This window comes from Amblyraja radiata, chromosome 9 (assembly GCF_010909765.2).
Source record: "Amblyraja radiata isolate CabotCenter1 chromosome 9, sAmbRad1.1.pri, whole genome shotgun sequence".
Taxonomy (NCBI): domain Eukaryota; kingdom Metazoa; phylum Chordata; class Chondrichthyes; order Rajiformes; family Rajidae; genus Amblyraja; species Amblyraja radiata.
In genome coordinates this window covers 73005078-73492664 of record NC_045964.1, presented here as the reverse complement: position 1 = coordinate 73492664, position 487587 = coordinate 73005078, and the positions used below count along the sequence as shown (strand labels likewise).

The 487587-nt window shown below is 42.7% G+C and overlaps 2 protein-coding genes across 7 annotated transcripts; one reads left to right on the top strand and one right to left on the bottom strand.

Moving 5' to 3' along the window:
• The first annotated feature begins 726 nt into the window (after window positions 1-726).
• unc79 (unc-79 homolog, NALCN channel complex subunit) lies at window positions 727-200108 on the top strand. 5 transcript variants are annotated; one of them, XM_033027737.1, is made up of 49 exons: window positions 727-871; window positions 8007-8127; window positions 18896-19041; window positions 22358-22528; window positions 23595-23687; window positions 26217-26272; window positions 29428-29557; window positions 30981-31045; window positions 31181-31269; window positions 32141-32181; window positions 42886-42914; window positions 55720-55949; window positions 59661-59832; window positions 61545-61775; window positions 65949-66139; window positions 68424-68547; window positions 72608-72748; window positions 74986-75207; window positions 75600-75827; window positions 78193-78346; window positions 81857-81936; window positions 82034-82182; window positions 84061-84218; window positions 89316-89497; window positions 92066-92267; window positions 95105-95284; window positions 100514-100581; window positions 101612-101899; window positions 113476-113658; window positions 117014-117176; window positions 118202-118351; window positions 120475-121689; window positions 135002-135104; window positions 136780-136920; window positions 137707-137745; window positions 140736-140848; window positions 140955-141040; window positions 141664-141837; window positions 143932-144000; window positions 145013-145123; window positions 177253-177357; window positions 180077-180154; window positions 187426-187515; window positions 189413-189588; window positions 190033-190216; window positions 194019-194216; window positions 194653-194730; window positions 198832-198873; window positions 198979-200108. In XM_033027737.1, exons 1-49 carry the CDS (start codon window positions 850-852, stop codon window positions 199177-199179), a joined length of 7662 nt encoding a protein of 2553 aa, XP_032883628.1. In that variant the 5' UTR covers window positions 727-849; the 3' UTR covers window positions 199180-200108. The 5 variants fall into 5 exon arrangements, with proteins under 5 accessions (XP_032883628.1, XP_032883627.1, XP_032883624.1 ...); XM_033027736.1 differs by having other exon boundaries at window positions 18737-19041; window positions 78214-78346; XM_033027733.1 differs by having other exon boundaries at window positions 18737-19041; window positions 118205-118351.
• Window positions 195171-334654, bottom strand: prima1 (proline rich membrane anchor 1). Of its 2 annotated transcripts, none has more exons than XM_033027739.1 (4): window positions 334550-334654; window positions 334285-334420; window positions 301845-301974; window positions 195171-196485 (listed from the first exon to the last, which is right to left on the bottom strand). In XM_033027739.1, the coding sequence occupies exons 1-4, from the start codon at window positions 334622-334624 to the stop codon at window positions 196446-196448; spliced, it is 381 nt and encodes a 126-aa protein (XP_032883630.1). In that variant the 5' UTR covers window positions 334625-334654; the 3' UTR covers window positions 195171-196445. The 2 variants fall into 2 exon arrangements, with proteins under 2 accessions (XP_032883630.1, XP_032883629.1); XM_033027738.1 differs by lacking the exon at window positions 195171-196485 and adding an exon at window positions 267523-268330.
• Window positions 334655-487587: the final 152933 nt, after the last annotated feature.

Below are 487587 nucleotides of genomic sequence, written 5' to 3'. Positions count from 1 at the left end.
AAAGACATCATTAAAATTCATGTGTAGGAAAGAAGGGTCTCGACCCGAAACGCCACGCATTCATTCCTTCTCTCCAGAGATGCTCCTGTCCCGCTGAGTTACTCCAGCATTTTGTGTCTATCTTCGAGTGAAATTCATGTTCCCCGTTTTCTGAACGCACAACGCTCTTCCTAGAAAGATCTAAAGATCAGACCGAATGAAAATGACTAATTAATATTCCGCACCTCTGGAGTACAATCCCATATAAACTCACACCCATAGCGTAAACCGATACAATAGTCCAACTGAAGCAACGTGTAGTGGTTTAATTTCTGTAGTTGGTCTCTGCAAGTTGGGGAGTGGGGTGAGTGCAGGGAATGGGGAGGCGTCTTCACTCAGATATTTCATTCTGAAGAAGGGTCTCGGCCCGAAACGTCACGTATTCCTTCTCTCCAGAGTTGCTGCCTGTCCCGCTGAGTTACTCCAGCATTTTGTGTCTATCTTTGGTTTATACCAGCATCTGCAGTTCCTTCCTACACATTTCAAAAAAACTGTTTATTTTTCACATTTAATCAACAAAGATGATAGCAGAGAACCAAATTAATGATAAGAGAAGAGAATAAACGGATCAGTAAGATTGTAGGTAGTGCTATTGTAAAGTGTTTGTTATTGGAGGTTACTGTGCCTGCAGCAGCCTCCACCACAGCCTCCATCAGCGCCCTGGTCCACAGGCGGAGCAGCCAGCCCTGTATCCCCGCACATGCGCTGCCTCCGCTGCTGCTGCCGCTGCCGACGGCCCCGCACCTCTGGAAGATGCTCGCTCTGTGGCGCATTTGATGCTGGTGCCAGGCGCCATTGAGAGAGGAAAAAATGTCCACCAAGGCCGAGCAATGTGAGTATAAGAGCTTGCACAGCAACAGCAGGACGCTGTGTAGGGAGGAACTGCAGCTGCCGGTTTAAACCGAAGATAGACACAAAATGCTCGAGTAACTCAGCCGGTCAGACAGCATCGCTGGAGAAAAGGAATAGGTAACTTTTCGGGTCGAGACCCTTAGAAGGGTCTCGGCTTTTTGTGTCTAACAGCAGAACACTTCTAGGTGAGTGAGGGATCTTGTAATGACTTCACGGTAGAATTGTGTTGCATAATCTGCCATCTCTTTAAACCCAATGGGCCTGGCTAGCACCTGCCCATGTATAAACCTTACATTCTCTTCAAACAACACGCCAGGAATTTAAACAAGCAAAGGAAAATAATATTGAATATATGATTATTAATAAATGTTGTATAATATTGAATATAGTACCTGATCTTGAAAGCAGAGGAAGAATTAGGATGGCAAACCTTAAATATTCTCATCATCAGCTGTTCTAGAACAGATTTGGTTGCCAAGGTCAGGGATCCTCAATAGTGATGTGTAAAGAAAGATTCAGCATTAAGGTGCATGTCTGCAAAAACCTCCAGCAAACTGATAATTTTTCACATTAGATCAACAAAGATGATCGCCGAGAATCGAATTAATGACAGAGAAAGAAATAAACTAATTCTTAAAATTGTATAAATTGTCTATCATAATGTGTGTTAATACTAGTTATTTAACATTCACACAAATGGCTCTCTTTTTGAGAACCCTGTTTTTTAGATTAACCTGTTGCTATGGTACTATTTAAAATTAATTTTGAAACTCTATTAGTGTCATAGAGTGATACAGTGTGGAAACATGCCCTTTGGCCCAACATGCCCACACCGTCCAACATGTCCCAGCTACACTAGTCATAGAGTGATACAGTGTGGAAACATGCCCTTTGGCCCAACATGCCCACACCGTCCAACATGTCCCAGCTACACTGGTCATAGAGTGATACAGTGTGGAAACAGGCCCTTTGGCCCAACTTGCCCACACCAACCAACAATGTCCCAGCTCCACTAGTCCCACCTGCCAGCATTTGGTCCATATCCCTCCAAACCTGTCCTATCCATGTGCCTGTCTAACGGCTTCTTAAATGTTGGGATAGTCCCTGCCTTAACTACTTCCTCTGGCAGCTTGTTCCACACATCCACCACCCTTTGTGTGAAAAAGTGAGCCCTCAGATTCCTATTAAATCTTTTCCCCTTCACCTTGAACCTATGTCCTCCCCTCTGGTCCTCGATTCACCTACTTGGATCATCACTACAGTGATTATCAACAATTGTAGTCAGAAGATGCACCTAATATGCAGGGAATGGAGGGACATTGATCACTTTCAGGTGGATGAGATTAGTTTAACGGCATCGTGAAGCTGTGCTGTCCTGTTCTATGTTCTAATATTTGAATTATAAAAGCTATTGGGAGAACTAAAACAATGTTTTGAGTATTTATTATAAATTACACCTTTGTGCTTTTATGAAAGTAAATAGAAACAAATCAGATAGTCTTTGTATAATGTGACAGAAAGCTCGAGTGAAGCAAACAGCACAACCTTTAGGTGCCAAGCTCACAAGTGTTTTATGATCAGTGATGTTGAAAGAATCATGTGGCTGACAATGGTTTGACATGTTTTGCACAATGGCAGTTGTTAATTTTCAAATAAAGTAAAATAAACCAAAATTAGTAAATTTTCCATCCAAAAGATATCTAACACTGCTTCGGTCTGAAGAAGGGTTTCGGCCCGAAACGTCGCCTATTTCCTTCGCTCCATAGATGCTGCTGCACCCGCTGAGTTTCCCCAGCAATTTTGTGTACCTTCTAACACTGCTTCATTGCTTTCTGCTTTCTTGATTCTTTAAAATATCTTGAGAAGGGGGTTTATTTTTCACAAACATATAATTGATAAGATATGATCTTGGTATTATGTTCGGCACAGGCATTGTGGACCAAAGGCCCTGTTCTGGTGCGGTACTGTTCAATTCAATTCAATTCAACTTTATTGTCATTGCACAAATACAAGTATAGGTACAACGAAATGCAGTTTAGCGTCTGGTCATAGTCATAGTGCAAGATAGTAGAAGTAGAAAATAAAAGTTGGCATACAATAAAAGTAAAAAAAATACTGGTTAACAATGTGTGGATTGTGGATGAATTAAAACTGATACATAGGCAGATAATTGTATACAAGTGGGAGAGTCTAAGGATGGCTAGCGTCGGGACTCCGAGTTCAGCAGTGTAATGGTGTTGTTGAAAAAGCTGTTCCTCAGCCTGCTTGTGCGAGACCTGAGGCTCCTGTACCGCCTCCCTGATGGGAGGAGGGCAAACAGTCCATGGTTAGGGTGAGAGGGGTCCTTGATGATTTTCCCGGCCCGTCTCAGACACCGTTTTCGGTGGAGGGCATCCATGGCAGGGAGCGGGGCACCGATGATGTGCTGGGCGGGTTTCACCACCCGGTGCAGTGCCTTCCTGTCAGCTGTGGTGCAGCTGCTGTACCATACCGTGAAGCAGGTGGTCAGGATGCTTTCGATGGTACAGTGGTAAAAGTTGGACAGGATCTGGGGGGACAGGTGAGCTTTCTTGAGCCTCCTCAGAAAGTAAAGGCGCTGCTGCGCCTTTTTGATCAATTTGGTGGTATTGAGGGACCAGGACAGATCCTCTGAGATGTGTACCCCGAGGAATTTGTAGTTGGAGACGCGCTCTACCTCAGTCCCGTTTATGTGGATGGGGGTATGTCTGCCCCCTCTGTTCTTCCTGAAGTCAACAATTATTTATTTCATCTTCTTAGAGTTGAGGACGAGGTTATTATTGGCACACCAGGCTGCCAGGTTCTGGACCTCCTCCCTATAGGCTGACTCGTTGTTGTCGCTGATCAGTCCCACCACCGTGGTGTCATCGGCAAATTTTATGATGGCGTTGGAGCCATACTTAGGGATGCAGGCATGGGTGAAGAGGGAGTAGAGGAGAGGGCTGAGCACACAGCCCTGTGGCACGCCGGTGTTCAGTGTTATAGCGGAGGAGGTGAGGTTGTTGACCCTAACAGACTGTAGTCAGAAGATGCACCTTTAAGCGCCTTGAGTATTAGAAAGGCGCTATATAAATCCCATCCATTATTATTATTAACAGACTGTGGTCTGTTGGTGAGGACATCCAGTGTCCAATTGCAGAGGGAGGTGGTGATGCCAAGTCCGCTGAGTTTGGTGATCAAGCTGGCGGGGATGACAGTGTTAAAGGCGGAGCTGAAATCGATGAACAACAACCTGATGTAGGAGTTGTTGTTGTCCAGGTGGGTCAGGGCAGAGTGTAGGGCCGCCGATATGGCGTCCTCTGTAGACCTGTTGGTCCGGTAGGCAAACTGGTGGGGGTCCAGTTTGGGGGGGAGGCTGGCTTTGAGGTGAGCCAAGATCAGCCGATCAAAGCACTTTGCGATGACAGGGGTGAGTGCCACTGGGCGGAAGTCGTTGAGACTCCCTGTAGCTGACAGTTTGGGCACTGGCACAATGGTTGAGGTCTTGAGGCAAGTGGGGAGGACGATGTAATTCATAAAGATGTTGACGAAATATTCTTCTAAGGATGCAGGCAATGTTATTAAGGCTAACATTTGGTGTTCAAGACCTGGAGATAGTTGTGCTGGAAGTTGATATAAAAACAGAAAATACTTTGCAGATCTGTTTCATTCGTGGAGGAGACAGTTAACATTTCAGATTAGCTGAGAGTGGGGATGTAGGCTTGTTAATTGAAGCTGATCTGCTTGGAAATAGAGGTGTAGCAGCAGATTATTATATCGTTCAAGGAATTCTCTCCCCTAGCCACTATGTTGAAGACAAAGGGGTAAGGAGATAGCCTCTTCTACGCATGGGAGCTCTCCATGAGACATTCAAAGCCGTCCAAAGATAAATCTTCAAAACACAGTCTCTTGATTAATAGTTTCTTTATTGTCGTATGTGGACGATCATCCCATCCCTCATCTAAAAAAAATGGTGAAATTGTGAGATACTGAATAATGCAGCTGCTGAAAATCTGAAATAAAAGAGACTGCTGAAAATACAGCTCTCTATGGAGCGAGTGGAATTAAGTTTATGCTACAGGTCGATGACTTTTCTTCAGAACCGGTCAATTCTAGCTCATTACATAGAAAGGAGCTACAGATAGACACAAAAAGCTGGAGTAACTCAGCGGGACAGGCAGCACCTCTGGATAGAAGGAACGGGTGACGTTTCGGGTCGAGACCCTTGTTCAAACTGCAGATGCTGGTTTATTCCAAAGGAGACACAAAAAGCTGGGGTAACTCAGCGGGTAATGCAGCATCTCTGGTGAAAAGGAATAGGTGATGGTTTGGGTCAGAATCCTTCTTCAGACTGGATAATGCTATTATCAATTTTGATGAATTTTTGATGAAGGGTCTCGACCCGAAATACCACCCCTTCCTTCTCTCCAGAGATGCTGCCTGGCCCGCTGTGTTACTACAGCTTTTTGTGTCTATCTTCAATTTAAACCAGCATCTGCAGTTCCTTCTTAGATATTTGATGATTTTTTTGTTGCGTTCAGTGGTCTGTGATATATGTCTGTGATGTGTTGAAAGTTTTTAGAGATGCTATTCCAAGAGCCTATATTGTACTTATTTGCCACAAAGTACGTGGTCAAAGACAAAGATACATTTATATTGACACGCTGGGGTTGAGATGATTGACTTCCAAAGACAACAGCCATGTTCCATTGTGTCAGCTATAATTTTAGCGCTGAAGAATTTTCCCCTGATATCCCTGGCTTCAGTTTTATTGAGGTTGCTTGTTATCACATTTTGCCAAATGCTGACTTGATCTGAAGAGCCATGAGGGAAACCTAAAGATGTTGATAGACACAAAAAGCTGGAGGCAGCATCTCTGGAGGGAAGGACTGATTGACGTATCGGGTTGAGACCCTTCTTCAGAAGGCTGGCTGAACAGTTTATTGGTTAACATCTTTCTGTTGAACACCTTATATACAACAACAACCTACAGGTGTTTTCCTGATGCTTGGGAGTAGTGAAATGAAGTGGGAATATGCTGGTCTGGATTTATCTTGCTTTTTGGCAAGGTCAGGTCGGGGGGAGTTCCCCCCGCCACGGGTACCATGTAATCCCTCGCAACCTGCTCCATGGTCGGATAGTCGGCGATTAAACCGTCTCCCCCACCTGGTTTGCCAGGTGAGGAGGGGGCTGTGGACCCCCAGCAGGACCAAAAACCAAGACCTGTCAAAGGGTGGATGAGCTTCTAGCGAGCCAACGGCCATCCACACTTCAGTAGAAGTTGCGATCACTGTCGTACACAGCATTGTAAGGAACGATGATAAAGCACACACACCAGGATCCTATACTTCCAGCGGCGGAAGTCGGCAGGAACTGGAGGACAGAGATGTGTGGTGCGTCCGTCACTGTTCCCATTGGAAACCAGCACCACTGCGTCGCTAATGTTTTAAACGATGATGAGACTGGCAACAGTAGGTAATTTTTGACCATCTTAGGTGATGCCATTATTGTGGCAGAATATATTGGCCAATGTCAGTTAAAAGCTGCCAGTAAGTCAAAGCCTCTCATTTCTGTACACTATTAATGATTCGTGGGAAAGATTATCATTCAGGAAACTTGCCAAATCAGTGAATGTGATGGGAAGTCAATGACCGAAGATGTGATCACTGTGAAATTTCATAGGTACACATTGACATAGGAGTTTCAAACTACAATAAACATTCAGTAAACAAACGTTAGATAGACAATCATTTTAGCGTAAATTGTTCAGTTTGATACTTATAATTTATGCTTAATGCCTTGGTACTGCTTGCAATCTCATTTTGCGTTTATATTTCCATGGGGAAAAAACCATATGAGCTGAACCTTTGGGAGATGAGGTATGGTTACGCGGTCTTGATGTATTGTGGATAAAATTGTTGTCATGTACATTATATCTTCAATGTACTTGATTTATTTACTGAATGATGTAAAGTAAAACCTATATACTTTTTTTTGATACATTGGCGTAAATTAAAAAAATCCTTAAAATGATCATTAACACCATGGTAACACAAATAAATGTTGTGCTTGTATCTATGGAAACATAGAAAATAGGTGCAGGAGGAGGCCATTCGGCCCTTCGAGCCAGCACCGCCATTCATTGTGATCATGGCTGATCGTCCCCTATCAATAACCCGTGCCTGCCTTCTCCCCATATCCCTTGATTCACTAGCCCCTAGAGCTCTATCTAACTCTCTCTTAAATCCATCCAGTGATTTGGCCTCCACTGCCCTTTGTGGCAGGGAATTCCATAAATTCACAACTCTCTGGGTGAAAAAGTTTTTTCTCACCTCAGTCTTAAATGACCTCCCCTTTATTCTAAGACTGTGGCCCCTAGTTCTGGACTCGCCCAACATTGGGAATATTTTTCCTGCATCTAGCTTGTCCAGTCCTTTTATAATTTTACATGTTTCTATAAGATCCCCCTCATCCTTCTAAACTCCAGTGAATACAAGCCTAGTCTTTTCAATCTTTTCAATCTTTTCAATCTTTCCTCATATGACAGTCCCTCCATCCCAGGGATCAATCTCGTGAACCTACGCTGCACTGCCTCAATCACAAGGATGTCCTTCCTCAAATTAAGAAATATCTTTCAGTAGGTAACCCCCTCACCATCTGCTGTTCTGTTGAGTATAGACAAGGTAGATCCTTGGTTCAACATAGTCTTGTCTGAGTTTGCAAATCTCAGCTGCAGAGCTATATTATAATATTGCCTTTACTGTTTGAACAAAGGAGAAAGCATGGACAATAGTCATTCCTAATTGCTATACTTTAATTGTGGGGGAAGTATGAGTTTGGACATGAACAAAGATAATTGCAACATTTTTGTAAAATATCTTGGTGGTAGTTGCCATGTGAAGTGTAAATACATGAGTTAGATACAAGATGGCCATGTTCCTAGTGCCATAATCCAGAAAATATCTGAAAAGGATTACATTAAAAAAGTTAAAAGAAAAAAAAGAAACTTATTATTTATGTTTGCCCCAAATAATAGTTTTTGAAGCTTTTTAAAGTATTTTGTGACTAATACTGTATATTAAGAGAACTGACATTTTCCAAAATTCTCACTTATTCAGTTGCATCTAAGGTTCGTTATTTACAAGAATACCACAATCGTGTTCTTCATAACATTTATCCTGTCCCATCGGGAACTGATATAGCAAATACACTGAAATACTTTTCACAGACATTGTTAAGGTAAGTCATGTTTTAAAAAAAAATAATAATTTGTAAGAATTGATTAGTTAATTCACAATATTTGATAACATGGCATTGAGTACTGAAGTCAAATGTTTTCATTCTGTATATATAAATCATCAAACAAAGTTATTTCAGATTATATTTAAATTGTAATACCAGCAGCAAATATACATTAATACCTTAACTCATCAACTGCAATAACTGATTTTGATAAATTTAGTTAAGAAATTAAACAGTTAATGATGTGGCTGGTTCTTCCTGCTTATAGCCATTCACTACTCTGAATGGATCTATAGTCATTAGATGATGATATTCCACTCTTTAGCTTCAACTGGCTGGTTTTCGTGACAAAATAAAAATGAATTGAAGTCATGCTTCAGCTATCAGTACCATCATTAAAATAGGCGTCAAAGGGATTTTGTACGAATGCATTATATCACATGCATTCTTCATGCTTATTGACTATCAGTTTTCCATGCACTTCAGCCAGTTAAAATAATAATAATAACTTTATTTATATAACACTTTTCATACAATTGAATGCAACCCAAAGTGCTTTCTACATAGACACAGGTCTTAACAAAAATACAATTTAAAACAGTAAGAACATAGGCATTTATTAGCATATTAAGCACAAATTTATATAAAAAAATAAAATATAAAATTGAGAGTGTAAAAGGACAAAGGAAGTAAAGTCAGTTAAAAGCTTGAATAAAAAGATAAGTCTATAGCTGCCATTTAAAATGTCATCCGAGTGGGTGTCTCTCATAGCAATGGGTAGGGTATTCCACTGCTTTGGGGCGTAATTGAAAAAGGCTGCTTCACCAATCTTCTTATTGCTGCGGCATTGAGTGGCTAACAGGCCAGCATCAGAAGACTTCAGCACTCGAGTAAGGGCATAGGGAAGGAGGGACTCTGTAAAATATGCTGCTCCTCAGCCATTTAGGGCTTTATAGACAAGAAGGAGGACCTTATGGTCTACCCTGGATCTCACAGGGAGACAATGAAGGGAGTATAATACTGGGGTGATATGTTCCCTTTTTTGGGTATTTGTTAAGAGCCGGGCTGCGGCATTTTGAATGAGCTGTAATCTCATTTGGTGGATTTTGAAGGCAGACCGGTAAATAAAGTAATTGAGTCTGCTTGATATGAAGGCATGTATTAGTTTTATAGTCATGTTGAGTTAAGAAAGGCCGTACTTTAGCAATATTTCTGAGGTGATAGAAAGCACACTTTGTTACCTTATTTATTTAAAAGAGTTGAAGATCATTATATAACATTAAATAAAATCAATTAAAGATGCTGTCTACAACAGTTAAAAGTCGTTGCTGATAGGTAAAACCCATCAAATCTAAAAATGTAAGTAGTGCAAAGAACAAATTATTGAACAATTTATGTACATTCAACATACATGATTGCATTGTACTTTCATGCAACAGCTAAGCAACTCACAACATGGAGACAGCAAAAGATCTCGGTTAGATATCATTAAAATTAAATAAGGCATAAAATAACATTAAGCAAAATCTGAAAAGGAAATTAGATTAATAAAATGTAAATCACAGATTTCTTATGACAAATAATATTTGCTTAGCATTTGGGTCTCTGTTCACCTTAATTAAAATGTTAGGAAAGTGTATGGTACAGATTTCTCTCAGGCAGAGATGGTTGACAGGAACATTTCTCAAGGCTGTTGCTATCTATATTCCTAAAAGTCTGATCTTGACCACTTCCTGTTATTCTGTATATAGATTTTAGAAAAATCGCTGCCACTTACGGCTGTGATTTTTGGCCATCTTACTCAGAGTCCCCCTCTGCTGCGCAGGACAAGAGGATGTTTCCCATTGATGAAAAATAAAAGTTATTAGTGTTTAAAAAATATTGAGATTCTCTCTCCTGAAGGCCACGCCCCTTCCGGAGGACTATAAAACCCAGAAGTGTTGAGTGCCTCGGTCAGTCTCTGCAAGATGGGGGAGCGAGATGGTCACGTCTCTCAGTCTGAGCTGTGAATAACACTGAACACATGTCTACTAAACTGTGAGTGGTTTTACTGACCTGTCAGTGCCCTTAATGTGGTTTGAAAATATAGTTTGGAAAAGCTAAAGCTGTGTTGCCTTTGGTTTGGAAATGTTAAAGATGTGTTGCCTTTGGTTTGGAAATGCTAAAGCTGTGTTGCCTTTGGTTTGGAAATGTTAAAGCTGTGTTGCCTAATTAAAGTTGCCTTGCCTAATTAAAGTTGCCTTGCCTAATTAACGTTGCCTTGCCTTCTATATAATTAAAAGTCTAATCTTGACCACTTCCTGTTTGTGCTTTATATTGATTTTAGAAAAAACGCTACCATGTACGGCTGTGATTTTTGGCCATCTTACTCAGTCCCCCTCCGCTCATCAGGTGCCGAGGATTTTTCCCATCGATGAAAATAAGAGTTATTAGTGTTTAAAAAATGTTGAGATTCTCTCTCCTGTCAATCATGCAATGAAGGCCACGCCCCTTCTGGTGGGAGGGGGCAAGGTACTATAAAACTCAGAAGTGTGGGCGTGGCTCAGTCTCTGCAAGATGGAGGAGGGAGAGGTCACGACTCGCTGCCTTGCACCCTACTTGAAATGGTATAAAACTGCACTTGAATTTGGTGGCCTTGCACCCTGCTTGAAGTGGTAAGAAACTGCACTTGAATTTGGTGGCCTTGCACCCTGCTTGAAATGGAATTTCAAGGAATAGTCGTGAGTCAACTGCCAGCCCACCAGCCGTGAGTGAGTGAGCTGCCAGCACAACAGGCTTGAGTGACTGAGCCGCCAGCCCAAGAATCCATTCGGCCCACAATGTCCACACTAGCCCTCTGGAAACCAGTCCCTTCAGCCCACATCACCCATACTAGCGCTCCAGAAAGACCCCCCCCCTCCCACTGGCCACCAATATTGGAATTGGTGGAGAAGTGGGATATTGCGTTGGGGGACTAGCCCTCCCGTGTGGTGCTGGGACCCAACGGGTCCCATTTAGTCTAGTATCTATGTATATACATATATATATGTGCTGAACATAAATGTAGATGGGTTGATGAGTAAGTTTTCTGACAACACCAACATTGGAGAATTTGCAGTCAGCGAGAAATGCTGTTAGAAGATACAGTTGGATATGGACCAGCTGCAGAAATAGGCGGAAGAAATGGCAGATGGAGTTTAACCTGACAAAGCGCGAGGTGATGGACTTTGGGAGGTTGAATTAAGGAGTATACAGTTAATGGCAAGACCCTTAACAGAAATGATGTGCAGAGGGATCGTGGAGTCAAAATTCATAGTCACTGAGGTGGTAGCACAAATAGATAGGGTGGTTAAGAAGGTGTATGAAATGCTTGACTTCATTGCCAGGGCCATTGATTATAAGAATGAGGAAGCCAAGATGTAGCTCTATGGGACTTTGGTTAGGTCACATCTGGTCGCCCCATAACAGGAAAGATGTGGAGGCTTTAGAGAGGGAGCAGAGGTGGTTTACCAGAATACACCATGGATTAGAGCGTTTCAGGTACAGGGAGAAGTTGGAGAGACTTGGATTGTTTTCTCTGGAATGTCAGAGGTTAAGGGAAGAATTTACTTTATTTTAATTTAGACTAGAGATACAGTGTGGAAACAGGCTTTTGGCCCACTGAATCCACGTTGACCAGCAAACACCCCGTAAAATTATGAGAGGCATAAATAGGGTGGACAGGCAGAACCTTTTTCCTATGGTGTAAATCACCAACACTAGATGGCGTAGCTACAAGGTGAGAGGGGGAAAGTTTAATGAAGATGTGCGGGGCAAGTTTTTTCATACTGAGAGTAGTGAGGACAAAGAACGGTGGTGGAGGCAGATACCATAGAGACATTTAAGAGGCTTTTGTATAGGCAAGGAACAAAGGAATATGGATCATGTACAGGCCGATGAGATCAGTTTAACTGGGCTTATGTTCAGCACAAACATTGTGGGACAAAGAGGCCGCTCTTGTGCTGTACTGTTCTATGTTCTATAACCCAGCGCATGCAAAAATTGCTGCGTTATTAGTAGACTTTGATTCAAATAGCATCTCACAGGCTTTTATATAATACCCTGTAAGATTATTGGTTGCTAAATCAATTATTTTGGGATTGCACTTTCATGTGCATCAATATAATAACTGATTATGTTTACGGGGCCATACAAGAGTAAACTATCACATTGAAGCTATACAATACAATACAATACAATACAATTTATTTGTCATTTGCACCCCGTGAGGTCCAAACGAAATGTCGTTTCTGCAGCCATACATTACAAAACGAAAAAGACCCAAGACACAACACAGTTTACACAAACATCCATCACATCGCTGTGATAGAAGGCAAAACAACTTATCTCTCCCCTGCACTCCCCCGCGATGTCAGAGTCAAAGTCAAAGCCCCCCGGCTGGCGATGGCGATTGTCCCGCGGCCATTAAAGCCACGCTGGGTGATGCAAGGTCGCACACCGGGTCTTGGTGTTAGAGCCCCCGGCGTGCGCTCGCAAATTCCCGCGGCCATTCCAAGACGCGCGGGGCGGTGATGTAAGGCCCCGCTCCAGGTGCTCAGACCCTCTCCTGCAACTCGGGCGGGAGAAGTCGCCGCCGCAGAAGCCCCGAAAAGAAACAATGATTCACAGGACTTAAATTTACCATATCCCATTATTTTGTCAATATTATGTGGCATTAGTTTTCAAGTTCACTGCACATTATACTGAGCTACAACTTATTTAGGCAGATTGGCAGTGATTCAAAAAAAATTACAACATAAATGAATACAGCAATTTATTGGAAACAATATTTTTGTTATTTATATATTTATTTTATTGGAAACAATGTCTGTAATTGGAATTATTAGCTGGTATCTTAACTTTATTTTACTGAAATTGTTGTTATACGACTGGAATTGATGTTTCTTTTAATTTTCAGTCAGGATTATCTTCAAGGAACTGTATATATATTCTCAAATAGGCATTTTCAAACTATGTAAAGAACTATACTTTCAAGACTTTCCCAACAATAAGTATAATTTTTGTAGTCTCATCATGATCTCTGCAACTGAGTTGACAATTCCGCAACTGAGTTGACAATTCCTATAAAATCTATTTTTGTTTGAATAATTTATGCCCTAAGCAGCTCACTGAATCTCAGTTTGAAAGTACCTGTACTAGGAAATTCAGCATTTTATATTCTGAAGCCAGTACCAAATCAACTCCTACACCAAGCAAAACATTAGATGGTAATGTAAAGCTTCTTGCACATTGAACCAATTAGTTATTCAAAGTCCAGAATTACATTGGCAATCTTATTTCTCGAAAAGTCGCCCATTTTAATTTTCTTCCTGGCAAAAATATTTGTTTGCTTCTTTTGTTTGATTGCAATGCATTCATTTGAAATTGGATGGTCAGCCCAAACTCAAACCTTCAAGAGCCTTTCAGTATCAGTAATCTACATTTAATGTTAGGAATTTGGCTTCAACCCATATTATAGTGGTGAAAGCATGCAGTCACATGATGCATCCTCCTGTTCAGTTATCCATCTCCAATATTGCAAACAATACATTTCCATTATTTCAATCCTCTGTCGACACCTTAGAATTATCATCTGTCACACACTGTTTTCTAAAAAACAATAAATATATTTCCAAAATACAGACTATACTAGACTAAGTGGGGGTGGGGGGGGTGGGGGGCTTTCTGGTGCGCTAGTATGGGTGTTGTGGGCTGAAGGGACTGGTTTCCAGAGGGCTAGTATGGACATTGTGGCCGAATGGATTCTTGGGCTGGCAGCTCAATCACTCAAGCCTGTTGTGCTGGCAGCTCACTCACTCACGGCTGGTGGGCTGGCAGTTGACACGGCTATTCCTTGAAATTCCATTTCAAGCAGGGTGCAAGGACACTAAAGACAGCGAGTCATGACCTCTCCCTCCTCCATCTTGCAGAGACTGAGCCATGCCCACACTTCTGGGTTTTATAGTCCCTCCCCCCCTCCCACCAGAAGGGGCATGGCCTTCATGGTGTGATTGACAGGAGAGAGAATCTCAACAATTAAAAAAAACATATCTCTTTTATTTTTCATCGATTGGGAAAATCCTCGGCACCTGATGGGCGGAGGGGGACTGAGTAAGATGGCCAAATATCACAGCCCTACGTGGTAGCGTTTTTTCTAAAATCAATATAAAGCGCAAACAGGAAGTGGTCAAGATTAGACTTTTAATTATATAGAAGGCAACTTTAATTAGGCAAGGCGATTTTAATTTGGCAAGGCAACTTTAATTAGGCAAGGCAACTTTAATTAGGCAAGGCACTTTAATTAGGCAACACAGCTTTAGCATTTCCATACCAAAGGCAACACAGCTTTAGCATTTCCAAACCAAAGGCAACACAGCTTTACCATTTCCAAACTATATTTTCAAACCACATTAAGGGCACTGACAGGTCAGTAAAACCACTCACAGTTTAGTAGACATGTGTTCAGTGTTATTCACAGCTCAGACAGAGAGACGTGACCCTCTCGCTCCCCCATCTTGCAGAGACTGACTGAGGCACTCAACACTTCCGGGTTTTATAGTCCCTCGGGAAGGGGCGTGGCCTTCAGGAGAGAGAATATTAACATTTTTTATACACTGATAACTCTTTTATTTTTCATCAATGGGGGAATTCCTCTTGGCCTGCGCAGCGTAGGGGGACTCTGAGTAAGATGGCCAAAAATCACGGCCGTAAGTGGCAGCGTTTTTTTTCTAAAATCTATATACAGAACAACAGGAAGTGGTCAAGATCAGACTTTTAGTAATATAGACGTCACAGACAGCAGAGGTGCCAGCATAGATCCCTGTGGAACTCCATTGGGCACAGACATCTGCCAGAATATCTACCTTCCATCACAACCCTCTGTCTTCCATGAATAAGCCAGTTCTGAATCCATATAACCAAGTCATCGTGAATGTGCACATCTTAATCTTCTGGATCAGCCTACCTTAAGCTACCTTATCGAAAGCCTTACTGAAATGTATACAACCTCAACTCACCTACCTTTATCAACCTCCTTCGTCACCTCCTCATTAAACAACCTGAAAATAAAATGACAGGACATTAACTCTTACTAGATCTGAAAATCAAATTATTCCTTACCCAAGTGAAGCCTTGATTACATTATATCAACCCTTGGAATACAGTTGTTTGTATTTAGGTACTGTGAATTGAAGGAATTAACTAAAAAGGCAAAAATATCCAACGATTTCCTGTCATTTAAAAGATCTCTTTTCTGATAAACATCTGCAATCAATAATGATTTAGAACTTAACTTAAGATTTAATTAGTTTATTAAATATAATTTCAGATGTTCATTCTTTTAACGAGTCATATTGAAATTTAAAATATGTGATTCTATAGCTACAACAAGACTGACGTATCATGGGTTTAATTTAACAAGTACATTCATTAAATGACTGCACTGTTTATTATCTACTATTACTGTTTTTTAAAGCATATGAGGGCAAAAGGTTGTGCATTGACTCCTAAATACATGGTTTTCTTTTATAACATTCTTTTTTTTAAAATATTGATATTACTATTTTCTGTCATGCATGTAAATACATCATTAATTAATGACTTCAAGCTCTGGTAAATTTACAGAATGTCTGTAGAATCAGTTGTCCATGTAAAACAGTGTGGACAGGATAACTGATGAATATTGGGCCAACAATTTTAATTAAGTACTTTCAGACTGAAGCAAAGTCTGATCAACATGATAGCATAAAGAGATATGCATTGTTTCATTACACATTTTTTTAAAGTTAAGAAATGCTATATGCTTCTTGTTTGTCTTAAGTGTTGGTCCAATTTAAAAAGTACAGTATTTTTGTAATTGAAAATAATTCAGAAATAATTACTTGGAGAAACATGTTACTCCACTGGAATGCAGGAACCTCAGGATTTTATAAATCAAGCATGATAAACAAATTCTTCTATTTGTCATTGGTGATTTTTGACTATTACCACTGCAAAGAATTTGCTATGAGATTTGAGAGGGTTCTGCAATTCTGATGTTCATCATTGTTTTTAAATTAGCCCCATTTCAATAGCCAAATGTGCACAACCTTTTGCCTTGTTATTACTGAACTTATAAAAGACTGCCTTATTTAGAGAGAACAAAATAGTGTTTGTATTACAGAAAATAAAACAAAACGTTTATTTCAGTAAAACTTATGGAACAATGAATAGCATACATAAATACCATTACCATTAGTTCATAAACATATGCTATCAGTCATTGATCTTTAGCATATATTATTTTTATGATTCTTACAAATATAGCTTAATTACATCTTAGAATTCTATATTTTGTTTATTAAATCACATTCCTGTTAAAATTCATTACCGTTAATGATACTGTCACAGTATCATAATTTACATACAGACATTATTTTGGTGCAATAAACATGTGCTGTTTACAGATTTCTATACCAAACACACATGTTTATTCTTCTCCTTAAAACATGTTCCATATGTGCCACCCCCATGTGCATAAACTGTTCTAATGATGGCTTTTGTATAAATACCTAGCATACATTTAGTGAAGGTAAACATTTGACAATGAAGTTCTGATATTAATATTTTTTTATGTTCCCCTTACAATTGAAGTAATTAGAAAAATATTAGTCTTTAAAAAAAGAAAATCTTTTATATTTTCTCCATGGCTTGTCTGATGGCTGGGTAAACTGGTCCCAGATGTTTCACAAAGCCCTTTTTGATCAAAAGAGAGCACCTCTAGGTGATTTCCTTCCCTTTGTTTGCTGGCCCTGTACATTTTTTAACTTTTCTTTGTCTAGTACAATTTTGAGGGTTTATTGCAATGTGACATACATGATGGAAGCATAGAAGTACATTATTTTTTTATTGCACCTGACGAATCCTTGAAAATACCTGTGGCTAGAAAATATTTACAGAGTTGTAGATGCACAAATTAGGTAGAATGAGTCTTCTGAAAATGTTTAGTTGTGATTTGCGCAAAAGATTATGAAATCAAAGTGTCTGAAAGAGAAACCAAGCCGGTCTCATTTCCCATTGCAATAAAAGCAGTTTGGTGTCCGCAGCTGGTCTGCTTGTCGGCAGAGAATGATCATTTAATATAATGAACTGGCCATCCCTTGTTTCAGTAATCAATCTATTTCAAACTAGTCATCCAGGTTGTGAAATTTGGGTGGGAAGGGCTAAAAACCATGAGATAAATGCTATCATAAATATAGATACTCCTCAAGTTATAAATACCAACTTACACCACCTCCCTTCACCCCCCCCCCCCCCACCCCAGCTCTTGCCCATGCCGACTATAATGCCTACATCAAATGCCATTTGCCTGCATGAGGCTCATATTTCTCTAAGCCTTTCCAAAGTATCTGTCCAAATGCTTTTTGAACATTGCAATTGTATCCGCTTCGACAGTTCCTCTGTCAATTCATTCCAGATAGTCACCCAGTGTGAAAAAAAGTACCTATCAGATCTCCTTTAAATTTCTCCCCTCCCATCTTAAACTATGCCATCCAGTTCTAGACGACACTGCGTTGGTGGTGGGGGTGAAGGGGAGGGGGAAAGGGGGGTGGTGGAGGGGCATGGGGAGGGGGGAGGGGGGAAGGAAGGGGGGGGGGGGGGCGAGGAAGACACAGACTAGCTTTCCAGTGTCAAAAAGCATTGGTGGTAAATCAACTTCTTTGTCCAGGACATAGTGAGTGGAACTGAGTTACATATGAAAAGGGAAATTTAGAGACAAGATATCGCAGACCATTCCTGTGCACATTTGAGGCAGAAATCTGCTTTATTTAATGAGAAATGAAATGGACTGCATCACGAAAGGACTAAGCAAGACACAGAAACTATCTTTGATATTTTAGAATTCGCAAAGCACTTCATGCTTTATGCTAGTGGCAGAATTGCAATTGTAATTATTTTATATTGAGCCAAATAAGGCAAATAAAAACACCATGATTTGATTTTGGGAAATTAGATTTTGATTGTTTGATTTAAGGATTAAAATAACAATACAATCTTTATTTTGGCCAAATATGTTATTAACATTCTCTGAAAATGTAGTTGAATGAATTAATGAGAACTTTTGGATTAGAGTGAACATGCAGGATTGAGTTTATAAATCGAATTGAATTTTTTGTTTATTTTTTTCCTGATTATCAAGAGTGCACCTTGTAAAAACACCTAATCCTAGTTACTGCTCTGTAAATGGCTGTTCTCAAGTACAATACCACCTGCATTGTTTAGGGTAATTATATTGCTTTTTATTTGAAAGCCATATAGCAGAAACTTTACATGGAGGTGGCATGTAGAACATGTCATTATATTTATTTGCTCCTTTTTACCAGATAGCACATAGGATGCAATAATTAAGTAATTTTGATTCCATTCCAAATGTGCATATCAAAAAGTTACTAGTGTATATTCATAACATAATTGATTTTATTCTTTTGGGGTTGGATCCTATGTGCTCTTTAGATCTGGTATTTTATTATGTTGTCTGTAGTGTCATTTTAATGTAATGTGCTGTTCTTTGTGTCTTTGTTGTCTCTTTTTTTTCTTTGTTCCAAAACAGCATTTTGTCCCGCATAGGGAGGAAGGACAACCAGGATGGCTCCAATTTGACAGTGCCCATGACTATGTGTCTTTTTCCTGTGCCATTCCCACTCACCCCATCCCTAAGACCACAAGTCAGTTCCATCAACCCTACTGTTACTCGCTCCCTCCTTTACAGCGTCCTCCGTGATGCTCCCTCTGAGCGTATTCAGCAAAGTCGCGATGCACAGCTTTCAGAATACCCTTCATTGGACTATCAAGGACTCTATGTGACACTGGTGACTCTACTTGACCTGGTTCCTTTGCTACAACATGGTCAACATGGTAAGCATGGCGGTGAAACTGCCTCTTGTGAAAATAGAAGTGTGTGTTTCCATTATTTTGGTATTTTGCAGCATCTTGTACAGATTTATTTGGAACACATCACAGATAGACACCGGTATTACATTGATACTAAACAGCTGAGCAGAAAGGCACTTTCTAGCTTTACTCTCTCCTTCTCTTTCTCATCATCCACTTCAACTTGACAGATAACAGATGTCAAGGAGCGATTTCTTACAACCAGCTTCAGGAAAAGCTTATGGTTAGGAAATTTGACTTATTTCACTGGCCTGATTCTGGGCCTGTAGCATTGCGGATTATTATCCTTAAATGTGATCTGAAATGATCTAAAAAGTCACCAAGTTAAGAGACAATAAAAGAGGACCAATAAATGTTAGCCCAGTCATGCATCCAAAGTCAGTGAAAATAAGTATTAAAAAGGAAAGTGTGTACTACACATGGCACACGACCTTGAATTCTGACAGCTTCTGCTCGGATGCATTTTTCGTTGAGGCCCAGGGAACAAAATTATTGTCAGAGCAATCACTTTGTGCATGTCATTATGACTTTTAATGTATGCACTTGTCAAAAGTGCTGGTGTTGTGCATAGGAAGCAAGAGATATGTAATCAGTGGGAAGTCTAAGTTCATTGGTTGCTGCAGATTGGTTTATCGGATGACTGAAATATAAATGACAACTGATTGTCACAGAATGACAGCAAAGTGACTGCTGCTAGGATACTGACCATGGACCAGCTGGGTACCAGCTGGTTATAACAGGATCCCTACTTATGCTGTATCACAGAACCTGATGCCTGCAAAGTGATGTACGTGCAATCAATGTCATGTTCCTGCTTGACACTATCAAGAGAAGGAAATGTATGATGTTATCACGCCACAGGAAGTACCTGTGGCCTCCCTCCCATCAGTGGATAGGAAACCATGTTGCAAGTATTTTTTCATCCTAATCCTACTCTTCCTCCTATTCTACTGAGAGTTTATCCTGCTCTACATACTCATTCTAAAGAAGGGTCCCGCCTGATATGTCACCTATCCATGTCCCCCAGAGATGCTGCCTGACCTGCAGAGTAACTCCAGCACTTTGCATTTTGCTGCATGATCAATACTCATTCTCGCCATTTTGCTACACTTGAAGGGCCACGTTTGGGAGTAAATTATTATTACAGAAGCCTTGAAGTAAGACAAAGTCCTGCAGTTGTGGGCACTTTATGCTCTGTAAATGGTGGCATTTTAGAAATGTCTGGAATCATGAAATGTTAATTGATCAAAACAATTTGGGCAGTTAGGTCATATAGATTAATACTTTCCAATATGACAATTGATGTGTTTTGCATTATAGACACGTGTATGTTTGGTCACTATATAATGCAATCAATTTGCACCCCAAACAGTAGACACTGATCAGTTATATTGTGTAGCTATCTGAGCTTCATTGATTAAAGTGGCTTGGGTATTTGCATTGTTCAGCTTTCTTTTTTTCCATTCAAGTACTAAAGATTTACATTGAAGTGAATAAACTGTACAGATAAGTCCAAATCAATTATATCAGAATATTAGTTTCTGGATGCATTTTGATGGGGTGTCACAGAGAATTTTAATTCCATGGGGTGTCACAGAGAATTTAAAATTTCATAGCAAAAGGATTTGAGTATAGGAGCAGGGAGGTTCTACTGCAGTTGTACAGGGTCTTGGTGAGACCACACCTGGAGTATTGCGTACAGTTTTGGTCTCCTAATCTGAGGAAAGACATTCTTGCCATAGAGGGAGTACAGAGAAGGTTCACCAGAATGATTCCTGGGATGTCAGGACTTTCATATGAAGAAAGACTGGATAGACTCGGTTTGTACTCGCTAGAATTTAGAAGATTGAGGGGGGATCTTATAGAAACTTTAAAAATTCTTAAGGGGTTGGACAGGCTAGATGCAGGAAGATTGTTCCCGATGTTGGGGAAGTCCAGAACAAGGGGGTCACAGTTTAAGGATAAGGGGGAAATCTTTTAGGACCGAGATGAGGAAAACTTTTTTCACACAGAGTGGTGAATCTCTGGAATTCTCTGCCGCAGAAGGTAGTTGAGGCCAGTTCATTGGCTATATTTAAGAGGGAGTTAGATGTGGCCCTTGTGGCTAAAGGGATCAGTGGGTATGGAGAGAAGGCAGGTACAGGATACTGAGTTGGATGATCAGCCATGATCATATTGAATGGCGGTGCAGGCTCGAAGGGCCGAATGGCCTACTCCTGCACCTATTTTCTATGTTTCTATGTTTCTAATTAATGCGTTGGCGCAGATTATGGAGGACCATTAAATCTCAAATGATAACTTTAATTTTCAGTGTTAATTATGCATCTCTGATTGCTGTCCGATTTTCCCTTAATTATATATTGTGTTAGCACTGTAGTTTTGTGGAAAAATTAGCACAATTGATTCTTTTGTGGTATTTCCATTTAACTCGAATATTGAACTAAAATAAACCAAATTCATCAATTTAACTTCCTGCATGGAATTTAATAATTGTTCATGGGTGTGAATGTTTCCGGCATTATTGTCCTTCACTAATTGCCCCTCACTTGAAAAGACAAAAGTCAACATAAGGATTGTAGCTAGTTAGATTACTGAGCTAGATAAATTCTTAGGACAATCCTGAAATTTCATGAATGTTATTACTGAAGACCCTTTGTCATCAGTAACCTAAAGCTACATCATCTGCACACATTTCAAGAAGTGCTAATTGTGAAAAAGAATTTGTGTTTATTTATTTACATTTTTTCACATAAATTGCATTAGAGCAAATTTTATTCTGTATCTAATATTCTCGTAACTTGTGAATTCGGTAAGGGCGAATTTCCATAACCCAAGCGGTTGTAACTAGGGGTCATCTGTCTCAAGACCAGCCTGTTTAAAAATCCCAGATTCATTCCAGCAAAAATTTAAATTCCCCTAGATTCAAACTCGTGTTTCTAGACCAAACTCTGTCCAATAAATTTACCAGTGTGTAACTACAACACTTATCCCAAGTAAAGAACAATATTTCCATACTTCCAATGTTAATGTCCTTCAATAAATCCTTCTATTATTTGGTATACCAGTTGTTGGCTGCTATCCATGTTACTTGTATACACTTCTGCAAAATCACATTTTGATTGTGAAATATTTGGAGTTTGCAGCATTACCAATTGAATAAATAAAAGTACTAAAATAATTAATCAAATTGAAACCCTCTTTCAGGTCTGTTTTAATTTCTGGAAAGGTACTGTTTGTAAGGATTTCATTGTACTTACCATTCTTTCTTTCTTTTAAACAGACTTAGGACAGTCCATATTTTATACCACAACGTGCTTGCTGCCATTTCTCAGTGATGACATCCTGAGTACTTTACCCTACACTATGATTTCCACTTTAGCAACATTCCCTCCATTTCTTCACAAGGATATTATTGAATATCTGAGCACTTCTTTCCTTCCAATGGTTATATGTAAGTTAATTTTAGCATAGCTGCGATGTCCACTTGCAAATGTTATTCTATCTCTTTCTCCTTTTTCTTTCTTTTTTCGGTGTACGTGTGATTTTCTTGGTTTTAGCACTATGATAATTTTGCTTGTGTCAGTTGCATAAGTGAAGCGATTAGATTCATTAGAAATGTTTTTCTTTCTTTTCAGTGTTTTGAAATTTCTGCTGTACTACTGATTTGTGTTGCTGGCTTTCTTAACTAATTAGCTGATCTTCCATTGCATTAGTAGCAAATGGGAATAGAAATTCAGGTTTTGAATAAGGGAACAGATAGCAACCTTGGCAGAGAGAATGGATTAATGCTGGGCTGAAGTGGAATAAGAAAACTAGCTTGTGGTCTGGAAATGGACAACGAAAAAGAAAAGAAAAAAGATTTATTTAGCAATGATTGAATCATATGTCAACAGGAAAAAAAAAATTTCCAAATTAGATTTATTGTAAAATTCTAGATTTGTAAACATAAGAGGCGTAAAAATACAAGTGGAATAATCTCTCTGAGAAAATTAAAAATGTCATGAAAATATACTTAAATGCTCTGATAAGCATCAAGAACAACATCCAAAACCGTTAGTACCTCATTCATTGCATTTGTTGCCATTTGGCCATATTATTCCTGTTTTCCATCTCCATTCCCAATGACTGGGTTTCCATTCATAAAGATTGCTTAGTTAGCCTGTACAATGTTATGGGGATGGATCCAGTGTCCAGTGGCAAAATTGTGGCAGGGCCTCATTTATGGTTATTGTTAGGTGTTTGAGCTGGAGTGGTACAAACCTGGGTATTCAATTTCAGGTGTGACTTGACATCATTTGAAGGGGGTCAGTGGAACGGAGGGGCTAGAGCTGTGGGGCAATTAAGCTGTGGAGTTCAGGGAACTAATCGAATCATGAGTAAGTGGAGATCATCTAGGCCAAGATGTTGTGAGATATTGGCTGGGACTGTAAAGTGAGATTAGCAATTATGTTTACAACAAAAACTCACATTACACAAAAACCTTTCAACTAAAACTTTGTACCAAATGCTTTGTCTAGTGGGTTCATCTAAACGAGAAGGCGTACCACCATATGTGAATTATTCGGCATCATCAATGCTGATGATTGCAATGCAGTACACAACAAATCCAGGTAGGTGTAAAACAATGTATGAGGTCCTAAGGATTATTGTGAGCTAGTTGGGATTTGGTATGGTGAATATTAAAATAAATTTGAATGGGGTGGTTGCAGTGGCGCAGCGGTAGTGTTGCTGCCTTTCAGCAAATGCAGCACCGGAGACCCGGGTTCGATCCCGACTACAGATGCTGTCTGTACGGTGTCTGTATTTTCTCCCCGTGACCTGCGCGGGTTTTCTCCGAGATCTTCGGTTTCCTCCCACACTCCAAAGATGTACAGGTTTGTAGGTTAATTGGCTTGGTAAATGAAAAATTGTCCCTAGTGGGTGTAGGATAGTGTTAATGTGTGGGGATCGCTGGTCGGCGCGGACCCGGTGGGTCGAAGGGCATGTTTCCGCGCTATTTCTCTAAACTAAACTAAAAAAATAAAGTAAAAAGTTTACTAATGTTAATATATATTTCAAAATTATATTTCCCTTTTGGAATTTTTTATCTAATGCCATTGATTGGCTATTCAAAACATGCGAACTGTGTCTCAAAGTACCTGCAGTATTGTCGCCGGAGCTTTTTGGCTGTAACATTTTACCTAATAAAATCACTTAATCAATATTTAATAATATATATTCAAAATAGCTTATCATAAACTGTGATTGCTGTGCTTTGATGCACGTTCCAAAAGATACATTTCCATTTATTTTTCCTCTTTTCATGTGTGATATGGAAAAGTTACTATCATTTTTTTCATTTACAGTTTAATGTACATTTTGTCACCCAGCTGTGAAACTGTATTAGATTGGGATTAGTATTCGCAGACTGAAAACTATTCTTGGATATTACTGCTGTTCACACACTTTGTACATTCCAGCTTACCTTCTAAAAAGAATTGATATATAGAGAGGATCAAAACTTGAAATGCTACTGTAACTATTATAATTACCTTTTATTATTATTATCTATCTCCGGTTATTACTCCAGCACCAAACTCTGATTTTAAAATTAACATTTGAAAATTAAAAGCTGACCTCCACCTGTCTGGGCTATAAACTCTGGAAGAGCTTCCCTCAGATTTTCCACTTCTCATTCCTCTTGGTAATTCTCTAAGATACTTTAGTTACTCTTATAACATTTTCTTCTTTGACCAATTTTTTTCACGACATTTTGAGACATATCTTGCCACGACTTTGTATATTAAAATGTTTTCAATACACACCATTATCAGTTGCTGACAAAGCCTGATGATGCCCTCACAACAACCTCTGAATCCATTTGTTTTTCTTGAAGATCGAGGTGGACAGCAGGATCTTCAGTCCTACATAGCATGTTTAAAAATTAAATATGTTGATGCTATGTCTATTGACATTTTAATTTAGTATTTCATTCCGTAATTTCTTTACACAAAGTGATCAGTATAGTCTGAAGAAGAGTCCCAACCCAAAATGTCATCCATCCTTGTACTCCAGATATGGTGTCTGACCTGCTGAGTTACTCCAACACTTAATGTCTACCTTTAACTGTGTAGTCGCTCAGTTGGTGTGGACATGACTAATAGAGTCAGAGAGTGATACAGTGTAGAAACAGGCCCTTCGGCCCAACTTGCCCATACTGGCCAACAATGTCCCAGCTGCACTAGTCCCACTTGCCTGCGCTTGGTCCATATCCCTCCAAATCTGTCCTATCCATGTACCTGTCTAACTGTTTCTTAAACGATGGGATAGTCCCCGCCTCAACTACCTCTTCTGGCAGTTTGTTCCATACACCCACCACCCTTTGTGTGAAAAAGTTACCCCTCGGATTCCTATTAAATCTTTTCACATTCACCTTGAACCTATGTCCCCTGGTCCTCGATTCCCCTACTCTGGGCAAGAGACTCTGAGCATCTACCCGATCTATTCCTCTCCTGATTTTGTACACCTCTATAAGATCTCCCTTCATCCTTCTGTGCTCCATGGAAAAGGGACCAAGTCTACTCAACCTCTCCCTATAGTTCACACCCTCTAGTCCAGGCAACATCCTCATAAATCTTTTCTGAACCCTCGCAAGCTTGACAATATCTTTCTTATAACATGGTGCCCAGAACCGAACACAATATTCTATGTGCGGTCTCACCAACGTCTTATACAATTGCAACATGACTTCCCAACTTCTATACTCAATACTCTGCTGATAAAGGCCAAAGTGCCAAAAGCCTTTTTGACCACCTTATGCGCCGACTCGACCTTTAAGGAACCATGCACCTGTACTCCTAGATCCCTCTGCTCTACAACACTCCCCAGAGGCTTACCATTTACTGTGTAGGTTCCGCCCTTGTTCGATGTCCCAAAATGCAACAACTCACACCTCAAATAACAAATGAGCAAAGACATTTGCGCCAAATTGAATAGATACAGTGAACATTGCAACATATTGCTCCTTGAATAAATTTCATAATTCATATAGACAAATTAAACTTTGTTGTGAATAGTTTAATAGTTTAGTTCAATGAAATTGTCACTCAACTATAGATTAAATGTTGATTTTAATGATGTACTTAAAATATGTTTAATAGTGTACCATTGTCAGCTATTGGAAAGCCTTATGAAGTACAAGCAAGAAGTCTGGAAAGTAAGTATTGATACAAGAAGCAGAATATCAATATTGGAATGCATGGCAGTAACGTGTGTGACAAGTGATGAAAAAATTCCAAGTAGGAATTAGATACAAAATGTGCTCACTGTAATATTATTGAAGCTGTTTAACTTGGAGTGATGTCACCCATGGCTCAGTTGGTAGCACACACACCTCTGAGTCAATAGGGTGAGCCTTTAAGCTGCTGTCCAGAAAACTGAATAAATAAAATCCAGGTTGGGACTCCTTTATTAAGTGAGTGTTATATTGTCAGAGGTGCTATCTTTCAGATTCAATATTAAACATAGACTCATTCACCAAGTCAATATCTTGAAAATGTATTGATCATATATCATAGTGAAACAGGCCCTTCGGCCCAACTCATGCAGGGCATGGACCATAATGCCCCCTTTTGCCTCTGCTTACCTTATACCTCTAAACATTTCCTATCCACTGGTGTATTACTGGTGACTTGATGTGTAACTTAATGAAGATTATTAAAAGTACACTGGAAAAAGACCTTACACAATATCTTTGTCTGCTTCATTACTGACATACACCCAGATATAAAGTTCACAATGGGAATGTTCACTGATTCTACTCCATTCACATTTAATAAGTCACATTATGCTTGCATATAACAGGATTCGGACAGCATTCAGGTTTGGGCAAATTAAACACAAGAAAATTCCACACCAACTTGACTTGGAACTGTTTTGGTAATACTTCAAAGTCGCAGGAGCACAATACTGGAATTCTTTCACCTAACAGCACCAGGAGAAGACCTTCAGTATGCAAACTGTTTCAATTTGTAATCACTTGGAGGGGCAGTTAATTATGGAAATAAATGATCACCCTGCTGTGATGCTAACATTCCAGTGAAGTGTTGAGAAACGTTTTATTATTTTTAATTAATGGTAATTTGTTAATGTCAGTCAGAATTTTATGTCAGGAAATCTAATATTGCAGTTGAAATCTGCTGCTGGCAAAATGCCCATCTTTCCTTCAATGTTTATTTCTTTGTTGATGCCGGAACAAATAATAGGCTTCTGCATTCACTTGTACCACAGCTGATTGAATAGAATGCTGGCTGTTGCTAAGGGAAGAGGAAATAAGTTCAGATGGTATTCTGCACATAATATTAACAGCAACACCATTAAAATTCACCAGTAAAATCTCCATTTTGAACAGTAAATAGCTTTATTTCAGCAAAATAATAAGCAATTTTAATCAATTGAGCGAAACCATAATATAGATTATATCTATTTAAAACCTGTTTTAATGAGAAGAACAGCTAGGGCTGGTGACCCAGTAGTTTCTCTCTGATTGAATGTCAATACTATTACTATAAGCTGTAAAATCAGGAATATGAAAGGTTACCGTAGGCCATTTTGCCTCTTTCACAACCAGCTGGCATTTCTAATCCTGGTTCCTTTTCTCTCAATTTTCTTCATTTGTCTAACTCATTTTAAAATGTTTATAACTGAAATTCTGTCATTTGCTCTACGTGGTTATTTAAGCTCTCCTTTGTGTGGGGAAACTTTGCCTAAACCCTCCTATCCCTTCTAGTTTTACATCTTATTCACAATTAATTCTTCCTAATTATTGCTTCACATTCTAATGTGAAATAACTTATCAGTTGCTGCTCCCTTCTCAATCTCATTTTATAATTTGGAGCAGAACTAGTAACTTTCCCTGCGATCTTTTATGCAGTACCATACAGCCCTGATTCCATTGTATCCCTTATTATTGTGGCAAGTCTCTGTTGCATCCAGCATTAATCTTGCTGTGTAGCTAAAATCTGATATGTAGCTCTAATAGTACATTTAAATTAATGAAAACTCTGATTGAAAAACCCAGTTGTCTGTTTGTTTATACGCTGCTGATCCATCTGGGTCACAGGCAATTCAATGCTCTGCGTTGGTTGTAGCTAGCTCTTAAGTGTTGCTGTTTCAGAAAACCCAGCCATCTGATTCTGCTGATGTTAGCCTCTCTGTGAAGGCTGCAAGCAGTTGAAATACTCTGTTTTTGCTGTAAATATGTCCAAGTACTTTGTAAAATTCAATTGATCATAATGCCATTCTTGTCTTGTTATATTATTATATTATTTAATTGATGAATACTGACAATTGTAACCTGGACAGTTATTATGTGGGAGCTAAATTAATATGAGTAGACTGTTATCTCGGTGTGTCAGCAATTACTGCCATTCAAATTATGTGCAACTCAGTCAAGAATCAAGAGTGTTTTATTGTCATATGTCCCAGATAGAACAATGACATTTTAGTTCTTTCAAATATGCTAGATTTGCAGGGCTACTTGGGGGTAATTCTTTTTATAAGCTTGCTTGTTTTTATGAGAATATCTAAATAGATCAGATTATAAATCTATTCTAATTATGTTTATTTTATGAGTCTCAGCAAACCATCTCTTCAAAGGCCTATAGAGAGCTCCATTGCAAATTAATGACTTGCATTCATAAATATTCAGTTTATAAAATATTCTTGTGGTCACTGCACCAAATGTTAATGTGTTCATTGATGGTTATGGATGTGGCTATGAGCTATTTCAAATTTTATCACAAAATAAATGTGATTATAATGATTGAAATTTTAAGAATGGATTTAACTCATTGCTAATAAAGAGATTCCAGTCTTCTGGAGAACACTGGTAGCATGACTTTCTTCCTGCTTCACATTTGTCAATGTCCCTGCAGTGCATTGAGGCATGTGCTTTCTCAACCAGCAACCCTGATAGCGATCAGCATATTCCTGCTCGCCTCCTGAGTGTTAGTTTTTATTACGTTTGTCCAACACATGCTTGTATTAAACCTGTATCACTGACCAAATTTTGAGATGGAAGATGGTTAGTTGGTTATGTATTAGATACGTGTGAAAGGATTGTATGTACTGGACAAAACTAAACGGGAAGGGGGAAATTAACTTCGAGCTAACAATCATAAAATTATGGATATAATTAAAAGGTTGGATACTAAAAAGAACAAAACAGATGGTTGGAAAATTAATTATACTGGGACACAAAATCTGCACTACATGTGGATTCACTGCCTAAGTTTAACCTTGATTGCTTGCATGTTAGTAATTAATTTATTGGTTAACAAAATATAAACATGTATTCTTGTGTTGTTTTAGGATTTGTTGTATGTGATAGCTTACGGTCCATCTCAAGTTAAGCCTCCGGCTGTTCAAATGCTTTTCCACTATTGGCCCAATTTAAAGCCACCAGGTGTGATATGTGACTACAGGGGACTTCAGTACACAGGTATGAGATTTTTTATAGATAATGCACACTTGAACACAAATCTATGTAATATAATTTGAAGTTATTCCTGAAAAAAACATTCTTAATTTAAGCAAGATGTAATTTGGTTTTGCTTTTTTTTAATTTTGAATTTCTTATGACTCAACTGAAAAGAGCACCAGAAATAAGAGGTGTAAGATTGCTGCTTATTTACCCATCCCAAAACACCCTTAATACTTCTTCAAAGTAGTCTGAAGAAGGGTTTCGGCCCGAAACGTCGCCTATTTCCTTCACTCCATAGATGCTGCTGCACCCGCTGAGTTCCTCCAGCAATTTTGTGTACCCTTAATACTACTGTGGTCACGACACATAACCACCAATGCAAAATCAACCACACTGGATTTTACAATTGAAATACGAACTGAAACACATATCTTCCCACAGAAGAAATATGACATAAAAACATTCTCTCTTCTGTGCCAGACCTCAATTCCCTGATCTTTCAAAAATATATTTAATTTCTCTTTAAATACCCCATTAGATCTAGCCTCCATAATCCTTGGGGTAACAAAATTGTGAAGTTCACCACCCTCTTTGGGAAGAGTGCATTAAAGAGAACTTCTCATGTTTCTCTACTCATTTTGTCTCACCTGATTTAATTGCGTTGCAACAGCTATCATTTAATTAAACACAGATTCAACTTGGAAATGCAAGCTCAATAGCATACATAAAATGAAGAAATCAACAAAATATTTTATAGAAATAAAGTATTATAAAAATATGCAGAGTTATCAACTGTTGATATTATAACTTGTAGACATAATCCAAAAATAAGAAGTTGATTTTGTTGTATCATAAAATTATAGAGGAAGAGGAAAAAGTTGATTATGAGAGATTGCAACATCAAATATTCTTGTAATTTGTAAAAGGTGAATAAAGTATATCATGCATGGAAACATAGACTGCCCATTACATACATCAATTTGTACATTAACACAATATAAACCTATGGTTATATAATTCAGAGGGTTTGAAAACCTTTCTTATCAACATATTTTACAAGGGTTTGAATCAATAAAGCTCTTAGACTAGCTTTTGACAAACATTTAAAATGCAATGTTCTTAGTTAATCTAATCGCCAATCTAAATTAATTCTACAATGTCTATTAATGTACCCTCAATGGACAAGATTTGATCCCAGAACACTAGGACCACCATAGAGACACGAAGGTTCAAGAAAAGCTATTATTAATATTTAAAATAAAAAAATTGCAAGTGTAACACATTTTTGTAATCAAATGCACATATTAACTTGATATGTTAAGAAGGTCTGGATGTTTTGTGATAAAACCAAACATTGTTTTTAAAAAAATCAGCAAAATAGAACTTAATCACAATGGTGAGATGAGAAAATTTGCACCTCATTGTTTTCATCTTGTTTCAGCATGGAATCCAATTCACTGTCAACACATTGAATGTCAGAATGCAATCAACAAACCTGCTGTGAAGGTATTTTGGATTCTTTTTTTCATTTTTGGCTTCAGTTTTGTCATCATTACTGGGGTGGCCACTTTCCAGAGCAATTACTGGCCCATTCGTGAGTCTTAAGTTTTGGTGCTAATTGGTAAATGTTATCTTCTGAAGATGTGCATAGATCCATCCATTTCTGTGGCAGTAGGCGAGAAGCCACCCCCATTATACCTGTGTGAAGAATGTGGCCAACGGATTGCAGGGTGAGTTAATAAGACCAATGTTAATATAATAATGTATACAATAGTTAAAATGATTATGAAAACTTGAAATATGTTAAAACTCTTTCACATCACACAATTTTTAATAAACCATTTCTGGCATTCCTCATTTTGTAAAACAGCACATATCTAGGTGAATCTAGGCGACTATTAAGATCATTCCATTTTGGGAATTTGCTCTGGGCTACACACTTGGGAAAAATTATAATTGGCTTCAAAACAAGTAGAATAAAATTCAGACCAACCAATCATAGAAACATAGAAACATAGAAAATAGGTGCAGGAGGAGGCCATTCGGCCCTTCGAGCCAGCACAGCCATTCATTGTGATCATGGCTGATCATCCCTTATCAATAACCCGTGCCTGCCTTCTCCCCATATCCCTTGACTCCACTAGCCCCTAGAGCTCTATCTAACTCTCTCTTAAATCCATCCAGTGACTTGGACTCCACTGCCCTCTGTGGCAGGGAATTCCATAAAGTCACAACTCTCTGGGTGAAAATGTTTTTTCTCACCTCAGTCTTAAATGACCTCCCCTTTATTCTAAGACTGTGACCCCTGGTTCTGGACTCGCCCAACATTGGGAAATTTTTTCCTGCATCTAGCTTGTCCAGTCCTTTTATAATTTTATATGTTTCTATAAGATCCTTCTATGGAAATGGTTAGAATTATCGTTGAGCACATTTAATTACATCTTTCATTAATTTGATTCAAAGAGTTCAAAATAAATGTTATTTTCCATTCAGATAAACACTCTTTACACTTTGTGAACTCATCTATTTTCAATGTTGAAAATTTGCAGTTTATTTCCAGGATTTTCTGCTTCTCTTTGAATCTTTGTTGTTCTTTTTCAGGGTCCAGTCTGAATGGTTAATTGATGTTTTGCTTCCACAGGGTGAGTTCTGAATTGGTGGTACCCCTGTACTTCTAATGGTTTTCAGTGTGGTGCAGTCTATCACTTCATTTATTTGTGCATTTTATTTTAGGACAAATCTAAACGCTGATCAAACAGAAAAAAATGGCATAAGGTTTTATTTCTTAATATAAAAAGGCACACAAAAAAAAGATTTAATACTTCTGACGCAGAGGAACAGTTTGGTCTGCTTGTTTTTTTTAATGTAACAGCTATTCCAGTAAGTGCAATCATTCAATAATGAACAGAAATGGAGGAACATATTCCAGAGGAAATAAGTTAAATGATGTTGAGGAGGAAATAATCTTGTGGAAGAGTGCAAGGTGTCACAAGGATGCCATCGTTTTCCCATTTAAAAACTTGCTGGTATAATTGTTTGACGGCTTTGACAATCCCTTTAATGGCCATTGTTTGAGGTTTCCATGGCAATTAAAATTCAATATGCCTTTGAATGCTTCATCTGCTCATGTTTCAAATTATTTTGAGAATCAACAAAATGGCAGATACATTCATCAGGTCAGACGGCATCCATAGTTCGAGAAACATAGTTTAACATTCTCCATCAATTGATTACCTTTAACCAATATAACCTTTCAGTAGCCAAACCTCATGAAGTCTGAGGAATGGTTTTGACTCGAAACGTCACCTATTCCTTTTGTCCAGAGATGCCACCTGATCCGCTGGGTTACTCCAGCATTTGGCGTCTATCTCATAAAAACCTGTTAGCTGTCCCTTTAAAACTTGAATGCATTGTAGTGGAAAGTAACATTACAGTAAACCCTCTTTATAACAGTCCATAGGAGGGGGGGGGGGGGGGGGGGGGGGGGAGAATGGTGTCCTGCTTGCTGATTGTCTGTAATAACTAGAGCTAGGATTTTGCCATAAATGCCATGTGCTTTTCATGCCTTTTTTGATGATTTCACCAGGATAATGCCTTTTTCACAACCGAGTGCCGAAATCAGATTTTTTTTGCCATTTTGCTAAAAGGTCGTGCTATTTTCTCTAGTTGTACCAATGACGTTTTCTATGTTAACACGTTAATATTAATGTTATTATTAACATGTTAACATAGCATAACTTACAAGAAAACATCCACCACCGGTGCGAAGCCAGGGGCGCCACCATCGGTCGTTCATTCGTTCATGCCGCTGCCCGCTGGTTCAGTCTTCTCCAAGATCTATTTAAGAAAGAACTGCAAATGGTGAAATCGAAGGTAGACAATAAATGTTGGAGAAACTCATCAGCATCTATGGAGAGAAGGAATAGGCGACGTTTCGGGTCGAGACCCTTCTTCAGACAGATGTGGGTGGGGGGGGGCGGGAAAAATAAAGGAAGAGGCAGAGACAGTAGGACTAGAAGGAGAGCTGGGAAGGGGGAGGAGGGAGAAGACAAGGGCTATCTAAAATTAGAGAAGTTAATGTTGATACCGCTGGGGTGTAGACTACCCAAGCAAAATACACAACCTTGTCTCCTCACTTCATTTACTGTTGGCTCCAGTCACAAGTCTGAGTTTTTGAGTGATCTGTGCAAGGCGTTCATTGATGCTGGAATACCACTGTGGAAATTGGAAAACAAATCTCTCAGAGGTTTTTTAGAGAAATACACAGAGGAATATATACCAAGCGAGTCATCATTATGGAAAAATTATGTTGACAGCAACTTCAACATTGTTGTGCAGAAAATTAGATATGAAGTTGCACGCAACATAATATGGATCTCAATAGATGAGACAACCAATACTGTGGGGAGATATGCTGCCAATGTGGTCATCGGTACACTGGAGGCAGGTCAACCATCAAAGGAGTATTTGTCGACATCGGAAGTATTGGAGAAGTCAAACAACTCAACTATTGCTCAGTTGTTTACATCTTCACTTGCTATACTTTGGCCAGAAGGTATAAAACACGAGAATGTTCTTCTGTTTGTGACTTAAAGTTTTATTCCCCAAAATGTTGCACTTGACATGCTTAGCTGAAGGACTTCATAGAATTGCCGAGCACATACCTAGCTTGTTTCCAAATGTCGATCGCCTAGTTTCCAATGTCAAGAAAATCTTCCTCAAAGAACCGTCACATGTGCAGTTGTTCAAGGAAATGGCACCTGAGAATGGCTACCTCCTCAGCCTGTTTTGACTAGGTGGGGTACATGGCTCTCTGCTGTACTCTACTATGCAGCAAATTTTGAAAAGATAAAAGAAATCGTTGACTGTTTTGAAGAAGAAGAATCTGCTGCAGTCAGGATCGTCAGTGAAATCATGCAGAGAAAGTCCCTCCACCACGATCTTGTGTTTATTGCTTCCAATTTAGCAAACTTCCCACAGCTATCACTTCCCTTGAGAAATGTGGTGAAACATTAGTGAATAACTTGCAGGTTTTCAACAAAGTAACTGACAATATTCTTAAAGTTCCTGGTGATGTAGGTAAAGATATCCAAGGAAAATGTGAGAGAGTGATTTTAGCGAACAAAGATATTGAAGAAATAGAAAACTTAGCTATAGTTCTCAAAGGTAGTTGTAATGCACAAGATATCGATATGAAAATAGAGTCTAGAGGTAGAAATAAGTTTTTCACAACTGACGTGAATTGGCCAAGATAGACTGGCAATTGATTCTTAAAGGGTTGACGGTGGATATGCAATGGAAGGCATTTAAAGACTGCATGGATGAACTACAACAATTGTTCATCCCAGTTTGGCAAAATAATAAATCGGGGAAGGGAGTGCATCCATGGATAACAAGGCAAATCAGGGATAGTATCAAAACAAAAGATGAAACATACAAATTAGCCAGAAAAAGCAGCCTACCAGAGGACTGGGAGAAATTCAGTCCAGCAGAGGAGGACAAAGGGCTTAATTAGGAAAGGGAAAATAGATTATGAAAGAAAACTGGCAGGGAACATAAAAACTGACTGCAAAAGTTTTTATAGATATGTGAAGAGAAAAAAATTAGTTAAAACAAATGTAGGTCCCTTGCAGTCAGAAACAGGTGAATTGATCATAGGGAACAAGGACATGGCAGACCAATTGAATAACTACTTTGGTTCTGTCTTCACTAAGGAAAACTTAAATAATCTGCTGAAAATAGCAGGGGACCGGGGGTCAAATGAGATGGAGGAACTGAGTGAAATCCAGGTTAGCCGGGAAGTGGTGTTAGGTAAATTGAATGGATTAAAGGCCGATAAATCCCCAGGGCCAGATAGGCTGCATCCCAGAGTACTTAAGGGAGTAACCCGAGAAATAGTGGATGCATTAGTGATAATTTTTCAAAACTCTTTAGATTCTGGAGTAGTTCTTGAGGATTGGAGGGTAGCTAATGTAACCCCACTTTTTAAAAAGAGAGGGAGAGAGAAAACGGGGAATTACAGACCAGTTAGTCTAACATCGGTAGTGGGGAAACTGCTAGAGTCAGTTATTAAAGATGGGATAGCAGCACATTTGGAAAGTGGTGAAATCATTGGACAAAGTCAGCATGGATTTATGAAAGGTAAATCATGTCTGACAAATCTTATAGAATATTTAGAGGATGTAACTAGTAGAGTGGATAAGGGAGAACCAGTGGATGTGTTATATCTGGACTTTCAGAAGGCTTTCGACAAGGTCCCACATAAGAGATTAGTATACAAACTTAAAGCATACGGTATTGGGGGTTCAGTATTGATGTGGATAGAGAACTGGCTGGCAGACAGGAAGCAAAGAATAGGAGTAAACGGGTCCTTTTCACAATGGCAGGCAGTGACTAGTGGGGTACCACAAGGCTCAGTTCTGGGACCCCAGCTATTTACGATATATATTAATGATTTGGACGAGGGAATTGAATGCAACATCTCCAAGTTTGCGGATGACACGAAGCTGGGGGGCAGTGTTAGCTGTGAGGAGGATGCTAGGAGGCTGCAAGGTGACTTGGATAGGCTGGGTGAGTGGGCAAATGCATGGCAGATGCAGTATAATGTGGATAAATGTGAGGTTATCCACTTTGGTGGCAAAAACAGGAAAGTAGATTATTATCTGAATGGTGGCCGATTAGGAAAGGGGGTGATGCAACGAGACCTGGGTGTCATGGTACACCAGTCATTAAAAGTAGGCATGCAGGTGCAGCAGGCAGTGAAGAAGGCGAATGGTATGTTAGCATTCATAGCAAAAGGATTTGAGTACAGGAGCAGGGAGGTTCTACTGCAGTTGTACAGGGTCTTGGTGAGACCACACCTGGAGTATTGCGTACAGTTTTGGTCTCCTGATCTGAGGAAGGACATTCTTGCCATAGAGGGAGTACTGAGGAGGTTCACCAGACTGATTCCTGGGATGTCAGGACTTTCATATGAAGAAAGACTGGATAGACTCGGTTTGTACTCACTAGAATTTAGAAGATTGAGAGGGGATCTTATAGAAATGTACAAAATTCTTAAGGGGTTGGACAGGCTAGATGCAGGAAGATTTTTATGCCTTTTTTTGTCAATAAATGCTTTTTTCGTGTCTTTTTGTAATTTTATTATGCCTTCTTGCCTGCCTATTTCAGAATTTTTTAGTGCTAAACATCCTGGCTCTGGTTATAACCAAGTAAGGGATTATTATTGTACAAGTACTAGAAACAAACAATTATAGTTGTTGGTCAAGACACAAAAGGACACAAAGTGCTGGAGCAACACAGTAGGTCAGGCAGTGTGGATAGGTGACGTTTCGGGTCGGGACCCTTCTTCAGACTCTCAGCCCGGAACTGGGTTCCAGGTGCATTGACGGCCCCCGCCTACTGGCCGGGGAGAGGTGAGGATCGTGGAGTCATTGGTCGCGGCCCGCAGGAGGCCAGAGTGCAGGCAAGGTGGGGCGGCGGCAGCAGGCGCAGTCTGGAAGAGGTCAGGGAGGTGTTGTGGGTGGGGGTGGCAGCAGTAGATCAGACCTGGAATCAGCTGGGGAGGCGTTGCGGACCAGGGGTGGCAGCAGTAGGTAGTGTGTAGGAAGGAACTGGAGGTACACAAAATTGCTGGGGAAACTCAGCGGGTGCAGCAGCATCTATGGAGCGAAGGAAATAGGCGACGTTTCGGGCCGAAACCCTTCTTCAGACTGATGGGGGGTGGGGGGGGGGGGAAAGAAAGAGGGAAAAGGGGAGGAGGAGGAGGAGCCCGAGGGCGGGCGGATGGGAGGGTGGGAGGAGACAGCTAGAGGGTTAAGGAAGGGGAGGAGACAGCAAGGGCTAGCCAAATTGGGAGAATTCTATGTTAATGCCATAAGGACGCAAGGTCCCCAGACGGAATATGAGGTGCTGTTCCTCCAATTTCCGCTGTTGCTCACTCTGGCAATGGAGGAGACCCAGGACAGAGAGGTCGGATTGGGAATGGGAGGGGGTGTTGAAGTGCTGAGCCACCGGGAGGTCAGGTAGGTTATTGCGGACTGAGCGGAGTTGTTCGGCGAAACGATCGCCCAACCTACGCTTGGTCTCACCGATGTAAATCAGCTGACATCTAGAGCAGCGGATGCAGTAGATGAGGTTGGAGGAGATACAGGTGAACCTTTGTCGCACCTGGAACGACTGCTTGGGACCTTGGATGGAGTCGAGGGGGGAGGTGAAGGGACAGGTGTTGCATTTCTTGCGGTTGCAACGGAAAGGGCCGGGGGTGGGGGTGGTGCGGGAGGGAAGGGAAGAATTGACGAGGGAGTTGCGGAGGGAGCGGTCTTTGCAGAAGGCAGACATGGGGGGAGATGGGAAGATGTGGCGAGTGGTGGGGTCACGTTGGAGGTGGCGGAAATGGCGGAGGATTATGTGTTGTATTTGCCGGCTGATGGGGTGAAAGGTGAGGACCAGAGGGACTCTGCCCTTGTTGCGTGTGCGGGGATGGGGAGAGAGAGCAGTGTTACGGGGTATGGATGAGACCCTGGTGTGAGCCTCATCTATGGTGGCGGAGGGGAATCCCCGTTCCCTGAAGAACGAGGACATTTCCGATGCCCTGGTATGAAATGTCTCATCCTGGGAACAGATGCGGCGTAGGCGGAGGAATTGGGAGTAGGGGATGGAGTCTTTACAGGGGGCAGGGTGGGAAGACGTGTAGTCCAGATAGCCATGTGAGTCAGTGGGTTTGTAATGTATGTCGGTCAGGAGTCTGTCCCCTGCGATGGAGATGGTGAGGTCAAGTAATGGTAGGGACGTGTCGGTAATCGTCCAGGTGTATTGGAGTGCCGGATGGAAGTTGGTGGTGAAGTGGATGAAGTCAGTCAGTTGTGTGTAGGTGCAGGAGGTGGCGCCAAAGCAGTCGTCAATGTAACGGAGGTAGAGGTCGGGGATGGGGCCCTGGTACGTCTCGAACATGGATTGTTCAACGTACCCGACAAAGAGGCAGGCGTAGCTGGGGCCCATGCGTGTGCCATAGCTACGCCTTGTGTTTGGAGGAAATGGGAGGAGTCAAATGTAAAGTGCTGGTTTCTGGAGGTGCTGGTTTCAATCAAGGATCGACACAAAATGCTGGAGTAACTGAGCAGGACAGGCAGCATCTCTGGAGGGAAGGAATGGGTGACGTTTCGGGTCGAGATCCTTCTTCAGACTGAGAGTCAGGGGAGGGGAGATACAGAGATAAGGATGTATAATGTGTGAGAACGGGAGATCAAGGTGATCAGGGAAAATGTTAAATAGATCATTGTAACTGGTTAATTTGGATGATCAGCCATGATCAGATTAAATGGCGGTGCAGGCTCGAAGGGCCGAATGGCCTACTCCTGCACCTATTTTCTATGTATCTGTGTATCTATGAGAAGGTAACAATGAAGCAAACAGAGATAAAATGTAATCGGGGCCTGTCAGACTGGTCAGAGAACTGGGAAGGGGAGGGATGGGGAGAGAGCAAAAGCAAGGGATAGAGTGGCATTAGTCGGTCTGGACTGGCCTGGGGATGGCATTGGCAGCCCGGTCTGGAAGGTCGGTAGGTCTGTTTGCTATAATTGAAATCTGTTATAAAGAGGTGCGTTAAATCGAGGTTTTACTGTACTGCCTTAAGGATACTGCAGTACCTAGATGATTGCATCTACAAGCAGGCTTGTACGTGATTTAAAAAACAACAACAACTAAATCTTAATTTCCTCTTCGCAACTTTCCACTGCAATAAAAGAAGCATCTCGTTGTTGAATACCAGACTTTTTTTATTATTAGTCCTTCAAGTCAATCTGGGAATTGGCATAAAGTGTAGGATTGTCTGTGGTTCCAAAATCATCTGCAATTGATGAATTGTGGACTGGCCGTTAAGGTTCTATCCTGCCACTTGTTTGGATAGGATTAGATTTGTTTTAGTGATTCTTTAATGTGCATTAACTCAATAATTATTATTTTGTTTGGACAGGGTCTTTTGTTTTGAAGAGCTTTCCTGATCTGAAACACATGTTTTTAAAGTCTATTTTAATGTTAATTTCTTTTGAAGTATTGGAAGCTGACCAGAGATGTCAGCAGCAATTTAGTAGCTGATTCTCTATCTGAAGAACAAATAAAACAATAAAAGTTGTTTTGATTTCTTCTGGTTGGTTTATTATTATTATCACATGTACTGAGCTACAGTGAAAAACAGCTTTGAGTTTAGTTGTGCCAATGTATTGCTTCCAATGTGGCATGACAGGACAATGGTGAAGCAATGGGTTTAATGCTTTGTGAGATATATTGTGAATTTGAAAGATATTGTTTAAATACAAGTTATTCTTTTTAAACACACATTTAAAAAAATCTTAAATGCTCCATTTCTAAGTTATGTAGACATATTAATCCAGGAATTGAAAGGCCTCCAAATTAAATGCATGCTGTATATGCCTAATTAGATTTGAGGCATAAAACTGTAAGATTGGCTGGCTGCTGAGGTCATCCGGTGATGTGGAGTTTGGGGCCTGGTGGTGGAGAAAGGAAGCTGTCAGTGGCCAATGAATTAATAACATTCTGTTAAGTAAAGATAAGATTAAATTTGTTTTTCACGAGGCAGCCTGATGTGGTCCCTTTATGAATCATTGATCTAGCTGGCATATTTCCGACAGAGATGACGTTACCATGCATGGTATGTAAGGAGGAACTGCAGATGCTAGTTAAACTGAAGACAGACACAAAAAGCTGGAGTAACTCAGCGGGTCAAGCAGCATCTCTGGAGAAAAGGAATAGGTGACATTTTGGGTCGAGACCCTACTTTGGACTGAAATGTCTCGACCTGAAACATCACCTATTCCTTTCATCCAGAGAAGCTGTCTGACCCGCTGAGTTACTCCAGCTTTTTGTGTCTATCAACATTCATGGCCTGTGCTGCGGTCAGCCATGGGACCTATAATGGATTAGATGTTAGGTTGCGACCAATGTTGGCAATGGCTATAACACCAATTCTTGAACAATGGTTGGAATGACCATTTGAAGTGACATGCACACTGTATGTAGTGAGTGGCACTGATCAAATATACTTGTAAACATTCCCCAAGGCAGAGATATCTAAAACTAGACAGATTTAGCAATGGCATAAAAGGTTTTGGGATCTAAGGGAGCACTGTTCATCCAGTGAGTGGTTGGAATAAGGAATGCACTGCCGAGTGGAGGCAGGCATACTCTCAACATTTAATAGTATCTAAATGAATGCAGGGGCTCCCTGGGTTAGGGAAGACCTGACTTTTGGAAATCTTACTTTGCGTAAATTCTCCCATAACTTTTTAAAGGATTTTTCAAAAAGGAAAAATTAGTCACATAATTGCACACATCTTCAGGGGTTATACAAAAGGGGTATCAACTAGATAACTCAAAAGGTAATCAGTTGCAAAAAAAAAAGAGTTTACATGCAGCCTCCCAGAAGCAAATGGCGAGATGACTTGTGTTTAAGAACGCAGTTTTCCAGTTCACAGTGGGTGGCCACTAAAGAGATTTGCTTTGGAATCTGACCAGGAAATCATTCCCATTGATACTTCATTGAAGCTCCACAGCACGGAAACAGGCCCTTTGGCCCAACTGGTCCATGCCAACCAAGTGGAATAACAAAGCCTTCCTGGACATGGCCCATATCCTTCAATCTTTTCTATCCATCCACCTGCCTATCTTTGAAATGTCGTAATTGTACCCGCTTCTGCCACTTCCTTTGGCGGCCCATTCCATGCATGCAATGCAATTCAATTCAATTCAATTCAATTCAACTTTAATGTCATTGCACAAATACTGAGTATGGGTACAACGAAATGCAGTTTAGCGTCAGTCCGTAGTAGTAGTGCAATATAGAAATTTAAAAAAAAGAAGATACAGAATAATCAAAAATACAGAATAATTAAACAATGGGGACGGAGGGACCGGAGAAATCTATCGGCGGGACTCCGAGTTCAGCAATGTGATGGTATAATTGTAGAAGCTGTTCCTCATCCTACTGGTACGAGACCTGAGGCTCCTGTACCGTCTCCCTGATGGGAGGAGGGCAAACAGTCCATGGTTGGGGTGGGAGGGGTCTTTAATGATCTTCCCAGCCCGTCTCAGACACGGTTTTCGGTGGAGGGCATCCATGGCAGGGAGCGGGGCACCGATGATGTGCTGCGCGGTTATCACCACCCGTTGTAGTGCCTTCCTGTCCGCAACAGTGCAGCTGCTGTACCATACCGTGAAGCAGGCGGTCAGGATGCTCTCGATGGTACAGCGGTAGAAGTTGGTCAGTATCTGGGGGGACAGGTGGGCTTTCTTGAGCCTCCTCAGGAAGTAAAGGCGCTGCTGTGCCTTTTTGATCAGCTTGGAGGTGTTGAGGGACCAGGACAAATCCTCCGAGATATGTACCCCGAGGAATTTGTAGCTGGAGACGCGCTCCACCTCAGTCCCGTTTATATGGATGGGGGTATGTCTGCCTCCTCTGACCTTCCTGAAGTCGACAATAATTTCCTTCGCCTTCTTGGAGTTGAGGACGAGGTTATTGTTGGCACACCAGGTTGTCAGGTGCTGGACCTCCTCTCTGTAGGCTGACTCATCGTTGTCACTGATCAGTCCTACCACCGTTCTTTGTGTGAGAAAGTTGCCTCTGGCTATCCTTTTTAAATCTATCCCCTCTCAACCTAAACTAATGCCTTGCACTTTTTTGAATCTCTTACCTTAGGGAAAAATACTGAGGCTATTCACCTTATTTATCCCCTTCACGATTCTACATATTTATATAAGATCACCCCTCAGCCTTCAACAATCCAGGGGAAAAAGACCCAGACTTTCCAGCCACCCCTCATATCTCATGCCCTCCAGATCATACTTGTAAATCCTTTTTGCACCCTTTCTACAGCAGGGTGACCAGAACTGTACATGGTGCTCAAAATGTGGCCTTCATTCCTAACCTGTTTTCGGATAGTTCTCAGGAATGGATTCCTTACATAACATGAGGACTGCCTTATCTTTATTCAATAGAGTTTAGAGGCCATGCCAATTGTTACGATATGGAATAGTATAGACATGTACTTTTTGATGGTAAGCATGGATGTGGTGGGCTGGAAGGCCTTTCTTTCTTGTTGAATATCAATGTAAATAGAGAGACATCATGTTGCCCACATATTGGGTTCTCCAGAGAATCTGCAGTTATTAAACGATTATTTCCATATGTTTACTTATTTATAGCTGTTTGATTAAAGCATTGGCAGAATTTTATTGTGCAAATTTGGTCATCTGCCTCTTGATGCTCAATCCTACAATGATTGCGATTTGTTTAGAGGAGTTAATTTGTTTGTATTTCTTCACCTTTGCAGCTGAAATTTCTGCTATTTGTCAGAAGAAGGTAAGAAAAGTTTTGGTTTTGGTTTTGGTTTTCATCTTGTGATTCATTGTCATGTTTCTGCCAGCTTATTCCAAGATGCAGTCATTTTTGTTTGATTGCCAAGTTACCGACTGCATTTACATTATAATATGTGCTCATGAGTTTGCCAGTGTTTCAGGCAACTACATTGGTAAAAAATCCAATGATTGCAAATTTATGAGTTAATGGAATGGGAGTGAACACTAGGCTAAAATGTATTCATAGAAACATAGACATAGAAAATAGGTGCAGGTGGAGGCCATTCGGCCCTTCGAGCCAGCACCGCCATTCATTGTGATCATGGCTGATCGTCCCCAATCAATAACCCGTGCCTGCCTTTTCCCCATATCCCTTGATTCCACTAGCCCTTAGAGCTCTAACTCTATTCCACCTGCACAGGATATATGCCATGCCCAAGATACTATTCTGTTACTATATTCAGCAAAATAAAGTTACACTACATGCAGGTTATTAATCTATATTACTAAAACTCTGTTCTTGACCGGTTTTGGCCTTCTGTGCTGCGGTTTCCGAGAGTACGCCGCCACCTACGGCCGTCATTTTTGGCCACCTCGCTCAGAGCCCCCCTCCGCCGCATGTGTGCCGAGGATTTTTCCCGTCGATGAAAATTGACAGAGATATTAATGTTTTTACAACATTCCCCATTCTCACTGCTGCCCCTGCTGGAGGGAGGGGGAAGGACTATAAAACCAGGAAGTGGTGTGCCTCAATCAGTCTCTGCAAGTGGTGTGCCTCAATCAGAGCTTTGAATGACACTGACAAATGTCTACAGCACTGTGAGTACCCTTAATTTGGTTTGAAAATGAAAATATGGTTAGAGGTAAAAAAGCACTGCCTGCAAACGGTTGTTTGGGTTTGGGTTGAAGTAAAAAGGCACTCTCTCCCCCCCCCCCCCCCTCCCTCTCCTCTCCCCCCCTCCCTCTCCTCTCCCCCCTCTCCTCACTCATCACTCATTCCTTCTTTCCAGAGATGCTCTCTGCCCCGCTGAGTTACACCAGCATTTTGTGTCTGCCTTTTATTTAAACCAGCATCTGCAGTTCTTTCCTACACAGTTACTAGATTAAGGCATCTTGATGCAGATTAACCAAAGCCAAGAGGAGTTGGGTTGTATGAACTATATGTATTGCTTGAAACATTGCAACTCTTAATTGCAGCAATAATCTAATATTTCCTTTAAAAATATGATTATACTTGCATCTTTAGTATATATAATATATATATTATGCATGCGGAAGATGCTGGATGTGCATTCTTTCTTATATTGACCCAATCTTGCTTTGCTTTCACATACAATATTTTGCATTGCAGATTGGAAATTCATGCTTTAACCATGCCGATTTTATGAGTTGTATGTCATTCATGACTTTGACCACGAAAACAAAATGATGAATAGAAATGTTATCTGTTTTTTATGTTACCTTTATGCAGATTTGGTCTGCTTTATGAAGCAGTCATTTGTTCTGTAATGTAATTCAATATAATGGCAACAACATTCTTGAGAGGTTAAGTAGATGCAGAAAAATGGATAAATAACAGTTTGGACAGAGAGAAAAAGGATCCATGAAACAAAACAAATCTGTCCTTGGTTTAAAAGGGTACTGTAAATGTTTTGCACAATCAAATTTTCCTCTACTGCACAAACTTTCCATTACTGTTGTCGGAAATGTAAGTTATGGATTTAAAAAAAGTTTTCGTTGGCATGCGAAACAAAGATCATTTTTGTGTAAATGCTTGATGAAAAACTGCAATGAAGTAATCTTATATAGTGAAAGCATAAACTTGATTTTAACTTACGCAAGAACTCAAAATTTAAAGTGACCACCTCTATGGTCTAGTTTTCGTAGATTTTTATTATTTTGTGGAAAGGTTTATAAATGAGATTTTTTATTTTACCATTTGCCATTAGCCACACTGCTCATCTTTCTGCTTAATGTCATCAACGTGATGAGGAACTGCAATTATGCTTTTTTTAAAAGAAAACAATTGAATGCCATTGAGCTTTGAATACTTACCAGTCTTTACCTTTGAAGTATTGTGTTTTAATATTTGCATATCCAGAATAAGATTGTCTTATCGGGTAAGATATTCAGTCTTAGAGTGAGGAGATAGTGCTGGTAATGTATGCACATTCAGTGTACTGTGTACAGTTTTTATCATTGCAATGCAGGAAGGACATTATGATCATTGATGACGTTCAGAAGAAAATTACAAAGACATGGCCAGGTGTAAAGAGATGGGTTGGGTTACCATTGTTTCTTCTGGAAAGGCAGTGGGAGCAGAATCTCATGACAAATTAAATAATTTCCTTGATGAGTACTTAGTTTAGTTTTGAAATATAGTGTGGAAACAGACCCACTGAATCTGCACCGACCAACAATCACCGATACACTAATTTTATCCTACACACTAGGGAGAATTTACAGAGGCCTATTAACCTACAAACCTGCACATCTTTGTGATGTGGGAGGAAACAAGAGCACCTGGAGAAAACTCATGCAGTCGCAGGGAGAACGTGCAAACTACGTACAATCAGCACCCGTAGTCAAGATCGAACCTGGGTCTCTGGGGCTGTCAGGCAGCAACACTACCGCTACACTGTGTCACTGATTAAAAGCGTTAAAGAGTCGAGGCCTATGTATTAAGTAGAGGTGGACTTAGGCTAAGTAGCTGTTTGTTAGATAGCTTTGAATGTTCAGCAAAATGTGTTGTAGATTTATAAGCTGCTGTGAATGATCCAAAATAGCAGATAGTGTACTATTGCCACAGCATTTAAATTTTGTATTATGTTATGAACAGTGGATTCTTTAAGATTTAATAATAATAATAATGGGTGGGATTTATATAGCGCCTTTCTAATACTCAAGGCGCTTTACATCGCATTATTCATTCACTCCTCAGTCACACTCGGTGGTGGTAAGCTACTTCTGTAGCCACAGCTGCCCTGGGGCAGACTGACGGAAGCGTGGCTGCCAATCTGCGCCTACGGCCCCTCCGACCACCACCAATCACTCACACATATTCGCACACAGGCAAAGGTGGGTGAAGTGTCTTGCCCAAGGACACAACGACAGTATGCACTCCAAGCGGGATTCGAACCGGCTACCTTCCGGTTGCCAGCCGAACACTTAGCCCATTGTGCCATCTGTCGTCCCAAATTTAGTTTCTTAAAGTCTCAATACTATTGAGACATCCTGGATGATTCTCTCTGGAACATCGGAGGCTAAGGGGAGACCTGATAGAATTGTATGAAATTATGAGAAGCATAGGTAGGGTAAAGAGTCAGAAACTTTTTCTCTATCAAAGACTGGAGGGCATAGCTTTAAGGTGATAGGAGCAAAGTACAAAGGAGGTGTGTGGGGCATGTTTTTTACACAGAGAGTGTTGGGTGCTTGGAATGTCCTGCCAAGGGTAGTGGTGGAGACAGATACGAAGGTGGCATTCGAGAGTTTGTGGCTCGCATGCAAGTAGTCGCCTGGGCTGGGTGCCATGCGTAGATATGCAGGGAGAGGAGATTGTGTGCAGGTAGAGGACATTAATTTAACTTGGCATCAGGTTCAGCACGGGCATTGTGGGCGGAAGGATCTGTACCTGTGCTATACTGTACGTTGCATGTTCTATAGGATGCTTACAAATAATCATTATTTGAGTAGGATAGTATAATCATTGTTATTGACTTTCTTTTTACATTTTTATGTCCAACAGTTATTTCCAAAGTTCGTTTTGTTAAATTTCCTTTTGCATAATTTATCAGGCCTTTAATGCTACAAAAAATAATATGTTCCTTACTATTAATGTTGTATCTGCTTTAAATCACCATCATCTATTATATCCTCCTCATTTGCACACTATGTAGCTATAGTGTGGGAAATCTAATACTTACTGCCAGTCATAACATTTAGTGCTACCATTGGCATCAATTTATAAAAAAACTCCTACCAACACAAACCACCATAAAATCTTAGAAAGAAAACATCACAGTACATACAAACTGAAAAGATTTTAACTGTGAACCATCGTCCGATGCAATTTCTGCATCATTGTTTGACAAGATAGATCTTAATTTTTCTATCTTACAATCACGTGACCTATTTTATGTTTAAACTGTCCATGTCTTCCCTATGATCTGTATGGAGCTACTGCAATGGCCTTCGAAGTCACTTCCATACCTGGAATGCTGCTTTAAGATGTTGTATTCTGCAGTTCTAGCATGCTGCATCTACTATTAGATCCTCTCTATCTTTAGCTTCCACTACCACTACTTTCATATATACTCTCGCCAAGTATTCTGCCACAGGTTCAGCTTGCAATATCCTATTTAGTCATATATAAGACAATATTTACATCCATGCTTTCTACAGATAAAGCTTTTTGTTGCTCTGACCCAGGGCTCTTTCAGAAAATTATCTACTTCCCCTTCATTGAGCCCCAACGATTTAGTTTCCAGAGATTCACCATCCACTGTGAGAAGTTGGTTCACTTTTACCTCTGCTTTTAGCACCCATCCCTTAACCTTGTAACTATGTCCCTCATTTGAGATACTTCCACAAGTTTTGTCTTGGCCATAAGTATTAGCCTAAGGTTTTGAGAGATTTTCACGCGGTAAAATAATGAAAGTAACCCAACACAATTGTCCTAGTCCCAGCTATCTCTTTGATAAAATGTAATAACCAAAGGAACATATAACATTATTAAGGGTTTGGACACGCTAGAGGCAGGAAACATGTTCCCGATGTTGGGGAGTCCAGAACCAGGGGCCACAGTTTAAGAATAAGGGATAAGCCATTTAGAACGGAGATGAGGCTTTTTGACACAGAGGGTTGAGAATCTGTGGAATTCTCTGCCTCAGAAGGCAGTGGAGGCCAATTCTCTGGATGCTTTCAAGAGAGAGTTAGATAGATAGTGGAGTCAGGGGCTATGGGGAGAAGGCAGGAACGGGATACTGATTGCGGATGATCATCCATGATCATGTTGAATGGCGGAGCTGGTTCGAAGGGCCGAATGGCCTACTCCTGCACCTATTGTCTATTGTCTATAGTCTATTGAAAGTGGATATGAAAACGGTGGAGGTTCTTCATAATAATGAAGTGTGAACAGCTTTGTGGATCTGCTGTCCAAAGTAATTTGTAATGTGTTGAATTTTGTAGGATCGTGCAATTTAAATAGAATTGATATAAGACAGAATTTTTTACCATGTCCTTGGTGTGGTTTTGATAAAGGGGGTAAAGTTATTTTAATTATAAGATTGCAAATTCTTTAAATGTTCTCTTCAACAATGCAATCACTAGTAGACCTTTAGTTGTTAATCTATTTTTTTGCAATAAGACTGTAAGGTAAAATAATTAACTTCAAGTATTTAGTAGTTCCTTCAAGAGGAGAATGAATGATAATATTGGAATGCAGCTGCACAAGGTAGTATCCACTGGATAGGACAGGTTACGAGGGATATGGACCAAATGCGGGCAGGAGGGACTAGTGTAGCTGGGACACGTCGGCTGGTGTGGGCAAGTTGGGCCAAAGGGCCTGTTTCCACACTGTATCACTCTATGACTCTATGACACTGATGATTAAACCTGCACTTCCAGAAATAATCTAATCACGCGATATCATTAGTACGTCAGAATTTAGATATGTCCTGCTGTTTTTATGTGGGATACCTTGAAGCCAGTTACCAGAGGGATAGGAAAGATTAAAATGTTAATGATCTCCTTACAAGATTGTGAATGGTGAAAATAATTCTTCCCTTTTTGGAGGTTTCCCTTAAGGGGCTGTACCACTTGGGCGACCTAATCCGCGACTTCTGGCGAGTTTGCCCTCGACTCATACTCGAAGCATGGTCGACCTGAGGTCGTAAGAGGTCTTTGTAACTCACCTTCATGCTCGAGAGTAGTCCCCGTGTACTCGAGGCCTCAGCTAAGTCGCGGCGTATTTTTCAACGTGTTGAAATGGTAAATGGTAGGGAATTGAAGAATGCAGGTGAACAGAGGGATCTGGGAATAACTGTGCACAGTTTCCTGAAAGTGGAATCTCATGTAGATAGGGTGGTAAAGAAAGCTTTTGGTGTGCTGGCCTTTATAAATCAGAGCATTGAGTATAGAAGTTGGGATGTAATGTTAAAATTGTACAAGGCATTGGTGAGGCCAATTTTGGAGTATGGTGTACAATTTTGGTCGCCTAATTATAGGAAGGATGTCAACAAAATAGAGAGAATACAGAGGAGATTTACTAGAATGTTGCCTGGGTTTCAGCAACTAAGTTACAGAGAAAGGTTGAACAAGTTAGGGCTTTATTCTTTGGAGCGCAGAAGGTTAAGGGGGGACTTGATAGAGGTCTTTAAAATGATGAGAGGGATAGACAGAGTTGACGTGGATAAGCTTTTCCCACTGAGAGTAGGGAAGTTTCAAACAAGGGGACATGACTTGAGAATTAAGGGACAGAAGTTTAGGGGTAACATGAGGGGGAACTTCTTTACTCAGAGAGTGGTGGCTGTGTGGAATGAGCTTCCAGTGAAGGTGGTGGAGGCAGGTTCGTTTTTATCATTTAAAAATAAATTGGATAGTTATATGGACGGGAAAGGAATGGAGGGTTATGGTCTGAACGCAGGTGTATGGGACTAGGGGAGAATACGTGTTCGGCACGGACTAGAAGGGTCGAGATGGCCTGTTTCCGTGCTGTAATTGTTATATGGTTATATGGTGTTGAAAAATGCCCGCGAGTAAAAAAAGGTCACCATGGAAAAAATCGATACTTTTTTTACTTGTAGGTTTAGTCGTAGTAGGTCGTAGTAGGTCGGCATGTTAGTCGTAGGTAATCGAGGGTAGTCAAACGTAATCGCAGGTAGTCAAAGGTAGTCGTAGATAGTCTTCATCTGAGTCGAAGGGAGATCGAAGGAGGTCGTCTTCACTCCATTATTTGGTGTCCAATTTTCCCGAAGTTAGTCGTAGCTAGTCGTAGCTAGTCATCAACATAGTCGAAGGAGGTCTTCAACATGACATTTTTTCAAACTCTCCTAAACTCGCCAATTAGGTTGCCCAAGTGGGACAGCCCCTTTACTATCTTACACGACAGCTAATTTGCGCTTGGTGAAATATGTCGTGAATTTGCATTAAAAATCAAATATCCTTTAACATTTGATACCTTAGCAAAGAGTAAGGAAAAGGTCAGTAACTCGCTTTTAGAATTTATTTCTTTAATGGATGTTTTAAATATAAAACTGACAAATAATTTTTCATTATATAGCTTTTTAGTTCAGGTGGTGAGTTGTGTTTATGGGCATTGATTTGCATGTAGATTCCAAACCTGGCTCCAAATATAAAGGTTTTTAATTTTCACTTGATGAAGGGAAGATAGACTGAGCTGGTAACTAATCTGAGCTATCAAACACTTAGCTCAGAAACAGCAGAGCTCCGTTTCTGGAAATCTGAAATAATAATTACAAGTCCTGGAAAAAGTCAACAGGTTAGGCAGAGGGAAACAGAATCGTAACTTTGTAACAATTGAATTGAGATAATTTTATGGGTAAAATTGCAAATATTCTGGAACAGGATCGCACCTTCTGTTTGGTCGAACGGACTAGAGGAAGCAGCTGATTGGCTTGTAACCCGGGTAAGGCTTTATTGTATACGGATAAGGGGGAGAATGAGGGCCAGGGCAGTTTACTGTTCTGGATGTCAGATGTGGGAGGTCATGGAGTCGGAGTGCCCTCCAGACGTCCACATCTGCGCCAGGTGCGTCGAGATGGGGCTCCTAAGGGACCGTGTTAGGAACCTGGAACAGCAACTCGATGACCTCTGTCTGCTCAGGGAGAGCGAGGAGGCCATAGAAAGGAGTTACAGGGAGGTGGTCACTCCAAGACCACGGGAGACAGAAAACTGGGTCACAGTTAGGAAGGGCAACGGGCAGAGGCAGGGACTGGTGAGTACCCCGGTGGCTGTACACCTTGAAAATAAGTACTCATGTTTGAGTAAGGGTGGGGGAGACAGCCTACCTGGGGGCAGCGACAGCGGCCGGGCCTCTGGCACAAAGACCGGTCCTGTTGCTCAGAAGGGTAAGGAAAAGAAAAGGATGGCAATTGTAATAGGGGACTCTATAGTCAGGGGGGTCGGATAGGCGATCCTGTGGACGCAGACAGGAGACCCGGATGGTAGTTTGCCTCCCTGGTGCCAGGATCAGGGATGTGTCTGAACGTGTCCAAGAAATCCTGAAATGGGAGGGAGAGGAGCCTGAGGTTGTGGTACATATAGGTACCAACGACATAGGTAAAAAAAGAGAAGAGGTCCTGAAAGAAGAATTTAGGGAGTTAGGTAGAGAGTTAAGGAGAAGGATCACAAAGGTAACAATCTCCGGATTACTGCCTGTGCCACGCGACAGTGAGAGTAGGAATGGAGCGAGGTGGAGGATAAACGAGTGGATGAGGGGCTGGTGCAGTGGGTATGGATTCAAGTTTCTGGATCATTGGGACCTCTTTTGGGGAAGGTGCGACCTGTACAGAAAGGACGGGTTGCACTTGAACTCGAGGGGGACCAATATCCTGGCGGGGAGATTTGCAAAGGCTACTGGGGAGACTAGTATGGTTGGGGGGAGGGACTCAAATTGGGAAAGCTAGCAGTCAGTGTGTGAGGCAGGAGGCAGAGAATGGTAGCACTCTGACCCAAAATGTAGGGGAGAGAGAAGAAAAAGACAATAAACAGAGAATAAGAGAGGGTGGGTCTCTTAAATGTGTATATTTTAATGCTAGGAGCATTGTAAGAAAAGTGGATGAACTTAGAGCCTGGATTGACACCTGGAAGTATGATGTTGTGGCGATCAGTGAAACATGGTTGCAGGAGGGCTGTGATTGGAAACTAAATATTCCAGGATTTCGTTGCTTCAGGTGTGATAGAATTGGAGGGGCAAGAGGTGGAGGTGTTGCATTGCTTATCAGGGAAGATATTACAGCAGTGCTTTGGCAGGATAGATTAGAGGGCTCGTCTAGGGAGGCTATTTGGGTGGAACTGAGAAATGGGAAAGGGGTAGCAACACTTATAGGGGTGTATTATAGACCGCAAAATGGGGAGCGAGAATTGGAAGAGCAAATATGTAAGGAGATAGCAGATATTAGTAGTAAGGACAAGGTAGTGATTGTGGGAGATTTCAATTTTCCACACATAGACTGGGAAACACATTCTGTAAATGGGCTGGATGGGTTGGAGTTTGTAAAATGTGTGCAGGATAGTTTTTTGCAACAATACATAGAAGTACCTACTAGAGAAGGGGCGGTACTGGACCTCCTGTTAGGAAATGAGACGGGTCAGGTGGCAGAGGTATGCGTTGGGGAACAGTTCGGGTCCAGTGATCACAATACCATTAGTTTCAATATAATTATGGAGAGGGACAAAACTGGACCTAGGGTTGAGATTTTTGATTGGAGAAAGGCTAACTTTGAGGAGATGCGAAAGGATTTAAAAGGAGTAAATTGGGACAGTTTGTTTTATGGGAAAGATGTGGAAGAGAAATGGAGTACATTTAAAGGTGAAATTTTAAGAGTACAGAATCTTTATGTTCCTGTTCGGTTGAAAGAAAATAGTAAAAATTGGAAAAAGACATGGTTTTCTAGGGAAATTGGACACGGTTCGGAAAAAGAGAGAGATCTACAATAATTATAGGCAGCTTGGAGTAAATGAGGTGCTTGAGGAGTATAAAGAATGTAAAAAGAATCTTAAGAAAGAAATTAGAAAAGCTAAAAGAAGATATGAGGTTGCTTTGGCAAGTAAGGTGAAAGTAAATCCAAAGGGTTTCTACAGCTATATTAATAGCAAAAGGATAACGAGGGATAAAATTGGTCCATGAGAGAGTCAGTGGACAGCTATCTGCAGAGCCAAAAGAGATGGGGGAGATATTGAACAATTTATTTTCTTCGGTATTCACCAAGGAGAAGGATATTGAATTATGTGAGGTAAGGGAAACAAGTAGAGTAGCTATGGAAACTATGAGATTCAAAGAAGAGGAAGTACTGACACTTTTGAGAAATATAAAATGGATAAGTCTCCAGGTCCGGACAGGATATTCCCTAGGACATTGTGGGAAGTTAGTGTAGAAATAGCAGGGGCTATGACAGAAATATTTCAAATGTCATTAGAAACGGGAATAGTACCGGAGGATTGGCGTACTGCGCATGTTGTTCCATTGTTTAAAAAGGGGTCTAAGAGTAAACCTAGCAATTATAGACCTGTTAGTTTGACGTCAGTGGTGGGCAAATTAATGGAAAGGATACTTAGAGATAATATATATAAGCATCTGGATAGACAGGGTCTGATTAGGAACAGTCAACATGGATTTGTGCCTGGAAGGTCATGTTTGACTAATCTTCTTGAATTTTTTGAAGAGGTTACTCGGGAAATTGATGAGGGTAAAGCAGTGGATGTTGTATATATGGACTTCAGTAAGGCCTTTGACAAGGTTCCTCATGGAAGGTTGGTTAAGAAGGTTCAATGGTTGGGTATTAATGGTGGAGTAGCAAGATGGATTCAACAGTGGCTGAATGGGAGATGCCAGAGAGTAATGGTGGATGGTTGTTTGTCAGGTTGGAGGCCAGTGACTAGTGGGGTGCCACAGGGATCTGTGTTGGGTCCACTGTTGTTTGTCATGTTCATCAATGATCTGGATGATGGTGTGGTAAATTGGATTAATAAGTATGCAGATGATACTAAGATAGGTGGGGTTGTGGATAATGAAGTAGATTTTCAATGTCTACAGAGAGATTTATGCCAGTTGGAAGATTGGGCTGAAAGATGGCAGATGATGTTTAATGCTGATAAGTGTGAGGTGCTACATTTTTTTTTTATATACAAGACGAACAAATATGCTAAGCAACTGCTAAACAATTATATTGCAATCCTTGTCAAGGATACATTCAACCCCCCTCGGTGCCCAGCGGTCCCGGAACTCCCTCAGGGTGCCCGTAGACAGGGCGTATTCCCTTTCCATCCGCACCCGGGCACGGACGTATCCCCGGAAAAGGGGCAGGCAGCCGGCTCGGGTAGAGCCCTCCAACGTCTGGTGCCTTGACTCACGGATGGCCAGCTTGGCCAGGCCCAGGAGCAACCCAACCAGGACATCTTCAGCCCTACCCGAGGTGCTACATCTTGGCAGGACAAATCAAAATAGGACATACATGGTAAATGGTAGGGAATTGAAGAATGCAGGTGAACAGAGGGATCTGGGAATAACTGTGCACAGTTCCCTGAAAGTAGAATCTCATGTAGATAGGGTGGTAAAGAAAGCTTTTGGTGTGCTGGCCTTTATAAATCAGAGCATTGAGTATAGAAGTTGGGATGTAATGTTAAAATTGTACAAGGCATTGGTGAGGCCAATTCTGGAGTATGGGGTACAATTTTGGTCGCCTGATTATAGGAAGGATGTCAACAAAATAGAGAGAGTACAGAGGAGATTTACTAGAATGTTGCCTGGGTTTCAGCAACTAAGTTACAGAGAAAGGTTGAACAAGTTAGGGCTTTATTCTTTGGAGCGCAGAAGGTTAAGGGGGGACTTGATAGAGGTCTTTAAAATGATGAGAGGGATAGACAGAGTTGACGTGGATAAGCTTTTCCCACTGAGAGTAGGGAAGATTCAAACAAGGGGACATGACTTGAGAATTAAGGGACTGAAGTTTAGGGGTAACATGAGGGGGAACTTCTTTACTCAGAGAGTGGTGGCTGTGTGGAATGAGCTTCCAGTGAAGGTGGTGGAGGCAGGTTCGTTTTTATCATTTAAAAATAAATTGGATAGTTATATGGACGGGAAAGGAATGGAGGGTTATGGTCTGAGCGCAGGTATATGGGACTAGGGGAGAATACGTGTTCGGCACGGACTAGAAGGGTCGAGATGGCCTGTTTCCGTGCTGTAATTGTTATATGGTTATATATAGGAACCGAGCACAAACTGAAAATGCCCCTTACTGATTTTGATGTTGGCAGAATATGATATGGACATTTATGTCATATATATGGGAAGCAGGTTTAAATTGTACAATATAAAAATGAAGAGCATAGGCTATTTAAAATGTTTTTAAACATGGGGACTTGGACCTTGCGGAAATACGGGAGCTGAAAGCAGGTGAGGTGGCCATATTCATGAGGTAAATGACTACATGTGGGCCAGGGGGAGCAGGAATGTTTCTCCAAACCCTAAAAGAAACCCATTCAATTTTCTCCTTCATCTGATTCACTCCTGACTCATCTCTTGTCTTTCTGGTCTAGTACACTGTAGTCTTGTGAAGCAGGCATCCCGTCTGTAATGGACACCCATACTTAAATTAACTTCACCTGTTGTATGCTAAGTTTCCCATGTTTTCTGGCATTGTAACAGCTTTCTTTAAATGGAATTCATCAGTAGGTGTAAAATTCATCATGTCAATGACTCAAAATCAACTCGTTCTCATTTGGTGGGTGCTGGGTCAGATACTGAATATTCCCTGTTTGTCTTTTCTGCCTTCTTGCATACAATAACTTGACTAAATATTTGGATGGGTTACTAACAGGCTGGACATCTTGAAAATATAACTCAGCTCATGAGCGAATTAAAAGTGAATAATCAGATATTAATTTTGTTAAGGTTGTCCATCATGCTTCTTTAACAGCAAAGAAGAGATTACGAAACAGAGATAGGAGTCATTGCATCATGATCTGTCCCATGCTGTTGTTTTAGGCACATTAATCTAGAAATGTTAACCAGTACTAGGTATGAGAGATTGCGTTTATTTAATTAAAACAAAGGTTTTGCTCCTTAATAGAATTGCAGCTCACATGTTCGGAGAGCCGTTGTGACCTGCTTCTCGGCAGGATGCTGTGGTCGTCATGGAAACAGGCCCGTGCGCTACTGCAAGAGATGTCACTACAACTATCATAGCAGTGAGATTGGTGCTGGATCAGAGACTCATCTTTATCAGACTTCACCGCCTCCCATGAACACCAGAGAATGTGGAGCAGAGGAATTAGTTTGTACTGTGGAATCAGTAGTCAGGTAAACAAGAACATTAGTCCTAAAGAGATATACTGTATAGATTGTTCATAAATTGTGTGACATCTTTAGCATATAATGGTCATAATAGGCATAGCTCCGGTTGGAGATGTACTCCATGTATTTAACAGAGTTTTGCTGATAGTATTTGTAGAGGAAGGAACTGCAGATGCTGGTTGAAATTGAAGATAGACACAAAATGCTGGAGTAACTCAGTGGGACAGGCAGCATCTCTGGAGAGAAGGTTCGAGACCCGAATCGTCACCCATTCCTTTTTTACAGAGATGCTACCTGTCCCGTTGAGTTACTCCAGCATTTCGTGTCTATTTGCTGATCGTATTTATTTGATACTAGACCAAGTGGGACCCTTTGAGTCCCGTTCCCCAACGCAATATTCCAACACTCATCCATAGTCCCCAACTGTGCAGGTTCAGCTGAGGGGTTCCCGTTGTGACGCCAGAGATACCCAGAGATCCCATTGTGACGCGAGTCATGGCAACCATCCCCCAACTGCGCCTCACTATCCCTCTTCCTACCCCTATCCTCCCTCATTCCTCCTCATCCCCAGAACTCCCTCCCCCACCTCTTCATCCTCCCTCTTCTTTCCCCTGTCCTCTCCCCTCCCCAGTCCCTCCCTCACATCTCCCTTCCTCTCCTTTCCCCTACCCTCAGTCACTCCCTCACTCCATCCATAACCTCTCCCCCCTCCCTACCCCCCTCCTCTTCCTCTATCCCCCCCCTCCTCCCCCACTCCTCACCTCCTCACCTCCCCACTTTCCCCTCCCTCTCCCTACCCCCTCCTCTCCCTCAATCCCCCTTGTCTAACCACCGCCAGATCCGTTTTCTCCAGCAGGGCGGCGATGAAGTTGTACTTGAGGCGGGGGCTGTTGGGGGAGGGCTGGGGGGGCACGAGCGTCCTGGAGCCGGGGAAGGGGGAGGGCTTGAGGCGGGGGCTGTCGGGGAGGGGGGGCAAGGGTCTTAACCCGGGGAGGTCTTGAGGCAGGGGCTGTCAGAGGTGGGGGAGGTGAATGTCCTGGAGCCGGGGAACGGGGCTTGAGGCGGGGGCTGTCGGGGGGCAGGGGGAGCATCCTGGAAGTGGGGGAGGGGGAGTACGAGGGTACCCGGCGCGGCTTCTCCCCGCCCCTGGTCCCCGCGCCGGCTCCAAACCCAGCCCTGGGCCCGGGGGGGGGGGGGGGGGGAGAAGGAAACTTACCTGTGGAACCGTCAGGTCGCCGTTGTGACGGGAAAAAAAGATGGCAGTCTGAAATTGTGCAAAGGCCGCGCTGAGGACCAGTGAGGTGTTCATTGTAATGCCTGTCAAGGCGCGCTGATGTTCTTTGTGATGCCTGTCAAGTAAAGACGGCAAGTGGGGGTGCTGTTTTATTTTTTAAACGTTTTAAATGTCAATAACATGTAAAATATATCATCAATCTTGTTTAATTTACATCACAGGACAATGGTGAATAAGGTGGGCCAAAATTGTAGCGCTATCGTGTACCGTTTTTTGCGCAAATATAAACCAGGTAAACAAACGGACAAACAAACAAGATGAGAGTTTTAGTAATATAGAGATAGAGATGTTTAGGTTTTGGCCACCTTTTCTCTGATCTCTGGGATTCCTTCCCTAATCCTTGCTACCATTCTACCTTTCCTTGCCCCCCCCCCCTTCCCCCAGGTTTTAAAGACACCTCAGAAGGGGAGGCAAGGAAAAGTAGATTGGTAGCAAGGATTAGGGAAGGAATTCCAGAGATCAGAGATAAGTTGGCCAAAAACCTATCTCTATCTCTATGCCGTCTTTACTTGATAGGCATCACAAAGAACACCACACAGGTCCTCAGCGCGCCTTGACAGGCATTACAATGGACACCTCACTGGTCCTCAGCACGGCCTTTGCACAATTTCAGACTGACATCTTTTTTTTCCCGTCACAACGGCTTTGGCCACAAGATTTTGGCCATGGGTCCTCATATGGCTTTGAGGCTAAACAGTCTTTAGTTGTTTCACTAAATTAAGAACTCTATTTAAAAAGGTGCTATTGTCTAATTATTTTCTTTTTTTCTATTTGTCAACAAAGAATTCAGGGCAAATCAATGGTTAATTATTTTGAGTCAGACCCCAAAGTGTTGTTTAATTACAAACATTCAGCTGTTTACAAATGTGTATTGTTTACAAATGATTGTTAAAACTCATTGGTATTTAACAAATCTTTGAAAGGTAGTTATTTCTGAATGTAATTAGCTGAAAATGCTATTACTCTATTCAAAATCCATTATTAAATCTTGAACATTCATAAGATCAAATTTTAACTTTAAGATGGCAGATTGGGTTTGTGTTCAAGGTTAAATTCTTAGAATCTCTGGAAACCTGTCTTCAATCTCGCTGTTTCCTGGTTTGATAGAAGTGGGTGGCCAAGCACCTTTGGGAAGCAAATTGATTATTTAAACATTACAAAGAATCTGTCTCCTTTAATTTCAACAATGATCCTATTTTTAACCAAAGGCAGCTAAATTTTCAGTCATGGGAAACCTGGCAGCTGACAAAAAGTGAGGTGGGCTGAATGCAAGAAGCAAACAGCGTTATTGACCAGCGAAAGAAGGAATATTTCCCCCAGACCCGTTAACAATGGCGCTGAACTACTTCCCATAACATGTCCCCTTATCCTGTCTACCGACCTTAAGCATTGCTGAATCCCTTGACCACCATTTCCTTCACCCACCTTCACCCCCCTTGCCTTAACTACCATCAATTCCTTTTCTCCAGCCAGTCTTCTGCTCTTTCTGTTCAACATTTGAGCTTCATCGCAATTAGAATTTCCCTACACAATCCAAAGGGGATCCACGATCCACGATCCCACTTCATTTTTATTTTGCACTAAGATCCTGCTTGGAATTGGGCAGGAATCCTACGATGGGGCTCTGCTGTTAGTTTTAGTTTTATGTTTTAGAGATACAGCACGGAAACAGGCCGTTCAGCCCACCGGGTCCGCGCCGACCAGCGATCCCCGCACATCAACACTATCCTACACCCACTAGGGACAATTTTTACATTTACCAAGCCATTTAACCTACAAACGTGTACGTCTTTGGAATGTGAGAGGAAACAGAAGATCTCGGAGAAAACCCACACAGGTCACGGGGAGAACGTACAAACTCCGTACAGACAGCACTGGTAGTCGGGATCGAACCCGCGTCTCCGGCGCTGCATTCACTGTAAGGCAGCAACTCTACTGCTGCGTCACTGTGACTGCCATGTTAAATTTTGTGGGGCACTTTGGTAGCCCGTCCTTCTGGAATTTAGTGCCTCGCACCAGTGTCTCAAAGCTAAACTGAAGGGCAAACCTAATTCACAAAATTAGACCAGAATCTTTGAGAGTCTTTTTTTGTTGACGTGTATTTCGGTGACATATATTAGTTATTTTCTTTCTGTTAATGTTTACCAGCAATTGCTCTTTGCCTCCAGTTGACTCACTGGCCGGGGAAAGATATTTATTTTTTTGTCATTATCTCAGAATGTAATAACCTTATAGAGCGTGACACTGTCTTAAAATTCCCGTAATACTGATTCAAAGTTTAATTTTACAACCAAGAAAATGTATGCTGGGATTGAAATGAAAATGTTGGAGGGATTCATTTTGCAATTGTCTTTATTTAGTTATGGTTGTATTATTCTCAAAAATAGATTTTTGTTTAAGTATTTTGCTTGTTTTTACTTTAGCTTGCTAAAGGAAGCTGAATATCACGCAGAACAGCGGGAGTTTGAATTAAATCGAAGACGCCAAATGGGCATATCCTTATCTCATCATTCCTTGGACAATTTAGAGTACGATAACAAGGATGATGATAAAAATGATCAACGTTTATTGAGCCAGTTTGGAATCTGGGTTTTGGTAAATAAATGAAATGATGATTTTAATGTGAAAGTTATACCATTTATTAAGAGCAAACTGGAACATAGTAGATAAGTGGATTTGAAGGTCACTGGCCAGAAATACATGCCTGCCGGTAGCATTAAATGCAAAGTCACTGCTAGTAGCATAATAAGCCAAGTCACTGCCACCAAATGTCATATTTTAGATTTTAGACTTTAGAGCCAGCGTGGAAATAGGTTCTCCGCACTGACCAACAATTACCCCGTACACCAGCACTATCCTACACACTAGGGAAAATTTATAATTTACAAAAGCCTATTAACCTAAAAACCAGTGTGTCTTTGGAGTGTAGGAGGAAACCAGAGCATCTGGGGAGAACCCACGCGATCACAGGAAGAATGTTCAAACTCCGTACAGACAGCCCCCATAATCGGGATCGAACCCGGGTCTCTGGCGCCGCGAGGCAGCTCTACCGCTGCGCCACTGTGCCGCCCCATCAAAGTTAATTTTGGAGGCTGTCTATAATGTGCTAATGTGACATTAGCCCAATTAGAACTATTATCGGGGAATTAATTTCTAAGTAAATGTTCAGGAGTTCAGGTAATATTTTTTTCCAAGTGCAATGATCATAATCCCAAGCTTAGTTTCCTGTTTTAAATGCAGTTGTTGTGACACAATCACTTGCAAAGTTAAGGGCCTGTCCCACTTGGGCTATTTTTAGGTGACTGCCGGTGACGGTCACAGTCGTAGCAGGTCGCCGATAAACTGGCGACTGGACCCCCCTTCGACATAAAATTTGAAATAGGATCATTATTTTAACAACAAAAAAAAACCCGAAGTCAGCACCGGCGACAACCTGCGTTAACCTGGTGACAACCTACGTTAACCTGGTGACAACTACAACAGCACCTACGTCAGGACAAGTCAAGCTACGTTCATTGGCGTCAAACACACTGTCGCCGACTGTCTCTGAAAATGTTTCAACGTGTTGAAAATCCAGCGGTGACCAGAAAGAAGCTACAACTCTTTGGGCGACTGAGGAGACAACTCACGACCATACAGGCGACACCCTGGTGACCATGTGGCGACAGCCTAGTCACCTAAAAAATAGCCTAAAAGTGGGACAGACCCTTTGGAGTGCTGAGACATCTGTAGCAGAGCTGCTGATTTCACATAAATTAGCTTCTATTTGACAACAAGCTCATGGGAGAGAGGCCGCTGGTGTAATTATATTGGAGCCACTGTGCAGTTAACTATATTATCTTTAAGTAGTTTCATTTGCATTCACAGCGAATGAGGGGAGGTTTCAGTCTGTATTTACATGAATAGTTGGCAAGCAGCTCTTTCTCCTCTGTAGGCATAATTAATGACTAAGATAGCTTTGCTCTCCCCAATCGCTCCTAAGTGCTTTGTTTCGAAGCACAGTCATACATTGTAAATCGTTTAAAAACTATGAGAAAAACAGGAGAAACTGGGTTTGATAATCTCTGCGTTCACCTATAATATTTTTGCTTTTGCTACTTTGAGCAAATTCTCATCGTTATGGTATGGATGGTAACCCTAGTAGAAAATATTGAAATAAATATTGGTAAATTCTGAAGGTGGTGACCAATTTAATTAAAAGACTATCAATAATGCAGCAAAGGTGAAAATTTTGCTGAAACACATTCCAAATTATTCATCCAAATTATTCATCCAAAATGTCTGTGCTTGTTTTTTTTACTGTACAGGTCAGTCTTTGCACTCCAAGTGAAAACACACCCACAGAAAGTTTAGCCAGATTGGTTAGCATGATGTTCCAGTGGTTTCATTCCACTGCATACATGCTCGATGATGAAGTTGGGAGTCTGGTGGAAAAGCTGAAGCCTCAGTTTGTTACCAAATGGTTGAAGACTGTTTGCGATGTTCGATTTGATGTGATGGTCATGTGTCTTCTTCCAAAACCTATGGAGTTTGCAAGAGTAAGTTTTTTTTTAATCTAACAGTTTGGTAAACAGCTTAGTTATGTCCAAAAACACCAACATAGTCATAAAATCTCCTTCCCCATAAGGTTAAAAATATTAGAAACAGAGAAACATAGAACATAGAACATAGGTGCAGGAGTAGGCCATTCGGCCCTTCGAGCCTGTACCGCCATTCAATATGATCATGGCTGATCATCCAACTCAGTATCCCGTACCTGCATTCTCTCCATATCCCCTGATTCCTTTAGCCACAAGGGCCACATCTAACTCCCTCTTAAATATAGCCAATGAACTGGCCTCAACTACCTTCTGTGGCAGAGAGTTCCAGAGATTCACCACTCTCTGTGTGAAAAATGTTTTTCTCATCTCGGTCCTAAAGGATTTCCCCTCTATCCTTAAGCTGTGACCCCTTGTTCTGGACTTCCCCAACATCGGGAACAATATAACCATATAACCATATAACAATTACAGCACGGAAACAGGCCATCTCGACCCCTCTAGTCCGTGCCGAACACATAATCTCCCCTAGTCCCATATACCTGCGCTCAGACCATAACCCTCCATTCCTTTCCCATCCATATAACTATGCAATCTTCCTGCATCTAGCCTGTCCAACCCCTTAAGAATTTTGTACGTTTCTATAAGATCCCCCCTCAATCTCCTAAAATCTAGCGAGTACAAGCCGAGTCTATCCAGTCTTTCTTCATATGAAAGTCCTGACATCCCAGGAATCAGTCTGGTGAACCTTCTCTGCACTCCCTCTATGGCAATAATGTATTTCCTCAGATTTGGAGACCAATTGTGATTCATCATGTAATTGAGCTTCTGGATCTGGACAGCTTCCTGGCTCGGGGTTTTAACTAATAATGTGCTGTTTGTGTCACATGAATGTCAGGTAATACTAATCTCTAACACCATAGTTGATAGCCATGTAACAATGACTTTTAATGCATTACCAACTGTTATGCCTCCATCTTCACGAACACATGGACCATCTGGGTCACTATTCACAAGACGCTGTTTTGGACTCGTTATCTAAATGTAAAAATGATACGAGAATCAAATTCTGGATATCTCACCTACTGATGCTACAAGGCCCAAGTTAGGAGTATTGGTTAATTGACCATTTGTTAGGTCAGCACCCACCCAAATAATGCCCAGGAAACACAACACCTTTGAGTGTAAAGCATTCTACTTGATTGGTATCCATTTCATTTAACATCCATTTCCCCCTCTTCTCTCCCACTTCCTCCACTCCACGACTGTACTGTATGTTATCTACAGAATGCACGGAAGCTTTTCGTTAAAGTTTCTCCAGCCTCTGCCAACCTGAAGGCAGGCAACTGAGTATCTGATATCCCCGTCACTTGTTCATGACATTCCACGTCACACACCTTTCACGGTCACATTTCTTGGTTCTGTTTAGTTCCTGAGTCCAAAACGTGGAACCAACCATTTGCTGTATCCTGTAATAATTGAGTGAATGCAGCTGCTGTTCCAAAAGAAGACCTATTCTCACATTCCTGAGGCAGCTGGGGATAGGCAATAAATGCAAGTTTTCCCAGCGGCTTCACATTCTGAGAATGAGTAACAAAAATGATAAATAATTATAAAAGGCTAACTTTGCAATGTACAGTCTTTCTGAAATCAAAGTCACTGGATGTTTATTTTGTTTTGTTGAAATAAAATGTAATTTTAATAATAGCTGCGCTATATTTAGTTGTGGTTTTCTAAGCTTGAAAATGGTAATGCACAGACGTGTGGTAAATGCTTGCAAGAAGTGGATGCATTGCAGGGATATATATTTTTTAAACTCCATTATCAAAGTGTGGCATCTAAAACCTTCATTGTGTATTATGAAAACAAGAAATGCTGGGAAAAAACCCCTCAGCAAATCAGGCAGTAGCTCCAGAAAGAGAAGCAGTCAAAATTGTAAAAGAGAAGGATGGAAAGGGAATGTGTAGATCAGATGGAATGTCTATGATAGGGCGAGTTGAAATTGCTTAGTAGTGGTGGTTACCAGCACAGTAAGCTTCTTAGTCTGAAATGTGTTTTTATGGGTAAGGTTGTGTGACTTGCGCAGCAGGCCAGAATTATAGAAGTATAATAAGGAAAACTGAGCTATGATTATATAAATACAGAAAATATAAAATGCTGGAACATCTCAGCATATCATGCCGCTTCTGTGGAAAGATTAACAGTTGACGATATATATGATAAACCCTTTATCAGATCTGAGGAAAAGAGAAACAAGTGAGTCCAGCTATCATCGAGGATTGGAGAGGGTGATGGGTGGACAAGAAGGAATTTCTCTAATAGAGTGACGTCATGTGGCTAATGAAGTAATATTAAATCACTATGGCTTTGTAATTGGTTGGTAATATGGTTCTGGCCTACTGGGACAAAGTGACAAAAAGTATTCTTATGTAGACAAGAAGAAAGAGCATGTTATCTCTCTATTAAGTTGTAACGAATGTATTGTGTGTTATTGCGACTGTAATATTACCAAGACAGTCGAGGAAGACAATTGACATTATTATTACACAAACCACCAGAACAGTAAGCTGTGAGAGGTGTTTAAAATATTTTTAATAATGTAACTATTCAGAGATTCTTTCTAACCAGTCCCAAGGTTAAAAGCAGATTTTTGCAGTGTGTGCACATGCATTGAGAACAGCGTTGATTTGTGAGTTACATTGTAAATTTGAACCACTAATTGTCGTCAAAGAACGTAAGATAGTAGTTGTTAGTGTTTGAGCTCATGCCTCTGAACTCAGTGAACAATATTCTAATTCGATGCAGTTATTCCTTAAAATGTATTTAGATTTGTTATGAATAATGCATTATTGTGTTATCTTCAAGATCTATGGAGAAATTAAACTTGTTGTTCACCTGTCATTGACTGAGCTCAGCAGCCCTGATTCCACTCAGCTTGACATCTGAACGTGAACCACATGTGCAGTTCTTTGCCTGTGGCCATTAGCAGACAGTCTGATTTTATGTCCCAATCCATATCACTAACTAAGCGTACCACTTCCCTGAGCTTTGACTGAAAAACATGTGGTTTCTATTGTTATTGTCTATTGTGGACTGCAATAGAATTCTTCATCTCTGAGCAAAGGTGAGTAAATTCCCCATGTGATTGACAAACAGTTAAGAACATCTTATCAAATTTACATCCACCAGGATTCAAGGTTGGTTGTTTCTTTCTGTAAATTAAAATCCCCTGCAGGATAACAAATGGCTTAATCAAATTATACAAGTCTCAGGGACAGCATGCACTAACTAATTCTGGTTTCTTGATTTTATTTAAGATTCACTAATTTTGTGAATTACTATGATAAATGATTTGAAATGAATCACCATGTCCCAATCTAATCTGCCCTCCCCTGCATTATCTTCAGTATTGAGAGCATTTGTTCCCTTTATTTCTGCTCCCTTTGCCTCGTATCTGCAGCTGTGGAGACTTTTGAAATTCCTTCCCAAACTCATGTCTGTCAACATGCAGGAAAATTGTTCCCGATGTTGGGGAAGTCCAGAACAAGGGGTCACAGTTTAAGGATAAGGGGGAAGTCTTTTAGGACCGAGATGAGAAAAACATTTTCACACAGAGAGTGGTGAATCTCTGGAATTCTCTGCCACAGAAGGTAGTTGAGGCCAGTTCATTGGCTATATTTAAGAGGGAGTTAGATGTGGCCCTTGTGGCTAAAGGGATCAGGAGGTATGGAAAGAAGGCAGGTACAGGATACTGAGTTGGATGATCAGCCATGATCATATTGAATGGCCGAATGGCCTACTCCTGCACCTATTTTCTATGTTTCTATGTTTGTACCATGTCCCAATCTAATCATGCCCTCCCCTGCATTATCTTCAATATTGAGAGCATTTGTTCCCTTTATTTCTGCTCCCTTTGCCTCATATCTGCAGCTGTGGAGACCTTTTGCTTTTGAAATTCCTTCCCAAACTCATGTCTGTCAACTGCTGTCTGTTCCAGTGATCCTTTTTAAACTAAATGTTAGCAACATTTTTAATTACCTCACCAATAGTTCTCACCATGACATAGGTAACTTTGCCAGAGCAGATTTCTGTGAATAAAGTTAGAACATTTCCTATGTAAGAGATGCAACATGTATGCAAGATTTTGGACTGATACAATGAGTTTGTTTTCAGGTTGGTGGTTATTGGGATAAGTGTTGTAGTACTGTGACACAACTAAAAGAAGGCTTGAATCGAATCCTATGCCTCATTCCATACAATGTAATAAATCAGGCGGTGTGGGAAAGCATTATGCCAGAGTGGTTGGAATCCATCCGAACTGAGGTGCCAGATAACCAATTAAAAGAGTTTAAGGAGGTGTTAAGGTATGTACCGTGTTGAGTATTCAAATGTTTCAGTTGTACCTTTTTCCCTTCATAGCTTTGATTTTTCTTCAGTGACAGATACTAGTGCTGCCAGCAAATCTGCCTTTCGGGAATTTGAACGTGTTTCTGGATCATTCGTCCAGGTCTCCTGCTTGAAATAGTAACTTTTAGAACATCCTTATGGTGTTAATACCATCTGATCAGTGGAAGGTAGAAAGTAAGAGTTCGGAGTCCGAATCCCCTGTAAAGGGCAAGAGGCAAAGATGGTAAATTTAGAGAATCTCGGTCAATATTTCTAGAACTTGCAGGTTTGATCAGGGATAAGAATGAAGTGTATGTCAGATATTGTTTTAAGAAGAGCTACTGGGATCTACAGAGGATCAAGGAGAAAACTTTAGAAATTAAGAGGGTAAAAATGGGACAATGAAATGACATAGAAACATAGAAACATAGAAAATAGGTGCAGGAGTAGGCCATTCAGCCCTTCGAGCCTGCACCACCATTCAATATGATCATGGCTGATCATCCAACTCAGTATCCTGTACCTGCCCTCTTTCCATACCCCCTGATCCCTTTAGCCACAAGTGCCACATCTAACTTCCTCTTAAATATAACCAATGAACTGGCCTCAACTACCTTCTGTGGCAGAGAGTTCCAGAGATTCACCACTCTCTGTGTGAAAAATGTTTTTCTCATCTCGGTCCTAAAGGATTTCCCCTTTATCCTTAAACTGTGACCCCTTGTTCTGGACTTCCCCAACATCGGAAACAATCTTCCTGCATCTAGCCTGTCCAACCCCTTAAGAATTTTGTAAGTTTCTATAAGATTCCCCCTCAATCTTCTAAATTCTAGCGACCTTGACAAGTCGGATTTGTGAGAATCCTAAAACTTTTTTATAAAGATATTAGAAGCAAGAGAGACAACTAAGGAAGGAATAAGTCCCCTCAGGGGGTTGGGATGTAACCAATGCATGAGGCCAAGTGATATGAACAAGATCCGAAAAGAATGGTTCTCATCACAATTCACCAGGCCATGTGGGCATCAGAGTTAATGGAGACGTATGCTGATATCCTGGAGAACATCTTTTTCAGGAAGGAGGATGTGCTAGAAATATTGGAACACATTAGGGTGGATAAATATGCAGGGCCTGATTTATCTATCCCAGGGTTCCAAGGGAACAAAGGGAGGAGATGGTTGAAGTTCTGACAAAGATTTTTCCACAGCTAATGTCCAGAGGGACTAAAAGCTGAAGGATAGTTAATATGGTACCTATGTTCAAAAAGGGCACTAGGAATAAGCCTGGAAATTACAGGCCAGAGAGCCTCACATTAGGGGTAGGGAAGTTGTTGGCCAGGATTTCTGCTCGCTTGGAAAGGCGAGGACAGATTAAGAGTAGTCTGCATAATTGAGAGCAGGGGAGATCATGTTTTATAAATCTGATGGAGTTTTTGAGGAGGCAACCACGGAGATGCTGAAAGCAGGTGCCAGATGTGTATGTGGACTTTAGAATGTCTTTAAAATATCAGTTTCTGGTGAGTAATGGATCGTTCACCTACTAACAGAAGCATAAGGGTAGCGTCCATTTGGAAAGAGAGGTCCATGTAAGAAATTGATTAGTTACCTTCTGACAGGTCTAGAAGCGCATAAACAGGAGGCAGGGAAGAAACTTATGCGAGATCTGAGGGGTACGTTTTCCACAAAGTGTGGTGAATATTTGAAACTGCCAGAGCAAGTAGTGAAGGCTGATGTCACCACAATGTTTATAAGGCATTTACACAGGTACTGGGTAGGAAACGAAAAGAGGAATATGGAGCAGATGTGGGCAAATTGAATGAGTGTAAATGGGCATGACAGACAGCATAGATAAGACGGACTGACACGGCCTGTTTCTGTGCTGTACTTCCACATGATTCAATGAGCATTTCATAATGAGAAACTGGAACACATTTTCCAATGTGATTAATTCAAGGAGCTTTGTGTCACACTTTTCTAAACAACATTTGACTCTATTCTCAAAGTGAGAGCTGATATTTGTCAGAAGAGAACTGGTGTTGATCTTTTGTTTCCATTTGAAAATACTGGATTTTCATTTAGTTTCGTACAGGTGAGATACAGGCTTGTTGTTGAGGGAAGGTTTGAAATTGAAATTAGTTTTCCTTTTCTCAGCGTGAACTCCTTTAAAATATGCAAAGGAAAAAGCATTTAAAAATGTATGTGCTTTTAAGTATTTGACGTGTCTATATTGTTGTTATTCTGATTGGAAGATCATGTTAATCTATTTCAGCAAAATGTTTGACATTGAACTCTGCCCATTGCCATTTTCCTTGGAAGAAATGTTTGGTTTTATTAGCTGTAGATTCACTGGCTACCCTGCTTCAGAACAGGAACAAGCTTTGCTTTGGCTTCATGTAAGTTTATTTTCTTATAAAAGAGCTCCAAAATGAATGCCGGTTCTGTTTCACTAGTCCTGGATTGTCCTATTTCTGCATGCTTCTGCTGTAAAAAAAAAACTATTCTATTCCAACATTCTATAAGCTTTTAGAGTGTTGCTGTGCTACTTACTGCATAAGATTTAAGACGTTGAGAATTGAGGCTCCCAACATTTATTGTACAATGCACTGACTCACTTTGGTGCATTACTGTCACCTTGAAATGAACTTGATTCCATAGACAAGATGCATCTACAGTGGCCTCCATAATGTTTGGGACAAAGACCAATCATTTATTTATTTGCCTCGGTACTCCACAATTTGAGATTTGTAATAGAAAAATCATGTGTGGTTAAAGTGCACATTGTCAGATTTTATTAAAGGCAATCTTCATACATTTTGGTTTCACCATGGAGAAATTACAGTTGTGTTTATACATAGTTCCCCCCATTTCAGGACACCATAATGTTTGGGACACATGGCTTCACAGGTATTTGTAATTGCTCAGGTGTGTTTAACTGCCTCCTTCATGCAGGTATAAGAGAGCTCTCAGCACATAGTCTTACCTCCAGTCTTTCCATCACCTTTGAAAACTTCTATTGCTGTTTATCAACACGAGGACCAAAGCTGTGCCAATGAAAGTTAAATAAGCCATTACGAGACTGAGAAACAAGAATACAACTGTTAGAGACATCAGCCAAACCTTAAGCTTACCAAAATCAACTGTTTGGAACATTATTAAGAAGAAAGAGACCACTGGTGAGCTTACTAATCGCAAAGGGACTGGCAGGCCAAGGAAAACCCCCACAGCTGATGACAGAAGAATTCTCTCTATATTATAGAAAAATCCCCAAACACCTGTACGACAGATCAGAAATGCTCTTCAGGAGTCAGGTGTGGATTTGTCAATGACCACTGTCCGCAGAAGACTTCATGAACAGAAATACAGAGGCTACACGGCAAGATGCAAACCACTGGTTAGCCGCAAAAATAGGATGGCCAGGTTACAGTTTGCCAAGAAGTACTTAAAAGAGCAACCACAGTTCTGGAAAAAGGTCTTGTGGAAAGATGAGACTAAGATTAACTTTTCTCAGAGTGATGGCACGAGCAAAGTAAGAGAGGAGCGAAGGAACTGCCCAAGATCCAAAGCATACCACCTCATCTGTGAAACACGGTGGAGGGGGTGTTATGGCCTGGGCATGTATGGCTGCTGAAGGTATTGGCTCACTTATTTTCATTGATGATACAACTGCTGATGGTAGTAGCATAATGAATTCTGAAGTGTATAGACACATCCTATGTGCTCAAGTTCCTATCTGTTCAAGTTCGATTGTCCGGCAGTCCATTCTACAGCAAGACAATGACCCCAAACATACTGCTAAAGCAACAAAGGAGTTTTTCAAAGCTGAAAATTTGTCAATTCTTGAGTGGCCGTCAATCACCCGATCTGAACCCAATTGAGCATGCCTTTTATATGCTGAAGGGAAAACTGAAGGGGACTAGCTCCCAAAACAAGCATAAGCTAAAGATGGCTGCAATACAGGCCTGGCAGAGCATCACCAGAGAAGACATCCAGCAACTGGTGATGTCCATGAATCGTAGACTTCAAGCAGTCATTGCATGCAAAGGATATGCAACAAAATACTAAACATGACTATTTTCATGTACATGACATTGCTATGTCCCAAACATTATGGTGCCCTGATATGGGGGGACTATGTATAAACACTGCTGTAATTTCTACATGGTGAAACCAAACTGTATAAAAAATGGCTTTTTATTAAAATCTGACAATGTGCACTTGAACCACATGTGATTTTTTTCTATTACAAATCTCAAATTGTGGATTACAGAGGCAAATAAATAAATGATGGGTCTTTGTCCCAAACATTATGGAGGGCACTGTACATGTGAGTTTCAGATAGTTGCCCAAGTACTTAAGCACACGTACAAAAGCTTGATATCCCCTTAAAGGTCTGAAAATACTTAAAAGAAAATGAAAATACCGAGAGGGAAGTAATTTCACCTGACCTCAAAAATCCCACATGCAGCCTTGTTTTTGCTTTTTCTGGTGTATTAAATCAGAATCTGTCCTGCTGTCAATCAAGATTAGTAGAGGTGTCAGGGCTATGGGAGCAGGCAGGGGAATGGGGTTTAGAGGGGAAGATAGATTGGTCATGATTGAATGGTGAAGTAGACTTGATGGGCTGAACGGCCTAATTCTGCTCATATCACTTATGGATTTATGAAGCTTATACAGTGCTATGGATTTATGCTGCGACTGCTAGCATTGTGTAATGCAAAAGCAGAAATGATGTACAGTTAGTTTAAATGCAGTGCTTTTAAATAAAACCAGAAAACATCAGAAATGACAGCACATCTGAGAGTTTAAGGAAGATGATCAAGCAGCTTCTTTACTTAAAAGGATCCTTAAATTATTTGGTTAAAAAATCTAAAAATCTGAGATTAAAACAGAGAATGCTGGAAACACTCAGCAGGTCAGGCAACATTTATGGAAAGAAACACAGAGTCTGAAGAAGGGTCTCGACCCGAAACGTCACCCATTCCTTCTCTCCAGCGATGCTGCCTGTCCCGCTGAGTTTCACCAGCATTTTGTGTCTTTCTTCGGTGTAAGCCAGCATCTGCAGTTCCTTCCTATACAGAGTTAATGATCAAGGTTAACCCAATACAATACAATACAATACAATACAATACAATACAATACAATACAATACAATACAATACAATTTATTGTCATTTGAGCCTCAGTGAGGCTCAAACGAAATTCTGTTTCCACAGCCATACAAACAAAGACAATTTCCTACAGACATACACACAATTTAATTCACACAAACATCCATCACAGTGGACCCACTGTGATGGAAGGCAAAGTCTTTTCTCCCCCCTGTTCTCCATGTCTCTCCTGATGTCCAAGCCCCAGGCGGGCGATGATAAGTCCCACGGCCATTTTAGGCCGTGCCGGGCGATTTACGGCCCCGCTCCCGGTCTAAATGTCACAAAGTTGGAGCCCCCGGCGGGCGCTGGAATGTCCCACGGCCATGAAGCCGTGCCGGGCGATGTACGACCCCGCTCCGGGTCGTTCCAACCCCGCGACACGGGCTGGAGAAGTCGCGTTGCGGGAGCTCCGGGAAGCGGTCTCTCCCCCCGGACCCGCGAGCTCCCGATGTCCCAGTCCACCGGACCTGCGGCTGTGTTGCTGGAGCCTCCGAGCCCCAGGAGTCGAGTCGCAGCAGCGAGTCACCACCGCTCCCCACGCTCCGAGGCCGGCCAGCCCCACGATGGTGAGTAGTCCGCAGCTCCGCAGTCTCCCGAGCCCCCGGGTCGTTCAGGTTGGAGGCCGCTCCACGGTGCTAGGCCCCAACGACAACGGAGACCCGACAGGGAAAAGGTCGGGTCTCCCGGACAGGGAAGAGATTTTAAACAGTTTCCCCCTCCCCCTCCGCCCCCCACATATACACATTTAAAACCAGTATTAAAAAACACCAACACTACATTTAACTAGACAAAAAATAAAAAAAAGACAGACAGGCTGTAGGGGCCGCTGCAACGGGTGAGTCACGCCGCCAACAGATCAGATGTTCCAGCATTTTCTGCCCTTGCATTGGCCACTTGCAATTTGAGTTGAATAAAATGAAAAGTGTAAACACAATCTAAAATACAGCTTTATAAATTGCAGTTAAAAATCAATATAAAATTGAATGCTGCCATTATCCATTGTTTATAATTTTGAATTATACAATTATGTATAAATTAATTTGATTGGGCTGATTCTCTTTGACACTATTTTTCAAATGTGATTTTTTAAAATTGAATAAAGCATGATCACAATTATATGCTTTCAACGAAAACCAGACAACATCAGACATTATAGCACATCTGAGAGTTTAAGGAAGATGATCAAGCGCCTTCTTTACTTAAGAGGATTCTTAAATTATTTGTAGTTCAAAAATCTAAAAAGTATTTTGCTCATTCACATATTCAGCTTGCTTCTTTTAAACTTGGTTGTTTTTTTGCTTAGGTGTTGTCAGAACTGGATATAACAGTTCCTCTACAGCTGTTGATCAGTATGTTTTCTGATGGAGTGAACTCAGTCAAGGAACTAACTAACCAAAGAAATACAAGAGGCAGTGAACAGCCAGGAAACCTAACTGCTCGAAGGGTAATGTTTCAAACAGTCTTTTCCCATTAACTCTAAAGATTTTGTATTTGCTACTACTAGTGACATGAGCTGCCTCAGCAAATTTTCCCTTCCTCATCCAAATATACTGTAAATCCTTGCAGACATTTGGCTTGGTTATAATCATAGAACTATACAGCATGGAAACCCCCATCAGTCCAACTCGTTCATGCCTGCCACGTTGTCTAACTGAGCCAGTCTCACTTGCCTGCATTTGGCCTCTGTAAAAGTTGTAATTGTACCCACCTCTGCCAGCTCCTCGGACAGTTCATTCCATATATATGCTTGTCCCTCTGTGTGGAAACAAAAGCTGCTGCTGCTGGGATTCCTTTGTAATCTTTCCCCTCTCAATTAAGCCTATACCCTTAATTGTAGACTCCCAAGGGTAAAGATTGTGGCTATCACCATGTCTACATCCCTCATGATTTTATAAACCTCTGTAAGATCACCCCTCAGCCTCCTATGCTTTAAGGATAAAAGTTGCAGCATATCTAGTCTCTACTTTTAATCAAGCTCTCCAGTCCCAGTAACACCCTTGTAAATCTTTTTTGCACCCTTTCCAGTTTAAAGACATTCTTCCCATAGCAGGGCGACCAGAGCTTTCGAGTACATGGTACTCAAAATGTTCCCTGACCAATATCTTGTATAGCTGCTGCAGGACAACTCAATCCCTGTACGCAATTCACTGATAGACGAAGGCAAGCGTGCTAAATACCATCTTCACTATCTACCTGTGTCGGCACTTCTGTGGAACCATGTACCTGTATCCCTCGTTTTTTCTGTCTACAACATTCCCCAGAAACCTACCAAATACCATACAAGTCCTGCCCTGGTGTGTCTCGCCAACATGCAACAGCTCGCATTTATCTGAACTCCTCAGCCCATTGGGTTAGTTGATCAAGATCCTGTTGTAATCTGAGGTAACCATCACTGTCCACTATACCACCAATTTTAGCTGCAAACTTGCTTAACATGCCATTTACATTATTGTGCAAATGGTGAATATAAATGATGAATATGCACAAAGCAATGCTGTCTATCCCTAATCAGTCCTTGAAGTTCAAAGGACATTAGATCCTGTATCTCAGAATCCCCTTCAATAACTTACCCACCACTGGTGTTAGGCTCATTGTCCTGCAGATCACAGACTTTTCCTTTCTTAAATCAAGATACAACATTAGCCACTCTCCAGTCTTCTGGCACATAATCCATGACTATTGATGATATAAATATCTTTCAACGACCTTGGAATTTCTTCCCTTACTTCCCACAATGTCCTTGGACACACTTGATCAGGTCCTGGGGGTTTATCTAGTTTTACGCCTTTTAAGACCTCTAGTATCTCCTCTTCTGTAACATAGACTCAAGACATCACTGTTTTCTTCCCTGAGTTCTCTAGCACCCACACCTTTCACCACAGTAAACACAGAGGGTACCTAGATGTTTTGGAGCTTGCCCATCCTGTGGCTCCACAAATGGACAACCCCATTGATCTTTAAGGGGATGTATTCTCTCCCTATTTCAATTTTACCACTGAGTTCTTTTCCTGTTTGGCTAAATTTAGCATCTAAGTGCTGCTGCCTGGTCAATAGTGGAATTTTGATATGTAGGAAGTGCAATGCATTGAAATACCAATTGTAGTTCAGTGGGAAAACATGTCAGAAACCTGCATGTGTTTCTTCTGCAGGTTCAGTTCTATACCTCTATTGTGCAACAAAAGGCTAAAAATATGTTACTGTTCTGGTAATCCATTTACATATTGGGATAACATTGAAAACCACTTAAATCACATAGTTTTCCATGTGGCATGATGACTATTGCAAGATTGCTGTGAGGTCCTTTCCCACAATAGCAAATTATATGGCAGTTTGGAATAGGTTTGATGGCATCTGTAATATTCGGCGATTATCACCATTGCTTGGGGTACTGACAGAAATCCAATGCCTCTCCATGCAGCTTGAGTATTAGAGTTGGACTTCTACTGCAGGCATTTTTGCATGTCTTTTAGCAGCTGATTTAAAGTAGCATTTCTAAAACTTGACAACTTGTTGACCATTCCTTAGGAATAACAGGTATAACATTTATAGGTATAACATTTGGCCTGGGGGAAGCTGGAGAACAGAGATACAATTAAATGAAGGAAACTAAATGAGAAATGTGCATTTTAAACTAATTCTTTCTTCAATCGTTATCTTAATGAATACATTTTTCTCCTTTAGGTCAGCATTGTTTCAGATCCTGGTCGCCGAGGCCAGCATGTTACTCTCAGCCCATTTCTGAGCCCCTTTCGGAGCCCATTCCGTAGCCCAGTGCGCAGTCCATTCCGCAGTTGCTTTAAGAATTTCGGCACCGCAGGAGGAAGAAACAGTGACTTTGACCCTGATGATGATGAGATGAACTTGCCTTGCTTTATAATGATGTTTGATCTGATATTGAAACAGGTAATGATTTTGTTACTTCATTTCTTGAAATGGTGTATGTATCACAGATCATTTTGTGAGCCATGTATCACTATGCTATGTTTTGTGTCAGTCCTTTACAAATGAAATCCAGTTACTTCCAGTTCCTTGCCCTCTCCCAACAGCCATGTACTGTAAATATTTCCTTTGAAGCACTTATTCGGTTCCCTTTTCAATGCTATGATTGAATCTGTAATATTTGATTATCGCATTTGTCTTGGTGTATATGTTAGCACTTCTAAGACAAGATATTCAATGTTGTCATCATCAAGTTACTGAAAGCATATATTAGCAAAGTTATGAACATCATTGTAGATGCATTTAATCCATGACCAAACCAAAACCAATTAACTCTTTAATCTCAATACTAACAGATGGAATTGCAAGATGATGGTATGGTCCTGGATCTTGATCATGGAACATCCAAGGACATCATTTCCATTCTCAACAATGTATTTCAGGCACCGTGGGGAGAGTCTCACACTTGCCAGAAAGACGAAAAAGCTGTTCAATGCAATCTTTGTCAGTCCAGCATTTTGTGCTATCAATTAGCCTGTGAACTGCTGGAGCAACTGACACCAAAAGAAGAAATCAAATTGGTGGTAAGGAAAGGGATGGGGTATACTATAATGTGATTTTGGCAATACTTTAAAAAAAAAAGAGATTATTCCATAACCTTTGTTATTTTTAATGTGTTGCAGTTGTTTTATTCATTATTCATTATTCCATTAAAATTCCTGATGATGATGCCATGATTAGTTTTGGATCCTCTTGTTCTCATCCACAATCTTTCCCAATACAAATTATTCCTTCTGGTATGACCACTGTAATAACTCACTCAAGTTGTTGGGGAGCATACATGGGCATATCTGGTGTTGGGTCTTGTTCTTGCCTACCAGAACCATTCACTGCCACACGATCATCCAAAGATGGCCCATGTTTTATTTACTCTCAAACCTCTGCTTGACCCCTATCATGTCATTATAAACGTTGACAAATTATAGATGTGTTTAAGAAAGAACTGCGGATGCTGGAAAATCGAAGGTAGACAAAAATGCTGGAGAAACTCAGCGGGTGCAGCAGCATCTATGGAGCGAAGGAAATAGGCAACGTTTCGGGCCGAAACCCTTCTTCAGACTCATGGGGGGGGGGGGGGGGGGGGGGGGGGGCGGGGAGAAGAAAGGAAAAAGGAGGAGGAGGAGCCCGAGGGCTGAGGGATGGGAGTAGACAGCCCGAGGGCTGAGGAAGGGGTTCTGGGTCCCTCCATGGCCAGAGCGAGCAACACCGGAAATTGGAGGAACAGCATCTCATATTAGAAACATAGAAACATAGAAACATAGAAATTAGGTGCAGGAGTAGGCCATTCGGCCCTTCGAGCCTGCACCGCCATTCAATATGATCATGGCTGATCATCCAACTCAGTATCCCGTACCTGCCTTCTCTCCATACCCTCTGATCCCCTTAGCCACAAGGGCCACATCTAACTCCCTCTTAAATATAGCCAATGAACTGGCCTCGACTACCCTCTGTGGCAGGGAGTTCCAGAGATTCACCACTCTCTGTGTGAAAAAAGTTCTTCTCATCTCAGTTTTAAAGGATTTCCCCCTTATCCTTAAGCTGTGACCCCTTGTCCTGGACTTCCCCAACATCGGGAGCAATCTTCCTGCATCTAGCCTGTCCAACCCCTTAAGAATTTTGTAAGTTTCTATAAGATCCCATCTCAATCTCCTAAATTCTAGAGAGTATAAACCAAGTCTATCCAGTTTTTCTTCATAAGACAGTCCTGACATCCCAGGAATCAGTCTGGTGAACCTTCTCTGCACTCCCTCTATGGCAATAATGTCCTTCCTCAGATTTGGAGACCAAAACTGTACGCAATACTCCAGGTGTGGTCTCACCAAGACCCTGTACAACTGCAGTAGAACCTCCCTGCTCCTATACTCAAATCCTTTTGCTATGAAAGCTAACATACCATTCGCTTTCTTCACTGCCTGCTGCACCTGCATGCCCACTTTCAATGACTGGTGTACCATTACACCCAGGTCTCGCTGCATCTCCCCTTTTCCTAGTCGGCCACCATTTAGATAATAGTCTGCTTTCATGTTTTTGCCACCAAAATGGATAACCTCACATTTATCCACATTATACTGCATCTGCCAAACATTTGCCCACTCACCCAGCCTATCCAAGTCACCTTGCAGTATTCCGCTTGGGGAGTCTGCATCCTGCGGGCATGAACATTGAATTCTCCCAATTTTGTTAGCCCTTGCTGTCTCCTCCCCTTCCTCAGCCCTCGGGCTCCTCCTCCTCCTTTTTCCTTTCTTCTCCCCCCCCCCCCCCCCCCCCCCCCCACCTCCCATCAGTCTGAAGAAGGGTTTCGGCCCGAAACGTTGCCTATTTCCTTCGCTCCATAAATGCTGCTGCACCCGCTGAGTTTCTCCAGCATTTTTGTGTACCAACAAATTATAGATGACTAAATCATCCAAGTTAGAAGCCATTTGGCTCTGGTGCTTTCCCACTATACTCGTATATTTCCCCCCAAACACACTGTGCCAAATAGTTAGAACCTATTTCTACCTTTCCACCTTATTACCACCTTTCTACCTTGGTTGCACTACTACACTTATTTTCTACTAATTCACAAAACTAAAACTGTTCTTCTGACCCATTTCTGACTAAATTTGCCAACAACGTAGCATTCCTTTGTAATCACTACATTAAAGTATGTTTCCCCCAGTTCAGGTGTATCTTTAATCTTATTTCCAAATCAATGTCACTCTTCTAGCTTGGCCCTGCTACTATATTGTTGCAAAACTGTATGTCCATCACTATCCTTGTTTCTCTTCAGAATTACAAAATGTTACCAAACATTTGTACTTATCGTTCCTATAATGACTTGTCAGACCTTCTTCAGTTTGATTCTGCTCAATGATTGAAAAATATCACTTGTTGTGTAGCTAACGTCAGCATGCATTTGTTTTACATCAGGAACCCACTGACAGCTTTGAAGAAAGTATGGTATTTACTAGGCCTGAATTCACTATCGGTTTTGAAAGAGAAGATGACAATTCAAAAGAAGATGAAAAGCTAATTTTCAATAACGGATGTAAAGAAAATCTTGGTATGTAATTTTGGAAGTTTATTCAATTATGAGTAGTGGTGTGGGTCAAAAAAGTAAATAAAGGGGAAGCGTATTGAGACATCCAAGGATATTTTAAAATGCAAATAATTATCAAAATGTTATAATGGTATTAGGCTTTGAAAAGTCATTAGTAAAGTTAAAAAGGCACTGCAATGGTTTTACCTTGAAGGATATTGTAAAAATGCCAAATGAAAAATGTATAATAATAATAATAATAATAATAATAATAATAATAATAATAATAATAATAATAATAATAATAATAATAATAATAACCTTTATTTCAGACTCAAGGTCCAGACAAGGGACAACAATACATAAAAATACATTGCATATAAAAACATCATAAAATACATATAAAATCTTAGTATATCACATAAAAGCATCATAAATTATATATTATGATATATATCCCCCCCCAAAAAAACACAATACATGAATTAAAATCCAGAATAAAAAAGCATGATCAATGTCCTACAACGAGACAACGATACCAGTGTCTCCACAACTGGGATTCGTAGCGTGTAGTGCTAACCCTTATGTTTGACAAGGTCACAATAATTAGTTTTTTAGAGTCATTTATCCTGCAAATGAATTTATACATATGATTTCTTAGGATAGCTTCTAAAGTACTGACTCCTGCAGCCACAAACATATTACTGGCACTACACCATCTAGGTTTCCTTAGCAGTGTTCTCATGGCATCATTATATGCCACCTTTAGTCTCTGCATATTTGTCTTTCCATAGTTCGACCACAGGTGCACAGTGTGGAGTGGTGTGCAGTATGCTCTAAATAGCGACATCTTCACCACATCTGCACACGCACCAAATTTACGCAAGAGAATATTCACCTGTACATACAGCATGCATCGTTGCCTATAAATATCCTCATCATCTGTCATTTGTTCTGTAATAATATGCCCTAGATATTTTACCTTATTACAGACACTAAGATTATTGTCAGACAATATAAAATCAGGAAATTTTGGACATTTATCCTCTTTGGTTCTACAGATCATAACAGCACTCTTACTAGCATTATATTTAATATCATGTTCCACACCATACACAGAACATATAGTAAGGAGCTGCTGGAGACCAGCGCTAGATGGACTAAAGACCACAAGATCATCTGCATACATAATATGGTTCACTAAAATATTACCAATCACGCACCCAGTATTACAGGCTTTCAATTGTTTAGACAGATCATCAATATGTAGATTAAAAAGGACTGGGGACAAAATTCCCCCTTGTCTAACACCATTGCTAACCCCAAATGGGGCTGAGACCCTATTGCCCCATTTTATTTGCATAGTCTGGTGGGCATACCAGTAGATCAGAATTCTCACAATGTATTCAGGCACCCCTCTTTGACTCATTTTACCAAACAGCTCTCTGTGATTAACACGGTCAAACGCTTTGGAAGCATCAATAAAGCACATAAGGATTGATGAGTTTTTGCCTCTATATTTGTTTACAATCTCCTTTAGGGCATATATGCATAAGTCAGTGCCATGTTTAGCTTTAAAACCATACTGGTTATCTGTGGAGTTAACAAACTCATTTATTCTATCCAGCAGAACTCTTTCTAAAACTTTTGACAATATGCTGGCTAAAGCTATGGGCCTGTAATTATTTAGGCTGCCTACTTTACCAGCTTTGTCCTTAATGACCGGCACTAACAGGACAGACAACATTGAGTCTGGTAACAAGCCATGAATCATAAAGCCAGTAAAACAAATAGCAAGGAGAGGAGCTATCCTCATACTCGGATACTTAAGATGTTCAGCAGAAATATGATCAAAGCCACTTGCTTTGTTGTTGGACAGCTTGTTCATGGCATGATACACCTCATGTGACATAATCACCATTACTCTCAATATTGTCCACCCTATACAAGTCACCTTGGACACAGTTGAATAAAGTACTATAATGTTGTCACCATAACTCCGCGATATTAGCTGTTCCGGAGATTCCATCTACAGAGATGTTTTGCAACTGTTATGTGCTTTCACTTCTTTCCAAAAATCTGTAGCATTGTTACTTAGCAGCTTCATAGCCATGGAATCAGCCCTCATAGCTTGCTCATTTTTTACAGATGAAGTAAACAGCATACTTATATCTTATAATACCATAATGTTATAATGGTATAAGGCTTTGAAAAGTCATTAGTATAGTTAAAAAGGCACTGCAATGGTTTTACCTTGAAGGATATTTATAAAATTCTAGATGAAAAATGTATATAAACATTAGGGTTAATTTATGTAGTGAATATTGATATATTGTACAGGCACTTTTGAACTTGTTGAGGGTTGCTGCAATATATAGTGGTGGCACATTGGTGGTGCAGGTAGTACAGTGGTTTAGCATCTTCAATAACTCGGGTTGGATTCTGACTTGCAATGCTACTCTGTGTGAAGTTTGCATGTTCTACTAACCCTGTAGATTTCCTCCCAAGTGCTCTGGTTTCCTTCTACACCCTAATGATATACTCTCTGATACAAGCAACGGTGGGAACGTTTCATGGTAGGGGTGGTGGTGAGTCTAAAAAAGCATGAGTGAGAAAATAGGTGACAAAGAAATAATAAGAAGAATATGGTTGCACTGAGAACTGGGTTTGATTTGATTGGCCAAATGGCCTATTTGTACATCATAATAATATATGTTGTATCATATATTGAGTTACATCAAGGCGTGACAACAGGAGTGAATTTCTCCCTATTTTCCGATGTAATTTTGGAGAAATGATCTGAAAAGTCATTGAAACATTGTGAAATAATATTTCTTTTTTTTTAATGTTCTGAGGTTATAATGGACAAATTCAATGTTTACGAAGTGAATCAAAGATGGGGGTTGGGCAGGATTCCACAACATTACCAATAATATGAAAATATTTTGACGGAATGCATCTCAGCCTGGTATGGCAATTGCTCCTGACCACATGCAGAGAGTGGTGAACACAGCCCAGTGCATCATAGGCTCATCACTTCATACCATCCAACCCATCTTCATGTTGCTTAGCACCAGGAAGGCTAGAAGTATCATCAAGGATACCCGTTACTCTCGTTTGATCTAATGAGAACAAATTTACCATATACAAAACGCTGAAATCCCTCAATCTTGTCACTGTTCCAATAAATCTGTTTCCCCCCCGTTTTAGGACCTTCTGGGCAAAGAGCTCCGTCATTCCTTCATAAAAAGGATGATCCGGATTGGATGCAATCTTCCATTTGCGTTTCATTACAAGAGTCAAAGCAGCCTTGATTTTTTTACTCCAAGTATCTTGTATAAAAAATCTCTGCAATAATTATTCAAAGACTACTTGTTGGACATCCAATGAAAAAACATAATTTAAAATTGGCTCTCAACTAATATGAACACAATGTTTAATTTGATTAATAAATAGATTTTTAATTTAATTAATAAATAAATGTGATTCTTCACAAAAGCAGTGATTAACATTTTTAGTGTTTTTATTTAATAGAAGCAAAGCATGATGTAGAGCAAACATTTAATCACGAGCAACTACCTGTTACAATGAAGCTAATTTATACAATATTACAGGTAATAATTTTTTGATCTAATCAGTTATTCTAAATTCATATTACAACCCTGATGCCTTTTCATTCCCTGACCTTGCTAAATTTGTTTGCATCAACAGGAGATGTCAAAATGTGAGGAGCCAGACATTCTTTTCAACATGCTCAATTGTTTAAAAATGCTTTGCCTTCATGGGGAATGTTTGTATCTTGCAAGAAAAGAACATCCAAAATTTCTTGCTTATATTCAAGACAATATGTTGATTTCAAGGTAAAATTAATAAAATGTGAAATTATGCATTATCATTAACTGCTGGAATATATAATTTGCATAAAAATATTTCTGTTTATGTTTAGAAATAGTTTTTTTCTGCATGCTCATAATTTTTTTTGAAGGAGATTTAAATGGTTGCACTTGCAAAATTATACATTACACTTTTAATCTAAAATATTGGTATAGCATATGGAGTGTCAAGACCAAAGGTCATCTCTGCGATGTGATGTTAGATGAATCTGGGAGTATCTATCAAAAAGGTAGATAGTAGTTCAGCACTGCTCTCTGGTTGTGGTAGGATGATTCAATTGCTTAAAAATAGCTGGCAACTGAATTATCCTACCACAACCAGAGAGCAGTGCTGAACTACTATCTACATTTTTGGTGACCCTCGGATAGGGTTGCCTACTTTCTCACTTCCAAATAAGGGACAAAAGGTCAAAATAAGGGACAAATTTCCGACGGCAATTCGTTGATCGACTTGGCCGTGGCTGGGTGATTGATGAGTTGGCCCGGGTGCAGGACTGCACACAAAGCCCAGCCGGCGGGCCAGCTGAGGAGTTTTGGCCCGGGTGCCGGACTTTGTGCACGACTGGGCTGCCGACCGACGGGGCCACGGGCGAAGCACTGCTGCTGCACTCCATGGGTAGCACCACGTCGGGATGGTAAGGTGCGGCCGAACGCGGCGCTCCGGCTCGACAGTCCCCTCGACCCGAGTAGTAGCAGTCAAATACGGGCAAGGGCGGTCCCGTGTGGGACAAACCAATTAATGTTTCACAAAATTAATGATAACCTTTCATCAAGATTGAACAGTAATTAAATATCAGAAATAATCTGCGTGTGTTTGAAATCTGACGCTTAAAAAAGTTAGAGATTCTCAGCAGGTCATGTGACACGAGTAGATAAACTTGAACTGATTTGTGCTTGAAGCACCAAGTATTGAAGGACCATGGACCAAGGTGCTGGAATGTGGAATTAGGATAGGAGTTCACAGACTCAATGGGCCAAATGATTCCCTGTGTTGTAACGTTTCTCTTTATAAGATTCTAAAACATATGATGCAGTGCCATCATTGGCAATGATGGTAACTACATTGTGACTGGTTTATGTGGGTAATTTTCATTATAATTGCACATATTGGTTATAGTTGACAGCATGATTTAAGATTTTTTCATAACTTTTTGATCATTTACAACAGTGAACAACTTAATGTACAATTCCAGGTGTAGATGGAATTGAATGCTGTGTTAAATGGACCAGATCACATATTAAAGCCACACACCTTACTTACTGTCATTGGAAGTTACAAATATAAATTTGTCATGATTATTTTATGGCCATATCTCCATTTCGTGGGCATGGTCATAATTTAAGTTAGAAAACGCATGAACATTTGAGATCTTTACTATTTTATAGATAGGCATATGATTTTATTTAGAACAAGTGTGTAAACTTCATAGCTATCACATTTGCATATATTAATATTATCTAACATTTTCAATAAGATACTAATGGTTGATTAAACCAAGAAATCCACGTATTTTTGTTAAATGGATGTACAGATGTTGGAGATTGAGGAGCGATAGAGTTGCTGCCTTACAGTGCCAGAGACCCGGGTTTGATCCTGACTACGGATGCTGTCTGTACAGAGTTTGTATATTCTCTCTGTGACTGCATGGGTTTTCCCTGGGTGTCCTTGTTTTCACCCATGTTCCAAACTGTATCTCTAAACTAATCTAAACTAAACAGATTGAGTTCCAAAGTAACTAAATTATCTCTAACACAGAGAAGAAACTGAATGCATTATCTTGTGTTGGTATATTAAAAGAAATGAACATTCTATGCTAAATTAATTTTTGCTTTTGATTATTGCAGCTTGTGGAAAGTACTTAAGTCTGAGTTCTCACAGCTTACGTCTGTGGCCGTGCCATTGTTTCTCCATGCCCTTTCTCTTTCTCATGGTGCAGATGTATTTTGGGGCATCATCGACAGCAATTTTAACAGCAAAGACTGGAAGATGCGATTTGAAGCTGGTAAGTTGAAGATGTAAAATGTACAACAGAGTTTGTGGCAGTATAAACTTTTTAAAATTCATGCCGAAATCATAAACTTTTTAACTACAAAAGAACGATAAGATTAAAAATGTTTAGAATTATTTTAAAAGCTATAATTACAGAAACAAGTTGTCACAATTAAATTTAATGTTGCCATGGGGTTTGCAAATCTCATGGTTTTAGCATTCTTTCAGAAAGCTCCAGTGAGTCAGAGACATCCGCAACAGGAAGACTTATTTTGCTTTCTCATTGTCTATGAGTGGTCGGGAAAGTAAATTAACTTTGCAGTGAATTGACTGATAAGAAGGCTGCTGGTGCCAAATATCTAGCTGAAGCTCTAACACGACCTGGTGCAACTGTTGTCCATTACAAGGACCCAGACTTGCCTTAAGAGCAATTTGGGATTAATGCCATTGAAGTCTATATTTATCAGTGGAGCTCATGTGAACTGCATTTCTCCTACTTAACATTATGGACATTTCTACTTTGCTTGAATGGCATTTTTACACACTTTATAAATAACAATATTCCGAGTTAAGTGTTGCATTCACATAAGATTGACATTCATTCCAAATGCTTGGAAATGCAACATGACCTGCATTTAAATGTGTGTAGCCTGAAGCCACTTTCCATATTGCATACAATATACAGCAATGTATATATACAGCAATTTGGTGATGGTATATTTTCAGCCATGATCACATTAAATGACGGTGCTGGCTGGAAAGGCCGAATGGCCAACTCCTGCATCTATTGTCTATTGTCCACAATAATTTAATGAACTTTGACAACTTTTGTCAAAACCTTTCTCAAACTTGTAGCTGCAAAGTAACATTCTTTAACAATATGGCATGAAATGAAAATCAAATTGATTTTAATTTCATGTTATGATATTAAAGTGTAATTGGCAAAGTATTTATAAGCTGCAAACTTTATTTAAAATAAAGATTTGAGTGAATTCAGAAGCACTTACATTTGTTTGCATTAACCAGTACTTCTACATTCCACAATTGCACTTCCCAATCAATTTAGTAGTTTATCTTATCGGTTCAAACTCCACCCTGGAGACTAATTCTGATTTCCATGCTAATTATCCAATGCAATATTGTGACAGTACTGTAATATTGTAGAAAACAATGGCATACTGAATACTTTTTGATCTAGAACATAGAACATAGAAAATAGGCGCAGGAGGAGGCCATTCGGCCCTTCGAGCCAGCACCGCCATTCATTGTGATCATGGCTGATCGTCCCCTATCAATAACCCGTGCCTGCCTTCTCCCCATATCCCTTGACTCCACTAGCCCCTGACTCCACTCCCGCCTCACCCCCTTTGGCAGGCGAGGAATTAAAATTCAGTTGAATAACTCGCACACATTGTAAATAAGTGCAACTATCAACAATAATGGCAAACTACTCCTCGATTGTTGATTTTTAAAAAGTATCTGCCTTCCTTTTCCTGTTTGTCCTTTATGCGGTTAACTCTAATTGCTCCCAGAAATGGCCTATCTGGGTAAAACCACTCAGCATTTATTATCTCAATGGGGTTAGGTTAGGTAAGGGGGAGGTGCAGTGAGACCTGGGTGTTCTTGTACACCGGTCACTGAAAGTTGGCGTGCAGGTACAGCAGGCAGTGAAGAAAGCTAATGGAATGTTGGCCTTCATAACAAGAGGATTTCAGTATAGGAGTAAAGAGGTTCTTCTGCAGTTGTATAGGGCTCTGGTGAGACCACATCTAGAGTATTGTGTACAGTTTTGGTCTCCTAATTTGAGGAAGGAAATCCTTGTGATTGAGGCAGTGCAGCGTAGGTTCACGAGATTGATCCCTGGGATGGCGGGACTGTCATATGAGGAAAGATTGAAAAGACTAGGCTTGTATTCACTGGAGTTTAGAAGGATGAGGGGGAATCTTATAGAAACTTATAAAAGGACTGGACAAGCTAGATGCAGGAAAAATGTTCCCAATGTTCGGCAAGTCCAGAACCAGGGGCCACAGTCTTAGAATAAAGGGGTGGCCATTTAAGACTGAGGTGAGAAAAAACTTTTTCACCCAGAAAGTTGTGAATTTGTGGAATTCCCTGCCACAGAGGGCAGTGGAGGCCAAATCACTGGATGGATTTAAGAGAGAGTTAGATCGAGCTCTAGGGGCTAGTGAAATCAACGGATATGGGGAAAACGCAGGCACGGGTTATTGATTTGGGGACGGTCAGCCATGATCACAATGACTGACGGTGCTGGCTCGAAGGGCTGAATGGCCTCCTTCTGCACCTATTTTCTATGTTTCTATGTTTCTAAGCATTGGATTCAAATATTGCAATGTTGCTTCCAGCAGAGAAGATCTTATAATGTTTTCCTCATCAATAATTAAGGACTGTTGACCAAATTGGGAGAAGTGTGCCTCAGACTAGTTCGGCAACAGAATCATACTCTCACCCATTGTTGAAGGCTCCTCTATTGCAGTCATAGTGTCCCATCAGGACAGATCATCTCAAATGGTGACATTGCTCAAACAGATGTCTCTTGACATTGGGTAAACTAGGGGTAAAATAAAACTTCCTCTGATTACCATATATCAGCACTTCTGCAATGTGATACGATATTATACGATAAAACTTTATTCATCCCCGGAGGGAAATTGCTCACAACATACAAGGTACACAAAAACTTGAAATTAAAAGTGAAAACAAAAAGACAAAGACAAGCGACTGTTGTCTGGCTGCTGTGTGCACAGCACCTTCACCGGAACAAATGAACAAACAAACACAGACTTATCCCCTGGGCAGAGAATTCTAAACTAGAGTGCCCCCCCCCCCCACACCAGGTCCCCCTTTGTTGTCACACCGTCCCTCACGGCGGTCCCCCCATGCCGGGTTCTCATTGTCTTCCCCTCCCCCCTCATGCTCATCGACCGCGAGGCTCCGATTGCCGCCAAGGCCTACGTTGACCCTGAGGTCCAAGTCGCCGCCGAGGCACCCACTGCCGCCGCCGAGTCTACCACTGCCACCGTCGACGCCGATGCTCCCATCGCCGCCATTGTTGAGGCTCCATCGGCCCAGACAGGCCTCGCCTTCCAGGGTCACCGCAGTTCCCTGGGAGGCCTGTGAGGCGAGTCGAGCCGACCGGGGCGCGTTCCAGTCTTCGGTCGTCATCGGCGCGGTTGTTCTCCACACTTAGATGACATTTGATAGGAGCACTGTCAATACGGCACAGTAGATGAGTGGAGACTTCAATGATCAACAGTGAACAAGATTGTATCTTGAAGATAGTGCTCCTAAACTGAGTTTGTGATAGGGAATGAATGAACCAACACAAGGGGTAAACCTACATGACAGGGTAATTGTTACTTAAAGATGAACGTGGAAAATACATGTCTGTGACAGTTATGATGGTAGTTACTATTTAGAGATACAGTGTGGAAACAGGCCCTTCGGTCCACCGAGTCCATGCCAACCAGTGATTCCCACGTATTAACACTATCCTACACACACGAGGGACAATGTATACACCAAGTCAACTAACCTACATGCCTGTACGTCTTTAGAATGTGGGAAGAAACCGAAGATCTCGGAGAAAACCCACGCGATCACGGGGAGAATGTACAAATTCCGTACAGACAGCACTGGAAGTTGGGATGGAACCCGGGTCTCCGGCGCTGCAAGCGCTGTACGGCAGCTGTGCCACTGCTGCGCCACTGTGGCTGCCCGTTTGACGGTTATGATGGTAGTTACTATTCTCAGTCCTTGAAGAGGCAAAGCTGCGTCTTTACATTGAGGATACTTCTATCGTGTTGAGTGGCACTACCATTGTGTTAAATGGGATTTATTCAGCAGTTGAATTATATTTCAGCATAATCTGTAACCTTGCGATCCTGGAAAATCCCTCACCATTATTATCAATGTTAATCCGGTGGACACGTTCTAATTTAATGAAAAATATAGATGGGCAAACTTGGAGCATCAGCTGTACAAAAAGAAATATTAATATGGCCAAGTTACAATGCTGTACGACATGCTTTGTAATCAATTTGTTCAAACCACTTCTTCAGGTTTCCTTCATCGTAGAAGTATGTTTTCAGCTAATTTAATTCATTGAACTGACCTGATGGACCTCCAACTATCATAAACTTTGTAAGAGATTTGACTCTTAATTATTGGAGTATCTTCCTCTTGATGTCATTGACTGCAGTTATCAGATTTTGAACCGAGGTTTAATGAGGTTTGAAGTTGAATAGTCTTGCACACCAGAGCTGAACATCATTGATCTATGCATTGATGCATAGTTGATTACAAGAAATTGCAGAGAAGTGTGAATGCAGCCTCCCCTCGACTTCATCTCTACCTCATGTTGCCTCAGGAAAACATCCAACAGAATCAAGGACCACTCATATCCCAGTCATTCTCTCTTCTCCCCTTGCCCATTGAGCAGAACATACAAAGGCTGGAAAGCACATTCCACCTGAATCAAGAACTGTGCTTTCCCTGCTTTTATCAGACTCTTGAATGAGACTTTCATACACCAATCCACCTCATTGCTGCCTTCAAACTTTGAACCCCCACTTTCCCTATAGCCATCACACTAGATCCTGCACTCTGTTCATTTCTCTCGCACCTCCTGATGTATGGTATGATTTGCTTCGATAGCATGTATAACAGAGTATTTCACTGTTTATTGGTACGTGACAATAATAAATCAATCATGAAATAATGGCAATATCTTTTGTCATTTTGATGAAGATTAAGAATTTTATGTCGACAGGAGATACTTAGACAATTTCCCACATTTCCAGTGTTGTAATTACAGTTCAGGTATTGTACTCTGCCCAGAATATTGCTTGCTCTCAAACTATCCATTGAACTTAGTTGTTTCTTTATATGATATGCAATGAATTGAATTGGCTGACGATTCCACCATCTTTTTTATGTATATATCATTGCATATTAAATCACAAATATTGTTAGAGCATTGGTGCTTATTATTAAATGCTTTTTTGTAACATAATATATCGTTATTTAGTTTTGACTTTTCTCCTGTTTTTGGTAGCAATTCAGTGTTATGCTGTTTGTTTTATATATATAGTGGAGAAAGTGGTGGTTCTATGCAGATTTCTGGACATTCAATCAGTCTCAAAGAACCATGTGTTGAAGTACTCTCTGGCTCATGCCTTCTGCTGTTTCCTGGCTGCAGTCGAAGATGTTAATCCAGCAGTGGCAACAAGAGCCAGGCTTCTGCTTGATTCCATCAAAAGGCCAGCTTTACAAGTCAGTTAAAATTAAAATATTGCAGTGTTTCATGCTTTCTTTTTATATTCTTTAATTTCTGGTTGTTACAATGGTCAAGCTAATAGTATTCACAGAGGAAAGAAAATGTATTTTGCTGCAATTGTTAAACGAGCATTAGCTGCCTGTTGTAGTCATGGAGTATGGAAATGGGCCCTTCAGCCTAACTCGTCCATGCTTACCAAGATGCCCTATCTAAGCCAGTCCCATTTGCCTTCATTTAGCCCATATATTGGGGAGCACTGCACTTGGTCTATTAACCCTCTAAAACTTTCCTCTCCATGTACCTGTCTAAATGTCTTTTAAAAGTTGTCATTGTATTTGCCTTAACTACTTCCTGTGGCAACTTGTTCCACATACCCTCTTTGTGTGAAAAATGTTGCCCCTCAGGTTCCTTTCAAAAATGTCCCCTCTCACTACAAAACTATGCTCTCAAGTTCTTTATTTCCCCCATCTATGTGCCTCATTATTTCATACATCTCTATAAGATCACCTCTCAGCCTTCTACGCTTCAATCAATCAAGTCCTAGCCTGGCCAACCTCTTTCTATAACTCAGGCCCTTGAGTCCTGGCAATATCCTCATAAATGTTTTCTACAGTCGTTCCATCTTAATGACATGTTTCCTACAGCAGTGTGATCCAAACTGAACGAAACATTCCAAGTGCAGCCTCACCAATGTCTTATATAACTGTAACAGAACTTCTCAACTTCTATACTCAATTTCCTGACTGATGAGTACAACATGCTAGAAGCCTTCTTCATCACCTTCTACCTGTGATGCACTTTCAGGGATCAAGATACTTGTACTCGTAGCTCCCTCTGTTCTACAAAAGTATCCAGGCTGTTCCATTCACTGTGAATGTTCAACCCTGCTTTAACTTCCCAATATGCACACCTCACAAATAACTGAATATAAACTGAACTTGCTATTCCTTGGCCCACTTGCCCAGCAGATGAAGATCCTGCTGTAATTTTTGATAACCACCTTCAATGTCTATGATACCTCCTATTTTAGTGTCATCTGCAAACTTTCTAATTATGCCTTGTTCTAATGTTCTAATCCAATCTTTGAAATGGATGACAAACAGCACCGATCACTGAGGTACACCACTAATCACAGACGTCCAAAAAATAACCTTACACCACTACCCCCTTCCAATTCTCCATCCTGTCTGCTAGTTCATCCCGGATCCGATGCAATCTAACCTTCCAGTGCCTCTCATTCAGATCCATTAAAAGGCTATTCAATGATCAATGTCTCCAGGATGCTCCCACACTGACACACCTTCTTCTTGCCAGGTTAAATTTCCATTAGGACCACCCATTTCTGGTAGGACTATCTATGTGCAGGAAGGAACTGCAGATGTTGGTTTAAACTGAAGATAGACACAAAAAGCTGGAGTAACTCAGCGGGACAGGCAGCATCTCTGGAGAGAAGGAATGGGTGACGTTTCGGGTCGGGTCTGAAGAAGGGTCTCGTCCCGAAATGTCACCCATTCCTTCTCTCCAGAGATGCTGCCTGTCCCGCTGAGTTACTCCAGCTTTTTTTGTCTATCTTAGGACCATCTATGTACTGGCTCAAAAAACTCTGATGGACGTACTTTAAAAAAATGTACTTCCTCTAAGCATTTCACATTAACATCATTCCAATGAATACTGAGGAAGTTGAAATTCCCCACCACTATTATATTTTTACATTTTTGTCTTGATAGTTTTTAGCATTAACCCTGGGGCCCACAAAAGCTCATAGGTTTAATGTAAACAAAGTCAAGGAAATCCCTGCTCTCCAGCTAAATAATAAATTAATACTCCTTGATGTTAAGCAAAGAAGATATGAGTTAAACAAAAATATAGTATACTGGTAATGGACTGTCAAAATCCACCAATCAAGGCGAATTGGTTGATATTTTCTGACTGACTCTTACAGGTTCTAACTGACAGACCAAGCTTGTAACTTATGGATCGAACAACCATAAGAAAGTCACCTATTGACCCCCACTCCCTCCCTTCAAATTATCTATCCACAGTGAGTGGAAGAAATCACTGAACAATCCTTGTTAAGACCAAGACCAAGGCACCCTCATTATGAAGAGTAGACAATAGATGCTGCTGCACCCGCTGAGTTTCCCCAGCAATTTTGTGTACCCTCATTATGAAGACATTGTTTGGTGTACAAAATAATTATACTGCTGTGTTAAGTTCTGACTAAAGAGATGTCTAGTGGTCTCAAGTTAGACAAAAATGCTGGAGAAACTCAGCGGGTGAGGCAGCATCTATGGAGCGAAGGAAATAGAACGTTTTGGGTCGAAACCCTTCTTCGGACCTCTAGTGGTCTCAAACTGTGTCTACCTCTAGTAGTCTCAAACTGTGCTTTCGGGAATACTTTCTGCCAATTTCATTGACAGAAATGTATGCAACTATTGCTGTTCCTTTTAGGGTTTGTGAACTCCTCAAACTTCAGCATTTTCAGAGGGCCTGAAATTCTGTGCATGTACAAATATGGATATGTCTTTGTGATTAATCTTCAGTTTTTATTTACTGTCATGTAGGGCCTCTGTCTTTGTCTCGACTTTCAGTTCGACACTGTGGTGAAGGATAGGCCAACAATTCTTAGTAAATTATTCCTGCTGCACTTCTTAAAGCAAGACATTCCCGCTTTAAGCTGGGAGTTCTTCGTCAACAGGTTTGACACTTTATCTCTGGAAGCTCAACTTCATTTGGATTGCAATAAGGAATTTCCCTTTCCTACAAGTAAGTAAAACATTACTGATTTGATCATGACGATGTTTTTCCTTCTGCTTTAGGTTTAACGCCATGAGATCTCTTCTTTTTGCATAACATTGTCGCCTTAGGGCAACTGCTAGGTTTTGCTGGGCGTTTTTTTAATGTTGTTGCTTGCACAAAAATCAGAAGATTCTAAGTAAGAGCAAAAGAGCAAAAGATAAGAGAAACTTTGCTGGTGCACAGTCATCAGTCAAAAGATTGGATCACTCTACATCAGAGTAGGAAAGACATAGGAGCAGAATATCAATTTAATTGTCTTGCCATTAAGAATTGACTTGAGTGCACAGCAGAATACATGTGCTGAAATTAAAAATGACATTTACGTGTAGCTGGAGATTTATAGTTTTCTGGAGCTATCTTTTATGTGGTTGTTATCATAATTTTAGTTATAAGGCGCTTTCTCATGTCTTACATTTCAAAGGACTCTGAACAAGTAGTCTGGAAGCAATAGCCATAATCTTCCAGCAGTATTGCAGAGGCACCAATAAAATTGCTAATCTCCTATTGTATGTGATTGAATGAGATATTGCCAGGAAACTAGAGCTTGTGGCTGAATATTTCCATTGGTGTCCTAAATTCCATCTGCAAAAGCTTTGATTTGGTGTTCCATCCGAAGATCACCACCTATCTCAGAATTAAGGCCTCGATTCAGCACTGAAAAATTGCTTTGTGATCTCGAGCTTAAAATCTTCTAACCCGGAGGTGAGAGTGTTCTTAGGCAAACTAACATAGCGGCTAAACTGGCAATGCTATTGCCACATGCAGCAGAATGGAGCAGAGCAAAGCAGTCCAAGTCTGGTATTTCCAGTTGCACTTCATTTCAAGCCAGTTTTCAGAATTACCTTTTCTTGCCATGTGAAGTTAACCTTTGTGTGGGAAGGAACTGCAGATGCTGGTTTAAATCGAAGGTAGACACAAAATGCTGGAGTAACTCAGCGGGACAGGCAGCATGGTGTTAAAGAAGGAACTGCAGATGCTGGAAAATTGAAGGTACACAAAAATGTTGGAGAAACCCAGCGGGTGCAGCAGCATCTATGGAGAGAAGGAATAAGCGACGTTTCGGGACGAGACCCTTCTTCAGACTGATGTCAGGGGAGTGGGGGGGACAAAGATGGAAAGTAGTCGGAGACAGTAAGACTGGTGGGAGAACTGGGAAAGGTGAGGAAATGGAGAGAGAGGGAAAGCAAGGGCTATTTGAAGTTGGAGAAGTCAATGTTCATACCGCTGGGGTGTAAGCTACCCAAGCGAGATATGAGGTGCTGTTCCTCCAATTTGCCCTCACTCTGACAATGGAGGAGAAAGGTCAGATTGGGAATGGGAGGGGGAGTTGAAGTTCTGAGCAACTGGGAGAGCAGGTAGGTTAAGACTGACTGAGCGGAGGTGTTCAGCGAAACGATCACCGAGCCTGCGCTTGGTCTCGCCGATGTAGAGAAATTGACATCTGGAACAGTGGATACAGTAGATGAGGTTGGAGGAGGTGCAAGTGAACCTCTGCCTCACCTGGAAAGACTGTTGGGGTCCTTGGATGGAGTCGAGGGGGGAGGTAAAGGGACAGGTGCTCCATCTCCTGCGGTCGCAGGTGAAAGTACCCGGGGAGGGGGTGGTTTGGGTGGGAAGGGACGAGTTGACCAGGGAGTTACGGAGGGAACGGTCTCTGCGGAAAGCAGAAAGGGGTGGAGATGGGAAGATGTGGCCAGTAGTGGGATCCCGTTGGAGGTGGCGAAAGTGTTGGAGGATTATATGCTGTTAATTCATATATATTATAGGAAGTTAAGCTTTTTTGTATTTCCTCATTCTTGTCACTCTGGTACAATTATATGAAAATAATGAATATGCATCGAGTTGCACCAAGAGTTTGACAGGACATAAACGTACCATTCGACTCAACTGGTCAATGCCTTTGCAGCAAGTTTCCGTGCATCCACTTCATCTATGCTTTTCCCCTCAACTATTCTTTTTATTGGTGACTTCCATAATAGTGAGTTTAACCTGCATTTTCTTTTGTATTTCCTGATGTTTTATGTTCATCGTCCTTACTTTTGATATTCTACTTGAGTTGAAATGATTTAGTCATAGAGTCATACAGCATGAAAACAGGCCCTGCAGCCCAATTTACCCATGCCGACCAACATGCCCCATCTACACTAGTCCCACCTGCGTGCATTCGACCCATGTCTCTCCAAACCTATCCTATCCATGTACCTGTCCAACGTACCTCTGTCCCCTGTCATTAATTTTTCACATATTTTATTAATCACATCATAGTATTTGTTTTTCTCTGGTAAAAGCTATTTTTTTAGAAAACATTTTCAGATGGTTATAATGTCTGAGCCCTGATATCATCTGTGTCATGCTTAAGTGTTAGTATAATCCTTTTTAGAAGTGGAGTACACCTGTACTTTAATCAGGGTTCTTTCAAGTTAAATGTAAAGGGCCAGTCCCACTTAGGCATCATTTGCGCGTCCCGCAGGTGGCGTGCGAAGATTTTGTGAATCCCAAAATCTTGGGGCGCCACGCACGACCGCACGTCACTACCGACGTCACCACGCACCAAGCGCGCGTAATGCACACCATCGTGACGCATAAATTATGTCGCGTAAATGTCACACAAATGACGCCCGAGTGGGACAGGCCCTTAACTCTTCGCCTTTTTAGTTCAGTACCTCTGGAGATGAACCCCTGTAGCGTGCTTACATATGATCTGAAACACATTTATCTGGCATGAAAATTTTGTAAAATACCTATTTTAAAATGTCTCCGTTTGACCAGATACCTTTTCATGCTTGAGTTTGTTTTCTCTCCAGCTATAACTGCTGTAAGGACAAATGTTGCCAACCTAAGTGATGCTGCCGTGTGGAAAATCAAACGTGCTCGCTTTGCACGGAACCGGCAGAGAAGTGTGCGTTCCCTTAGGGACAGCGTTAAAGGACCAGGTGAATCAAAGAGAACGCTTTCTCTTCCAGAAACGCTAAGCACTAAACTGCGTAAGTTTCCTTTAACTGTAAATTACAGTCTCATTAGTGAATTTTATTGGATGCATTTTAAAAACTGGTCTTTCTGTGGAATAATATTTAAAGTAACCACTGACGTGCAATGACAATAAAAGATATATTATTATTATTATTACATTGCAAAGTATTCAAATGTTATCAGTGTATGCTTGCATTTCCACTTTGCTACTTTTATCTAATGGTCCTAGCCATGTATGATATCTAAATTATGCATATTTAAAAATAGACCAAAATTAGGAGAGAATTATTGTGGCACAGTTACGCAGCAGGTAGAACTGCTGCCTCATGTCCAGCGATCCTTGGCCAGTCCTGATTTGTCCATACCTCTTAGAAAATGCAAGTTGGTGGATTAGTTGGTGCTGTAAAGTTGCCCCCACAGACAAGTGGTAGAATTTAGGGAGAATCTTGATGGGAATGTTAGGAAAATAAAATGGGATTTGTGCAGGATTAGGGTGAATGCGTGCATGATGATTGGCATGGATTAGTGGGATGAAGGACCGGTTACGATGATGTGGTGGCTCTTTGAGAATGAGACTGCTTTGTAATCTTTAGATGCAATAAATGACGGACAGTGACATCAGTTGTAACTTAATTTCAGTTTTAAAATGAATTAAGTGTAATTTCCTCGTAGACTGCCAGAATAATTGTGAAGGATATAAGTGAGTGTAATATATATTTTTTCCAACCCTCCAATGCAAATTATTAGATCATTATGTGTGATTTTCAATTCCCTTGATACTGCACAATAGGATTAATTTGAAACAATGTCAGTTTTCTTGAAGATGGACACAAAGTGCAGGGGTAGCCGCAGGTCTGATAGCATCTCTGGAGTAAAAGGATGGGTGACGTTTTGTGTCGGAACCCTTCTTCAGACTGAAAGGGGGTGGGGGGGGGGGGGGGACTAGAAGTAGGTAAAGGCCACAACAAATAAGATCTGGCAACAGATGACTAAGGAATGGTGGAGCCCATAATGGTACATTGGTAGCTGGGGAAGAGGTGATAACAAACTAACAGACTAAGAGATGATAACAATCTAACAGGTGATAACAGACTAAGAACGATTCAAACTACAAGACGTCAACGGCGGACCAGGCGGACAAAGTTATCTTGAACTCAACGGCTGTGAAGGCGGATGATCTCTGCAACAGATCTATCAGCTCCAATTGTCTTGGTTGGCCTAAATGGTGGCCGACTAGGAAAAGGGGAGATGCAGCGAGACCTGGGTGTCATGGTACACCAGTCATTGAAAGTGGGCATGCAGGTGCAGCAGGCAGTGAAGAAAGCGAATGGTATGTTAGCTTTCATAGCAAAAGGATTTGAGTATAGGAGCAGGGAGGTTCTACTGCAGTTGTACAGGGTCTTGGTGAGACCACACCTGGAGTATTGCGTACAGTTTTGGTCTCCAAATCTGAGGAAGGACATTATTGCCATAGAGGGAGTGCAGAGAAGGTTCACCAGACTGATTCCTGGGATGTCAGGACTGTCTTATGAAGAAAGACTGGATAGACTTGGTTTATACTCTCTAGAATTTAGGAGATTGAGAGGGGATCTTATAGAAACTTACAAAATTCTTAAGGGGTTGGACAGGCTAGATGCAGGAAGATTGCTCCCGATGTTGGGGAAGTCCAGGACAAGGGGTCACAGCTTAAGGATAAGGGGGAAATCCTTTAAAACCGAGATGAGAAGAACTTTTTTCACACAGAGAGTAGTGAATCTCTGGAACTCCCTGCCACAGAAGGTAGTCGAGGCCAGTTCATTGGCTATATTTAAGAGGGAGTTAGATGTGGCCCTTGTGGCTAAGGGGATCAGAGGGTATGGAGAGAAGGCAGGTACGGGATACTGAGTTGGATGATCAGCCATGATCATATTGAATGGCGGTGCAGGCTCGAAGGGCCGAATGGCCTACTCCTGCACCTAATTTCTATGTTTCTATGTTTCTATGTTTCTATGGTTCCCTTGCCATTGGAAAGAGTTGGTTGATTTGTGAAGGACCGTGTGCTTCTTGGAGTGCAACATCAAGTACACGTTAAACAAACACACGCACAGGTGTCTTTGTTCTGTGAGCTGCAAAGCCAGGATTGGACTCATAAGCGACCTCGAGGAATAGCCACGATGATAACAAAGGGATACAGGAATGCAGACAGAGGACCTAGTATGACGACTGGGAGTGGGGGGAGGGAATGCATGGATTACTTGAAATTAGAGAAATCAATGTTCATGCCACTGCCCAAGCGAAATATGAGGTGCTGTTCCTTCTCAAATTGACAATGGACCATTCACTTTAAAGAGCAATTAGGGCCCGGTTATTAATGTTGGACCTAGCCAATAATGCTTGTATCACATGAATGAATAAGTATTGAGTCATATAACCATAAAACCATATAACAATTACAGCACGGAAAACAGACCATCTCGACCCTTCTAGTCCGTGCCGAACACATAATCTCCCCTAGTCCCATATACCTGCGCTCAGACCATAACCCTCCATTCCTTTCCCGTCCATATAACTATCCAATTTATTTTTAAATGATAAAAACGAACCTGCCTCCACCACCTTCACTGGAAGCTCATTCCACACAGCTACCACTCTCTGAGTAAAGAAGTTCCCCCTCATGTTACCCCTAAACTTCTGTCCCTTAATTCTCAAGTCATGTCCCCTTGTTTGAATCTTCCCTACTCTCAGGGGGAAAAGCTTATCCACGTCAACTCTGTCTATCCCTCTCATCATTTAAAGACCTCTATCAAGTCCACCCTTAACCTTCTGCGCTCCAAAGAATAAAGCCCTAACTTGTTCAACCTTTCTCTGTAACTTAGTTGCTGAAACCCAGGCAACATTCTAGTAAATCTCCTCTGTACTCTCTCTATTTTGTTGACATCCTTCCTATAATTAGGCGACCAAAATTGTACACCATACTCCAGAATTGGCCTCACCAATGCCTTGTACAATTTTAACATTACATCCCAACTTCTATACTCAATGCTCTGATTTATAAAGGCCAGCACACCAAAAGCTTTCTTTACCACCCTATCTACATGAGATTCCACTTTCAGGGAACTGTGCACAGTTATTCCCAGATCCCTCTGTTCACCTGCATTCTTCAATTCCCTACCATTTACCATGTACTTCCTATTTTGATTTGTCCTGTCAAGATGTAGCACCTCACACTTATCAGCATTAAACTCCATCTGCCATCTTTCAGCCCACTCTTCCAACGGGCATAAATCTCTCTGTAGACTTTGAAAATCTACTTCATTATCCACAACCCCACCTATTTTAGTATCATCTGCATACTTACTAATCCAATTTACCACACCATCATCCAGATCATTGAAGTACATGACAAACAACAGTGGACCCAACACAGATCCCTGTGGCACCCCACTAGTCACTGGCCTCCAACCTGACAAACAACCATCCACCATTACTCTTTGGCATCTCCCATTCAGCTCTGTTGAATCCATCTTGCTACTCCACCATTAATACCCAATCATTGAACCTTCTTAACCAACCTTCCATGAGGAACCTTGTCAAAGGCCTTACTGAAGTCCATATATACAACATCCACTGCTTTACCCTCATCAATTTGCTGGGTAACCTCTTCAAAAAATTCAAGAAGATTAGTCAAACATGACCTTCCAGGCACAAATCCATGTTGACTGTTCCTAATCAGACCCTGTTTATCCAGATGCTTATATATATTATCTCCAAGTATCCTTTCCATTAATTTGCCCACCACTGACGTCAAACTAACAGGTCTATAAATGCTGGGTTTATTCTTAGACCCCCTTTTAAACAATGCAACAACATGCGCAGTACGCCAATCCTCCGGCACTATTCACGTTTCTAATGACATTTGAAATATTTCTGTCATTGCCCCTGCTATTTCTACACTAACTTCCCTCAACTTCCTAGGGAATATCCTGTCTGGACCTGGAGACTTATCCACTTTTATATTTCTCAAAAGTGTCAGTACCTCCTCTTCTTTGAATCCCATAGTTTCCATAGCTACTCTACTTGTTTCCCTTACCTCACATAATTCAATATCCTTCTCCTTGGTGAATACCGAAGAAAATAAATTGTTCAATATCTCCCCCATCTCTTTTGGCTCTGCAGATAGCTGTCCACTCTGACTCTCTAATGGACCAATTTTATCCCTCGTTATCCTTTTGCTATTAATATAGCTGTAGAAACCCTTTGAATTTACTTTCACCTTACTTGCCAAAGCAACCACATATCTTCTTTTAGCTTTTCTAATTTTTTTCTTAAGATTCTTTTTACATTCTTTATACTCCTCAAGCACCTCATTTACACCATCCTGCCTATAATTATTGTAGATCTCTCTCTTTTTCCGAACCAAGTGTCCAATTTCCCTTGAAATCCATGACTCTTTCCAATTTTTACTATTGCCTTAATAAAGGTTTTTTTTTGACCTTTGACCTTTCAACCGAACATGGACATAAAGAGTGGCATGAATATTGTAGAAGCGTGTGATTAGAATTATTTTTGTGTGTTAAGTGATGAACGTGTGCAAAATAGGGCATGAGTGCAATTATGCATTTATTATTGGATAGAATTTGTTGACATTTTTACTAATCTTTACTATGCATGTGAGATCACAAAACATCTTAGAAAATGTGACCAGGTTCCATAATCAATGCCAATCTCCACTTCACTTCAGACCTTGGAGTTTCTGGACCCAACAAAGGAGGACCTGCTTTCCTGTATCCACCTGTTCCACTAATATTTTCAAAGGACAAAATTAATAAACCACCTTCTTTTGTTGGTTTGACATGAGGGCAGTGAACTTTCCGAAACTCTATCATGGTTTCCTGCAGTTACTGTGGGCAGTACCATCACCCATCCTTTTTATTAAGAGTTATAGTTCTAATTATTTAGCAACAGGGATTCCAGTAATAACACTCAATTATTGCAGTAAACAGCAGGATCAAAGCTCCCTGAATACAAACATTAAATGACAGCTCACAATTTTCAAAAATATGGTAATTAGCACTGGGCTTCATGGCATGAACATATTTTCAGGCTATTGTCTTTTCAAAAGTCAAGTTTGAAATCTGGAAGGCTGGAATAGGGGAACAAAAGGAGAAATGCCAAATACATTGATTGCATTCCATAAGTCTCCATTTTTTACATTCCCATTCCACATTTTGTAAATATCCCAACTTGGTTCTCCATTTTTGCAGCTTTGCGACTGACCAGACATGAGCAGTCAGCTCCAACTCTTGGTGCAATGATGGAGCAAGTTATACAAGGTAAAAAAGATTACTAATTATTATGGCTGTGTTTAATGTTGGTTCAAATAAAATATGAGGTACTTTGAGCATATTTGTTTCATAGACAGAACAGGAACATGCCCATCGACCCGTAATGTCTGTTCCGAATATGATGACAAGTTAAACAAATTTCTCTGCCAGAAGGTGATCCATATCCCTTCATTCCTGGATATTTACATGCCTTTCAAAAATTCTAAAAGCCTCTTATGTACCACTATCATATTTGCTTGCACCGCCACCCGTGACAGCATGTTCCACCAATCCGTTTAAAACAAAATGTTCTGCACATCTCCTTTACACTATGCCCCTTTCATCTTAAAGCTATGCCTCCCAGACTATGATATTTCCACCCTGGGAAATAGATCCTGATTGAGTAGCCTATCTATGCCTCTCCTAATTTTATATACTTCTATCAGGTCTCCTCTCAGCCTCCAACCATTCTGAGAAAACATGTCCTTGTACCTAATATTCTCTAATCAAGGCAGCATTCTGACAAACAATCCAGCCACCATTCTGGTACACACTTCATGTTTCAGTAACGCATCATTATCTGAAGAAGGGTCTCGTTCCAAAACGTCACCCATTCCTTCTCTCCAGAGATGCTGCCTGTCCCGCTGAGTTACTCCAGCATTTTGTTTCTACATCATTGTCTTAGATTGTCAATTCCTGAAAGATTTACTCCAGGTTTGTTGCTACTTGTGCAAAACTGTCAATGCAATAAGTTTTGCATTATTAAAACTAGCTATTCAGTATGATGCAAAATAAAACATTCACAATTTTAAAAGATCTATAATATTCCTGAATTTAAAAAAAAACACCTTTTGGCGTTTGATAGTTTATGCTGAATATAAATGTTTCCGCATTTTAGCTGTTTTGCTGATTCTCAAATTCTGTTCAATGCAACAATCATTTCAATTTTCTTTTAGTTTAACGAATGAATCAGAAGTAGATGTTTTTCATAAAATATGCCATGAAGATGACTAACAATTGTGTCTTGATTTATTTTTCGGTCAAACTAATCCAGAGGACGATGCAATTATAAAGGATCCCTTGCCAGAGGATGCTGGGATTGATCATCAAACAGTTCATCAGCTAATCACAGTTCTGATGAAATTCATGGCAAAGGATAAAAGCAGTGCTGAGGCTGATATCAGCAGTGCCAAGGCATTCAACACAGTAAAGCGACATCTGTATGTGCTACTTGGCTACGACCAGCAGGAGGGGTGCTTCATGATTGCCCCTCAGAAAATGCGGACTTCCACTTGTTTTAATGCTTTTATTGCTGGAATAGCGCAGGTAATACACATTATTATCGAGGCACTTTACATTGCTTTGTATCTTTATGAAACAAAATCACGATTCTTTGAATATAATAAGGACATTAACTTAAATGTTTTTGTTATTGAGTTTCATAATTATACTGTATGGTAACTGAAATGGTATACTGAAAGGAGTTTCATACTGTATGGTAACTCAAATCTCACTGTGCCAATTGGTGCATGTGACAGTAAATGTAACTTGAACCTGAACTTAAATAGATTTTGAGGAAAATAACATTGATATATTTTCAATAATGGGGAAGGCAAATGATGTGTTGGTCTTTATTGCAAGAGGTTCTGATTTAACTGCAATGATATAGGCCCTTGGTGAGACTGTATCTGGAATATTGCCCGTGGGTCTGTTTTCCTACACAAGGAAGGGTATGATAAAGATCGAGAGACAGTGCTACTGAGGTTCACCAGGTTGATTTTGGGGATGGAGTTCCAATGAAGAAAGATGAAAAAGATTGGGCTTTTAAAAGAGTGAGAAGTGATCTTATTGAAACATACAATATTCTTCAGGGGCTTGACAGGTATAATGTTTCACCTGGCTGAGGTAAACCTTTGTAGTTACAGTGAGGAGGTGCCTGGTGAACTCACTGTGGCGGATGTTAAATTTGTGTTTATTGTGTGTTTTTGTTATTTTATTATATGTATGACTGCAAGGCACAACATTGCGTTCAGACCGAAAGGTCTGAATGACAATAAAGGATACTTACTTTTTACTTACTTTATGTAACTAAGCTGCCTGTAGAGGTTCAGTCATTAAATCGATTCGCAAAGAGAGATGGATAGATGTTTGGAAATTAAGGGGTGTGAGGGGATATCTCCTAATAGATTAGCCAAGGCCTTATTAAATGACAAAGTGGGCATGAGCGATCGAATGGCCTACTTCTCCTTTATTTAATTATGTTATGTAATTTGTCACAAATGTTTTGTCTTTTGAACTTGCTGAATGTCCACTCGGTTTAGGAAAGGGGTGGGGGGGGGGGAGTGTGCCTTGACTATGAAGCACTAATTGTGCACTTATTGTACCAGCAACTTGTTTTATATCCCCTCCAATGTTTGGTTGCATTAATTTTAATGAAACAGAATACTGGGAAACAAGTACAGCAGTTATCAGTTTTATTGTGTTGTTTATTTTCAAGTTCAAGTTCAAGTGAGTTTATTGTCATGTGTCCCTGATAGGACAATTAAATTCTTGCTTTGCTTCAGCACACAGAACATAGTAGGCATTTACTACATAACAGATCAGTGTGTCCAAATACCATTATTTTTCTCATATTTCTCATGTTTATTTTTGATACTGAAAGTTGTGATTCATACAGTTGAGTCTCAGAGCAATTCTAACCACTGCATATGACTCAATATACTCTCTCAAGAACCCTGCAAATCTCCAAATTTCTTCTGCTGCTCTAGGGGGATTGTGCAGCATCCAATTGATCTGTTAACAAGTCTTTGCAATATGGGAATAAATGGGACTAAATCAGGGGAAAATCCATTTAGACATAGGGCAAATGTGCAAACTCCAGATAGAAAGCACCTGAGGTCAGACTGAAACCTGATCACTGGCACTTTGCTACATCAGCATTAACTACAGCACCATTGTTCCACCCTGTTAGCTCTCCAGATTAAAGATGAGCTTCAACCCATGTGTAAACATGTTTTAGAATATCTAAAATTATATGCGCACTATATCTATAATAGATACTTAAAATTGTTTAATCACCTTATTTCAGAATGGTTCACGTGTACCACATTCTTGAGAAAGATTTCCTCCTCTGTGCTTGATGTATAATTAATAACATATTTATAATGAGGCAATATATGGAAGCTTTCTTTTTGCCGGAAATTGTGTAAACAAATTGTGTGGAAGCAGTATTGGTAACATCACAGCATCTGGGAAATTATCTAAAATTGGATACTGAGTACCCTCAAAGTTAAAAACTTTATTTTACTTTAAAACCCCCCAGCAGGTTTGATAAACTGATGACTGGATGAAAGCCATATCTCATTATCTTATTAAAGGGATTGCATGCACAGAGTATATTGGCTGCTTAGATTTTGAATCTTTGGCCTTGTGCATAAGATGTTTGACTACCGGAGCTATATAATAGGAAGGCTTCAGATGCTCTAACTGTATGTTCCCAAAAAGATGGCAGGCTGTAGCAGTTCCATGTACCCAGGTTCCTGACCTTGGGTACTGTCTATATTCCTAGGTGCTCTGGTTTTCTCCCACATCCCAAATATGTGGTGGTAAGTTAATTGACTGCAGTGAATTATCCCTCAGTATTGGGAATTGATGAGGGAAATAATGAGGTGCAGAGAAATAATGTGAAGGTTAATGGACTGATTTGATTTTTCTGCTGAGTTGCCAGAATGGACTGATGGGTTGAAAGGCCACTTTCTGTGTTGTAATAAGCATTAGCACAATAAATGCATGCCTCCAGATTGAGGATGAGTAACCCAGGTATTATTAAGCTATTGAACCATCCCCTCACCAACGTGCAATCCACTACCTTATTGGAGACCTTTGAACTGTCTATAAGCAGACTTTATCTTGCACTAAATGTTATACCCTATATCCTCTAACAGTTCACTGTGGATGGCTTGATTGTAACCATGTATGGTATTTTCAATGACAGGATAGCACGCAACATAAATCTTTTCACTGTACCACGATGTATGGAGATTATGACACCTCCTCTCTGTTACAACCTTCCAAAAAGACTAACCTTGATATTAATTGCAGCTAAACCTTTGCCAACCATAACATCATTCTCCATCTCATTCAAAACGTCTTTTTTCATTGTAATCCTTCACAAACTAAACCATCTAATGTCATAGATTTCACTTAACGCAATATAGCCTAATCCCTTCACATAGTTGGAATATGTTGGAACAAACTCGAGAGTTTGTAAGATTGTGAAAGACAAGGCATTGTAAAATTGAGGTTAATTTTTGTGCCTTTTGTGGCTCAGTATTTCACAAACAATAATAATAATAATAATAATAATAAATACTTTATTGATCCCCTCAGGGAAATTCAGAAATGGCTGAGAAGTAGATTGGTTTATTTTGTGTCTCTGGTTGTGCTACTTTGCAAAGTCAGGATCTTGTTACCTTAAGCCCCTGTCCCACTAGGAACTAAATGAGGTCCTTAGAAAACTTGCAGTTAAATCTACAATCACATTCTATCATTAGCATTCAGACCTGCTGATACAGCAGTGTTCTCTCCAATCTTTTGTTTCCTTTTTTTTTAACCCTGCAAAAGAGTATTCAGTACCTGTATTTTTCAAAACATATTTATTTGTTGTGAAGTACTTTATGAAATCATATAAAAAGAGTTATATAAAAGATTAAGACAGCAACATCTAGTCAATACCTCTGACATCACGCAGCAACAGCTTTACAACTTGCAGATCTTACTGACATTCTTTAAAAGCTATTTTAGTTTTATTGTAATTAGGTGTAGATATGTACTGGTTAATTTTTGCTGTTTTCTGTACCTTTAGATTCTTTCTTCAGCATGCTCATTCCCATTTCCCCACTGGACTCCTTCTCTATCAGTCACATCCTTTGTACAAATAACTCATTCCAGTTACTTGGTTGTTGTAAGAAACAACAACAGGGTCAATCCTCAGTCTGAAGAAAGTTCTCGACCCGAAATGTCACCCATTCCTTCCATCCAGAGAGGCTGCCTGTCCCGCTGAGTTACTCCAGCATTTTGTATCTATCTGGGGTCAATCCAGTTACCTTCAAGCATTGGGAAGCTGCACACAGCAAAGCTTTCACTCTGATTTTACTTCGGAGTCACGCGAGTGACTACGTGAAGAAGGGCCGTCCGTCTGCGTGCGCGTCATTACGTCTGAACGCAACGCGCATGATGGACTGGAGAGGCACTGAGTCCTCCCAGCCGTCAGGTAAGGAAAGTTGAACTACTTACCTGCGTTCTCTCGGACTTGAAGCTTTTTGTAGTTTCAGAGCCCAGATGTCGAGGAGACGGTCCGCGGGGAAGTCGGCTGCCGAAGACCGCAGCATTCCCAGTAGCGGGCGACGGTCTTGTTCCCGACATTACCGCCGGCAGAACCGGCAGGAAAGACTCGGTGCAGGAGGAGGAGCTCCGTGGTGGTCCTGCGGGACGTAAAAACCACCCGCAAGTCTGACACCCGTTGACTCAGATGAGTCCGGGGAAGAGGGATACCCTCCCTCAACGGAGAGCGTCTGAGGACGACTCTCCCACATGGAGCAACTTATGGAGAAGTTGCTCCAACAATGATCTGCTCCGAAGGGGGGAGCAGTATCAGCACGGGCCTCTACAGCAGGCCGTGCCAGCAGCCTCACACATGGGGAAAACAAAACGGGCCAGGAGTACCTAGGCAAACCCAATTGGAGGGTAGGCCAGGAGGATCCCGGATGGAGAGGATTACCTCCTTCATGGGTAACGTGTTTAAACGTTCAAAACCCACATGGAGCACCTGATGGAGAGGTGCTCCACAATGATATACTCCAAAGGAGGGAGTTATCAGCCCGGGTATTATGGAGAACCCGCAGGTAGCGGCACCTGTTTCAGGGCTGCACAAATGTCTCCTGCTCTGAGGAGAGGAGCATCCACGGTCAGTTTCAGTCTGACCCAAAGCTAGAATCTCATTTAGGTCCGCTGGAGGGGCCATGTCAGCACAGGTATCCTCAGGGGCCTGCGGCAGCACCTGTTTTCAGGGCTACCTACAAATCTCACTCACAGTGGAGGGGAGTGTGAGTGATCAGTAGGTAACTGATCTCGAATTTAAGTATGAACATACTGAAGCACATGCATATGGCCTCAAGAGCCAGCAGTTGGCAGAATATTTGCACAAATGCCGGCAAGGGAACAGCGCTATCAGGGTGACATTGGAGAAACCAGCCGCCGAATCCTCTCTTCAGGTAAGACCAGAAGAAGGAAGCAAAAGCTGTCGGACCAATCAAGGTACAACGACAAGCAAACTTTATCAGTAGGCGACAAAACACACCCCACACCTCCATAGGGGATAAGCGGTTCACTGAAGCCGGTGGTAGCTTGAAAGCTGGGCACGGAAATATGATCAGAGTCGTCTTTCAAGGCAGACTCAGAATTATGGCCAGAATTGTCTTACAAGGCAAGCTCAGTATGATAAGGTTTTCAGACCAAGACCCAAGCAGAGGTCAGGAGAAACATGGAATCCACACTCCCTACCAGTCCTACTCCCAATCAAGGAGAGAAAGGAACCCGCATCAGGGGCCTTTGGGCTTACCACAAGACCACCGTAGCCATGGAGGTAGGTGGGTCTGGGTTTACTGAAACAAGGGATTGTGGACCAGTTACATGTTGGTAATTTTACTCTTGTGTTTTTGTTCAAAATGACAATAACATGAATTTCAGATCTGGTTTTAAAAAACAGATAACAACATGTGATTATTTTTACTGCACAACATACATAGGTTCCAAGCAGACTTGGAACTCGGACCGGAGTTGTCTTCGAGGCAGGCCCAGTATTATGGGCAGGATTGCCTTCCAGGACGGGTGACAGATGGAGGATGTCACTTCATCCAGGTTTAACTCATTTGTGCTGTACAGACTTTCAGAACAGTAACATTTTGTTACGGTCTAACAACTGTTTTATAGGAGCTTCCTATAAAATGGTCACATGGCATGCATCAACCTCAAAGATGCATACTATTCGGTGTCTATTCACTAAGAACAGGAGATATTTGAAGTTTAACTGGATGACATGGCTCTGCCAAATGGGTTGACAGCAGCTCCTAGACTATTGACTAAACTACGGAAACCAATTCTGGGACTACAAAGGTCTCAAAACCACATAGTAATGCCATATTTGGAGGACATTTTCAATGTGGAGTCACCAAGAATTGGCAGAAGCATCAGTCAAAGCAAACCAAAACCCTGTTTGAAAGAATTGGTTACCTCATCCATCCAGTTAAATCAAAATTGACACCTACAAGGGTAATTGATTACCTAGGATTTACTATTAAAAACAGTAAATATGTTGGTGACTTTGCCTAGGGGCAAACAACAAGATTAAGTAAGCCTGCTATGACCTGATAGTCAAATACTAGCCATCTATCAGGCAAACAGCGAGTGTAATTGGCAAATAGTACCTGCATTTCCAGCAGTACGTCACGGGCCTTTGCATTACCAGAATTTACAGCGAGCAAAGGAACGAACACTCAGATTACATGCAGGCCAAATTGGCAAAACTATGGATTACCAGCAGAGGCCATTGTTGAATAACTATGGTGGATAACGAACGAGAGACAGCTCAAGGGAAATTTTGCTCGAAAGCCATCGGTGGTTCAGACCAATGCTAGTGGCTAAGGATGGGGAGCCACAAACACAGTCTAGAGCTGTGGGGGCAGATGGAATGAGCAGGAGTCTGTAATTCCCCAACACAGGGAATCAATTAGCCAGAATTGTTGGGGGCACAATATGGACTCAAGGTTTTCTGTAGCGATGTGCAACCTGTGCTTGTTCAAATTCAGATTGATAACACCACTGCGGTGGCATATATCAATCACAAGGGTGGTGTAAAATCTGTATCTTGCGACAGATTGCCGAACCTCATTTGGCACTGGTGTATCGAGAGGAATATTTGGGTTACAGCGGTCTATCTACGAGGTAGATATAACACGGTGACAGATGCTGGATCACGAATGTTTAATAACAACACAGAATGGATGTTGAATCGGGCAGTATTTAACAAAATAACTACACGATTTGGCATACCAGATATTGATCTGTTTGCATCTAGACCAAACCATCAGTTACCCAGATATGTGTCCTGCGAGCTGGATCCAGGAGCTAAGGCAGTGGATGCTTTCTCCCTCAATTGGGGAGGAATGTTTATGTATGCTTTCCGCCAATTTGTCTCACAAACCGATGCTTGACCAAAATCAAACAAGACTAAGCCACAGGCATATTGGTAGTGCCAGATTGGCCTACTCAAGCCTGGTTCCCAAAAAATTTGGGAATTATAGTCCAGCCAGTTATGGCTGTACCCAAGAGCAGGGACCTCCTAGTGAACCCAGTTACAGGGAGCAATCATCCACTACATGAACGTATTAACTTGTTGTTCTGCAGATTCTGAGGGGGCCATATCAAGGCATAGGACTGTCCGAACAAATACAACACAGTTCGGATAACGGATGTCTTGGAGTTCCTATCAACTCTGTACCATAATTATAAACAAAGTTATAGTGCCAGAGGCGCACTCTCCTCCTATCTGATGCTGGAAGCAGGGCACAGGTCGATAGGAACGCATCCCTTTACAACAAAATTCATGAAGGGAATTTACAACTTAATACCTCCACGGCCAAGCTACATGGACACATGGGATGTGAGCGTGGTACTAACCCTACTTTGACAGTGGGGATCGCCTATAACTAACCCTGAAGGTGGTATGCTGACAAAGAGTCCAGACACTGCAAAAGTTACAGTTGGACTACATGACCACCAATATGAACAACATAACATTCCTAATCAGGAACCTGATAAAACAGAGCAGGCCAGGAATGCCTGGGATGGAGATCCAGTTCTTGGCATATCCAGAGGACCAACGGTTGTGTGTGTGGTAACGTACTAACACCACTATCTGAGAGTTACGGAGAACCTCAGAGGCTCAGAACAATCGGTCCTCATCAGCCATAAAAAACCACACCAGAATGTATCAACTCAAATCATCTCCAGATGGTCAAAGGAGGTAATGGCGGTAGCAGGAGTGAACATTTATATCGTTAAATCTCACTCCACCAGGGCTGCATCTACGTCGGCAGCAAGAGCTATGGACATGCCCCTTAACGACATCCTAGTGGCTGCAGGATGGACGAATGAAATAACGGTCCACCGTTTTTATAACAAACCCATAACCGGACTGGGGGTGTTTGCAGGTACCATTTTAAGTTCTGTCCCTTAGTTTCCCCCCAAGGTTGGGAGGGGTAACTTTTTAAAAACTTTTCTTTCATTTAAAGCATCAGTTACTTTACTTAACTACGTAATGTCTGAATGCTTTAATGATTACACGCATCCATGGTCAATCCATTCAGTGTGTGACGCTTGGATTCGTAACCGGCGTAAAATCACAGAGCTTTGAAATCTTCACGTAGTCACTCACGTGACTCCGAAGTAAAATAGTAAGATTAAACGAGAACTTACCAGTTTGAAGTTTGATCTTGATTTTATGAGGAGTTACGATGAGCGATTACGTGCCCACTGCTCCCACCCTCATATTATCAAGGTCATATAGAAGTTCAAGTTTTTCACAATCTTACTATTCTCAGGTCTTCTTTTTTATCTGTGATTTAACACCGCTGCTTTGAAGATTGACGCGCACGCAGACGGACGGCCCTTCTTCACGTAATCGCTCATCGTAACTCCTCATAAAATCAAGATCAAACTTCAAACTGGTAAGTTCTCGTTTAATCTTACTATTTTATTTAAGTGTAAAATCTAGGTTAGCTTTTATCTTTGTACTGTTGCTTTTGTTGAATATTGTTTAGTTTTAAGATAAACTATGATTTTATTGTGTAGGAAGGAACTGCAGATTCTGGTTTACATCGAAGATAGACACAAAATGCTGGAGTAACTCAGCGGGACAGGCAGCATCTCTGTATAGAAGGAATGGGTGACATTTCAGGTCGAGACCAGAGTCTGAAGAAGGTTCTCGACCCGAAACGTCACCCATTCCTTCCATCCAAAGACGCTGCCTGTCCCGCTGAGTTACTCCAGCATTTTGTGTCTATCTTCGGTATAAACAAGAATCTGCAGTTCCTTCCAATATTTTATATGAATTAAATTTCATGGTAAAGTACCTCCTTCTGTTGGTATGAATACTGCAGCTCTCTGCTTAGCATTATGTGTATTGAAATGATTACTCTCTCTTTCACGATGAAAGGAATGTCCTTGAGCAGAATTCTCCACCAGATGGCACTCTTTGACAGTGAGAAACAAACTCCAATTTGTTTCCCTGAAGAAAGTTAAAATAACACCAGTAAATTGTTTTACTGTTTATTACTTAAATATTCAGTTATAATAATTTTAATATGTTGTTATTATAAACAGTATTCAATTAATCTTTGACTCAAATTGGACAGCAAATTCCTACCGTACATAGTACAGTGCAATGGAGGAACAGACCATTCAGCCCACCATGTCTGTGCCCATAATAATGCCATTCTAAATAATCCCATCTGCCTGCACATGGTCTTTATCCATCTACTCTCGGCCTGTTCATGTGCCTGTCTAAATTTTCCTTAAACATTGCTATGTATCTGCTTCTACCATGTCCCCTGGCAGTGCATTTTAGGCACATCCCACTCTCTTTGTTTTAAATAAAAACTTGCCTTGCACATCTCCTGTACACTTCCCCCTTCTCTCCTTAAATGTATGCCCTCTAATATTTGACATCTTAATCCTGGGAAAAAGATTCTATCTACCTTCAATGCCTCTCATAACTTTATCTACTTTATCAAGTTGCCCCTCATCTTCGATTCAATCCCTTTGTCCACCCTCCCCTAATTCTCTTCAATTCGGCCAACAATCCAGTGAACCTCTTATGCCCCCCTCAACACGCTTTCTATGTGGTGGCAACCAGAACTGCATATAATTTTTCAAATATTACCTAGTTAATGTTCTGTATAGTTGCAATATGGCTTCCCAACTTTTAGACAACGTCCCAAATGATGTAGCCAAGCATGCCATGTGCCTTCTTTACCAGCCTATCCTTGTGTTGACACTTTTAGGACTTTGGACCTAGACCCAAGATTCCTCTGTACATCAATGTTCCAAAGGGTCCTGCATTTACTCCATGCTTTCCTTTTTCAATTGACCTCCCAAATGGTACCCCTCACACTTGTCCAAATTAAACTCCATCTGCTATTTATCCACCCAAATTTAAAGCGGAGCTACATTGCTGTATCCATTGACAATCTTCTTCACTGACCACAACACCAATTTTTGTGTTCTCTACAAATTTGCGAATCAGACTACCTTCATTTTCATTCAAATCTCTCACGCGCACGCACACACACACACACACGCACGCACGCGCACACACACACACACACACAACAAACAACAGCGATCGCAACAATGATCCTTATGGAACACTGCTGGTTACAGATCTCCAGTTGGAAAAACACACCACTACCACTACCAGCATGCCATGAAGGACCTTGTAAATACTTTACTAAATCCACTGCTCTATTCTTATCAATCATCTCCAAGATATATACCAGCAAGGTACAATTCTTTACGTTTCATTTATACTAGTGTTTACAATCTTATGTATAACAATTGTTAAATTTCCTTTCAAAGGCTGTGAAATTCCCATTGGTTCAAAGTCAAGACAAGAGTCAAGTCAAGAGAGTTTATTGTCATGTGTCCCAGACAGGAATGAAATTCTTGCTTGCTGCAGCACGACAGAATATGTTGGCATAAATACAGATCAGATCAGTGTGTCCATATACCATAGAATATATATATATATATACATAAATAAACAGATAAAGTGCAATTGGCTGTTATAGTTCAGAGTTTGTTTGAAGTTGTGTTTAATAGTCTGATGGCTGAGGGGAAGCAGCTGTTCCTGAACCTGGATGTTGCAGATTTCAGGCTCCTGTACCTTCTACCTGATGGCAGCGGAGAGATGAGGGTGTGGCCAGGATGACGTCAAGTCACTTTTATTTCTATAGCACATTTAAAAAACAACTCTCGTTGACCAAAGTGCTTTACATTGGTGGAGGTACTAACGTTATACAACATTGGTTCATAGATTAAGCACATACATAAATACATACATATAGCCCTTGATGATGGGTCCTTGATGATGCTTTACATCTTTCAGAAATATTTAACCAACCAATCTAGACATAGTGACACAGAATGGATGGAATTCATTTATTTGTCCATTTCTGCCCAATATTTAATTTTACTAATTTCATTAGAAAAGAATGTGACGGATGACAAAAGTTTGTACTCCTGTTCATATAAAGTAATTAAAAAAATGGAATGTGCTCTTCACTCTGTAGCAACTGATTGTTGAGATAACTGAAGTTAGGAGTTTAAATTAAGCACAATCTCCTCAGACTCCAGGCATTCCGTCGTTTTGTACTGTATTTAGTCAGCAATCAGACTCGGGATATCTGATAATATACGGTACAAAGCCTACTGCATTGGCTGCATTGGCTTTCCTAGCTTGTTTTCAGTTGTGTTAAACATAATTACTAGCTCTCTGCAAATGGTGCACCTGCCCTCTTGGTCTAGTTTGGGAATGATCTCTGTTGAACAATGGATTACTGAAGTCCTGAGCTATATTGATGCATTCACCATCCATCCCTTTAGTGTTATGCTGGTGATGCATGATGAATGAGCACCACTCTCTTAATTTGGTAATTTGTTGTTTGACTCTGATGAGCCACATTTAATGATATACAATGTATCGCCTACTTCATTGGTTTCCTAACTTGTTTTTAGTTGTGTTAAACATAATTGCTACATTTCTGGTTCTGTTATATTTCTTGCAGGTCATGGATTATAACATTAGCCTGGGAAACCAACTCCTTCCGCTGGTGGTGCAAGTACTTAAGTATTGCACATGTCCACAGTTGCGCCATTACTTTCAACAACCTCCTCGATGCTCGCTTTGGACTCTGAAACCTCACATGCGACAGATGTGGCTGAAATCGTTGCTTGTGATTCTGTACAAGGTACAATTACTTGTTTTTAAATAGAAATGCAGAATTGGCCTGAGTGATATGCCACTGCAAACTAATGCCTGGAGATTGCTTTATAGAATTTGTCATGAGGAAATCAAAGTTGTCTGTATGTAAACTTAATGTGATGCACAAATATAACTGAATCAGCTTTACCGCACTTATTCAAATTAGTGTGGCGTCAGCTAATACTCGGGCCACTTATGGTCGAACCCTTGTCAGTAGGTACGAGGGCTGGCACGTGACGTCATGGGCTAGAGAGAGTGGCCTGCCACTTAAGGTTATCTCACCTCGAGACCTTGGCAGTCAACAGGTAGCTGAGCCCGAAAGAACAACCTCGCTCAGCTGCAGCAGCAATGTTAATATAGTTAGCGGACCAACCTAACGTGTAGAACCTGAATAAACTGACGTCTGGTTTTATTCACCACGTTTGGTGCCGCTACATTAGCATGGTTTTATTTTAACTATGTGGGTATTACAGAAAATGATTACAGAGAAGTTTCAGTGAAGGAATTCACTTTAGCTGCCGGTTTGATATTATGCCAATAAAATGTAACATATTGGACATTTTACTGAAGAAACACTCCAGAGGTGCATCTATAGATTGAGACATTAAACCAAAGCTCTGCCTTCTGATACCATATAACCATATAACCATATAACAATTACAGCACGGAAACAGGCCATCTCGGCCCTACAAGTCCGTGCCGAACAATTTTTTTCCCTTAGTCCCACCTGCCTGCACTCATACCATAACCCTCCATTCCCTTCTCATCCATATGCCTATCCAATTTATTCTTAAATGATATCAACGAACCTGCCGCCACCACTTCCACTGGAAGCTCATTCCACACCGCTACCACTCTCTGAGTAAAGAAGTTCCCCCTCATGTTACCCCTAAACTTCTGTCCCTTAATTCTGAAGTCATGTCCTCTTGTTTGAATCTTCCCTATTCTCAAAGGGAAAAGCTTGATCACATCAACTCAGTCTATCCCTCTCATCATTTTAAAGACCTCTATCAAGTCCCCCCTTAACCTTCTGCGCTCCAGAGAATAAAGACCTAACTTATTCAACCTATCTCTGTAACTTAGTTGTTGAAACCCAGGCAACATTCTAGTAAATCTCCTCTGTACTCTCTCTATTTTGTTGACATCCTTCCTATAATTGGGCGACCAAAATTGTACACCATACTCCAGATTTGGTCTCACCAATGCCTTGTACAATTTTAACATTACATCCCAGCTTCTATATTCAATGCTCTGATTTATAAAGGCTAGCATACCAAAAGCTTTCTTTACCACCCTATCTATATGAGATTCTACCTTCAAGGAACTATGCACGGTTATTCCCAGATCCCTCTGTTCAACTGTATTCTTCAATTCCCTACCATTTATCATGTACGTCCTATTTTGATTTGTCCTGCCAAGGTGTAACACATCACATTTATCAGCATTAAACTCCATCTGCCATCTTTCAGCCCATTTTTCCAAATGGCCTAAATCACTCTGTAGACTTTGGAAATCCTCTTCATTATCCACAACACCTCCTATCTTGGTATCATCTGCATACTTACTAATCCAATTTACCACCCCTTCATCCAGATCATTGATGTACATGACAAACAACAAAGGACCCAACACAGATCCCTGAGGCACCCCACTAGTCACCTGCCTCCAACCCGACAAACAGCCATCCACCATTACCCTCTGGCTTCTCCCATTCAGCCACTGCTGAATCCATCTTGCTATTCCTGCATTTATACCCAACAGTTTAACCTTCTTAACCAGCCTCCCATGAGGAACCTTGTCAAAGGCCTTCTGGATACCTTCTGGAATTATCCGAAGAAGTGCAAATGAGTCTCTCAATCTCTGGCGCCTCAGCCAATATTTAAAGCTTCAACTAATCTCATAAAATATAACTTGTAGAAACAAACATTTGTTCTGACTGCCGTTCTTTGGAGGAAAGCATTTGCATCACACCATACCACCTCTTAAACTTATGAACATGTAATAAAAACAATTAAGAGTAAAATAGATTAATAATGGATGGGATTTTGCATGATGACAGGTAAACTATTACCACTCACCTTTATTATGCCATGGAACTAACAAAGTGCATGTGCAACTAAATGTGGAAATCCAGATACCTCTATTGCCTTCTGATTCTTAACAAAATGCAGGTTTTAGTAGTCTTCTAAAGACTAAACTTATAGAATAAACTTTAAATGATTAAAGTGATATTTCTAATCTCCGAATGAAATCTATTGATCATGTGAAATTATTTTTTTAATGCCATAATTATTGTCCAACAATCTCTCTAGTTAAGGCCATTTGTCTAATTCTCTCAAGTAATTACTTCCAAACTGAATTAATTTATTAAACAAATGTTTGTTATGCTGCTTCAGCTTCTAACTCATTTACGTTCTGTAATGTAGATTAATGCTAATTAATAGCTATGCTGTTTACATGCGGATTTGTTAACTATGAAGGCTCTTCATTATGGTTAGGTGTTCTGCATATTTAGTGACATCTTCGATGCAGGATTCCTGAGTTCCCTGCAGTTGATTTAAAAACAGGAAATGCTCAGCAGGCCAGGCAGCAACTGGAGAGGGAAACGGGGTTAACATCAGCAGACAGTAGAAATGCAGACTCCAGGTGCAGCGGTAGAGTTGCTGCCTTACTCTGCTAACAGCACCAGAGACCCGGGTTCAATCCTGACTACGGGTGCTGTCTGTACGGAGTTTGTATGTTCTCCTCGTGACTGCGTGGGTTTTCTCTGAGATCTTCGGTTTCCTCCCACACTCCAAAGACGTACAGGTTTGTAGGTTAATTGGCTTGGTATCAATGTAAAGTTGTCCCTAGTGTGTGTAGGATAGTGTTAATATGCGAGGATCGCTGGTTTGTGCGGACTAGTGGGTCAACGGGCCTGTTTCCATTCTGTATCTCTAAACTAAACTAAACGATGGTACCACAAAAATGCTGGAGAAACTCAGCGGGTGCAGCAGCATCTATGGAGCGAAGGAAATAGGTAACGTTTCGGGCCGAAACCCTTCTTCAGACTGAAGGGTTTTGGCCCGAAACGTTACCTATTTCCTTTGCTCCATAGATGCTGGAGAAACTCAGTGGGTGCAGCAGCATCTACCCGCTGAGTTTCTCCAGCATTTTTGTGTACCTTCGATTTTCCAGCATCTGCAGTTCCTTCTTGAACACTAAACTAAATGATGCCTGTCAGGAACAATGTTTGTAAGGGGGAAAGTCTATACCTTGGAGTTGCTTTGTGCATTTTGTTTCAAACTCAGTGGTGAGGCATGTTTTCACTACTTATGCTAATATCATTGTTTGTCTTCTAGTATCCCTACAGAGACTCTGATGTCAGCAAGATTGTATTGCATCTGATCTATATCACAATCAATACACTTAATGCACAGTATCATAGCTGTAAACCCCATCCCTCTGCTGGACCCCTTTACACTGATAATAGTAACATTAGCAAGTACAGTGAGAAGGAGAAAGGTAAGATATACAAATATGGCATATGGGCTTCCTTTTTGGCCAACTTTTAGAGAGTAAATATGATATTTGTTTTGGATGGAAATAGAAGATTTATTAGTATTGATTAATTTTAAAGTTTAAATTCTAAAGGCATTACAGTTTTTGTATGAAAACTTGATGATGACAGTATGGAACACTACACATTTCAATGTAATATTTTCCTCTTGTTCAAAGACTTGGTAAAAATGGTTTTATTTTCATGTTGTTGAGATTGCTGGATGTTGAAAATGTAATGTCTGCCACATTAAAGCTGATGTTAGCATCATAGTTACTGCAGGATGCAATAGTAATAGATTTGCTAACTAATCATTACCGATCAAACGCTGTTAATTAATAATTCACTGTCCCAGAAATGGCACGAAAAAGCCCTGGTAGTTGAATATTTTGCGAACCTTGGATCTAAATTTAATTTTCGCCCCCTTTATATAAAACAGCATTTACATGTCACGACAGATTCCTGTGTCCCAAATGTTACTTCCTGAAGTAATTTTTTTGTAATTTGTATTTACCTTCATTTTTTCTTTCTTTCTTTGTGTAAAAGAAAATAACTATCTCTGGTAGTTATAAGAAATGTATCATGTTGAAAATCACGGTATAGCTATTATATGGACATGAGAGAAAAGACTTTGCCTTCCATCACAGTGGGTTCACTGTGATGGATGTTTGTGTGAACTTAATTGTGTGTATGTCTGTAGGACATTGTTTTTGTTTGTATGGCTGTGGAAACAAAATTTCGTTTGAGTCTCACTGGGGCTCAAATGACAATAAATTTGTATTGTATTGTATATTGTACTTAATGTATTTACAAATGTCCAATACTGTTATACATGGTATTATATGTAAAGTTACGTGCCAAGTGCCTTTGACAGTTCAATACCCAGTTCAGCAGTTTAGGTAATTCCAATAATTAATTAACATGCTCCGTGATTACCGAGATATGTCTGCATTGTTTTTTTTCATGTTTTACTTCTTTCTCCCTTGGCCAGAAGAAGATAGTGTGTTTGATGAATCAGATGTACATGATACCCCAACTGGAGCTTGCAACAAGGAATCTCAAACCTTCTTTGCAAGACTAAAACGAATTGGCGGGGGCAAATCAGTAAAGTATCAACCAGTTGAGATGAATGCACAGAAGAGTAAGTTTTTCTACTTCATTGCACAAGAAACATAAAACCTTGACATGGCTATTGGAATAATTCAGGATTAGTCTCATCAGATAGCCTCGCACGATCACCTGCCAGGCAATTGCTATATATATATTGCAATAAAATTACTGTAATATCATTGTTCCCCACATTTATAATTTCCTGATTTATGCTGCACCCAATATTTCAGCTTCTTTTGGGCGGCCTATAAAAAAACTCCCACCAATGTTTTCTGCCCTTGCTACTTCTTAGCTTGACTCGAACTGACTTCAGTTTCAAATCACAGTGTTACATGCCATGTTCAATTCTCACCATTGAACTGATTTGCCCATCTATTAACAGTGCTGCATTATTTGTTTTTTCAACTTGCTCAGGTCTTTAGTCTTTTTTATGTGGGAGGAGGGGGAAACGTTTTTTCTTAGTCAATTCCTGGTCGAGGATGCTTCTATCCTCCGAGCCGCATCTTCACCCCCTCCTCGCGGCATACCATCTAGATTGGCGCGGCCTTTTCTACCGGAGACCGGCCAGAGCTTCAGCAGCGGCGCAGCACTGGATTCCATCGCGGAGCGAGCGATGCCTTACCAGGAATCGGCGTGTTGGAGCTCCAGAGTGCTGCGACTGCCGACTTCAACACCGTCGAGCTGTGGTCTGTGGCGCTTCCAGCCGCAGGTGGCGCTGACTTTGACATTGCGGAGCCTGGGATCTCTCGCCCAGCTCGACCTGTGGACTTCGGGAGCCGCGGTCTCCAGTAGGAAGCGACAGATTCGGAGGCTCCGGGCCGCTGAGAGTGTTCTTCCGTTCGAGGGCCTGAAACATCGGGCCGTCGTTGCGGCGACTGCGGAGACCTCAATAGGCCCCGACCACGGGTGAACAGAGGAAGAGGACTGAACTTTGGTGCCTTCCCTCACAGTTGGAAACGTTGATTCCGCTGTGGGGGGATGTTTTTTATGTTTCATGTTAAATTCTAAAGTGTTGTGTTTATCTTATTTGTGTGCTGCATGGTAACTCAAATTTCACTGCACCAGTTGGTGTATGTGACAATACATGTCCTTTGTCCTATGTCATCCTTCCAAAATGTTGAATTCCCTGGATTACATAATTCCCAGCTTTGTTCATTTTACAGTTGTATTTCATTAATGGCATATTATTCCTATTTGAGCCACTAAATCATTTACCTTATTTTGCATAAGCATTCATATACAGCATCTTTAAGTTTGTAGTTTTCAGTTTTCTGAACTTTAACTGCCACCTCTTTGTTGTTGACTTTGTTTTTGGCATTTATTTATTTCACATTATTTTTCTAACATATCCTTCCTGCTTTGTCTCTTTCCTTCCTGAATTCCCTGCGAGATTCCCATCTCTCTGCCATCTTCCTGGTAGCAAACTTCACCTGGGCACGGATATTGATCCCAGTTCTATTGAGGGGGAACCTCAGGCTTGTACATGTCCTAGCTGCCCCTAAAATGATTCCAATGCCTGAGGAAGAATTCACCCTCCCTCACGTACAATCTCTCCAGCTTCTCTGGTTATCAGCAAGTGTCTGATCCTCCTGAATTCTTTCCACGCAGCATCTTTTTCATATGCCATGGGTGTTCTATTAGAGTTAATCACTCTACTCTGGCAGTGAAATCTAATTGTCAAAGGTCTAAGCCTTAGAATTTCCCTCCTTACATGTGCCCTCGCCCTCTGCTTCTTTAAGATAATCTTTAAAACTGGCCTGTTTTTGCAAGCTTTGGTCCGCTGCCTTTTTTAGATGTGTGTCATTTCTTTTGATAACATACATATAAAGCAACTTGTTGTTTACGGAAAATTTTAAGTGAACATTTTAAAATGAAAATTGTTATTATTCTAATATTTATTAGTATCCTAAATATTGAATGCATTCAAATTCATGATGACATGAAGTTTAGTTTTTAAAGTAGCTGCATAACACATGCAACATTTGAATTTGATAATATCAGGCCAATCAGCATTATTTAATGAGGTGAAAAGTATTAATGTACAGTCAATTTCCAACTAATGAAGGTATCTTAACTAATATTTTGAATTCAATTTGCCTCATTTAAAATTTCACCCGTAAATTCTATTTGTAATCTTGCTTCTTTTTCTCTCAGGTTCAGAGATAGAGCTGTCAGAGTACAGAGATTCCAGTCTTTTGCCGGACAGTATGATGCACTGCGGTACATCTCCACAATTACAGGAAGGCTTTGGTCAAAAGAAACTGTTGCATGCAATTAAGCAACAGTCGCTTGATATAGGAAACGCAGATTCTGCTCTATATTCTTCTGATGAACAACGTAGAAAGTCGTGTTTAGATCGATGTCAGTCTGAGAAACAACCAAGTTGTCCTCCCTATCATAATCAGATGGAAAGCATGTATAGAGGACCAGATCAGGATTTGTCAGTCAGCGCAGTAATTGGAGAGCTTCAGGAAAGGTCTTCAGCTGCAGGAAGCTCTCAAGAAGGGAAGCGACCAGTAATACCAGAAGTCAGACTCAATTGCACAGAAATATATGAGGTCACACATGGATCTCCTGAGAAATGTACGTCCTCACAGAACGAGGAAACTGATTTGATTGACTTATCTTCTGACTCATCATCTGCACCTGATAAACAGTCGATTCTTTCAAGTTCGGATAGTGACTCGCTAGTTTTCGTTGCTCTCCCACCTCTGAGGATTGTCGAGAGTGATGAGGAATATGAAATTCAGAATACATCAAACAATAAACCAAATGGGAAAACTAATACGATATCTCAGAAAACCTCACCACTTAGCTTGAACGTTACCCCTGTTGTGAAAGTCAATGTTGAAGATTGTTCCAAAGACTCTCATTGTCTAGATTTTGCAAATACTTCTTTGTTAGACACTGAGAACGTTTTGTCAGTTGTTCTGAGTGATCAAAAAGACTTGGAAGATCTAACACTGCAAATGTATTCTAAGTGTTCTGGTTGTGAAAGCCCTCTTACTCTTAAGCAAAAGAGAGACAATCTCAGAAAGTCATCTGCTGTGCTGGACATATCTCAGGATGACATTTATGAGTTGAATAAAGATCAGGCTAAATCTGATAGCCCTTTACCTAGTCTCCTGGTTAAAACGGTACTCCACAAACTTCCTACTGAACCCGAAGAAAATGAAAAGTCAGAAGCAGAGCTCTCTGTTGACAAAGGCAACGACCAAAAAGATGAGAGTGGTGAAGAAACAGAATTTAAAATCCAGATTGTTCCAAGGCAGAAGAAGCAAAGGAAGATTGCTGTCAGTGCTATTCAGAGGGAATACCTTGATATCTCTTTCAATATTTTGGACAGACTTGGAGATCAAAGAGACACTGGTAAGGACGACATGAATTTATCACTCCCAAATTGGAATACCGTGTAGGGGAGTGTGTTTCAAAACAGGGTAGATGAGAAATTTGGACATAAAATATTGCTTTAAAAAGAAATACTGCCTATATGAAGGTCACTGATTTTCAGTGTGGATTTGGTTAGGAAATTCCAAGATCAAATCAGGCCATTTTGGACATCTGAGGCCATGTATTATTGTAGTGTGTCCGACATGACTCGCACCAGCTGTGCACAGGATGACATGATTCCTCAGGCTTGCTCTTTTGGAGTGATGCTGGGAAATGAGGATATCTAATTTTGTGGAATGTCCTTTGTTGGGTGCTCCCAAAGTAGCCATGTTTTAATAAACTGTTGGCTTGGCAGTATAAATAGATGCTGCAAGAGCAAGTTCCTGCCCAGACTGGGAATGAATGAATGAATTAATACGTTTATTGGCCAAGTATTCACATACAAGGAATTTGCCTTGGTGCTGTCCCAATCTGTCCCAAGTCTTCCCCCTATCATGTTTTAAACTATGTGTTCTCCTTGGACCCTCCCAACTGGGACCCTCGTCTCTGATGGCCTCAGTCTAGCAACCCATGTCCTGACCTTGTAATTTTCCTTTTCCTCTGTGGACAACAGCCCCTCCCTCCCTCCACCCACCCACCCCAGCCTCATTTATGCTTCGAACTGTTGGTCCACTTTTACCCCATCCCATACGGAGCCTGGTCATTGTCCCCTTTTCTGGAATTAATGAAACTTCTTAAAAGATGCAGCTGGCAAATGCGTTATTCCTCGAATGAATGCATTGCAAAGCAATCATTTTGCAAGCCCAATAAGGCTAAAGGTGATTTTGTATGTTTTCCAGTTTTGTAACATGATTAACTAACTGAATACATGGCACATCAGATGGTTTGACTAATTCTAAAATTGTTACAGTTTTAAACCTATGTAAGTTCACTCTAAAAATACATGTTTACAGAATACAGATAACCTAATTTTTTTCAAAGATATTGATATTTGGGTAAATATGTTTAGCAATGCCATCAGTGTAATGCCAATGCAAACCTTAACTTTTATAATTTAGGTTGTTTGTAACACAGCCAGTAATTGACTGTTGAACTCTTTCCATTCTTAATGTCACATGTTTGTTTGTCCTCTCTAAAGTCTAAAAGTATAAGGACATCTATTTAAATACAGTGGTTATTATCAATATTTTTAAAAGTTGTCTGTGGCAAAATCCGACATTACATTACCTAGTCCTGTACTACAATTGCTTTTTGTTTTATGATTATCATACTGTTGTCCTTTTGGCAAGAAGAAACAGAATAATAACAGACTAATAACAGTCTCTACAAATTTGATACAAAGGAACCTAACATTACCAGGTACATGTGTATGCATGTGTGCTTGGCTGTCTGGGGTAAGCTGTATTTCAATTGTGAATGAGTTTGAGAAAAAATAGCAACTATTGTTAAACACTGGCCACTGTTAGTTTGCCCCAACTCCGTGTGAGATAAATATTCATCCTGTTAAAGTAACATGGCTGAAAGCTCTTAATAGTTCTTCTTGGGCAACATTCAGGATGACGTGCTTCCAGTCATGGTTTTGTGTGTTCTGAAGGTGACTGATAAGGCCAAAACAGGAGCAACAGACCCTTTCACAGATTGGTAATTTCTGAGGCGGTCTGGTCCATAGAAACATAGAAAATAGGTGCAGGAGTAGGCCATTCGGCCCTTCGATATGATCATGGCTGATCATCCAAATCAATATCCCATGCCTGCCTTCTCTCCATACCCCCTGATCCCTTTAGCCACAAGGGCCACATCTAACTCCCTCTTAAATCTAGCCAATGAACTGGCCTCAACTACCTTCTGTGGCAGAGAATTCCACAGATTCACCACTCTCTGTGTAAAAAATGATTTTCTCATCTCGGTCCTACAAGACTTCCCTCTTATCCTTAAACTGTGACCCCTTGTTCTGGACTTCCCCAACATCGGGAATAATCTTCCTGCATCTAGCCTGTCCAACCCCTAAAAATTACCCGTTTGTAATTTTTGTATTGTATTGTATTCAAATTTATTGTCATTGTCTCAGTTAGAGACAACGAAATGAATTGTTGCGAAGCTTCTGTATGTTCCTGATGCATTACATCACAGTGGTTGTCTACACCATTCTGAATGTTCTTTCATGGCTTTGTGTGATCATAGGTCAGGGATCCGCAATAATCACTGGGATGTTTGAAAGAAAACCTTGAGTATCTCTTTGGATCTTTTCTTCTGTCCGTGTGGTCATCTCGTCCTGTGACAGAGCTCAGAAAGGAGCGTTTGTTTTGCGAGTCAGGCAGCAAGCATGTGAATCTTGTGGTCTGCCTAATGGAGCCGACTACTTCTCATTAGTGTAATCTTAGCATCAACACTAAGAAGTGGTTACGATATAAAGAAAACTAAGAAACCTGAAACAAAAACTGAAAATATTTTTAAAAGTGCACAAAGTCAGTCAGCATCTGAATGGGTAAAATAAGTCACGCTTCAGATGGAATTCTCATTTAAAATTTCTTTCCAAAGCTCCAGTTCCTACAAAGACAAGCTGGCAAAATATAATTATGTGCAAGAGGTCTTGTTTCCAATATTATTTATTCATTTTATATATTGATTTAAGAATGCCAAATTTGGTTTGTACTACACTACAAGCACTAAATGGTTATTTATTAATTGCATATTAGAAACATAGAAAAATAGGAGGTACACAAAAGTGCTGGAGAAACTCAGCGGGTGCAGCAGCATCTATAGAGCGAAGTAAATAGGCAACGTTTCGGGCCGAAACCCTTAATCAGACTGATGGGGGGTGGGGGCGGGAAGAAAGGAAAAAGGAGGAGGAGCCCGAGGGCTGAGGGAGAGATAGGAAGGGGAGGAGACAGCAAGGGCTAACAAAATTGGGAGAATTCAATGTTGCTAAATAGGTGCAGGAGTAGGACATTCAGCCCTTCGAGCAAGCACCGCCATTCAATATGATCATGGCTGGTCATCTAAAATCAGTACCCTGTTCCTGCTTTTTCCCCCATATCCCTTGACCCATAGTCCGAAGAGCTAAATCTCTCTTGAAAACATCCAGTGAATTGGCCTCCACTACCTTCTGTGGCAGAGAATTCCACAAATTCAAAACACTCTGGATAAAGAGGTTTTTCCTCATCTCAGTCCTTAATTGCCTACCCCTTATTCTTAAACTGTGACCCCTGGTTCTGGACTCCCCCAACATCAGGAACATTTACGTGCATCTACCCTGCCCCGTGTGCTGAAGTGGCGTTGAAGGACGAGATCCCGAAGTAAGAAGTGGAAACCAAATAACCGAACGGAAATGACGCCGCAAAGTCAAATAACCTAAAGGGCGGATCGCCAAAAAGGCAACTAACTGAAAGGGCGGATCGCGGAAAAGCAGAATGCCGCATCGCTGAAAACCCCAATAACGGACATGACGTTTTTAGGTGTGAATCGAGAAACCAGTCGAAAAAAAAAGACTTTTAAAGAATATCATAGCTCCTTGAGTCGGTTCAGTGATACGTTTTTGAAAGTGGGTAGGCTGAGCGATCACTGATCACCGGCCTCGGGGGTACCTGGTGAGGGAATAATAATTGTGCCACCCTCCCCCTGCTCAGTCGCTCCGCTCCCTCACCAGGTACCCCCGAGGCCGGTGATTAGTGATTGCTCAGCCTACCCATTTTCAAAAACGTTCCGCGGCCCCTGACTCATATCACTGAACTGACTCGGGGAGCTAAGATATTATTTTTTTTAAATCTTCTTTTTTTTTCCGACTGGTTTCTCGATTAACACCCAAAAGGACCACTGGCCTTCAAGATGCACGGTAGTGTATGTAAATGTATTGTGGTACTCAAAATATAATTGTTACAGTTGGTGTAAATATCTATGGAACCAATTTGGATTATTATTTTGTTAAATCAACCAAACATTCCAATCGCACGCGGTTTTATTTTATATTCAGTAAAATCCAAAAGCGGGGAAGGAAAATTAAAAATGACCCCCACCCTCCCGTCACCCCCGGCCAGTGATGTGATGGATACGGGGGTCTGGACCAATCGCTGACAAGTCCTGCCCCCCGGCGACGTCATGTCCACTATTTGGCTTTTCGGCGTCGTTTCCGTTCGGTTATTTGGCTCCATTTGTTCGCTTTGGCATCTCGTCCTTCGATGCCACGTCCAGGTACCAGCCTGCCCAATCCTTTAAGAATTTTATATGTTGCTATAACATTCCCTCTCATCCTTCTAAATTCCATTGAATACAAGCCCAGCCAACCCATTCTTTCATCATATGTCAGTCCAGCCATCCCGGGAATTAACCTGGTGAATACACGCTGCACTCCCTCAATAACAATAATGTTCTTCCTCAAAATAGATCAAAATTGCACACAATACTCCAGGTGCAGTCTCACCAGGGCCCTGTACAACTGCAGTAGGATCTCCTTGCTCCTAAACTCCAATTCTCTCGAAATGAAGGCCAACATGACATTAGCTTTCTTTACTGCCTGCTGTACCTGCATGCTTACTTTCAGTGACTGATGTATAAACACACCCAGGTCTCATTACACCTCCCCTTTTCCGAATCTGACACTGACAGATAATAATCTGCCTTCCTGTTCTTGCCACCAAAGTGGATAACCTCACATTTCCATCTGCCATGCATCTGCCCACTCACCCAACCAATCCAAGTCACCCTGCAGCCTCATTGCAGCTCACACTTACACCCAGCTTTGTATCATCCGCAAACTTGGAGATGTCATATTTAATTCCATCATCTAAATTATTAATAAATATTGTAAATAACTGGGGTCCCAGCACCGAGCCTTGCGGCACCCCACTAGTCACTGTCTGCCCTTCTGAAAAGAACCTGTTAATTCCTACTCTTTGCTTCCTGTCTGCCAACCAGTTCTCTATCCATGACAATACCCTACCCCCAATACCATGTGCTCTTATTTTGCACACTAATCGTGTGTGACATTGTCAAAGGCTTTTTGAAAGTCCAGATACACCACATCCACTGGCTCTCCCTTATCCATTCTACTTGTTACATCCTCAAAAAATTCCAAAAGATTAGTCAAGCATGATTTCCCCTTCATAAATCCATGCTGACTTTGACCGATCCTGTCACTGCTTTCCAAATGCTCTGCTATAACATCTTTAACAGTCGACTCAAGCAACTTCCCCACTACCGGTGTAAGGCTAACTGGTCTATAATTCCCTGTTTTCTCTCTCCTTCCTTTCTTAAAAAGTGGAGTTACATTGGCCACCCTCCAGTCCACAGGAATGATCCAGTGTCGAGGGAACATGGGAAAATGATCACCAATGCATCCACGATTTCTAGAGCCACCTCCTTGAGTACTCTGGGATGCAGACCATCAGGCCCTGGGGATTTATCTGCCTTCAGTCCCAACAGTTTACCTAACATCATTTTCTGACTAATGTAGATTCCCTTCAGTTCCTCCCTCCCACTAAATCCTCAGTCCTCAAGTATTCCTGGGAGATTGTTTGTGTCTTCCTTAGTGAAGACAGAACCAAAGTACTCGTTTAACTGTTCTCCTTGTTTCCTTGTTTCCCATTTGCCATATTAAACTCAAATCAGGAAGGGTTCTCTCCTCTCCAAGTAGATTTATGTTATTAAAGTGTTAATTGAATCTAAATAATGTTTTCATCAAACATTACCATGTTAATGTTTTTATATAGCCACCATTTTATTGGATGGATTAAAACTTTCATTTGACATTTTAATCTTATTGAGTGGAGTTTGTTTTTAATAACAATTCTGAAAGCATGGATTACAAACAAACTATGTTTCATAAACAAAATATTAACAAGAACATATTTGCTTGGTTTAAAATTCCGGTATATACTGATAATTCTAGTGCAGTTGGTCACAGTGGTTTGCAGTTTTGAAATTCAAAAAAAGTTATATTCATGGTTCAAAATCTTTTTTCAGATCAGTCTGTTAAAAGTCAATCTACTCCGGATTTGCCAAGCCATCTACATCTGCTCCAGTACTAGAAACAGCTGGACCAGAGACAAGTAGTCTTTCTTCCATATCAAGTGAACTAATTAAAATGCTGCGTACAAGATGCTTATCAGTTCCACATTTGGAAAGGTTTTTTTTGGCCTCAGCTGAGTGCCCAAAATGCCAATAGCAAGGCCATTATTTAAAATACCTGTATCTGACCACTCCATGGGTCTCCTTCAAAAACTATGTGTCTCCCCAGTTGAGTACTACGTGTCTCCTCAGTTGAGTACTGCGTGGCAGGTTAGGCCTAAAATGAATTGAGAGACCATTGTAATCATATGCAGGCCATTTTAGGTTAATTTGTAAGTGCCATGTTTAGTCCAGTATCAAGTACTAATAAAATTCAATGTGCCATTATTGTTCTAATTGAAGAAAATTATACTCGCAGAACATAGAACAGTACAACACATGAACTGGCCCTTCGGCCCACAATGTTAGTGCTGAACATGATGCCAAGTTAAACTGATCTCATCTGCCTTTGCATGATCCATATCGCCCTAATCCTTGCACTTGTATGTGCCTATCCAAAAACGTTTTAATTGCTACCATCATATCTGCCTCCTCCATCACCCCTGGCAATGTGTTCCAGGCCCCCACCACTCTCTGTGTAAAAAGAAATGGCCCCACACCTCTCCATTAACCTTTTCCCCTTTCACCTTATAGCTATGACCTCTAGAGTTGGACATTTCCACCCTGGGAAAAATATTCTGACTGTCTACCCTATCTTTCCACCTTATCCTCTTGTGTAGCAACCTTCAGTGAGGTATGGATTTGGACTCCGATCCCACTATACATCAATGCTGTTAAAGGCCTTGCCATTAATTGTATATTCTCCCCTTACAGTCAACCTCTCAAAATGCAACACCTCACTAAACTCCATCTGCCATTTCTCCGCCTATTTCTGCAGCTGATCTATATCCCACTATATCTTTTGACAGCCTTCCTCACTGTCTACAACTTCTCCAATTTTGGTGTCATCATCAAAACGTATTCGCCAACTGATCTACATTTATGTCCAAGTCATTTATATATATCACAAACAGCAGAGATCCCAGGAGAGATCCTTGCGGATGCCTACTGGTCACAGACATACAGCCAGAATATCTACCTTCCACTTCAACCCTCAATCTTCTATGAATAAGCCAGTTCTGAATCCATACGTCCAAGTCACTGTGAATCTTGGTATCCATTATATGTTGTCCCTGTTTGTCACCACCATAACCCTATCTGGCAGTGTGGAGTTATGTGTCATCAGTGTTTTTGTTATTAATTTTAACTGGTGTACTCAATTTGAACCTAGAGGTCCAATTTGCCAAAACATAAATAGGGCATTTTTCCATAACTAACTGTTCCAAAAAAACTCACAATTCGGTTACAAAATGTCCCCTCAGTAATGTTTCTGGAAAATAATAAGATGACTATCTTTTAGCCTAATAAACCAACTTTTAATTACAAGGATAAATTTAGCAGAACATTGAGCACTGTTTTAAAGCAGGGTTCTCTCAATGATTTGTTGGGACTTTAGAGGCAATGTCAACACCAAACTGAATGATAAACCCATGAGATTGGGTCAAATGTTGATTCAGCCCCCTACAAGTATTGGTCTCCTAAAGTTTCAGTGAAGGGTAAAATCAGGAGTAGTAGGAACTGGGTTGCCTGTTGTTTCATATGAGCTTATCAATTTCTTCAGAGAATGCTTCATTTGGTTAACAAATGTCAATTTAAACACATTAAACACACAAATACATCCATATCTGTAGGTGTCAACGTGTATATTTGAAGTTATGTTGCCTAACAACATTTGCTTTATGAGGCAATTGAATTTATGACTGAGTGATTAGGTTATTATAAAACATCCTGGATAATTGACTTGAATTGTGGCACTCGAATGTTTTCAGGTCCAAATGCCAGTAGCTAAAAGTACAATACTTTTGATATTTTCTCTAGATGCTCTGATTTGGGATAGGTGCCTATCCTTTATGCATTTTGATCATTGTTGATTGTTGGATATATAATTGCCGCATTTTCATCTCAGATTCCATTAACTGTAATCCTTGCTGTAAAGCACTATTCGTAATTAATTGAAAACAAATGATTGACCAGCACATTACCATTTACTTTCGCATCCATTTAATTTCCATCCATTCCACCTGTTTCCGTATATTTGTTTTTATGCCACATTTAGCTCAATATAGGCAAATGAAAAGGGGATTTCTGGGGGCTCTGACATTGAACCAGTTAATGAAGAAACAACGTGAATACCACTCTAGTGTGCCTCACAGCATCAGTAAGAAGGGTTTCGGCCCGAAACGTCGCCTATTTCCTTCGCTCCATAGATGCTGCTGCACCCGCTGAGTTTCCCCAGCAATTTTGTGTATCATCAGTAACTGGGACACTGGTTAGTATGTTCTACATTAGAATATACGCAGAGTCAAAACTTACTATTGAAGATTACCAATGCTGGCCAAGTCGACTATGTCATGTATCAGATCTTTTACTTAGTCCAATGGACTTCATATGAATCAGAAAAAACTATAGATATACTGAAGTTTGTTACAAAATACTTTATGTTATTAAACAGGCATTACAAAATAACAAAGAGCACTTTCACAGTTACAGACCGCAGAACCAACCAATCCCCGTCTACTAATACTTTCCTCCGCCTAGCGGAGCTGGTCCTTACTCTCAACAACTTTTCCTTTGTGACTCCTCCCATTTCCTCCAAATCCAAGGCGTGGCTATGGGCACTCGCATGGGCCCCAGCTATGCCTGCCTCTTTGTAAGGTACGTTGAACAATCTTTGTTCGAGGTGTACCTTGGCCCTATCGCCGAACTCTAACTCCTCTACATTGACGACTGCATGGGTGACTCACTGACTTCATCCATTTCACCACTAACTTCCATCCGGCACTCAAATTCACATGGACCATTTTTGACATCTCCCTAACGTTTCTAGACCTCACTATCTCCATCGCAGGTAACAGACTACTGACTGACATCTACTATAAACCCACTGTCTCCCATGGCTATCTTGACTACACTTCTTCCCACCCTGCTTCCTGTAAGGACTCTATCCCCTACTCCCAATTCCTCCATCTATGCCGCATCTGCACCCAGGATGAGGTGTTCCATACCAGGGCATTGGAGATGTCCTCATTCTTTAAGGAATGGGGGTTCCCCTCTTCAACTATTGATGAGGCTCTCACCAGGGTCTCTTCTATACTCCGTAGCTCTGCTCTCACTCCCCATCCCCCCCACTCGTAACAAGGGCAGAGTCCCCCTTGTCCTCGCCTTCCACCCTACCAGCCGTCACATACAACAAATAATCCTCTGACATTTCCGCCACCTCCAACGGGATCCCACCACTGGCCACATCTTCCCATCTCCTCCACTTTTGGCTTTCCGCAGAGACCGCTCCCTCCGTAACTCCTTAGTCAATTTGTTCCGTCCCACCCGAACCACCCCCTCCCCAGGTACTTTCCCTTGCAACCGCAGGAATTGCTACACTTGTCACTTTACCTCCCCCCTCGCCTCCATCCAAGGACCCAAGCAGTCGTTCCAGGTGCGACAGAGGTTCACCTGCACCTCCTCCAACCTCATCTATTGCATCCGCTGCTCTAGGTGTCAACTGCTCTACATCGGTGAGACCAAGCACAGGCTTGGCGATCGTTTCGCCCAACACCTCCGCTCGGTTCGCATTAACCAACCTGATCTCCCGGTGGCTCCGCACTTCAACTCCCCCTCCCATTCCGTATCAGACTTTTCTGTCCTGGGCCTCCTCCATGGCCAGAGTGAGTCCCACCATAAATTGGAGGAGCAGCACCTCATATTTCACTTGGGCAGTTTACACCCCAGCGGTATGAACATTGACTTCTCCAATTTCAGGTAGTCCTTGCTTTCTCCCTCCTTCCCCTCACCTTCCCAGCTCTCCCTCAGCCCACTGTCTTTGCCTCTTCCTTTCTTCTTCCCGCCCCCACATCATACATTGTGTTTTCCTGATAGCTGTTCTTAGTACAATAAGTCAAGGTGTTTTCAGCATTATTTTGTATCTGCATAGTATTGTTGGTGTCAGATGGTTGTATATTCAAGCCCACTTCATGTATTGAACACATGTTGCCGGTTCCATGTAGCACTGAGAGGGTACTGATTATTCTGGTGGCTGCCTTTAAGATCATCTTAAATTTACATCAACCTCCCAGTTTGGATTAAGGAGTCAGGCCATTTGGACAAATTACCGTGTTGTAAGAGCCTTCAGATGAGCCCCCTCCCTCTCTACTTCACCTGAACCTGTATTAAACATTTATTGGAAGTGAGGTTTCATTCATAAACAATGTGCTTGCACGGTTTATGTGAGTATATGGTTAGGAAATTGGAAGATTCACGTTTAATGAATCGGACAAGTTTATGTGAGGTCAAAGTGAAGGGCGGCATTGTGGTGCAGTGGTAGAGTTACTGCCTCACAGCGCCAGAGACCCGGGTTCGATCTGAATACGGGTGTTGTTCGTATGGAATTTGTACGTTCTCCCATGGCCTGTGTGGGTTTTCTCCGGGAACTCCAGTTTCTTCCCACATTCCAAAGAAGTAAAGGTTTGTAGCCTAATTGACTTGATGTAATTGTAAATTGTGTCGTGTGTGTAGGATAGCGTTAGTGTGTGGGCATCGCTGGTCGGCCCAGACTTGGTTTGGCCAAAGGGCTTGTTTCTGCGCTGGATCTCTAAACTAAACTAAACTAAACTAAACTAAAGAATTGTGAGAAAATACATTTTATAAAAAGTCATGATAAAAATAATCTGGAGTTAACTATTCATAATTAGCTGTATGGTTTTCTTTGTATGTATTTCAGGATAGCAAGGTCATTCAAACAAGAGGAAATATTTTTCTCCCCAAATGAAACATGCAGTGCATCAGAATTTATATATTCGTGTGAAAATAGTTTTCGTTCAAGCAATGAAATGGTGCATGGAATATGAGCCTATTAAAATATCCAGTTCAACATTTCAACGCTGCATATTATTCGGATTATGCATAGGCTTGTAACTGTGAACAAAGCAGGAAGTGATAAAGAAATTCTTCATTGATTCTTCTATTCATTTCTGCTGGAGTCATCTCACTTGCTCAGATTTGTGACAACTCACGCAGAAACTCCCTGTGCTTCACTTGTCAATGTTGTAAATCCGAGTACAGATTTATCGGAGTACTGATTTATCCTGCCAATTGTATGGGTAAGAGAATTAACTTTGAAACTGGTATTCTGTTTCAATTTGTGTTGTGCTAAAGTCATTGGCAAGTGTAGTGGCAGAAATAATGCAACAATCGCTGGACAAGGCCAACTTTCAGCAAAACATGTCTTCTTACTGGTTCTTCCGGTTCCCCGGCCTTGGCAAATCTGGCAACCTAGTAGCTTAGGGACTGTTATTTGCCACACAAGAACATGTGTTGGTATGTCCATTGGAGGTAGACACAAAATGCTGGAGTAACCCAGCGGGACAGGCAGCATCTCTGGAGAGAAGGAACGGGTGATGTTTCGGGTCGAGACCCTTCTTCATTCGGAGTTACTCCAGCATTTTGTGTCTACCATCGATATAAACCTGCATCTGCAGTTCTTTCCGGCATATTTGGTAAGTCCATCGTTCAGTTGGACATTGCACTCAAGTTCAAGAAAAGTTCTTGCCCACATTGAGTATTTTGATTTCATAAATTTTAAGTCCCTGAAGCAAAAAGTAGAAATATCTTTAATTGTGAGTAATTTCAGGAAAAGCATTGATCAGAAGTATTGGAAACTTCTTTGGCATTTCAGATATGACGACTTTGACAGACGTGCAATTTATAAAATGGGGTATTAGCACTGTGCTATAACGCATACACTTGCAATGCCGTTGTTTCTTCCAGTAAACCATGTGGATTGGAAGAAACAACGGTTTCCAATTGCATCACTTGAGCAACTTTTTTAAATAACTTTTGCATTGAAACCAAAAAAGATGTCTCATTCAGGAAATATTAATCACACGCAAGTTAAATCTCAGTTGTCATTTGGAACCGACTTCAAGATTGTGAATCTCTCAAATTAAGCTGCATAGGGAGGTTGCAAGCAGTCGAGGTCACGATCCGTGACTCGTACTGTTGCCGCAACGCAAACTGGAGTACATGCGGTGAACTGCAGGAAGCATTTACTATGGCTGGCAGCACAGCGGGTCCTTCTTCTGGCCCAGCATCTGGTCTGGTTGCACACTCTCGGACCCCGGGCCGTCTATCCCGCGTCCGGAGGTGGTAGGAGGAGAAGGAGGAGGTGGTCGGGGGGGGGGGGGGGAGGAAGAGGTCCGGATGTCGGTGCAGCGCAGTCAGTGACTCTGGGTGGGCAGAGGGAGCAGACCGTCCCCAACTCTGCTGCAGCTGACGTTGCCCAGAGCTGTGGCTCCACCTCACCCGGCCCCGCTCCACCCGGCCCCGCTCCACCCGGCCCCGCTCCACCCGGCCGCGGCCCCTCTCCCGCCAGCCCCGGCCCCGTGTGTGGGCGCTGCCGACCCACAGCCGTGACAGTCCGGCCCACAGAGAGAGACGGGGCGGAGGGCGGCCATGGCCGACAGCGCTGACCCCGGGTGGAAAGTGGGGGCTGTCCCGAGGGATGCGCTTCTTCGGCCGCTTATACCTTGGTGCTCGGGTTCAAAGCAAAGATACTGATACCTTCCCGCTTTCAATGACAGTACCCACAAATATTTATAGCGCAAAAAATGACAATTTCTGCGATTTTTAACAGGTAAGAAGGTACGCGTTCTGTGTGTTAACAGTGTGTGCCAAGGCAATCATGTCCTCCACATGGATTGAGCTGCTCCATGCGTCACGCCATTTGACCCGATGACCTTACGTGCAACCCCCCTATACTTTGTTACAGTTAAACAATTTCCTTTGTGATTTTTGCACTGGCCAATTTTACAGCAGAACTAAATTAGGTAACCAGACTGCATAAATCCTATTGTGCAAAAATTACTTTCTGGGTGAAACTGCACCTACTCCTACCCCCATTCCCCACCACACATGGGGGTATCGTCAACACAAGACTGGTAAAATGTTACTACAGGCTATCTGACAGACTCATTTTAATGTTTTCAGTGTGGTGTAAAGCAGCCCTTGAAATTTAATTGATGTTTGCCACCTAGAAACCCCATTGAAAACTGGGTGAAATTGTTACTTTGAGCAGATTTTAATATTTCAATATCTTATGTTTATGACTGACATCTTCTATTTTCAATTATTTTCATAGGTGCTACGAAATCAAGTTTGCTGTCTGCACAGAGCATAGTCAGCATGTTTGTCCCTGCACCAGAGGAATTTACAGATGATCAACCAACACTTATGTCAGATAGGTATGCATATAGATTTGCTTGTCTAACCATGAGACAACAGTTTTTTCTAATTTTTACCAACATTTCCCCTGTAATTAATATTGTGGATTAAAATAATGCAAATGAAATAGTTATTATTTTATACCTTTGTACATCCAGACAATTCAAGCCCTATTAGCACAAATAACTATAACTTTAAATTACCAGATAAATAAGTTGGCACTGTGTTATGCAGATGCGTTGATAAATTGCTCCATGAGAAGAGGGAGTGCTGGATTTGAAGAGTTTTACTCAGTTACTGCAATCTAGAAATTTGGCAAATGGCCCATCCATCAGCACATATTTGGAAATGACCTCCCCAGTATTTGCAATTCTTTAACTACACTAAACTGAATCAGTTTAAAATAAAAGCCCCACAAATTGAACACTTACTAGGTTGGAACAAAAATTGGTAGTATTCAATGAAATATATCAGCAACGAAACAACAATTTGCTTTTGTGTAGTTCTTTTAATGTAATAATGTATCTCAAGGTACCTCACAGTGTTTTAACAAACCAAATTAGATATTGATCTTGAAGCATAGAGGACTGTTAAGACAGCTGAAGGTGGGTTTAAATAAATCTAATGAAGGGAGAAGGCATGGGTGAAGGTTTGCGGTTGAATGGCTGAAGGCATGTCTGAGTGATGAAGCCTTTAAGAGCAGGGATGTGCTAGGGGATGTACAAAGGAAATTACAGTTACAGGGATGGGAAAGAAAATGGGGGAATTGGGAAACAATTATGACATGTTAAAATTGAGAATCTAGCAAAATTGTTATAAATGTAGGACATGAAGGATTGGCAAGCATGTTTTAATGATTTTAGGTTTAACTCTGCTTAGACAAATATACTGCAATGAAAGTGGACAAGAATGTATTTTACTTCTCTGCCAATACAACAATTTTCATTGTAATGTGTAAGCAAATTGCTGTTGCTGGTGGCACGGTGGCGCAGCGGTCAGAGTTCCTGCCTTACAGCCCTTACAGTGCCAAAGAACAAGGTTCCATCCCGATTACGGGTGCTGTCTGTACAGAGTTTGTATGTTCTCCACCTGACCGCGTGGGTTTTCTCTGAGAACTTCGGTTTCCTCCCACACTCCAAAAGACGTACAAGTTTGCAGGTTAAATGGTTTGGTTTAAAAATGCGAAATAATTCTCCCTAGTGTTGTGTAGGATAATGTGCGGAGATCGCTGGTCAGTGCAGACTCGGTGGGCTGAAGTGCCTGTTTCCGTGCTGTATCTCTAAACTAAACTAAACTAAAAACTTAACTAAAATTTGTGAATTCAGTGTGTTGAACTGAGCTGGATTTGGCTTGTCAATTAGAGGACATCTGGATCTTTCCCCATCCTGCATATCAATCTAGGGTTCAGACTAGCTGACGCCAACTCACAGCCTGTAGCTTTTCACAGACAGAGGCCAAGCAGGCCTTGCAAATGCAATGATCCTCCATTTTATAATAACTCTAATTTAGTCAATATTAACAGTAGGTTTAATTTTGAGGCATGCCATTGTGTGGACTGTGAACGAGTTCAACATTTCTGATGCCAATTTAGTGAGTCTTACAGACTTCTTCTTGAATTTACAATCAAGAGTTGAAAATACAAAATGCTTGCATTTACACCTGTGAACTATTTTAATTTTTCATTCATTTATGCAGATGTATTGACTGTGGAGCTATTCTTGAAGAGTATGATGAAGAAACATTGGGACTGGCTATAGTAGTTCTTTCAACATTTATTCACTTGAGTCCAGACATGGCAGCCCCTTTACTGCTTGATATTCTGCAGTCAGTTGGAAGGTAACCATGATGATGTCTTCATTATCTACTTCATTTAAAATGGATTGAAAGTATTGTCTGTACATTGAATGCCAGTTGCTTTCGCCAACATTTTTAGCACGATTGCATGGTTGGTATTTTTCTTACTATATATTTGAAGGCATGTTTTCTAGAGAAAAATAACTTGTTTAAGTTATGTTTAATAAGGAACTGCAGATGCTGGAAAAATCGACGGTAGACAAAAATGGTGGAGAAACTCAGCTGGTGAGGCAGCATCTATGGAGCGAGGGAATAGGCGACGTTTCGGGTCGCGACCCTTCTTCGGACTGATGTCGGGAGGGTTGGGGAAAAGGGAAGGAAGAGATGGAGACAGTAGGCTTGGGGGGGAAGCTGGGAAGGGGAGAAGAAGGAGGGAGAAAGCAAGGACATCAGTGAAACCAAGCTTGGCCTCTGCCATGGCCAGAGTGAGGGCCAGTGCAAATTGGAGGAACAGCACCTCATATTTCACTTGGGTAGTTTACACCCCAGTGGTATGAACATTGACTTCTCCAATTTCAGGTAGTACTTGCTTTCTCCCTCCTTCCCCTCCACTTCCCAGCTCTCCCCGAAGCCTACTGTCTTCATCTCTACCTTTCCTTTTCCCCCCCCTCCCCCCCCCCCGACATCAGTCTGAAGAAGGGTCTCGAACCGAAACGTTGCCTATTCCTTCGCTCCATAGATGCTGCCTCACCCGCTGAGTTTCTCCAGTATTTTTGTCTACCCTCGACTTGTTTAAGTTAAGTAATGTCTAATGTTTTTTTATTTCAGACTGGCATCCAGCACCCTTTTTTCAGGTCAGGCAGAAAGGTATTTATGCCTATTTGCTATTACGGTAACTTTGCGAAGACATTTCAGTCAAGTTTTTACTCTTGTGTGCAAAGTTTACCATCTTGAAACAATTATTCTTCATGTGGGTGGTTTAATTTCTTCTATTTATTTTGTATCTTATCAGTCTCTATTTATCTCAGAGAGCTGAAGGAATAGGCCAGATTGTGATCATTGGTTTTCAGTTATGCCCGAATCAGCCATAATGTAAAATGAAAATACCTCCATCAGTGCAAGGACATCTAGCCTGCCAATGAGAGCAGGAACTCACTATCTGTGTGAAGAAGAGTCTTGACCCAAAACATCACCCATTCCTTCTATCCAGAGATGCTGCCTGTCCCGCTGAGTTACTCCAGCACTTTGTGTCTTTCTGCACTATCTGTTTAGACTTAGATGTTGGTTATTTTCCATTTTTGTCACACATCTAAATATACCCTTTAATAAATAAAGATTTAGGTTTAACTCTTATGGGGAAGAATTTTAGATGGTGGTTGGCCATTTCTTGTGGGAGAAACAGCTGGTCAGCAATTGCAAATTAATTTGTGTTTTCAGAGGAATGATAGCTACTTTGCCTGGTGAAATTGTCAGATGGGCCAGTTTTATAATAAAACTCATATTGGGCCTCAAGTTTTGGATTCGAACAGGCAGCATGAGTTTTCCATTCAGTTTTAATAAATGTTGAATGTCATAGTCAAATAAAAGGCACCAAAGTATGCAGAAAGCTATTAGATTTACTTTTGATTTGAGTTGAGTTAAGTTTATTGCCCTATGTTTGGTGGCACAAAGTGCAATGAAGATCGTGTTTGCAGTAGCATCACAGGCACATGGATTCAGACTAACGCAAACTTTTACACAAATTATACATAAAATTTCTAAAAGTTAGGAGAGTGTGCAAAAAAAAAAATCATTAGTGCAAAACAGAAATAGAAAAAATAAAACAGAGAAACAAAAACTTGCAGATGTTGGAATCTTGAGTGTAACACAAAGTGCTGGAGTAACATGGCAGGTCAGGCACCATCTCTGGAGGACATGAGATGTGATGTTTCGGCATGTTTCAGCATCTGAAAAAGGGTTCTGACCCATAATGTTGCCTGTCCATGAGTTTTGTTGTAGAACAAAAACAAGTCCTTGGTAGTGCAAGAGATGAACTGTTTTATTCCGTTGTCAAGGTAGATTTAGGGTTGTGCAGGTCAGTTGAAGAACTTGATAGTTGCAGGATAGTAGCTGTTCCTTTCATCATTTAATTTGGCCAAGGTGTAGGAAGGGTAAGGAACTGCCTGGTGTTCTGCCATTCCGGAACCAAAGGGACCTGCTCCACAGGAAGGCCGACAGCTCTGTTAACACTTTTGCAATTGCTTGGAATTTGTGTTGTCTCTTGCATCTCCAACAGTTCTGTTGCCACTCAAGTATTCCTGTTATGCAGAAAGCTGTACTTTACTTGTATTTCGCAATTAAATCTACATCCAAGTGATTATGTGAACTGGAAATCCTGTGATTTATGATTTAATTTCCATTGTTTAATCCAATTATACATCCACTAAGTATTTGTAACATTTGAAAAATCCTACCTTAAACTTCCCCAAATTAATACATTGTCCTTGCCTAACTTTTTCTCCCCTAAATCCTAGAACTTATCTAATCATTCTATGTGAAAGTGGAGTTTCCACACCAACTGCTCCCAAACAGCTTTAATCAAAGCTAGTAATGCATTCTCTAACTTAACCATGGTACATTATTGCTGCTCAACCTCTTGAGCTTTCCACAAAGTTCAGTACGGATTAGTTTATAATATTTTTTTCCTAGGACTTTTTCTTTCCTTTCTTTCTTTTTCCGCTCTTGTGGTGTTTACACTCTCTGCTATCCATCGGATTATGGCCAAAGTGTGAATACATCTGGGTTCTCGTGGCAGTCTTGGTTCCACATTAGCACGCTTGCTACTAAGTGAGAAGGTTCAAGTCACACTCCAAAAATCTTATTGTTTATTGCAGCTGCAATATTGGGATCACATGCTGCTATTGGACATTGCATCAAGTCTCTTTCTCCTCTCTTAGATGGACATAAAAATCCCAATGGATTAATCCCCCATCCCATATATAAGCCTCAAATGACAAAATAAATACGTCTCCAAAGCAAATCTGCTTATCACTATCTTGTTGAATTAAATTTGTATAGATACAACTCTGTATTTATTTTTAATATTCTTCAGCTAAGACACCTGGCAACAGTTAATTAGAAACGTTTTGGTAGATAACAATGGGATTTATTTATCATAATTCAACATCGCACCATAAGACACACTTAATCATCCTCAGAGCTATTTGCAAACTTTAATTTTTACTATTGTCTGTACTGACCCAGAGAATGGATTATCGGAGTCCATGTAAATCAACGTAAGTTATTGCATCAGAGATTAATAGTCTGCCTGGCCACAAGTTCAGAGTTAGTTAGAGCACGAATCTTTGGATAGGATGAACGGGCATGGGACGCAACTTGAATTTCCCTGCTGTCGGAGGGCCACATTTAAACAAATTCATATTGTAAACAGTTTACATATGCTTTATGATTATTGAAAGTGTTGCCCCCCCCCCCCCCCCCCCCCCCCCCCTCTACCCCTACAACCACCACCATCCCAATGCAAATTACTGATCAGTTCTGGGAGCTGTGGCTTTTATGTTTCTAATCCAAGTTGCTGGGCTCCTCATGGCACTTCTGGCACTATCAGCTAACAGCATAGATGATGAAGGCCAATCTGTTCTATATTTCCTATGTGCAGTTTGGAGAAACTGGGATCTTTGCTTTCCAGTAAAATGCTGTTGTGATTCCTTTTACAACTATGGTGTTAATATTATTATGTTGGTATCTTAATATTTGACAGTTTCAATTACATATATTTTCATTGATGACATTTCATTTCATACGTTTGAATAAATGTTTAACAATGTGAAATATTTCTGCATTTTCATTTTTTGAAGCATGTTGATCCCTGGCAATGCTGCTGGTGTGGCAAAGCAATTTCTACGCTGTATTCTTCATCAGCTAGCTCCCAATGGCATTCTTCCACAACTATTTCAAAGCAACATCAAAGGTTAGATATAACTTGTAGGAGATGTAACTTCAATAATATATAAATAATAAATGCTGGCATTTACTGTTCCTTAAACTCAGAAATAACAAAAGTTTTTCACATTTAGACGGAAGCTTCCTTCGAACTATGGCATCGTCATTGATGGACTTCAACGAGCTAAGTTCTGTGGCAGCGCTGAATCAACTCCTGGAGGTACTGGAGTCTGTAGAAAGAGCTGGCACATTCTGAGTGCTTTTTGATAACGTTCTGTAACAGAAATAGTGGGAATGAGTGGGTTCACATATGATGAGCGCTTGACAGCACTGGGCCTCTACTCATTAGAGTTTAGAAGGTTGAGGGGGGATCTCATTGAAACTTACAGAATAATGAAAGGCATAGATAGAGTGGATGTGGAAAGGTTGTTTCCACTGGTGGGAGAGTCGAGGACCAGAGGTCACAGCCTCAGAATTAAGAAAGGAGGTGAGGAGGAACTTCTTTAGTCAGAGGGTTGTTCATCTGTGGAACTCATTGCCACAGAGGGCTGTGGAGGCCAAGTCAGTGGATATTTTTAAGGCAAAGATAGACAAATTCTTGATTAGAACGGGTGTCAAGGGTTATGGGGTGAAGGCAGGAAAATGGGATTAGGAGGCAGAGATCAGCCATGATTGAATGGCAGACTTGACTGGATGGGCTGAATGGCCTAACTTGTGAACGTGAAATAAATGTAATCAGTAAAATACATAATTATGCCAAGTTAAATGTGAAAGACAGTAATTAATGTATTTCTTAATACCATGGTGTGTTACACTCAAATTTGTGATCCAAATATGACACAGGGTTTAAACAATAAGAAGAACTTACCAGCAGGAGGAGCTATGCTTCGCTGTTTAGATAACATAGCTACCTACATGGAAGCTTTACCAATGGATTCACCGAGTAATCTCTGGACTACAATCTGTAATCACTTTCAAGCATTTTTAGCCAAGCTGCCATGCATATTGCCTCTGAAGGTAGGAAACAAATTCCAGATTTTCTGCCAGTTGGGAGAAAATATAAATGTTATCTTTTTTTAAAATAAATCCAACTTTAAATTCTGTTGATTGCTGCAACACATTAAATCATTAAACAGGGCTATGTGGGCTTTGTCTTGCTGCAGAAATGAAACAGTTTTAAATGCAAAAATAGTGCTCTAAATGTTGGACCTGATGAAGAATTGTGTAGCATGGCATATTTTAAGTATATCCTAAACTTGTTAGAATGCTGCAAATCAGTTCAATGTATGATTCCAAGCAAACAAGGGGCACCTTGCTCCAGTGCTCCAGTTTAGTAATGCAGTCAGAGTTACAGCAAGAACATTCAGAAAAGTCTCACATAAAAAATATTTGTTGCATATTTTTAAACATTTCCCAATCTCATTTGTGCATGGGATGATGCCATCAATGTGTGTAGTGTACATATACAACAGACAGAAATTGGATCGCAAAGTTTTGACCAATAATTCTTGCTGGTTTGCATTCAAACGTGGAGCAAACCACATGACTTTTTAGGAAGCATATGTAATTTAGAAGGTCTCTGTTGGATCATCAAATATTATCATCAGTCATGAACCCAAATTGACTTCCAATAGCTGTACTTTTGCACATACATTTGTAACATATTCAATGCCTTGACGGATGAATGCAAGCATGCCAAATTCCTCCTTCAACCTGCACTGCCGCTTTCAGGGAATCATGTAATTGTATCCCTCAGTCTCTTTGCTCTACAGCACTCTCTAATGGCCCTATCATTAACTATGCAACTATTGTCCTCATTTAACTTACCAAGACATTGAACAGAGGTGCCAAACAACATTGAGCAGAACTCACCACAAACGAATAAAGTAAATAAGTGGCAAAATGATTAGGATGCAGAACAGCTTCAGTGAATGGACAAGGGTATGAGAAATAGTACATGTTCTATGGAGAATATGAAGTTATTTACTTTGGTGTTTAAATAAATAGGAAGGCAAAATATTTTTATAATGCTAATGTTAAGAACCCTATCAGTATATTGGATTTTATTACATACAGTTTTAAATGCAAAAATAGTGCTCTAAATGTTGGACCTGATGAAGAATTGTGTAGCGTGGCACAGTGGCACAACTAGTTCAATCCTGACCTTGCATGCTGTCTAAGTGGAATTTTGCACATTCTCCCTATAATCATATGAGTTTCCTATGAGTGAACCAGTTTCCTTCCTCATCCCCAAGGCAGGTGGATTGGTAGGCTAATTGGACACTAAATTGTACCGAGTGTGCTGGTGGTTGGGGTGGGGGGGGGCAGGTTGATGAGAAAGTGGAGAGAATAGTAAATTTGCTTAATTTAGGATGAGTATAAGCAGGTGGTTGATTGTTGGCATGGACTCAGTGGGCAAAGGTCTTGTTTTCATGCTGAATCTCTCTATGGCTTTACGCCTCCTTACCCAAGTAAGAATATACTTTCAATAGAGGGAGTACCACTAAGATTCACTAGATAGATTACTGGGGATTGCCCTGTTGTCGAGATTAAGCGGTATGCTTCCATACACTGTAGAGTTTAGAGTGATGGGATGGGATCCCATTGAAACATACAAAATTCTCAGCGTTCATAGGATAGACGCAGTGATTATATTTTATCCTGGCTGCAGTGTCTAGAACCAGTGCTCACAATCTCAAATAAAGCTTTGGCCATTCATAACTCGGATGTAAAGGTTTTTCCATTCTAAAATTCTCTGCTAAAGAGAGCAGTGGAGGTGGAGTTGTTATATTCCAAACAGAGATCGGAAGGTTTTAAGATAACAAGGGAATTAACGAATTTGGGCCTGGTTCACCACAGTCGTCGTGATCAAGGTTACCTGTGATCTTACTGAAATGCTGAGCAGGTATGAGGGGCAGAATGTCTACTCCTGCCCCTACTTCTTTATGTTTTGTAAACAATAACTAGATATTTCTGGGGTGTTGGAAATACTGTAGATCATTTTACGTAGACATATCATATTTATTTGGATGTACTGAAACTTTCAAATTGTACTTGTCAGTTATGAACATTGCAAGTGCCCAAATCATGGTCAGTTCATTTTGTCTGCAGTGCTGTTTGGATTCCAGTTTGGCAATCATGATCTGTCTTCTTAAGATACCTACTGCAAGTGCATCACGGGTGAGCTAAAGAGATTTTTTCAATGCCCTTTATCCCTCAGGAATGAAAATGATTTTAAGCATCCTCCAAAAATTGCATGATTTATTTTTTTTAAATTTTGGATTAATTTTAATTTGTTCTTCAGTAACTTTGCTTTTGTCGTTCTACAGTATGCATTGACCTTTAGACTTGGTTATTAGTTATTTTCTGTTTTTGCGAGATTTATTGTTCTGCTTTCCTCACTTCACCTATTTATATATTTTATTTAGGTTACCGTGATTTAATCTGTCCATTATCAAACTTGTTTCCTTTTTAATCTTGGTTGAGATCTTGTCAGAATTGCGTCTACTTTATTGCCAAAACTCTTCTGGAGAGAAAACCTTAAATCATTTCCATTATACCTGTGATTCATTTATGTTTAGACTGCGGGCAACTTTGTGGAGGGGCTTCCTTTCATTTCTTTGCCTCACAGCTCATTTTTCATTTGATATACCCTTCCTAAATATGTCTGTTTCTTATTTTTTTACTATTTACTTTGAATAAGTGCATATCAGATCTTTTATTCCCCTTCGCTGGATGTATTTATTTCATTCCAACTTTCATACTTAAAGAATTTCAGCCGCGAGGATGGAATGGTTTGGAAATGACTTTGCCTATATTATTCCAAAGTAGTGAATGGATTGGTGCACCAGACACTCTAGAAATAAACCTCCTTCCTTGGTGTAGCATCTGGCCTCTGCTTGATGCTGTGGAAGAGGAAAGATTGAGAAATGAGCAGGGAATTTGTGGGGACAGACCTGTCAGTTCCCAATATAATTGGTACTAAATTAAGTTTGTTGTTCATGAAGGGAAAGTTGTACAGCTTTCTAAACATTGTGCAGATTCTATATACTCTGAATTTACCGATTGTAATATACTGTAAACCAGAATTCAACTGATTGTGATCTTTGTCTGTGTGTGTTCCGCGGGAAATCTCTTATTTGTTTCCTTTTAATTAATGGCAGTTCCTATATTTCAATTATCTTACATTTAGAGCCTTTTGGAGCCATTTTCTAAATTACTGAGCTTTGTGATTCAGAATGGAGTCTTCAGTCTTGCGTACCTTGTTGAATTGTGTGGATTGTGTTATCGAGCTTTCAATAAGGTAAAATATTCATTTTACTACTACTACATTTTATCCATTTTGTGAAATCAAAATTGCTTTCAGTCTTTCTTATAATAAATGCAGTCACAGTGGCGCAGGGATAGAGTTGCTGCCTTACAGCGAATGCAGCGCCGGAGACCCGGGTTCGATCCCAATTATGGGTGCTCTCTGTTTGGTGTTTGTACGTTCTCCCCGTGACCTGCATGAGTTTTCTCCGAGATCTTCAGTTTCCTCCCACACTCCAAAGATGTACAGGTTTGTAGGTTAATTGGCTTGGTAAATGTAAAAATTGTCCCTAATGTGTGTAGGATAGTGTTAATGTGCCGGGATCGCTGGTCGGCACGGACCCGGTGGGCCGAAGGGCCTGTTTCCGCTCTGTATCTCTAAACTAAATGCTTTTTTGTGTGAGATATAAGTAACATGATTCAGATAACATGTTATTAGCAACTGATCTATAACTGATTACCACTGAGTTGCAGTTATGGCGAGATATTGCTGAAGTGGGCCATCTCATGACTTAGCCGATTAGATATCTTCATACACAGTTGGACTTCAGAAGTTTTTTGCCGACTGCATGCTATCTTGTAATGATTTAGTGAAGATCACCCTGAATCCTGGTGATCAATGGGACATGCATTATATCAGATTAAAGAATTGAGAAATAAACAGACAAAGGAATGACAAGGATAGTGAATTTGCCTTAATGACATATTAGCCTGATAGATAAAAAAAAAAGCAAGAATAGAATTAAAATTTTGCCGCTTTTAAAATCAACAATATTTGCGCCTTGTTAGTGTTCAAATACTGAGCAAGAGTGGATGACTGGCAAACAATAATAATTGTAATATTCTTGAAGACTGATTATGCTATTAATCATTTAACTTTCCGTGGCGAGTTTAATGGAGAGTTCATGTGCAAATGCACCGATTTCCTGAAAGCCACCGAGATGCTAAGCTGTGATGCAGTCAACACAAGCTAATGGCAGAAGAGTGCAGATTGTCCAGCAGCTTGCGATGAACACAATTTATTGAATCTCTTCCTTACCTCCAGGTTGCTAATTAATTTTGGCATTCATGCATTACTCGACAACATCTGCACCATTGTATAGTTGAAAATGAAGCATTAAAAAATTAACGAAAAATTGCATATGCTAGAATCTGAAATTGAAATCAGAAACACTTATAATGAACAGCAGGTTGGATTTCTGCAAAATAATAAGTAAGAAAAGTGCTGGGAATACCAGTCCAGCAAATTTATGGAAAGAGAAGGGTGAGAGTGTGTTGAAGATAATAAATGGCTGATTATTTCAAGAGATTTTACACCCAGACAACTCTTATCATCCAGCACACACCCCATTTTGTATTTCATCTTGTAAACAGGAAATGTACTATCTAGATTTCATCTCTTCCCTTCCAATCATTTAGAGCCCAAACAATTGTGTAGCCATGGAGTCCTACAGCATGGAAACAGATTGTTCTGTCAACCGCCTCCATGCCAGCCAGTGGACAGCCATCTATATTAATCCCAACATCTAGCACTTGGCCCATAAGCTTCTCTGCCTAGGACATTTAAGTGCTTATCTAGACACTTATTAAATTAATACTCTTTGCATTTGAAGTAAACACACTTCAGCTCTTCATGATTCCCATTTTCATTCAGATCAGATTCAGATTCAGATTCAATTTTAATTGTCATTGTCAGTGTACAGTACAGAGACAACGAAATGCATTAGACAACGAAATGCATTCATGGACTTCTCCCTGCCTGTCCTTCCTTTGAGACTTGCTTATCAAAACCTCCACTTGCCCATTAGCCCCTCCATTTGCTGATCTGCTGCTCTTAACCCCCCCCCCCCCCCCCGACATGGCTATGCTTTTTAGATTTTTTCCTCCTCTGGAAAGATCTTTTCTTTCTTATTACATTACCATCCCTAAGAGTTGTGCTTTCATTCCTTTTGTTTTTAATCAATCCTGCCTTTCCAGCTGACTCAACTCATGGGATATCTCTTCCCAACATTTGAGCCTATTATTTCTCCCATTATTCAATTCTGATTACATTTTATCGACCTGAAATGTTTTCCTCTTTGCGTAGGCATTGTTATTCCTTGTATTATTCAGCATCCGCATTATTTAATTGCTTTATCTGAAATGATGATGAATTCAGGTTTGGATAGAATTAAATTGAATTCAAGGATTTTGCTAACCTTGCCATGTTGCTTTCCATCTCTGCTAACTTTGCAATATTAATTGTTGGGTGTGTCAGAATGGTCGAGATGAGGAATGTTTTGGTAACATGCCCACTGCATCAAATTTCAGTTTTGTCCAAAGCTCAAGGGGCTAGAGACTCTTATTAAGTGTCGGAGGAAAGAATGAGGGCTCCATTACAGGCTTTCTTCTTGTGTAGGGGTGAGAGTTAGGGGAAGTGGAAGACCAAACTAAGGTCGGCAAAGGTTCACATACACTTCCTCTGACCTCATCTCCTATATTCCTTCTTCTGGGTTTACAATCTGTATCTAATCCTGTCTCACACTTTTTGTCTTTTCATCTCTGGCCTTTGTCCAACCATCTGTCAATCTTAAACCTCCCTCATTTGTATCCACTATCACTTGCCAGGCATTGTTCTGCCCCCACCTCTCTTCCAGCTTGCCCTCCCCACAGCAATCAGCTTGAAGAAGGATCCAGACCTGAAACGTCACCCCTCCATGTTCTCCAGACATGCTGCCTGACTGACTGAGTTACTTCAGCACTTAGTCTCTATTTTTGGTAAGGTAATGATAGATTCAGAGGCCATGAGGACAGCAGGAAGTGGAAGAGAATTGCAAGATCAGAAAAAAGATATAAGATTAAGATGATATAAGAAACATATAAGATTATTAAGGGTTTGTACACGCTAGAGGCAGGAAACATGTTCCCGATGTTGGGGGACTCCAGAATCAGGAGGCACAGTTTAAGAAATAAAAAACTCTTGCATCTATTATCTACGAGACTAACTGGGACCCGTTGGGTCCCAGCTTCACACGGGAGGACTGGTCCCCCAACGCAATATTCCACCTCTTCACAAATTCCAATATTGCTGGCCAGTGTGAGGGGGGGGGGGGGCTTTCTGGAGCACTAGCATGGGTGTTGTGGGCCAAAGGGACTGGTTTCCAAAGAGCTAGTATGGACATTGTGGGCCAAATGGATTCTTGGGCTGGCAGCTCAGTAACTCAGGCCTGGCAGGCTGGCAGCTCAGAAACTGCCAGAAATTCTGCCCAAAACGGGTGACAGACTCTGTGAGAGAGAGAAGGGGGAGAGGGTGGGTTGAATGGATTCTTGGGCTCGCAGTTCAGTGAGTCATGGCTGGTGAGCTGGCAGTTTACTTACTCATGGCTGGTGGGCTGGCAGTGCAGTCACTCACGGCTGGTGGGCTGGCAGTTCAGTCACTTACAGCTGGTGGGCTGGCAGTTCACTTACTCATGGCTGGCGAGCTGGCAGTGCAGTCACGGCTGGTGGGCAGGCAGCTTAGTCACTTACAGCTGGTGGGCTGGCAGTTCACTTACTCGTGGCTGGTGGGCTGGCAGTTCAGTCACCTACAGCTGGTGGGCTGGCAGTTCACTTACTCATGGCAGGTGGGCTGGCAGTGCAGTCACTCACGGCTGGTGTGGTGGCAGTTCATTCAGTCACCCATCCTCCCTTCACACACCCTCCCACTCTGCTCCTTGCCATTCCCCTTCCCCCCACGCATTCAGTCCATCTCCCCACAACCCCCCCCCCCCCCCCCCCGATGCACTCTTAGAGGCTCTCTGACAGCGCAGTCATTCCTGCCAATAGGTTCCCATTGTGATGAAGAACACGCAGGCATGAAAAGTGGAAAAACGTTTTATTAAAGTTTAAAATGCGAATCAGCATCATTTCCCCTTTTCACCACAGGAAGGAGTTGTCGAAAATCACCACAGCAAACGATAAGAATGCCGCCAAAAGGCTTAGTGTTGCTGCGGACATCTCGAAGATTTCCGTCCACCACTTCAAAGCTTTCTTTCCTAATCATTGGACATTCATCCCAAACAATGAGTTTCACTTGCCTCATCAAATGTGCCATCTTAGAGTTCTTCTCGATGTTGCAAAATGTATCCTCGGCCACTTGGATGGGTATGTTGAATCGAGAATGTGCAGTTCTTCCACCAGGCATTAATGTAGCTGCTATCCCAGAGGATGCTACAGCAATAGTCACATCACCTTGACCTCTAGCTTACGAGAGGATCAAATTGGTGATAAATGTTTTTCCTGTTCCTCCTGGTGAATCAATGAAAAACATTGAAGGGAGATTCCTTTTCAAGGAGTTGCACACCTGGTCATACACTGCTCTCTGCTCAGAATTCAGCAGAGGCTCATCCTCCTCAACAAATTGCTGTTGTTCAGTTGTATCGTATTGCAATTCCTGCAGCAATTCTGGATTGTCATCATCAAGGTGTATCCTTCCATTTCGTGGTTGTGGCTAATTAAAGAATTCCATTGTTCTGTTGTAAATCTCAAGCTTGTCTTGAATATACAGAGCCTGATCATGATGTTTCTCATCAATGTGATATTAGGATCACTCATTGTTCTCTGTTCTTTTTCAAGGTAATCTTCAGACATTGAATTCTTGAAGTGATCCCATAATTGTCGAGGATTGTTGATCTCAGTATTGGTCAGCAAAACAACAAATAAATCTCTCATTGCACTGGGGAGTCTTGTGTTCTCAGCATCTTCCATTGTTTGTTGCCAATGGTCGTCAGTCTGCTACAAACCTCTTTGTCTGCAGGCGTCTTTGTAGAAAGGGTAAATTTGTCCATCATGTGTCTTCAATGAATCAAAGGATACTGGCCCTTTTATGGGATGGAGAAGCAGTCTCAAGTAGTAAAGGCCACCACATTTTGGAGACACAGTATACACTCGTCCCAGAACATTGGATTCAAACGTACCTGGATGATCTTGCACTCTCTTGCCGGCCTTCCTTCTTTGCCATCTCTTATTGTTCCATGTGTAAAATCGGGGAACATCAGCATAGTCGAGTGTTCTTGGAAATGGCTCTTGAGAACACAATGCCATGAATTCAGTTAAAGTCGTTAAATAATAATAATAATAAATTTTATTTTCGGGCGCCTTTCAAATCTCAAGGACACCTTACAAAGATTAACAGAAGAGAAAAAAACATATAGTTGGAGAAAAATAAATAATAAGGACATCATCAACACACAAATTAAAGATAGAAATCGCTCCAAAGACACAAAATCAAAAAAAATCAAAAAACACAATGTGAAGAGAGAGCAGCGGCAGCTAAAGCGCGCCAGCGTCCACTCTCCCTTCCGACCGCCATCTTGGACACAGACTAACATAGTAACTACACACAGAAAAATCATCCCCCCACAGTGGTTACCACTGTGGGGGAAGGCACAAAGTCCAGTCCCCAACCCCAGTTCTCCCAGAAGTCAGGCCTATTGAGGCCACCGCTATTGCCTCTACGGAGGCCCGATGTTCCTGGCCGTTCTGGCCGGGTGGAGTTGCCCCGGTGTCGGGAGAGTCCTCACATTGGCTGGGCCACCTGGAACGGCCGCTTCCCAGCAGGGGATTGTCGGCTTCCAAAGCCGACAAGGCTGCACCGGTTTGGAGCTCCCAGGGTCCTGATGTTAAAGACGGCGCCGCCCGCTCCGCCCCGCAGACCTGCAGCACGGAGGTGTTGATCTCGGCGGTCACATCTCACCGGAGCTCCAGCGCGTCGATCCAGTGCGGTGACCCAGGCAAGGCATCGCCCGCTCCGCACCACGATAGCACTCCAGCGCTGTGCCGCCAACGAAGCCGAGGTGCTGGGCGGTCCCCGCCAGGAAACGGCGTTCTACGCCCGCTGGTAGGCCACGAAGACGGGTCGATGGGCAGCCCGGAGAAAAAGCTGCCTCAACGACCAGATAGGGACCTAGAAGTAAGATTACCTCCTTCCCCCCACATTAAGAAGTCTATTTCTCCTACAAACGAAAAACAAGACTTACTAAAAACTGGAAAGAAAATGGATTAAACGGAAGGCTGCTGGTTAGCAGCCGTTCCCCAAGATGGCTCCTCCTCCTGGAATGGTGGAATCGTTCTCATCATAGCATCATTGGTCTCTTGTTCAGCAGCATCAGGTCTGATAAAGACTTGTTGTTGTTCTGGTAGATGTACATGGAGTCGAAAGACAGTGGGGTGTCTCTCATGAGTCGGAAATCCAAGGATTAATGTCACTGCTTCTGATGAACCAATGTATCTGCCAGTCAAGTACTGTGAAATTTCATCATCACTGTTCAATTTAAAAGATGCTTGATCACTTCCCTTCATGGTGTACTTGATGACGTAATTTGACTGACCTTATAGAGGAGCATATCTCAACGTTGATGTGACATTTGAACAACTTCAATAGTTGAGCATTATAGGGCACCATCTAACCAGAAGTGATAGGTCGATGCTGGCGTCCTTCTTGATTTCCCTGAAATCCTCCCGTCTGGAGATCTTCTCCTGTATAGAACATATGAATTATGTCCACACCTTGTGCTTATGATAAATGGCTTTGGGAATCTCTTACTGCATGTCCCTTTCTTCCAACATGGAGAGGTGTGGTTGCAGAACAGCCCATGAATCATGTGCTTGAGTACCAATTCATGCAGCTCAGGATCTACTTATGGGTCTGGTATTTCAGCTTGCACAAATGTGTCAAAATCATTTGGTCTTGGCTGAGTTGCTTCGTCAAGCCACAGCAGACAGTGCAAATGAGGCAGGCCTCTCTCCTGATATTCCACAGTGGAGACAAAAGCCATACAGTTGCCAAAGAGCCCATTTGGTCCAGTGACGTACTTGATGAATAGCTTCCTTTTCAGATCGAATACTCTTGCAATCAAGTCTAGTCTATCACATGGCTGTCGGATCTCGCTCCAGTTCAGATTGCAAGTCATTGTAATGAAGAATGAAGCATTGCCATACTTCCGAACATACATCATGGCGTCCTGGCATCATTCCATCATGTATCTTGGTCCACCGACAAATGTCGAGGAGAGGATGATGCGCTTTCCGATTTTTTCCAAATCATCATTGTCGTTTAATGTATCCGTAAGGCCTTTGTAAGTTGATCTCAACGATGCTTGATTCATGCGAAATAATTGAGCCTATCAGCCTCAATCTTAGCTGCCATATCGACGACATATTGTTGAAAGATTTGTCCTCCTCTCAAAAGGTGATTTAATTCATTATCTCGATTCATGATCCTATAGGCATAATATCGCATTGCTGTCAATTTCTTGTGGCTTCTCATTCGGAGTTGGTGATGCCATCCATCATCTCCATGTTGAAAGAAAAGGATGTATTGAAAACTATCATACGACCTATGAGACTCTGAAATTATTTGCAGGCCTCCTCCTCTTACTTTCAAGACAATGTGCCGTGATGTTGCCTGAGGGGCATTATCTTTTGGTATTATGACAGCAACTTCGTTGGCAATTTGTTTGTTAAACGGCCTTTCATGTTCCAAAGTTGGCCAATGATTGATGCCTCTGGTAAACCTCGAATCCTTTCCTTTGCCATTTTAAGTGTTTCAATGTAAGGGTTGTTTTGTCATCAAGCGTTCAAGCATTGCAACATTTTCTTTTGAATACCAACATTTTGCAGTATACCCATTCGCAATTCAATAATATCTTGGGGGTCCATAAAATAGATCTGCAAGAATTGACTTTGCTGGAGTAGGTCAGGCATCAACGAACCAATGTAATGATGAACCTGACCTTGAATGATCACTGAAGGATTCCAACCGGGTGGCTCCACTTCCTTGGCACTGAATGATGTCAGTTGAAATAGACAGCTGTATTGTCTAATATTCCTTCTGATCTCATTTGCTTGTGGTGTGTCAACAGCATACAATCTCATGAGTTCATCAGGCAGTGCCTGCAGAGGAGCAATGTTCACCTGACCCTTCATGCAGCAAAAGTTAGTGGTTTATAGACAATAGACAATAGATGCAGGAGTAGGCCATTTGGCCCTTCGAGCCAGCACCGCCATTCAATGTGATCATGGCTGACCATCCCAAATCAGTACCCCGTTCCTGCCTTCTCATATCCCCTGACTCCGCTATTTTTAAGAGCCCTATCTAGCTCTCTCTTGAAAGTATCCGGAGAACCTGCCTCCACCTGAGGCAGAGAATTCCACAGACTCACCACTCTCTGTGAGAAAAAGTGTTTCCTCGTCTCCGTTGTAAATGGCTTACTCCTTATTCTTAAACTGTGGCCCCTTGTTCTGGACTCCCCCAACATCGGGAACATGTTTCCTGCCTCTAGTGTGTCCAAGCCCTTAACAATCTTATGTTTCAATGAGATATCCTCTCATCCTTCTAAACTCCAGAGTGTACAAGCCCAGCTGCTCCATTCTCTCAGCATATGACAGTCCCGCCATCCTGCGAATTAACCTTGTAAACCTACGCTGCACTCCCTCAATAGCAAGAATGTCCTTCCTCAAATTAGGGGACCAAAACTGCACACAATACTCCAGGTGTGGTCTCACTGGGGCTCTGTACAACTGCAGAAGGACCTCTTTGCTCCTATATTCGATTCCTCTTGTTATACCTTTCTCCAGGGAAACGGTACGCTCGACAATGAGGGCAAACCTTCGTAATTTGACCAACATCAGCAGAAAGATTTCGTCTTGTTGTATCTCTGGCCTGCTGTTCAGCTAGTCTTTTAGTTTTTTCATCTCCTGTCTCTTGCACCCTTCTTCATTGCGATCTTTCTCGTTGATCCTTGAGACGCTCACTTCTTCTTCGTGGCATCTCTTCATCATCCCTTGTGCTTTGTGGTCTTTCTCATTGATCCTCAAAACATACAGTTCTTTTTAGTTGCACCTCTTGATCCCTTCTTCTTTGTCTTCTTTCTCGTTGATCTGCGAGACGTTGAGATGTTTCTTCTTGCGTCTCATTCCCTTCTCATTCTTGTTGCTTCTCGAAGTTCCATTGTGTGCTTCCTTGACTATCCTGCAGCTCTTTTTGTCCCTTTTCCTGACATGATGTCGAAAAAGCAGCCTAAAGACAATTTCAATTGTTAATGAACACTGAAGAATTTGTGGAAAACATTTTTTTGAGGCGGGGGCTGTCGGGGTGGGGGTGGTGGGTGGCAAACGTCCTGCAGCCGAGGGAGGGGGACGGCTTCAGGTGGGGGCTGTCATGGGCTGATGAGGGAGGGGTGCTGTCCTGCAGCAGGGGAAGGGGGCAACTTCAGGAGGGGGGATGTCCTATAACGAGGCGGAGGGCAGCGTCTTGAGGTGGGGGATGCCAGTGGGGGGGGAGGTCGGTGAGCGAACTACTCATGGCCTCTGGGCTCACTCACTGCCTCGGGACTAACTCATGGCCCCTGGACTGACTGACTGACTCACAACCTCTGGAGTCACTCACGGTTTCCAGACTGACTGGCTTATGCCCGGCTTCTGGAGTCACTCCCGACGTTTGTAAACTGAAAACTGTAACATCCACATTCAGGAACAGCTTCTTCCTGTCAGCCATCAGGCTATTAAGCATAGCGAATAAGCTCTGAACTACAAAAGACTATATTATTTGTACTATTTGTTATTTATTGAACACTCACGCCCTCCACCTCACACACTCACACCCTCCACCTCACACAGACACACAGGCAGACACACAGGCAGACACAGACAGACACACAGCCAGACACAGACAGACACACAGCCACTCACACACACAGACACACACACACACATTCACACTCTCACACACACACACACACACACACACACATTCACACTCTCACACACACACACACTCACACACACACACACACACACACACACACACACACACACACACACACACACACACACACACACACACACACACACACACACACACACTCACACATACATACAAACACAAAGACCCAAACACTCACCACACACACACACACACACCATATATATGGTTGAGTGCGGAGTCTCCTCTGTGGGCCTTCCGCAGTCAGCAACACTTCCGTGTTCAGTACGACCTCTGCACTCACCGGAAATGACACAATCAGCGTAAACTGTCCACTAAGCAGAAATCACGAAATGAGCGGGACTTTTGCAGTAAACACGGTCGGAACTAATAAAACGTTTATTCCTTCCAGGCACAGTCGCAAAAGGCACAGTCACAAATGGCACAGTCGCAAAAGGCACAGTCGCAATAGCCACACAGTTGCAATAGACACACAGTTTCAGTAGCCACAGTTGCAATAGCTACAGTTGCAATAGGCACACGATTGCAATAGGCACACGGTTGCAAAAGGGAAACGGTTGCAATGGCCACACGGTTGCAATGGCCACACGGCTGCACTAGCCACACGGTTGCAATAGCCACACGGTTTCAAAAGCCACAGTTGCAAAAGGCACAGTTGCAATAACCACACATTTCAATAGCCACACAGTTGCAATAGCCACACAGTTTCAACAGCCACACATTTCAACAGCCATGCATTTCAATAGCCACACATTTCAATAACCACAGTTGCAATAGCCACACATTTTAATAGCCACACATTACAAAAGCCACAGTTGCAAAAGGCACACATTTTAATAGCCACACAGTTTCGTCACAGTTTCAATAGCCACACAGTTGCAATATCCACACAGTTGCAATAGCCACACATTTTAATAGCCACACATTTCAATAGCCGCCGTTGCAAAAGGCACAGTTGCAAAAGGCACAGTTGCAAAAGGCACAGTTGCAAAAGGCACAGTTGCAAAAGGCACACAGTTGCAAAAGCCACACAGTTGCAATAGCCACAGAGTTGCAATAACCACTGTTTCAATAGCCACATTTCAATAGCCACATTTTAATAGCCACACAGTTTCAATAGCCACACAGTTTCAATAGCCACACCATTTCAATAGCCACACATTTCAATAGCCACACATATCAATAGCCACACATTTCAAAAGCCACACATTTCAAAAGACACAGTTGCAATGGCCACACAGTTGCAATAGCTACAGTTGCAAAAGGCACAATTGCAATAGGCGCAGTTGTAAAAGGCACACGGTTCCATAAGGCACACGGTTGCAATGGCCACAAAGCTGCACTGGCCACACGGTTGCAATAGCCACACGGTTTCAATAGCCACACGGTTTCAAAAACCACAGTTGCAAAAGGCACAGTTGCAAAAGGCACACATTTTATTAGCCACACAGTTGCAATAACCACACAGTTGCAATAACCACACCGTTGCAATAGCCACACAGGTGCAATAGCCACACAGGTGCAATAGCCACACATTTCGACAGCCACACATTTCGACAGCCACACATTTCGACAGCCACACATTTCGACAGCCACACATTTCGACAGCCACACATTTCAATAACAACAGTTGCAATAGCCACACATTTTAATAGCCACACATTACAGAAGCCACGGTTGCAAAAGGCACCCATTTTAATAGCCACACTGTTTCGTTATAGTTTCAATAGCCACACAGTTTCCATAGCCACACAGTTGCAATAACCACAGTTTCATTAGGCACACCGTTTCAATAGCCACAGTTGCAATAGCCGCATTTTAATAACCACACAGTTTCAATAGCCACACAATTTCAATAGCCACACAATTTCAATCCCCATACATTTCAATAGCCACACATTTCAATAGCCACACATTTCAATAGGCACAGTTGCAAAAGGCACAGTTGCAAAAGGCACAGTTGCAAAAGGCACAGTTGCAAAAGGCACAGTTGCAAAAGGCACAGTTGCAATAGCCGCACGGTTGCAATAGCCACACGGTTGCCATAGCCGCACGGTTGCCATAGCCGCACGGTTGCGATAGCCACAGTTTCAATAGCCACACAATTTCAATCTCCACACATTTCAATAGCCACCCATTTCAATAGCCACACATTTCAATGGCCACACATTTCAATAGGCACTGTTGCAAAGGCACAGATGCAAAATGCACAGTTGCAATAGCCGCAGAGTTACAATAGCCGCACAGTTGCAATAGCCGCACAGTTGCAATAGCCACACAGTTGCAATAGCCACACAGTTGCAATAGCCACACCATTGCAATAGCCACAATGTTGCAATAGCCACACAGTTTCAATGGCGACACATTTCAATGGCGACACGTTTCAATGGCGACACGTTTCAATGGACACACGTTTCAATGGACACACGTTGCAATGGCCACACGTTGCAAAAGGCACACTGTTTCAATAGCCATAGTTTCAATAGCCACACAATTTCAATAGCCACACAATTTCAATAGCCACACATTTCAATAGCCACACATTTCAATAGCCACACATTTCAAAAGGCACAGATGCAAAAGGCACAGATGCAAAAGGCACAGTTGCAATAGCCACACAGTTTCAATAACCACACAGTTGCAATAGCCACACAGTTGCAATAGCCACACAGTTGCAATAGCCACACAGTTTCAGTGCCACAGTTGCAATCGCTACAGGTGCAATAGCCACAATTGCAATAGGCACATGGTTGCAAAAGGCACGTGGTTGCATAAGGCACATGGTTGCAATGGCCACACGGCTGCACTGGCCACACAGTTGCATTAGCCACACGGTTTCAATAGCCACACGGTTTTAAAAGCCACAGTTGCAAAAGGCACTGTTGCAAAAGGCACACATTTTAATAACCACACAGTTGCAATAGCCACACATTTTGACAGCCACACATTTCGACAGCCACACATTTCGACAGCCACACATTTCGACAGCCACACATTTCAACAGCCACACATTACAATAACCACAGTTGCAATAGCCACACATTTTAATAGCCACACATTACAAAAGCCACAGTTGCAAAAGGCACCCATTTTAATAGCCACACAGTTTCGTCACAGTTTCAATAACCACACAGTTTCCATAGCCCCACAGTTTCAATAGGCACACAGTTTCATTGGCCACAGTTGCAAAAGGCACAGTTGCACTAGCCACATTTTAGTAGCCACATTTTAATAGCCACACAGTTTCAATAGCCACACAATTTCAATCGCCACACAATTTCAATCGCCACACAATTTCAAAAGGCACACAGTTGCAATAGCCACACGTTGCGATAGCCATACGTTGCGATAACCACACAGTTGCGATAGCTGCACAGTTGCGATAGCCGTACAGTTGCGATAGCCACAGAGTTGCGATAGCCGCACAGTTGCGATAGCCACACGTTTTGATAGCCACACATTTCGATAGCCACATGTTTCGATAGCCACATGTTTCGATAGCCACACTTTTCGATAGTCACACTTTTCGATAGTCACACGTTTCGATAGCCACACAGTTTCGATAGCCACACAATTTCAATCGCCACACAATTTCAATCGCCACATAATTTCAATAGCCACACGTTTCATTAGCCACACATTTCAATAGGCACAGTATCAAAAGGCACAGTTGCAAAAGGCACATTTGCAAAAGGCACAGTTACAAAAGGCACACAGTTGCAATAGCCGCACAGTTGCAATAGCTGCACAGTTGCAATAGCCACACAGTTGCAATAGCCACACAGTTGCAATAGCCTCACAGTTGCAATAGCCACACAGTTGCAATAGCCACACAGTTGCAATAGCCACACAGTTGCAATAGCCACACAGTTGCAATAGCCACACATTGCAATAGCCACACAGTTGCAATAGCCACATGTTGCAATAGCCACGCGTTTCGATAGCCACGCGTTTCGATAGCCAAGCGTTTCGATAGCCACGCGTTTTGATAGCCACACGTTTCGATAGCCACACGTTTCGATAGCCACACATTTCGAAAGCCTCGCGTTTCGACAGCCACACGTTTCGACAGCCACACGTTTTGACAGCCACACATTTCGACAACCACACATTTCGACAGCCACACATTTCGACAGCCACACATTTCGACAGCCACACATTTCGAAAGCCACACATTTCAATAACCACAGTTGCAATAGCCACACATTTTAATAGCCACACATTACGAAAGCCACAGTTGCAAAAGGCACCCATTTTAATAGCCACACATTATCGTCAGTTTCAATAGCCACACAGTTTCCATAGCCACACAGTTGCAATAACCACAGTTTCAATAGCCTCACAGTTGCAATAGCCACACAGTTGCAATAGCCACACAGTTGCAATAGCCACACAGTTGCAATAGCCACACATTGCAATAGCCACACAGTTGCAATAGCCACATGTTGCAATAGCCACGCGTTTCGATAGCTACGCGTTTCGATAGCCACGCGTTTCGATAGCCAAGCGTTTCGATAGCCACGCGTTTTGATAGCCACACGTTTCGATAGCCTCACGTTTCGATAGCCACACGTTTCGAAAGCCTCACGTTTCGACAGCCACACGTTTCGACAGCCACACGTTTTGACAGCCACACGTTTCGACAGCCACACATTTCGACAGCCACACATTTCGACAGCCACACATTTCGACAGCCACACATTTCGACAGCCACACATTTCGACAGCCACACATTTCAATAACCACAGTTGCAATAGCCACACATTTTAATAGCCACACATTACAAAAGCCACAGTTGCAAAAGGCACCCATTTTAATAGCCACACAGTATCGTCAGTTTCAATAGCCACACAGTTTCCATAGCCACACAGTTGCAATAACCACAGTTTCAATAGGCACACAGTTTCAATAGCCATAGTTGCAATAGCCACATTTTAATAGCCACATTTTAATAGCCACACTATTTCAATCGCCACACTATTTCAATCGCCACACAATTTCAATCGCCACACAATTTCAATCACCACACAATTTCAATAGCCACACATTTCAATAGGCACAGTTGCAAAAGGCACACAGTTGCAATAGCCGCACAGTTGCAATAGCCGCACAGTTGCAATAGCTGCACAGTTGCAATAGCCACACTATATAACCATATTACATATAACAATTACAGCACAGAAACAGGCCATCTCGACCCTTCTAGTCCGTGCCGAACACGTATTCTCCCCTAGTCCCATATACCTGCGCTCAGACCATAACCCTCCATTCCTTTCCCGTCCATATAACTATCCAATTTATTTTTAAATGATAAAAACGAACCTGCCTCCACCACCTTCACTGGAAGCTCATTCCACACAGCCACCACTCTCTGAGTAAAGAAGTTTCCCCTCATGTTACCCCTAAACTTCTGTCCCTTAATTCTCAAGTCAGGTCCCCTTGTTTGAATCTTCCCTACTCTCAGTGGGAAAAGCTTATCCATGTCAACTCTGTCTATCCCTCTCATCATTTTAAAGACCTCTATCAAGTACCCCCTTCACCTTACTTGCCAAAGCAACCTCATATCTTCTTTTAGCTTTTCTAATTTCTTTCTTAAGATTCTTTTTACATTCTTTATACTCCTCAAGCACCTCATTTACTCCATGCTGCCTATAATTATTGTAGATCTCTCTCTTTTTCCGAACCAAGTGTCCAATTTCCCTTGAAAACGATGGCTCATTCCAATTTTTACTATTTCCTTTCAACCGAACAGGGATATAAAGATTCTGTACTCTTAAAATTTCACCTTTAAATGTCCTCCATTTCTCTTCCACATCTTTCCCATAAAACAAACGGTCCCAATTTACTCCTTTTAAATCCTTTCGCATCTCCTCAAAGTTAGCCTTTCTCCAATCAAAAATCTCAACCCTAGGTCCAGTTCTGACCCTCTCCATAATTATATTGAAACTAATGGTATTGTGATCGCTGGTCCCGAACTGTTCCCCAACGCATACCTCTGCCACCTGACCCGTCTCATTTCCTAACAGGAGGTCCAGCACCACCCCTTCTCTAGTAGGTACTTCTATGTATTGCTGCAAAAAACTATCCTGCACACATTTTACAAACTCCAACCCATCCAGCCCATTTACAGAATGTGTTTCCCCGTCTATGTGTGGAAAATTGAAATCTCCCACAATCACTACCTTGTGCTTACTACTAATATCTGCAATCTCCTTACATATTTGCTCTTCCAATTCTCGCTCCCCATTTGGCGGTCTATAATACACCCCTATAAGTGTTGCTACCCCTTTCCCATTTCTCAGTTCCACCCAAATAGCCTCCCTAGACGAGCCCTCTAATCTATCCTGCCAAAGCACTGCTGTAATATCTTCCCTGATAAGCAATGCAACACCTCCACCTCTTGCCCCTCCAATTCTATCACACCTGAAGCAACGAAATCCTGGAATATTTAGTTTCCAATCACAGCCCTCCTGCAACCATGTTTCACTGATCGCCACAACATCATATTTCCAGGTGTCAATCCAGGCTCTAAGTTCATCCACCTTTCTTACAATGCTCCTAGCATTAAAATATACACATTTAAGAAACCCACCCTCTCTTATTCTCTGTTTATTGTCTTTTTCTTCTCTCTCACCCTACATTTTGGGTCAGAGTGCTACCATTCTCTGCCTCCTGCCTCACACACTGGCTGCTAGCTTTCCCAATTTGAGTCCCTCCCCCCAACCATACTAGTTTAAAGTCTCCCAGTAGCCTTTGCAAATCTCTCCCCAGATAACCACACGTTTCAATAGCCACACGTTTCAATAGCCACGCGTTTCAATAGCCACACGTTTCAATAGCCACGTGTTTAAATAGCCACATGTTTCGAAAGCCACACGTTTCGATAGCCACACATTTCAATAGGCACAGTATCAAAAGGCACAGTTGCAAAAGGCACAGTTGCAAAAGGCACAGTTGCAAAAGGCACAGTTACAAAAGGCACACAGTTGCAATAGCCGCACAGTTGCAATAGCCGCACAGTTGCAATAGCCGCACAGTTGCAATAGCCACACAGTTGCAATAGCCACACAGTTGCAATAGCCACACAGTTGCAATAGCCTCACAGTTGCAATAGCCTCACAGTTGCAATAGCCACACAGTTGCAATAGCCACACAGTTGCAATAGCCACACAGTTGCAATAGCCACACAGTTGCAATAGCCACACAGTTGCAATAGCCACACAGTTGCAATAGCCACACATTGCAATAGCCACACGTTGCAATAGCCACGCGTTTCGATAGCCACGTGTTTCGATAGCCACGCGTTTCGATAGCCAAGCGTTTCGATAGCCACGCGTTTCGATAGCCACACGTTTCGATAGCCACACGTTTCGATAGCCACACATTTCGAAAGCCTCACGTTTCGACAGCCACACGTTTCGACAGCCACACGTTTCGACAGCCACACATTTCGACAGCCACACATTTCGACAGCCACACATTTCGACAGCCACACATTTCAATAACCACAGTTGCAATAGCCACACATTTTAATAGACACACATTACAAAAGCCACAGTTGCAAAAGGCACCCATTTTAATAGCCACACAGTATCGTCAATTTCAATAGCCACACAGTTTCCATAGCCACACAGTTGCAATAACCACAGTTTCAATAGGCACACAGTTTCAATAGCCATAGTTGCAATAGCCACAGTTGTAATAGCCACATTTTAATAGCCACATTTTAATAGCCACACTATTTCAATCGCCACACAATTTCAATCGCCACACAATTTCAATCGCCACACAATTTCAATCGCCACACAATTTCAATAGCCACACATTTCAATAGGCACAGTTGCAAAAGGCACACAGTTGCAATAGCCGCACAGTTGCAATAGCCGCACAGTTGCAATAGCCACACTATATAACCATATTACATATAACAATTACAGCACAGAAACAGGCCATCTCGACCCTTCTAGTCCGTGCCGAACACGTATTCTCCCCTAGTCCCATATACCTGCGCTCAGACCATAACCCTCCATTCCTTTCCCGTCCATATAACTATCCAATTTATTTTTAAATGATAAAAACGAACCTGCCTCCACCACCTTCACTGGAAGCTCATTCCACACAGCCACCACTCTCTGAGTAAAGAAGTTTCCCCTCATGTTACCCCTAAACTTCTGTCCCTTAATTCTCAAGTCATGTCCCCTTGTTTGAATCTTCCCTACTCTGTGGGAAAAGCTTATCCATGTCAACTCTGTCTATCCCTCTCATCATTTTAAAGACCTCTATCAAGTACCCCCTTCACCTGACTTGCCAAAGCAACCTCATATCTTCTTTTAGCTTTTCTAATTTCTTTCTTAAGATTCTTTTTACATTCTTTATACTCCTCAAGCACCTCATTTACTCCATGCTGCCTATAATTATTGTAGATCTCTCTCTTTTTCCGAACCAAGTGTCCAATTTCCCTTGAAAACGATGGCTCATTCCAATTTTTACTATTTCCTTTCAACCGAACAGGGATATAAAGATTCTGTACTCTTAAAATTTCACCTTTAAATGTCCTCCATTTCTCTTCCACATCTTTCCCATAAAACAAACGGTCCCAATTTACTCCTTTTAAATCCTTTCGCATCTCCTCAAAGTTAGCCTTTCTCCAATCAAAAATCTCAACCCTAGGTCCAGTTCTGACCCTCTCCATAATTATATTGAAACTAATGGTATTGGGATCGCTGGTCCCGAACTGTTCCCCAACGCATACCTCTGCCACCTGACCCGTCTCATTTCCTAACAGGAGGTCCAGCACCACCCCTTCTCTAGTAGGTACTTCTATGTATTGCTGCAAAAAACTATCCTGCACACATTTTACAAACTTCAACCCATCCAGCCCATTTACAGAATGTGTTTCCCCGTCTATGTGTGGAAAATTGAAATCTCCCACAATCACTACCTTGTGCTTACTACTAATATCTGCAATCTCCTTACATATTTGCTCTTCCAATTCTCGCTCCCCATTTGGCGGTCTATAATACACCCCTATAAGTGTTGCTATAAGTGTTGTCATCATCAAGGTGTATACTTCCATTTCGTGGTTGTGGCTAATTAAAGCATTCCATTGTTCTGTTGTAAATCTCAAGCTTGTCTTGAATATACAGAGCCTGATCATGCTGTTTCTCATCAATCATGATATTAGGATCACTCATTGTTCTCTGTTCTTTTTCAAGGTAATCTTCAGACATTGAATTCTTGAAGTGATCCCATAATTGTCGAGGATTGTTGATCTCAGTATTCGTCAGCAAAACAACAAACAAATCTCTCATTGCACTGGGGAGTCTTGTGTTCTCAGCATCTTCCATTGTTGGTTGCCAATGGTCGTCAGTCTGCTACAAACCTCTTTGTCTGCAGACGTCTTTGTAGAAAGGGTAAATTTGTCCATCATGTGTCTTCAATGAATCAAAGGATACTGGCCCTTTTATGGGATGGAGAAGCAGTCTCAAGTAGTAAAGGCCACCACATTTTGGAGACACAGTATACACTCGTCCCAGAACATTGGATTCAAACGTACCTGGATGATCTTGCACTCTCTTGCCGGCCTTCCTTCTTTGCCATCTGTTATTGTTCCATGTGTAAAATCAGGGAACATCAGCATAGTCGAGTGTTCTTGGAAATGGCTCTTGAGAACACAATGCCATGAATTCAGTTAAAGTCGTTAAATAATAATAATAATACATTTTATTTTCGGGCGCCTTTCAAATCTCAAGGACACCTTACAAAGATTAACAGAAGAGAAAAAAACATTTCGGAGAAAAATAAATAATAAGGACATCATCAATACACAAATTAAAGATAGAAATCGCTCCAAAAACACAAAATCAAAAAAAATCAAAAATCACAATATGAAGAGAGAGCAGCGGCAGCTAAAGCGCGCCAGCGTCCACTCTCCCTTCCGACCGCCATCTTGGACACAGACTAACATAGTAACTACACACAGAAAAATCATCCCCCCACACTGGTTACCACTGTGGGGGAAGGCACAAAGTCCAGTCCCCAACCCCAGTTCTCCCAGAAGTCAGGCCTATTGAGGCCACCGCTATTGCCTCTACGGAGGCCCGATGTTCCTGGCCGTTCTGGCCGGGTGGAGTTGCCCCGGTGTCGGGAGAGTCCTCACAGCGGCTGGGCCACCTGGAACGGCCGCTTCCCAGCAGGGTATTGTCGGCTTCCGAAGCCGACAAGGCCGCGCCGGTTTGGAGCTCCCAGGCTCCCGATGTTAAAGACGGCGCCGCCCGCTCCGCTCCGCAGACCCGCAGCCCGGAGGTGTTGATCTCGGCGGTCACATCTCACCGGAGCTCCAGCGCGTCGATCCAGCGTGGCGACCCAGGCAAGGCATCGCCCGCTCCGCACCACGAAAGCGCTCCAGCGCTGTGCCGCCAACGAAGCCGAGGTGCTGGGCGGTCCCCGCCAGGAAACGGCATTCTACGCCCGCTGGTAGGCCACGAGGACGGGTCGACGGGCAGCCCGGAGAAAAAGCTGCCTCACCGACCAGATAGGGACCTAGAAGTAAGATTACCTCCTTCCCCCCACATTAAGAAGTCCATTTCTTCTACAAACGAAAAACAAGACTTACTAAAAACTGGAAAAAAAATGGATTAAACGGAAGGCTGCTGGTTAGCAGCCGTTCCCCAAGATGGCTCCTCCTCCTGGAATGGTGGAATCGTTCTCATCATAGCATCATTGGTCTCTTGTTCAGCAGCATCAGGTCTGATAAAGACTTGTTGTTGTTCTGGTAGATGTACATGGAGTCGAAAGACAGTGGAGTGTCTCTCATGAGTCGGAAATCCAAGGATTAATGCCACTGCTTCTGATGAACCAATATATCTGCCAGTCAAGTACTGTGAAATTTCATCATCACTGTTCAATTTAAAAGATGCTTGATCACTTCCCTTCATGGTGTACTTGATGATGTAATTTGACTGACTTTATAGAGGAGCATATCTCAACGTTGATGTGACATTTGAACAACTTCAATAGTTGAGCATTATAGGGCACCATCTAACCAGAAGTGATAGGTCGATGCTGGCGTCCTTCTTGATTTCCCTGAAATCCTCCCGTCTGGAGATCTTCTCCTGTATAGAGCGTATGAATTATGTCCACACCTTGTGCTCGCGATAAATGGCTTTGGGAATCTCTTACTGCATGTCCCTTTCTTCCAACATGGAGAGGTGTGGTTGCAGAACAGCCCATGAATCATGTGCTTGAGTACCAATTCATGCAGCTCAGGATCTACTTGTGGGTCTGGTATTTCAGCTTGCACAAATGTGTCAAAATCATTTGGTCTTGGCTGAGTTGCTTTGTCAAGCCACAGCAGACAGTGCAAATGAGGCAGGCCTCTCTCCTGATATTCCACAGTGGAGACAAAAGCTATACAGTTGCCAAAGAGCCCATTTGGTCCAGTGACGTACTTGATGAATAGCTTCCTTTTCAGATCGAATACTCTTGCAATCAAGTCTAGTCTATCACACGGCTGTCGGATCTCGCTCCAGTTCAGATTGCAAGTCATTGTAATGAAGAATGAAGCATTGCCATACTTCCGAACATACATCATGGCGTCCTGGCATCATCCCATCATGTATCTTGGTCCACCGACAAATGTCGAGGAGAGGATGATGCACTTTCCGATTTTTTCCAAATCATCATTGTCGTTTAATTTATCCGTAAGGCCTTTGTAAGTTGTTGATCTCAACTATGCTTGATTTATGCGAAAATAATTTAGCCTATCAGCCTCAATCTTAGCAGCCATATCGACGACATATTGTTGAAAGAGTCATCCTTCTCAAAATAGGCGATTTAATTCATTATCACAATTCATGATCCTATAGGCATCATATCGCATTGCTGTTAATTTCTTGTGGTTTCTCATTTGGAGTTGGTGATGCCATCCATCATCTCCATGTGGAAAGAAAAGGATGTATTAAAAAATATCATACGACCTATGAGACTCTGAAATTATTTTCAGGCCTCCTCCTCTTTCTTTCAAGACAATATGCCGTGATATTGCCTGAGGGTCATTATCGTTTGGTATTATGACAGCAACTACGTGGCAATTTGTTTGTTAAACCACCTTTCATTTTCCAAAGCTGGCCAATGATTTGTATCTATGATGATTGATGCCTCTGGTAAACCACAAATTATTTCCTTTGCCATTTTAAGTGTTTCAATGTAAGGGTTGTTTTGTCATCAAGCGTTCAAGCATTGCAACATTTTCTTTTGAATACCAACATTTTGCAGTATACCCATTCGCAATTCAATGATATCTTGGGGGTCCATAAAATAGATCTGCAAGAATTGACTTTGCTGGAGTAGGTCAGGCATCAACGAACCAATGTAATGATGAACCTGACCTTGAATGATCACTGAAGGATTCCAACCGGGTGGCTCCACTTCCTTGGCACTGAATGATGTCAGTTGAAATAGACAGTTGTATTGTCTAATATTCCTTCTGAACTCATTTGCTTGTGGTGTGTCAACAGCATACAATCTCATGAGTTCATCAGGCAGTGCCTGCAGAGGAGCAATGTTCACCTGACCCTTCATGCAGCAAAAGTTAGTGGTTTATAGACAATAAACAATAGACAATAGACAATAGGTGCAGGAGTAGGCCATTTGGCCCTTCGAGCCAGCACCGCTATTCAATGTGATCATGGCTGACCATCCCAAATCAGTACCCCGTTCCTGCCTTCTCCTCATATCCCATGACTCCGCTATTTTTAAGAGCCCTATCTAGCTCTCTCTTGAAAGTATCCGGAGAACCTGCCTCCACCTGAGGCAGAGAATTCCACAGACTCACCACTCTCTGTGAGAAAAAGTGTTTCCTCGTCTCCGTTGTAAATGGCTTACTCCTTATTCTTAAACTGTGGCCCCTTGTTCTGGACTCCCCCAACATCGGGAACATGCTTCCTGCCTCTAGCGTGTCCAAGCCCTTAACAATCTTATATGTTTCAATTAGATACCCTCTCATCCTTCTAAACTCCAGAGTGTACAAGCCCAGCTGCTCCATTCTCTCAGCATATGACAGTCCTGCCATCCTGCGAATTAACCTTGTAAACCTACGCTGCACTCCCTCAATAGCAAGAATGTCCTTCCTCAAATTAGGGGACCAAAACTGCACACAATACTCCAGGTGTGGTCTCACTAGGGCTCTGTACAACTGCAGAAGGACCTCTTTGCTCCTATATTCGATTCCTCTTGTTATACCTTTCTCCAGGGAAACGGTACGCTCGACAATGAGGGCAAACCTTCGTAATTTGACCAACATCAGCAGAAAGATTTCGACTTGTTGTATCTCTGGCCTGCTGTTCAGCTAGTCTTTTAGTTTTTTCATCTCCTGTCTCTTGAACCCTTCTTCATTGCGATCTTTCTCGTTGATCCTTGAGACGCTCACTTCTTCTTCGTGGCATCTCTTCATCATTCCTTGTGCTTTGTGGTCTTTCTCGTTGATCCTCAAAACATTCAGTTCTTTTTAGTTGCACCTCTTGATCCCTTCTTCTTTGTCTTCTTTCTCGTTGATCTGCGAGACGTTGAGATGTTTCTTCTTGCGTCTCATTCCCTTCTCATTCTTGTTGCTTCTCGAAGTTCCATTGCGTGCTTCCTTGACCATCCTGCAGCTCTTTTTGTCCCTTTTCCTGACATGATGTCGAAAAAGCAGCCTAAAGACAATTTCAATTGTTAATGAACACTGAAGAATTTGTGGAAAACATTTTTTTGAGGCGGGGGCTGTCGGGGTGGGGGTGGTGGGTGGCAAACGTCCTGCAGCCGAGGGAGGAGGACGGCTTCAGGCGGGGGCTGTCATGGGCTGATGAGGGAGGGGTGCTGTCCTGCAGCAGGGGAAGGGGGCAGCTTCAGGAGGGGGGGCGTCCTATAACGAGGCGGAGGGCAGCGTCTTGAGGTGGGGGATGCCAGTGTGGTGGGGGGGGGGGGGGGGTAGTCGGTGAGCGAACTACTCATGGCCTCTGGGCTCACTCACTGCCTCGGGACTAACTCATGGCCTCTGGACTGACTGACTGACTCACAACCTCTGGAGTCACTCACGGTTTCCGGACTGACTGACTTATGCCTGGCTTCTGGAGTCACTCCCGACGTTTGTAAACTGAAAACTGTAACATCCACATTCAGGAACAGCTTCTTCCTGACAGCCATCAGGCTATTAAGCATAGCGAATAAGCTCTGAACTACAAAAGACTATATTATTTGTACTATTTGTTATTTATTGAACACTCACGCCCTCCACCTCACACACTCACACCCTCCACCTCACACAGACACACAGGCAGACACACAGGCAGACACAACCAGACACATACAGACACACAGCCAGACACAGACAGACACGCAGCCACTCCCACTCACACACACAGACACACACACATATACACTCACACACACACACACACACACACACACACACACACACACACACACACACACACACACACACACACACACACACACACACACACACACACACACACACACACACACACACACAAACACACAAACACACAAACACAAAGACCCAAACACTCACCACACATACACACACACCATATATATGGTTGAGCGCGGAGTCTCCTCTGTGGGCCTTCCGCAGTCAGCAACACTTCCGTGTTCAGTACGACCTCTGCACTCACCGGAAATGACACAATCAGCGTAAACTGTCCACTAAGCAGACATCACGAAATGAGCGGGACTTTTGCAGTAAACACGGTCGGAACTAATAAAACGTTTATTCCTTCCAGGCACAGTCGCAAAAGGCACAGTCACAAATGGCACAGTCGCAATAGCCACACAGTTGCAATAGACACACAGTTTCAGTAGCCACAGTTGCAATAGCTACAGTTGCAATAGGCACACGGTTGCAATAGGCACACGGTTGCAAAAGGGAAACGGTTGCAATGGCCACACGGTTGCAATGGCCACACGGCTGCACTAGCCACACGGTTGCAATAGCCACACGGTTTCAAAAGCCACAGTTGCAAAAGGCACAGTTGCAATAACCACACATTTCAATAGCCACACAGTTGCAATAGCCACACAGTTTCAACAGCCACACATTTCAACAGCCACACATTTCAACAGCCACGCATTTCAATAGCCACACATTTCAATAACCACAGTTGCAATAGCCACACATTTTAATAGCCACACATTACAAAAGCCACAGTTGCAAAAGGCACACATTTTAATAGCCACACAGTTTCGTCACAGTTTCAATAGCCACACAGTTGCAATATCCACACAGTTGCAATAGCCACACATTTTAATAGCCACACATTTCAATAGCCGCCGTTGCAAAAGGCACAGTTGCAAAAGGCACAGTTGCAAAAGGCACAGTTGCAAAAGGCACACAGTTGCAAAAGGCACACAGTTGCAACAGGCACACAGTTGCAAAAGGCACACAGTTGCAAAAGGCACACAGTTGCAAAAGCCACACAGTTGCAATAGCCACAGAGTTGCAATAACCACTGTTTCAATAGCCACATTTCAATAGCCACATTTTAATAGCCACACAGTTTCAATAGCCACACAGTTTCAATAGCCACACCATTTCAATAGCCACACATTTCAATAGCCACACATTCCAATAGCCACACATATCAATAGCCACACATTTCAAAAGCCACACATTTCAAAAGGCACAGTTGCAATGGCCACACAGTTGCAATAGCCACACAGTTGCAATAGCCACACAGTTTGAGTAGCCACAGTTGCAATAGCTACAGTTGCAAAAGGCACAATTACAATAGGCGCAGTTGTAAAAGGCACACGGTTCCAAAATGCACACGGTTGCAATGGCCACAAAGCTGCACTGGCCACACGGTTGCAATAGCCACACGGTTTCAATAGCCACACGGTTTCAAAAACCACAGTTGCAAAAGGCACAGTTGCAAAAGGCACACATTTTATTAGCCACACAGTTGCAATAACCACACAGTTGCAATAACCACACCGTTGCAATAGCCACACAGGTGCAATAGCCACACATTTCGACAGCCACACATTTCGACAGCCACACATTTCGACAACCACACATTTCGACAGCCACACATTTCGACAGCCACACATTTCGACAGCCACACATTTCGACAGCCACACATTTCGACAGCCATACATTTCGACAGCCACACATTTCAATAACAACAGTTGCAATAGCCACACATTTTAATAGCCACACATTACAGAAGCCACGGTTGCAAAAGGCACCCATTTTAATAGCCACACTGTTTCGTTATAGTTTCAATAGCCACACAGTTTCCATAGCCACACAGTTGCAATAACCACAGTTTCATTAGGCACACCGTTTCAATAGCCACAGTTGCAATAGCCGCATTTTAATAACCACACAGTTTCAATAGCCACACAATTTCAATAGCCACACAATTTCAATCCCCATACATTTCAATAGCCACACATTTCAATAGCCACACATTTCAATAGGCACAGTTGCAAAAGGCACAGTTGCAAAAGGCACAGTTGCAAAAGGCACAGTTGCAAAAGGCACAGTTGCAAAAGGCACAGTTGCAATAGCCGCACGGTTGCAATAGCCACACGGTTGCCATAGCCGCACGGTTGCGATAGCCACAGTTTCAATAGCCACACAATTTCAATCTCCACACATTTCAATAGCCACCCATTTCAATAGCCACACATTTCAATGGCCACACATTTCAATAGGCACTGTTGCAAAGGCACAGATGCAAATGGCACAGATGCAAAATGCACAGTTGCAATAGCCGCAGAGTTACAATAGCCGCACAGTTGCAATAGCCGCACAGTTGCAATAGCCACACAGTTGCAATAGCCACACAGTTGCAATAGCCACACCATTGCAATAGCCACAATGTTGCAATAGCCACACAGTTTCAATGGCGACACATTTCAATGGCGACACGTTTCAATGGCGACACGTTTCAATGGACACACGTTTCAATGGACACACGTTTCAATGGACACACGTTTCAATGGCCACACGTTGCAAAAGGCACACTGTTTCAATAGCCATAGTTTCAATAGCCACACAATTTCAATAGCCACACAATTTCAATAGCCACACATTTCAATAGCCACACATTTCAATAGCCACATATTTCAAAAGGCACAGATGCAAAAGGCACAGATGCAAAAGGCACAGTTGCAATAGCCACACAGTTGCAATAACCACACAGTTGCAATAGCCACACAGTTGCAATAGCCACACAGTTGCAATAGCCACACAGTTTCAGTGCCACAGTTGCAATCGCTACAGGTGCAATAGCCACAATTGCAATAGGCACATGGTTGCAAAAGGCACGTGGTTGCATAAGGCACATGGTTGCAATGGCCACACGGCTGCACTGGCCACACAGTTGCATTAGCCACACGGTTTCAATAGCCACACGGTTTGAAAAGCCACAGTTGCAAAAGGCACAGTTGCAAAAGGCACACATTTTAATAACCACACAGTTGCAATAGCCACACATTTCGACAGCCACACATTTCGACAGCCACACATTTCAACAGCCACACATTACAATAACCACAGTTGCAATAGCCACACATTTTAATAGCCACACATTACAAAAACCACAGTTGCAAAAGGCACCTATTTTAATAGCCACACAGTTTCGTCACAGTTTCAATAGCCACACAGTTTCCATAGCCACACAGTTGCAATAACCAGTTTCAATAGGCACACAGTTTCATTAGCCACAGTTGCAAAAGGCACAGTTGCACTAGCCACATTTTAGTAGCCACATTTTAATAGCCACACAGTTTCAATAGCCACACAATTTCAATCGCCACACAATTTCAATCGCCACACAATTTCAAAAGGCACACAGTTGCAATAGCCACACGTTGCGATAGCCATACGTTGCGATAACCACACAGTTGCGATAGCTGCACAGTTGCGATAGCCGCACAGTTGCGATAGCCACAGAGTTGCGATAGCCGCACAGTTGCGATAGCCACACGTTTTGATAGCCACACATTTCGATAGCCACATGTTTAGATAGCCACATGTTTCGATAGCCACACTTTTCGATAGTCACACTTTTCGATAGTCACACGTTTCGATAGTCACACGTTTCGATAGCCACACAGTTTCGATAGCCACACAATTTCAATCGCCACACAATTTCAATCGCCACACAATTTCAATAGCCACACGTTTCATTAGCCACACATTTCAATAGGCACAGTATCAAAAGGCACAGTTGCAAAAGGCACAGTTGCAAAAGGCACATTTGCAAAAGGCAGTTACAAAAGGCACACAGTTGCAATAGCCGCACAGTTGCAATAGCTGCACAGTTGCAATAGCCACACAGTTGCAATAGCCACACAGTTGCAATAGCCTCACAGTTGCAATAGCCACACAGTTGCAATAGCCACACAGTTGCAATAGCCACACAGTTGCAATAGCCACACAGTTGCAATAGCCACACATTGCAATAGCCACACAGTTGCAATAGCCACATGTTGCAATAGCCACGCGTTTCGATAGCCACGCGTTTCGATAGCCAAGCGTTTCGATAGCCACGCGTTTTGATAGCCACACGTTTCGATAGCCACACGTTTCGATAGCCACACATTTCGAAAGCCTCACGTTTCGACAGCCACACGTTTTGACAGCCACACGTTTTGACAGCCACACGTTTTGACAGCCACACCTTTCGACAGCCACACATTTCGACAGCCACACATTTCGACAGCCACACATTTCGACAGCCACACATTTCGACAGCCACACATTTCGACAGCCACACATTTCAATAACCACAGTTGCAATAGGCACACATTTTAATAGCCACACATTATAAAAGCCACAGTTGCAAAAGGCACCCATTTTAATAGCCACACAATATCGTCAGTTTCAATAGCCACACAGTTTCCATAGCCACACAGTTGCAATAACAACAGTTTCAATAGGCACACAGTTTCAATAGCCATAGTTGCAATAGCCACAGTTGTAATAGCCACATTTTAATAGCCACATTTTAATAGCCACACTATTTCAATCGCCACACAATTTCAATCGCCACACAATTTCAATCGCCACACAATTTCAATCGCCACACAATTTCAATAGCCACACATTTCAATAGGCACAGTTGCAAAAGGCACACAGTTGCAATAGCCGCACAGTTGCAATAGCCGCACAGTTGCAATAGCCGCACAGTTGCAATAGCCGCACAGTTGCAATAGCCGCACAGTTGCAATAGCCACACTATATAACCATATTACATATAACAATTACAGCACAGAAACAGGCCATCTCGACCCTTCTAGTCCGTGCCGAACACGTATTCTCCCCTAGTCCCATCTACCTGCACTCAGACCATAACCCTCCATTCCTTTCCCGTCCATATAACTATCCAATTTATTTTTAAATGATAAAAACGAACCTGCCTCCACCACCTTCACTGGAAGCTCATTCCACACAGCCACCACTCTCTGAGTAAAGAAGTTCCGCCTCATGTTACCCCTAAACTTCTGTCCCTTAATTCTCAAGTCATGTCCCCTTGTTTGAATCTTCCCTACTCTCAGTGGGAAAAGCTTATCCATGTCAACTCTGTCTATCCCTCTCATCATTTTAAAGACCTCTATCAAGTACCCCCTTCACCTTACTTGCCAAAGCAACCTCATATCTTCTTTTAGCTTTTCTAATTTATTTCTTAAGATTCTTTTTACATTCTTTATACTCCTCAAGCACCTCATTTACTCCATGCTGCCTATAATTATTGTAGGTCTCTCTCTTTTTCCGAACCAAGTGTCCAATTTCCCTTGAAAACGATGGCTCATTCCAATTTTTACTATTTCCTTTCAACCGAACAGGGATATAAAGATTCTGTACTCTTAAAATTTCACCTTTAAATGTCCTCCATTTCTCTTCCACATCATTCCCATAAAACAAACTGTCCCAATTTACTCCTTTTAAATCCTTTCGCATCTCCTCAAAGTTAGCCTTTCTCCAATCAAAAATCTCAACCCTAGGTCCAGTTCTGACCCTCTCCATAATTATATTGAAACTAATGGTATTGTGATCGCTGGTCCCGAACTGTTCCCCAACGCATACCTCTGCCACCTGACCCGTCTCATTTCCTAACAGGAGGTCCAGCACCACCCCTTCTCTAGTAGGTACTTCTATGTATTGCTGCAAAAAACTATCCTGCACACATTTTACAAACTCCAACCCATCCAGCCCATTTACAGAATGTGTTTCCCCGTCTATGTGTGGAAAATTGAAATCTCCCACAATCACTACCTTGTGCTTACTACTAATATCTGCAATCTCCTTACATATTTGCTCTTCCAATTCTCGCTCCCCATTTGGCGGTCTATAATACACCCCTATAAGTGTTGCTACCCCTTTCCCATTTCTCAGTTCCACCCAAATAGCCTCCCTAGACGAGCCCTCTAATCTATCCTGCCAAAGCACTGCTGTAATATCTTCCCTGATAAGCAATGCAACACCTCCACCTCTTGCCCCTCCAATTCTATCACACCTGAAGCAACGAAATCCTGGAATATTTAGTTTCCAATCACAGCCCTCCTGCAACCATGTTTCACTGATCGCCACAACATCATATTTCCAGGTGTCAATCCAGGCTCTAAGTTCATCCACCTTTCTTACAATGCTCCTAGCATTAAAATATACACATTTAAGAAACCCACCCTCTCTTATTCTCTGTTTATTGTCTTTTTCTTCTCTCTCACCCTACATTTTGGGTCAGAGTGCTACCATTCTCTGCCTCCTGCCTCACACACTGGCTGCTAGCTTTCCCAATTTGAGTCCCTCCCCCCAACCATACTAGTTTAAAGTCTCCCAGTAGCCTTTGCAAATCTCTCCCCAGATAACCACACGTTTCAATAGCCACGCATTTCAATAGCCACGCGTTTCAATAGCCACACGTTTCGATAGCCACGTGTTTAAATAGCCACACGTTTCGATAGCCACACGTTTCAATAGCCACGCATTTCAATAGCCACGCGTTTCAATAGCCACACGTTTCGATAGCCACGTGTTTAAATAGCCACACGTTTCGATAGCCACACTTTTCATTAGCCACACGTTTCGATAGCCACAGTTTCAATAGCCACACATTTCAATAGGCACTGTTGCAAAAGGCACAGATGCAAAAGGCACAGTTGCAAAAGGCACAGTTGCAAAAGGCACAGTTGCAATAGCCGCACAGTTGCAATAGCCGCACAGTTGCAATAGCCGCACAGTTGCAATAGACGCACGTTGCGATAGCCACACGTTTCGATATACACACGTTTCAATAGCCACACGTTTCCATAACCACACGTTTCGATAGCCACACGTTTCGATAGCCACACGTTTCGATAGCCACACGTTTCCATAGCCACACGTTTCGATAGCCACACGTTTCGATAGCCACACGTTTCGATAGCCACACGTTTCGATAGCCACACGTTTCGATAGCCACACAGTTTCGATAGCCACAGTTTCAAAAGCCACACAATTTCAATCTCCACACATGTCAATAGCCACACATTTCAATAGCCACACAATAGGCACTGTTGCAAAAGGCACAGATGCAAAAGGCACAGATGCAAAAGGCACAGGAGTAGCCCTTCAAGCCCGCAAATCCATTCAATTTGATCATGGCTGATCATTATCAATCAGTACCCCGTTCCTGCCTTCTCCCCATATCCCTTGACTCGGCTATCTTTAAGAGACCTATCTAGCTCTCTCTTGAAAGTATCCAGAGAACCAGCCTCCACTGCCCTCTGAGGCAGAGAATTCCACAGACTCACCACTCTCTGTGAGAAAAAAGTGTTTCCTGTGTGAAAAAGAGAGGAGAAAGAAGAAACCAACAATGGTTAAAGCAAACTCTAATCTTTATTTCGTTTTTCAAATCTTCAACAATAAATTATGCTGAAGGAATAAACTTGTGATAAAGAAATTAAAATAAACTATAACACAGAATATGGAACAATCAGCAGAGGAACAGGCCCTTGGGCCCACTCAGTTGTCTTTGTCCATTTCAAGTTCAAGTGTTCAAATGTGCAAGTGAGTTTATTGTCATGTGTCCCTGTATAGGACAATGAAATTCTTGCTTTGCTTCAGCACACAGAACATAGTAGGCATTTACTACAAAACAGATCAGTGTGTCATGTTTAAAGCATTTCATGTTTATAGATTGGAGAGGTGAACATGAAAAGTTTTTTCATTATCGGGTGTTTGTAAACCAAATTGCATCAATGACATCAATGCTTCAGTACCAGGCAGTGTTATGATACAGTGTGTACTTGCTCTGATTTGGAAGTAGTTTTCAATTCTGTTAGGTGCTTTCTGTTAAGTTCTGTTTGTGCTTTGTGCTTGTATTTTGCAGGAACGGGATAAATTCTATCTCTCTCGATGTGTTGTGTTGGAATTATTACAAGCACTGAAATTAAAATCTCCATTACCGGATACCAACCTTTTGCTGTTGGTACAGGTAAATCTTTGTTCAGATATTCTCTATTTAATTGTGAGTTGGCTTCAAATTCTGGAATATGATAATTGAAGAGGGTTCGTTTTGGCATAGTTTGGGGAGTTACATCAAGACAAATTAATATATAATAAACAGGAATATAATGAGTGTTGTGGAGAAAGAAGGACTTTGAAGTTCATGTGCATGAATTCTTAAATATAGCAATAGGTGATTAAAAAGATGCTTTCTCATAAAATGCAAGTACAGGAATGTCATGCTAGAATTTATAACAAGAGGAATCGAATAAAGGAGCAAAGAGGTCCTTCTGCAGTTGTACAGAGCCCTAGTGAGACCACACCTGGAGTATTGTGTGCAGTTTTGGTCCCCTAATTTGAGGAAGGACATTCTTGCTATTGAGGGAGTGCAGTGTAGGTTTACAAGGTTAATTCCCGGGATGACGAGACTGTCATATGCTGAGAGAATGGAGCAGCTGGGCTTGTACACTCTGGAGTTTAGAAGGATGAGAGGGTATCTCATTGAAACATATAAGATTGTTAAGGGCTTGGACACGCTAGAGGCAGGAAACATGTTCCCGATGTTGGGGGAGTCCAGAACCAGGGGCCACAGTTTAAGAATAAGCATTTAGAACGGAGACGAGGAAACACTTTTTCTCACAGAGAGTGGTGAGTCTGTGGAATTCTCTGCCTCAGAGGGCGGTGGAGGCAGGTTCTCTGGATGCTTTCAAGAGAGAGCTAGATAGGCCTCTTAAAAATAGCTGAGTCAGGGGATATGAGGAGAAGGCAGGAACGGGGTACTGATTGGGGATGATCAGCCATGATCACATTGAATGGCGGTGCTGGCTTGAAGGGCCAAATGGCCTACTCCTGGCATAATTAAATTACATAAGGTAATTTGGGGCAACACAGTGGTGCAGGAGTAGACCTGCTGCCTTACAGCAACAGTGACCCGGGTTCGATCCTGACTATGGACGCTGTCTCTATGAAATGTATATGTTCTCCCTGTGACTGCGTGGGTTTTCTCTGGGTGCTCTGGTTTCCTCCCACACTCCAGAAGCATACTGGCTTTGATAAAAATTGTAAATTGCCCCTAGTGTGCAGAATAGTACCACTGTATGGGGTGATCGCTGGTCGGCGCAGACTCAGTGGGTCGAAGGGCCTGTTCTGAAGTCTAATGCGTACAGTTCTCCTCATCACAGTGCAGGAAAGATGGGCTTGTACAGTAGAGGGAGCAAAACCAATTTAGATTGATGTTATCTTGACTGGACAATTGTAGCCATGGGGATGATTGGGCACATGCAAATTATTTTCTTTGTAACAGGGGAGGCTGAAGGGAAACGTAATTGAGGTGTAAAGAGAGAAGAGGAGGTGTCATAGAATAGGAGCTTTTTCCCTTCGCAGGGAGGTCAAAAAAGGTCATTGGTAGAAACTTTAGAGGGGAGAACAATTATATCTTGTCAGTCAGTATATGCAGAAACCCTCTCCCCTTTTAACGTATTTGGATGTGTATGGAAGAGCTATAACCTGCATGTGTACGGAAGAAGACCTTGTGGTGAAACAGGATTAGGCCAGAAAAATCCTTTTTGACTAGCAGGGGCTCAAAGGACTGACTGTCCTTTTAATGATTCTATAATCACAAATCCTTGTCTGGAAATTCATTTCTAGTTGGTAATGTAAAAGAAAAGTGCTTTTCGGTCGTAGTGGCATATAATATTTGTAAAATCAATGACATTTAAGCCAATGGAACCAAATTTTGGTTTGTATATGAAGTACATGAAGCATTGTTCTGACCACATGGTGCCTTTAGAGTTCTGACTGGGGAGTACTTCTTGGCAGAAGTACTTTATTGGACTAGAGTTAAATTAATAACATTGCTTTTTTTGTGATGTTCCCTGCTGGTACGGTGCGTTGGCATCTCCAAAACGTTTAAAACTAGAATTTAAATTTTCGATTTTTTTCGAAGTTTAAAAAATATATATATTATTTCAATTAGGCAGGCAGGCCCTTAAAACGCTCAAACAGCTACAAGGACTGCAATCCACAATGGAAACCAAAAGCAAGGATTGATATGCGTACCGGCACCTCTTTATCTACAAATAAAGCATTGAATAATACTGATGTCCGACAGAAGGGAAAAAAGGGAGTAGAGTGGTAGTAAAGCAGTAAAAGTTAAACTCCTATCTCACCAGGGACTAACGTTTACTGTACCACTCTACTGCTTTTTAAAAAAATTGCAGTTTTTTTCCCTTTTTCCTTCCGCCCACAATATTTAATATGTAAAAGAATATGTGATTCTGTTCCATTCTGTTTGTAGTTTGTTTGGTTGTTTGTTTGTTTGTCTTTTTGCACAAAGTCCGCGAGCATTGCCACTTTTCATTTCACTGCACATCTCGTATGTGTATGTGACGAATAGACTTGACTTGAAAATTAACCTAAATTGAACGCTCTTTGAATCAGTTTCTTGAAATATTATTCATTAATTATTAATGATCATTGAGCATATATATCTTCATGCTTAATGAAAAATGTTGATTACTATTGGTAAGAATGATTGAACATGTTTTATGATTGGCCTTTGGCAATTGAATATGCAAGTGGACTTGTTGTGCAATATTGATCAATGATTACTGTCAGATGAAGGTTGTAGTTATAGAATAATGGAAATTGACTAATATATGGTTTGAATGCCGATGTAAAAACAAATGGACCTCTCTTGTCCTTACAAGTTTGTTTGCGCAGATGCTGGAACAAAAATAGCGGAATCAACGATTATACAGAAACACCTAATTGCCTCTGTTCCTGGAGTAAGTATTACACCTAGACCCAGTGTGTCATTGAAAATTCCACGAGCAATCCTCTTCTGTTTTGTATGAGTTTAGAGTTTTTGTTCATTATATTGCAGTTTACTATGATTTTGGATGAAAGACCTATATTTAATTCTTCATTCTGAGGATGTGTTTGTTTCTGGCAAGCTCTGTGTTATAACTCCCATCAAATTACACTTGAGGAAGGAGTGGTGAACTGCTGCTTTGAAAAGCTGCAGTATGGTGTTCACAGAATAGAGTTAAATAGGGAGTTATGTGACTGGACTTGGAAGGTAGCTGGCAGTGGCGTTCCCAAGAGCATGTAGCCCATATTTTAGATGTTAAAGGTGCTGTTGTTTGGCAGTGTATAGAAGTTTTGGTGAAATGTTACCTACTGCAGTTACACTCCATCCATATCAAATATTGTATGTTTGCAGGTTCCAAAGGTTATTACAGCTGATGAACACACTGCATTTACCTTTATAAAATAATTTGTGATTTTATTGATTTGTTTAATTAGGAGTAAACACCGGAGATATTGTAATGAGATGGAGTAAAATGAATCATTTTGTATTGATATATTTAACATTGATCTGTGAATTTAGGTTGTGATGGCTGTTGCTGAAGAAACATAGAAACATAGAAACATAGAAATTAGGTGCAGGAGTAGGCCATTCGGCCCTTCAAGCCTGCACCGCCATTCAATATGATCATGGCTGATCATCCAACTCAGTATCCCGTACCTGCCTTCTCTCCATACCCTCTGATCCCCTTAGCCACAAGGGCCACATCTAACTCCCTCTTAAATATAGCCAATGAACTGGCCTCGACTACCCTCTGTGGCAGAGAGTTCCAGAGATTCACCACTCTCTGTTTGAAAAAAGTTCTTCTCATCTCGGTTTTAAAGGATTTCCCCCTTATCCTTAAGCTGTGACCCCTTGTCCTGGACTTCCCCAACATCGGGAGCAATCTTCCTGCATCTAGCCTGTCCAACCCCTTAAGAATTTTATAAGTTTCTGTAAGATCCCCTCTCAATCTCCTAAATTCTAGAGAGTATAAACCAAGTCTATCCAGTCTTTCTTCATAAGACAGTCCTGACATCCCAGGAATCAGTCTGATGAACCTTCTCTGCACTCCCTCTATGGCAATAATGTCCTTCCTCAGATTTGGAGACCAAAACTGTACGCAATGGTGTACAATTTTGGTCGCCCAATTATAGGAAGGATGTCAACAAATAGAGAGATTACAGAGGAGATTTACTAGAATGTTGCCTGGGTTTCAACAACTAAGTTACAGAGATAGGTTGAATAAGTTAGGTCTTTATTCTCTGGAGCGCAGAAGGTTAAGGGGGGACTTGATAGAGGTCTTTAAAATGATGAGAGGGATAGACAGAGTTGATGTGATCAAGCTTTTCCCTTTGAGAATAGGGAAGATTCAAACAAGAGGACATGACTTTAGAATTAAGGGACAGAAGTTTAGAGGTAACATGAGGGGGAACTTCTTTACTCAGAGAGTGGTAGCGGTGTGGAATGAGCTTCCAGTGGAAGTGGTGGCGGCAGGTTCGTTGGTATCATTTAAAAATAAATTGGATAGGCATATGGATGAGAAGGGAATGGAGGGTTATGGTATGAGTGCAGGCAGGTGGGACTAAGGGAAAAAAGTTGTTCGGCACGGACTTGTAGGGCCGAGATGGCCTGTTTCCGTGCTGTAATTGTTATATGGTTATATGGTTATATGGCAATACTCCAGGTGTGGTCTCACCAAGACCCTGTACAACTGCAGTAGAACGTCCCTGCTCCTATACTCAAATCCTTTTGCTATGAAAGCTAACATACCATTCGCTTTCTTCACTGCCCGCTGCACCTGCATGCCTACTTTCAATGACTGGTGTACCATGACACCCAGGTCTCGCTGCATCTCCCCTTTTCCTAGTCGGCCACCATTTAGATAATAGTCTGCTTTCCTGTTTTTGCCACCAAAATGGATAACCTCACATTTATCCACATTATACTGCATCTGCCAAACATTTGCCCACTCACCCAGCCTATCCAAGACCTTGCAGTCTCCTAGCATCCTCCTCACAGCTAACACTGCCCCCCAGCTTAGTGTCATCCGCAAACTTGGAGATATTGCCTTCAATTCCCTCATCCAGATCATTAATATATATTGTAAATAGCTGGGGTCCCAGCACTGAGCCTTGCGGTACCCCACTAGTCACTGCCTGCCATTGTGAAAAGGACCCGTTTACTCCTACTCTTTGCTTCCTGTTTGCCAGCCAGTTCTCTATCCACATCAATACTGAACCCCCAATGCCGTGTGCTTTAAGTTTGTATACTAATCTCTTATGTGGGACCTTGTCGAAAGCCTTCTGGAAGTCCAGATACACCACATCCACTGGTTCTCCCCTATCCACGCTACTAGTTACATCCTCGAAAAATTCTATAAGATTCGTCAGACATGATTTACCTTTTGTAAATCCATGCTGACTTTGTCCAATGATTTCACCACTTTCCAAATGTGCTGCTATCCCATCTTTAATAACTGACTCTAGCAGTTTCCCCACTACCGATGTTAGACTAACTGGTCTGTAATTCCCCGTTTTCTCTCTCCCTCCCTTCTTAAAAAGTGGGGTTACGTTTGCTACCCGCCAATCCTCAGGAACTACTCCAGAATCTAAAGAGTTTTGAAAGATTATTACTAATGCATCCACTATTTCTGGAGCTACTTCCTTAAGTACTCTGGGATGCAGCCTATCTGGCCCTGGGGATTTATCGGCCTTTAATCCATTCAATTTACCCAACACCACTTCCCGGCTAACCTGGATTTCACTCAATTCCTCCAACTCCTTTGACCCGCGGTCCCCTGCTATTTCCGGCAGATTATTTATGTCTTCCTTAGTGAAGACGGAACCAAAGTAGTTATTCAATTGGTCCGCCATATCCTTGTTCCCCATGATCAACTCACCTGTTTCTGACTGCAAGGGACCTACATTTGTTTTAACTAATCTCTTTCTTTTCACATATCTATAAAAACTTTTGCAGTCAGTTTTTATGTTCCCTGCCAGTTTTCTTTCATAATCTATTTTTCCTTTCCTAATTAAGCCCTTTGTCCTCCTCTGCTGGTCTCTGAATTTCTCCCAGTCCTCCGGTATGCTGCTTTTTCTGGCTAATTTGTACGCATCATCCTTCGCTTTGATACTATCCCTAATTTCCCTTGTTATCCACGGATGCACTACCTTCCCTGATTTATTCTTTTGCCAAACTGGGATGAACAATTTTTGTAGTTCATCCATGCAGTCTTTAAATGTCTTCCATTGCATATCCACCGTCAACCCTTTTAGAATTAATTGCCAGTCTATCTTGGCCAATTCACGTCTCATACCCTCAAAGTTACCTTTCTTTAAGTTCAGAACCATTGTTTCTGAATTAACAATGTCACTCTCCATCCTAATGAAGAACTCAACCATATTATGGTCACTCTTGCCCAAGGGGGCACGTACAACAAGACTGCTAACTAACCCTTCCTCATTACTCAATACCCAGTCTAAAATAGCCTGCTCTCTCGTTGGTTCCTCTACATGTTGATTTAGATAACTATCCCGCATACATTCCAAGAAATCCTCTTCCTCAGCACCCCTGCCAATTTGAATTCCTGCAAAGGGTGATTGCTATTCAAATTATTTTTCGTTGTTTTAAAAGATTCGGAAAGCATTTGGCATGTTGCTATTTATTATCAGTAGGTTTGATTACAGGAGCAAGGAAGAATCAGTGATAGAAATGGGTTTTAGGAACTAGGGGTACGCTAAGGTCTGTGAGGCTGAGGTTGGGAAGGAAGGGGGGTAGACGCTATAAGCCCCCCGTGAGAATTTTTTTTGTAATATGGTAAATTTCGGGGCCAATTTGAGCTTAAATGCACTGGGCATGATGATTACATACACATTGTATCAGTAACTCAGTCAAATAAAGATAGGTATCTCAGTAAGGGAAGCTGTTCGGTGATTGGTCGCAACGCCCCTCGGAGATTGCATCTGATTGGCCGCCGAGTGACCAGCGTATTATGTGATTGGACACAATGCACTTGGAGCGAGCGGCTGATTGGACGGGAGGAGACCAATTTGTTGATTGGACAGAAATTTTAAGGGAAGCTAATCGGTGATTGGACACAACCCCCTTAGAGACAGCGGTTGATTGGCCGCCAAATAATCGGGCACAAAAAATGGACGAATAGGAAAACAAAAAAATCGGAATTCTGATTTAAATCTGATAAAAGGTACATAGGGTGGGTATCGATTAATTCTAGACAACAGATTTCAAAAAATTATCTAACCCCATTAAATCACTCAGGGTGTATTATGATGTGTACAGTATGAAGTGTACAGAAAAACTTGCACTTCCAGAGTGGTCTATCGTGTCAGCGGACCACCGATTTATTTTAAGAGCAAAACAAAGTGGTGGAGAACTCAGCAGGTCAGGCTGGATCTATGGAGGGTCCGAAGAAGGGTCTCGAACCAAAACGTCACCTATTCCTTCTCTCCAGAGACGCTGCCTGACCCGCTGAGTTACTCCAGCATTTTGTGTCTATCTATGGAGGGAATGGCTAGGTGACGTTGAGGGTCGGGTCCATTCTTCAGACATTTTTTAAGGGGTTGGGAAGGGTTGAAAGTTTCACCTATTTGAATATGTTGTTACGAATATAACTAGTAGTGTGGGAGGATTTTCCATGAGCCATAATTGCCACATACATACCCAAAAGTAGAAATGAAGAAAGTTACAGTGTGTAAATGCTTGTTCAAGGTCTACTAATGCACCCGTAGTTTCAGTTGCAGGTACAGCTGAAGGGATTTGGCGTTCGGGCGACGCTATGAATTTATATGAATTAAAAAAATCTGATACGTTTAAATCGTTCAAAAGCTCCAACCACAACGTGATAAATAACACTAAATAAAACTGAAGCAAATAAAAACAAACAGAAGAACTAACCTTGAAGGTGAGGGAGAAAACAACACATATAATCTTATTTAAAAAAAAATCATATAACGTCCCTAAATTACGGGTACAAATGGCTAAATAACGTGGGTGGACAAAAATGCTGGGTGAGATGCTGCCATTTATATGTTAAGTATATTCTCACTAGTATTTTGTTTTAATTAGTTGAAGTACTGTGTCACAAAACTTGATTCGATAGCATGCATTTTTAGATTAGTTCCAAAATGGGGTCAGTTGTCCAACATTTACTTACATGGTGTTTCCACTGGAGCTTAATGTTTTCAGCTCTCTTAAATCCACTCAGCAGGATAGATTCCCCTTCACTGCCCAAAACGACCACATTTCACTCTTCCAACACTCCTGTGGTTTAAAGGGATCATAAACTTTCCGCTGAGTTGCTGATTGATGACAACTGCTTACTGCCTTAATTCTGCAGGTGTTTGGCACTTGCCACCAAACATCTGCTGGGAGCGAAGTGGCAGAGCTCTTGAAAAGTGAGAGTTAACGATATGTCAGTTAAGAATATTAGTGAGGCTTCTGGTTCCATTTCATTCAATGTGACACAACATAGAAATTGATGTCACAATAGTTTGCATCACCTGCCTTTGACTTTTCAATAATCTACCAAGTTCTTCAAACAGTTTTCTGTTCCTTCATTATAGAGATTTCAGTTCTTTTTTCCATTTGGAAATAAAGACAGGCCATACAATAGGAAAAATAGTGTCTTATCCACATATTATCTTCTAACATATAAAATTCTTGAGGGATTGGATAGGCAAAATGTGGAAAAATGTTCCCGATGTTGGGGGAGCCCAGAACCAGGGGTCACAGTTTAAGGATAGGTAGGCCATTTAGGATTGGTGAATGCATATAAGGATATAAGAGTCAGGATTCAGGATATAAGAGTTTAAATGCAGTTTTATGGAACTTCGGTGAGGCCACATTTTAAGTATTGTGTACAGTCCTGGTTGCCTCATCACAGAAAGGACGTGGAAGCATTGGTCAGGGTGCAGAACAGGTTTACCAGAATGCTGCCTGGATTAGAGGGTACAGCTCTATATCAGACATGATAGTGGTGGTTAAGAAGCTGTTAGATAGAAACATGAATATGTAGAGATGGAAGAATATGGATCCAATACAGACAGAGGAGTTCAGTTTAATTTGGCATCATGTTCAGCCCAGACATATGGCCTGTTCCTATCTTGCATTGTTCTATGTTTTAAATGCTGCCAGTGTCTTGGAGAGAAGTGGGTATGTCAGTAGGATTATAATTAATAGTGAGCAAAACATATTTTTAATGAATGTTATACTTCAGACTGTAATCCAATTAGATTGTTTCTATATGTTGCAAGGTCTTAACCTCTGAAAGAGCAGAGCTTGAGCACATTATCAAATCATCATAAATGAGTTGCAGTCAGTTGTAAGTCTGCAAATTACACCATTATTCCACCAATTGATTTTAAATGTTAAAGAATATGCATTTTTCATAATTAATGGACAATATATTTTAGTATTCAACAGTATATTGGCAAATCATAATTGATATGTTTTTGTAATTTTCAATTTATTAATGGGACGAACAATTAGTTTCTTAAAATATAGTTGCTGTTTATTTTGTGCTAAAATACTATGTATAATGTGTTTTCTAATCATAATTTTTGAAATATATTTTTTGGCTAGATACGCATTATTGCATTGCTTCTTTTCGTGGCTGCACTGCAAGTCTATCTTACTGAATATATCAATGTTGTCATCTACTGTGCAGTGACCTTGGTGTTGCTGTGGAGAAAGCTATTATAAATTGCTCCTACACATAAACTGATGGAGGGTGATGTGGCCTTGTAGCACTATAGTAAGGAGCAGAAAGAAAAACAAATACAAGCAGAATGGTTCTTTTGTGGTACAACATAGCAATTCACGGCAGATTAGGTAGATTTGCTGACTATAATGTAAGGAAAGCCAATGCATATTGCATTGAAAGTTTGCATAAACGAATAGGAATTTGGGCTCTGGATAGATGGTGGCTTGGGCATTATTCCTACATGCATGGTGTCATGGAAATATGTGTTTTATTAAAGTTTATAAACAATAGCTTCACTATTAGTGTTCAACAAATGACGTGCCTTTTCAGATGTTTGATTTGAATTAGATCTTAATTTATCTAACTGTAAATAAAATTAATAATGATCAAAACTTCACCTTGAACATCAAGTAATTATTTCCTTATAGAACTTACTGAGTTATAGAACACTGCATGTTCTTTATTGATTTTCTTTATTCTTGCAGTACACAACTGCAGCAATGGAGTGCATGCGACAGTACATAGGTGAATTGCTGGACTTTATAGCTGATATGCATACACTGTCCAAACTAAAGGTATGTGATCTCTGATCCTTGTGCTGAAGTTCTTACTTTTAACATTCTGCATGTAAATATTTGGATTAAATGGACTATAATAGTCATGTATTTTAATTAGATGCTCTTCAGTAAAGATGTTTTTCAGAGAAACTTCTTTGCAGATTACATCGGACCCGTCCAGTATGAAGAAATACAAAAAAGATAATGGAATAGAAATTTTTTTATACAGTGCAACCTTTTTATGCAGTTTGAGATTTTTAATCTGCAAAATGAGATATTATATAGAACATAGAACAGAACAATGCAGATGGGGTTCACCTTTCACCCCATCAGCCGTTGCATGCAACATATCATCCTCTGACATTTTTGCCATCTCCAACGGGATCCCACCACTAATCACATCTCCAACGGGATCCCACCACTAGTCACATCTCCAACGGGATCCCACCACTAGTCACATCTCCAACGGGATCCCACCACTAGTCACATCTCCACCCCTTTCTGCTTTCTCAAAGATTGTTCCCTCTGCAACTCCCTGGTTTACTCATTCCTTCCCAACCAAACCACCCCCTCCCCAGGAACATTCCCCTGCAACTGCAAGAGATGTGACACCTGTCCTTATACCTCCTCCCTCAACTCCATCCTGGGTCCCCAGAGTCCTTTCAGGTGAGGCAGAGGTTCACGCACCAACTTCAACCTTATCTATTGTATCTATATACTGTTCTCCTACATGTTGTCTGTAAAATGTAGATCTTCAGCATCATTTTGCTTGTATGAAGGTTATTGATAAAATGGATTCTTGTCCAATGCCTGTTTTCTTTGCATGATTACACAAAATCTAATTTTCACAAATGCAGTCTCTGGTGGAAAATATAATGCAACATTACTTTAATGAAATTAATCCCTTGGGACCGGCTGTGGAATGTTTATAATTGGAGGACGTTTTTTCATATTTGCTATCCCCCTATTAAACTAGAAAGAGTTTTATTTTATCTGATGATCCTAATGAAAAGTAATAACGTGTGAATATGTACTTTAGTACATTTGTACATTAGGTGCTACATTCAGATTAGATCGAGGAAGGACTGAATGTGCATGAAATGGTGGGTTGAAGATTGGGAATAGTTTGGTTGTATGAGACACACCAGCCTTACCACAAGCACATTCACGTATTCAACCTTGAGCATTGCAAAGTAAATCACAAAAACATAATTGAGATTAAGGAGTAAATTAATTTTGGTTGATTCACAACCCATCCACTACTTACTGCGCAGCAGTCTAAGGGCACTGAGTGTGGTTACTATAAGGTCATAAAGTATTCACTGGAGTTTAGAAGGATGAGGGGATACTTATAGAAACATATAAAATTATAAAAGGACTGGACAAGCTAGATGCAGGAAAAATATTCCCAATGTTGGGCGAGTCCAGAACCAGGGGCCACAGTCTTAATAAAGGGGAGGTCATTTAAGACTGAGGTGAGAAAAAACTTTTTCACCCAGAGAATTGTGAATTTATGGAATTCCCTGCCACAGAGGGCAGTGGAGGCCAAATCACTGGATGGATTTAAGAGAGAGTTAGATAGAGCTCTAGGGGCTCGTGGAGTCAAGGGATATGGGGAGAAGGCAGGCACGGGTTATTGATAGGGGACGATCAGCCATGATCATAATGAATGGCGGTGCTGGCTTGAAGGGCCGAATGGCCTCCTCCTGCACCTATTTTCTATGTTTCTATGTTTCTATAAGTGATGGCAGCATAATTAGGCCTTTCGGCCCATCTAGTCTACTCAGTCATTCAATCATGGCTGATCCATCTCTCCCCCTAAACCCATTCTCCTGCCTCCTCCCGATAACCCCTGACACCCGTCATTGTGCTTAAATATTTGTCATTTAATATAATTTAATAACTGTCTTTCCAGAGTTACATGAAAACCTGTTCTCAGCCTTTGCATGAAGATACATTTGGTGGCCATCTCAAAGTAGGATTAGCACAGATAGCAGCAATGGAAATAGCCAAAGGAAATCACCGTGATAACAAAGCTGTTGTTCGCTACTTGCCATGGTTGTATCATCCTCCCTCTGCAATGCAACAAGGGTAAGTAACATGGAGAACTCTCAGTTAGGTTGTTAGAGGTTATGAGGAGAAGGCAGGGGTATGGGGTTGAGGGGAAATATAGATCAGCCATGATTGAATGGCGGAGTGGACGATGGGCTGAATGGCCTAATTCTGCTCCTATAATGCATGAACTTATGAACTAACATTGTTCAATAAATGTCTCTAGAAATCAAAGCTATCTTTTTTTAATGTATATCAAATAACATAATTAAGACATTTCAAATTGTTATCCCGATGTTCTAAATATTTTGATGAAGCTTTTATCTCTGTTACCAAGGCTGTTAAATTAATACATTGAAGGAAATAAGTGACAAAAGGCGAGAGAGCATTGTGTGAATTTAATATTAAATACATATCAATCTGTGTAAATGTCTAATTGTGATTAATTTTTTGTTCTTGTTTTTCCTCCTCCAACCTTTATAGACCAAAAGAGTTTATTGAGTGTGTTTCCCATGTTCGTCTTATGTCATGGCTGTTACTTGGGTCTCTTACCCATAGTGTTGTATGTTCAGGATCCACTTCATGCATGCCTATCCCTTTGGATGCTGGTTCACACGTTGCAGATCATCTTATAGTTATCTTGCTTGGATTTCCTGAGCAATCCAAGGTAATGTGAATGTTTCACAAATTTCAATTTGAACCTTAAGTATTTAGAAAATGTAGTTCTGGTTTTTTTTTAATTGCAAACTCGCACTACCTGACAAGGTGGAACTGAATGCCCTGAATTCCCGTGTTTTGCTTGTACCCCAGAGAAATGATGCAAACCACTAAAATGAAAGGCTATATGACATTTTTTCAGAATATCTGACAATCCTCTTTCTACGATATGGTAGGCAGTTAAGAGAATCTGTGGAAACTATCTTCCCAAGCATCTACAGCAAATCATTCCATTGTATCTGGAACCTATACGTGATGTGCTATTCCATGCTGGCTAAGTTCGAAGGTTCTGGAATACATCACTCCATGCTATTGTGTGCACGTTAGATCTTTCACACATGCAAACTTTTTTAACATATCACAAAATGTTTTTATTCAAATGTCAGTTAATTTCATGTCTACAATAGCTTTCAGATAATTATTGTTTGCTATTTAATTATTCGTTATCAGTGCAACTATTTATCTAAAAGTCATTTATAATTGGTTATAGAATAATTCTGTAGCCTGTGTATATCACAGTGTTTATCTTCAATCGTGTAAAGGTCCTCACTACAATTCCATGTCTTTGTATAAGTTTCAAATATCATACCTACTTTTCCATACGCACCAGATATGCACCATAATAATTAATTTCTTACATGTGGTTGTAAAGCAGCAGCAAATAAGAAGTTATTTGTTCCAGTCCATATGACAAACACACACAGTTAACTCTTGAAGGACTTATTTCTAATTGCTTCAGGATGATGATCAGCAAGAACCCGTTTCAGGTGACTGGCCAAAGTTAACACAAGGAAAAACCCTTTTGATACAACTGATGGTTAGAATTTGGAGTGGTGGTTAAAGATTAAAAAATATTCTTTTGTAAGCGAATTGAGTAAATACATGAAGAAAAATAAATTAGGGCAGCACGGTGGCATAGTGGTAGAGCTACTACCTTACAGCACCAGAGACCCAGATCCGATCATAGGTGCTTGTCTGTACGGAGTTCGTACATTCTTCCAGTGCCCTGCAAGGGATTTCCTCCGAGATCTTGGTTTCCTCCCACACTTCAAGGATGTACAGGTTTATAGGTCAATTGGCTTGGTGTAAATGGTAAAATTGTCCCAAGTGCGTGTAGGGTAGTGTCAATATGTGGGGAGCGCTGGTCGGTGTGGACTCAGTGGGCAAATGGCCTTTTTCCACACTGTATCTCCAAACTAAACTAAACTAAATTGAATGAGTGCTGGGAATATTTACAGAATGGATTGGCCACATTCAGCGATATGTGTTTATTTAATTCCATGATTCAGTGTTTATCTTGGTATATAAGACATTACTGTTGCAATAGACGATAGACAATAGATGCGGGAGTAGGCCATTCGAGCCCTTCGAGCCATTCAATGGGATCATGGCTGATCTTCCCCAATCAGTACCCCGTTCCTGCCTTCTCCCCATACCCCTGACTCTGCTATCTTTAAGAGCCCTATCTAGCTCTCTCTTGAAAGTATCCAGAGAACTGGCCTCCACTGCCGAGGCAGAGAATTCCACAGACTCACAACTCTCTGTTAGAAAAAGTGTTTCCTTGTCTCCGTTCTAAATGGCTTACCCATCATTCTGAAACCATGGCCCCTGGTTCTGGACTCCCCCAACATCGGGAACATGTTTCTTGCCTCTAGCGTGTCCAAACCCTTAATAATCTTATATGTTTCGATAAGATTCCCTCTCATCCTTCTAAACTCCAGAGTGTACAAGCCCAGCCGCTCCATTCTCTCAGCATTACTATTCTTAAGAAAAATAATTTTGTCAAGCAAAGCAATGGGATGAGATAAAATTCATTATCTTCTTGACTCGGACACCATCTAAAAGGTAAAATGGCTCGATTGAAATAATTTCTCATATTTTTTGTGTGTTTGAAGTGTAGTACACTGAAATAATAAATTATTTTTTCTAATGCAGTAGTTTTTCCAACAGTCTTTTGTGTTTGTATACATGTTTATGAATGCAGAATACAATAAGTGCACAAAATGTTATTATTTATATTTGACTGCTATGCACTGCAAGAATATGACATTACGAAATAAGTAGTGTGCTGGATGATGACCGGGAAGTGGTGTTAGGTAAATTGAATGGATTAAAGGCTGATAAATCCCCAGGGCCAGATAGGCTGCATCCTAGAGTACTTAAGGAAGTAGCCCCAGAAATAGTGGATGCATTAGTGATAATTTTTCAAAACTCTTTAGATTCGGGAGTAGTTCCTGAGGATTGGAGGGTAGCTAATGTAACACCACTTTTTAAAAAGGGAGGGAGAGAGAAAACGGGGAATTACAGACCAGTTAGTCTAACGTCGGTAGTGGGGAAACTGCTAGAATCAGTTATTAAAGATGGGATAGCAGCACATTTGGAAAGTGGTGAAATCATTGGACAAAGTCAGCATGGATTTATGAAGGGTAAATCATGTCTGACGAATCTTATAGAATTTTTCGAGGATGTAACTAGTAGAGTGGATAAGGGAGAACCAGTGGATGTGTTATATCTGGACTTTCAGAAGGCTTTCGACAAGGTCCCATATAAGAGATTAGTATACAAACTTAAAGCATACGGTATTGGGGGTTCAGTATTGATGTGGATAGAGAACTGGCTGGCAGACAGGAAGCAAAGAGTAGGAGTAAACGGGTCCTTTTCACAATGGCAGGCAGTGACTAGTGGGGTACCACAAGGCTCAGTTCTGGGACCCCAGCTATTTACGATATATATTAATGATTTGGACGAGGGAATTGAATGCAACATCTCCAAGTTTGCGGATGACACGAAGCTGGGGGGCAGTGTTAGCTGTGAGGAGGATGCTAGGAGGCTGCAAGGTGACTTGGATAGGCTGGGTGAGTGGGCAAATGCATGGCAGATGCAGTATAATGTGGATAAATGTGAGGTTATCCACTTTGGTGGCAAAAACAGGAAAGTAGATTATTATCTGAATGGTGGCCGATTAGGAAAGGGGGTGATGCAACGAGACCTGGGTGTCATGGTACACCAGTCATTAAAAGTAGGCATGCAGGTGCAGCAGGCAGTGAAGAAGGCGAATGGTATGTTAGCATTCATAGCAAAAGGATTTGAGTATAGGAGCAGGGAGGTTCTACTGCAGTTGTACAGGGTCTTGGTGAGACCACACCTGGAGTATTGCGTACAGTTTTGGTCTCCTAATCTGAGGAAAGACATTCTTGCCATAGAGGGAGTACAGAGAAGGTTACCAGACTGATTCCTGGGATGTCAGGACTTTCATATGAAGAAAGACTGGATAGACTCGGTTTGTACTCGCTAGAATTTAGAAGATTGAGGGGGGATCTTATAGAAACGTACAAAATTCTTAAGGGGTTGGACAGGCTAGATGCAGGAAGATTGTCCCCGATGTTGGGGAAGTCCAGAACAAGGGGTCACAGTTTAAGGATAAAGGGGAAATCTTTTAGGACCGAGATGAGGAAAACTTTTTTCACACAGAGAGTGGTGAATCTGTGGAATTCTCTCCCGCAGAAGGTAGTTGAGGCCAGTTCATTGGCTATATTTAAGAGGGAGTTAGATGTGGCCCTTGTGGCTAAAGGGATCAGGGGGTATGGAGAGAAGGCAGGTACAGGACACTGAGTTGGATGATCAGCCATGATCATATTGAATGGCGGTGCAGGCTCGAAGGGCCGAATGGCCTACTCCTGCACCTACTTTCTATGTTTCTATGACAAGATGTAACTATCATAATACAGTGAACTTTGCTTTCTGTTTTACAGACATCTGTATTGCACATGTGTTCGCTATTCCATGCATTTATATTTGCCCAGCTGTGGACTGTCTACTGTGAACAAGCAGCTTCTTCTCCTCCTCCGCAGAGCCAGAATGAATATGTCTCTACAGCCATTCTAACTGCCCTTGAATTCTGGAGTCGAGTGACACCTAGTATTTTGCAGCTGATGGTTCACAATAAAATAGTGAGTTGCAGTTAGATATTTAATAGAATATAACTAAAAGTAAATGGTCCAAGTTGAACCAAATAAAGTCAGAAAATATTGTAAGTATTCAGCATATGTGAAAAGACTTGCAAAAGTGATTAATTCAAGAATAAATTCAGAAGGCATTGGAAATACTTGGTTAGGACCAATCTATGGAAAGGGGCAGAGAATTGATGTTTTAGACCAAGACCAAAGTGAGACAAATTCACCCTTTGCTCACTCATAAAAGGTTATCAAACCAAAGTCAGTTCTGATTCTCCAAGTATTTAAAACTTTTCTATTCATAATTCTTATTTCTACCATCTGTGCTGATTTTATTTGTTCAAATATATTGCACAGTGCTCCAAAACTAACTTTTCAAACATTTTTGCTCAACCACTTTTTATCAAATGAAGTTTCCTTCACTCTGTTGCAGATGGTGGAAATGGTTTGCTTGCATGTTATCAACTTGATGGAAGCTCTGCAAGAATGCAATTCAGCCATCTTCGTGAAGGTGATTATATTTCTGATCTGTCGACTATAAATATATAAACAAGGACCTGCCGATGCTGCTTAACACACATGACACAAAGTGATGAACTAATTCTGCAGGTCAGGCAGAATCTATGGTGAACATGTGTAGGAGACGTTTTGGGTCAAGACCCTTATTCAGACTGATTTAGGGGAGGAGAAGAAAACTGGAAGAGTGGAGAGGCAGGACAAAACATGGCAGGTAATAGGTGAATGCAGCAGAGGGGGGTGATAGGCAGATGGTTGGAACAAAGTTCAGAGATAAAAGCAGAAGGTGTGAGACAGGATTGAAGAGTTGCGAATTGTGAAGCTGGAGGGATGAAAATATTCTGCGTTATGGCTTTAATGCAGAAATGTCAAAATATCCAATGCAAACAGTGATACTCATTTCCCTTTTTAAGAAAGACAAGATAAATGCATTCATACATTTGTAATGGAAACTTTATTGTTGGAATACATATATAAAAGTTATCCCGATCTTGAAAACAGATGCAATATATTTTTGATCTCCGAGTGCAATGGTACTTAGAAAATGTTGTAATTGGAACAATTTTAAGTTTAGTTCAATGTGATCAGTTCCATGCTTCAATTCATATTCAAAAATAAATGTGCAATATTCATGTTGCCAATGGTCTTATTCTTGGTCACTATTGGTCCAGAAATTGGTCACTATTATTTAAAATGTAATTATTTTCATAATTTACTGTATTTGTGAAAAATGTTGCTGCTGGACTTAGAATTGAACCCAGGGGCAGAGGATCAATGTCCTGAGGTGATGAAGCTGATGCACATAAATTCTGGCCCCACGACTCAACACATTAGAGTGATCCATTCAGTTGAATGGAATCATTGATTATGGTTGTAGCAATTTTTTTAAATTCCCTTTATTTTACTTAATATTTTAATTACTTATTCGCACCAGGAACTATTTATAAGTAAATGTATTACCATTATTTTGACATCATTTAAATCTTTTGAACCATGTTTGAATCTCTCACATCAGATACTCCTAAGAGCAGTTCAAAGGCCAATTAAAGGAATGACCTGTGAAATGGGCATCAGGCATTTGGAGTCATAGTCATGCAGCACACAAACAGGTCCTTCGGCCCAACTCGTCCATGCCGACCAAGATGCCCCATCTAAAAAGTCCCATTTGCCTGCATTTGGCCCATATCCCTCTAAACCCTTCCTTTTCATATATCTGTCCATGTCTTTTACATGCTGTTACATTACCTGCCTCAACGACCTCCTCTGGCAGCTCCACCACCTATTCACTACTCACATACTTACCACCATTTGAAGGCAAAGCCTCATGATCCTAATCTGAGGACAAAGTTGCACCTCAAGGACCACTAGACCTCATTGGGCCAGGGGAGTGGAAACACATGTTCATCAACAGGAATTGTACAGGGGATGAGCTTGATGTGGCCCAGGGTAATTTCAATTAATAACCCAGTTATTTGTAATGTTAATCAATACTTTCCTATTTCATCATGATGTTGACTAATGTGATATTATTATGCAGGTTTTTTGATTTGTTATGTTCAGAGTTTGGTAACTGGTGATCCATTTTAGAAATGTTCATAATTAAATTACATTCAAGCAGTCTCGTAAATTGGTAACTTAATTCCTAGCTCCAGATAATCTTGATCCATAATGTAGTTAGTTCATAAATTAGACATCCATCTGGCCTTTGCTTCATTGAAGATACATTTCAGTCTGTTGAAGTGGTCCGACCCTAGCAGAAAAGAGATTTAAAAATTACAATGTCATTTTGCTCGCACATTTATTTTCTCTTGGATAGACACAAAATGCTGGAGTAATGCCCCTGTCCCACTTAGGAAACCAGAACGGAAACCTCTGGAGACTTTGTGCCCCACCCAAGGTTTCCGTGCGGTTCCCGGAGGTTTTTGTCAGTCTCCCTACCTGCTTCCACTACCTGCAACCTCTGGCAACCACCTGCAACCTCCGGGAACCACTGAAACCTTGGGTGGGGCGCAAAGTCTCCAGAGGTTTCCATTCAGGTTTCCTAAGTGGGACAGGGGCATAACTCAGCGGGCCAAGCAGCATCTCTGGAGAGAAGGAATGGGTGACTTTCTGAAGAAGTGTCTTGGCCCGAAACACCACCCATTCCTTCTCTCCAGAGATGCTGCATGTCCCACTGAGTTACTCCAGCATTTTGTGTTTATCTTCGGTGTAAACCAGCATCTGCAGTTCCTTTCCACACATTTATTTTTTCTTAGTTTGGTTTTGGTACATTTGGCTAACTATGCAACATTTTGCTAACTCTGAACGGTTAGTTCCCCACTAATTTGAAAGAACACATGCTTCGCAAAGATATTACACTTGATAGTCTGGTCTATTGGATTATGATTATACATAACCCTTTGGAAATTGGATGTTTAAAAGAGAAGGATTTGTAGAATGGTTAGCTTAATATCATTTTTTAAGGAATTTCTGGTGATCATTATGAGGGATTACCTTGCATCTTCAGATTACTGGAGAATACAAGGGTAGATATGTAAAGTGGTGCCTGGTATTCTTTGTGTGAAAACTTGATTGAAGTAGTCAAGAGGAGACATGTGATGTTATTCACATTGATATTCAGAAGGCATTTCATAAAGTTCCTCAAGGAAACCCATGCTAAAATCTGAACCTCATGAAACTGAGGAGAAGGTATGGATTTGGTTAGAAGAAGTACTGAGTGGGAGGTGTAAAAATTACTCTGGGTCACACGTGCTAGAGGCATAATTTAGTAATAGTGTTGCACCCCACCTCCAAAATTCAGTTCCATTCTTACTGCCCCGGAATATTGTGTGTAGATCTGGTCTCCATATGGGCTCTGAAGGTAGGAGCAGGGGAAGGAAATTTGTTTTACTCATGACCGAATGAATGCAGGTTGATTCCTGGGGTGAGATATTTTCCGATCAGGAGAGATTAAGAAGATAACTTGTGAGATTAGGGGGGCAATATTTTTGAAATGTAAAAAATAAACTAAAAGTGATTGACGGGGCAAATGCAGGAAAAATGTTTCTCTGGATCACAATAAAAGGTTCACCGTTCAGGACTGAGGTGAGAATGAAATATTCTCACCCAGAGAGTAGAGAGTATTTGGAATTCTCCACCCAAAAGGGATGTCGAAGCTCAGTCAATGAGTTATCCAAGAGCAAGATCAACACTTGTTGGATGTCAAGGATATCAATGGACATCTGATAGTCTAATAACATGGCTGTGCCACAAAAGGTCAGTGATAATATTACTGAATAGTGGAGAAGGCACAAGAAAACAAATAACCTATTTTTGTTCCTATTTCCTATTATTCTTGTTAAGTTCATTGGAATCAATAGAAGTCAATGGAGCTGCATTCCAGAAGCAGAATACCACACACAACCACAACTCAATATATTGGTTGACAACCCAATATACTGACCTATCCATGTTCTACAGGGATACTGCCTGACCCACTGAGTAAATCCAGAATTATGTGTCTTTCCTTGGTAAACCAGTATCTTCAGTTCCTTGTTTCCTCAATATTTTGGTTTAATGTTTGCAATTGAGAAATATTTTCTTTTCCTTTCTGGATGAAAGGTATTATTGCCAGAGACTGCACAGATTTTGATTACATTTAAGAGGGCCGATGGGTAGACAGGGAGAAATTGCTGGTTAGGGAATCTAGAATTAAGAGACATAATCTAAAAAATAGATCTGAGTCTCTGGAGTAAAGTTATAAATCACTTCTGCATGTAGAGAGCAGTATAAAGTTAGAGCTCTCTTCCATAGATGACATTTGATTTTGGGCTATTTGTTAATTTGAAATTGATAACTGCCTTGTGCTATCATATTGTTCAGGTCATCATTATGAAATCGATGTAAATTACATTGAAGAATCTACAGCAGCCTTTTATGAAGTTAGCCTTTGATTCTGTTAATTACATTTCAAGTCTTCATGGGCACACATGAATATAAATAATATTATCAATGGAATAATGTGGCTGCGCATAAGGAAGGAAACTAATCTGCAATTAAAAAAGTTTTATTTCAATGCTGGAGCAACCACAATTTATAACTTCTCTTCTTTAAACAGCTTATACCCATGTGGTTACCGATGATTCAGTCAAATTTGAAGGTTGGTGCTGTTGTTTCTCTCAAAGTTATATTGTGGCCTCATGCTGTAATAGTTATAATTGTGACTAACTCTTTTCTAATTTTCCACATGCTCTATGATCGCCAGCATCTGTCTGCAGGTCTCCAACTACGCCTTCAGTCAATTCAGAACAATGTCAACCATCACATTTTGCAGTCATTCCATGGGTCTGGGCAAATGAGCACAAGCCTGTCGGTACTCCGTAAGTGGTTACATTGTGCTCAGTTCAAAATGGCTCAGGTGGAAATACAGTCATCAGAAGCTGCATCTCAATTTTATCCACTCTAAAGATTCTTCCTTATCCTGGACTTGGAACGGTAGCATCTCTTGTTCACTCCTATTACACTGCTAAAACATCAGGTGCAAGTCACCAACAAAGTAGCCTCAGTAGGTTAATCATCCTTTTCCCTACGAGCAGGAAGAGGTTTAATTTATAAGGTAGAAATCTGTGTACAAATATTACAATGAAATAGTTTTTAATAGAATATTTTGTAATTTAATAAGAATATAATAGTACTGTTTCAATCTTGCACATCAAATATGCTGCATGCTCTTTATATAGGATGACATATTAATTTTACGAATACAAAGATATACTTTACATGGTGTATTTCATCAGTTGCTTTAATTATTCTCATTCACCAGCATCCAAGGTATATGTTTCCAAAACAATTTTGTGGTTGAACATTAAACTATGATTGTGTTATGTATCCCTTTTGATCTCTCACATTATCTGTTTTTTTTCTGGTATCTGTCAACACTGTACTCTAAGATTCCCTACTGGCTGGAATGTCAGGTCTAATATAGTGCCCTGTTGTTAGATTCTGCAATTGGAATAAGTACAGCTCAACTGGAAAATGTGTACTGTTTTTGTATTGATGTTTGCTGGAACCACACCCTTGGCTGTACACAAGCAAAAAAGTCTATTTACTCTTCCAATTCTGTCTCTGGGATAGTGTTAACTGCCAAAACAAAAAATGAAGAATCTACTTTGCAATAATGCTGAAACAATGACTAGTTCAACTGCTGGTATCTACCAGGCTACTTGTGTAAATAATACATTTTGGATCAATGTTAGCATCTGTAAAAACAGAAAATAAATTGATCTTTTTAGTATATTGCCAGTTGTACAGTGTCCTAGAATTATCATTCAGATCATAAAATGAGAAAATGAGAAATTAAGATTTGTGTAAATAAAAATTTGTACCTCGATTGCAGAAATGCTTCTTGACTCAGTATCTTTGTCACCATTTTCCTCTTCTTCATATCATAAGTGATAGGAGCCAAATTAGGCCACTCAGCCCATCAAGTCTACTCCGCCATTCAATCATAGCTGACCTATCTCTCTCTCCTAACCCCATTCTCCTGCCTTCTCACCATAACCCCTGACACCCATACTAATCAAGAATATCTATCCTTGCCTTAAAAATATCCATTGACGGCCTCCACAGCCTTCTGTCGCAAAGAATTCCACAGATTCACCACCCTCTGATGAGAGATATTCCTCCTCATCGCTTTTCTAAAGGTCCGTCCTTTTATTCTGAGGCTATGACCTCTTGTCCTAGACTCTCCCACCAGTGGAAATCTCTCCGCATCTACTCTATCCAAGCCTTTAACTATTCAGTACGTTTCAATGAGGTCCCCGCTCATTCTTCTAAACTCCAGCGAGTACAGGCCCAGTGCTGTCAAACGCTCATCATATGTTAACCCACTCATTCCTGGGATCATTCTTGTAAACCTCCTCTGGACCCTCTCCAGGGTCAGCACATCCTTCCTCAGATATGGTGCCCAAAATTGCTCGCAATATTTTAAATGCGGCCTGACCAGCGCCTTGTAGAGCCTCATGTCTGGATTTGTGTCTGATCCAGCAAGGAATATATTCAATTCTGTACCAGGCTAAATAAATGAACTTTGATATACAATAAAGGGGGTGAAATGTCAGTTCTTCCACATAGTTTGGAACTGGCAACATTTATCTTTTACAGAAGGTTTTTTGGGAAAGTTATTATGTGTCTTAAACCTGGGAATATGGATTTGTTAATGTATTATCGGTATTTAAGTAATAAAAATTATGTTTTACTGCATTAATACTGAAAGAAAGCATTAAAATCAAGTGGAATTATGAATATGCGCCATAAAAATGAAATGTATTGCATAATTTTATAGCTTCAATCAAAAACCTGCACATTAACACAACATTCATAAGAATAAAATAATCAATTGAAGGTTTCTTTATATTTTGGAATAATCCAAATCAAGTAATATATTATTGTATTAATTTTACCACAACATTAAACCACAAAGCTTTTAAATCTACACAAAGTCCAGCATGAAGTCACATTGACCAAAGAGTCCCCAGGGACAATAATGTGGCTTGTGTGACATTAATGATTCTAGTTATCTTGCAGTACAGATGTAAATGTTGGCTTCAGTGCTCCAAGAATAAACAGAGGAACATTTTGTACAAGCTCTTTGCTGTTGATCGCTTTAGATTATAAGGGAAGACTTTTAAACACTCTTAAAGAAAAAGGCTTTTATATAAGATTTAGATTTAGATTGAAACAGTAGTGCCAATAGTTTTTATTTTTTAGTGTCTCTATGCTGTGAAAAATCCTTAGCAGTTCAGGCTATGCACTGTATTTGAGTTTGTTACTGAAAACACTATAGTCATCTCAAAGTGTACACTATACATCTATGTAGGAGCTTTGTAAACACCCTTTTTTAGTAACGGAATTGCATAAAATGACTTTTTAGCCTACACTTAAGAGTAATTTCTTTATCCATGCTCTACAAAGAACAGTATGGAAATTGCCTATCATAGTTTGAAATAGATTGCAATACTACTCCGCAATATCCATGTGATTAGTTTATAGAAACCTATATTTTATCTTCGATGGTAATTAAGACATAATATAATGATATTTCTCAAAACGTTTGTTTTGTAATTATCAATGAGGACATTATGACTGCACACATGCACCAGGGAAAGTGGTTCCTACTAGTGTATTGAAGTATGTTTTTCTACTTTTCTGCATACTTTTTATTACATTGGAAATATATTGTTATCATCCTTAAGGTGATGAAGTAATAAAATTCCAACACAAATGTACTGTACCCTGCACTGAAAGGACTGAGGTATTACTTTTTTTTTGGAAAAAATTGCCTTGAATGCTTCTTGGAGAACAATTCCATTGTAGTGGCAAACTTGAAGGTCACCAACGGGAATTCAATGTGCAAGGAAAAAATCTTATCAACTATCATTGTAAAATATTATTTTCTGCAACTAATCGAAAGATACATTTCCACTAATTATGTTAAACAAGTGATACCCATAGCCTTCAAGAAGGAACTGCAGATGCTGGATACCCATAGCCTGTTGACTTTATTTAATTTGTTTTGCTGGTGTCGCTCATTTTTTTCACCCCTTCATCCTTTTGAAGTAATAAAGCATTTTAACCCAGAAAAACTTTTGTATTTTTGTCCTCTTTCAAAATTATGTGAAGTGAATCTCTTAGAAACAAAATATTAAGAAGTCAAGAAACACATTACATTTCACATTGAAAATTAATTTGCCAATTTTCCTCCTTTGCATGTAAAACACTGGGCCTTCCTGGCCATCTCCAAGTAATTAACATGAGTGATCAAATGATAATGTCAGTATAGTGCGAGATTTTTATTCCTCAGTCATTAGAGAATTAATCGCCCTAATTAATTAATTAATTGATTAATTGTTCCAATTGAGGTTTAAAAATTGGGCTCCACTGAATTCCATTGAACTAGATTGCAGGTATAAAATTCAAAATTTAATTGCATTAATCTAAGAATGAGTTCCTTTGAATTAGCTTTTCATGAGAACACAATTAAAACAATTTGGCAGAAATAGATTTTCTCATATTTTGGTAAAATCGTGCAAATAATATTGCTATTTAATTTTTTGTGACTTTGAAATAAAAACATGTATCTTACAAAACCAAAGACAAACATTGGAGAAAGGTGAATCTGGAGAGCTAATATTCTTATAAACAAGGAACTGTGGATGCTGGTTTACAAAAATAGTCACAAAGTGTTGGAGTAGCTCAGCAGGTCAGGCAGCATCTTTGGAGAACATAGAAAGGTGACGTTTCCAGTTGGGACATTCTTCAGAGTAGTTTTGATTTTTTTTAAAGAAATGGTGGCATGGACAAAACAGATTGGTAATCCATGACGTGTTCCATTTAGTGTTATCGTTTCACTGTCATTGTAGTTGAAATGAGAGATACTGTGTGGAAACAGGCCTTCTGGCCCACTGAGAGTGCACCAACAAACATTCACCTGTATACTAGTTCTATCCTTTGCACTAGGGACAATTTACAGAAGCCAATTAAACTACACATCTGCACATCTTTGGAATGTAGGAGGAATCCAGAACACCCGGAGAAAACCACATGGTCACATAGAAACATAGAAACATAGAAAATAGGTGCAGGAGTAGGCCATTCGGCCCTTCGAGCCTGCACCGCCATTCAATATGATCATGGCTGATCATCCAACTCAGTATCCTGTACCTGCCTTCTCTCCATACCCCCTGATCCCTTTAGCCACAAGGGCCACATCTAACTCCCTCTTAAATATAGCCAATGAACTGGCCTCAACTACCTTCTGTGGCAGTGAATTCCAGAGATTCACCGCTCTCTGTGTGAAAAATGTTTTTCTCATCTCGGACCTAAAAGATTTCCCCCTTATCCTTAAACTGTGACCCCTTGTTCTGGACTTCCCCAACATCGGGAACAATCTTCCTGCATCTAGCCTGTCCAACCCCTTAAGAATTTTGTAAGTTTCTATAAGATCCCCCCTCAATCTTCTAAATTCTAGCGAGTACAAGCCGAGTCTACCCAGTCTTTCTTCATATGAAAGTCCTGACATCCCAGGAATCAGTCTGGTGAACCTTCTCTGTACTCCCTCTATGGCAAGAATGTCTTTCCTCAGATTAGGAGACCAAGACTGTACGCAATACTCCAGCTGTGGTCTAACCAAGACCCTGTACAACTGCAGTAGAACCACCCTGCTCCTATACGCGAATCCTTTTGCTATGAATGCTAACATACCATTCGCTTTCTTCACTGCCTGCTGCACCTGCATGCCTACTTTTAATGACTGGTGTACCATGACACCCAGGTCACGTTGCATCTCCCCTTTTCCTAATCGGCCACCATTCAAATAAAGTCTACTTTCCTGTTTTTGCCACCAAAGTGGATAACCTCACATTAATCCACATTATACTGCATCTGCCATGCATTTGCCCACTCACCCAGCCTATCCAAGTCACCTTGCAGTCTCCTAGCATCCTCCTCACAGCTAACACTGCTCCCCAGCTTCGTATCATCCGCAAACTTGGAGATGTTGCATTCAATTCCCTTGTCCAAATCATTAATATATATTGTAAATAGCTGGGGTCCCAGCACTGAGCCTTGCGGTACCCCACTAGTCACTGCCTGCCATTGTGAAAAGGACCTGTTTACTCATACTCTTTGCTTCCTGTCTGCCAGCCAGTTCTCTATCCACATCAATACTGAACCCCCAATAGCATGTGCAGGGAGCATGTACCAACTCTTTACAGACAGGACTCGAGGTCAGGATTGAACCTGGGTCTTTGGCACTGCATGGCAACAACTCTACACTCACTGTGTCAGCATTGTTTATATTTAGTCATATTCACAATTTTCTGTAATTTTGTTCCCCAAAATTGTGATGACTTTTCCTTGCTAAATTCATACTTAATAAATGTAGATAGCAATTGTACTGCTTTGATGAAAAGTCATCATCCTGGAATGTTAACCCCATAATTCTCACAAAGTTGCCGTCTGTCCTGCTGAGTATCTCCAATACTTTCTATCCTTATAACTGTGCAGGTTATCTTATTTCAAAATGTATACGTATGTACTTGATGTGGAACCTACGCATGCAAATGATTTGTTCAGCTAGATTTCGCATTGATAGCTATCTTTAATTATATCTGTCCCAAGATTAACTACATTACTTCCACATGGGTACATTCAGTAATTATTTAAGATTATATCTTTTAGCTTCAAGCCAGTAAGTCTGCTGATAAGATTAGAGAGAGTAGCTGTCCAACTGAATATGTCATGGCAACTATTCAGAAATTTGCAGAAATATGTTCTTACAATTATTGACCCATTGCAAGTTGATGTATCTGAACCCTTTCAGGTTTATGAACATTCCTGAGTTAAAAGATTGAGTGCTCGTTGCATTGTATAGTAAATGGGCATCCTGCCCAAATGAGGGGCTGCCCAAGGTCACCAACTCAAATGTTTCTCATTCTGACTGTCCTCAAAGTTATTGTCTATTGAGGTTATTGGCTGTCTTGGAGAACAATGTGTCGAACATGTGCCTAATGTTTGCGCTGCCAACGGCAAGATTTTGTATAAATCCCTGGCTCACTCCTGAAAAAGCCAGAGGCAAAATATCAAGGGCAAATGTGACTTGGCCAATGGCATGGAGCTCAGCTAACAACAGGTTGTTCTGGACCTCTGCCTGTTTACCCTGCCCATTGGGAGCAACCTCTTCCCCTGTAATCCTGTCTATCCTGTATAGCTGCTGATATACAAGAAGAATTATTTTGGTTTTCCTGAAACTCTTGTCCATTGTGACCCCACTGTATAAGAGCAACACACCATACTGCTGGTGAGCTTCACAGTTTAGTTCACTAGTGAAAACCTCAAGTTTGGAAAGTGAAGTTACAAATTCAGCTCAAATTCTGATTACATTATCTCCAAACTTTAGTCTCGAGAAATCCTGATTAGACTGAAACATTAAATCTCTTTTCCCCTCCACAAATGCACTATGTATATAATATATATAGCATTTTCTTTTTTATTGCTTCATCATCAGTTTTATCAGTGACTTCCATGAAGCTTGGAAAACATATGTGCATTGAGTCACAAACTCATTTTAGTATTGTGCTTACAGAGCAACTGCCAACCAGCCTCTCCTGAAAAGGGAATCTCACTATTCAGCTCAAATTGTTTTGGATAAATTGGATGGCGATTGAAAGATTTACAACACACCCTCAACTTTATGCCGATCAGCCATGATTGAATGGTGGAGTAGACCTGATGGGCCGAATGGCCTAATCCTACTCCTAGAACTTGTGAACCTAACACCCAACTATCATCTAGTGCCAGCCACTTCCATCACTTTATGGGGATTACAAATCTTCTCATTTTGCTTACCCTGTTAACAGATTGTAACCTTCCAATCACTCTTGCAGCAACTTGCCACATGGAAACTGATCAACCTTAAACCCAACAGTAGATTCACTCCATCACCAAATTAAAATGCTACAGCTTGCAACATGTTAAATTTCTGGAACAGCAACCTTGGAAAATGAAACAACAATACTTTGCATAATGTATCTAATTCTATAATTGATGGCTGGTATAGAGGGAAAGTAGAGATTTACATCTAACTGTGGGTGGTAGAAAATTAACTGGCTGTATTTATCTTGGTAAAAGCCTAGCTTAGCCACTTGTGGAATGATTCATTTCCCCTCCCCCGATTCACGTGGTAATGGAACCTTTCAGACATTAAAAGACTGGGGAGGAAGGCAGAATTGAGCAGCTGAAGATCTATTTGGAAATAGCCCAAAAATGATAAAATGTTTGTCAGGAAAGTTGTTAAAGAAAATCGATGTCTAAGCAGAAATTCAATTTTGTTCTCTCTCCCTTACTGCTTGACTTAGATCACAGCCATATTTTGTCATTGCTGCCTTTCAATGTTTAATAACTATTCAGATTTCGAACAAGATTATTGCCTCTAATCTCAAAGTATATTCTATGTTTATTTTCTACACCTAAAAATTGTTTTTGTGTGGTGTGGACACCTACCCATTTTATAGTGTTACAGATTTAATTACATACTGCACAGAAATAGGTCCTTCAATCCAATGAACCTGTGCCAACCATCAAGCATTCTTTTACACTAATCGTAAATCCCACACTTATTCTCTCTGCATTCCCATCAACTCCAACTAGATGATGTCATTCACCTACACACCAGGGCAATTAATCTCCACAACCTGTATGTCATTGTGGTGTTGATGGATAAAGTACCACATTGAAGGGTGCTCAATGAAATGGAGTCTCATACAACAGAAGCGTGAGGGTCAACTTGGCTTATATTCAGAAACTAGCTCACATTGCAGAGCAGAGGATGGTGGACAATTGCCTTTTTTCATATATATAAAATACAGAGCTAAAATTAGTTGGTGGTATCAAAATCAAAGGCACATGATGAAGATGATTCCAACATTGTAGGGAAGGGAAAGGGATGGAGGATACAATGGGAATACCTATGATGGGAGACCCATCCCAGACATACATCTTTTCTCTCCACCCCCAAGCCTTCTACACTGAATATAACGTGCTTGATCTCTAAATGTATTCAGTTCTAATAAAAAGTTATTGACTTTAAACGTTAGCTCTGTATTTTTCCTCTGCAACTTGCTGCCTGACCTCTGCTTATTTACAGCATTCTCAATTTCTTTGTTATTATTGGAAGGGAAGTAAGTAACGTATATTGGCGATCGCTTCGCCGAATACTTCCGCTTGGTTCGCAATAACCAACCTGATCTCCCGGTGGTTCAGCACTTCAACTCCCCCTCCCATTTTGGATCCGACCTTTCTGTCCTGGGCCTCCTCCATGGCCAGAGTGAGGACCACCATAAATTGGAGGAGCAGCACCTCATATTTCGCTTGGGCAGTTTGCACCCCAGCGGTATGAACATTGATTTCTCTAATTTCAGGTAGTCCTTGCTTTCTCCTCCTCTTCTCAGCTCTCCCTCAGCCCACTGTCTCCACCTCTTCCTTTCTTCCTCCCCCCCCCACATCAGTCTGAAGAAGGGGTTCGACCCGAAACGTTGCCTATTTCCTTCGCTCCATAGATGCTGCCTCACCTGAACGAGTTTCTCCAGCATTTTTGTCCACCTTTGATTTTCCAGCATTTGCAGTTCCTTCTTAACGTATATTACTTGCGCTTCAAAAGGAGTATTCAAGTGTAAATGCAGAGCAGTAATGATGAACGGGGTGGCATGATGGTGCAGCAGTTGAGTTGCTGCCTTACAGTGCTTGCAGCGCTGGAGATCCGGGATCGATCCCGACTACAGGTGCTGAATGTATGGAGTTTGTATGTTCGCCCCGTGACCGCGTGGTTTTCTCCGAGAACTTCGGTTTCCTCTCACACCCCAAAGAAGTAAAGGTTTGTAGGTTAATTACAGAGACAATAGGTGCAGGAGTAGGCCATTCGGCCCTTCGAGCCAGCACAGCCATTCAATGTAATAACTGGCTTGGGATAAGTGTACATTGTCCCTAGTGTGTGTAGGATAGTGTTAATACAATTCAATTTATTGTCATTTGGACCCCTTGAGGTCCAAACGAAATGTCGTTTCTGCAGCCATACATTACAAACAAATAGACCCAAGACACAACATAATTTACATAAACATCCATCACATTGCTGTGATGGAAGGCCAAAAAAACTTCTCTCTCCACTGCACTCCCCCCCCCCCCCCCCGATGTCAGAGTCAAAGTCAAAGCCCCCGGCGGGCGATGGCGATTGTCCCGCGGCCATTAAAGCCACGCCGGGTGATGCAAGGTCGCACACCGGGTCTTGGTGTTAGAGCCCCCGGCGTGCGCTCGCAGAGTCCCGCGGCCATTCCAAGCCGCGCGAGCGATGGTGTAAGGCCCCGCTCCAGGAGCTCTTCAACCCCGCAACTCGGGCGGGAGAAGTCGCCGTTGCGGAAGCCCCGAAAAGCGGTCTCCCTCCAGGGACCCGCGGGCTCCCGGTGTCACTGTCCGCCAAACCCGCAGTTGCAGCCACCGAATCTCCGGAGGTCGGGCCGCAGCAGCGTCCACCACAGCTCCACCCGCTCTGGACTCGGCCACCTCCGCGACAGTGAGGTGAGTAGTCGGCACCACAGCCCCCGGTCTTCCTGTTGGAGGCCGCTCCTCGTTGCAGCCCCAACGACAACGGAGACCCGACAAAGAAAAGGTCGGGTCTCCCGTGCAGGGAGAGATTTAAAAGTTACCCCCTCCCCCCCACACCACCTCCACCCCCCCACACACATACCCCAACAAAAAATAACAAAAACTACATAAAAACATAGACATAAAATAATAAAAACGCAGACGGACTGCAGAGGCCGCTGCTGACGAAAGTCGCGCCGCCCACGGGAAGTAAATCATGTGCGGGGATCGTGCGGGGATCGCTAGTCGGTGCAGACATGGTGGGCCAAAGGGCCTGTTTCCGCGCTGTATCTCTAAACATAAAACTCAGATCAGGGTAAAACTAGAATTTCGATAGAACACTTTCGACAGAATGCTAAGATCTATGATTTAAGTGGAGATTAGATATTCCAGAATATTTCTAGGGAAGGCAGAATTGTATCTACAAAATTATGTTGGGAAAACAGAGATTGTTCTGCTTGGGGCAAAGGAAGCTGAGGAGAGACTTAGACATGTGTAAGAAGGAACTGCAGATGCTGGTTTACACTGAAGATAGACACAAATACTGAAGTAACTCTGGGTCAGGCAGCATCTCTGGAGAAAAAGAATAGGTGACGTTTCGGGTCGAGACCTTTCATCAGACTGATGAAGAAAATTGTTCAAACTGGGTGTTCCAACTTTCATAATCACAGTAATGAACATTACTGTGTTAACTGGAAACAAGACTTTCCTAAACATAGGTAATTAGTCTCCAAAAGATTCCTGCTGTGCATATAATTAAAAAATGCCTCTGCAAGGGGAGAGGATAGGCAGGCAATAAATCAGACTTCAGCTCCAATGCGACAAGTCGAGGAAAATCCAACAGAGAAGATACAATCCCAATCTGACTCCGAATTTTGTCTCTTTTAAGTGGAGATAATAATTGCACGACATAATTGTTCAGGAGATACAAAATGATAAGTGCTGGAGTTACAGGAAATCTGTTGCATTGTTGCCACATGACATTAGCATTATTATTGTAGTTTGTAATGTACAACCAGGAATGTTTTAGTTGTTATGGGTCAGAGCGAAGGGTTGGGAAGTAAATCATCAGCAGGATGGTGGAGAGAGAAGGAGTTCAAGGAAGAAATCAGGAGAGATTCGTTTAATTTAGCTTAGTTTAGAGATACAGCCTGAAAACAGGCTCTTCGGCCTATCGAGTCCATGCCGTACACCATCATGCAATCATCCGTACACTAGTTTTATCCTGCACACTGGGGACAATTTACAGAAGCCAATTAACCTACAAACCTGCACTTCTTTGCAATGTGACAGGGAGAACGTACAAACTGTAACAATAGGATTGTTTATTTAAGTACTGTTGTACGGGGGACTGGTTTAGAGGTGACACCGGGGGCGCGGCCCAGTTCGGATGATGACTGCACAAAGACAATAAAGTTCAAGTAAGCAAGACTGCTTTAATCGTCCATTATGTATAGTCCAGATAGAGACAGAACATAATGAAACATGGTGGCAGCGGTGGCGTCGAAAATTGTCAGAATTAACTAGAAAAGTGAAAGTTTAGCTAGCTAGCAGCAGGCTAACGTTAGCCTTACAGAAGCCGGCAAAGAAGAAAATGCAGTTGAACAATTGAAGCCAGTAGCTTGTTTTCAGTGGGCCCGTAGCCAACAGCACACCAAAGACACAACAAAGCACAAAAGATAAGCAGTTAGCCTTCAGCATCGGCAAAGAAAAAAAACAACAGCTAGCTGACAGCGATGGAAGGGCTAAAATCCCCTGGAACTTTGGTTTTAGACTCCAACAACTTGGCGAAGTCATGGAAAAGTTGGAAGGAGGAGTTCACACTGTACATAGACCTTACCATGCCAGACGCCGAAGAGAACACAAAAGTCAAGCTATTCAACTATCTCATCGGAGAAAAAGGCAGAGAACTTTGGGCAACTTTGTCGAGTGCTAGCCCTTCAGCGAGGACCACAGTGAGTTCAATGATCATACAGTTTGACAAGTACTGCAACCCAAAGGTGAACGAGACTGTGGAAAGGTACCGATTCTTCATGAGGAACCAAGGATTGGATGAAAACGTGGACAGCTATGTAACAGACTTAAAAATACTTGCTAGTAGTTGCAATTTTGGGGACATTAGAGATTCATTGATTAGAGATCGACTTGTGTGTGGTACAAATAGCTCAGCACTGAGGGAGAGATTACTCAGGGAAGAGAAGCTGACTCTTGAGACATGCCTGCACATTTGTAGAGCTACAGAGCTGTCAAGGGAGAATAGCAGAACACTGCAAGGACAGACAGTGGAGGAGGTACATGCACTGAAACAGGCAGAAGAGAGACAAAAAGACAATGGGATACTGTGCAAGTTTTGTGGTAGAACACACGAGAGGAATAAGAAAAAATGCCCAGCTTTTGGAAAAAAGTGTAAGAATTGGAGGTCACAGTACAAAGCGACCACAAGCCTCTAGAAAATATACACAGAAAGCCATTACTTAGTGCACCTAAGAGACTGCAGAGAATGCTACTCAGGCTGCAGCAGTATGATATCAGTGTGACCTATGTTCCAGGCAGGGACATGCTACTTGCAGACACGCTGAGTAGAGCATACTTACCAGAGAGCACTAAGGGAGAGAGTGAGACAGATATAGAGACTGTGAACATGGTCAGCTACCTACCCATTTCAGCAGAGAGGCTGAGTGCCATCAGGGCTGCAACAAAAGATGACACAAAGTTACAGAGTGTGGCAAACAGAATACTGTCAGGGTGGCCCAAGAGAAAAAAGGACTTACCAAGTGACATCAGGCACTACCACACTTTCCAAGATGAACTGAGTTTCCAGGACGGCATAGTGTTCCGAGGAGACAGAGCCGTGATACCTGACGCACTCAGGGTGGACATCACTCACAGGATCCACTCCTCTCACCTGGGAGTAGAAGGATGTCTGAGGCGAGCGAGGGAGTGTGTATACTGGCTTGGAATGAACGACGAGATCAAGACCTTCATCGCCAAATGTGACATATGTAGGTCAGTGGACCCAAAGCAACAAAGAGAGACACTACATCCACATGACATGGCCAGCAGACCCTGGGCCAAGGTAGGAACGGACCTTTTCTCCTTTCACAATAAAGACTATCTGATAACAGTAGATTATTATTCAAACTTTTGGGAGGTCGATTATCTACCTGACACTAAGAGCAACACAGTGATCAAAAAACTTAAGGCCCACTTTGCCCGACAGGGGATTCCTGACATTGTTATCCTCGGATAACGGACCCCAGTATGCATCACAAGAGTTTCAGCACTTCAGCCAGAAGTGGGGCTTTGAACACAGGACATCGTCGCCGGGATACCCGCAGAGTAATGGGAAGGCGGAGTCAGCGGTAAAGACAGCCAAGCGCCTGATGCTGAAGGCTGCAGCAGCGAGACAGGATCCGTACTTGGCAATGCTGGATCATCGCAACACACCGAGCCAGGGCCTCAACACAAGCCCGGCACAGAGACTCCTAAGCAGGAGGACCAGGACCCTGCTTCCCACAAAGGACACTCTGCTGAAGCCAGAGGTGACACACGACGAACAGGGACTGAAATACAACAGACAGAGACAGGAAAAGTACTACAACCGCACAGCAAAAGACATGGACACTCTGAAAAGAGAGGACAGTGTGAGAGTACAGCCCTGTGACACACACAAGGGTTGGAGACCAGCGAGAGTGGTCCAACAGGTGAGCCATAGATCGTATGAGGTGGAGTTAGAGTCAGGAGGTGTTCTGAGACGAAATCGTCGCCACCTCAGACACAATCTCACCACGCTCACACCAACACAAAACACACCCACACCAACAGTGACTGAGGCGGCCATACCGCCAGATGGCCCAGCAGAGAACCAAGACACGGTCACCAGGTCAGGTCGACAAGTTGTCACCACGGTCACCAGGTCAGGTCGACAAGTTGTCAGACCCCGCTACCTGACGGACTATACTCAGTGATTAGAGTATGGACTATGAAAAAAAAAAGAAATGAAAATGTGTTGTTTATGCACTTGTTGGAAACGGATGTTTTGAACTGTTGATTTATTATTGCTTATGTTGTTAGATCTGTTGTAAATGAGCAGAGCATATGGTACAAGTGTTGTACAGAATACCTAAGGGAAAGAGACTAACTTGAAAAGTGAAAAAGAAAGATGTAACAATAGGATTGTTTATTTAAGTACTGTTGTACGGGGGACTGGTTTAGAGGTGACACCGGGGGCGCGGCCCAGTTCGGATGATGACTGCACAAAGACAATAAAGTTCAAGTAAGCAAGACTGCTTTAATCGTCCATTATGTATAGTCCAGATAGAGACAGAACATAATGAAACACAAACGCTGTACCGATAGCGCCTGTAGTCAGGATCAAACCTGGGTCTCTGTTGCTGTAAGGCAGCAACTCTACAGCTGAGCCACTCTTCCACCAGGTGACCAGGGATGCACATTGGGGTCAGCCAGATTGCAGGGGGGGTGATCGTCAGCGTGATGGTGCAGAGCAGTCACATTCAGTAGCTGGTGGATGGGTGCATTAAATGGAATGGGAGCAAAATAGTTGTTGTGGAGTGATACAGTGTGGAAACAGGCCCTCCAATTGCTCTCACCGGCCAACATACCTCTAGGCTACCACTCACCTCTCTAAATGGATATAGTGCACCTCAGAGTCCTTCTCACCACTGATGCTAAAAGTATTAAATATGATTTATTGGTTAAAGGGATATAGAGTGATACAGTGTGGAAACAGGCCCTTCACTTTCCCTCACTGGCCAACATGTCCCAGCTACACTAGTCCCACCTGTTTGCATTTGGTCCATATCCCTCCAATCCTGTCCTATCCATGTACCTATCTAACTGTTTCTTAAATGTTGGGATAGTTCCCAGCCTCAACTACCTCCTCTGGCAGCTTGTTCCATACACACACCACCCTTTGCGTGAAAAAGTTACCCTTCAGATTCCTATTAAATCTTTTCCCCTTCACCTTAAACCTATGGTTTGTAAACCTATGATATGTTTATTCTTGATCCATCATCACCGGGAAGAAGGCCATGTATTTGTTTGGAGAATTATCTATGGTGAAATGCCCTGCAGGGATTTTAAATCTGCAATATCAGTGCATATAGAAATATCTATTTGTCACATTCAATACGTTTGAAGGAGGCGATGTGTAAACTTCCTTCCGATAATTAGACTAAAGTTCAAATTCCAAAACCGATTTTGCAATGTAATTGGAGCCAGCACGTGATAGGTGGTTACAGGTGAGGGGGGAGTCGGTTGGCAGAGATTGTTAGGGAGGAGAGGGGAGGGAAGTGTGGAGTTAGCAACAGGCTGAGATGGGGTCAGTGGAGAGAACAAACTTCTGCAGGATATGGAATCTGATGAGAAAGAAAGAGTAGCAACAATAAGGGTGACATTGTTGGTAGGTCAGAGCATTCAGATTCAGATTCAGATTCAGAAAACTTTATTGTCTGTCGCAACAGAAAATCTTCTTTGACGTGGCTCCACATACAAACATACGGGAGCAACGCGCCGCGAGTCGCTCACAGAGTAGCGCCCCGCCCCTTGGGTTGTCAGCAGCGATACAATAATAAAGAACACACAAAATGTAACACAAACATCCACCACAGCATTCATCACTGTGGTGGAAGGCATAAACATTTGGCCAGTCCTCCTCCATTTCCCCCCCGTGGACAGGACCAGAGTCCAGAGTCAGTCCAGGATCGGCTCTTCCTCACCGGAGACCGCGGCTTTAGATTGTTGTAGGCCGCAGGCCGGCGGTCAAGATTTAAAGTCCCCGCCGCAGCCAGAAGCACCTTAGACTGCAGGGCCGGCGGTCGAAGCTCCCCTCCAGGGGTGATGGTAAGTCCATGCCGGCCCCGCGGTAGAAGATTGGCCGCGGGCCGGCAGTGATGGCTTCTTCTTCCCCCCCGGATCCCCCACGAGGGATCCCGGGCTGTAGACGCCGCACCAGCTGGAGCTCTGCAGACCGCGGCTTCAGGCTGCCGGCTGCCCCGGGCCAGCGAAACGGAGCGCTCCCCTCCAGCGAGCCCCAGCGTGGACTCACCCGCTCCACATCGAGAGTCCACGCTGCGCCCGCCGCTGAAGCCCCGGGCACGTCTCCGGGAAAGGCCGCGCCGATCCTTGATGTTAGGCCACGGGGGAGGCGACCTGGAAAAAGTCGCCTCTCCATGGAGGAGGCGACCAAAGCGGTTTCCCCCTTACCCCCCCACACCACCCCCCACACAAAACACACCGAGAAACACAAAATACATACTCTAAAACACACTAAAAATAAGAAAAGGTTGAAAAAAACTGACGCGCTGCTGACAAGGCAGCCGCCAGAGCAGCGCCCCCTAACCCTAATAGCACTGCTGGAGGAAGGGGAAAGAAACGGGGTAATAGGGGGCTTTGAGGGAGGGCTGGAAAGAAGGGTGCTTGAGAGAGGACATGCATAGACCTGAAATGGAGAGGGGGTGCGGATTACCTGAAATTTGGAGAACTCAATGTACATACTGTTGGGTTGTAAACTACCCAGATGGAACACGAGGTGCTATTTCTATAGGTTGCCTTTAGCATCACCCACTGGCAGTGGAGGGGGTTGATGACTGACAGACTGTTGTGGGAATGGGAAGGGGAACTAAAATGCCTTGAAATAAGGAGCCCCAGACGGGCAAATCAGACAGAGTGTAGATGCTCAGCGAAGCAGTTGGCTAGTCTGCGCTTGATATCACCGATAGACAATAGACAATAGGTGCAGGAGTAGTCCATTTGGCCCTTCGAGCCAGCACCGCCATTCAATGTGATCATGGCTGATCATCCCCAATCAGTACCCCATTCCTGCCTTCTCCCCATATTCCCTGACTCTGCTATTTTTAAGAGCCCTATCTAGCTCTCTCTCTTGAAAGTATCCAGAGAACTGGCCTCCACCACCCTCTGAGGCAGAGAATTCCACAGACTCACCACTCTCTGTGAGAAAAAGTGTTTCCTTGTCTCCATTCTAAATGGCTTACTCCTTATTCTTAAACTGTGGCCCCTGGTTCTGGACTCCCCCAACATCGGGAACATGTTTCCTACCTCCATTCTCTCAGCATATGACAGCCCCGCCATCCCGGGAAGTAACATTAACAATGTAGGGGAGTTAGGTTAATCCTGTTATTCTTTTATACCCACATTCTCTAAAACACCTGGAAGTTCAGATTCCATGGACTGCCTTGTAGCAGTAGTGTTAGGTGGGTGTGCCTCTGCAAGCGGTATCACCATTGCATGTGACAACCTATGGGTGGCATAGTGGCACAATGGTAGAGTTGCTGCCTCACAACGCTTGCAGCGCCAGTGACCTGGGTTCGATCCCGACTACGGGTACTGTCTGTACGGAGTTTGTACGTTCTCCCCGTGACCGCGTGGGTTTTCTCCGAGATCTTCAGTTTTCTCCCACACCAAGACGTACAGGTTTGTAAGTTAATTGTCTTGGTATAAATGTAAATTGTCCCTAGTGTGTGTAGGATAGTGGTAATGTGTAGGGATCTCTGGTCGGTGCGGACTCGATGGGCCGAAGGGCCTGGTTCCACGCTATATCTCTAAACTAAAAAAAAACGCAACTAACCATGGGGCCTGTCGTGCATGCTAGTAAGTCAGCCACATTGTGTACATGTCACTCTAGGTCAGTCTCAGAATGCAGAACTCTACTCACCTGGCTCCTTTCTTCAGCTCCGGCTTACTGTGAAATGGGTGAAATCTTACCTCCTACTTCAGATGGTTGTAGATTTAAGTCTTACATCAATGAACTAAATACCACAAATACTGTAATGCATTAGAGACTTAGAATAACTCACTGCCTACAACTTCCCAGAGATTGTTCACCATCTACAAGGTTCAAGTCAAGAGTGTGATGCCCGTATGCCTGTGAGACAGTGAACGGTGTGTCATGGAATACACTGATGCAAGGACTGATCTCAATGCAGTTATCAAGGCATAGAGCTATTCAGCATGGAAACAGGCGGAATGGTACCATTCGGTGCCGCCGTTTCGCCTTTTCGGGGTGTTAGGGTTAGGGTTCGGGTTAGGGTTCTGATGAGTATAGATATTATAAACGGAGGCGGCGAACCGGCGGTGCCGAAAAGTACCCGACCCAGAAACAGGCCCATTGGCCCAACTTGCCCACAACAACCAACATGCCACATCTACACTAGTCCCACCTGCCTCCGTTTGGCCCAGGTTCAGTAGGTTTGGTAAGGATTTGCCAAGAGACAGTTGTGGTAATTATGGCAGTCAATGGCAGGTCTGTCGTTCCAGCCTCAACTGATGGCTGGAGCTGATGCCTCTCGCACAGCCTCTTATTATCAAATCCCACTAACATGCATTGTACTCAGGAATTTCAGTGCATTGGCACCTAACTTGCTCACAACATGCTTCCACAATCAGCAACATATGATGAATGCAAAATCTAGCTTTTGCCGATGTTTCTTCACAGATCAATATTGTCGAGGAAATGATCTGCAAGGCAGCTCTGTCTGTATTGCAGTATTGGAGCGAGAAACTCTGGGAAGTTTCAGGAGGTGGGTTACTCTTTTCAGTCAGCCAGAGCTTAAGGAAGGACACAGTTGAGTAGGATTCTGCAGCCCGAAACTGAATTGGTGTGTCCATATACACAAAGTGGCTACAAGAGCTAGGAATATTATGGTGGGAAAGCCATCTCGTAAAATGTCCCAGAGCCTGTCCGCCATTTACTAGGATATTCCCTAGGACATTGAGGGAAGTTAGTGTAGAAATAGCAGGGGCTATGACAGAAATATTTAAATTGTCATTAGAAACGGGAATAGTGCCGGAGGATTGGCATACTGCGCATGTTGTTCCATTGTTTAAAAAGGGTTCTAAGAGTAAACCTAGCAATTATAGACCTGTAAGTTTGACGTCAGTGGTGGGCAAATTAATGGAAAGGATACTTAGAGATAATATATATAAGCATCTGGATAAACAGGGTCTGGTTAGGAACCGTCAACATGGATTTGTGCCTGGAAAGTCATGTTTGACTAATCTTCTTGAATTTTTTGAAGAGGTTACTTGGGAAATTGATGAGGGTAAAGCAGTGGATGTTGTCTATGTGGACTTCAGTAAGGCCTTTGACAAGTTTCCTCATGGAAGGTTGGTTAAGAAGGTTCAATTGTTGGGTATTTATGGTGGAGTAGCAAGATGGATTCAACAGTGGCTGAATGGGAGATGCCAGAGAGTAATGGTGGATGGCTGTTTGTCAGGTTGGAGGCCGGTGACTAGTGGGGTGCCACAGGGATCTGTGTTGGGTCCACTGTTGTTTGTCATGTACATCAATGATCTGGATGATGGTGTGGTAAATTGGATTAGTAAGTATGCAGATGATACTAAGATAGGTGGTGTTGTGGATAATGAAGTAGTTTTTCAAAGTCTACAGAGAGATTTAGGTCATTTGGAAGTGTGGGCAGAAAGATGGCAGATGGAGTTTAATGCTGATAAGTGTGAGGTGCTACATCTTGGCAGGACAAATCAAAATAGGATGTATATGGTGAATGCTAGTGAGTTGAGGAATGCAGTTGAACAGAGGGATCTAGGAATAACTGTGCACAGTTCCCTGAAGGTGGAATCTCATGTAGATAGGGTGGTAAAGAAAGCTTTTGGTTTGCTGGCATTTATAAATCAGAGCATTAAGTATAGAAGTTGGGATGTAATGTTAAAATTGTACAAGGCATTGGTGAGGCCAATTCTGGAGTATGGTGTACAATTTTGGTCACCTAATTATAGGAAGGATGTCAACAAAATAGAGAGAGTACAGAGGAGATTTACTAGAATGTTGCCTGGGTTTCAGCAACTAAGTTACAGAGAAAGGTTGAACAAGTTAGGTCTTTATTCTTTGGAGCGCAGGAGGTTAAGGGGGGACTTGATAGAGTAACTTCTTTACTCAGAGAATGGTAGCTGTGTGGAATGAGCTTCCAGTGGAAGTGGTGGAGGCAGGTTCGTTTTTATCATTTAAAAATAAATTGGATAGGTATATGGACGGGAAAGGAATGGAGGGTTATGGTCTGAGTGCAGGTAGATGGGACTAGGGGAGAATGAGTGTTCGGCACGGACTAGAAGGGCCGAGATGGCCTGTTTCCGTGCTGTAATTGTTATATGGTTATATGGTTATATTTACGAGGCTTAAATCAGGAATGCGATGGAATACTCTACATTTACCTGGATGAATGGAGCTTAAAACCATTCAAGAAGCTCAGCACCCTGAAGCAAACAACAGCCCATTTGGTAAACAGCCATTCCACAACCATTCACTCTCTTCACCACCGATGCACAATAGCAGCAGTTTCTACCATCTGCAGGATGCACTGCAGCAACTCACCAAGACACCTGACACTTCTAAACCAACGACCTCTAGCAGCTGGAAGGACAAGAGCAGCAAACACATGGAAACAGCATCACCTGGAAACTGCCCGTCAAGCTTTATACCTTCCTGAGTTAGAACTATCTCACCGTTCCTTCACTGTCACTGGGCCTTGGGCCAAAATCCACGAATGCTCTTACACCTCATGGACTCCAGTGGTCCAAGATGGCAGCTCACTATCACCTTCTCAAGAACCGTCAGGGATAGACAATTAAATGTAGCTCAGCCTGCAAAGGACACACCCTTCGAATGGATGAATGAAAAAAAAATCACATAGACAGATTGAAAAGGGGTCTTGACCTGAAACATTACCTTTTCCTTCTATCCCACTGAGTTACTCCAGTATGTTGTGTCTATCTTCAGTGTAAACCAGCATCTGCAGTCCTCTCCTGCACTTATAAGTGCTTGTGAGGAATTGTTTTCCTAAGTGCATCCCAATAAATAACAACAGAAGATTGTATTGTTATAGCATCTCCAATACTCCAAAAATAACAGGACATCTTGCATTAGTCTATCTGCATTGCTCCCTGTGTAGCAGCAATATATAACTAGGAATAAAAATACTAGCCAGAACCAAGGTAAGAATGTTAGGTATCACTGATTTGCTAACTTTAGTTTATTTCAAAATGCACCTGAAGCAGCTACAACTAATCACCCAATGACTTTGTCATTTGCTCAGCAAGGTGTCACTGGAAAGTCAATCCCCAGATCCGCGGCTGTTTATAACACTAATTAACACAGAAATGCTATTTAGGATTCATCAGTGCAACAGCATATTAAAAGCTTCCCTAACCCATGGCCTCCACAGTTTACAAGGATGAGCACAGCAGATGTCAATTTAAATAAAAGATAGGCAGGATCAGGTAACATGGAGGAGAGGTGCAGGAGAGAAGATGGAGAGTTTCACAGAGATTAATTTTACAACTCAGAACAACATATTAATTTTGTTTAACTTGCACTTGTTCCTTTGTGTAATTAAATCTATATTACACAACATATACACAGTGTTTCCCCAATATATGTAATCATGATCACCTTAATATAATATTATTTCTTACTGAGTTTGATTCCATGTCTATTTTTAAAAGATTGAATGGCGGAGTAGACTTGATGGGCCGAATGGCCTAATTCTGTTCCTATCACTTATGACCCTAAGACCTTATGAAACACAAAATACCTCACATTCTACAACATGGCTTGTTTTGTGCATTACTCTCTCCTTGAGTGTTAACACTCATCTTATCCCTCCCGTTTGATCACTGGCTACCTCCATTTAGAAACATAGAAAATAGGTGCAGGAGTAGGTTATTCAGCCCTTCGAGCCAGCACCACCATTCAATATGATCACAGCTGATCATCCAAAATCAGTACCCCGTACCTGCTTTCTCCCCATATCCCTTGATTCCATTAGCTCTAAGAGCTTTATCTAACTCTCTCTTGAATGTATCCTATGTTCTTATTCCTTTCTCAAGATTATGAAGCAAATTGGAAGTTCCACATCTACAATGCCAGGAGGTGAATTCACGACTGTACGACTGATATGTTAAAACAAAAACATTCCCAACTTGGGTTGCTTTTGATGCAATTTAAACCATCTGAGAGTAATTAGTGGTGGCGCAGGATGAAGCAACAACTTTCCCTATGGTTGACTTATCCATCCAGCATAATACTGGACTTGGTGCATGGACGTTTTTTTGATCTGCACTTTGTGTTGCTGTAACACTACAACACTATAATACTATATTTTGCAGTCTAGTATTTTCTCTTGTATTGTGCATTGGCTTGACCGTACGTGTGTATAGCATGCTTTTACTGTATTGCACACAAACAACGTTTTCTACTGTAGCTCAAAACAAGTGACAATAACAGCCCAACACCAATAATAAGCCAATACCAAATGCCAATCTTATCAGGTTACTCATAATAAAACATATTTATTTTTGGTGGTGTGTTTAATGTGCCTCTAAAGTTGCAGCAAGTAAGAATTTCATTGTTCTGGCCCCAGTGTGTATAACAAACAAACACTCTTGGCTTGACACTTGAGCTATGAGGAGCGTTTGAAGTCTTGTGGCCTGAAGGATGAAGGGTTCTCTCATTGATACCTATCGGATAATGAAAGGTCTAGAGAGAGTGGATGTGGAAAGGATGTTTCCAGTAATGGGAGAGTCTAGGGTCAGAGGGCACAGCCTCAGAATAAAAGGACGTACCATCAGAATGGAAACGAGGATACATTTCCTCTCATAAGAGGGTGGTGATACTATGGAATTTATTGCCACAGATGGCTGTGTAGGCCGTCATTGGGCATTTTTAATGCAGAGATTGATAGGTTCTTGGTGAGTAAGGGTGTCAAAGGTCACAGGGAAAGGGCAGGAGAATAGGGTTGGGAGGGTGAATTCAGCCGTGACTATAAAGCAAAGTAGACTCGATAGGCTGAATGGCCTAATTCTGCTGAAGATAGACACAAAATGCTGGAGTAACTCAGCAGAACAGGCAGCATCTCTGGGTAGAGGTAATGGGTGATGTTTCGGTTCGAGACCCTTCTTCAGACTTCAGATCTAATTTTGATCCTATGTCTTATGGTCTTAAGGTTTTTTGCAGTGTTTTGGCTGCAGAACTTGCTCCTACATTTGCCAAACCTGATTCCACACCACGGTAGCTGATGAGGATCCTTTGGCTTTGAGAATCTTTAAATTGCCTCAACGATGGAACGGATTGATGCAACGTGTGCTGGACTTGCATAGATTTTAATTCTTGGCTATAGGTCAGGAGCAGTCAATCCCTGTTGGAGGTGCATCAATTTTAACAGCTCATTTACATCCTGTTGGGTGACTGCTCGTGTGAAGAAAACTTAAGTAGGCAGCGATGAAGATGGGACACTGACAGGAGCTTTAGATGATGCCTTGTGTTGGATTACTCATAACAGAGTATTTCTCTCCTTCTGTTGCCAGGGTTCATGGCAGCCCACAGTATCATTCTTTGTAATTAAAAATTCCACAACATAGAATGCTATTTGTAAACTTGGGGGAGTTTCGTCAGTTGTCACCATATGGGTTCTGCAGTAGGGGTTTCAGCAGAAACCTTTCGGATATAATCTTATATCCATTTGCTAACTTTAATGGTCATATCTGTTTGCTAACTCATATGGTCATTTGGCATTTACTCAATCAACCATAAATCTCATGAGTGCTGAAGGAAGGGATTAATTCCTGGGAAGGAATGGAGGTGGCCATAGCTGACAGAATTCCAGACTTTCCTTGAGGGATCACCAGCTTCTTCTCCTCTGTTATCAGACTTCTGAACAGTCCTTCCATAAGCCGTGTACAGTCTGATTCACCTTTACCTCATTGCGGACATTATCTCTGGAATTGGTGCGCTAGAATGCTAAAGACTACATTCTGCACTCTGTACCTTTCCCTTGACTCTACCTATTGTTCTTGAGATTGGCTTGATTGTATTTATGTATGGTATTATCCAATTTGATTTGATAGAATGCAAAACAAAGCTTCTTGCTGTAACTTGGTACAAATGACAAGAATAAACCTAAACTTTTTTTTCTCCTCCTCAATCATATGTCAAATCACTTTGCCAAATTATATCTGCAAACTTACTCTTTGCAAGGAGTTCAAATTCTACTCTGCACTATTTGTGGCACAGCGTTTAACGATTTTGCACACCAGTCTTCCATACAAATATAATCATTATCCACCAAAAATATCAAACCAGTTCCAAACCAAACTATCACTTCCAGTTATACTTCATTGGTTTGCGATGCTTTAGAGATAGAAATACAATTATCCTAATGAGTAGTGAATGCATCATGCTGAATCTCTGACAAACTGAAGTGATCTTTTGCTGTTTCCTGGGTATTGACTTTTTTTTCAAAGGTCTAATGGATTCAAGGCTGTCTTCAAGTGATGAATTTCCTTAAAAGCTGTTTTCTTTTATCGTATTACCCGTTTGTATTATATCAGTTGGATCAAACAAACAATAGTTGCTGAACTAGCTGACGGAGATATTGGCCTTTTACCTCAGGAACCTGAATTTGCTCTGCTACTTGGCAGAGGAAGGCTGGTACAACATAGACAATAGGTGCAGGAGTAGGCCATTCGGCCCTTCAAGTCAGCTACATAGTATAGTTGGAGGTCGGAGAGAGTTGAGCTCCAGTCGGAAACTCGGGGTTGGCACGAGTCGGGCCAAAGTTGGGTCGAGGTCAGAACCTCAAACCCGCGGAAGAGGTTTCTAGAATGCTGCCTGGATTAGGGGTGTAAGCTATAGGACAAACAAGCCATGTTGGACAAACTTGGATTGTTTTCTCTGGAAAGTTGAAGATTAATAAATCTCAAATAAGAATAAATTATGAGAGGACAAACTGTCAGAACTTTTCCTAGCTGAAAATGTCAAGGACTTGAGGGTATAGCTTTAAGGTGAAAGAGGCAAAGATTAACGGAGTTGTGTGGGCAAGTATTTTTACACAGAGAATGGTGGATGCCTGAATTACACTGCTAGGGATGGTGGTGGGAGCAGATACGATAGTGGCGTTGAAGTGGCTTTTAGATAGGCACATGGATATGGAGGGATATGTATCACATGCAGGCTGAGATTAGTTTAACTTGCCATTTTGTTCACCTTCCCAAATTCTGCTGTTGTATTTCCGACCAATTAATATAAAGGATGACAACGGTGGGTACTCTTATTTTCTGTTTCCTAGTACATTGCTATCGCTCGTGCTGCTTGTCTCCTGGTTTCATTTATTCTGATTTCAATCACGAATCTGTTGGGCAGTATGTTATCCAAGGCCTTCAAAAAATCTAAATATATTATATCTATTATACCCTTATCCAACCTCAATTGAAAAAAATTGATAAGGATAGTCAAACATGATTATCTGGAATTCTCTGCCACAGAATGTAGTTGAGGCCAGTTCATTGGCTATATTTAAGAGGGAGTTAGATGTGGCCCTTGTGGCTAAAGGGATCAGGGGGTATGGGGAGAAGGCATGTACAGGATACTGAGTTGGATGATCAGCCATGATCATATTGAATGGCGGTGCATGCTCGAAGGGTCGAATGGCCTACTCCTGCACCTATTTTCTATGTTTCTATGATCTTCCTTTTTGGAATATGAGAAATCTATTCTATGAAATGTTTAGTTTTAGCTTTTCTAATAGTTTTTGAAAAAAGAAATTCCCATTATCTACCCTACATTAGGCTTTAAACTATGGTGCCTTTAGTTGCATTAGTTTAGATTTATGTTTATTATTGTCACGTGTACCGAGGAACAGCGCAAAGCTTTGTTTTGCATGCTATCCAAACAGATCAGATATACTATACATAAATACAAGTGTCAAACTCAAGTACAATAGATAGAGCAAAGGGAAGGATACAGAGTGCAGAACATAATTCTCAGCATTGCAGCACATCAGTCCCATGCACAATGTCCAATGTCCACAATGGAGTAGAGGTACAGGAACGGGACGGTACCTTTGCTTATGGAAGGACTGATCAAAAGCCTGATACTATTCTCCATTTGTAAGTCACTTTAGTTGTCCACTGGTTCTTTGGAATTTATTATTAAAACAAATATTTTCTTATAGTCATGCTAGCAGCTTGCGTAACACATTGAAGCCTCTGATTGTAAGATGAGTGAGGAGAGAGACTTGTTTTGATTCATTCGTTCAGCTGTGTGCATCCTCTGGATCTCATCATCTCATTGTTTCCTCGGCTTGGTGATGCATTGCTTACTGCACCAGAGAGCACAACTGGCTTTGGCATCTCCAAGTACATGAGGAATGTTGAAGTGCCAAGTGCATTGCCATCTGGGAATACAGAGAGGCATTGATAGATGCTAATGACATAAAACAAGGCTGTTATTATTCACAATACAACTCTGCATAAGTGACTGTTTTGTGTGTTAATTTGTTTCTTACTTAGCATCGACGGAGAAGCAAAAACACAGTAGGCTATGTGTTGACGCCTATGTTACTTAAACAATATCTTCAGTTTAAAAAAATAAGCTTTTTACATTTTGATTTAATCTCGCTGCAGTTATTAACAAAATATAATTTTAATAATCACTGTGTTTACCCCATCTGTGCCAATTTCCCACAGCTCCCAAAATGCTGATCTTTCAAAAATGGGTCTACTTTCTCTTAAAATTCTCTAGCTTCTGCCACTTCAAAAATGCTCAAAGCCTAATGGGATTTTTCTCAGATTTATTAATTAGCAGAATACAGTATGTTGGACTGGGTCTGTTGTGCTGAAGTGTAATTTTCACATTTTTATTTGTACCATAATTTTCTGCAAAAGGCTAGATATTCTAGATGTTATTTTAGTGGCTTAAACAAAATGATGGTCTCTTTTACTTTGAGATTTTACTGAAACACATTAAATAAGCAATGTTGGCAATGTGAATAAGGTCACATCTATGACCCATTCTGTGCTGCTCTGCTGGGGTGGGGACATAGAAACATAGAAACATAGAAATTAGGTGCAGGAGTAGGCCATTCGGCCCTTCGAGCCTGCACCGCCATTCAATATGATCATGGCTGATCATCCAACTCAGTATCCCGTACCTGCCTTCTTTCCATACCCTCTGATCCCCTTAGCCACAAGGGCCACATCTAACTCCCTCTTAAATATAGCCAATGAACTGGCCTCAACTACCTTCTGTGGCAGAGAGTTCCAGAGATTCACCATTCTCTGTGTGAAAAAAGTTTTTCTCATCTCGGTTTTAAAGGATTTCCCCCTTACCCTTAAGCTGTGACCCCTTGTCCTGGACTTCCCCAACATCGGGAACAATCTTCCTGCATCTAGCAGGTCTGGTAGCTTCAGGGTGAACTAAGGTGCAAAGGTGACAGATTGGAATCCCAGGCCCTCAGTCCGGTAGCAATGAAGGAATTGGCAAAAGATGTCACAAGGCAGGACGATGTGCGACAGGGTGATGCTTCACATGCTTCTTCCCTTGTCCTTCTCAGTGCTTGAGGTCACGGGGGAGGGATGCGCTCCCAACATGATTCTGCTGCGTTGTTGCAGGCAGCACACTGCAGTGTGTGGATCACAGCCGCAGCAAGCTGACGCTGAGGAGAGTGGATCAATCTGCTGAATGGTAACAGAGTAGTTCAAACTCTGGGCTAACATCCAGACATTAGTATGAAACAAATCAACAGCTGGGAAATTTAAATGTAATTCATCAAATGGAAAAGTCTAGGACTAGAGGTCATAGCCTCAGAATTAAAGGATGTTCTTTTAGGAAGGGGATGAGGAGAAATGCATTTAGTTAGAGGGTGGTGAATCTGTGGAATTCTTTGCCACTGTGGAGGCCATCAGTGGATTAAGGCAGAGATAGATAGATTTTTGATTAGTACGGGTGTCAGAGGTTATGGGGAGAAGGCAGGAGAATGGGGTTAGGAGGGAGAGATAGATCAGCCATGATTGAATGGTGGAGTAGACTTGATGGGCTGAATGGCCGAATTCTACTTCTACCACTTATGACCTTATGACTTATAAATAGAAAATGGGATTAATAGGTTAGTAATGGTTGCAGGTAGACACAAAATCTTGGAGTAACTCAGTGGGACAGGCAGCATCTCTGGAGAGAAGGAATGGGTAACATTTCGGGTCAAGACCTTTCTTCAGAGATGCTGCCTGTCCTGCTGAGTTACTCGAGCATTTTGTGTCTACCTTCGATTTAAACCAGCATCTGCAGTTCTTTCCTACACACAGAAATGGTTTCAACTGGAATGTTGTAAAATCCTATCTGATTCACTGATGATTTTCAAATAGGGGCATCTGCCATCCTCAATGTACATCTCCACATTTACAGCAATGGGATTCACTCTCAGCTGCTCCTGATGAAGCCGAATTTTAGTTAAAATATAAGAAGATATTAAATTGGCTTCTGGGCTAGCTTACAGCTTATATTTAGTCTCAAATTAGGCTTGCCTCAGGTTGCGGGTGTGTGAGATAATAAATCCTATAACATTGTCTCCCAAGTGACAAGCAGAGAGGAGAAGCTAGAGAGATCTCTTTGAAGTAAGATGCCGTAAACCAAATGGCCAATGTTATGGGGGAGGAGGCGAGAAAGGAAGAGAGAAACAGCTAGTCATATCTGTGAAGTAAGATGCCATAAACCAAATGGCCAATGTTTATGAGGGACCAAATGACAGCGAGGAAGCAGCGAAAGAGCTAGGGTGATCTCTGTGAAGATAAAATGGCATTATCCAAATGGCCAATGTTTATGAAGGACGAGAGAGGAACCAGGGAAGTAGAAAGATAAAATGTCGTAAACCAAATGGCCAATGTTATCTTGTAACATGTAAACAAAAGGCCTTTGATGTGATGCATTCTGTGGAAACCTTTTCCTGTACCTCTGACCATGACTAATGTCTGTGGAATGTGCTAAGGGGACAAAAAAACCCTATTTAATGCAATGTAATTCTGTTGTTCAGAGAAGTGGACCGAGGACGGTCGAGTGTCTACATTGGTCACTTGACTGGAGTTCTCCCTCCCTTCCATCGGCCGATAATAAGTAAAGTTTTGAACTGGTCGACCAAACAGTTTGTGTGGTGTCTGTTTATTAAGAAGCGAACCTGGTTTAGTAGTTATAAAAGTAGCTTTTTCACTCCCTGAAACGTAATTCATTTCAGGGAATGGACAATAGATGCAGACCTGGCCGGTACAGCCCACACCCTGTAAATATAATGAACTGGTTGAAGCTTGAGTGGGAAGCGACAAGGATCATTATTCATCTACTGTTAATTGTCCTGTTGCTCAAGGTTTTTAAAAGCTGCAAGAACTTAATGGAATGCCAGTTCTTTGCAGGCATGGAGGGACAGTGGTGCAGTTTCACTCCTCCAACATCTGCCCAATGCTCATTTGCACTGAGGTGAATTTCCTTTGGAAGAACCACTTTTATTTCTCAAGAGTTTGTTCAGCATGGCTTCAAATGCATTATGCACCTGATGCATTAAGAGGCAACAGGCAATGGAAGGAGACAGGTACAGAACCTTGGAGATGCTCCTCTGTGTGGATCCACCAGGAGGAGATACGACACAGGAGATCACCCACAGGCTGACAGGGAATAAAACATCTCTACAGCTCACTGTGTGATGGAAGGTGCCACTGCTGATGCAGTGACCTGAGGTTCTGTCAAAGAACATTCAACTGGAGGGAGGGAGCTAATGGTCCAGATATTTACTGCACCACAAACAACTATCCGCCAATAAAAAAAACTTACCTGTATCCACCTATCACTTGCTAGACTTTCTCTTTCAGTTTTGTTCCCTCTTCTAGAATCAGTCTGACGAAGGGTTTCAATCCAAAACATTGCCTATCCATGTTCTCCAGAGATGCTTCCTGACGCACTGAATTACTCCAGCACTTTGGGTCTTATTTGGTAAACCAGTATCTGCAGTTCTTTGTGTGGAGCAAAACATCCCAATGTGTTTCACACCATCACCATCAAGAATGATTCAACAGGGTACAAGGAGATATTAGTAGCGATAATGAAAACCTTGATCAACTCGGTGGGTTTTATAACCATATAACCATATAACAATTACAGCACGGAAACAGGCCATCTCGGCCCTTCTAGTCCGTGCCGAACACTTATTCTCCCCTAGTCCCATCTACCTGAACTCAGACCATAACCCTCCATTCCTTTCCCGTCCATATAACTATCCAATTTATTTTTAAATGATAAAATCGAACCTGCCTCCACCACCTCCACTGGAAGCTCATTCCACACAGCTACCACTCTCTGAGTAAAGAAGTTCCCCCTCATGTTACCCCTAAACGTCTGTCCCTTAATTCTCAAGTCATGTCCTTTTGTTTGAATCTTCCCTACTCTCAGTGGGAAAAGCTTATCCACGTCAACTCTGTCTATCCCTCTCATCATTTTAAAGACCTCTATCAAGTCCCCCCTTAACCTTCTGCGCTCCAAAGAATAAAGACCTAACTTGTTCAACCTTTCTCTGTAACTTAGTTGCTGAAACCCAGGCAACATTCTAGTAAATCTCCTCTGTACTCTCTCTATTTAGTTGACATCCTTCCTATAATTAGGCGACCAAAATTGTACACCATACTCCAGAATTGGCCTCACCAATGCCTTGTACAATTTTAACATTACATCCCAACTTCTATACTCAATGCTCTGATTTATAAAGGCCAGCACACCAAAAGCTTTCTTTACCACCCTATCTACATGAGATTCCACCTTCAGGGAACTGTGCACAGTTATTCCTAGATCCCTCTGTTCAACTGCATTCCTCAATTCACTACCATTTACCATGTACGTCCTATTTTGATTTGTCCTGCCAAGATGTAGCACCTCACACTTATCAGCAATAAACTCCATCTGCCATCTTTCAGCCCACTCTTCCAAATGGCCTAAATCTCTCTGTAGACTTTGAAAATCTACTTCATTATCCACAACACCACCTATCTTTGTATCATCTGCATACTTACTAATCCAATTTACCACACCATCATCCAGATCATTGATGTACATGACAACCAACAGTGGACCCAACACAGATCCCTGTGGCACCCCACTAGTCACTGGCCACCAACCTGACAAACAGCCACCCACCATTACTCTCTGGCATCTCGCATTCAGCCACTGTTGAATCCATCTTGCTACTCCAACATTAATACCCAACAATTGAACCTTCTTAACCAACCTTCCGTGAGGAACCTTGTCTTCAGGGTGGGAGGAAAGGCCAAAATTGAGGAAAGTAATGCAGTGCTTCCAATCATGGCAGCATAAGACATGTCCAGGAATGTGGAGAATACTGTTACCTATCACAGTTATGGGCCTGTCCCACAGTACGTGTTAATTCTCCCGAGTTTCCCCTGATTCGAACTCGGAGAATTACGGTAATAGCCGCTCGTAGGTACTCGGGGCTCTCGTGGACATTTTTCAACATGTTGAAAAATCTTCAGGAGTCTTCATGAGCTTACCGCGTTTCCCGAGTACCTGCCGTTACCGTTACGAGCCGCTAAGAGACGTCCCGAGCTCCGACGTACCTGCTACGTACATTCTACATACTTACCACGAGTTTGATTTTTTTTTAAACTCGGGAGAGCTCTTGGGTGAACTCGTACAGTGGGACAGGCTCATTAGGCTTACTGGTGTATAGTTCCTACACTTGTCCTTGCAGCCCTTCTTAAATAGAGGCACAACATTAGCCACCCTCCAGTCATCCGGACCATCATCTGTGCCTATCAATGAGCCATATAACTCAGCCAGGGCTCCCGCAATTTTTTCTCTAGTTTCCCACCATGTCCTAAGAGATATTTGATCAGACACAGGAGGCGCTAGGATGTCCAGCATCTCCTTGACCATAATACAGGTCATTCTCAAAACATCTTTAACTGTCAGCAGACAACGTTCCCAACGTCGCCCTCACCCTGATGGCCACCTTCGTGTGTGGCTGCATCAGGTGGAGTGTAGAGCCAAGGCACGTGGGCACCAAGTGTCACCTGCTGTGGTTCTACCTGTCCCAGTGTTGCGAAGGATGGGCCTGGCACAGATGCCACGCAATGTACCAGTCAGCTGGACATTGCCGCACCATCTGTCGTTTGTGGAAAGGTTCTTCCGGACCAACACCTTTGACCACAAGTCCATCGGGCAGTGGTCAGCACGGAATGTCCTGCAGGCACTGCAGGGAAAGGACTCGATGGATCCGGTGGCGTGGTTCCCAGAGCAGACTGCCCAGCTTGTCTGGCAAAATGCCTCATCGCCAGAACTGACCAACAAGCACCAAGACCTGGCTTGGCTGGCGGTGAGGGGAGCCCTCCCAGTTAGATCCTTCCTGCACCATCGGAACCTCACTGCAAGCGCACGCTGCCCTCGGGACAGCTGCTATGGAGAGGAGATGGTTGCCCACCTCTTTGCAGAGTGTGGATTTGCAAAGAGAGTCTGGAGAAGTATGCAAGGGTCCCTAGCATGCATTATCCCGAACAGCTCCGTCACAGAGGACTCTGTGATTTACGGACTGTTCCCAGGGACACATTCAGAGACTGACATCGAGTGCTGGCTGCTGGAAGGTCATCAACTCGGTGAAAGACGATCTTTGGCCTGCCCGAGCGTTGTTGACCACCCAGCGGAGCGAGATGTCCATCGGGGAATGTTGCCGACTGGCCCGCTGCAGACTGCAGGAGTACGTGCTGAGGGACGCACTGAAGCTCGGTGCAGCCAACGCCAAGGCTCGGTGGGGGAGGGCCACAGTCTAGGGTCCTTCCGCTGCTGGACATGGGGGGCAGGGTGTGGTGGAGACGCCCCTCAAAATAAGGGAAGGGATCCCATGCCAGTGGGCCACATGAGTGGCAAGGGTGGGGGACAGATTCGTGAAATTTGAGCAATGTATATAGACTGGATTGAACAATTTGTATAGCCTCCGAAAATGTCGGATGAATTTTTCGCACGGTTCATGTATTGTATATATTTATTACCTGAATAATGTTTATTTTGAAATAAAAAACTGTCCCCTAGTCTTCATGTTTTTCTTTGTAGTAAAAACAGTAAAAATGGAGGTTATGGAGAAAAGAGGTCAATGAGGAAGGTTTTGGATTTGATAAGCCTAGAGATATGGATGAGGCATTAGTGAGGTTGCGAATATTCCTGCATCACTATCTAACTAATTGCAGACCCTCGGACTATCTTTGACCGGACTTTACTGGTTTTATCCTGCACTAAACATCATTTACCCTATTCCCTTTATCATGTATCTGTACACTGTGGATGGCTCGATTGTAATCATGTATTGTCTTTATGCTGACTGGTTAGCACGTAACAAAAGTTTTTCAATGTACCTCAGCACACATGATAGTAAATTAAACTCGTAGTATGGATATGGGGAATACATCATAACGGCCGTTAGGCACAACACATGTGACTTGAGTGTCCAGTCCACTGTTCACAGGGCACTGCTGAACTCTTCATGACTGGTGAAATTCTGGCAGGGGCAATCTCGTCCTCTGGTAAAGCCTTTATTGTTGATGAAAATGGGAATATGGAACTATGGGAATATGGGAATGTGGGAAGTCAAGAGTTTATTGGTCGAGGTCTTAAACAATTGAAGATTAAAACCACATGAAATAAACCAAAAGAGAATTCTCAGAGGTAATGGATTAAAATAAATCCATGTTGCTTATGTTTTTGAATAGAACCAGACTTTAAAACCTATCTTATCTGATCTTACCTCATCTGCATCTAATTACTATATTATTTTCTGACATATCCTCATGGATTGTGACACAACTAGTTGCTAAAGAATGAAGTGAAAATGCAATGCCATTTTAATGTTCATGATGATCTTCAGGCATTAGAATGTAAAACTAATCATGAATTTATCAAAATTAAAATCCTATTTGTGTTTTACCACAGTGAGCTTTAACCAATATGATAAATTTGCTGCTTCACTGTTTTTCACTCCGATAATACCAACATTTTGTCCACATCTCTGCACTGATCACCAAATGCTATATTCCTTATGAAGTGGTAAAATTCAGTTGGAAAGGGTGAGCTATTGTATAGAGTGGAGGCTGCAAAGGAAGTTGAGCACACCAGTTTAGTTTAGTTTTAGTTTTAATTTAGAGATATAGAACGGAAACAGCCCCTTCAGCCCACCGAAGCAGCACCAACCAGCAATCCCCGCACATCAACGCTGTCCTACACTAGGGCCATATGTTTACAATCATTCCAAGCCAATTAACCTACAAACCTGTACACCTTTGGAGTATGGGAAGAAACCAAGGTACTTGGAGGAAACCCACGCGGGTCACGGGGAGAACGTACAAACTCTGTACAAACAGCACCGTAGCCCTGATCGAACCCGGGTCTCTTGCGCTGTAAGTGCTGTAAGGCAGCAACTCCACCGTTGTGCCACCGTGCCGCCCAGTTTAATTTATTGTCATGTGTACCGCATGTTAACTAGTCAGTGGAAAGACAATACATGATTACAATCGAGCCATCCACAGTGTACAGATACATGATAAAGGGAATGTCATGAATAACGTTTAATGCAAGATAAAGCCAGTAATGTCCGAGCAAAGATAGTCTGAGGCTCCAATGAGGTAGATAATAGTTCTAGTAGTTGGTAGACTACTGTGTACCGACACGATGTGTTGCCCGACTAGAACCAATGCTTTCGAAATACAAAATATTTGTTACAAAAGATTCTTGATTAGTACGGGTGTCAGGGGTTATGGGGAGAAGGCAGGGGAATGGGGTTAGGAGGGAGAGATAGATCAGCCATGATTGTATGGCGGAGTAGACTTGATGGGCCGAATGGCCTAATTTTGCTCCTATCACATAAATATGTTCTAATTCTGATATAGTTATGTCCCTAACTATATTTGGCAACTGATTAGTGTGTTTGTATTAAGCCACTTTGTATTGTTTAGTATTTAGCTTTCAAAGTTGTTTTATATAGTAGGAGATATGCAGTCCTCTGCTTCTATTAATCAATCACGTTTATGAGTTCTCAAAATTGCTGAAGATCTGATTTTGGCTGTATCTCCTGCATTCCTGATGCTCCTCTGGCACAGTGACTAGGATTTGAATTTGGTTCCTATTAAGATAATACTCTGGGAACTTTGAATCTGCGCCTTAGATTTTCCAAGGGCTTTATATGCTGTCTTGTGCAGGATGTAATCTAAACAGTTCACTCTGACCTTTTTGAACAAAGCTATTTCCAGCCAATTATCCAAATAAGGTTGCGAATGGAAACCTTTGAGCTGCAGGTGGATTGCTTCGACCGAAAAGCATGTGATGTTTTGGTAATGTAATCAGTGCTTGAATCTCTGAAACAAACACATCCACAGCAGAGGCAGTTCTCAGATCAGGCTTTTAGATTTGTTGAATGTATTAAAATGATGATGATAGAATTAACCCATTCATATTACAGCTGGTTGTTTTCTCCCCTGAATGACTTTCAAAAACTTGGTCCTAGATAACTTAAGTTATCCATGAACCGCTCCCGATACGGAGAATGGTACATGAATTGTATGAACAGACGCAGAATGCTGGAGTAACTCAGCGGATCAGGCAGCATCTCTGGAGAAAGTGGATACATGATGTTTCGGGGCGGGATGCTTATTAGAAAGGGTTTCAGGAGTGAAGGGGAAGAGGAAGGGGCATAGATTGGCACATTTATGGGATGGGATGGGATGGGGTGGGGAAGGACACTAAAGGGAGAAGCAGGGAGGGAAGTTGGGGTGGCATTGGTGAAGAGGAAGAGTTTGAGGGGGTTGATTTTGGACAATGCTAGTGTGTGATTAAAAAAAAAAAAGAAGTAAGCCTCGCATACACACGGTGGGTCAAAAGGGCAAGGTCCAAATCCAGTGGCAAAGAGTTCTGTCAATTGGAATCATGTTCTGTTACATAGGGATTATGTATTAATGCTCACATATAAGTCTGAAAAAACGCCACCCATTCCTTCTCTCCAGATATGCTGCCTGTCCCGCTGAGTTACTCCAGCATTTTGTGTCTATCTTCGGTGTAAACCGCATCTGCAGGCTCACATATAGGTTGTCTCATACATAGGTGCCAACTAGCACATACTCACATATAGATCATAATTGACAGGAGCAGAATTGGGCCATTTGGCCCATCAAGTCTACTCTGCCGTTCAATCATGGCTGATCTCTCCCTCCTAACCCCATTCTCCTGCCGTATACAGACACACTCACTCACTCCACTCTCACCCAACCCACCCACACAGCCACCCACAATGGGGCCACACTCCAGCCGTCGCCTTTCAAACCAATAGACACACGCACCCCAGTTCTGGCCACACACTTTAGTCTGTTCCCAGCCATTGATTCCAGCCAAGCATCTGACCATGTCATCGCTGAATAGTCTAGGACTCTGACAACGTGCACTCTTTTCCAGTCACACTTTATTTACTTGTGTACAAGGAGAGCATCACACTCACAAATACCACACTGCCCTGAATTAGACCCCAGCACTTTGTCTCCACATTTTGAGATTGTAATTGAAAAAAATCACATGTGGTTAAAGTGCACATTGTCAGATTTTATTAAAGGCCATTTTTATACATTTTGGTTTCACCATGTAGAAATTACAGCTGTGTTTATACATAGTCCCCCCATTTCAGGGCACCATAATGTTCGGGACACATGGCTTCACAGGTGTTTGTAATTGCTCAGGTGTGTTTAAATGCCTCCTTAATGCAGGTATAAGAGAGCTCTCAGTACAGAGTCTTTCCTCCAATCTTTCCATCACCTTTGGCAAAGTTTATTGGTGTTTATCAACATGAGGACCAAAGTTGTACCAATGAAAGTCAAAGAAGCTATTATGAGACTGAGAAACAAGATTAAAACTGTTAGAGACATCAGCCAAACCTTAGGCTTACCAAAATCAACTGTTTGGAACATCATTAAGAAGAAAGAGTGCAATGGTGAGCTTACTAATCGCAAAGGGACTGGCAGGCCAAGGAAGACCTCCACAGCTGATGACAGAAGAATTCTCTCAATAATAATGAAAAATCCCCAAACACCTGTCCGACAGATCAGAAACACTCTTCAGGAGTCAGGTGCGGATTTGTCAATGACCACTGTCCGTAGAAGACTTCATGAACAGAAATACAGAAGCTACACTGCAAGATGCAAACCACTGGTTAATCACAAAAATAGGATGGCCAGGTTGCAGTTTGCCAAGAAGTACTTAAAAGAGCAACCACAGTTCTGGAAAAAGGTCTTGTGGACAGATGAGATGAAGATTAACTTATATCAGAGTGATGGCAAGAGCAAAGTATGGAGGAGAGAAGTAACTGCCCAAGATCCAAAGCATACCACCTCATCTGTGAAACACGGTGGTGGGGGTGTTATGGCCTGGGCATGTATAGCTGCTGAAGGTATTAGCTCACTTATCTTCATTGATGATACAACTGCTGATGGTAGTAGCATAATTAATTCTGAAGTGTATAGACACATCCTATCTGCTCAAGTTCAAACAAATGCCTCAAAACTCATTGGCCGGCGGTTCATTCTACAGCAAGACAATGATCCCAAACATACTGCTAAAGCAACAAAGGAGTTTTTCAAAGCTAATAAATTGTAAATTCTTGAGTGGCCAAGTCAATCACCTGATCTGAACCCAATTGAGCATGCCTTTTATATGCTGAAGAGAAAACTGAAGCGGACTAGCCCCCAAAACAAGCATAAGCTAAAGATAGCTGCAATACAGGCCTGGCAGAGCATCACCAGAGAAGACACCCAGCAACTGGTGATGTCCATGAATCGCAGACTTCAAGCAGTCATTGCATGCAAAGGATATGCAACAAAATACTAAACATGACTACTTTCATTTACATGACATTGCTGTGTCCCAAACATTATGGTGCCCTGAAATGGGGAGGACTATGTATAAACACTGCTGTAATTTCTACATGGTGAAACCAAAATGTATAAAATATCTTGCTCTTATTAAAATCTGACAATGTGCACTTTAACCACATGTGATTTTTTTCTACTACATATCTCAAATTGTGGAGTACAGAGGCGAATAAATAAATGATGGGTCTTTGTCCCAAACATTATGGAGGGCACTGTATAGGTGACGTTTCAGGTCAGAACCCTTCCCTTGTCCTTTTGTGTTAACCAGCGTCTGCACTTCCTAGTTTCCACAGAGTTACATATGTGTTCTGCTGCAGGGACCTCTGATGAAGGCCAATGGGCAGCTATAGAGGAAAGCTGACCAACTGGCACATGAAACCCTTGCTGCATTCAAAGCCCCTGTGTTCAATATAAAAGAAAACAGAAAAGCCAACTCAACACTTCCTTATCTGCACCATCTGCATCACCTGATGGCTATCTTCAGCCTGAAGAAAGGTTCTGACCCAAAACGTCACCTATTCCTTTTCGCCAGAGATGCTGCCTGCCCCGCTGCCTGTTTTCAGATACATTCATATTTATTTGACCTAATTCTTCAGTTACTTTTTTTGATTCTTGAGATGTATGTAGCCTTTTACTCTGTTAATGTATTACATTTTAATTCGTTCATTTTTTGTTTTGTTTTTAAAGTGCTTTTGTATATTCCTGACATTGCAAACCATTCAATGTTACTGCCAGGGATGACAGCCAGATAAGTCAGGGAGCTTGACTTAGTCAGCTGTTAAAGTTTGTGCAGCTGTTTTGTTTGCAAGATTTGACTCGCTGTCAAATGAAGGAACTTACATTGAAAAGGACTGACAACCACATGGGGTTCAGCCAGCTGGCAATATAAACGTACCACGTGCAGTTCATCGGCAAGTGCAGGTATCTTTATCACTGACATTGAGTTCATGTCCAGTAAATGGATTTGACTGCACTAAGTTAAAGACACAAACTGTAGTTGGATAGAGATAACAAAGGTGCCCATCAACATCTAAAATCCTGAATGCACCTAAAAGATTAAACCTTCCATTTGTGCCCTGCAAAACTTCTGTTGGAAAAGAAGATCAAACACAAATTACTACAGCCAGTCTGAAGAAGGGTCCCGACCCAGGTCTCCAGAGATGCTGCTTGTCCCGCTGAGTTACTCCAGCACTATGTGAAACCAGCATCTGCAGTTTCTTTCTACACATTTTGTCTGCTCCATTGCGAAATCTCCTCAAGGTATGCCTACTTTGAAGAAGTTCTCCTCCTCTCTCCAACGGGAGTTCTGTGAGACCCTCTCTCACTGCCCCCCTTCTGTGATTGAGTGTGAAGAAGGGCTCCGACCTGAAATGTCACCCATCCTTTTTCTCCAGAGATACTGCCTGACCCGCTGAGTTACTCCAACACTTTGTGTCTATCACCAAACATTACTGGTCCATTTTCACAAAGGGCTGGAGTAACTCAGTAGCTCAGTCAACATCTCTGGGGAACATGGACAGGAGAGGTGTCAGGTCAAAACCCATCTTTGGTCCAATAACCCAAAATGTTATCTATCCACGGTCTCCGGTGATGCTGCCTGACTCGCAGAGTTACTCCAGCACTCTTTGTCCTTTCTTTGTAAACCAGCATCGATAGTTCCTCGTGTCGCCTCTCTAGTTCATTTTCACTCCCGGTCAATTTACATCCTTTGACCTAACCTTGCACAGAGCATTGCTGCCTATCTAATATCCACAATTCACTGCAGGTGAACAGTGTAGGTAACTCAACCCTGACAGTCGCAGCACCCCCACATTTCATTACATTCTGTGATATTAATGTATCCTTCTTCTGCTGGAGAGGCTGAGTTCAACCAAAAGAAGCAGGAGCTATTAGTTGAAGGAAAGGCACTTTCCATCCATGTCCTCAGCCCTAAAGCTCATTCACTTATTTCCAAATATCACATCAATCTCTTCTGATTCACAAACTACAGTTACAGCAAGCATTAATCTTACTTTCACCTCAGTACAACCTTAGATCGACACAACATGCTGGAGTAACTCAGTACGTCAGGCAGCACCTCTGGAGATAAGGAATAGGTGACTTTTTGGGTTGTGACTTCTTCAGACCTCGACCCATTCCTTTTCTCCAGAGATGATGCCTAACCTGCTGAGTTACTCCAACATTTACTCCGCTGAGTTACTCCAGCTTTTTGTGTCTGTTTTCAGTTTAAACCAGCAGTTGCAGTTCCTCCCTACACATAAATGTAACTGATACTGGTTCTCTCTTCTGAGAAAATCCTGAACAAAAAACAAACTGCTGGAGGAACTCAGACTGTAGAAGGTTGCTGACCCGAAACGTCATCTGACCATTTGCCTCTACAGATGCTGTCTGGCCTGCCATTATGTTTGCTCAGGTAATTGGAGTATCTATTCCTTCACCAAGTGTGTCCTGCTGGGGATTTGATGCAGGCAGGTATGTGCTCAACGTGCAGTCCAATGTTGAAGCACATTTGGGAAATCACTGGGAATAAATGGGCAGGAAGTTATGGACTTTGAGCTTGCATGGGAACCTTAAATATGTTGACACACTGAGAAATGCCTGCACTTTGCACAGACCTGCTTTTGTTTTGTTTATTTGTTTGTCATGTGTACCGAGGTACAGTGAAAAGCTGATGTTTCTGTGTGAGACATGAACCATTATATCTTCCAATTTCCTTGCAAAACAATTTGCTAAGAAGTTATGAATAACAAGCAATTCAATGCCAATAATAAGGTGTTTTATTTCTGAGCGTATTGGAAAACATTGTTTGCTTGGAACAATTTCATTTTTTAATAATTTTTTGACATTCATATCAATGCATTATAGCTTGAGGCACTATTATAACAAACTATTGTATTTGATGTTCCATTTTGTTTCATTGAATAAACACTAGATATTTATTTTCCAAGTATTTTTTTAAAGTGGGAATTTCATTTTCCTAAAACATTAGACAGGATGTGGCTATTTCTACTTTCTGATGGTATGGATGAGGATTACACCATCTCTCCCCAAAATAATGATTAACCTTGTTAGGGATACACATATAGTTGTATCATGCATGTGTATTTAATGCATTTAGTTTCGTTTAGAGATACAGCGAGCAAACAGGCCCTTCGGCCCACCGAGTCCGCACCGACCTGTGATCCCCGCACATGAACACTACCCTACACACACCAGGGACAATTTACAATTATGCCAAGCCAATTAACCTACAAACCTGTATGTCTTTGTAGTGTGAGAGGAAACCGAAGATCTCAGAGAAAACTCACGAGGGTCACGGGGAGAACATACAAACTCCATACAGACAGCACCCGTAGTCGGGATCGAACCCAGTTCTCCGGCACTGCACCACTGTACTGCCTGGGAGCGTGTACTTCCTAATGTGGTCACATTTAAACACATATCCCTGAGTATTTGTTGTTGAGGTTAAGTTATAAAAAAATTATTTATTTGCACTTCAGTTTTCCTGGGTTTTAGAACTACATGGTGAACACAGTGGACAAGAACCTAAGTGTATTAGAACAATATGATTTCACAGCAGCGTCACAACATCTTGTAAGTATTTGAACTATAACTTGTCACTGATCTCTGCTGCAGCCTTAAATAGGCGGGTTGTATAAAAGTTAAAGTCATATCGGCATTGATAGCTACAAAGAGTGCTTTCCATATTCTGCTTCGAAGTACCTGCTGCCAAAGTTCCTTTGTGGAGCGATAGACCTACATTCATTGCTCCCAGAGTTGAGGTAGGAGATGCGGAAGACTTGCTGCAGACATGACTGCCTGCACTATAACCACTGCCACCTTCCAGTCTTTCATTTTCACATTCTACCTCAAATCTGCTTTCCTGCTCGTAAAGACAGAGAAGGGTCTCGACCCGAAACATCGCCTATTCCTTCTCTCCATAGATGCTGCCTCTCCTGCTGATTTTCTCCAGCATTTTTTGTCTACCATCGATTGTTCCAGCATCTGCAGTTCTTTCTTAAACCTATTAAACCATATGTGTCTACAGTATAATTACACAGAATACAACATGGAAAGGGAGCAGAGAAGATTTACAAGAATGTTGCCAGGACTCGCGGGCCTGAGTTATAGTGAGAGGTTGAGCAGGCTAGATCTCTATTCCTTGGAGCACAGGAGGACCAGGGTGATCTTATGGAGGTGCATAAGCAATCAAGAACCAGAGGATATAGGTTTAAGGTGAGGGGGGAAAGATTTTATAGGAACCTGAGGGGTAACTTTTTCACACAGAGGGTGGTGAGTGAATGGAACGAACTGCCGGAGGAGATAGTTGAGGCCAGGACTATCGCAATGTTTAAGAAACAGTTAGACAAGTATATGGATAGGACAGGTTTAGAGGAATATGGGCCAAATGCAAGCAGGTGGCACTAGTGTAGATGAGACATGCTGTCGGCATGGGCAAGTTGGGCCGAAGAGCCCGTTTACACACCGCATAAGTCTATGACTCCAACCAAAAATAAACTCGGAGCAGTAAACCTTTCAAAACTCTTCAAGTTTTATACGTTTTAAAAAATGGATTAAAATACACATATATCTTAAATCATAATCTTAAGAAAAACCAACTGGAAATCAATCGTTATGTCATGAATGAACCCCTTATGCAAGTATCACTCAATTATACTATAATTATAATATCTGGAGTCAATGTCAGGTCTGGACCGAATAGCATTAAGGAGGGATCCACAATGAATAGAGGAATTTTACTTACATATTACTCAGCAGTTAGTATGTGTCCAAGACACGATCTGATGAACGACAGATAGAGTGGTTCATAAATGGGCACCTACAGGCTGAGAGCCCAAGTCTTTCGTCCTCCTCTGCCCAGCATTCATCTGGCGAATGTCCAGTCCCTGGAAAACAAGCTGGATGACCTCAGGACGAGGGTCAGATTCCAGCGGGACATAAGGGACTGCAACATACTCTGCCTGAGTGAAACATGGCTGACCTCACTGATTCCGGATCAGGTGATCTGCCCAACCGAGTCCTTCACTGTCCACCGTGCTGACAGATCAGAAGCATCTGGGAAATCCAAGGGTGGAGGAGTCTGCTTCATGACCAATAACAACTGGTGCAACCCTGGAAATATCAAGATGCTTTCCCGTTCCTGCTCGCCGGACCTGGAGCACCTGACGATCTCATGCCGCCCATTCTACCTTCCCCGGGAGTTCGGCTCAGTGATCGTCACAGCCGCCTACATTCCACCGCAGGCGGTCACCGACGTGGCACTATCGGCCCTACACGATGTGTTATGTCGACATCAAAACAAATACCCGGATGCGGCTATGGTGGTGGCTGGAGATTTTAATAAATCAAATCTCAAGAAGGTCATGCTGAACTTCTACCAACACATCACGTGTGCCACCAGGGGGGAGAGAACTTTGGACCACTGCTACACACCGTTCAGGAAAGGCTACAAGGCCGTTTCACTCCCTCCCCTAGGAAAATCTGACCACGCTGCCATTTTCCTGCTGCCGGAGTATAAACAGAGGATAGTTCGGGAAGCGGTAGAGACAAGGGACGTAAAGCGGTGGTTCGACCAGTCAGAGGCCATGCTGCAAGATGCACTGAGCGATGTCGACTGGAATATGTTCGAAGCAAGTTCCAGTGAGGTCAGTGAGTTCGCGGAAGCAGTCACGGACTTCATCGCAACAGCAACCGACAACATCGTCCCCACGGTAAGGGTAAGCTCCTTTTCTAACCAAAAACCCTGGGTAGACAGGTCCGTTCGTGTGGCCTTGAATGCTCGCACCGCTGCCTACAACTCGGGCCTGGCATCAGGAAACATGGACGTCTACAAGGCAGAGTCCTACCGACTGCGAAGGGCGGTGAAGGACGCAAAAAGGAGGTACAGAGACAAGATGGAGTTACAGATGGAGCAGCAGGACACCAGACGCCTGTGGCAGGGGCTACGGATTGTAACCAACTACCGGAGCACCCCACCCTCATCCGCAAGTGCCGGCACCTCCCTAGCTGATGACCTGAGGGTTTCGAGAGGGGCAACACCACCCCAGGTTTGCCGACTATCGACAATACCGCCAGCGGGCTGGCTACCGAAGCTGAAGGGAGGAATGTGCACACATTCTCGCTGTCCGAGCACGACGTGAGGAGGGCTCTGACTCGGGTGAACACGAGAAAAGCTGCAGGCCCCGATGGCATCTCTGGGCGAGTACTCAAGTCCTGTGCTACGCAGCTAGCTCCGGTGCTCACTACAATATTCAACCTCTCCCTGGACAAGTCCGTGGTCCCTGCCTGCTTCAAAAAATCCATCATTGTAACGGTACCAAAAAATGCCTCCCCAGCCTGTCTGAATGACTACCGTCCGGTGGCCCTTACCTCGGTAGTCATGAAATGCTTTGAGAGGCTGGTGAAGAAACACATCTGCGCCTTCCTCCCTCGCAACATGGACCCGTTGCAGTTCGCATACCGTCCGAACAGATCCACGGACGATGCGGTCTCCCAGGTTTTGCACACCGCTCTCTCTCATCTTGACAGCCAGAAGGGGGGCTACGTGAGGATGCTGTTCATAGACTTCAGTTCAGCCTTCAACACGATAGTCCCCACCAGACTGGCCGAGAAGCTACTGGAATTAGGGCTCAACACCTCCCTGTGTGCCTGGGTCCTGGACTTTCTCACCGCCAGGCCCCAGGTAGTCAAGATGGGAGGGAATACATCGAAGTCCCTCACCCTGAGCACAGGATCGCCCCAGGATTGCGTCCTCAGCCCCCTATTGTACTCCCTGAACACACATGACTGTGTGACTAGGTTCAGCTCCAACTCAATAATCAGGTTTGCTGATGACACTGTGGTGGTGGGCCTGATCTCAGACAACGATGAGAAGGCCTACCAGGAGGAGGTGGCTGATCTAGCACTCTGGTGTCAGGACAACAGCCTCCTCTTGAACATCAAAAAAACTAAGGAGCTGATCGTGGACTTTAGGAGGGCACATCATCCGAGGACGTACACACCATTGAGGATAAATGGGGATACTGTGGATAGGGTGAGCTGTTTTAAATATCTGGGAGTCCACATCTCTGAGGATATGACATGGACATCACACGCCGCAGCACTCGTGAGTAAGGCAAGGCAGCGCCTTTACCACCTCAGGCAATTGAGGAAATTCAGAGTGTCTCCGAGGATCCTCCAGTGCTTCTACTCAGCGGCTGTGGAAAGCATCTTGTCCGGAAATATTACCATCTGGTTTGGGAATTGCTCTGCCCAGGACAAGAAGGCTCTGCAGAGAGTAGTGCGTTCGGCCGAACGCACTATGGGAACTTCACTCGCCCCCCTGCAGGAACTATACATCAGGAGGTGCAACTCCAGAGCCAATAAAATCATGGGAGACCCCTTCCACCCCTGCAACGGACTGTTCCAGCTGCTACGGTCAGGCAAACGCCTCCGTTGCCATGCTGTGAGAACGGAGAGGTTGAGAAGGAGTTTCTTCCCAGAGGCCATTCGGACTGTAAACTCCTATCTCACCAGGGACTAACTTTACTGAACGTTTTTCCTTCCGCCCACAATATTAATATGTAAAAGAATATGTGTGTGTTTATGATTGTGTTTATAGTTTGTTTGGTTGTTTGTTTGTTTGTCTTTTTGCACAAAGTCCGCAAGCATTGCCACTTTTCATTTCACTGCACATCTCGTATGTGTATGTGACGAATAAACTTGACTTGACTTGACTTGACTTGACTATATAACCATATAACAATTACAGCACGGAAACAGGCCATCTCGACCCTTCTAGTCCGTGCCGAACACATAATCTCCCCTAGTCCCATATACCTGCGCTCAGACCATAACCCTCCATTCCTTTCCCATCCATATAACTATCCAATTTATTTTTAAATGATAAAAACGAACCTGCCTCCACCACCTTCACTGGAAGCTCATTCCACACAGCTACCACTCTCTGAGTAAAGAAGTTCCCCCTCATGTTACCCCTAAACTTCAGTCCCTTAATTCTCAAGTCATGTCCCCTTGTTTGAAACTTCCCTACTCTCAGTGGGAAAAGCTTTTCCACGTCAACTCTGTCTATCCCTCTCATCATTTTAAAGACCTCTATCAAGTCCCCCCTTAACCTTCTGCGCTCCAAAGAATAAAGACCTAACTTGTTCAACCTTTCTCTGTAACTTAGTTGCTGAAACCCAGGCAACATTCTAGTAAATCTCCTCTGTACTCTCTCTATTTTGTTGACATCCTTCCTATAATTAGGCGACCAAAATTGTACACCATACTCCAGAATTGGCCTCACCAATGCCTTGTACAATTTTAACATTACATCCCAACTTCTATACTCAATGCTCTGATTTATAAAGGCCAGCACACCAAAAGATTTCTTTACCACCCTATCTACATGAGATTTCACTTTCAGGGAACTGTGCACAGTTATTCCCAGATCCCTCTGTTCACCTACATTCTTCAATTCCCTACCATTTACCATGTACGTCCTATTTTGATTTGTCCTGCCAAGATGTAGCACCTCACACTTATCAGCATTAAACTCCATCTGCCATCTTTCAGCCCACTCTTCCAACTGGCATAAATCTCTCTGTAGACTTTGAAACTCTACTTCATTACCCGCAACCCCACCTATCTTAGTATCATCTGCATACTTACTAATCCAGTTTACCACACCATCGTCCAGATCATTGATGTACATGACAAACAACAATGGACCCAACACAGATCCCTGTGGCACCCCACTCGTCACTGGCCTCCAACCTGACAAACAACCATCCACCATTACTCTCTGGCATCTCCCATTCAGCCACTGTTGAATCCATCTTGCTACTCCACCATTAATACCCAACCATTGAACCTTAAATTGACAATAAATTGAATTGTATTGAATTGAATTGTATTGTATTCTTAACCAACCTTCCATGAGGAACCTTGTCAAAGGCCTTACTAAAGTCCATATACACAACATCCACTGCTTTACCCTCATCAATTTCCCGAGTAACATCTTCAAAAAATTCAAGAAGATTAGTTAAACATGACCTTCCAAGCACAAATCCATGTTGACTGTTCCTAATCAGACCCTGTTTATCCAGATGCTTATATATATTATCTCTAAGTATTCTTTCCATTAATTTGCCCACCACTGACGTCAAACTAACAGGTCTATAATTGCTAGGTTTACTCTTAGACCCCTTTTTAAACAATGGAACAACATGCGCAGTACGCCAATCCTCCGGCACTATTCCTGTTTCTAATGACATTTGAAATATTTCTGCCATAGCCCCTGCTATTTCTACACTAACTGCCCTCAATGTCCTAGGGAATATCCTGTCCGGACCTGGAGACTTATCCACTTTTATATTTCTCAAAAGTGTCAGTACTTCCTCTTCTTTGATCCTCATAGTTTCCATAGCTACTCTACTTGTTTCCCTTACCTCACATAATTCAATATCCTTCTCCTTGGTGAATACCGAAGAAAAGAAACTGTTCAATATCTCCCCCATCTCTTTTGGCTCTGCAGATAGTTGGCCACTCTGACTCTCTAATGGACCAATTCTATCCCTCGTTATCCTTTTGCTATTAATATAGCGGTAGAAACCCTTCGGATTTACTTTTACCTTACTTGCCAAAGCAACCTCATATCTTCTTTTAGCTTTTCTAATTTCTTTCTTAAGATTCTTTTTACATTCTTTATACTCCTCAAGCACCTCATTTACTCCATGCTGCCTATAACTATTGTAGATCTCCCTCTTTTTCCGAACCAAGTGTCCAATTTCCCTTGAAAACCATGGCTCTTTACAATTTTTACGATTTCCTTTCAACCGAACAGGGACATAAAGATTCTGTACTCTTAAAACTTCACCTTTAAATGTACTCCATTTCTCTTCCACATCTTTCCCATAAAACAAACTGTCCCAATTTACTCCTTTTAAATCCTTTCGCATCTCCTCAAAGTTAGCCTTTCTCCAATCAAAAATCTCAACCCTAGGTCTAGTTTCGTCCCTCTCCATAATTATATTGAAACTAATGGTATTGTGATCACTGGACCCGAACTGTTCCCCAACGCATACCTCTGCCACCTGACCCATCTCATTTCCTAACAGGAGGTCCAGTACCGCCCCTTCTCTAGTAGGTACTTCTATGTATTGTTGCAAAAAACTATCCTGCACACATTTTACAAACTCCAACCCATCCAGCCCATTTACAGAATGTGTTTCCCTGTCTATGTGTGGAAAATTGAAATCTCCCACAATCACTACCTTGTGCTTACTACTAATATCTGCAATCTCCTTACATATTTGCTCTTCCAATTCCCGCTCCCCATTTGGCGGTCTATAATACACCCCTATAAGTGTTGCTACCCCTTTCCCATTTCTCAGTTCCACCCAAATAGCCTCCCTAGACGAGCCCTCTAATCTATCCTGCCAAAGCACTGCTGTAATATCTTCCCTGATAAGCAATGCAACACCTCCACCTCTTGCCCCTCCAATTCTATCACACCTGAAGCAACGAAATCCTGGAATATTTAGTTTCCAATCACAGCCCTCCTATGTGCCCCCTCAGTGGCTGAAATACCGGCATGACAACCAAGAACTTGCTGGATGTAGAATTTCAAAGCTCTATTATTTACATTTAACAACAAATAAGTAATTTTAAAGTTTAGCTATCTCTTTTGGCATCCATTGGAAATCGCAGATTAAGTTGATATTCTAACATTATATTGTTCTAAAAGAAAGGAAAACCTGGTGAGGATATTTAGTCCCAGTGTTTTGAAGACCCGATTCTTCCCAGCTGTTGTCAGGCAACTGAACTATCCTACCACAACTAGAGAGCAGTCCTGAGTTAAGGGCCTGTCCCACTTCACGACCTAATTCACGACCTCTGCCAAGTTTGCCCTTGACTCATACTCGCAGCATGGTCGTCACAAGGTCATAGGAGGTCGTAGGGAGGTCGTAGCAGGCCGTGATGTTAGTCGAACGTACTCCTGGCATCAAGTAGGTCGCGGCGTTTTTTCTAGCCTGATAAAAAATGTCCACGAGTAAAAAAGGTTGTGAATTAGGTTGTGAAAGTGGGACAGTCTATCTCATTGGAGATAGTTTACAGTCTATCTCATTGGAGACCCTCAGACTATCTTTGATTGGACTTTACTGGCTTTATCTTGCACTAAACGTTATTTACGTTGAACTTCCCTTCATCATGTATCTGTACACTGTAGATGGCTCAATTGTAGTCATGTATTGTCTTTCCGCTGACTGGTTAGCACGCAACAAAACCTTTTCACTGTACCTCGGCACAAGTGACAATAAACTAAACTCAACACACCCACATTATAAGCACTTGTCGCTCATGCATGTTTAACTAACTTCGCCAAGTATTCGTATTGAGGAACTTTAGTTAATATAATTTTTCATTCTGATTTTTACCAACTATACAGCATGACTGACCACAGGCGACCAATCTCACTGTCTGTCACATGATGTGACATTTCTTATCCACATTTTATTTAAAAATGGCACCAAATCTCAGAGAGGCGAGCGCATGCCACCCTCATTACACAAGAACCCTCAAAGTTAATCATAACTAACGATTTAGTTGAGGAATTCATCAGAAAAGCTGCATGGCTTCCCCACAGAGGTGGTAGTCTGAAGAAGGATCCCAACCGGAAAATAACACACAATACACAATAGAATATAACACAAACATCCACCACAGCATTCTCCACTGGGCACAAAGTTCAGCCAGTCCTCCTCCTTTGTTCATCCAAGGTTGGGGCCATGAACCCTCCGTAGTCGCCGCTACAGACGGCCGGATGTACAGGCCCCTCGTCAGGATGATCTAAACTCTGACATCAGGACGGTCGAACGCACTCCATGGTGTGGAAAGCCTGAATCGGCACTTTCCTACCGGAGACCGCGGCTTCAGGATGCTATAGGCGGTCGGAGATCTTCTCTGTTGATCCCCGGCAAGGGATCCCAGACTCCCTGGTCTACGGGCAAGGGATGGTAAGTCCACACCACGCCCGCGGCTAGAAGCTCCGCAAACCACACCCCCATGATGCAAAGTCACCAGGCCAGCGATCGGAGCACTCCTCTCTGGCGAACCCCAGCAAGGGCACACCCGCTCCGCGATGGAAAAGTGCACCTGTCCATGTTTTCCGCAGATGCTGCCTGACCCACTGAGTTACTCCTGCACTTTATTTATTTTTAAATAAACCAGAACCTGCCGTTCTGTGTGCATTTTAAACTTGTATTTCTCCGCTAAATCAAAGTTTAATACAAAAAATTAGCTTGATTCTTAATTGTTGTATGATCTATATTGGCTGAAATAAAATGGTATGGCAAGCCACCTAAAATTCTACTAATATTCAATGCAAGAAACAGCTGTGATGATAACAGTGGTGCTGTGGTAGTGTTGCTGCCCAGTAGCACCAGAGACCAAGGTTCAATTCTGACTATGGTGCTGTCTGTACGGAGTTTGTACATTCTCCCCATGACCTGCGTGGCTTTTCCCTGGGTGCTCTGGATTCTTTCCCACACTCCAAAGATGTACAGGTTTGTAGGTTAATTTGATTCAGTAAAAATTGTCCCTGGAGTGTAGGATAGTGTTTAGTGTACTGGTTTAGCGTTTAGTGTAGTTGCTGGTCGGCGCGGACTTCGTTGGCATGAAGGGCCTGTTTCCATGCTGTATCTCTAAACTAAACTAAAACTAAAAACTGAAATGGAAAAGGTGAAAAGTCCATTAGATTGTGATGTAACATTGGAGCTCTGTGCTGTAAACCAATCAGTTTATTTGCTTCCAGATTCTATCATCATGCTTGAAAATCCAGCACACAATTCAAAATAAAGGTCAGTGTCGGATGAAGCAATTATAAGATTATTTACCCTTTATTATCAGACCTGCTTCATGGAGCTATTTGCTTCCCAAACCTTTAAAGCATAAAGGCCTAGAAATTCAATCATGTCAACAGTGTGAGATTAGCTGTGATTTTCATATCGCTAATACCATTATCTCATACACCCTGGTCTACAGGCAAGGGAATTCCAACTGTATTGCGCACAGACTGGTTTGTTGTTCAATTAACTAAAAGTGGGTGCTATGATGTAGGTATGTTACAAAACATACCTTCAGCGGCGCTGCAGTTCTGCCACTGGCTGTGTGCGCGACTTTGGCGCCTTTGAGGGGGGGGGGGGCGGAATGAAGTAATTTTCTTGTGCCTGTCCAAGATATATTTACTCAGCCTGCTAGCTGATGCTGAAAAATCGTTCCGACTTGCGTTCTCTGAAGTTTTAAAAAAAAAATTGCGGGACAATTTAATCACTGGAGTAAAATTAAAAAGCGACTTCTAATGCCGACAACGGGACGAATCTCATGTAGGGGACAAAACATAAGGTAAGTCGTTTATTTTACATATAAACTTGCTTCTTAGGATGACATTAATCAACATTTCCTTGGCGAAAATGTGATTATGTCCCCATATGAACTGGCAGTGTTTTTCCTGCCGATATGGGGTTCAAATTCACTGCAACCACAACGTTCCAATCGATCGCATTCCACAAAAACCCACTCGCAAGATGATTTAAATGGCCATTAATTTACGGGAATTAAACATTAAATTCCTTCCATTTGGCCTATAAATTCATGGCAATGAGATTTAAAAATCATGTTATATTGTGAATTCTTGTGTGAATGTTATTTGGACACTTAGGCTATTTAAAAATGTTAATCTTTTCTTAAGAAATGGATAGATGTTTAGATCTAGTAATTGAATTTTGTAATTAGCAACAATTAGGTAACTAACTAATTATATGCTTTAATTTCAGGTCATCCAAGTAAGATTGTTTCATATTTGTTTCAGAATGCTTCAATCTATAATAACTGAACATTTCTTTCAGTTCTCTTAATGTTTAAGAAAGTTATGGGCTTTTGACTTCTCGATCACAGCTTTTGTGTTAAGTCAATGGAAAAGCAATAGGGAACAAGATGCTAATTTCTGAGTATGAAAATGGCCATAACGTTTTTAATACTGAAGATATGAAAGTGAATTAGGTGTCAAATTAAACTTCTTTTTATGCTTTATCTGGTGGGATAAATTACAGACTTGATTTTTAAAATCTCAAAATTTTGTAACATTGCTATATGATGTTTGATAAAGTAGAAACAAGGAACAAGCAGATGCTGGTATACAAAAGACACAAAATGTTGGAGCAGCTCAGCGGGAGAATGTTCTGCACAGTTGCTACCTGACCCACTGAGTTAATTCGGCACTTTGAGTTTTCTTTAGTTGGTAAAGTATATTTTACAGGCCTCCCACTGTGAACTAGCAACTTACAATCATTGTACTAGTATAATAGAAAGATTTGTCACTGAAGAAGGGTACTGACCTGAAATGTCACCAATCAATTCCCTCCACAAATGCTGCCTGACAAACTTGGTGTTTTATTCAAGATTCCTGCATCTGCAGTTCCTCGTGTCCTGAAAGAGTAGCCACATGAGTTTCCAAAGCATATCACTTAAGTGACCTCCGGCTGTGAGCCAGTCGCCTGCGATCATTGTCTTTGGTAAATTGGTTCAGTTCTCTGTGTACATTTGTTTCTTCGTTTACTTTTCTTCCACACATTCCATAGAAGTGAATTTTTATTCCATATCTCAAATTGATTTGTGAATTCCATAATGGTGAATTAGCTTGACCCAAACTACCGTAACATGGGTGTACACTGTACTATCTTGTCATTTTGGATGTTAGTTGAGGCCATGACATGCTGATGACCTGTAGAGATGGCAGTTTCAGACTTTCATATGTCATAGGAGCAGAATTAGACCATTTGGCCCATTGAGTCTACTCTGCCATTCAATAATGGCTGATCTACCTTTCCCTCTCAACCTCATCCTCCTGCCTTCTCCCCATAACCTTTGACACGCTTACTACAGTTAAATTAGGATATTTTGCACCTTTGACAAGATATTGATGTGGGACCTCAGTAGAATGTTACCCATGGCCCAGGGGATTGGGGGGAAGGTTGGTTTGTGATGGACTGGACTACATTCACAACCCTCTGCAATTTGTTGCAGTCAAACTGCATGGAAACAGGCCTTTTGGCCAAACTCGTCCAAGCTGACTAGGGTGCCCTATCTAAGCTAGAATCCATTTGACCCTAATCCCTCTAAACCTTTCCCATATATGTACCTATACAAGTGTCTTTGAAATGTTGTTAATGTGCCTGCCTCAAGTACCTCACCTGGCAGTTCATTCCATATACCCACCATCCTCTATGTGAAAGACGTTACCCCTAAGGTTCCTGTTGAATATATCTCCTCTCATCTTAAACCTATGTCCTTTGGTTCTTGATTTGCTTGCCTTGGGCATAAGACTCTGCGCATACACCCGATTAATTCCCTTCATGATTTTATACACCTCCATAAGATCAACCCTTAGCCTCCAGCTCTCCAAGCAATAAAGTCCTAGGTTTCCCAATCTCCCTCTATAGTCTAGGCCCTCGAGTCGAGACAACATCCTCATAAATCTTCTCTGCACTCTTTCCAGCTCAATAACACCCTTTCTATTGCAGGGTGACAAAAACTGAACACAATACTCTGAAAATAGACACCAGCAGTGGCTGCCTCGCCAAGTGTCTGTCTGTCCTTCTTTTTGTTAATTTTAGTATGTGTTAAAAAGTATTTTTTAGTGTTCCTTGGTTTGTCTTATGTGGGGAGGGGGTTGGGGGAAACTTTTTTTCAATCTCTTACCTCGACGGAGGTGCGATTTTTTTTCCATATCGTATCTTCGATCTCACTGCGGCCTAACATCGTGGAGCTGACGGCCTTTCCTGGAGACCGACGGGCGCTCCAAGCCACAGGAGTCTGCGGGACTTTAACATCGCGGAGTTTGCGATCCCTTTGCCAGGGATCGAAGCTCCAACCGCGGGGCTTGTGGACTTTAACATTTTGAAGCCCGCGGTCTCTGGTAAGAAGAGGCCGACCCGGGAGCTCCGTCAACCGTCCCGACGCGGGAGTTTCGATCACCCCGATGGTCGGTTGGGGGCGCTGTGAGACGGCTGCCCTGCCAGCAGCGTGTTCGTTATTTTTTTTGGTGTGTCCAAATGTTTATTTTAGTGTCTCTTGGTGTGTCTTGTGTGGGCGGTGGGGGAAAGGGGGAAACCACTTTTTGGTCACCTCCTCGACGGAGAGGCGACTTTTTCCATGTCACCTCCCTAGAGGCCTAACAGTTTGGATTGGAGCGGCCTTTCCCGGAGTCGGGCCCAGAGCTTCAGCAGCGGGCGCATTGTGGACTTTTCCATCATGGATTGGGCGAACCCTTGCCGGGGGTCACCAGAGAGGAGTGCTCCGATCGCTGGCCTGATGACTTTGGCATCATGGGGCTGTGGTCTGCGGAGCTTCTAGCCACGGGCGTGGCGTGAAGTTACCATCCGGAGTCTGGGATCCCTTGCCGGGGATCGCCGGAGAATAACATCCTGAAGCCGCGGTCTCCGGTAGGAAAGAGCCAATTCGGGACAACCAAGCCGCGGAGTGTGTTCGACCGTCCCGAAGTCGGAGTTTGGATCATCCCGCGAGAGTGCCTGTACATCCGGCCGTCCGTAGCAGCGACTACGGAGGGTTCATGGCCCCGACCACGGATGAACAAATAAGGAGGGCTGGCTGAACTTTTTTGCCTTCCACCGCAGTGAAGAATGCTGTGGTGGATGTTTGTGTTAAATTCTATTGTGTATTGTGTGTTCTTTTTTTAAGTGTATCGCTGCTGGCAAATTCATTTCACTGCACCTTTGTTGGTGCATGTGACGAATAAATTTGACTTTGACTTTGACCGATGGGGTCTTCGATCATCGGCTGCGGGGGCTTTGATCATCCCGACTGCAGATGGTTTGACTGCCCCAACCGTGGGAGAACAAGAGGAAAATAATTGAACTTTATGACCTACCATCACAGTGAGGAATGTGGAATCCACTGTGGTGGATGTTTATGTTAACTTTTATGTGGTTGTGTGTCTTGTTGCTTTTCACTTAGTATGGCTTTATGGTAACTCAAATTTCACTGTACCTTAATTGGTACATGTGACAATAACCTGACCTTGAAACCTTACGGTGCTGGGGGGTCGCACAGCATCTCTGGAGAAAAAAAAGAAAGGGTGACGTTCCAGATTGGGACCATACATCAACTTGAAATGCAGCCTCACCAACACCGAGCTGTTGCCAGGCTAAGATGCGGTACATCCCGATAGGATGCTTTCCAATGGTACATACATCTGTGGAAGTTGGTAAGAGTGGCTGAGAAAAAGTACTCATCCCTTCTTTATTTCCCCCCCCCCCCCCACACATACACAGGGTCCCCTTTTGTTCTTGGCATCCCTATCCCCACCACCAAACCCCCCCCCCCCCCTCCCCATGATGGGTCCCCCATTGTTCTCGGTGGCCCTTCCATGACGGATCCCCTGTGATGGGCTGAATGGTTCATTTCTGTGCTGTTCTACAATTCTATATGGTGCAAAAAGTGATGACATGGATCACACCAATCAGAAGGATTTTTAGCACATCTTCCAAAACACAGTTTCTGCGGTTTATTCGTTATGTTATCATCTGATTTGCTTAATCTACAAGACTGCTCCAGAAGGACTATCCATCCAACTGTTAATAAAGAATCAAAGGAAGAACATTGATTAATGGCATATGAATTTCTTTGCCTTCTGGCTCTGACACAAGTCCTTATTGCATCTTTCCTTTCAACAAAATTCTATGTGCTGAAACTCATCATCTGGCAAAGTGCCATCTTAATGGCATTATTCTCATAAGGATGGTTCAGTCAAGTATAAACTAACTAATAACCCTATTCCTATATCATCTTCCATGAGAACAAAGTTGTCCCCATGAAACTCAAATTCCTGCTTAAAACACTTGTCAGAAGACATTATAATCTCTTCTCTGTCAATGGCTCTGATGTTTCATTGAAAGCTTCGGAGGTCTTATGCTTATTTTGTTGGTCATACTAAAAACACTAATCAATAACGAGGAAAACCCTGGGGAGACGTGAAGGGCATTCAACTTCATTAGTCCATTTAAAGAAAATATATTGCAGACTTTGCACTCTAATCAAACGTATTTGTTAAGGATGACCTTATTAAGGGGTAACTTGGACAATAACATTCACCAACTGGGCTGTTAATCACGTCTCCCCTTTTCCTGTCAAGGCTCTACTGGGACGATTTGATGCTGGAAAACCTGCCGTAAAAATGCAGGGAGCAGCACGAGGTTGTGTGGTTAATGTGGTAAATGTTGCACTTGGCAGAAAACAGAGTTAGCCCATCGGTCAGCCTTAATCTCTTGAACGGCAAAACAAGGGTGTTTTTCTAATGTTCATAAATACGTCGATTTCAGTGTGAGAAAATACTTAATAATGTGCTAAATCTTTAAATCTGTCAAAGGAGCAACACTGGAATTAAAAATTAACTTTACAACACTGCCATTTCATTATTTCAAATTTTGGTTATTTATTGCTAATTAAAAAAATATATATATTTTTTTCAAATTTTAATTATATACTATATCAAGGGGATCCGTTGGGTCCCGTCCCCTCAACGTGTGGTTGCGGGGGTGGGGTGGGGTGTGGCAGCCTTTGGCATCACACACACACTAATCACCCCTCACACACACTAACCCCCCTTGATATTATATTAACATTATTAGTTTGCTCCTTTTACCCCATCCCCCGCCCAACCCACTCACGCATAAACCCCAACTGCGCAGGCACGGCTAGAGAGGGGGGTGGAGAGGGAGGGGAGGGGGGTAGCGATTGAAGGGCCGGGGGGGCGTGGTGTCACAGCGGAGGGCTAGTTCCCGAACGCAATACTTCACCACTTACCCATAGGTCCTAATATTCACCACTCCCTAGAGAGGGAGGGGGGGGGGCAGAGAGGAAGGGAGGGCAGAGAGGGGGGAGGGGCAGAGAGGGGGGAGGGGCAGAGAGGGAGGAGGGGCAGAGAGGGGGGGGGGGCAGAGAGGGGGGGAAGGAGAGGAAGCCCCCCCTCTCCTCCTCCCTCTCCACCCCCTCTCTCCTCTCCCCTCTCCATCCCCTCTCCAGCCCTTCCTCTCCACTCCTCCCTCCACCCCCCTCTCCCCCCCCCCCCCTCCCCCTCTCTCTCTCTTTCGCTGCCCCGGGAAGGGAGTAGGGAGGGAGTAGAGGCAGCACCTAACCAGGTCATAGAGCAGAAGCCTCCCCATCAGGTGCCGGGCCCGAGTTAGGGTGCAGCCGGCGTGGACCAGAGCGAGGCCTGGAGCGATCTGAGGACGGTGAAAAGCAGCTGAGGGCCGGCCGATCGTGGCTTTCACGAGGGTAAACCCACCCGCCAGCATGACAGACGATTGGGCGGGAGAGATGGAGAGGAGGCCGTCCCTGTGATGGCCGCCACGGCCACTTTTCCACTGCGCTTGTCCGCGCCCGCGCTGTGATAACGACCGCCGCCGCCATGTTGTAGAACTTGAAGGAGCCCAGTGGAGCGTGCAGCACGACTTGATCACGTGTTCAATGGCTTAAATCCAGAGTCCGGTGGAGTGGGGGGAGGGCGGCTGGGCCACGTAACTCGCAGCTCGTAAAAAACAGTGCGCCTGCGCGTTGAAAATTCAACGCAGCTTGCCGCGAGGAGCAAAGGCATTGTGACGTCATCCAGCTGGCTTAAGCACGTTAGATTTTAAAAAGATGTCACATTGGTGAACAATTTTAGTAAAAATACTGAAAATAATTAATCAAATTTTCAGATGAGGGGATTTTTTAAACCATGAGGTAAATCGCTACCGGAATATGTAAAAATATCACCGTTATCGCGTCGGGTTTTCGAGGAGATGTAAATGAAAGAAAAAATGCAAGCAAGCAAGCAAACCCACAAGTAAACATCCAAATTTTGTAAGTTATATGATTGCAGATTTAAAACACATACACATACTATTTTTCCTTTCACTTCCGTTTCTTTATAATTCATTTTACTTTCCTTCTTTTTCAGCTGTATTTTGGTGATTTGACATGGAAATATATATACATCCCGTTGATTCCCTTGTAGTTTAAGTGGTTGTCGATCACTGCCTTGTATACATTCAGTGACTCTGCCTCTGGTGTTCACAGGCAAAGAGAATTCCAGTGATCCGTAATCCTGTAGCAGAAGAAATGCCACCTTATCGCAGTCTGAAATGGACAATCCCTAAGATTAGGAGGATGCTGCACTAGTTAGTCCCTTTTCTCACAATTGGAGGGGACACTCCGCTAACACTGGGAGACCTGACTGGGCAGCTTCAAGAACTGATTATTGATCAAAAAACACTATTCAGTTACTCAGGGTTTACAATCTGTAAACAATCTGTAGTTATCTGGTGCGTGGATGAAAAATACCTTATCTATATTACTAAAAGTCTGATCTTGACCACTTCCTGTTGTTCTGTATATTGATTTTAGGAAAAACGCTGCCACTTACGACTGTGATTTTGGCCATCTTACTCAGAGTCCCCCTCCGCTGCGCAGGACAAGAGGATTTTTCCCATCGATGAAAATAAAAGAGTTATCAGTGTTTAAAAAATGTTGAGATTCTCTCTCCTGACGGCCACGCCCCTTCCGGAAGGACTATAAAATCCGGAATTGTTGAGTGCCTCAGTCAGTCTCTGCAAGATAGGGAAGCGAGAGGGTCACCTCTCTCAGTCTGAGCTGTGAATAACACTGAACACATGTCTACTAAACTGTGAGTGGTTTTACTGACCTGTCAGTGCCCTTAATGTGGATTGAAAATATAGTTTGGAAATGCTAAAGCTGTGTAGCCTTTGGTTTGGAAATGCTAAGCTGTGCTGCCTTTGGTTTGGAAATGCTAAAGCTGTGTTGCCTTTGGTTTGGAAATGCTATCATAGTATTCTTATCTTTCGTGCATATCCACCCATTCTGGTGGTTTGATGATATATTCGGTTTTTGGTCAAATTGAATCAAGGTGTTTGCATCACATGATATTGCAAATGTTTTAAAAATATTATTTTTACCATATTTAATTTTATTAAAAATAAAAATAAAATCATTGGGTACATTATAAACAGAATATTTAAATCAGTGGGTACATTATAAACAGAAATAACAATACATTTTTAACACATTGGGTCAGCACTGAAAAAGCATTATGCAGTAACTGATATTTGCTAAGATGTGTAACAAAGGCTTGGACTGAAAAGATGACACCAATAAATTTAATCTTTAAAATTTAACTTTTTCCCCAAAGTTCATTTTTTAAAAGATATTTCTTTTGCACACATTGTAAATGTATGAAAGGCATATTTTGATCCTTAAATATTTACATTCATGCACTAGTTCTCAATATCGGCTGTGTCTGCAATACATTTTGATTACAATTGCAAATGCACAGATTGTGGGTATACTTTGAAGTGTTTATGTCACAGCTAATACATTGCTGGATAAATTTACTGTTGCAAATTCTACCAACGCGAGTGATTATATGTGCAGCACTTAATATTGGATACTTATTGCTTAAAAAAATATAGCAGCTGGATCTAATATCTCATAAGTACTTGAGCTGCCTGTTTTAGGGCCTGGCAAATGAACACAATACTATTTGTAATGGCATTGCAGAGAAATCTCTGCTGCAGTTCATCTTGATCCATTATGCTGCTTTTATATGCCTCTCGCCCTTCCTTTGTGGGTGAATTATTCTTATGCAGATCATCACTTTGGGGCATCACAGCCATTCGTTGACAATCCTGCTTTAATCTACCTTTTCTGATGTGGGATTTAACTTCAAAAAGCCTTGCAGCTGTAGTAATCTCATTATGTGAGTTGACGGGCAGTTTCCTTCTTCGGATTCCCGTCTATGTTGTTGGCGGAGTCGTTCTTTCATAGAAGTTCATGGTTAAGAAAATGCTTTCAAGTGCAGGTGCGGAAGCTGAGAGATCCACAATGATCCAGGTGTTAAGGTGCTGGGAGTGGATGTAAATTCAAAGATGATCCGGCAATTTGCATTAAGCTATTCTTCCAAAAGGTGAGGTGAAACTTTTAAACGCAATCATTTAGTATTAGGCTTTTATCATTTTAAAGGGAGCATTCAAAATCCATTTTGGGGACGAGTGATGATACAAATAAGAATTCAATCATAAATAATATATTTTTTAATGAAACTGCCTGTATTGTGTGAATAAGGTTTGGTTAATGTGATCATTTGTTTCTCTTATTCTGTTATTAGTTAACATTGCTTATCCGAACCTTTGGTCTGGATTTCCCTGATAAATCCTAAACTTTGATTGGAAAATACTGGCATAAGTTCAGGACTTTTTGGACTCCTGTCCCAAATCCCGATGCTGCTGACAGCCGACAACCCTTGCCAATTCAACTGTGCCTCCAACTCTAGATAGCTAGGTTTAAGTTTAGTTTAGAGATACAGCACGGCAACAGGCCCTTCAGCCCACCAAGTCCGCACCGACCAGCGATCCCCGCACATTAACACTATTCTACACACACTAGTGACAATTTACACTTATACCAAGCCAATCAATCTACAAACCTGTACGTCTTTGGAATGTGGGAGGAAACCAAAGATCTCGGAGGTCACGGGGAGAACGTACAGACAGCACCAGTAGTCGGGATCAAACCCTGGTCTCTGGAGCTGCACGCACTGTAAGGTATCAACTCTACTGCTGTGCCACCATGACACCCTATTTGGAATAGGAACAACGAAGTAGGTGCACACACTAAAGATTTATTCTAACTGCATTCATAAAACCTACTGCTGGTGAAAGATATGCCTCCACACTGGAAGTATTTAATTAAGGAAGAGGGTCACTTTTCCTTAGAGCTACAGATCAGGGAGAGATCTTTAATTTAAAAATGGTTTGAAGATGTTTGCAGTAAATTCTATTTGACAATAGCATTCTGAAATCTCTCTAATGGTTGTTCATTATTTTGCATGGTTATTTGACTTGCTCACCTGTGGAATTTTCAAGTGAATGCAGAAATTTGGGAAGTATGTTATTTTCCAGCATTTAATGGAATGTGTCTGGACTCTGTCTGGATTCTGGGAGACAGTGGCAAAGCCAAGGCTGTTAACCCCTTGCTCAAGAACATGCACATCTTTTGAATACGAAGGAAACTGCAGCACCCGGAGGAAATACTTCTGGTCATAGGGAGAATGTGCAAACTCCACACTGTCAGCACCTGAGGTCAGGATTGAACCTGGATTGCTAGAGCTGTGAATTAGACGCTCTATTAAATGTAGCCACCTAATCACTTGCTGGCATCAAATCTAATATTGGAAATACATTTCTTGCAGAATCAGTGAGAAGCTAGAATGCAGTGACCCTGAGTGACGTCTACTGTAGAACCTATATTGTAATGCTATTGCACCATCATTCTTTCCCTGGTGTCCTCTCAAGATAAGTATATAAAACAATCGACAGCAATCTATCTCGCTAAACAACTGCGCACTGCTATTGTTTTCTAAATATCATATGCAATTTGGTATCATTAGACCACTGCAATATAGAAAATGGCTCCACTACAGGTCCAGTATGCTGTTGCCATGCAATGTTTCTAATCTTGCATCATTTTCTCATTCGATGGGGATTGAGACTAGTATTAGTTGCAACCAATATTATGACTCCTCATAGACAAAAAGTAACTCATGTCATAAGTGATAGGAGCAGATTTAGGCCATTCGGCCCATTAAGTCTACTCCTCCATTCAATCATGGCTGATCTATCTCTCCCTCCTAACTTCATTCTCCTGCCTTCTCCCCTTAACCCCTGAGACTCGTACTCAGCAGATCAGGTATCATCTCTGGAGAAAAAGGATGGGTAACGTTTTGGACAATCGTCAGCATAGGAGCACCGCAAGGCTACGTACTCTCTCTACACCAACGACTGAACCTCCACAGACACCTCTGTCAAGCTTCTCAAGTTTGCGGACGACACAACCCTGATTGGACTGATCCAGGATGGCGAGGAATCTGCCTACAGACAGGAAGTGTCACAGCTGGCGTCCTGGTGCCGTAGCAACAACCTAGAGCTCAATGCTCTTAAGACAGTGGAATTGATTGTAGTCACTTCTGTAGAGACTTTTAAGTTCCTGGGAACCACAATCTCCAAGGACCTTAAGTGGGGGGCTACCATCGACTCCACAGTCAAAAAGGCACAACAGAGGATGTACTTCCTACAGCAGCTGAGGAAGCAAAATCTGCCTCAGGCAATGATGGTCCAATTCTACACGGCCATCGTAGAGTCTGTCCTCACCTTCTCCATCATGGTCTGGTTTGGTTCAGCCACCAAGCACGACACCTGGAGGCTGCAGCGAATCATCCGATCAGCTGAGAAGGTTATTGGATGCAACCTTCCCTCCATTGATGAACTGTACACTGCAAGGGCCAGGAAGCGCGCGGGCAAGATCATCTCTGACCCCTCTCACCCTGGCCACAAACTCTTTGAATCACTTCCCTCTGGAAGGCGACTCCGGACTGTCAAAGCTGCCACAGCCAGACATAAAAACAGTTTTTATCCACGAGTAGTTGCTCTACTCGACAGCTAAAAATCTGTAGCCTCCCTTTGATCTGGTATTTTGTTGGTTCACATGCTTGATCAATGGTGTTTTATCATTAATGTTTTATTATTATTAATGTTTAAGTGTTTTCTGAGTCATTCGTAACTGTCATTGTATGTCATGTTGTTACTTGTGGGTGGAGCACCAAGGCAAATTCCTTGTATGTGAATACTTGGCCAATAAACTTACTTACTTACTTACTTTGGGTCAGGACACCTTGCCTTGGAAGCTCCTGTAATATTGTAAATAATGTTAAAGTATATTTCAATTTCTTGAGAGGAAATGCTCAAATGTTATTTCAGGGGGTTGGTTATTTAGTTTCGAGTTGTCTGAATATCACAACCAGACAGAATTTAATAGAACGCGAGCTGCATGTTTACATAAAAAAATAAACAAGAACTACTGAATGTCAGAGCTGGTAGTAACACATTGGGTATGACTGGGACTCTGGAACATGTGTAAATGGTGCATGTGTGTGTTTATCCTTAGTGGGTTGGGTAGAGGGATTGTGGACTTATCAGTGACATGAACTGAAACAAGACTAAATGTTGGGTATTGCGTTTGTTGCTCAGCACTAATTTTACTTGAGTAGATGGTGTTAAGCCACCTCTTTGAACTGCCAAAAGTTTTTTTGTGTGAAGGTACCCTCATGGTGCTGTTGGAGGGAATTTAGATCCACTGATGGTGAAGGAAAGGTGACAGATTGTGAGATTCGGCAGGAGTTAGTTCATGGTGGTTTCATTGTTCATCTGCTGCCTTTGAGATTTCTGCTGTCAGAGTAGCCTAAATAAACTACAATATATTTTAAAGGCAGTACACAGTCTAGTCATGCTTCACCATGGTGGAGGGAATAAATGTTTAGGGTAGAAGATCGGGTATCGATTTTAAGGGTCGGAGATCAGGTACTTGTCAAGCAAGTTGCCTTGCCTAGATGTAGACGACTTATTTTGAGTATTGGTGGAACTAAGTGGAGAGTATTCAATTCTTGCTCCTTATTTGCACCTTGCAGAAAAGCTTTGGAACTCCTGACCTGCCACAGTATCTATGATCCAGTTGAATTTCTGGCTGGTGATGATCTCCAGGCTGCTGCCACAGCTGGACACGGTAAAGCCAGTGAATATTGAGGGTAGGCGGCCAGACTCTCTCTTGTAAGGCATGGCCATTCCTCTGGAATTTTGTGATGCAAATTTTACCTGCCTATACTTATCTGCCTATACTTGAACATTGTTGCATATGGTTATGGGCTGTTTCGATTGCTGTGGAGTTGCAAATGGAATTATACATTGTTAAATCATCAGCAAACATCTGCACGTTTGACCTTATAAAGGAAGGAAGGTTTTTGATAAAGCACCTGCAGATGGTTGGGCTGAGGAGACTATTCTTGGGAACCAGTGCAATGATGTCAGGGTTAGAAACATAGAAAATAGGTGCAGGAGGAGGCCATTCGAGCCAGCACCGCCATTCATTGTGATCATGTCTTAAATGGCTTCCCCTTTATTCTAAGACTGTGGCCCCTGGTTCTAGACTCGCCCAACATTGGGAACATTTTTCCTGCATTTAGCTTGTCCAGTCCTTTTATAATTTTATGTTTATATAAGATCTCCCCTCATCCTTCTAAACTCCAGTGAATACAAGCCTAATCTTTTCAATCTTTCCTCATATGACAGTCCCGCCATCCCAGGGATCAATCTCGTGAACCTACGCTGCACTGCCTCAATCACAAGGATGTCCTTCCTCAAATTCGGAGACCAAAACACAATACTCCAGATGTGGTCTTACCAGTACCCTATACAACTGCAGAACAACCTCTTTACTCCTATACTGAAATCCTCTTGTTATGAAGGCCAACATTCCATTAGGTTCTAGGATGACTGACCTCCCTTAACCACAATAATTTTCAATTGTTGACCAGTAAGCATCACCAGCATTGGATTGTGTTCCCCCTTGATAACCATTGACCCCAATGTTATACGGGGTCCTTGGGGCCACAGTTGGTCAAATGGTGCCTGATATCAAGAGTAGTCACTCTCACTACATCTTCTTCAATTCAGCTCTTTAGTTCACGTTTGGACCAATGTGATGAGGCATGGAAGTAAATGGTCTTGGTCATACCAAACTGAGCATCTGCAGGCCATGTTATTGGAGAATAAATACTGTCTGATACCACAGTGGAATATTTCTTCTATTAGCTTGCTGATGTTTGTGAGTTAGCGGAATGGATGGCAATTGGCTGAATTTGACAGGTCTGTTTTTATGTTGAACAGGAGACACCTCACCAATTCTCCACCTAATTGGGTAGATATCAGTGACTGCATTGGAAGATCTGGCTAGATAGGTGGCTGGGAAAAGAACATAGGTCTTCCACATTATGGTGGAAATTTTGTCTGGATACACAGCCTTTCCTGTATCCAGTGCTTGCTCCCATTTTCTGATATCTCATGGATTAAGTCAAAGTCCCGGAGGACAGGGTTTTGTGAAGATGGAAATCTTAGGAGGAAGCCAAGATAGATCATCAACATTTCTCACAGAACATGGTCAAGAATTAAAATGTATTTAGAACTTAGGGCAGCATGGTGGCACAGCGGTAGAGTTGCTGCCATACAGTGTCAAAGACCCAGGTTCGATCCTGACTACGGGTGCTGTCTGTACGGAGTTTGTATGTTCTCCCTGTGACCACGTGGGTTTTCTCCAAGATCTTCGATTTCCTCCCACACTCCAAAGACAGACAAGTTTGTAGGTTAATTGGCTTGGTATAAATGTAAATTATCCCTAGGGCGGGGGATAGTGTGAAAGTACGGGGATCGCTGTCGGAGCGGACTCGGTGGGCCAAAGGACCTGTTTCTGCTCTGTATTTCTAACCTAAACTCTCGCCTGCTTGGACTTGTCACCAGTGAGTATGGACATGTTCTTGCAGCCTGCATCTCCTTCACAACTAGAGTAGCTGGGCTGCAGATCATTGGTCATTGGTCATTGGTCTGATCTGCTGGTTGTGAGATTGCTTAGCCCCCATATATTGCAATGATATGCGTGTTGTTCTGAACGCATATAGTCCTGTGTTGCAGCGTCACCAGCTGAGTCAGGTTTCTTGCTTCTAGTATCCCCTTCTGCATTTATCCACTGGCCTACAAATTCACCAGTGCTGGATCACTGCAAATGTAGGAAACTAAGCCTCAAGTTTATTGTACTTTCTGTGACAGAATTGTCCCCCTCATCAATATCTCTGGGAAACATTGAGAAGTGGTTCGATGGCAAAAGAACACTGAAAGGATTTGGGTTGGAATGAATTTTCTTAACATTTATAAACCTTGCTGTGAATGTAATAGGGCCACAATGCATCTGACTACACTAGTAGCCACTAGTAACACTTGTAAATGTTGATGCAAGCAATATTAGTCTGATCATCTTCACAAAGTTTTTTTTTCACCATTGCAGAAGTTACAACAGATATGTACTAATGATATATTTTCACAATGTCCCGTTACTCTTACATGCTTCTAAATACTTAGAAAACTGTTTAGAAGAATGCAGTCAGGGAGTTAGTCCTGAACCAATGCCATGCTGATCATTCTTACATTCATTCTATGTACATTCTTGCTTTTGTATGTGGAATATGTAATAAGCCACAATGTTATCACATATCATTCGTGAACATGAATGAAAGTAGTTACGGGAAGTACAAGTTAAGATTTGGATAACTTAAACCAGTAGTGTATATTATTAACCAGATACCACAGAAAATGATAATTGTTTCTTAATTAAATGGAAAGCTTTGGATTATGGCTTTGGTTTTACAAAATGCTACAGTTAGATGTATTTTAGCTGAATAAGCTAAAGCCTTTTTTACACTGGACCGCATTTGGTTTTGAAGCCAATTGTAGAAATGTGTACATTGAAAATCACCTTTCAAACTTCAGTCATCGTTTAGTAAAAGAATATTGAATCCCAAAGACTTCATTTGCATTCAATACAATTGGATTAAAAAAGCAGAAAGTTAACTTTGTTGAAAATTATATATTAAAAAATCTACAAAAAGGAAAAATCACTTAAATAATAAGGCGAGATAAAATCTGTCATTCTGAATAATCGTATTTAACCTGTTCTGCCAATAATGTTTAATGTAGCAAGATTATTTTCAAAGTCTGACAATGAAGTACAGCTCATTGGAAGAACATAGCCTAAGCTTCTGCCAAAAATAATTTAAACGATCAGGATTGAAAGTAAAAAAATACAATCTCACAAATTTAATCTCTGAATTAACATCTAAACCACACACACACACACACACACACACACGCACGCACGCACGCACGCACGCACGCACGCACACACGCACACACGCACACACGCACACACGCACACACGCACACACACACACACACACACACACACACTGACAGAGAGTGGAACAGATCAGAATGTTAAATCTGTGGTTTGAAGAATGCTGCAGGGTCTTCAATATATTCTGGGGAGAGAGCAATTCTGTTGGGACAAACTCCAGATACACCAGGCTGGGATGGGGATGTTTGATAATGTGTGTTGTGGATGGCCATCTATGCATTTTATTAAATAAAAAGTAGGGGAGGATTCACATAGCGTGGCTGTAACAATAAAATGGAAGGTCAAGACCATGGAGTAAAGGAGCACTTTGAGTAATGATAAGCACCGTCTGATTGTACTTTCTGTGACAAAAAGTGGTTCATCCTGGTTTTGTGATGTTAAACAAAACAAAAGATCATGGTACTCTGTTCTACAATCAGAGGTCAACTATGATAAATGAGGATGCAGGGGCAGTGTGGTGGAATAATCTTACAATAATATTTATTGACATAATAATAATGACATGCAAAAAGGAAATATTTGAGGCTTAAAACTAATATATTTGTGTTTTTACTGCAGAAAACAGTAAGTTTACCAGCAAGGAAAGACACAAAACACTGGAGTAACTCGGGTGATATTTCAGGTTGGGACCCTGATCTTCAGACCAGTCCTGACCCAAAACATCACTGTCCATATTCTCCGGGGATGCTGTCTGACCCCGCTGAGTGTTTTGTGTCTTTCTTTGGTAAACCAGCACCTGCAGGTCCTTGTTTCCACAAGTTAACCAGCAATATAGGGCAAAGAAGGTTTCAATGAGAGTGAAAACCTAAAGCAAAAAGAGATATTAGGGGGCTAATGGCAGTTAAAATTCTTTGGATCTAATGGCCTGCTTCCTAGCATCTGCATACAGCAGATTCATTAAAGATGACCTTCCAAAATTACTAATAAGGCTCTGTAATATGCTCATTCGTTTGAAAGAAAGGCAAAAGTTATTAATTAAAAAAGTGAGAGAGATAATAGGGAACTGGTGATCAATTGGTCTGACAAAGTTGGAAGGGCAGCTAGCTATTAGTAAAGATGTTGTAAAATAAACTGTAATTAGGCAGAGGTCATTTTCAAAGCCCAGATTAGTAAGAAGGAATGGAGTACTATTGTTTAAAAAGTAATTTGAAAAGATAATGCATAAAAGATTGATGCATAAAAATAAAGGTTCATAAAAAGGACCAAATTAAATTTTTAGATCGGCAAACCATTACTACTGGAGAGCAAGCAGGATCTTTGCTGCTCCCCTAAGTAAGTTTATTGACCTGCATAAAAGGACGGAGTGGACTTTGTCCAAATTGCAAGAGTTACCTTGTCAGCAGTACAGAAGAAATGATAAGGTTCATTTCTGGGATATGGATTGTCCTAGGAGAAGAGTTTGAAAAAAAGATTAACGTATTCTCACTGAGGTTTAAGCAGAACAATGGGGATTTCATTGAAAAACTTGTTTCCATTATGAAATTGGCAGGGTAGATACTTTGAGGTGGCTTCATTTGGCTGGAGAGTTTAGAACTGGAGGGAACAGTTTCAGGGCAAGCAGTCGCCAAATTCGGACTGAGATGAGATATCTTTAAGGATTTAGTGAATCTTTGGGATTCTTGTGTCACCATGCACCTCCCATGCTTGGTGATCATGTATATTCAAGACTCAGACTTTCAGCACATTGGACATTCATCAGGCTGGAAAGTAGACCTGGGAGGAATAGCCAATGATTTTTGAATGGGGAAAGTGGGAGACCAGGAGGAAAAAAAAGTGGGAGGAAATCTACAAGGCAATATGGTTTACTTCCACTTCTATTTCATATTTATCATAGAAATTAAACATTTGACCTGATGAAATATAAATCACATGACCTGGTCTTGAGGCAAAAATAACTTGGTGTTTTACCAAATTTGTGAATTTTGATCAAACACTTTATTGTGATTTAAAAGAACTTCAGACTGGCCAGTGTAGAAAAGGCTTTATCGATTAAATTATGATATGCCAACAAAGAATAAAAAGCACCTGTTTGAAAGGTCGTACACAAAACCTGACTGGCTATGTTTTCTGAATGGATGGGTACATTTCGATGAGATGTCTTCAAGAAAGGGATTGCATAGTCAATCAGCCTGCAAATGTGCCTGGCCTGATGGACGGCCATGTTCTTTGTTGGTCCGTTGGCTTTATGGAAGTGATCTTCTCCTCTTTCATTGTGACCTGTTTTATTTGTGCAGGTAAAGACTCCAACATCAGCGCTTCTGGTGCCAAATTAATTGTAATAACATTTGGAATTTATTGAATGTTTGTAAGAACAAGTTGAGATTCACCTGGGTACAAAGACATCTTGATTTATCGCTTTTCATGGACGCTACAAGCAACAGTTATGCCTTTTGTGAGGTCTTGTCTCATATTTGATCGGCAGCTTTGTCCTCCACCTTATTAGTCAACTGGACTGAAGGGCAGGCTGCTTCTCTGCTCGGAATATGTGTGTTCACTTTTGTTTGAAATTAGGTCCTTATCCTCAGAAGACTTTTCTTTCCCCCAAACTTAGCACACATGTAAGTGTGCATTTCACACTAAACTCCTATCTCGAAACAACTTGGTGGTGATGCTTCCCTTTTAAAGTTTAAATGAGTACGCTATTTCTGTCCGCCATTTTGTTGTTTTGGGCAGTCATTGCATATTCAGCTCGACTTGTCCCATTCTCTTCTTTCCGCATGGGCTTCCTAATTGCAGTGCGGGAAGGAAAAACAAAACAGAAAGGAAAAAAGTGTTAATTGTCAGTACTTATTAGTTACGTGAACTTAATACTCTTAGGAAGGGTTAGGTGAATTTTCCACTATTTTGAGAAAAAGAAACTTGAGCATTGGTTAATTAATTAAATGAGGAAAGCTTTCACAATTCATCTTTTTCTTTCCACTCCCTCATGTAAATGTATTACTAAAATGCTTGGCAGGAACAAAATTTGTTGCAAAAGTACTTAATGTGTTATCCATGCATATTAGACTGCTGTCAGCAGCCCCTCATCCTAGCAAGTAGTTAGTATGAATACTTTCCAAAGGTTCTGCAATGTATGAATGCATCCATTTAAAGCAGCCTGGTGTAGAATACGACACATTAAATAATTTATTACACCTCAGAAATTTGATTTTTCTTTTCCTTTTAATAAAGCTTACTTCAGGTCCAAACAAGGAATCTGTGGCATAATTTTATTTTGTAAGAACATCAGAAATAAGAGTGGGAATAGGCCCTTCAAATTTTTCTGCCATGAAGATCATGGCTGATCTGACCTGGCTTGGCTTCAGCTTTACTTTCTTGCTGCAAGTTAGAATTAATTACTTTAATCCCTTAGACTAGTTGAAGGCTGCAATTCTGTTCATTTCTGCCTTGATTATAGTCGATGGCAGCTTCCACAGCTGTGAATAACATAATTTCAAAGAGTCAAAGGTTACTGGGAGTATGCAGAGTGGACAGGCAAAAACATCCATCGGTGTATAACATGCTCAACAGAAGAAAATACAGGTGCACAACCTTTTATCCGAAAGCCTTGGGACCAGACACTTTTCGTAATTCAGAATTTGTCGGTCTTCGGAATGGAATTTTTTTAGCGGAGATTTTAATGGCTGGCTCAGTGGTAGAGTGCTCGGCTCATATCCGCAAGGTCGCGAGTTTGCGCCTTGATCCTGGCAGTTACTCGATCGCGAGTTTGAGTCTTCAATGTCGTTTTTTCTTGCAGAATAAATGTTTGTATGAAATACAGTGTAGGAGAAGTGTACTGACTGTGTGGGCAGAACTTTGGAAGTGATTGCCCACCAGTCTAAAAAGCCGCTGTGTCTCCCTGTCCCTGGGATAGCAGGGGGCGATCAAACAGCACAATACCCCCCTCCCCCTCCAACTCCAGAGGAATCCGCTCCCCGATGGGCCGCTACCAAAGATCATAGAGGAGCTCCTCTATGATCTTTGGCCGCTACAGCGACAAGTGGCAGTTCGCCCACAGCCCGAGCTGCGCCCCCTCATCCGCCACCCCAAGAACAAGACGTACCTTGCACACCATCAGCTTCTGCCCCTACGTGTTCCTCTGGAGTTGGAGCGGGGCTGGGCTGGAGTTGCTGCTGGCTGTGGGTCTCTGGGATCTCCGTGCTTGCAGTGGGCCTGGGGGTCGGTGGGCGGCGGTGGGAGCTGTGGACCTACGGACCTACCTCCGTGGAGCTAGCCAGCTTCGGAGCGTGGAGAGCTGCGGGGGCGAGCTGCTGCGACCCGACTCCGGTGGATGGTGACACCGGGAGCTCGCGGGTCTCCGGTGGGAGACTGCTTTGCGGGGCACCGGCAGCGGCGACTTCTCCCGCCCGAATTACGGGGTTGAGAGCAAACATCATAGAGGTTGAGAGTGACCTGGAGGGGGGCCTTACAACGCCCGGCGCGGCTGTAAATTGCCGCGGACTTGCTAGCGCCCGCCGGGGGCTCCAACATCAAGACCAGGGCAGGGCCCTACATCTCCCGGCGTGGCTTTGAGTGGCCGCTCCCCGATGGGCCCCTACGACGCCCCGAGCTGCGCCCCGTCATCCGCAACCCAGGTTCCTCTGTAGTTGGAGTGGGGCTGGGCTGGGCTGCTGTTGGCTGTGGGTCTCTGGGATCTCCGTGCTTGCGGTGGTCGGTGTCCAATTGGTCCTGACACGGTCCTGCTGCAATCGCCGACGTGAAGACAGTGCAAAGCCCCCGCGCCGGTGCAATGAGCGGGGAGCTGGAGAGGGGAGGGAAGGGGTCACACACATGGCCGGGAAGCAGAGGGGTGTAGGTGGGGTGATACTGAAGCGAGCGACAATCTGCTGCTGCCTGCCCCGCTGAGTTAAAAAGTTCCCACGCAAGACTCACGAAACATTGTATATCGTGAGTCTACCGTGGGAACTTTTTAATTCAGCGGGCAGGCAGCAGCATATTGTCAATTATTAACCCTCCCGCGCAATATACCCTCACCTTCTCTTTTATGAATGGGGATTTAGTTCCCCTTTCTTCGAGGACCGACCGGAGGTTCCGCTGTCACCTCTGCGGGCCGCCCTCGGTGAACGTTTTCAAGGACCTTTCTTCAAGGACCGAAAAAATGGCCGCTATTCGGAGGTTTTCGTTATTTGGATCTTCGGATAAAAGGTTGTGCACCTGTATCTCCATTCCATGGCCTTCCCCCACCTTGGCAGCACTGCCTGAAGAAATCATCCTTCATAAGCTCGTTGATAACACCTCATTCATAGACTCATTGATAACATCTCTGTTGTAACGGTTCCATAAATGTTTGATGCTTTCTGAAGTTGGTTAAAGTCATTGAGGTTGACATTCTTTAGTGTGCATCTGGCATTTGAACTTTGTTCTAGGGATGAGCACAACACCAGCAAAGCAAAAACTTGCTTGGTCATCTTGAGGACATTAAAAATCAACTATGTAGTATCTAACTTAAATTACACGTAGGTACCTAAAACTGCCTATAAAGGGCATTTAGTTCCACACCCTTAAGAGTGTTAATGAATGGTACTGTGGCACAGTGGTAGAGTTGCTGCCTTACAGCGCTGGAGACCGCGGGCTTGATCTCGACTACTGGTGCTGTCTGTACGGAGCTTGCACGTTCTCCCCGTGACTGCGTGGGTTTTCTCCGAGATCCTCGGTTTCCTCCCACACTCCAAAGACGTACAGGTTTGTAGGTTCATTGAATTGGCATAAGTGTAAAATTGTCCCCAATGTGTGCAGAATAGGGTTAATGTGCTGGGGTCGCTTGTCGGTGTGGACTCAGTGGGCTAATGGGCCTGTTTCCGTACTGTCTCTAAACTAAACTACTAAACCAGTAGGATCTGACATCAGTCGAGCAGTTTTCTGGCATTATATATAGAATTGACCTTTTCGTCACTGTGGCTCCCATGGCTTTACTGGCCTACAGGCACTAAACTGGCAAGTGCAACCATTAACTACAACAGAACTGCAGGAACACCCCTTCCTCATTGTCCCCCCTTTCACTTCCTCATGCCCTACCTGGATGGCAACTTATTTCTCCTTCCTCCTCCACCTATATTCCTTCCTCTACCTTCCCACTTCTATCCTTGTCACCTTATCTCACTTTTTGTTTTTTTCATTTCTGTTCTTTGTCAAACCATCTGCCAGTCAAAATTCTCCCTGACCTATATTCACCTATCACTTGTTGTAGGAAGATCTTTCCTGGTCCGAGAACACTAACGCAATTATCAAAAAGCTCATCAGCGCCTCTACTTCCTGAGAAGATTACGGAGAGTCGGATTGTCAAGGAAGACTCTCTCTAACTTCTACAGGTGCACAGTCGATAGCATACTGACCGGTTGCATCGTGGCTTGGTTCGGCAATTTGAGCGCCCTGGAGAGGAAAAGACTACAAAAAGTAGTAAACACTGCCCAGTCCATCATCGGCTCTGACCTTCCTTCCATCGAGGGGATTTATCGCAGTCGCTGCCTCAAAAAGGCTGGCAGTATCATCAAAGACCCACACCATCCTGGCCACACACTCATCTCCCTGCTAGCTTCAGGTAGAAGGTACAGGAGCCTGAAGACTGCAACAACCAGGTTCAGGAATAGCTACTTCCCCACAGCCATCAGGCTATTAAACCTGGCTCGGACAAAACTCTGATTATTAATAACCACTTTCTGTTATTTGCACTTTACCAGTTTATTTATTCATGTGTGTATATATTTATATCATGGTATATGGACACATGTATCTGTTTTGTAGTAAATGCCTACTATTTTCTGTGTGCTTAAGCAAAGCAAGAATTTAATTGTCCTATACAGGGACACATGACAATAAACTCACTTGAACTTGAACTTGAACTGCAGATGCTGGTTTAAACCGAAGATATAGACACAAAATGCTGGAGTAACTCAGCAGGGCATGCAGCATCTCTGGATAAAAGGAATGGGTGATTTTTCTGATCAAAACCCTTCTTCAGACCCAAAAAGTCACCCATTCCTTCAATCCAGTTATGCTGCCTGCCCCACTGAGTTACTCCAGCATTTTGTGTCCATTCTATCCTATCACTTGCCAGGCTTTGTCCCACACCCACCTCTCTTCCAGCTTTCTCCTCCCCCACCACCGCAGTAGGTCTGCAGAAGGGTCCTGTCCCGAAACGTCACCTATCCATGTCCTCCGGACATGCTGCCGAACCTGTTGAGCTACTCCACCACTTTGTCTAGGTTTGTAAACTAGCATCTGCAGTTCCTTGCAGCTTCAGGAAGTTTCTTCCCTTCTGTCATCAAGCTTCTGAATGTTCTCCCATAAGTTAGAGTGTAGTCCCAATCTTCCAACCTACCTCATTGTGGGTGTAGGATTTTTCTCCATTTCTCCTTGCACTACTTATTACACTCGTGTATAGAATGATTTAACTGAAAAGCATGCAAACCATCGCTTTTCACTGTATCTTGGTACATGTGACAGCAATGATCCAAAACCAATATCAATAAAGATGGTGATGTGATACACAGGAAAGAGAGAGAAAAGGACTCAAAATACTAAAATAAAAATGCATTTTGAAATGGCACAAGATAAAAACAAAGATGGAAACCAAGACAGGAACAAATATTACTGTGATACTTTAATAATTACATAACTATGGCAAAACAGTAAGATGACACAATTAACATATTTAGAAGTACAGAATTCTTAATGTTTAGTTTGGTTTATTATTGTCATGTGTTTTGAGATAGAGTGTAAAAGCCAATATTGGGAGCAAACTGGCCCTGAATCTGGATGGGGCAAATTATAGAGTGAAGGACAAGAGAGGGAGCACTATCATTTGGTTATGCATCCCAAATCAAAAGGAAGCTCGATAAGCGAACAAGAGAATGAATGAAGTAGACTGAAGCCAGCTAGCTATTCAGTGAAAGTGCCCGAGGAGAGGGAAGCACAAAGCAAAGGTTCAGTGCACAATTGGTAAAATTATCCTGCCACTCTGCAACAGTACAGCTGTGCGTGGAGCAGCTCAAGGGAAACGTCCATGAAGTTCAAAGTCAGTCTCAGTCAGCTCAAGTGACAAAGCAATATTATAATAGATTCTTTGGCAGACTCAGCAGTGAGAGGATCAAGAAACCATTACATCCAAGAGTTACTGCTAGCGTTGAAAAGCTATGAGGCATGTGGTAGTGAGGAGGGTGATCTATCCAGTCTTTCAATCCTTTTCCTTAGATAATGCTTAAAATAAAGAACGAGCGGCTGCCCATAACATGTTCTGCGGGGAATACAGAACTGCTGAAAATCCACCTGATCTGATCCACTGCTTTGTAATTAAACCCCCATCAACGTTAGTGATCCACAAGCCCATACATCATTAACTTAAGTCGATTTATTAACACATAATAATAATAATAATAACTTTATTTATAGAGCACTTTAAAAAACAACCACTGTTGCAACAAAGTGCTGTACATGACTAATCATGGACAAAAAATTATTACACGACAATAAAAACATAAAAAAAGAGAGTAAAAACAGTAAAAATAAAAACATTAAAAACACTAAAACAGGAGCAAAGTCTCATGCAGGGTCAAAAGCCAAGGAATATAAATGTGTTTTAATACTGGTTTTGAAGATGGACAGTGAGGGGGCCTGTCTGATGTGCAACGGCAGAGTGTTCCAGAGTGCCGGAGCAGCAACAGAGAAGGCTCTATCCCCTCTGAGCTTCCGCTTAGACCTCGGTACCTCCAGGAGCAGCTGATCAGCTGACCTGAGGCACCGGGCAGGAGCGTATGGATGAAGCAGCTCAGAGAGGTAAGGCGGGGCGAGCCCATTTAAAGATTTAAAAACAAATAACAGAATCTTAAAATGAACTCGAAAGTGCACCGGGAGCCAGTGGAGGGAGGGAGGCCAGAATTGGCGTTATGTGCTCCCTCTTTCCAGTTCCAGTTAAAAGGCGAGCAGCAGCATTTTGAACCAACTGGAGACGAGCCAGGGAAGATCGAGTAACTCCAAAATAGAGTGCGTTACAGTAATCCAGCCTAGACGTGATAAAGGCATGGATTACTGTTTCAAAATGCTGCCGCTCAAGAATGGGCTTCACCTTTGCCAGCTGCCTTAAATGAAAGAAGCTGGACTTAACCACCGCGCCTATTTGATGATCTAATTTAAAAGCACTGTCCATCCTAAAACCCAGGTTCAAAACTGTTGGCTTCACATACCGTGCCAGTGGACCCAAGTCAACGGCAGCCATTGGGACCAAACACTATCACCTCTGTCTTCTTTTCATTAAATCCTAGAAAGTTTAGGGCCATCCAGGATTTAATGTCCTCAAGACATGACAGAAGTGATTTGACAGAGAATGCATCTTCCTTCCTCAGCGGCATATATAGTTGGCTATCATCAGCATAACAATGAAAAGAGATGCCATGCTTTCTAAGAATGGAACCCAGAGGAAGTAAGTACAGTGAGAAAAGCAGGGGCCCTAAAATTGAGCCCTGTGGAACCCCATATGACAGAGGAGCGGAGGAGGATTCAAAACCAGCAAGGCTTACACACATAGTTCTGTCTACCAGATAAGACCTGAACCATCCAGGGCACTGCCACAAATGCCCACTAGGTGCTGTGACCGAGATATTAAGATACCATGGTCCACTGTATCAAAGGCGGCAGATAGGTCCAGCAGGACAAGAACCACATAATCACCAGAATCATTAGCTAGGAGGATGTCATTAAAAACCCTTAGCAATGCTGACTGTGCTATGCATAGTTTTAAACCCAGACTGGAAAACCTCCCGAATATTATGCTCGTCCAAGAAGAGTTTTAGCTGAGCATAAACAACTTTCTCCAGAATTTTAGAAATAAAAGGCAACTTGGAGATCGGTCTAAAATTTGCCAGAACAGTTTGATCCAGGCCTGGTTTCTTAAGTAGTGGTTGCACTACTGCATGTTTAAAACTTACGGGGACAACCCCAGAACACAAGCTGCTGTTGATAATGGCAAGAACCGACTGCCCTATACTGGGGAAAACCTCTTTAAAAAGATGAGGAGGGACAGCATCACAAGGGGAACCCGATGGCTTAATATGGCTAACCACATCCTCTAAACACGACAATGTCACAGGCACAAACTTATCCAATACCACCAGGCATGGGACAGAAACAGAGGGGTCAGAGGCAGGAGCTGAAATGAGAGCCCTTATGGAAACAACCTTATTAATAAAAAAGTGCAGGAAGTCATTGCACATTTCAGACGATGCTTCCAGACAGACAGGCTGTGGGGCATTAAGAACAGAGTCAATGATTTTAAATAGCACACGTGGGTCGTGACGCTTAGACACAATAATGTTTGACAGGTATTCTCTTTTGGCCTCTTTAACAGTGTTCTGGTAATGACGCCAACAGTCCTTTAGGATTTGAAATGAAACCTGCAGCTTGTCCTTCTTCCACTTGCGTTCAGCTTTGCGACACTCCCGTCGAGCTGTACGAGTTACGTCACTGAACCAGGGCTCGGGTTTAGCTCTAGGCTGCAAAGTTTTTAATGGAGCCACAGAGTCCAGTATAGTTCTGCAGCAGGAGTGAAACCAAGAACTAATCTCCTCCGTATCAAGAGAAGTGGAAGCAGAGGGGGCACAGAGCTGATCGAAAGCAGCAGAGAATTGGCCGGCAGCAAAAGGGTTAAATGTCCGACAGCGCAGAGCAGGAGCGCCAGGTTTAACTGCAGCCGGGGGACGGCATCAGGCATCAGGCGGGGCTGATAATAGAGTCATACTACATTGAAACAGGCCATTCGGCCCAACCCATCTATGCCAACCAAGATGCCCTGTTCCATATTAGGCAGCACGGTGGCGCAGCGGTAGAGTTGCTGCCTTACAGCGCCAGAGAAACGAGTTCGATCCTGACTAAGGGACTGTCTGTATGGAGTTTGGACATTCTCCCTGTGACCATGTGGGGTTTCTCCTGGTGCTTCGGTTTCCTCCCACACCCGAAAGACGCACAGGTTTGTAGGTTAATCAGCTTGGTATAAATGTAAATCGTCCCTAGTATGTCTAGGATAGTGCAAGTGTGCGGGGATCGGTGTTCAGTGTGGACTCAATGGGCTGAAGGGCCTGTTTCTTTTGACCCCTTTTTTGTACGTTCTCTAATTGAAGGGCCTGTCTCTGCACTGTATCTCCAAACTTAACTTAATAAACTAGTCCCATGCTGCCATCCATCCATCCATCCATCCATCCATCCATCCATCCATCCATCCATCCACCCATCCATCTATCTATCTATCTTCCGTGCCCCTCCCCGGCTGAAGGATGCCCCCCCCCCCCCCCTGACAGCCCATGCCTGAAGCCGACCCTCTCCCCGGCTGCAGGACGCTGGCCTCCAACAGTCCCCTCCTGAAGCCGTCCCCCGGCTGCAGGATGCCCCTCCCCAGCTGCAGGTCGCTCCCCCCCCCCCCCCCCCCGGCCCCCGACAGACCCCACCTGCTGCCATCCCCCTCCCCGGCTGCAGGATGCTCGCCCTCCCCGGCTGCTGGACACCCCCAGACAACCCCCCGCCTCAAGCCGTTCCCCTCCCCTGGCTGCAGGACAATTGCACCCCCACCCACCGACAGCTCTCACCTCAAGTATAAAGAACGGAGGACAATGAGTGATCCTAATATCATGATTGATGAGAAGCATCAGGATCAGGCTCTGTTGTATATTCAAGACAAGCTTGAGAATTGGATCAAATTCAACGGAACAAAAACAATGGAATGCTTTCATTTGCCACGATGAAGAAATGGAAGGGTGCACCTTGATGATGACAATCCAGAATTGCAATCCAATAGAACTGAACAACAGCAATTTGTTGAGGAGAATGAGCCTCTGCTGAATGCTGAGCATAGATTAGTGTATGACCAGGTACATTCCTTCCTCTACCTTCCCTCTTCTATCCTTGTCTCCTTATCTCACTTTTTGTTTTTTCATCTCTGGTCTTTGTCCCTGACCTATATTCACCTATCACTTGTTGTAGGAAGGAACTGCAGATGCTGGTCTGACCATATGTCCCTGCTTTTAATTCCTGCATATGCCCCCCTCAGGAAAACCGCTCCTACCATCACAAAGACCATCACAACCTGGCCTGATGGTGCCTCTCAGCAGCTGCAGGACTGCTTCGACAGGACCAACTGGGATGTGTTTGAACACCAGGACCTGGAGGTGTTCACAGACAGTGTACTGTGTTACATTAAAAACTGCATGGACACTGTCACAGTGGACAAACGCATCCGGGTCTACCCCAACCAGAAGCCCTGGATGACCCGGGAGGTCCAGCGGCTGTTAAAAGAGAGGAACACCGCTTTTAGGTCTGGCGATAGGGCTTTATACAGCACGGCCCGAGCTAACCTGAAGAGAGGCATCAGAGAGGCCAAATCAGACTACAGGAGGAGGATAGAGGACCACCTGGACAGTAATAACAGCAGGCAGGTGTGGCAGGGGATCCAGTATCTCACCAACTACAAGACCAACCCTGGAGCTGCTGAAGGTGACACCTCGTTGGCAGAGGAGCTGAACCTCTTCTTTGCTCGCTTTGAAGTGGAGGCACCAGAGACAGCCACATCACACCATATGGTCCACAGCAGCTTAACCCTCAAGATAGAGGAGCATGAGGTGAAGCGCACGCTGCGGGCCATCAATCCAAGGAAGGCTACTGGACCCGACGGCGTCTCTGGACGCGTGCTGAAGGACTGCGCAGACCAGCTGGCTGGAGTCTGTACGAGGATTTTCAACCAGTCTCTGGCCCAGTCCACTGTCCCACCCTGTCTGAAGTCCTCCACCATAGACCCCTTGCCCAAAAAAACCCACATTTCCAGCCTCAATGGCTACCGGCCAGTCGCACTCACACCAGTGGTGATGAAGTGTTTTGAAAAACTGGTCCGGGGTCACATCACATCACTCCTGCCCCGAAGCTTTGACCCCCACCAGTTTGCGTACAGAGCGAATAGATCTACAGAGGACACTGTAGCCACAGCTCTCCATGCTGCACTGTCCCACCTGGAGCAGCGGGGGAGCTACGTGCGGATGCTCTTTGTGGACTACAGCTCTGCCTTTAATACCATCCTTCCCCACAAACTGATGGACAAACTGGGGGACTTGGGACTTCCACACTCCACCTGCATGTGGATAAATAGCTTCCTGTCGGGTCGCAGCCAGAGAGTCAGAGTGGGCCATCACACATCCACGGCCCTCAGCCTCAGTACTGGCTCTCCACAGGGCTGCGTGCTGAGCCCCCTGCTCTACACCATCTACACACATGACTGCACCCCCGCCCACCACAGCAACACCATTGTCAAATTCGCGGATGACACCACGGTGGTGGGGCTCATCACTGGGGGGGGGGATGAGTACGCCTACAGGGATGAGGTGGAGCAGCTGACAGTGTGGTGTGGAGAGAATAACCTACTCCTCAACACCTCAAAGACCAAGGAGCTCATAATAGACTACAGGAAGAAGAAAACGGACATTACACCATTAATCATCAGAGGGGACTGTGTGGAGAGGGTGGCGGATTTCCGCATCTTGGGAATCCACATTGAGGAGGACCTGACATGGAACGTGAACACCTCTGCGCTGCTGAAAAAGGTCCAGCAGAGACTGCACTTCCTGAAGGTGCTCAGGAAGAACAACATCACCCAGAGACTGCTGCTGTCCTTTTATCGGTGCTCCATAGAGAGCATCCTAACATACTGTGTATGCGTGTGGTACACCAGCTGCACAGCGGCTAAGAGGAAAGCGCTCCAGAGGGCTATTGACAACGCCCAGAGGATTGTCGGCTGCCCTCTCCTCACCTTGGAGGACCTACACAGTTCCCACTGTCTCAAGAAATCCCAGAACATTATAAAGGACATTTCCCACCCCGGACACTCCCTGTTTGAACTGTTGCCGTCAGATAGACGGTACAGATCAATGAGGACAAGGACAAACAGACTCAAAAACAGTTTTTATCCCACAGCAATAACTACACTTAATATAGCCACCAAATGAGCGCAGGTGCGCTACATACCAAAGGGATTGTGCAATCGACAGAAGAATGTATGGTTGTGTGTTTATGCTTGTTTTTTTCATGTTATTTATTTTAGTTGTTTATTTTAGATATTTCTCTTTTACGTATCGTTAGCTTTTAGATAATGTGTGAATGGTGCACTGACTGGTTGGCATTTTTAATTTTGTTGTACATGTTTACATGTTATAATGACAATAAAGAACCCATACTATATAAACCGAAGGTATAGACACAAAATGCTGGAGCAACTCAGCAGGGCAGGCAGCATCTCCAAAGTTAGAGGTCAAGGTGATGTGACTATTGCTGTAGCATCCTCTGGGATAGCAGCTAAATTAATGCCTGGTGGAAGAACTGCACATTCTCGATTCAAGATACCCATCCAAGTGACTGAGGATACATTCTTCAACATTGACAAGAACTCTAACACGGCACGTTTGATGAGGCAAGTGAAACTCATTGTTTGGGATGAATGCCCAATGATTAGGAGGGAGAGCTTTGAAGCAGTGGACAGAACTACTTTGGATTCCGTCTTCACTAAGGAAGACATAAAGAATCTGCCGGAAATAGCAGGGGACCGCGGGTCAAAGGAGTTGGAGGAATTGAGTGAAATCCAGGTTAGCCGGGAAGTGGTGTTGGGTAAATTGAATGGATTAAAGGCCGATAAATCCCCAGGGCCAGATAGGCTGCATCCCAGAGTACTTAAGGAAGTAGCTCCAGAAATAGTGAATGCATTAGTAATAATCTTTCAAAATTCTTTAGATTCTGGAGTAGTTCCTGAGGATTGGCGGGTAGCAAACGTAACCCCACTTTTTAAGAAGGGAGGGAGAGAGAAAACGGTGAATTACAGACCTGTTAGTCTAACATCGGTAGTGGGGAAACTGCTAGAGTCAGTTATTAAAGATGGGATAGCAGCACATTTGGAAAGTGGCGAAATCATTGGACAAAGTCAGCATGGATTTACAAAAGGTAAATCATGTCTGACGAATCTTATAGAATTTTTCGAGGATGTAACTAGTAGCGTGGATAGGGGAGAACCAGTGGATGTGGTGTATCTGGACTTCCACAAGGCTTTCGACAAGGTCCCACATAAGAGATTAGTATACAAACTTAAAGCACACGGCATTGGGGGTTCAGTATTGATGTGGATAGAGAACTGGCTGGCAAACAGGAAGCAAAGTGTAGGAGTAAACGGGTCCTTTTCACAATGGCAGGCAGTGACTAGTGGGGTACCGCAAGGCTCAGTGCTGGGACCCCAGCTATTTACAATATATATTAATGATCTGGATGAGGGAATTAAAGGCAATATCTCCAAGTTTGCGGATGACACGAAGCTGGGGGGCAGTGTTAGCTGTGAGGAGGATGCTAGGAGACTGCAAGGTGACTTGGATAGGCTGGGTGAGTGGGCAAATGTTTGGCAGATGCAGTATACAGCAAAGAGACATCGAGACGCAGTGAGCAGCAGAATGCACCAAGGGATGCAACAAGAAAGAACTGAACTGAATAAATCTCATCTTTAACGTTTAAATTGTTGTTGTATTTTAAGAGTTATTCACATTTTAAGCTTTAATAAATCCCTTTTCCACGCTGTGGCCCGTCAGCTGCGCCTGCGCAGTAATACCTGCGTTCTACGTCACAATGACCATATGGTGCCAGCACAACAACCTGGCTCTCTGTCAGCGCAACCAAATAACTAATTGTGGACTTTGGAAGAGGAAGGTTGGGGACCCACAATCCTGTTTATATCAATGGGACGAAGGTGGAGAGAGTCAAAAACGTCAAATTTCTGGGCGTGCATATTTCCGACGATCTTTCCTGGGCCCAGCAGACTGACGCAATCATAAATAAATCACATTAGCGCCTCTACTTCCTGAGAAGATTACGGAGATTCGGTATGTCAGAGAAGATTCTCTTGAACTTCTACAGGTGCACAGTAGAGAGCATACTGACTGGTTGCATCGTGGCCTGGTTCGACTACTTGAACGTCCAGGAGCGGAAAAGACTGCAAAAAGTTGTAAACACTGCCCAGGCCATCACCGGCTCTGGCCTCCCCACCATCGAAAGGATCTATCGTAGTCGCTGCCTCAAAAAGGCAGCCAACATCATCAAAGACGCACACCATCCTGGCCACACACTCATCTCACCACTGCCATCGGGAAGAAGGTACAGGAGCCTGAGAACTGTAACGTGCAGGTTCAGGAACAGCTTCTTCCCTATAGCCATCGGGCTACTAAACACGACAACCTCATAAGCTCTGAACTACAATAGACTATTATTATTATTATTATTGCAGTTATTGTTTGTTCTTTTTTTCTGAGATTTTGTTATATTATTTATTATGATTATATATTGCGTTGTGCTGAAGCAAGTAAGAATTTCATTGTTCTATCTGGGACATTTGACAATTAAACACTCTTGACTCTTGACAATGGGAACCCAATGGGCGGGAATGTCCGCGCCACCGGAGAGCAACTAAGAATGGATGGGGGTGTTGAGAGGGGGGGAGTGGGGGAGTGAGTGCTTGGGGTGGGGGGCGGGGGGGGGGGGGGGGGAAGGGCAAGCGGCGGAGTGGGGGGCGGTGAGGGGAGGAGGGGGGATCAGGGGCATCACAACGGAAACCTGTCAGCTGCGCCTGTGCAGTTGGGGGCTCTGGGTGAGAGGTGGAATATTGCATTGGGGGACCAGGCCTCCCGTGTGACAATGGGACCCAACGGGTCCCACTTAGTTTAGTTGTCTTTTAAATGTTGTTATTGTACCTACCTCATCTACTTCCTCAGGCAGCTCATTTCATACACCCATGACCCATTGTGTGCAAAAAGTTGACTCTCGGGTTACTGTTAAATCTCCCCCCCCCCCCCCCCCCCCCCCTCACCTTAAACCTATACCCTCGAGTTCTTGATTTCCAAACGCTAGGAAAAGATTCTGTGCATTCAACATACCTATTTTCCCTCATGATTTATACACCTCTATAAGATCACCCCTCAGCCTCCTGGCTTTCCAAATGCATGTGTATCTCATTTCTCAGAAACCTCTCCAGTAACTTTCCTACCACTAAATTGAAATTATTATTTTAATCCATGGGAAAGGAGAGTCAGAGGGGAAAAACAGTTTTTAGAAAAGCGCCAAAAAGCCAGTGTTAGACCAGTGCTTACGTGGATCTTGGACAAGCAGCAATCAAAGAGAAGCAGGGAGAAGAGCTTATTGGCTTAAACCCGTGGGAAAGATGAATAAGTCACAGGGGGAAAACAGTTTAAAACTGAGGAATTTGGTTTGTAAATTGGTAAATTAGGCAATTTATCAGTCAATATAAGCAAGGCTGCTCTAGGGAAGTGGCCTTGTGAGGGAAGTGCGAGTCTTCGGTGAGGAGAGGAGGCTACGCAAAAAGCTGGAGAGGACGGAGCGTTGTGAACACATGTTGGGACAGATGAGACAGTGTGAGGCTTGCAGAATGTGGGAGCCCAGGGACACGGATGGAGCCTCTGGCTGCTACAACTGTGGCAAGTGCGTCCAGCTTCAGCTCCTAAAGGACCGTGTTGGGGCACTGGAGAAGCAGCTGGATAACCTCAGGGCCATCCGGGAAAACGAGTTTCCTGGACAGGACCTACAGTGAGGTAGTCATGCCGAGGATACAGGAAGAACCAAGGTGTGTGACTGAGAGAAAGGGTGGTAATCGTGGAGTGCAGAAGACTCAGGTGGCTGTGCCTAATGAAAACAGGTACGCCCTCTTGGGAACTGTCTGGTGAGACGATGCTTCCAGTCCGAGCGGCGGACACGTCGGTGGCTCCAATCCTGGAGATGGGACTCGACCGGCGAGACCGACGTCGGGCAGAGCCCTAGTGGTGGGTGACTCCATTGTCTGAGGAGCGGACAGGAGATTCTGTGGTGGCAGACGAGATGCGAGGATGGTCTGTTGCCTCCCTGGTGCCAGGGTTCAGGATATCATGAGCCGAATGCTGAACATCCTCGAGAGAGAGAAGGTGAACAGCCGGCAGTAGTTGTGCACGTAGGCACAAACGACATCGGGAAGAAGAGGAAGGAGGTTCTCCAACATGAGTTCAGAGAGTTGGGAAGAAGACTGAAATGCCGGACTTCTAGGGTGGTTATCTCTGGATTGCTTCCAGTACCTCGTGCTAGTGAGGACAGGAACAGGGATATAGGGGATCTGAATGTGTGGCTGAGGGGCTGGAGCAGGGAGCAAGGATTTAGATTTATAGACCACTGCGATCTCTTCTGGGGTAGGGGTGACCTGTACAAAAGGGACGGGTTGCACCTTAACTGGAGGGGGACCGACATTCTGGCAGGCAGGTTTGCTAGGGCTACACGTGTGGGTTTAAACTAAATAGTGGGGGGGAGGGATTGACAAATTGGGAGTATAAAGATGGAGTTGAAGGGGAAGTGACTACAGGAAAAATTACAAAAGATTCTCGAATTAATGGGAAGGAAAATTCGAGGAGGGATAAAAGAGTAAGGTCAGGGCCAATTGCGAGCGGTGTGAGGGGGGTCGTGAATACGGAGGTCAAAGTGTTGTATATGAATGTGCGAAGTATAGGAATTAAAGTGGACGGGCTTGAGGCTCAGTTAGAAATTGGCAAGTATGATGTTGTGGGAATTACAGAGACATGGCTGCAAGAGGGCCAGGGCTGGGAACTGAATATTCAAGGGTATACCTCCTATCGAAAAGACAGACAGGTGGGCAGAGGGGGTGGGGTAGCCCTGTTGGTGAGGAATTAAATTCAGTCCCTTGCAAGGGGTGTCATTGAAACTTGAGATGTGGAGTCAGTATGGATAGAACTAAGGAATTGTAAGGGTAAAAAGACCCTAATGGGGCTAATCTACAGGCCCCCAAACAGTAGCCTGGACATAGGGCGCAAGTTGAATCGGGAGTTAAAATTGGCATGTAGCAAAGGTAATGCTGTGGTTGTTATGGGAGATTTTAACATGCAGGTAGACTGGGAAAATCAGGTTGGTACTGGACCCCATGAAAGGGACTTTGTAGAGTGCCTTTGTGATGGATTCTTAGAGCAGCTTGTATTGGAGCCTACCAGGGAGAAGGCAATTCTGGATTTAGTGTTATGTAATGAACCAGATTTAATAAAGGACCTCGAGGTTAATGAGCCATTAGGAGGTAGTGACCATAACATGGTCAGGTTTAATCTACAATTGGAGAGGGAGAAGAGTAGATCGGAGGTTTCAGTGTTACAGTTGAATAAAGGGGACTATGGGGCCATGAGGGAGGAGCTGGCCAAAGTTGACTGGAAAGTTGGACCCCAGCAGGGATGACAGTGGAACAAAAATGGCAGGTGTTTCTTGGAATAATACAGAAGGTGCAAGATCAGTTAATTCCTAGGAGGAAGAAAGATTCCAAGGGGAGTAAGGGGCGACCGTGGCTGACAAGGGACGTCAGGGACAGTATAAAAATAAAGGAGAAGTACAACGTAGCAAAGATGAGCGGGTAGCAAGAGGATTGGGTAATGTTCAAAGAGCAACAGAAGATAACTGAAAAGACAATACGGGGAGAAAAAAGGTACGAAGTTAAGCTAGACAAGAATATAAAGCAGGATAGTAAAAGCTTCTTTAGGTATGTGAAGAGGAAAAAAATAGTTAAGACCAAAGTTGGACCCTTGAAGACCGAAAAAGGTGAATTTATTATGGGGAACAAGGAAATGGCAGATGAGTTGAACAGGTACTTTGGATCCGTCTTCACTAAGGAGGACACAAACAATCTTCCTGATATAGTAGTGGCCAGAGGATCTGGGGTGACGGAGGAACTGAAGGAAATCCACATTAGGCAGGAAATGGTGTTGGGTAGACTGATGGGACTGAAGGCTGATAAATCCCCAGGGCCTGATGGTCTGCATCCCAGGGTACTTAAGGAAGTGGCTCTAGAAATCGTGGATGCATTGGTGATAATTTTCCAATGTTCTATAGACTCAGGATCAGTTCCTGTGGATTGGAGGGTAGCTAATGTTATCCCACTTTTTAAGAAAGGCGGGAGAGAAAACAGGGAATTATAGACCAGTTAGCCTGACATCGGTGGTGGGGAAGATGCTGGAGTCAATTATAAAAGATGAAATAGCCGCACATTTGGATAGCAGTAACAGGATCGGTCCGAGTCAGCGTGGATTTACGAAGGGGAAATCATGCTTGACTAATCTTCTGGAATTTTTTGAAGATGTAACTAGGAAAATGGACAAGGGAGAGCCAGTGGATGTAGTGTACCTGGACTTTCAGAAAGCATTTGATAAGGTCCCACATAGGAGATTAGTGGGCAAAATTAGGGCACATGGTTTTTGGAGAAGAGTGCTGACATGGATAGAGAAGTGGTTGGCAGACAGGAAACAAAGAGTAGGGATTAACGGGTCACTTTCAGAATGGCAGGCAGTGACTAGTGGGGTACCGCAAGACCCGGTGCTGGGACTGCAGCTATTTACAATATACATCAATGATTTGGATGGAGGGATTCAAAGTAACATTAGCAAATTTGCAGATTACGCAAAGCTGGGTGGCAGTGTGAACTGTGAGGAGGATGCTATGAGAATGCAGGGTGACTTGGACAGGTTGGGGGAGTGGGCAGATGCATGACACATGATGTTTAATGTGGATAAATGTGAGGTTATCCACTTTGGTATCATAAACAGGAAGGCAGATTACTATCTAAATGGCGTCAAGTTGGGAAAAGGGGAAGTACAACGGGATCTGGGGGGTCCTTGTTCATCAGTCTATGAAAGTAAGCATGCAGGTACAGCAGGCAGTGAAGAAAGCGAATGGCATGTTGGCCTTTATAACAAGAGGAGTCGAGTACATGAGCAAAGAGGTCCTTCTGCAGTTGTACAGAGCCCTAGTGAGACCACACCTGGAGTATTGTGTGCAGTTTTGGTCCCCTAATTTGAGAAAGGACATTCTTGCTATTGAGGGAGGGCAGCGTAGGTTTACAAGGTTAATTCCGGGGATGGCGGGACTGTCATATGCTGAGAGAATGGAGCAGCTGGGCTTGTACACTCTGGAGTTTAGAAGAATGAGAGGGTATCTTATTGAAACATATAAGATTGTTAAGGGCTTGGACACGCTAGAGGCAGGAAACATGTTCCCGATGTTGGGGGAGTCCAGAACCATGGGCCACAGTTTAAAAATAAGGGGTAAGCCATTTAGAACGGAGACGAGGAAACACTTTTTCTAACAGAGAGTTGTGAGTCTGTGGAATTCTCTGCCTCTAGTGGTGGAGGCAGGTTCTCTGGATGCTTTCAAGAGGGCTAGATTGGGCTCTTTGAGATAGCGGAGGCGGGGGATATGGGGAGAAGGCAGGAACGGGGTACTTATTGTGGATGATCAGCCATGATCACATTGAATGGCAGTGCTGGCTCAAAGGGCCGAATGGCCTACTCCTGCACCTATTGTCTATAATCAGCGCCCTAATATTATTTTGTAATTTGAAGCAAAGAACATTGAAGCAACTGCAGAACAGTGATCATCAAAATTTATCATTGAGAAATTTCACCACATCCCCATTCCAACAGTGCCCTGGAATCATCAAACTAATCATATAGTTCTGGTCCACAGATGAAAAATCTGTCAAGAAGTTGAATTTACAGTATTGTGCCTACAGAATGAGAAAAATGTGTGTCAGAAGAGTCCTTGTGTATACTGTAACTGGTCTGCTGAATAAATAAACTGCTGGGTACAGAAATATCAACATCATCTACCTAGGAAGTGGATAAACACCTATGTATTCCTGTATACAAAAAGTTAGACAAATGCAATCCAGTCCTTTTCAGACCATCTTTCGATGACTAGTACTGGACTGGAAGGTACTGTCACAGTAGTATTACCAAATAGCAGATACCCGCCGATTACGGTTTCGGCCCGAAACGTTGCCTATTTCCTTCGCTCCATAGATGCTGCTGCACCCGCTGAGTTTTTCCAGCTTTTTTGTGTACCCGCCGATTACATGTTCATTGATACTTACTTTGGCCTCCAACATAGTTCCAAACCTCTCTGCAGCTCTAGACTGAATATGGCCAAAAGTGCCAAAATTACAGAGAAGAGGAGAGACTACCAATCATAAATTCAAGGCAATATTTAACCTTTCCTTCATTAACCTCGGTACATTATCAACCAACTGAATGACTAGTAGAAATAGTTAACTACTTATCTTAATGTTTCATAAATATTTACACTTCTATCAGGATGCCATGCAGCATCTGTGAAGGTAAATGAACGGATTACTTTGCCTGTCCATTTTCCGTTGTTTGGGAGTGAGCGGGATGTAAACACACTTCAGAATCTGAGTTATTGCAAAAAGACTAAAAATATCAAATTCCAGTGATGTGTAATAAAAATAAAATGTTTCACATGACTGGCTCTCAGATGGGACTCTGATTGTCAATCCAGCTCTCCTTGCAACAAAATTGTGCTCCACTGTTATTTAGGCACCTTGTCATGATTCTGGATGTATTAGTTTAGAGATCCAGGCCCTTTGGCCCATCAAGTCCGTGCCGACCAGCGATCTCCGCACATCAACACTATCCTACACAGACTAGGGACAATTTACATAGAAACACAGAAAATAGGTGCAGGGGTAGGCCATTCGGCCCTTCGAGCCAGCACCGCCATTCAATATGATCAAGGCTGATCATCCAACTCAGTATCCTGTACCAGCCTTCTCTCCATACCCCCTGATCCCTTTAGCCACAAGGGCCACATCTAACTCCCTCTTAAATATAGCCAATGAACTGGCCTCAACTACCTTCTGTGGCAGAGAATTCCAGATTCATCACTCTGAGTGAAAAATGTTTTTCTCATCTCGGTCCTAAAAGATTTCCCCCTTATCCTTAAACTGTGATCTGGACTTCCCCAACATCGGGAACAATCTTCCTGCATCTAGCCTTTCCAACCCCTTAAGAATTTTGTAAGTTTCCATAAGATCCACCCCCCAATCTTCTAAATTCTAGCGAGTACAAACCGATTCTATCCAGTCTTCATATGAAAGTCATGCCATCCCAGGAATCAGTCTGGTGAACCTTCTCTGTACTCCCTCTATGGCAAGAATGTATTTCCTCAGGTTAGGAGACCAAAACTGTACACAATACTCCAGGTGTGGTCTCATCAAGACCCTGTACAACTGCAGTAGAACCTCCCTGCTCCTATACTCAAATCCTTTTGCTATGAATGCTAACATACCATTCACTTTCTTCACTGCCTGCTGCACCTGCATGCGTACTTTCAATGACTGGTGTACCATGACACCCAGGTCTCGTTGCATCTCCCCTTTTCCTAATCGGCCACCATTCAGATAATTTACATTTATACCAAGCCAATTAACCTACAAACCTGTACGTGTTTGGAGTGGGGGGATCACGGCGAAAACCCACACGGTCAAGGGGAGAACGTACAAACTCTGTACAGACAGCACCTGTGGTCGGGATCGAACCCGGGTCTCCGGCACTAAGGCAGCAACTCTACCGCTGTGCCACCGTGACGCCCTTTTATGTTTCCCCCCTTGTGATCCGACACACTAGGGACAATTTATAGAAGCCAATTAAATCTACGGACTTGCATGTCCTTGGAATGTGGATGGAAACCAGAGCACCCAGAGAAAATCCACGCGATCACAGGAAGAACACACAAACTCCGTACAGGCAGCACAAGCCGAGTCTATCCAGTCTTTCTTCATATTAAAGTCCTGACATCCCAGGAATCAGTCTGGTGAACCTTCTCTGTACTCCCTCTTTGGCAAGAATGTCTTTCCATATACTTATGTCTTTCCAATAATACTTCCAAGTTCACTTCATGTTTGAGGTTATGGTTTTCCAAGAAATATAATTGAAATATACCACACACTCAGTCCCTATCCTAAAATTAACTATCTAGCTTCAGGTTAATGGCCACATAGTTTATGGGTTTTCTATTTTACTACCATGTCCTTTAAAATGTGAGCAAAGTTTCTCCTGCACTCCTCTCTTGGGTAGCGATATACAGATCAGCACCAATTTATAAGTGCTTTGTTCTTCCCCTCAAATTTTTTCTAATCCAACCTCAAAAGTCACATTATTATTATTTTCATCATGGCATTGGGGGTTCAGTATTGATGTGGATAGAGAACTGGCTGGCAAACAGGAAGCAAAGAGTAGGAGTAAACGGGTCCTTTTCACAATGGCAGGCAGTGACTAGTGGGGTACCGCAAGGCTCAGTGCTGGGACCCCAGCTATTTACAATATATATTAATGATCTGGATGAGGGAATTGATGCCAATATCTCCAAGTTTGCGGATGACACTAAGCTGGGGGGCAGTGTTAGCTGTGAGGAGGATGCTAGGAGACTGCAAGGTGACTTGGATAGGCTGGGTGAGTGGGCAAATGTTTGGCAGATGCAGTATAATGTGGATAAATGTGAGGTTATCCATTTTGGTGGCAAAAACAGGAAAGCAGACTATTATCTAAATGGTGGCCGACTAGGAAAAGGGGAGATGCAGCGAGACCTGGGTGTCATGGTACACCAGTCATTGAAAGTAGGCATGCAGGTGCAGCAGGCAGTGAAGAAAGCGAATGGTATGTTAGCTTTCATAGCAAAAGGATTTGAGTATAGGAGCAGGGTGGTTCTACTGCAGTTGTACAGGGTCTTGGTGAGACCACACCTGGAGTATTGCGTACAGTTTTGGTCTCCAAATCTGAGGAAGGACATTATTGCCATATAGGGAGTGCAGAGAAGGTTCACCAGACTGATTCCTGGGATGTCAGGACTGTCTTATGAAGAAAGACTGGATAGACTTGGTTTATACTCTCTAGAATTTAGGAATTGAGAGGGGATCTTATAGAAACTTACAAAATTCTTAAGGGGTTGGACAGGCTAGATGCAGGAAGATTGCTCCCGATGTTGGGGAAGTCCAGGACAAGGGGTCACAGCTTAAGGATAAGGGGGAAATCCTTTAAAACCAAGATGAGAAGAACTTTTTTCACACAGAGAGTGATGAATCTCTGGAACTCTCTGCCACAGAGGGTAGTCGAGGCCAGTTCATTGGCTATATTTAAGATGGAGTTAGATGTGGCCCTTGTGGCTAAGGGGATCAGAGGGTATGGAGAGAAGGCAGGTACGGGATACTGAGTTGGATGATCAGCCATGATCATATTGAATGGCGGTGCAGGCTCGAAGGGCCGAATGGCCTACTCCTGCACCTAATTTCTATGTTTCTATGTCCCAGAGCCAATGATTGACTTCTGCTAAGGGAAAGAGATGTGTTCATCTTTGCTAGGTGTAAAGATATTTGTTCACCTTTGCTAGGTGTAAACCTTAAATCAACTCTCTCCTAAGCATCTTCTGGTCCACAGAAATCAATCCCAACCTCCATCCACCAGTCAACCTCTTTACTTCTAAAGTTCACCAGCCCTGATATCTTAGTTGCATATCACCCCTCATCAAAATGTAACTTATTAATAAGAAAAAACGTTGACATTTTCTCATCAGTGAAATCATACTCTTATTAAGTCTTCAGATCAGTCCATAAGACAGTCAATTAAGTATTTTTAATGTGTAGGGAATAATATAACCAAGTACAACTATTTTGCAGCATGTGGCTTTCCACTAATAGCAAAGAGTTAAGTGACCAGTTATCTGATAGTATGCTCTATACAGTGCAACTGTAGAAGTTTGTAACATTTATTGGAGACATGCCGAATTTCCTCAGGAAGTATAGGCATTAGGATTCATAGAAACATAGAAAATAGGTGCAGGAGTAGGCCATTCGGCCCTTCGAGCCTGCACCGCCATTCAATATGATCATGGATACTGAGTTGGATGATCATCCAACTCAGTATCCTGTACCTGCCTTCTCTCCATACCCCCTGATCCCTTTAGCCACAAGGGCCACATCTAACTCCCTCTTAAATATAGCCAACGAACTGGCCTCAACTACCTTCTGTGGCAGAGAATTCCAGAGATTCACCACTCCCTGTGTGAAAAATGTTTTCCTCATCTCGGTCCTAAAAGATTTCCCCCTTATCCTTAAACTGTGACCCCTTATTCTGGACTTCCCCAACATCGGGAACAATCTTCCTGCATCTAGCCTGTCCAACCCCTTAAGAATTTTGTAAGTTTCTATAGAATCTTCTAAATTCTAGCGAGTACAAACCGAGTCTATCCAGTCTTTCTTCATATGAAAGTCCTGACATCCCAGGAATCAGTCTGGTGAACATTCTCTGTACTCCCTCTATGGCAAGAATGTCTTTCCTCAGGTTAGGAGACCAAAACTGTACACAATACTCCAGGTGTGGTCTCACCAAGACCCTGTACAACTGCAGTAGAACCTCCCTGCTCCTATACTCAAATCCTTTTGCTATGAAAGCTAACATACCATTCGCTTTCTTCACTGCCTGCTGCACCTGCATGCCTACTTTCAATGACTGGTGAACCATGACACCCAGGTCTCGTTGCATCTCCCCTTTTCCTAATCGGCCACCATTCAGATAATATACTACTTTCCTGTTATTGCCACCAAAGTGGATAACCTCACATTTATCCACATTATACTGCATTCCTTCTTGGCTGTGGCATAATGTGGTTGGCCTATGACAGATTATTGGTAATATTTACACCAAGGAACTTGAGGCTCTCAACAATTTCCACGTTGTCACTACTGACGCTGTCTGTGGCATGTACTCCACAACGCTTCCTGAAGTCGGTAACTAGCTTCTCCATCTTGCTAGGACCAAATTCCCGATCTTCTTCCTGTACTCTATCCTGTCAATGTTCACGGTCCAACCCACCACAGCAGTGTCATCTGCTAACTTGTAGAGCTGAATATAACTGCAAAGTCATGAGTGGATAGAGATAATAGTAAGGGACGGAGAACATATTCTTGTGGGGCACCAGTGTTGAGAATCATTGTGGAGGTGTTGTTGTCACATCCTCACCGATTATGGTCTGTGGGTCAGAAAGTCAAGGATCCTGTGACAGAGGGGGTTGTTGACTCCTCTGTCCATGAGCTTTGATACGAGTTGAGTTGTTGATGTGCCTTCTTGGCTGCACCAAGTAAAAATTTAGATTATGTGATTCTATGTCTGAGGTGCAGCACGGACTTTTTTGATTCAGAGCAAATTGCTACCACTAAGACAAAGCTCGCAAAGTAACTGGCAGATAGATCTACCTGGGTTATATTCAGCACCTGTGCAGATAAGTGTCGATGACACAACAATTAAAAAAATCAGAGTGTAACTATCTTCTGTGATTCCTTGTGATTGAGGCAGTGCAGCGTAGGTTCACGAGATTGATCCCTGGGATGGCGGGACTGTCATATGAGGAAAGATTGAAAAGACTAGGCTTGTAATCACTGGAGTTTAGAAGGATGAGGAGGGATCTAATAGAAACACATAAAATTATAAAAGGACTGGACAAGCTAGATGCAGGAAAAATGGTCCCAATGTTGGGCGAGTCCAGAACCAGGGGCCACAGTCTTAGAATAAAGGGGATGTCATTAAAGACTGAGATGAGAAAAAACTTTTTCACCCAGAGTTGTGAATTTATGGAATTCCCTGCCACAGAGGGCAGTGGAGGCCAAGTCACTGGATGGATTTAAGAGTTAGATAGAGCTCGAGGGACTAGTGGAGTCAAGGGATATGGGGAGAAGGCAGGCACGGGTTATTGATAGGGGATGATCGGTCATGATCACAATGAATGGCGGTGCTGGCTCGAAGGGCCGAATGGCCTCCTCTTGCACCTATTTTCTGTTTCTATCTGGAACTGCATTTTTTGCTAACTTCTGCAAGTTTTCTGCAAAGTCAGCTGGATTTGAAATAATTTTAAAAGGCATGTGTTGCATCTGGGTTGCTACTGGTAGCACCCTGTTAATATGCCACTAGATTTGTGGAATCAATTAATATTTCCATTAACTAGCTAATTATGATTCAATTACTTATGAATAGATATCAAAAGTATAAATTGATAAAACAATGTAGCGTAGCAATGTTACACCAGAGCAGGTTGGGCTGCACCACAATTAGTTCATTCTCAAAACATAATTATTTCCGTGGTGTTGCTAGACATATGGCAGGGTTTCCACCCGGAACGTCACCTATTCCTTTTTTCCAGAGATGCTACTCCAGCTTTTTGTGTCTATCTTCTGGCTTCATGAAATATTATTTTTAAGTCCTTATTGATGGAGATTTGCAATCGTTATAAAATATCTTTGTGTCGTAATTATGCATCATAAAAGGGGTGGCCTGTTTCTTAATGAGTATTGGATGCATCCAACCTTCTCAAACATATTAATCCTATTTACAAAAACAGAAAATGTTGGGAATACTTAGACAGTCCGGCAGCATCTACTGCGTGGTTTAGCGCTACAGGCATGTCAACTAGGAAAGGTTAGAGGTCAATCGTATACTAGGTTGTAGAGGCAAGGCAAGATGGATAGAATCACAGGAATGCCTGTGATGTGATGGTAAACATGAGATTATAAGTGCCAACAAATGTTGATGGTACCAGCTGAGAGAGTGTGAAGGCTTGTTAATCTCATGTTATTCATTGTTAGGACATGGACGCAGAAGAGAACAAAGTTCAGAAGAGAGAAATTAAAGTAAAAACTGAAACTGTGAGACACAAGAGATTACAGCTGCTGGAAATAGAGTCATAGAATCATCGGTTCAAACAGCATTGACCTAACTTGCCCACGACGACCAAGATGCCCCGTCCACATTAATCCCACTTGCCTGCATTTGGCCCATATATCCTTCCAAATCTTTCCTGTCTTGGGAGGAGGTTTTTCTCTCTCTCTCTGTGTGCGTGTGCGTGTGCGTGTGCGTGTGTGTGATAGGACAGGTTTCATTTACTCAAAAAAAGTGTGATTTTCCTTGTGAGGGGATGGGATGGGGGGGGGGGGGGGGGGGGACCGCCCTGTTACATTGTGAGGGGGGGGGGGGGGGAATAGGGGAGAGGTTTCATTTCCAGAATTTTCCATGTGAGGGGGTGGGATGGGAGGTGGCATTTTCATTGTGGGGGGGGGGGGGGGGGGGTGGGGGGGGGGGTGGAATAGGGGAGAGGTTTAATTTCCAGAACTTTCCTTGTGGGAGAGTGGGATGGGGGGGGGGGGGGAGAGGTCATGGGGGTTTTCATTGTGGGGGGAGTATGGAGGTTTCATTTCCAGAACATTCCTTGTGGGGGGGGGGGGGGGGTTGGGGGCTATGGGTGAGTGGTGGAATATCACTTTGGGGAACAGGTTACTTTGGGAGAAACAGGTGAGTGGTAGAAACGGGTTGCATTAGGGGAACGGGTGAGTGGTGGATTATTGCGTTGGGGGAACGGGGCCCAACGGGTCCCACCTGGTGTAGTATCCTAAATCTTTTCCGTCCATGTACCCATCCATATATCTTTTGAATGTTATGGGGTGGGGGGAATGGATTGCTGGAAATAACAACTGGGAAGAGAAAAACAGTGTTCCAATTACCTTTCTTTAGAGCTCACTAAATCTAACACAAACTGGAAAGGCTGGTTGACCTGGGAGGATAGTTCCTTTGCCTAACATTTGAAGAACAATGCTCAGAATGTGCAGTGCCCAATGGTAGGATGGGCTGGAGGACAATTCATTATGTAGTGCACCTTTAAATATAATCTATTTAATGACATTGTGTAAAGTTTTTGTTTATTCATGAGACTCCCAACAGTTTCAGATCTTTTTCTGGCCTCTGGAATTAATGGCATAGATCAGTGAATGTCCTAACATCATTCGCCTCCTACTGACAGCTCACCTGTGATTAACAAGCCTTCATCACACTCTCAACGCCAGCAATGCAATGTGTTATCATGCAGTCTCTCTCCGTCTCCGTTCTATTCCCTCCTCTCCACCTTTCTCTATAACGTCAAAAAATTCAATTTCTAACTTTTCCTAATTCTCATGAAAGCTCACCAACTTTTTTTTAAAAAGTCACTTATTTTTCTCTCTCCACAGCTGGGAGAGGGCGATGGCTTGTATTTCCAGCATCATCTGTTTTTTATTTGGATTTCCAGCACATGCTGTTTATCTGTGTTTTCTTTCTAATTGCTGCTTTTTTCACCACTATCACCCCATCTCTTTAGACTTTGTAATCAGAGGAAATGTTCCCCTCAATGTTGTGCCACTACATGTTAAGGATACTCTAAACAATTCCACAATAGTTGCAAAAAGTGTTTTGGAATCCTTTAAATTCCTAGGATTCTTTCTGCAGTTTACATCATGTCACTAATTTGCAACCACCAGGGAAATGTGTTCTTTGGCATTGCCAGATTATCTAAAGTAGCTTCTTTGACTAACTTCGATCCCTGATGAACCTGTTTGCTGTTATTTTGAAGCCGATACCCATAAGGATCAGAAGGCAACTGGACTATAGAACAGCAATCTTCCCTCCAGCAAAGCTTTATAATCTAGGAGTTCCTTTAAATTACATCTGCGATCTCTAGATGTGTTGAAGTTCATCCTTTGGTTTTATGCGCTTTAATGTTCAGTAGTTTTTCAACTCCAAATTTGTTATCTAAAGTTGAACACCTCTGTATACCTGTACTACTTCTATATAATTTGTAGCAATACTTAACAGCAGCCTGGTCACATTCATGCTCCAGGGTTGCTATCAAATCGTTAGTAAATGCACTTCTGGCAGTCTAACAACCAGTCTTTTGCCAAACCACTTAAAAGTATGTGCTGTGAATTTGTGGAATGGTCTGGAACAGGAGATAAAACCTAGCACAAACATAATTCAGTTTAAAAAGATGTACAAAAACACTTTTTTAAAAGGATATTGGGATGATAGGTGATTGTCATTGGGATATTTATACTGATTGTATTGGGAAGGGTGATTATAGGGTGATGGGTTGTATATATGACTAAGATACTGTATAGTATATCAGGGTTTTTTCTTTTATTTTTTATTTTTTTCTCTCTTTCTTGTATGGCTTTGTAAATATTTGATTAGTGTATAAATTTAGTGTATAAATGTAAATAATTTGGTGTACATATAGCTGCTGGTGTACATATGGTGTACAAATAGCTGCTAAATTTGTATAAGATAATTATAAGCAGTTGAATAAGGGGTGGGAATTAATAAGCTTTGGCTTCTTCCTGCTCCTTTTCGGACACATATGATTTCATGTATTTATAGATATTGTTTATGACACTGTATAAATATTCTTGTTTTGTTTTTTTGTATGCTGTTTCACACTTGCTTTTTATTCTTTTATTCTGTTCGAAAAAAAGGATTAAATAAATAAATAAATAAATAGATGATTTCCATCCATCGAAGAACGTAAACCATACCCAATAGCTTTTTGTGCAGAATAATGTTAAATAACTTACTGGTGGACATATTTCGCTTGGGTAATTTACACCGCAGCAGTTTGAACATTGACTTCCCCAATTTCAGGTAGTCCCTGCTTTCTCCTCCCCTTTCCAGCTCTCCCCTAGCCCACTGTCACCGCCTCTTCCTTTCTTCTTCCCGCCACCCCCACCCTCACATCAGTCTGAAGAAGGGTCTCGACCCGAAACGTCGCCTATTTCCTTCACTCCATAGATGCTGCCTCACCCGCTGAGTCTCTCCAGCATTCTTGTCTACCTCCAGGTGGACATCATTCATTCTGATAACTGAGAACCTCTATCTATAGTTTAAATATGTGGGTTAAACAAGGTCACTGAGGCTTAAAATGATCCAATTATCTTGGATTAGTTTACAAAAAATGTTTACTTTAGATTATTGTCACGTGTACCAATGTACAGTGGAAAGCTTGTTGCGTACAATCCAGTCAGTGAAAAGACTATACGAAATTACAATCAAGCAATCCACAGTGTACAGATACAGGATAAAGGGTGTAACATTTAGTGCAAGATAAAGTTGAATAAAATTTGATTAAAGATAGTTCAAAGGTCTCTAATGGGGTAGATGGGAGGTCAGAAGTGCTCTCTAGCCAGTAAGAGTATGGTTCAGTTGCCAAATAACAGCTGGGAAGAGACTGTCCCTGAATCTGGAGGTATGTGTTTGCAAACCTCTGTACCTCTTGCTGGGAGAGGGGAGAAGAGGGGGTGACCGGTGTGCAGCTGGTCTTTAATTATGTTGGTGGCCTTGTCATCAGTGTCGATGGAGACAATGGAAGGGACGTTGGTTTAAGTGATGATCTGGGCTCCGTCCACTACTCTCTGCAATTACTTGCGGCCTTCGATGGAGATGTTCCTAATCATCGCCTTATATTGCCCTTTACAATGCCACAGTGTCAAAATAAGAGATCTGCCTTCGAGTCAGAGAGTACGAGAAATGTCTTCACTCAGAGACCGAGGAATCTTTGTAATTCTCTCCCCAAGAACTTATGAAGAGTAGACTCTTTGGTCCCTCAGGCTGGTTTTGTTTTTACCAGGATCTGGGCGTCACTGGTAAGGCCGGTATTTATTGCTCATCACTAATCACTCTTGAGAATTGCTGGCTCACTGAACCACTGCAAGACTTCTGGTGAACATACTCCCACAGTGCAGTGAATTTACAGGCTCCAGGATATAAACCCTGTGATGAAGGATTGATGATATTTTTCCCAAATCGGGCAGATGTGCAACTTGAAGGGGACCCAACGGATGTCTTAATTCCTCTGCCACTCTTGTTGTTCTTGGTGGTGGTAGAAATCACGGGTTTGGTAGGTGCTGTTGGAAACAGAATTAGGCCATTCGGCCCATCAAGTCTACTCTGCTATTTAATCATGGCTAATCTATCTTTCCCTCTCAACCCCATTCTCCTGCCTTCTCCCCATAACCCCTGACACCCGTACTAATCAAGAATCGTGGGTCTCTGGCGCAGTAAGGCAGTAACTCTACCACTGCGCCACTATACTGCCCTGCCTCCCTACTTCTGATTCAATGTATTGCCTTCTTTAGACTTTAAGCTAAATTCACTCGGAAATTCTATCCCGATTGCATCCATTTCTACACAGCACTTTCTCTCTGATGTAAATTGAACAGTTTTAGTTGCACCAAAATTGTTATCAACTTTGACTATCACTGCCTCAGTCTCATTGATGGTTGGTCCTAGGATGCTTCTCAGAACTCCTGCAGTGTTATCTAAGGACTGGGATTATTGGCCTTCAATAAACATAGTCATCCTCCTTTATAGGATGTATGGTTCCAATCACTGCAGTGTTTACACTTGATCCCCATTGACCTCAGGTTCACCAGGGTTCCTTGATGTTACACTTTTATGAATGCTGTCTCCTTGTGCTTTAAGCCTCAGATACTTTTACAACTAGGTTTCACATTTCCAGCTATGCTTTCTTCATTTCCTTTTTTTGCAGCCCCATTCAGCCTCCAAACTGCCCAAGATTGTAATGAATTGAAGAGTTGTGGATGTAGCCCAGTCCATCACACAGACCTGCTTCCTCCCATTAACTCTATCTGCACTGCACACTGCTTCGGGAAAGCAGCCAACGTAATCAAGGACCATTTTCCACCCGGTCATTCCCTCTGCTCCCTTCTCCCAAGCATCAATTGAAGGACTAAATTCCTCCAAAAAAAACATTTGCTTCTCTGCATGGATGCAAGCGAAGAAATGTATGTATCTTCTTGGCACTGAGAACAGAATACTTCCATTTGCTGTCATTAAGCCTCAAGGCATATTATTTGGTCAAGAATAAGCAAAAAGCTGGATCTATCAGAGATGTGGTCGACACTTGCATCTTGTTGCAATAATATAATAATGCAAGGCAGAACATAGCTCATCACAAGCAAAGAAAGAAGAACAAGATTTGATTCAATTTCCGGCAATGTTCCCTGCTAACACACACAGAAACGGACTGATCGATCTGTCGATCAATTTCTGTCAAGGTCACCAGCAATCATTCCTTTCCCATTAATAGACCTAATTAACCAGGAAGGGCATAAAGTGGCTTAGTCAAAACATAGTACTAGGATATATGACTGAACAGTGACAAGCACCTTATGCATTTTATTCTGAGAATAACAAATGACAGAAATGGTACCAAGGCCTACCAGGAACTGATGAACAATCTACATATTCTTTTTGTCATAACAATGGCAAAACCAAAAGGGTCTCGACCCGAAACGTCACCCATTCCTTCTCTCCAGAGATGCTGCCTGTCCCGCTGTTACTCCAGCTTTGTGTCTATCTTCTAAATTAATCAGTAATCAACAATAACTTGCACCGTGCTAATTAATCATAGATTAGAAACAGTGACCCGTATATTATTCTTCTATAGCTCAGTAAAATCCATTACAAGTACCGTATTTCCTGGCAATGAAGACACACCCCCATTTGAGTTGCTAAATTTTGAAAAAAGGCTGGTGGGACAGGATCAAGATCGCCTGCGTGCCCCGGGACTGGCTACTGTACTCAGATCCCTCGCGTCCCCGGGACTGGCTGTAGTGCCCAGCTCGCCTGCGTGCCCCGGGACTAGCTGCAGTTCCCAGGTTGCCTGTGAGCCCCGGGACTGGCTGCAGTTCCCAGGTTGCCTGTGAGTCCTGGGTCTTGCTACAGTACAGAGGTCTCCTGCGAGCCCCAGGTCTAACTGCAGTTCCACTGTCCAGTCCCGGCAGCCGCTCGCAGCCACCTGAGCTACTGAGTGAGTTGTTGGCGTAATCCCCGACCCCCAGCTTCTCAACGCTCCTGCCCTCCCCGCAACTTTACCCCTGGCGGCCCAGCCGTGCTGACCCGGACCAGACTCCCCACATGCTGTGGAGGAACTCTTTACCCCCCCTCCCTCCCCAGCGGTGCTGTCCTTTTACAGCCATTGAACTGGGGGATAGCCAAGTCTATCTTTCTTGGCTAACAATCTAACCTTTGGCCTCCAAGACGCAGGTAAATTTTCGGGCCTTATTTTAGGGTAAAAAATAGCGTCTTCATTGCTGGGAAATACGGTAATTCATTATAGATTGTTGTGCAATCTCACACAATCAGTTTTTATCCTGATTAAGTCACAGGTAGGTATTCCCTACTGCAGCTGATCAGCCAATGCATTAATAATTCCATTTGTTACCCCTGTCTTGTTTTCCGATATGAGGAGAAACCAGGAACGGGGTACTGATTGGGGATGATCAGCCATGATCATTGAATGGCGGTGTTGGCTCAAAGGGCCGAATGGCCTACCCCTGCACCTATTTTCTATGTTTCCATGCATAAATGTACGTGATTGTTTTGCCATCAACACTCTCACTTCAAAACTGGATTATTTGCCCTTTAAAATCTTTATAAGATTTGGAAGGATTCAGTCCTTGATGTCCTTATTTCTTTTTCTTTCATGATTTTTGTTTAGCTGCCCATACTGAAGAGAGAAAATGCGAACAGTATAGACCTTACCGCACTAGCTATCAAAAAGCCATCAGAGTGCTCTGAGGCGAAGCCTTAGAATACATCATCTGAGACCGATCACTGCTTGAGAACTTCTCTAATGCATGGGGCAACTGCGGCAATAAGGAGAAAGGAATTGCAGATGCTGGTTCACACAGAAGCTAGACACAAAATGCTGGAGTAACTTTGTGGGTCAGACAGCATCCCTGGAGAAAATAAATAGGTGACGTCTGAAGAAGGGTCTCGACACGAAACATCATCTATTCCTTTTCTTCAGAGATGCTGCCTGACTCGCTGAGTTACTCCAGCAATTTTTGTCCATCTTCTGCAGTAATAAGGTGTGCCGTTTACGTAGATTGTAAAAGGTTAGTGCAACTATAGGAATCACACGATGACATGTAGACTGGGAATAGCATGAACTAGGATATTGATCTCCTTATTGGTTTTCATTTAGGTTTATCCTCAAAATACTTCAAATCAATAAAATACATTAATAACCATTAAAACACCCGCTATTAGAACTCACCACAATGAATAACTCAGTAAACACACGAAATACATATGCACATGGAGGAAAGCTGGATTCAAATAGAGATAACAGCAATTTTGCAGTTCAGGGTGTTAAAATCTGCTTTGCTCTTTTGATCTACAAAGCATGCAGATCTTTTCAAAGCTTTAAAATCCCTGTTCGCCATTTTATTAATATTTGATAGTCCTGTAATGGCGAATTTCTGTTGACTGAACCCTTACAACACAAGGGTCACTTGCATTAGAACAACTGTAAAACACACTGTGTAGATGTTTTAGTTTTAACTAAGTAATTAATCTAATATATTTTAATTTGATTTTTAAACCAGAATTTGCTTCTCTGTTACCGCAGCAGATGTACAAGACAAATGTCTACAATAACTTGCAATTAAATACATGCAAGTTTTTCCACAATGCATGAAAAGTTTAAACTTACCTTTTTATTGCTTTGTAGCAGATAATAACAACTACCACCAGGAAAGCAAGCGTTGCACAACCCACTGCAATTAAAATGACCATGTCTGTCCACCAGGGCTTCAATGGGGGATAATCAGTTGGTTTTACAGCTGTAGTGGAAAAGAAGAAAAACGCAGAATTTCTTTTTATGCAATGAATTTAAACTATTCTATTAGCTATGCTCCAATAAGCTAGGACAGTGAGCATCACCCCCCCCCCCCCCCCCCCCCCCAGAAGTTTCTCATGGTGCACTTCTACCACAATTTGATTAGCGTTGGTGTATATCACGGCTGTAAACTGAGGAAGTGTTGATGCACGATCATCTTACTATATTAATTCAGGCATCAGGATACTGGTTGTGACCCAACACTTGTCATTACGTAATAATAATAATAATAATAATAATAATAATAATAATAATAATAATTTGTCCCAAGTTCAGACATAATGCTTCTATTTCATGAAGTAAGTTTAAAATCACTAACATTAAAGTTACGGTCAATGCATTATTATCACATTAGTTTCACATGTAGCGAAATTATTTTTTTGCATATTGTTCAAAGCATTACGATGCATAAGCATAATCCCAGATTAAGTACATTGTGCACAGAAACAGTCCACGGAGACAATATGCATGCGAGTCGCCAGGTTTTAGCGCCAAGGTCATCAAATATCAGTGCAACTGGGTATTCTAGAGTTAACCGTTTCTCTCCTCCAATCATCTCTGGCATTTTTGTATAATATTCAGATATTGAAAATATTTACGCCATGTTTTGACGGGATGGGGGGGGGGGGGGGTAGGAAAAGAACGAGGGGGGGTAGGAAACGAACAAGGGGGGGAGGGATGGCCTGGCGAGGGGGCGCCATAATCAAAGGGGGGGGGGACCAGGCAGGGGGGCCACTTTTTATAATGCTATCGCCGTCAGAAACATGACAATTTTTTGTGTACTGCCTAGGAGTAGTCTGCTTTGTGATTTAACCAGACTGCATGCAAAAACAAAGAATTTCACTGTACCTCAGTACATGTGACAATAAAGTCTAATTGAATCATTGAATTGAATCATTGAATGCAGAGGCCCAATGTCAATAACATTTATTCACCTGAAGGCTTGTATTGCCATAGGTGTTAGTGTAATTGATCATTTTAAACACACTAACAACTCAAAGCTGAAGCTGAATTGTAATTTTGCCCGATTCTTAGCTGGTACAGAAGGTGAACCTATTTAATACGCAAGCATAACTACAAAGAAGCCAAAGATTAATGAAGCAGGTGCAGAAAATTTGAAATAAGACAGGATGCTGGAAATTCGGGAGAGGAAGAAATATTTCATCAGAACTTTCATAAAGTTTGATAACAATGAATGTTTCTTCAGAATGATGCGTACCTGAAAACTAAATATTAAAATGTTAACTTATTTATTATAAGCTTATGGGATATGTTCATCTTGCATATTATTTTATTACCCGCCTCTAGTCATAAAATATTTACTTTCAAAATTTCATATAAAAGAATAAAATTCATATTTTACATTCCAGTAGATTCAATCAAGCTATTGGTAGAATTGCTTTTCACAACATTCATGCGTGAAAAGGCCACCTAAAATATGTTACACATACAAATTGTGGCAGCAATATTAGGTCTTATGAACCAACTCAGCTAAATATGATAGTAATTATGCTGCATTTGTTTGGGATACAGCATATTTATTTTCCATGCTGAAGAGATTGATGGAAATATTTTTTTCGGAAAACCATTAGTCAAGCTATTAGAACCAAAATACAGAAAATGTCTGTTCTGTTGTCAAAACACAGGAAGCATATGTTAAAAAGTAAACTATGTAAAATTGATCATAGAAGTGAAAATAGGAATCTCGCCAAATTCATAAGAGGCAAATAAGAAGCTTACATCCAATTATTTTATTTAAATTACATTCAAATTATAGAAAAATGTAAAGTCTCTACTCTCGCACTTCCTTGTGCTCTCCTTTGACAGCAGCTGACTGCAGATATGCGAGCCATGTCTCCTGAGGGTGAGATTTTGCAACCTTCTGGTGGGCCTCGACAATACGAGCAGACGCAGAGATCTCATCACTGTGTGCTGCATCCCGAAGTATCTTGCACACCTAAGACAGTGGCTGATGTCAGTGGAAGTGTGACTTGGAGATCCTGAACCAAGAGACAACTGAGAGAGTAGCAGGAGGAAGAGGGCAGCTACTACAGAGATATTCCGCCACAGCCAGCAGCATGGCGAGAGAAGATGTTGGGGGTATGGGGTACAAGGGACTCCCAGACAGAACAAATATTTCCATAGAAGCCTGCAAAATAAAATCCTCTTGTGCAAACTAAATGACATCTAATTGTCTCACCAACGTAACTCCGCATAAAATAAAGTTCAAACTTCAAACCGGTAAGTTCTCGTTTAATCTTACTATTATTGTTGACATAATCAGTGACTTCACTTGTAAAATGCAATAATAAAATGGGCTACAAAAAAATATATATATATATATATATATAAATATAAATATATCTATATTACTAAAAGTCTGTTCTTGACCGGTTTTGGCCATCTGTGCTGCGATTTCCGAGAGAACGCCGCCACCTACGGCCGTCATTTTTGGCCACCTTGCCCAGAGCCCCCCCTCCACCGCATGTGTGCCGAAGATTTTTCCCGTCGATTAAAAATGACAGAGATATTAATGTTTTTACAAAATTCCCCATTCTCTCTGCTGCCCCCGCTGGCGGCAGGGGGGAGGGACTATAAAAGCAGGACGTGGTGTGCCACACAGTCTCTTCAAGATGGAGGAAGGCAGAGGGTCACATTTCTCTGAGCTGTGAATAACACTGAACACATGTCTACTCAAATGTAAGTGCCCTTAGTGGTTCTAAAATGCTTGCAGAATGTGTCTATTGGTTCTAAAGCTTGCAGAAAAAAGTGTATATTGGTTCAAAAGCTTGCAAAAAAATGTCTATTGGTTCTAAAGCTTGCAAAAAAATGTTTATTGGTTCTAAAGCTTTCAAAAAATGTCTATTGGTTCTAAAGCTTTCAAAAAATGTCTCTATTGGTTCTAAAGCTTGCAAAAAATGTCTATTGGTTCTAAAGCTTGCAAAAAAATGTCTATTGGTTCTAAAGCTTGCAAAATGTGTTTCTATTGGTTCTAAAGCTTGCAAATAATGTCTATTGGTTCTAAAGCTTACAAAAAAAGTATATTGGTTCTAAAGCTTACAAAAAAATGTCTATTGGTTCTAAAGCTTGCAAAAAAAGTGTATATTGGTTCTAAAGCTTGCAAAACAATGTCTATTGGTTCTAAAGCTTGCAAAAAATGTCCATTTGTTCTAAAGCTTGCAAAAAAATGTCCATTGGTTCTAAAGCTTGCAAAAAAAATGTCTATTGGTTCTAAAATGGTTCATACTAGCGCTCCAGAAAGCCTCCCCTCCCCTCACTCCCCTCCCCCCTTCACTCCCCTCCCCCCCTCACTCCCCTCCTCCCCCCCCTCACTCCCCTCCCCCCTCCTCCCCCTCCCCCTCCCTCCCCCTGGTTGGCTTGGGTGTGTCTTGAAATTGAAAGGCACTACTTACTGCAAATGGTGGCATGAAGTTGAAAGGCACTACTTACTGCAAATGGTGGCTTGGGAGCTTTGGCTTGAAGTTGAAAGGCACTATTACCGCAAATGGTGGCTTGGTTGCTTTGGCTTGAAGTTGAAAGACACTACTTACTGCAAATGGTGGCTTGGGTGTGGCTTGAAGTTGAAAGACACCACTTACTGCAAATGGTGGCATGAAGTTGAAAGGCACTACTTCCTGCAAAAGATGGCTTGGGTGTGACTTGAAGTTGAAAGGCACTACTTACTGCAAATGGGGGGCGTCGGTGCATTGGCTTGAAGTTGAAAGGCACTACTTACTGCAAATTGTGGCTTGAGGTTGAAAGGCACTACTTACTGCAAATGGTGGCATGAAGTTGAAAGACACTACTTACTGCAAATGGTGGCTTGGGTGCTTTGGCTTGCAGTTGAAAGGCAGTACTGCAAATGGTGGCTTGGGTGCAATGGCTTGAAGTTGAAAGGCATTACTTACTGCAAATGGTGGCTTGGGAGCTTTGGCGTGAAGTTGAAAGGCACTATTACTGCGAATGGTGGCTTGGTTGCTTTGGCTTGAAGTTGAAAGGCACTACTTACTGCAAATAGTAGCTTGGGTGCGGCTTGAAGTTGAAAGGCACCACTTACTGCAAATGGTGGCATGAAGTTGAAAGGCACTACTTACTGCAAATGGTGGCTTGGGTGTGGCTTGAAGTTGAAAGGCACTTCTTACTGCAAATGGTGGCTTGGGTGCATTGGCTTGAAGTATAAAGGCACTACTTACTGCAAATGGTGGCTTGGGTGTGGCTTGAAGTTGAAAGGCACTACTTACTGCAAATGGTGGCTTGGGTGCATTGCCTTGAAGTTGAAAGGCACTATTACTGCAAATTGTGGCTTGAAGTTGAAAGACAGTACTTACTGCAAATGGTGGCTTGGGTGCTTAGGCTTGAAGTTGAAAGGCACTACTTACTGCAAATGGTGGCATGAGGTTGACAGGCACTACTTACTGCAAATGGTGGCTTGGGTGCATTGGCTTGAAGTTGAAAGGCACTATTTACTGCTAATGGTAGCATGAAGTTGAAAGGCACTATTACTGCAAATGGTGGCTTGGTTGCTTTGGCTTGAAGTTGAAAGGCACTACTTACTGCAAATGGTGGCTTGGGAGCTTTGACTTGAAGTTGAAAGGCACCTCTTACTGCTAATGGTGGCTTGGGTGTGGTTTGAAGTTGAAAGCCACTACTTACTGCAAATGGTGGCGTGGGTGCATTGGCTTGAAGTTGAAAGGCACTATTACTGCAAATTGTGGCTTGAAGTTGAAAGACACTACTTACTGCAAATGGTGGCTTGGGTGCTTAGGCTTGAAGTTGAAAGGCACTACTTACTGCAAATGGTGGCATGAGGTTGACAGGCACTACTTACTGCAAATGGTGGCTTGGGTGCATTGGCTTGAAGTTGAAAGGCACTATTACTGCAAATTGTGGCTTGAAGTTGAAAGACACTACTTACTGCAAATGGTGGCTTGGGTGCTTAGGCTTGAAGTTGATAGGCACTACTTACTGCAAATGGTGGCATGAGGTTGACAGGCACTACTTACTGCAAATGGTGGCTTGGGTGCATTGGCTTGAAGTTGAAAGGCACTATTTACTGCTAATGGTAGCATGAAGTTGAAAGGCACTATTACTGCAAATGGTGGCTTGGTTGCTTTGGCTTGAAGTTGAAAGGCACCACTTACTGCAAATGGTGGCTTGGGAGCTTTGACTTGAAGTTGAAAGGCACCTCTTACTGCTAATGGTGGCTTGGGTGTGGTTTGAAGTTGAAAGCCACTACTTACTGCAAATGGTGGCGTGGGTGCATTGGCTTGAAGTTGAAAGGCACCACTTACTGCAAATGGTGGCATGAAGTTGAAATGCACTACTTACTGCAAATGGTGGCTTGGGTGCTTTGGCTTGAAGTTAAAAGGCACTACTGTAAATGCACTTACTTCCTGTTTGCACTCTATATTGATTTTAGATAAAACGCTACCACTTGCGGCCGTGATTTTTGGCCATCTTACTCAGTCCTCCTCCGCTGAGCAGGTGCAGAGAATTCTTCCCATCAATTAAAAATAAAAATGTTGTTAGTTTAAAAAAAAATGTTGAGAATCTCTCTCCTGTCAATCACTCCATGAAAGCCACACCTTTTCCGGTGGGGGGGGAGGGGTTATAAAACCCGGAAATGTGAGTTCGTATGACCATGCTGCAGCCGTTAGGATGTGATCCAGCGGAACGTCAATAACCCTTGCTGCTGATGTTGTAGCAGCCCTGATGCAGTGAGATCTGGACATCAGTATCTACCCCTGCATAAATCAACCCCGTTTTATCCCTGGAAGTGGTCTGACCGGATACATTTTATAACGTTTTTTGTGTACTAACAAGCATTGCAAGTTCAGAGCCTTGAAGGCTCTTGGTGACCTTGATGTATAGTTGTATATGTGTGCCCTCACATAGTCAAAGGTCCCTGGGTATGCCTTGAACTATTTTGAGACCTGACACCCCTTCTGCTGTGCTTAAGTAGATTAGATTAGATTAGATTAGATTCGGTTTATTGTCATTCAGACCTTTCGGTCTGAACGAAATTTTGTTTCCCTGCAGTCATACATATAATTTAAAAAATGGCAAAAACACACAATCAACACAAATTTAACATCCACCACAGTGAGTTCACCAAACACCTCCTCACTGTGGTGGAAGGCAAAAATCTTAAAGTCTCTGTCTCTTCCCCCTTTGTTCTCCCTCTGCGCCGAGGCGACGGTTCAAACTCCGCTGCTGTTGCTGCCTCCGCCACAACTCCAGGGCCGAGTCGGGTCTCCGCCGCCGCCGCTGCCGCTGCCGCCGCCACAGCTTCGGTGCCGAGCCGGGCCTCCGCCGCTGCCGCCGCCCCCGCTACAACTCCAGGGCCGAGCCGGGCCTCCGCCGCTGCCGCCGCCGCCGCCACAGCCCCGGTGCCGAGCCGGGTCTCCTCCGCCGCCGCTGCCGCCGCCACAGCTTCGGTGCCGAGTCAGGTCTCCGCTGCTGCCGCTGCCGCCGCCACAGCTCCAGGGCCGAGCCGGGTCCCCGCTGCTGCCGCTGCCGCCGCCACAGCTTCGGGGCCGAGTCAGGTCTCCGCTGCCGCTGCTGCCGCCGCCACCGCTCCAGGGCCGAGCCGGGTCTCCGCTGCCGCTGCTGCCGCCGCCACCGCTCTAGGGCCGAGCCGGGTCACCGCTGCCACTGCTGCCGCTGCTACAGCTTCGGTGCCGCCAGCTCCGCCATTAGGCCTCAGCGCAGCCGGAGAATACGACCGAAGAAAAAGTCGCATCCCCCGAAGGAAGAGACCAAAGCATGTTTCTCCCACCCCACCCACACACATACACAACTTAATAAAACAAAATTAACTAAGACATGACAAAGAACAAAACGAAATAAAAAAAACAGACGGACTGCAGGTGGGCCGCAGCTGTTAAGCCAGCGCCGCCATCTTGAGTAATTATAAACATAAAATATTATATATTATTTACAGATGTAATCATCCTGTCCCTTCACAATATGTAGCGAATGAACCTGTTGCGCTAAACCAGCGCCAGTAGGATAACTACCTTATGAGAGCCGGCCAAAACTAAGGATGTAACTGGAGCCCCCTTGTGAAATAGTGTTCACACAATGTCAATATCACATACTGCATTGTATTTGTCCTGGGAGAACTTGTGTTACAAATATCCTTTACAAACTCGATATCCGGGGTGAATCCGACAGTGGGTCCCGTTTGCTGCAGCAAATATGATGGGAAGCACGTTGGCACAGTTAATGGCCCTATAACTCAATTATTGTCATAAGGCCATTTAAAAGCATTAAACAACACTTCCCATCTCTTGAAAAAGATATGTACTGTTTTTCCCTTTTTTGGTGCTATCTCAGCACTCTGGAGTGAACCCATACAAGGATAAGTGTGCCAACTCAAGCCGTAGGGCAGTCTATTCAGAAACTGCAGAACATAAATTGATTTTACCATGCAACGGCTGATTTCCGCGAGCCACAGCCTGAACCAGCAAAAGTTACGTTTAGAATAACCGTAAAAGGTTGACTTATTATTCCCGACAAATCTGGAATTTAAGCTGCATAGGCCAATCAGACAGTAGGAAAACCTAAAGCGGGATCTTGATGACTTTATTTGAAGACCCGACTGACGAGGCAAAATGGAGGAAGATATAAAAAGACCATTCCTCCTCCTTGTAGCGAGAATGTATCTTTCGCCACTGTTATGCCACATATTTTTGCAACCTATGGATAAGCATGACAGCAACATATCGATATACGGTGTTCCATTGAACCAGAAATTCATAAATACTGTGGTCCAACACCTATTCTGTGTTGTCATTGATCTGTACTTGATGATACTCCAGTGGCAAATGAGATTAGGTAAAACCATTACAGGATACTTTTACTTGATTGCACCCATGTGACCAACATATGCCACCATCATAGTGTATCAACCTGAAGTTGAGCATGTAGATTATGCATATTCGCTCAGTCACTTTTTAACCCATAGAATGCACGTAGGGTCTACAAATAGTTGATACCAATAACTGAAGAATTGGTAAATCATGCAAATCTCCCCCACCTCCAAACTGGAGATGACCTTCGCAATTTCCCACGTTAGGCCATTAGCATTATTTTGCAATATAACTGCAATATTTACTGACCAACTGCTGGAACAATGCTGAATACTGTCTGTCCATCATAGTGACTTTGGTAGCTTCAGCTAGTAATAGCATCGGTGTATTAACAATGACCTACATGGCACTTTAGAGTTTACCATTTAGCATGGTATCAATTCTCCCACTTGCACAGCTGAATCACAGCTATTATATTGCCAATTAGTCTTAATGAGTAGAGGCTGATTCTAACCACAAGGCTGTTACAGGTTTCTATTAACTGCAATCTGTTGCCCAGGGCGGCGTCATAGGCCAATTAATAGTTACGGGTAAATCCCAATGAGCAACAAGTCTATTTGATAACAACTGACTTTTAACTGTATAGAAGAGCCTAATTTCTTAAATATAGTTTGAGACTGACACTGTGGATTTTAGCAAAATTAGCTTATTGTCATCTTACTGATATTATTGCCTCATCATAGCAATTGCCACCTCGAAATATCTCCGATGATCCCTGTAAATGGGAACACCCTATGAAAATCTGTTGTTAATCAGCCATCTTTCATAAGGTCCAGGCCATGCCTGTCATCATTTTGTGCCTGCCTTAAACGACAACTCTGGCCCAATTTCCGAGCCCATCTTGCAAGACAATCCTGGACAAAACACAATTCTGGCCCCAATTCTGGACCTGCCTTGAAAAACAACTCTGCCCATTTTACAAAGACTGTTTCGAAGGCAATCCTGGCCAAAATAATGAGCCTGCCTCAAAACACAATTCTGGCCCAATTCCAACCTGCTTGGAATGCTAGTATTGTCCAGTTTTACATGGTTAGATGCCCCTAAGGAGATGATTATGTCTTAATCATTTGTGTATTGTGCAACCAAGTGTAAATCTTTACAACTAAGGACCACTTACAAGTTGGTGAGTAGAACTAGCAGAGTGCGTGGAGCCTCTGGCCCGCTTTCATGCTGCCACCAGCTTCAGTGAACCGCTTACTGTCGATGAAGACGGGGTGCGTTGTCGCCGAAACGATGAAGCTTTGCTCGTTGTTGGCCTTGATTGGTCCAACAGATTGTGCTTCGTCCTCCAGGTTTTCCCTGTTGAATAGGTCTTACCTGAATAGCAGATTCAGCGGCTGTCTCTAATGTCCCCCTGAGCAGTGTTCACTGCATTATGTTGGGATGGCAAACCTTGCTGCCAGGAATGTTACTTCTGACACATGCCCTTCATCCCTTGGGTATGCTCCACAGCTCTACCCTCAAACTCAGCGTCAGATTCATACTGACCCGGCATGCTCCCTCCTCCAAAAAAGAGAGGCATTAAGCAGCCCTGTCCCAAGGCACTGCTGGTGCGGCTCTCCCATAGGCCGGCGCTGCCATAGAGTAGGCATCCACATCAAGCAGCCCTGTCCCAAGGCGCTGCTGGCGCGGGCTCTCCCATAGGCCCACGCTGACACAACTCCCTAGTGCGTCTAGATGGAGCATCCTCACCATTAGGACCTCCATCCTGGCCAACCTCCAAATTTTTATACCTTACCGGAGAGGAACCCTCCCAGCACTAATGCTGACCGTTCTGGTTAGTTATATCCCATATCTTGGGGACCACTGCGGTCTGGGAGACGCATTGCTGCTGGATTTCCCTTCCCCGGGAACCCCAGCATCTGTATATATTACCGGAGGGGAACCCTCCCGGCAATAGGGCTAACTGTTCTTAAACGGAGCATCCAGATGCAACCCACGTTGTCCTCTGAGAACGTACAAATCCTGTACATAGGATTGCACCTGGGTCTCTGGCACTGCAAGGCAGCAACTCTACTGCTGTGCTGCAGTGCCACCCAACTGGGATATTTCCCCAGCGTTTGGAAGTCACTGACCGTGTAGTCAGTGACTAAAAATCACGAACCCGATTCTCCAGCTACCCGCTTCCGCGGTCGGAACCGGGGTCTCCCCACAGCCCGTAGCTGGTTCCCTCGTCGGCTTCGCGAACTACCGACAGGAAACCTCTGTAAAGACAGGTTCCTGCACGGGATCAAAACCAGGTAAGGAATAGTAAACTTACCTTTTAGTTTACCCTTACCGCTGGCAGGAGCTCGTGCCTGCCAGTCCAGTGCTTCGCCATGCGAACGACGATATGATGCGCATGCGCACAAGCGGGGTCTTCACGTAGTCACTCACGTGAGTCCGAAGTAAAATGTACAATAAGAATGGCCTCCATGAACTCTTAGCTGTAGTGCTAATATGTTTGGCCGTGATATGCATTTTGCAACCGAATAGAAGAAAGACACCCTCACAGTTATTACCAGCACACCAAGTATATTGGACAAACGTTACATTAAGGGGAATACAGCATTGACAAAAAAAATCTTGGCATCTAATTTTTTTCAATAACAAGTGTGATATTTTATCTCCACTCAAACCAAGTCTGGAGCCATCCCCGAACTCCACTTTCTGACCCACCGGAAAGACCTATCAGAATGAAGGTCTATCAGGAATTATATTGGTTGCACTTCCTAAATTTGGTTTCTTTATAAAGAACACCAATGCTGTTTTGAACTGGAATTCAGCTAATTTCTTTTGTGAGAGTTCTGACTGGACATGAGTGTTAAAGGCTACAACGTTTAAATGGCCCAAAAATAAAAAGCAACCCCAGTTCTTGGTAACTCTTGGCATATCCCAAATGTAGCCTCATCAGCATTCTACACGGTTGGAATATCTTACTTTGTCAAATTAACTGGTCTTCATCATCAGACATTATTAGCTGTGTTACAGCTCACTGACTTGAAACTTTGCAATAAGTGATTAATTACCTTATCAAAACCCCCTTCCTTTTATATCGTTGCGAATATTGCCTTCATTCTGAAGAAAGATTTCTTATTTCCTGTTACTATCATTTTAATTCGGCCACATAACAGTCTTTCTTCAAGACCTAGACTCCTGCAAATGTCTTTAAATCATAAAAGCCAACACAAACGATATCCTTTCCCCTGTTTACGTCTATACATTTTAACTGCTTGAAGTATTAACATAGATTTTCTTAAAAATTCAAAATTTGTTTTGGCTTGCAAAAACAGTTCATCATTCTGTCCATTTTCTCGTAGTAATTCTGTTTTAGTTTTAGAGATACAGCAAGGAAACCGGCCCTTCAGCCCACCGACTCCATGCTGACCATCAGCCACTCATTCACACTATTTCTACATTATTCCACTTTCTCATTCACTCCCTATACATTAGGGACAATCCTGTGTGTCTAATCAATCTACAAACCTGCATATCTTTGGGTTGTGGAAGGAAAAATGAGCATTGAAACTCACACGCTCACAAGGAGAACCTGCAAACTCCACTCTCCTGTATTTACTGTTTTCTGATATTCATTTATAGAGTTCAAGTTGTACAACACAGGAGTGGCCCCTTGAGCCCACAATGTCCACACTGTTTTTTTGCCTATTTTCACAAATCCCGTGTCCACATCCGTATCCTTCAAGGTCTTGCACAACGAGTGCCAATGGATTCTTCAATTCTTCATCCTAATTAAATTTGTTTTCTCTATTTTCCTTCTCAAAATCCATAATCTTATTTGTCACCATGAATATGCACACACACTTAATATCTCTCTGTTCATCACCTGGCTATACTTTAGCGTTAGTATCATCAACAACTTTTTTTATTCCAAAAATATTATATATACAGTATACAGGTCCCCCACTGATTTTCCATCCCCCTTGGTTCAAGAGCATTTCTGGAGCCCCAACGTAAATTGGAGGAACAGCACCTCATATTTCGCTTGGGCAGCTTACAACCTAGCGGTATGAATATTGATTTCTCTAACTTCAAGTAACCTTTGCTCTCCCTCTCTCTCCGTCCCTCTCCCACCCTAGTTCTTAAACTAGTTTCGCTGTCCGCCTGATTCATTTTTCTGATTGTTAGCTGGGGGGGGGGGGGGGGGGGGGGGGAGAGATAGGTGACATTGAGGCATACAATGAACCATTTTACATTTCCTTGATCATCGTCTGCTTTGATCTGCCGTTTTCTCACCTCACCTTTCCACATCTCTGTCTTCCTCTCCTCTGACTCAGTATGAAGAAGGGTCTCGACCAAGAAACGTCACCCATTCCATTCCTCCAGAGATGCTGCCTGACAAACTGAGTTACTCCAGCATTTTGTGTATATCTTCGCCTTTCTGGATTATCCATTTTGCCAGACCAACAGCGGTCAGGGGCCGAGATACCGGCCAGCAAGTTCGGCCGCTGAAGGGTTAGCGTTAGATGCTCTACAAAATGTTCAGCAACCGGTTGATGGACATGAAGTTGAAAGCCCTGCCCTTAAACAGCTGCTGGTGTCCTGGCCCAGCTTTGCCAGCTGTCAATGTTTAAGAACTCGTAAAAGTGGACCAATTTTTTACACTAGCCAAAACAAGAATATGAAGAAATAATTGTTACTTTTTTGGGGTGGGGGGGGGGGGGGGCGGAGAGAATTCATCATCCACTTTGCTTTATCTACTGTCTAATCACCCCTCAGCCTCTAATTGCTAGTGAGGTTCAGATCCCGAGTCAGACGTGATTTGGTGCAGGACATGAGCCTATTTCTCAATGTAAATGTTAGGAAATCTCTGCTGAATTTCATGTCCAACACAGCGGTAGTACAAATGGATAAAAAAGACATGAAGTGCTGGAACAGCAGGTCAGCGAGCATCTCGGTAGAACATGGATAGGCGCCATTTTGCGTTGGGACCCTTCTTCACACTAATTGTCAATGGGAGTGGGGGGGGGGGGGGGGGGTGGGTGGCAGAAAGCTGGAAGAGAGATGGAGGCCTGACAAAGTCTGGCGTGATAGGTGGATACAGGTCGGGGAGTGGGGGGGTGCTCAAATGGATAATTTCAGCACCTACAGAAAGTCAGGATAAATTATACCGACGATTCAGATGAGATTATAGATGGCAAAAGCAGTATGTTTGCAGATTACTGCGAAATTGCCGCAGTGGTGAACAGTGAAGGAAGTTATCTAATGCTTCAACAGAATTTAGATCAACTGGTATAAAATACGCATTGGAACGGCAGATGGAATTTAACTCAGACAAGCGCTTCCTCAGACAACTCATTCCACATATAGACTCCCTTCTGATTAAAATAGATGCTCAAGGTTCCACTTAAATCTCTTTCCTCCAAGTATGTGCCCTCTTCCTTTTGAAAATCCTCTACCCTGAAAAAAAAAGACCGCGAGTTTTCATTTGTACTGATGACAAAAACTTGACTTGACATGAAATACTGAGCTTTGGAGCTGAAACTGTACATCACTTGATCATGGGGAAGTCTTACTCCGTGAGGATCACAGTTCACCTCCTCTGTGCTGACAGGCATCTCATTCTGCAGTGTTATTTTAACACATTGACTAGGCAATAGATTCCAATAGATTACCCTCTTCCCTTCAACTGCTCCAAAGCTGAGCAAGCTCAGCTTTGAGCAACAGAACTGGAACAAACTGCACACGAACTGCTGCATCCCAGAGTACTTAAGGAAGTAGCCCCAGAAATAGTGGATGCATTAGTGATAATTTTTCAAAACTCTTTAGATTCTGGAGTAGTTCCTGAGGATTGGAGGGTAGCTAATGTAACCCCACTTTTTAAAAAGGGAGGGAGAGAGAAAACGGGGAATTACAGACCAGTTAGTCTAACGTCGGTGGTGGGGAAACTGCTAGAGTCAGTTATTAAAGATGGGATATCAGCTCATTTAGAAAGTACAATACAATACAATTCAATTTATACAATACAATTCAATTTATTGTCATTTGGACCCCTTGAGGTCCAAACGAAATGTCGTTTCTGCAGCCATACATTACAAACAAATAGACCCAAGACACAACATAATTTACATAAACATCCATCACATTGCTGTGATGGAAGGCAAAAAAACTTATCTCTCCACTGCACTCTCCCCCCCGATGTCAGAGTCAAAGTCAAAGCCCCCGGCGGGCGATGGCGATTGTCCCGCGGCCATTAAAGCCACGCCGGGTGATGCAAGGTCGCACACCGGGTTCTTGATGTTAGAGCCCCCGGCGTGCGCTCGCAAAGTCCCGCGGCCATTCCAAGCCGCGCGGGGCGATGATGTAAGGCCCCGCTTCAGGAGCTCTTCAACCCCGCAACTCGGGCGGGAGAGGTCGCCGTTGCGGGAGCCCTGAAAAGCGGTCTCCCTCCAGGGACCCACGGGCTCCCGGTGCCGCCGTCCGCCAGACCCGCAGTCGCAGCCTCCGAATCTCCGGAGGTCGGGCCGCAGCAGCGTCCACCACCGCTCCACCCGCTCTGGACTCGGCCAGCTCCGCGGTGGTGGTCAAAGTGGTGAAATCATTGGACAAAGTCAGCATGGATTTACGAAGGGTAAATCATGTCTGACGAATCTTATAGAATTTTTCGAGGATCTAACTAGTAGAGTGGATAAGGGAGAACCAGTGGATGTGTTATATCTGGACTTTCAGAAGGCTTTCGACAAGGTCCCACATAAGAGATTAGTATACAAACTTAAAGCACACGATATTGGGGGTTCAGTATTGATGTGGATAGAGAACTGGCTGGCAAACAGGAAGCAAAGAGTAGGAGTAAACGGATCCTTTTCAGAATGGCAAGCAGTGACTAGTGGGGTACCGCAAGGCTCAGTGCTGGGACCCCAGCTATTTACAATATATATTAATGATTTGGACAAGGGAATTGAATGCAACATCTTCAAGTTTGCGGATGACACTAAGCTGGGGGGCAGTGTTAGCTGTGAGGAGGATGCTAGGAGGCTGCAAGGTGACTTGGATAGGCTGGGTGAGTGGGCTAATGCATGGCAGATGCAGTATAATGTGGATAAATGTGAGGTTATCCACTTTGGTGACAAAAACAGGAAAGTAGACTGTTATCTAAATGGTGGCCGATTAGGAAACGGGGAGATGCAACGAGACCTGGGTATCATGGTACACCAGTCATTGAAAGTAGGCATGCAGGTGCAGCAGGCAGTGTAGAAAGGGAATGGTATGTTAGCATTCATAGCAAAAGGATTTGAGTATAGGAGCAGGGAGGTTGTACAGGGACTTGGTGAGACCACACCTGGAGTGTTGCGTACAGTTTTGGTCTCCAAATCTGAGGAAGGACATTATTGCCATAGAGGGAATGCAGAGAAGGTTCACCAGACTGATTCCTGGGATATCAGGACTTTCATATGAGGAAAGACTGGATAGACTCGGCTTGTACTCGCTAGAATTTAGGAGATTGAGGGGGGATCTTATAGAAACTTACAAAATTCTTAAGGGGTTGGACAGGCTAGATGCAGGAAGATTGTTCCTGATGTTGGGGAAGTCCAGGACAAGGGTTACAGCTTAAGGATAGAGGGGAAATCCTTTAGGACCGAGATGAGGAAAACATTTTTCACACAGAGAGTGGTGAATCTCTGGAATTCTCTCCCGCAGAAGGTAGTTGAGGCCAGTTCATTGGCTATATTTAAGAGAGAGTTAGATGTGGCCCTTGTGGCTAAAGGGATCAGGGGGTATGGAGAGAAGGCAGGTACAGGATACTGAGTTGGATGATCAGCCATGATCATACTGAATGGCGGTGCAGGCTCGAAGGGCCGAATGGCCTTCTCCTGCACCTATTTTCTATGTTTCTATTTCCTTAATTTAGTTTAGTTTAGAGACACAGTGTGGAAACAGTCCCTTCGGCCCATTGAGTCCACACCGACCACGATCACCCGTACACTAGTTCTATCCGAGACACCAGAGACAATTTACAGTCGTCAATAAACCTACAAACCTGCGCGTCTTTGGAATGTGGGAGGAGCACCCGGAGAAAACCCACGCGGTCACGGGGAGAACGTACAAACTCTGTACAGACAGCACCCATAGTCAGTATGGAACCCGGGTCTCTGGCGCTGTGAGGCAGCAATTCTACCGCTGCGCCACCCTAAATTTATTGAGGAGTCCATCGGAGCTTCAGTCCTGGTTAATGTTAAACAAACACAATGGAACAAGATCAGAGTGAAGAGTTTGGACATTGGCTCATCAAATCTGACACGGTAATCTTTTAAATTCTGATAAGAAATGGCAGCATCATCTGGTGTCACTCAGTGGAAACAAGGGAAAAATCAGCTTCATGGGTTTGAAGTGATTGCTGGTTTAAATTCAGCTTCAAGCTCGAGTACATTCAATAATAACTGCTGCTTGAGACTCATCCGAATCTTGCAGCAATTATTACCATGTACCAAAAGCCTACCGGAGATCAAATTAATTCTGAACTCCACTTTTTAAAATTGAAATGTGGATGCTTATTGACTCTTTTTCAGAACAATGAGTCAATGCTCTCATAGTCAATGCTCGCAGACTGCACTCCTTGTGATGTTTACTCAACGTAAAGTGGAAATATGGGGATGATGATCACAGTCGTCCATGCTCTCTTCTCTGTGCTGCCACAGAGAAAGTGATGCAGGAGCCTAACATCTGTTACCGCAAGGTTCAAGAACAACTTCTTCTCATCAAGCATTAGGATTTGGACCTCCCTGCACGATCCTACGGAACCACATGGACTTCACTACTCTGGATGTTCTACAGTGCCCTCCATAATGTTTGGGACAAAGACCCATCATTTATGTATTTACCTCTGTACTTCACAATTTGAGATTTGTAATAGAAAAAAAAAATCACACATGGTTAAAGTGCACATTGCCAGATTTTATTAAAGGGTATACATTTTGGTCTCACCATGTAAAATTACAGCTGTGTTTCTACATAGTCTCCCCCCCCCCCCCCATTTCAGGGCACCATAATATTTGGGACACATGGCTTCACAGGTGTTTATAACTGCTCAGATGTGTTTAATTGCCTCCATAATGCAGGTAGGAGAGAGCTCTCAATACATAGTCTTTCTTCCCGTCTTTCCATCGCCTTCCTCTTATCCTTAAACTGGACCCCTAGTGACCACCATTCCAGAACAAGGGGTCACAATTTAAGGATAAGGGGGAAATCTTTTAGGACCGAGATGAGGAAAACTTTTTTCACACAGAGAGTGGTGAATCTCTGGAATTCTCTCCCGCAGAAGGTAGTTGAGGCCAGTTCATTGGCTATATTTAAGAGGGACTTAGATGTGGCCCTTGTGGCTGAAGGGATCAGGGGGTATGGAGAGAAGGCAGGTACAGGATACTGAGTTGGATGATCAGCCATGATCATATTGAATGGCGGTGCAGGCTAGAAGGGCCGAATGGCCTACTCCTGCACCTATTTTCTATGTTTCTATGTTTCTATGACTTCCCCAACATCGGGAATAATCTTCCAGCATCTAGCCTGTCCAACCCCTTAAGAATTTTGTAAGTTTCTATAAGATCCCCCCTCAATCTTCTGAATTCCAGCGTGTACAAGCCGAGTCTATCCAGTCTTTCTTCATATGAAAGTCCTGCCATCCCAGGAATCAGTCTGGTGAACCTTCTCTGTACTCCCTCTATGGCAAGAATGTCTTTCCTCAGATTAGGAGACCAAAACTGTACGCAATACTCCAGGTGTGGTCTCACCAAGACTCTGTACAACTGCAGTAGAACCTCCCTGCTCTTATACTCAAATCCTTTTGCTATGAATGCTAACATACCATTTGCTTTCTTCACTGCCTGCTGCACCTGCATGCCTACTTTCAATGACTGGTGTACCATGACACCCAGGTCTCGTTGCATCTCCCCTTTTCCTAATCGGCCACCATTCAGATAATAGTCTACTTTCCTGTTTTTGCCACCAAAGTGGATAACCTCACATTTGTCCACATTATACTGCATCTGCCATGCATTTGCCCACTCACCCAACCTATCCAAGTCACCTTGCAGCCTCCTAGCATCCTCCTCACAGCTAACACTGCCCCCCAGCTTCGTGTCACCCGCAAACTTGGAGATGTTGCATTCAATTCCCTCATCCAGTTCATTAATATATATTGTAAATAGCTGGGGTCCCAGCACTGAGCCTTGCGGTGCCCCACTAGTCACTGCCTGCCATTGTGAAAAGGACCCGTTTACTCCTACTCTTTGCTTCCTGTCTGCCAGCCAATTCTCTATCCACATCAATACTGAACCCCCAATACCATGTGCTTTAAGTTTGTATACTAATCTCTTATGTGGGACCTTGTCGAAAGCCTTCTGAAAGTCCAGATATAACACATCCACTGGTTCTCCCTTATCCACTCTACTAGTTACATCCTCGAAAAATTCTATAAGATTCGTCAGACATGATTTACCTTTCATAAATCCATGCTGACTTTGTCCAATGAATTCACCACTTTCCAAATGTGCTGCTATCCCATCTTTAATAACGGATTCTAGCAGTTTCCCCACTACCGACGTTAGACTAACTGGTCTGTAATTCCCCGTTTTCTCTCTCCCTCCGTTTTTAAAAAGTGGGGTTACGTTAGCTACCCTCCAGTCCTCAGGAACTACTCCAGAATCTAAAGTTTTGAAAAATTATCACTAATGCATCCACTATTTCTGCGGCTACTTCCTTAAGTACTCTGGGATGCAACTTATCTGGCCCTGGGGATTTATCGGCCTTTAATCCATTCAATTTACCTAACACCACTTCCCGGCAACCTGGATTTCACTCAGTTCCTCCATCTCATTTAACCCCCGGTCCCTTGCTATTTCCGGCAGATTGTTTATGTCTTCCTTAGTGAAGACAGAACCAAAGTAGTTATTCAATTGGTCTGCCATGTCCTTTTTCCCCATGATCAATTCGCCTGTTTCTGACTGCAAGGGACCTACATTTGTTTTAACTAATCTTTTCCTCTTCACATATCTATAAAAACCTTTGTAGTCAGTTTTTATGTTCCCTGCCAGTTTTCTTTCATAATCTATTTTCCCTTTCCTAATTAAGCCTTTTGTCCTCCTCTGCTGGACTCTGAATTTCTCCCAGTCCTCTGGTAGGCTGCTTGTTCTGGCTAATTTGTACACTTCATCTTTTGTTTTGATACTATCCCTGATTTCCCTTGTTATCCACGGATGCACTACCTTCCCTGATTTATTATTTTGCCAAACTGGGATGAACACTTGTTGTAGTTCATCCATGCAGTTTTTAAATGCCTTCCATTGCATATCCACCGTCAACCCTTTAAGAATCATTTGCCAGTCTATCTTGGACAGTTCACGCCTCATACCCTCAAAGTCACCTTTCTTTAAGTTCAGGACCCTTGTTTCTGAATTAACAATGTCACTCTCCATCCTAATGAAGAACTCAACCATCTTATGGTCACTCTTGCCCAAGGGGCCACGCACAACAAGACTGCTAACTAACCCTTCCTCATTGCTCAATACCCAGTCTAGAATAGCTCTCTCGTTGGTTCTTCTACATGTTGGTTTAGAAAACTATCCCGTATACATTCCAAGAAATCCTCTTCCTCAGCACCCTTGCCAATTTGATTCACCCAAACTATATGTAGATTGAAGTCACCCATTATAATTGTTTTACCTTTGTTGCACACATTTCTAATTTCCTGTTTGATGCCATCCCCAACTCCACTACTACTGTTAGGTGGCCGGTACTGAGAAACAAGATTATGAGCCTGAGAAACAAGAATAAAACTGTTAGAGACATCAGCCAAACATTAGGCTTACCAAAATCAACTGTTTGGAACATCATTAAGAAGAAAGAGAGCACTAGTGAGCTTACTAATCGCAAAGGGACTGGCAGGCCAAGGAAGACCTCCACAACTGATGACAGAAGAATGATCTCTATAATAAAGAAAAATCCCCAAACATGTCCAATAGATCAGAAACACTCTTCAGGAGTCAGGTGTGGATTTGTCTATGACCACTGTCTGCAGAAGACTTCATGATCAGATATACAGAGGCTACACTGCAAGATGCAAACCACTGGTTAGCTGCAAAAATAGGATGGCCAGGTTACAGTTTGCTAAGAAGTACTTAAAAGAGCAACCACAGTTCTGGAAAAAGGTCTTGTGGACAGATGAGCCGAAGATGAACTTTTATCAGAGTGATGGCAAGCAAAGTATGGAGGAGAGAAGGAACTGCCCAAGATCCAAAGCCTACAGTGAAACAGTGAAATTGTGTTTATTTATAACATGAGCAACAGATATGAACCAGAGCAATACACCAGTGGTGGGTGTGTTATGGCCTGGGCATGTATGGCTGCTGAAGGTACTGGATCACTTAACTTCATTGATGATACAACTGCTGATGGTAGTAGCATAATGAATTCTGAAGTGTATAGACCCATCCAATCTGCTCAAGTTCAAACAAATGCCTCAAAACTCATTGGCCGGCGGTTCATTCTACAGCAAGACAATGATCCCAAACATACAGCTAAAGCAACAAAGGAGTTTTTCAAAGCTAAAAAATGGTAAATTCTTGAGTGGCCAAGTCAATCACCCGATCTGAACCCAATTAAGCATGCCTTTTATATGCTGAAGAGAAAACTGAAGGGGACTAGCTCCCAAAACAAGCATAGGCTAAAGATGGCTGCAATACAGGCCAGGCAGAGCATCACCAGAGAAGACACCCAGCAAATGGTGATGTCCATGAATCGCAGACTTCAAGCAGTCATTGCATGCAAAGGATATGCAACAAAATACTAAACATGACTACTTTCATTTACATGACATTGCTGTGTCCCAAACATTATGGTGCCCTAAAATGGGGGGACTATGTATAAACACTGCTGTTATTTCTACATGCTGAAACCAAAATGTATAAAAATGGCCTTTATTAAAATCTGACAATGTGCACTATAACCACAGGTGAATTTTTTTTAAATTACAAATCTCAAATTGTGGTGTACAGAGGCAAATAAATAAATGATGGGTCTTTGTCCCAAACATCATGGAGGGCACTGTATGTACCTTGGTTTTCCACCCACATGGTCTAGTTTACTTAGAGTAATTTATTGCATATTTATTCGTGTTGTTGGGCATTTAATGGCTGCAGTAAGCAAGAATTGTATTGCTCTGGTTCATATCTGTTGCTCATCTTATAAATAAACACAATTCTTTAACCATGAAACTGAAGCAGTGTTTCTGCAGTATTAATAATTTCACTATGTTATACTTCGTACCAAATGAAAGGTAACAGACTCAAATCAAATTCATCTGCTCAAGAACGTTTAAATCCTGCCTCCTTTGCTTTGGGTAATTCAACCTACAAATTTGATTCCTCATCTGGACCATGCTCAACTCACTTACATGCATTCAGTCTGTCCTAAACCAAGGTCCAATCCTCAAATAATGAAGCACCGAGAATAAATTAGTCATTTTATAACTTTCAATAGCAAATGTGTTTTTTCCCCCATCAGCACAACATAGAAAAATCCTTGTGTGCGCAAGGGTGAGGAGCCTGTGCAATGCACAATGTGCAGCTACCTTTCAAATCTGTCTGCAACAGATCCATTGACTATGTGCCCAAAGAGAAACTGGGCTTCCAGCAGTTTCCATATGAATGGTCCCATGCCAGTTTTAAAGGGATATGGGTCAAATGGGCATCTTCTTCGGTGAGTTGGGCCAAAAGGTCTGATTCCATGCTGTATGACTTACTTAACATGGAAAAAGGATATTTAGTCCATTGAGCCCATGCTGAATCCTGGCCAAGCAACCTCATTTATCTCCTCTGTGTTTCCCTGTAGCCTATGATCTCTTAAGGGCCTGTCCCACTTGCATGTCCTTGGCACGCAAATTACGCGACCTCATCGTCGCGTTGAGGCGCACGGGCATCGTATAGCCTCGCGGGGCCGGTCCCATTAAGAAGCGTGGAGGGGTATGTAGTTGTGCGCGACATCGCGCGGGGATCCGAAATTTTTGTAGTGAACAAAATCTTCGCGCGCCTACGGCCTGTCGCGGAACTGACGGCCAACGTGGGACAGGACCAAGACCCTGGGTCAACGCAACGTCTCACCTCCAACAGCAGCAGAAGCAGGCAAACGATCGCCGAACTCGGCCTGGGGCTCACGGCCGTTGTGGTCCGGATCCGCCCCCACTTCTACTCCCAGAGCGGGACCTGGCCAGGCAGCGGGCAGTCGATGGCCGCACACCGGTTGCCTGCCTGCCCCTTTTCCGGGGTTTACGTCCGAGCTCGCGTGTCCCTAGAAAAGGAACACGTGGTGTCCATGGGGACTTTGACCTTTAGGCTTTCCATGAATACTGGTCGCCTATGAAGGTCGAGTGTTTTGTTGATAAACGGAACACTCGACCTTCAACGGCCATTCGTGGGTCCAGTTGACGTTGACGTTATTAATTTGACGATCATTTGTTTGTAAACTGTCAGCATAGGCAGTCTTTGATTGTGTTAATACTCTATGTTTATTTTTATTTTTTGAATAAAAGTAGTTTCATAATTTAAAAAAAAAAAAAAAAAAGAGCGGGGCCAAGAAAATTGAAGAGACACAAAATGCAGGAGTAACTCAGGAGGGACCGGCAGCATCTCTGGAGAGAAGGAATGGATGATGTTTCGGGTCAAGACCCTTCTTTTCAGACTGAACAAGAGCCTCGACACGAAACATCACCCATTGCTTCTCTCCAGAGATGCTGCCGGTCCCGCTGAGTTACTCATGCATTTTGTGTCCATCTTCAAATGACGTCACTCGCTCCAGACGGTTGTGCGGGCGTATAAAATCGTGCGCGACCTTCGCGGGACCGTCGCGCCTCAACTCGACCACGAGGTCGCGTAATTAGCGTGCCAAGGACATGTAAGTGGGACAGGGGCTTTAGATAACTCCCCTTTAATTCTTTGTGCCACTTATCCATACAGAAGTGACATAATAAGTAACTTTGTGGAGTGGAGTGCACACAATAACCTCCATCTTAACACCAAAAAAACCAAGGAGATAGTTGTGGACTTCAGGAGGGGGAGGAGGAGGACTCAAGCAACACCAATCACCATTAAGGGCACTGAGGTGGAGGTGGTCGCTAACCACAGGTACCTTGGGGTGCAGCTTGACAGTGAGCTGAACTGGAAGAGTCATATGGAGGCGGTGTACAGGAAGGGACAAAGCCGACTGTATTTTTTAAGGAGGCTGAGGTCATTTAACATCTGCCAACCCCTACTGTGCAGTGTCTACCATTCGGTGGTGGCCAGTGCTCTGTTTTTTGCTGTGGCCTGTTGGGGAGATGGCGCCCGCATAGCGGACAAAAACAGACTGGACAAGCTGATCAGGAAGGCCGGCTCAGTGGTCAGGGCTGAGCAACGAACGGTCCAGCAGGTGGCAGAGGCCAGAACTCTGAACAAACTGGGTTCAATAATGACCAACCCCACTCACCCACTCCATGCCCTGAAGGTGATCAAGAGCAGCATCTTCAGTCAGAGACTGATTGCACCAATGTGCAAAACTGAGAGACATAGGAAGTCTTGTATACCAGCTGCTATAAGGTTATATAATGCGCATAAATAACTGCACTTTTTTTAATTACTTGTATTTTAACTTGTATTTTAACTTGTATTTTAACTTGTATTTTAACTTGTATTTTAACTTGTATTTTAACTTGTTAAGTATGGAAGCTATTTGAGGAAATGTGTGGTGTTATGTCTGTCTTGAAGCTGTCGTGGCACTGTAATTTCCTGTAAAGGATTATTAAAGGTATAATCAATCAAAATCAAAATCAATCAATCAGAAGCCAATTAACCTGCATGTTCCCAAATTGCCCTGGGGCTGGACAGGATTGGGTGCTGCTCCAAGAGACTGAGTGTGTGGACCAAAGATACTCTAGTATCTTTGGTGTGGACTGGATGCGGCCTGCAGTGGCACAAAGTGGTGGATGACGCCTACAACTTTGCTTTGTCAGGCCAACCCTGCAACGCTGCCAGAACAACGGGCCTTTAGGGCACATAAAGGTAACTTGAAAATGGTGCCAAAACCTGGTGACTCTTGTATACAGTCTCAGCGGACAATTTCTATACCTTTAGCACTTAATCTAAAGTATATTAATACCTCACTGAACTGAATGCAAAAATAAATAAAAATCACCATACCTCAGTACATGGGATGATAAAGTAGCATTGACCATAATATTTGTTTTTTCAAGCACTGCTGTCATGATGGACATGTGATAGGCCATTTGGGAACATTGAGTTCCTACAAGATTGCACAATAATACCTCATCATTCTGCTGTTATGCATTTTTGTTGTATTCGTTGTTGAATGTGTATTATTAATGTTTACTCTTTGCACTGTATACAATTGAAGAATTTTACTGCACTCCTGGTGTATATGGCAAAACACCACTCTGAATCTGAATCTATAATAACGCATTATTAATTCTAACATTTTACAGGTCATCAGCATTAATCCAAACAAACTGTATGGTATTTTTCTGCAGACTGATAATTACACATCAATAACTCATATATTGAAACTTGGTGTCAATCAGATACATACATGCATGACAGTATACCCTAGCACATGACAGTGTAAATTAGGCTGGGAGATTAATTAAGTAAAAAATCTGAATGTGCATGTTAGGTAATATCCTAGTAAGTAGATATATATATTTTTTTTTTTTTTTAAAAGATTTCTGCAGGAAGTAGTTAATATAATCAATTTCCACTGAAGTTTATGAGGAAGATACAATTCTGACAACTTCATCAAAGCATCAAATATACTAGAGTTGCAAAGATGGGCATCAACCCCAGTAATCTTCCAAGATGTTCAAGAAGGAACTGCAGATGCTGGAAGATCGAAGGTACACAAAATTGCTGGAGAAACTCAGCGGGTGCAACTGCACCCGCTGAGTTTCTCCAGCAATTTTGTGAATCTTCCAAGATGTTTAGTTTTGGAGATACATCATGGAAACAGGCCCTTTGGCCCACCTCGTCCACACTGACTAATGATCACCCGTTCACACACGTTCAATGTTATTCCACTTTCCCACCTCCTACACACTTGGGGTAATTTACAGAGGCCAATTAACCCACAAGTCTTTGGAATGTGGGGGGGCGATACCGGAGCACACGGAGGAAACCCACGTGGTATCAGGGAGAATGTGAAAACTCCACTAAGACAGCACCCAAGATCAGAATTTAACCTGGTTCTCTAGCACTATGAGGTAGCAGCTCTACCAGCCGCGCCACTGTGTGTAGAAAATTAATTTTGACTGGGTGGAATGGAACTCTCCACTTCTGGGCATGTCTGATTTCAGCTTCATATTAAATAAAGGAACAAATATAGAGTAACTCTGTTTCCACACTGTTTCACTCTATGAGTCCAATCATGACTAGGGGCACCGTCTGTATAGAGTTTGTATGTTCTCCCAGTGACCGCGTGGGTTTTCTCTGGGTGCTCCAGTTTCCTCGCACAGTCCAACGACGTACAGGGTTGTAGGTTAATTGGTGTCAGTAAAATTGTAAATCGTCCCTAGTGTAGGGTAGTGCTAGTGTACAGGGATTGCTGGTTAGTGAAGATTCGGCGGGCCGAAGGACCTGTTTCCGCGCTGTATCTCTAAATTCTTACAATAGAAATAGACAATAGACTTTAGTCTATTGTAATCCCCTTTTCTGGGGAGAATGTTTTTTTCTATCCATCCTATCTATGATTCTCATAGCTTTCACCTATCTCTATCAAGTTACCCCTCAGCCTCCTCTCAAGAATGAAATGCTCCATCCCATAAAACATCCCAGTGAATTCCCTCTGCACTCTCTCAGTGCAATCATGTCCTTCCTATAAAGTGGGATCCAGTTTAGATTTTAGATTGTGGACATTGTTCATTTTCACGGTGGTGCAGTGGTAGAGTTGCTGCCTTACAGCGCCAGAGATCTGGGTTCGATCCTGACTATGGGTGCTGTCTGTACAGAGTTTGTATGTTTTCCCCATGACCTGCGTGGATATTCCCCGGGATCTCCAGTTTCCTCCCACACTCCAACGATGTACAGGTTTGTAGGTTAATTGGCTTGGGATAATTGTCCCTGGTGTGTATAGGATAGTGTTTGTGTGCGGGGATCGCTGGTCAGCGCCGACTCGATGGGCCGAAGGGCCTGTTTCCGCACTGCATCTCCAAATTAAACTAAACTGCTCCATTGAACTTCCCACTGCCTCACCAAGCAATAATGAAATCAGTACAAGCATCTTGCTGCATTCAATAGAAGGAAAACTAATTGCAGAATCAAATATAGCAAGAATTAAGGCACAGTAAAAGCTCCATAAATAGATCTTGAAACAGGAAGAAAGAGAGGACATTAGCTGTGGAATAGATATTGAAGAGATTTAGTTTACCACATCAGCAAAGTTAATTTGCAGAATCTACATGCAAAGAATGTTAATATCCCTCAATGGGAACATTAAGCTAAATAGCCATAGAAAAGGATGAGAGAGAGTAGGTCTGGACGTATATAGCTCACTTTATCAGCTAGCCAGAATCCACATCATAATACGTCATGAATAACAAATGAAATATACTTGATCCAGATTGAGGGAGGAGAGGGCGAGAGTGCTATGTCATCAGAAACGGATAAAGGGCTTCCTTCAGTAGCAATGATAAAATGTGGCTCAACAAGATGAGGTTGACTTCAACATGGACCTTGCCCCTTCATAGGAATACACACCCTTTTTTTTTACTATTAACAGCTGGCCATACTTTCACAATTCACAATAAAATTTAAAGATTAAAACACGTCCAATCCAACAGCCAAGAAAAGCTTATTGCAAAATCTATAATCGTGTATGCAACTTTTGGAGATGTACCCCACATCTCATTCTCTTTATTTTGGATCATAATCACTTACTGTAAGCATCTCAAAGATTGCAAGCATCCACAAACTTTCACCAGTAAGGTCATCTATGTTTCCAAATCTTTCGTAATGCTTAAATATTAGTTAAAATACCCAATTAAAGCGCGTAAGAAAGACACCTTTTGAAGTGTAAAGGAATAACATTTTTGACTGAATATATCTGTTAGGTTCTCTACAAATGTATCATGATTACAGGAATGAAAATAATTTTCTCCCTTTGGTTTGCATTTCAAGTCAATGTAGTATATACGAGTGTCTAATAGCTTCGCACAAGAGTTAATAGATTGTATGTTTTCTAAAAGCCTTCAGTCAAGTAAACAAGGGAAGCAGCCTGCTGAGGTCATGTTGTTGTTACACAACATCTCTGCAATAATGGTTGATAAAAATAATCCAAAAATAAAATAGTCCTTTGCAATTGCAATAGGGCTGCCGAGTGCATGGTTCACTGTAGAAGAATAATGTGGACCTTTCAAAATCTTTCACAACATGTTACAGAGCATCATTTTGTTTTCCAACACTAATGAGTACAACCTTTTACAAAACAAAAAGAAACAGGCCAGGTGATCATTTTCCAATGTTCTATAGATTCAGGATCAGTTCCTGTGGATTAGAGGGTAGCTAATATTATCCCACTTTTTAAGAAAGGCGGGAGAGAGAAAACAGGGAATTATAGAGCAGTTAGCCTGACATCGGTGGTGGGGAAGTTGCTGGAGTCAATTATAAAAGATGAATTAGCGGCACATTCGGATAGCAGTAACAGGATCGGTCCGAGTCAGCATGGATTTACGAAGGGGAAATCATGCTTGACTAATCTTCTGGAATTTTTTGAGGATGTAACTAGGATGTAGTGTACCTGGACTTTCAGAAAGCCTTTGATAAGGTCCCACTTAGGAGATTAGTGGGCAAAATTAGGCCACATGGTATTGGGGGGGGTAGAGTGCTGACATGGATAGAACATTGGTTGGCAGACAAGAAACAAAGAGTAGGGATTAACGGGTCCCTTTCAGAATGGAAGGCAGTGACTAGTGGGGTACCACAAGGCTCAGTGCTGGGACCACAGTTATTTACAATATACATAATGATTTAGATGAAGGGATTCAAAGTAACATTAGCAAATTTGCAGATGACACATAAGTGGGGTGGCAGTGTGAACTGTGAGGAGGATGCTATGAGAATGCAGGGTGACTTGGACAGGTTGGGTGAGTGGGCAGACAATAGACAATAGGTGCAGGAGTAGGCCATGCGTCCCTTCAAGCCAGCATCGCAATCAGAACCCCGTTCCTGTCTTCTCCCCATATCCCCCGACTTCACTATCTTCTAGAGACCTATCTAGTTCTCTCTTGAAAGTTACCAGAGTACCGGCCTCCACCGCTGTCTGAGGCAGAGAATTCCACAGACTCACAACTGCATGGCAGATGCAGTTTAATGTGGATAAATGTGAGATTATCCACTTTGGTCACAAAAACAGGAAGGCAGATTAATATCTAAATGGTGTCAAGTTGGGAAAAGGGGAAGTACAACAGGATCTGGGGGGTCCTTGTTCATCAGTCTATGAAAATAAGCATGCAGGTACAGCAGACAGTGAAGTAAGCGAATGGCATGTTGGCCTTTATAACAAGAGGAGTTGAGTACAGGAGCAAAGAGGTCCTTCTGCAGTTATACAGGGCCCCAGTGAGACCACACCTGGAGTATTGCGTGCAGTTTTGGTCTCTAAATTTGAGGAAGGACATTCTTGTTATTGAGGGAGTGCAGCGTAGGTTCACAAGGTTAATTCCCAGGATGGCGGGACTGTCATATGCTGAGAGAATGGAGCGGCTGGGCTTGTATACTCTGGAATTTAGAAGGATGAGAGAGTATCTTATTGAAACATATAAGATTGTTAAGGGTTTGGACACGTTAGAGGCAGGAAACATGGTCCCGATTTTGGGAGAGTCTCGAACCAGGGACCACAGTGTAAGAATAAGGGGTAAGCCACTTAGAATGGAGATGAGGAAACACTTTTTCACACAGAGTTGTGAGTCTGTAGAATTCTCAGAGGGCGGTGGAGGCCGGTTCTCTGGTAACTTTCAAGAGAGAGCTAGATAGGGCTCTTAAAGATAGCGGAGTCAAGGGATATGGGGAGAAGGCAGGAACGGGGTACTGATTGTGGATGATCAGCCATGATCACATTGAATGGCGGTGCTGGCTTGAAGGGCCGAATGGCCTACTCCTGCACCTATTGTCTATTGAAAGATATTATTTTAGTTAATCCTCCGAATATCGAATCCAGTGTTTGTTTCAAAATATTTGCTACATTTCCTTTATTGCCACATTATCAGAAAATTAATATTACCAACTACCACCACCTGATATTAGGCTGAAGTTGCATAATCTCCTGATTACAATGAGACAGTTTGGTCTGGCCATGCATTAACTTGATCTATTGTTAGTGTCGTCAGAAGCCAGAGGCTAACTTTCACTGACAGCTTGCAGTTCACCACTCGCAAAGCTTTGCCTTGCACTGTGTACATAATAAATCTCAGAATGTGGAAGATCGCTGATAACTGCCAAAAAGTATAACAGGCAAATAGTATTAAAATGTAGGAATTCACTGGTGGCAGTGGAAGCCTTCAGGTTATGAGGGACATACGTCCTGATACAATGAGACCATTTGCTCAGTCCCTTGCAATTAATCCTTTTAGACATAGAAGGAAGAATCATAAAACATTTACTGACTTTTATTTTGATCACAATAAATGGTTGCTCCATCCTTCACAGGTACTATTTGCAGCAAAACTCGATGAAATACAGTGAAGCAAAAATGAAAATATATTCCATAAAAATTTTGAATTGTACAACAAATATATTAAAGGATATTTTAGAAATTATCACTGATGTACAGTCTGGCATGGTCAATTTGAAGATCATAATGGGCAAATGAGGCAAGATCATAAGTGATAGGATCAGAATTAGGACATTCGGCCCATCAAGCCCACTCCGCGATTCAATCATAGAAATATAGAAAATGAGGTGCAGGAGGCCCTTCAAGCCAGCACCGCCATTCATTGCGATCACGGCTGATCGTCCCCAATCAATAACCCGTGCCTGCCTTCTCCTCATATCCCTTGACTCCACTAGCCCCTAGAGCTCTATCTAACTCTCTCTTAAATCCATCCAGTGATTTGGCCTCCACTGCCCTCTGTGGCAGGGAATTCCACAAATTCACAACTCTCTGGGTGAAAAGGTTTTTTCTCACCTCAGTGACCTCCCCTTTATTCTAAGACTGTGGCCCCTAGTTCTGGACTCGCCCAACATTGGGAACATTTTTCCTGCAGCTTGTCCAGTCCTTTTATAATTTTATATGTTTTATAAGATTCCCCCTCATCCTTCTAAACTCCAGTGAATACATGCCTAGCCTTTTCAATCTTTCCTCATATGACAGTCCCGCCATCCCAGGGATCAATCTCGTGAACCTAGACTGCACTGCCTCAATCACAAGGATGTCCTTCCTCAAATTAGGAGACCAAAACGGTACGCAATACTCCAGATGCGGTCTTACCAGAGCCCTATACAACTACAGAAGAACCTCTTTACTCCTACACTGAAATCCTCTTGTAATGAAGGCCAACATTCCATTAGCTTTCTTCACTGCCTGCTGTACCTGCACGCCAACTTTCAGTGACCGGTGTACAAGGACACCCAGGTCTCGCTGTACCTCCCCCTTACCCAACCTAACCCCATTGAGATAATAATCTGCCCCCTTGTTTTTGCCACCAAAGTTGATAACCTCACATTTATCTATATTATACTGCATCTGCCATGCATCTGCCCACTCAACCTGTCCAGGTCACCCTGCAACCTCCTAACATCCTCTTCACAGTTCACACTGCCACCCAGCTTTGTGTCATCCACAAACTTGCTAGTGTTGCTCCTAATTCCCTCTTCCAAATCATTAATATATATGGTAAACAGTTGCGGCCCCAACACCGAGCCTTGCGGCACTCCACTCGCCACCGCCTGCCATTCTGAAAAGGACCCCTTCACTCCTACTCTTTGCTTCCTGTCTGCCAACCAATTTTCTATCCATGTCAACACCTTACCCCCAATACCATGCACTCTAATTTTAGTCACAAGTCTCCCGTGTGGGACCTTATCAAAGGCTTTCTGAAAGTCTAGATACACTACATCTACTGGCTCCCCTTCATCCATTTTACTTGTCACATCCTCAAAAAATTCCAGATTAGTCAAGCATGATTTTCCTTTCATAAATCCATGCTGACTTGGACTAATCCTTTTACTGCTATCCAAATGCCCCATTATTACCTCTTTAATAATTGACTCCTGCATCTTTCCCACCACCGAAGTCAGGCTAACTGGTCTGTAATTCCCCGTTTTCTCTCTCGCTCCTTTCTTGAAAAGTGGGATAACATTAGCTATCCTCCAATCCACAGGAACTGATCCTGAATCTATTGAACATTGGAAAATGATCACCAATGCATCCACTATTTCTAGAGCCACCTCCCTGAGGACCCTGGGATGCAGACCATCAGGCCCAGGGGATTTATCATCCTTCAGTCCCATTAGGCTACCCAATACCATTTCTCGCCTAATGAAAATGTATTTCAATTCCTCGACCCCCTTAGATCCTCTGTCCTCCAGTACAATCATGGCTGATCTATCTCTCCCTCCTAACCCCATTCTCCTGCCTTCTCCCAATAACCTGTCACCCTGAAATAAACAATAATTTATCTATCTCTGCCTTAAATATATCCACTGACCTGGCCTCTACAGCCTTCTGTGGCAAAGAATTCCACAGATTCACCACCCTGTGGCGAAGATGGTCCCTATATTAAAATATTCGCAGCACAAATGTTTAGCTTGTGAAGTCCCTGCTTTGAATGTTTTGAAAATAAAATAGAAGGATAAATGCAAAGTGAACAATGTCCTCTTTTTGTTATTTCTTTTTGCGCAATACATGGGGTTTACTTTCGCCAACTTTCCAAAAAGCTGGAAGTTCTGAAAACATAAAAACTGTCTCCTGTTCTGCAAAATTTAACATCACACTGTGTTCGGTTAACTCTCTGCGTGGTGAATTGTTTTAATCTCCCCGCACAGAAAACTTTGCTCAAAAAGCTGCCTTTTTTGTTATTGATGACCAGTGGAAATGATCTGTGGTGTGATGAGAAACAGCCTCAACAGCAAGGCGAAAGACACGAGACTCGTTCCAAAAGGTCTCCTGGGCTTTGTCAGAGGAAGTGGCAAATTGCGAGAGAATGCGGTCACATTCAGCATTTACTTTGACTGCGGGGTGATAATAAACTCCTGACCTCACTCGGGATGGATTAACAGGAAGGAGGGGAGGAGGTGGCGGTTCACCCTAGCCAGCTGTCCTCATTGCTTGGAGAGTGTAGGGTTCTCTATCTCTCTCATACACACACGCGTACACTCACTCTACAGATAGTCATGCACGTTGAGGCAAGCTTGTCTACTTACTTGGAGAGCCCGCTTGCCTGGGCGGTGGAGGGGGCGGAGGCGGCGGGGGTAAGGGGGGAGGTCGACACGAACATATCTCTCGGCAGCTGGCAGTCCCGGTGTCCAACACTGACTTCTGGAACTCGCCCTGAGATAGCTGGCAAAGACACTCGCGTTAAACAAGGGGCGCAGGGGAACCAAACGGACACAACATAAACACAAGGCGTGCAACCAACGTTAAATACAGTCTGTCCTCGGGAATGCACGGTAACCGAGGTCAACTCACCTGAAATATAAGCAGCAGAGACATTGTAAGGTAGCGACTCAACAGGCGGAGAAAGTGCAGCTCAGCAGTCAGCATGGTCTACGTTCCAGTCCCAACCAAAGATCGTTGAAGGCTCCTCTAGTACCTTTGGTCCCAACCTCCGACACAAAGTTCAACGGGGCGGGATTCCGTGTTTGCTCGACAATTTAAAGGGGCGTTGAGTCGAACTGGTTCTTAACGTGAGAGACACAAAGAGACTGCATCTGGTGGAATCTTGAGCACAAACTTTGATAGGAGGGAAGGTTTTCTCCCCAGCTATAGTTGTCCCGGGTGAATTCCTCTCCAGGACATGAGGCGGGTTGGAGTCTCTTTAGATAGTTTCTGTGTGTATGTGTCTGTATGCACAGTTCAACTCTGCTTCTCCTGCGCTCCGGGATGGGGGCGAGAGAGTAGCTGACACACACAGGTCTGTCTGAAGATCTCCGCGCCAGATTGCAGTCAGGGGCAGGCAGGGAGGGGCAAAAAGTTACCAAAGCTCAAGGAATAGTAGTGTGTGTAGGAAGGAACTGCAGATGGTGGTTTAAACCGAAAATAGACCGAAAAAGCTGGAGTAACTCAGCGGGCCAGGCAGCATCTCTGGAGAGAAGGAATGGGTGATGTTCTGGGTCGAGACCCTTCTTCACAGTAGCTTCCGCGCGATGTCAAGGGGGTGCGAGCTGCAACAGGCTGCGGGCATCGTCCGGCGCTTCACACGGCTGTCCCAGCGACCGCGGGATGTCCACTGCACCGATACCGCCCGGCACAGCTCCTGCCACGGAGAGACATGTGCAAGCGAGAGGGGAAGGGCTGAGCGGCGGCAGATTCGCTGCAAGACTCCGTCCAACCCTCCCGCCCCTTCCTTGCTAACGCGCTCCGGCGGCTGTGGGCAGCAGGGATGTGTTTAGATTTTTTTCTTTTCTTTTTGCAACTGTGCCAGCGGAGTCCCGACCCGGCTGCTGTTGCTGCTGCTGCTGCCGATGGTTTCACCGATGGTCACATCAGTCGGCTGCACTCCGCCCCATCCCCGGAGCGAGCGGATTCACCATCCCTGCCTCTGCATCTGCCAACAATTTCGCTCCAGCTCCAGCTCGCCCCAGTATCTAATCTACGCTCAGCGCGCTGCAGCAATTTTTCATCCCGGTGTAGCGTTTCCATTGTGCACTGCCCCTGAGTGTGTGTGTGTGACAACGCCGCTGGGATTGTCTCTTCGTGCGGGGCTGAAGGGGCAAGTGACAGCTCCCCTGGACAAATCCAGGCTTTGGGTTTTAATGCGGGCATGCCAAGAACTGAAGACCCTCCGGGGTCACTATCCGTGGGGCTCTGTTTACCGTGAGCAGCAGCATAGGAATGAATGGGCACATTGTACACGCACCGAGCAGTCTCCCTCTCTTGCCTGTTATCTAATGCCCGCCATGTTGTGTAATTTCACCATCAAGTGAGGCTGTGATTGCCAGCCTCTGTAATCTGCAAGAAACACCTCCCTCCCCAGGCTGACCGAGGCTGGTTGACCTATTTATATTTGTGCCCATTTTCTTTACACGCCGAATGCTAATAAGCAATGTTTACTGGTAACTCCAAAAACAAAAAAAAAGTTGTAGTTATTAATGATACAAAGTTCTCATATTGCATTTTAACATCCGCAATATTTTAACTGGGATTTGCATCGCTTGCAGAGCACATCAGGATGGTTTAAAAAAAAAGTAATTACAATGACCGAAAAAGAAAAATATATCTAGTAACCAATCATACGAATATCGATTACTTTATTGCCATGTACACCAAGGTGCAATTAAATTCCTTGTTCACATGAAGCTTGTAGAGTAAATGATGAATTTACAGTGATCATAAATACAAATAAAAACAGTAGAATGGTGCAAAGGTGGACACAAAGTGCTGGCGGAACTCAGCGGGTCAGGGGGGAAATGATGGTGGGCGTTTCGGGTCGAGACCCTTCTTCACACCCAAACGTCACCCATCCTTTGTCTCCAGAGATACTGCCCGATCTGCCGAGTTACCCCAGCACTTTGTGTTCATCTTCGGTATAAACCAACATCTGCAATTCCTTCCTACACAGAATGGTACGAAGATTGTTGTGCACTCTGAAGTGTACAAACAAAAGCAACAAGTCAAGTCAAAAGTGTTTATGACAATTAAATGCTTGACTCTTGCCATATGTACGGCAACAGAACAATGAAATTCTTACTTGCTGCAACTTAACTCTCCATTTGCACCAGAATACTCAAATAAATATCCAAGAATCAATAATGTAATAAATTAATAATCAGTAATATCAGGAAATAATAATAGTGCAAAACTGAAATCCGTAGTACTGCCAAAAACAAATTCCACAGCAAATCAAAATTGTTGAGGTTTTAGTGGATTAGACACAAGAATCAGTTGTTCGAAACAAGGTTTATTCTGAATCAAGGTTCTCTGATATCACAGGTTTTAATACACAACTGACCACTATGGTGGTCGTCGATCGACTGGCGGGCTGAGCCCAGAAACCGAGCGAAAACCTGACCCTTCCCAGAGTCACGTGCGTGCGGCTTCCGACCGCAGGGTTCGACACTGGTGCGGACCAGCACGTGCCGCTACACGGTAGTGGTTTGTGTTGTGGAATGTTCAAGAGCCAGATGATTGCTGGGAATTGATTCTTAAAGGGTTATAACCATATAACACCCTGCGACGATGGATATGCAATGAAAAACTGCATGGATGAACTACAACAATTGTTCATCCCAGTTTGGCAAAAGAATAAACCAGGGAAGGTAGTGCATCCATGGATAACAAGGGAAATAAGGGATAGTTTCAAAACAAAAGATGAAGCGTACAAATTAGCCAGAAAAAGCAGTCTACCAGAGGACTGGGAGAAATTCAGAGTCCAGCAGGACAAAAGGCTTAATTAGGAAAGGGAAAATAGATTATGAAAGAAAACTGGCAGGGAACATAAAAAATGACGGCAAAAGTTTTTATAGATATGTGAAGAGAAAAAGATTAGTTAAAACAAATGTAGTCAGAAACAGATGAATTGATCATGGGGAACAAGGACATGGCAGACCAATTGAATAACTACTTTGGTTCTGTCTTCACTAAGGAAGACATAACTAATCTGCCGGAAATAGCAAGGGACCGGGGGTTAAATGAGATGGAGGAACTGAGTGAAATCCAGGTTAGCCGGGAAGTGGTGTTAGGTAAATTGAAAGGATTAAAGGCCAATAAATCCCCAGGGCCAGATAAGTTGCATCCCAGAGTACTTGAGGAAGTAGCCACAGAAATAGTGAATGCATTAGTGATAATTTTTCAAAACTCTTCTGGAGTAGTTCCTGAGGACTGGAGGGTAGCTAATGTAACCCCACTTTTTTAAAAAGGGAGGGAGAGAGAAAACAGGGAATTACAGACCAGTTAGTCTAACATCAGTGGTGGGGAAAATTCTGGAGTCAGTTATTAAAGATGGGATAGCAGCACATTTGGAAAGTGGTGAATTCATTGGACTAAGTCAGCATGGATTTATGAAAGGTATGTCTGACGAATCTTATAGAATTTTTCGAGGATGTAACTAGTAGAGTGGATAAGGGAGAACCAGTGGATGTGTTATATCTGGACTTTCAGAAGGCTTTTGACAAGGTCCCACATAAGAGATTAGTATGCAAACTTAAAGCACATGGTATTGGGGGTTCAGTATTGATGTGGATAGAGAACTGGCTGGCAGACAGGAAGCCAAGAGTAGGAGTAAACGGGTCCTTTTCAGAATGGCAGGCAGTGACTAGTGGGGTACCGCAAAGGTCAGTGCTGGGACCCCAGCTATTTACAATATATATTAATGATCTGGATGAGGGACTTGAATGCAACATCTCCAGGTTTGCGGATGACACGAAGCTGGGGGGCAGTGTTAGCTGTGAGGAGGATGCTAGGAGGCTGCAAGGTGACGGATAGGTTGGGTGAGTGGGCAAATGTTTGGCAGATGCAGTATAATGTGGATAAGTGTGAGGTTATCCACTTTGGCGACAAAAACAGGAAAGTAGACTATTATCTGAATGGTGGCCGATTAGGAAAAGGGGAGATGCAACGAGACCTGGGTGTCATGGTACACCAGTCATTGAAAGTAGGCATGCAGGTGCAGCAGGCAGTGAAGAAAGCAAAAGGTATGTTAACATTCATAGCAAAAGGATTTGAGTATAAGAGCAGGGAGGTTCTACTGCAGTTGTACAGGGTCTTGGTGAGACCACACCTGGAGTATTGCGTACAGTTTTGGTCTCCTAATCTGAGGAAAGACATTCTTGCCATAGAGGGAGTACAGAGAAGGTTCACCAGACTGATTCCTGGGATGGCAGGACTTTCATATGAAGAAAGACTGGATAGACTCGGCTTGTACACGCTAGAATTTAGAAGATTGAGGGGGGATCTTATAGAAACTTACAAAATTCTTAAGGGGTTGGACAGGCTAGATGCAGGAAGATTATTCCCGATGTTGGGGAAGTCCAGAACTAGGGGTCACAGTTTAAGGATAAGAGGGAAGTCTTTTAGGACCGAGATGAAAAAATCATTTTTTACACAGAGAGTGGTGAATCTGTGGAATTCTCTGCCACAGAAGGTAGTTGAGGCCAGTTCATTGGCTATATTTAAGAGGGAGTTAGATGTGGCCCTTGTGGCTAAAGGGATCAGGGGGTATGGAGAGAAGGCAGGGATGGGATATTGAGTTGGATGATCAGCCATGATCATATTGAATGGCGGTGCAGGCTCGAAGGGCCGAATGGCCTACTCCTGCACCTATTTTCTATGTTTCTATGTTTCTAAGAAGCTGTTCTTGGATTTGGTGGTCACAGTTTTCAAGTTCCTGCACTTTTTTCCCAATGATAGTAGCACGATGAGAGCTTGGCCAAGATGGTGTGACTCTTTGATGACATTGCCTGTCTTTTTAAGGCAGTGTCTTCGATAAATCTCTCAATGGAGGGAGGGGGGGGGGGGAGGGGGGACAGTAGCCATGATGGAATGGGCAATGTCTACCACATCTTCACATTCTGCGTTGCTGAACCAGGTCATGATGCAACAAGTCAATATGCTCTCTGCAGTACACCTGTAGAAGTTCAAGAGAGTATTTGTTGACATACCAAATGTCTAAGGAAGTTGATGGGTTTCTTTATGAGATTATATCAATGTGCTTGGGACCAAGACAGATCTGCAGGGATTCAGGAATTAGAAGTTTTTGACTCCCTCCACCACCGTCCCATCAATGAAGACATGTTTGTGGATCTTTGACCTTTCTATTCCAAAGTCAACGATGAGAGTTGTTTTTACTGACTGGTTTGCAAAGATAAACATGTTTGGCAGACAAATGGTTTTAGTAAACCGACTGTTCATCTCATGTTTATATCACTGTTTTTACGACTTGGGGTTACTTTGCCGGTTTGCCAACTGGCAAGAGACCAGAAGAAATCTGCACACTACCAAATAACTCTTGTAATTGCATTAAGTTCGGTATTTTAGTAACATGCAGATTGTAAAAATAAATCGGCACAATGGGTCCAAACAATTACCGTGGGAAATCACGAGGAAGTGTGTAAATCTGGAATTTAAGAGGCATTATCTCAGTGGTCTAGAATTGGAGGCGGCAATGAGGAATTGTGAAGTTAATTCACTTACCACCCTGGTTGGAACATCGACATTTTGAGAAAAATCAAACCATTTATTTCAGAAGGTAAATACAGCAGATTCACATGACTAAGTATGTGAATATTTATGCATATGTAGACAGGGGACCTAGAAGATGTAAAAAAAAAAAAAAGCAACATTAATAGAAGAATGTAGAAATTATAACGGTTCTACTCATAAACCGTTCACCACTTCTTCAGTCTAACCTGGCAATTCATCAAGTTCTATTGATTCCCTTTAGAATCACATAAATTCTCTCAAAGACAGATGCATGAATGCGTGGAGGCATACGTGAGCCCAACTATTGCAGTATCATTGCCATTTCGGTTACTTCTGTGTTCTATTGATCTGCTATATTATGTTAAAATGAAAATGGCAGCAACAATGCTGCAATTTTTAAGTAACCTGCCATTTGCAGACTAGACACAACCGTAATAACTGTACTTACAAAAAGCTGAAGTAACTTAGTGGGACAGGCAGCATCTCTGGAGAGAAGGAATGGGTGATGTTTTGGGACATGACCCTTCTTCAGACTGGTCAGGGAAAAGGGAAACAAGAGATATAGACAATGATGTAGAGAGATAAAGAACAATGAATGAGATAAGCAAAAAAGTAATGATGATATAGGAAACAGGCCATTATTAGCTGTTTGTTGGGTGAAAATAAGAAGCTGGTGTGACTTGGGTGGGGGAGGGATAGAGAGAGAGAGGTAATGCCAGGGTTACTTAAAGTTGGAGAAATCAATATTCATACCATTGGGCTGTAAGCTGCCCGAGCAAAATATGAGATGCTGTTCCCCCAATTTGTGTTTAGCCTCACTCTGACAATGGAGGAGACCGAGGACAGAAAGGTCAGTGTGGGAATGGGAAGGAGAATTAAAATGTTTAGCGACTGGGAGATCAGGTAGGTTCAGGCGGACTGAGCAAAAGTATTCAGCGAAACGATTGGCTGTTTTGTCTCGCCGATGTATAAGAGTCTACAACTTGAACAACGGCTACAGTAGATGAGGTTGGAGGAGGTGCATGCGAACCTCTGCCTAACCTGAAAGGACTGTCCCTGGACAGAGTTGGGGGAAGGAGGTATAGGGACAGGTGTTGCATGTCCTGCAGATGCAGGGGAAGGTGCCTGGGAATGGGGTGGTTTGGGTGGGAAGCGATGAGTTAACCAAAGAAGTTGTGGAGAGAGCGGTCTCTGCCAAAGGCGGAAAGGGGTGGAGATGGGAAGATGTGACTATTGTTGAGATCCCGTTGGAGGTGCCGAAAATGTTGGAGGATTATGTGTTGTATGCGAAGGCTGATGGGGTGAAAGGTAAGGACTAGGGGGACTCTGTCTCTGTTGCAACTAGGGGGAGGGGGAGCAAGGGTGGAGCTGTGGGGTACTGAGGACCCACAAGTGAGGGCCTCATCTGTGATCAGAGAGGGGAACCCCCGTTCCCTGAAGAATGAGGACATCTCGGATGTCTTGGTATGGAACACCTCATCTTGGGTGCAGATGCGGCGTAAACGGAGGAATTGGGAGTAGGGGATAGACATTGCAGGAAGCAGGCAGGGAAGAAGTGTAGTCGAGATAGTTGTGGGAGTCAGTGGGTTTGTAATAGACATCAGTTGATAGTCTATTACCTGTGATGGAGACTGTGAGATCAAGAAAGGTGAGAGAGATGTCGGAAATGGTCCAAGTGAGTTTGAGTGCAGGATGGGAATTGATGGTGAAGTTAATGAGGTCCATGAGTTCTGCATGGGTGCGAGAGGTTGCACCAATGCAGTCATCAATGTTATGGAGATAGAGTTCGGGGGAAAAGGCCAGTGTACACCTGGAACAGGGATTGATCAACGTACCCTACCAAGAGACAGGCATAGCTGGGGCCCATGCAGGTGCCCATAACTACGCCTTTGACTTTGAGGAAGTGGGAGAAGTTGAAGGAGAAGTTGTTGAGGGTGAGGACCAGCTCCGCTAGGTGGAGTAGAGTGTTAGCAGAGGGAAATTGGATGGTTCTGGGTTGAGGAAGAAACAAAAGGCTTTAAGACCTTGCTGGTGGGGGATGGAGATGTAGATTGACTGAACATCCATAGTAAAGATGAGGAAGTGGGGGCTTGGAAAGGGGAAATCATTAAAGAGATGAAGGACATGTGAGGTATATTGGACATGGGTTGGGAGAGACTGGACCAGGGGGGATAAGATGGAGTTGAGGTATGGGGGAATCATTTCAGTGGTACAGGGGCAATCAGAAACAATGGGTCTGCCAGGGCAGTTGCATTTATGGATTTCGGGGAAAAGGTAAAACCAGGCTGTGCGGGGCTGGGAAACTATAAGGTTGGAGGCTGTGAAAGGCAGACAGCCAGAAGTGATTAAATCAGAACTGGTCTGTGAGATTATGGCCTGGTGCTCATCTGTGGGCTCAGGGTCCAAGGATAGGAGGGAGGAGGTGTCCGAGAGCTGGCACCTAGCCTCAGTGCGGTAGAGGTCAGTTTGCTAGACTGCCGCGGCACCTCCCTTGTCGGCGGGTTTGCTCAAGGATAGGTGGGAGGAGGTGTCCGAGAGCTGGTGCCTGGCCTATACAGCAATAACTATACAAAAGGTTAACATGTTTGGATGAACGATTTGGATGAGAATATAAGAGGCATGATTAATAGAGTTTGCAGATGACACTAAAGTAGCTGGTATTGTAAACAGTGAAAATGGTTCTCAAAAATGATAGCAGGCTCTTGAACAGTGGGTTGAGGGATGTCTAATGGAATTTAATGTAGTTAAGTACAAGGTGTTGGATTTGGGAAATCAGACCGTCACAGTGAATGATAGGGCCCTGGAGAGTTTTGTGGAGCAGAGGAATATAGTATAGGTACATAGTCCCAAGAAAGTGGGGCCACAGGTAGATAGGGTGATAAAGAATGTTTTTGGTACATTGGCCTTCATCAGTCAAGGTAATGAATATGGAAGTTGGGACATTATGTTACAGTTGTACAAGACACTGGTGATGTCACATATAGAGGACTGTATTCATTTTGGTTACCCTGCTATAGGAAGGATGTTGTTAAGCTGGATAGAGTGCAGGGAAGATTTATGAGGATGTTACTAGGACTAGAGGGCCTGAGGTATAAGGAGAGTATAATGCATTTCGTTGTCTCTGTACTGTACACTGACAATGACAATTAAAATTGAATCTGAATCTGAGAGGTTGGGCAGGCTTGCTGTTTATTCCTTGGAGTGCAAGAGGCTGAGGGGGGATATTTCAGAGTTGTATAAAATCATGTGGGGAATAGATAGGGTGAATGCGCAGTCTTTTACCCAGGGTAGGGGAAAAAAAACCCGAGGGGCAACATTTTCACTTGGTATGTGAAACAAACTGCCAAAGGAGGTAGTTGTGGCAGGTACCATAACAGCATTAAAAATACCCTTGGACACGTTCATAGATTGGAAAGGTTTAGACATATCTAGGCCAAACGCATGCAAATGGGACTAGCTTTAATGGGGCATCTTGGTTGGCATGTATGGGTAGTGCTGAAGAGCCTTTTTCCATTCTGTATGCTGCAGAATCAGAGGTAATGCACAGTGGCTGCATATATACTAGTAGATTAAATGCTTCAGTGCTCTCGACATTTAAAATATTAAGTGTTGCATGAAGTACAGATCAAGGTTTGTCTTCAGCATCCATTTGCTCTCTATTCTGTTATTGTTAAATACTCTTCTGAACTTTTTGGCATTTTCTTGCCCATTTCCAAGGCCCTTCTTCATTCTTTTCCACAAGCAACACACTTCCTCCATTATTTATTTTGTTTGTCTCTTATCTTAAACTTTTCAACCCCAGTATAACTACAAAAGTTATGTTTGGTTGGAGCCTTCATAAAGTGAATGCTTCAAAATCTTCTCAACGTGTTCGGAATTATTAACAGTGCATTCAGAAAGTATTCAGACCCCTTCACTTTTTCCACATTTTGTTACATTATAGCCTTATTCTTAAATTGATTAAATTTTTTTTTAATCATCTATCCACCCACAATACACCATAATAAAAAAGCAAAAACAGGTGTTTAGAAATTTTTGCAAAGTAATTATAAATAAATAATTGAAATATCACATTTACAATAGTATTCAGACCCTTTACTCAGTACTTTGTTGCGGCACCTTTGGCAATGATTACAGCCTCAAGTCTTCTTGGGTATGATGCTACAAGCTTGGCACACCTGTACTTGGGTAATTTCTCCCATTCTTCTCTGCAGATCCTCTCAAGCTCTGTCAGGCTGGATGGGGAGCGCCGATGCACAGCTATTTTCCAGTCCCTCCAGAGATGTTCGATCGGGATCAAGTCCAGGCTCCGGCTGGGCCACTTAAGGACATTCACAGACTTGTCATGAAACCACTCCTGCATTGTCTTGGCTGTGTGCTCAGGCTCATTGTCCTGTTGGAAGATGAACCTCCGCCCCAGCCTGAGGTCCTGAACACTCTGGAGCAGGTTTTCATCAAGGATCTCACTCTACTTTGCTCCGTTCATCTTTCCCTTGATCCTGACTAGTCTTCCAGTTCCTGCCGCTGAAAAACATCCCCACAGCATGATGCTACCACCACCATGCTTCACCGTAGGTATAGTATTGGCCAGGTGATGAGCGGTGCCTGGTTTCCTCCAGACATGACACTTGGCATTCAGGCCAAAGAGTTCAATCTTGGTTTCATCAGACCAGAGAATCTTGTTTCTCATGGACAGAGAGTCCTCTCGGTGCATTTTGGCGGGCTGTCATGTGCCTTTTACTGAGGAGTGGCTTCCATCTGGTCATTCTATCATAAAGGCCTGATTGGTGGAGTGCTGCAGATATAGTTGTCCTTCTGGAAGGTTCTCCCATCTCCACAGAGGAACTCTGGAGCTCTGTCAGAGTGACCATAGGGTTCTTGGTCACCTCCCTGACCAAGGCCCTTCTCCCCCGATTGCTCAGTTTGGCCGGGCAGCCAGCTCTATGAAGAGTCCTGGTGGTTCCAAAGTTCTTCCATTTAAGAATGACGGAGGCCACTGTGCTCTTTGGGACCTGCAATGCTGCAGAAATTGTTTTATACCCTTCCCCAGATCTGTGTCTCGACACAATCCTGTCCTGGAGGTCTACGGACAATTCCTTTGTATTCATGGCTTGGTTTTTGCTCCGACATGCACGATCACCTGTGGGACCTTATGTAGACAGGTGCGTGCCATTACAAATCATGTCCAATCAATTTAATTTACCACTGGTGGACTCCAATCAAGTTGTAGAAACATCTCAAGGATAATCAATGGAAACAGGATGAACCTAAGCTCAATTTTTAGTGTCATAGCAAAGGGTCTAAATACTTATGTAAATGTGATATTTCAGTTATTTATTTTTAATTACTTTGCAAACATTTCTAAACACCTGTTTTTGCTTCTTCATTCTGGGGTATTGTGTGTAGATTGATGATTAAAAAAAATGAATTAAATCCATTTTAAAATAAGGCTGTAACATAACAAAATATGGAAAAGGTGAAGAGGTCTGAATACTTTCTGAATGCACTGTATCTCTTAATCTAATTTGCTGAAAAATTGATTAGCACATTATTCCATCAGAAGTTTGCCATGTGTAAATCTGCATCTCCTATATAATAATTATAAAAAGTATAAAAGTCCTTTGGGATGTCCTCGATAGGGATGCCATACGCACAATGGCATGGTAAGTCATTCCACGCTATAAAACATATTACATCTAGCCTCTTTGCAAATAAGCTTTAAACCCCTATAATCCAAGAGATAACATATCATTTCACTTCAGAAAAACATTTTAACTGTCTGATTTATGATGCCAATTGAGGTGATTTACAAGTTGTCATGGCGTCATGGAATCATACAGTGTGGAAACAGGCCCTTCTGCCCACATCGACCAACACTAGATCTACACTAGTCATCATTGGATTTGAGAACCGACTGTGACCTTTCAATTAAATAACAGTTCCTGTAAATCCTGGCTAAAATAGAGCCAAAATAAGCAGAGGATTCATGCATTTACAAGGCCAGTTAGCCATTTCTGTATAAGAAGTCACAGGCTGCTGGCTGGTGCCGGGAAGTCTAGGTCCCAGATCAATACCTCAGATAAGGAAGGTCCAAGTATCTTTGTAATTGTTAGTATGTATGAGAATCTTGCAGAGGAACTCCAAGGTATTGGAAATGCACGAATTTGATTGGATTACTGCAAAGGGATTGTACAAAATGTAAATAATGTTGCAAACCAGTTACCCTGTGTTTGTTGATTGGCCAGTGTGTTAAGCCCTGACAGAATTGTTTTCTGTTCCAGGGTAAATGTTGCATTATTCAGTTGACTAGCTTCCTTCCAGATGCTTCTGTAAGAAACTCTGTTTAAGACTCTCTGTAATTGGGTTGGGGAACTGTAAATAATGTATTGATGTAATTGATATGTATGATTGCATTGTTTGGGGAACCACCCCTATGTACTTCGGCCCCTCAATGTTCGTTGACCTATAAAAGGTAGCTCGGTGTCGATCTTCTGGGACTGTGTGACCTTTTGGGCAGTGTCTGCTTGCACGAGGCTGAAGGGCTTGGCCAGGCAGAGACAAGGATCGAACCAGCGGTGGTTAGGTATTGTATAGGGGAATTTGTATTTGTTCTAAAAATAAAGATTAGTTGTTCCAGTGCATTAATCTGAACTAGTGTTTTTACTGAACTAGACTAGGAGGGTACGCTTTTGGAGCATATTTACATTCCCATAAAATTCAACAAGAATTTGTGAATCTATATTAATATGGTTTGATCGGCACTTCTGGAAGTGGCGGCGCTGTTAACAGCTGCGGCTCACCTGCAGTCCATCTGTTTTTACTTTTTTCTGTTGTTTTTTTAATCTTGTTTTGGTTAAGTTTTAGTTTGTTGGGTTGTGTTAGGGGGGGGTGGGGGGTGAAACATGTTTTCTGTCTCTTCCTTCAGGGGAATGCGACTTTTTCGTGTCTTATCCCCCTTCTCTGCCTCCGTCTGCGCTGAGGCTTAGTGGCGGAGCTGGCGGCCTCCAACCTGCGACCGACCCCGAGGCTCTGGAGGCAGAGCCAGCCAGGACTCACCAACGCGAGGCTGGCCGTCTTCGGGGCTAAGGCAGCGGTGGCCCGATTTGCTGGTGCGGCTTTCTGGCTTTCGGCGGCGGCCTGGAGCTGGGGCAGCGGCTCGGAGCGGAGAATGCGGGACCCGGAGCTGGGGCGGCGGCCCGGAGCGGAGACTGCGGGACCCGGAGCTGGGGCGGCGGCCCGGAGCGGAGACTGCGGGACCCGGAGCTGGGGCAGCGGCCTGGAGCTGAGACTGCCGGAGCTGGGGCAGCGGCTCGGAGCAGAGACTGCGGGACCCGGAGCTGGGGCGGCGGCCTGGAGCTGATGCTGTGGCGGGCCGTCTCGGAGCGGAGACGGCGTTCCGGCTTTCGGCGGCGGCGACATCACCACGGAGGTCCGCTGGACTGGAGGGCGGCATCTCCGGCCTGGATCAATCGCCTCAGAGGAGAGGGAGAACAAGGAGGGAAGAGACGGAGACTAAGACTTTGCCTCCATCACAGTGAGGATGTGCTTGGTGAACTCACTGTGGTGGATGTTTAATTTGTGTTTATTGTATGTTTTGTTTTTATTGGTTCTGTGTATGACTGCAGGCAACATAATTTTGTTCAGGCCGAAAGGTCTGAATGACAATAAAGGAATCTAATCTAATCTAATCTAATCTAACATGGATATACAAGGAATGGATATGCAGTAAATGGAGGGATGTGGGTCACAAGCAGGCAGAGGAGATTAGTTTAACTTGGAATCATGTTCAGCATGCCAATGGGGGCCAAATGGCCTGTTCCAGTACATACTGTCTACGTTCTTTGTTCTTCCACAAGACAATAAGTTTTGCATCAGGCGGGATCTTGCTCTTGATTTCTTTAAGGCTCTTTATCCAAAAAGAAAAAAAAACAAATTATCCAAGAAAACTCATCAGAGGCTTCTTAATTTGCCTCAAGCTGCTAAACCTTAGCAACTTTGGTTTTGCTCTATTATGCTTTGCCTTACAGGACATCTGACTGAATGTAAAACAATTAGATCAGTCTTGTAAATGTCATTATAGAAGATTGTATCTACTTGAAATTGAAGGCAGGGAGTGCATGAGTCCCATGTGGCTATTCCTGCACTGATAAGTATACAGTTTTGGATACTATTTGGTCGGGGAATGGCCACTAAGGGGAAAGCAATGTCAACAGTCAGGTCTGAGCAGCCATCACTGGCTCTGGTGTACATCTGGGAAGGTCAAAATCTAGGCGAGTGGTTGTGATAAGGAACGCTATAATCAGAGGCACAGGAAGGTGTTTCTTTGGCTGTGAGCGAGTCTCCAGGTTGGCATGGTGCCTCCCTGTTGCCAGGGTAAAGGATGTCTGAGCGGGCACGGGTCATGGTCCACCTTGGTACCAACAACACAGGCAGGAAGAAAGATGAGGTCCTACACAGTGAATGTTGGGAGTTAGGCAAAAAGCAGGAGTTCTAGGTTTATAATCTCATGATTACTCCCTATGTCTTGTGCTAACAAGGGTATGACTCTGATAATTGGGCAAATGAATGCGTGGCTGAAGAGTTGGTTCACCCAGAAAGGTTTCAGCTACTTGGTAGATTAGGATCTCTTCTTAGTCCAAGGTGACCTATACTAGAGGGATAGGGTGCATCTGAACTGCGGGGGGATCGATATCCTTACGGGGATATTTGGTGTACAGCTCAGGAAGGTGTAAACTAGCCTGCCAGGGGAGTGGGACACAAAGTAGCAATGTAACCGATGAGAAAGTTGATGCAAATATAGATATTAAATCAAGCAAGTGCAACAGACAGGGGAGACAGGAAGCATGCAAGGTCTGATCACCTAAATTGGATTTACTTTAATTCAATGTCTCACAAGTAAGGCAGATAGATTTAGGGTATGGAACTGCATATGGGATAATGATATAATATTATGATATATCACGGAAACATAGCTAAGGGAGGGTCAGGGCTGGCAGCTTAATGTTCCACAAAATCGCTACTTCCTTAGGTAAGAAAGGAGAGGGAGTTACACTATTGATGAGAGAGAACATCACAGCAATACTTAGAGAGAATATCCAGGGGGAGCATACAGCGAGACCATAAAACGTTAGGAATAAGGAAGGGGATGATCACAGATTATATTATTGGCTGCCCTCTAGTAGTTTGTGGGAATAAGAGGAATGTATAAGCAGGGAATCACAGGTCAGTGTGGGAATAATAGAGTTGAAATAGCGTGTGATTTTAACTTCCCTAATATTAGTTGGGATGCCATTAGTTCTAAGGGATTAGATGGGGAAGAATTTTTAAAATTGTGTTCAGGAAACTTTCTGAAGCAATAGGTAGATGGCCCTGCTAGAGATACAGCTACAATTAACCTCTCAGTAAACGAGGCTGAGCAAGTGGTTGATATGTTGGTTGGGAAGAAGTTTTAGAAACATAGAAAATAGGTGCAGGAGCAGGCCATTCGGCCCTTCGAGCCTGCACTGCCATTCAATATGATCATGGCTGATCATCCAACTCAGTATCCTGTACCTGCCTTCTCTCCATACCCCCTGATCCCTTTAGCCACAAGGGCCACATCTAACTCCCTCTTAAATATAGCCAATGAACTGGCCTCAACTACCTTCTGCGGGAGAGAATTCCAGAGATTCACCACTCTCTGTGTGAAAAAAGTTTTCCTCATCTCGGTCCTAAAGGATTTCCCCCTTATCCTTAAACTGTGACCCCTTGTTCTGGACTTCCCCAACATCGGGAACAATCTTCCTGCATCTAGCCTGTCCAACCCCTTAAGAATTTTGTAAGTTTCTATAAGATCCCCCCTCAATCTTCTAAATTCTAGCAAGTACAAGCCGAGTCTATGTATTTTGGACCAGTAGCCAGAATTCTATTCTATTGAAAAATATTGGGCTGGTCCTCAAGGTAAAGTCCTAGAGAGGGGGAAGGCTAATTTCAGTAGATATCAGACATAAAGTCGTGAAAGTTGATTGGGAGAGGCTGTTTACAGGTAAATGGATGTCAGGCAAGTGAGAAAGGAAGCGCCCAGGACCAGTATGTCCCTGTTAGAGTGAAGACCAAGGCTGGCAAGATTAAGAAACTTTGGTTGACAAGAGGTATTGAGGAGAAAAAGACATATATATGGTATTGATAGCTAGGATCAAGTATATCCCCGAGGAGTACAAGAGAGGTAAGAATACACTAAGGAAGGAAATTAGGAAGCCATGAGGTGTCTGCAGACAAGATCAAAGTGAATCCGATGATTCACATAAAATCCTATAAAAATGAATTACAGAAAAAAGATTCTATAAGCATATTAAGGGCAAAGGGATAGCTGGCAAGAGAGTAATTCTCTTTCATGGTCAATGTGGCAATCTTTGTGTGGAGTACAGGAAATGGCAATGTCTTAAATAAATAAATACTTCTTGCAAGATTTTCCCACGGAATTTAGTGAGTTGACGGTAGTGATCGACTGCCAAAATGGGAAAATAAATGGCAGAGAGAGTTTAGCTCAAACAAGTATAAAGTGATAATTGTGGGTAGTTAAACCAGGACAGGTCGGCATGGTGGCGCAGCGGTAGAGTTGCTGCCTCACAGCACCGCAAACCAGGGTTTGATCCTCACTATGTGTACTATCAGTACATTCTCCCTGGGACCATGTGGGTTTTCTCCATGTGGTCTAGTTTCCTCCCACACTCCAAAGACACAGGTTTGTAGGTTAATTGGCTTTGGTAAAAACTGTAAATTGTCCCTAGTGTGTAGGATTGTGCTAGTATATGGGGTGATTGCTGGTCGGTGTGGACTTGATGGGCCGAAGAGTCTGTTTACTAAACTAAACTATAAAGGCCTACACTGTGAATGTCAGGACCATGGGGAGTGTTATAGAACAGAGCCTCCTTGAGGTACTATACTTGTATCCTGAAAGTGGCAATTCAGGTAGACAGGGTGTTGAGGATGGCAAAAGGTCTTGCCTTTATCAGCAAAGGCATTGAATATGAGAGTTCGGACATCAATTTACAAAACATTGATTAGACTGCACTTGGAGTATTGTATGTAGTATCAGTCACCACACTGTAGGACAACTGTGATTAAGCTCAAGAGGGTGCAGAGAATTTCTCATGGACATTCTTGGGGTTGGAGTGCTTGAGTTACAGTATAAGGAGAGATTGGATAGGCTGTATCTGGCGCAAAGGAGACCAAGTTGGTGCCAATAAAAAGAGATATAAACTTGCGTCTCTTCCCATGGGAGAGGTGTCTAAAACTTGTGGGCAAAGGTTTAATGTGAGAGCGAGGTGGTTTAAAGTGGATTTGAGGGGTTGAAGTTTCACACAAAGAGTATCTGGTATCTGGAATGTCCCACCTGAGGAGGTAAAGGCAGGAACAGTAACACCATTTAAGTGCCGTCCGGGCAGGGTACTTGAATGAGCAAGACATATAGGGATGTTGAATTAAGGCAGGCAAGTGGGATTGATATACAGTACATAGGCATAATGCTTGGCACAGATATGAAGGGCAGATGGCCCTGTATTTTGAGCTTTACAGCTGTAGAATTCCCGTGAGCAGTTAGCAATGGCATTTTAGAAAGTTTGAACAAAGTAGGATATAAGTGAACCAGAAAGTATATCAAAGAAAAATATTTATGATAGATTTAATGGGTATATTCAAAGTATATGTTATGCCTTGCTGTGATATTTATATTCTCTCTGAAATAATGTGGCATCATATAATTTTCATGAGGGGTACAATATCATTGAAATTTAATGAGAAAATAAGTTAAAGGAGTTTTCAGGCAGAGTATGTACATATTTTAGATTTATGAAGAAAACATTCACAGATAGATTAAATAGAACTTTTGTATTTATGCTTGACCCAAAGCCTAATCACATACTTAAGATATTTTAAAATCATTTTGTTATTTACATGTTTTTATCTTAGGATATCAGGAGTATAATGTTAACACTCTTGTGTGGACAAGTTTTCTAATTTTGTTAATAGTGTCAACAGCAAAATAGTTTGCATGTCGAGTGCAGCAAGTGAGACACTATTATTTGCCATGCTTTGTCCCACCTCTCCCAATTCCAGCATTCTTTCCCCCCCCCCCCCCCTCGACAATCAGTCTCAGAAAGTGTCCCGGCTCGATATGTCACCTATGCATGTTATCCAGGGATGCTGCCTGGACCGCTGAGATACTCCAGCACTTTGTGGTCATTTTGTGTATTAAGCAGCATCTGCAGTTCTTTGTTTCTACATTGAGACACAGAGTGCATTTGGCAAAACAACTTGAACGACCCCTGAAACTTACCATTGCACCATTTCACTTTCCAGCTCTCTGAAGTAGAATTGCTAAAAAATGTTTACGATTTTAAAATTCATTTTCCATCTTAAAGATAAATGTTTTGTCAATTTCTTTCTGTGGACCTATCCATCCCTCATGACAGGCAGTGAAGGCTGATGGCGGGGAAAGGTCAGAAATCTCTCGAATGTCCATGATGGTAACTGTTATGTAAATGTAATGTTAAATCCCCAGTTTTCAAGAAGCAGTGATGGACAGCCCTCTTGTTGCAAGCAGAAAGAAGAAGGAATTGTCATGCATCTTTCCCATGCTGCTGGTCTCAGATTTACATTTGACACTTTCAGCTGCCAATGTCTTAAGAGCTTAAATTTCTTACAAGTCCTCACTTCTAAATTTCTCTCTCCCTCTCCTCCTTAAAATATACATCCTTGCTCGAATATGGACACCTTTCTTAACAAGCCCTTGTGTGGTTCAATATTAAATTCCATGTGAAGTACATAACACTTTCCAATGCCCGACTAAATTTTACATATCATTTGAACGCAGGGTGTTGTTGCACTGCACGGCCACAGTTAAGGGCAAGATAGTGAAGCTTATTTTGAAAACATGGCCTAAACGGAGGAAGGAACGCAAACCTGACAGGATCGGTGTTTGAATGTGAGTGCGTACGTGCAAATTGTGTAAGGCTGATGAGTCACAAATTTCCGCTTTAGGTTGAAAAGGGGCTGGCTGGTTAGCACGCAACAAAAGCTTTTCACTGTACCTTGGTCCACGTGACAATAAACTAAACTGAACTAGGTTATGACAGAATAGTTATAGGCAGTATCAGTTTTGAGCTGGAGCAAGAATATGTGCAAAGTATTTGTGGCTGTCATCGCGAAGGCATCGGGGATGGAAACAACGAGAAACTTGTTCACGTTAGATCCAGAATAATGACACAGTTTTATGGAGAATAAAACCTGAAAGATTTTGCAAAATGATCAGCAATTTCAGGATTTCCTCACCTGTGCATTGCCACTATTTGTGAACTGATCTCCAGCAGTGGGCTCCTCATGGAGTTTGGCAAGAGTATAGTAACTTGCACAACTCCCTGCTTTTATGGTGGGAAACTAGGTGCAAGGATAACATCCTTATTCCAGTGAGGGGTGGGATATGAAATCGCGGTGCGAGGGACTGAACAAGAAATTGTTAATTCAGATTTAAATTGAGTGTTTTAAAATGGATCTAGTGTCTTAGGTTAGCAATATTGGAATTGGTGGAGAGGTGGAATATTGCATTGATGACCAGCCCTCCCGTGTGATGCTGGGACCCAACGGGTCCCACTTAGTCTAGTTTTTAATAGATTTTCACATTTTTTAAAGCTACATTTAAATGATCAGGTATCTGAAATGTCCGTATGTTCCTCCATTATTGGCTACCCATGACATTCACACCCTATGGACAGTCCTCTTGACCCTTGTCAAAGCTCCTGACTCTTATTCTCCCCCTTGTCTTTTTCACTTGCCCCGTACTGTAAGACAACACCACTGACAGCAAGCCAGCCTCTCGAACTGGGAAACAATCCCAAAGTGCATCCTACCATGAAGCTCAGTAAAACCCAATGGAGAACACCATTTCTGATTTTTGTTATCTGTAAGCTGTCTTTGCGCCTCTCCCCTCAGTTCCCCTTTTCCCCCACAGACAAACTTCAGCTATGTTTTATGATGTACAGGGATCTGCAGAAGGAACAGTGGCACAGTAGTGGAGCTGCTGCCTCAACGCACCAGAGACCTGGGTTCGATCGTGACTGCGGCTGCTCTCTGTACAGAGTTTGTGCTTTTTCCCTGTGATTGTGTGTTCTCTGGTTTCCTCCTACACTCCAAAGGCATACAGATTTGTAGGTTAATTGGCTTTGGTAAAATTGTAAATTGTCCCTAATGTTTAGGATAGTGTTAGTGTACGGGGTGATCACAGACTCGATAGGCCTGTTTCCACTCTGTATCTGTAAAGTCTAAAGTAAAGTCTAAAGAATGTTTGGTCTGATGAAACATAATAAGTGAGAAATTGATCATAGCTAAGGGGTGGTATATGTATTTCATTGATTAAAATATTTCAGTTGTAGGTCAGGGTTAATTGTCTGAAGTAAATTTTCCAATTTCAGCAAAAATAAAAAGTTTTTTATGTAAAGATCAGAAAATTATTAACAATGATAAACAGCATTTCCTTTTTGAAATAGAGTTTATCAAACTCATAAATGGTATTTTTCAGACGCGCTAAATATAATGTTGGCTCCTTGCTGCTTCTCAACAGCATCAGACTGGATCCTTTAAGCTGTGTTTCCTACTGGGGGAGAGAAATCATGGAATTTACTCAAGCCTTTCAGCCAGATTGAAAAACAATCACTGAAATTAAATTCTGTAGTGCCATCCGCATTGCCACATGCAAACAATGTATTGGGAAAAGTCCAGAACTGATTTAACATATTATGTTTTCTTGAAATGAAGAATCCCACCCAACCCTAATCATACAAGAATAGAATTTTACAAATATGTTTAAGTATTTATTAAATTGCACCAAGCAGTAAAATCCATATTGAGATCGACATATTTAATGCGCCTTAAAATAAATAGAAGTTACAAATGCATAATATCCAATCAAACTTACCAACATGCTAGACATCTGTTCTGAATAAGGGTCTCGACCCGAAACGTCACCTGAGTCTGAAGAAGGGTCTCGACCCGAAACGTCACCTATTCCTTTGCTCCATAGGTGCTGCCTCACCCACTGAGTTTCTCCAGCATTTTTGTGAACAGTCTAGGCATGCTCTAGTTGATCCACAGTCTAATGAAATAATGATAATGAGTCAGTAGATTATAGAAGATGTGAGCATTTATTTGAGTAAAGAACCATTAAGAGAATTCAATAATAGATGACTATTTTGGGAAAGGTTTGGCATTTGATAACATCTATGTACAATTTGTTATAATTAAGCCAAACGGCAAAATGACTCAACAAAAGTTTTAATGCAGTGATGGGTGAAGCAACATATTTCTGTGGTGCTTTTTAGTTTGTATTCAATTTTAATGATTTGATTTACAGCATATATAGAGTCATAGAGTGATACAGTGTGGAAACAGGCTCTTCGGCCCAATTTGCCCACACCAGCCAACATGTCCCAGCTACACTAGTCCCACCAGCCTGCACATGGTCCATATCCCTCCAAACCTGTCCTATCCTTGTACCTGTCTAACTGTTTCTTAAATGTTAGAATAGTTCCAGCTTCAACTACCTCCTCTGGCATCTTCTTCCATGCACCCACCACCCTCTGTGTGAAAAAGTTACCCCTCAGATTCCTATTAAATATTTTCCCCTTCTCCTTAAACCTATGTCCCCTAGTCCTCGATTCACCTACTCCAGACAAGAGACTCTGTGCATCTACCCGATCTATTCCTCTCATGATTTTATATATATGTTGCGAACAAATCGAATTACACATTGTGCTACATGCTAGGCTTCAATCTCTAATCTGAATACTTGAGATTGGTGGGTGGCATCATCTGTTTTGCAGCTGTTATAGGCACATATTTAGAGCGAGTGGTACTCCAAATTGTAAATACTTAATCAGACATACTGCCTAGCATTGCTGGAAGCAATTTAACCAACTGGTTGATGCTTTAATTCCAAGGACTCTTTTTCTTATCTATTTTTAAAAGAAGAGAAAACGTTTGAAGGGAGGGAAGTAAACTAATGATCTTTAACTATGTCCTCTCCAATTGGAGTTTGCCCGTCTTTTTCTGTGATTGAAATTGATCAAGTTTGTCAATTATGGAAGTAAAATTAGGAAATGTTTGGATATTCCAAGATGTCGGGTTCAATGCAAGCACCAATAATTTATTGACATAAGAAATAAGAAATGGTGTCATCATCCCTTCTTTATTTCAACTGGGTGTTTTCCTTTTGAAGGTTAATTGTTTTGGATTAGAACTGCAGCAGAAATGCCTGTTTTGCTTTCCTGGTAGCAAGAAAGGTTCACCCACAATAACCGAGGCTCAGAAATTTACAGAGTGCAAATATGCAATTAGCATCATCGGAATAACAGTGACACTCAGTTATTATTATCAGCAAAGCCATCAAATAATTGCTCAATCTTTTCCTAGAAATGCGCACCTGGGCCACAAAGGCAGAGACAAAATATTGCAGATCCTGGTCACCTAACCAGTGTATCATGTGTAACAGGAAATGCTGGAAGAACGTAGCACTCTCAATTTAATTATTATGGATTTTATACAGCTGCATTTTTTGCTACAATGCATATAAACAGAACTGCTGGAGATATGCAGAAGGTCAAACAGAAATCTTTTTAGTTATTTCTTCACAGGGTGTGGAGGTCACTGGTAATGCCAGCATCTTTTCTCTATCCCCAACAGCCTCTGAATTAAAGCGGATTTTAATTCAACCACAGTGATGGGTTTTGAGTCATATAATGGCCAGTATCGATAAGAGTGGCAGCTTTCCTTCCCTAAAAGGTATTGCAAACTGCATTAGCATTTACAGCAAGCAGAGATGGATGGCACAATCGATACAAGTTTTACAATTCATGTAAGTGTATTTTAATTCCCCAAAAACGACATTTTTATCGAACTATGATCAAGATATCTGCATTCCTGTGTTTTCTTTACACACTCTCCTTATTTCATAATTTGAAACATTTTAATTCTAACTTTTCTAAATATTCCTATTTAGCTGTAGGACTGCATGTGTACTAGTCTCGGTGTTAAATTTAGAGGCCCATTTTTTGCCATCCTGAGGACCCCTTGAAACCATTCAGATTTGTTTATTTGTCATTTACACAAGGGTGCAATGAAATTCCTTACTCGCATGAATCTCACATAGTAAACAGTGTGCATGGTTATGTGAGGTCCAACAATAAATACAATGACATGTGTAAAGCAGCAGAATTGTGCAATTGTAGTGCAATCTATAGTGCAACAAAAAAACTTAAAGTACAATAATGGAATAACCAAATGGGGTAGAGTCAATAATAAGCATAGATGGCAGTGGCAGGAAGGGGATGTGAAAGAGGTGTGAAAGAGTTCATCAGTCTGATAGCCCTGGATGTCATGTTAATACGTCATAGGAGCATTAGTAGCCATTCGGCCCATCAAGTCTACTCTGATGTCCATGATAGTCTGGATTAATCTTCCAGAAAGTAGATGAGAGAAAAGAGTGTCAGGCATCATTGATGATCCTTTCATTCTCCTGATGCCACACACCGTGAAGATGGACTGTATGGCAGGAAGTGTGGAGCCTGTACTGTGTTCACCACTCTCTGCAGGTTCAGGCAGTCAAGAGCAGAGTTGTTGATGTACCAGGCGGAGATGTTCTCCGTCAGAATGTTTTCAACAGCACATTTGTAGAAGTTCGCGAAATGTCGTAGACCTGCCGAATCTTCTCAGAAGCCTAAGTAAGCAAATATGTTTATGTACATTCCAGACCACTGCACCAGTGGGAAGGGACCAGGTTATATTGCTGGTGATATGGATGCCAAGGAACGTGAAGCTGTCAACCATCTCTCCAGCAGCTTTGTTGATAAGGACATGGTTGCATCCTCAACTCACCCACGTTTCATGGGATCAACAACCAACTCTTTTGTCTTGCTGATGTTAAAGGCTAGGTTGTTATTCCAACACCATAATTCATGGTTGTTGATCTCATTCCTGTACTCTGTGTCATCATTGTTGTTGATCTGGCAATATACTGTGGCTTGCAAAAGTATTCATACCCCTTGAACTTTTCCACATTTTGTCACGTTACAACCACAAACGTAAATGTATTTTATTGGGATTTTATGTGATAGACCAACACAAAGTGGCGCATAATTGTGAAGTGGAAGGAAAATGATACATGGTTTTCAAATTTTTTTACAAATAAAAAACTGAAAAGTGTGGCGTGCAAAAGTATTCAGCCCCCTTTACTCTGATACCCCTAAATAAAATCCAGTGCAACCAATTGCCTTCAGAAGTCACCAAATTAGTAAATAGAGTCCACTTGTGTGTAATCTAATCTCAGTATAAATTCAGCTGTTCTGTGAAGGCCTCAGAGGTTTGTTAGAGAACATTAGTGAACAAACAGCATCATGAAGCCCAAGGAACACACCAGACAGGTCAGGGATAAAGTTGTGGAGAAGTTTAAAGCAGGGTTAGGTTATAAAAAAGTATCCCAAGCTTTGAACATCTCACGGAGCACTGTTCAATCCATCATCCGAAAATGGAAAGAGTATGGCACAACTGCAAACCTACCTGACATGGTCATCCACCTAAACTGACAGGCCGGGCAAGGAGAGCATTGATCAGAGAAGCAGCCATGGTAACTCTGGAGGAGCTGCAGAGATCCACAGCTCAGGTGGGAGAATCTGTCCACAGGACAACTATTAGTCGTGCACTCCACAAATCGGGCCTTTATGGAAGAGTGGTAAGAAGAAAGCCATTGTTGAAAAAAAGCCATAAGAAGTCCTATTTGCAGTTTGCCACAAGCCATGTGGGGGACACAGCAAACATGTGGAGGAAGGTGCTCTGGTCAAATGAGACCAAAATTGAAGTTTTTGGCCTAAATGCAAAACGCTTTGTGTGGCAGAAAACTAACACTGCACATCACCCTGAACACACCATCCCCACTGTGAAACATGGTGGTGGCAGCATCATGCTGTGTGGATGCTTTTCTTCAGCAGGGACAGGGAAGCTGGTCAGAGTTGACGGGAAGATGGATGGAGCCAAATACAGGGCAATCTTGGAAGAAAACCTGTTAAAGTCTGCAAAAACATTGAGACTGGGGCGGAGGTTCATCTTCCAGCAGGACAACGACCCTAAACATACAGCCAGACCTACAATGGAATGGTTTAGATCAAAGCATATTCATGTGTTAGAATGGCCCAGTCAAAGTCCAGACCTAAGTCCACGGCTTTGAGTGGCCGCGGACTTGCTAGCGCCCGCCGGGGGCTTTGACCTCGACTTCGGGAGAGGAATGGAGAGCAGGGGAGAGACAAGTTTTGCCTTCCATCACAGTGAGGAGGACTCACTGTGATGGATGTTTATGTGAATTGAATTGTGTTGGTGTGTGTCTTGGTTCTTTTTTTGTATGGCTGCAGAAACCAAATTTTGTTTGAACCTCATGTGAGGTTCAAATGACAAATAAAAGGTATTGTATTGTAAATCCAATTGAGAATCTCTGGCAAGACTTGAAAATTGCTGTTCACAGACGCTCTCCATCCAATCTGACTGAACTTGAGCTAATTTGCAAAGCAGAATGGGCAGAAATTTAGGTCTTTAGACGTGCAAAGCTGGTAGAGACATACCCCAAAAGACTTGCAGCTGTAATTGCAGCGAAAGGTGGTTCTACGAAGTATTGACTCAGGGGGGCTGAATACTTTTGCACGCCAAACTTTTCAGTTTTTTATTTGTAAAAAATTTGAAAACCATGTATCATTTTCCTTCCACTTCACAATTATGCACCACTTTGTGTTGGTCTATCACATAAAATCCCAATAAAATACATTTACGTTTGTGGTTGTAACATGACAAAATATGGAAAAGTTCAAGGGGTATGAATACTTTTGCAAGCCACTGTAAGTGATGATGCCAATACTATACGGGTACATCTGCGAAAACACATGTTTCTGCAATTATTTTCTCCAGACATGCTGTCTGATCTGTTGAGTTACTCCAGCATTTTCTATCCATCTTTTCTTAACACGAGTTGGATATAATGTGAGGGATGATTTAGGGACATTTGCATTTAGTGGGCATAATTGTTTAGATCACGATTTTGATTCAGAACCAGAGAAACTATTTAAAGGTTACTTTGGAAATTGACACACAGATAAAAAGCCCACAGCTAACAATGGCCAGCTTCGTTTATCATCATTACTTTTTTGCATATCTTTAATTCATTTGATCTATATCCGAGTTACTGTGTGGAGATATGGGGTAACACCTACAAAACCAACCTACAGCCGTTATGCACATTACAAAAAAGAGCAATAAGAATTATCAATAAAGTTGGATATCTTGAACATACCAATTTATTATTCTTAAAGTCACACACACTGAAGTTCACTGATCTGGTTAAATTTAAGACTGCGCAAATCATGTACAAAGCAAGAAATAATTTACTTCCAGGAAATATACAAAAACTGTTTATGGAAAGACAGGGTGGGTATAATTTGAGAGGGGAACATAATTTTTAAAAGACTCAATGTCAGAACAACTCTTAAAAGTATGTGCATAGCAATCTGTGGTGTGAATTTGTGGAATGGTCTGGAACAGGAGATAAAATTGAGCACAAACATAATTCAGTTTAAAAAGATGTACAAAAACACTTGTTTTAAAGGATATTGGGATGAGGATAGGTGATTGTGAGTGGGATATTTATACTGATTGTATTGGGAAGGGTGATTATAGGGTGATGGGTTGTATATATGACTAAGATACTGTATAGTATATGAGGGTTTTTTCTTTTCTTTTTTTCTCTCTTTTTTTGAATGGCTTTGTAAATATTTGATTAGTGTATAAATGTAAATGATTTTGTGTAGATATAGCTGCTGGTGTACATATGGTGTACAAATAGCGGCTACATTTGTATAAGATAATTAAAAACAGTTGAATAAGGGGTGCGAATTAATAAGCTTTGGCTTCTTCCTGTTCCTTTTCGGACACATACGATTTTATTTATTTATAGATATTGTTTATGATACTTTATAAATATTCTTGTTTTGTTTTTTGTATGCTGTTTCACACTTGCTTTTTATTCTTTTATTCTGTTTGAAATAAAGAATTAAATAAAAAATAAATAAATATGTCCCTCTATATCACTGTCTATATCTCTTGTTTCCCTTCCCCCTGACACTCAATCTGAAGAAGGGGGGTCTCAACCCAAAACGTCACCCATTCCTTCCCTCCAGAGATGCTGCCTGTCCCTGAGTTACTCCAGCATTTTTGTGTCTACCTTCGATTTAAACCAGCATCTGCAGTTCCTTCCTACACTATCTATTTTCCCTGCCTTTTCATGCTCCCATCGTTAGTCATTTTGCTCACACCCACAATATGCTTCAGATGCCTCTGACTAATCATTCCAACATAACAACAATTTGCAATGATTTTATTTATTTTATTTATTAATTCAAGTTGAATCAGCATCCAAAACAAAAGAAAATTACTCTTTGTGTTTGTGTAACTGGCATATTTGGAGATGGTATTGAATTAAAGCCCAGTGTTTGCCCGCTAAACCAGCACCAGAAAAACACTGGGAAATAAAACTAGGGGAATTTGTATGTCAAATAAAAGTCACCTAAAGAATGTCCACTAATGCTAATTAGTTTTGATGACAGACTATTGATTGAATTACCAAATTCAGATGGCTCCTGGAACGAGACATTAGCATTCCAGTGCATGATAGAGATAAAGGAACTGCTTGGAGGTAGTGATCATAATATGATTAGTTTTAATCTGCAATTTGAGAAGGAGAAGGGTAAATCGGAAGTGTCAGTGATGCAGTTGAACAAAGGGGACTGTGAAGGCATGAGGGAGGAGCTGGCCAAGGTAGACTGGAAAGGGATCCTAGCAGGAATGAAGGTGGAACAGCAATGGCAGGAATTTCTGGGCATAAACCGGAAGACGCAGGATCATTTCATTCCAAAAAAGAAGAGAGATTCTAAGGGGAGTAGGAGGCAACTGTGGATAACAAGAGAAGTTAGGGATAGAATAAAACTAAAACAGTTTTAGACTATTATCTAAATGGTGGCCAACTAGGAAAAGGGGAGATGCAGCGAGACCTGGGTGTCATGGTACACCAGTCATTGAAAGTAGGCATGCAGGTGCAGCAGGCAGTGAAGAAAGCGAATGGTATGTTAGCTTTCATAGCAAAAGGATTTGAGTATAGGAGCAGGGAGGTTCTACTGCAGTTGTACAGGGTCTTGGTGAGACCACACCTGGAGTATTGCGTACAGTTTTGGTCTCCAAATCTGAGGAAGGACATTATTGCCATAGAGGGAGTACAGAGAAGGTTCACCAGACTGATTCCTGGGATGTCAGGACTGTCTTATGAAGAAAGACTGGATAGACTTGGTTTATACTCTCTAGAATTTAGGAGATTGAGAGGGGATCTTATAGAAACTTACAAAATTCTTAAGGGGTTGGACAGGCTAGATGCAGGAAGATTGTTCCCGATGTTGGGGAAGTCCAGGACAAGGGGTCACAACTTAAGGATGAGGGGGAAATCCTTTAAAACCGAGATGAGAAGACCTTTTTTCACACAGAGAGTGGTGAATCTCTGGAACTCCCTGCCACAGAGGGTAGTCGAGGCCAGTTCATTGGCTATATTTAAGAGGGAGTTAGATGTGGCCCTTGTGGCTAAGGGGATCAGAGGGTATGGAGAGAAGGCAGGTACGGGATACTGAGTTGGATGATCAGCCATGATCATATTGAATGGCGGTGCAGGCTCGAAGGGCCGAATGGCCTACTCCTGCACCTAATTTCTATGTTTCTATGTTTCTAAAAGTAAAGATGTATAACACAGCAAAGAGTAGCTGGAAGCCAGAGGATTGGGAAAATTTCATATGACAGCAAAAGGAATCAAAACGGGCAATACGGGCTGAAAAGATGAAGTATGAGAAGACACAAACAATCTCCCAGATGTTCTGGAGGACAGGATCTAAAGGGGGTAGAGGAAATGAAAGAAATTTTCATTAGGTGAGAAATAGTATTGGGTAGGCTAATGGGACTGAAGGATGATAAATCCCCTGGGCCTGATGGTCTGCATCCCAGGGTCCTCAGGGAAGTGGCTCTAGAAACAGTGGATGCATTAGTGATCATTTTCCAATGTTCAATAGATTCAGGATCAGTTCCTGTGGACTGGAGGATAGCTAATGTTATCCCACGTTTCAAGAAAGGAGCGAGAGAGAAAACGGGGAATTACAGACCAGTTAGCCTGACTTCGGTGGTGGGAAAGATGCTGGAGTCAATTTTTAAAGAGGTAATAATGGGGCATTTGGATAGCAGTAAAAGCATTAGTCCAAGTCAGCATGGATTTATGAAAGGGAAATCATGCTTGACTAATCTTCTGGAATGTTTTGAGGGTGTGACAAGTAAAATGGATGAAGGGGAGCCAGTGGATGTAGTGTATCTAGACTTTCAGAAAGCCTTTGATAAGGTCCTGCACGGGAAACTGGTGACTAAAATTAGAGCATATGGTATTGAGGGTAGGGTGTTGACGTGGATAGAAAATTGATTTGCAGACAGGAAGCAAAGAGTAGGAGTGAACGGGTCCTTTTCAGAATTGCAGCGGTGGCGAGTGGAGTGCCGCAAGGCTCGGTGTTGGGGCCGCAACTGTTTACCATATATCAATGATTTGGAAGAAGGAATTAGGAGCAACACTAGCAAGTTTGCGGATGACACAAAGCTGGGTGGCAGTGTGAACTGGGAAGAGAATGTTAGGAGGTTGCAGGGTGACCTGGACAGGTTGAGTGAGTGGGCAGATGCAGTATAATATAGATAAATGTGAGGTTATTCACTTTGGCGGCAAAAACAAGGAGGCATATTATTATCTCAGTGGGGTTAGGTTAGGTAAGGGGGAGGTACAGCGAGACCTGGGTGTCCTTGTACACCGGTCACTGAAAGTTGGCGTGCAGGTACAGCAGGCAGTGAAGAAAGCTAATGGAATGTTGGCCTTCATAACAAGAGGATTTCAGTATAGGAGTAAAGAGGTTCTTCTGCAGTTGTATAGGGCTATGGTCAGACCACATCTGGAGTATTGTGTACAGTTTTGGTCTCCTAATTTAAGGAAGGACATCCTTGTGATTGAGGCAGTGCAGCGTAGGTTCATGAGATTGATCCCTGGGATGGCGGGACTGTCATATGAGGAAAGATTGAAAGACTAGAATTTTAAAAATGTGATTAACGTGGGCTGAGTGTAACATGGGATGTTTATGGCTGGCATAGACAGGATGGACCAAAGATACCATTTCCATGTTGTCTCCCTCTATGACAATTTTTGTTCCCTTTCCACATGTCCATTGATTCTTCTATTTTCCAGAAACCTACTAACCTCATTCTTGACTTCAATGAAACACTGTGATTCCACTGACCATTAAGGTAAGGAATTCAGACATCTACCACTCTCTGTGTGAAGAGATGTTTCCTCATTTTTTCCTAAATTACCTTGTTCTTAGATTGAAGTTGTGCCCTCTTGTTCTCAATTCTTCTGACTATGTGTGCTTATCTGTACGGTGTTTGTTCGTTCTCCCCGTGACCTGTGTGGGCTTTTTCCGGGAGCTCCGGTTTCCTCCCATGTTAATATTGATCAAATTAATGCGGCTTTTTCACGGGGCGACTTGACGCAAGATGTAACCATAGTGAAGTGGTCGTGGTCTAGCACGATATCACACGATATAACGGGGGGTAGATAAAGGGTTCCCACGGTACTCGGCATTTCTGTTATTTGTGCGAGTGACTTGTCCGTCTCCCGAGCTTTCCCGTTAAATCTTGAATGAACATTGTGAAGTGTTGTTAAATCATGGCACAAATGATGTCACTTTTTTTTCACACACTATAAATATCCTCCCTTGGTTGAATTGGCTCATTTGGAGACATGTTTTACTGTGTATGTGGGAGACACAGATGGACTGAGCACAGTACCTCGGTCTTACTGTGTGTGGGAGAGGGGGAGAAAGAGACGTACACTCACAGAGGCAGAGTCTCTCAGCCTGTGTAAGAGGAGGGAGAGAGAAGAGAGAGAGGAGAGAGAGAGAGAGAGGAGAGACGAGAGAGAGAAGAGAGAAGAGAAGAAAGAGAAGAGAGATATAGAAGATATATAGCAGCTAGAGAGAGAATAGATACTATAGATAGCGATAGCGAGATATAGATGAGCTATCTCTCTATATGCGTCGCTCTCTCGATACTCTCTCGCTTCTCGCTCTTCTCTCTCTCTCTCTATATACCTTCTCTCTCTTCTCTCTCATCTCTATCTCTCTCTCTCTCTCCTTCTCTCTCTCGCTCTCTCGCTCGCTCTATCACTCTCGCTCTTCTCTCTATCTCTATCTCTCTCTCTCTCTCTCTCTCTCTCGTCTCTCTCTTCTCTCTTCTCTCTCCTCTCTCTCGCTCTCTCTCTCCTCTCTCTCTCTCTCTCTCTCTCTCTCTCTCTCTCTCTCTCTCTCTCTCTCTCTCTCTCTCTCTCTCTCTCTCTCTCTCTCTCTCTCTCTCTCTCTCTCTCTACTCTCTCTCTCTCTCTCTCTCTCTCTCTCTCTCTCTCTCTCTCTCTCTCTCTCTCTCTCTCTCTCTCTCTCTCTCTCTCTCTCTCTCTCTCTCTCTCTCTCTCTCTCTCTCTCTCTCTCTCTCTCTCTCGCTCTCTCTCTCTCTCTCTCTCTCTCTCTCTCTCTCTCTCTCTCTCTCTCTCTCTCTCTCTCTCTATCTCTCTCTCTCTCTCTCGCTCTCTCTCTCTCTCTCTCTCTCTCTCTCTCTCTCTCTCTCTCTCTCTCTCTCTCTCTCTCTCTCTCTCTCTCTCTCTCTCTCTCTCTCTCTCTCTCCTCCTCTGAGCGTAGCATCCTCGCCCCCCCAATTTTGTGATTTGCCCTCTCCCTGCCTTTCCAGTGCAGCTCCCACCCCCGCCTCCCTTAACTTGACACCACGCATCCCTTCTCCCCCTCCTCTCCCTCGACTCCCCCACCTTTCCCTCCCAACTCCAGTCCCGTCCCGACCCCCTGAGAAACTGAATAGAGCAACAATCAACTGCTGTTTGTGCGCTGATATGACAATAAAGGCTACTTTACTTTACTTTACTGAGTTAAAGAGTTCCCACGGTAGACTGTAAAACTGGGACCCTGGTTCTGGACTCCCCCAACATCGGGAACATTCTTCCTGCATCTAGCCTGTCCAATCCCGTAGATACTGATTAGACCGGTATCTATTTATTTACTTTATTAATGATTTAAATTAAATATTGGGAACATCAGGCCGCAAACATTATTTCTTGAGTGTTAGTGCTGGACTTTGACTCGACCTTCCTAGTTAGCCGGCGCCTGAGACTGAGCCAAGCAATGTCCAGACCTGACTTCAACACAAAGTGATGGAGGAACTCAAAGGGTCAGGCTCGTCCAACGCTCTGTGTTTTGCTCGTGATTCCTGCATCTGCAGTTCCTCGTGTCTACAGACCAGAGTTGCCACTTGACTCCGAGATGACCATCACAGAGCATACGGAAGATGGACACGAAATGCTGGAGTAACACAGCGGGACGGGCAGCATCTCTGGAGAGAAGGAATGTGTGACGTTTCGGTTCGAGACCCTTCTTCAGAGTCTCGTCCCGAAACGTCACCCATTCCTTCTATCCAGATGCTGCCCGTCCAGTATTTTATGTCTGTCTCCAGTATTACTGTGTCTATCATCGGCGCAAACCAACATCTACAGTTCTTTCCGACACATTAGAGGATACCGTCTCGCCATCACTCGGATTACCCGCTTCATTTCCATAACGTTGCCACCTCTCTTTACTTTGCTTACTGAAGCCTGATCTTTGTCACACCCAGTGCTCTATCGCCCAGCCTCTCATCTTTCAATCGGGTTCGGCCAGGAAGGAACTGCAGATGCTGGATTAAAACGAAGATAGACACAACATGTAGCTCAGCGGGACAGGCAGCATATCAGAAGGGTCTCGACCCGAAATGTCACCCATTCCTTCTCCCCAGAGATGCTGCCTGTTGCGCTGAGTTCCTCCATTTTGTGGCTACCTTGGGTTTATCCAGGATCTCCCCATTGATGTCCTAACTCACTTTGGTTTGTTATTATTGTCTCATATCGAGAACCAGCAGATACAGGTTTAGGTTCGGGGGGAATGATTTAATGAGAGCCTAAGGGGTAACTATTTTACGCAAAGGGTGGTGGGTGTATGGAATGAGCTATCCGTTAAGGTAGTTGAGGCAGGTACTGTCGCAATGTTTAAGACGCATTAGACTGAAGCATGGATAGGATAGGTTTAGATGGTTATGGGCCAAACGCGGGCAAGTGGGACTAGTGTAGATGGGACATATTGGTCGGTGTGGGCGTTGGGTCGAAGGGCCTGTTTCTACGCTGTATGATTCTATGCAGGGAATAAACTTTTGTTTGCGTGCTATACAATCATATCAGATGATGCTATACATGAATATAACCAAGCCACGTACAGTCTGAAGAAGGGCCTCGACCCGAAACGTCACCCGTTCCTTCTCTTTAGAGATGCTGCATGTCCCGCTGAGTTACTCCAGCATTTTGAACCGTCGAGTTACTCCAGCATTCTCTTTAAACCGGCATCTGCTGTTCCCTCCGACACATGCACAAGAACACCAGGTAGAGCGAAGAGGAAAATACCAGAGTTCCGAATATATGTTTTCAGGACAGTTCCAGGGGGAAAAAGTCCAATGTCCGCATTGAGGTAGGTTGGTAGGTCAGGTCAGTGCACAAACGAATGGAAGGAAGAACCGTTCTGAAGCCGGATAAGAATAGGTGGTCGGCGCGGACTCGGTGGGCCGAAGGGCCTGTTTCCGCGCTATATCTCTAAAATCTGAAGTTAGGTAATGTCTAAAGGAACTGCAGATGCTGGTTAATACGCACAAAAGGACACAAAATGTTGGTGTAACTCAGCAGGTAAGTTAGATCTGGGAAGAAAAACATAAAAAGCTGGAGTAAGTCAGCGGGTCAGGCAGCATCTCTGGAGAAAAAGAATAGGTGGCGATTCGAATCGGAACCCTTCTTCAGACATCCTAATCGGAATTGTGTCTGAAGATGTGTCTCGTCCCGAAACATCAGCTATTTTTCTCCAGAGATGCTGCTTGACTCGCTGAGTTACTCCAGCATTTTGTGTCTGTCTTCGGTTTAAACCAGCATGTGCAGTTCATTCCTTTACACGGGTCTCTGGAGAACATTGATTGGTAGCGTTCTGGACCCTGCTTCGGAAAGGCATCGATCGCTAGTCGGTGAGGACTCCGAGCTGTATCTCTCAAAGAAGTACATGTGAAAAATTTCTCACGGACCATAAAAATGCGTAACCTTTCAGTAAAGTCCCTTTTAAAGTCCCTTTTAAAGATTATAGTTATTTTCTGGAATCTCATTAACATAACTCATGAATAAGTTGATGTCCATATGCGGATGCAAATCTTTATTTTTTAAATTCAATCCCACAGAAGACAATTTTTACTCACCTTCTGTCCCCTCTGTCCAGCTTCCGGGTTCACCTTTCGCAGAAGTTCCCACGGTAACCGCAAGAGTTATTACGGATATCGCACTGGCCACTACGTTCATATAATGTTGCAATACTCAACCACAAGTGTACAAGTCACTCTTGGAGAAATTCAAACTTGCTTGAATTTTCTCCCGAGTGACCAAGATACACGATTACCTGCCGTTAGCGCTACGGTGGTCCACGGTGGTCCACGAATGCCGTACTGTTATCGCACAAGGTTCCCACGATGTTAAACTCCGGTTAACTCTTGCGTCAAGTCGCCCTGTGAAAAGGCCGCTTAATGCTTCCGCACTAATGAAACAATAACTAAATACTCTGATCTATTTAGTTGATCTTTATTAAGTATATTACATTCAGATATAGCCAGTGAAAGCAGCTATTGGGTAAAACTATATACTGTAAATTGAGTTTAGTAGATTAACATAGGAGATTAGTGGGCAAAATTAGGACACATGGTATTGGGGGTAGAGGGCTGACATGGATAGAAAATTGGTTGGCAGACAGGAAACAAAGAGTAGGGATTAACGGGTCCCTTTCAAAATGGCAGGCAGTGACTAGTGGGGTACCGCAAGGCTCAGTGCTGGGACCGCAGCTATTTACAATATATTAATGATTTAGAAGAAGGGATTGCAAGTAACATTAGCAAATTTGCAGATGACACGAAGCTGGGTGGCAGTGTGAACTGTGAGGAGGATGCTATGAGACTGCAGGGTGACTTGGACAGATTGGGTGAGTGGGCAGATGTAGTTTAATGTGGATAAATGTACGATTATCCACTTTGGTAGCAAAAACAGGAAGGTAGATTATTAATGTAAATGGTGTCAAGTTGGGAAAAGGGGAAATACAACAGGATCTGGGGGTCCTTGTCCATCAGTCAATGAAAGTAAGCATGCAGGTACAGCAGGCAGTGAAGAAAGCGAATGGCATGTTGGCCTTCATAACAAGAGGAGTTAAGTATAGGAGCAAAGAGGTCCTTCTGCAGTTGTACAGGGCCCTAGTGAGACCACACCTGGAGTATTGTGTGCAGTTTTGGTCTCCAAATTTGAGGAAGGACATTCTTGCTATTGAGGGAGTGCAGCGTAGGTTCACAAGGTTAATTCCCGGGATGGCGGGACTGTCATATGCTGAGAGAATGGAGCGCTGGGCTTGTATACTCTGGAATTTAGAAGGATGAGAGGATATCTTATTGAAACATATAAGATTATTAAGGGTTTGGACACGCTAGAGGCAGGAAACATGTTCCCGATGTTGGGAGTCCAGAACCAGGGGCCACAGTTTAAGAATAAGGGGTAAGCCATTTAGAACGGAGATGAGGAAACACTTTTTCACACAGAGTTGTGAGTCTGTGGAATTCTCTGCCTCAGAGGGCGGTGGAGGCCGGTTCTCTGGATACTTTCAAGAGAGAGCTAGATAGGGCTCTTAAAGATAGCGGAAGTCAGGGGATATGGGGAGAAGGCAGGAACGGGGTACTGATTGTGGATGATCAACCATGATCACATTGAATGGCGATGCTGGCTTCGAAGGGCCGAATGGCCTACTCCTACACCTATTGTCTATTGAAAGTATTATTTTAGTTAATCCTGCGAATATCGAATCCAGTGTTTGTTTCAAAATATTTGCTACATTTCCTTTATTGCCACATTATCAGAAAAATAATATTACCAACTACCACCACCTGATATTAGGCTGAAGTTGCATAATCTCCTGATTACAATGAGACAGTTTGGTCTGGCCATGCATTAACTTGATCTATTGTTAGTGTCGTCAGAAGCCGAAGGCTAACTTTCACTGACAGCTTGCAGTTCACCACTCGCAAAGCTTTGCCTTGCACTGTGTACATAATAAATCTCAGAATGTGGAAGATCGCTGATAACTGCCAAAAAGTATAACAGGCAAATAGAATTAAAATGTAGGAATTCACTGGTGGCAAGGGAAGCCTTCGGGTTATGAGGGGCATACGTCCTGATACAATGAGACCATTTGCTCAGTCCCTTGCAATTAATCTTTTTAGACATTCACTTGAAGAATCATAAAACATTTACTGACTTTTATTTTGATCACAATAAATGGTTGCTCCATCCTTCATAGGTACTATTTGCAGCAAAACTCGATGAAATACAGTGAAGCAAAAATGAAAATATATTCCATAAAAATTTTGAATTGTACAACAAATATATTAAAGGATATTTTAGAAATTATCACTGATGTACAGTCTGGCATGGTCAATTTGAAGATCATAATGGGCAAATGAGGCAAGATCATAAGTGATAGGATCCGAATTAGGACATTCGGCCCACTCCGCGATTCAATCATAGAAATATAGAAAATGAGGTGCAGGAGGCCCTTCAAGCCAGCACCGCCATTCATTGCGATCATGGCTGATCGTCCCCAATCAATAACCCGTGCCTGCCTTCTCCTCATATCCCTTGACTCCACTAGCCCCTAGAGCTCTATCTAACTCTCTCTTAAATCCATCCAGTGATTTGGCCTCCACTGCCCTCTGTGGCAGGGAATTCCACAAATTCACAACTCTCTGGGTGAAAAAGTTTTTCTCACCTCAGTCTTAAATGACCTCCCCTTTATTCTAAGACTGTGGCCCCTGTTCTGGATTCGCCCAACATTGGGAACATTTTTCCTGCATCTAGCTTGACCAGTCCTTTTATAATTTTATATGTTTCTATAAGATCCCCCTCATCCTTCTAAACTCCAGTGAATACAAGCCTAGTCTTTTCAATCTTTCCTCATATGACAGTCCCGCCATCCCAGGGATCAATCTCGTGAACCTACGCTGCACTGCCTCAATCACAAGGATGTCCTTCCTCAAATTAGGAGACCAAAACTGTACACAATACTCCAGATGTGGTCTTACCAGAGCCCTATACAACTGCAGAAGAACCTCTTTACTCCTATACTGAAATCCTCTTGTTATGAAGGCCAACATTCCATTAGCTTTCTTCACTGCCTGCTGTACCTGCACGCCAACTTTCAGTGACCGGTGTACAAGGAAGCCCAGGTCTCGCTGTACCTCCCCCTTACCTAACCTAACCCCATTGAGATAATAATCTGCCCCCTTGTTTTTGCCACCAAAGTGGATAACCTCACATTTATCTATATTATACTGCATCTGCCACGCATCTGCCCACTCACTCAACCTGTCCAGGTCACCCTGCAACCTCCTAACATCCTCTTCACAGTTCACACTGCCACCCAGCTTTGTGTCATCCACAAACTTGCTAGTGTTGCTCCTAATTCCCTCTTCCAAATCATTAATATATATGGTAAACAGTTGCGGCCCCAACACCGAGCCTTGCGGCACTCCACTCGCCACTGCCTGCCATTCTGAAAAGGACCCGTTCACTCCTACTCTTTGCTTCCTGTCTGCCAACCAATTTTCTATCCATGTCAACACCCTACCCCCAATACCATGTGCTCTAATTTTAGTCACCAGTCTCCCGTGCGGGACCTTATCAAAGGCTTTCTGAAAGTCTAGATACACTACATCTACTGGCTCCCCTTCATCCATTTTACTTGTCACATCCTCAAAAAATTCCAGATTAGTCAAGCATGATTTCCCTTTCATAAATCCATGCTGACTTGGACTAATCCTTTTACAGCTATCCAAATGTCCCATTATTACCTCTTTAATAATTGACTCCAGCATCTTTCCCACCACCAAAGTCAGGCTAACTGGTCTGTAATTCCCCGTTTTCTCTCTCGCTCCTTTCTTGAAAAGTGGGATAACATTAGCTATCCTCCAATCCACAGGAACTGATCCTGAATCTATTGAACATTGGAAAATGATCACCAATGCGTTCACTATTTCTAGAGCCACCTCCCTGAGGACCATGGGATGCAGACCATCAGGCCCAGGGGATTTATCATCCTTCAGTCCCATTAGCCTACCCAATACTATTTCTCGCCTAATGAAATTTTATTTCAGTTCCTCGACCCCCTTAGATCCTCTGTCCTCCAGTACAATCATGGCTGATCTATCTCTCCCTCCTAACCCCATTCTGCTGCCTTCTCCCAATAACCTGTCACCCTGAAATAAACAACAATTGATCTATCTCTGCCTTAAATATATTCACTGACTTAGCCTCTACAGCCTTCTGTGGCAAGGAATTCCACAGATTCACCACCCTGTGGCGAAGATGGTTCCTATATTAAAATATTCGCAGCACAAATGTTTAGCTTGTGAAGTCCCTGCTTTGAATGTTTTGAAAATAAAATAGGATAAATGCAAACTGTGAACATTGTCCTCTTTTTGTTATTTCTTTTTGCGCAATACATGGGGTTTACTTTCCCCAACTTTCCAAAAAGCTGGAAGTTCTGAAAACATAAAAACTGTCTCCTGTTCTGCAAAATTTAACATCACACTGTGTTCGGTTAACTCTCTGCGTGGTGAATTGTTTTAATCTCCCCGCACAGAAAACTTTGCTCAAAAAACTGCCTTTTTGTTATTGATGACCAGTGGAAATGATCTGTGGTGCGATGAGAAACAGCCTCAACAGCAAGGCGAAAGACACGAGACTCGTTCCAAAAGGTCTCCTCCTGGGCTTTGTCAGAGGAAGTGGCAAATTGCGAGAGAATGCGGTCACATTCAGCATTTACTTTGACTGCAGGGTGATAATAAACTCCTGACCTCACTCGGGATGGATTAACAGGAAGGAGGGGAGGAGGTGGCGGTTCACCCTAGCCAGCTGTCCTCATTGCTTGGAGAGTGTAGGGTTCTCTATCTCTCTCATACACACACGCGTACACTCACTCTACAGATAGTCATGCACGTTGAGGCAAGCTTGTCTACTTACTTGGAGAGCCCGCTTGCCTGGGCGGTGGAGGGGGCGGAGGCGGCGGGGGTAAGGGGGGAGGTCGACACGAACATATCTCTCGGCAGCTGGCAGTCCCGGTGTCCAACACTGACTTCTGGAACTCGCCCTGAGATAGCTGGCAAAGACACTCGCGTTAAACAAGGGGCGCAGGGGAACCAAACGGACACAACATAAACACAAGGCGTGCAACCAACGTTAAATACAGTCTGTCCTCGGGAATGCACGGTAACCGAGGTCAACTCACCTGAAATATAAGCAGCAGAGACATTGTAAGGTAGCGACTCAGCAGGCGGAGAAAGTGCAGCTCAGCAGTCAGCATGGTCTACGTTCCAGTCCCAACCAAAGATCGTAGAAGGCTCCTCTAGTACCTTTGGTCCCAACCTCCGACACAAAGTTCAACGGGGCGGGATTCCGCGTTTGCTCGACAATTTAAAGGGGCGTTGAGTCGAACTGGTTCTTAACGTGAGAGACACAAAGAGACTGCATCTGCTGGAATCTTGAGCACAAACTTTGATAGGAGGGAAGGTTTTCCCCCAGCTATAGTTGTCCCGGGTGAATTCCTCTCCAGGACATGAGGCGGGTTGGAGTCTCTTTAGATAGTTTCTGTGTGTATGTGTCTGTATGCACAGTTCAACTCTGCTTGTCCTGCGCTCCGGGATGGGGGCGAGAGAGTAGCTGACACACACAGGTCTGTCTGAAGATCTCCGCGCTAGATTGCAGTCAGGGGCAGGCAGGGAGGGGCAAAAAGTTACCAAAGCTCAAGGAATAGTAGTGTGTGTAGGAAGGAACTGCAGATGGTGGTTTAAACCGAAAAAGCTGGAGTAACTCAGCGGGCCAGGCAGCATCTCTGGAGAGAAGGAATGGGTGATGTTCTGGGTCGAGACCCTTCTTCACAGTAGCTTCCGCGCGATGTCAAGGGGGTGCGAGCTGCAACAGGCTGCGGGCATCGTCCGGCGCTTCACACGGCTGTCCCAGCGACCGCGGGATGTCCTCTGCACCGATACCGCCCGGCACAGCTCCTGCCACGGAGAGACATGTGCAAGCGAGAGGGGAAGGGCTGAGCGGCGGCAGATTCGCTGCAAGACTCCGTCCAACCCTCCCGCCCCTTCCTTGCTAACGCGCTCCGGCGGCTGTGGGCAGCAGGGATGTGTTTAGATTTTTTTCTTTTCTTTTTGCAACTGTGCCAGCGGAGTCCCAACCCGGCTGCTGTTGCTGCTGCTGCTGCCGATGGTTTCACCGATGGTCACATCAGTCGGCTGCACTCCGCCCCATCCCCGGAGCGAGCGGATTCACCATCCCTGCCTCTGCATCTGCCAACAATTTCGCTCCAGCTCCAGCTCGCCCCAGTATCTAATCTACGCTCAGCGCGCTGCAGCAATTTTTCATCCCGGTGTAGCGTTTCCATTGTGCACTGCCCCTGAGTGTGTGTGTGTGGCAACGCTGCTGGGATTGTCTCTTCGTGCGGGGCTGAAGGGGCAAGTGACAGCTCCCCTGGACAAATCCAGGCTTTGGGTTTTAATGCGGGCATGCCAAGAACTGAAGACCCTCCGGGGTCACTATCCGTGGGGCTCTGTTTACCGTGAGCAGCAGCATAGGAATGAATGGGCACATTGTACACGCACCGAGCAGTCTCCCTCTCTTGCCTGTTATCTAATGCCCGCCATGTTGTGTAATTTCACCATCAAGTGAGGCTGTGATTGCCAGCCTCTGTAATCTGCAAGAAACACCTCCCTCCCCAGGCTGACCGAGGCTGGTTGACCTATTTATATTTGTGCCCATTTTCTTTACACGCCGAATGCTAATAAGCAATGTTTACTGGTAACTCCAAAAACAAAAAAAAAGTTGTGGTTATTAATGATACAAAGTTCTCATATTGCATTTTAACATCCGCAATATTTTAACTGGGATTTGCATCGCTTGCAGAGCACATCAGGATGGTTTAAAAAAAAGTAATTACAATGACCGAAAAAGAAAAATATATCTAGTAACCAATCATACGAATATCGATTACTTTATTGCCATGTACACCAAGGTGCAATTAAATTCCTTGTTCACATGAAGCTTGTAGAGTAAATGATGAATTTACAGTGATCATAAATACAAATAAAAACAGTAGAATGGTGCAAAGGTGGACACAAAGTGCTGGCGGAACTCAGCGGGTCAGGGGGGAAATGATGGTGGGCGTTTCGGGTCGAGACCCTTCTTCACACCCAAACGTCACCCATCCTTTGGCTCCAGAGATACTGCCCGATCTGCCGAGTTACCCCAGCACTTTGTGTTCATCTTCGGTATAAACCAACATCTGCAATTCCTTCCTACACAGAATGGTACGAAGATTGTTGTGCACTCTGAAGTGTACAAACAAAAGCAACAAGTCAAGTCAAAAGTGTTTATGACAATTAAATGCTTGACTCTTGCCATATGTACGGCAACAGAACAATGAAATTCTTACTTGCTGCAACTTAACTCTCCATTTGCACCAGAATACTCAAATAAATATCCAAGAATCAATAATGTAATAAATTAATAATCAGTAATATCAGGAAATAATAATAGTGCAAAACTGAAATCCGTAGTACTGCCAAAAACAAATTCCACAGCAAATCAAAATTGTTGAGGTTTTAGTGGATTAGACACAAGAATCAGTTGTTCGAAACAAGGTTTATTCTGAATCAAGGTTCTCTGATATCACAGGTTTTAATACACAACTGACCACTATGGTGGTCGTCGATCGACTGGCGGGCTGAGCCCAGAAACCGAGCGAAAACCTGACCCTTCCCAGAGTCACGTGCGTGCGGCTTCCGACCGCAGGGTTCGACACTGGTGCGGACCAGCACGTGCCGCTACACGGTAGTGGTTTGTGTTGTGGAATGTTCAAGAGCCAGATGATTGCTGGGAATTGATTCTTAAAGGGTTATAACCATATAACACCCTGCGACGATGGATATGCAATGAAAAACTGCATGGATGAACTACAACAATTGTTCATCCCAGTTTGGCAAAAGAATAAACCAGGGAAGGTAGTGCATCCATGGATAACAAGGGAAATAAGGGATAGTTTCAAAACAAAAGATGAAGCGTACAAATTAGCCAGAAAAAGCAGTCTACCAGAGGACTGGGAGAAATTCAGAGTCCAGCAGGACAAAAGGCTTAATTAGGAAAGGGAAAATAGATTATGAAAGAAAACTGGCAGGGAACATAAAAAATGACGGCAAAAGTTTTTATAGATATGTGAAGAGAAAAAGATTAGTTAAAACAAATGTAGGTCCCTTGCAGTCAGAAACAGATGAATTGATCATGGGGAACAAGGACATGGCAGACCAATTGAATAACTACTTTGGTTCTGTCTTCACTAAGGAAGACATAACTAATCTGCCGGAAATAGCAAGGGACCGGGGGTTAAATGAGATGGAGGAACTGAGTGAAATCCAGGTTAGCCGGGAAGTGGTGTTAGGTAAATTGAAAGGATTAAAGGCCAATAAATCCCCAGGGCCAGATAAGTTGCATCCCAGAGTACTTGAGGAAGTAGCCACAGAAATAGTGAATGCATTAGTGATAATTTTTCAAAACTCTTCTGGAGTAGTTCCTGAGGACTGGAGGGTAGCTAATGTAACCCCACTTTTTTAAAAAGGGAGGGAGAGAGAAAACAGGGAATTACAGACCAGTTAGTCTAACATCAGTGGTGGGGAAAATTCTGGAGTCAGTTATTAAAGATGGGATAGCAGCACATTTGGAAAGTGGTGAATTCATTGGACTAAGTCAGCATGGATTTATGAAAGGTAAATCATGTCTGACGAATCTTATAGAATTTTTCGAGGATGTAACTAGTAGAGTGGATAAGGGAGAACCAGTGGATGTGTTATATCTGGACTTTCAGAAGGCTTTTGACAAGGTCCCACATAAGAGATTAGTATGCAAACTTAAAGCACATGGTATTGGGGGTTCAGTATTGATGTGGATAGAGAACTGGCTGGCAGACAGGAAGCCAAGAGTAGGAGTAAACGGGTCCTTTTCAGAATGGCAGGCAGTGACTAGTGGGGTACCGCAAAGGTCAGTGCTGGGACCCCAGCTATTTACAATATATATTAATGATCTGGATGAGGGACTTGAATGCAACATCTCCAGGTTTGCGGATGACACGAAGCTGGGGGGCAGTGTTAGCTGTGAGGAGGATGCTAGGAGGCTGCAAGGTGACTGGATAGGTTGGGTGAGTGGGCAAATGTTTGGCAGATGCAGTATAATGTGGATAAGTGTGAGGTTATCCACTTTGGCGACAAAAACAGGAAAGTAGACTATTATCTGAATGGTAGCCGATTAGGAAAAGGGGAGATGCAACGAGACCTGGGTATCATTGTGCCCCAGTCATTGAAAGTAGGCAAGGAGGTGCAGCAGGCAGTGAAGAAAGCGAATGGTATGTTAGCATTCATAGCAAAAGGATTTGAGTATAGGAGCAGGGAGGTTCTACTGCAGTTGTACAGGGTCTTGGTGAGACCACAGCTGGTGTATTGCGTACAGTTTTGGTCTCCTAATCTGAGGAAAGACATTCTTGCCATAGAGGGAGTACAGAGAAGGTTCACCAGACTGATTCCTGGGATGGCAGGACTTTCATATGAAGAAAGACTGGATAGACTCGGCTTGTACACGCTAGAATTTAGAAGATTGAGGGGGGATCTTATAGAAACTTACAAAATTCTTAAGGGGTTGGACAGGCTAGATGCAGGAAGATTATTCCCGATGTTGGGGAAGTCCAGAACTAGGGGTCACAGTTTAAGGATAAGAGGGAAGTCTTTTAGGACCGAGATGAAAAATCATTTTTTACACAGAGAGTGGTGAATCTGTGGAATTCTCTGCCACAGAAGGTAGTTGAGGCCAGTTCATTGGCTATATTTAAGAGGGATTAGATGTGGCCCTTGTGGCTAAAGGGATCAGGGGGTATGGAGAGAAGGCAGGGATGGGATACTGAGTTGGATGATCAGCCATGATCATATTGAATGGCGGTGCAGGCTCGAAGGGCCGAATGGCCTACTCCTGCACCTATTTTCTATGTTTCTATGTTTCTAAGAAGCTGTTCTTGGATTTGGTGGTCACAGTTTTCAAGTTCCTGCACTTTTTTCCCAATGATAGTAGCACGATGAGAGCTTGGCCAAGATGGTGTGACTCTTTGATGACATTGCCTGTCTTTTTAAGGCAGTGTCTTCGATAAATCTCTCAATGGAGGGAGGGGGGGGGGGGGGGGGGGAGGGGGGACAGTAGCCATGATGGAATGGGCAATGTCTACCACATCTTCACATTCTGCGTTGCTGAACCAGGTCATGATGCAACAAGTCAATATGCTCTCTGCAGTACACCTGTAGAAGTTCAAGAGAGTATTTGTTGACATACCAAATGTCTAAGGAAGTTGATGGGTTTCTTTATGAGATTATATCAATGTGCTTGGGACCAAGACAGATCTGCAGGGATTCAGGAATTAGAAGTTTTTGACTCCCTCCACCACCGTCCCATCAATGAAGACATGTTTGTGGATCTTTGACCTTTCTATTCCAAAGTCAACGATGAGAGTTGTTTTTACTGACTGGTTTGCAAAGATAAACATGTTTGGCAGACAAATGGTTTTAGTAAACCGACTGTTCATCTCATGTTTATATCACTGTTTTTACGACTTGGGGTTACTTTGCCGGTTTGCCAACTGGCAAGAGACCAGAAGAAATCTGCACACTACCAAATAACTCTTGTAATTGCATTAAGTTCGGTATTTTAGTAACATGCAGATTGTAAAAATAAATCGGCACAATGGGTCCAAACAATTACCGTGGGAAATCACGAGGAAGTGTGTAAATCTGGAATTTAAGAGGCATTATCTCAGTGGTCTAGAATTGGAGGCGGCAATGAGGAATTGTGAAGTTAATTCACTTACCACCCTGGTTGGAACATCGACATTTTGAGAAAAATCAAACCATTTATTTCAGAAGGTAAATACAGCAGATTCACATGACTAAGTATGTGAATATTTATGCATATGTAGACAGGGGACCTAGAAGATGTAAAAAAAAAAAAAAGCAACATTAATAGAAGAATGTAGAAATTATAACGGTTCTACTCATAAACCGTTCACCACTTCTTCAGTCTAACCTGGCAATTCATCAAGTTCTATTGATTCCCTTTAGAATCACATAAATTCTCTCAAAGACAGATGCATGAATGCGTGGAGGCATACGTGAGCCCAACTATTGCAGTATCATTGCCATTTCGGTTACTTCTGTGTTCTATTGATCTGCTATATTATGTTAAAATGAAAATGGCAGCAACAATGCTGCAATTTTTAAGTAACCTGCCATTTGCAGACTAGACACAACCGTAATAACTGTACTTACAAAAAGCTGAAGTAACTTAGTGGGACAGGCAGCATCTCTGGAGAGAAGAAATGGGTGACGTTTTGGGACATGACCCTTCTTCAGACTGGTCAGGGAAAAGGGAAACAAGAGATATAGACAATGATGTAGAGAGATAAAGAACAATGAATGAGATGCAAAAAAGTAATGATGATATAGGAAACAGGCCACTATTAGCTGTTTGTTGGGTGAAAATAAGAAGCTGGTGTGACTTGGGTGGGGGAGGGATAGAGAGCGAGGTAATGCCAGGGTTACTTAAAGTTGGAGAAATCAATATTCATACCATTGGGCTGTAAGCTGCCCGAGCAAAATATGAGATGCTGTTCCTCCAATTTGTGTTTAGCCACACTCTGACAATGGAGGTGACCGAGGACAGAAAGGTCAGTGTGGGAATGGGAAGGAGAATTAAAATGTTTAGTGACTGGGAGATCAGGTAGGTTCAGGCGGACTGAGCAAAAGTGTTCAGCAAAACGATTGGCTGTTTTGTCTCGCCGATGTATAAGAGTCTACAACTTGAACAACGGCTACAGTAGATGAGGTTGGAGGTGCATGCGAACCTCTGCCTAACCTGAAAGGACCTGAGTTGGGGGAAGGAGGTATAGGGACAGGTGTTGCATGTCCTGCAGATGCAGTGGAAGGTGCCTGGGAATGGGGTGGTTTGGGTGGGAAGCGATGAGTTAACCAAAGAAGTTGTGGAGAGAGCGGTCTCTGCCAAAGGCGGAAAGGGGTGGAGATGGGAAGATGTGACTATTGTTGAGATCCCGTTGGAGGTGCCGAAAATGTTGGAGGATTATGTGTTGTATGCGAAGGCTGATGGGGTGAAAGGTAAGGACTAGGGGGACTCTGTCTCTGTTGCAACTAGGGGGAGGGGGAGCAAGGGTGGAGCTGTGGGGTACTGAGGACCCACAAGTGAGGGCCTCATCTGTGATCAGAGAGGGGAACCCCCGTTCCCTGAAGAATGAGGACATCTCGGATGTCTTGGTATGGAACACCTCAACTTGGGTGCAGATGCGGCGTAAATGGAGGAATTGGGAGTAGGGTATAGACATTGCAGGAAGCAGGCAGGGAAGAAGTGTAGTCGAGATAGTTGTGGGAGTCAGTGGGTTTGTAATAGACATCAGTTGATAGTCTATTACCTGTGATGGAGACTGTGAGATCAAGAAAGGTGAGAGAGATGTCGGAAATGGTCCAAGTGAGTTTGAGTGCAGGATGGGAATTGATGGTGAAGTTAATAAAGTCCATGAGTTCTGCATGGGTGCGAGAGGTTGCACCAATGCAGTCATCAATGTTATGGAGATAGAGTTCGGGGAAAAGGCCAGTGTACACCTGGAACAGGGATTGATCAACGTACCCTACCAAGAGACAGGCATAGCTGGGGCCCATGCAGGTGCCCATAACTACACCTTTGACTTTGAGGAAGTGGGAGAAGTTGAAGGAGAAGTTGTTGAGGGTGAGGACCTGCTCCGTTAGGCGGAGTAGTGTTAGCAGAGGGAAATTGGATGGTTCTGGGTTGAGGAAGAAACTAAAGGCTTTAAGACCTTGCTGGTGGGGGATGGAGATGTAGATTGACTGAACATCCATAGTAAAGATGAGGAAGTGGGGGCTTGGAAAGGGGAAATCATTAAAGAGATGAAGGACATGTGAGGTATATTGGACATGGGTTGGGAGAGACTGGACCAGGGGGGATAAGATGGAGTTGAGGTATGGGGGAATCATTTCAGTGGTACAGGGGCAATCAGAAACAATGGGTCTGCCAAGGCAGTTGCATTTATGGATTTCGGGGAAAAGGTAAAACCAGGCTGTGCGGGGCTGGGAAACGATAAGGTTGGAGGCTGTGAAAGGCAGACAGCCAGAAGTGATTAAATCAGAACTGGTCTGTGAGATTATGGCCTGGTGCTCATCTGTGGGCTCAGGGTCCAAGGATAGGAGGGAGGAGGTGTCCGAGAGCTGGCGCCTGGCCTCAGTGCGGTAGAGGTCAGTTCGCTAGACTGCCGCGGCACCTCCCTTGTCGGCGGGTTTGCTCAAGGATAGGTGGGAGGAGGTGTCCGAGAGCTGGTGCCTGGCCTATACAGCAATAACTATACAAAAGGTTAACATGTTTGGATGAACGATTTGGATGAGAATATAAGAGGCATGATTAATAGAGTTTGCAGATGACACTAAAGTAGCTGGTATTGTAAACAGTGAAAATGGTTCTCAAAAATGATAGCAGGCTCTTGAACAGTGGGTTGAGGGATGTCTAATGGAATTTAATGTAGTTAAGTACAAGGTGTTGGATTTGGGAAATCAGACCGTCACAGTGAATGATAGGGCCCTGGAGAGTTTTGTGGAGCAGAGGAATATAGTATAGGTACATAGTCCCAAGAAAGTGGGGCCACAGGTAGATAGGGTGATAAAGAATGTTTTTGGTACATTGGCCTTCATCAGTCAGGGTAATGAATATGGAAGTTGGGACATTATGTTACAGTTGTACAAGACACTGGTGATGTCACATATAGAGGACTGTATTCATTTTGGTTACCCTGCTATAGGAAGGATGTTGTTAAGCTGGATAGAGTGCAGGGAAGATTTATGAGGGTGTTACTAGGACTAGATGGCCTGAGGTATAAGGAGAGGTTGGGCAGGCTTGCTGTTTATTCCTTGGAGTGCTGAGGGGGGATATTTCAGAGTTGTATAAAATCATGTGGGGAATAGATAGGGTGAATTTACCCAGGGTAGGGGGAAAAAAACCTGAGGGGCAACATTTTCACTTGGTATGTGAAACAAACTGCCAAAGGAGGTAGTTGTGGCAGGTACTATAACAGCATTAAAAATACCCTTGGACACGTTCATAGATTGGAAAGGTTTAGACATATATAGGCCAAACGCAGGCAAATGGGACTAGCTTTAATGGGGCATCTTGGTTGGCATGTATGGGTAGTGCTGAAGAGCCTTTTTCCATTCTGTATGCTGCAGAATCAGAGGTAATGCACAGTGGCTGCATATATACTAGTAGATTAAATGCTTCAGTGCTCTCGACATTTAAAATATTAAGTGTTGCATGAAGTACAGATCAAGGTTTGTCTTCAGCATCCATTTGCTCTCTATTCTGTTATTGTTAAATACTCTTCTGAACTTTTTGGCATTTTCTTGCCCATTTCCAAGGCCCTTCTTCATTCTTTTCCACAAGCAACACACTTCCTCCATTATTTATTTTGTTTGTCTCTTATCTTAAACTTTTCAACCCCAGTATAACTACAAAAGCTATGTTTGGTTGGAGCCTTCATAAAGTGAATGCTTCAAAATCTTCTCAACGTGTTCGGAATTATTAACAGTGCATTCAGAAAGTATTCAGACCCCTTCACTTTTTCCACATTTTGTTACATTATAGCCTTATTCTTAAATTGATTAAATTATTTTTTTTTAATCATCTATCCACCCACAATACACCATAATAAAAAAGCGAAAACAGGTGTTTAGACATTTTTGCAAAGTAATTAAAAATAAATAATTGAAATATCACATTTACATAAGTATTCAGACCCTTTACTCAGTACTTTGTTGAGGCACCTTTGGCAATGATTACAGCCTCAAGTCTTCTTGGGTATGATGCTACAAGCTTGGCACACCTTGTGCATTTGGGTAATTTCTCCCATTCTTCTCTGCAGATCCTCTCAAGCTCTGTCAGGTTGGATGGGGAGCGTCGATGCACAGCTATTTTCAGGTCCCTCCAGAGATGTTCGATCGGGTTCAAGTCCAGGCTCCGGCTGGGCCACTTAAGGACATTCACAGACTTGTCAAGAAGCCTCTCCTGCATTGTATTGGCTGTGTGCTTAGGGTCATTGTCCTGTTGGAAGGTGAACCTCTGCCCCAGTCTGAGGTCCAGAACACTCTGGAGCAGGTTTTCATCAAGGATCTCACTCTACTTTGCTCCGTTCATCTTTCCCTTGATCCTGACTAGTCTTCCAGTTCCTGCTGCTGAAAAATATCCCCACAGCATGATGCTACCACCACCATGCTTCACCGTAGGTATGGTATTGGCCAAGGTACACAAAATTGCTGGAGGAACTCAGCGGGTGCAGCAGCATCTATGGAGCGGAGGAAATAGGCGACGTTTCGGGCCGAAACCCTTCTTCAGACTATGGTATTGGCCAGGTGATGAGCGGTGCCTGGTTTCCTCCAGACATGACACTTGGCATTCAGGCCAAAGAGTTCAATCTTGGTTTCATCAGACCAGAGAATCTTGTTTCTCATGGACAGAGAGTCCTCTCGGTGCATTTTGGCGGGCTGTCATGTGCCTTTTACTGAGGAGTGGCTTCCATCTGGTCATTCTATCATAAAGGCCTGATTGGTGGAGTGCTGCAGATATAGTTGTCCTTCTGGAAGGTTCTCCCATCTCCACAGAGGAACTCTGGAGCTCTGTCAGAGTGACCATAGGGTTCTTGGTCACCTCCCTGACCAAGGCCCTTCTCCCCCGATTGCTCAGTTTGGCCGGGCAGCCAGCTCTATGAAGAGTCCTGGTGGTTCCAAAGTTCTTCCATTTAAGAATGACGGAGGCCACTGTGCTCTTTGGGACCTGCAATGCTGCAGAAATTGTTTTATACCCTTCCCCAGATCTGTGTCTCGACACAATCCTGTCCTGGAGGTCTACGGACAATTCCTTTGTATTCATGGCTTGGTTTTTGCTCTGACATGCACGATCACCTGTGGGACCTTATGTAGACAGGTGCGTGCCATTACAAATCATGTCCAATCAATTTAATTTACCACTGGTGGACTCCAATCAAGTTGTAGAAACATCTCAAGGATAATCAATGGAAACAGGATGAACCTAAGCTCAATTTTTAGTGTCATAGCAAAGGGTCTAAATACTTATGTAAATGTGATATTTCAGTTATTTATTTTTAATTACTTTGCAAACATTTCTAAACACCTGTTTTTGCTTCTTCATTCTGGGGTATTGTGTGTAGATTGATGATTAAAAAAAATGAATTAAATCCATTTTAAAATAAGGCTGTAACATAACAAAATATGGAAAAGGTGAAGAGGTCTGAATACTTTCTGAATGCACTGTATCTCTTAATCTAATTTGCTGAAAAATTGATTAGCACATTATTCCATCAGAAGTTTGCCATGTGTAAATCTGCATCTCCTATATAATAATTATAAAAAGTATAAAAGTCCTTTGGGATGTCCTCGATAGGGATGCCATACGCACAATGGCATGGTAAGTCATTCCACGCTATAAAACATATTACATCTAGCCTCTTTGCAAATAAGCTTTAAACCCCTATAATCCAAGAGATAACATATCATTTCACTTCAGAAAAACATTTTAACTGTCTGATTTATGATGCCAATTGAGGTGATTTACAAGTTGTCATGGCGTCATGGAATCATACAGTGTGGAAACAGGCCCTTCAGCCCAACTTGCCCACATCGACCAACACTAGATCTACACTAGTCATCATTGGATTTGAGAACCGACTGTGACCTTTCAATTAAATAACAGTTCCTGTAAATCCTGGCTAAAATAGAGCCAAAATAAGCAGAGGATTCATGCATTTACAAGGCCAGTTAGCCATTTCTGTATAAGAAGTCACAGGCTGCTGGCTGGTGCCGGGAAGTCTAGGTCCCAGATCAATACCTCAGATAAGGAAGGTCCAAGTATCTTTGTAATTGTTAGTATGTATGAGAATCTTGCAGAGGAACTCCAAGGTATTGGAAATGCACGAATTTGATTGTATTACTGCAAAGGGATTGTACAAAATGTAAATAATGTTGCAAAACAGTTACCCTGTGTTTGTTGATTGGCCAGTGTGTTAAGCCCTGACAGAATTGTTTTCTGTTCCAGGGTAAATGTTGCATAATTCAGTTGACTAGCTTCCTTCCAGATGCTTCTGTAAGAAACTCTGTTTAAGACTCTCTGTAATTGGGTTGGGGAACTGTAAATAATGTATTGATGTAATTGATATGTATGATTGCATTGTTTGGGGAACCACCCCTATGTACTTCGGCCCCTCAATGTTCGTTGACCTATAAAAGGTAGCTCGGTGTCGATCTTCTGGGACTGTGTGACCTTTTGGGCAGTGTCTGCTTGCACGAGGCTGAAGGGCTAGGCCAGGCAGAGACAAGGATCGAACCAGCGGTGGTTAGGTATTGTATAGGGGAATTTGTATTTGTTCTAAAAATAAAGATTAGTTGTTCCAGTGCATTAATCTGAACTAGTGTTTTTACTGAACTAGACTAGGAGGGTACGCTTTTGGAGCATATTTACATTCCCATAAAATTCAACAAGAATTTGTGAATCTATATTAATATGGTTTGATCGGCACTTCTGGAAGTGGCGGCGCTGTTAACAGCTGCGGCTCGCCTGCAGTCCATCTGTTTTTACTTTTTTCTGTTGTTTTTTTAATCTTGTTTTGGTTAAGTTTTAGTTTGTTGGGTTGTGTTGGGGGGGGTGGGGGGTGAAACATGTTTTCTGTCTCTTCCTTCAGGGGAATGCGACTTTTTCGTGTCGTATCCCCCTTCTCTGCCTCCGTCTGCGCTGAGGCTTAGTGGCGGAGCTGGCGGCCTCCAACCTGCGACTGACCCCGAGGCTCTGGAGGCAGAGCCAGCCAGGACTCACCAACGCGAGGCTGGCCGTCTTCGGGGCTAAGGCAGCGGTGGCCCGATTTGCTGGTGCGGCTTTCTGGCTTTCGGCGGCGGCCTGGAGCTGGGGCAGCGGCTCGGAGCGGAGAATGCGGGACCCGGAGCTGGGGCGGCGGCCCGGAGCGGAGACTGCGGGACCCGGAGCTGGGGCGGCGGCCCGGAGCGGAGACTGCGGGACCCGGAGCTGGGGCAGCGGCCTGGAGCTGAGACTGCCGGAGCTGGGGCAGCGGCTCGGAGCAGAGACTGCGGGACCCGGAGCTGGGGCGGCGGCCTGGAGCTGATGCTGTGGCGGGCCGTCTCGGAGCGGAGACGGCGTTCCGGCTTTCGGCGGCGGCGACATCACCACGGAGGTCCGCTGGACTGGAGGGCGGCATCTCCGGCCTGGATCGATCGCCTCAGAGGAGAGGGAGAACAAGGAGGGAAGAGACGGAGACTAAGACCTTGCCTCCATCACAATGAGGATGTGCTTGGTGAACTCACTGTGGTGGATGTTTAATTTGTGTTTATTGTATGTTTTGTTTTTATTGGTTCTGTGTATGACTGCAGGCAACATAATTTTGTTCAGGCCGAAAGGTCTGAATGACAATAAAGGAATCTAATCTAATCTAATCTAATCTAACATGGATATACAAGGAATGGATATGCAGTAAATGGAGGGATGTGGGTCACAAGCAGGCAGAGGAGATTAGTTTAACTTGGAATCATGTTCAGCATGCCAATGGGGGCCAAATGGCCTGTTCCAGTACATACTGTCTACGTTCTTTGTTTTTCCACAAGACAATAAGTTTTGCATCAGGCGGGATCTTGCTCTTGATTTCTTTAAGGCTCTTTATCCAAAAAGAAAAAAAAACAAATTATCCAAGAAAACTCATCAGAGGCTTCTTAATTTGCCTCAAGCTGCTAAACCTTAGCAACTTTGGTTTTGCTCTATTATGCTTTGCCTTACAGGACATCTGACTGAATGTAAAACAATTAGATCAGTCTTGTAAATGTCATTATAGAAGATTGTATCTACTTGAAATTGAAGGCAGGGAGTGCATGAGTCCCATGTGGCTATTCCTGCACTGATAAGTATACAGTTTTGGATACTATTTGGTCGGGGAATGGCCACTAAGGGGAAAGCAATGTCAACAGTCAGGTCTGAGCAGCCATCACTGGCTCTGGTGTACATCTGGGAAGGTCAAAATCTAGGCGAGTGGTTGTGATAAGGAACGCTATAATCAGAGGCACAGGAAGGTGTTTCTTTGGCTGTGAGCGAGTCTCCAGGTTGGCATGGTGCCTCCCTGTTGCCAGGGTAAAGGATGTCTGAGCGGGCACGGGTCATGGTCCACCTTGGTACCAACAACACAGGCAGGAAGAAAGATGAGGTCCTACACAGTGAATGTTGGGAGTTAGGCAAAAAGCAGGAGTTCTAGGTTTATAATCTCATGATTACTCCCTATGTCTTGTGCTAACAAGGGTATGAATCTGATAATTGGGCAAATGAATGCGTGGCTGAAGAGTTGGTTCACCCAGAAAGGTTTCAGCTACTTGGTAGATTAGGATCTCTTCTTAGTCCAAGGTGACCTATACTAGAGGGATAGGGTGCATCTGAACTGCGGGGGGATCGATATCCTTACGGGGATATTTGGTGTACAGCTTAGGAAGGTGTAAACTAGCCTGCCAGGGGAGTGGGACACAAAGTAGCAATGTAACCGATGAGAAAGTTGATGCAAATATAGATATTAAATCAAGCAAGTGCAACAGACAGGGGAGACAGGAAGCATGCAAGGTCTGATCACCTAAATTGGATTTACTTTAATTCAATGTCTCACAAGTAAGGCAGATAGATTTAGGGTATGGAACTGCATATGGGATAATGATATAATATTATGATATATCACGGAAACATAGCTAAGGGAGGGTCAGGGCTGGCAGCTTAATGTTCCACAAAATCGCTACTTCCTTAGGTAAGAAAGGAGAGGGAGTTACACTATTGATGAGAGAGAACATCACAGCAGTACTTAGAGAGAATATCCAGGGGGAGCATACAGCGAGACCATAAAACGTTAGGAATAAGGAAGGGGATGATCACAGATTATATTATTGGCTGCCCTCTAGTAGTCTGTGGGAATAAGAGGAATGTATAAGCAGGGAATCACAGGTCAGTGTAGGAATAATAGAGTTGAAATAGCGTGTGATTTTAACTTCCCTAATATTAGTTGGGATGCCATTAGTTCTAAGGGATTAGATGGGGAAGAATTTTTAAAATTGTGTTCAGGAAACTTTCTGAAGCAATAGGTAGATGGCCCTGCTAGAGATACAGCTACAATTAACCTCTCAGTAAACGAGGCTGAGCAAGTGGTTGATATGTTGGTTGGGAAGAAGTTTTAGAAACATAGAAAATAGGTGCAGGAGCAGGCCATTCGGCCCTTCGAGCCTGCACTGCCATTCAATATGATCATGGCTGATCATCCAACTCAGTATCCTGTACCTGCCTTCTCTCCATACCCCCTGATCCCTTTAGCCACAAGGGCCACATCTAACTCCCTCTTAAATATAGCCAATGAACTGGCCTCAACTACCTTCTGCGGGAGAGAATTCCAGAGATTCACCACTCTCTGTGTGAAAAAAGTTTTCCTCATCTCGGTCCTAAAGGATTTCCCCCTTATCCTTAAACTGTGACCCCTTGTTCTGGACTTCCCCAACATCGGGAACAATCTTCCTGCATCTAGCCTGTCCAACCCCTTAAGAATTTTGTAAGTTTCTATAAGATCCCCCCTCAATCTTCTAAATTCTAGCAAGTACAAGCCGAGTCTATCTATTTTGGACCAGTAGCCAGAATTCTATTCTATTGAAAAATATTGGGCTGGTCCTCAAGGTAAAGTCCTAGAGAGGGGGAAGGCTAATTTCAGTAGATATCAGACATAAAGTCGTGAAAGTTGATTGGGAGAGGCTGTTTACAGGTAAATGGATGTCAGGCAAGTGAGAAAGGAAGCGCCCAGGACCAGTACGTCCCTGTTAGAGTGAAGACCAAGGCTGGCAAGATTAAGAAACTTTGGTTGACAAGAGGTATTGAGGAGAAAAATACATATATATGGTATTGATAGCTAGGATCAAGTATATCCCCGAGGAGTACAAGAGAGGTAAGAATACACTAAGGAAGGAAATTAGGAAGCCATGAGGTGTCTCTGCAGACAAGATCAAAGTGAATCCTATGATTCACTTATAAAATCCTATAAAAATGAATTACAGAAAAAAGATTCTATAAGCATATTAAGGGCAAAGGGATAGCTAGCAAGAGAGTAATTCTCTTTCATGGTCAATGTGGCAATCTTTGTGTGGAGTACAGGAAATGGCAATGTCTTAAATAAATCAATACTTCTTGCATGATTTTCCCACGGAACTTAGTGAGTTGAGGGTAGTGATCGACTGCCAAAGTGGGAAAAGAAATGGCAGAGAGAGTTTAGCTCAAACAAGTATAAAGTGATAAGTGTGGGTAGTTAAACCAGGACAGGTCGGCATGGTGGCGCAGCGGTAGAGTTGCTGCCTCACAGCACCGGAAACCAGGGTTTGATCCTCACTATGTGTACTATCAGTACATTCTCCCTGGGACCATGTGGGTTTTCTCCATGTGGTCTAGTTTCCTCCCACACTCCAAAGACACAGGTTTGTAGGTTAATTGGCTTTGGTAAAAACTGTAAATTGTCCCTAGTGTGTAGGATTGTGCTAGTATATGGGGTGATTGCTGGTCGGTGTGGACTTGATGGGCCGAAGGGTCTGTTTACTATAAACTATAAAGGCCTACACTGTGAATGTCAGGACCATGGGGAGTGTTATAGAACAGAGCCTCCTTGAGGTACTATACTTGTATCCTGAAAGTGGCAATTCGGGTAGACAGGGTGTTGAGGATGGCAAAAGGTCTTGCCTTTATCAGCAAAGGCATTGAATATGAGAGTTGGGACATCAATTTACAAAACATTGATTAGACTGCACTTGGAGTATTGTATGTAGTATCAGTCACCACACTGTAGGACAACTGTGATTAAGCTCGAGAGGGTGCAGAGAATTTCTCATGGACATTCTTGGGGTTGGAGTGCTTGAGTTACAGTATAAGGAGAGATTGGATAGGCCGTATCTGGCGCAAAGGAGACCAAGTTGGTGCCAATAAAAAGAGATATAAACTTGCGTCTCTTCCCATGGGAGAGGTGTCTAAAACTTGTGGGCAAAGGTTTAATGTGAGAGCGAGGTGGTTTAAAGTGGATTTGAGGGGTTGAAGTTTCACACAAAGAGTATCTGGTATCTGGAATGTCCCACCTGAGGAGGTAAAGGCAGGAACAGTAACACCATTTAAGTGCCGTCCGGGCAGGGTACTTGAATGAGCAAGACATATAGGGATGTTGAATTAAGGCAGGCAAGTGGGATTGATATACATAGGCATAATGCTTGGCACAGATATGAAGGGCAGAAGGCCCTGTATTTTGAGCTTTACAGCTGTAGAATTCCCGTGAGCAGTTAGCAATGGCATTTTAGAAAGTTTGAACAAAGCAGGATATAAGTGAACCAGAAAGTATATCAAAGAAAAATATTTATGATAGATTTAATGGGTATATTCAAAGTATATGTTATGCCTTGCTGAGATACTTATATTCTCTCTGAAATAATGTGGCATCATATAATTTTCATGAGGGGTACAATATCATTGAAATTTAATGAGAAAATAAGTTAAATGAGTTTTCAGGCAGAGTATGTGCATAATTTAGATTTATGAAGAAAACATTTACAGATAGATTAAATAGAACTTTTGTATTTATGCTTGACCCAAAGCCTAATCACATACTTAAGATATTTTAAAATCATTTTGTTATTTACATGTTTTTATCTTAGGATATCAGGAGTATAATGTTAACACTCTTGTGTGGACAAGTTTTCTAATTTTGTTAATAGTGTCAACAGCAAAATAGTTTGCATGTCGAGTGCAGCAAGTGAGACACTATTATTTGCCATGCTTTGTCCCACCTCTCCCAATTCCAGCATTCTTTCCCCCTCCCCCCCCCCCCCCCCCCCCCCCTCGACAATCAGTCTCAGAAAGTGTCCCGGCTCGATATGTCACCTATGCATGTTATCCAGGGATGCTGCCTGGACCGCTGAGATACTCCAGCACTTTGTGGTCATTTTGTGTATTAAGCAGCATCTGCAGTTCTTTGTTTCTACATTGAGACACAGAGTGCATTTGGCAGAACAACTTGAACGACCCCTGAAACTTACCGTTGCACCATTTCACTTTCCAGCTCTCTGAAGTAGAATTGCTAAAAAATGTTTACGATTTTAAAATTCATTTTCCATCTTAAAGATAAATGTTTTGTCAATTTCTTTCTGTGGACCTATCCATCCCTCATGACAGGCAGTGAAGGCTGATGGCGGGGAAAGGTCAGAAATCTCTCGAATGTCCATGATGGTAACTGTTATGTAAATGTAATGTTAAATCCCCAGTTTTCAAGAAGCAGTGATGGACAGCCCTCTTGTTGCAAGCAGAAAGAAGAAGGAATTGTCATGCATCTTTCCCATGCTGCTGGTCTCAGATTTACATTTGACACTTTCAGCTGCCAATGTCTTAAGAGCTTAAATTTCTTACAAGTCCTCACTTCTAAATTTCTCTCTCCCTCTCCTCCTTAAAATATACATCCTTGCTCGAATATGGACACCTTTCTTAACAAGCCCTTGTGTGGTTCAATATTCAATTCCATGTGAAGTACATAACACTTTCCAATGCCCGACTAAATTTTACATATAATTTGAACGCAAGGTGTTGTTGCACTGCACGGCCACAGTTAAGGGCAAGATAGTGAAGCTTATTTTGAAAACATGGCCTAAACGGAGGAAGGAACGCAAATCTGACAGGATCGGTGTTTGAATGTGAGTGCGTACGTGCAAATTGTGTAAGGCTGATGAGTCACAAATTTCCGCTTTAGGTTGAAAAGGGGCTGGCTGGTTAGCACGCAACAAAAGCTTTTCACTGTACCTTGGTCCACGTGACAATAAACTAAACTGAACTAGGTTATGACAGAATAGTTATAGGCAGTATCAGTTTTGAGCTGGAGCAAGAATATGTGCAAAGTATTTGTGGCTGTCATCGCGAAGGCATCGGGGATGGAAACAACGAGAAACTTGTTCACGTTAGATCCAGAATAATGACACAGTTTTATGGAGAATAAAACCTGAAAGATTTTGCAAAATGATCAGCAATTTCAGGATTTCCTCACCTGTGCATTGCCACTATTTGTGAACTGATCTCCAGCAGTGGGCTCCTCATGGAGTTTGGCAAGAGTATAGTAACTTGCACAACTCCCTGCTTTTATGGTGGGAAACTAGGTGCAAGGATAACATCCTTATTCCAGTGAGGGGTGGGATATGAAATCGCGGTGCGAGGGACTGAACAAGAAATTGTTAATTCAGATTTAAATTGAGTGTTTTAAAATGGATCTAGTGTCTTAGGTTAGCAATATTGGAATTGGTGGAGAGGTGGAATATTGCATTGATGACCAGCCCTCCCGTGTGATGCTGGGACCCAACGGGTCCCACTTAGTCTAGTTTTTAATAGATTTTCACATTTTTTAAAGCTACATTTAAATGATCAGGTATCTGAAATGTCCGTATGTTCCTCCATTATTGGCTACCCATGACATTCACACCCTATGGACAGTCCTCTTGACCCTTGTCAAAGCTCCTGACTCTTATTCTCCCCCTTGTCTTTTTCACTTGCCCCGTACTGTAAGACAACACCACTGACAGCAAGCCAGCCTCTCGAACTGGGAAACAATCCCAAAGTGCATCCTACCATGAAGCTCAGTAAAACCCAATGGAGAACACCATTTCTGATTTTTGTTATCTGTAAGCTGTCTTTGCGCCTCTCCCCTCAGTTCTCCTTTTCCCGCACAGACAAACTTCAGCTATGTTTTATGATGTACAGGGATCTGCAGAAGGAACAGTGGCACAGTAGTGGAGCTGCTGCCTCAACGCACCAGAGACCTGGGTTCGATCGTGACTGCGGCTGCTCTCTGTACAGAGTTTGTGCTTTTTCCCTGTGATTGTGTGTTCTCTGGTTTCCTCCTACACTCCAAAGGCATACAGATTTGTAGGTTAATTGGCTTTGGTAAAATTGTAAATTGTCCCTAGTGTTTAGGATAGTGTTAGCGTACGGGGTGATCACAGACTCGATAGGTCTGTTTCCACTCTGTATCTGTAAAGTCCAAAGTAAAGTCTAAAGAATGTTTGGTCTGATGAAACATAATAAGTGAGAAATTGATCATAGCTAAGGGGTGGTATATGTATTTCATTGATTAAAATATTTCAGTTGTAGGTCAGGGTTAATTGTCTGAAGTAAATTTTCCAATTTCAGCAAAAATAAAAAGTTTTTTATGTAAAGATCAGAAAATTATTAACAATGATAGACAGCATTTCCTTTTTGAAATAGAGTTTATCAAAGTCATAAATGGTATTTTTCAGACGCGCTAAATATAATGTTGGCTCCTTGCTGCTTCTCAACAGCACCAGACTGGATCCTTTAAGCTGTGTTTCCTACTGGGGGAGAGAAATCATGGAATTTACTCAAGCCTTTCAGCCAGATTGAAAAACAATCACTGAAATTAAATTCTGTAGTGCCATCCACATTGCCACATGCAGACAATGTATTGGGAAAAGTCCAGAACTGATTTAACATATTATGTTTTCTTGAAATGAAGAATCCCACCCAACCCTAATCATACAAGAATAGAATTTTACAAATATGTTTAAGTATTTATTAAATTGCACCAAGTAGTAAAATCCATATTGAGATCGACATATTTAATGCGCCTTAAAATAAATAGAAGTTACAAATGCATAATATCCAATCAAACTTACCAACATGCTAGACATCTGTTCTGAATAAGGGTCTCGACCCGAAACGTCACCTGAGTCTGAAGAAGGGTCTCGACCCGAAACGTCACCTATTCCTTTGCTCCATAGATGCTGCCTCACCCACTGAGTTTCTCCAGCATTTTTGTGAACAGTCTAGGCATGCTCTAGTTGATCCACAGTCTAATGAAATAATGATAATGAGTCAGTAGATTATAGAAGATGTGAGCATTTATTTGAGTAAAGAACCATTAAGAGAATTCAATAATAGATGACTATTTTGGGAAAGGTTTGGCATTTGATAACGTTTATGTACAATTTGTTATAATTAAGCCAAAGGGCAAAATGACTCAACAAAAGTTTTAATGCAGTGATGGGTGAAGCAACATATTTCTGTGGTGCTTTTTAGTTTGTATTCAATTTTAATGATTTGATTTACAGCATATATAGAGTCATAGAGTGATACAGTGTGGAAACAGGCTCTTCGGCCCAATTTGCCCACACCAGCCAACATGTCCCAGCTACACTAGTCCCACCAGCCTGCACATGGTCCATATCCCTCCAAACCTGTCCTATCCTTGTACCTGTCTAACTGTTTCTTAAATGTTAGAATAGTTCCAGCTTCAACTACCTCCTCTGGCATCTTCTTCCATGCACCCACCACCCTCTGTGTGAAAAAGTTACCCCTCAGATTCCTATTAAATATTTTCCCCTTCTCCTTAAACCTATGTCCCCTAGTCCTCGATTCACCTACTCCAGACAAGAGACTCTGTGCATCTACCCGATCTATTCCTCTCATGATTTTATATATATGTTGCGAACAAATCGAATTACACATTGTGCTACATGCTAGGCTTCAATCTCTAATCTGAATACTTGAGATTGGTGGGTGGCATCATCTGTTTTGCAGCTGTTATAGGCACATATTTAGAGCGAGTGGTACTCCAAATTGTAAATACTTAATCAGACATACTGCCTAGCATTGCTGGAAGCAATTTAACCAACTGGTTGATGCTTTAATTCCAAGGACTCTTTTTCTTATCTATTTTTAAAAGAAGAGAAAACGTTTGAAGGGAGGGAAGTAAACTAATGATCTTTAACTATGTCCTCTCCAACTTCTTTTTCTGTGATTGAAATTGATCAAGTTTGTCAATTATGGAAGTAAAATTAGGAAATGTTTGGATATTCCAAGATGTCGGGTTCAATGCAAGCACCAATAATTTATTGACATAAGAAATAAGAAATGGTGTCATCATCCCTTCTTTATTTCAACTGGGTGTTTTCCTTTTGAAGGTTAATTGTTTTGGATTAGAACTGCAGCAGAAATGCCTGTTTTGCTTTCCTGGTAGCAAGAAAGGTTCACCCACAATAACCGAGGCTCAGAAATTTACAGAGTGCAAATATGCAATTAGCATCATCGGAATAACAGTGACACTCAGTTATTATTATCAGCAAAGCCATCAAATAATTGCTCAATCTTTTCCTAGAAATGCGCACCTGGGCCACAAAGGCAGAGACAAAATATTGCAGATCCTGGTCACCTAACCAGTGTATCATGTGTAACAGGAAATGCTGGAAGAACGTAGCACTCTCAATTTAATTATTATGGATTTTATACAGCTGCATTTTTTGCTACAATGCATATAAACAGAACTGCTGGAGATATGCAGAAGGTCAAACAGAAATCTTTTTAGTTATTTCTTCACAGGGTGTGGAGGTCACTGGTAATGCCAGCATCTTTTCTCTATCCCCAACAGCCTCTGAATTAAAGCGGATTTTAATTCAACCACAGTGATGGGTTTTGAGTCATATAATGGCCAGTATCGATAAGAGTGGCAGCTTTCCTTCCCTAAAAGGTATTGCAAACTGCATTAGCATTTACAGCAAGCAGAGATGGATGGCACAATCGATACAAGTTTTACAATTCATGTAAGTGTATTTTAATTCCCCAAAAACGACATTTTTATCGAACTATGATCAAGATATCTGCATTCCTGTGTTTTCTTTACACACTCTCCTTATTTCATAATTTGAAACATTTTAATTCTAACTTTTCTAAATATTCCTATTTAGCTGTAGGACTGCATGTGTACTAGTCTCGGTGTTAAATTTAGAGGCCCATTTTTTGCCATCCTGAGGACCCCTTGAAACCATTCAGATTTGTTTATTTGTCATTTACACAAGGGTGCAATGAAATTCCTTACTCGCATGAATCTCACATAGTAAACAGTGTGCATGGTTATGTGAGGTCCAACAATAAATACAATGACATGTGTAAAGCAGCAGAATTGTGCAATTGTAGTGCAATCTATAGTGCAACAAAAAAACTTAAAGTACAATAATGGAATAACCAAATGGGGTAGAGTCAATAATAAGCATAGATGGCAGTGGCAGGAAGGGGATGTGAAAGAGGTGTGAAAGAGTTCATCAGTCTGATAGCCCTGGATGTCATGTTAATACGTCATAGGAGCATTAGTAGCCATTCGGCCCATCAAGTCTACTCTGATGTCCATGATAGTCTGGATTAATCTTCCAGAAAGTAGATGAGAGAAAAGAGTGTCAGGCATCATTGATGATCCTTTCATTCTCCTGATGCCACACACCGTGAAGATGGACTGCATGGCAGGAAGTGTGGAGCCTGTACTGTGTTCACCACTCTCTGCAGGTTCAGGCAGTCAAGAGCAGAGTTGTTGATGTACCAGGTGGAGATGTTCTCCGTCAGAATGTTTTCAACAGCACATCTGTAGAAGTTCGCGAAATGTCGTAGACCTGCCGAATCTTCTCAGAAGCCAAAGTAAGCAAATATGTTCATGTGCATTCCAGACCACTGCACCAGTGGGAAGGGACCAGGTTATATTGCTGGTGACATGGATGCCAAGGAACGTGAAGCTGTCAACCATCTCTCCAGCAGCTTTGTTGATAAGGACATGGTTGCATCCTCAACTCACCCACGTTTCATGGGATCAACAACCAACTCTTTTGTCTTGCTGATGTTAAAGGCTAGGTTGTTATTCCAACACCATAATTCATGGTTGTTGATCTCATTCCTGTACTCTGTGTCATCATTGTTGTTGATCTGGCAATATACAGTGGCTTGCAAAAGTATTCATACCCCTTGAACTTTTCCACATTTTGTCACGTTACAACCACAAACGTAAATGTATTTTATTGGGATTTTATGTGATAGACCAACACAAAGTGGCGCATAATTGTGAAGTGGAAGGAAAATGATACATGGTTTTCAAATTTTTTACAAATAAAAAACTGAAAAGTGTGGCGTGCAAAAGTATTCAGCCCCCTTTACTCTGATACCCTTAAATAAAATCCAGTGCAACCAATTGCCTTCAGAAGTCACCAAATTAGTAAATAGAGTCCACTTGTGTGTAATCTAATCTCAGTATAAATTCAGCTGTTCTGTGAAGGCCTCAGAGGTTTGTTAGAGAACATTAGTGAACAAACAGCATCATGAAGCCCAAGGAACACACCAGACAGGTCAGGGATAAAGTTGTGGAGAAGTTTAAAGCAGGGTTAGGTTATAAAAAAGTATCCCAAGCTTTGAACATCTCACGGAGCACTGTTCAATCCATCATCCGAAAATGGAAAGAGTATGGCACAACTGCAAACCTACCAAGACATGACCGTCCACCTAAACTGACAGGCCGGGCAAGGAGAGCATTGATCAGAGAAGCAGCCATGGTAACTCTGGAGGAGCTGCAGAGATCCACAGCTCAGGTGGGAGAATCTGTCCACAGGACAACCATTAGTCGTGCACTCCACAAATCGGGCCTTTATGGAAGAGTGGTAAGAAGAAAGCCATTGTTGAAAAAAAGCCATAAGAAGTCCTATTTGCAGTTTGCCACAAGCCATGTGGGGGACACAGCAAACATGTGGAGGAAGGTGCTCTGGTCAGATGAGACCAAAATTGAAGTTTTTGGCCTAAATGCAAAACGCTTTGTGTGGCAGAAAACTAACACTGCACATCACCCTGAACACACCATCCACACTGTGAAACATGGTGGTGGCAGCATCATGCTGTGGGGATGCTTTTCTTCAGCAGGGACAGGGAAGCTGGTCAGAGTTGATGGGAAGATGGATGGAGCCAAATACAGGACAATCTTGGAAGAAAACCTGTTAAAGTCTGCAAAAGACTTGAGACTGGGGCGGAGGTTCATCTTCCAGCAGGACAACGACCCTAAACATACAGCCAGAGCTACAATGGAATGGTTTAGATCAAAGCATATTCATGTGTTAGAATGGCCCAGTCAAAGTCCAGACCTAAATCCAATTGAGAATCTCTGGCAAGACTTGAAAATTGCTGTTCACAGACGCTCTCCATCCAATCTGACTGAATTTGAGCTAATTTGCAAAGCAGAATGGGCAAAGATTTCGGTCTTTAGACGTGCAAAGCTGGTAGAGACATACCCCAAAAGACTTGCAGCTGTAATTGCAGCGAAAGGTGGTTCTACAAAGTATTGACTCAGGGGGGCTGAATACTTTTGCACGCCACACTTTTCAGTTTTTTATTTGTAAAAAAATTTGAAAACCATGTATCATTTTCCTTCCACTTCACAATTATGCGCCACTTTGTGTTGGTCTATCACATAAAATCCCAATAAAATACATTTACGTTTGTGGTTGTAACATGACAAAATATGGAAACGTTCAAGGGGTATGAATACTTTTGCAAGCCACTGTAAGTGATGATGCCAATACTATTTAGACGGTGGGCGGCGCGACTCTCGTCAGCAGCGGCCTCTGCAGTCCGTCTGCGTTTTTATTATTTTATGTCTATGTTTTTATGTAGTTTTTGTTATTTTTTGTTGGGGTATGTGTGTGGGGGGGTGGGGGTGGGGTGGGAGGGAGGGGGTAACTTTTAAATCTCTCCCTGCACGGGAGACCCGACCTTTTCTTTGTCGGGTCTCCGTTGTCGTTGGGGCTGCAACGAGGAGCGGCCTCCAACAGGAAGACCGGGGGCTCTGGTGCCGACTACTCACCTCACCGTCGCGGAGCTGGCCGAGTCCAGAGCGGGTGGAGCTGTGATGGAGCGCTGCTGCGGCCCGACCTCCGGAGCTTCGGAGGCTGCAACTGCGGGTCTGGCGGACGGCGGCACCAGGAGCCCGCGGATCCCTGGAGGGAGACCGCTTTTCAGGGCTCCCGCAACGGCGACTTCTCCCGCCCGAGTTGCGGGGTTGAAGAGCTCCTGGAGCGGGGCCTTACATCATCGCCCTGCGCGGCTTGGAATGGCCGCGGGGCTCTGCGAGCGCACGCCGGGGGCTCTAACAATTAGACCCAGTGTGCGACCTTGCATCACCCGGCGTGGCTTTAATGGCCGCGGGACAATTCGCCATCGCCCGCCGGGGGCTTTCACTTTGACTCTGACATCAGGGGGGAGAGTGCAGTGGAGAGATAAGTTTTTTTGGCCTTCCATCACAGCAATGTGATGGATGTTTATGTAAATTATGTTGTGTCTTGGGTCTTTTTGTTTTGTAATGTATGGCTGCAGAAACGACATTTCGTTTTGTCCTCAAGGGGTCCAAATGACAAATAAATTGTATCGTATCGTATCGTATACGGGTACATCTGCGAAAACACATGTTTCTGCAATTATTTTCTCCAGACATGCTGTCTGATCTGTTGAGTTACTCCAGCATTTTCTATCCATCTTTTCTTAACACGAGTTGGATATAATGTGAGGGATGAATTAGGGACATTTGCATTTAGTGGGCATAATTTAGATCACGATTTTGATTCAGAACCAGAGAAACTATTTAAAGGTTACTTTGGAAATTGACACACAGAAAAAAAGCCCACAGCTAACAATGGCCAGCTTCGTTTATCATCATTACTTTTTTGCATATCTTTAATTCATTTGATCTATATCCGAGTTACTGTGTGGAGATATGGGGTAACACCTACAAAACCAACCTACAGCCATTATGACATTACAAAAAAGAGCAATAAGAATTATCAATAACGTTGGATATCTTGAACATACCAATTTATTATTCTTAAAGTCACACACACTGAAGTTCACCGATCTGGTTAAATTTAAGACTGCGCAAATCATGTACAAAGCAAGAAATAATTTACTTCCAGGAAATATACAAAAACTGTTTATGGAAAGACAGGGTGGGTATAATTTGAGAGGGGAACATAATTTTTAAAAGACTCAATGTCAGAACAACTCTTAAAAGTATGTGCATAGCAATCTGTGGTGTGAATTTGTGTAATGGTCTGGAACAGGAGATAAAATTTAGCACAAACATAATTCAGTTTAAAAAGATGTACAAAAACATTTTTTTTAAAGGATATTGGGATGAGGATAGGTGATTGTGAGTGGGATATTTATACTGATTGTATTGGGAAGGGTGATTATAGGGTGATGGGTTGTATATATGACTAAGATACTGTATAGTATATGAGGGTTTTTTCTTTTCTTTTTTTCTCTCTTTTTTTGAATGGCTTTGTAAATATTTGATTTAGTGTATAAATGTAAATGATTTTGTGTAGATATAGCTGCTGGTGTACATATGGTGTACAAATAGCGGCTAAATTTGTATAAGATAATTATAAGCAGTTGAATAAGGGGTGGGAATTAATAAGCTTTGGCTTCTTCCTGCTCCTTTTCGGACACATACGATTTTATTTATTTATAGATATTGTTTATGATACTTTATAAATATTCTTGTTTTGTTTTTTGTATGCTGTTTCACACTTGCTTTATATTCTTTTATTCTGTTCGAAATAAAGAATTAAATAAAAAATAAATAAATATGTCCCTCTATATCACTGTCTATATCTCTTGTTTCCCTTCCCCCTGACACTCAATCTGAAGAAGGGGGGTCTCAACCCAAAACGTCACCCATTCCTTCCCTCCAGAGATGCTGCCTGTCCCTGAGTTACTCCAGCATTTTTGTGTCTACCTTCGATTTAAACCAGCATCTGCAGTTCCTTCCTACACAGTCTATTTTCCCTGCCTTTTCATGCTCCCATCGTTAGTCATTTTGCTCACACCCACAATATGCTTCAGATGCCTCTGACTAATCATTCCAACATAACAACAATTTGCAATGATTTTATTTATTTTATTTATTAATTCAAGTTGAATCAGCATCCAAAACAAAACAAAATTACTCTTTGTGTTTGTGTAACTGGCATATTTGGAGATGGTATTGAATTAAAGCCCAGTGCTTGCCCGCTAAACCAGCACCAGAAAATCACTGGGAAATAAAACTAGGGGAATTTGTATGTCAAATAAAAGTCACCTAAAGAATGTCCACTAATGCTAATTAGTTTTGATGACAGACTATTGATTGAATGACCAAATTCAGATGGCTCCTGGAACGAGACATTAGCATTCCAGTGCATGATAGAGATAAAGGAACTGCTTGGAGGTAGTGATCATAATATGATTAGTTTTAATCTGCAATTTGAGAAGGAGAAGGGTAAATCGGGAAGTGTCAGTGATGCAGTTGAACAAAGGGGACTATGAAGGCATGAGGGACGACAGATGGCACAATGGGCTAAGTGTTCGGCTGGCAACCGGAAGGTAGCCGGTTCGAATCCCGCTTGGAGTGCATACTGTCGTTGTGTCCTTGGGCAAGACACTTCACCCACCTTTGCCTGTGTGTGAATGTGTGTGAGTGATTGGTGGTGGTCGGAGTACCCGTAGGCGCAGATTGGCAGCCACGCTTCCGTCAGTCTGCCCCAGGGCAGCTGTGGCTACAGAAGTAGCTTACCATCACCGAGTGTGACTGAGGAGTGAATGAATAATGCGATGTAAAGCGCCTTGAGTATTGGAAAGGCGCTATATAAATCCCATCCATTATTATTATTATTATGAGGGAGGAGCTGGCCAAGATAGACTGGAAAGGGATCCTAGCAGGAATGACGGTGGAACAGCAATGGCAGGAATTTCTGGGCATAATCCGGAAGACGCAGGATCATTTCATTCCAAAAAGGAAGAGAGATTCTAAGGGGAGTAGGAGGCAACTGTGGATAACAAGAGAAGTTAGGGATAGAATAAAACTAAAAGTAAAGATGTATAACACAGCAAAGAGTAGCTGGAAGCCAGAGGATTGGGAAACTTTCATATGACAACAAAATAATAATAATAATAATAATAATAAATACTTTATTGATCCCCTCAGGGAAATTCAGATGTCCAGAAGCTCCCAACCAACAAACCCACAGATTCAAAACGAACGCAGACAGAAAATACATAGAATACAATGTGGACACTACCTGAGAGCAATAAATACTTAAAAAGACCAATAATTAACAGTTAAAAATTAATAATTGCAAAATGCATCCCCTACAGCCTAGCGGTCCGAATTATAAAATCTAATGGCTGCAGGGGTGAAGGATCTCCTGAACCGCTCCGTTCTACAGGGCAGGGAGAGGAGCCGGTTGTTGTTCCGAGTGCTCTTTTGACTCTCCAGAATTATATGGAGGGGATGCCCGGGGTTTTTCAGGATGACCTGCACCTTGTGCCTCATACGCCTCTCAAGCACCTCCATCCCAGAGTCTACTCTCCTCTCCAGCACTGAGCTAGCTCGATTAACCAGTTTGACCAGCTTCCTATTGTTTTTTGCACTAATGCTGTTGCCCCAGCAGACAACAGCGTAGAAAATAACGCTTGCAACCACTGTGTTGTAAAACATGTGCAGCATATCCTTACACACATTGAAGGATTTGAGCCTTCTGAGGAAAAAGAGTCTGCTCTGGCCTTTTTTGTAGAGGGAGTCAGAGTTGACAGACCAGTCCAGTTTGTTGTCAAGGTGCACTCCAAGGTATTTATATGTCTGCACCACCTCAATGTCAGCCCCTGCAAAAGGAAACAAAACAGGCAATACGGGCTGAAAAGATGAAGTATGAGAAGACACAAACAATCTCCCAGATGTTCTGGAGGACAGGATCTAAAGGGGGTAGAGGAAATGAAAGAAATTTTCATTAGGTGAGAAATAGTATTGGGTAGGCTAATGGGACTGAAGGATGATAAATATCCTGGGCCTGATGGTCTGCATCCCAGGGTCCTCAGGGAGGTGGCTCTAGAAACAGTGGATGCATTAGTGATCATTTTCCAATGTTCAATAGATTCAGGATCAGTTCCTGTGGATTGGAGGATAGCTAATGTTATCCCACTTTTCAAGAAAGGAGCGAGAGAGAAAACGGGGAATTACAGACCAGTTAGCCTGACTTCGGTGGTGGGAAAGATGCTGGAGTCAATTTTTAAAGAGGTAATAATGGGGCATTTGGATAGCAGTAAAAGCATTAGTCCAAGTCAACATGGATTTATGAAAGGGAAATCATGCTTGACTAAACTTCTGGAATTTTTTGAGGGTGTGACAAGTAAAATGGATGAAGGGGAGGCAGTGGATGTAGTGTATCTAGACTTTCAGAAAGCCTTTGATAAGGTCCTGCACGGGAAACTGGTGACTAAAATTAGAGCATATGGTATTGGGGGTAGGGTGTTGACGTGGATAGAAAATTGATTTGCAGACAGGAAGCAAAGAGTAGGAGTGAACGGGTCCTTTTCAGAATTGCAGCGGTGGCGAGTGGAGTGCCGCAAGGCTCGGTGTTGGGGCCGCAACTGTTTACCATATATCAATGATTTGGAAGAAGGAATTAGGAGCGACACTAGCAAGTTAGCGGATGACACAAAGCTGGGTGGCAGTGTGAACTGTGAAAAGGATGTTAGGAGGTTGCAGGGTGACCTGGACAGGTTGAGTGAGTGGGCAGATGCAGTATAATATAGATAAATGTGAGGTTATTCACTTTGGCGGCAAAAACAAGGGGGCAGATTATTATCTCAATGGGGTTAGGTTAGGTAAGGGGGAGGTACACTGAGACCTGGGTGTCCTTGTACACCGGTCACTGAAAGTTGGCGTGCAGGTACAGCAGGCAGTGAAGAAAGCTAATGGAATGTTGGCCTTCATAACAAGAGGATTTCAGTATAGGAGTAAAGAGGTTCTTCTGCAGTTGTATAGGGCTCTGGTGAGACCACATCTGGAGTATTGTGTACAGTTTTGGTCTCCTAATTTAAGGAAGGACATCCTTGTGATTGAGGCAGTGCAGTGTAGGTTCACAAGATTGATCCCTGGGACGGCGGGACTGTCATATGAGGAAAGATTGAAAGACTAGAATTTAAAAAATGTGATTAACGTGGGCTGAGTGTAACATGGGATGTTTATGGCTGGCATAGACAGGATGGGCCAAAGATACCATTTCCATGTTGTCTCCCTCTATGACAATTTTTGTTCCCTTTCCACATGTCCATTGATTCTTCTATTTTCCAGAAACCTACTAACCTCATTCTTGACTTCAATGAAACACTGTGATTCCACTGACCATTAAGGTAAGGAATTCAGACATCTACCACTCTCTGTGTGAAGAGATGTTTCCTCATTTTTTCCTAAATGACCTTGTTCTTAGTTTGAAGTTGTGCCCTCTTGTTCTCAATTCTTCTGACTATGTGTGCTTATCTGTACGGTGTTTATTCGTTCTCCCCGTGACCTGTGTGGGCTTTTTCCGGGAGCTCCGGTTTCCTCCCATGTTAATATTGGCCAAATTAAAGACACCATAAAATGGAGGATCCCTGCACTTGTCACAATTGCTTAACCCTTGTCAGCTGAACTTTACAGGCTTTGATTGGTGCCAGCCAGTCTAGGTTCAGACTGGTATGCAGGGTGGTGAGGGGTCCAGGTGTTCTCCCTGTTTCTCTTAAATTGATAAAATGTATAACAGTTTTGCAAATGAACCTTAAATGCATCATTTTGATTGTATCGCTGCAAGGTCATTGTAAATAGTATAAATAATGTTGGAAGATGATCATCCTATTAATGGATGATTGGTCGAACTGTTGAGCCTTGGAGAAACTGTTTGAATCTCAGGGCACATGTTTCAATGTTTATTCTTGTTTGCTTCCTTCCAGAACTTTCTTTCAAATACAATGTATTGGTTACTGTATTATTGGGTTAGGGAAATGTCTGTCATGTGCGGGGTTAATTGATATCTGTTATTGGATTGTAAAGAGACCACCTGTTGTGTCTTCGGGTTTGATTTCCTGATAATAACGACACAATTCAGGTTGTTTCAGTTGCCTTATTGTACTCCTTTAATCAGCTCCTTTGCCTGTGTGGCGTAGTGATACTGAAAGTGCTTACATACCTAATCACAGTGTGTGTGTGTGTGGTGAGTGTGCCTGATACAAAGTAGTGCAAAGTAGTGCAGGAGGTTGGGACTGCTACAATGAATATGTAGCATATGTAACATCCCCCCTTCTCAAAAGAAAGGAACAAAATTAGTGACACTAGAGGATTGCCAGAGCGAGGGTGGCAATCCTGTAGCAGATACCGTGGGATTATTCTGCCCACATTCATGGCATTCTGCTTTCTACTATACTACACAACAAAATATATAATGGCAGCTTGTTTTCTTTCAGGTAGTGCGTAGCCAGTCAAGAGTCATGTCTTGGCGTGACTTGTCCCTTCCAGTGCTAGCGATAACGCGCTGGGGGTAAGATGTTGCTCCTGGATCTAGTAGATCTGGTTGTTGCCTGCAGTGTTGCACTCGATGTATTGGTAACTTGTTGAGTTGTTTCCTGGCCATTGGTTGGTGCTGGTTGACTATATGACTCACAGGTAGCAGTTTGTGAGAATGTGTTGTCATCAATGGCAGGTGTTGCTGCTGCTGTGGGTGGTGTCCTAGGAGTTGCTGGTGTTGTCTTTGAAGTTGCAGGTGTTGACATTTCAGGTGTCGGGCGGATGTGAATTCTGTTTCGTCTCAACTGCCTGCCCGGTTCTGTCTCTATGATATATGATTTTGGGGTTCCAGCCCTGTTGGTGATTTGTGCTGGGGTCCATTTCTTTGTTGTTGGATCCTGAGCATGTACGTTTTGGCCTTGAAATAGTTCTGGCAAGTACTGTGCATTTTTGTTGTATTGTTTCAGCCCCTCCTCCTGGGCAGCTGCCAATTTTGCCCTTGTTTCTTCTTGGTCGATAGGGGGTTGGATTTTGCTTGGCAGGGTGGTTTTGTATTTCCTGCCATTTAGCATTTCTGCAGGAGACTTCATGTCAGCCTTTAGTGGAGTTGCCCGTAAGGATAAAAGTGCCAGGTTTGGATCCTCCTTTGCCTCTCGGCATTTTATTAGTGTTTTCTTGGCTGTCTGTACTTGCCTTTCAATAAACCCATGGCCCTTTGGGTAATGTGGTGAAGATGTTGTGATTTTGAACCCGTATTCGGTGGCCAGCTCTCTGAATTCCCGAGATGTGAATTGGGTTCCATTGTCACATACGATCTGCTCAGGTATTCCTTGCTCTGCAAACAACCCTCTAACAATTGACACAATTGTTTTAGCTTTCAAGTCCTTTATGTTTCTCACAAATGGGAATTTGGAGTAGTAGCAGGCCATAATCAAATACCATTGCTGGTTCTCTGTGAACAGGTCTGCTCCGATGGTTTGCCACGGCCGGCTTGGGATATCACTGGGTGTCATTTCCTCCTTCTGTTGTGAATTCCTGTATTTTTGGCATATGTGGCATGTAGATACCAGCTTTTCTATGTCCTTGTACATGCCTATCCAGTATACAGCGGATTTAGCACGGAGTCTGCACTTTTCCATTCCTAAGTGTCCCTGGTGGATCTTTTCGAGGATTTCTTTTTTCATGGACTTGGGTATGATGATTCGTGATCCGGCCATCAGGACTCCATTCTCTACCGAAATATCATCACGGATGGTCCAGTATTCGCGGAGGATAGGCTGAACTTGTTGTCTCTTTTCTGGCCACCCCTGTATTACCATTTGGGTGAGGAGCTGGAGTTCTTCATCTCTGGCTGTTTCCTCTTTGATCTGTTCCAGCTTCACGCTTGTCACACTCACAATGTGGTGGATCTTTATGCTCAGCCCTTCCATCTCTTGTTTGTCATGTGTTGATAGTCTGGATAGGGCGTCAGCTAGCAGCAGGTCTTTTCCTGGCTTGTATCTGATGTTGTAGTCGTAGCTCTGTAGCCTCAGTAATAGTCTCTGTAGTCTGGCTGGTGCTTTGGTGAGGTTTTTTTTTTCCGATTTGTTCTAGAGGGCGGTGGTCTGTTTCGATGTCGAAATACCTTCCATATAGGTAAGTGTGAAATTTCTCGCAGCCATAGACTACTGCTAAGAGTTCTCTCTCTATGTTTGCGTACCTTGATTCTGTAGGAGTGAGTGCTTTGGATGCATACGCAATAGGTCGGCCATTTTGTATCAGTACTGCTCCAACTCCTCTCATGGAGGCATCAACTTGGAGTGTTACAGGTTTCTGTCTGTCATAGTACTGCAGGATCGTTTCTTTGCTGATGAGTTGTTTTAATTTCCCAAAATCTTGGCTATGTGAAGCACACCAATCAAATTCAGCGTCGTCTTTCATCAATTCACGGAGATTTGCTGTGTGATTAGCAAGCTTAGGTATGAAGACTCCCATGTATTGTATGAGCCCTAGGAAACTTCTTAGCTGTTTCTTGTCTTTGGGTTCCTCCATGTGGTTGATAGCATCCACTTTTGTAGGGTCCGGTTTCACTCCTTCTGCAGAGTAAATCAGTCCAAAGAATTTGCACTCCCTTTCTTTGATTATGCATTTGTCTGCATTGAGCTTTATGCCGGCTCTTCGAGTTTTTTCCATAGCCTCATGGAGGTTGTAATCATGCGTGTTTTCATCTCTGCCGTATACTTGGATATCATCTGCTATCCCGATTGCCCCTTTACAGCCTTTGTATGTTTCATCTATTTTCCGCTGGAAGACATCTTGACTCACCTTCAGCCCGAATGGGAGCCTGTTGAATCTGAATCTGCCAAATGGCGTGTTGAAAGTGGTGAGCATTGATGACTTCCGGTCTATTTTGATGTTCCAATATCCATTGCTAGCATCCAGCTTGCTGAACACCTTGGAACCGGCCAGTGCTGGTGTGATCTCTTCAAGGGTTGGAGTTGGATAATGGTCGCGCTTCAATGCATTGTTCAGATCCCTGGGATCAAGGCATATCCTTAGTTTTCCGTTTGGCTTTTCTTTGATAACAATTGAATTTACCCAATCAGTTGGTTTAGTTATTGCTGTGATGATGCCCTTTTCTTCCATTTCGTTTAGTTGTTCCCTTAGCCTCTCTTTCAGTTCAAGGGGAACACAGCGGGGTGGGTGGATCACTGGTTTCACACTGGGGTCTACTGTGATATGGTATTCGTATTCCTCAAAACAACCAACGGTATCGTCAAAACACTCTGGGTACATGTCCATCAATTCTTCTTTGTTCCTGATGGGCGGCCGGTTTTTGATGGGTATGTTTCTGTCAATTCTGCAGGAGTTTGTCTTGATTTCATGGTTGATTGACACAATCTTCAGTCTTTGGCACGTGTCCAGGCCGAGAATAGCAGGTCCTTTCGATTTAGTGATGTAGAAGGGGCATTTCACTTCTTTCCCTTTGTATGTTCCTGCTATGATTGTTTTGCCTAGCTGTGGGATTATGGAACCTCCGTATGCAGCTAGGACTACATCACTACTTCTAAGGATTCCTTTCCTGACGCTGCCATCTTTTGTCATGTGTTCAGGGAATATCTTTCCGTAAAGATTGACTGGTAAGATATTGCTCTGGGCTCCAGTATCAATTTTGAGCCTTAGATTAATCGTTGTTCTTTTCTTTCCCACTTTTTTCTGTAGTTGTATTATAGTATATGCTTCATCTCTGTTGCTATGTGGTTTGTTGTTTCCCATTTCGTGGACGTCAATGGTCCCAACGGCAAGGAATTCTTCCTCAGAGGTATCTGAGGTTATCTCCTCTTCCTGTTGGACGTGTGCGTGTATTTGTTTCCTTCTCGTATTTCTATCGTTCTTTGACCATTGCTGCTTTGGCTTGGTGCTGTATGATTTTGTTGACCTACACCTTTTCTTCCAGTGGTTAGGCCTCCCACAGGAGTTGCAGGTAGTCCCGTATGCTGGGCACTCCCTGCGATCATCAAATGCATGCTCTGTACCGCAGTTCCAGCAGCTTCTTTGGCTTGCTTGTTTGTTTGCATGCCTAGAAAATGTCTGCTTTGGAGCCTTTAAGGTGGAGCCAGGGTCACGTTTTGAGAGAGCGTCTATATTCACTCTGGTGCTGCTCTGAGATGAGCCAACTTGAAGGCAGAGGGAGGACATTTGTTTCCTTGTGGCTTCGAAAGCTCTGGCAGCATCTACGGCGTCTTTTAGGTTGAGGGTGTCTTTCCCTATTAGGGACTTTTGGACCTCTTGGTGGGCGCACCCCCATATTAGCTGGTCGACAATTCTGTCATCTTCATCACCAAATCTGCATTTCTTGGCCACGTTCCTTAGTCTCGACAGGAAAGTGTCGGTTGTTTCTTGTGGGTCTTGTCTTAGCCCTTGGAACTCATACCGATGGATTCTGTGGTTTGATTTGGGCTCCATATGGTTCGCAAACCTTTCAAGGACTATTCCCGGATTATTGCAGTCGGGCTCTGTTAAGCTCCAACTGTTAAAAATGTCTAGACCCTTCTCCCCGAGCCATAGTAAAATATAACTGACCTTCTCTTCATCTGCAGTTCCTTTCAGGAAGCTTTTGAATGTCAGCTGGCTCTTTTGTTTGAATTTCTTGAACGCCTCCACCACATCATCGGCGTCCCAGTTCATCGTAGGGTGGAGGCTCATTGCTGCTGTGGAGGCCGCCATCTTGTGTTGTTAGGCGGGTGCACAAAAAAAATCAATTTCTCTGCAGCCGCTGTTCCTAATTCACAATAGCGATTCACAATAGCGCGGGTTTTTACTCGAAAGTCACCGCTGCCACCATGTTGTGTCTTCGGGTTTGATTTCCTGATAATAACGACACAATTCAGGTTGTTTCAGTTGCCTTAATTTACTCCTTTAATCAGCTCCTTTGCCTGTGTGGCGTAGTGATACTGAAAGTGCTTACATACCTAATCACAGTGTGTGTGTGTGTGTGGTGAGTGTGCCTGATACAAAGTAGTGCAAAGTAGTGCAGGAGGTTGGGACTGCTACAATGAATATGTAGCATATGTAACACCACCCCCATGTGGTTCGGCCCCTCAAGGTTCGGGGACCTATAAAAGTCCGCTCCCGCAAGGGCCTGTGTCGAACTTCTGGGAGAGCGCTTGGGACTGCGTGACCTTCTGGAGTGTCTCTGTTTGAGCGAGGCCCAGAGGGCTTGGCCAGGCAGATACGAGGATCGAACCCACGGTGGTTAGGTACAGTAGTTGGAACTGTAATTGTGTTTTGTCAAAATAAAGTTTAGATGCGCAAGTGCTTCTCAGTGATTTTTTTACTGAAACTAGACTGGGGGGAAGCTTATAATGAGCAATTTACACCCACACTCTAGAGACGTACAGGTTTGTAGGCTAATTGGCTTGGTAAAATTGTAAATTGTCCCTAGTGTGTGTTGGATAGTGTTAGGGTGGGGGGATTGCTGGTCAGTGCAGACTCGGTAGGCCAAAGGGCCTGCTTCCGCACTGTATCTCAATTTATTTGTGTCACAACTACATTCCTTTAGGAACTGGCGGCACAGTGGCGTAGTGATAGAGCTCCTGCCTTACAGCGCCAGATACTCAGGATCGATCCTGATTATGGGTGCTGTCGGTACGGAGCTTGTACATTCCCCCCATGACCTGAGTGGGTTTTCTCCAAGATCTTCGGTTTCCACCCACACTCCAAAGATGTACAGGTTTGTAGGTTAATTGACTTAGTATAAATGTAAATTGTCCCCAGTGTGTGTAGGATGGTGTCGGTGTACAGAGATCACTGGTTGGTGTGGACTCGGTGGGCCGAAGGGCCTGTTTCCGCACTGTATCTCTAAACTAAACTAATCTAACTGGGTGGCACATATTTTAACACTAGCTTTCTAATGATACAGCTGGAAAAAGTCTGGACTTGTTAGGGAGGCCTCCCACTAGGACCATGATTACTCCTTATAATTTTCCTTGCATTGATTTTTATTATTAATAACATTCACCTCCCATGTGTTTGCCTGGAGGATAAATGTAATTCACACAATAAACAATAACCAGTTTTATAATAAATAAAATACCTGAATGAAAGAAGCAAAATTTGCAAACAAGAAACATTTCCACTGAGGCAGAAAAGGTTCATCAAAGATGTAATAGGAAATATTTTAATTATCAATTGTTGTGATATGAAAAGGAAAGATATTCCTCATCTATCACTTTGAGAGCATCTTAAGGGAGAACTAGTAGAATGTTAATGTGGTAGATTGACATGCATTAAAAATCCATCAAAAATGTACATTTGTGTCCTGGGATCCTGCCCTCCATCACGATTGGGTATGTGGTTAGAATGGGGAAAGGTCATGGGACTAACCTTCGGCCAACAGTCATGTGTACCGCAGACAGCGTAGCACTTGTGATCAAGAGAGGAGAAAAAGGTTGGAGCAGGAACGTACATTAAGTTAGAAAAGAGGAATCAAGGAGCAGGGATGTACTTGAGGATAGAAAGGGGGGAATCAAGGAGGAAGATAGCCCTTGATATTAGTTGGGGAGGAATAATCTCCAACTATCAGGGACATGCCTCAGTCAGGAACCAAGGGACCAGGGGAGCAGGGATACCAAGGTTAGAATGGGAGAATTCGGGGAGATGGGGCACGTTCAAGGTACGTAGGGGAAATTGGGGAGCTAAGACACTCAGGAAGAGAGGACACTCAAGAATGGAATGGGAGGAGATTGAAGATTAGGAATTGCTTAAGGTCAAGGAGGAAATGGGGATTGGGACACCATTTTACGAAGGCAGGGGAAGGGGGGAATGTAATATTCAGTGAGGATTTGTCAAGGAACTAGCTATATGTAGGAGAGGAGGAGGTGTGCTAGATCAGTGCATTTGGATGTGGAGGTACACAACGATATGTTGTACCAACATGTTGTATGGAGTAACAACATGTTGCTTCTCTGCAGGCCTACTATGTGAGTGCAGCATTTACATTGTGTTTTCTTACAAATAGGGTGATTTCACGAAAGGTCACTGGAGCGTAGATCCGCACCCACGTGACCGAAATTTTTAACTGGGGGACAAGCGTCACTTCCGGTACATTTTAGTGAATGGGAAAACACGCACTTTCACACCCGTTAAAAACATCGAAAACGGCCAGGTTGTGAGCTGCAATTTACTGAGCCAGTGGGGGTAACCGTGAGGCACAGCTACCTAAATTTACAGTTAAAAAAAAAGATAGAAACTAAGGTAAATACAAGAGGGAGCTGAAGGGGCAAAATAAGCGGAAGTTGATAGCAGACATTTTTCGTGGAGATTTAAAGATCCAAAATATCGGGAATTATCGCGTTTGCTCGCTGTATTTCATCAAAAGTAAGGCATTATTGGCTTTGTTATCTTTATTCATTTGTTAGATGAAAAGTATTAAAAGTTAGAAATCCTTCAGTAAAATTGCAAAATCGCCCATGGTTCTCGGGTGGGTTTTAACATGCAAAATGAACACGCTTCTGAAGCTCCATTTACCATTTAAATATCCGTGAATCATAAATGCGTCTTGAAATAAATTTTACTCAGATGCAAGCTAAGGAATGGTATAATTGTCAGCTGTTCATTTGACAAAATCAGGACATTTTTTGGCTAATAATAAAATGTCCTGATTTTGTCAGATGAAAACGCGAAAATGCAAACGCGATAATTCCCGATATTTTGGATCTTTAAATCTCCACGAAAAATGTCCGCTATCAACTTCCGCTTATTTTGCCCCTTCAGCTCCCTCTTGTATTTACCTTAGTTTCTATCTTTTTTTTTAACTGTAAATTTAGGTAGCTGTTCCTCACGGTCACCCCGACTGGCTCAGTAAATTGCAGCTCAAAAACCTGGCCGTTTTCGATGTTTTTAACGGGTGTGAAAGTGCGTGTTTTCCCATTCACTAACATGTACCGGAAGTGACGCTTGTCCCCCAGTTAAAATTTTCGGTCACGTGGGTGCGGATCTACGCTCCAGTGACCTTTCGTGAAATCACCCTATAGCCACCAACAAGCATTGTAAATATAAGTTGGCCAATGTTCCCCCAAAATGCTTCAAATGTAAACTTTACACGGAGAATGACATCATCACATACATGCCCTGTGCTGAAATTATACTATGTGATTCATGACAGGCTGTACCAGGTGAATTGTATAAATGGTATGATTTGACAAAACTCTATTAATCAGGTATTGTCTTTCTGCTGACTATTTAGCCCGCAACAAAAACTTTTCACTGTACCTCGATACATGTGACACTAGTCTAATGACTAATGACTGATTTATTGAGTTGATTTTCATTGGACAGTTAAAAACAACAGTGATGAAATATCTAATACTTATCTAAAATCTAATATTTAGGCATGTTTTCTTTAGCATGGAAGTGGGACTTCATCAGTTTAATATTATCCCTCGCTTAATGGCAAGAGACTTTGGTGACATCAGCTGGGTCACAGATGTGCTTCTACATTTAGCTTCAGATCCCTTGGGATAATATTGGCCAGGGCTCTTGAATCATTCCTAATTACTATTGAATGATTCCTGTGGGTACATGTGCTGAATATTGTGACTCAATTCGATATCTTCCTAGAAACATAGAACATGGAAACATCGAAAAATAGATGCAGGAGTAGGCCATTCAATATGATCGTGGCTAAGCATTTAAAATCAGTACCCCGTTCCTGCTTTTTCCCCACATCCCTTGATTTCTTTAGCCCTAAGAGTTAAATCTAAATCTCTCTTGAAAACATCCAGTGAATTGGCGTCCACTGCCTTCTGTGGCAGAGAATTCCACACATTCACAACTCTCTGGGTGAAACGGTTTTTCCTTATCTCAGTCCTAAATGGCCTACCCCTTATTTTTAAACTATGACCCCTGGTTCTGGACTCCCCGAACATCGGGAACATTTTTCCTCATCTAGCCTGTGCAATCCTTTAAGAATTTTATATGTTTCTATAAGTTCCCTTCTCATCCTTCTAAATTTCAGTGAATACAAGCCCAGTCGACCCATTCTTTCATCATATGTCAGTCCCGCCATCCCGGGAATTAACCTGGTGAACCTACGCTGCACTCCCTCAATAACAATAATGTCCTTCCTCAAATTAGGAGACCAAAATTGTACACAATACTCCAGCTGCGGTCTCACCAGGGCCAAATAACTTCCTGGTGAACATCTCCTACATGATTGCTGGCCACTAATGAGATATTACCAATGCTGCAAGCACCTGTAATGTTGTACCCTTAATAGAATCGTGCACAAGGGTGAGATTGTAAACGAGCATTCCGATTAAAAACAAGCAAAAATAATCTGAAGATAGACACGAAAAGCTGGAATAACTCAGCAGGACAGGCAACATCTCTGGAGAGAAGGAATGGGTGACGTTTCAGGTCAAGACCCTTCTTCAGAATTGAAGCCAAAAAAAATCTGTTGTATTATGGTAATTGGTTAGCAACTATAAATATTGAATCTGAGGATAAATCGTTTCATATTAATTGTTGGCAGAAAACGGCAGTGGAGGAAAGTATTTATAACTATATTATCTGAAAATCAATGTTACAGCTCTTTATTCTTATGTCTCAGTATGCATGTTTGTAACCAACTAGGAGGCACTGACCTTCTACCCAACTCAGAAGCCCTATTCCACGGTTATTTATAGAAAACTTAAATAATGCAATTCTTCAGCAAGACTGCCTGACTTGAACGAGCATTACAAACATGTGAGTCAAATTAATTTTCATGCCAGATTTAGCAGTAGGATATATGACAAGATGGTTGTGTACATCGGATAACTCAAGTGATACTTCCACAATTCAATGCAGTGAACCACATTTTATGAAGGGTATTTTAGGAATTACATTAATAGAAAAGCAGTGGTAACCTTTATTCGATTAAAAAAAAATCTTTACTAAATCCAAAAATTGGGAAATATGTGTCTGATGCACATGTTGATTCCGGATCTAATACTATATCCCCTTAGTCTGGTTCAGTCAATCACTGAAACAAACACTGGAGTCCAAACTCTTCTTTATTTGTAAACGATACCACGGGGCCGGATTCGGATCTACTCACTCGAGCCCTCACCAGCCTCATGTAAACAGAACAGAAGAAAGAGAAAACCGGCATGCCCAAACGAATTACCTACATTTATACCCCGAAACTGAGGCGGGGACACTAAAGGCGCTAAAATACAACGGGAGGGCCATCCCTACATGCCAATCACTTCTTACAGATATGAGATCACATTAAGAGGCACTTACTCTGCTCACTTACAAATAATGCAGACACAAAAACACATAACACACATACTATGTATAAACACAAAATCCTTTACCCAATCACAGACCTGGGTTTAGCGTCCGTTTATCAGAAACCGGGACTTGACGGCACCTAGGGCTTCACAGGAACAGAAACAGTTGGGAGCTTCTTCAGAAATCCAGACTTGATGGCAATGTTTAATTACATGGGCCTCTTGCACCTGGTGACCCTTTGTCACCTCAGTAAAGGGCCTGTCCCACGAGCATGCAACTCCATGCGGCAAGTGCGACCTAAAGGGCCTGTCCCACGAGCATGCGACCAAACTAGAAGCGGGGGCCTCGCGGAGGTCGAGTGAGTGACATGAAGTTCGAGCGAAGTCCGCGGGAAGTTCGAGCGTGACGTATGCCGTCGAGGCGGTACGTACGGCGTCGAGGCGGCTGCGAAATTTTTGAACGGTCAGTATTTCGGAGCCCCGCGTGATGTCGGGACCAGCTCCGCACAACTCCATACGGCTCCGGCGATCGAAGTGGGACCGGCCCCGCGAGCCGTACGGCTCAAGTGACCACGTTAGGTCGCGCTTGCCGCATGGAGTCGCATGCTCGTGGGACAGGCCCTTAAAGCTTGATCTTTGTCACAGAAGCCTGCCATTTCCGAAGTACCCAAACCTCTGCATATCTACACACATATACATAATGCATTTGAACTGCTTTTGCTACAATCGTGGAATTATTGAATCATTCACATTCTATGATATTGTGTCGTGATCAAACAGTCCTTGCTGCTAGGCATAAAGTAAAAGATCTGCAACGATCAACAGTAGCGATAGTATCACTTTAAAATGATGAGAGGTTTCATGGCTGGAAAATGTATTAAGCAGGGCTGTGGAAGCATCTTTACCAATGGAAGGGATGGCGACTCGTCTACACCATCTCAAGGCCAGGCAGGTATTGACGACAAACATAAGCCTTATCAGCACAATCCAAACACAATAATTTTTTTTTTTAAATTTAGAACAGAACATGTTTTAATATTTGGCTGTGCGCAACGCTAAAGGAGACCAAAAATCATGTAACAATACTGATTGCATTTAATTTTACACTCGAGCAGTAATAAAGGCAGAAACAGGTAAAGGAACCACTAGGAGGTACAGTAGTGACCATAATATAATAAGTCTTAATCTGCAATTTTAGAAGGAGAAGGTTAAATCAGAAGTGTCAGTGTAAAGTGTAAAGGGGACTATGAAGGCATGAGAGTGGAGCTGGCCAAGGTCGACTGGAAAAGGATCCTAGCAGGAATGACGGTGGAACAGCAATGGCAGGAATTTCTGGGCATAATCCAGAAGATGCAGGATCATTTCATTCCAAAGAGGAAGAAAGATTCTAAGGGAAGGAAGAGGCAACCGTGGCTGACAAGGGAAGTTAGGGACAGTATAAAACTAAAAGAAAAGATGTATAACACTGCAAAGAGTAGCAGGAAGACAAAGGATTGGGAAACCTTCAAAGGAGATCAGAAGGAAACAAAAAGGGCAATACGGGGTGAAATGATGAAGTACGAAGGTAAGCTCGCCAAGAATATAAAGAAGGATAGTAAAAACTTCTTTAGGTATGTTATGAAAAATAGATTAGTAAAGACAAATGTGGGTCCCTTGAAGGCAAAAACACGTGACATTATTATGGGGAACAAGGAAATGGCAGAAGAGTTGAACAGGTACTTTGGTTCTGTCTTCACTAAGGAAGATACAAACAATCTCCCAGATGTACTAGAGGACAGAGGATCTAGGGAGACAGAGGAACTGAAAGAAATTTGCATTAGGCGAGAAATAGTATTGGATAGACTGATGCGACTGAAGGCTGATAAATCAGCAGGGCCTGATGGTACTCAAGTAGGTCAAGTCAAGTCAAGTCACATTTATTTATATAGCACATTTAAAAAACAACTCTCGTTGGCCAAAGTGTTTTACATTTGTTATAAGAATAGTATAAACAAACAAACTACATACATATATACATATAGCCCTCACTCAGTGGACGTCAGGAAAGGCTTGGGAGTACAGATACATTTTTAGTCTTGACTTAAAGGAGTCGATGGAGGGGGCAGTTCTGATGGGAAGGGGGATGCTGTTCCACAGTCTAGGAGCTGCAACCGCAAAGGTGCGGTCGCCCCTGAGCTTATGCCTAGACCGTGGGATGTTCAGCAGCCCCAAGTCGGCCGATCTGAGGGACCTGGAGGTGGAGTGGTGGGTGAGAAGACTTTTAATGTAGGAGGGGGCAAGCCCATTGAGGGCTTTGTAGACATAGAGGAGGGTCTTGAAATGTATACGGAACCGCACAGGGAGCCAGTGGAGAGAGGCCAGGATCGGGGTGATGTGGCCCCTTTTCCGGGTGCCCGTCAGGAGTCTCGCTGCGGCGTTTTGGACCAATTGCAGGCGGGACAGGGAAGATTGGCTGATGCCAGTGTAGAGGGAGTTGCAGTAATCTAGGCGGGAGGAGATAAATGTGTGGATGATATTTTCGAGGTCATCAAGCTGGAGGAATTGTATTATTTTAGCTATCGTCCGAAGCTGAAAGAAGCTAGCTTTTACCACGGCATTGATTTGTTTGTCAAATTTCAGTGCTGAGTCAAATATCACACCAAGGTTTTTGACGTTCAAGTTCAAGTTCAAGTTAGTTTATTGTCATGTGTCCCTGTATAGGACAATGAAATTCTTGCTTTGCTTAAGCACACAGAAAATAGTAGGCATTTACTACAAAACAGATAAATGTGTCCATATACCATGATATAAATATATACACACATGAATAAATAAACTGATAGTGCAAATAACAGAAAGTGGTTGGTAATAATCAGAGTTTTGTCCGAGCCAGGTTTAATAGCCTGATGGCTGAGGGGAAGTAACTATTCCTGAACCTGGTTGTTGCAGTCTTCAGGCTCCTGTACCTTCTACCTGAAGGTAGCAGGGAGATGAGTGTGTGGCCAGGATGGTGTGGGTCTTTCATGATACTGCCAGCCTTTTTGAGGCAGCGACTGCGATAGATCCCCTCGATGGAAGGAAGGTCAGAGCCGATGATGGACTGGGCAGTGTTTACTACTTTTTGTAGTCTTTTCCTTTCCAGGGCGCTCAAATTGCCGAACCAAGCCACGATGCAACCGGTCAGCATGCTCTCGACTGTGCACCTGTAGAAGTTAGAGAGAGTCTTCCTTGACAATCCGACTCTCCGTAATCTTCTCAGGAAGTAGAGGCGCTGATGTGCTTTTTTGATGATTGCATTAGTGTTCTCGGACCAGGAAAGATCTTCAGAGATGTGCACGCCCAGGAATTTGAAGCTCTTGACCCTTTCAACCATCGACCCGTTGATATAAATGGGGCTGTGGGTCCCCCTCCTACTCCTTCCAAAGTCCACAATCAGTTCCTTGGTTTTGCTGGTGTTGAGGGCCAGGTTATTGCGCTGGCACCATATGGACAGTTGCTCGATCTCTCTTCTGTACTCTGACTCATCCCCATCAGTGATACGCCCCACAATAGTGGTGTCGTCAGCGAACTTGATGATGGAGTTCGCACTGTGGTTCGCTACGCAGTCATGGGTATAGAGTGAGTACAGCAGGGGGCTGAGCACGCAGCCTTGAGGTGCTCCCGTGCTGATTGTTATTGAGGCTGACACATTTCCACCAATACGAACAGACTGTGGTCTGTGGACGAGGAAGTCGAGGATCCAGTTGCAGAGGGATGCGCAGAGACCCAGTTCTGCGAGTTTGGTAACCAGTTTGGAGGGGATGATTGTGTTAAATGCCGAGCTGTAATCAATGAATAACAGCCTGACATATGAGTTTTTGTTGTCCAAGTGGTCCAGTGCGGAGTGGAGGGCCAGCGAGATCGCATCCACCGTTGATCTGTTGTGGCGGTACGCGAACTGCAGTGGGTCCAGGTTTTTGTCGATGTAGGAGTTGATTTGCTCCATGATCAACCTCTCAAAGCACTTCATCACCACCGGCGTTAGTGCCACTGGTCGATAGTCATTGAGGCATGTCACCTTACTCTTCTTGGGCACCGGTATAATTGATGCCCTTTTAAAGCAGGTGGGGACCTCAGACCTCAGAAGTGAGAGATTGAAAATGTCCGTAAAAACTCCCGCCAGTTGGTCCGCACAGGTTTTTAGAACACGGCCGGGTATACCATCAGGACCAGGTGCTTTTCGGGGGTTCACCCCTCTGAAGGATTTCCTGACATCGGCCTCTGTGACTGAGACTGAAATGCCATCGCAGCGAATGGGGGATCGGGAAGGCACATCAGTATTCTCCCTGTCAAAGCGTGCGTAAAATGCATTGAGCTCGTCAGGGAGTGATGTTACACCGGCATTCGAGCTGCCTCCTGGTTTTGCCTTGTAGGAGGTGATTGCATTCAGACCCTGCCACAGCTGCCGAACATCTGTCTCGTCCTCCAGTTTGGAGCAGAAGTCCCTTTTGGCCTTTCTGATGGCCTTACCAAGGTCGTATCTGGTCTTCATGTAGGCCACTGTATCATCGGAGGTGAATGCCCTGTGTCTGGACTTCAGGAGAGTGCGGATCTCAAAGTTCATCCAAGGTTTCTGATTGGGAAACACTCGGAAGGTTTTTGTAGGGATGCAGTCCTCCACACATTTCTTTATGAAGTCTGTAACGACTGTGGCGTATTCGTTCAAGTCCGTTGCCGAGTCCTTGAACATTGCCCAGTCTACAGACTCCAAACAGTCCTGGAGTTGTTCTTCTGCCCCCCCCGACCAGCTCTGTGCTGTCCTCATTTCTGGGGGTGCGCTCTTTAATTGCTGCTTGTAGGCAGGAAGAAGCAGCACCGCGGTATGGTCGGATTTACCGAAGTGAGGGCGAGGGATAGAACGATAGGCATTCTTGATGGTGGTGTAGCAGTGGTCGAGGGTGTTTGGTCCTCTGGTGCAGCAGGAGACATGTTGGTGGAAGTTGGGGAGTGATTTCTTGAGGTTCGCCTTATTGAAGTCCCCAGCAATGGTGGTAAATGCCTCGGGGTAAGACGTCTGGTGTTTGTTGACCACGGCCTGCAGCTCCTCCAGTGCCAGACGGACGTCTGCCTGGGGTGGGATGTAGACCGCGGTCAGGATAACGGAGGTGAATTCTCTCGGGAGGTAGAAGGGACGGCACTTCACCGCCAGATGTTCGAGGTGTGGAGAGCATGAGTTGGACAGGACTGCCACGTCGGAACACCACGCAGAGTTGACCATGAGGCAGACGCCCCCTCCTCTCCCTTTCCCAGATGCCAGGGTACGGTCCATGCGGTGGATGGAGAACCCTTCAGGCTGGACCGCTGAGTCTGGGGAGCTGGGGGTGAGCCATGTCTCTGTGAAACAGAACACAGAGCATTCCCTCAGCTCCCTTTGATAAAGCAGTCTTGCCCTTAAGTCATCCACTTTGTTTTCAAGGGACTGTACATTAGCCAGTAGGATAGTAGGGAGAGGGGGCCGGAGGCCCCTGCGCTTCATTCTGACCTGAAGTCCTGCCCGACGGCCACGTTTCCGGACACAATGGAGGCTTCCCCTTTGTTTCCAGGTACTGTGCTTGCTGTACCTGCTGTTTCTGCGGACCTGCGCTGGAACGGGGATTCCCTCACAGACGGCAGCTCCAGCTCCGTAACGAACGTGAGGTTTGAATGGTGGGATAAGGCTTCCAAGGCTGCCTGCTATCATTTTGATTGAGTCCGAGGGGCCGAGAAGGATGACCTCAGACATACTCTGGTTTAGTTGGAGGAAGTTCTGGGCCATCCAGCACTTTATATCCTTGAGGCAGCGGGTAGGGTTAAGTAGATTTGATTGGTTTTTGGGCTTCAGGGGGAGATAGAGTTGTGTATTGTCTGCGTAGCAATGGAAGGAAATGCCGTGACCTTCAATGACTTGGCCTAAGAGGAGCGTATACAGGGAGAAGAGAATGGGGCCAAGGATGGAACCTTGTGGAACCCCACAGCAGAGACTAGCTGGGGAGGAGAATGAGTTGCCTATGTTAGTAGAGAAACTCCTACCTTTGAGGTAGGAGATGAACCAGCTCAGGGCAGTGCCATCAATACCAACCCCATACCGGAGATGGTCAATTAGGATGGTGTGGTCGACTGTATCAAATGCTGGCTCTAGAAATCATGGACACATTGGTGATCATTTTACAATGTTCTATAGATTCAGGATCGGTTCCTGTGGGTTGGAGGGTAGCTAATGTTACCCCACTTTTCAAGAAATGAGCGAGAGAGAAAACGAAGAATTATAGACCAGTTAGCCTGACATCGGTGGTGGGGAAGCTGCTGGAGTCAATGATTAAAGAAGTAATAATGGTGCATTTGGATAGCGGTAAAAAGGATTGGTCCAAATCAACATGGATTTATGAAAGGGAAATCCTGCTTGACTAATCTGGAATTTTTTGAGGATGTGACAAGTAAAATGGATGAAGGGGAGGCAGTGGATGTAGTGTATCTGGACTTACAGAAAGCCTTTGATAAGGTCCCACACAGGAGTATAGTGGGCAAAATTAGAGCACATGGTGTTGGGGGTAGGGTGTTGATATGGATATAGAATTGGTTGGCAGACAGGAAACAAAGAGTAGGAATAAACGGGTCAGAATGGCAGGCAGTGGCAAGTGGAGTGCCGCAAGACTCGGTGCTGGGGCCGCAACTATTTACAATATATTTTAATGATTTAGTTGATGGAATTAAAAGTAACACTAGCAAATTTGCAGATGACACAAAGCTGTGTGAACTGCGAAGAGGATGCTAGGAGGTTGTAGGGTGACTTGGACAGGTTGAGTGAGTGGGCAGATGCATGGCAGGCGCAGTATAATGTAGATAAATGTGAGGTTATCCACTTTTGTGGCAAGAACAAGGAGGCAGATTATTATCTAATGGTGTCAGATTAGGAAAAAGGGAAGTGCAACGAGACCTGGGTGGCCTTGTACAACAGTCACTGAAAGTAAACATGCAGGTACAGTAGGCAGTGAGGAAAGTTAACTCTGGCTTTCATAACCAGAGGATTTGAGTGTAGGATTAAAGAGGTCTTTCTGCAGTTGTACTGAGCCCTGGTGAGACCACATCTGGAGGATTGTACGCAGTTTTGGTCTCCTAATTTGAGGAAGGAAATCCTTGCTATTGCGGGAGTGCAGTGTAGGTTCACAAGGCTAATTCCCGGGATGGCGGGTCTGTCATATGAGGAAAGATTGTAAAGACTGGGCTTGTATTCACTGGGAGGGGATCTTATAGAAACATATAAAATTATAAAAGGACTGGAAAAGCTAGATGCAGGAAAAATGTTCCCAATGTTGGGGGAGTCCAGAACCAGGGGCCACAGTCCAAGAATAAAGGGGTGGCCATTTAAAGCTGAGATGATAAAATAACTTTTTCACCCAGAGAGTTGTGAATTTGTGGCATTCTCTGCCACAGAAGGCAAGGGAGGCCAATTCACTGGATGAATTTAAAAGAGTGTTATATAGAGCTCTTGGGGCTAGCGGAATCAAGGGATATGGGGAGAAGGCAGGCATGGGTTACTGATTGTGGATGATCAGCCATGATCACAATGAGTGGCAGTGCTGGCTCGAAGGGCAGAATGGCCTCATCCTGCACCTATTTTCTATGTTTCTATGTTTTTCTATATCAAACCTTTGTCACCTGCAAAATAAAATTTATATTTTATTACAAATCATTACATTCCTAACGGGTAAATATAAATGTTCATTGTGACCTTTCTGAACATTTTGTGCATTGCAAGTCATGGAGCATATGTCATGGAGGGGGGATTTTATAGAAACTTACAACATTCTTAGGGGGTTGGACAGGCTAGAAGCAGGAAGATTGTTCCCGATGTTGGGGAAGTCCATAACAAGGGGTCACAGTTTAAGGATAAAGGGGAAATCTTTTAGGACTGAGATGAGAAAAACATTTTTTACACAGAGAGTGGTGAATCTCTGGAACTCTCTACCACAGAATGTAGTTGAGGCCAGTTCATTGGCTATATTTAAGAGGGAGTTAGATGTGGCCCTTGTGGCTAAAGGGATCAGGGGGTATGGAGAGAAGGCAGGTGCAGGATACTGAGTTGGATGATCAGCCATGATCATATTGAATGGTTGTGCAGGCTCGAAGGGCCGAATGGCCTACTCCTGCACCTATTTTCTATGTTTCTATGTTTCTATATCTTTTAACAAGAACCAAAAATACTTCCCAGATGAAAACGGAATTCTTCAGAGTGAATGTAACAATTGCTGATGGATTCTGCCACCCTGCACTGTTGCAATCAGCCTGAAAGCAGAGAGCCATTTAATAATACAACACAGAAAATAGATGACAACAAATGAGATGGCATCATGAATTATAAAAATGCCTCATGAGAATGAACAGAATTGAGAGTTAGGCCTAATCTGAAGTAAATTAAACTTTTATTCACTGCCACAGCAGGGGACGTTTGAAACATCATGAACAGTTTTAGTAATTAATGCCCCACTGTTTGGTGGGACATACTTATTCCAATTCTGTTTGCACAACCTATGCTATTTCTAGACTTTCTTTCCATTCAACTGTAACCAATGATTTATTCAGACAAGATATATATAGCATTAAATGTTATTATATTGTTCTAATTTGACCATGGATCCTGTAAATAAATAAAGGTTACATCTTTAAAATGGTTCAAAAGTTTAAAGGATTTTTGCTTGCTAAATGAATAATTAAATCCTTTTCACTATCAACAGACCAGAACTGTTGATCTATGTGTTCCCAAACATCTTCACAAGGGGTGATATCTGTTCTGTTGGATGAAACACAGTATACAGCATACACTGAGTTTCAGCAGGAGTAGGAGGAAAGATGGGTTGATGGAAAGGATGGAGTTTGATCTGATGATAAAAGGGTTGGGCCGGCTAGTAAGAACATCCAAGCTAGTGGGTCTACCTGTCACTGCAGCATACTTTGGAAAATGCACATCCATGGATTTTTAGTTAAGTTAGTTGCAGTGATATCCAAAATTGAAACTCTATTAACACTCACTTGCTTGGCTACATGTGATCATTCACCAGAGGCTGTTGGTGCTTTAGTTTATTTAGTTTAGTTGTGGAAACAGGCCCTACGGCCCACTGAGTCCATGCCAACCAATGATCACCCGTACACTAGTTCTATGTCATCCCAGTTTTGCAACCTACACACGAGGGGCAATTTTACAGAAGCCATTTAACCTATGCACCTGCACGTCTTTGAGATGTAGGAGGAAACTAGAGCATCCAGAGAAAACCCATGTGGTCACAGGGAGAACGTGCAAACTCAACATAGACAGGGCCTGTAGTCAGGTTCAGACTGCAAATGCTGGAATCTGAAGCAATGACAAACTGCTGGTGGAACTTAGTGCGTGAAGCAGCATCTGTGGAGGCAAAGGGACTGTGGATATTTTGGGTGGACACCCAGCATCCAGACCGAATATAGAGGGGAGATAGTCAATATAAAGAAGCGAGAGGGAGGATTGAGACAGGAATGATAGGTAATTTAGTTTAGTTAGTTTAGTTTAGAGATATAGTGCAGAAACAGGCCTTTTGGCCCACCTAGTCCACACCGACCAGCGATCCCCGCTCACTAGAACTATCTTACACACTAGGGCCAATTTACAATTTTAACCAAAGCCAATTAGCCTATAAACCTGTATGTCTTTGGAGTGTGGGAGGAAACTGGAGCACCCGGAGAAAACCCATGTGGGTCACGGGGAGAATGTACAAATTCCGTACACACAGCACCTGTAGTCAGGATTGAACTCGGGTCTCTGGTGCTGTAATACAGCAACTCCACTTGCTGCACCACTGTGTTACCCTAGGTAATAGATTTAATGGTATGTGGCTGCAGTACTGAGACTTGATGAACTATATATCCGTCCACCTATCACCTCCCAGCCACAGTAACAAAACGCTATTTGGGGCAGCATGGTGGCACAGCAGTAGAGTTGCTGCCTTACAGCGCCAGAGTCCCGGGTTCAATCCTGATCACGGGTGCTGTCAGTACGGAGTTTGTACATTCTCCCCATGACCCACATGAGATTTCTCCGGGTGCTCCGGTTTCCCGATTTACTGCCCCTCCCCCCCCCTCCCCCCCTCCCCCCCACTCCACTCCAAAGATGTACAGGTTTGTAGGCTAATTGGCTTTGATACAATTGTAAATTGTCCCTAGTGTGCAGGATAGTGTTAGTGTGCGGGGATCACTGGTCGGCGTGGATTCGGTAGACCGAAGGGCCTGTTTCCGTGCTGTATCTCTAAACTAAACAAAACAAAACAAAATAAAACTATGGACCACCTCTTGTACTTCCATGAACTTGTTTCCTTATTGTGTTTTTGCACTAATGTCTTGTTTTGTCTAGTTATTTTCTTTTCACTGTCCTATATAATTTGTTTATAATTTGATGTCATGTCTACACGCCTGTGATGCTGCTGCAAGCAAGCTTTTCATTGTACCTGTACCTCATCGTACTTGTGCATAAAACAATACACTTGACGACTTGATTTTTCACAACTTTGAGACATCCTAAAGTGCCCATCTGCCCATGAGGAGTACTTGAAGTGTGTACACTGATATAATGCAGTAAACAGAATCAAAAGCTAGGAGGTGGGTAATATGGTAGCTGTCACTCTTGTGTCTGTTTGACCAAATATGAAATTTTCACCATATATATTTACATGTGAGTTACTCATAATTAGAAATCATAAATCACTCTTCTGCTTTCACTCAAAAAGCCTTTACAAATGTAGCTTGTAGGATGCTTGAAGAATTGTTCACAACTGCAGCAAGACTGCAAGGGATTCTGCAACACTGTTCAGATATCTTCCTGTACAGTGCAGTGCATCTGCTTTTTAAAACTCAATGCAATCTGTTTATAGTGTTTAAAAGACGGTTTAATGTTATGTTTGTTGTATCTAATTACTGTAATTTGTGATTGCTGTTTCATTAGGTTTGGAATTACTGTTTTTTTGTTCATTTGAGGCAAGTGACTAGTCCTTGTAGCCTATCTCTAGTTGTTCTTGAGGATCTGCCTCCTTGCAGTAAAGGAATTGTCATGGTGTGTTTGGCTTGAGTGTTGCAGGATTCAGATGCAATAATAACACAAGATGTAGCTGTATTTCCAAATCAAGACACTCTCAGTTTGCAGGGAAACCTGATAATAGTGACATAGTCATTCTAGATAGGAAAGGCCGTGGGTTTGATGAAGACTGTGGATGCTAATTACTACAGTCCCTCATATCAGTGGTAGAGGAAGTGAATATTTAGGGTGATGGATTGAATGTTAATCAAACTGAGATAAGACACAAAGTGCTGGAGTAACTCAGTGGGTCAGGCAGCGTCTCCGGAGGACGTGGACAGGCAATGTTTCAGGTCAGGTCTCTTCAGAAGTGAATTCGAGTCGATGCCATCCTTCAGAAGTGAATTCAGTCTGAAGAAGGGTCCCGACCTGAAACATCACCTATCCATGCTCTCCAGAGATACTACCTGACCCAATGAGCTACTCCAGTACTTTGTAAACCAGCATCTGCAGTTCGTGTCTACATGTTTGGCAAACTGACTGCTTTTTTCTGGGATGGTGAGAGGCGTCTTGGGTTTTGTTAGTGTTGCACTTGCCCAGACATATAAAATGTATTCCACTACACACCTGGTTTGTGCCTTGGTGAGAAGACTTTAGTTGTGAGGAGGTGAGTCACTTATCACAGCATACCAACCTTTGAGTGGTCTTTTAGTATTAATGCATTTAGTTGGTCTAGTTCAGATTTTGATCAATGGTAACCCTGGTTCCACCAAGTGTGGATTGCTCAGGAGATTCTGAAGAGGGTGCACAAGAGATTCTTTGATCTGATTCCAGGGATGAATGATTTTAGTTACTGTGATAGACAGCAGCAGCCAGATTGTTCTCCTTGGAATAGATGAAGTTGAGAGGGAATCTGCTGGAGGTACTGGAATCAGGAAGCACCCAGAAGGAGCAGATAAAAATAAATCGTTCCATTGGCTGAATGATCAAGAACTAGGAGACATGATTGTGATTATTATATGAGATAAAATGAGACATAAAGGAAAGCGATTTGCAGAAAAAACAAATGATATTAAGTATGTTTTTCGTTTCCCACACAGCTATTTGCTAGAATCTGAATACACTGCAAAGAACAGTAGTGGAGGCAGGTTCAATCACATCATTCAAAAGGAATCAGGGGAAATACTTGACAAAAAAATAATCTGGGCAGAGTTTAGATTGATGGCTCTTACGCAGAGCTGGCGTGTACAATGAGACAAATGGCCTCCGACTCAGCTGTTGGAAGATTGAACATGCATGAATTTGCTCCAAATAGTTGGGCAAATGCCACTGCCCTAAGGAACTCCTGCAGTAATGTCATGCAGCTGAGATGAGGAATTCTGTTCTATTCTGTTCTGTTGTTCTGTTGTTTTTGAACAATTCGCAGGCATTGCCACTTTCATTTCTCTGCACATCTTGTATGTGTATGTGACAGATAGACTTGACTTGACTTGACTTGAGTGACTTCCAACAACCATTGGAGCGCTTTTTACTTGACCCTGATGGAGTTCATGTTTAATGGGCTCCTTAATACCACACTTATGTTGTGCCTTGATGTCAAGGACAGCCACTTGCAACTCACCTCTGAAATACAACAGTATTTGGAGCCAAAGATAGACACAAAGTGCTGGAGTAACTCAGAGGGTCAGGCAATACCTCTGGAGAAAATGGATGGGCGACGTTTCAGATCGGAACTCCTCTTCAGCCAGCAGTCTGAAGAAGGGTTTTGACCCGAAACGTTGCCCATCCTTGTTCTCCAGAGATGCTGTTCGATTCGCTGAGTTGCTCTAGCACTTTGTGTCTTTGTGAAATTCAGAGTGTCTCCAAGGATCCTCCAGTGCTTCTACGCAGCGGCGGTGGAAAGCATCTTGTCCGGGAACATTACCATCTGGTTTGGGAATTGCTCTGCCAAGGACAAGAAGGCTCTGCAGAGAGTAGTGCGTTCGGCCGAACGCACTATGGGAACTTCACTTGCCCCCCTGCAGGAACTATACATCAGGAGGTGCAACTCCAGAGCCAACAATATCATGAGAGACCCCTTCCACCCCTGCAACGGACTGTTCCAGCTGCTACGGTCAGGCAAACGCCTCCGTTGCCATGCGGTGAGAACGGAGAGGTTGAGAAGGAATTTCTTCCCAGAGGCCATTCGGACTGTAAACGCCTATCTCACCAGGGACTAACTCTACTGAACGTTTTTCCTTCCATTATTTATTATGTAAAAGAATATGTGTGTTATGATTGTGTTTATAGTTTGTTTGGTTGTTTGGTTGTTTGTCTTTTGCACAAAAGTCCGCGAGCATTGCCACTTTCATTTCACTGCACATCTCGTATGTGTATGTGACAAATAAACTTGACTTGACTTGACTTGACTTGTATATACCAGCATCTGCAGTTCCTTCCTACACAGTATTTGGAGCTAGGCTACAGTGGCACTGAATGTGTCTAGGAAGGAATTGCAGATGCTGGTTTACACCGAAGATAGACACAAAATGCTGGAGTAACTCAGCAGGTCAGGCAGCATCTCTGAAGAAAAGGAACAGGTGATGTTTTGGGTCGAGACCCTTCTTCAAGAGTTGTTCAGGAACTGAGTTGCCTGGTAAAACCCAAGCTGAATAATAGTGAACAGAGTATAGGCAAGTAAGCGTCACATCGTCCTGTTATCAATCACTTGCCATATTTTTTCCGGTGGTTGAAAGTAGACTGATAGGAAAGCAATTAGGTGTGTTGGGTTTCTCGATGATCTATTAGTCTGGACACTGTTGGACACATGCCAGTTTAGCAGTTATATAGGGCCAGCTTGACTCTAGTCTGCTTGTTTCTGGAACATGTCTTCAGCTGCAGTTAAAATGCTCCCAGCATTGATACCACATGGAGTAAATTGAATTATTGTCCAGTGACAGGCTGAGCAAATATATAAGCCAATCTAATCTATCTGGATATCTTCTTTATTTACATTTCCCCCCCCATGCTTCTGGTCTAAGCATTAGACTTATAATATGTTTGTTTTATTGTCATTGATTGATCATCCACTTCCAAATATGACTCCTATCTTTTCTGGTGTATCTGCTAAACTGTCCTTTCTTTGACCTCAAAGCTACAAAGTAAATAAGGTATTTTAAATGTATTCGCAGTTCACTATTTTTTCCTAATTTAATGCATTGAAAGGTTTCAGATACATGACTAGAAAAAGAAGAGAAAGACAACATGACAATGAGCTTCCATTGATCTTTATCATATTACTGAACTCTAACCTGTCTGAAGTAGCGTCTCGACCCAAAAAATCACCCATTCCTTCTCTCCAGAGATGCTGCCTGTCCTGCTGAGTTACTCCAGCATTTTGTCTAACTTCCATGTAAACTAGCATCTGTAGTTCCTTCCTACACTATACACTACCCCTTGTGTCAAACATTTTAATCCCTCCTAGGTAAATAGCATCAACAATTCTAATGCTTGTAAAATAAAATATTGAATCTTGATATTTGTGAGCAAGTAAAGATACAGTATCTGCAAATTATTTCTGCAAGTTTTACTTCTTTAAGGAAACATTGCAAAGAAAGATTTGATCCTGAAATACTTTGCATTGACTAATATCACTGAAATATTACTCACTCACAGTAATGACTTTTAAGATCGACCAAGATGCTCCATCTAAGCTAGTTCCATTTGCCCGCATTTGGTCCATTTCACTCAACATTTTTCCTATCCATGTACCTGTCCAAGTGCCTTTGAAATACTGCTAGTGTACCTGCCACAACTACCTCCTCTGGCAGCTTGTTCCATATACCCAGCACCATCTGAGTGAAAAAGTTGCCCCTCAGGCTCCTTTCATATCTTGCCCCTCTCACCATAAACCGATATCCTCTGGTTTTTGATTCTCAACCCTGGGTAAAAGTTTCTGTGCATTCACCCTATCTATTCCCCTCATGATTTCAGACACTTCTATGAAACCTTATACACCTCTATGCACTCCAAGGAATAAGGTCCGAGCCAGCCAACCTCTCCCTATAGCTCAGCTTCTCGAGTCCTGGCAACATCCTCGTATATTTTCTCTGCAATCTTTCTAGCTTATTTACATCCTTCCTATAGCAGGGTGACCAAAATTTAACACTTAATTAAACTTCACACTTAACTCCAAATGTGGCCTCACCCACATCTTGTATAACCATTACATAACGTCCAAACTTCTATACTCAATACCCTGACTGATGAAGGCACTGGTACCAAAAGCTTTTTTTCACCACTCTATCTACATGTGATGCCACTTTCAGGGAACTGTATACCTGTACTCAAAGATCCCTCTGCTCTATAACAATCCACAGGGCCCTACAATTCACTGTGAAGATCCTGGCTTGGTTTAAATTCCCAAATTGCAACACCACACACTTATCTGCATTAAACTCCATTAGCCATTCCTTAGCACACACACTTGTCCAGATGATCAAGAGCCTGCTGTAATCTTTGATAGCCATCTTTATGTCAGAATTAATTTATCTTTGCAGTCCTCAAGGTAAACTTGACTATCCATTCTGAATGTACTGAAGCAAACTTTTATTAATCTCACAAATGTTTTTCCTTGCGTATTTTCAATATTTCGTTTTGGATCAATGAAGGTTTCATTTTCCAAGTATCTATGACAAATGCCACAACCAGCTTTTGTTCTAATGGATGTTCCAGTTATTTTATACGAGTCTCGATTTTGCTTCCATTTATCATGCGAGCCACTCTAAATTGATGTGCTGTCTTATACTGCAGTTTCCCGAAAATGCCACCATTGCTGTTGTCATCGCACGACTATACACTGTTTAAGTTATAATGATCTGAGGCAGATCCATGTTAGATTCAAGAAAGGGCAGTAAAACCAGCATAGTTTTGATTGTATACTGTTTCCTGAAGATGATAACATCTTGCTTGTCAGGAGGCAAGACGAAAGATGATATAGCAGTAGAGCTGGGATCACTTGGGAGTTACATAATAGCATAAATGGAAAATATATATATATTTGTATATGTGCTAACATCACCAAGATGTGTAATTGATGGTCCAATGATTGCTATTCTGTCAGTTACAAATGGCCTTCCCAAGAAGTAACATTACTCATGGTGAGTAATGGCCTGTGAGCCCTGACTATATGTTCTGGCTTGATAATCTATATTTCATTGTGTAATTCAAGTACATGTTACGTGTTTAAAAAATATCTTCCCTGAAATCCTTCATCAGACCCTTTAGACCGAAACGTCACCTATTCGTTTTCTCCAGAGTTACTGCCCGACCCAATGATTTACGCCAGCATTTTGTAATTGGAATGTAATTAGGAATGGTTTGTATTAAAATACAGCATAAGAGAGTCTAGAGTGCTTAGTTGTCATTTGTACCAGCAATGAAACAGTGAAATCCTTACTTGCTGCAGGGTAACATGCCTATTAACACAACAGCACAAATAAATATGTAATAATCAATAATGCAATATATTAATAATCAGTAATACTAGGTAACCAGATCATAATAGTGCAACATCAAAGTCTATGATGTAACAAAAATAAAGTCCATGGAAGATCATAGTTGCTGTGATAGTGGTTAGTGTTGTGCAGTGTTCAAGAACCTGATGGTTGCTGGGATGAAGCTGGCTTTGAACCTGGTGGTCACAATGTTCAGGCTCCTGTCCCTTCTTCACAATGGTAGTAGCAAGATGAGAATGTGGCCAGGGTGGTGGGTCTTTGATGATATTGTCTGTTTTTTGGAGGCAAAGCCTCCTGTGAATTATTGTGAATGGTGGGAAGGCCAATGCCCGTAATGGACCAGGTAATTTCTACTGCTCTCTGTAGCCTCCTTCAGTCTTGGGTGTTTAAGTTACCAAAACAGGCTGTGATGTAACCAGTCAGTATGCTCTATGGGTGACAGGGGTTATGGGAAGAAGGCAGGACAATGGGGTTAGGAGGGAGATATAGATCAGCAATGATTGAATGGCAGAGTGGACTTGATGGGCCGAATGGCCAAATTCTATTCCCATCACTTATGACCTTATGACCTCTTTTGTGTTTTGCGTAGAAATTCAATAGCGTATTCGGCGACATAGCAAATCCCTCAATCTTCTAAGGAAGTAGAGGTGTTGATGGGCTTTCTTTGTGATTGCATAAAACGTTCTAGGCACAGAGCAGATCTTCAGAGATTTGCACACTCAGGAACTTATTGACTCTGTTGACTCTGACATGTTGTTTCTCTCCACTGCCACCCCATCAATGAAGTTAGGTTCATGGATCCTTAGCTTTCACCTCCTGAAGTCAACAAGCAGATCCTTGATCCTTGAGAGCAAGATTGTTATTCTGATACCATTCAATCAGATTTTCAATCCCCCTTCTGCACTCCGTCATCATTTGTCCCAACAACAGTGGTATCACTGGCTAATTTGGAGGTGGCATTGAAACTGTGCCTGCAAACTCAGTAATAGGTATAGAGAGAGTAGAGCATGGGACTGGGCACACAGCCTTGAGGTGCCCCACCTCGTACACCTAAACTGGACTCAGTTTGCATTCCAAAGCCCACTTACCCAGCTGATCAAGACCCTGTTGTAATTTTGACAACCTGTCGACAATACCTGTTATTTCAATGTCATCTGCAAACTTAGTAACCATGTCTCATTCAAATCATTTAACTAAACAATGAACAACAAATGACCAGGCACCAGTCTCCGTGGCATACCAATAGTCGTAGGCCTCCAGTCCAAAAAAACAACCTTCCTCTGTTTCTGACCATCAAACGAATTAAGTATCCAATTAGCCAATTAACTAGCTTTCCCTGGGTCCCATGCTGTCTAACCTTCCAGACTAGCCTACCATGAGGGATCTCGTCAAAGCCTTACTAAACTTCATATAGCCTTGCCCTCAGTTACATCTTCAAAAAAACTCACAGATTTGTGAAAGATGAGATCCCAGACACAAATCAGTGCTGAATAGAATATTGAGAGAGTTCACTAAATATTGAACCAATAACTGCTGGGAGAACAACTTTCAAAAATGTCATAATTACATAACCAATCACAATTTTCTAATATTGAGGCTACGTAGGTCAAAGTCTACTGTTTTTGCAATCAAGTCCTGTGATATTTTCCAAACAATATTCCACCAGCATATTTTGCCCTGTATTATTTATGGCTTGTTTGAGCATTGCATCAATGTTTAAGCATTAAGTTGGTTTAACTCTAGTTCTGACATGCCAATATATCATTCATAAATACTTTAACTCCTGGCCTTCTCTCTGTGCAGTCCGGTCTTAAATTAGATTACTCTTGACATTTATTTGATTTAGTATTATGGCAATTTTGATTGGTAATGCTACTTATCAAATGGTGAGACATAGGCTGGCATTGTGTGGAAGGATAATATCTGTGGTTGCAAAAATGTGACATGCAGTACATCAAAACCATCCCCATTGACACCCAGTAAACATGCAGCTGTCTTTTTTCTCGAAACATAATAAACGGTTCAGCCTTGAACAACTTGCTTACATCAAATTGCTATCTGAACTGTGTACTCAGCAGCCTGATAGGAACATGCAGGGTTACACTCTGATGGAACTGAACTCACCATCCTAGTTCAGTTTCCTTTAGAGATACAGCGCGAAAACAGGCCCTTCGGCCCACCAAGTCTGCACCAACCAGAAATCCCCGCACACTAACACTACCCTACACACACTAGGGATAATTTGCAATTATACCAAAGCCAATCAGCCTACAAACCCGTACGTCTTTGGAGTGTGAGAGGAAACTAAAGATCTTGGAGAAAACCCACGCAGGTCATAGGGAAAATGTACAAACTCTGTATAGACAGCACCGTTGGCCAGGATCAAACCGGGTCTCTGGTGCTGTACGACAATAGCTCCACCACTACGCCACCATTCTATGTCCTATGTACCTGTACATTTGACCATGTAACAGAAATCTAAAAAAAAAGGTCTGTCGCTGATATTGCCGCAATAAATAAAGACCTTTAATCGAACTTTACTGGACCCTATCTTGCACTATATGCTAGTCCCCTTATCCTGTATCTGTACACTGTGGATGGCTTGATTGTAATTGTAGAGTCTTTCCACTGACTGGAGAGCACACAACAAAAGCTTTTCTCTGTAACTCGGTACATGTGACAATAAACTAAAATAAACAAAACTATTTTCTTGCACAGCCATGACAATCTGTTTCTTATATTATTTAGACAGGAAAGCACAGTAGTACCAAATAGATTTAACCACAGCTCCATAATGAATGCAAGTGCTCCTTAATAAAAAGGAACTAGGGATGCAGTGTATTTATATTAGCTTTAATGCATTTGTACATTCTGTGCATCATCATTTATGTAATAAAAAATGATCGACAATCCTAATGACTTTGGAGGGTTTTGTTTTCCAGCACTGCACAGAGGAACTATCTTTCACAAGGACCTCTTTGCACTGAAGGTTGGGCGGTCTTTGTTAATAGATTTGACTGTAAAATCGTAATTGAGTACACTATGAATACTAATGATGTTTTGTTTCTGAAGAGCTTATTAAATGACTGGTTTGTTTTTTTCTCATGGAACAACTGTGTACATAAGGTCTTTGTCACTGATTGGGAACACTTGTCATATGCAAAAGGCTGTGTTTATTTTTGTCTATGAACTTGGCTTGCACAGAAAAGAATATTGTCCAGTACACAGGTCAAATGTCATTTTGGGGACTAATTAGCACAAAATAACCATGTAATTTTCCTGGCAATAATGTGTAAATAGTTAAAGCCAATGTCTAGCTGTAAATATCTATCGGTGGTATTGTTAGGAAAGTTTCATGAACTGTGTCATCTGAGTCTGAGAATCCCCCAGAACCTTGCCTCTTATCTAATGGATTTGTTCAGCTCTCTACGCTCTCATTGCTCAAAGTAAAACAAGTGATATTCACCATAGTTACATTTCAAAAATACATGTAGCAGAAAAAAAGAGTCATAATTGTAGCTTAAATTAAACGGTCATATCTCATGAATTATTCATCAAATAATTACCGTTATGCTCATTGTTTCTGTAGGTCATCATCGAGTAAAATACTACAAAATGTTGGAGTGAAATCTACTGGGCAGATTTCAAATAAAACCCAATGCTATGGAGGAAAATGGTTCTAATTGTTTGAAGGAAATATTAGCTTTTTAATTCTGCTTTACTTGCTTAAAGAGAGAGGTTCTTATTCGGATAATGGAAAGCCTTATTACTCCTTATATTTTTCATCCTCTGGTCGTCCATTTTATCAGTTAACCTCTGTTGTCCTGTACCGTATCAGACGCCATTCCTGTGTTTCTCTCCTCCCTTCCTTCTTTTATTTGTGTCTTAGATCTAAGTGTTTCCAGGCTGTCAGTTTGAAATATTAATCCTATTTCTATCATGACAGAAACTGCCTGACCTGCTAAGAACTTTCTGTTTTTTATTGCGTTGGTGACCAGCCCTCCCGTGTGATGCTGGGACCCAACGGGTCCCACTTAGTCTAGTAATATATGTAGATTGGCTATTGCATGTTAGCCAATCAGAATGCTTTGTAATAATAACCCCGCCCAGTGCATGCTTTATAGTGTAAGAACTCATTTATTATATTCAGTAGTTACAGCAGACTGAATGTATAATGTACTGCATATCTGATACTGGAAAGACTATTAAAGATGGTTACACCTTTACCTGTGTGTGAGTCAGGTAATTACATGGTGTCAGAATACTGGGTCTAACCCACTCCGTTTGTTTACTGCGATTTATTTTCTTTGTCAGTTTTATTTTGTAACCTTTTCAATGTTATGGCCAACTCCTGTCGAAAGCCTAGTCCCCTTGTGTTTGACTCTGACATAACCGAGCTATGGCGCATGTTTGAACGTGACAATGCTCACTATATTCGGTTCGTTCACCGGAATGACCCCGATGATCTGATGGCATCGCTACTGCACAATCTAGCGGGTCCAGAGGCAATGATTCATGCAGACAACTTCGAGTTTGCAATCAAAGACGCTAATGGCCAGGTCCTTGTGCCAGCAGAATCTATCGACAATCCAACTATCTTACTCAGAAAGTTTAGAGAGTTATGTGACCTGCCCTCGAACCGCATCCTTGAGAGAACAAGGTTTTTCGCCCGACAACCTGTCGAACGCTTCATCAGTGACTTACGACATATGGCTACATGGTGCCGCTTCGGTGAGTTAACTAATGAGTTAGTATGCGACAAGATTGTGGGGGGAATGAGCGATCGCAAGTTAAGAGCTGAACTGCTTCGAAATGCTGAATTGACTTTAGAGCAAGCCATTCATTCATGTCGCATGGCAGAGGTCGTGGCCCCGCTTGCAGACTTTGATCCTGCCAGCCTACTACAGCAACACAACGTCAATCTTGCTACCTACTTTCCCCGCAATGTTTCAAATGTGCCTCGGAAAAGTTCTAATGTGCCTGGCACGAGATGCCCCAACTGCAATTATTTACACTCTAGAGGGCGCCAGTTCTGTGTAGACCATGGGAAAGTTTGTCACCACTGCAAGAAGCTGAATCTTTTTTCCACGTGTTGTCGGTCTCGTGGGAACGCTGCTTCAAGGACAAATCTACATCTGCTACAACAAGAACTGTCTGACTCTGACTCCCAAGAACACGACGATGCTTCTCACGGGAACGATTCCGATAACACAGACAACGACTCAGGAGTACTATCTCTCCTACGTTCTTCAGGCAAACTACAAGAATACACACTGAACTAAAACGCATGGTCTCCATTGGAGTTATAGCCGAGGTCAGCGAACCCTCTGACTGGGTCTCCACTATGGTCGTAACCACCAAGAAGAACAAAGAAGAGTTGCAGGTCTGCATCAACCTCAAAGACCTAAACACAGCAATCAAATGCCCAAGGTACACAAAATTGCTGGGGAAACTCAGCGGGTGCAGCAGCATCTATGGAGCGAAGGAAATAGGCGACGCTTCGGGCCGAAACCCTTCTTCAGATGCCCACGTTACCCGATGAGAAGCACTGAAGACATGGCTGCGCAAATTGGAAACGCAACGGTATTCTCGGTCCTTGATGCCAAGAGCTCTTTCTGGCAAATACCACTGGATCGTGCATCATTTGCTCTGATGACTTTTGCCACACTGTTTGGCCGCTACAGAGTTTTAAGAATGCCATTCGGCATCAACTCAGCCAGCGAAGTTTTCCAACGCGCAATGGAACAGTTGTTTGCAGAATATCCATGCGCCATCTTTGTTGATGATATCCTAGTCTACGGCCATGATTTAGCCGAGCACGACGCCAACCTGAAGAAGATACTAAACCGTGCCAGAGACATCAACCTTAAACCCTCTCAAGTCAAGATTCCGGGTTCCGGAAGTTACCTACGTTGGCCATGTGTTCACCAGCAACGGATTAAAACCTGATCCGTTAAAGATTGCAGCCATTAACGAACTGCCGGTTCCAACCGACATCGCCAGTTTGCAATGGTCCCTCGGTATGGTGAACTATCTGGTCAAATTTATTCCCAACCTCAGCGAACCTTTTGCCCCCCTGCAACAACTGACTCACAAGGACAGTGAAGAAAGCGAATGGTATGTTAGCTTTCATAGCAAAAGGATTTGAGTATAGGAGCAGGGAGGTTCTACTGCAGTTGTACAGTGTCTTGGTGAGACCACACCTGGAGTATTGCGTACAGTTTTGGTCTCCAAATCTGAGGAAGGACATTATTGCCATAGAGGGAGAGCAGAGAAGGTTCACCAGACTGATTCCTGGGATGTCAGGACTGTCTTATGAAGAAAGACTGGATAGACTTGGTTTATACTCTCTAGAATTTAGGAGATTGAGAGGGGATCTTATAGAAACTTACAAAATTCTTAAGGGGTTGGACAGGCTAGATGCAGGAAGATTGCTTCCGATGTTGGGGAAGTCCAGGACAAGGGGTCACAGCTTAAGGATAAGGGGGAAATCCTTTAAAACCGAGATGAGAAGAACTTTTTTCACACAGAGAGTGGTGAATCTCTGGAACTCTCTGCCACAGAGGGTAGTCGAGGCCAGTTCATTGGCTATATTTAAGATGGAGTTAGATGTGGCCCTTGTGGCTAAGGGGATCAGAGGGTATGGAGAGAAGGCAGGTACGGGATACTGAGTTGGATGATCAGCCATGATCATATTGAATGGTGGTGCAGGCTCGAAGGGCCGAATGGCCTACTCCTGCACCTGATTTCTATGTTTCTATGTTTCTAAGGACACTGCATGGTCCTGGTACCCACAACACCAACGAGTCTTCGAGACGCTCAAGCTCCAGCTAGCCAGCACGCCAACCCTGGCGTACTTTAACCTCAAGCTGCCAATCACCATCACCTGCGATGCATCCCAGTACGGGCTAGGCGCAGCGTGCCTACAGACAACCAGCGACGGCAATGTGATGCCTGTCTCCTATGCATCACAAACCCTAACAGACACTGAACAACGCTATAGCCCAAATTGTTCTCCATCGTCTTTGCCCGTTCAGAATTTAAGGACTTCATTTTTGGCAAAACTTTCACTGTTGAAACTGACCACCAACCACTGGTCACCATCCTGAACAAACCCATCCACGCTGCTCCGGCTCGTCTACAACGCATGATGATGCAGCTGCAACGTTGTGACTTCCGCATCACATACAAGAAAGGTAAAGACATGCACATCGCAGACACGCTCTCCAGAGCCCGCGTACTACCAGCGAACCCCACCCCATCGAACAAGACAAATTCTCAGTCCTGAAGGTCTCGTTCGTACCCACTGATCGATTACGCCACCTTGCTGAACACACAGCTGCGGACAAGACTTCGCAACTGCTAACCACTGTCATAAGGAACGGATGGCTCCACAAACAGTCAAGCACCCCACTCGAAATACGACCCTACTTCCTGGTTCATGACAAATTAGTGCTACAGGATGGGGTAATCGTCAAAGGCCACAAGGCAGTCATTCCTCCCACTACGGGGTGAGTACTATGACGATATCCACAGAGGCCACCCCGACACGGAGGCCACACTAAAACGGGCCCAGAACATGATCTGCTGGCCCGGGATGACACGGCACATACGCGAAAAGACCGAATCGTGCGCCATCTGCAACAGCCGGACACCACACCAGCAGGAGCAGCCCCTCCTGCCTCAGCCAGCTCCCTCCCTTCCGTGGTCTTTACTGGCCGCCGTCATCTTTGAATGGCACGGGAAACACTACCTTGTCTTGGTGGACTCCTACTCGAGCTGGTTTGAAATTGACCGACTCCCAACGATCACCTCCAAGACAGTGATCCAAAAACTATTAATCACCTGTCCGTGCATGGGGCACCTGTCCGCCTTCAAACTGACAATGGAAGTCAGTTCACCAGTCAAAAGTTCAAGAACTTTGCCAAACGGTGGAACTTCCAACACGTCACCAGCAGCCCAGAATACCCACAGTCCAATGGACTTGCCGAGCGTGCTGTTCAGAGCGCTAAACAACTCATGGAACGCTCCTACCTGGCAAAATCCAACGTCTACCTGGACCTACTCAACCTGCGGAACATTTCAAGGGACAGTGTTCTCGGTTCCCCCGCCCAGTGGCTAATGTCTCGCCAGATGCGTCCACCACTGCCTGTCTCCCAGCAACAGCTGTAGTCGCAGGTCCGCTCTCCCACCGCGATACAAAAGCGAGTGCAGTTTAAACGCCACGCGCAAAAGCCGTTTTATGACAAGACCTGCAAGCCGCTTAAACCATTAATACAAGGACAAGTGGTACGCCTACAAACTGACAAAGGACATACCAAACTAGGGCACATTCATGGCCCCTCAAAGAAGCCACGCTCCTACCTGGTCGAAGTGGATGGTGTCCTCTACAGATGCAACCGTCAACACCTCCTTCCATGTTTCAGGTCGAGACTCTTCTTCAGTCTGAAGAAGGGTCTCGACCCGAAAGGTCACCCATTGCTTCTCTGCAGTGATGCTGCCGGTCCCGCTGAGTTAATCCTGCATTTTGTGTCTATCTCCAATCGTCTTGGCACCGCTCTGGGATGAGGAGTAGGATCCGCAACGGCCGTGAGCCCCAGGCCGAGCTCGGCGATCGCTTGCCTGCTTCTGCTGCTGTTGGAGGTGAGACGTTGCGCCGCGCCACGCCACGCCAGGGTGTCCCGCTTGGCCGTCATTTACGCGACAGACCGGTGGCGCGCGAAGACTTCGTGCAGGACGAAATCCTGGAGCGCTGCACGATACCGCGCGCAACTCCACACTCCTCCACGCCACTCCATGCGCCCGTCCCGCACTACCCACACGTTACCCACACGCTACCAGATCGCGCAAATGGCGGCCAAATGGGACAGGCCCTTAAGAGTTTAAAATGCATTTGAATCCATCGCCCAGAAGTGGATTGTTACCAACTAAAACCACGGCACCTTCCACCAGAAAATAGATTGGAATAGTCCTTAAAAAATAATAATGATACATCTACATAATTCAGCTTGTTTGAAACTGTAAGATCGCAAATCCATTATGTTCAGTGTTGGACCGAAGCACAAACAACTCCAAGCAGATGGTTGTCATTTGGATCAAATAAACCAGTTCAATCATCTTGATGAGTTGTTTATTAAATCAGTGATGCCTTTCCAGATTTCATTTCAACTGTCTATGGAAAAGAAACTCCTTCTTTTGCACAGCTCTACTTGACTGATTATTTTATTTTTATTAACTTATGAAAAAGGTTCAAAGATCAGTTTATTGTCATATGTACCAATTAAAGCACAGCGAAGGAGAAATATATCAAACAACACCCTGTCCTGGAAACTGCACCACATGGAGCCACAGTTTTGTTTATATTTTATTATCGTTTATAGTGCAAACTAAAATGTAATGAAAAATTAGGAATAATGTGAATTGCACAAGGTGTGCGATTTTCCTCATGAGTACCGTGAGTTTGTGGTGAGTTAATAAATTGGGGGGTCTGGTTATGCACAGTGATAGCCAACCACATGACACATGCATCTGGACTACTTGTCTAGTTTAGTAATTTTTTTGGTTATTAGGTGGTGTTATGTGTGTGGGGGGAGGGTGAAACAGAGCCTTCTGTCTCTCCCTTCGGGGGAATGCGACTTTTTTGTCGTATCCCCCTTCTCTTCCCCCGTCTGCGCTGAGGCCTAATGGCGGAGCTGGCGGCCTCCAACCTGCGACCGACCTCGAGGGTCCGGAGGTAGAGCCAGCCAGGACTCACCAACGCGAGGCTGGCCGTCTTCGAGCTGCGGCGACGTCCGGGTAGCGACACGACTCGGCGCTCCGGTGAGGGCGGACGGCGCGGAGCTGAGACACTCCTGTGTGAGCGGCACGGCTACTGGCTGGAAGGCGCTCCCGTGGGGGCAGCCCGGTGCGGGGCTGAGACGCTGCCGTGTGGGTGGCCTGGCTATCGGCTGGAAGGCGCTCCGGTGAGGGCGGACCGGCTCCCGGCTGGAAGGTGCTCCCGTGGGGGCAGCCCGGTGCGGGGCTGAGACGCTGCCTTGTGGGCGGCCTGGTGCGGGGCGGAGACGGTGCTCCGGCGGCTGAGGCGGCGTTCTGGCGGCGGCGACCTGGATCCGGGGCTCGGCCGCGGGCCAGTGGACGACATCGTCGGGAGCTCGCAGGTCGGTGCCTGTTTTCCGGAGCACCCGTTGCAACAACTGCGTCCGCTGGACTGGAGGGCGGCAGCTTCGACCACCCCCGGGCCGCGGAGCTTGAACCGCGGGACTGATACCATCGCCCGGTGGGGTATCGCCTCGGCGCAGAGGGAGAAGAGGAGGGAAGAGACAGTAACTCTAAGACTTTTGCCTCCATCACAGTGAGGAGGTGTTTGGTGAACTCACTGTGGTGGATGTTAATTTGTGTTTATTGTGTTTTGTTATTATTACATGTATGGCTGCAGGCAACAGCATTTCGTTCAGACCGAAAGGTCTGAATGACAAATAAAGGATAGTAAGATTAAACGAGAACTTACCAGTTTGAAGTTTGATCTGTATTTTATGAGGAGGAACGTTGAGGGAATACGTGAAGAACCCGCATCCAACGCATGCGTGCCATTCTTCAAAGCAGCGGTGTGAGGTCACAGAAACTATAATGACCTAACATAGTAAGATTATCAAAGAGATACCAGTTTTGATATGATCATAGGAGGGTGGGAGCGGAGGGCACGTATTCCCTCAACGTTCCTCCTCATAAAATACAGATCAAACTTCAAACTGGTAAGTTCTCGTTTAATCTTACTATTTTACTTCGGAGTCACGTGAGTGACTACGTGAAGATTTCAAAGCTCTGTGACCTCATGCCGTGGAACGAGTCCATGCTTCACAACTGCCTTGGGTATCGGGAGAGAGTATCATTAGCAATTTTAGACACACTTATACAAAGACTTGTGTGATATAACGAGAAAATACATTTATTAATTGAAATCATAGCCCTGTAACCCTTCGGGCAAATTATAATATTGAACGTAAAATGCTTTCCGAAAATGATGATGGCTCCAAAAACTGGTTTATTATAAAACCTTTGGAAAGTCCTTTCGGATGACCATCCTGCTATTCTGAGGATTTGGTCCGTGGGTACCTCGGAATTTTTGCTGCGGATTTTGCTGCAGCCCTGGTGGAATGAGATTTAAAACCATTAGTGTTTATTCCTGCCATCTTTAGGACACATTTGAGCCACCTTGAGATAGTTTGGGTCGTGACCCTTTTGTGCGGTTTCTTGTAAGAAATTAACAAAGCCATTTCCTGACCTCGAATGCTCTTAGTATATTCCATGTATAATTGGATATGTCTTGCTATACACAGACGTTCGTCATATGGATATGCCATAAATTCAATCACTTGACCCGATGAACCTGGTCTGTTTGTTTTATTAACTCATGTATGACAAACACCAGTTTCTCTCGTGAGATGATCAAGGAGTCCAGGCTCAGTTTGCTTAATGACTGGACTCGTTGTGCAGTAACTAACGCCATGAGCATAACCATCTTCATGGTCAGTTTCTGCAGTGATAATGCTGTTTATGGGCTACCAGCTCCTCAGCATGTTTAAAACGACACCCACATCCCAGATTTTGGAGTACCTGGTTTTAGGGGGATTTGCATTGAATATGCCCCTCATAAGTTTTGTTACCAGGGGGTGCGTTCCCACCGTGTGCCGCTCCGTTCCTTGTGATAGGTAATTGAAGAGTGCACTTCTGGCACTATTGATGGCACTGTAGCCCAATCGTTTATCATAATGGAGGTTTGTTAAGAATTCCAATACGGCCGGAATATTCTTGGCCCTTTGGTCTAGGTTGTTGTCAAAGCAGTATATGCCCCATTTCTTGATGTGTCCGAGGTACTGCTTCCGTGTTGACAGTCTTTGTGCGGATGTGATGAGATTCATCGTCCTGTCTGACAGCCCCATGCCGTGTAGTGGGTCTTTCAGACTCTACAAATCAACAAATCCATAGTCTTATGGCATGGGTGACTGCCCCCCTCCAGTTACTGGATGAATTAATAAATTCGGGCTATGTCCAATAATGGAACATGGTTCTAACACCATCCCCTGTATGACCGAATACCACGGTTGAGTAGGCCAATCGGGTACTATGAGAATCCCAGATGCCGAATATTGTTGAATTTTCCTTTGTACCCGATTGATGATGCAGAATGGGGGAAAAGCATAAAAACGCCATTTCCCCCAATGCAGTGAGAAAGCATCTGTAGCTTCTGCCCCAGGGTCTGGTTCCCAGGACACATACCTTGGTAATTGGTGATTCAACCTGGACGCAAAAATATCAATATCTGGTCTACCATATTTTGCTGTAATTTCAGCAAATACATTTTATTTAACATCCATTCCGTGTTTTCATTAAATTTGCGTGACCTGGTGTCTGCCACTGAATTTAGCTTACCTTTATGTTGCCGATATCCAAATGTTTCTTTGGATACACCATTTTGTAATACCATAGACGAGTTGTCAATAATGATGGGGTTGGAGCAATACCTAATGCTATGTTCCCACCACTGTAGTTCAATTATAGCTTCCGTAGGCAGCTCCATAGGTCTATCAAAATGACCTTTGTTAAATTTGAGTGCTCTAATTTTTGCTCTTTGCAAATTTTGATAATGTAATGGCCCAAAATGTGTGGCCGGGAATGTAGCCACAATCTTCCCAATTATCCGGCCTACCCGTCTAATGGAGGGTCTGTTGGTGTTAAAAAGCTCGCTGCAATCCTCCTGTAGGGCTGCGGCTTTATTTATTGGTAAAGTTACTAACATATTGACCGTGTTAATGGTGAATCCTAGATAATCCATATTCGTTTCTGGTATCAATTTACACTTAACTACCGTCTGTGTTCCCCTTTGATGGGTACTGTATAGTATGCATCTTTTAAGTCAATGCTTGTCATATAGAAACCAGCTGATACTAATTCTTTAGCAGTGATAAAGGTATCCATCTTAAAATGAACATATTGAACGAATGTGTTTAGGGTTGAAAGGTCAATGATAATCCTGCAACCCCCATCTTTTTTATTTTTAATAAATATGTTTGATACAAATTTTAATTGTTCATGAGTAGTATGCTCAATCACACCTTTTGTATACAATCGTTGTAGCTCCATGTGGGCTTTAGATTGTTCGGTTTTTGTAAGGACGAAATGCCTTTCTGGTGTATGTTGTAATGGGGGGTTATTGGGATGAGTAAATTCTATCAGATAACCCTGAATACTGCTTAGAACATACGAGTCTGTAGTGATTTTACACCATTCGTCACTGTAGTATTGCAACCTCCCTCCCACCGTCGTGGGTCCCTTTTTTACAAAAGAACCACACCCACCTACCTCCATGGTTACTGGTGGTTGTATTATTTTCTTTGTTTTTTGAAAAAAGGGGGTTTTGTTTTTATTCGTGTTCGTGGTTGTACTGGAGGTTTAGGCTTCCGCATCTTCCAGGGTGGCCGTCCCTGGCCATACCCTAAAAGAAGGCTGCTGCGGGTTATATTGGGTTCTGGCACTGCCACTGATATAAGCCACACTTTTCGGTCTTCCATGTGGCTGGTACCGTGATCCAAAATAAGCCTTTGCGCTGGTTTTGATGAGCCCCAGTGTCTTGGCTTCCCCAAACAAAAGGGTTGGGGTTTTAACGGCTCTTTGTTTGCAAATTGTTGCATATTTAGGATCCAGTGCTGGCTGAATAGCCGCCCTCCGCATGCTATTCAGCTCATATTGTACATTACAGAACAGGGCTAGTGCGTCTTGGTGGCCTTTAGTTTGCTCTGTTTTGTCCAGGGTGCGGATGTAAGCTGTGTACCCTGCCGTAAGCCCCTTTAAGGCTTTCTGGATTTTGAGATCATGGTTCCTGATTTCCTTCCCCATATGCTTCCAAATGCATTGGTTGACACTGGGGATTTGTAATACATCACAGTTACCAGGTGGCAGATGTCTGGCCAGTGTCTCTGTGAATATTTGTTGTTGGAGTTGATGGCCAGACATGTAGTTAATACTGGCTGCCATCCTGGAATCCAAGTCTGCCCCTGTTTGACTTGGTTTGAAGTAATCAGCCACCATGTCCAGCAGTGTATGTTTTTCTGCAGATTCAGGATCATGGGAAGCTGTGTGATCAGGGTCTGGCCCATCAGGGTCCTGCCCACTCTCCTCCAAAGAGGTCGAGATTTCAGGGGGTCCCTCACGGGGTACCCATATGGGGCTTGTCTGCCCACTGTGGCTAGTCTCCACATTCATGGGACTGCCACTGTGAAGGAGCTCCTCCAGCAGCTCCTTTAGACGGTGAGCTGCACTTGCTATTTTTGGCTGCTCCCATTCCTGCAGCCTTCCAGCAGTGTGCTGCTCTTTGTATCCCAGCTGTTCCCGTCCCCGGTACTCACGGGTGCTGGTTTGCGGGCTTTCCTCGTCCCGCCGCTGGCCACACCGGTCCTGACTGTCGGTCCACGTCTGTTCCCGGTCAGCCGTTTCTCCTGGCTGCTCCGTATGCAGCCACTCATAGCGGGTTTGTTCCGTCTGCCGCACCCGTTCAGCCCTGGTCCGATATTGATACGGGCTGGTCGCCCGCTGCTGCTCCAAGTCGGGCTCTGCTAGATGGTGCGTTTTTGTTTGAACTTTGCCTCCTGGCCGGTGAGTAAGTTTCGTCGGTGCCAGAATGATTTCTGGCACAGCTGATTCCTCTACCGAGGCCTCTAGAGCCGACGGCTGCTGTCTCTGCCGTTCATCCACGTTTACAACTCGTTTCTCGGGCAGCTTTTTTGCAGACCGCTTCCTTTTCATTCTGTCCATTTTTCTGTGAATAAAAATGCAGAGTCCTTACCTGCCTTTTGCTGGTCCTTTTTTCCTTCTCCCGTTACTGGGGGATGTCCTCCACCCTTCTGTTGACTCGTGCAATGCGTGTAGCGATATGGCACGCATGCGTTGGAAGCGGGTTCTTCACGTAGTCACTCACGTGACTCCGAAGTAAAATTCAATTCCTGCATCATTATCCATGCAGGACCCAAGTCTTTCATGGGATATTCATGGATCTCAATGGCTTTGAAGCCTGCTTCAGCCTTGCTTAAGGCACCCTGCATCTCTGGAGAACATAGATCCCAGTTTGACACTTCAGGTTGGTTCCAGATATTAATGTGTAGTTTAGTTTAGTTTAGAGATACAGCGCGGTAACAGACCCTTTGGCCCATCGAGTCTGCACTGACCAGAGATCCCCATACACTAACACTATCTTATACTGTACACACAATTTACAAATTTACCATCTACAAACCTGTACGTCTTTGAAGTGTGGGAGGAAACCGGAACTCCCGGAGAAAACCCACGCAGATCACGAAGGGAACGGACAAATTCCATACAGACAAGCACCCATATTCAGTATCGAACCCGGGCCTCTGACGTGTAAGGCAGCAATTTTGCTGGCCCAAATGCCTGACTTTTTCTTTAACCTTCACATACTCCACCTCTGATAGAGTCACTAATGCCTCTTCAGCTTAAGTCCTCTCAAAGCCAACCCTACTGATCTGCTGACCTAACTGGAATCCGACACAATTCTTTCACTACATCTACATTTAACAGTGCCAAATTGTTGGGACCTTGTGTTCCATTGAGACTCCTAACATAGGGCCCTTGAACAAAATGGTTTGTTTTATATTGCCATTTGATATTCTGGGCAACTGAACACATACCAATGAAAGCTTTTCGACAGATAAATGGACAGGAAGGATTTAGAAGGTTATGGGCCAAATGTAGGCAAATTGGACTAGCCCAGTATACCAATTGCATTGTCATGGTCAGCATTATTGTTGTACAGCTACATAGCTGTCCATGGTGACCAAATTGGCTTACTGGGCTAATCCTCTGCTATATAGCTCTATGACTCTCATTACTCTAAGCACTTCCTATGTCCTTGTGAAAATCTTCATGAGGTTTCACTTAAACAGAACAATGCCATTAGAAAGGTTATAGGGCATAAACATCAGGATTAATTTGATTGGTTTGAGGCAGGGTCCCGACCCGAAACATCGCCTATCCATGCTCTCCAGGAATGCTGCCTGACTCACTGAAGGCATTTCGTGTCTTTTTTTGTAAACCAGCAACTGCAGTTGAAACGTTGCCTGTCCATGCTCTCCAGAGTTGCTGCCTGACCTGCTGAGTTATTTCAGCACTTTGTATATTTTTTTCTATAAACCAGCATCTGCAGTTCCTTATGTCAGGATTTGATTGCTACTCTATCCTCATTTCATTTTTCTTTTACTTCAGTGTGTTGAGAGAGTGAGGGGGAGAGGGAGGGAGAGGGAAATGGAGAGAGAGAGGGAGAGAGAGAAACAAAAACAAAGGGAAAAAAGCACAATTGACCTATTGGTTAGAATCTGTGTCAGTGTAGTTGGCCAATTTTCCAGCAAAGTATTCAAGGGATAATGACTGTTTTTCAACAACCTTCTTTGTGGCACTCTATATTTCTCTACTCCGATGAAAGATCTTTGAACTGAAACATCAATTCTGTTCATCTTTCCTTGTGTGATGAGTATTTTCAATGCTCATTTCACATAATTTATGCTTGATGTGTTTCTGATGTCGAAATTTAAAGCAGGATCAGTTTGGAAAACATCTCTGGGAGATACAATAGCAACAATAACTCATAAATCTTCGTGGCAGCAATTCGAGTGTCCCGGGGGACCTATTTCATCATTTCTATAGACCTTACAACATTCAGCCACTAATTGAGATCTCTTTTCATGCATTTGCAAAAAATTCTCCGGAGAGGCAATAATGGTTTCCTCCTTGAGTGACAGTAGGAGCTGAAAGCAAATAATATTTTTCCAATGTTTTTAAAAGGGAACAGGAAATAAATAGATCATGCATGGGAAAAATTTAATTGCTTCACAAAGCCATCATAAATGTCTGTTGCAAAAATAAACTACTGGAAGAAGCTAATGGGTCAAGTGATATCTGTGGTGAAAATAACAAAGGATGAAATGGTGGATGTGGAGGTATATTGGGTGAGAACCCACCGAGTACCTGCCGACCAGCGATCCCCGCACGCTAGCACTATCCTACACACTAGGGACAAATTATAATTCGTACCAAAGCCAATTAACCTACAAACCTGTATGTCTTTGGAATGTGGGAGGAAACCGGAGCACCCAGAGAAAACCCACGCGGTCACAGGGAGAACGTACAAAGTTCACACAGACAGCACCTGCAGTCAGGATTGAACCGGGTAACTCACGCTATAAGGTAGCATCTCTACCACTGTGCCACCGTGGATGTTCTTTGCACCAGTTTGGCCAAAGTAACCAAATTGCCCTGAGTGTGTAGCTGAGTGATAGAATCTGAGGCCAATTGACTGGAATGTGGGGAGAATAAAATGAGATGCAAGATACCACTCAGTTTTTGCTAATTACAGTGTCTTCCCTGCTCAGTAGAATAGAATAGAATGCCTTTTATTGTCATTCAAACATTGTCATTCAAAGTATTGCTATTCCTAAGAGTGAGCCGTCAACAACTATCAACTCTTGTATGATCTCCCAGACTGCACTATAACTGATGTCTAGCCAACACAGATACGCAGCACCAACCCAGTAACCCAAGGGAATTATTCAGTACATTAGTTCAGCAGAGATGTTTCAGCAGGGACCTTTCAGTTTTAGTATAGAGATCCAGTGTGGAAACAGGCCCTTCCTTCATCCCACCGAGTCCACGGCGACCAACAAAAACCCCTACACTAGTTCTATCCTACACATTAGGACAATTTATAGAAGCCAATTAACCTACAAACCTGTACATCTTTGCAATGTAGGTGTCTACCGGAGAAAACCCACATGGTCACAGGGAGAATGTACAAACTCCGTACAGACAGCACCCGTAGTCAGGATTGAACCTGGGTCTCTGGCGCTAGAAGGCAATAACTCTACCGCTGCGCCACTGTGCCACCCTTTTGTACCTTTGTGGCAACCAAGGTGCATTCATGCTAACTCCATGGCCCCCTCAAAACCTGAGGCCAATCTTGTTTTTAATATCCGGCTCGTAACATATGTTTACTGTGAATTGTTTGATCGACCCTGAAGTTGAAGCTGTTTTGCATCCATCTTTTACGAAGATAAATGGTGTTTATTTAGCAGCAGCCTGTTTTCCGTGCAATGATAAAGAGTAGGCAGAAACAAATTGGATATTGTGTAACTAAGTTTTGTTTTCCATAAGACAGAATCGAACAATACAGATTTTCATAATGATGGTAAGAGGTAGTTATCTTCAGACTGTCTGCCGGAGAATTGCATTGTCTCCACCAGTCTAATGTTATGAGCTATTTCTCATTTGATTTTCCGGTGTATGAAGGAGTGATTCTTTTTTTGTTACAAATGAATGATTTGTTTTTAAAAATAACTGTACATAAAATATTTATTAAACAGAATTTGCTAGATTAAAATCTTGTCTCTTCAACCCGATGTAGACATTTATTGAAGTATGTTATTAATAAATTATATATGGAATAACTATTATAACAGAGATAAACTGCAGAGATTCATTGTGATAGCTGCAATAGACAAAGGATACATCACAGACAGCAATAAAAAAAATCTCAGTCATCTCAGCCATAAGGCATTTATGGACGACAGGAGCTATACAGAGTATTAGTCAACATGGGATGCCAAGACATTCATCTTTTATTTATTCTTATGATCAATTCCACGTATTTTAAAGTTACATCTATTAAAATTAATTTGATGGTTTTATCTGGACATTTTTCACTGACAAGATAGCAAATGTCAGTCATTTTTTTTAAACCACGGTCTCTCTCATTTTCTAATGGATAGCTTGCAGACTACATTTGTTTTCCAATATTGAACTTTCATATTAAAACATTTAAAATTAGTCACATTTTCAAAAATAGAAGCACAGCTGAATTGAGAGTTGCCTGAAAGAAATGAGATTATGAAGATGGCCCAAAGTTTAAATCCACTAAGGTACGTAATATGCCATTTTCTCTGCTCATTGGAAAACCTAAATTGTGGTTTTCACACAGAGAGTGGTGAATCTGTGGAATTCTCTGCCACAGAGGGTAGTTGAGGTCAGTTCATTGGCTATATTTAAGAAGGAGTTAGATGTGGCCCTTGTGGCTAAAGGGATCAGGGGGTATGGAGAGAAGGCAGGTACAGGATACTGAGTTGGATGATCAGCCATGATCATATTGAATGGCGGTGCAGGCTCGAAGGGCCGAATGGCCTACTCCTGCACCTATTTTCTATGTTTCTATGTTTCTAAAGGAAAAGAGACAAGTTCTTAATTCCCTAATGGTTTAGCAGGACATATCCAGTGAACTTTTAAACGTTTGAAGGCCTTGGAGAAGTTATGATACAAAATTACCTACTGTGGTTAGACATCCAATGTACAAAAGATTCAAAACTTCTTTGGAGTTAAGGAGGAAGACAATTTGCTACATTGAAAGATTTAACAAAAAAGGTTGCGATAACTGTTTTTTGAAAAGGCCCCAGAAGAAGTCCTTCGATTGTAAGTTTGAATTCACCCTGAAAAATTGATCCACGTCTTGTGGAAATAATATTTCCCCTTAAATAGTGGAACCACTCAGGATGTGCTCTTGTTGGTGCCTTTTACAGATGCAGTAAACTCCCAACAACCCCCTTGAAATAAGGACCAAAATTCCTATTGCCCTCCCGATGTTCAGTGAACTTGTGCTTGAAACACAGAGAACAGGCCTACAAGGACCAGCAACTCATTTTCTGTTGCATTCTGCTATTTTTCAGTAAATAATACTCTTTTATTTTGCTGATTATATGAACATTCAGCATATTTGGATGGATTCTGTATATACATCCATTTCGACAGTTCAAGCCCACCAGCCTTGAATGACTGAGCTACCAGCTCAAGAATCCATTCGGCCCACAATGTCCATACTTGCCCTCTGGAAACCAGTCCCTTCGGCCCACAACAACCATACTAGCGCCCTCCTCACTGGCCACCAATATTGGAATTGGTGGAGAGGTGGAATATTGCATTGGGGGACCAGCCCTCCCACGTGAACATAGGACATAGAACATAGGACCCAACAGGTCCCACTTAGTCCAGTATATATATACTAGACTAAGTGGGACCCGTTGGGTCCCAACATCACACGGGAGGGCTGGTCACCTATGCAATATTCCACCTCTCCACCAATTCCAATATTGCTCGCCAGTGGGGAGGGCTTTATGGGTGTTGCGGGCCGAAGGTACTGGTTTTCAGAGGGCTAGTATAGATATTGTGGGCCGAATGGATTCTTGGGCTGGCAGCCAACTGTTGCAACGATTTTAGAAGCCAAGCCAAGGCAAACAATTGGGCAACAGCCACCCGACAACCAAAATTCATTTGTGAACACAAACTTGTTAAAAAGGCGAGGCAGCAATTGGGCAGCAGCCACCTGACAACCAAAATTCATTTGATACAAGTCTGGTACATTGCCTTTGTAAATCCTCTTGGTCAGCTCTCCAAAAATTCAATTACATTTGTGAGATCCGAATTTCCACGTACAAAGCCATCCCTAATGTATATTTTATAAATGGTCACATTGTTAGGCTGCACTTGGAACATTATGTGCAGTTCTGGTAGCCACACTATAGGAAAGATGTCATTAACCAACAGAGGATGTTGCAAAGAAATCACAGGAGTGTTGCCTAGATTGGACGGCTTGGTTACATGGAGAAATTGAAAAAAATTGGATTGAATTGGATTAAAATTGAGAGGCAACAGTAGCAGAGATAGTCACAGTCTTCTTGCACTGAAGGGCTTGTTTCCATGCTGTATAACTCTGTGCAGGTATGAATTTATATGTTTAAATCAGATCTAATAATTTTCAGTATAGTAATTAGTTCTTTGTGACGATTGCATACTCTGATGTTTTGCTTTAAGATCTGGAGATGCTGAATTATTTTATTGTAGATTCGACATTCAAAGAATATTAATGCCACCACATTATGATTTTATCCCTTCTTTCGAAAAATAAGAAAGGAAAATGCTACAAAAGATTAGATCATCTGTTCAGGCATCTGGAAACCAAGAACAGGCAGGATGTTTGACAGTTTTGCTATTGACCACCTTAATGCACAGGAAAGTAAACACCTTCTGACAGTAGAAAGTCAGAACCTTTCTCAGGGTGGAAATATCAAAGACTAGAGGGCATAGCTTTAAGGTGAGGAAAACCAAGTTTGAAGGAGATGTGCGAGGGAAGGTATTTTACACAGAGGTGGGAAGGTGCTTGGAACACACTGCCAGGGTGGTGTTGGTGGCCAAGGTATTTAAGAGGCTTTTAAATAGGCAGATGGATATGGATAATTTACAGGCAGGTGAATTGTTTATCTTGCCTCAATGTTGGGCCTGTTCCTTTGCTGTGCTGTTCCATGTTTTAAAACCAGCATGGCTGTTGTGCATTCAACTTGTCATGTAAATGACAATGCAATGTGACATGCAAAATAAATGAGCAAGTTAATTAAGCAGGTAGATGTTATTGATAATCTGCTGAATAACTCTAATATTTAGATACCAACATACACTAACACTAATTTGTGGCTGTTGGGAGAAAACTTTATTATGTATTTCTATAATCCTTCCTTCCTGTTTTCTATCCCTAATGGAGACAATAGAGAGGGTGCAGATGCTGAAATCTGCTTTCGCTTTTCTTAAAGTCCGTCAAGGATTTAAAAAGTTATTTTTCTAGTGATTAAAATGGCACTCACTATTTTTCTTCCTGGTGCTTGTATCTTTTAACCACTTCCCTGCCTAAACCCATGTTGGAAATTTTTTTAATGGGCAATGTTTATTGCTGTTAATAGACCTTCTGGACCATTTGATTTGGTTTTATCTTCTGGATCCTGGAGCGTAATTACTTTTTCGCAATCAAAATTGGATGTAAATTTCAAGTTGACTGGACATGTTTTAATATATTATCATATATTGTCTGAACATCATGTCTGAAGAAGGGTTTCGGCCCGAAACGTCGCCTATTTCCTTCGCTCCATAGATGCTGCTGCACCCGCTGAGTTTCTCCAGCACTTTTGTCTACCTTCGATTTTCCAGCATCTGCAGTTCCTTCTTAAACACTTAATATATTATCAATTGCTTTGAAATTTTGTTAACAAAAGGATCGTAACACAATATGTCATCCATGAATTGCAAAAATGTAGTAATTGAATGAGTGTGTACATCTCTGGGTAAACACAGTTCTTTTGGTACTGGGATTATTAAACTTTATTTAAACCACACAGCATTTCAGGGCTATTCATCAAAAATTAAAAGGCAATTAATATCACTGCTATCTCATAAATATGAACGGCAAGCGTTCACTTGGTTATACATTTGCTTATGTCTTTGGAATATATTAACTTGTAATACTGAGGGCTGAGTGATGTGATAGATTAGTAAACTGCTGGTTTACACAAGGGACTTGTGATTGACAGAGACTGTGAAAGGCTTCTCTTTGAGGCACCTTCTAGATATTATGCTCAGCCTCGATGCAATTCCCAATTGTTTTGAAATCGCATAACAAACTATTAATTCACACTTCACGGCTAAAGGTCATTAAGACCCCATAGCTCATGTGTATCGCACAATAGTATTGCCATAGGTGCATTTATGTTTGAGTTGTTGCACCTTCTGGCCCAAAAGTTGATGGCAAAAGAGATATTAATAGCAAATGCTCTAAATTGTGCATTGGCTGTTGTGTGACATAGCTTTAAGCAATAAAATCTGCTACTGGAAATGAACAGTTGCTGAAACAGTATGTAATTCTATGTCCATCACTAGCTTGTTTCCATGAAAGAAGTTTCAAAGGCCATCATTGTGTTTGCTAATGATTCTTGTCAGAATGTAGTTGTTTAATCAATCCAAATCACGTCTATAATAAATCTCCTCAGACTATATTCGGAGGCAAATGACCAGCGATCTGCTCCCTCCGAGTTTATGGGAATCCAAGTTTGTTTCTTGCTCCAGTGACTCAAGACTGATTGTTTCATTGAATAATTTAAAAATCTCATGAAGTCAACTCTTTGGGAAGTGCACCACTTTAAATCCTCTGTGAGCCATTAATATTCCTCATAGGGTGGTGAAAGCAGAATCTCGGATAGAAGCGTGGCACAGTGCCGCATTTGATAGAGCTGCTGCCTCACCGAGCCAAAGACACAGGTTCGATCCTGATCATAGGCGCTGTCTGTGCAGAGATTGCACGTTCGCCCTCTAACCACCTAGGGAACTCCAGTTTCCCCCCACATCCCAAGACGTGCAGGTCTGCGGGTTAATTGGCCTCTGTAAGTTGTCCCTTGTGTGTGGGGAGTGGTTGCCAAAGTGGAATAACATAGAACTAGCGAGAGAAGGTGAGGGATTGTCAGCATGGACCTGGTCTCCTGCTGTATCTTTCAATTCAATTCAATTCAATTCTAAGGAATAGATTCCTTATAAAGATGGTTACCAGGATAAGTAAGATTGCTGATTTGAGGTTACAATTCCTGATCCTACTTCATACCTTTTTACGTATTACCGTATGCCCCAAACATTTTAGGCTCGTTCTTGTTCATAAAATCCTATCTCCTGCTATTGCTGCTGTGATCACCTCAGGCCCCAACCTACCTGAACATAGAACATAGAACAGTACAGCACAGGAAAGGGCCCTTCGACTCACTATGTTTGTGCCGAACATGCTGTCAAGTTACACATAGAATGCTGGAGTAACTCAGCGGGTCAGGCAGCATCTCTGGAAAAATGGATAGGTGACGATTTGGGTCAGGACCCTTCTTCAGACGGATCAGACTTGCCGAAACCTGACCCGCTGATTTACTCCAGCATTTTGTGCCTATCTTCAGTATAAACCAGCATCTGCAGTTACTTCTATTACATGAGGCTACGTTATACTGATTTCCTCTGCCTGTGTATGATCTATGTCCCTCTATTCCTTGTACTTCCATGTGCCTATCTAAAAGCCTCTTAAACACCACTATCGTATCGGACTCCACCACTATCCCTGGCAATGCTTTCTAGACTCTCCACCATTCTCTGTATAAAAAAAATCTTGCCTGCACATCTCCATTAAACTTATCCTATCTCATCTGATTGCTATGCCCTCTGGTGTGGGGCATTTCCACCCTGGGATAAAGGTTCTGACTCTACCCTATCTATGCCTCTTATAATTTTATATACTTCTATCAAGTCTCCCTTCAACCTCGATGTTCCTGAGAAAACAATCCAAGTTTATCCAACCTACCCCATCTTGATACAGAGGACTTTTCTTACTGGTGAGAAACGGTCAGGTCTCTCAAGGCATGTCTGATAAAGAGAGAGGCTGGACAGTTTTGGTCTGCTTACTTGGAGATGTCACATTTAATTCCCTCGTCTATATCGTTAATCTATATATTGTAAATAACTGGGGTCCCAGCACCGAGCCTTGCGGCACCCCACAAGTCACTGCCTGCCATTCTGAAAAGGACCCGTTAATTCCTACTCTTTACTTCCTGTCTGCCAACCAGTTCTCCTTCCATGTCAATACCCTACCCCCAATACCCTGTGCTCTAATTTTGCACACTATTCTTTTGTGTGGGACCTTATCAAACGCTTTTTAAAAGTCCAGATGCACCACATCCACTGGCTCTCCCTTATCCATTCTACTTGTTACATCCTCAAAATGGCCCCTCACATGTGGAAACAGGCCCTTCGGCCCAACTTGCCCACACCAGCCAACATGTCCCAGCTACACTAGTCCCACATGCCCACATTTGGTCCATATCCCTCCAAACCTGTCCTATCCATGTACCTGTCTAACAGCTTCTTAAATGTTGGGATAACCCCTGCCTCAACTACCTCCTCTGGCAGCTTGTTCCGTACACCCACCACCCTTTGTGTAAAAAGGTCACCCCTCAGATTCCTATTTCCCCTTTTCCCCTTCACCTTAAACCTATGATGTTGAGAGAATATTGAACAAGGGGATATAGTTACACAATAAGGGGCTTAGAAACATAGAAAATAGGTGCAGGAGGAGCCAGCACTGCCATTCATTGTGATCATGGCTGATTGTCCCCAATCAATAACCCGTGCCTGCCTTCTCCCCATATCGCTTGATTCCACTAGCCCCTAGAGCTCTATCTAACTCACTTTTAAATCCATCCAGTGATTTGGCCTCCACTGCCCTCTGTGGCAGGGAATTCCACAAATTCACAACTCTCTGGCTGAAAAAGTTTTTTCTCACCTCAGTCTTAAATGGCCTCCCCTTTATTCTAAGGTTGTGGCCCCTGGTTCTGGACTCGCCCAACATTGGGAACATTTTTCCTGCATCCAGCTTGTCCAGTCCTTTTATAATGTTATATGTTTCTATAAGATCCCCCCTAATCCTTCTAAACTCCAGTGTATACAAGCCTAGTCTTTTCAGTCTTTCCTCATATGACAGTCCCGTCATCCCAGGGATCAATCATATATTGTCATATAAAAATGAGGTGTGCAGAAATGACTTCTTCCAAAGGGTGGTGAATCTGTGGAATTACTGCTCCAGGGAGCGGTAATGACTAGATCATATGAGGCCAATGTGAGGGGCAAGGTTTAAAGGAGATGTACAGCACAAGTTTTTTACCTGGGTAGTGATTACCTGGAATGCACTGCCAGGGAGGGGGGGGAGTGGGGGGGAGTGGGGGGGAGTGGGGGGGAGTGGGGGGGAGTGGGGGGGAGTGGGGGGGAGTGGGGGGGAGTTGAGGGGAGTGGGGGGGAGCGGGGGGGAGTGGGGGTAGCGGGGGTAGTGGGGGGAGCGGGGGGGAGTGGGGGCACATACAGTAAAGGCATTTAAGAGACTTTAGAATAGGCAGATGTACATGCAGTAAATGGAGGGATATCAATGATGTGCAGGCAGATAAGAGTTGGTCTTAGCATTAGGTTCAGTACAGACATTGTGGGCTGAAGAGCTTGTTCCTGTGCTATTCTATCCTATGTGTAGGAAAGAACTGCAGATGCTGGTTAAAGTCAAAGATAGACAAAAAGTGCTGGAGTAACCCAGCGGGATAGACAGCATCTCTGCAGAGAAGGGATGGGTGACGTTTTGGGTCAACCCGAAACATCACCCATCCCTTCTCTCCAGAGATGCTGCCTGTCCCTCTGAGTTACTCCAGCATTTTGTATCTATTCTATTCTCTGTTCTATTAAAAATAATTAAGGTGGGGTTAGATAAATATTTGAAAGATCGAGGGCTATGGGAACTAGCATGGAGGAGGAGTAGAGACCAGCATAGATCAGCCATATCATAGATAGACATAAAATGCTGGTGTATCTCTGCGGGTCAGGCAGCATCTCTGAAAAAAAGGAATATGTTTCGGGTTGGAACCCTTCCTCAGACTGATCTGGTCAGCCATGATCAGATTGAATGACAGGGCAGGTGAGATTCGAGTGGCCTGCCCCATTTCTTATGTCACAACGCATCGTAGGCCCCCCTCGGTCATGACTGACCATGGGTGATGCATCCTAGTTGTTGGCTGCTTGCTCCAAACCTCAGCTAGAGCAGCGTCGCTTACGATGATGTGTGGTCGGATGCAGCCTGGGCGATCGATGTCATATGGAGGACAGGCTGTTGCCCATGCAGCACGTCCCCCCTTTCCACGTCGCTGATCGATCCAAAGGAACAGCAGGTCCGTTACAGTTTGGCACCAGCGCTGTCGCAGGAGCTGGAGCTGCCGGAGCGAGGTTGTAGACAACGACGAACTGCCTTAGGGGCCCCGACTCTGGGTTTTCTTGAGGTTTACTCCTGGAGCCTTTTCCATGACTGGATATGTCCACGAGGCAGTGGAGGTTTTAAATCAGAGTTTTCCCTCTCCTAGATGGAATGCCTTCCCAGGCTGACGAGCCCCATCTACCCAAGACTCGTGGTGGCGGGAGCGTCTACCTTCCTGTGCAGGTCTACGCACCTGCCCACCTGCCCACTGCCCATATGTCACAGCATAACCAGTGGAACAGTGGGATATCTCTGACAGATATGTGCGCATGTGTGGACATCAGGTGTTGTCTGAACCATCCAGTTACCATGGTGAGTACTATCGGACTCCTACCAGAGTTGAACGACAGGCTTCAAATTGAAGGTGTTTAGAAATTACTTTTGTGTACAGTTTGATGGCCACTATGCGTGGAATAGAGGGAATCTTGGGGGGGGGAGAATGGTACGAAAATAATTAATATCAAAACGACCGAGAAATGGCTTAAATAGCCAACGGCATACTTTAATCCATTAATATGAGAGAACTGTAAATGAACAATATGCTGTAGCATCGGAACACAATATCATTCCAATTGTATCAGCACCCAATGCAAAATTTGTACGCATAAAATTGAACATCTGCTATTTCACCATCACGTTAACTTTCCTCCCTGAAAGAGCAATGATCAGCTTAAATCACACGAATTTGATGAGATGCAGCTAATTAGAGAAGGAGAAGGCAGAGGCTTGCATGACTGACACTCAGTGTTTAACCTGCTTGTGCTGCAACTAATTTTGACAGCAATTAAGCTTTTTTATAAGCATCATCATCCATTTTTTCCTATTCAGGCATAATTCAGAATTCAGACTTTAGAGATACAGCATGGAAACAAGCCCTTCGGCCCATCGAGTCCAGGCTCTATACTATACACTAAGCACGATTTACAATTTAAATAAGTCAATTCACCTACAAACCTGTGCGTCTTTGGAGTGTGGTAGGAAATCGGAGCACCTGGACAAAACCCACAGGGTCACAGGGATAATGTGCAAACTCTGTACGCACAGCACCCGCAGTCAGAATCGAACCCTGATCTCTGGTGCTGTAAGGCACCACTGTGCAGCCCCAAATTATTTTTCAAAAGATATTTTCTTGAGGAACTGAACATTACACATAAGACATATATATTTTTTAATTAAATGGTGATTTCATGATTATTTCTTAATTTTTACTTTAGCAATAAATTGCTGCCCTGCTCATACAAAAGACAAAGCCCTAAACAATGTTAAGAGAACACTTTGAAGCATGAATTTAGCATTTAACCAACGAAGGTCAGAGAAACTGAAAATAACACAAGTAGTGACCCATAGAATTGTCTCCATCTTCCGAGACCAATGTTAGGAAGATGAAAATAAACGGGATTAAAATCGACTTTAATTCGTATTTTGCTAAAAGGGATCGATGAAAAGAACTGCTGATAGTGCAATAAATGGGAATTAAATCCAGAACAGTGGCACCCTCTACTGGTCACAATTAATCTGTGCTACAATCTTAGCATTATTGCATGATAATAATGTAACCACTCGAGAACAATTTTACAGTTAACAATATGTGTCATTAACAAGAGTGAAACATTTTTCAGTAATCTTCCGCAACTATGAACTTTGTAAAGAAGTTTGGTCAGTTGCTGTCAAGATCATTGATTGTGAGGTCTGGAGTTGGGACCTTTTTTCATTGTAAACGTTACCTATCCATGTTCTCCATAGTACATGGGCCGCAATGGTGGCGCAGGGGTAGAGATGTTGCCTTACAACGGCAGAAATCCGGGTTGGACCCTGGCTACAGGAGCTGTCTGTACAGAGTTTGTATGTTCTCCCCGTGACCTGCATGGGTTTTCACCGGATGCTCCAGTTTCCTCCCACATTCTAAAGACGTACATATCTGTAGGTTCATTGGCTTTGGAAAAGTTGTGAATTTTACTTGGCTTGCTCTAAATGTAGATTGTCCCTTGTGTGTGTAGCAGGATAGTGTTAGCGTGCGGAGATCGCTGGTCGGCATGGACTCGGTGGGCCGAAGGGCCTGTTTTTGCCCTGCATCTTTAAACTAAATTAAAAATAAAGATTGTGCCTGACCCACTGAGTTACTCCAGCACTTTGTGTCCCCTCCCGTGAGAGTAGTCTTGTTGGGTTGTTGTGAGTGTCCTGTAGTCATGTGAGATGGCGGGGTGTGTGTGGGGGGGGGGGGGGGGGGGGGGGGGGGGGTGGAGGGGGGGGGGGGGGGAAGGTTTTGCGGTGCTCTCCTAGATGATGGGAAAACAAAGCTAGGGATCTTCCTGTCATGAGAACCCTTACCTCCTCATGATTGCCCTACTGAAGGCAAATGAAAATGGCAGAGGTGGTGTCCAATCATGCATTGCACAACGGTGGACATAACACAACATTGAACATCACTGCACGTGTGTGCAGCCCCCTGCACTTCAGTACAAAAGGCATGCAATGGGACCCAGGATGAAAAACACACAATTACTGCAACTCCAAATTACTGTCCCCAAATTTCAATCGGTTCCATTTCTCACTGAAATCGGGTTGTGCTGCTCGCTGCGACCTTGCTCCACACACTGCAATTTATCTTAATTTTCGTTGACACCTCGATAGTTTTGCATTTATTGCCCCAGTTCTAACTAAAGGTTTCCTCTTTGCTGCAAGTGGTTTTAAAGCAGCCCCACTCTAGTTGACTGATGCTGGAACAAAACAACTATTGATAATTAGCTATAAGCACTCTCACCCAGATGACAAAAGCATGAGTGATGTGAGGAAAGGAAATTTCACACTGCGTTTGGGAGATTGATAAAAGGTTGTCATGTTGTTGTGGCAACACTGAGGGAGATTAACATCAGATGCGATTCACATATTTGACAAGGAATAACTCAATGTAGATGCAAAATGCTTTTAAGCATTACTTTTCCAGCAATTACAATTTTTACTTTGATAAACACAATGCTCATTGACAATTGAATACATAATAAAACTGCAAACATTAATAGTTGCTAATGAACAACAGTAAAGAAAATAATCTTGTTATAGGATTGGCAGGTTCTGGTTCTTGTAATAAACTTAGCTTTGAAAATCTAAAAGATTGACTTTTCACCACAGAAGCACTCTAGTGTGTGGAAATCTAGCTAACACCACGGTGAACTGACTGGCACAATGTTCTGCCTCATCTCATCCAAATAATTGCTCGGAGCTGACAAAGCAGATTTGGCCCTTGTGCAAGGAGCCATCATAATGGAGGTAGTGGAAATCTGGCCAGCAGATCCAAATTAAATGGGTTTTAAAAAGATAAGTGGCTTTAAAAGCGGACAAATGTTTGTTTAACCTTTTTCGAGCTTTGAAATTAATTTTAAATGTTTATTTGAATTAGCCAAGGCTCAGAGAGAAGTGACAGCATAAAATAAGTTAAACCACTAGAGGTGCAGAACTGATTTTGTGGTGAAGTGCTATAGTGTCACAGTCAGATACAGAATGGCAACAGACCCTTCAGCCCACTGAGTCACTGCCAACCATCAACCACCCATATCAATTGTTCAATGGTTCATAGTACTTTGTTGTCCTTTTTTGCTTTTTTCAGTGTGAAACCCTTTTCTGCTGCAGCCTTCATCAGCCTTCCCAGCCGTTGTGACGCTCCACTAAGGTCAGCCATCATTCTCCGCCTGTTCCAGCATTGAGGTCTTGGTTGGATTGCTCTTTGTCAGAGTCCTCCCCCTCGACCTTACTGCCATGGGTGGCCCTATCAGGAGCATAGCTCCAGACAGCATCACTCTCAGGATCTCAGGACCACACAAGGTTCTCCACCACAACAAGGTGACAATCCACGGAGAAGGTTCTTGATTAGTGATTCTTGATTAGTACAGGTGTCAGAGGTTATGGGGAGTATGGGGTTAGGAGGGAGAAATAGATCAGCCGTCATTGAATGGTGGAGTAGACCTGATGAGCTGAACAACGTAATTCTACTATTCCTTATGGCCTTGTGACCTAATGACAACAGTCATTGCAAGAAAGGACCTGCAATCATTGCAAACAATCAACTAATGATTCCAAGTGGAATATTGCTGCAAGATTTTGACAGATATTTAGCCTATTTGTTTGAGGAAATTGTTGGTAGAAGCCTGTAAAACAAGCTTTTTAATCACTTTACTCTGAGTGATTAACATTGATCAACCTTATGTATGAACTTTTTGTGGGTCATTTGAACATTTAAAAGGCATTTGGACAGATACAGTACACGGATAAAAAGGTTTAGAGGGATATGGGCCTAACCTTGGAAGGTGGGTCTAGTGTAGACTGGGCATCTTGGTCGGCATGGACAAGTTGGGCTGAAGGGCCTGTTTCCATGCTGTATGACTTTAAGAATGTAGCTATCTTGCACTCGATGCATTAAGAGCAATTACTCTGCATTTGATGTGAGCAGGTTATAGTATAGCGTATACATCCTATTTCCTCTGGTCTTTGAATGGACTGTTTTCCATTATTTGCTGCACAATCAACGATGTTTTTTGACCACATATCCCTCCCCACTTCAAACACATTGACTGTGACAATGGCTTCAATGGGCACATTGTTGAAAAAAAGAATAAACTTGCACTTGTATAGCTCCTTGCACAAAGTCCCAACGGACAACACACCCAATGAGATATTGTCGCAATGGTGCATTGTGAAACATGGTAGCCATGGTAAAGAAACATGCATTTACTAAAAATGCATTGTGGCCTGATCAGTCTGTGGGAGTCAGAACATGATGACCCACTGCATATCCCGCAAGCAAAAAACACTTCCACTTTAACCCACAATAGCCTCAATGCACAAGGCTGTTTTTTGTTAATCAATTTTGTTCTTGAGATGGAGGTGATGCTGGCAAGGCAGTGTTCTGTGGCCCAAAAAGGATTAAGAAATAAACCGCACGTTGGCCAGACCCAATGGGTTCAAGTGTACTTTGGTAAATTGGCAGCACATCTTCCACAGAGGGCATTAGCCTTATTTCAGCAACCCACAGTCCATGCTGTTGTTTTTTAAATGCTCATATTACATATTTTCTTATGACGTAGAAGTTTACTGAATAACATGTTCATTGAATTCAAAGAATGTTGAATTTGACCATGATTAGGTTTGGGTTTAGGCTTATTATTATCACGTGTACTGAGGTACAGTGAAAAGCTTTATTTTGCATGCTATCCAAACACATCAGGTACCACTACACTTAAATATAATGAAGTTAAACTTAAGTACAATAGATAGAACAAAGAGGAAGATACGGAGTGCAGAATATAGTTCTCAGCATTAAAGCACACTGCTGCAATGCTGGTGTGATGCAAGATCACAGAGAACCATGTGCACTTTGAATTCATAATATCTGGACTGGTCAGAATTGCCTCAATCTCTGGAGTACCATCGCCAATGTTAATTTATTCATGAGTATTATGGGCTTTCTTTCTGCTGAGGAAAAAAGACAAGATTCAATTATTCATCAGAATTTACATGAATCCTGATGATCAGTCCTAGAAAATTGTTATTAGTTATTTCACCCATGCTATGCTTTTTACACTATAAAATTGTCACAACTGACAATTCATTTTATTTGCCTTACACTATTCTTGCAGTCACCCAGATTAGGATTATGCTGATGGCCTTGCTGAGAATGCATGAAGTTTAGATGGAGTCAATTGAAGGTTGGTTGGTTAGCTTGATAGTCTGGGCTTTGGAGATTATGATAATTGGGCGGCGCGACTCTTGTCAGCAGCGGCCTCTGCAGTCCGTCTGTCTTTTTATTGTTTTCTGTCTTGTTCTATGTAGTTTTTATTGTTTTTTTTGTCGGGGTGTGTGGGGGTGGGGTGGGGTGGGGGAACTTTAAGGTCTTTCCCCTGCACGGGAGACCCGACCTTTTCTTTGTCGGGTCTCCGTTGTCGTTGGGGCTGCAACGTGGAGCGGCCTCCAACAGGAATGACCTGGGGCTCCAGTCGCGGAGCTGCGGATTTACTCACCATCACGGAGCTGGCTGAGTCCGGAGCGGGTGGAGCGGTGGTGGAGCGCTGCTGTGACCCGACACCCGGAGATTCGGAAGCTCCTACCGCATGTCTGTGGACAGTAATGCCGGGAGCCCGCGGGTCCCTGGTGGGAGACCGCTTTTCGGGGCTTCCGCAACGGCGACTTCTCCCGCCCGAGTTGCGGGGTTGAAGATTACCTGGAGCGGGGGCCTACATCACCGCCCCGCGCGGCTTGGAATGGCCGCGGGACTTTGTGAGCGCCCGCCGGGGCTCCAACACCAAGACCCGGTGCGTGGCCTTGCATCACCCGGCGTGGCTTTAATGGCTGCGGGACATTTAACATCGCCCGCCGGGGGCTTTGACTCTATCTTTGACTCTGACATGAGGGGGAGAGGGGAGTGCAGGGGAGAGATATGTTTAAGTTTTGCCTTCCATCACAGTGAGGAGGACTCACAGTGATGGATGTTTATGTGAATTGAATTGTGTTGGTGTGTCTTGGTTCTTTTTTTTTGTATGGCTGCAGAAACCAAATGACAAATGACAAATGACAAATGACAAATAAAAGGTATTGTATTGTATTGTATTGTATTGTATTGTATTGATATGTCCTGATAAAATGCTTTCTATGGTGCATCTATAGTAGTTAGTGAGGGTGGTTGGGGACATGCTGAACCAACTAGCCCTTCTAAAGAAATAGAGGCGTTTGTGTGCTGTTTGGAGGGAATGGTCACAAAATGGTTGTAACTGGGTAATTCAGAGGGCTAGACTCTTGACAGAAACACTGATATTAGAATGGCTGCAGAATTTAAACAAAATCTAGAAGTAATTTTTAAAAGGCTTGAATCTGTAAAAGTGACATAAACTACTGGGTCAACAGATACTTTTGTACTGAGTCAGCAATTGATTGATTGAAAAATACAACATGGAAACAAGTCCTTTGGCCCACTGTCCAAGTCAATCATTGATCACCCATCCACACCAAAGATCCTATAGCAAGCAAGATAGGCCACTCCTTCTAAATGCAATGGGCTGATGTGTAGTACGCAACGGAGCGGAACGTGGGCCTTTTTTTCGTCCATTTCAGTAACCCGACCTGACTCGCAGTGTAATCAACGTTGCGGGGGAACACTCTCGTCAGCAGCGGCCTCTGCAGTCCATCTGCGTTTTTATTATTTTATGTCTATGTTTTTATGTAGTTTTTGTTATTTTTTGTTGGGGTATGTGTGTGGGGGGGGGTGGGGGTGGTGTGGGGGGGTTGGGGGTAACTTTTAAATCTCTCCCTGCACGGGAGACCCGACCTTTTCTTTGTCGGGTCTCCGTTGTCGTTGGGGCTGCAACGAGGAGCGGCCTCCAACAGGAAGACCGGGGGCTGTGGTGCCGACTACTCACCTCACCGTCGCGGAGCTGGCCGAGTCCAGAGCGGGTGGAGCTGTGGTGGACGCTGCTGCGACCCGACCCCCGGAGATTTGGAGGCTGCAACTGCGGGTTTGGCGGACGGCGGCACCGGGAGCCCGCGGGTCCCTGGAGGGAGACCGCTTTTCGGGGCTTCCGCAACGGCGACTTCTCCCGCCCGAGTTGCGGGGTTGAAGAGCACCTGGAGCGGGGCCTTACAGCACCGCCCCGCGCGGCTTGGAATGGCGGCGGGACACTGCGAGCGCACGCCGGGGGCTCTAACATCAAGAACCCGGTGTGCGACCTTGCATCACCCGGCGTGGCTTTAATGGCCACGGGACAATCGCCATCGCCCGCCGGGGGCTTTGACTTTGACTTTGACTCTGACATCGGGGGGGGAGAGTGCAGTGGAGAGAGAAGTTTTTTTGGCCTTCCATCACAGCAATGTGATGGATGTTTATGTAAATTATGTTGTGTCTTGGGTCTATTTGTTTGTAATGTATGGCTGCAGAAACGGCATTTTGTTTGGACCTCAAGGGGTCCAAATTACAATAAATTGAATTGTATTGAATTGTAATTGTATTGTTAATAAATTATAACTCTGAAAATGAGGAGAAGATTTTTACCAAATAACTTTTATTTTTACGAGGATGTTTCCGTAACCGGCTTCCGTCTCCGCGCTAGTATCTTTGCTCCGCTACGGGATCTTTGGTGCGGAGACGGAATCCGGTTACGGAAATGGGGCCGAAAATTACCCATGAATCTGCCCATGACCGTACTACGTCTTTTTCGTCGAGTGATCCATCTTGCTTGCTATAGGATCTTTGGTCCACACTAGTTCTTTGTTATCCCACTTTCGCATCCAATCCCTAAACACTAGGGGCAATTTACAGAGGCCAATTATCCTACAAATCTGCACGTCTTTTATACGTGGAAAGAAAACAGAGCACCTGGAGGAAACCCACTCAGTCACAGGTTGAACTCCACACAGACAGCACACAAGATCGGGAACGAACCCGTGTCTCTGGCATTGTGAGGCAGCACCTGTGCCACTGCACTGCGAGCAGTTGTATTGGGCCAGTCGGTGACTCCAGGTTAACAGTAACCGATGATATGAAATGACAGCAAGCCATTGAATTCAAGGGCAATTAGGGATGGGTAATAATTAACAACAAGGTAATGACTAAATCCTTGAGTGAGAAAATGTGCAGAGTTAGCAGCTCTCAACTGGTTCAGCAATGAAGCACTGCAATTGTCCTCAACATTGTGGGCTGCACAGTGGGTGGCGCAGCAGTAGAGTTGCTGCCTTACAGCGCACGAGACCCTGGTTCGATCCTGACTACGGGTGCTGACTGTTCGGAGTTTGTACGTTCTCCCCGTGACCTGCATGGGTTTTCTCCAGGATCTCTGGATTCCTCCCGCAGTCCAAGATGTAGAGGTTTGTAGGCTAATTGGATTGGTATAATTGTAAATTATCCCTAGCGTATGTAGGATAGTGTTAGTGTGCGGGGATCGCCAGTCGGCACGGACTCGGTGAGCCGAAGGGCCTGTTTTCATGCTGTATCACTAAACTAAACTAAAAATCCCCGGCTCGAAAAGAGAAACGTTTGCTGTTCTGTGCCGCCTGTCAGAATCACTCGTGTGAGGATGTCAGCAGGAAACCACATGAGGCTTGATATGAAGCCTCCAGTAACAGAATAGCTTGGCAGACTCATTGCCCAAGTTGATCTATGAAAATAGCCAACAGGGCAGCTGCCAGCAGCTGTGTCTCTGAAAGATTCCTGCGCCAAACGCCAGTGAAGTGAAATGAATTGCTGAATGGGAACAGAAATACGGGAAATGCTCTAGATTTTCAAAATATCTGACTTACATGGCAAAGTATGCAAGGACATTGCAGAACAACATTTGAATCAGAATGTGACTTTGTTTGAGGACAACATAACACTGGAAGTTCTTCAAATATTTTCTGATGCCAATTGTAATGATATTTGTTCAGATAGGGTTAATTTCCCAAATATTGTTGGAGAAATATTTCTGTGACAGTATGTACCAGACTGATTCCTGGGATGTCAGGACTGTCTTATGAAGAAAGACTGGATAGACTTGGTTTATACTCTCTAGAATTTAGGAGATTGAGAGGGGATCTTATAGAAACTTACAAAATTCTTAAGGGGTTGAACAGGCTAGATGCAGGAAGATTGCTCCCGATGTTGGGGAAGTCCAGGACAAGGGGTCACAGCTTAAGGACAAGGGGGAAATCCTTTAAAACCGAGATGAGAAGAACTTTTTTCACACAGAGAGTGGTGAATCTCTGGAACTCCCTGCCACAGAGGGTAGTCGAGGCCAGTTCATTGGCTATATTTAAGAGGGAGTTAGATGTGGCCCTTGTGGCTAAGGGGATCAGAGGGTATGGAGAGAAGGCAGGTACGGGATACTGAGTTGGATGATCAGCCATAATCATATTGAATGGCGGTGCAGGCGCGAAGGGCCGAATGGCCTACTCCTGCACCTAATTTCTATGTTTCTATGTTTCTATGTACAAAGTACCGGCACCTCCAAAATGTCAAAAACTAAATTTTTCAACTTTGTAGAATTTTATTTTGTGATTTTTAACCATGTATCAAGTTTATACTTTTTAGTTGAAATAGAAGGATCTGGAAATGCTGGTTTACAAAACAAAAAGACACAGAGTGCTGGAGGAACTCAGCAGGTCAGGCAGCATCTCTGGAGAACAGGGATGGGATGGAAAAATATCGATGATAAATCCTTTTTATGTGAAATGCATATCAGCACCTTTTATGTTCACAGAAAAAGCATTGCTGCTGACAGGGAAGTTCATCTACGAGATCATTAAAAACTCAACGTTTATTAATATTCTTTAAAGCAGGATGAAAGTATTTAACAGGTAGTGGTTGGTGTCTATAACATGCTGCCAGGGGTGGTGGTGGAGGAAGGAACTGCAGATGCTGGATAGAAGGAATGGGTGACGTTTCGGGTCGAAACCCTTCCTCAGACTGTATAGATTCTTCACAGATTCTATAGTTTAAGAGGATTTTTATAGGCATACAGGTACTCAGGGAATGGAAGTGTATAGATCATGTGCAGGCAGGTGAGAGTAGTTGGTCTTGGCATCCTCTTCAGCACAGACATCAAGGCTAAAGAGTCTGAAGAAGGATCTTGACACAAAACGTCACCCATTCCTTCTCTCCAGAGATGCTGCCTGTGCCGCTGAGTTACTCCAGCTTTTTGTGTCTATCTTCGGCTTAAACCAGCATCTGCAGTTCCTTCCTGCACAATAGACAATGGACAATAGACAATAGACAATAGGTGCAGGAGTCGGCCATTCGGCCCTTCAAGCCAGAACTGCCATTCAATGTGATCATGGCTGATCATCTCCAATCAGTACCCCGTTCCTGCCTTCTCCCCATATCCCCTGATTCCGCTATTTTTAAGAGCCCTATCTAGCTCTCTCTTGAAAGCATCCAGAGAACCCGCCTCCACCGCCCTCTGAGGCAGAGAATTCCACAGACTCACCACTCTCTGTGAGAAAAAGTGTTTCCTCGTCTCGGTTCTAAATGGCTTACTCCTTATTCTTAAACTGTGGCCCCTGGTTCTGGACTCCCCCAACATCGGGAACATGTTTCCTGCCTCTAGCATGTCCAAGCCCTTAACAATCTTATATGTTTCAATGAGATCACCTTTCATCCTAAACTCCATAGTGTACAAGCCCAGCTGCTCCATTCTCTCAGCATATGACAGTCCTGCCATCCCGGGAATTAACCTTTCACTTAACCAAGGCTAAAGAGCCCGTCCCTGTGCTGTGCTGTGCTGTTCTGAGCCAATATACGATTGTAGGCCAAAAACAATCTAAAGTATCCACACCAGCTGATGAGTTTGAGGGCAATTAGGAATAAACATGTAGTGCTGACCATGCCACCACCACCCATATTCAGTGGATGAATAAGTGTAAACCTCCAGAACATGCACAAGATGGATGGATTGTTTGCTATTTACCTACACAAGATGTACTTTTTGTCCCTATTCTTACTGCATGACCAGAGTGCATTTGGACTCTTTTTAGAAATAAGAAGCAGAAAACAAATATCCTGCAGCGTTTGTAGACCTGACTATTTCATCTGCCGAGAGTCATCAAAGTCAGTGTGTGAATCTCTGCCATTTAGTATTAATTTGAGTGCGGCCACTGAGGCTTGTCACTGCCTCGGCTTATTTTCTTCTTCGTAAGTCAGTGGGAATTGAATTGATTTGTTTATGACGGAAAGGATGGTGAGCTTACCAGTAACACATAGTAAGTCATGACACAAGAACAAAATGAAACAGTAACGGATCACTGCAGGCTATGCTGTTTCATCACCTTCAACATGATGTATGATCACCAGACACTTCTTCTCCTCCCCTCTCCTTTCAGAAGGAGTCCGAGAAATAAAAAGGGGATGATCACCTTGTTAGTAGTGTACTATACACCCCCAAATAGTCAACGGGAATTGGAAGAACAAATAGACCAGGAAATTGCAGGCAGCTGCAAGACTAATTGGGGTGTCATAGGAAGAGATTTTGTTATTTCTAATATGGACATGGTATCACGGGCTTAGGTGGGGTGCAATTTGTCAAATGTGCTCCTGAAAGTGTCCTTGTGCAATGTGTAGGGTTCCCGACAAAAGCTTGACCTACTCTTAGAAAATTGGACTGTCCGGGTTTCTGGACAGAGTCGAGAGAGGAGGTATGGGAACTGGTGTTGCATCTCCTGCAGTTGCCGGGGAAGGTACCTGGGGAGGGGGTGGTTTGGGTGGGAAGAGGTGAGTTAACCAGGGTTCTTGTGCAGGACAGGGGCACGTGAAAGGCTAGAAGTTGGTATGGAGGGTGGTGTGGAAAACGTTAGTGGACAGAATAGGAAGGTGAAAGGCATCGAGCGAGGAACGAGGGTTGGTTTAAACTGCACATATTTGAATGCAAGGGGCTTGACAGGTAAGGCAGATGAGCTTAGGATAGGTACAAGCGAATGGGACGTTGTAGCCATGACTAAAACCTGGTTAAGAGAGGGGAAGTACTGGCAGCTCAATGTTCCAGGGTACAGGAGCTTCAGTAGTGACAGGGGTGAGGGAAAAAGAGGAGGGGTGGGGGTTGCATTTTTGGTTAAGGAGAATGTCACGGATGTGTTCAGAGGTGACATTACGGACGGTTCGTCTAGAGAGGTTATATGGGTGGGCTGAGGAACAAGAAAGAAATGGTCACCTTGTTGGGGGTGTACTACAGACCCCCGAATAGGCAACAGGAATTAGAAAAACAAATGTGCTGGAAGATTGCAGATCAAATAAGGTTGTTGTAGTAGGGGATTTTTACTTTCCCAATATAGACTGGGAAAATCATGGTGTGAAGGGTTTAGATGGGGTGCAATTCCTCAAAAGAGTTCAGGAGAGTTTTCCTAAGCCGTATGTGGAGGCCCCCACATGTGAGAGGGCAACACTGGATCTAGTATTGGGAAATTGAGAAGAGCAAGTTTTTTTAATATATATTTTTTTTATAGGAAGCAATTGTACAAAAAAAAACTTGACAATTTTACAACTCTAGCACGGCTTCAGTTTTAACATTTTTCAAACAGAACCTTAAATTAAAAAGAGAAGAAAGAGAAAAAGGAGAGAAAGGAAAGAAAGAAGAAAAAAGAGGAGATATATCCATTGACCCACCCATGCGCCCGCTCGCCCAGCCCTACGATCAGTTTCGAATTTGTGTTCAACCATTGTATTGCTCAAGAAATTCAATAAAAGGAAACCATATTTTAAAAAATTGTTCCAGTTTATCATTCAAAACAAACTTAATTTTCTCTAGATGTAGTGTATCCATCATTTCTGTAATCCACATCTTCACTGGAGGGACTGCAGTCTTTTTCCAGAATTTAAGTATAAGTATAAGTGTTTTTGCTGATATTTCACCATAATCGAGAGAGCATCGTTGAGAGACCGTTAGATTGCTACATGCCTCTGATATTCCCAGTATTATCAATTTTGGATCTGGCTTTAATGGAGTTTACAGTGTTTTGGAGGTGACGCTGAATACTTCCGTCCAAAAACTTTCTATTTTTGTACACAGTACAAAACTGTGGGTTAAGGTGGCTTCTTGAGATTGACATTTATCGCAAAGAGGGGAAACACTGGGAAAAACCTTGATAAATTTGGTCTTTGAGTAATAAAACGTGTGCAGCACTTTGAACTGTATCTGGCAGTGACTGGCATTTAAGGAGCAATAGTGGATGTATTGTCGGCTTTCATCCCATATATCCTTGGAGATTTGTTGACCCATCTCATCCTCCCATGCACGCCTATAAACCTCAGATGATGGGGTGTCGATGTTTTGGAAGGCATTGTAAATGTGTGATATCTATGTCTATTCAAACACACATCGAGTTTGTCTGGACCTCCAGAGGAGCAGTCTTGCCTGTATGTTCTCAGTAGTCCCTGACCTCGAGGTATCTGAAAAAATTATTAGTGTTCAGATCGTATTTCTCCTGCAATTCTTGGAAGGAGGAAAGAGTCCCCTTTTGATAAAGGTCTCCCACAGTGTTGATTCCCTTATTATTCCATTGAGTGAAAACATCATCTAAAGTAGAGGGTTTAAAAGAGGGATTGTTTGCAATAGGAAGAAGGAGAGACATGTCTCTCAATTTGAGATTATTTTCAACTGTTTCCAGATACGAATAGTACCATGTATTATAGGGTTATGCCCATACATTAAATTATTCAGGGATATTGGAGACAGGACAATCGAGCCTATGCAGAAAGGCAAGCAATCTTCTCTTCCCATTTTTAGCCAGTTTGCCTGTTGATGTGAGTCATCCAGCCAGAAAATTCTTGTTTTAATATTTGTTGCCCAATAGTAAAAGAGGAAATTGTGGAAGGCTAGTCCTCCATTCACTTTGGATTTGCACAGGTGTCGTTTATGTATTCGGTGGCGTTTGTAGTCCCAAATGAAATTAGTGACAATGGAATCAAATTTTTTGAAGAAAGATTTGGGAAGATATATTGGTATTGTCTGGAATGGGTATAAAAGCTGCAGGAGAAAGATCATCTTTACGGCATTTTGTCTGCCGAGGAGGGGAATAGGCAATGTTTTGCAAAATTTAATATGCGTATGAAGTTTAGTGATTAATGGAGGGAAATTTGTTTTAAACAGAAGGGAATATTTTCTGGTAACGTAAACTCTGAGGTATCTGAATTTTGCTGTAACAATTCTAAAGGGGAACTGTTGGAGCTGGGTGACGTCTTGTTCATTTATCGGCATAATTTCGCTTTTGTTCCAATTGATTCTGTAGCTAGAAAAGGAGCCAAATTGATCTATAGTGGCTAGTAAATTTGGGATTCTGATTCGGGGGTTAGTAATGTATAAAAGTACATCGTCTGCATACAGGGAAATTTTATTAATAGTGTGTTTAGTATTGTATTCATATACGCCTGGGTGGGACCTAATACTCTCGGCAAGAGGTTCTATGGCTAATGCAGATAGCATCGGGGAAAGAGTGCATCCTTGTCTATTGCCCCTGAATAGGTGAAATTTGGGTGAAAACATTTGATTGGTTAGTATTCTGGCAGTCGGATTAGTATATAGAAGGTTCACCCATGAGATGAAGTTTTCGCCCAATTGGAATTTTGGAATTAGAGAATGACATACATACAATCAGATCAGAAAAAGGTGAACTGCTCTCACTGCCCAAAGATATCAATGAGAGATTTCAACAATTTTATCAAACCCTGTACTCGTCACAAACATCAGCCCATTCAGTGAAGATGAAGTCCTTTCTTGATAAGTGCAATCTCCCATCCCCCAGTGAGACTGAACGCAAGGAATTAGGTGCAGAGATAACATTAAAGGACATTTCAGAGACCATTGAATCACTGAAAAATGGAAAAACTCCTGTGACGCTGTGAAAAGATAAAACCATTCAACTTGGTCGAAAGCTTTTTCCGCGTCCAATGAGATTATTTCTAGGTCTTCGTTTGGTATTCTCTGCAAATAAATTATATTAAACAGGCGTCTCAGATTTAAAAAGAGTGTTGTTTAGGTATGAACCCAGTTTGATCTGGGTGTACAAGTTTGTCAATGACTAGGCTGAGTCTACGAGCCAGAGTCTTGGCTAGAATCTTCTGGTCAGAATTTAAAAGGGCAATTGCTCTATAAGATCCCGGCTCTTCAAGGTTCTTATCTTTTTTAGGAATTAACGTGATCATTGATTCCGCTAGAGTCTGCGGTCAAGTCTGCTCCATGAACACTTGGGTATAGAGGCTTTGTAGACGTGGGGAAATTATGTTGTTAAATTTTTTGTAAAATTCATTATTGAGCCATCTGGGCCAGGGGTTTTCCCATTTTTCAGTGATTTAATGGTCTCTGAAATGTCCTTTATTGTTATCAAGAAAGGTCTTCATCTTCACTGAATCTGTGATGTTTGTGACGAGTATAGGGTTTGATAAAATTGTTGAAATCTTTCGTTGATATCTTTGGGCAGTGAGAGCAGTTCACGTTTTTCTGATCTGATTTTATGTATGGGTATGGTATGGTCATTCTCTAATTTACAAAGTTGTCGTGCTAAAAGTTTATGAGGTTTAGCGCCAAATTCGAAGTGTTTTTGTTTGGTGTATTGAAATGCCCTACTAATTCTTGCCGAGAATATCTGGCTTAGTTTGAATTTGAGTGCAGCTATCTAGTTGTGTTTTCTTGTGGACGGGTCAGTCGTGTTTTCTAAGTCTAATTTGTTTTATTTGTTTTTCTAACTCCAATTGTCCTGCCCTATTTCTCTTATTCTGAGAAGCTTGGTATGAAATGATGCAGCCTCTGAGGTCGGCTTTAAAGGTTTCCCAAAGCAAAGATGGAGAGATACCAGGAGTGTCATTTATCTCAATGAAGATTTCCATCTGTAACTTCAGGTAGTCACAAAACCTAGCCTCTGCGAGTATTTGTGGGTTAAATCTCCAGCACGGCTGTCTATTTGTCATTCCTTCCAGTTTTACAGAAAATGTAAGAGGGCAATGATCTGAGATAATGATAGTATGATATTTTGGGTTGCAGGTGTATGGCAGAAGTTTGGAGCCAAGCAGGAAATAATCTATTCTTGTATATACTTTATGGACACCTGAGTAGAAGGAATATTCTCTTCCTGAAGGATTGGCAATCCTCCATACGTCCATTATATTTGTGTTGTTTATATAAATATTCAGAAGTTCACTTGACTTGGATGTGATTATTCTTTGAAATGAAGATCTATCTAGGTATTGGTTTAATACACTGTTTTGATCCCCCTCCCCCCAGATTATCAAATTGGACTGGGACATATCTGGTATTAAATTAAATATTTTATTGAAGAATTGAAGGTTATCAAAAGTATATGTTCACCAACGTCATTGAGGTTGAGTACATTTCTCCAGATACTGTACCTACCTTCCATATCAGCTATTGTGGACTTATGTTTGAACAGAATACCTTTATGGATTTGAATTGCAGTTCCCCTGGCTTTAGAGGAAAAGGTGGAGTGATTCAACTGTCCAATCCACCTACCCCTCAGTCTGTTATGTGATTCGTTCTTGAGGTTAGTCTCCTGAAGGAATATTATGTCAGTGTTAAGAGATTTTAAGTGGGCTAGTATTTTACCCCTTTTCATTGGTACATTTGCGCCCCTGATGTTCCAACTACAAAACGTGATTCCTTTCTGCCCAGTTTTGCTTGCTACATCATCTTGCATATCTAAGATTATACGATTTCTGCTGAATTAAATTGTCCGACATTGATTAAAGTATTTATTTCAAATGTAGGCTGTTAGAAACTCCTCGCCCTTTTTCCCCTGCCCCCCAGAGATATCTCCAAGAAAAGTGTACCTTAGTACAAGATATTAAGATACTTATTACAAAGTTAAGAAAAAAGGAACAACATATGAAAACGAGTACCACACATTGGTGGTTGAATTCAAGTAACCTTCCTTACAATACACTTTAAATACTATCATCATTATAATATTATAAGATAGTCCCGCACCTTTAATGTGTTAAGGAACTAAACAGAACAAAATGTGAAGATCTTTTAGAGGCTCAGCATTCCCCTCTAGTTAAGGTTCTATACGAAGGAATGAGTAAGTAGCTGAATGTAGATTTAACCGACATACGTCGCGTAATAGTTATCTTTCAATCGATACTGTTTCTGCCATATTACCAAGTCGCGAGTCCGTAACACCCTGTAATTGATAGACTCTATGGACTCGTACTTATCCCCTGTCGGCTCCGGCAATGTCCTATGCTTTCAATCAATTTGCTTTAATATTTTTAAATTATTAAATTATTTCTAGTTCTGTCTAGGTCTTTCCCTTCTTTGTGTTTTTAGTTTGTTGTAAAATGTATGTGTTAGTTTATTTTTAGTTTTGTATTATATGGGGGTGGGGGGGAACTTTTCTAATCTCTCTCCTCCACGGAGATGCAACTTTTTCCATGTCGTATCTCTGTCCATACAGAAGCCTAACATCATGGAGTAGGAGGCCTCTTGCTGGGACTTCCAGAGCTCTAAAACCGCGGAGCCCGCAGACTTTATCATCTTGGAGCGAGTGATCCCTTAGCCAGGGGTCGGCCTTTGGTGCTCCAACCTGTGGGAGCTGCGGACTTTAACATCTTGGAGCTAGTGAGCCAGGGGTCGGCCTTTGGTGCTCCAACCTGCGGGAGCTGCAGACTTTAACATCGTGATGCTCGCTGTCCCTGGTTTGGGGCAGACTTTGGGAACTCCAAGCCGTTGGAGTATCGACCGCCCCGATGCGGGACCTTTGATCGCTCCGACGTGAGAGCTCGATCGCCAGCTGCAGATGGTTCGACTCCCCTCACTTTATTGCCTTCCATCACAGTGGGGAATGTGGAGGAGCCGCTGTGGTGGTTGTTCATGTCAATTTTTATGTAGTTATTTGTCTGGTTGCTTTTTTGTTATGACTGTATGGCAAACCAAATTCCTCGTATGTTGCAAAACATACATGGCTAATAAATTGCAATTATGATTATTAGATGCTTTGTCATTTTTTATTGTTTTTTCCAAATGGTAATTTAACAAATAATTTTATAAATTATTTATATTTAAATAGTCTTGGGTGTCTCCGAATGCCTGAGGTATTAAGAACGGTAAAGTTCATAACAGCTTTCACAGAAGGGAAAAGTTGACTCCTTGCTTTGGCTTTCGTCAGAAGATGTTGGGCTGTAAGATAGGGAGGAGGTTCTGGCAATCCCTGGGATCTCCACACTTCAGAGGCCTAGCTGCTGTCCAGACATTTGTCAGTCAACATGAGGATGCAGCAGGGTTGTGAAATCCCTCACCTACATCCAGCTCAGGTAAGGGCAACACGGTTGCCCAGTGATAGAGTTGCTGCCTTACAACTAATGCAGCGCCCGACTCCCGGGTTTGATCCCAACTACAGGTGCTGTCTGTACGTAGTTTGTACGTTCTCCCCATGACCTGCTTGTGTTTTCTCCGAGATCTTCGGTTTCCTCCCACACTCCGAAGACGTACAGGTTTGTGGGTTAATTGGCTTGGTAAATATAAAAAATAGTCCCTAGTGAGTGTAGGATGGCGTTAATGTGCGGGGATTGGCGCGGACCCAGTGGGCCGAAGGGCCTGTTTCCGCACTGTATCTCTAAACTAAACTAGACTATACCATGGGATAAGACACAAAGTGCTGGAGTAACTCAGCGGGTCTGGCAGCAAGTCTGGAGGACATGGATAGCTGATGTTTTTGGTCGGGATCCTTATTCAGACGATGGAAGGACTGAAGTTTAGTTTAGTTTATTGTCACGTGTACTGAGGTACAGTGAAAAGTTCTTGTGGCATGCTAACCTGTTAACGGGAAGACAATACATGTTTACAATTTTCATAGATAGGAGACTAAGTCTGTGCACAATCTGTACACAATATTCAAAACATAGTCTCACCAATGTCCTATCATCCAATTATACACATTAAGTGTCAACAATCTGAAATCTACACCACACCTAGATTAAGAACAGGGAAAGTATGACTTGGAAAAAAGTTTTGGAAGCAACACAAATCTCAATCTTAGTTTACTTTAGACTTTAGAACGTGGAAACAGGCCCTTCGGCCCACCGAGGATCACCCCATACACTAGCACTATCCTACACACTACGGACAATTTACAGAAGACATTTAACCTGCAAACCTGTACGTCTTTGGAGTGTGGGTTGAAACCGGAGCACCGGGAGAAAACCCATGTAGTCACAGGGATAACGTTCAAACTCCGTACAGACAGTACCTGTAATCAGGATTGAACCCGCAACTCTACTGCTGCGCCACCAGGATTGAACCCGCAACTCTACTGCTGCGCCACGTGCAAATCAGTGATAACTGATAACAAATTAAATGATTTAAAAATATGCAATACATTATAAATCTATTTGTTTTTATCCATAGGATCTGGGTTGCAGAACATGTAACTTGAAACAACCACTTGTAAACATCCTGATATAAAATTGTTGATCTGATTGAGAAAAGGTTACTAAAATAGATCTAGAAAGAATTATTAAACAATATTAAAATTACACACCATGTTTCAGGGTTTGCAATACTTAAAATAAACTCCACCAGAAGCTAGTAGACTATTTATAGCTGTTGTATGACTATTTTCTGAATGTATCTTTGTGTTAGGCAGACAAGGTTATAAACTGGCATTTATTTCCAGTCTTTCACAATCGTGTTGCTATGGAAACAGTAATCGGACTCTTAGAATTCTGTGGCAAAAGCCTACATGCAGACTCATAGAGCCAGCTACTGTCAGGCTTTCTAAGTTTTCTGCAAACGTATGTCTTTCCACTGCTGCCAGGGTACTCTCAATATATTCCAGTGTTTTCCTCATTTTTTAATTAAAAGTATAAGGTTCATAACACTAAGCAGATGTCCCCCAACTACATACAATCTCACAACCAACACAATTGTAAAATACATGCTGTGATGCAGACAGGAGCTATTCACTTATAATAGTACACCATCTGTCCCCAATGATAGGCTTCTGCAGAGAACCTTACCGCTTAGAAACCCAGAGCGCATCTAAATCAGGGCCTGCTGAAAACATGATGCATTTTGTAAACAAATACTTAATGAATTACAATGATAAATATTCCAAAGCCGAAGCTGTGCAGCTAGAAGTGCCGTGACTGAATATCTGAGATCTTTTGCATTAAGAATAGATAATCAGAACAATTTACGTTGAACTTGAATATGTTGTGTTTGCTTTTAACTATATGAATTTGAACCAAACGTTACCTTGCAGATGATGTTAAAATTAATGGAAGTTGAGCAAACTATTTAATTATTGACATTTGTCACTATTTTCCATGCGGGGACTCTCTGAGGAGCTGGTGATGGATTTCAGAAGTAACAGTCCCAAGTATTGTCTTGTTTTAGTGCCTGTTCTTCCCATTGGAGGTCCAGCAAATGAAGTGAAGAGCCTGATATATTAGTGCTTGTTCTCTGAATCCTGGTGGTCTAGTGATGGATTGCACAAACATCACCAGGCAATTTGGGTGGGGAATATAAAATGTCATCCAATTGTAATTCCATTGTATTCAGTTGATCAGAGAAACATTGACTGAGGTAGGGAATAAATGCACCAGTCCAGTGCAATGTCTAACTTTTAGTAGATAATGCAGCTATCTCTGTAGGAAACAGTACTAATATGCATGGCGTGAACTTCAGCTTCTGGTATAGTTAAACTCTGGATTTCAGAATAAAAGGCTAAGTTTAACTGTTTATTCCTAACAACTGTTATTTGTACCAAATGCATTTAGTATTTTTCTTTGAATTCTATTTTTATGAACATGCTTCATTAAAATAGAATTCAAAGAAAAAACTAAATGCACAGGAACAAACATTTTTTACACACACAGTCAAAGGAAAAGAAAGGCCATTTACAGTAACTTACCTTGTAAATGTGTGAAAGGCAGTCGTCACTGCAATTAAAATATTCACTATTCTTTCTGGCATTTCAATAAGGGAAGTGGTGAATGTTTAATGAAGAAATGATTATCAAAAAGCAAAAAAACCCCAGCATATGCTGAAAATCCAAAATAAACATAAGATACTCAGCAGGTCAAGGAACTTTTATGGAGAGAGAAGCAGTGTTACTGTAACTTTCCAAGTCAAAGACCTTTCACCAGTGGCCATCAATCTGAAAAATAAACTCTGCAACAGCTGCATATTTCAAGTATTTCAAATCTACTAAAAGGAATAGTTATAATTGAAATGTTCAATGCATTCCAAGTGAACTCAGGTGGCTAAGAATTGATGGAAGTTGATTCTTAAGTCCCATCAGTTTGCTGCATTGTCGCAGGTAGCACACCTGAATATAGCCGCGAATATTTGGCGGACTGGATCCTGCCAGTAGGTTATGAATAAGTTTCAGGACCTGGAACCTCAGCAGTTAAAGAAAAGTGAATGATTGAAACTCAGCAGATCGTGACTGCTCTTGTTGGCTCCATTTGATCAAGTCAAGAGAGTTTATTGTCATGTGTCCCAGATAGGACAATGAAATTCTTGCTTGCTGCAGCACGACAGAATATTTTTGGCATAAATACAGATCAGATCAGATCAGTGCGACCACTGACAGATGGTACTGACAGACAAAAGTATTACTGAAATATGCTAAAAGGGGTAGACAAATGCCAACCCTGCTAATGACCAAGAAAGTCCTGACCCAAAACGTCACCTATTCATGTTCTCCAACAATGACATGCTGAGTAAATCCAGCACTTTGAGTCCTTTTATGTAAACCAGCATCTGCTGTTCCTTGTTTCTAATTTCCTGACTGGGTCCTTCAATGGGCATGTTGGAGAACATGGACATGTTGGAGAAACCCAATATCTACTAACATAGGCTGGTAGTACAGCAGGACAACACTGCTACATGTTCATCTTTGTCACTCAATGTAATATTATGCTTTATTATGATGGGTTGCACCCACAGCTAGACCTTGCACTTTCCATTTCTACCTGAATGATCACCAGAAGATCAGTGGCTTGTCGATTAATAGTAATATCATTTAAATTATTCTGAACTGAAGATTTGTCAGTATTCATGCTGCTTCTAAGTTATGGGTATGAACTGAACAGTCTGAAGAAAGGTCTCGACCCGAAACGTCACCCATTCCTTCTCTCCAGAGGTACTGCCTGTCCTGCTGACTTACTCCAGCATTTTGTGTCTAGCTTCAACAAAATATAACACACTGCACCAGCAACATCCTGCAGTTCTAATGATGGCTTTCATTGCATTAGGATTTGCCTGGTTTTGTGGAATTTCGGTTGGAGCTATGTGCCAAAATTTAGATCAATTCCTTCTCCGATTATATAACAGGGAAGAAATAAATGAACTTATAAAATGTTGGCCAAAAAACCCCCCAAGATACTAGATGGTGTCAGGCCCCAAGATACTAGATTAACCGTCAGACAAAAATCAAGTCTCACACAATCAGCATAGGGATTACAGAGGGAGGAGGAGTCATAGCAGGGGCATTAGATAATTAGCAAACACAGCCGGAATAACATTTGGCTGGACATAATGCCTGGCAGCTCATAGAACACAAACCTCTCCACACACTGAACACATCTTTATTGACTGAAGGTGCTTCGATGAATTCAAAGGAGCAAATGATTTCTCCTGCGATAATAATGAACTCTTACAATGTCAAAATAATTGTGTGTTAGCTACTTCCTTCTAAAATAGTTTTATTCCAGTCTGAAGAGAGGTCCCGACCCAAACATTTCTTATCCATCTTCTCCATAGATGCTGCCTGGCCTGCTGAGTTAGTCCAGCATTTCGTTGAGTTTTGGTGTTAGGTTTTAGTTTTAGAGATACAGCACAGAAACAGGCCCTTCAGCCCACCGAGTCCACGCCAACCATCAATCACCCATTCACAGTAGCTCTATGCTATCCCACATTTCTCATCTATTCCCCACACAGGGGGCATTTACAGATTCGTTTCAGTTTAGTTCAGCTCAGTTTAGTTTATTGTCATGTATGCAGTGTACAGTGAAGTGCTTTGTTGCGTGTTATCCAGTCAGCAGAAAGACAATTCGCAGGAAGGCAGCAGATGACAATTAACCTACAAACCCCAAACCCACATGTCTTTGGGATGTGGGAGGAAACCGGAGCACCCGGAGGATACCCACGCTGTCACAGGGAGAATGCGTTGATTAGTAAGGGGTGTCAGGGGTTATGGGGAGACGGCAGATGGATGGGGTTGAGAGGAAAAGATAGATCAGCCATGATTGAATGGTGGAGGAGACGTGATGGGTCGAATGGCCTAATTCTGCTCCTATAACCTATGAACTTATGAGAACGTGCAAACACCACAGAGACAGCACCCAAGGTCAGGATGAAATCCACGTCTCTGGTGCTGTGAGGCAGCAGCTCGACCACCGCCCTTAATTGTCTTGATTTTCATTTTTCTTTGGCAGCATTTTTAATCACTGAGTGACCAAGATGAAGGAATTGTCTTCCCTGTGTAATGCTGCAATGACTTTAACATTCAATGAACATGCTGTGAATGCAGTAAAATCCCAGATATATGACCCCAATCAACATTCGGACAAATTGTCTTGCTAAAGCCTTTAAGATGTTGTAATCCTTCAAGCTTAAAGATTATTTTACTTTTGGCACTGGGGGTCCACCAATCTTGCATTTAACGTTGCTAGTCCTCTGATATGCAAGGGTGAATTGTTAAAATGCCAAAATAATTTAATGTTAGTTACTACTTTCTAAAATACTTTCATTCTAGTCTGAAGATGGAATGATGCTAATGCTTTATAAGGCACTGGTCAGGTCACATTTGTCATATTGTAAGCAGTTTTGGGCCCTGTTTTGAGGAAGGATGTGTTAGCATTGGAGGGACCAGATGAGTTTTTGAGAATTATCCCATGGATGATCGGGTTAATATATGATGAGCGTTTGAAGGCACTAGGCCTATATTCACTGGTGTTTAGAAGGATGAAGGGAGATCACATTGAAATCTACTGAATGAGTAAAGGCCTAGACTGGATGTAGAGGGGATGTTTCTAGTAGTGGTAGAGTCTAGGACAATGGAAATAGCCTCAGAGTAAAAGCATATACCTTTAGAATGGAGGTGAGGAGGAATTTATTTTACCAGAGGGTGGTGTATCTGTATAATTCATGGCCAAGTTGGCTGTGGAGGTCAAGTCATTGGGTATTTCTAAAGCAGGGATGAATAGATTCTTGATCAGTAAGGGCGTCAAAGGTTACGGTGAGAAAGCAGGAGAATGGGGTTGAGAGAGAAAAATTGATCAGCCATGATGGAATGGTGGAGCAAACTTGATGGGCTGTCTGGCCTATTTCTGCTCCAGTCTCATGGTCTTATATGCAGCGACCAAGTGAAACGATGCATTGACACTCCCGGTCTTGTGTTAACCTCTGCTACACCTTATACAATGTGCCTGACATATTTAATATTTTGTATCATAAGCCTTTGAATAACAAAATAACAATGTAAAGATTCAACAATAAGTTGCCATGTCTTCCATACACTGGAGTTTTCCAAATTCACGAATTGCCTGCCTTTAAACACTGCTGATTCTTCTATCGTAGTCCTGAGCACAGCACAGCCTTCTATCAGGAGCCAGCTCCCAGCTGGACTCACAGACCCAGTACAAATAGACCTTCCTTCAGTGGACCAGGCAAGCTGCACTCAAATGGAGACTCTGGCAACTGCAGATGATGAGATCTTCAGCAAAACACAAAGTGCTGGAGGAACTCAACAGGTCATGCAGCATCAGTGGAGGGAGTGGACAGGCAACATTTTGGGTCTGAACCTTCCTTCTCAAAGTTCCACTCAAAGCTCCAAACTCTGACGCTGTCAAAGCCTCACTAAGGGTTGAATATCCGTGCATGCTGCTTGACTTGTCGAGTGTTCCCAGCATTCCTATTTTCACTTCTGACTTCCAGCTTCTGCGGCTTTTGGATTTATAAGGCTGACATTTACTGCCTATCCATGGTTGACCTGGCAAAATGAAAAAGTGCTCTTGGACACATAAGAGACGACACATGTTAAAATCCTGAGCAAAATCAAAGTGCTGGAGGAACTCAGCAGGAGCAGGCATCATCTGTGGAAGGTTTTGAACAGACGCCATTTTAGGAGAAGTGTCATCTGTTCATTTCCCTCCTCAGATGCCGCCTGGTCTGCTTTGTTTGTTTCAGCATTGGAAAAGTGCTCTTCATTCTGTTTTTCTTTTACAGAAAAAGGGTGCTTGTTTGACCCATTCCTTTCTTTCCATAAGGTCAACCAAGACCACACTGCCACTCACGACCTTGTATGGCTTTGGAATCATTAGCAAGATAGACTTGTTAAATCCAGGTGGGTGATGAGTATGGTCATTGGTCCTGGTGAATCTCTTGTCCAAATTCAAGTTTGGGGTTTGGGATTATGTTCCAAAAAAATAATAATCTTCTACCAGTCATAGAGTCAAAGAGTCATAGGGTGATACAGTGTGGAAACGGACACTTTGGCCCAACTTGCCCACACCAGTCAACAATGTCCCAGCTACACTAGTCCCACTTGCCTGCGCTTACAACACAATACAATACAATACAATTTATTGTCATTTGAACCTCAGTGAGGCTCAAACGAGATTCCGTTTCCACAGCCATACAAACAAAGACAATTTCCTACAGACATACACACAATTTAATTCACACAAACATCCATCACAGTGAACCCACTGTGATGGAAGGCAAAGTATTTTCTCTCCCCTGTTCTCCATTTCTCTCCCGATGTCCAAGCCCCAGACGGGCGATGATAAGTCCCACGGCCATTTTAGGCCGTGCCGGGCGATTTACGGCCCCGCCCCCGGTCTAAAAGTCACAAAGTTGGAGCCCCTGGCGGGCGCTGGAATGTCCCACGGCCATGAAGCCGTGCTGGGCGATGTACGTCCCCGCTCCGGGTCGTCCAAACCCGCGACACGGGCTGGAGAAGTCGCGTTGCGGGAGCTCCGGGAAGCGGTCTCTCCCCCCGGACCCGCGAGCTCCCGATGTCCCAGTCCACCGGACCTGCGGCTGCGTTGCTGGAGCCTCTGAGCCCCAGGAGTCGAGTCGCAGCAGCGAGTCACCACCGCTCCCCACGCTCCGAGGCCGGCCAGCCCCACGATGGTGAGTAGTCCGCAGCTCCGCAGTCTCCCGAGCCCCCGGGTCGTTCAGGTTGGAGGCCGCTCCACGGTGCTAGGCCCCAACGACAACGGAGACCCGACAGGGAAAAGGTCGGGTCTCCCGGACAGGGAAGAGATTTTAAACAGTTTCCCCGCCCCCCACATATACACATTTAAAATCAGTATTAAAAAAACACCAACACTACATTTAACTAGACACAAAATAAAAAAAAGACAGACAGGCTGTAGGGGCCGCTGCAACGGGTGAGTCGCGCCGCCAACTTGGTCCATATCCCTCCAAACCTGTCCTATCCATGTACCTGTCTAAAGTGATTCTTAAATGATGGGATAGTCCCAGCCTTAACTACCTCCTCAGGTAGCTTGTTCCGCCCTTTATGTGAAAAAGTTACCCCTTGGATTCCTATTAAATCTTTTCCCCTTCACCTTGAACCTCTGGTCCTCGATTCCCCAATTCTGGGCAAGAACCTGTGCATCTACCCGATCTATTCCCCTCATGATTTTATACACCTCGATAAGATCACCCCTCATCCTCCTGCGCTCCATGGAATAGAGACCCAGCCTACTCAACCTCTCCCTATAGCTCACACCCTCTAGCCCTGGCAACATCCTCATAAATCTTTTCTGAACCTTTTCAAGCTTGACAATATCTTTCCTATAACACGGTGCCCAGAACTGAACACAATATTCTAGATGCAGTCTCACCAACGTCTGATACAACTGCAACATGACCCCCCAACTTTTCTGTCTTTTCAGTTTAGGGATTTTTAAACTTTTCCCATGTCGTTCAAATTAATCCTAGTTTCTTGATGTAATAAATAATCCATGAGATTATTAATGAACAGCATTTCTAGATCTTCAATGGCGATTTTTTTTGTGTGTGCAATTTGCTTCTTTAGTTTAGTTCAAAGATACAAAGCGGAACAGGCCCTTCGGCCAACTGTGTCCATCCAGACCAGCAATCCCTGAACATTAATAGTATCCTACTCACTCTGGGGACAATATTACATTGATACTAAACTAATTAGCCTACAAATGTTTTTGGAATGTGGGAGGAAACCAAAGATCTCTGAGAAAACCAACACAGTTACGGGGAGCACGTACAAACTCCGTATAGACAGCATCTGTAGTCAGGATCAAACCTGGGTCTCTGGTGCAGTAACGCAACAACTCTATCGCTGCACCACCGTGCCACCCTATTAGATAGTTTTAAAATATATATGTTTAGTATCATGCATCAGATAATCCAGTAAGGCCTATTTTTCAATAATATGATAGATTTTTTGAATGGTGGATGGTAGTGGGTTTACAATACTACATGTATTTTAATTATTCAGTATTCAGCTATGTTTTATTACATGAACCCATGTCACAGTCAGTGACTGCACCACAAACCCACGACTGTCATTACCTAAGATATCACAAAGTTCTCGAATAACTCAGTGGGTCAGGCAGCATCTCTGGAGAACATGGACAGGAGACTTTAGACTTTAGAGATATAGCACAGACACAGGCCCTTTGGCCCACCGGGTCCGCGCCAACCAGCGATCATCCTGTACACTTGTACTATCCCACACACTCTGGATAAATTACAATTTTTACCGACGTCAATTAACCTACAAACTGTAAGTTGGAGTGTGGGAGGAAATCAGACCACCTGGTGAAAACTCACGGGGTCTCAGGAAGATTGTACAAACTCCGTACAGACCGTACCCGTAGTCAAGATCGATTCCGGGTCTCTGGCACTGTAAAAATGCCCCTGACCCACTTAGGAAACCTGAACGGAAACCTCTGGAGACTTTGCGCCCCACCCAAGGTTTCCGTGCGGTTCCCGGAGGTTCCCGGAGGTTTTTGACAACCTCCCTACCTGCTTCCACTACCTGCAACCTCCGGGAACCGCACGGAAACCTTGGGTGGGGCTCAAAGTCTCCAGAGGTTTCCGTTCAGGTTTCCTAAGTGAGACAGGGGCATAAGGCAGCAACTCTAAC

What these genes read in the sequence shown, in the direction of transcription:
- unc79 (XM_033027732.1), top strand. Translation starts at nt 850, where the DNA reads ATGTCCACCAAGGCCGAGCAAT. An exon ending in TGCTTGTGATTCTGTACAAG is followed by an intron (nt 113,659 to 117,013) that starts GTACAATTACTT and finishes TTTGTCTTCTAG; the next exon opens with TATCCCTACAGAGACTCTGA. An exon ending in GTTATCGAGCTTTCAATAAG is followed by an intron (nt 145,124 to 177,252) that starts GTAAAATATTCA and finishes TGTATTTTGCAG; the next exon opens with GAACGGGATAAATTCTATCT.
- prima1 (XM_033027738.1), bottom strand. Translation starts at nt 334,624, where the DNA reads ATGCTGACTGCTGAGCTGCACTTTCTCCGCCTGTTGAGTCGCTACCTT. An exon ending in CTCTGCTGCTTATATTTCAG is followed by an intron (nt 334,421 to 334,549) that starts GTGAGTTGACCT and finishes TGTCTTTGCCAG; the next exon opens with CTATCTCAGGGCGAGTTCCA. An exon ending in CAGGCAAGCGGGCTCTCCAA is followed by an intron (nt 301,975 to 334,284) that starts GTAAGTAGACAA and finishes TTTCCACTACAG; the next exon opens with CTGTAAAACCAACTGATTAT.